The 576,716-nt window shown below is 46.4% G+C and overlaps 6 protein-coding genes and 2 pseudogenes across 7 annotated transcripts; 5 read left to right on the top strand and 3 right to left on the bottom strand.

Annotated features, from left to right (window-relative positions):
• Positions 1-112,554: 112,554 nt before the first annotated feature.
• On the top strand, positions 112,555-125,367 carry LOC129380208 (uncharacterized). The gene is made up of 7 exons (XM_072284702.1): positions 112,555-112,871; positions 114,011-114,169; positions 120,810-121,002; positions 121,634-121,727; positions 122,824-123,063; positions 123,751-123,911; positions 125,290-125,367. Exons 3-7 carry the CDS (start codon positions 120,883-120,885, stop codon positions 125,365-125,367), a joined length of 693 nt encoding a protein of 230 aa, XP_072140803.1. The 5' UTR covers positions 112,555-112,871; positions 114,011-114,169; positions 120,810-120,882.
• A 165-nt stretch (positions 125,368-125,532) lies between these two features.
• On the top strand, positions 125,533-444,099 carry LOC126544074 (ryanodine receptor-like). Of its 2 annotated transcripts, XM_050191281.3 has the most exons (8): positions 125,533-125,745; positions 129,922-130,012; positions 132,140-132,280; positions 134,703-134,865; positions 137,143-137,232; positions 143,865-143,939; positions 146,366-146,441; positions 146,578-146,695. In XM_050191281.3, exons 1-3 carry the CDS (start codon positions 125,546-125,548, stop codon positions 132,164-132,166), a joined length of 318 nt encoding a protein of 105 aa, XP_050047238.3. In that variant the 5' UTR covers positions 125,533-125,545; the 3' UTR covers positions 132,167-132,280; positions 134,703-134,865; positions 137,143-137,232; positions 143,865-143,939; positions 146,366-146,441; positions 146,578-146,695. The 2 variants fall into 2 exon arrangements, with proteins under 2 accessions (XP_050047238.3, XP_072140871.1); XM_072284770.1 differs by lacking the exons at positions 134,703-134,865; positions 137,143-137,232; positions 143,865-143,939; positions 146,366-146,441; positions 146,578-146,695 and adding an exon at positions 444,013-444,099.
• LOC129380684 (uncharacterized) lies at positions 147,322-156,904 on the top strand. Its single transcript, XM_072284701.1, has 6 exons — positions 147,322-149,531; positions 150,370-150,473; positions 150,806-150,934; positions 152,120-152,275; positions 155,247-155,333; positions 156,773-156,904. Exons 1-6 carry the CDS (start codon positions 149,345-149,347, stop codon positions 156,902-156,904), a joined length of 795 nt encoding a protein of 264 aa, XP_072140802.1. The 5' UTR covers positions 147,322-149,344.
• On the top strand, positions 159,744-195,079 carry LOC129380685 (ryanodine receptor-like; annotated as a pseudogene).
• On the bottom strand, positions 201,178-204,965 carry LOC129388028 (ryanodine receptor-like). Its single transcript, XM_055077998.2, has 4 exons — positions 204,692-204,965; positions 203,643-203,774; positions 202,013-202,061; positions 201,178-201,290 (listed from the first exon to the last, which is right to left on the bottom strand). Exons 1-4 carry the CDS (start codon positions 204,959-204,961, stop codon positions 201,178-201,180), a joined length of 564 nt encoding a protein of 187 aa, XP_054933973.2. The 5' UTR covers positions 204,962-204,965.
• On the bottom strand, positions 228,200-245,625 carry LOC129388027 (ryanodine receptor-like). The gene is made up of 10 exons (XM_055077997.2): positions 245,549-245,625; positions 238,835-238,909; positions 237,127-237,202; positions 236,867-236,990; positions 236,030-236,249; positions 234,062-234,164; positions 233,120-233,223; positions 232,666-232,794; positions 231,323-231,481; positions 228,200-228,286 (listed from the first exon to the last, which is right to left on the bottom strand). Exons 2-10 carry the CDS (start codon positions 238,892-238,894, stop codon positions 228,200-228,202), a joined length of 1,062 nt encoding a protein of 353 aa, XP_054933972.1. The 5' UTR covers positions 238,895-238,909; positions 245,549-245,625.
• On the bottom strand, positions 246,909-251,357 carry LOC126544076 (ryanodine receptor-like). Its single transcript, XM_055078467.1, has 3 exons — positions 251,222-251,357; positions 248,625-248,787; positions 246,909-246,985 (listed from the first exon to the last, which is right to left on the bottom strand). Exons 1-3 carry the CDS (start codon positions 251,261-251,263, stop codon positions 246,963-246,965), a joined length of 228 nt encoding a protein of 75 aa, XP_054934442.1. The 5' UTR covers positions 251,264-251,357; the 3' UTR covers positions 246,909-246,962.
• Positions 444,100-471,003: 26,904 nt separating the features above from the next.
• LOC126543486 (ryanodine receptor-like) lies at positions 471,004-530,659 on the top strand (annotated as a pseudogene).
• Positions 530,660-576,716: the final 46,057 nt, after the last annotated feature.

Raw genomic sequence — 576,716 nt, 5'->3', positions numbered from 1 at the left:
CCCCATGCCATCCGGAGAAACATCACCTCGCAATATGCACCCAGTGCACCACGCAGAGCGAAGGGAGGCCCGCCCCTGGCCATACACAAGCGATACGGGACTTTACCCTCTACAGCCTACACGGACGCTGCTTCTTACTCCAGACGCGCAGCCACAACAGCCACCGTAGTCGTCAACACAGAAGATCGGAGCAGCATTTCGCTCACACGAAACAATCCCCTCCAAGCCGAGGAAGCGGCCATAGCCCTCGCGCTCTCCCAAACAGAGGTTGAAGTCATAGTGACCGACTCCCAACAGGCGTGCCGCAACTTTGCTAGCGGCAGAATTCATACCACTACGCTCCGGATCATCAATCAATAGCCGCCAACGAGATCAGTCATGATAATCGGGGCGCCAGCTCATCAAGGCATTCCTGGCAACGAGGTCGCCAACCACGTGGCTCGAGATCTGACCCACCGAGCCGACGCCGAGGAATCTGAACCCGAGCGCATGCACCCTCTAGTCTCTTACCAAGACATCACACAACACTACAAGCTAACCCGCAGGACATATGCACCCCCACACAAGTCACTACCTAGAGAGCATGAGCGATTCCTCTGAGCTCTACAGGTCAATACATTCCCGCACCCAACCAGAAATCACCTCATAGACCCTACGAAATTCTCTCCGCAATGCCGCTTCTGCGCAGAGCCCGGTTCCCTCAGGCACATAGTAGGGGGTTACAGAACGGCACCATTAAATCCTCCGAACCCTTACCCCACTAACGAGCTTTGGGAGAGAGCCTTGGCCAGCTCCGACCTCGAGGATCAGCAACGGCTGATTGCGAGGGCCCAGGACGCGGCCCGAGCTCAAGGCATTCTGGAATGAGGACGCCTCTCGAAAGCTTCATTCACCGAATAAAAATGTTTATTCTCTCTCTCGATGGACAAGAAGTATTTAGCTCCGTGCAAGCAGTACAAGGCGTCATAGATGCGTGGTAGAAGGTAGACATTTTGTTGTATGATATTGTTTAAATGGCAATAATTCACCCGCAAACGCCAGGTACCATGTTTTTTTTTCGCAAGAACGACAGGCGAAGCCCAAGGGCTGGCTGGTGCTTCGATGACGCCTTTGCGGAGCATTCTGCCCACTTCTGATTGGGTGACGCAACGCTCAGCATGCCATACACGACAGGGACGCCGACGTATAGGATTCGGGTATCCCTTGTTGATGCGGTGGTGAACAAGAGATGTTTGTCCTAAAGGCTTGTCGCCGAAATTGAAGATGTCAAGGTACTATTTGAGGAGGAGACGTGAGACGTATGTCTGCGGCCTGTGCAGAGGTGCGTCAGCTCGCCCTTCCTTAATGAGTTTCCTGACCTTGTCAAATTCTACTCGTGCCAAGTATAATTTTTTTTGAATGAATGCAAGATTTTTGATTTCCCATTGTTCCTAGAGATTATTCCTCTTCCTCATACAAACAATAAAGGTCGACCACTTCTTTGCTCATACTTAATACCAGTTACTGTCTAGTAGCATAACATATCTGTAGTAGTATTTTCTAGTGAACGTTGCCATGTACAATTCCTCTCCTTAAATAGCTGATGCGGCATGGACGTGTGATTTGCATTAAAGTTTGCACCGTGTGCTATCTTGCATTTAACTTTTCTTACTGTTTTTGACTTTCAGTGCTTGCAAGGTAGAGTGGCTTCTTTCTTGAGTGCAAGCTTTCTCATTCCTATATTTACTTTCTAGTTTCGTTCAGGATTGCTATTCTGGCTCGACAGCCTCTGTTTTTGCACAAGCTACCTTGAAGTGATTGACTGTGAAATCTAGTTTCGCTGCTGTCTGAATCGGTACTCGGCACCGTGTTACGTTTGTTACGTCTGGGAGCCTTATCAGTTCCATTTGAAAACAGTCTCATGGGAAGCATCTGCTCCTGCAGTCCGCATAGCGACATAGACTCCGAATTTACAGGCACCGTGATTGGTGCTCCCCGTTTGTCTTCTCCTGCTGCAGCGCTGGTGAAAGTGTGCTTGTGGCCTTCTTCGACCACGATTTGGAGTGAACGGAGACTATCATGCATAATTACATGGTTGGAAGTATATGAAGTTGATATCTAGATGCGTGGAAAGGCCGACAAAAGTGGCTGCAAAATGGTGATGAGCAGAAAACTCACCATACCGATATTTAGAGAATGTGGGGCACCAAGTGTGAGGTAAAGATTAGTTGCGTGCGAAATAACTAGAATAAACGTGCAGGTTGGAAAGGAGGAAACGCTAAAATGCCAGGTACTCCATGCCTCTGTATTGGCTCCGGCAGCAGATGCTTGCGTCACACGATATCTTCGCAATGCAAGTTGCTGACCTTCAACGACGACTGCGGTGCAAACAGGTGGGACGCACTGTCCAATGTGCTTGCGCTGCTGGTTGTTGCTTGTTAGCACACCCCCATGTGCCACCAAGGCAAGGACTACGCCTGCAGTCGGACGAGTGAATGTGCGTAAGTGACCCGTGTGCGTGTATGCGCATTGTTGTGATGTGGATCGTAGCCAATGTAAAATGTATAGTGCCAATGTATAGATTGAGCGTTATGTTAGAGGTATCCTAAAGTGATTTGAATGCACAGTCTTTTTTTCAATGCGGTCTCACTTGGTGATGGTTACCGTTTACATTTCTCGAATGGGGCGGCCTCGTCGATTGCATTGGGCATCAGGCTCTCGAGGTAACACCTGCTCCTGCAGTCCGCACAGCGACACAGACTCGCTGTTTACGTCCGTGTTTACACGCACCGGTGCGCCCCGTTCGACCTTTCCTGCTGCAGCCGTGGGTAACGTGTGCTTGTGGCCTTCTTCGGCTGCGATGTTGTGCGACCGGAGACCAGCACACGTGATTACATGGTTCGAAGTGAATGAAGCTGATAGCCACATGAGTGTAAAAGTCGGCAAAAGTGGCTGAAAAATGGTGATGCCCATAGTGAGAATGTGGGACACCAAGTACGACTTACACATTAACGGCCCCCGAAACAACGAAAAGAAATGTGCAGGTTCGAACGGAGGTAATGCTAAAATGCCGGTTAGTCCATCTCGCTGTGTTGGCTGCGGCGGCAGAAGCCTGCGTCACCCGATTGCTTCGCAATGCAACTTACGGTGACTGTCGATGCAAACATATGACATTGCGCAGCTTGCTTGCGCTGTGATTATTTCATTTGATTTCATTTCATTTTTATTCCTTAATGACCCCGTAATGGGGTATTAGATAAAGGTGGGTTACACAGAAATAAGGAGAAACCATGTGTTAATCTATGGTGAAAGGTGATTGGTGACGCTTTCTATGAAGGTAGATGGACAAGGGATGGCAGCGGTGTCGTCCGGAAGGCCATTCCAGTCAGCAGCTGTACGAGGAAAAAATGACGTAGAAAAGGTAACGGTGCGTGCACGTGGGCGCGCGAGTTGAAGAGGGTGACCAGCGCGGTTAGATATGCGTGTTGGTGGAACAATGTAAGGCGGGATGCCCATCGAGCTATGAAAAAGTTTATAGAATAAAGAAAGACTGGCGATACGGCGGCGACATGAGAGAAGGGGTAAATTAGATTGTAATTTTAGTGATGACACACTCACATCATAAGAATACGAACTATGAATGAATCTAGTGGCACGGTTTTGAAGTGACTCAAGGGCGTCTTGAATATAAGCTTGTCGCGGGTTCGAAATTGGTGAAGCATATTCCAATTTTGTTCGCACGAGAGTTTTATAAGCTAGCAATTTTATGTTCTTAGATGCGTTATGTAGATGACGTCGCAAAAATCCAAGTGTTTTATTTGCACATGATATGATGTTAGTGACGTGCAAAGCGCAAGAAAGATCACGGCAGAAAGTGACTCCCACATACTTAAACGATTGAACAGCTTCGACAGGAACGCTGCTAATCGCATAAGAAAAAACAAGTGGAAAGCGGCGGCGGTTGAAAGATAAGGTTTTGCATTTGTGAGGGTTAAGTTCCATGAGCCAATCATCGCACCATTGATTTACATGGTTAAGATCACTTTGAATGGTTAATTGATTAGAGGCGTTGGCAACAGTGCGATAAATAACACAGTCATCGCAAACATTCGGATATTAGAAGATACATGAGTTGGTAGGTCGTTAATGTAAATAAGGAATAAAAGCGGGCCAAGGACGGACCCTTGCGGAACGCCTGATGTTACTGGAAGGGAAGCAGAGGTAGCATTGTTCACAAAAACAGCCTGAGAGCGGTTATTTAAAAATTCACGGATCCATTTTATGATGTCGGGGTGAAGATTCAACAGTGAAAGTTTGAGTAGAAGGCGTTTATGGGGTACTTTGTCGAACGCTTTCGCGAAGTCCAGAAAAATGGCGTCAGTCTGAAAATTGCAGTCTAAGTTTGCATGTAAGTCGTGCGCAAACTTGGCCAGTTGTGTTTCACACGAAAAACCTCTGCGAAATCCATGCTGCACAGGATTGAAGAAATTATTCGAATCGAGAAAGTCCATGATATGTGGGTAAATGACATGCTCTATGATTTTGCACGGGATACTGGTTAAAGAAATGGGTCGGTAGCTTAGCGGTGATTCTCTGATACCTGACTTGAAGACTGCAATGACCTCTCCGTATTTCCAATCAGCACAAAGCTGGCCCGTGCAAAGTGCATGCACAAATGTTTTGAGTGTTCCTTAGAAATTTTGAGTTAATGTTATCAATCCCGGCTGATGAAGGTAGTTTAAGTTTGTCGATTATGGCAGAAATTCCAGATGCGACAAAAAAAATTGGCGGCATAACAGTTCCGAAGACATTGGAGTGTACAGGGGGTGGCATGTCGGTTTCTTTACTAAATACGGATGAAAAGGCGGCGTTAAACATATTAGCACATTCAAAGTCAGTAGCCACTTCACCTGATTCTTTCGTAAGAGCGACAGTGGATGCGTGGTTTGGGTTTATAATCTGCCAGAATTTTCTTGGGTTGGTAGTCAGCATTTTCGGCAAGTCGGCGTGGAAAAAAGAGTGCTTAGCGTTGCGAATTGCCGTTAGTTATGTTTTTTCAGCTGTATAATATTTCAGCCAGGCGTTTTCATTACCCCGCAGCTTGGCGGAGCGGAAGAGGCGTTTTTGTTTGTTTTCTAGTCTTTTGAGTGTTTTAGTAAACCATGGTTTTTGAGAGCAGGCACGGAAACTAAATTTAGGGATGAATTTGTCGACTAATATATCTATTTTATCCTTAAATAGCGTCCAGTTTTCATGCACTGAGCGACAATGAAAATTTTCTTGGAATATTGGAAAAAAATGATTTATTCCATTATTTATAGCGGTGTAATTTCCCTTGTCGTAGAGTCGTATGGTCTTTTTGGTGGTTTGTCGTTTTAGTGGAGTAATTATAAAGTCTGCTTGAACTACTTTGTGGTCACTTATTTCTGGCAAGTATGAGATTGATTTTATGGTTTCAGGGATACTGGTTAGTATTAAGTCTAAAATGCTTTCACAATCTTGGGTTACACGGGTTGGTTTGGATATGATTTGAGTAAAGTTAAAATTAGGGCAAGCATTTATAAACTCGATTGCCTCGCTGTGGCATCCTCCGTCAACAGTTAGGTTGGGCCAATCAATGTTTGGAAAGTTAAAGTCACCCAACAAGATTATATGTGTATTAGGGTGCTCGGTTGAAAGTTCACTTAGTACGGAATTAGGTTTGCCAGGGAATTTAGGGTTTCTTTGCGGGGGTCTGTAACACACGCCCAGTAAAACCGATTGGGGTGTAGCTTGACATTTTATTCATAGTGTCTCGAGATCGGATGAAAGATTAATCAATGTGGATGGTGCTTCCTGGCTAACCGCTATGAGCACTCCTCCTCCCTTTCTGCCATCGCGGTCCTTGCGGAATACTTGAGAATTCGGCAAGTCAGCCAGGATCTATGCATGTGCCCTGGCCAGCATGCTATCTGTAACACGTGACTGTTATCATGCAGCCGCCAGTACACTATATATGTTCGGAAGCAATCCCGAATAAACGTTCTTCTTCTGGTTGCTCTCACGCTGCGTGTTCATTGTTGGACGCCGGAACATGGCGTCAAAAGCGGCATCGCCCTCACGTACGCAGTAACACGCTGGTGGAAGGGGCGTTGCTGTGCACAGGCACGATATATTTAGTGAAGCCACCGCAGCCGCTGGTGCTGTCCGGTAGCACCGCGAAGAACTGGAGCCTCTTCAAGCAGCCGTTCGAGCTGTTCCTACAGGCCACGGAGCCGCCGACAGAAGCACGGACGCCGGGAGCTAAGACCGCACTGCTGCTCACCGTGGCCGGAGAGGATGGCCTAGAGGTATTTAACAATTTTTAAAGCGACAGCGTTAAGGAGCTGGTGTCGCAGAAAAGCCGGTGTCGTTGGCGTCGTTGTCGGCGGCATTGGCAGTGAGCAATAAATCCCAGCAGGCACTTCATGAATAAAAAACAACTCGCAAGATGGGCTGGATGGGAATCGAACCACGGTCTCCGGAGTGTGAGACGGAGATGCTACCACTCAGCCACGAGTTCGATGCTTCTAAAGCGGTACAAAAGCGCCTCTAGTGAATGCGGTGTTGCCTTAGAAACTAGATGTTTCTAAGGCTCAGGCGTGCGTCACTTGCTCAGGCACACATTTTGTTGCCGCGCCGAACGCGGCATTGCTCGACCCTCACCGCGTCTGATGCGGGGCGCGTAGTCGCTGCGCCGTAGCCCATTGTCTTACACCCCTTGGCGGGTAGACGGGAACGCTGTCGCGTTCCACTCTTGAAGGCGAAGCATAAGCGTCCTCCAATTTTTGTTCTCGGAGAACTAAAACAAGGAAGATTATGGAACAGTTACTAAGAAGTTTGAGGAGTACTTCCAGCAGCAGCAGAACGAAGTGTACGAACGCTATGTCTTCCGCTCAAGAACGCAAGTTGAGGGCGAACCTTTCGAACATTTTTCACGGGACTTCCTCGACGTGAGCACAGGCAACAGAGCCGATTGGGTCGTGCATGCGAGAGTGGCTTCCCAACTAGTGTCTCTGAAAGCAGACACAGGCTCGCAAGCGAATTTGTTGCCTTACTCCGTTTCCTTTTTTTTTTTTTTTTTAAATGCGAGGATAAATGCCTCAGGGCATACAAGGGTATGTGATGGGGGTGAATAAGGATGATTAAATGAATGAAGAAAGATTTGCTGACTTAATGAAGTCCAAGAGGGACCGATAATGCGGTCCCTGCGTCCAAGCAGTGTAATGGCTCAGATTATGCGGCGAGAGTCTCGCTGCTGCGAGGTGCCGGAGCCTCGTCGGTTTGAGTGCAGGGCAAACCCACAGCAGGTGGTGGATGTCGGCTTCAACATTTCGCGACTTGCAGAGTGGACACTCAGGACGAGGATATAGCGGGCGAAAGTGCGGCCACTTCCAAGTCACGGCAGGAGTGAGGGCTACCCCGACCCGGATCCTCCGAAGCGCAACCTCCTCTGCACGGGTAAGACCGCGGGGGAGGTTTACCGCACACGGAGGTATGAGAGCACGTGTGCGGCGCCGGAGGTGCTCCTTTCTTGTTAAAAGGAGGGTGGCATCATCTAGGTGAAAGAGTTGAGGCAGTGACGATGGAGAGGTCGCTAGACGGGTCGCAGAATCCGCACGGCTTTGGAAGCTTAGAAGGTCGCGTGGGATCCACTCGACAGATATTGGCTGCGGGATGCGTGCCGCCAGAAGATGGATCTCTTGGCATATGTCAGGGCTGCGACTGACGCGTCGCAGAAGCCGCGTCGCCTGGAGGGCATCAGTGCCGTTTTTGAAAGGCTCAAAGCGAAGTCTGCTTTAAGAGAAAGCCCCTCCGTCCTCCGCTCATACACCGGCGACGTTATAAAGCACATTGGAGTCGCTACGCTACAAGTGACTGTGAACGACCGAAGTGGGCATTTCGACTTCTTCATTTTAAAGAAGAGCAGCCAAGCCATACTTGGGCTGTCTGCAAGCGAAGCGTTAGGACTAGTGTCTCGTTCTGTCAACGCTGTGCGCACGAACAGCACTGGCCAGCTGGCCAAGGAATTTCCCGAGCTGTTTCAGGGCATCGGCTGTATAGCACGCCAGTACCACATGGTTCTGCGGGAGGATGCAACAGCGGTAGTCCAGCCGGTGCGACGGGTGCCGTTGGCGTTGCTCGAGTCCATGCGAGAAGAGCTGGATCGCATGGAACGTGCTGGAATCGTGGCCAAAGTCAGGGAACCGACGGACAGGGTGAGCCCGTTTGTTGCCGCACATAAAAAGGATGGGAAACTGCGCATATGCATAGACCCGAGGCGAAATAACGAGTGCCTAAAGCGAGAGCATTATCAAATGCCGCTACGAGAAGACATCAAATGCCGCTACGAGAATGCTCGGGGTCGCGAACTATCTCGCAAAATACATACCGCATCTGGCGGAAAGGACGACGCTTCTACGAAGCCTCATTAAAAAAGACAACGTTTTTGAATGGTCCGAAAATCACTCCAAAGAATGGCAAGCTGTCTGCCACACATTGAGCAGTCCACCTTTGCTAGTCATTTTCGATCCTGCTAGGGAGACGAAGGTCGTTGCAGATGCTTTCAAAAATGGGATTGGTGCTGCCCTTCTTCAGAATTATGGTGGTAGTTGGCGGCCGGTCGCCTATGCATCACGTACAATGACTGAGGCTGAACAAAGATACGCGCAAATAGAGAAAGAAACGATGGCCATTACTTTCGGTTGTGAGAAATTTGTTCATATCGTTTACGGCCGCAAGTTTGTAATTGAGAGCGACCACAGACCACTGTTAGCAATTGCTTTGAAAGCCATTGGCCACATGCCACCAAGACTGCAGCGGTTCTTTCTGCGCTTGCTAAGCTACGATTAAGTTCTTCACTTTGTCCCAGGCAAACAACTGTTGCTGGCCGATATGCTATCAAGATCATCGTCGGCCCTTCCAAGCGACAAAGATGACTTCACTGATGACGACGTCCATGCAGTGAGCGTGACGTCGGAGCTGGTAAGCAAGAAAATGTTTGCTCGACTGGCAGAAGCGACGGCCGCTGACCCAGACTTGCAGACAGCGTTGCGGCAACTAAAGAATGGAGAAGAAATTGAAGGGTGTATGAAACCATTCGGTCCTAAATTATCAGAAGTCAAGGGCATTGTTATGAAGGGGACCAAAGTCGTCATCCCAAAGGCTATGAGAGTTGAAATACTCGGTCGCATTTATGAAGGTCACTTAGGCATAAATAAGTGCAAAGCGAGAGCGCGTCACTTGGTTTTTTGGCCGCGGCTGAATACGCCATCAAAAACATGGTCAAGACCTGTTCTGTTTGTCAAAAATACGCCTACAAACAACAAATCGAACCAGTGGTGCTTAGGCCAATCCCAGACCATGCCTGGTACAGGGTAGGTGTTGACATTTTTATGTACGGCGGAAACTCCTCCCTGTGCGTGTTTGACGCGTTTTCAAACTTTCCTGAAGTCGCAAAGCTAATCGACACAACGACGTGCACTGTCATTGCTACACTTAGCTCAATTTTTGCAAGGTATGAAATTCCGTTGGAAGTCTGCACCGACAATGGTCCTCAGTTTTCATCTCATCAAATTGCTTTGTTCGCATCCAGATACGAGTTCAAGCATGTGACGTCGATTCCGAGATTCCCACAGTCCAATGGCCTCGCCGAGAAAGGAGTCCACATTGTGAAAAGAATAATAAAGACTGGCGAGCTCAACGAGGACTTCCGGTTGGGTCGACTCGGCTATCGCTCGACTCCACTAGCCGAAGTCCGGTCCCCTGGAGAACTCGTCCAAGGCAGGAAGTTACGCACTCGGTTACCAGACTTCGTGTCGTGCTCCAGTCAACTTACGTCTCGGCGCCAACCATGCAGTCAAAGGCCATTCAAATGGAAAAATCTGCCAGCACTCAAGAAAGATGCAGTTGTACGCGTACGAGGGGATGCATGGGACTGCAAAGCTCGAGTCATGGGCCTGGTGGCATCAAGGTCTTATTGCGTCCTTACAGAGGACAACACGGTGCTTCGACGCAACCTACAACATCTTCTAGCCACACGTGAGCCATTCCGGCATGACTTAACGGAAGATGACTCTGAGATTGAAGACATTTCCCAGGAAAACGCAGGAGCACCACAGTCTAACACAGCCCACGCAAGCCCAGGAAAACGCTGGAGTATCGCAGCCTACATCCCACCCCACCCAATAGGTACCAAGGTGGTCCACCCGACAAAAGCGACAGCCCAGTCGTCTTCACTACGACGAGGATTTCCACCAAGTGTCCCGTATTGTGCTCGTAGACCATTAAATATTGCACTGAGGGACATGTATTGTATCAGACGCGCATGCGCTCTATGCATGTGTCCGGGTTGTTATAGCATGCTATCTGTAACACGTGGCTGTTATCATGCAGCCGCCGGTACACTATATATGTTCGGAAGCAATCCCGAATAAACGTTGTTCTTCTGGTTGCTTTCACGCTGCGTGTTCATTGTTGGACGCCGGAACAAGTACTATGACCAAGGGTTCATGAATAGACATGAATAGGGCGTTCAAGCGGAACTTCGTGCTATTGTGCGTGTAGCAGATATGGGCGGATTGGCGCATCTGGGTTCGCTCGCTCTTCAAGTACCTGATGTAGAGGGAGAGCTGAGTGGCGGCCATTTCCAGAGTTTGCGGCATGTGCATGGAGAGCTCCTCTTTGGGGACTTTATCCAGCCAGAAGAGAACGTGCGCCTGCGCCGACCCACGGTGCTCAAATTTGACGCGCTTAATGTAGTCGAACGCTAAATTAGGGTTGTAGGAGGATATCCCGTTATTACGCAGGATGGCGAGAATCACACGCACCAGTCGGTCGAAGGAGATGGCACACACTACGGGATGGTCATTCTCGAGATGAGCTCAATAAATGCCGTTAATTTTCTCTCCGGCAAATACGTAAAGCCAGAGGAGAATTTGCGCGTGTGCTGACCCACGGTGCTCAAATTTTATGCGCTTATTGTAGTCAAAGATTGTATAAGGCCTGGGCGAGGACATCCTGCTATTGCGGAAGATGTCGAGAACGACACGCGCGAGTCGGTTGAAGTAGATGGCACAGACTTCGGTATCGTCATTCACGAGCTGTGCTCGATGAATGACGTTTATTTTCTGCCCGGTCACTACAGTCTCGCCATGCTTTAGCCGGAGAGCTGACAAAACTGTAACAGTTAGGGCCAGTCCATCTCCGAGGCAGACAGAGAGAGAAATTCGGTAGGCTTACGCAACTCGCATATTAGAGCAAGGAGGTCCTTCTTTGGCTTCCTCAAATACTCCGTGGCGTTGGGTATGACATATATGAGGGCCATGCTGTGCTTGAACTCTTCCTGGACAAAGTCCTCGTCGAGGAACAGCTGCTTCGTTAGCGTTTCCACCGCGTTCACTTTGTGGTAGGCCACAGACGTGTGGCTGGCTGCTCGGTGCCTTAACACTTTCATGGCCATGTACAGTACGTGTTGTGAGGTGGCACCTCGGCTGTCAGACCACGTACTCCACTCATGACATGCGGGAATACGGTGCGTTTTGGCATTGGAATGTACACGGCACGGCTCACATAGGTAAAACTGCGGGAACGAGAACCCCTCCGTATGTTCGTCGCAAAGAATGGTCAGCGGCTTCTTATACTTACAGGGTGCCATCGCGAGAAACTTGTCCTCGTCCCATATAAGAATGTGCTGAGCCAGTGTCATGGTTGTGGCCACCCGGATGGAATCGCTCAGGTTCACGCTTTCGGGTAGCGAATCGATTTCGTTCTGTTTGTCCACTTCTATATTATCAACCAAACGGGCTAAGTCAAACCTGACGTCGTAGCGCTTGTATTGCCTGCTATTACATAGCACATTGATCGACCGCAGCAGATCACATTTTCTCACTGCCACCCCCAATAAGTCGTCTTAGCTAGCATACGGCGCTTCATGCGCACTTTGACGGCACAGTCTTGTTTGATCACATGAGGCTACAATGTTACCATTTCGTCTACGTTAACGCAAACGTTTACAGCACGTCCCTTATTACCGTGTTAGCATCTGCCGTACATCAGCTATCACGACTGCATGAACGGGATTCGTGAAGATGCGGGTCTCTCTCACCGCATCGAGTTGTGGGACATGCACTGACTTCGGGCGATATTTCAAACTGCGGGTTGCGGAAGATGAGGAATGTCCACCTTCCGCACAGAATGCATGCACGACGAAGAAAGCCAGAATTGACACAGGTCCGAGTTGGGGAATGGCGGCTTGAGGGTCTCATAGCATATATCCCGTAATGGCTTCAAGTCATTTTGGACCCCGAGCCGATCACACACTCAAGACACAATCCCTAACGTATTGGCTGTAAGCTGCCGTTAGAACGTCTTTGTTGCACGTGCACAATTTACGAGCCTTGCTTTGCGTCTGCCTGCGGTCTCCGCTACGCGATCGGCAGGGTCTCCTCGGAGCCGGCGCTAGATACTGCTTTAGCAAAACTCACTCTTGGGCCTCCTCGGCAGCGGGTATGAGCTTGTATTCTGGTGGCATGAACTGCAATGTGCTCCTGGTGACGGCGGTTATAATCTTGTGCTCTTGCAGCTTCGGCGGTGCGTACCTTTGATTTCTGTCGTCGGCCCAGTTAAGCCTCTACTCGGGCAGCTTGTTTAGTAGATGCGGCAGACGAAGCACGTCCCCCGGTTGCCTGGCTCATTGTGAAGGGAGAACTGGCTGATGATCGTCGGAAATTTGATCTGCGTGTCGAGCGCTTCGACTTTCATATATGACTTGTCGAAGGTTGCCGAATAATCGCGTGGCTTTCATAAAGCACTGCACCATTCGCGTCGCGCATACACAAGATTTCTAGTACTGCGGTGCCATCGCGTAGTCTCGTACCGCACTCAGCATCATTCCGCACCTTTCGCCGTAAGCTTTTCCTCCCTTTTGTGCCTTGCACTCTCTTCTTTCATTTGCCACTGTGCTCCCCGTTCACTTTCATATTTCGCTGTGCACGTTTGCTCGGTTACGAGGTGCGCCTAGGCACGCCGACGCTCGCCGCATAGATGGGCCGCTAAGAGCTGCGCTCTGAAAAAAGTGAGTAAAGTGAGCTATAATGCAGCTAGTTCAAGTGTGCCGCGAACCTTGCCCAGGGTACAATAAAGAAGTGCTCAAGTTGCGCAAGGCACTGGAGTCTGGAGAAAAGAGGAAAAAAAATGATAATCTTTTATGAAGGATAGGCGAGGACTTATACCAGTTCCTCATATGAAAAGGCAGTCCGGATTCATCAAATGACGTTGAGCGGCACTGCAACTGATTTTAAAGCTTGAAAGGTCGGGTATTGCACCTAAGTTCTGCCGAATCGCCAACATAACTAATGTCACCAGTATTTACATTGTGAGAAACTGCCAAGTTTAGCCTCATTCTTTTCGTCAGCGAGCAACCCCGTGCTCCTCCCAACTCTCTCAGCAACGGGCATCACTATCGAAAAAATTATTCTTTTTTTGTTCACCTCAGCCGAAGCAGTCGGTTCTTTTTTAACCTGCCATAATTTTTTCAATATTTCGCGCCGAAATCAGGGAGAAACGATCGAACTTACCATAGAGGCATCGAGGTCAGCAGACGCCGACAGCGCAACCAGCTTGTGCAAAGCTGGTTGCGGAAATGGAAACCTACACCACGACACAAGCCACATTCCGGTAAGCGAACAGTAAACATTGATGCCACGATGAAAAGGCTCAAATTGAAAAGAAGTGCAAATAGAGATCAAGTGACAACTGATTTCTGGGGCGGACATATCCTTGGAGAGTCATGCAGACGAAGGAGCTCTTAAAGTATTTTCTGCGAAGCTTAGCGCCTTCCAAATACAGCTAAACCAGGTGGATGAAGCCATTGATGCTTTAGTGCAAGACCAAGACGGAGAGCAAAATTATGTACAGACCACAGAATACAACGAACGTATCGTCGAGCACATGGCAATACTCCGCCAGCAAGCATAAAAAGGCCTGCAAGCAAAAGAAGTGGAAATGGCTCCGACTCGGGCGCAGACCGACGGCCCTCCCGCGAGGGCAAAGTGCAAAGTGAAACTGCCGATAGCTCGAGTTAGAACGATTTAGTGGCGCCACCACGGAGTGGCAGTCCTGGGAGCAGTTCGAGCAACCGCTGCACGGAAACGATGTCCTCCCAACACCGAGAAGTTTTTTGTACTTGTGATTGGTGATTTCAGGAAAAGCAGCAGCGGCCATTACCGGCATTCAAGTGACTGGGGCAAATGACACGACTGTCCTCGAACTTACAAAAGAGCGCTTCAGTCGACGTGATGTGCTGATTCAAGGACACCTAGCCCAGTTACTCGATTTTCCACCGATAGACAACGAAAAGGAGCCCTTCGGCCTTCGTCGACACTATGAGACGACGTACGCCGAAGGCCGAGAACCTGCAACGCAATGTCGCAGGTCTCACGGCGCTCGCACTGAAAACTGACAGGTACGGCGCCTTCCCTCCTGCGCACTCCTGCGAATGCTGCCAACCAATCTTGCTTTCCGATACCACAAAGGACTGTGTGCTGCAAGCAAAGATGACGAGATTAGCATTAAGAGTCTGCAAGCTTTTCTTAAAACAGGAACAGAGAGCGTCGAAAAGGCCCTGCAACCTGGTAATCCCGCAGCCTGAGAATCAAAACATCGAGACAAAGAAAAACCATTTGCCATTTACCTTTTGCTGCTTTCATTTGCCGTTGTAAGTCTAACTCTAGCTCTGGCCCTGATCAACTACGATGATGGGAGGCGATGTCGCAGACCTCAAACGAGAGAGGGCTGATCTGAAATGTGAATTTCGGAAAGACATAGGAGAGGTAAGGAACAGCTTGTAATTTATCAGCAAGGAATATGAAAGCCTTAAGAAACAGTGTGAAAACACAAGGAAAGAAAAGGCAGATCAGAAGGCCATGCAGGAGCCACTGAAACGTGAGCTTGCCGCTCTACAAAAGCAAGTCCATGAAACAACATTGCAAATAGTGGCTCAGGACCAGTACTCCAGCCAGAAATAGAAACATAGAAATCAAGGGATCCCGTTGTCAAAGAATGAAAATTTCGTGGAAGTAGTTAGCAAGATTGGCGATACGATTGCCCTATCGCTAAGCGAGCAGGACATTGAAGTGTGTCACCGTACTCCGAACTGAAAGGACTATGGAAGCGAAAATATTGTTGTAGCTTTCAGTCGCTGAGCGAAGCGTGATCTAGTCGTTGAGAAGCGCCAAAGACGAGGTTCACAACACAAGATCTAGGATATAGCGTGAGAAAACCTGTTTTCTGGAACAAACACTTCTGTCCAAAGCATAGTACAATGTCAGGAGAGGGTGCTTTTGAAAGCACTGTCTCGCGTTTGAAAGCACCCTGACACCATAGGCAGCTTTCTTCTTTACGAAGCTGACATGCAAATTAAGCTTTAGAAAGGAGTCCAATGGAACACCGAAAGATGAGCACTCATTAGATGGTAATATTGGGTGAGAAGCTGTGCACAGTGGTGTAAGGTTATGTCGAGGTTTACTGTGTGAACTAAAAACCACAAACTTTGTTTTCTGAGGGTTAATTAGCAATTTTTTTGCACCAACTACGGACATTATCTAGTTCATCATTTAAACGCTCAGTTAGCGCAAAGATGTCGTTACGTGAGGCGTAAATAGTGGGGTCATCAGCGTACAAAAGACATTCTGTAGAAGGTAGGCAGTATGGGAAATCATTAATGAAGATTAGAAATAAGAGGGGACCGAGTATGTGCCTCTGTGGAACCCCAGTGTTAATTATTTTTATGTCAGACAGCACTCCTGAAATGCAAACCTGTTGCTGTCTGTCGTATAAATAGCCTCGCAGTAGCTCCAAAGATGGACCTGTTATGCCATATGCGCTGAGTTAAGTAAAGAGAATGTTGTGATTAATGGAATCGAATGCTTTCGAGTAATCGATAAATTCAGATCCTACGAAACTACCCCCATCAATTTCCGCTTTCATCTTGTCAGTGAGGGAGATTAAAGCTTGGGTAGTAGAATATCCAGCCCGAAAACCAAACTCTCTTGGTGTTATTAATTGTAACTTGTCCAAGTAATTAGATAGGCGCTGTGCTAATAGTTTTTCTATTACTTAGGCGCTGTGCTAATAGTTTTTCTATTACTTTACTGAAACACGGCAAGATGGATATTACAGTGCTAGTAAGGTGACGTCTCCTTTTTTGTGCACAGGAATTATTTTTGACCTTTTCAAGTTACTAGAAATAACGCAGTTTTAAAGATTAAATTGACAACGTGACTGCAAGCTTCACATATGCAGTCAACAATTTCTTTGATATGATATGAGCATATGGAATCTAAACCAGGACTGCAATTTTTGAGATTCATAATTGTTGCGCGAACTTCGCTGGGTGTAGCTGGGAAGAGATAAAATGATTGTTGTGTCAAGCGTGGCATGTGAGTGTCATTACCCCCAGGTATATCAGGCACGGTACCAAAAAGGTTGCTGAATGCGCATGCAATCTCTTCAGGGTTTGTAAGTGTGCAGTCTTTTTCTTGAATTTTCGTTATTCTATTCCTAGTAGGAATCTTATTCAGAAACGCATTAAGTATCTGCCATTGTTTCTGTGAATCGTTCCCGGTTTGATTTATTACATTTTCATAGTAATTTTTCTTTGCTTGTTTAGGTAGATATTCCAGTAAGGTGCAAACCTTCTTGTACCGAAGCTTAAGAGATTGGTTAAATGGTCTATGTTTGCATTTACGACATAGATTTTCTTTCTTGCGCATGCTCTTCAACAATCCTCGTGTAAGCCAAGGGTTTGATGGGGAGGCAAAATGCTTACGGCACTTCCTTTTGTTGCTGCTGAGGATATACAAGCTTTAATTGTGCCAGATAACTCAGTATAAGAGGCTTCAGCGTCATTTAATGATGTTACGCGGGACCAATCTGAACTGTTATCTAGCTGCATGAAATGTTTTTTGTCAAACCTGGGTTTTGTGTACAGAGTTTCCATGGCGTGATTAAGACGTGGAAAACAGAGCACAATTGGAAAATGGTCGGTTATGTTGCTTCGTACGATAAAAGCCTTAGGGGGATAAAGCAGGTTTGTTAGTGCATGATCGATGAGAGTAGTCGAGTTAGAGACGTACCTTGTGGGTAGTTGTAACAACGACTCGATACCGTATCCATGGCAGATGCTAATGTATTTTCTGCTGTAAGTGCAGTCCTCATCCAGAAGATTGATGTTTATGCCTCCCACGATAACTATGTTCTTGTTTTCATTCGAAACAGTGTGCAAAATTTCATCTAGAGTGCAGCAAAACGTGTTCATACTAGAGCTCGGTGATCGGTAGATACAGCCAAATACAGTGCTTTTTTCACCGGTATTGAAACATAAATTATTGATTTCAATCCATACTGCTTCACAATCGGGCAAACTAAGATCTAAATCTAGCCTGCGTTTATACTCTATATCTTGTTAAATAAAGACTGCGGAATCGCCGTGGTTGGATGACACGCGATGACAATATTCTGCAGTGTATGATGGAAATGAAAACAAATTCTTATCGCTATCGCTTAACCATGTCTCTGTTACACAGAGACATGTACATGAAATATACATGAAATGTACATGAAATATTAATCGATGATAACAGCAGGTGAAATTCATCATAGTGTGTTTTCAGACTTCTTGCATTGAAATGTATAGCTGGGGTTTGACAACAACGATGCCAGTTCGTTTGATTCAACGTAAGCCATGTTGGAAGAAGCGAAGTGGTTAGTGAAAATCGCGAGATCTGCCTCGCTTCGAATTCGATAAACCCTGCTGTCAGTGTGCTTCCTTGCCTTGATTAGACAGTCGTCAGTCCATAGGAACTCCCAGTGATTTTCTTTGTTCAAAGATAGAACTTTCGAAAATATTTGTTTGTTTTCCTGGGTCAGACGTTCGTTGACGTAAATCGGCTTAGACTCTGTTCTATGAAAGCCTATGTCGCAAGTCTGTAGACGCGCCTTACGCGCCTTGTATAGGAATTCTGCTTTCTTTGCCCTCGAGGCGAACCTTGCGATTAAATTTTTCGTGCTTGAGACAAATGGCACTCCATGGGCAATTTCGATGTCGTCCCTCGATACCGGGTGTTCAATTTACTTCCAACAGCCTGAAGAATCGCCACACAGTCTTCGCCTTGAGCGCAGGTTACACCCGTTAGTTAAACCTTATTTTTGCGTGAGTATTGCTCTAGCTCACTTACTTTCTGTTCCAAGGCTGCGTTTCTAGTTGTAAGTGCCAAGTTCGTAATCTTCAGTTTCTCGTTCTCAGACTTCAGTTCCTCAACAGTTTAATTAAAGTAAGCCAGGCTCCCCTGCAATTCGTCCAAGTCTTTCTTGAAGTTACCAACAAACGTTTCTGGTTCAGTGGCCATCTTCGATTTAACGCTCGCCAGAACTTGTTGAGCCACCGTAGCCAGTTTTCCCTGCAGAACACTTTATAGCGCATCAAGACGCTTCGCGAGTTCAGAATTTGAGGGCATGATAGATACAAGTCGAGAAGTTTTTCTACAAAAACTTCTAGCAAAGGCATGGCTTACACTTGAATGTATGGACTTAAAAAAAGAAGAATCCAATGTACTCAAAGTTCACGCACACATGGAATCCTAGTGACCTGCGTAAGGAAATGTGTAAAGACCTGTGTAAACAAAACCCGACCTGTGTAAAGAAATTCAGCGAGGGTATGCGGCAGCGTAATTAGTGAGGCAGACCTCAAGCATCTTTGTGTCACAGAATTCGCTATGCCAGGGAAATGCCAGGTGCTTATACTCTGGAGAAGCAGTCAAATGTGGGTTTGATAAGGCTAATCATATTGATCGCATCCGAAATCTTGGCGCCGTGATCTGTGCTGTCACTGGTAGAATAGAAAGAACAGGGCCGGATAGTGATGCATTTTTCTTTTCCTTTTTGATTAATGCACCAGTGTGCGCTGTCTCGTCTCCCGAACACAGGCTCATACCCACTACGAGGGATTGGTCCTGAAACCGGTGGTTAAAGGCTAAAGGAGAGGGGGAGAGAGGAGAGGTACAAACCTAAAGGAAGAAGTAAATCGACGTAAGTCATAACGTCCACGGTGATTACGAAATGCCAGATGCTGAAATCACGCCCACGAGTGTCTGAACCTTTAGTTGTCTAGCTCTCACGTAATGAAAAGAAAGATGACCCCATATTATGGCTTATACCCACCCTGAGAGGTTATCCGAAGAATGAGCACCTGAACACCTTCTGATCAATTGGTCGCTGCGGTCGTCCTCCGACGGACAGTAGCAGCCCTTTCGCCTTCTGGTCGCACTTTACACACACACCCACACACACACAGATATATATACATACATATATATATATATATATATATATATATATATATATATATATATATATATAGATGAGAAGAAAGGGGTGAACCGAGGAGCCCGATTTTTATTAGTCTTATCATGAGAAGCCAACAAACACTGACACCAAGGACAACATAGGGGAAATTACTTGTTCCTAATAAATAAAATGAAGAAACGATAAGTTAGTTAGAAATGAAGTGGATGAAGAAACAACTTGCCGCAGGTGGGAACCGAACCAACAAGCTTCACATTTCGCCTGCGATGCTCTACCAGTTGAGCGACCCCGGCGCTGGGAGTGTTAGCCAGCGCCACCACTATAACTAATAAAAATGGGGCCCCTCGGTTAACCCCCCTTTCTTCTTGTTTATTACATAACGAGGGTCTGGAATCCGGCAACGTTGATGCCTTCAGGTAGCATATGTGGGTGTATGTACCAGTTGCCTTCACCCTAAAAGATCACGTTCTCGTGACGCCTGCGGCAGAAATTTTTCATCCACTTCATTTTCCATTAACTTATCGTTTTTTCATTTTATTTATGAAGCACAAGTAAGTTCCCCTATGTTGTCCTTGGTGCCAGTGTTTGTAGGTTTCTCATGATATGACTATATATATATATATATATATATATATATATATATATATATATATATATATACATATATATATATATATATATATATATATATATATATATATATATATATATATATATATATATATATATATATATACATATGCCACGCGCTTATTCTTTCAAAAGAGGAAATGCCCACGCTCATGATGGACGAGGCAGAAGAACACCGAACGTAATGATGCCTATATACAAATGAAAACGACGAAGTACGTTAACCGAGCTTACACTAACTTCCCCCGTCATGGAAGCGGCCAGCCTGGCCTCAAATTCGAGATTATGTAAATGGGGAGCGCAGGGATTCATCCGCTAGACGTAAACTATTTCGGTATTCCGGCGGCGACAGCCAGTACAGGAGTGTACTGGGCGGACAAGAAAGTTTAGTGCAGATGTTTGCTGCACAACGCTGTGTGGGCCAATGTTGCGTTGAAGGAACTTCTCATAGAGGCCTGGAGTGTGGACTGGAGTCTAGAGCATGACTTTGTCTTCAAGGTATAAACGAAGGTCACGGCGTTTGTTGTCCCAGCGACGTTTGCGCTCAGCCTTGGTAGCTTATGTGCTTTGCCGGGTGATTTGATGGCAATGTGCAACTCGGGCAGTGAAATCTTTTGTGAGGGACGCGTTAGGCGAAGAAGGTGCTAAAAAGAATTCTATGTCGAATATGGTGGCAGGGCATCGTCCATACACAACGGGCTGTGGCGGGTAGTCAGTTGAATAGCACTATTATATGCGAATATCACAAAAGGAAGAATGTTGTCCCAGTCGGTATGGTCAGGACGGATGCACATGGGAATCATGTCAGACAGAGTACAGTGGAAGCGCTCAGTAAGGCAATAGGTTTCTGGATGATATGTAGGAGTAGACCTGTGGGCGTTATCAGCGGCTCGAAGAACATCCTCGAGAACATGTGAAATAAACGCCTCGCCCCGGTTACTCAGAAGAACGCGAGGAGCCCCGTGGCGCAAGACGATGGAGCGCAAGAAAATGTCAGCAACCTAAGAAGCGCTACCGGATCGCTGAGGGGCAGTCTTGGCATATCTTGTTGCGTGGTCGACTGAAGTAACAATCCAACGTTGACGGGAGGGTGTCAAAAGCAAGGGACCATATAAATCAACGCCACAAATTCAATAGATGTGTCTGGGCAAGGGAAATATTGTAGTAAACCGATAGGAGGAGATATCGAGCGTTTGCGGTGCTGACTTGACGCTCAAGAGGCCACCATGGTGTATAGACCAGGCCAGAAGTAGTGGGTCTTGATGTGGTCGTAAGTCTTGTGGAAGCCGAAGTGGACAGCCGATAGGTTGTCCTGAAGTGTCTCTAATACTCGCAAGCGAAGGCAGCAAGGTAGAACTGGGACCCGCCTGAGACCAGTTGGGTGGTAAGCGAAGCTGTGTAGCCCGCCACCTTGAAGGCGCAATTGTCCAAGTTGGCGTCCTAAGCGGCTGTTGGGTGGTTCGGGGAACCCCTGACCCCCTGACGCGAGCCATGAGAGTTCGACAGTAGGAGTCGACCCGCTGAGGCTACACGAAATCAAAATCAAAGGCAGATGAAAGTGTAACTAGGTCCCGGGGCGCTACGAGGGCTGGTGTGAGGCCGGCGTAGCATGAGAAAGACGTGGTGGGGAAGACGACGGCGCGTTATCGGGAGAGAGCGAGAGTGGGCAGCGATACAATGCGTCTGCATCATGGTGACTACCTCCAAACTTGTATGTTACTGTAAAGTCATAATCCTGGAAAAGCAGTATTCAGGGTCCTAAGCTTGTCGACATGTTTTTCGTTGATGACAGCCAAAACAGAGCATGATGGTCGGTGACGATAGTCAAGTAGCGGCCGTAAAGGTATGGGCAAAATTTCTGAATCGACCAAACGATAGCCAGGCAGTCTTGCTCTGTAATGATGTAGTTCCGCTCAGCTGGAGAAAGCGTTCGGGTGACATATGCTATGACTTGCTCTTTAGAGGCTGCACTACGTTGCAGAAATACTGCGCCAATAAATTATGCGCTTGCGTTAGTAAGGAGTATGGTAAGGGCTCGATCATCAAAGTGGCGAAGCACTGGTCCGGAAGCAATATGTTGCTTAGGAGCTTAAAAAGCCGACTCGATGTCGTTCGTCCATGCGAAAGAGGCACCGGTAACGAGTAGCTTGTGTAGCGGAGCTGCTTCTGCAGCGAAGTTGCGTATACAGGGACGAAAATATGACGCCAAGGCGAGGAAATTACGTAGACATTTCTGTTACTGGGGGCGAGCAAACCGGAGAATGGCACTAATCTTTTGGGGGTCTGGCTGTATGCCACCCGTTGACACGACTTGGCCCAGTACGGTTATTGCTTGGCTTGCGAATTCGCCTATTGTTGTGTGGATCTGGAGATCAGCCTTTGCAAGGCACTTGAGAATTCCGTCTAATCGATGAAAATGTTGGCTGAAGTTAGACGAAACGGTGACAATATCGTCCAGATAGCAGAGGCAGGTCTTCCATTTTAGTCCACCAAGTACGTTATCTATTGTGCACTCAAATGTGGCGAGAGATGCAAAGTTCAAAAGGCGTCACGGTTAATTCTTAAAGTCCGTCTGACGTAGCGAATGTGGTCTTTTCTCTGTCACTCTCGTTTATCCGAATTTGCCAATATCCTGATCGAAGAGCAAGGCTGGAGAAACACTCCGCCCCTTGAAGTTTACCCCAAGCGTAGTCACTTCGATGTATTGGGTATACTTCCTTCCGTACGACCTTATTGTGCGCTCGATAATTGACGCAAAGCGAATGGAGCCAGCTTTTCTCTTTACCAGAACCACGGGCGAAGCCCATGGGCTAGATGAAGGTCGTATTATCTTCCGCGCAAGCATGTCAGCAACCTGTTGTTCAATGACCTTTGGTTATGGCGACGATACACGATAAGGACATCGTCGTATTATAGCTAAAACATCGGTTTCGATGCGGTGTGTAGCCGCGGAAATTTGGTTCAACACAGGGGAACAGCTATGGAAACAGGCTTTGTGTTTCGCCGAGACTACCAGTAAGGCTTCGGACTGCGCGGCTGTTAGGTCACAACCAAGAACGGCTTGGGAAGGGACAGAATAATCCAAGCCTGAGTTTGGGGCTGGCGATGAAGAAAGGCAAAGCGTGACTATGTAGATAGGTTGAGTGTGTGCGAGTGTTCCCACGGTCATCCCTTTGGGCAGCATCACAGCATCTGGGGCCGTGTTGCAAGCAGGCAGAAGGGCGCGGCCATGTGAAAACCGGACAAGACCGCGGCAATGAGAATTCCGCGAGACGTACAGCGAGAAGTCGCCACTAGAGCGTCTCCGTCGGCGATCTGACTGTATGTCACGACTACAACGCCTTCGTGGCCATGACGCAGGACGTAGTCTACACCGATGGCCAATTTCACGCGTGAAGGGGAGCAGTCCGTATCAGTTGCAAGCGCTTTATCCGTGATATGGTAACTTCCTCTCTTCATGAAATGACGGCTGAAGCTGAATGTACGAAGTCCGTAAACAGTATATGTTCACGGACACACGTGGGAAGGATAATAAACTCAATGTTGTGGCGAATGCCGTCGATGAGAACACGGGCAGTACACTGTCCCTCGGTGTGAATGAATGCATTATTAGCACCACGTCAAATAGCTCCAAATAAGGCGTTTTTAATTTCCGGAGCCCTGAACACAGATCACTACGTAGAACAGAAATGGTGGCACCGGTGTCGATGCGAGCTGAAGCGCGAACACCTTCAACAGTTACATACAACATGGCCGGGCGAAGAGGAGGGATTTTTGAAGACGGACTGGAAGCAGTTTGCCCTCCAAAAATGGCAAGACTTATTTCCGAGTGCTGGTCGGCAGAGTAGGAAGAGAGGTAAAGCAGTGATGCAGAGTGCCGGTAAGGTGAAGGAGAACGACGTCTGGCCGAAGGGGAACTACGAGGGAGATTGGGATTAGCGGGAGGTGACGGAGAACGCTGCTGGAGCAACGTGAACGATCCGGGTTAGCAGGCGTCTGGCCCGCGAGTGCGGTCTCCCTTGGGTTCAGCATAAATTGGTCTTAAACGGTACCACAGTAAATCAAACCGGATGAGCCGGGCGCCACTGAGGGTAGGATGGCGCAGCAGGTGCTCTGGTTCCCATCGAATCCAAATGGTTATAGGTAACGTCAGTAGGCACGGAGGTGACAGTAGGGGTGGGTAGCGAAGCAACATCCGCGTAGGTAGGAGTGGCGAGTGCTAATGAATGTAGTCATCGCTGTCAGCTCTTGCTTTACGCTTTCGCGCAAGTCGAACAGGGGGTTTGGGGCGCCGGCAGTAGGCGAACGCCTCACATCTTGTATTTGAAGCTCTTCGCGGATGGTGGCGCGGATCAGAGCACGTAGATCTGAAGAATGGGAAACCTGAGGATCGCTGCTGTCATATTGAAGAAAAAGAGACTGCAGCTCGTCTAGGCGCTTACACGGGGAAGTGATACCTTGGAGAGCAGCGGGACTTAGCACGATTAAGGCGTTGAACGTGACAGACACAATGCATTTTAATATGTGTCGAAGGCGTTCGGCTTCCGTTATGCTAGGGTTCGCACGGCGGCATAGAGCCAAGACATCCTCTATATATGAGGGGGAGGAGCCTTGTGGAAGTTTGAGGCACGTGCCCAGCTTCTACTTGGCGACTTCAGCACGTCCAGACGAGGAAGTGATGTCGGACTCGTGGTTGAAATACCACGTCTTTGCAACGCCAGTGAAGTATAATGCGACATGCCTCAATTTCTGGGTGTCGTTCCACTTATTACAAGAACTCACGAGGTTATAGTGGTCTACCGAATCGTCGGCGTCATCACCGCGGAGTCCCGCGAAGATAGGGGGATTGCTTTGACGGCTCTTCATAGTCCAAGAGGGCACCACAGGCGGACTCGTCTGTCTGATAGGGTTAGAGGCACCGGAAGAGCCGGAGGTTGAAAGTGTCCATCTTTGTAGGTGTAGGCGGGCGCAGGCGGCGACCGCAACTTAGCTTCAGGGAGGACGGGAACGTGAGAGGACGTGGGAATCTTGACGTACCTACCCCACTTTATAAGGCTGAGACCAACGAAGCTGTCAAGCACTGTTCATTCCAAAAAAAGGAAACGCTCCAGATCATGCGCGATGTAGAACAGGGAAGATGATAATAGCCATGTACAAATGGAAACGACAAAACAGTGGGGTGGGGGCACTTTTTACGTGCACCCGTGCTTACTGCGGGTGCCTCAGACAATTTATCTTATCATGGATAATTCCTAAGAGGAGTTCCAAATTTGGCATTTGAACTGCGGGGGGTACTCCAAAAAGAGGGCTCCGTTGCAGCAATATTTTAGATCGCTACTAACAAATCACAAGTAATAGCAGTACAGAAAACCCTCATCTCTGCCGCATCCCTCTGTTTATCGAGCCGCCTCCGTGCAGCCCGAAGGTCGGGGAGTTTGGAGTTTGAGGAGCCTTACACACTTGTCTCATGACCTGACGCTGGCGAGTTGCAAAGTCGAATATGTCATGGCGGAGGTTCTGCTCAACACGAGACAACGCAACCAGTGGAGAAACAGCGTGTTTATACTCAACAACTACAGCAATCCAAGGGACTCGCGACAGCAGCTCAAACTGATACTCCAAAAGCCCGTCGACCTGGCCGGCCCCCATCCCCTGGTCGTCGTTGGGGATTTCAACGCACCATACGGAGTGTTGGGGTAAGTCTACGACACGAGCAAGGACCGGTGTCTGTAGCAGAGCGCCAACGAAATGGACCTTACGCTCATCACGGAGAAGGTGTTCCCCACCCGAATTGGCTACTCGGTGAGTCGACACACCACCCCCGACCTGGCGTTCGTGAAGAACGTCGAGGGAGCCGAGTCTTGTAACACCCCAATAAATTTTGGTAGCCACCATTACGTGCCCGAGACCCGCTTTGAAGTCGCCCGAAGTAAATCCAACGAATTCACGGTCACAGACAGGGACCTTTTCCGCAAGCTCCGCGGCTATGACAATGCACCCGTCCCCAAAGACCTGGAAGATTGGTGCGAGCGAATCAAGAGTGACGCGGAGTCATTGACTAAGAAGATCGTCAGCGAGCTCGAGCTAGAGAAGATGGACAGCAGGCTAGCCCATCTGATCAAGGCCAAGCAGGCGCTGCTTCTAAGATGGAAGGGACAAGGGTTTAACCGAGTATTGAGGAAAAAGACCTCTGAGCTTAACAAGGCCATCAATGATCGCTGTCGGACGCTCGGCAAGCAGCAATGGGACGAGGTCTGTCACCGGCAATTCCTGGGACACGGTAAAACATCTCCTCTACCAGGGCAGCACCAGATCCAGTCAGAGACACACGCTCGTCAGAGCCCTGCACGAAGCTACCGCATCCTTTTCCGGGGACGAGCTGGTTGCCAAGCTCATGGAGAAATGCCTTCCCATAAAGCACGGAGATGAAGAAGACGTGTTTCCCGACAGATGCCGACAGAATCAGCAACAAGACGCTGCAGAACCTTGATGACCATTGGATCGGATACCTACGTCACCGAGAAGAGCAACGAGACGTGGAAAAACGGCAGCGTCCCAGAGCAATGGAAGACCGCCCACGTCGTCCTTATCCCTTAACCCGACCCATCACTCTCACCTCCTGCATCGGGAAAGTGGCGGAGCACGTCGTCCTCAAGAGACTAAACTGATATCTCCAAGAGAACAACATCAATACTCATAACATAAATGGCTTCCGTGCCGGCCACTCGTCGCAGGACTTCATAAAGACTAAGAAACGTCATATCACCGACGGCAGTACCTGGGACAATAGGGCCCTGCTCGGACTTGACCTCGAGAAAGCATTTCACAGCGTTCTCCACGAATACATTCTGGCTTCCATCGCAGAACTCGAACTGGGCCCCAGACTACATGACTACGTCCGTTCGTTCCTTATGGGGAGGAAAGCGAAGCTGCGGATCGGCAACTTTGTTTCCGACAAGGTGCTCCTGGGCCCACGGGGCACGCCGCAAGGCTCGGTCGTTTCGCCTGCTCTCTTCAACATCTGCAGGATCGGCCTCTAGAGAAATCTGGCCCAAGTTGAAGGTATCAAACACACAATCTACGCCGATGACATCATGATCTGGTGCACCAGCGGTAGCGAAGGGCAAGTGGAAAGCGCCATGCAAGAGGCGGTAGACGTTACGGAGCAGTACCTGCTACCCACCGGACTGACACGCTCCCCGACCAGATGTGAACTTCTGCTTTATAGAAAAGAAAAGGGCCGTAGACCCAATGGCTCGAAACCGGTCTCGGAAAGTGATTCACCTGTTCAGTCGGAGCGGTGACCCAATACCCAGTGTCGACACCATCAGAGTCCTGGGTATGCTCATCGAATCACTCGGCGGCAACGGCAGAGCGTTACGCAAGATAATTGCAGAAACAGACAAAGCTTCTCCTCTCGTCCGAAGGGTCACCAACAGACATGGTGGCTTCAAGGTGGACAACCTGCTTCGGCTCATCAACGCCTTTCTGCTGTGTCACTTCGCCTACACGATGACATGCACAACTGGCTCGGATCCGAGCGGGAAAAGCTTAATGCCCTCATTAGAAACATTACCAAGGGAGCCCTCTGGGTGCCCGTCAGAACGCATACCGAGGACCTCCTTCGGCTCGGCATGCACAACACCATGGAGGAGATAGCCGAGGCTCAGGAACGGGCCGAACTAACTGGGATGTCCACCACGCCAGCCGGCAGGCGTATCCTCGGGGAGAAAGGACTCGCGCCCACCAAGAACTTGGCTGAAAACACCCAAATAGCCAGAGAAATAGGGGAGAAAATCGCAGTCGACGCTTTGCCTCGCTACGTTCATCCCGTTCACAACGCAGGTCGTCGCAAGGCAAGAGCATTGAATATACTGAAGCAAATAAACAAGGATAAGATCGAAGCAAGCTTCGTGAACGCAGCTGCATACCGAGACGGCAAGGGTTTTGCCGATTCCGTCGTGGACACGTTGGGCAAAGTCATAAACTATGCGTCCGTCCGGACGACGAACCCCGAGGTGGCCGGGCAAGTGGCCGTTGCACGGCCTATGCAAGACGGTCGAAGAGAGAGGATGTATTTCGATTCGAAAGTGGCCGTCAGGGCATTCCAGAAAGGCCGGGCAGCCGGGCAGGCAATTCAAATTCTGCAAGGCGCCAAACACGGCGACACCTCCATACACTTCATCCTTTGTTTCTGAAGCTTAACGAGTCCATTCAGGAGGCTGCGCGTGGCTTTACCGACCGCGCTGCTCTCGTATCAGGCAACTCTCTCCCCGGACACAGAGACGTTCCTATAACGCACAATGAACTTACGAAATTCTTTTTCCTTAGAGAGAAGGGTAACCCAACTGCCTCAATCCAAGCTAAGCAGGCCGCAGGCGGTCACACTCCGACTCCTGTAAGCATACTGCTACCCGAATCCGGCGTCCCTTAACAACATATATCGAGAGATTTATCCGAATTGTTCTGCCGGGACGGCACACTAGATCTGTCAATCTCGCCGTAGGATTAGACAGCTGCGCGTTTTGTTGCGTTTTGCTGGTCCAAATAAAAATTTATTCACTCACTCACTCAAAAAGACGTTAGTAGTGCTTACAATACGCACACACGCAAACGCACGCAAACAGACACACACAAACACACACACACACACACACACACATATATATATATATATATATATATATATATATATATATATATATATATACTGCTTTAGCAAAACTCATTCTTGGGCCTCCTTGGCAGCGGCTATGAGGTTGTATTTTGGTGGCATGAACTGCAATGTGCTCCTGGCGACGGCGGCTATAATCTTGTGCTCTTGCAGCTTCGGCGGTGCGTACCTTTGATTTCTGTCGTCGGCCCAGTTAAGCCTCTACTCGGGCAGCTTGTTTAGTAGCTGCGGCAGACGAAGCACGTCCCCCGGTTGCCTGGCTCATTGTGAAGGGAGAACTGGCTGATGATCGTCGGAAATTTGATCTGCGTGTCGAGCGCGTCGACTTTCACATATGACTTGTCGAAGGTTGCCGAATAATCGCGTGGCTTTCATAAAGCACTACACCATTCGCGTCGCGCATACACAAGATTTCAAGGACTGCGGTGCCATCGCGTAGTCTCGTACCGCACTCAGCTTCATTCCCCACGTTTCGCCGTAAGCTTTTCCTCTCTTTTGTGCCTTGCACTCTCTTCTTTCATTTGCCACTGCGCTCCCCGTTCACTTTCATATTTCGCTGTGCACGTTTGCTCGGTTACGAGGTGCGCCTAGGCACGCCGACGCTCGCCGCATAGATGGGCCGCTAAGAGCTGCGCTCTGAAAGAAGAGAGTAAAGTGAGCTATAATGTAGCTAGTTCAAGTGTGCCGGGAACCTTGCCCGGCGTACAATAAAGAAGTGCTCAAGTTGCGCAAGGCAATGGATAGTCCTATGAGAGAAGAGGAAAAAAAATGTGAAGGATAGGCGAGGACTTATACCAGTTCCTCATCTGAAAAGGCAGTCCGGATTCATCAAATGACGTTGAACGGTACTGCAACTGATTTTAAAGCTTGAAAGATCGGGTATTCCACCCAAGTTCTGGCGAATCGCCAACGTAACTAATGTCGCCAGTATTTACATTGTGAGAAACTGCCATGTTTAGCCTCATTCTTTTCGTCAGCGAGCAACCCTGTGCTCCTCCCAAGTCGGTCAGCAATGGGCATCACTATCGAAATAATGATTATTTTTTGTTCACCTCAGCCGAAGCAGTCTGTTCTTTTTTAACCTGCCATAATTTTTTCAATATTTCGCGCCGAAGTCAGGGAGAAACGATCGAACTTACCATTGAGGCATCGAGGTCAGCAGACGCCGACAGCGAACCTGCTTGGGCAAAGCCAACAACGGGCAGAACGGTTGACGAGGCGCTCCTTCAACCACAGGGCCTAGGGACGCCACATCCAATGGAAACCTACACCACGACACAAGCCACATTGCGGTAAGCGAACAGTAAACATTGATGCCACGATGAAAAGGCTCAAATTGAAAAGAAGTGCAAATAGAGATCAAGTGACAACTGATTTCTGGGGCGGACATATCCTTGGAGAGTCATGCAGACGAAGGAGCTCTTAAAGTATTTTCTGCGAAGCTTAGCGCTTTCCAAATACAGCTAAACCAGGTGGATGAAGCCATTGATGCTTTAGTGCAAGACCAAGACGGAGAGCAAAATTATGTACAGACCACAGAATACAACGAACGTATCGTCGAGCACATGGCAATACTCCGCCAGCAAGCATAAAAAGGCCTGCTAGCAAAAGAAGTGGAAATGGCTCCGACTCGGGAGCAGACCGACGGCCCTCCCGCGAGGGCAAAGTGCAAAGTGAAACTGCCGATAGCTCGAGTTAGAACGATTTAGTGGCGCCACCACGGAGTGGCAGTCCTGGGAGCAGTTCGAGCAACCGCTGCACGGAAACGATGTCCTCCCAACACCGAGAAGTTTTTGTACTTGCGATTGGTGATTTCAGGAAAAGCAGCAGCGGCCATTACCGGCATTCAAGTGACTGGGGCAAATGACACGACTGTCCTCGAACTTACAATATAGCGCTTCGGTCGACGTGATGTGCTGATTCAAGGTCACCTAGCCCAGGTACTCGATTTTCCACCGATAGACAACGAAAAGGAGCCCTTCGGCCTTCGTCGACACTATGAGACGACGTAGGCCGAAGGCCGAAAACCTGCAACGCAATGTCGCAGGTCTCACGGCGCTCGCACTGAAAACTGACAGGTACGGCGCCTTCCCTCCTGCACACTCCTGCGAATGCTGCCAACCAATCTTGCTTTCCGATACCACAAAGGACTGTGTGCTGCAAGCAAAGATGACGAGATTAGCATTAAGAGTGTGCAAGCTTTTCTTAGAACAGAAACAGAGAACGACGAAAAGGCCCTGCAACCTGGTAATCCCGCAGCCTGAGAATCAAAACATCGAGACAAAAAAAAACCATTTGCCATTTACCTTTTGCTGCTTTCATTTGCCGTTGTAAGTCTAACTCTAGCTCTGGCCCTGATTAACTACGATGATGGGAGGCGATGTCGCGGACCTCAAACGAGAGATGGCTGATCTGAAATGTGAATTTCGGAAATACATAAGAGAGGTAAGCAACAGCTTGTAATTTATCAGCAAGGAATATGAAAGCCTTAAGAAACAGTATGAAAACACAAGGAAAGAAAAGGCAGATCAGAAGGCCACGCAGGAGCCACTGAAACGTGAGCTTGCCGCTCTACAAAAGCAAGTCAATGAAACAACATTGCAAATAATGGCTCAGGACCAGTACTCCAGCCAGAAATAGAAACATAGAAATCAAGGGATCCCGTTGTCAAAGAATGAAAATCTCGTGGAAGTAGTTAGCAAGATTGGCGATACGATTGCCCTATCGCTAAGCGAGCAGGACATTGAAGTGTGTCACCGTACTCCGAACTGAAAGGACAATGCAAGCGAAAATATTGTTGTAGCTTTCAGTCGCTGAGCGAAGCCTCATCTAGTCGTTGAGAAGGCGCGAAAGACGAGGTTCACATCGCAAGATCTAGGATATAGCGTGAGAGAACCTGTTTTCTGGAACAAACACTTCTGTCCAAGGCATAGTACAATGTCAGGAGAGTGTGCTTTTGAAAGTACTTTCTCGCCTTAGAAAGCACCCTGATACCATAGGCAGCTTTTTTCTTTATGAAGCTGACATGCAAATTAAGCTTTAGAAAGGAGTCCAATTGAACACCTAAAGATGAGCACTCATTAGATGGTAATATTGGGTGAGAAGCTGTGCACAGTGGTGTAAGGTTATGTCGAGGTTTACTGTGTGAACTAAAAACCACAAACTTTGTTTTCTGAGGGTTAATTAGCAATTTTTCAGCACCAACTACTGACATTATTTAGGTCATTATTTAAACGCTCAGTTAGCGTAAGGATGTCGTTACGTGAGGCGTAAATAGTGGGGTCGTCAGCGTACAAAAGACATTCTGTAGAAGGTAGGCAGTTTGGGAAATCATTAATGAAGATTAGAAATAAAAGGGGACCGAGTATGTGCCCCTGTGGAACCCCAGTGTTAATTATTTTTATGTCAGACAGCACTCCTGAAATGCAAACCTGTTGCTGTCTGTCGTATAAATAGCCTCGCAGTAGCTCCAAAGATGGATCTGTTATGCCATATGCGCTTAGTTAAGTAAAGAGAATGTTGTGATTAATGGAATCGAATGCTTTCGAGTAATCGATAAATTCAGATCCTACGAAACTACCCCCATCAATTTCCGCTTTGATCTTGTCAGTGAGGGTGATTAAAGCTTGGGTAGTAGAATATGCAGCACGAAAACCAAACTCTCTTGGTGTTAATAATTAACTTGTCCAAGTAATTAGATAGACGCTGTGTTAATAGTTTTTCAATTACTTTACTGAAACACGGCAAGATGGATATTGCAGTGCTAGTAAGGTTTCGTCTCCTTTTTTGTGCACAGGAATTATTTTTGACCTTTTCAAGTCACTAGGAAAAACGGCAGTTTTAAACATTAAATTGACAACGTGACTGCAAGCTTCACATATGCAGTCAACAATTTCTTTGATATGATATGAGCATATGAAATCTAAACCAGGACTGCAATTTTTAAGATTCATAATTGTTGCGCGAACTTCGCTGGGTGTAGCTGGGAAGAGATAAAATGATTGTTGTGTCAAGCGTGGCATGTGAGTGTCATTACCCCCAGGTATATCAGGCACGGTACCAAAAAGGTTCCTGAATGCGCATGCAATCTCTTCAGGGTTTGTAAGTGTGCAGTCTTTTCTTGAATTTTCGTTATTCTATTCCTAGTAGGAATCTTATTCAGAAACGCATTAAGTATCTGCCATTGTTTCTGGGAATCGTTCCCGGTTTGATTTATTACATTTTCATAGTAATTTTTCTTTGCTTGTTTAAGTAGATATGCCAGTAAGGTGCAAACCTTCTTGTACGGAAGCTTAAGAGATTGGTTAAATGGTCTATTTTTGCATTTACGACATAGATTTTCTTTCTTGCGCATGCTCTTCAACAATCCTCATGTAAGCCAAGGGTTTGATGGGGCGGCAAAATGCTTACGGCACTTCCTATTGTTGCTGCTGAGGATATACAAGCTTTAATTGTGCCAGATAACTCAGTATAAGGGGCTTCAGCGTCATTTAATGATGTTACGCGGGACCAATCTGAACTGTTATCTAGCTGCATGAAATGTTTTTTGTCAAACCTGGGTTTTGTGTACAGTTTCCATGGCGTGATTAAGACGTGGAAAACAGAGCACAATTGGAAAATGGTCGGTTATGTTGCTTCGTACGATAAAAGCCTTAGGGGGATAAAGCAGGTTTGTTAGTGCATGATCGATGAGAGTAGTCGAGTTAGAGACGTACCTTGTGGGTAGTTGTAACAACGACTCGATACCGTATCCATTGCAGATGCTAATGTATTTTCTGCTGTAAGTGCAGTCCTCATCCAGAAGATTGATGTTTATGTCTCCCACGATAACTATGTTCTTGTTTTCGTTCGAAACAGTGTGCAAAATTTCATCTAGAGTGCAGCAAAATGTGTTCATACTAGAGCTCGGTGATCGGTAGATACAGCCAAATACATTGCTTTTTTCACCGGTATTGAAACATGAATTATTGATTTCAATCCATACTGCTTCACAATCGGGCAAGCTAAGATCTAAATCTAGCCTGCGTTTATACTCTATATCTTGTTAAATAAAGACTGCGGAATCGCCGTGGTTGGATGACACGCGATGACAATATTCTGCAGTGTATGATGGAAATGAAAACAAATTCTTATCGCTATCGCTTAACCATGTCTCTGTTACACAAACCAATGTACATGAAATATTAATCGATGATAACAGCAGGTGAAATTCATCATAGTGTGTTTTCAGACTTCTTGCATTGAAATGTATAGCTGGGGTTTGACAACAACGATGCCAGTTCGTTTGATTCAACGTAAGCCATGTTGGAAGAAGCGAAGTGCTATTACTCATGGTTAGTGAAAATCGCGAGATCTGCCTCGCTTCGAATTCGATAAACCCTGCTGTCAGTGTTCTTCCTTGCCTTGATTAGACAGTCGTCAGTCCATAGGAACTGCCAGTGATTTTCTTTGTTCAAAGATAGAACTTTCGAAAATATTTGTTTCTTTTCCTGGGTCAGATGGTCGTTGACGTAAATCGGCCTAGACTCAGTTCTATGAAAGCCTATGTCGCGAGTCTGTAGACGCGCCTTACGCGCCTTGCTTACGAATTCTGCTTTCTTTGCCCTCGAGGTGAACCTTGCGATCACATTTTTCGTGCTTGAGACAAATGGCACTCCATGGGCAATTTCGATGTCGTCCCTCGATACCGGGTGTTCAATTTACTTCCAACAGCCTGAAGAATCGCCACACAGTCTTCGCCTTGAGCGCAGGTTACACCCTTTAGTTAAACCTTATTTTTGCGTGAGTATTGCTCTAGCTCACTTACTTTCTGTTCCAAGGCTGCGTTTCTAGTTGTAAGTGACAAGTTCGGAATCTTCAGTTCCTCGTTCTCAGACTTCAGTTCCTCAACAGTTTAATTAAAGTAAGCCAGGCTCCCCTGCAATTCGTCCAAGTCTTTCTTGAAGTTACCAACAAACGTTTCTGGTTCAGTGGCCATCTTCGATTTAACGCTCGCCAGAACTTGTTGAGCCACCGTAGCCAGCTTTCCCTGCAGAACACTTTATAGCGCATCAAGACGCTTCGCGAGTTCAGAATTTGAGGGCATGATAGATACAAGTCGAGAAGTTTTTCTAGAAAAACTTCTCGACATTTCCTCTTTTAATAAGCTAGAATTGGTAATAGGTGGTGACTGTAACATATATATTCTACAACCCACATCTCATTCCCGTGAGTTACAACTGTTACTTGCCTCGTTTGACTGCACGGACGTCATGTCAGAACCCAAGCGCATAAGTTGCGTTTCTGAAACCCTTTTGGACTTGCTTATAACCAACTGCACAGACAGCAACATTGCGTCGGGCGTGATTGCTGCATATGTGAGTGATCACTTCCCCATATTTATGTTTTGCAAACAAAAGGATTTACAAAGAAACGGATCAGATAATCCTGATACATTTATTATTCAAGATATTAACACAAGAACGGGGGATATGTTTGTTAAAATGCACAGATGTTCAATGCACAGATGCTGACGAGGCGTATGTAATTTTTATGGAAATTTTTAAGATAGCGTATGACAACTCGTTTAAACCTAGAACGATAGCTAAGCCTAAGAAATTCAGGAAGCCATGGCTTACACTTGAATGTATGGACTTAAAAAAAAAAAAGAATCCAATGTACTCAAAGTTCATGCACACATGGAATCCTAGTGACCTGGCCTCATTTAAAAAAATTTAGAAATTATGTAACAAAATGTTTGCGGAGTACAAAATATTGTATTACGAAAACTTGTTCTTGCAATGTGCCGGCGGAGGGGAAGCTTTATGGCGCGAACTTAACAAGCTCTTGAATCGTAGTAGTCAGTTCAATGAACTACAGCTTACATCCAATAATAGGCTTATGAAGGGCCGGGAGCTAGCTGACCAATTTATTACATACTTTGCTAATTTAGTGTCAGGCGTCCACAACGATGCAGCTATGAGCTTTTTAAATGAAGCTAATATTGACTCTGCATTTTTTTCTCCGATTACACCCGAGGAAAATTATTCCATATTCTCAAACCTAAAGAACAGTGAAGCTCGAGAATCAAATGCCTTTGTAAAGTCTATAAAACTAGCAGTGCGTATCGTTTTTCTTCAAGTTTTTTTAGAATGAACTCTTTTTGGTGAAGCAGAAGTTCGGTGGAACAATGTTTCCTAAAACTGTATTGACAGTCAGTCAGGACGTTATGTTTATCTGTAAATAAAACCAGACGTGAATGGATGGCATTTTCAAGTACTTTAGAAAAAAGAAATGGTAATATAGAAATGGGTCTGTAATGTCGTAAATAATTTTTGTCAACTTTTTTGTGTAGAACACAAACCTTTGCGCAGTGTAGCTGTGCTGGAAATACTCCGCTTGACAGACAAAGATTGAAAATATGGGTAAGTGTGACAGCAATAATCTCAGCAATGAATTTAATCGGGCGGACTGGAATGTCAAGGATATCACTGGAGCTAGTATTTCTTAATTTCATGATAATTGAGAACAACTGCCAGGACAACTGGCAGTCAAGTATTGGGTACAGTCTCAGATAGTCGTTAAAAACATTACCTAGATCAGTTCCTGAAATTGTTGTGCCATTCTCAACCATTTCACTAACTCCTTTTGACGCCTGCACGTTCTCAAATATTGAGTTGTTTTTTCCATGCCAAGGCCGCGTTTTTGGGTGATCCTAAAAAAATTATTATTGAAATAGCTATCTTTGGCATGCTTAAGGTGCTTGTTTTATTTCTTACTATACTTCTTAAACGATTTAAGCAGTTCGGGATCACGTTGCTTAAGAAATGCTAGGTACATTGTATACTTTGTTTTTATTTTATCAAGTAAATCTCGAGTAATCCATGGTTTTCTGATTTTCTTTATTTGGAAGAATTCAGAAAGGCAAAGATTGTTTCGTAAGTGGTTCTTAACAAGTAAAAAAAAGATATCAAAATGTATGTTTGCGTCAGATGAAGAAAGCAAGTTCTCCGAAGATACAGAGGACATTTTTTGGCGATAATTTTCTAAATTTTGGATGAGACATTTCTTGAAGGGATTGGAAGGTTAGTTTCTTTTTCATGATCTGGGATGACTAAACATACAGGTAAGTGATCACTAAGATCGCAAGGTATGACTCCGGATGCACAATGTTTGTTGGATGGGCTGAGGAGAAAGAATTCTCTTAGTGTCGAAGACGTACAGGTAATTCTAGTTGGAGAAGAAATAACACTATTTAGGCCATAGCTCACGCACAACCACATCATTTCTTTTGACTCGGGAGTAATAGAAATCAAGTCAATGTTGATGTCCCCGCCACAAATTGAGTTAAGCTGATTAGTTATGCAGTATTGGAAAAGTTTCTACGGAAGCACAGCATGTAGCGTTATCCCCATTAGGGGGTGGGTACACGACAGAAAGGACATGGTTGCAAATTGCTATTGTAAACATTTCGCATTCACATTTCGAAAATGAATAATCAGGCAAGAGGTCACATCTGAGATTTTCTCTCGCTAATAAGGCGACACCGCCACCACGGCGTCATGAGCGATTCAGGTAGAACACATCATATCCGGCTATTGAAAAACATTGTCATCACTAGTATACCAGGTTTCTGAGAGCATAATGACATCAAAAGAAAAGCCAATACTATAAAAAATAACTGTAAATACTGCGGTTTAATTCTGGCAGACTGAATATTCAAATGATGAGCATTTAAACCTCTGAGACCCCTCATACCAATATGCGACTTTAGTTTGTCAGGAGTAATATGCATGAGCAGGTCGCGACACTTGTAGAACCCCTTAACCAAGTGTCATCAAGTGATTTTTAGATTTGACAGCAATGGCTGTGTCCCCTTCTTTCTGTCTGACGAGAACTTTGCCGCCGCTCTGCCAAACGAAGCGATATCTCTAGTCACGCGCCCAATGCTTTGCCTCCGAGAGAAGTGCTCGGGTTTCTTTAGTCAGATAATCTTGGATGTACACATTTTCATCTTCACATGCATCCTTCAGTTTCTTTCGGTTTTTGAACTAGTCATCACGAACAGCCTGCCGATCGAAGCGAACAATGATTTCAGGCGTCATATCAGGTTTGCATGGCAGCCGGTGAATTGCTGCACGTCACTAGTCGTAAGCTGCGGAAGCTGAAGGGAAGCAGCGCAGGCGTTCAATTTGACGAGAAGATCTTCATGATCTGTTTTTTGTGTGCTGAGAATTTCTAGGTTTAGCTTTCTGTTGTGTCTCTCTAGTTCATTGATTTCGTTCATGATCGCCTCAATCGGTCCATTGCTTTGGTTAGCCTCAAACGGTTCAAAGCGCTTTTTCATATCAGTCAGGCTATTGTCATGTTAGCTAATCTCAGCCAGTGCTTTGTCAAAATTTTCAGGTATCACCTCAACATCTTCTTCCATTGAAACAACAGTGTCTGAGAGCTACTTTACCTTTTCTTGAAGCTCTGCAATCACAGCAATTTTAACCTCTCGACAGGTTGGACAACGCCACTATTTTCGAGCAGATTCCCCCTTTGATTTGTAAGTTATTTCTCAGATACCTGAACAAGTACCAAAATAATACGAGCAAAACACTCCTTACACACCATAGAGTCATCATCAGGTTCAACAGATTCGCCACACTCAAAGCATCTATCGTCCCGCGCGCTACCCATCTTTACAAGCTACAGGGCGGTGCTGCAGCAGCACAGGGTAGCGAATGTATGACAGGTTCAGGTGTTCAGTGACGAACCTGCAAGTACACGAGCAGTCAGAGCTGCTCCTTCTCTGTGCCGCCTCAGCTGCCCATGTGCCTGCGAGATGAGGCCACATGCCAGATGAGGCCACGACCAGGGCACACGAAGCCTTTGGCCTTACTAACCTTTGCCCGGACCCGCCGGCCGGCGTCCCGTCGCCGTTTGAAGCGGCAGCGCGACGGCCGGCCCCGAGGACGTTTTTTGTTGTCGTCGTTGTTGTAGGCTGTGATGCATGTGGCTCCTACCCACGATGGGGGATTGGCCAAGAAATGGGTGGATAATTCGAAATTATTATGGAGCATAAATTTCCTAATAGCCATTGAAATAGCATTGAATAGCGCAGAATTACCTGTTAAATAAAATCAGGAAGGACATATTGAATGAGTAATGATTAATTTAATAGTAAAAACGGAAAGAAAGGAATTTAGCAGGGCAGAAGTTTAGATTCCGTAAGGGATGTTCGGACAGCGAAGCATGCATCCCTGTGGCTGAATCCCAAAGTGGACGCTCCGAACGAGAGAACTGCAGGTTCTGCAAGTCCAGGCCACTTCTTCGAAAAGCTATTTCCAACCATCTTTTTCTAACCGCAGTAGAGCGGTGACAAGATAGAAGAAAGAGGTTATCGTCTCTTCCTCATTACAAAAAGAACAGAGGAAGGAGGGAACCAAACCCGACCTGTGTAAAGAGAAATTCAGCGAGGGTATGCGGCAGCGTAATTAGTGAAGCAGACCTCAAGCATCTTTGTGTCACATAATTCGCTATGCCAGGGAAATGCCAGGTGCTTATACTCTGGAGAAGCAGACAAATGTGGGTTTGATAAGGCTAATCTTATTGATCGCATCCGAAATCTTGGCGCCGTGATCTGTGCTGTCACTGGTAGAATAGAAAGAACAGGGCCGGATAGTGATGCATTTTTCTTTTCCTGTTTGATTAATCCACCAGTGTGCGCTGTCTCGTCTCCCGAACACAGGCTCATGCCCACTACGAGGGATTGGTCCTGAAACCGGTGGTTAAAGGCTAAAGGAGAGGGGTGAGAGGAGAGGTACAAACCTAAATGAAGAAGTAAATCGATGTAAGTCATAACGTCCACGGTGATTACGAAATGTCAGATGCTGAAATCACGCCCACGAGTGTCTGAACTTTAGTTGTCTAGCTCTCACGTAATGAAAAGGACGATGACCCCATATTATGGCTTATACCCACCCTGAGAGGTTACCCGAAGAATGAGCACCTGAACACCTTCTGATCAATTGGTTGCTGCGGTCGTCCTCCGACGGACAGTAGCAGCCCTTTCGCCTTCTGGTCGCACTTTACACACACACCCACACACACACAGATATATATACATATATATATATATATATATGTAGATGAGAAGAAAGGGGTTAACCGAGGAGCCCGATTTTTATTAGTCATATCATGAGAAGCCAACAAACACTGACACCAAGGACAACATAGGGGAAATTACTTGTTCCTAATAAATGAAATGAAGAAACGATAAGTTCATTGAAATTGAAGTGGATGATGAAACAACTTGCCGCAGGTGGGAACCGAACCAACAAGCTTCACATTTCGCGTTCGATGTTCTACCAGTTGAGCTACCCCGGCGCTGGGAGTGTTAGCCAGCGCCACCAATATGACTAATAAAAATGGGGCCCCTCGGTTAACCCCCCTTTCTTCTCGTTTATTACATAACGAGGGTCTGGAATCCGGCAACGTTGATGCCTTCAGGTAGCATATGTGGGTGTATGTACCAGTTGCCTTCACCCAAAAAGATCACGTTCTCGTGACGCCTGCGGCAGCTCAATTTTTCATCCACTTCATTTTCCATTACCTTTACGTGTTTTCATTTTATGTATGAAGCACGACTAAGTTCCCCTATGTTATTCTTGGTGCCAGTGTTTGTAGGTTTCTCATGATATGACTACAAATATATATATATATATATATATATATATATATATATATATATATATATATATATATATGTATATATATATATATATATATGTGGTATATATATATGTATACATATATATATACCACGCGCTTTTTATTTCAAAAGAGGAAATGCCCAAGCTCACGATGGACGATGCAGAAGACCACCGAACATAATGATGATTATATACAAATGAAAACGACGAAGTACGTTAACCGCGCTTACACTAACTTGCCCCGTCATGGAAGCGGCCAGCCTGGCCTCAAATTAGAGATTATGTAAATGGGGAGCGAAGGGATTCATCCCCTAGACGTAAACTATTTCGGTATTCCGGCGGTGACAGCCAGTACCGGAGTGTACTGGGCGGACAAGAAAGTTTAGTGCAGATGATTGCTGCACAACGCTGTGTGGGCCAATGTTGCGTTCAAGGAACTTCTCACAGAGGCCTGGAGTGCGGACTGGAGTCTAGAGCATGACTTTGTCTTCAAGGTATAAACGAAGGTCACGCCGTTTGTTGTCCCAGCGACGTTTGCGCTCAGCCTTGGTAGCTTATGTGCTTTGCCGGGTGATTTGATGGCAATGTGCAACTCGGGCAGTGAAATCTTTTGTGAGGGACGCGTTAGGCGAAAAAGGTGCTAAAAAGAATTCTATGTCGAATATGGTGGCAGGGCATCGTCCATACACAACGGGCTGTGGCTTGTAGTCCGTTGAATAGCACTATTATATGCGAATATCACAAAAGGAAGAATGTTGTCCCAGTCGGTATGGTCAGGACGGATGCACATAGAAATCATGTCAGACAGAGTACAGTGGAACCGCTCAGTAAGGCTACAGGTTTGTGGTTGATATGTAGAAGTAGACCTGTGGGCGTTATCAGCGGCTCGAAGAACATCCTCGAGAACATGTGAAGTAAACGCCTCGCCCCGGTTACTCAGAAGAACGCGAGGAGCCCCGTGGCGCAAGACGATGGAGCGCAAGAAAATGTCAGCGACCTAAGAAGCGCTACCGGATCGCTGAGGGGCAGTCTTGGCATATCTTGTTGCGTGGTCGACTGAAGTGACAATCCAACGTTGACGGGAAGGTGTCAAAAGCAAGGGACCGTATAAATCAACGCCACAAATTCAATAGATGTGCCTGGGCAAGGGAAATATTGTAGTAAACCGATAGGAGGAGATATCGAGCGTTTGCGGTGCTGACTTGACGCTCAAGAGGCCACCATGGTGGATAGACCAGGCCAGAAGTAGTGGGTCTTGATGTGGTCGTAAGTCTTGTGGAAGCCGAAGTGGACAGCCGATAGGTTGTTGTGAAGTGTCTCCAATACTCGCAGGCGAAGGCAGCAAGGTAGAACTGGGACCCGCCTGTGACCAGTTGGGTGGTAAGCGAAGCTGTGTAGCCCGCCACCTTGAAGGCGGAATTGTCCAAGTTGGCGTCGCAAGCGGCTGTTGGGTGGTTCGGGGAACCCCTGACCGCCTGACGCGAGCCATGAGAGTTCGACAGTAGGAGTCGACCCGCTGAGGCTACACGAAATTAAAATCAAAGGCTGATGAAAGTGTAAATAGGTCCAGGGGCGCTATCGAGGGCTGGTGTGAGGCCGGCGTAGCATGAGAAAGACGTGGTGGGGAAGACGACGGCGCGTTTTCGGGAGAGAGCGAGAGTGGGCAGCGATACAATGCATCTGCATCATGATGACTACCTCCAAACTTGTATGTTACTGTAAAGTCATAATCCTGGAAAAGCAGTATTCAGGGTCCTAAGCTTGTCGACATGTTTTTCGTTGATGACAGCCAAAACAGAGCATGATGGTCGGTGACGATAGTCAAGTAGCGGCCGTAAAGGTATGGGCAAAGTTTCTGAATCGACCAAACGATAGCCAGGCAGTCTTGCTCTGTAATGATGTAGTTCCGCTCAGCTGGAGAAAGCGTTCGGGTGACATATGCTATGACTTGCTCTTTAGAGGCTGCACTACGTTGCAGAAATACTGCGCCAATAACATATGCGCTTGCGTTAGTATGGAGTATGGTGGGGGCTCGATCATCAAAGTGGCGAAGCACTGGTGCGGAAGCAATATGTTGCTTAGCAGCTTAAAAAGCCGACTCGATGTCGTTCGTCCATGCGAAAGAGGCACCGGTAACGAGTAGCTTGTGTAGCGGAGCTGCTTCTGCAGCGAAGTTGCGTATAAAGGGACGAAAATATGACGCCAAGGCGAGGAAATTACGTAGGCATTCCTGTTACTGGGGGCGAGGAATGCGGAGAATGGCACTAATCTTTTCGGGGTCTGGCTGTGTGCCACCTTTTGAGACGACTTGGCCCGGTACGGTTATTGCTTGGCTTGCAAATTCGCCTATTGTTGTGTTGATCTGGAGATGAGCATTTGCAAGGCACTTGAGAATTCCGTCTAATTGATGAACATGTTGGCTGAAGTTAGACGAAAAGGTGACAATATCGTCCAGATAGCAGAGGGAGGTCTTCCATTTTAGTCCACCGAGTACGTTATCTATTGGGCACTCAAATGTGGCGGGAGAGCTGCAAAAGTCCAAAAGGCGTCACGGTAAATTCTGAAAGTCCGTCTGGCGTAGCGAATGTGGTCTTTTCTCTGGCACTCTCGTTCATCCGAATTTGCCAATATCCTGATCGAAGGGCAAGGCTGGAGAAACACTCCGCCCCTTGTAGTGTACCCAAAGCGTAGTCACTTCGATGTATTGGGTATACTTCCTTCCGTGCGACCTTATTGTGCGCTCGATAATTGACGCCAAAGCGAATGGAGCCAGCTTTTCTCTTTACCAGAACCACGGGCGAAGCCCATGGGCTAGATGAAGTTCGTATTATCTTCCGCGCAAGCATGTCAGCAACCTGTTGTTCAATGACCTTTGGTTATGGCGACGATACACGATAAGGGCATCGTCGTATTATAGCTAAACCATCGGTTTCGATGCGGTGTGTAGCCGCGGAAATTTGGTTCAACACAGGGGAACAGCTATGGAAACAGGCTTTGTGTTTCGCCGAGACTACCAGTAAGGCTTCGGACTGCGCGGCTGTTAGGTCACAACCAAGAACGGCTTGGGAAGGGACAGAATAATCCAAGCCTGACTTTCGGGCTGGCGATGAAGAAAGGCAAAGCGTGGCTATATAGATAGGTTGAGTGTCTGCGAGTGCTCCCACAGTCATCCCTTTGGGCAGCATCACAGCATATGCGGCCATGTTGCAAGCAGGCAGAAGGGCGCGGCCATGTGAAAACCGGACAAGACCGCGGCAATGAGAATTCCGCGAGACGTACAGCGAGAAGAAGTCGCGACTAGAGCGTCTCCGTCGCGATCTGACTGTATGTCACGACTACAACGCCTTAGTGGCCATGACGCAGAACCTAATCTACACCGATGGCCAATTTCACGCGTGAAGGGGAAGAGTCCGTATCAGGTGCAAGCGCTTTATCCGTGATATGGTAACTTCCTCTCTTCATGAAATGACGGCTGAAGCTGAATGTAGGAAGTCCGTAAACAGTATATGTTCACGGACACACGTGGGAAGGATAATAAACTCAATGTGGTGGCGAATGCCGTCGATGAGAACACGGGCAGTACACTGTCCCTCGGTGTGAATGAATGCATTATTAGCACCACGTCAAATAGCTCCAAATAAGGCGTTTTTAATTTCCGGAGCCCTGAACACAGATCACTACGTAGAACAGAAATGGTGGCACCGGTGTCGATGAGAGCTGAAGCGCGAACACCTTCAACAGTTACATACAACATGGCCGGGCGAAGAGGAGGGATTTTTGAAGACGGACTGGAAGCAGTTTGCCTCAAAAAATGGCAAGACTTATTTCCGAGTGCTCGTCGGCAGAGTGGGAAGTGAGGCAAAGCAGTGATGCAGAGTGCCGGTAAGGTGAAGGAGAACGACGTCTGGTCGAAGGGGAACTACGAGGGAGATTGGGATTAGCGGGAGGTGACGGAGAACGCTTCTGGAGCAACGTGAACGATCCGGGTTAGCAGGCGTCTGGCCCGCGAGTGCGGTCTCTCTTGAGTTTAGCATAAATTGGTCTTAAACGATACCACAGTAAATCAAACCGGATGAGCCGGACGCCACTGAGGTTAGGATGGCGCAGCAGGTGCTCTGGCTCCCATCGAATCCAAATGGTTATAGGTAACGTCAGTAGGCACGGAGGTGACGGTAGGGGTGGGTAGCGAAGCAACATCCGCGTAGGTAGGAGTGGCGAGTGCTAATGAATGTAGTCAACGCTGTCAACTCTTGCTTTACGCTTTCGCGCAAGTCGAACGGGGGGTTTGGGGCGCAGGCAGTAGGCGAACGCCTCACATCTTGTATTTGAAGCTCTTCGCGGATGGTGGCGCGGATCAGAGCACGTAGATCTGAAGAATGGGAAACCTGAGGATCGCTGCTGTCATATTGAAGAAAAAGAGACTGCAGCTCGTCTAGGCGCTTACACGGGGAAGTGATACCTTGGAGAGCAGCGGGACTTAGCACGATTAAGGCGTTGAACGTGACAGACACAATGCATTTTAATATGTGTCGAACGCGTTCGGCTTCCGTTATGCTAGGGTTCGCACGGCGGCATAGAGCCAAGACATCCTCTATATATGAGGTGGAGGAGTCTTGTGGAAGTTTGAGGCACGTGCCCAGCTTCTACTTGGCGACTTCAGCACGTCCAGACGAGGAAGTGAAGATTTGGCGCAGCTTGGATGTAAACGTGGACCAATCCACGATGTCGGACTCGTGGTTGAAATACCAAGTCTTTGCAATGCCAGTGAAGTATAATGCGACCTGCCTCAATTTCTGGGTGTCGTTCCACTTATTACAAGAACTCACGAGGTTATAGTGGTCTACCGAATCGTCGGCGTCATCACCGCGGAGTCCCGCGAAGATAGGGGGATCGCTTTGACGGCTCTTCATAGTCCAAGAGGGCACCACAGGCGGACTCGTCTGTCTGGTAGGGTTAGAGGCGCGGGAAGAGCCGGAGGTTGAATGTGTCCATCTTTGTAGGTGTAGCCGGGCGCAGGCTGCGACCGGAACTTAGCTTCAGGGAGGACGGGAACGTGAGAGGACGTGGGAATCTTGACGTACCTCCCCCACTTTATAAGGCTGAGACCAACGAAGCTGTCAAGCACTGTTCATTCCAAAAAAAGGAAACGCTCCACATCATGCCCGAAGATGTAGAAGAACAGGGAAGATGATAATAGCTATGTACAAATGGAAACTACCAAAGAGTGGGGCGGGGGCACTTTTTACGTGCACCCGTGCTTACAGCGGGTGCCTCAGACAATTTATCTTATGATGGATAATTCCTAAGATGAGTTCCAAATTTGGCATTTGAACTGCGGGGGGTACTCCAAAAAGAGGGCTCCGTTGCAGCAATATTTTAGATTGCTACTAACAAATCACAAGTAATAGCAGTACAGAAAACCCTCATCTCTGCCGCATCCCTCTGTTTATCGTGCCGTCTCCGTGCAGCCCGAAGGTCGGGGAGTTTGGAGTTTGAGGAGGCTTACACACTTGTCTCATGACCTGACGCTGGCGAGTTGCAAAGTCAAATATGTCATGGCGGAGGTTCTGCTCAACACAAGACAACGCAACCAGTGGAGAAACAGCGTGTTTATACTCAACTACAGCAATCCTAGGGACTCGCGACAGCAGCTCAAACCGATACTCAAAAAGTCCGTCGACCTGGCCGGCCCCCATCCCCTGGTCGTCGTTGGTAATTTCAACGCACCATACGGAGTGTGGGGGTAAGTCTACGACACGACCAAAGACCGGTGTCTGTGGCAGAGCGCCAACGAAATGGACCTCACGCTCATCACGGAGAAGGTGTTGCCCACCCTAATTGGCAACTCGGTGAGTCGGCACACCACCCCCGACCTGGCGTTCGTGAAGAACGTCAAGGGAGCCGAGTCTTGTAACACCCCAATAAATTTTGGTAGCCACCATTACGTGCCCGAGACCCGCTTTGAAGTCACCCGAAGTAAATCCAACGAATTCACGGTCACAGACTGGGACCTTTCCCGCAAGCTCCACGGCTATGACAGCGCACCCGTCCCCAAAGACCTGGAAGATTGGTGCGAGCGAATCAAGAGTGACGCGGAGTCATTGACTAAGATCGTCAGCGAGCTCGAGCTAGAGAAGATGGACAGCAGGCTAGCCCATCTGATCAAGGCCAAGCAGGCGCTGCTTCCAAGATGCAAGGGACAAAGGTTTAACCAAGGATTGAGGAAAAAGACCTCCGAGCTTAACAAGGCCATCAAAGATCGCTGTCGGACCCTCGGCAAGCAGCAATGGGACGAGGTCTGTCACCGGCAATTCCTGGGACATGCTAACACATCTCCTCAACCAGGGCAGCACCAGATCCAGTCAGAGACATACGCTCGTCAGAGCCCTGCACGAAGCTACCGCATCCTTTTCCGGGGCGAGCTGGTTGCCAAGCTCATGGAGAAATGCCTTCCCATAAAGCACGGAGATGAAGAAGACGTGGTTCCCGACAGATGCCGACAGAATCAGCAACAAGACGCAGCGGAACCTTGATGACCGTTGGATCGGATACCTACGTCACCGAGAAGAGCAACGAGACGTGGAAAAACGGCAGCGTCCCAGAGCAATGGAAGACCGCCCACGTCGTCCTTATTCCTTGACCCGACCCATCACTCTCACCTCCTGCATCGGGAAAGTAGCGGAGCACGTCGTCCTCAACAGACTAAACTGATATCTCCAAGAGAACAGCATCAATACTCATAACATAAATGGCTTCCGTGCCGGCCACTCGTCGCAGGACGTCATAAAGACTAAGAAACATCATATCACGGACGGCAGTACCAGGGACAATAGGGCCCTGCTCGGACTTGACTTCGAGAAAGCATTTCACAACGTTCTCCACGAATACATTCTGGCTTCCATCGCAGAACTTGAACTGGGCCCCAGACTACATAACTACGTCCGTTCGTTCCTTATGGGGAGGAAAGCGAAGCTACGGATCGGCAACTTTGTTTCCGACAAGGTGCTCCTGGGCCCACGGGGCACGCCGCAAGGCTCGGTCGTTTCGCCTGCTCTCTCCAACATCTGCATGATCGGCCTCGAGAGAAATCTGGCCCAAGTTGAAGGTATGAAACACACAATCTACGCCGATGACATCATGATCTGGTGCACCAGCGGTAGCGAAGGGCAAGTGGAAAGCGCCATGCAAGAGGCGGTAGACGTTACGGAGCAGTACCTGCTACCCACCGGACTGACTACCCACCGACCAAATGTGAACTTCTGCTTTATAGAAAAGAAAAGGGCTGTAGACCCAATGGCTGGAAACCGGTCTCGGAAAGTGATTCACCTGTTCACTCGACACCATAAGTGTCGACACTCATACCCAGTCACTCAGGATTGGATATACTGAAGAAAATAAACAAGGATAAGATCGAAGCAAGCTTCGTGAACGCAGCTGCATACCGAGACGGCAAGGGTTCTGCCGATTCCGTCGTGGGCACGTTGGGCAAAGTCATAAACTATGCGTCCGTCCGGACGACGAACCCCGAGGTGGCCGGGCAAGTGGCCGTTGCACGGCCTATGTAAGACGGTCGAAGAGAAAGGATGTATATCGATTCGAAAGTGGCCGTCAGGGCATTCCAGAAAGGCCGGGTAGCCGGGCAGGCAATTCAAATTCTGCAAGGCGCCAAACACGGTGACACCTCTATACACTTCATCCTTTGTTTCTCAAGCTCAACGAGTCTGTTCACGAGGCTGCGCGTGGCTTTACCGACCGCGCTGCTCTCGTATCAGGCGACTCTCTCCCCGGACACAGAGACGTTCCTATAACGCACAATGAACTTACGAAATTCTTTTTCCTTAGAGAGAAGGGTAACCCCACCGCATCAATCCAAGCTAAGCAGGCCGCAGGCGGTCACACTCCGACTCCTGTAAGCATCCTGCTACCCGAATCCGGCGTCCCTTAACAACATATATCGAGAGATTTATCCTAATTGTTCTGCCGGGACGGCACACTAGATCTGTCAGTCTCGCCGTAGGAGTAGACAGCTGCGCGTTTTGTTGCGTTTTGCTGGTCCAAATAAACATTTATTCACTCACTCACTCGAAAAGACGTTAGTAGTGCTTACAATACGCACACACACAAACGCACGCACACAAACACACACACAGACATATATATATATATATATATATATTGGGCAGACATGGGCAGAGCCCATGTATTTCAAAGCAACCGCTCGAGCCCTTCAGACACTACCAAACAGAAAAAAGGATGATGATGAGGATGGGTATAACATTAAGAACTAAACTTTGCAGGCACACTAAGTTCCCCTCTTCAGGAAAGCCATCGGCAGACCAGCAGCTCAGAGACGGTATCAACGCCGATGATACGGCTTCGGGCGAGAGACTGGAACGATTTTGACACTGCGGCAATGGTGACCAGTAGCCTAGCTAACACGAGCAACGCGTTAGTTTACTGCAGATGTTCTTTCAAGCATCATGTACCGGGCGAGATATATGTCAGGGAAATTTTTCACATAGCACCGGCACTCAGACGGGTGTCCACAAGTGGAATTCGTCAACATGGCGCAACGAAATGAGACGACACGTCGCATCACCACGGACTTTCCTCTTGTCATGAATGGTTGCTGTGATGGTGGGTGCAGTTTCATGACAGTGGACGATGCGGGCGGCTAACTCTTCGGTAAGGGATGTGCAACTACTGGGCTTCCTCATACAAGAATTTCACCATGAAGTAGTCCAGGAATTCTCATGCTTTACGTGAAACGACCTGCCATTTCACATAGCACCGGCACTCAAACGGGTGTCTACAGGAGGAATTCGTCAACATGGCGCAACGAAATGAGACGACACGTCGCATCACCACGGACCTTCCTCTTGTCAAGAATGGTGGCTGTGATGGTGGGTGCAGTTTTATGACAGTGGGCGATGCGGGCGGCGAACTCTTCGGTAAGGGATGTTGAACTACTGGCCTTCCTCATACAAGAATTTCAACATGAAGTCCAGGAATTCTCATGCTTTACGTGAAACGACCTGCCATTTCACATAGCACCGGCACTCAAACGGGTGTCTACAGGAGGAATTCGTCAACATGGCGCAATGAAATGAGACGACACGTCGCATCACCACGGACTTTCCTCTTGTCATGAATGGTGACTGTGATGGTGGGTGCAGTTTCACGACAGTGGGCGATGCGGGCGGCGAACTCTTCGGTAAGGGATGTGGACCTACTGGGCTTCCTCATACAAGAATTTCACCATGAAGTCCAGGAATTCTCATGCTTTACGTGAAACGACCTGCCATTTCACATAGCACCGGCACTCAGACGGGTGTCCACAAGAGGAATTCGTGAACATGGTGCAACGAAATGAGACGACACGTCGCATCACCACGGACTTTCCTCTTGTCATGAATGGCGGCTGTGATGGTGGGTGCAGTTTCATGACAGTGGGCGATGCGGGCGGCGAACTCTTGGGTAAGGTATGTGGACTACTGGGCTTCGTCATACGAGAATTTCACCAAGAAGTCCAGTAGGTTCATGTTTTACGTGAAATGGCCTGCCATTTCTTTATAACTGAAACATGCCACAGAGTGAAATTTTTCTACAAGTATATGTCTACGCAGTGTGAGATAGTAGCAATAGGTGCAACTATTCCTGGTTGTTCTCCGTTTTCCTTAGTTAACCCCTAGATTCCCAAAGGAGTGCATGATATTTGTTTCCTTCATACCGTTGTCAAATCTTGTAGGAAGGAAATCGTGGTAGCCGGAGACTTTAATTCGCATCACGTGTCTTGGTGCTTCAGAACGCACTCATGTGGAAAGCGATTGTCAGACTGGGCTTTTAATCAAAATTTTTGTTCATTGAACACGAATTCAGCTAGCTTTTACCAGGGTCTTTCTAAATCAGCATTTGACCTAATATTTGCCTGTTCAGGGATTTCCGTACGGTCCTGGTGACTCAGCCTGAAATAGCGACTACCTACCTGTTAAGTTTGATATTGTCTGCTCCGTTATTCCCCTGGTGTCTCTGACGAGGACCTTTGTCAACTACCAGAAAGTTCAGAGTGTCTTGAAAACGGTCTTCAACTACCAGAAAACGGTACCCAAGGACATATCAAAGCCATGAGGCTTTGCGCTGTATTTAAAGGTTCCTTTCAAATGTACAGGCTGACAATGAAGGTGGCTTCACCAGGCTTCTAGGGGACCTTCTTCACGAAAAAGACAAGAATACTGTGTGTAAGAGTTTCAAGGCGGTACCTCTAAATGCCTCAAAGGTGACGAGAAACAAACTTGCTCTTTTAGAAGATCTGATCCTGCAGAAGCTGACAGGATATGTCTCGGAGTAGTGACATAAACGTCCGAGCATTTTGTTCCCCGTAAAGGCTCATACAGATGCATGCCCATTCAGGGCCATTTTAATGGAAAAGGGAAGCTGGCAGGCACAAGTCAGCGAGTTCGTTAAAACCAATTTGACTGAACTCAAACTCGAAGACTTTCAAAATTAGCGCATCTGACGACCGGCTTAAGTACCGCCCTGTGTTTGTAGCCCTTTTATTCACAATGTCTGCTACTCTACCTGGCGTCCTGCCGGCCCAGTATGTTTCTGCTGTTCGTAGTAATATATCCTCTGCATGGTAAACGACGTGGTTATTCTGCCTCTGAGAGAGGCTATGTTCCCAAATGCGACGCCCACGTTCCGGAACCCTATATCACCTCGCCACTTTACTCGCCTTCACCTCTGCTGTTTGAAGGCATGTCCGTATCTTCTGACGGATGTCGTCGTCGTTCTCCGTCGCTCTTCCGCCGTTCGTCATCTCCACTACGCCCTGCCTCCAATTTTCTCACCAAGCATTCAGAAAAATAGAGGCTCCAGTTTTTGGTGGAGAAACTGCTTATTCGCGAGTTGTCACAATTCCTCCTGCTGGCCCGGCAAATTCACTTACACTTTGTTTATAAAGTGTTTCCGTGTACAGACTTATAAACACTGGTGCCGCCATCTCTCTTATTCATTGCAAACTATGCTTCCGTCTTCGAAAAATGCAAACTCCGTATGTTGGTCCGGTGTTAAGTGGCGCCGGTCACAGCCCGTTTTTGCCTACCGGACAATGCACCGCTCGTGTCCTCATTGATCACCTCACCCACCTCACCCGCTCGTGTCCTCATTGATCACCTCACCCCATTGATCGTGTCCTCAAATAAACCTTACTGTGCTTTCAACGCGCACTCAACCGATTATTTTAGGCTGGAATTTCCTGTATGCGTAATTTGCTTTCACTTCGTACGGACAACCGCTTAAACATATTTCGAACATCGAGTTCCCTGACGCTGCTGATTCCTCGTAGCCCTACGTAGTCACAGCGACCGATTTTTTCATTTCAACCGGCCATGCACGTATTTCCGCCGTTAGATTAAGAGAGAATATAGGCGGTGACGCAGTCACTCCCCCTTATGAACGCTGTATTTTTTGGGGAAACACCATCGCTTTTTGTCTATCGGACAGTTCACTCTGCTGCGCTAATCTTACCACCTACAACACGATGCCAGAGCCCATTATACTGCCGGAGGGGTCCACTGTGGGGCATCCTTAACGACACCGCGCCAGTAGGTGCCCTCACTGCTCCATCTGTTTCGTCCCCCGCACAGTGCCCGCCCACGGAAGGTTCACCCAGTGCTCTCAGGGCCACTTTAAGTTCAGATGTGAACTTCAACGCGCACTGACGTAATAAATGTTCTACCTTCCTACGCACGTAGCATAGAGTGCTCCGAGTCGGCGTAACCAGCTTACTTGGTAGAGAAACTTCTCTTCGGCTGCCGTTAACGTCGCTTCTCCTCTTCCATCAGAGATGGGACGCCATAGACGTTCCCACTTAGAGAAAATACTTTATATCTACAATATTTACACCGACAGCTATTTACAGTGAGTCTGGCGTATCAACTCGACATAACCGACACTGCATAACACCGTTCGTACGTCAAGAGCCTTCGATTGCACTGGGACCGGCTCCTTAACTCGGCAGAGCCAAAAGCGCACAGCAACTTTCCTGCGCCCAGAACCTCCGTAAGGAGTCAGGAGCCAGGTTTTAACCCTTCAGTTGCTGCTCTCTAACCCCTCACGGCAAATCACGACACCCCAGTGACCTGATTGGGTCAACTGGGCTGTCACTCACTGGGCACTCTCTCCTCACCCTCTTCCTGCGTTCCTCGCGTAGTGGGTAATATGCATGTGGCGCTGTGCGGACTGCCATCGCTGCGGCGCGAATCCCGAGCTCGGGCTGCTGATGCGAAGGCCAAGGACTCGTGCTCAAGAGCTGCTTGCGATCCCTCGAACGAGCTGCAATCTACTCCATTTCATTTGGTGGTGCTGCTAGGTAACCTCAGAAACTGGAACTCCGAAGCCGGACGCTAACGACTGCTGCGAACATGCCTGACGAAACCATGCAGAAAGATGCACCACAGCCTCCGGCGGTCATCTTTTCTGGAGTGTTGCGCCACCGTCAGCCTGCCATCTTTAGGGGCATCGATGATCATGACGTGGAGGATCAGTTGTCATCTGACGAGCGGGTGAGCCAGCATAGTGAGTGAGCCGACGTTACCAAGTTGCACAACATGCTGTTTTACTTAACCGGCGTCGCGAACCTCTAGTTCTGAAACTACGAACACAATTTCACAACATGGAGCGCATTCAAGTCAAGTTTCGCAGAAGTGTTCGGGTGCCCCGCTGTGCCAAGCTTCGCGCAGAACAGCGCTTACGGGGCCGTGCACAACATCACGGTGAAAATTTCACAAGTTACATCGAAGATGTCATTGACCTGTGTAAGCGCGTGAATCTGTCAATAGCACAACATATATGAAAGGCATTGATGAGGACGCGTTTCCGATGTTGTTAGCGAAGCATCCGCGTACCGTGGCCGAAATTGTCAAATTGTTCCAAAGTTATGACGAGCTACGGAAACAACACATCTTAGCTTGGGGCCCAGTGCCTACGGAAGATTCGTTAGCAGCATTGGTTATTAGCAACATCCACACAACATTGCTGACGCAAATAAAAGGATTGGAGGTGGCGCGACAGCTCTCGATTTTGCTGACCATGGAGGTGCCCTCTCAATATGTGGCTCAAGCGATCCAACAGATATTTCAAGAGCAAGTGACCGAAACTCTTCCACCTCCGTGTTAGCCGGCTCCCGTGGCCGCGCCTCTGCTGCCGTGGCCGCGCCTCTGAGGTATGCTGAAGCCGTTCTACGGGCGCCTCGGCTGCCGGTGTTCTCAGCCTTCACCGCATCTCCCGCCTGTGTTCTCTCCTCTGACTTCGCCTCGCCAGCCGGCGGCTCCCTTTTTCAGTGCACATCAGCAGGGTACAAATCCTTGGCGCACTGCTGGCCACCGCCCAATATGCTATGCCTGCGGTACGCCGGGACATGTAGCGCCCTCCTACTGCCGGCGCTTGCCGGATTTCGAGGGCACCTCGCGACCACCCAACTCCGGCTTTTGACTATTCCGTTTGCCTCAACGACCACCACCGGAAGTCTACGCTGCTGATGACATACCCACACCACAGTCATAGCTCTACGGTGTTCGTCGCTCGCCTTCCCCTCGTCGGCGCTCACTCTCACCCATGTGTCGTAGACCTAGTGCCAGTACCACTGAGGCAGAAAACTGATTTCCGCAGTTCCTGAGGCACGAACTGCGTCATCGTCGGAACATCAATGTCCTCGTTTTTTCCCCGCTAACGTTATTGAAGCGTCCGTTGATGGCATCAAAACTCTTGCGCTCATCGATGCAGGTGCTGCTGTATCCGTGATTAGTGAGAAACGTTGTCATGCATTACGGAAAGTGACCGTGAAGCCTTCGGTGCCATTGCTTAGAAAAGCCAGTGCCCAACAAGTACAGCCAGTCGCTATGATCACTGCCAGGGTGCTGAATCGAGACATCTTGTATTCGATTGATTTCTTTGTGTTGACTTGTTGCTCCCACGATGTCGTTCTCGGTTGGGATTTTCTGTCGCACCATCATGGCGTCATTGACTGTGCACGTGCTGAGGTTTAGTTCTCCGTTCTGTGCGATTTGCCATCTCACGACTGTCAAGTTCAGGATCTCAGCAGGATCTGTGTAGCTTCATATACTGACCTTCCTCCTCACCGTGCTGTATTTGTCCCTATTTCATGCGCATCGCTTGCCGAAGCGACGGTCATGTTAACACCCGCTGCCGTCTTCATTCACCGCGAGCCTATATTGTTGCCTCTCGCCCTCCTCACGGTTCACCGTGGTGCTTCAGAAATACTGATCTCTAACCCAAATTTGTGCACTTTGGCTTTGCACTGTGGCGAGACTATGGGTACCATCCAGGCTGTGGACGCTGACGTTATTATACATTTCCTAATTGCCGACGACGTGGATATTCCGAACGTAACAGCACTGACGCCCCATATGGCATCTAACCAAGTAACACCGGATGTTTTTGTCGCTCTATTGCCGACGACCTCAAGCCGACACAACGTGAGCGGCTAATTACTCTTTTAAATGATTTTCACGCCTCTTTTGACTGGAAGCAAGAATCACTAGACCGCACAAGTACAGTCTCTCACCACATTGATACGGGACATCACGCACCATTACGCCAGCGTCCGTACCGCGTGTCATCCACCGAACGTCGTGTCATCGCCGAGCAAGTTGAAGAGATGCTTGAACGCAGTGTTATCAAGCCATCCTGCAGCCCTTGGTCGTCTCCCGCAGTACTCATTGAGAAAATATATGGCTCGATTTGTTTCTGTGTGGACTATCGTCAACTCAAAAAGATTACATGAAAAGATGACTATCCTCTACCCCGCATAGATGACGGCCTGGATTGCCTTCATGATGCCGAATTCTTTTCTCCTTTGGACTTGCGATCGGGCTATTGGCAACTGCCAGTGGATGAATCCGACATACCGAAGACAGCTTTCAGTACGCTTGAAGGCCTGTATGAGTTTACAGTAATCTCATTCGGCCTCTGCAATGCGCCCGCAACATTCGAAAGGATGATGGACAATATTCTGTGAGGGCTCAAATGGATGACGTCCTTGTGTTAGACGATGTGGTAGTTCTTTCTCCTGATTTCGCCACTCACCTCTCCCTCTACGCGAAGTCCTCACCTGCCTTGCCACCACCGGCCATCAACTTAACTTGAAAAAGTGCCGCTTCAGAACCCGCCATCTGACCATACTTGGCCATATCGTTTCCAAAGACGGATTCTTTCCCGACCCTGGCAAACTTCGTACTGTCGCAGAATTTCCATGGTTGACTACAGTGAAAGAGCTCCGAAGTCTTGTCGGTCTTTGCTGTTATTTTGGACGCTTTGTGCACAATTTTTTCTGCATCATCGCTCCGCTGACGAAGCTCCTGGCTGGCCCTGGTGACCTTTGCGATTGGACTCCGGCATGCGACCAAGCTTTCACCACTTTGCGTCGTCTGCTTTCCTCACCGCCTGTTGTACGCCACTATGACCCGAGCGCACCGACACAAGTTCATACGGACGACAGCGGCGTTGGTCTTGGAACCATCCTTGCGCAACGCAAGCCTGGCTTTCCGGAATATGTTGTTGCATACGTGAGTCGTGCCCTCACGAAGGAAGAAACCAATTATTCTGCCACAGAAAAAGCATGTTTGGCTATAGTTTGGGCCTTAAACAAATTTCACCCTTACTTGTATGGCCGTCCGTTCGCTGTTGTGACAGAGCACCACGCGCACTCCTGGCTTGCGTCGCTGAAAGGCCCGTGGGGGCGTCTTGGACGTTGGGCTCTTCGGCTCCAATGATGTGACATTCGCGTCGTCTATCGATGCGGGCGTCGACACTATGATGCAGATGCGCTCTCCCAATCACCCATGCAATCCTACAAAAAGGCACCCTCATCCATGGAGTGCCCGGCTGCTACGCTTGCTGTTACTGACGTGCCGTCTGAGCAGAGAAAAGATCCGTGGATTGTGTCTCTCATTGACACTCTTAAGAGTTCTTCAAGAGCTACATGCCCTCGAGCCCTTTGTCGTTAAGCCACGCATTTCGTGCTACAGGACACCATCTTGTACCGCTGAAACAGCCAGACGGTCGCAAATGGCTGCTGGTCATCCCTCGCCATTTGCGTTCCGACATATGCGCATATTTTCACGCCCACCCGCAACAAGGTTGTGCTGGGGTCCTGAAAACCTCGAGCGGCTCCGCCAGCGGTACTACTGGCGCGGCATGTATTCGTATGTCCGCAAATAAATTCGGTCATGGGGAGCCTGTCAGCGACGCAAGACACCTCCTCCAACGAAAGGCCCTCTACAACCTTTATCGTGCCCTGCACGTCCTTTTGAGAAAGTAGGCATTGACCTTATGGACCTCTTCTATGCACTGCTAACAGAAATCGTTGGATAATTGTCGCAGTACACCACCTCACAAGATGTGCCAAAAGTGCTGCACTTGCTTCGACTGCTGCTCGCGACGTCGCTGCATTCATCTTACGGCACGGCGCACCGCGAGAACTGCTCAGCTACCGAGGTTGTGTCGTTATGTCCGAAGTTATCAATAAGCTACTCGCCGTGTGCCTCACCATTCACACACCACTACGGCGTATCACCCACAGACTAACGGTCAAACGGAACAATTCAACTGTACTCTTGGTGACCTGCTAACCACGTATGTTGCGTGAGACCATTCTAATTGGGACGATATCCTCCTTTTTTGACGTACGCATATAATACAGCTTTTCAGGCTACCACGAGGTTCTCATTATTTTTCCTTCTTCACTAAGGGGAACGATCCACTATCCTCCACACCGTACTACGATATGGTACGGATGCCTCCGAATTCCCTCTTTTTTCGAAGTTGCTCGCCAAGCGTAAGAGTGCCGCCAACTGGCTCGCTCACGCACGTCGGTTACCCAAGGAATCTACAAAGATCGCCACGATAACGATCAGCCCACACAGTCCTTCGCCGTGCACTCTCACGTCTTGCTTCGGCTGCCCTTCAAGCTCCAGGCCTTGCTCCGAAAGCTTGCTCCGAAATATCAGGAGCCGTACCGGATCATCGCGTGTACATCGCCTGGAAATTATGTAGTCGAACCACTTACGCCATCTGCGGACAAACACCGCCGTGGCCACGAGACGGTACACGTCAGCCGTCTCAAGCCGTACCACGACCCCCTCATCGTGTCATAACCTTACGCCACCAGGATGGCTCCTCTTCGGCGCAGCCGCAATTGTAGTGGGTAATATGCATGTGGCGCTGTGCGGGCTGCCACCGCTGCGGCGCGAGACCCAAGCTCGGGCTGCTGATGCGAATGCCTAGGACTCGTTATCAAAAGCTGCTTGCGATCCCTCGAACGAGCTGCAATAAGCACCATTTCATTCGGAACACTCAGTGAGATAGAGGGACAGAAAGGAACTGCCAAACAACAAATAAACAAACAACATACCAACCATCCTGCTCGGCGACATGTATAAGAAAGTCTACCAAAATTTTCAAGAACATTTACGGGGAACGAACATCTGCGTTGCCCCTTCCTCCCACCCTAATTAATACCATCGTGCGCTGCGTGCCGCAAAGTGCACCCCTGCCGAAGTGTACCAACCACTTCACCATGCCGTCTTGTGCGTGGTTCGTCTCGTCCGGTGGGCCCATAAACAGTAAGTGCAGAGATAAATTGAGCCTGTCTTTCAAGAAAGTGTGCATCGGGTCACCGATCCCCCTGGCTTGGAAGTTGCCCCTTTGTCCCCCAGGCATGCCCATTTGCGCCCTAATGACGCTTTGCCCGTGGTCCGTCTCCCAGGCAGGGCGCCTCCGTCCGCGTTTTCGGGCCAAAGAGCCCCCAACGTCACACCCTTTCCCACGTTGCCAGGCCGCACGTGTGTCAGGTTACGATACCCCAATGTGGTGACACGGGCTCTCTGCCTCCAAAAAGCGCCTCCTGACTCAGTAACGAAGCGCCCAGCTGGTTTTGTTTTCGACGAAGACCAAAAACGGCGATCTTTCACAGTTCTGGGGTGAAATTACTTCTCAGCACCCAGGCCTTTAGTCAACATCCTTTACAGACGTGCTGCTGACAATCATCGAGAAACACCAAGCTTAATTTGACGTTTTCTAGGATGCCTTGGGTCAAACAAAGTTGTCCCCTCCTCCCACAAAACCAAAAAAAGCCCGTGTCATATTGTCACGTGGTGGTGACGTTAAGAACACAGTGGCAATACTGCGAAAGGGAAAAATAGATTTTATTGGGCGAACCTGTGCCCACAAAACAGGCTACACTTATTGCACAACGAAAGCGGCGAACACAGTCGGCGATCGTCGAAAATCTGATCAGCGGGTCAAGCGCGTCGGCTTTTATGGAGCAGTCATCGAATGTTCCAGACTAAACGTTGGGACCCGCATTCCTTCTACAAAGATCTATACCATTCGTGTAAAGCGATGAAATCAGATAACACAAGGTTCGGCGACAACATACAGCGGATAGAAGCATCGATAACTTTCCAGAAACTTCGGATACATGCAGGCGCGTCCCGCGCTGTGCGATAAGATTTGTTAGGCTGCGATGACTGCTCTATAAAAGCCGACGCGCTTGAGTGTGCTCGAAGATCAAGTGAGCATCCCACCTCGCTCCAGCATTGTTATTTCGGTCGGCACAGACACACCCGCTGACGTAGAAGGCGTCATCGAAGGCGACCAACGTCTACTGCTAGACCGTGAAATTTGCGTCGCAAGAGGGATCGCTCGACTGCATGGAGGGAAAACTGAAGTGTTGCTGACAAACTTCAGCCAGGAGTTCAAGCACCTCTACCAGATGTCACGTGGTGGTGACGTTAAGAACACAGTGGCAATACTACGAAAGGGAAAACTAGATTTTATTGGGCGAACCTGTGCCCACAAAACAGGCTACACTTATTGCACAACGAAAGCGGCGAACACAGTCGGCGATCGTCGAAAATCTGATCAGCGGGTCAAGCGCGTCGGCTTTTATAGAGCAGTCATCGAATGTTCCAGGCTAAACGTTGGGACCCGCATTCCTTCTACAAAGATCTATACCATTCGTGTCAAGCGATGAAATCAGATAACACAAGGTTCGGCGACAACATACAGCGGATAGAAGCATCGATAACTTTCCAGAAACTTCGGATACATGCAGGCGCGTCCCGCGCTGTTCGATAAGATTTGTTAGGCGGCGAAACGTGGTGTCCCGATAAATATAAGTACACGTGTCAATATGCCGCCGCCCTTACCGTGTATCGCCTTTTGAACGCAAGGTTATCGAAGGTCAAGTCAACGACGTGCTCGCACGGAACGTGATACGGACGTCTAGATACACTTTTGCATCGATTAGCGAGCACTAAACAAAATTACTGGTAAAGATGTCTATCCTATGGTTCGTACCGACGATGCTTTGGTTGCCTTAAAAGCTGTCAAATGCTTTTCGAGCCTCGACTTGAGCTCTGACTATTGCAAGATTCCTATAAATGAGCCCGGCAAACAGAACACTGCCTTTGTAAAACCTGATTGACTTTTCGAATTCAAGACGATGCCATTTGGACTATGCAGTGCGCCAGACTTATTCGAACGAGTAATCGATGCTGTACTGCATGGCGTCAAGTACGAACCCTCGCTTTGTTACCTGGATCACATTGTGATGTTTTTCTCCAGCTTTCCCTAGCCGCTAGAACATATAGACGACGTTCCGAGCCGTCTGGCCAAGGCCCTCTCCAACTCAATAATAAGAAGTGTCAATTCGCGAGCCGTACCATCAAAGTAATAGGTCACGTCGTCAGCGAGCACGCCATTGAGCCATATCCTGACAATGTCACTGCTGTACTGCATTTCTCAAACGTAACCACACCTGAAGACCTTCGCAGCCTTCTCGTATTAGCGTCGTACTTCTGCCGCCTTGCCCATGACTTTGCTCCTATCGCAGCTCTTCGTCACAATCTTCTCACCCGGACCACACTCTTTGTCTGGACGGATGACTGTGAAGCCGCATTTTAGACCCGCCAGTGATTTTTCACATCAGGTGTTCCGCCACTTTGATCCCACAGCCTTTGCTATCCTACGCACTGACACAATCGCGCATGACACATGCGCTGTCTTGCTGAGGCGTAACCAGGCGGCTGAAGAGCAAGTCGGCCCCTACGCGAGCGTTTTTCTTTTTCCTGCTGAGGGATATTTTGATATCACTGAAGAAGAATGCCTTGCCATCGTGTGATCCGTAGAAAAGTTTCGCGTCTATCTATATGGCCACCATTTCACAATTGTGACAGAACATCATGCTCAGTGTTGGTTACCCTCCCTGAAAAATTCGTCTGGACGCCTCGGCCGTTGGGTGCTGCTTCTACAGGAGTACGAATACACTGTCACATATTGAACTGGCAGGCAGTCCGAAGGCGCTGACGCTTTGTCTCGCTGCCTGCTGTCACCAAGTGCATGTGTTCACCTTCGACCTGTTCGAGACCGCAAAGCCAACCGACCAAGAGGAGGACTATTAGCGCGATAAGGTTCGTTACCTCGGTAGACATTCCTTCCACAGAGAATTTCGGCTCCTTCTAACGTGCAGATACATACAGTCTCACCATTATCGACCGGCTCACTGGCCTTTTCCGTCCTCCCAACAGCCCCTTGAGACAACAATTTGCACGTTTTAAACTACGTGGTCGGTTCTTCCATCGGCACGCTCACCACCAAACTGGTAACTTCGAATACAAGTTGTAGAAGCGTTTCTCGACGACGTCATGGCTTGCCACTTAGGTTTTCACAGAACATACAATCACCTTAAGACTCGCTGTTCTTGGCCTGGACGGTATGCTAGTGTTGCCAAGGACGTCGATTCCTGTGCGTCATGCGAAAACCGAAAACGTCCCACTTCTCTTCCCCCGTCCTTTACAATCATTGTCGCCTCCGTTTGTTCATTTCTAAAAGGTGGGTATAGGCTTGTGCAGACCCCTTCCGCTTACACGCGTGGGTGACGGCTGGACGGCCTCCGCCGTGGAACGGCTCGCTACCTCGAGACAGCAGCGCTTCCTTCTAGTGCGGCCTCTGAATTGGCCGTGTTTCTCCTGCACGCCATTATTTTGAGCCACGGTGCACCTGGTGTTCTTCTGAGTGACCGTGGCAAGACTAATCCTTCCCATGTACTTGCTGAAGTCCTGCAGGCATCTAAGGCCATCTATAAAAGCTTATCATCCCCAAACAAATCATCTTGCCGAGCGTTTCCATCGAACTCTGACCGACATGATCTCGACGCATGTTAAACCTGAACACAAAACCTCGGACACTATACTTCCTTTCGGGACGTTTACTTATAATACTGCTATTCATCGAACAAGAAACTACAGCTCCTTCTTGCTCGTGTACGGTCGTGCACAGTCTTTTCTTCTGGTCACCATCTTTCTCTCTACGCCTCCTTTCCCATGCACATCCCTTACCTGAAGAGATCGGCACCCGCATCGCCAACTCTATTGAAACTGCACGCGCCATCCCTGCCAACATTCAGGATATGAGGAAAGTCCTTGCTAATGCGACGTGTCATATTTCGTTCCGCGCAGGTGGCGAATTCCTCCTGTGGACACCCGTTGGAGTCCCGGGTCTATGTGAAAAACTTCTTTCACAGGTATCTCAGCCCGTAAACGATGCGTCACAGAACATCTGCAGCAAACTAACGCGTTGTTCGTGTTAGGCAGGCTACTGGCTGCCGTTACCGCAACGTCAAAATTGCTCGCGCCTCTCGCCTGAAGCCGTATCATTGGCGTTGCTACCATCTCTTACTTGCTGCCTTGCCGATCACAGTATGTGCGCTCACCACAACGCGCGAGTTCGAGTTCCTCTAATAATGCGGCGTGATAGACGTTGTCGAAGACTCCTTTGAGGTCTAGTGCTAGGACTAGTGTCTCGTCGCCCTACGGTATATTAGTTAGAATTTCCTCTCTAAGTCGGAGGAGCGCGTCCTGGCAAGATAAACCTGTGCGAAATCCTATCATGGAGTCCAGGAACCAGCTCAGCTCTTCCGGGTATCACTGCAATCTGCTATGGATAACCCTTTCATAAAGCTTATCCAGGCAGGAGGTGAGCGACACCGGCCATAGTGTATCAATCGAGGGATTCTTTTTTGGTTTGGAGATCATGATTATATCCACTCTTGGGGCAAGTCTCCCTTGGCCCAGCACTCGCTACTGAAAATCTTTGTTATTTTCGCCAGGGCTACCGAATCCATGTTTCGAATCATTGCATTTGTGATCGAGTCTGGGGCTGGTGCCGATTTTTTAACTGCGGATTGTGCCATCTCATACACTTCCGCGTACGTTATTTCTTCGTCTAATTTAGGGTTCGCCCCCCACGTATTGTCTCTTCGCGTACGACAATCCCGTGGCAGGTGAGGGTCATATGTACTTTTTCTGAAGAGCATGGACTAGGTGTTCGTCTGTACCCTCGAAATTGTCTGCTATAATTTGGAGCTTCTTGGTATTCTAGTACGCGTGCTCATCGCGTCAAGCATGCTTCGTAGCATTCGCCACGTATTGGTCGTTCCCAGAGTTCCTGATAGGGTTCTACAGAACGTCACCCAATCGTTTTAGCGAGCTCGTTGGCGTGGCCTTGGGCTTGCTCTGCCAAGAGAGCGATGCGTTGTCTCAGGTGTTTGTTTAGACGTTGTCTTTTCCACCTCTTAGCCAGTTTCCGCCTCTCTTCCCATAGGCTGATCAGGTGAGAGTCTAGTTCAGAATAAGATGCAGGGACATGCTGGTGCAAAGAACATCAGTCACTCGGCATGGACTAAACTTCCCGGACAATTGTAACAGTGATAGATTGAGCGATAGAAAAGCATTCGAAAACATTTTAATCCTCTCTCGTTCTTTGGCTAAAGTAAAATCCAGGCATCTGTGCGGTATGTCTCAGACAATAGTAAACAGTGTGCAAAACATACCCACCATTTTACCTAGTTATCTGAGATATCAGACAGACCATCGCTCTAACAATGTGAATTTTGCAAGATCGTGGTCCTCACATCACCTTTATCATGAATACTATTCTAAAAAAGACTCTCTAGGCAATCAAGGTGAGTTTATGGACACTCGATTTCTTAGATGAGCAAGATCGCCCAAAAGCAAACTGCTTAATACTCCCAGCTCTAAAACGAAATAAAGTGCCTGAAAAGATCTCTTACGAGGACTGACTTTCTGAATGACAGCATTCTGGACCAAGCAGTTGCGGCAGATCCACCGTCAGTGGTGGGTGCTGAAGTCTACGCAGTTGGAACTTTCGTTCCATACTTTCTACACATACCTATTCCATATATTTAATCTAAGAACAATATCCAGGAGCTATGTAAGAACAATAAACTCTTTAATCCTCTGATCATGACTTTCATATATAGAACTACAGGTGTTACCGATTGAATAGTCCTTTCAAATGTGGTGTATAAGCCTTTCTCATTTCGTCTGAGTACTATCATAAGACAAGAACTTCACTTCATACTCTATCTTGCCAATGTGAAGTAATAATCTTAGAAATAACTATTTCACTTTGCTCCCCGCACTCTGAATGCTTTCCCGCTGGGACCTAAATGGTACGATCACTCGATGTCACAGTGGCCTATTGCAAAAAGAGCATATAGTTTCCGGGGTATTTCAACTCACATGCTGTGCCATGGGGCTTGTGAACTGACTCCTCTAGGAGAAGTTTAACAGATCAGATTAGTCTTAGCGGTTTTACGTGTATAATTGCTAAAGTAGCCACTTCTGTGCTTTGTCAGTCGTGACGAGCGATTTGACGTGTGATGGATCGTGCGATTGCGAACTTTCGGGGGCTGTGTACTGACAGTACTCTAATGGGCACTGACTGTCCATGGTGGAATAGTGATTGTGTACCAGACTATGGAGGCCAAAAAGCTTTATGGAAGAAGGTTATTTTCAATCAGCGCACTATTTATACGAGTTTTCGTAAGTATGATGTTTAACTAAAAGACAATGTCATTAGCGAGGAATAGTCGTGAAAACAAGCGCTAGCAAATTTTTTTTTTGAGAACTGAGTAATAAAAAGCTCTGTTTTGATTCCACCGCTCTAACGTGCCAATTCCAGAGTCCATAAACATTGACTAATTTGCGTGTGACAAAAATAATTGTTAGAGTTATTAAATAAGATTGCGATAGGTTTAGAAAAGCGCATTACAACTCAACTGCAGGCAATCTTTGTAGCAGCTCCATCCTTGGATGATTATACAGAGGTAACGATGGAAAGCGTTCCGTACGTAGTTCGGCTGCTGCCTGACACGGCTAAGACTCCACAGGGCATTTCCTCAGGTCTGTTGAAATGATTGTTTGACCCCTCCACCCATGGTCTCTGTACTATAGTTTACTCCCTCGTGAACTCCAGGCCTTTTCCTAGCTCAAAAGGTGTGAAAATAATCCCTCTGCTTAAATAAGAAGGAGCTGGAATGCATACACTTAATGTAATACCAACCACACTAGCTTTGAATGTTACGAAATAAATAGGGTATTTCACTTTCGTATGACAAATGTTTTAATGGAAAACATATAAGTGAGCCCACGTCACATTGGATTTAGACATAGATTCTCGATTTTCTTTTTTTCATTCAAGGCCCTCACAGGGTCCCCGACGGGGAGCATCGCTTCAGGGGGGTTGCAAGAATTTAAACAATGAAAACGAGCAAGAAAACTTGTAGACAAATTCGCCAATATGAAAATAGAAGCAAAGCAACAGTTAGCGATAAAAGTTGGAGGAAGGTTATGCAATTGAGGCTGCAGTAAGAAATTTGTAATTGTACACGTAATTTAAAACAACTTCAGATGACATATTCGCATATGCAATTCAAGATCAAAGTAGAAAATCTGCACTTAAGTGCTAGCCTAAAAGTCACGGGATGAAGCATATTAATTTTGTGAGAGGAAGATCATCCAATATTTAATAGCTTGTCGCAGCGCGGATGAATGACACGCGTTAGATTGCCAGACATGCGTTAAAGCTATGTTGACTAAGCACACGTCTTGGAGAACGGAATGGGAGGGTTAAGTTTAGTGAAAATGAATATTCAATGTAAGATATTTTGTGGAATAAACAAAGTAGCGAAATAGTTCAATGTTTCTCTAAAAGCTGCAGTGCCACTGCACTCTTCAAGTTTCTTACGCTAGTGTGTATGATGTCTCTGACGTTCAATCGAGTGACTCGGTTCTGAATAGGTTCAATGTAATTGAGTGGGTAAGTTTGGTAAGGCAATTAAATGGGCACCGCACATTTATTTCCGGGCGAATAAATGTTTCGTATGCTACTTGACCAGCATTTGGGGAACATCATAAACATTAAGCTTCAGATAGCCAAGTGTACGTGATGCTTTTGCTGTAATTGGGCTGACATGAGCTGACCGTGAAAAAGTTGGTGTAATATGGATGCCTAGATACTAATTGGTGGATATGCTGGAAAGAGAATGGTTGTAAATAAATGAAGAATTGATACGTACACGACTAAAGGTCATTATATTCGCATTTATCTGTATTTAACGCCATTTGTATTGAGGAACGCCAAAGGAGGATTCAATCAAGGTCTTGTTGAAGAGCGATGTGGTCGTGATGCGGTTGAATTTTCTCGCTCTACGATGCAGTCATCCGTATACAAGCGAATTGTTGATGAAATACCTGAGGGAGGGTCATTTAATAAAAGGGAGTATAAAAGTGGACCCAGCAAACCACCCTGATGTACACCTGACGTAACATTACACTTACCATAAAAGTAGTTCTTTATGACTGTGAACTGCTTACAGAATGAGAAGAACTTTCGAAGCTTGAGACAGTCAAGGAGTCGAGGTTGAGGCACGATGCTTCGCAAACAGATGCCCGAGCGCAACACTCTCAAAGGCGTTCGAAAATCTATGAATAGAGCCAGTCTGGAAATTATCACCCACGCTTGCGTGAAGTTCATTAGTAAATTCAGTAGTTGTGGTTCACAGAAAACACCTTTTCTAAATCCGTGCTGGCAAAGAAAAAAGAAACCCTTTCTTTCTATGTGCTGTGCAATATCAGATGCAACTATGTGGAGCTGTGCCGGCGTTCGCGTGTCGCCACTGGTTTATGTTGTGCGTAGCACCGCGTGCATACCCGCAGGCGAACGGCGTTGTCTATACGCGTGCGCTTCTTTCGTCTCGGCTCGTCCAGCATGTGCTCTGACGGTCTCGCGTGTCCATCCGGAGCGGCTGTGGTTCCATGTGGACAACGTGCTTCCAACTCTCCCGCTGGCAGCGCTGCATCTGTCGGCTTTTGACGCTGCCGGCCGCTCTACAGTGGAGTCCAGGAAGCACGCTTTTCTTCGTGCGTGAACTGAGACGACTGCAAGGTAAGGGCCGACACTTCGGCACACTTGCTTCGAACATTTTAAAATTTCGGCCTGGAAATGTTTCATGAGGGAGAAGCACATGAGCTTGTGGCACGGCGCGTGGCGTTTGACAGCCGAAAATGCGGGCTCATTCATTTTGCTACCACTTTTCCGACTCACATGGGGACAAAACACGAGCGAACAAAATAAATATTTGGTGCTGCACAAAGGTTTATTCAAGTTTCAGCCAGTTTTCGCAAGATTATTTAGCCGGTGCTATCACTAAATCTGAAGATGATACTAATGGGATCAACGTAACCACTACCAATTCGCTTTATGGCATATTGGTGACTGGCAGTATTCGCTTTAGATACCTTAAAACGCTATAGACTGTTTTCAGTGTAACGAAAGCATGGCCTATAGAAAAGTAGCACCACTCGTGTGTGTATTTGTTTTCGCGACTGCGCCAGCATTTGACTAGCTTTGCTAAAGCTTGTGCAGAAGCCTCGACCTTGCAGATGTTCTGACAACGAAATAATTATTGTCGTGGGTTTCATTGGGCGCTGGCTCTTTTTCGGCAGCATTGACCACTGTCAAAATTATTGATGAGTTGATATGTATAGCTGCTTATCCGCATCACTCCCACCACGCACCTGCGAGCGCTTTCGCGCACGCGGTAACTCTTTGCAGGCGCCATATCTCACGCCGTCGTCAGTTCGCATTTGCGAGCCGAAAATGGACCCTTAAATTTATCGCGTGCCCCCCCCCCCCCCCAGTCGAGCTTCGCGCGTGCCGGTATGGTCCACTGTGTCATCAGTAGGCGGGGTTAGGCGAGACACCGTGGCTTGAACGCTTCTCATCTCGTAAAATTCCTAAATTTAATCAGAGATGCTGCACTTGTAGTATGTGTGTGCATCACGCGACGCCGCCGAGAAGCACCGTAAGAGGCGCGGGCGATATTCAGCTTCCGTCGCTTGGAGTCGGCTTCGCATCGAGCGGGCTTTGGGCATGTAAAAGCGGGCTTCTGACCTACATATCGTCTCTCGCTTCTGGATGCCCGATACGACGTCCCTTTTCTTCCTTTTAAAGCGAAGCTCCCTTTGCCTCTTCCTTCGACTTTCCCACTGCTGCTGCTGTTGTGGGCTGCTGTCACACAGAAGGCATCGGGGGGTAATTCAGAACGTGTATGTAGATGACAGCGCGAGTAAGAGAGAAAAGGCGATGGGTGAAACTCGTTTTCACCCCACCACGAATGGGTGGATGGATGGATGGTAAGACCGTCGCCTTTGGAACGCGGCGGTGGCTTGCATCACCAAGCTCTCGCAATTACACTGCCTGAAGGCTGAATATTTTAAACACACAATGACGCTCGTCTGTGACAACGGGCCGGCTTTACGGAGTGTCAAATTATCAAAGTGGGCACAGGAGCACGGCATAATGATCAAGTATTCTTCTCCATAGCACCCGGCAGCAAACGGCCTAGCGGAACGTGTCATACGAGACATCAAACAGTATCTGAAGATGTACCTAGACTTTGCCGGTGGCTGGAAGTGCTGTCTCAAGGCCGCTGTGAAACATCACAACAAATTGTACAGCACTGGTTTAGGCTGCAGCCCTCATTTTGCAACTTCGGATACAGCGCCCATACCTCCTGCAGATTGTGAGCTAGGCCTCCTAGAGAACCTCGAACTCGCGGAAGTAAGGAAAACTGTCAAAGAACAGGAGGTCTACAAGCACCGCATGAAGCCAAAAAGAAAGGAGCTTTGCCTCCAAATTCTAAATTTTGCGGACCATTTCAAGTGATTATGACTGCATGCTAGCACAGAATACTGAAGAATGTCTGGTACACCGCAGCCTCGGGCCAAACGGAGTGCGCATCTATTGAAAACGTATTCAAGTATTACCCGAGGATGGGTAATTAAAAGAAGTCCGGAAGTGTGAAGCGGTCTGCGCTGGACGCATGAAAGAAGACGAAGAAATGGGCTAGGGGAGAAGTGAGAACGAAGAAGTTGGAATAAAATAGCGGACAACAGCCGTGCCACTGAGATTATGGCATTTCGGCTGCCGTTCTTGTTAGGAACGCTGCATATCCTACATAAAAATAGCCAAGCTATACAAAGAACATGTCGCAGCAAGCGGATATCATTCGAGCCTCCTGTCAAGTTGGGGAAAGTCTAACCATTATTTTAAAACAGTTCACTATATACCCTGCAGCTACTTCGCTGAACCCGAGCTTTTGTGAAATTCTTACGCTGTTGCAGGGTATTTTCTTGTAGTGTTATACGGTAGCAAGCAAAAGACAGGATTGGCGAAATAATTATTTCTCTTGTTCTTCCCACTAGTGTCCACTTACCCTTCGTCAGCAAACGTGCTGCGACATTTCTCCTCGAGCAGATGAATCCCCCGGGGCGAGTGAAAGGCCCTATTACTACGTGCAGGGCTTAAGGAGGATACACATGCGTCACTATGGTTTTTTTCAAAACGCCGACCACTCGTCCAGAGGCATGCCAGCATGTAGTTCCCAGGGTTGCGCAAAGATACCTTGCAATTGTATCATGATGCGATACAAGGTACTCGGGCAACGAGTATTTGAGATACAGATACAAGATACTACCGCAATTATTGTATCCGATACGATAATTTGCAGCAAACGTGCATGAAAAAATATGTTTGCTTGGAAATTCCTTAACTCCGACCAACCTCGTTTTATTTGAATGAAGTGTCTGTTGGTTTCTCAAAACTGTTTTCTTTCTTGCTCAAAGTATAACATTTTCGTTCCGAAACAATTTATCCTGGTTGTTTTCGCTGCTTAACATGACAGCTCTTTATACGCTGGGCATTCAGCGGTTTGTGCTTGTCGCTTTTGTAATTAATGGGAGTCGCTGCTCTGCTTCGAGACATGCTAGCGCGTAGCCATCAATTTACAAGAACGCCATTAAGTAGCATCTGCCCACTGGTGCAAATACCGCTATGGAGTTTTACCTTGTCCTTAAACCTATTACCGCTTAGGCACGTAAATCATACCAAAGACGGCTTTTGTAGCTTGCGAGCAACAATCACGTGCAGTAAATAGCAGCCCTATGCGTAGGGCTCCCGTAAGCAGCGCCATCAACGCTTAGGTTCACAACAGTCAAACTTACATTCAAGAGATCCTTCATATCGCTGATTTGTCAAAGGCACTAGATGCAAGCCAAACCCAGGCTAGCATTCATTACACCTTCATAACAAAGCACCGCGCAAGAGAAACTACGATAACAGCTACATAACGGCGTTACAATTGGCGCAATAGACGCCGCACGCATTGGCATACGCAGCGCAGCAGGATGTCGACGAGCAAGTGCCATGGCTCCGACGCAACTGAAAAAAAGTTGCAGTTTCGCCCGAAATGCGAAGCATTGATTGCAATAGCAAATTGATGGGCAGCTTTCCATACAAAGTAGGGATAGTACTTTTAGCGGCCGTTATTTGACAAGAAAGGTGTCATGCGCGCAAGAGCAAACATGAACACAACTCACTCGATGACCGCGGACACTCGCTGTCAGAACGCTACAGTGAGGAAGCGCGGGAGCCGCAGCGAGCGAACCGGCCATCGTACTGCCGCTTGGGTCAACGCGAACTAAGCCGCCAAAGGGCATCGACTTTTCCCGTCGCGCATGACTTTCAAGAAACAAGTGACCCGGGCTGGCGTGCGTGGCTGTGCGGCGTAGAACGGCCCCTCCCATCGCTGTACCCTCCCCCCGCAACCTTGCTCAGCAAAAGAATCCCGCGCTTCCTGCCCGCTTTCTTCCATTGCAACCGCGATAATTGTCGCCATCATTGGCTCCCCCTCACACTATTTCACTCGCACGTGCAATATACGGTGCGCAGCGACTATTTTATGGCCCTTTGATTTTGTACGGAACCTCACGGCAATGGCACAAATGCACCTGGAGTACCGATATAATTGCTATCACAACAAAACATTAAGAAATGAAGAAAACAAGAGCTCTGCTGTGCGCAGACGTTCACGCGCTTGTTTTTGTCGAGTAGGCGCGAGCGCAACCACGTGATTTTGCTCCATCAATAGGGGCGCGCAGACTTCATCGCAGGCTGCGGGGCTGTGGCGGAAAGATAAAAGGATGTCGCAGCTTTAGGTTTTATTCAGGAGGCGGACCCCCGTATTCTTAAACACGCATTCACTTGAAGCTTTCCTCGACACAGCCAAGTCGAGGCGACGGGGCTTCCTTCACTCAAGACGCCGCTGCGTTTCATGAACGCTACTTCACCTTTCCTCCGCCAAGGAACACCTTGAAAATGCGCCCTCGACTCAAGTGAAGTGTATCGACCGAGAAAAGCACCTGATATCGACACTATTCTTCAATGTGCTTATTAAAATCCCATTATTTAAGACAAATATGTGTTTCAGTTCATTCGTCTTCCTAATGAAACAACTACATGGCGCAATGCACAACTTTAGCTCGGCAACGCTGCCACTGTGAGCGCTCGACTGATAGAGCAATCGGGGGCTGCGTTTGAGGTCTGGCGACAATCGCATCCCAACAGCTGAGAGCATGGCGCATGGCTGAGAACCATGCCGAGAACCAAGATAATTTGCGCCGGCATTTGTCCGCTGCTCTTTCTTTCCAAGTGTTTCATTGGTCACTGACGTTGCGGTTGTTAAACGCGGTTATGATGGGTGATTTTGTCCTTGTGCGTATGGTGACCGAGCCTGAATAACTTCTGAGGCCACAGATAGAACGGCTGATGGGCAGCCTTGTTTACCTTCAAGACCGAGAGGAGCTGTGAGTTTGCTGAAAGCAACAACACGACAGAAAATATGGGTGAGTGAGCCATTTTTTCATGGAAGCACAGTATGTTAATGCAGATTTCTTTAGGTTGCCGCTGCGCTGTCGATAAGCCGTTTCCAATGTGCACAAGCATGATTGACTCCAGTTGCTCACGCTGCGGGCATTAATTAGTACCTGAAACATATTCGAGGCAGCATAAGCTTGTGCAAAACATATATATATATTTTTTTGCTAATGGGAACTTGTGGCAGATTCGGCACGAAAATTTGTTGTTGGTTTCGCTTTTTTAAACGAAAATGTAGAAGGTACGGATCGGCGCCTGCATCCACCGATCATTCCAGTATCGCGTATGAAATCTTTCGGTAGAGGAGAAGCCGTTATAGTATACATGTGGCAGAATGCGTATATGGTTGAGTGCGTAGCTCCGGCAGGTTGGAAAGAAAAGCTTCTTTTGAGTCCTGTACTTTGTTTTAGAAGCCGTGGTAGTCAGTCGGCTTGCTCAACTTGTAGCACATATGGTCAACGAACCAGCACTGGTGCCTGCATTTCCTGGGCTTCCTCACTTCAGATATACGCTACGCAATGTTTTATCTTCCAAAAATTCACTTGTCAATACTTCATCACCACCATTTGTTTTTTAGTCTTAACGTTTTCAGTGTGCTATGTGGTAGCAGCTGATGCGCGTTCTATAAACTGTGCGTTCAAGTTCACGCAATGTCAACATATCTTTAGTTGTGCTACATCTTTTCATTTCCGTTGCTTAGGTATACTGAATTTACTTAGCGTGCGAGCGCCCTGTCCACATAAATGTTTTGGCATTCTGGTGCAGGATATGGGCTTTGGAAGGACCAGCTGATGAAAAAACTCAACGCCTGTGCTGCACAGCAAGGCTTCTGGCAGACCTAAAAGCACCGATAGATATTGTGCCTGCTTGTTGGAATTGCACCAGCTCGCTTCCCTGAAAGTTAGGCGCTGAAGAAGTACTTGACTAAACTAACAGGTAATTAGTCGGTGCTTATATTTATAAACTTTGTAAAAATATTCATGTTGCGTGTCCCCACATTCACGAAATGGCGAAATAGACACCGTGTTACTTAGAACCAGAAAAATGAAAAAGCCATGTCATAATGAAACCAAATTAATTTTTTATTCCCCATCAGCTGTCATATAATTTTTATTTCAGATAGCATGAATATGATGGGCGAAGTCATTAGTTGCCCGTGGTGGGTTGCAGCCGTGACAGGAGCTTTTTGCTGCCCACAATTTGTGATGGAGCACTTTCGTAGCATTGGTAGCCAGCACTTCAGTATTTAGTCGCATGCTGAAGGTACTTTAGCATGAGCAAGAGTAGATTAAAAATATGCCATAGTTTTGATGGTTGGTCTAAGCTTTTCTGAAATAACGGTAGTAATGTGCTCTATACTGTATTTTTCAGCATTGTCATTGTGACGGTCTGCATCACCATTTGGCCTATATTGTTATCCCACAAGACACGCTGCTACTCTGGGTGTTGTACCTTGGTCAATTGCTGAAGTTCTGCAAGCCCCATTGAAGCCAACTGCCATCCGCATCCAATGGAAGAAACTCATTGTTCGGGCCGTCATAATTTATCTTAAGCTAAAGCTAGAAGCTAGAAGCATGGTAGAAGCAGCATACATTCTACAGGAATCGACCACTGCATGCCGTCGGGTGGCTACACACGACAGGCTACTGTCTTGAACAGAGATCCTGTTTTATTCTAGATTATCTTTGTCAGCAGTACTACTCCTTCTGTTTCTATCCTTGGAAACAAACAAGCGAATACTGCAGACACCATAGGTGAAATTACTTCTACTAACTAATTGAATTGAGGAAGTGACAAATTAATGGCAATGAAAGTGGATGAGAAAACAACTCGCCATAGGCGTGCGATGCTCTAACCAATTGAGCTACCGCGGCGCCATTTTCCCATCCACTTTATGTGTATATATATTTTACTACTAGAGCGAGCTACTACTTACTACTACTAGAACTAGCTCATTCCCCATCTGCGGGAAGCTGTTTTTTCATCCACTTTCATTGCTATTAATTTATAATTTCTTTAATTCAGTTAGTAAGTACAAGTAATTTTCCCTATGTTGTCTTTGGTGCCTTTGCTTGTTGGCTTCTCATGATATGATTATTAAAAATGGCGCCCCTCTGTTAACCCACTTTCCTAATTCTCCTTCATTACTGCTTCTGTTTGTAGGATAAGAGTTCACGTTGTATGGCATACTATCAAAGTACAAAAAGGCGAGAATACGGTTAATTTATTGTTTTAGAAAGAAATTGGCACTTGAATTTACAAGAAATTATTAAGAGGTACATACTGTTTTAATAAATATGACTGAAGAAATGATATCTGGATGAAAAATAGAATGACTTCAGCTACAACGTGTCTATGAAGGCAAATCCATGCAGTCAAACTTCTTTTAGTGGCGATGTCTGAATTGGGAGGATATCAGAAAAGTAATAGGTGTCTTAAGCAGAATGTTTCGACGCCTATTCTAGTGCAGCAGGACATTAACTGGAGCTCTCCTCCACTTGCACACCAATGCAAGCGCCGCACGTACAGCACAGTTGGAAAGGCAGTTTGTCTTCGTTCGTGTGTTGGAAATCGCGTTCCTGCATAAGAGAAGAGGTTGGTAATAAGCATACAATTACTTTAAAGAAGGTGCATGAAAACTAGCTTAGGTACTGTATTCGTTGTCTTTAGTTTACATTTCGTAATAATACATTCGTTTAGGAATTTTGTGTTCTAGAGCGCGATTTTTTTTACATTAGTTAGCTCATACTGTTTTTATTTATTTTTATTTGCAAGGAAACATCCTTCAGCTGTGTATACCGCTTGCGCAGCAAGACCAACATACAGCGATCTAACAATTATATAATGACCCCTACAGAGAGCTGGGATGTTCACAATAAAGATGTGCGAGATATATCTGCTACCACTTGCTAGCACTGTCTGTATTAGGAGCTGTCACTGCACTGCTACACCTTTATTTATCGGAATAAAAAATAATGTGATGTACACAAACTCTACTCTGTTGTATTGTTATTCTGTCTCTTTTATTCGAACAAAACATTACATTAACCTGTGTGTACGTGCAGGTATAATTCTGAGTGCCATTTCATGGTTGGTGACTTCCTTGTTGAGCTCGTATCTTCGTAGGGATGACAAACTAATTAAGCTGAATGGTGTGAAGCAAGGATTACGTAATCATTCCTTATCACTAAACTGCACCAACTGCACACGGTTAGCGCGACATTACAGTACATTTCTTATTTTGCTTAGCGCAACTAGCCGCATGGAATTAAAAAAAAATTGCAAAAATTAAAGGCAGCGCACCTGCTCGTTTACAGAGATGCTCGCTTTGCTGCGGTGTGCGTCGCCGTCCTTGGATTAGCGTAGGCACTGATGATCTGCCCTAGTAAAAACAGCGCCGACGGGGTGACTGACTGTGCTCGCGCAAGCAACACACGCACACAGGCAATACACGCACTAATAACAGGAATCTTCGTATCTGTTTTCTTTTTACAAGTTCGAAGTCCACCAGAGTTATGTTTCGCGCCGTGCTTGAACTGATGCGGCTTTCTACGATGAGCCGTGAGAAACACGGGAACGCACTGACGTCGATAGTAGTTTCGGAGCGCTGGCACGAACAATACCCGTGTGCAGGTCATCAACTGGCTCATGCACGGAGTAAGACGACAGTCACTGCACAAGCTCGCAGTCTTCTGGACAGGACGACCGATCTGCCTCGGCGCCGCAGTGGAACGATTTTGTTGCCAATGCGTTCCAGGCGACTGCACCAGTTCCTAAAACGTAGCCCTTGAGAATGCGCAGCACGGTTAACCCAAGAAAAGCTACGGAGACAACTGGCGTCCATCGGAAAAAGCTGACGAGGCGAGCGACAGATCGCAAGGCAGCCATGTTTACGTACTAACTTCACTCGAGGAGCGATTCAAGGTAACTGCGAGGCTACCTTGAGATTCTCGAGTAAAGCGCTCGAGCTTTCCTTCACTCAAGGCGTGTTTCGAGCGGACGGCGATTTGTGAAATGAAAAACCGCCCTCAAGGAGCATTTCGAGTGGAGGGTCAAGTCGAGGTGCGTTTGTGAATACGTGGGTTAGTGGCAGCAGTATCAGCTTGAGAAACGGAGTTCAGACTACGTCAGTTGTTTCACGTGGTGATGCGATAGCCAGTACCTTGTATTTAAGAAAATATATTCTTTCATGAATTGGAAATATGGATACTGATGCCCGTCTAGCCAGACGTATCATGACACAGACGCAAAATACTGAAAGAGTATCTAAGGTGCATGTGTGTTCGATAGTGCACTGGTAGTTCAGTGCACTCGCGTGCTCGATGACCGTAAAGGGTCCAGTATCGTGAACAATATCTTTTTACCGCAGACCACTTCTTCGAAAGGGGCGGCGTGGCAGAGGCACACCACATCACCGAGGACTTATACGACAGGGGGGTGGCGTCTGTCGTATGGAAAACCAGGGCTATCCAAGGGGCGCTCGTGAACATGGTCGCACATGTGCTCTCGTTGTTCTTGGGTCATGAAATTTGAATGTATACTCATGTCGGGTTGTTGCTTTGTAGGGGGTGCTTTTGTCTTGGTGTCCCAGTATATATATGTATTTTTCTCATAATAAAAATCAATTGTAAGTCAGGGCTTGTCTTCGTCGTCCGTTTTTGTTCCTCGTCTATGTATGCGCTGGAAGTGACGACTGATACCATGGAATACCATCTAGCCCGTACCCAAACCTTGCTGAAGCATGGAGCGCTGATCAGCGCCCAGTGGGTAATAAAGCATGGAACAAACGCGGCACACAAAACTGATGAATGAAAGCGCGACATACACACAGCACTTAAGTCGTGAGTCACGATTGTGTTTAACCGAAATAATGCACAGAAAAAGAAAGAAGGCACAAAAACCACACGACGCGAGATATAAGAAAAGCAAAGATAGAATGATTAGGCGGTCCTTAAAAGCAGCTAGCCCAAAAATGTAAAGAAATAAACTTGCTCCTCGAATATTGGCTTGATGTCATCGAAAAGGTGATACTTTGCAGCTTGCCCACTACATGAAAAGCAAACGTTCTGCTACAACACTGGCAGGCATTTTGCCTCTTATATGTCGCCTTCATGAAAAACTTAGAATCAAAGTGATTTGCTACTGGGTGTTGCTATACGGCTTGTTATATATTGGCAGTGTTCCAGGTAAAGGTGAAATAGACTGCAGTCTTCACTCCTCCAAAATTCTGCACCTTAACTGGTGCTACAAGAGCGCCATTACCCGGCTAATAGCCGAAGAAAACCTCTTTGGCTCATTATTTCCGCAAAGGCTCTACGTATTGTGTTAATACTCCAGCAATAACACTAAAAGAGCAGCGTCCACAGCCCCATCACTGGCTGCACGTTTGGGGATTCTTATGAAAATTTGGTGATGGGGAGGTTGGCGAGAAGCTAAATTAGGAAAGGCGTGACAGTGTTGAACCCTGCCCACTTCAAATTGTGTTCCTTACCATCATTATATGTACTACCCACTTTACTACATTTCAACATGTGCGTTTGTTATCAATATATTACTTGAGCTAGAGAGATGAAGCGCAGACAGTGAAGAAGCGACCCAGAATAGCATGCACAGTTCGCTAGCATATATTACAAAGATACAGACAGTATACCCAATTTGTTTTCAAGTTCACGCAAATCGCTTCGAGCAAATAAAAGGTAGTGTCCCTACTCCTCATAGTGGGTAAACAAACCAATAGGTAAAACGAAGGAGCAGCTAGTTCCCTTGACCTCAATAGTAGGCTATAATGAAGTCTGCCATAACGAGTGATGACTTTAACAAAGTGATTGCGGGACTGGGTTTGACTCCAATACCTTTGCATTAAGAGGCCGCTAACTCCTAACAATTGAACTTGTCTAGTTGTATGCCAGAGACTGAAGACTGGAACCTGACCTTATCCAAGTTTCGGTTCATGAAACGCACATGCCAGCATAAACGAATCCGGCAAAACATTTTGAGAAACGTCTTGTTACACGCAGCAGAGCAGAAATGAAAATTGTCAACGCTCGACAGATGGCGATACAGAATGTCGCACACTTTCGAGTGCTGTGTGGTGGTCCGAATTATGACAAGAAAGTGACATTCAAGTTGTTGTACATATGCAAAAGGTGCTTTCGATGGCACAGTCAAATTCCCAAAATTTTGCTGGGGGCATGCCAAGCTTTCAGCATTGTGAAATACTTGTGGGGCCCTTTATTGTCCCGCTGTCGTCTTTCAGTAACTGTGGGCAACTGCAAGTTTCACCTGCGTTTCGAAGAACGCATTAGATCGGAAAGCCAACTGCATTATATGCAGCGGAGTCATCAATAACATGGGAGTGAATGTTAGTCGCAAGTTCGGAAAGATCGTCTAGAGCGGGAAAGTCATCAGGCTGTGGCTGTGCACACTCCACTTTACCCATAAGAGACTTACGGGCGAGGGAGAATGGCGAGAGTTCCGGAAGGAGGTCAGATTCATCATCCTCGATATTTCCTTATTGTGACAGTTTGAACAGTTTTCTTATGCAGATGTGCTTCAGCCCACAAATAAATTGTGCTGCATTGGGGTTGGTGTTGCAACCTTGTTTTTGCCTAATGTGGCCGAATATGTTCTCCAGGGGGTTCTGCTAAAGTCGGCATTTTATAAGGTATTCAAAATTGTAGTTTTTGGAGAGGTCGCCACACAGTTTAGAAATGCCCTGAATTGTATTCTGCAAACCAACAATGGTTTGTGGTTGACGTCTGCCATCAAACTTCCATGAAGCCATTCAGGGAAGCTGGCCTTGAAGGAAGTCAATCAGTCCTGGATCCTGTATCACTTTTGCATGCCGCAGCTTTTGTGAAGCTTTTTTTTTACTCGAGCAGTTGAGGGAATCAAAAATACTGTCCATACGATCACAATATTGTGCTATAGCGATAGCTGAAGCAGGCAGCACGTTTGCATACATCAGTGCCGTTATACCAATAGAAACCGATGCGCTGAGGACCTGCCTTGCTGTGCTGACCTTCATATTAGCAAAACGCTTCTGATGAACGTGCCGTTCATACAACTTTGGAGTAAATCGCAACCACAACTCATGCGACGATTGGTAAAGGCTTACAGTGTGTGACCAGTCAACAATGTCATCCCCACTGTACAACTTGTGCGCTTGGGCACAAGTTTTAATTAAATCTGGAACATCAAAGATGAAATATAACCGCTCAACGTCCACTTCAAAAAAAAAAAAGGCTTCGCTACAGTCACTCTTAGTTGGTTAGCGAGACTGACATTTCAACTGCCCTGGTCACAAATTACTTCTTTCACTGTAATATTAATGCTCCTAAGCTCCACAATTAGCGACAACAGCAGGATATGCCTAACAGATGATGGTGTTGATGTGTGCCCTATGGTAAAAGCAACCGGTCAAACCCACTTCTTCGAAACACCAACAAGAACAACCATTGCTCGGTCAGTAATGGTTGAAGTGCGGTGAGCGACATCGTGTGTGAAACCATGATAACGTACCGTGCAACATCATAATACAATTTTTTTAAGTGCTGTTTCATCAAATACTAAAGCACACACTCGGTCACGTTCATTACAAGTTTGAGAATTTGTTGCAGTGGAAGAAATAATTCCAGGAATTGTGCCTGGGGTCATGTTTACATTAACCAGCCACCTTCGTAATGAACGCTGGGAGGGCAAAGAGAAATATGGAGCCAGAAATCGGTATGCTCGCGGGCCATGGAAGTTTAGGTGAAGAGCGAATTTCTTGCACCAAATGGAAAACCGCTTGCCCTTTCCTTTTGTCCTCAAGCGAACATGTACCGAAAGAAGTTAAAAACGTCCTCGGTGACGTATAGTCGGATAATGCCAAGAGCCTTTGAAGTCGATGACGGTGATTTGTGGGGCTGTCTCAGCAGCCTTTGATAGTATTCCGCTGTGGTGCTACTTTGGCTTGGAGACGTTTAATGGTTTGCTTGTACATTTTTGAGCACAACTTGACGTTGGTACGCAGGAAAGCTCTGGAATAAACAAAAGAAATGGATGTAAAAGCGCACAGCAAGTAATTCCGCACAAGCATTTCCCTCGATTTTTTAAACCCAAGATACCCACCCTTCTCTGGTGGAAAATTTTAATCCCACCAACTGAAAACAAACCGTTCACAATATTCTGTGGGAGGCCATCAGTGGCGTAGCCAGAAATTTCGTTCGGGGTGAGGGGGGGGGGGGGGGGCAGGGGGAGACGATCACAGTGCAGCTCGGCCTCCTCCTAAGAGGAAACATTACGTCGGATGCTCCCATCTAAATACATGTAGAAGGAGAATTCGGTTTTCTCGGTAACCACTTCACCAAATTGGATGAGGTTTGTTGCATTTAACAGAAAAAAACTTCAATTCTAGTGCTTGTTTGTTTCCAATTTTCGATTCAAGTCGTCAATATCTTATTGAAGGGTGGCAAAATCGAAAATTTTCAGAAAACAAAACAATGAAGTGTACAACTCTGTAGATCAGGAATGAAAATAGATATGACAATTCAGTGAATTGCACATAATAGTGCATCTACAGCGGGCAAAATTGATGTTACACATGAGTCTCAAAAAATTGAGTGTTATGGAAATACGGCTTTTGCAGAACCCTTGTACAAAACATAACCAATTCAGATACGCTACAAATAGACATATCGAATTTCTCTGCTTTGAATGGTGTAATGGATGTCGCTTACAGAACCGCGATATATGCTCTTTATGCAGAGCCATTATTTGTAAAGTTCCTGCTTCTATTTTTCTCGAAGTTTTGAATTTTGTCATAATATTTTAAACAATGTTCGGGCCCTAAATCGAAATTCCGCTTCGAACAGACACTAGAATTTAACATACCTTCTCAAATGCAACAAATTTCATTAAACGCGACTAAGGAGTTAACTAAGAAAAGCGTTTCTGCGTTTTACACGTGTCTGAATAGGCCGCGTCGGAGTTGGGCCCGAGCTAAAGCTTCCTCTTAAACAATTTGCCTAGGCATCAAATATATAAATAATAACTGCATTGCCAAAGATGCTGCAAACAAATTCTTGAACGCTACGCACTGTCAATACAAGTACATTATGTATTTTTTTTATAAAATGTTATACTCGAATGTGCCAAAAATTGTGCCCAACATAACTGATGTCAATGCTTCCATGTTTTTGTCTATTTAGTAAGTAAAGAAAATATCACACAAACTTTAGAACTACGTCAGTTCGAAACCAGCAAAGCAATGCATGGCGCTGATCTGAACAATGTAAAGGCCATAAAATGAACAAGTTGAGGACAAATATGTTATTGAAACTTTGTCGCGGATAGTGAACAGATTTACACTGATGGTTCCACTTTCGACGAGCCACCGCTAGCTAAGTAAGGGAAAGCGGACCAATCGCAGACGCCGGCACCGCCTTCTTCATCGGCTTATCGACTTTCAGTGCCGTGGCTCGGCTCTATCGAATCCCTCTCCACTTGAGCGTGCTCTTCGCCTCTCGTCAGCCAATTAGATAAGACAAGCCGCTTTGTGTAGGCAATGTTCTTTGTTTTTCAAGCACACAAAAGTCACCTCCTATGAACGAGGAGAGCGTTTGATTGGTCTATTCAGACAACCCTGCGGGTGACCGCCCGGTGCTTGCGTTGGCGGTTACGCAAATTTAACGTCAGGAGGTTGGAATAAAAACATATTGGAATAGTTTTACGTTATAGGGCCCCAGGACTTGCTCTTGTTCAATTGAAAGCAGAAATCGCGGAGTGCATCACTGCCCACAAGTGTGTCGCAGTGATGAAATCTGGGAGGCCATCTTTGCGATCAATCGATGTCCAATTTACGCCGAATAAAGCTCGGGTACCAATGACGGCTGTCCCGCCTAAAGAAGGTCTGGTAGGCTTAGTGGGACACAAGGCCGAATTTAATCACAAGAGGCAACGCTGCAAATAGCAGCCTCCGCTGAGAAATCCGCCATAGCCTGAAGCAAATGCAAACACTCTCAGAGCTTGAATGCAGGACACCACTGTTTTGCTTGATTTCACGAGAAACGATAGCACAATAGCTGCTTCCTAAATCACATTTCTCAGGCTAACGCTTAGAATGGGTCCAGCGATTTTCACGATGTGTCATTCTTGCCACACATCGAAACCTTTATTCCTAAGTGATCAATAAATGTGTTCTTATGATGAATGTCTTTTAATGAATAATCCAAATACATAAAAAATTAATGATGGTGGAGAATGAATGTGAGCGACAGAGTTTTAACATCAGTGGCCACACTTCGGAAAAAAAAAAAACAAGAACAGAGAAGAGGGCTCATCAAAGGCCGCAGCTTGTTCCTACGCCCACATAACTCCCGATACATCTTTCTCTTGCTCCATACACGCTACATAAAAGTGTTTTATTGCGATAGCAATGATATGGACGCTACGTCCCGCGGCGACAAAATCGTCGCCGCCAGCCGTATGCTGTATGTGTGAGTGAAAGCGTGCGAGGGTGAGTCGGCGATCGCGGCTCAATCTAGTGCACGCATCGGAAGTAAGTGGGGAGGAAGTGCCCCGTCTTCCGTGGCGCACAATACTTTGGGGGAGGGGGGTGGGGGCGCGTTCTATGCCGGGCGGCCCGGTCGAAGGAGGGCTACCAGCAGCGCCGCGCCGCGACACGCGGTTGTATCTTGAAAGCCACCAACAACGGTACAGAGTCCGCGCGGCGCTGCTTTTTGGTGGCTTAGTTCGCGTTTATGTGAGCGGTAATATGAAGGTCAATTCGCTAATTTCTGCTGCTGCGTTTCTACACTAGCGTTCTTGAAGAAAATTTCCGCGCTCATCGAGTGAGATGTGTTCATGCTTGCTTGTGTGAACGCAAGAGCACGCTTGTTAATTTAGTTAGTATGCCTAGGTTTGCCAGTTTATGCGGCCGATAAAAATTCTGTCACAGCACTGCCCTAGTGAGGCAGAGAAAGAAGTAGAGTGCGCGCATGTTCTCGGGGTACTCTCCGCGAGCTGAGCTGGCCTGTGACTTCCTTTTGGACGTCGTTTCACCCTTTAAGTAAGCATCTTTCGTAACACCGTTGCTGGACGTGCGAGGAAAATCTTGGACGATCCTGGACGTCCTAGCTCTACCAGTTGTCCGATGGAGTAGACGCTTGGCCGGTTTACGAAGACAAGCAGCAGACATGGCCGATTCCGGAGAAGCCAATGACGACCCCATTTGCGGCGAACCAGACAGCAATTACGCAGATCAGGCTGGCTACTGGACTGCGCTACGAGAAACACCCACCTTTTCAAGGAAGGCGAACGAAGACGTCGACGACTGGCTTAAACACTACAACAGAGTGAGATGCCACAACCACTGGAGCACTACGAAGCAGCTCGGCAACGTGCTTTTGTTTTTTTGCTCGCTGGAACCGCGCTCCTCCGGTTTGAAAACCACGATAACGTTCTGACAAGCTGGAATAATTTAGTATAAGACCTCAACAAGTGCTTCGGGGACCTGATCTCTAAGAAAAAAAAGGATGAGCAGACACTTTGCTGACGAGCTCAATTAACTGGCGACACTTGGACAACGTACATTAATGCTGTTTTCATTTTATGCGGAATCGTCAGCGCCACCATGACAGACGAAGACAAAGTAGGAGATCTGCTTAAAAGAATTGCTGAATATGTTTATAAGTTTCTCATAATGAAGGAAGATCTTAGTACTCCGTCGCATCCGAAGAAACACCACCGGGTGTTTGAATAGCTGAAAATTAGGATTGGACGAAAGCTCAGACGCTTGGACAATGTCACAACTATTGCAAGTGTGTCCATCCCAACCCACGACATCTCCCCGGTGATTCGGCAAGTGGTTAAAGAAGAACTTGAACGCCTTATTATTGTTGACGATGATCAGTTGTGCCATCAGTGTGCATTTAACGATCGCTCTCGTGCGCCACCGCTCGCCTGGGCACGTCAGAAATATTGAGAGCCTCGCAGGACCTATGCTGATCCTTTGCAGAGCAGCAGCGTGCCACCGCAACCGGCAAGTCCGGGACACTTGCAAGATGCACCACGACGATTTGTTCCGCGGGCTCTTCCTTCCTACAGCCAGCCTGAAAGTATGTTTCTACCCATGACACCCATGTCACCGGTGTCACCCGCGACAAGTCGCAACTCCCGCATTTGCTACAGCTTCATTTCATTTCATTTTATTACCTTAAAGACCCCATTCGGGGTATTACATAAGGGGTGGTTAACATGTGGACACAAGAAAAGGCAGGTGTTACATTGAAAGAGAAGTTTCAACAGTTTCTGGAAATTGAGAATGACATGTGATGGCAGCGACATTAAAGGGTAGGTCGTTCCAGTCCTTGGTAGCTCGAGGAAAAAATGATGATTGAAAAGTGACAGTTCGTGTTCGAGGACGAGAAACTTGGAGTTGATGGCTGGTGCGCTGTGACATGCGTGAAGATGGCGTGACGTAAGGCGGGTGGCTTATTGAGACGTAAAAAATGTGTGATAAAGAGAGAGCGTGGCGATGCGATGACGAATAGCAAGAGATGCCAATCTAGATTGTGCCTTTGTGGGATATGCTGATGTTATATGAATATGAAGAATGGATAAATCTAGTCGCACGGTTCTGAACTGACTCGAGTGCATTGATGATATATGTTTGATGCGGGTTCCAGATGGCGGTGGCATATTCCAGTTATGGTCTAATAAATGATTTGTATGCGAGTAGTTTAACGTGTTGTGGAGCATGAGGAAGATGACGCCTCATGAACCCAAGGGTCTTGTTCGCTGACGAAATTACGTTAGTCGCATGCGCATTTCAGGAGAGGTCGTGGGACAGGGTTACGGCTACGGTGTGCCTGGACACATTGCTAAATATCGCCACCACCGCAAGTAGCGTGTTCCCCTGTTTATTTCCTATGCACCCCGCGTGCCCGCTGACGAGCCCTGGCCGTGTCCCAGTTCTTTCCAACGGCTGCAGCACAAACGCGTGAACCGCAGTGGCTCCCCTGTTTCCGAGCGCAGCCTCACACCACCGCCGACACGACAACGGCACTTTCCATCACCTCGTCGTCGCTTGGCACTGCCGCCGCTGGGAAACTAGCTGTCACGACCGACGGGGGTGAGGCCGCAATATTGACACGTGTACTTCTTCATCTTTATCGGCCGACCACTTCTCACCATCTAACAAATGTTATCGCACAGCGCAGGATGCGCCTGCATGTAAAAGAAGTTTCTGGAATGTTATTGATGGTTCCATCCGCTGTGTTTCCTCGCAATTTGTGTAATCTGATTGCATGTATGCGCGACGCGAATAGTGAAGAACTTTGTGGAAGACACACGCGAATCGCCCGCCGGAAGACGACGACGATGACTACGCCTTCCTCGGAATAATAAGCGCAGAATACTTCACTAAAAAGGAACCAGCAGACCCGGAGCTAAAATGCCTCATCGAGTATTTCGAAGGGAACACCGACGCAGTACCTAGGGCATTTAAGCACGGATTGTCTTCGTTCACATTACGAAACAACCTGCTCTTACAGAACTTCTCATCAGTCCGCGCCAGCTCCCTTCTTGTTGTTCCGTCAGCGCTGCGTCCAGAATTACTGTACACCCTACATGACGATCCAACCGCGGGGCACCTCGGATTCTCCTGAACGCTGTCGAGGGTACAGGAAAGGTATTACTGGCCGCGTCTGACCGCCGGCGTCACCCGTTACGTCAAGACATGCCGAGTCTGTCAGCGACGCAATACACCACCGACAAAGCCAGCAGGATTACTACAGCCGATCAAACCTCCTTGCTGACCATTTCAGCAGATCGGATGGATTTGTTGGGACCGTTTCCGGCATCAACATACAGGAAATAAGCGGATCGCGGTGGTGAGGGACTATCTCACTGGCTTCGCTGAAACTAAAGCTCTACCGAAAGGCAGCGCAGCCGAAGTGGCGAAATTTTGCGTCGAGAACATTCTGCTGCGGCGTGGTGCCCCAGAAGTCCTCATCACCGACTGAGGAACAGCGTTTACAGCAGAGCCCACCCAAGCCATTCTGCAGTACAGCCATACAAGCCACAGAAGGACAACTGCCTACCACCCGCAGACGAATGGTCGCACGGAGCGCCTGAAGAAGACCCTCGCCGACATGCTAGCAATGTACGTCAACGTCGAGCACAAGACGTGGGGCGCAATCCTGCCGTACGTAACCTTTGCTTACAACGCGGCGGTGCAAGAAACAACACAGATCACGCCGTTTAAGCTGGTGTACGGCTGGAACCCGACGACGATGCTCGACGCCATGCTGCCGCACGTCACCGACGAAGAGAATCTGCACGTCGCTACCTATCTCCAGCGCGCCGAAGAAGCCCGACAGCTCGCCCGCCTACGGATCAAGAACCAGCAGCGTACCGACAGCCTACTGTAGTGGTACGACAGCACCGTACCACTACAACCTCCGACGACGCTTCGTCGAGTACCAGCCCGGTGACCGTGTTTGGGTTTGGACCCCTATACGCCGACGAGGACTGAGCGAAAAGCTATTGCGTCGCTATTTCGGACCGTACAAGATCATCCGACGTATTGGCGCACTAGACTTTAAAGTCGTGCCAGACAGCATTTCGCTATCACAGGGACGCCACTCATGACCTGAAATAGTACACGTTGTGCGACTCAAGCCGTATACCAGCGTTAATGAACTTTGGGACTTCGCGTAACTGACCTTTGAACTTTGTTTCTTTTCGTTGTTTTGCTACTTTTGTTTAATAAGTGTCCTTTTGTGCACCACTGGTGGTTGTACTCATTGTGGACAGTGAGAGTTTCTACGCGATCCATAACATTGCCGCTAGGACTTAAATTGGCAAGTTTTGACGAACAAGCCATTGTCAGCGTCGGAACGGTCAAAATGTCAACTGCCGGAAGAAATCGAACCCCGATTCCAGGCAATAAAATTCTGCTGACTTTAAGCACATGTTTAAGCACAAGTCGCTGTCTTCTAGTGAGCAGTGTCCGCTTCAAGGAGTGCTCACTGGCTACGCCACTGTGTTTGATATTGCTCAAGGCCAACGACCGTCCCATACACCACCGGTGTCTCCATACGGGGCAAGTGACGCCAATTCGTCAGAAGCCTTATCGCATTTCACCTTCAGAGAGAATAGTCAACACCGAGCAGGTCGAAGATATGTTACAGAAAGGAGCGATCCAGGAATCATGTAGGCCTTGCGCTGCTCCTGTGATCCTAGTCAATAATAAAGACAACTCATTGGAGATTCTATGTGGACTATTGCCGCCTAAACAACGTCACAAAAAAAGACGTGACCCCATACCACGAATAGGCGACGCCGTCGACTGCCTCCACTCCGCGTCGTATTTCTCTTCGGTTGATTTACGGTCAGGATATTGGCAAATTCCCATGCACCCCTCAGACAAGGAGAAGACAGCATTCATGACACATGATGGTCTGAGTTCAACGTTATGCCCTATGGCTTAGGCAACGCTCCAGCAACATTTCGTCCCCTTTTTCCCTTTCCCCACTGTAGGGTAGCCAACCGGGCTCAGTCCTGGTTAACCTCCCTACCTTTCCTTTATCATTTGCTCTCTCTCTCCCAGCAACATTCGAGCGATTTATGGATACTGTGCTCCACGCACTCCAATGGAAAATTTGCATGTGCTACTTTGACGGCGTCATTATCTACGGCCGGACATTTCACGAGCACAATCAGCGCCTGTAGGTCGTTCTTCATTGTATCCAGCAAGCCGGCCTTATTTTAAACTCGAAGAAGTGTCATTTCGGTGAGCGTCAAGACCTTGTATTAGGCTTTCTGGTCGACAAATACGGCACACGACCGGGCCCTGAAAAGATAGCAGCGGTTCGCGACTTCCAATAGCCACACACGGTGAAAGATCTGCGAAGCTTTTTGGGCCTTTTCTCATATTTCCGGCGCTTTTTACCAAGAATTTCGCACAGCTTGTCTCTCCCCTCACGTCTCCCCTTCACAAATACACACCATACTTGTGGAGTGCTGACTGCGAGTCGGCGTTCCAACAGCTGCAATTTTTGTTGACATCTGGACAGGTTCTGCGGCATTTTGATCCGGAGGCGTCAACTAAACTGCATACTGACGTCAGCGGTGTAAGTGTTGGCGCAGTGCTTATTCAGCTCTGAAGTGACCGTCAGCCCGTCATTGCCTACGCTTGTCGGACACTTCCAAAACCGGAGACAAACTACACCGTTACTGAACTCGAGTGACTAGAAGTCATCTTCGCCATTCAGAAGTTCCGTCCGTATCTACATGGCCGCACATTCACGATAGTAGATGTCCGTCATTCACTCTCTTGGCTCGTAGGGCTGCGTGACCAATCTGGACGGTTGGCCCGCTGGGTATTGCGCATTCAAGAGTACGGCTTTTTCGTTGACTAGAGAGCGGACGCGGTCACATGAATGCTGATTGCCTAACCATTCTCCCTTTACCGCACACTAAAAATGACGATGATGACTTCTATGACTACCTAGTTTCCATCTCTTCCGACTTTCCAGACCTGAGTACCTTTGAGAGCGAACAACGTTGCGGCCCTACCTTGAAATCCCTACGGGCAGCTGCACGTGAGCCAGCAGGAACAACACCGTTTACTTTTCGTAATGGTTTGCTGTAAAAAAATATTACTCGGCTGATGGTCCTGCATTGCTTCTAGTTGTGCCCGAAAACCTGCGCCCTGCTGTCCTTCGTTCCACGCATGAGGATATCACGTCCGGGCACCTTGGCTTTGCACGCACACTACACCGACTTCGCCACAGATTTTTCTGGGAAAAGCTCTGGAAAACGAAGAAACACTATCTCGCCAGCTGTAGTGTTTGCCAGCGCCACAACCACACTACGACGGCTCCAGCAGGCTATTTGCAACCAGTTAGGCCACCGAAGTTAAGTCAGCTGGCTACCGCTGGATTATTGTATGCGTAGATTATCTTACTCCCTACACGGAAACGGCGGCACATCCATCTGCCACTGCAGCAGATGTGTCTTCATTTTTGTTGCATCACGTCATACTCCGTCAAGGCGCTCCCCGGGTTGTCATCGGAGACCATGGACAACAATTCACCGCCTACGTCATTGAACAACTTTTACGGTTTTGTGGTTCTCCATTTCGTCATTCCATTCTTTACCACCCGCGAACCAATGGCCTCACGGAGCGGACGAATTGGATTCTTACCAACATGATATCAGTGTATGTCGTTGCTGACCACAAAAATTGGAACGACGTCTTACCTTTTGTAACGTACGCGGTTGTTTTTCCTAGTGTCTAGAGTCGCTCCATTTCGCTCGATTCAAACTAAATAATGTCCGAGAAGCCTTGGGCGATAGGAACGCACGCGATCTCGCCCGGCCGGCTGAAAAAGGGGCTTAGTGCTTGCCACAGAGGCCCGTGTCTCAGTAAGGCGCCTGGTGTAATCTCGTGCAGACGCGATTCTCTCCATAAGCGCGGATACTTATATTCCCTCATCTTTTAAAATTTTGAATAATTAGAAGCATTTCTCTCGGAAACCACACTTAGTTCAACGTAATTTTCCATGTCTCAACAATTTCTCTTGTCGTATTCGAGTGCTGATCGCCATGTTGTCTGTTGTGAACGTAACTGTTTCTCAAGTCTCTAAATTTACTAAGGCAATTTTTCGCGTCAGCACCATCACCACGCATGTTTATATCTCCTGCCATTTCTCTCCGGCGCCTGCGTTTTAGATTTAGAAGCACGACACCTCAATTATGTTGTTGTAATTTTCTTTTTCCTTTTTTTCCATCGCGGACAGCATCAGGCGGTTTCCACGTGCGTACCAGGTTTTGGACAGGAGCTATACCACTTCAATGTAACCTAGGTCCTGGCGGACTAACCGATTGAGCCATCTTTCCGGCCAACATCCAGAGGTCACGATTTCAAATTCCCAATGCTCTTCTTTTTTGTGTTCCTATTTTATCAATTTTCTTCTAGTTTATCATTAAAACAGGGACTTACATATCTTCGCCACGACCGTCCGCACGGAGACCCTCTTAATTTTTTTTTCTTGAAACATTTAGTGTAATTTTTTTCTGCTCTTTTATTTACGGCAACTAACGTGCAGGTCATAAACTACCCGGTTGCTCCAGGTAAGTGCCATGTCTGTGGTTTAACAGAGCTCAGATTGGTCGGCCTTGACTGATCGAAGAAGGCACCACTGCAGGTTCAGTCAGGCGTACAACTCCCGTCTCACAGGTGCTTAGGCTCGCTGCGTTCCTAGAAATCTGCGAGGTCAGTTACCTTTCCCCGCCCCCCATTCCCCCTTCTCATTAGCTCTAGTATCATCACAGTCCAAAACTGTAGAAAGGATGAACACACCACTGGGAGCAGTCAAGGTCGCCTGCTTTGTGCGAATCTCATTGCGATAGTGCGCACTGAACATGACTGAACATTCTGAACAGCCACACGGGAACGCGAATCTTCGGACGACAAGAGACAAGCAGACGCGGCGAGCGGATCATACGACACTCGGGGCCTCTCGGTAAGCGCCAAAAAGCTGTTCCTTTTTTATTTTTACGCACAAGTGTTAAGCGTTGTGCATATTTAGCAAAAATGTATCGTTTACCTAGGCGCGCTCAAGTCGGCCGGCATGCGTAAGATGCGGGAAACAAGAGGCTAGGGCAACCGAGAAGAGACTCTATATCGTGAAACCTGTACTGATCAGCATAAACCCGCAAAGGGCGGACAAATTAGCGGATCTCTTACGCAAGTATGCCCATCTGGGCCGTACATATCGGCGACAAGGTAGCATAGCCACCTGCAGCATTATCTTATTAAGCTGTTTTATGCTCGGTTGCGGTAGTCGGAAGTTCAAATACGCCCCCCCCCCACTTTTTTTTCTTTTTCTTTAACGGTGATGTATCTTCGTATGACATCCTCCAGTGCACTACATCTGCACACTTGGAGTGGCGTCTGACAGCGGCGAAAGATGCCGAGAGCAAGTGGGGCGATACTAATCCAGGTACAACCAAATTAGGAAGTACAACTAAGCTTGAAAAAAGACGCTCCCTCACCAGAACAGGAATTTCCCTCCCTGGTGCAGTTCTCGACCACAACCTGCCTAATGAAAGAATCTCCTGAATGAAACGGCCCTCCGTTCCCAGTGTCTGCGGAGCACCTCGCCAAGGTGGCGGTCAGACTTGCAACGCAGCAGAGGGTGCTAAGAATATCTAGGTCCGGACTGGCCGCCAATGGAAACTGACCCTTGCAACCCTTGCAACACAAACCCTCTCGAGTGAGGCAAGCTCATCAGGACTCATAGAAGAACTATCAGACATTGCTTGCGATATTATCCCCCTTAGTGAGATTAGAAGACCTGATGAGGCTTACACATTCCTGAATAACGGCCGTGTCCTCAGCAATAGAGGTCTGCCAGATAAGAAGCTATACGGCGTGGGATTCCTAATAGATTAAGACATAGCGGGAAACATTGACGAATTCTACATCATCAACGAGAGGGTAGCAGTAGACGTAATCAAACTCGTATAAAGGTATAGAATAAAGATAGTATAAACCTACGCTCCAACGTCCAGTCACGACGACGAGGAAGTAGATTAGTTTTATGAAGATGTCGAATTAGCGATGAGAAAAGTACAAACGCGGTATACAGTAGTAATGGTGGACTTCAATGCAAGAGCGGGGGAAAAGCAGGTGGGTGTACAGGCAATTGGCAACTATGGTATCGATTTTAGAAACGCTGGTAGTGAGATGCCAGTAGGATTCGCAGAAACAAATAAGCTGAGAATAATGAACGCTTTTTTCAGGAAATGTAGCAAGATTAAATGGACCTGGAGAAGACCTAATAGTGAAACAAGAAATTAAATTGATTTCATACTTTCTGCCGATCCCAGTATGTTCAAGTAATGGTATGGTAAAATTTAATGATCATAGGTTAGTGAGGGCCAGAATCCACATCAATTTAACCTGAAGAAGAGTAAAATTGGTCAAGAAATGCAGGTCAACGTAGAGGCAGTAAGGGTAAAGCAGACAAATTTAGGCCTGTACTTGCAAACAAATATGCAGCCTTAGAAAAGAGAGATGATGATGACATAGAGGTAATGAATGAAACCGTAACGAGATTGGCTTCAGAGGCAGCATTTGAACTGGGAGGCAAGGCACCAAGGCAACTAGTAGGCAAGCTCAGAAGTAACAAAGGACCTAATAAAGAAACGACAAAGAATGAAATTGTGCGACTCAAGAGCTAAGATACAATTCCCGGAATTGTGGAAACTGATCAGCAAGGCGAAAATAAGTGATATTCGAAGACTGAAAGACTGAAAAAGCCGTAAAAATGAACAGAGCCTTAAATCAGTGAGAGGAAACCTGACGTAGGACAAACCAAGATGTATGCACTAAAAGATAAGCAGGGTAATATCATCAGCAATCTCGTACATATAGTAAAAGCAGCGGAATAATGCTATACTGACCTTTACAGTGCCCATACGACTCAGGAGCGCTCTACTCAAAACAATAATGAACAGTATACAGAGACTCCTCCTATAACTAGAGATGAGGTCAGAAAGGCCTTGCAAGGCATGAAACGGAGAAAAGCGGCAAGAGATGATCGAATAACAGTCGATTGAATCAAAGATGGAGGAAACACAATGCTTGCGAAATTGGCGGCATTCCATACGAAGCGTCTATCGACTGCAAGGGTCCCAGAAAACTGGAAGAATGCAAACATTATACCAATCCGCAAAAAGGGCGCTGTAAAGAAAAAAAATATTATAGGCCCATTAGCTTATTTCAAGTACTATATAAAATATTTACCAAAATAATCTCCAACAGAATAAGGACAACATTGGAATTTAGCCAACCAAGGGAGCAGGCTGGCTTCAGGAAAGGTTACTCTACAATGGATCACATCCATGTCATTAACCTGGTTATCGAGAAATCCGCAGAGTACAATAAGCTGCTCTATATAGCTGTCATAGATTACGAAAGAGCGTTTGATTCAGTAGAGATACTTGCAGTCATAGAGGCACTGCGTCATCAAATTATACAGACCGCTTAAGGAAATACCCTGGAATGTATCTACAGAGATTACACAGCCACCTTAATTCTACACAAGCAGCAAGATACCTATAAAGAGGTCAGACAAGGAGACACAATTTGTCCAATGTATTCACTGCGTGCTTAGAAGTATTCCAGCCATTAAACTTGAAGGTTTAAGAGTAAATATCGACGGCGAATACCTCAACAAGTTTCGGTTTGCCAATGACATTATTCTATTCAGCAATAATGCAGACGAGTTCCAACAAATTATTGAGGACCTCAACAGGGAGAGTGTTAGAGTTGGACTGAAGATTATTATGCAGAATACAAAAATAATGATAAAAAAACCTTGCAAAAGAACACGAGTTCAAGATCGCAAGTGAGCCTTTAGAGACTGGAGGAGTACATTTACCTAGGTCAACATCACAGGGAACCCGGACCATGAGAAGGAATTCACAGGATAAAATGGCTTGGATCGCATACGGGAGACATCGTGAGCTCCTGAATGGCGGCTTAAAGTTATCATTGAAAAGGAAAGTATAATATCAGTGCATTTTACCAGTGCTGTCTTGCGGTGCATAGACTTGGAGGCTGACAAAGAAGCTTGAGAACAAGTTAAGGACCGCGCAAAGAGCGATGGAACTAGGAATGCTAAGCGTAACTTCAACAGACAGAAATAGAGCAATTTGGATCAGAAAGCAAACGGGCTTAGACGATAGTGTAAAAGACATTAGGAGAAAAAAATGGCGCTGGGCAGGAGATGTAATGCGCAGACTAGATAACCGTTGGACCATTAGGGTAACAGAATGGGTACCAAGAGAAGGGAAGCGCAGTAGATGATGGCAGAAGACTAGATGGAGTGACGAAATTAGGAAATTTGCGGGTGTTATTTGGTGCCGGTTGGCGCAGGACCGCAGTAATTGGAGATCGCAGCGCGCCTTCGTCCTGCAGTGGACATGAATAGGCTGATGATGATGATGATGACTATGGCTTGAATCACAGACCGGATGTTAGGGCATAAATATCAGGCTACGCCATCACCATCTACCCGACCACCAAAACCATGTTTGTTTTAGGGCTGGCCCCCAGGAGGTGCAGCTCCAGAAGCATCAGTACACTTCAACGACGTGACAGGAGAGGGAGTGCCAGCAAAGTATGTGGAAAAGCGCGCAACCTGGTAAGAGGTAGCTGGAAAGAGCGGAACCTACCCTGAGGTCGCCACACGAAAAAAGCAGGAGCGCCATGGTCAATGGCTCTTGTAAACACCTAACCACGGGGAAAAGACAAAGGGAAGCAGGGCCAGGAAGGATTGAGTGAAATGGTGATTATCGTCGGCGACTGAAACGTGGCCACGTGCTCAGAAGGAATTCTGTAAGGAGAGAAAGGCGAAACAAGAGAGGTGGTAGGCACACATCTAGGGTGGACACTGGGTTCTGTGATGGCGCGCGCAAAACAAAGCTCGCGGAAAATGCCCACGTGCGCAATCTTGTTATAGTAGCAGATGCGCAAAATGACGTCCAAAACAAGAAAGGACAGGACTAGCCCAGCGCTTGGTGAAGGGGGTAGACGACTTGCGCGAGCTATCCCCTCAGGTCGAGTTCGGGGTGTGCACGGTGCCGGAGGTGTCTGTACATGACAGTCACGTGCAAAGAGCAGTACAGGCTGCTCATGAGGCGATACGCGAAACGAGCCGAGAGGAAGGTTTTGAGGTTGTCTTTTTCGAGGAAGATTTCGAGAACTGATAAGGCGTGGTTGTTTTGATCGACACGGAATCCACTTCAATGACAGGCTGGGACGAGAAGTGAAGTGTCGACCGGCTGGTCACGCTGTTGCTTATTTAGGGGCCACCGGTCGCTCAGGAGGCCAGATTAGGTGGTAATTAAGAAGGTCCCATCGGGGAACCTGAAAATAGGAGCTTTCTGTTAATAACAGAAAACGCAGGAAAACAAGAAAGGCACCTCGCCATAAAATAGGTTGCATCAACATGCTGGGCGGCAGAAGAAACGAAAAGTGGGTAGGAATTGAGGCCCACTTAAATAGAGAATGAATGGGGATGTATGCGGTTAGAGAAACACACCTTATAGATTCGGAAGAGCCGGAAAGAAAGGGAGTGGATGTCAGAATGAACATCTATCAGCCAAACAAATGGAAAAGAGTAAATTCAAGATGTCAAGAGCATCTTTGGTTATCAGCTACTATGAGTGGAAAAAAACTTGGGTGGGCTTAACATATTTGTGAACAGGAAAATATTGCAGAGAGAAGAATGAAGAGTTAGTGGATTGTATAGGTACTGATATTAAGGGTTCCGGGAAGGATGCCGAAATTATCTTATTAGGTTACATGAATGCCCACATACAGTATATAGATGGATATACCGACAACAAATGGGAAGTCAATGCTAGATCTTTGTGAGCAACATAACCTCGTTATTGTGAATACAGTTCGCATATAGCGAGCGTCTAAATGTAATACCGACAGAAAAGCGGAAAGAAAAACAACATCTTCGTTGAAAAGGAAGAAAGAGAAACCGGCAAGCTGGCGGAACAGGCATATACGAGAAGCTATCGCCGAACGAATGAAAACATCCAGAGCGCACAAGCAGGCAAAGACGGCGCAGTTGTCGCCGTATTAAGTAACCAGTAAATGGGAAATATACCGGTTAAAAAAGTATGTGGTTCAAATACTGGTGCAAGCGAAGATAAAAGATGAAAGTGAACATTGGTTGTCAGAAATACGTGAGAAAGAAAGGTCGCACCTAGAATGCTTTGGAACTACATAAAATTAATATGCAGGGGTCAATAATCATACAACATCAAATCCTACACGGAGATGTGAACCGCAAGAGGAAGCGGCCTTAAATTACTTCTGAAAAAGCAGCCGAATCTATCCAAGGCAATGACAAGGTTGTATTCGAAGAAAAAAAGAGCATGAAGGGGAACCAGATGAAGGAGGTGCTGGTGCGCACAAATTTCAACTCGATGAAAGCCGAAGAGAAAATTCCTAAGCCGAAAGCGGCTGGGCAAGACGAGGTTCCCGTTAGGCTGAGAAATGAACTAGGACCAAAAAGTAAGGAAGCTCTGCTGAAATCACTGGAAAAAACACAAAGAGAGAGATACCAGGCAGTTTGTGAGAACGTAGAATTATTTGTTTTATATAGGTAACGGGAAGGAAGATAGAATTCACACACTTAGACCGTTAATATCTATAATAGAGAAGTTAACAAAGCAGGCATTCAAAGTAAACCTGGAAGCATGGGCAGAGAATAATGGCATTTCGCGAGAACTTCTGAATGGCTTCAGAATAGGTACGGGTTTGGACGATTACTTATCTGTTCTTACTATTCAACCATCAAGTGTAGAAAGCAGACCGTTATTTGTGGCCTTTTTAGACGTTATACTGCAGTTTGACAACGTAGACCGCAATATTTTATGGAATATTCTGCAAGCCGAAGGCATAGGCCACGATTGTCTTCATCTTTTGGGAGAAATTTACCTAGAAAATGACGTTTGCGTAGAATGGGAAGCGATTAGAAGTGAGAAAAAGGTTGAAATCAAGAAGAGACTGAGGCACGGTGCCCTTTATTCCCACTGCTTTTTATGAGGCACGTAATGAGGGTGGGAAATGCACTAGAAGAAGTAATACCGGCTTTATTCTCTCATAAAAACAGGCGGATACAGCAGTAGAGCAGAAGCTTCCACATTTATTTATTGCGGATGAAATCGTATTGCTAGAAAACAAGCAAAGTAATTTGCAACGTCTGGCTAATATCTGTGAATAGGAAGGCGAGAATTTAAGTTTGAAATTTAGTCTTAGAAAATCAGTTGTTATGGTACTCAATGAAGGCGGTGAAGAGAGTGTGGCAAAGGGGGACAGGAAATACCCAGGGTAAAACAATAAAAATATTGGAGTATAGGGATAAACGAAGGCAAGATATATATATTGACACCTGTACTTATATTTAACGGGCGACCACATTCGCCGGCTAACAAATGTTATCGCACAGCGCTGGACGCGTCTGCATGTATCCGAAGTTTCTGGAAAGTTATCGATGCTTCTATCCGCTGTTTGTTGTCGCCGAACCTTGTGTTATCTGATTTCATCGCGTGACTCGAATGGTGTAGAACTTTGTGGAAGGCATGCGGGTCCCAGCGATTAGTCTTGAACATTCGATGGCTGCTGTATAAAAACCGACGCACTTGACCCGCTGAGCAGAATTTCGACGATCGCCGACTGTGTTCGCCGCTATCGTTGTGCTTTAAGTGTAGCCTGTTTTGTGGGCACAGGTTCGCCCAATAAAAGCTAGTTTTGTCTTTCACAGTACTGCTACTGTGTTCTTTGGCGTCACTACCACGTGACAATATATATATATATATATATATATATATATATATATATATATATATATATATATATATATATATATATATATATATATATATATATATATATATATATAGAACCACAGGAGGAACTAGTAAAAGCAAAGGTGAAGCAAGCAATATACAGCCATAATGAAACGCCTACCACTGGGGGCATAGAATTGGCACGAGTGTTGTGGAAATGTGGGAAGGTCTAATGGTTGCTGGGCTTCCCTTTGGAATTGCGGTTGTTTGCTTGAAATCAGGGGCACAATCAGGAGACGGCGGCAACCAAAAATTAGTGGGACGCCTCGCACTGAGCTCTCAATGGGAGACTACACATACAGGGTGATATGCGCTGCACAATTTTTCAGGTGAGGGAAGCTCACAGTAAAATTAATTATGAAGAGCGACTGATGAATATGGAAGAAAGTTATTATGCTGGCAGAGTGTTCAGGTATTCTTACAAAATAAACATTGATTCACAGTGGAAAAAGAGATCTAGGAAGCTTACTAGGAAGTGTACGACTTGTAGGATGAGCAACACATTAACAAACAACGTCAAGGGGAAGTGGCTGAGGAGTTCTATAGAGATTTATACAGTACCAGTGGCACCCACGACAGTAATGGAAGAGAAAATAGTCTAGAGGAATTAGAAATCCCACAGGTAACGCCGCAAGAAGTAAAGAAAGCCTTGGGAGATATGCAATGGGGGAAGGCAGCTGGGGAGGATCAGGTAACAGCAGATTTGTTGAAGGATGGTGGGCAGATTGTTCTAGAGAAACGGGCCACCCTATATACGCAATACCTCATGACGTCGAGCGTACCGGAATCTTGGAAAAACGCTAACATTATCCTAATCCATAAGAGAGGGGACGTCAAAGACTTGAAAAATTATAGACTGAACAGCTTACTGTCCGTTGCCTACAAACTATTTACTAAGGTAATCGCAAATAGAATCAGGAACACCTTAGACTTCTGTCAAGCAAAGGACCAGGCAGGATTCCGTAAAGGCTACTCAACAATAGATCATATTCACAGTATCACTCAGGTGATAGAGAAATGTGCGGAATATAAACAACCCTTTTATATAGCTTTCATTGATTACGAGAAAACGTTTGATTCTGTCGAAACCTCAGCAGTCATGGAGGCATTACGGAACCAGGGTGTAGATGAGCCGTATGTAAACATACTGAAAGATATCTATAGCGGCTCCACAGCCACCGTAGTCCTCCATAAAGAAAGCAACAAAATCCCAATAAAGAAAGGCGTCAGGCAGGGAGATACGATCTCTCCAATGCTATTCACAGCGTGTTTACAGGAGGTATTCAGAGGCCTGGATTGGGAAGAATTGGGGATAAAAATTAATGGAGAATACCTTAGTAACTTGCGATTCGCTGATGATATGGCCTTGCTTAGTAACTCAGGGGAACAATTGCAATGCATGCTCAATGACCTGGAGAGGCAAAGCAGAAGAGTGGGTCTAAACATTGATCTGCAGAAAACTAAAGTAATGTTCAACAGTCTCGGAAGAGAACAGCAATTTACAATAGGTAGCGAGGCACTGGAAGTGGTAAGGGAATACATCTACTTAGGGCAGGTAGTGACGGCGGATCCGGATCATGAGACGGAAATAATCGGAAGAATAAGAATGGGCTGGGGTGCGTTTGGCAGGCATTCTCAGATCATGAACAGCAGGTTGCCATTATCCCTCAAGAGAAAAGTCTATAATAGCTGTGTCTTACCAGTACTCACCTACGGGGCAGAAACCTGGAGGCTTACGAAAAGGGTTCTACTCAAATTGAGGACAACGCAACGAGCTATGGAACGAAGAATGATAGGTGAAACGTTAAGGGATAAGAAAAGAGCAGATTGGGTGAGGGAACAAACGCGAGTTAATGACATCTTAGTTGAAATCAAGAAAAAGAAATGGGCATGGGCAGGACGTGTAATGAGGAGGGAAGATAACCGATGGTTATTAAGGGTTACGGACTCGATTCCAAGGGAAGGGAAGCGTAGCAGGGGGCGGCATCAAGTTAGGTGGGCGGATGAGATTAAGAAGTTTGCAGGGACGGCATGGCCACAATTAGTACATGACCGGGGTTGTTGGAGAAATATGGGAGAGGCCTTTGCCCTGCAGTGGGCGTAACCAGGCTGATGACGATGATGTCAAGGGGAAAGTCAGAGAGGGCAATATAATCTCACGGGTGGCGGCAATGGAAAAGAAACTTGCGTGAATAAACTTTATTGTTGGTCCGGCGAGGACGCGAACTCGTCGCGCACCCGGCTAGTCCCACGTCGGGACCGGCAGGTGTAGCCCACCGGCCCGGTCGCGGGCACGCCGGACGGCCAGGATTTGCTTTTCTAGAGCGGGGCTACGCAAAAGCGAGTCCCACTCCTCCTTGATGAACTTTGGGTATGTCGACCCGCACTCCCAGAGCATGTGAGGTAGAGTGGAGGTCTGGGAGTGCGGTTCGACATACCCAAAGTTACAATAAGTAAGAACTGAATACCAAAAAAAAAATAAATCAGGAAGAAAAAACTCATGATAACTCAAAAGAAAGTTATTACTATCGAAGCGATATTAAGATGCCTTAGAACACGCATCTATAAAGAGAGATAGAAGAAGGAAGAAGAAACATGTGCTTGCTGGGGTAAAGCTAGGGAAACGAAGGAACATGCTTCTTATAAAGCAAAAATGTCTACCCAGCGATCTATTTAGGCACCAATGGAGTCCTTGAAGCCCTTAGGTTCAGCTAATGTAGGGGGTGTGTAAACATGTCTTTAATGGAGATTAGTAAGAGGCGATAGGAAGATTAGTGGTGGAAAATTAAGGAAACAACAAAAAAAGGACACATACAAGTACAAAAGTTCACAATTCGAATTGAGTGAGACAATTTCGTATTGGGAATTCATCTTGCGTTCTTTTTTCTTTTTCTTTTTTAGCCTTGGTATGAAATTAGACAATATTATGAGAGCTTGGTTGCGCAATCCACAGCCCCGTTCCAAAGGGCACGCTTATATCATGCATCCATCCTTCCAGCACCAATAATATTATAGGTGAGATTATTTTTCCGTCTTTTGCTCTGAAGGCTGTCGCTCTTCGTGCAGATCGCACTGACGCCGACCAATGTCGTTCTTTAATCGTGTGCACGCTGTGCTACGGAATATTGTTGTGCTTTTTCTGTGTATTCCTAATTCAAATCACCTGGGACCACGTAACGCAGCTCGCAGTATCTTTCGTGTGGTGCGCCATGTCAATTATCGTAGTTATGGCCCGTTCGCGCGTTCTTTGTTCCGGGCTCATGAAAAGCCCCTGGTGGTCTCGCTGCCCTCACATTTGGTCACTGTGCACGTAAGGATTTGCTGAAAGTTATGCTATCACGTGTTGCAGTTTATCTGCAATTGTACTATTTTTGCGCGGTAAGCACCGTGCACTAACTGTCCTTGCCGCGCTACTTGTGTGATGTCGTGGCGGCTGTGTCACGACGGAGCGTTTGCCATGAACGCCTAGAAAGGTAACTCCGGCGCGTGCGCGCATTCTTGTAGTCTATTGTCCGGCTGTGCGGATTGCTGTACGGATAACAATATCACTAGTAAAGCGATAAAAATGATAAATGTGCTTTTTGAATCTTCGCTCTTATCGTAGGGCACAATTTGCGAACAGTTTGATGAAAATTGCCCTGAAGCGTGTTGATCTTGCCAAAGGCTCTAGCTATCCCTTATTTGCTTTTTGGTACCGCTTTTTTGGTTTATTTTGGTACCGGTTGAACCACACCCCGCAACTCCACCAGTTTTGTCACGAAAAGACAATTGAAAATGTCGGCGTCGGTGAGACAGACATTTGTCGAAGTCTGCGTTCAAAAAACTCAAGCCGGCGTCCTCAGCCTGTACTTCATTTTAACGGGACAGCGTTAAGGAGCTCGTGTCGCAGAAAAGCCGGTGTCGTCGGCGTTGGTGTCGGCGTTGTTTGCCGTGAGTGATAAATCGCGGCAGGCACTTCATGAATAAAAAACGACTTGCAGGATGGGCTTGGATGGGAATCAAACCAGGGTCTCCGGAGTGTGAGACGGAGACGCTACCACTCAGCCACGAGTTCGATGCTTCGAAGCGGTACAAAAGCGTCTCTAGTGAATGCGGTGTTGCCTTAGAAACGAGCTGTTTCTAAGGCTCAGGCGTGCGCCGCTTGCTCAGGCGCACGTTTTGTTGCCGCGCCGAACGCTGCGTTGCTCGACGCTCACCGCGTTCGATGCGGGGCGCCTCGTAAGTGATCGCTGCGCCGTAGCCCATTGTCTTACACCTGTTGGCGGGTCGACGGGAACGCTGTCGCGTTCCACTCTTGAAGGTGAAGCTTAAGCGTCCTCCAATTTTTTCTTCAGCGCCCGCCTCTTGCCCACCGTGCGTTCCAGCCACAACTTCTTTCTCAGCGCTGGCTCGGAAGGAAGGAAGGAAAAAGTAAAGAAGGAAAGGTAGGGAGGTTAACCAGTTTAGCGTAACCGGCTTGCTACCCTACACATGGGAGAGGGATGGGGGCGATGAAAGATGGGGAAGGGGAAGAGAGAGAGAGAGCACATAGCACAGCACACAAACATCATCCGGTAGAGTCCATCAATCTGGCATTGTACGTGATAACACTGTCAGAGCCGCTTGTCCAATCCCGTCTCTTTCAAAAACTGAAGTAGTCCCTTCGTCGCCTTCACCTGCGATGTCTTCTGTCGGCGGCATGTGAAAATCGTGTCGAGGGACAATGGTCTAGTGTCAAGGTGTGCGAGAACGGATGCCAGGGACTGTCGCTGGACATTATATTCAGGACAGCGCTGGCTCGGGACGCCTAGCGGCAACATATATATCAAAGAGTCAAAGAGTTTATTCAGGCAACGTGTGGTACAGTTGCCTAGGGCGCAGACCAAAAAGCAAGTGGTTGCCTGACAAGGAGTCTGTGCCCTTGCTCGCATTCGAGAGCATATATATATATATATATATATATATATATATATATATATATTGACAGGCTTACGTACGTAGTGGGGTTACGCCACAACGAGTAGTACGAGGGGTATCCAAGTGAGGTGAACGAGGAAGACGATGTGCGGCGAGCTAGCTGAATCTCGACAAACGCTCAGCTGACCAAAGCCATTGCGTCTAACTCTACCTAGCTTGACAATAAACGCCTTTCGTAGGCGTAACAGAGTGGTGCAGGTGCTGGTTATGACGCAACGCACCACGGAGTAACAACACCTAGAACTTCGCCGGAGCCGTCGTCCTGCTGGTCTCTCGCCCATTACCTTCCCTATGGCTGAGGACGGAGGTGGACAAACGCAGCTCTAGCTTTGCCGGCTCAAAGGTCAGCGCCAGTTGGAAATTTGCAGCATTAAACGTGACCACGCTCATTCGCGGCAAAAGTGAGCGAAGACGTTGGAGTGGCTGACGCACTACGCAACGGTGAGCCGCTACAACCGTTGGGATTCTGTCACTCAGCTTGAATATGTCGTGCTGTTTCTGAGCGAGGCAGTGCTGATGTGGAATGAAAACCATGAAGGCTCCCTAAGAACTTGGGAGCGCTTCGTTGGGAAAATTACGAAGTGTTTTCGCTACTCCTACGCCAAACAGAAACGCACCGAGAGAACACTAGCTCAAAGATCTCGATCTCTTGGAGAAGCATGCACTACCTATGGCCCCGCTGGCTTGCAAATGCCCTCTTCAAAGGCGGCCGGTGCGACGCTGCCAGGCCGTCCCGGTACATCACAGCCGTCCGGCTGTCACGGCACAATACCGCCGTCAGGCCGTCCCGGCGCAATACCGCCGTATTGGTTCGGGACCCACTTTACTTCCAACAGTGCCGGGCTATCCCCTCGCTTTCTGGAAGAGTCAAGCAGTGAATAGCTACCGGCGCCGCACGAAGTGGGGGCCTTCAACTTGTTTGCACGTGCGCTCCTCTAGAATGTGCCTTCCGTGTTTCTACGCTTCTCAATTAGCTGTGCTGCGATTCGATGTTGTCTTGGGGAACTCGAATGGGGCTCAGAAAAAGGTCCCGTATCTAACAGCTCGTCCTCGCCCCGGAAGTTCTGAATGGCCGGTGAACTCAATTCGCTGGCCATGAGGAACGCTGAAAGAACCTGCAGGGTACTGGGGTCGAGCCTCGTTTGACGAACTTCGGGATCCTGGGCCCTGGAGAACATACGTTAAACAAGCAAAACAACACAGCGCTGCACCGCGCGTAAGCGCAGGCTCTTCACCCCTGACTCGCCAGGCTATTACTGAGTCAAAATCAATCCTGATCTTTTATTTCCCCAATTTTGACAAAGCAATTCCAACCACCCTTCCAAACCGCTATCCATTTCTCCCCGAATGCCGAAAAGACCAGAGTACTATTGTTATAGCAAAACAAAGGGTCGTTGACGTTGCAAACCACAAATGAAAACAGCCGAACATAACTTAAGTGGCCCAACTACACGAACAGCATGTTTCCAATCTATCGCAGTGGCGTACTTATCGCACGTATTGGTGCCACTGAACAATCTGGTCAACCTCACAAGTACGTAATCACAAGCGCACTAGCCTTGTGGTCACTAAACAGAACGCGTACTTGCGTTGTAGGCAAACCTTTCATTTACGCTTACTCACGTTTCTTCCCTGAATGTCCTACAGGACACGTGACTTAAACGAACAATTAAACTTGTGGGACTTACACACTCCGCAGAACCCTTAAAATAATGCGTCTTTTAATAACTCGTTCCACGCATACTTATCAGAAAAGTCCGAATACGGCTGCCCTCAACACACGAGCAACCCAGTCATAAATCTGCTTCCTTCCGTCCACACAGGACACGCGCAAATGGAACTAAGAACTCTTCTCTGTGCAAATCATGCACTCACTGAAAACCCACGCGGTTAACCTTAGAAAATAAAAAACACATAAAAAAAGAAGGTTAACTAAAACACGCGCGCGTTATGATAGGCCCCTCACCGATAACCTTGACCCTCAGGTTACTCACACACAAAAAAAGATAGCCTATTTACTCATTAACTAACACTCGCGAGACTACACGTTTACACAAACCGCATCTTTCAAATCTCGGAGCTTCTCAAACGAAAACACAAACAAAGTCCAACCCTAACACATTGAAAGAAATCCTAGTCTCAATTCGCTAAAACTTTCCGATGCTCAAAATAAAAAACAAAACACTTCATTTCCACGGAAGCGCTCTTGGCGTCCCTTTCCAAACGCTTATGTCTGACTCATACTTTGAGCCGTATCCGAAGTGGTCGCGGTTTGAAAGATACTCTGGCTCCCGAGGAACAACAAAAGGGCTGACTCACTATCAGCTCCCCCAAGACGTTACGGTCTCCTGCCAATTTGCGTCCTGGCGCCCCGCTTTCCTCACAAACTCGATTGACCGCTTCGCTACTCCCCACCTCGTCTCGTCCTGCCACCTTGCGCTTCTTCGTACTGCAGGCTGAGCTTTGAAAAGAACTACGCAACGACGAGGAGTTTAACTGCCCCGTGCCCATTGTCCGCGTCCGTGCAGAACACGCTTCGCGGTCCCCCTTTGACCGGTGGCTCGAACGTTTTGGATGCGTCAACATCGTCCGTGACGACCGCACATTTTTCCTCGCGCCCTGCCCTTTTGGGTTTCTCGCCATCTTTGGTGGCGCTACATTAGTTACCGTCTTTCGGTTTTTACCCCGCTTCTTTTTACGGCGCTTTCTCTTTGCACTCGCTTTCATGTCGCCTTCTCGTGCCTCGTGCTGGCCGGTGCACATTTCGTCGGCCGGGATCGGTCTCTTACCCGCACAGTCTGAGTCATTTACATTAAACCTACTCTCACTTTGCCTCGACTGGCGGACAGCCCCACCGACTCTGGCACAATGCAGCAGGCTTTACTCGAGTTATGCAACTCGCACTCTTGTGAACTGCCCTCTACTGCATTGCCCAGCTCATGCTGTGTATCGGCACACAGCCCGTGGGTATCGATCGCTGTCTCACGCGCAGAGTCCGAATGATTAATAACTGAATCATCCATATCTTGGCTATCTGACTGGCGGAGAGCTGCACCAATCCCTGAATAATGCAGTTGTATTCTCTTGAGTTACGCAGCTTGCAATCCTGAGAATTGCCCTCAACTGCATCGCTCAGCTCGTATGTCGGGTCAGCAGTACCATTTTCTTCGCTAGCAACCTCGCTCAGATTACAAGCGACGCACACGCGCGGCAACTGTGCCAATTTGTTCGCAGCTGGCCTAGCTGTCTCTACAGTAATCTGTTGGCACAGCACCTCGTCGCTCTCCTTGCGGCCTTTAACGGCCTCTGTTGCCACTAAGGCATCGTTAGCAGCTAGCCTTTTCCCTTCACTTATGAATCTGCAGCCAATCCCACAGGCACTACTGTTCTCGTCGGCTTTTGGCGAAAATCCGCTTGTTGCTGCCTCATTCTTTCGCTCTGTACTACCTACAGAATTCTCAGACAGTTGTTGTCTCTGTGCCATTAACTGATCACAATACTGTTTCTCTTTGATCAGTGCTGCCTTCTCTCTCTCATACTTTTGCTCACGCTCACGCTTACGTTCCTGATACTCACGTTCGCGTTCATTCTCACGTTCGTGACGCTCACACTTAAGAGTAAGTTCTTGAAGCTCACGCTTCCGTTTATTCTCGCGTTCTTCACGCTTACGCTCACTCTCACGTTCACGACGCTCACGCTCCCGTGGTTCCTGTATCACCTCCCAAGAAAGCTCAATGCTTTTGTCATCGCCTTTATGATAGCTGGCGTTTTCATCTGTTCGTCCGCCTCAACTCCCAAGTCGTCGCACACCAACAACAAGTCTAACCTCGTCAACCTTCTAAGATCCATGGCAGCTGCCCCGACTCGTGGTTAGAGCTGTTTTCCTTAATTAATTTGTGCAAATACACAATGCATCAACGATGGTGTGTCCCTCCAGTTGTATGTTGATAGTGGGCGAGTCGGATGTGTGCTTCTTTCGCGGTGAGACCAGGAGTAGCGCCGAAGGCTCTCTCTTCTTGGCTCTTCCCGATTCCTTAGGATCTCTCTCGACGAAGGTTAATCCGTAGCGCTGCCACCAGCTGTTGCATTCGGAGGCGATCCCACCGCTGCCAACCAGATGTAGGGGTTGGGGGACGGACTTCGGGATGAAAAACAAAACTTGGGAGTATTTATTTTGCATTATATAGAGAGAGGTGAGAATCAAGTAACGGTCGTACAGTCATTACGGGCCGGCAGCCACTCGGACGCTGCGGCCCGCGGCAAGAAGTTTGAGAGAGTTCAATCAGGGTATGCTGTGGGAATCTCTCGAATGCTCTTGCTGCTCCCAGTCTGCGTCTTTTAAGCCCTTCGATGACTGGAAGACGCGTCATGTTCGGCCAATGGGAGAGTCCGCTCAGATGACGCCATTTTCGGCCAATGGTAGGCGCCCGAGCGGTGGTGTCCCATCCGGCGGCTCCATGCGGTCTTGCCTTGCTGACTTATGATGCTGACTTACGCACCGTCACAAAGGCGGACGGGCGGGGGGGCGACGCTTGGGCCCCAAGTGTCCGAGGGCCCCCTACTCCCGGCAGTATGGCCTCGCTGGCTTGCAAATGCCCTCTTCAAAGGCGGCCGGTGCGACGCTGCCAGGCCGTCCCGGTACATCACAGCCGTCCGGCTGTTACGGCGCATTACCGCCGTCAGGCCGGCACGGCACAATACCGCCGTCTTGGTTCGGGACCCAGCTTACTTCCAACAGTGCCGGGCTATCCCTTCGCTTTCTGGAAGAGTCAAGCAGTGAATAGCTACCGGCGGCGTACGAAGTGGGCGCCTTCAACTTGTTTGCACGTGCGCTCCTCTGGAATGTGCTTTCCGTGTTTCTGCGCTTCACAATTAGCTGTGCTGCGATTCGATGTGGTCTTGGGGAACTCGAAGGGGCTCAAAAAAAGGTCCCGTATCTCACAACAGGATAAGGAACGCTACCGGGACCCCATTCGAGAGCTGTTCAAGCCTCTCCTGGCATTCGGTTGGAAGCTGGAGCTAAGCTACTCATCACAGCGCTCAAACGCTCCCATTGCAGCTCTAAGCGTGATTTCCTTTGAAATGAATTTGGGTTAGCTGCTCAACAGTTTTATTTTTCGGTTATGTGGTACATAATGTCTGCAATAATAGCAGCTTGCGATAATATTATATGCAGTAATATACGGTAATAGATGCTAAGTCAGTCAATCAACTTAGAAAATAAGCTGCATTTTCTAGTTACGACTGCTCAAAGCTAAGGATGAAGAGATGTCAATGAAGAAAGAGAGCGGTTACTCTATAGATGAGATTCCGTAGAGTATGACAGCTTATAACAATTACGTTTTAGTTTGAGGCACTTATACTAAACTTGGTAGTTGCTAGTGTCATCAAGTCAGCAAGTTGCCCGGGGCGTTTTTGTATTTAACATAGGTTTGTCAGTTGAGGTCCCAAGCGTACCAAACTTATGTTAATGGATTTAATCTGATTGCCCTGTGGCAATTCGCGTAAAATAAATACGCCGAGCTTTCTACAGCAGTCAGCATCATTCATGATTTCGGCCGTTAAATATCTTTGTAGACGCCATTGTAGCCATTAGCATGGCTACATAACAGAATGACCACTTTAGACTGAACACCACAAAGCTCCAGGACAAGAGTTAAGTTCTTTCTAGGCCAACAGTTTTTTAGCACACCCCTATGCTGTATCAGAATCATAGTTAGGCTGGTCTCCCGATATGCCACCCAACATTTGTTCCAGATTTGCGATAATCATACGGGATCCTTTCATTTAAAAAGTAAATTTTGTTGATAATGTCGTAATGGTCAGCGTGGTGTATGCACTTATTCATTTTCACCGCTTTTTATATCTCTCTTTTGCTCACGCAGCAAGCCCAGTCACCAATGGACTACATGCAAACACCTGTGGATATGTCAACACGGACACTGTACAAAGATATGTTGGTAAGCAGAAGGCGCCCTTATTCACAGGCCCCTTTTATGTGTTTTCTTGTTTTTATTGCAATAGCCGTTATAGGGACAGTCCAGTCGAATTTCTGCTGTTGCCGTCGTCGTGATGATCCGCTTGAAGTCGTGAGTGGAATAAAATCCTGCTGTGCCCTGTGGCATGTCGGCTATACTTCATGTGGCCAGATTGATTCAGTACTAATGCATCAGTGTCAACAGTAATAATGAGATGGGTTCTGCTTAATTTTCTTTTCAGAAGAACAACCCTAATGGCTCATTTTTTACGTGATATGACTCAACGGCATGGTTATAACACCAGTTTTTATGCAAGTGTGGTGGGAATTCTAATTCTGTCACTTTTTGTCACTTTTGACAAGTTGAGGTCATTATGAACCCATTAAACGTTAAGGCTCTGGTGGCATGTGAACAAGATGGGCCCCTGAAATGCCAGTAAGCTTGGTGATGTGGGAGTCGACTTGAATATGAGCGCGACTGAGTGCCGGTAAAAGTGAGTGGAAGGCGCTATGAAGGCAAGTGAGTGTTAGGAAGTAAGCTCAATCTCAATAAATAGAACTCAAAGCAACCTGATAAATTGTTTGAATATAACAGAGTCAGAATTAGGAAAAGCTCATTGAACAAATAATTTACATTTGCATTGAGCTAGCACGAGTGACTAGTTCTGGAAGCGTGGCTACACGGCAGAGCGGCGTGTGCTGCCGTGAGGCCACGGGTAAAATTTTTACAGCTGTGAAGCCAAACCTCGACCCAATATTCACGTATAACTCTTACTTCAACTGTATTGTTCAATATAAAAAATTTTTATGCAGCTTATACGTGCAGAAATATGGTACTTGCAATGAGTGACTGGAGAAGCAGCCGGTACGGATTCGCACAGCCGGGTCGAAAGCATCGGTGTGTGAGTTTGCATGCTGCTGAAAGCACGGTCAGCTGGTCTGAGAACACAGTCACCAAGAAACGAAAAATTAGTTTTTGCATTGTATGTCTCTCGTCGGCCTCTGAACGCTACCTTGTTGCTCTTCTTATGGTTAAAAGATGCCAGAGGAATATCTGAGTCGATCAGGTTAATGCAGAAATTTCCTGAATCAGGCAATATCGTCAACCCTAGAAGTCACTGAAAAACGATGTGTTAGTTGTCAGTCTCTGCTGTTTCAAGTTTGCTGCTGCTTGCGCCTGCTGTATCTGGAGGTGCATCCAAATTCTTCATTATGGCATCAATAATGAAGTGCATATTTACCCAAGAAATGCATGATATTCCCGTCCCTTCTCTTCCCGCAGTGCTGTCTCTGTAGAATTGTGTTCGAATTTTAATGTTCCCATGTTGGCAACTATGTATAAATGATACACGATGCTACAGAAGCTTGCTACTTTTAAGCGAACTAGAGCTTATCCCTTTTGTGAAACATTTCTAACTGTGGAGATTTTTGAAGCATATATTTCTCACCTCGCTCTCTATTTGTCTTGTTGCCCTTTCCTGCACAACTCTTCAAATTGCTTCTTGCATTTCTTGCACCATAGTGCCTGTCATGGTCATTGAATGTGGAAACCATAATTGACCATTTTGTTTGCCTGTGAGAGCAGAACATTCGTGAGTTTACGACAGGAAACCTTAGTCCACAGAAAAAACGGTTTACCACAGAAAAAATGTCCCTTAATTGTGAATGACCATACAAATATTGTAGTGCTCTGTGCAAAACACGAGGAATGAATGAGCACGATTGTGATGGCAAAAGGAGGGTATTACAGCAATCAGGATTGGAAAGACGTGCATTTTTTTATTGCATATAATAAAGGGTCCTCTTGACGTGCAATATAATATAGTATTCAATAAATTAAGATAGGTGTCAATTGCCATACTTCGAAATCTTTTCAGACAATGTCTGAGCGGCTGGCCGAGAACACGCACGACATCTAGGCAAAGAAAATGAAGGAGGAGCTGGACGCTATCGGTGTGTATTGAAGCTACAGTTCTCTCGCATCACGTTTCTTGAAGTTTTTTTGTAGTTATTTAAAGGTTCTTATTGAGATATCTGTTCTGCAAAAAGTAGGCTGTGAACTGATGTTTTGTTATTGCCGTGTGCGCAGGTGGTGGCATACATGCACAGCTGGTGCCATATGACCTGCTCACTGACCGGGAGAAGCACGAAAACCGAGACCGTGCGCAAGAGTTCCTCAAGTTTCTTCAGTATGAGGGCTACCGTGTTTCAAGGCAAGTCACCTAGGATGTGCAAACACAGGGCACCATTGAATTTCCTACAGCCATTGGAAAGTTTTAGGCTGTCTCTAAATGGGTGGGGGGGAGTATTGGAGTTTATGGAATACCGGGCTATCACAGGGAATTGTACGGACAGCCTATTTGGTGGTGCCATCTTGTGGTGCGCAGAACAACCACACAAAAGACAGCTTTCTTACAGTGGCATATGATATTGTACTTAACTGCTAATATGGCGTCCTTCACTGTTTTCTTTTTAGAAAAACATTCGAGTAACACCGAAGTGCATCCAACATGTTGTAGCTGAACAAAGTGTCACAAGACACCGCTACCAGCATTGCTACTGCCATGCACACATCTGCTTACCAGGTCTTCCACAAAAATATATGTTTATTGACAAGCCAAAACTATCTATTAAAGCTTCTTCCATAGCTTTCAGGGACCTGCACTATATTCGCTGGTGGTTAAAGCAACCTTGCAACTGATGCCGACTTTTGACGTGTTTTATAACCTTTCTCTCCGTGTCGAGCTTGGTGAAATTTATTCGCACATTTATGGGAATTGCTACTTTGTCTTTTGCAGCAAGGCCCTGCGTCGCCGTGAACGGGGAGGTGCCCCGAGCGAGGAGCTGCAAGCCCCCAGGCAAGGCCAGGAACGCCGCTTTCCCAGCTCCCTACTGGAGAAGCTGCTGCAGTACCTGGACATGGCCGCGATAAACCTCAAGGTTCTGAGGCTCAGCATGCCCTACAGCCACGGGACAAGCTTCAAGACCTCCAGCCGGGACGTGAAGTTCTTCACCATGGTAGGCAGAAGAGAGGCTTACGCCGTTCTCTATTCTTTTTACTCGAAGCCCTTTACTCCGCATTGTCACTGTCTGTGTATCCAATCACACATAATAGAAATACACTTGACTTTTGTTATTTCAACCAGTTAACTTGATCCCAACCGAAGGGCCCGGCCGGTGCCCATGAACTTATTGGGCCGAAACTTTTGTTATTTCGATCCTAAATTTAGCCTCAGTGGATAATTCGAACTTCAAAACTCAGCATGCACATGATTGGGCCTTATGGTGTCCCAAAGAGTGATGCAGTTAGTGGCAGCATCTGTTTCAGCAGAGCTTAGGGGACAGTGACCGTATTGAATACATATTGTCTCTTGTTTAAAGTGCCTATTTTCTGCCTACGCTAGGAGAATTCAAGCAATAACCATAGCTAACAATGTATGGAAATGGGAGTTATCTGATTATAGTGTGAGCCTTTTTCTCCCTAACAAAATTGGGCAGGAAATTGTGTGATCAGTGCAATCGGTGCAACCAAAACCACCTTTACGTTGCTCCTATGCTTTTCTGCATAACAGGTAAGCATAGCGGCAAAGCTACTCTTAAGTAATCAAGTGGCAAGGCTGACTTGACGAAATCATGCAACACCCTTGCCAGGTTTTTTTTTTTTCTTTGCTAAAAATTACATGATTTCTACTTTGTTTACGAGCTTTATTGTAATTTTTGTTTGCTTTCTGCTTTTCGCACATATAAAGTGAGTACATGTTTGGTTAGGGTGCGTGTTAGAATCGGGCAAATGGTGCCAGATGAATCGGCAATGTGTTCTGCCACTTTTTCTGCATCTGGTTTAACTTGACCCATCAGATAAATAAATCAATTTTGTAGGTCCCATGAAGGTCGAGTTAACGATAGTCTACCGTATTGTTCATATATAGGAGCCAGTCCAAGGGTTTAACCACCTTACGTGATACCTCCATTGCAAGTACAATGAGAGAAACGCCTAGAATAAAACAGCGCAAATCAAAGAAAGGCTAGAATAAATGCATATGTAACCGTATCAAAGTACATCAATTTAATGAGGTGACACAAAAAAATGTTCGCAGGCAGACGGGAATAGTCATGGTCGAAAATGTATTAATTTTCTCTTAAACATTTCTAAGGAAGGTACGTATGTCGTCTGTGGTTGTTAGGGACCTCATATCATTGCACTAAATAAGCACATGACCCATTTGTAGCACTATACCTTCAGCGGTACTTCTGTGCATTCCATTTAAAGTGGGTGTGCCCATGGGTTTGTCCTTTTGAATTTGGATGCCCTGTTATGCGCACAACATAGCATAGAAAGGTCAGCTAATCTGGAAGTGTCACCTGACCTCTGCAAGAATTAGTGAACTGAATTGCCACAATGTGTTGCTGATTGCAGACTGTCTTTTGGGATGCACAGACGTTGAAGCTGCTTGCTCATGTTGTCTAAATGCTTTTTTATAGAAATGGAAAGCGAAGCTTCGTATCTCTACTACACTGTTTTGTTTGAAAGTTTCAACTTGACAGAAAGATGCACAATACAGCAGAGGAGAATCGGGGAGGGGGCTCAATTCTGCTTGCTTGACTCCTACTGAACTGCTGTCCAGAGGATATGCCACGGTAGTCATAATGGAAGTCAGCACTGTGGCCCATAAATTCCAACCCAGCAGTTGGTGTCGTGGTGTTATCAGTAAACAATCTGCATGTTACACTTCCATTTGGCAGGATTGGCAAGCTGCCCAGATTTTGACGATAGCCTAGTAACACAAGACGAGGGATAAAGAGCACATCACAGCTTGCATGCGGTCTCTCGCGCATGCGTGTTTGTGTGTTTATCAGTTTTTCCTGAGAAATTCTGCCATACTTTGTTTCTTATTCATCCAGGTGGTGTTGCCATTGATGGAGAAGGTGTTTCTGGCTCACCGGTCATTCATCCTGATGTCACCGACCGCCACTTCCACAGTTGGCAGAAGGAGATGGTCGCAAGGTGGGTTGACGTTGACGGCATGGTGGGTCTTGAATGTGGGCGGAGCTCCTTGGTGATCTTAATGCTGCTTTGGGCTGCTCTCTTGTTCGTGTTCGAAAGGCCGACGTGCGGTTTCACCTCATGCAATTGCCCTGGATTGAACTATGCCGCGATACCGGCGCGACCTGGGCAATTGCAGGAGGTCAAACCGAACGTCGGCTTTTCGAACGTGTACAAGATAGCGGCCCTGGATAATGGTTTTGCTCATGCTTTGTTAAGGAGATTAATCCGTAACAACTAGCTCAATTGGACGTACTTCTAAATGGAGAAGGGTAAATATTTTACTGTTGTTCATACAGCTTTGGCAGGGCTACAAGAAGTTAGAGCATATAATAAATGTGAGAGTAGTAACCACTTGTGTGCAAATACTACTTTGCATTATCGTGTGTTTGTCTCTTTTATCTACATGCGTGCTGTAATTTCTTAAACTTTTGTTTTGGCATTATCGATTAGTGGACGCGCTCTGTGGTAGATGCTCAAGTAAGAAAGTGTCGAGAGTATTGTGTCTCCGACAAAAGCCTTTCTTTTCACGTCGGAGACAGTGCGTAATATCAGAGTGTAAACTGATCAAATGAAGTGAAAACCATGGATTACAATGTCCGTGTTTATGTCCGTGTTTATCTACCTGCTGCTTCACTTCGAAAAGAAACTCACAAAAAAGACGCACTAGGGGTGCCGCTATGCTCGTTTATAAAACGTCTTTTCCTATATATCTTGTCTATTACTTTTTAATCTTTTGAGCAATACACTTTTACAGTTTAGGTAATGCTGTTATATATTCGCTATGGTTACTCTTTTCCCGATTCGTGCTACCAGGGTAAAATTAAGCTCTACACCAAGAGCAGAGGCAGAAATCCCAAATGCCATGCCTGCAAAATGTATGCAATGTCTGCACTGTAATGTCTGCATAATCTTTGTGACATTGGAATTTGCTGCGTCCTTGTCTTCTCCTTGGCCCCATTTAATGCGGCACCGGTAACACGAATCCAGAACGCCAGGTTTAAGCCTAGTGTGAGATGATCGGCTGTAGGACATGTTGATGTCGTGATCTAGTAAGAAGGCAGACTTTGTTTCTCTGCAATGCCCGCGTGCGCATGCAGGAGTAGAAAAAGAAGCGCGATGGCAAGCGGGACAAGGACAAGGAGCTGGCGGCCAGCCTGGGGGTAGCCTGCCTCAGGCGCCTCCTGCCCGTAGGGCTCAACCTGTTCGCCGGCTGGGAGCAGGAGCTCGTCCAGCACGCCAAGGAGAAGTTCCTCTCAGTAAGTGGCCATCGCGGTTGACCGGTTTTTTACTCTGAAAAGCCCCGGACCATGCAGAACGTTCTCGTTTATCCTTGTGACAGCCTGTTGCAATGAATTTGCCACAGTAGTTGCTGTGTGTTGTCAAATAGTAATAGTGATGCCGAAGAAACGAAGCCACTGTCAAATGGCGAGTGAAACGTCTTCACTCTTTATCGAGCCGTCTGGTGCCTAGTAAGTCGAGCAAAATTTGCTGCGCGACAGCAGTGAGCACAGTTGTCGGTCATCGAAAATGCAATCTCACAATTCAAGTTCGTCCGCTATTTGTATACTTCAATCACAGCACTCCTCTACAATGCTATCCACAGCGTGTTTACAGGAGGTATTCAGAGACCTGGATTGGGAAGAATTGGGGATAAAAGTTAATGGAGAATACCTTAGTAACCTGCGATTCGCTGATGATATTACCCTGCTTAGTAACTCAGGGGACCAATTGAAATGCATGCTCACTGACCTGGAGAGGCAAAGCAGAAGAGTTGGTCTAAAAATTGATCTGCAGAAAACTAAAGTAATGTTCAACAGTCTCGGAAGAGAACAGCAATTTACAATAGGTAGCGAGGCACTGGAAGCGGTAAGGAAATGCATCTACTTAGGGCAGGTAGTGACGGCGGATCCGGCTCATGAAACGGAAATAATCAGAAGAATAAGAATGGGCTGGGGTGCGCTTGGCAGGCATTCTCAGATCATGAACAGCAGGTTGCCATTATCCCTCAAGAGAAAAGTGTATAATAGCTGTGTCTTACCAGTACTCACCTACGGGGCAGAAACCTGGAGCCTTACGAAAATGGTTCTACTCAAATTGTGGACGACTCAACGAGCTATGGAAAGAAGAATGATAGATGTACAGTTAAGGGATAACAAAAGAGCAGATTGAGTGAGGGAACAAATGCTAGGTAATGACATCTTAGTTGAAATCAAGAAAAAGAAATGGGCATGGGCAGAACATGTAATGAGGAGGGAAGATAACCGATGGTCATTAAGGCTTAGGGACTGGGTTTCAAGGGAAGGGAAGTGTAGCAGGGGGTGGCAGAAAGTTAGGTGGGCGGATGAGATTAAGAAGTTTCCAGGGACGGCATGGCCACACTTAGTTCATGACCGGGGTTGTTGGAGAAGTATGGGAGATGCCTTTGCCCTGCAGTGGGCGTAACCAGGCTGATGATGATGATGACATTCAAGGATAATCGCTCGAGCTTGCTTACGTTCTAGAAAAAAGTATTCCTTCTGCGCGTGTAATCTGATTAGAAAGACCATTGCTAAAGAATCACCAACAGCATTTTATAATTTTTGGATGCAGTAGGGCCGACCTCAATTGTGTTGAGTGACTGATTGACATATGTGATGATCAGGTGAAAAAAGGTCGCTGTCAAAAAGTGCAGAAATATACGCATGATAAATAATAAGATTGATTCCTTGCGTGTCCTTGGAACCTCCTTCTAGAATGCCCGTCTCCTGTACAATGTCGACCCATATTTGACATGGAATCACTTTTGCAGAAATGCCAAGACCCTGTTATCTTTGATTACGTCAAGCTCCAGCTATGTCTTCCTGATAAGGTGAATTGCAAGGCTGGTGTCTTCTAAGAAATGTCAAGTCGTCGGACACTTAACATATTCAGGAAAGTACGCCATGTTCATGCTTTGTGAAACTCAAAGGCCTATCAATATATTACGGCTATGGCACATAGCAGCAAACAGCAGTTACCAGCAGTGACCATTTGAATAAACAGGCAGTCACGCAGGTTGAAGAACACCCAAGCACTTTGTATCATCATTGAGGGCACACAGTTCCTTGTTATTCAGAAAGCTCATGCTCAACAACTGGACATGTGAATGCCGCCATTCATTTGTGTTGATTATTTTTCATGCATATACAGCCTGACACATGCCTTTAAGGCTTCTTTCTAACGCAGAAACGAAATTCGTGACTGATGTCTGAGCTTTTGTTTGTTTTAAGCGCATTGTCGGTATGACAAACTGAGAATTTTTGTGCGGTTGGTTATGTTCGAATTTTCGCCATCTCTAGGCCGAAATCAAGCCAGCATCTGCTGCTGCAATACGGCGCATTTTGTAGCGAAGGACTTGCTTTCAAGAGGCAAAATATTTTATTGAAGGAACATAGCAGGCTTCTCTATGGTGGCGGGATGGATGTATTCAGGAACTTGCACCCTTATGCACACCAGTTTCAGAAATGGTTAAGTTTTACACGCAAAGTAAAGTTCTTCGAATGCTTGGTTGGGCTCATGGATCTGAGCATAGGCACTCCTGCTGCTTTATCTTATCATCTGCATTAATCATAGAGCCGAATTGGGCGTTTTAGCCCGCCTGGTTAGAGCACCTCGTGTAGAACTGAAGTATGGGCCATCTGGTAGATTCCAAAAGAGTTATCCAGGATTGTTGGTGTCACAACATAATACGACAAACAGTGTATGATCGAGCTGAAAGATTCTTTTTCAAGTTTTTTTTTCTGCATATTGTTTCGCCTGTATGCAGTGAACTACTTTAGTTGGAAGTCAGTGCCCGTGTCGTCTGTTCCTGTAATATGTTGTGATATTTTGCACTGTTAGCCGTGTTATGTTAGCTGGTAGATGCTTGTATAGGTAGTGCTTCAAAAGCATAGCTCTAGGAAGCAGTATTTATGAAATATATAAAAATGTCTATGAAATTGTTGATGTTAGACACTGGCAAGTCCACTGGAATGGAAAGGGAGCGATAAGAAGCACATTAAAAAGAAGGCATGGCACATGGTCATGTTTCTGTTATGAAATAGTGTACTGGATTTCGAAAACGAAGCAGCGGGAAATCGTACGCTGAGAAGACCAATAAGCATACAGTGCAGCGCAACATGAGAAATAATGATATCGAAACATATAAGAATTTAGAATAAAAGAAAAAAAATTATTGAATCGTCACGACGGCACTTCACGAAATTATTTTTGAACAGCTCTGACATCGCCCATGCAACAATAGTTTCTTGAGTACTGTCAAACGCTCATATTATGCGGCCCAAAGCTCACGGCACGGTGCGAAAACGCCGTCGCAGCGAAAACAAAATATTGTGCTTGGAAAAGCATGCAGACGCGCAATCGGTCGCTTGCGAACCCGTGCGATTGCTGCATTGAGGCTTCATTATGTTATGCTTCATTCGGTTATACAGACAGCCCACTATAAGAACACATTTCAGATTATTTGCTCACAGCCTTTGCCTACCTTTCACGCTAGAAGCCGGTTCGGGAGACTCCATCGCGGCGACCACGCGCGGTGGCGTTCACTGTACGTATTCGGCAAAGAGATAGCGTCTGCAAACGATTCTGTGCTTTCAGTTTCCCCAACATTATTATACCGACAGTCAAAAACATCCCTCGTTTTGTGAGTTGTTACAGAAATCTTCAGGAGGACTGCCGCGTGGTGCTTTTATTGGGTGCCGTAAGCCAAACCTATGAGGAGCGCGCCGCGTTATTCCTCATACTACGCAAGGGAGGCGCTTCCGACAGATCGCGACTCCGTAAGCCCTCACGCCCAATACTGTTCTCGATCGCGCGTGTCTCGCGCATTTTTTGTTTACATGGGATCTTGTGGCCGGAAAACGTATGATACGATCGCAGTTTCGCGAAGTACTGATAAGTGGTGCCGAAAAATCGTGTTTTCCGGGGACGTATGAACAGGTGAAAAATGAGCGTAACTCTGTTGTGTCATTTTTTGTGTTCTCGATTGCGAATGTTGGCGCAGGGAAAACGTACGTAATGAGAACTTATGGGCGAGGTTCTACTGTATATGTACACAAAACTATGTTGGACCCCAGAGCCTGGTCCATGGAACGAAGTGCATTTTTCTGTTCTAGCAGCGTGACATATGGCGCACACAATTTTTCCCCAGAAAGTTAAAAATACATAGACAAATTTTGCGAGTCAGACATATGGTTGTTAACATATCTAATAGAAGCTCCTTTATGCCAGTAAAATAAATTAGTTTTAACATTTTTCAGAAAAGAATTCCAAATTAAGATTCCAAAAATTTTCATAATCTCTTACCACAAGCACTTTTGCAGGCAGGCAAGTTGAAGTCGTTAATGTATGGTCACGTGTTTTGTGTAGGTAGTTTAAATACGCTTAATAAAAATGGTTCGTTCTTTACAAAGATGTTGTGGGGGACCTTGCATTTGTGTACACTGCCGAGTGGCAAATCCAAAGTGATATAAAGAGAGGTGCACTGTCATCTGTCAATGTAGAGGATGTTACAACTGACTGCATGTTTTCGTGCTTGCCTGAGCAGTTCAAATAGGTAGAAAGGAACAAATTCAAAATAGCGTGAGTGCAAAATAAATGTAGGAAAGAATTCATGTGTTCTTAACAAAACACAGCACCCATACGCGGCTTTATTGCAGATATTACTCATGGGAGTGCCCCAATTCATATTAGATTTAAATGTAACTTCTAGATACTTAGCAGATTACTTAATCCAATGGGGTATTTTCCAGACATAACTACTTTTTTTCTCAGAATAAAAGATGGCCTATTTTGTTCTCGTTTTATTAGTGGTGAGCTTATTACTGTTAAACCATTTTCTGTTAAACCGTTTTTGAACATTAACTAACCTTTCATTTAAAGGAGCCTCTAGTTCTTCAAGTCCGTTGCCTTCAAAATTGATGACCTGTGATCAGCATGCGTCAAGGCGTCAGCATATTTAAGTGTAGATCGGAAATAATTTATTATATTTAAGAAGTTGAAAACAACAGGTCTTAAACAGAGCTCTGCAGTACTCCTGTTAGTATACGCATCAAGAACAGATTAATTTTGTACGCATGGTACACATGCATGCATGTTTGTGTAAGTGCAATATACTCATTCTTCTTGGCCTTCTGTCAAGTGCAAGTGACTTATTAAACTAACTGAAGCTTTCAACGTAAATAGTGTGAGAAAATTCGCAAACTACGACGTACGTGCGAGCTGCAGCCACAACAGCTTTGGATTGTAGTTCAAACACGCCACAAAACCTGATTTTGCCACTTGGAAGCTCCAAGAAAAAGCCTCCTTTGGAGGACAAATATCCCCATGTATGCTGAAAAAGGTTCATATTGGATAATTTTGCGACATCTGCAGTAGGATATTCGAAACAGGTACATGTGCGATATGCTTTCGACATCCGTAATAGGATATCCAAAACTGGGCTTCCTGCGAATGTCCTATTTGTATTTGAAATGTTGTCTGGATGTTAGGACATGATTCGGATGTCCTACGGACAAAGTTTTATCACTGCGGGGCTTCTTTCTTGTCGAGGAATACTACAACTGCAATTCGACTGTTGTAGAGAGATGTATTTAATCCGTGGGTTAGAAGCAAAAATGTGCTTGAAGTTTTGGTTCTCAGCCATAGATCCACTTGCAAATGATGCATGCACATTTATGCAGCAAGCAGTGTGCTTCACTCACTTGGTACAAAGATAATGGGGAATAATTTCAAATATTGCAAAAATTTCAAAAACTTAAAAATTGCCAGTGGTGCCACTTTCTCAACTCAGATCTGAAGCACCAGCAAAGCTATGCATGTGATGGACAATACTTGTTGATGTGCTTTATGCAGCACATATTCGGGCATCACTTCAACAAATATAGCATTACATAATTGCCATATTACTCAAGGTATGCATACATAATTGTTGCAAGCTTTAAATGTGTAATTGGCAGTCTATTCTGCCTAGTAGCAATATTTAGCAAATTGATCATTTGCACCACAATGTACCTAGCAAATCGATTGCGACTGAACATTCAGTCACTGAACGTAATTGGATACAGCACAAGGTCAGATGTGCATTACCTGCTTGTACATGGAAAGCATGATTTTAGTGCGCTGAAAGGACATGGAAGGGAGAAGCACACATACACACAGAGCACCAACTACAAACTTATTTATTGAAATGGAATATGGGGCTTGGTGCAATTCCTGTGCACGCGCAACACGACATTAAGAGATTACCTGTGCCGTTCATCTGTGCCTGAGTAGCATACAATGTTACTGAGGTATCAATTACACACTTTTAATTGTAGCTTGCCTCCAAAAGTTAACTAACAGTTTTATTACCACCCCTACCTAGTATGGTAACATGCTGTTGTGCCCATGTTGCCCACCATATTATACATGGTCGGCACTGTTTGTTCACTAACAAGAGCTTTATGTGCTGCAGTGAGCATAACTCAGCTGATAACAGTGGCAATCATTGCAACCTTGTAACAGCCTGAGAAGATTAACAGCATTGCCAATAAAAAGAAAGAGGATTATGCATGCTTCAACACTGGTCACTGGACCTAAAAGGCCTTCCAAAGGGCTCCTTGTAAAAGAACTTCTATAAACTATGACCTCCACTCACTGTAAACCCATTTGCACTGTCCCCACCAGTCACTTGAATGGGATCATCAGTAGTTTGTTCTACAAGCTCTTTTACGTTACTTGAACCAAGTTTTCAAAAGAAGTAGAAGTAAATTCTAGGCATATGATAACAATGGCAGATTGTTCGTAGTCATTTTGAGTATAAACTTATTACAGAGGAAAAGCTTCGTTTTTTTTTGCAAATAATTATCGCTCTAAATCAGCAACTCTTTGTATGTGCAGGGCTCTGGTGAACAACCGAATCTTCTTCCAACATCCAGACCTCATTCGTGTGCTGCGTGTAAATGAAAATGTCATGCACGTCATGAACAACACTCTAGGAAAGCGGGCGCAGACGCAGCCCTCAGGCCAGGCTCCTGCAGCTGCGTCTTCGCCGGCCTCACCATCTGCACCCGAAGCAACACCAGCCGACAAGGTAAGAGGCAGTTCAAAGAGGTGGTGTGTTATGATGAAAATACCTGTTTTACAAAAATGCATCATAAAATGAATCTAGGGTCCTACACCATTGGCATCCTTCATAACCAACTGTGTGGCCTCAGGGCATCAAACCCCCACAATTAAAAAAAAACCCACCATGTTTGTTCCTGCTTAGAATAGATTAGGGACAGCAAATTCCGTTAAAGAGGAAGGGGTTAAAGTGGTGCCGATACAAGTGGCCCGCCACCTAAGACCATATTACAACCTAATTCTTGCTCTTTCATGCGTGCCCTTAAATATAACATCCAGTTATTCTGACGTTCTGCTTGATAAGCTAGCCTGCATCTTGAAGACACAACCTGTTACTGCACCTTATTATGGTGTGGAATGGGACAGTTCAGAGCTGTTTTATAATGGGCCACTTATTCGATGAAGCTTGGAATGTTGTTTTATTCAAACTTTGGCCTATTCATCTATATTCTACATATTAACTTCTTTCTTTTTGAATTCATGACAGCCTTCAGAAAATTCCGTGCATCGATCCTTTGCCTAAAGTTACCTTTGGTGGCACTGCCAGTGAGAGTTCAGAAACTTCTGTTCATTAACTTCGATGTATTTGCATTTTCCAGGACACATCTGACGAGATGGTGGTGTCTTGCTGCCGTTTTCTGTGTTACTTCTGCCGCACAAGTCGTCAGAACCTATCCTTGGTAGGCCAAGAAGGTTAGAGAGGTTAGAGTTACATGTGTGTCATATACTGGACGTTGCTAAATTCAAGAGCTCAAAGAGAAACTTCTTTTTACTTCTGACGAGGCTTCTTTTAGCCTCTTCATTGCGATTAGCATTTATGAAGCATGACACAGACATTCTGTTGGATTGGTGAGTCTATTACACTTGGTGCTGTTCGCGTGTGGTGGCTTTAACATAGATATTCAATTGGCCATTATCCACTCACACCTGTGTCCAACTAGCAGGCGCCCACTTAAACAGTAGCTGTCCAACAGTGTTTCTGTGCTCAAAGTGCCACATCAAAATAGAGTCACTTGGTATAGTATTCGAGTCCGTCATGAGCCTGCAATATTTTTAATGGTATAACCACCACCAAATGGAGCGTATGTTCATGCAAACCTACACTGTTTGTGACTTAATATTGAGTGGTATGGTAAGCAAGCAGTGTTTTGGTGTTGCCAAACAAACATGGTCACCCCTTCTTAACCACAGTGGGACTAAAAGATATCATTACTTGCTAGGTATGTTCTCTAGTGCTTTCGCCACACACTGTGCATATTGCTATCACACCTCTAATAATCAGCCTTTTGCAGTTCAGGGATGATAAACATAGGCATAACTTGTATATTTCATTCACAGCAAGCATTTAAAACAATGCTTGCACTACTGTAATGAAACTTACCCTACCAATGTTGGTGGCACTTTAATGGCTGTATCTGTAGTACTGCCTATTTCTTAGGGCTTTGTGTTGCAACATATTGTGTTACAACTCTGTTAAGGTGCCTTTTGAAGAAATAGTAGCATTAATTTAGTATTACTCAAGTAAATATTGTGCATTCCTGCAGTTTGGCTGTAGCGAGATTTTGCACTTGTATCATAGATAGGCTGCACGCAGATATAACCGAAGTTGCATGCTGAGATTTTAGCCATGTTGTGAATGCGAGCGGGTTTCTAGCAAGCTCTGTGGAAGGTGATGCCTATTTTTGGGTACTCCAGTTTGGTTGGTGACACCTTAAAAACAGGGTCATCTATAGCTGAGGTAATCTACAGCTCCATCTAGTTTTCATCATTTTCCCCTTCAACTCGGCAGGGTATGCAGCTGGAGGAGCCTTGCGAAGACGACATCGACATGGGTGCGGTCATCCGCAACTTTTACTGCTCCCTTGTGGACCTGATCGGTCGGTGCGCCCCGAGGCAGCCACGATCGCCCAGGGAAAGAATGAGAGCATCAGGGCACGTGCCATCCTGCGCTCCCTCGAGCCCCTGGATGACCTACTAGGGGTACTCCGTCTCCATTTCACGCTTCAGATACCCCGCAAGGGCGACACCAGTGAGTGCATGCATGCATCAAGAGCGGTACCCAATATTAAGCCTTACAAATGACTCAGAGAACCATAGCAATATTCATTTATTGCCTGAAAAGCTGTTCTATATTAGAATTGGACCTGAGGGTCAGGTCAAGTATGGGTTTACAAACCTTCTGGACTTGAACAATACGAGTCATTAGAGATAAGAGAGGGCCATCATTGTGTTGTTACCCACCACAAGAGACTGGTCAAGAATGAGGTGGTAAGACAGGAAACAAAGGTAGGAAAGAATCTAACCCATGCGTAGAGCAGTATTTTCCCTTTTCATGTTGTCATCAATAGTGTACTAATTTCTAATGGAAGAAAAATACTCTTCCCAGTGTTCCTGCCCGACGTTGCCGATGTTGAACAGAAGTCAGTTGCTGTGAGATTCCCAAGTTTGAAGACCAAACCTAGCCTTGCATTGGCCAACATAGGGTCATCAACGTATGGCTAACTGGTATAGCCAACCTAGCAATCACTAAGCCATGGAAATCATATGCTCTCTGTTAATTAAATGAAACTTACGGTGAGGTGCCCTCATGGTCTCATTTATTAAGAAAGCATTATTATGGAATCTTTTTAGCTCTTGCGAGTTTAGAACACCTGCTTACAAAAGTAATAAAAAAGTCCTCTTTTATTTCTGACAAAACGCGCTCAATTTTGTGCAGCACCAAAGGCTGATCTGCCTGCTGGACTGCAGCCCAACCACAAGCAGTCCATCGTGATGTTCCTGGAGCGAGTCTATGGACTGGAGACACAGGAGACTTTCTTCCGCCTTCTTGAGGATGGCTTTTTGCCTGACGTCAGAGCAGCCGCCATGCTTGACAGGGTGAGGACCAGCAAGTTCTCACTTTCGAAAGCGCAGCACGCTAATGTTTCTTCAAAAGGGAGCTGTAAGGGCCATAGATAGACATGTGGGCATTTATCCTAATACATGAGGGAACAAACGCGGGTTAATGACATCTTAGTTGAAATCAAGAAAAAGAAATGGGCATGGGCAGGATATGTAATGCGGAGGGAAGATACCCGATGGTCATTAAGGGTTACGGACTGGACCCGAGGGAAGTTAAGCGTAGCAGGGGGCGACAGAAAGTTAGGAGGGTAGATGAGATTAGGAAGTTTGGAGGGTCAACATGGCCACAATTAGTGCATGACCGGGGTAGATGGAGAAGTATGGGAGAGGCCTTCACCCTGCAGTGGTCGTAACCAGGCTGCTGCTGCTGCTGATGATGATGACCCTAATAACATAACGATGGGGCTTGTTGAAAAGGTGCAAATGGTTGCACCACAGACTGAACACTGGCACAGAAAATGCAAAGGTAAGCGCTTTGTACAGTGCTTGTGTCCTTCTGTTCAAGTAATATCGAATTTATTTATGGCTTGGACATGTAGACAGTCTAGCGGTATCTCAAATGCTCTAGGCAAGAGAGAAAATGACACCAGCTTAGCGCAAACATAAGAATCGCCTTTAATGCTATTTTTATACAGTAATGCGAACTAGCAGAAATACATGGCATACCATAGTTCCTCGATGGAGACACGCAGAGAAATCAGAGACGTTTCACTCACCACACAAGGATGGATTCTGAGTGAGTGGTTGCCTATATGAGCAACAACACCCAAATAATGCGTGAGTGCAGCCTCGCAAATAAACAAGTATGAGCGATTGTCTTTGGCCATGCTTGGGCCGCGCTGTGAAGCCAAATGGGAAACCTTCTGTCGGACAGTATCGCAGTGTGCTTCAATGAAAGCACAATGGGTCAGTGCGTGCTGATGTCTCGGTTAAAGAGGAAGAAGCGAGTTTCTCTCATGCCCGTGTTATCTACACTGCGGAGCGGCACTTGAATTGCCACACTTGCGCCATCTCTCATTGCGGCCGCCTAGCTGCAACACCCACTCGCATGATTGCACGCGTGTCATGCGAGAAAGCCGAACGTCAGGTGTAAGAGTTGTGCGGAGAAGACGGGTTTAGGGGACGCAAGAGAGTCAAGCATCCGCAATGACACCTATAGGTCCGTGAAAACTCTGCTATTGGTACCATATGATGTGACAATTTACTGTTGAAAAGTTACCTGTAGGAAACGGGAAACATCTGGCAGGGACAATCTCAGGATGACTGTTGACATAATTGCGATAAGCATTGAAGCAATGTAGCCACACTGTGCTGGCACTACCGAAATGCGTCATGTATGAGACTTGTCCTGCAGCCAGCTCCTCTCCTACGCGTCCCTCCGTCTTCCCTCTGGACACACGGCACCATCCAGCAGCAATACCACGAAGTCTGAGCATTTATTACGTGGGCTCGATTCTGCCCAGCCCCAGAGAAATCGCAGGACTTTCTTCTGTCATTGAAGAGCGCTACGCACCTAGCAGCAAGGCAGAGTAAGCTATCGTTACTCGCATGTCCTTTCTCAATTTCGCACAACTCTCTTCTGACTGCAGATGGGCAACACGGAGAGCGACATGGCGCTGGCCCTGAACCGCTACATTGGCAACTCGGTGCTGCCCATGCTCATCCAGTACCACCGCTATTTCACCAACGCAGGGAACTATGCCAGTTTGCTGGATGCAACATTCCACACTGTGTACCGACTCTCCAAGGTCAAGATTCTCACCGAGGGCCAGTGTGATAAGTTCTCCGACTTCCTCGTCGCGCTTACCAGGTCAGTTGGGGCAACGGAAAATTTAGACTCATTTGGCAGTTGTGCAGGATAGGAAACAACTGGTGTCAGTGGGCCTTTCTGGCTTTCATATTTTTGTGGTTTTGTGGTCACTGGTGTCAGGAAAATATTGATCACAATTACTCTGGTACACTTGGCTGGTTCCTACCGTGCTCCAACTTGTGTTGCAAGAATGCCGCGCTCTCCCGAAATTGGAGCCAGAGCAAGCGTGCCCAAGCCTAACATGCAGCCCCTCACCGGATCAATTGGAGGTTCGAAGCGGAAACACGTCAGTGCTCCTTCGGTTGTAAACAAACCTAATGAATCACCAATGGACACCGGCCACGGCAGATGCCATGACAACAATGGTAGCTGCATGAGCCACGAGACCAGAATTCTTCCAGATTTCGGCCATGCTCCTGGGTCAAAGAAGAGAGATCCTCTGAGCAGTCTGAGCTGACATGAATCACTCTGAAAGAAGGATTCTTCTGAAAGAAGTATCCAAATGTGTAATGGGCATTTGATTTCAGCCTGCTGCTCTGAAGCACTTGAACACTACCAGCCAAGTATACTACTATTCATCAGCCAACACTGAATCAGGGAGATTGTTTTAGCTGCATAAGCATCTGTAATTGAATGCAAGTGAAAGTGAGCAAGATAATCAATTTACAATTTCTGTTTTTTTTTCAAATGCTATGCGTGTTCTCTAAATATGCGGAGTTTTCTAAAATCGCCTGTGATAGGTAGCACAATTCTAGTTCATGAGCTGGATTATTTGGAGAGGAGATTATTATGTGCATGGGATATCAGAATGCACAATTGACTAATAAGCACAAAACCACTGAGTTGTCTGCCGTACTTGCAAGGCAGATATGCTTCACTGCGAGACTCATTCACTGATTGTTCTTTTAATGCATGTGTATGGAATAATCCCTTTGGTTGGTTAAAGGTTTATAGGAGAGTGCAAAGCATTTGTTTCCCTTCAGTCCCGTAAAGTAAGGCTTTCTGTTAGGCCAGACGTTTGGCTTGCTAATGAATGATACAGTTTAATGGATGATAGCCGAGTTACATAGCAGAAGCAAAATACAGTGACAAAGAACTTCAGTGGCTAGGGAAAGTCTGCTTCATTGCTCTTCGGTTACAGCAACGGAGATTGGTGATTGACTATTCGGTATACGGGACATGTTGAACCATCTGTAGTGGCGCGCATTAACTATGTAGGAGTGTGGCAGGCGGCCTCATAATATCAACTAGTGCAGCTTCATTATATCACTACAAATTTCTCACTTATTGTGACAATAGTTTTAAAACAGGAGGCGTTACAGACCTCTGCATCGCTCACCGTACAGTGTTAGCAGGAATACGTTGCGTGAGCTTCTTTTCACTTCTTGTGCGATTGTCAGCTTAAGAATGCATGTCACGCAACATCTGCAACCCTGTTGATGAAGAAATTGCGGCCACTGACCAAGTCAAGGTGAAAAAACACACAGAGACGTTTCGGGACCCGTACGGGTTCCTTGGTCACACTAAAAGCGGGCAAGAGCCGCGAGTCGTTTTTATGGCAGAATGTGACGTAGGGAACGGGTGCAGTTAGCGGGAAGATTGCCATCAGTCCTGTTGATAGTGTTGTCAGTAGTTTGAATAAATAAAGATTCTAACAAGAGTCGCGTCATCGAATTCTTTTCCTTAGCTAATATAGCAGCGTTTTCCCAATCGATGCGGTGACTGCGATTATCGGCGTGTTCGGCAAGGGCGTTCGAGACTTTTTTCTTGTTGGACACGTCCCTTTGGTGCTCTTTTAGTCTTCTCGTGAATTTGCCGGTTTCACCGATGTAGCTGCAGCTGCAGTCTGCGCATGGTACCTTGTATATGACACCGGGACAATTCTTGCTTTCAAGCCTATCCTTTACGTTAACAAGCTGATTTCTCAGCTTGTTGGATGGCATGTGGGCTATTCTGAGATCGTATGTTGAGAATACGCGGCTAAGAGCTTCGCTGACGCCAGGAACATATGGGACGCCAGCGCGTTTCATGAGCGACTTGCCTTGAGACGGCTTTGGATGGAGGACGCGGGCTTCCATTTTGCCAATAAACTACACCCGTTCCCTACGTCACATTCTGCCATAAAAACGACTCGCGGCTCTTGCCCGCTTTTAGTGTGACCAAGGAACCCGTACGGGTCCCGAAACGTCTCTGTGTGTTTTTTCACCTTGACTTGGTCAGCTAACTACACCTGTTCCCTACGTCACATTCTGCCATAAAAACGACTCGCGGCTCTTGCCCGCTTTTAGTGTGACCAAGGAACCCGTACGGGTCCCGAAACGTCTCTGTGTGTTTTTTCACCTTGACTTGGTCAGCTAACTACACCTGTTCCCTACGTCACACTCTGCCATAAAAACGACTCGCGGCTCTTGCCCGCTTTTAGTGTGACCAAGGAACCCGTACGGGTCCCGAAACGTCTCTGTTTTTTCACCTTGACTTGGTCAGTGGCCGCAATTTCTTCATCATCATGTTACCTGACCAGACGAACTTTCGTCGAACTCTTGACAAGTTTATTGGCAAAATGGAAGCCCGCGTCCTCCATCCAAAGCCGTCTCAAGGCAAGTCGCTCATGAAACGCGCTGGCGTCCCATATGTTCCTGGCGTCAGCGAAGGTCTTAGCCGCGTATTCTCAACATACGATCTCAGAATAGCCCACATGCCATCCAACAAGCTGAGAAATCAGCTTGTTAACGTAAAGGATAGGCTTGAAAGCAAGAATTATCCCGGTGTCATATACAAGGTACCGTGCGCAGACTGCAGCTGCAGCTACATCGGTGAAACCGGCAAATTCACGAGAAGACTAATAGAGCACCAAAGGGACGTGTCCAACAAGAAAAAAGTCTCGAACGCCCTTGCCGAACACGCCGATAATCGCAGTCACCGCATCGATTGGGAAAACGCTGCTATAATAGCTAAGGAAAAGAATTCGATGACGCGACTCTTGTTAGAATCTTTATTTATTCAAACTACTGACAACACTATCAACAGGACTGATGGCAATCTTCCCCCTAACTACACCCGTTCCCTACGTCACATTCTGCCATAAAAACGACTCGCGGCTCTTGCCCGCTTTTAGTGTGACCAAGGAACCCGTACGGGTCCCGAAACGTCTCTGTGTGTTTTTTCACCTTGACTTGGTCAGTGGCCGCAATTTCTTCATCATCATGTTACCTGACCAGACGAACTTTCGTCGAACTCTTGACTACATCTGCAACCCTGTACCTAATATGGATAACACGAGTTTTTTTCTGTAATGCCAACCCCTCAATGTCCTAGGGAGAAAATACATGCGAGATCGAGGTCTATGATGAGCGAGAGGTAAACTAAGAGGAAGCAGGGGGTCGTTGAAAGAGCAGTTCAACCACATACCCTACCGCACAGTACTCTACTGCACTGTGAACCCGTGAGGTGTCATCTCTGCAAGCAAATGTTGTTCCTTGGCATATAGTGCATGACTTTTCTGTCATTAATATAAAATGGAGTGCGATTGGTGTCTGCAATGGCGGACAAACGTTCAGATGGTCCTGCCCAGGCATGCATTGTTGTTGATAACTGGGGGTCGTTTCATGCTAAAATTTCCCACTTCTATTACGCAGATTCGGATGCATTCCAAGTTGTTAGTTTCTATTACCTATTCATTAACACTTTCTTGTGTTATTTCTTTTTTTTCCATCATAAGAGGATCTTTCTAGTGTTATTGCTTGTGTAAGAATGACAGTGGCTGAATAACACAATGAAAACAATTGCTAATTACGCGAAGCAACAATATACCTAATGGGCATCAGCAACTGGTGCCTGCATAGGCTCATGTTCCCAATGTCTTCAATTTGTAATCTCCATCTGAGCTATCACTACATCTATCGGCCTTAGAGTGATGCCTCATTCTATTACAAACCATGCCATAGGGCAAATGGGGCAATGTTAGTTGAGGGTCAATCAAACTATGAAGGCCTGTTGAGCTTCAAAAGGACATTGCCATCACACAACAGGAAGTGTTGTTAAAATTACGTGGAGATACAAGCCTTTGTCTTTAAGTGTACATAAAGAAGGTGGTGATGAAGGTATAGCAAGAAAAAAAAGTGCCAAGACTTATTTTAACTCACTATTAAAACGAATGACACATTTTGATGTGTACAGGGAAAAGCAGCCAAGCATGCTTCTGCGCCTTTTGCGGAAACTCACGGTGGATGTCTCAGTCATCACGGAGTACACTGCTGTCGCCCTCACGGTGAGTATAAATGGAAATCAATGTAATTTGTTCATAAGTTCCCAGCAGGTTGGTTCCACCAAACTGTCCTAACATTCCTTTGTCATGGACTGTGAGACATATGCATTGCGGAGGATTGTAATTTATGATGCTTTAAGAAACTGCGTGCTATGGTTATATATATTTTAATATAATAGGTTGTTTGTAGTTATCCAAGGCTAGAGAAACTGTTTATATCTTTCTACATATTCAGTTAAGTTTATTACAGAGGCTCAGCATATCTAGAGAAAATAGGCATGTCAATCACACACGCTCACAAAACAATAATGCTGGTCATGCATCCGGTTTGGCGTCGCGCTATCCTCCCGAACCACTCATACTCCAACGTCACCTGCCAGAGCACCGCTGCGGAAGTCACATGCAACGGTGCCATTAGTCGCCCTTTAGGGGAACCTCAAGCTGTGAATCCATTCACACCCACCTGCTAGCCACGGACAAGGTGACCGCCTGCGGCGGTTCCAAGAAAGCGCACTGCAAAGTGGGCAAAGACTTTGATTCGCCCTCGTATTTGAACTTCACTAAGCGACTTCGCAGCAGTACAGCGGATATATCAGGTGAAACATACCAAGAATTAAACAGGGCCACTGTGACGAAACATAGCACATGTTCCTTAATTATACAGATGCGCACGAACCATCTTCGGCCACAGTATGAGCACCTAAATGCGTAATAAGCATACTAGCAGCTATTCAGAGATGTTTCCAACGTTTCTGTGGCGACTTGAATGCCCGTTTTGCCCACCATGCGTCTCATATATGAGGCCGGTAATGGGGCGTAGTATGCGTCCCTTAATAATAGGCGCACACACGCGCCGTGCACCGAGAATTGTAGAAAAACAATCTGTGTTTTGGGAAATCTAGTGTTAAAGAAGGTGGTAAGAAGAAAAATCTCCAAAAGGCGAGATGATGTTTAAAACCACAAAAGAGTGGGTGTCCATCTAAAACTCTGCAAGTTTGGCAGTAAACATATTAGGCGTCTCGGTGGTCATACTATGACCAGAGGTGGCGTACCTACACGTGTAAGTTAATGAACTCGTGCTGTGTCCCATAATTCAGTGGCACCTTTCCCCGCTTCATATGCTTGCCACATAACAGTAGTGTACTGCGGCAAAGCTAAATTCAAAGGCAGATACAACCAAGTCAATCAACAGGGCGTTCCATCATTTTTTCTGTGCTTTGTTTAGTTCGACCAGTCAGATAATTACCTAGTTTCGTCGACCCAGTCAGAATTGAATGAATGGACATCGACTGTATGCAAACTAGTATGGCTAATAAAATCAACATGGACATGCTGCTTTTACCCGAGATTTAGGGTGGCATATTAGGTGCAGTTTAGTTTTTATTTTCATTAATTTCTGAAATGAACTTTTAACAGATATTTTAACCTGCAATATTGTTAACAGCATTTTCAGAGATTTAGTTTACAATTTTTTAAACGAATTTCTGGAATTGGCTTTTAATAGCTATCCCACGTTTATGCCGCATTTTTAAGAAAAGTGTGATGAAGGCAATGAAAACTGAAGATGGAATGTATAAGAGTGCGTATGTCTGGTTTACATACATTCCCTTACTTTTTACAGTCTTGTACTTCGAATTTTCACTGATCTGTTCTGAAGCATTCTGGCTTCATAGTAGCCACATAGCTCCTGTAACCGCATTGCTAACAGCTGCTTGAATGTTAAGTGGCTGCGCTTGTTGGCAGATAATGCTCGTAGCTGGCCTACAGTATACTCACTGGCTGTAAGTAGAAGCGATTCATTAAAACAATTACACGAAACATATAGCAATTTACTGTGTGTGCAAGAAGGTGGCATTATGTGTGGGCCGAAAGGCTGAGTAGTTTTGCACATGCAGATATTAGGTGAAGTTTTACGTTTTTGCTTGTATGCACACATTCTTAAAAGCAAGGCGCATGTTCTCAGAGTTGTAGATGCTATCTCATCTGTTTCACGCTGTACACAACAGAGAGATACGAGTGATGTTGTTGCGCTCTCCGCTACTTTTGCTATAAGTCCTTGTGATGACATAGCTTACCATGTAGCTCAATATGCTGCGCGTCTAATGTACATGTGTATTTTTTAATTTCCAGCTGCTGACTTTGCAGTACGAGCGATAGAAGAGCTACTACAGCTCCAGCGGTGGCCAGGTAGCTTACGGGCCAGCATCGGGAGAAGAGCGCCGACTCACCATGCTGCTCTTCACCAACATTTTTGATTCTCTGTCCAAGATGGTCAGCTGCTGCAACCCTTTTCCCTCTTTTTGACTAGTGTCTCGGAGAGGCCTTTGTTTTGTTGGTAATCATAGGCTGGGTCGTGGACATAGGCCATCTATTTTCTGCTATCTTGAGAGGAGTGAGTTTGTTTTCTTTAGGTCAATAGCAATGCTCTACATCGCTAACTTTCCAAAAGGGAGCCCTTGAGGGGCAAAAGGTACACACAGCTTGCTGTCTCTTGTATATGGCGTGGTTTTACGTGGTTATGTCTAGGTGTCATCTATTATGTGTAAGCACTTATCACTTTGATGCTCCTAGACATGCATGCTGAGTAGGGCTCACAAGTATAGAGGGTAAGCTTGAAAAGTCATTCAGCTACTGGCGGAAAGCTGAGCAAGACGCTTTCAATTTAAACTGCCATGAGTCTGAGTCTAAGACATGTAAATGTTATGCATCTGTACATTTCTAGTTTCGCCCATTGTTGACTCCATTAGATCTAGACATGGAGGTGGAGGATTTACACATTATAATTGTCTATTTGAGCTCTTACTGCCTGAATGTCTTACCTAATGAAAAACGTTGGAATTGCACTTTCAAGTACATTTATGAGGAGTAATAGGGGTAATTGCTGGTTATTTATATGAAGAGATAGATAAATAAAGGAAAAGGAAGAGGATTGGATTACTAACTGCAGCAACCGTCTAGTGCAGTCTTCTGACAGCTGAGCAGCGGTTCGCACTGGTGGGGAAGAATACCAAGGTGGGTGAAATGAGAATTAATTTTGTGCAATCGGCATCATCAGGTTGAGATTTGTCTACGCTTGTGCAAATATCAATTTTTTGTTCAAAGTGGAGTCTGAAGATACTAGTAATTAGTTTCAAGTAAATTTAGGCAAATAGTTAAAATAGTTGTGGGACTTCCGCAACACCTTGATGCAAAAGACAGATAGTCATAAATCTATAAAAAAGTGTTGGTTATTTGCTTGAAAAAAAAATGGAACAGGTTCGTCTCCTCAGTCTATTTTCTTCCAGTGTGCCATATTAGGATATTTTCATTCGGAAATGCAAGTTAAAAATTTATACCACTACAGCAGGACAGAACATTCGTTTACAGGCTCTTGTTCACTGTTGTTCTTCGATATACATAACATATTGTGGTGTCCAAGGCCGTGGGGCATTTCACGTTTGCATGTCACGCGTCTTCGCGATGCTGTGAAATGGAATCTCGACTGCATGTTGCCAGCTGTTTATGCTGCGCTGCGCGAATTCAGCTTTTAGCTTTCTACCTACACGCGAGCTTCGTGCATTTCAAAGAGCACAGATAAATTTGAGAGGCATTCCCGCTGCTTTTGCGGTCCTCAGAATAGCCTGTGCGCATGATCTGCAGTTCGATCACTAATGAGCAGCAAAATTCCCGTCACGGTTTACTGCCCGCCACCGCACCTGCCTTGGCTGTTGGGCTTAGCCAGCGCTGTTTCTCTGGGTCTTGGCCACCGTAGTTACGGTTTCATGCTGCGTCAATGCGAATCTATTCGCAGAAGCGGTCCAGCTCTCTGGAAGGCTCCATGGGAATGGGAATTTAGCCTCGAGTTGCGGTTTCACGGAAGCGTCGCTCGTGTTGTCGTGGAACTACATTAAGGGCAAAATTCAACGCCATCAGTGTCGCCACAGAGATGGGGAACTGAACCGCTGACCAAATATACATTGTGGACGATTCGTGCATCTGTAAATGGAGACTGTCGTTGCGAAGACTTAGGTGTTATATGTACTTATTTCTGTGGGTAATTTATGCAGATCTATGCTTTCTTTTTAATGTGTCGTAATTGTGGGTGTGATTTGCACGCGGGAAGATATGTATACTAGTTCGTTTAGAATGATTTGAAAACTTCAAATACTGAAATTCAAGCCGAAGCGAATATCAAATTGCATAATTTTCGAAAATATTGAATATTCACACAAGCCTACTACTTGTGGTCTGGATGCGGAAAACTGAAAAGGGCTCCTACAGCAAAAGAGTGCATCATGTTCGTATGTTTTGTGACTGTACATCCTTTGAGTGTACATTCTTTCAAGGCAAACTGTCTTGCATATATGCCATCCTTTAGAGAGAAGTTAGTATTGCAGAGGGCACAACTCCAATTATAGCACATCATAATTCAGCTTTCTCCTGTTTGCGTATCCTGTCCTGATTTGGAAATTTAAAACTGAGATGTCAAAAAATCACAGCTACCTAGAAGAGCTACCTGGGTGAAATGCATTTCCTTTCTACAAAGGTTTTGAGATGGAGCCTCTGGACCCATTTGAAATAGTGCTTGGGCGAACTTGAGGCAGATACGCGGTTGTTCTACCTCTGCAGCTTCAAAAAAAATCTCTTGTCGAACATGATCAGTATGAACGAGGAACGACTAGTGATGGTTGCCCCTCTGTCACCATTCCCGCAGGAGTATAACCCAGAGCTGTTCAGCAAGGCACTGCCATGTCTGACAGCCATAGCTTGTTCACTGCCGCCGGACTACTCTCTGACCGAGGACCACGAGGAGGGCTGGTCCAAGCAGAACACAGCATCCGGTCCCTATGTGCCTGAACCCGTGAACTCTGCGGACGGTGTGTATTCTATGTGTGGCTGATCAGGAGGGCACGTTAGTGTCAGATATGCACATCTCTCACAAGTGAATCGTCTGTCACAGGTCTACTTCTGTCACAGGTGCACTTCTGTCACAGGTGACTCCTCTGTCACAGTTGCGCTTTTGAAGACCACAGAAACCACAAACCAATAGTTTCCTTTTCCCATATTCTTTCAGATGATTCGTGCAGCACACGCATTACGGCTTCAAAAACAAATGCAGGCATCAAAGATTCATCACCACATTGCAAAATTTCATGTTTATCGCTCTTTCACAAGCTTTATCATAATGCATTGCTTCATAACATCTTCGTTCAATCAGCAGCGGTCTTTCAGCACCACCCAAACAAGATAACACATCCAATATGCTGGACATCCTTTTATACAATGTAATTTACACCATGCACGATTAATTACTGAAATGGCCTTCCATCAAACTTTGCCATCAAATCAGAGATATCTAAATTTCACAAACTACAGTATACATTCATTTCTTTTGGCAGGGCTTTTGTAAACCGTCATTTGTATTGCTTGCACTGTTTTGTTTTATATTTATTCTGTGTTAATGATTGTGATGCATTATTATTTTTTCTTCACTTTGCCGTTACTTTGGCATTAAAATTTCACTTGTCTTTTTTTCTTGTTTCTATGCAAGCTGAATTGCTCCATTCTGGCATTATATGACTGCCTTTCGTAATACCATCATGTTGATGGTCTTTAGTGGTAGTACTTTGAATGAAAGAAATTATAATAAAAAGCTGATACCTTATAGGCTTCTTCGCGTAGTCTCATGGAACCGAGCCAGTTGAGCTTGTGAGTTTCAGGGGTCTTCGCTTTCAGTTATTTTTGAAAGCATGTCTGTGCCAGGGGCACAAGTTTTTCAAGCCACTGACTTAAGCTTGATATAGACAGGACTGTACAGTAGCTCTCGTAAACCACACCGGAACTTGAAACACGTTTCAATAAATTCAAACGCATTGAGTGCAGATAGAGTAATGTTGCAACTCAAATTTGAATCATGCGGATATATATTGGAGTAAGAAGCAGAACGCTGAATTTAAAGGGAATATTGAATTCTTTCCAAGAGGCTGCATTTGTTAGGTTGTTGTTTACTTGAAACACAGGCATGGCCAGAGTGTGACTGGAGTTGTTTAAATAAGCACGACTTAGAAACGAAACTGTTGACATGACTGAAGTCATTCAACCAGCACAAGGAAGATAAATCACTGATTAATGTGCAAAAATTATTTATTAATCAGTGTGTTATCAAACCAATGCCTCTGCACAGCACCGCCTCCCGAAGCTCGGTCCTTGAGACCAATTTCTCCATTGAATAATTCCAGCTGGGTTTCAACAGCAGCTGAGTTTTAACACTTTTAACAGCAGAGCTGTTCAAGTTTTTAGTTCCGCCGTGGAGTGTTACCAGAAAACTCAGCTCAGCTATGCGCCGCCTCGTGTTGCCTAGCAACCACCTGTGAGAGCACCGAGCCACGTAACCTCCTAGCACCCCACGCACATAGGGCGAAGTCATGACTTCACAGGCGAGTAAAAGCTTGGAACAGCCAGCGTGGCAGCAAACCTCTCGCCTCCTCTACTCCATGTATACGTGCTCTTACCATCGGAAGACTGAAGTCCGTATGCCCGAAGAAGAAGCGACTTACCAGGAAGAGCACCATACTGCCAAGCGAGAAGTGATGGGTTGCCGCCGAGCTGATCCGGAACACAATGCCGAAGCTGCGGCTGAGAAGAGGCAACGCTGAGTCGAGGATCTCGAGTTTTAGTCCAGCGAACGCGAGAGTCGGCACCTGAATGCTCGACGCCGCCAAGAAAGCAGTCCCGGCCTGCGACTGCTCGAGAACTTCCAGCGTCAAGCCTGCCGCGACAACTTAGGAAAACCTAGCATAACCTCACAAAACTTAGAAACAACTTAGCCAAGCCTACCATAACCTCACAAAACCTAGAAATGATTTAGCCAAGCCCACCAACTTAGCAAAACCTAGCATACCCTCGCAAAGCCTACAAACAACTTAGGCAAGCCATGTAAAGATAGGTGATCCGCTGTTGACTCCAGCCTTGCACCACTAGTGCAAAATGCGCATGCCTTTTTTACTTTTTGGTTTCTTTACTCTGATGTACTGATACTTCAGTGAATTCATGGCTGATTGCATGCACACTTGAACATCCATATGTGTTTTTAGTGAAAAACGAAAGGCACAATTTGTAATTATTTGTTGTTGGCCTGATCATCTTGTTTCCAGCTTTAGCGAGGGTGGCAGTATGGAGAACGCTGGAATGATGAAGCTAAGACCCATCCAATGTTCAAGCCATGCAATCTGCTGACCGACTATGTAAGAAACACTTACTGTGCTTCGTGCTTTCTTTGTCCTTTAGAACATTTGTTGATGTTTGGTCTGGGAAATATACAGCTGACTTAGTTCTGTGTTAAACTATTCGTGCTGCCATAGGTAGTAAACTTACAATTTAGCTTGCAGATTAAAAACTTGGCATTACAATCAGATCGGCCAGTACAGTACAGTCTAAAATACCAAGAATACGACATAAGTCTTACTTTAAGTTTCTTTATTAATTTATCTATTTATTTATTTAAGACTGTCACTAACCTTTATGGCAGCTGAAGCAGGAGGGATTACAAAATTCAAAATCAAAGTACACATCAATACCTTAAAGCAAACCAAGGTACAGAAAGCAAAGGTGCAGCACCGTTGGAGCAGTACGATGTCCATATGTCAAACATAGAAAAATAGTAAAAATAGTACGAACTGCAATATGCTACAATTTTAAAGCTGCCACAAAATGAACAAATGTCTTTACTGAAATCGCTCACATACAGGAATGCTGGGACGACTTCAATTAATTCGAACTTGCCACGAAAAAAAAATCATTATTAAGAAATAAGTGGAAAAGCCTTAATTAAATATTTCTAATATTTACGAATATAATGTTATGTTGTTAATTTCTAATTTAATAAGTAACAGTTGTTGATTCAATGCTGCTGACGCATGCGTGTTTGGCTGAAATCATCTTTGTTTTTATGGCCTACACAGTGTAGGGGTCGAGGTGCACTTCGGGACGAAAAAACTTGGGAAGTTTTATTTTACATTATTTACAGTGAGAAGTCAATGAACAGTCGTACAGTCATTACGGGCCGGCAGCAACTCGGACGCTGCCGCCCGCTGCAAGAAGTTCGAGAGAGGTCAATAAGGGAATTCTCTGGGAATCTCTCGAATGCTCTTGCTGCTCCCGGTCTACGTCTTTTAAGCCCTTCGATGACTGGAAGACGCGTCATGTTCGGTGAATGGGAGAGTCCGCGCAGATGACGTCATTTTCGGCCAATGGTAGGCGCCCGAGCGGTGGTGTCCCACCCGGCGGCTCCCTGCGGTCTTGGCTTGCTGACTTACGATGACGACTTACGCACCATCACAAAGGCGCACGGGGGGGGGGGGGGGGGGGCGACGCTTGCGCCCCAAGTGTCCGAGGGCCCCCTACTCCCGGCGGTATGGCCTCGCTGGCTTGCAAATGCCCTCTTCAAAGGCGGCCGGTGCGACGTTGCCAGGCCGTCCCGGTACATCACAGCCGTCCGGCTGTCAACAGCGCATTACCGCCGTCAGGCCGCCACGGCACAATAGCGCCGTCAGGCCGTCCCGGCACAATACCGCCGTCTTGGTTCGGGACCCACTTTACTTCCAACAGTGCCGGCCCATCCCCTCGCTTTCTGGAAGAGTCAAGCAGTGAATAGCTACCGGCGGCGTACGAGATGGGGGCCTTCAACTTGTTTGCACGTGCGCTCCTCTGGAATGTGCTTTCCGTGTTTCTGCGCTTCTCAATTAGCTGTGCTGCGATTCGATGTGGTCTTGGGGAACTCGAATAGGGCTCAGAAAAAGGTCCCGTATCTAACAGATCGTCCTCGCCCAGGAAGTTCTGAATTGCCGGTGAACTCGATTCGCTGGCCGTGAGGAACCCTGAAAGAACCTGCAGGGTACTGGGGTCGAGCCTCGTTTGAAGAACTTCGGGATCCTGGGCCCTGGAGAACATACGTTAAACAAACAAAACAACACAGCGCTGCACCACGCGTAAACGCAGGCTCTTCACCCCTGACTCGCCAGGCTATTACTTAGTCAAAATCAACCCTGATCTTTTATTTCCCCAATTTTGACAAAGCAGTTCCAACCACCCTTCCAAACCGCTATCCATGTCTCCCCGAATGCCGAAAAGACCAGAGTACTATTGTTATAGCAAAACAAAGGGTCGTTGGCGTTGCAAACCACAAATGAAAACAGCCGAACATAACTTAAGTGGCCTAACTACACGGACAGCATGTTTCCAATCTATCGCAGTGGCGTACTTATCGCACGTATTGGTGCCAGTGAACAATCTGGTCAACTTCACAAGTATGTAATCACAAGCGCACTAGCCTTGTGGTCACTAAACAGAACGCGTACTTGCGTTGTAGGCAAACTTTTCATTTACGCTTACTCACGTTTCTTCCCTGAAAGTCCTACCGGACATGTAACTTAAACGAACAATTAAACTTGCGGGACTTACACACTCCGCAGAACCCTTAAAATAATGCGTCCTTTAATAACTCGTTTCACGCATACTTATCAAAGAAGTCAGAATACGGCTGCGCTCAACACACGAGCAACCCAGTCATAAATCTGCTTCCTTACGTCCACACAGGACACGCGCGAATGGAACTAAGAACGCTTCTCGGTGCAAATCATGCACTCACTGAAAACCCACGCGGTTAACCTTAGAAAAAAAAAACACATAAAAAAAAGCTTAACTAAAACACACGCGCGTTATGATAGGCCCCTCACCGATAACCTTGACCCTCAGGTTACTCACACACAAAAAAAGAAAGCCTATTTACTCATTAACTAACACTCGCGAGACTACATGTTTACACAAACCTCATCTTTCAAATCTCGGAGCTTCTCAAACGAAAACACAAACAAAGCTCAAACCTTACACATTGACAGAAATCCTAGTCTCAATTCGCGAAAACCTTCCGATGCTCAAAATAAAAAACAAAACACTTCACTTCTACAGAAGCGCTCTTGGCCTCCGTTTCCAAACGCTTATGCCTGACTCATACTTTGAGCCGTACCCGAGGTGGTCGCGGTTTGAAAGCTACTCTGGCTGCCGAGGAACAACAAAACGACTGACTCACTATCAGCTCCCTCAAAACATTACGGTCTTCTGCCAATTTGCATCCTGGCGCCTCGCTTTCCTCACAAACTCGATTGACCGCTTCGCTACTCCCCACCTGGACTCGTCCTGCCACCTTGCGCTTCTTCGTACTGCACGCTGAGCTTTGAAAAGAACTACGGAACGACGAGGAGTTTAACTGCCCCGTGCCCTTTGTCCGCGTCCGTGGAGAACATGATTCACGGTCCCCCTTTGAGCTGTGGCTCGAACGTTTTGGATGCGTCAACATCGTCCGTGACGACCGCACCTTTTTCCTCGCGCCCTGCCCTTTTGGGTTTCTCGCCATCTTTGGCGGCGCTACATTAGTTACCGTCTTTCGGTCTTTACCCCGCTTCTTTTTACGGCGCTTTCTCTTTGCACTCGCTTTCATGTCGCCTTCTCGTTCCTCGTGCTGGCCGGTACACATTTCGTCGGCCCAGATCGGTCTCTTACCCGCACAGTCTGAGTGATTTACATTTAAATCTACTCTCACTTTGCCTCGACTGGCGGACAGCCCCACCGACTCTGGCATAATGCAGCAGGCTATACTCGAGTTATGCAACTCGCACTCTTGCGAACTGCCCTCTACTGCATTGCCCAGCTCATGCTGTGTATCGGCACACAGCCCGTGGGCATCGATCGCTGTCTCACGCGCACAGTCCGTATGATTAATAACTGAATCATCCATATCTTGTCTATCTAGACTGGCGGAGAGCTGCACCGATCGCTGAATAATGTAGTTCTATTCTCTTAAGCTAAGCAGCTCGCAATCCTGAGAATTACCCTCAACTGCATCGCTCAGCTCGCACTTCACTTCTGCACGCAGATCTGGCTCTACATGGGTGCTCGCGTCTGTCGGGTCAGCAGTACCCTTTTCTTCGCTAGCAACCTCGCTAACATTACAAGCGACGCACACGCGCGGTAACTGTGCCAATTTGTTCGCAGCTGGCCTAGCTGTCTCTACAGTAATCTGTTGGCACAGCACCTCGTCGCTCTCCTTGCGGCCTTTAACGGCCTCTGTTGCCACTAAGCCATCGTTAGCAGCTAGCCTTTTCCCTTCACTTATGAATCTGCAGCCAATCTCACAGGCACTACTCTTCTCGTCGGCTTTTGGCGAAAAGCCGCTCAATGCTGCCTCATTCTTTTGCTCTGTACTACCTACAGAATTCTCAGACAGCTGTTGTCGCTGTGCCATTAACTGATCACAATACTGTATCTCTTTCATGAGTGCTGCCTTCTTTCTCTCATACTTTTGCTCACGCTCACGCTTACGTTCCTGATACGTTCGCGTTCATTCTCACGTTCGCGACTCTCACACCTAAGAGTAAGTTCTTGAAGCTCGCGCTTCCATTTATTCTCGCGCTCTTCACGCTCATGCTCACTCTTACGTTCACGACGCTCACGCTCACGTTCACGACGCTCACGCTCCCGTGGTTCCTGTATCACCTCCCAAGCAAGCTCAATACTTTTGTCATCATTGCCCCTATCTTGAATCGCTTTTATTATAGCTGGCGTTTTCATCTGTTCATCCGCCTCAACTCCCAAGTCGTCGCACACCATCAACAAGTCTAACCTCGTCAACCTTCTGAGATCCATGGCAGCTGCCCCGACTGTTGGTTAGAGCTGTTTTCATTATTTAATTTGTGCAAATACACAATGCATCAAATTCCCAATTCCCAGAACTATCAAAATGAACACACACCATTTGAGTCTGGCGAATCAAAAGAAAAAAAACCACGTGCTCCCTTACGGTTGCAGCACCCTGCCATCCGGTTCATTTGTCCGCTGTTCCCGGTTCCTCAGAACTCCCTGGGTCGAAGGCTCTCTCTTCTTCGCTACTCCCAGATTCTTCGGACCTCTTTCGACGAAGGCTCTCTCTTCTTCGCTCTTCCCGGTTCCTCAGGATCTCTCTCGACGAAGGTTGATCCGTAGCGCTGCCACCAGCTGTTGCATTCGGAGGCGATCCCACCGCTGCCAACCAGCTGTAGGGGTCGAGGGGGTCTTCGGGATGAAAAAAACTTGGGAATCTTTATTTGACATTATTTACAGTGAGATGTCAATGAACAGTCGTACAGTCATTACGGGCCGGCAGCAACTCGGACGCTGCGGCCCGCGGCAAGAAGTTCGAGAGAGGTCAATCAGGGTATGCTCTGGGAATCTCTCGAATGCTCTTGCTGTTCCCGGTCTGCGTCTTTTAAGCCCTTCGATGACTGGAAGACGCGTCATGTTCGGCCAATGGGAGAGTCCGCTCAGATGACGCCATTTTCGGCCAATGGTAGGCGCCCGAGCGGTGGTGTCCCACCCGGCGGCTCCCTGCGGTCTTGCCATGCTGACTTACGACTGACTTACGCACCGTCACAAAGGCGGACGGGGGGGGGGGGGGGCGACGCTTGGGCCCCAAGTGTCCGAGGGCGCCCTACTCCCGGCGGTATGGCCTCGCTGGCTTGTAAATGCCCTCTTCAAAGGCGGCCCGTGCGACGCTGCCAGGCCGTCCTGGTACATCATAGCCGTCCGGCTGTCAACGGCGCATTACCGCCGTCAGGCCGTCACGGCACAATACCGCTGTCAGGCCGTCCCGGCACAATACCGCCCTCTTGGTTCGCGACCCAGTTTACTTCCAACAGTGCCGGGCTATCCCTTCGCTTTCTGGAAGAGTCAAGCAGTGAATAGGTAACGGCGGCGTACGAAGTGGGGGCCTTCAACTTGTTTGCACGTGCGCTCCTCTGGAATGTGCTTTCCTTGTTTCTGCGCTTCTCAATTAGCTGTGCTGCGATTCGATGTGGCCTTGGGGAGCTCGAAGGGGGCTCAGAAAAACGTCCCGTATCTAAGAACAGGAAAAGGAACGCTACCGGGACCCCATTCGAGAGCTGCTCAAGGCTCTCCTGGCATTCGGTTGGAAGCTGCAGCTAAGCGACTCATCACAGCGCTCAAACGCTCCCATTGCAGCTCTAAGCGTGATTTCCTTTGAAATGAATTTGGGTTAGCAGCTCAACACTTTTCTTTTTTGGTTACGTGGTACATAATTTCTGCAATATTAGCAGCTTGCGATAATATTATATGCAGTAATATACGGTAATAGATGCTTAGTCAGTTAATCAATTTAGAAAAAAAGCTGCATTTTCTAGTTACGACTGCTCAAAGCTAAGGATGAAGAGACGTCAATGAAGAAAGAGAGCGGTTACTCTATAGATGAGATTCCGTACAGTATGAAAGCTAATAACAATTACGTTTTAGTTTGAGGCACTTATACTAAAATTGGTAGTTGCTAGTGGCATGAAGTCAGCAAGTTGCCCGGGGCGTTTTTGTATTTAACATAGGTTTGTCAGTTGAGGTGCGAAGCTTACCAAACTTATGTTAATGGATTTAGTCTGATTGCCCTGTGGCAATTCGCGTAAAATAAATACGCCGAGCTTTCTACAGCAGTCAGCATCATTCATGATTTCGGCCGTTAAATATCTTTGTAGACGCCATTGTAGCCATTAGCATGGCTGCATAACAGAATGACCACTTTAGACTGAACACCACAAAGCTCGAGGACAAGAGTTAAGTCGTTTCTAGGCCAACAGTTTTTTAGCACACCCCTCTGCTGTATGAGGATCATAGTTAGGCTGGTCTCCCGATATGCCACCCAACATTTGTTCCAGATTTGCGATAATCATACAGGATCGTTTCATTTAAAAAGTAAATTTTGTTGATAATGTCGTAATGGTCAGCGTGGTGTATGCACTTATTCATTTTCACCTCTTTTTATATCTCTCTTTTGCTCACGCAGCAAGCCCAGTCACCGATGGCCTACATGCAGACACCTGTGGATATGTCAACACAGACACTCAACAAAGATATGATGGTAAGCAGAAGGCGCCCTTATTCACAGTCCCCTCTTATGTGTTTTCTTGTTTTTATTGCAATAGCCGTTATAGGGACAGTCCAGTCGAATTTCTGCTGTTGCCGTCGTCGTGATGTTCCGCTTGAAGTCCCGACTGGAATAAGATCCTGCTGTGCCACCCGCCGTGGTTGCTCATTGGCTGTGGTGTTAGGCTGCTGAACACGAGGTCGCGGGATCGAATCCCGGCCACGGCGGCCGCATTCCGTTGGGGGCGAAATGCGAAAACACCCGTGTACTTAGATTTAGGTGCACGTTAAAGAACCCCAGGTGGTCGAAATTTCCGGAGTCCTCCACTACGGCGTGCCTCATAATCAGAAAGTGGTTTTGGCACGTAAAACCCCATAATTTAAATCCTGCTGTGCCCTGTGGCATTGCATGCTGTAGATGCGAGAGAAAGCGTGAGAGGATGAGCCGAGGGTGATGGTGGCTCAATATGTGCCGCCTTCCTGCTCGCCCATTGTTGTGCGTGAAAGATGGTGGGGGGAGTTGAAGGAGGCAGGTGGGCGCACTAGGCTGGCCACTTGACCTTCTGCATGTGGTATGGCTGAGCGGGGCCGCAGCCGTCCCATACAGAAGCAATCTGCGGCAAGTACTTCATGGGTTCTTGGACAAGCGGGAAAGATAAGTGCTGCTGCAGTGCGCGCCTCATACCTAACTCGTTTCGATGTCGGCTATACTTAATGTGCCCAGATTGATTCAGTACTAATGCATCACTGTCAACAGTAATAATGAGATGGGTTCTGCTTAATTTTCTTTTCAGAACTACCATAATGGCTCATTTTTTACGTGATAAGACTCAACGGCATGGTTATAACACCAGTTTTTATGCAAGTGTGGTGGGAGTTCTAATTCTGTCACTTTTTATCACTTTTGACAAGTTGAGGTCATTATGAACCCATAAAACGTTGAGGCTCTGGGGGCATGTGAACAAAATGGGTTCCTGAAATGCCAGTAAGCTTCGTGATGTGGGAGTCGACTTGAATATGAGCGCGACTGAGTGCCGGTAAAAGTGAGTGGAAGGGGCTATGAAGGCAAGTGAGTGTTAGGAAGTAAGCTCAATCTGAATAAATAGAACTCAAAGCAACCTGAAAAATTGTTTGAATATAACAGAGTCAGAATTAGAAAAAACTCATTGAACAAATAATTTACATTTGCATTGAGCTAGCACGAGTGACTAGTTCTGGAAGTGTGGCTTCACGGTAGAGCGGCGTGTGCTGCCGTGAGGCCACGGGTAAAAGTTTTACAGCTGTGAAGCCAAACCTCGACACAATATTCACGTATAACTCTTACTTCAACTGTATTGTTCAATATAAAAAAATTTTCATGCAGCTTATACGTGCAGAAATATGGTACTTGCAATGAGTGACAGTAGCAGCAGCTGGTGCGGATTCGCACAGCCGGGTCGAAAGCATCGCTGTGTGAGTTTGCATGCTGCTGAAAGCACGGTCAGTTGGTCTGAGAGCACAGTCGGCAAGAAACGAAAAATTAGTTTTTGCATTGTATGTCTCTCGTCGGCCTGTGAACGCTACCTTGTTGGACTTCTTATGGTGAAAAGATGCAAGAGGGATATCTGAGTTGATCAGGTTAATGCGGAAATTTCCTGAACCAGGCAATATCGTCAACCCTAGAAGTCACTGAAAAACGATGTGTCACTTGTCAGTCTCTGCTGTTTCAAGTTTGCTGCTGCTTGCGCCTGCTGTATCTAGAGCTGCATCCAAAGTCTTCATTATGGCATCAATAATGAAGTGCATATTTACCCAAGAAATGCATAATATTCCCATCCCTTCTCTTCCCGCAGTGCTGTCTCTGTAGAATTGTGTTCGAATTTTAATGTTCCCATGTTGGCAACTATGTATAAATGATACACGATGCTACGGAAGCTTGCTACTTTTAAGCGAATTAGAGCTTATCCCTTTTGTGAAACATTTCTCACTGTGGAGATTTCGGAAGCATATATTTCTCGCTCTCTATTTGTCTTGTTGCCTTTCCTGCACAACTCTTCAAATTGCTTGTTACATTTCTTGCACCATAGTGCCTGTCATGGTCATTGAATGTGGCAACCATTATTGGCCATTTTGTTTGAATGTGAGAGCAGAACATTCGTGAGTTTACGACAGAAAACCTTAGTCCACAGAAAAAACGGTTTACCACAGAAAAGATGTTCCTTAATTGCGAATGACCATACAAATGTTGTAGTGCTCTGTGCAAAACACGAGGAATGAATGAGCACGATTTTGATGGCAAAAGGAGGGTATTACAGCAATCAGGATTGGAAAGACGTGCATTTTTTTTATTGCAGATAATAAAGGGTCCTCTTGACGTGCAATATAATATAATATTCAATAACTAAAGATAGGTGTCAATTGCCATACTTCGAAATCTTTCAGACAATGTCTGAGCGGCTGGCCGAGAACACGCACGACATCTGGGCAAAGAAAATGAAGGAGGACCTGGACGCTATCGGTGTGTATTGAATCTACAGTTCTCTCGCATCACGTTTCTTCAAGTTTTTTTATAGATATTTAAAGGTTCTTATTGAGATATCTGTTCTGCAAAATGTAAGCTGTGAACTCTTGTTTTGTTATTGCCGTGTGCGCAGGTGGTGGCATACATGCACAGCTGGTGCCATATGACCTGCTCACTGACCGGGAGAAGCACGAAAACCGAGACCGTGCGCAAGAGTTTCTCAAGTTTCTTCAGTATGAGGGCTACCGTGTTTCGAGGCAAGTCACGGAAGATGTGCAAACACAGGGCACCATTGAACTTCCTACAGCCATGGAAAAGTTTTAGGCTGTCTCTAAATGGGTGGGGGAGGGGGGGGTATTGGAGTTTAGGGAATACCGGGCTATTACAGGGAATTGTACGAACAGCCTATTTGGTGGTGCCATCTTGTGGTGCGGAGAACAACCACACAAAAGACAGCTTTCTTACAGTGGCATATGATATTGTACTTAACTGCTGGCGTAAAGTGCGGGCGGCAATGTGTCTGCTAATATGGCGTCCTTCACTGTTTTCCTTTTAGAAAAACACTTGAGTAAAACAGAAGTGCATCCAACATGTTGTAGCTGAACAAAGTGTCACAAGACACCACTACCAGCATTGCTACTGCCATGCACACATCTGCTTACCAGGTCTTCTACAAAAATATATGTTTATTGACAAGCTAAAACTATCTATTCAAGCTTCTTCCATAGCTTTCAGGGACCTGCACTATATTCGCTGGTGGTTAAAGCAACCTTGCAACTGATGCCGAGTTTTGACGTGTTTTATAAGCTTTCTCTCCGTGTCGAGCTTGGTGAAATTTATTCGCACATTTATGGGAATTGCTACTTTGTCTTTTGCAGCAAGGCCCTGCGTCGTCGTGAACGGGGAGGTGCCCCGAGCGAGGAGCTGCAAGCCCCCAGGCAAGGCCAGGAACGCCGCTTTGCCAGCTCCCTGCTGGAGAAGCTGCTGCAGTACCTGGACATGGCCGCGATAGACCTCAAGGTTCTGAGGCTCAGCGTGCCCTTCAGCCACGGGACAAGCTTCAAGACCTCCAGCCGGGACGTGAAGTTCTTCAGCATGGTGGATAGAAGAAGGGAGGCTTACGCCGTTCTCTATTCTTCTTGCTCGAAGCCATTTACTCCGCGTTTTCACTGTCTGTGTATCCAATCACACATAATAGAAATACACTTGACTTTTGTTATTTCAACCAGTTAACTTGATCCCTACCGAAGGGCCCGGCCGGTGCCCATGAATTTATTGGGCCCAAACTTTTGTTATTTCGATCCTAAATTTAGCCTCAGTGGATAATTGGAACTTCAAAACTCAGCATGCACATGATTGGGCCCTATGGTGTCCCAAATAGTGATGCAGTTAGTGGCAGCATCTGTTACAGCACAGCTTAGGGGACAGTGACCGTATTGAATACATATTGTCTCTTGTTTAAAGTGCCTGTTTTCTGCCTACGCAAGGAGAATTCAAGCAATAACCATAGCTAACTATGTATGGAAATGGGAGTTATCTGATTATAATGTGAGCCTTTCTCTCCCTAACAAAATTGGGCAGGAAATTGTGTGATCAGTGCAATCGGTGCAACCAAAACCACCTTTGCGTTTCTCCAATGCTTTTCTGCATAACAGGTGTGCATAGCGGCAAAGCTACTCTTAAGTAGTCAAGTGGCAAGGCTGACTTTACGAAATCATGCAACACCCTTGCCAGGTTTCTTTTCTTTGCTAAAAATTACATGATTTCTACTTTGTTTAGGAGCATTAATGTAATTTCTATGTTTGTTTACTGCTTTTCGCACATATAAAGTGAGTACATGCTTGATTCGTGTGCGTGTTAGGATCGGACAAATGCTGCCAGATGAATCGGCAATGTTTTCTGGCACTTTTTCTGCATCTTGTTTAACTTGACCCATCAGATAATCAAATCAATTTTGTAGGTGCCATGAAGGTCGAGTTAACGATAGTCTACCGTATTGTGCATATATTGGAGCCGGTCCAAGGGTTTAACCACCTTACGTGATACCTCCTTTGCAAGTACAATGAGAGAAACGCCTAGAATAAAACAGCGCAAATCAAAGAAAGGCTAGAATAAATGCATATGTAACCGTATCAAAGTACATCAGTTTATTAAGGTGACACAAAAAAATCTTCGCAGGCAGACGGGAATAGTCATGGTCAAAAATGTTTTAATTTTCTCTTAAACATTTCTAAGGAAGTTACGTATGTCGTCTGTGGTTGTTAGGGACCTCACATCATTTCACTAAATAAGCACATGACCCATTGGTAGCACTATACCTGCTGGGGTACGTCTGTGCATTCCATTTAAAGTGGGTGTGCCCATGGGTTTGTCCTTTTGAATGTGGATGCCCTGTTATGCGCACAACATAGCATAGAAAGGTCAGCTAAACTGGAAGTGTCACCTGACCTCTGCAGGAATTAGTGGACTGAATTGCCACAATGTGTTGCTGATTGCAGACTGGCTTTTGGGATGCACAGACGTTGAAGCTGCTTGCTCATGTTGTCTCAATGCTTTTTTAGGAGAAATGGAAAGCGAAGATTTGTATCTCTACTACACTGTCTGGTTTGAAAGTTTCAACTTCACAGAAAGATGCACAATACAGCAAAGGTGAATCGGGGAGGGGGTTCAATTCTGCTTGATTGGCTCCTACTGAACTGCTGTCCAGAGGATACGCCAAGGTAGTCATAATGGAAGTCAGCACTGTGGCTCATAAATTCCAACCCAGCAGTTGGTGTCGTGGTGTTATCAGTAAACAATCTGCATGTTACACTTCCATTTGGCAGGATTGGCAAGCTGCCCAGATTTTGACGATAGCCTAGTAACACAAGACGAGGGATAAAGAGCACATCACAGCTTGCATGCGGTCTCTCGCGCATGCGTGTTTGTGTGTTTATCAGTTTTTCCTGAGAAATTCTGCCATACTTTGTTTCTTATTCATCCAGGTGGTGTTGCCATTGATGGAGAAGGTGTTTCTGGCTCACCGGTCATTCATCCTGATGTCACCGACCGCCACTTCCACAGTTGGCAGAAGGAGATGGTCGCAAGGTGGGTTGACGTTGACGGCATGGTGGGTCTTGAATGTGGGCGGAGCTCCTTGGTGATCTTAATGCTGCTTTGGGCTGCTCTCTTGTTCGTGTTCGAAAGGCCGACGTGCGGTTTCACCTCATGCAATTGCCCTGGATTGAACTATGCCGCGATACCGGCGCGACCTGGGCAATTGCAGGAGGTCAAACCGAACGTCGGCTTTTCGAACGTGTACAAGATAGCGGCCCTGGATAATGGTTTTGCTCATGCTTTGTTAAGGAGATTAATCCGTAACAACTAGGTCAATTTGACGTACTTCTAAATGGTGAAGGGTAAATATTTTACTGTTGTTCATACAGCTTTGGCAGGGCTACAAGAAGTTAGAGCATATAATATATGTGAGAGTATTAACCACTTGTGTGCAAATACTATTTTGCATTATCGTGTGTTTGTCTCTTTTATCTGCATGCCTGCTGTAATTTCTTAAACTTCTGTTTTGGCATTATCGATTAGTGGACGCGCTCTGTGGTAGATGCTCAAGTAAGAAAGTGTCGAGAGTCTTGTGTCTCCGACACAAGCCTTTCTTTTCACATCGGAGACAGCGCGTAATATCAGAGTGTAAACTGATCAAATGAAGTGAAAACCATGGATTACAATGTCCGTGTTTATTTGTTCATAAGCAGTCGAATTAATATTCAGTACAATTAATGCCAGATAATTTGAAAACTGGTCTTGTCAACTGTTGTCAATTGCTGTCAACTCTTGTCAATTTACTGTTGTAAAGCATTTTATCACTAGCAATATTGTTCAAAAGGCGACTGTATTTGTTGTACATTCTCAGACTGTCGTCTTTTTTCAGACCTATCTTTTGGCAGGAACCACTGGCTCAAGAACAATGTTAAAGAAGCTAAACAAGTATACACTTGCGTGGCGGATCTGTTCAACTCTTGGAACAAGTCTCAGGTGACTGTCACTAATACTTTTGTTAAAAAGCAGTCAAATTCATGCTTATTATATTGTTGTCTCTTCGTCGTGCATGCGTTGATGACTTGGAATTTGGTACTGAAGGGAACAGGATGTCAAAAGGTTTCAATTGCCTGCCTTTTTTACATGATATAGTTGTGATGGGAATGTACCATATGTATGCAAGAACGGAAGGTTTACGTACAGCAGCACTGAACCAACTAACTTGTAAAATTAGACATCATGTGGAATGGTTACATTCTGTAGATTGGCGCCTAAATGTTTAGCGATTACGCAATGCACATGCAGAAATTTTCTTTCTATACGTGCAGTACTTTCGGCAAGAGGATGCCAACTTCATCTCCCAGCACGACATCGACAACATGGCGCTCATCATGCCCTCCAAAGGGCGTGGACGAGCCAGCGTTAAGACTGTAGACGCTGGCCAGGGCCACAAGAAGGTGGGCGGCATTTCGTGCAAGACTTGTGCATGACTTTTAAGATGCCTTGTTCACTTTGTCTCCCTAGACTGTTACGAAGAGATCTGAGTTCTGAGAAGAGCTTAGAAATACTCGAAATACCAACCTTATTATAACTAACATATACATATATACATTAGGGCCATTTGGTTTGTTGCTTTCTGGAAAGAACAGTGCAGAGTGCAGGAAAAGATGACAGTGATAAACAGCACCACTTTTAGAAGTCCTGTCTGCTCCTTCTGTGCAAAGACAGAGAAAGTCAAAGTACAGAAGAGTGGCTATGGTGTTGGGATGCTGAGCACGAGGTCGCGGGATTGAGTCCCGGCCACGGCGGCCGCATTCCTATGGGGGCGAAATGCAAAAACACCCGTGTACTTAGATTTAGGTGAACGTTAAGCCCAGGTGGTCTGAATTTCCGGAGTCCCCCACTACGGTGTGCCTCATAATCAGAAAGTGGTTTTGGCACGTGAAGCCCCATAATTAATTTTTTTTAAGGTACAGAAGACTGGAAGCGAAAAACACCAGTGCTGCCGTATCTTTTTTCTGCCGCTCATTTTTTGCATTAAGAAAGACAGAAGGGCAGCCTAAAGAGGCATAAATTGCCACCACTAATGTTTCTGTATTTTCTGTTGATAGATTCTGCATGGGGGCATAGTCGCCAGGTGCCACAGCCAGTGTTTCCATCTACCTGCGGCTTCAGTTTGAAAAGAAACTCACAGAAAAGACGCACTAGGGGTGCCACTATGCTCGTTTATAAAACGTCTTTTCCTATATATCTTGTCTATTACTTTTTAATCTTTTAAGCAATACACTTTTACCAGTTTAGGTAATGCTGTTATATATTCGCTATGGTTACTCTGTTCCTGATTCGTGTTACCAGGGTAAAATTAAGCTCTACACCAAGAGCAGACGCAGAAATCCCAGATGCCATGCCTGCAAAATGTATGCAATGTCTGCACTGTAATGTCTGCATAATCTTTGTAACATTGGAATTTGCTGCGTGCTTGTCTTCTCCTTGGCCCCATTTAATGCGGCACCGGTAACATGAATCCAGAACGCCAGGTTTAAGCCTATTGTGAGATGATGGGCTGTAGGACATGTTGTTGATGCCGTGATCTAGTAAGAAGGCAGACTTTGTTTCTCTGCAATGCCCGCGTGCGCATGCAGGAGAAGAGAAAGAAGCGCAATGGCAAGAGGGACAAGGACAAGGAGCTGGCGGCCAGCCTGGTGGTGGCCTGCCTCAGGCGCCTCCTGCCCGTAGGGCTCAACCTGTTCGCCGGCTGGGAGCAGGAGCTGGTCCAGCACGCCAAGAAGTTCCTCAGCGTGAGTGGCCATCGCGGTTGACCGGTTTTGCTGCGGCTGACTGTGCTGTTGCTATCTAGAGTACGGCTTGCTCATCGTTCTTATTGGTCTACCCGGAGTTGGCGGCAGCCTCGCTTCTATGTCGTCTATGCGCGCCAGGTGCGCGGCGAGCATTTGTGTTATTTGCTCAGAGAGCTTAGCTACCGCGTTATTAAACACTTCGTTCATATGTGCCGTCTGTTTTGCAACACGTTCCTCGAGGCTCTTCTCGATGCTGTCTACTCGTTTCTGTAATTTCTCGTAACGGCCGCATCGCTGTTTCGTGTCGGGTCTTGCGGGATCTAGTGCGATCCTTTTCGCGGTAACTGGACGATTATCTCGTTCATCCACCGTCTCCACCGAGCTACCCTCGTCATCCGTGTCCAACCCGGCCGGCTCAGGCCGAGATGCAGTCGGTGATCGAGGCATCGAGGATGGCGGCCTCGTCGTGTGACGTTGCTGTGGTTGCTGCGGTTGTGGAGCCTGGCCTTTCAATTTGAAATTTTCCTCTCTAAGGAGCGCATTTTCACGTTTAAGCTCGGCAATAATCGATTCTAACGGTTCTAGGCGTTGTCGCAGTACTCGCTATATCGCTCGCTCGAGCTCGTTCCCACCGCCGCCTCCGCCGCCGGGAGAAGCGGCGACAGCCGCCCAGCTCACCTGTTGCCCAGTGCGCCTGTGACTTTGTTGCTGCTGCCACGGCTGCTGCTGCTGACTTTGTTGATTGATGTGGCCGACAGCTGCGATGCCCGGACCGGCACCACCGCGCACCTTCGACGTGCTTTTCCGTCGCTGTGGCCGGTTGCAAGAGCGGGATCGGGATCGGGATTTTCCCACGCCGCCCTTTCCACCGCGGCTAGCCGAGCGTCCTCTTCGGCTGTCGGTGACTAAATGATGGTCTATCTCTGGGTAATTCAGGCAGTAGCATCTGTTGCCATTACAGTCGCTGCTGCTGTTGTAACAGCTGCCGTACTCTGCAGCCACTTCTTCCACTTCTTGTCTTTTTCGTTCTAGTTGGCAGCGCTTGACTATGTACGGGGTCTTGTATCGCGCCTTGCACCTGCGGTCTCCCGTGAAGTGTGCCTTGACGCACAGTCGAAAAGCGGCTACGTCAAAAGCATACGTCAATTTGCTTCCTGTAAAAGGAGCATCCGACGAGCATAGGTCCGTATTATAGGTATCGCGGTACGTGGAATCCGTCGAACAAAACGATTATGTTGTCTGTGTTGCCCATGCGCTTGGCGTGCAGCACACTGGGGTTGCGCTGCGTCACTAGATTAGCGATGACGTCTGCCGTGCTCTCGGTCTTTGTAATGTTCCTGATCAGGCCCTTGGAAGGCTCGAGTTAACGCTGAGGTGCAGCGTTGTGATGGTTGCAGTAAGAACTTGGCCTGCTAAGGCAAAATAGCTCGTGCGTTTTCCTGAAGCTTCTGTGAAATTTTCTGCGATACTTGCTTTGGAAAATTGTATTTATTATGGCACTATTTTGCTAGCCAGCTCATGTGTATGTTTTCCTGTCAGCTTTGCAGGAGTAAAAGAGGGCCTTCTTCTACAGCATTGTGTCTGAAGGTGGCGACAAGGAGAAACTACAGGCATTCGTTAGGTTTTGTGAGGATGCCATATTTGAGGTGTGTTGCCTAGTTCCTTTCGATCTTTGTAATATGAAATATTTATTATATTAAAGTTCCATACTGACTTCTGTTTCTTTTGTTGAAACCACAACACGAAAAAGCCTGTGTGGTGATGCTTCGTTTGAATGCGAAACGAAAAATTCGTCTATGGTTACGATACTCCCTGACGTGAAATTTGAGGGCAGCTGTTTAGGTATCTTGAGTTTGCGTTATACTGAGGCAAAGAATTTGAATCTGAATGTCAGGGTTCTCTCTGCGGCAATGCTGAGCCCCTGCTCGTGCAGCTTGTTCAGCAGCAGCGGCAGGCGAAGCACTTCCTCTCGTTGCGTAGCTCACTGTTCAAAGAGAATGAACACGCGTGTGCGTGGTTCACATGGAGTGCATTCTCTAGAGCAAGCGGGGCAGGCAAAGTGGCACATTTCTCGTGCGGCACTGCACTTTCCTCCTGATTCTCTTGTCATATTCTCCTCCTCCGCTTCCCCCCCCCTATGCTTGACGTTCACTCTTTCATTCTTTGCTGTTCTCGTTCGCTACTCTCTTTCTCGTTCGTTAGGTTACGAGGGATGCCGAGGCACACTGACGCTCAACGCCGGAATAGCCGCCTAGGAGCTGCATTCTAAGAGCCCATATTTTTACACCAAGTTGTTTGTCTAAAAGTCATTGTTCAAATTTCATCTGTGTCACTTATCTAACTGTCAAAATATGGTCACTGGCTGGCTATAAACAATAAGTAGGTATAGTAGAACCAGGGCTTGCTGTTGTTGTTGGTTTAATAGAACAAGAGCCACGGTTGACGTGTTTTTTTGACGTAAACGTGCAAATGTTCAGGTAACATTTAAGGAATAGCACAGTGTTCTGTTTTTTTTTTTTTTTTTGCTCATGTTTGCTTCTTCACAGGTATCTAAAGTTAATGGAGGATATATATGCAATTGATACCATTAAACAATAACAAAACGTCTCGAGGGACAGCAAAAAGCATTGAATAACACTGGTCAAACAAGGAATGTCACCGTAGCCAATGTTTCGACAGATTAACTTGTCTTTGTCGTTGCCTTTAGTGCCCTGGCAAAGACAAGCCTCCTTGTTGAAATGCTGACTCGTTGCTTGTTTGACCACTGCTCATCAATTCAAGCCTCCGTCTTCCTTCTGTCTTAGAAGGAGCAGTTGGCACTTTTTCTGGAATGCCAACCTCTAAAGATACTTGTCTTCTCGATAAGTACCATTATGCATTAACTGCTAATTCGGCAAGACGTAGATTTGTGTGCAGGTAACGAGGCAAGGTTAAATCAATAGGAATTTACCGCATTGTTGGGACCGTCCAGATGCAGCATGCGAGCAGCATATCGAATGAAGACACTGATGAGCCTCCAGCCAAGGCAGAGCCCTACACATTCCTGGGAGCCGAGGAGGCAAGGCCACCGTGAGTGCCTTTCAGTACTAGCATCTCTATTTTTTGTCGCTCGTGGTCCATCCTTTCACCTCCTTTCCCAACATTTTTGGAAGGTTTTGATAGCATTTCCAGCCCACCAACAGGTGATTTGCATTGACACCATTGTAGTTGCCATGTTGGTGTGCGAGCACAGTGAGGAGCTGTTTAAACAGGGAATGCGAGTGACGGGATGCGTTCCTGGTAATTCTTAACGCATGGGAGTGCTGTCATGGTTCTGGCACAGACACCAGGGAAGTTGCAGCCACGTCTTTACCACAATGTATGCTGCTAGATTACCTGCAGCAGTGAACAGGGTACACTGACGTCATCATAGTTACCATGTTGGTGAACAGGCACAGTGAAAAGCTTAGTCAATGAATGCTGTGAAAGCTATGTACTGCTTGAAGAAAAATCAAGCTTCATCTAAGTTTCGAGCTAAGATCTTACATGAAATTTCATCGTAATCTTGTAATCTTTTTAATTTCTTAACGAGAAACAGTGCACACACGCATAGTGTAAGAAAGGGCAAGACGCCTTTGTCTCTCTCTCACATCATTTTTGCTTTCACTTTTTTTGCTTCAGTCACCAAACAATCAGCCCAAATGCTTATGATTCTTTTGTTTTAAATTTTTTTCTCGTTGAGTTAATAATTCACTGTACACAAAGCTTCTTGCCGCATTGCTAATTCTGTATGATCTCTGTATGTGACTTGAACCCTGTGATTGCGATAATGCCTCGTATGAGGGCATCACCTTCTCTCCTGATGACAGTTCGTGTTTGCCTGAAGGGAATGAATAAGTGTGGTGTAGTCCTTGCACCTCATCTTGCCACACCAAGGTGTACAATGAAATCGTAAAACAGCAACGAGGGGGTAGAGGTTGATCAGTACTGGCAGCTGTGCGGTGTCTATAGTGCTTAGCTGGTGGAAGTTGTGCAGATCTTCCCTAAGCGTTTTCGATCAAGAATAATAAGGGGATTCGAAAAGCTTGACTTCTTGTTAGTCATAATTACTGTATGAGTGTAACATATAATGTAGCCAGTGACAGCAATAAGAAAATTAGTTGTTATTACTAATCGAAATGTAGAAATAATAAAGGGAAATAGAAGTGGACTAAAAGATAATTTGCCATACGTGGGAGCCGAACCAACATTTTCCACATTACGCATGCCGTGCTTTACGAATAAGGCTACCGTGGTGGCCATTGTCTCGTCCACTTTCTTGGGCACAAAATTTGTGTGTGTTCAAGATTAGACAAGACAGCACAAGATATCGTTTCAATAGGCTTGAATAACCAGAGTACATTTATGCCAGCCCAGCCTGATTTGTCATTTCTCTTTAGAGTGTCTTTAAGAGGCACTCACTCGGTCCAACGAATGCTTGTGTGCAAAGCATTGCTGACTTATCGTGTCCAACTGCAGGGGCCCCTGGAGCCTCTCAAGCATGGCCTGGACCTTCTGCGCGACAGCATTGGTGCCTTGCTGTCCGTGCTGCGGCCGTCCAACATCCGGCATCAGTACCGGAAGCTGCGCTCCATGACATTTGGCGAATAAGGTGACAACAGTGACTGCCCATGTGGCTCACAGAAAAGTCTCGGAAACGACGAGCTGGGAGTTGCATCATGTCGGCTAGCCAGCAGATGTACGCATTGTTTGCTTAGGTGCTATATTTAAGGCTGCTAATCCAGAAATTGCACAATTGTCAACCCAGCAACTTTGCTAGGATGAGTTTAGTAGTGTGCTACTCATTTATTGTCAAATCAGTCAAAGTTAAATTTTGTAGCAGTTGGCCTCTAAGCGTGCTTGTGGCATTAAATTCTTCAGGTCATGTTGTGTTGTGCTACAGTAGGAATTATCCTCTGTACTTTACTGAGAGCCCTTGTTTATTTGGTGAACGGTTGCTGTATTATTTATCATGGAGGGTGTGCTTAGGTGACGTCCTTTCTGCTAAAGTTTGTGGAAATGACCTAAGCCTTTGCGTCATTTACCTTGATTTCCTCGACTAGTATTTAAAATAAGCATTTCATATTATTATACCGGGTATTCCTACAAAGACTTTAAGTAATACTTAAAAAGGCTGTTCTGCAATAAAAGGACAGTACCTTCAGAGACATACCATCAGAGATGCCTACCACGAGGTGACAGATAATATGCGGTAATTACTTGCTAACTAACAAAAATCCCATATCAAACTTTTAAACTTTTAGTTTCAGCATGCTCATCGCAATCGAAAAAAAAAATGAAGCGAAGTTTCTATGCAAGCCATATGAACTTTTGGATCTTGCAAAATGGGGTGACCCCCGGAACTGGGGCAACGTAAATTTTGAGTATTATGTGAAACCGAAACTGGGAAGCTGCAGTGAGCGCAAAGGCATGTCCCTTGAGGCGACTTTCTGCTTACGTCACCTCGCAGCGGGCAGCCAGCTTTCTGCTGCAGTAAAGAGCATGGAGATAAAGCACACTGGCTGGCCGCTCTCTGGTGGTAGTTTTCACGGTATCTGCAAGCAGGGTGGTTCAGCTAGTATGGGAATTTCGGTTAGTATGTATGGCTTTGCCTAATCTTTGTCCTTTTGGCTTCAAACGAATCGCGACTTTGTAAACTCAGCATTTTACCGCAAGTGTGGTTTAGTTAATATGATAAACACCTTTAAAATTGTCCAAATGCAGGAGTTGAACACGCAATGCCTAGTACAGAAGTCTTATATTCATGCCCTCACAACACGGACGCATGCATCGACAAGCGACGCAAGAAGTTTCTCGTGGGCAGGCAAGCATGTTGAGGCATATGGCACGTTTCGATTTGGCCTAACGAGGTACAGTTAGAATGCAAGCGAGAGCTTGCGAGGGCTTGCAGAACATGCAAGCAACGAGAGAATTGCATCTGCAACGCCAGGGAGAAGCTTCTGACGAGGACACGTTGGAACGCAAGTGAGCGTGTTGGCTGGCAAATCAGGCAAGAGAAAATTCAGCGATGATTACGATACTCTCCAATGCGAATTTTCAGCGCAGCTGTTTAAGCGTTTAGAATTCGCCATATATTGTGGCAAAGAATTTCATTCCCTACGATGGGGTCCTCACGGTGGCGGCACTGAGCCTCCGCTGAGGCAGTTCGTTTGGCAACAGAGGCGGACGAAGCATTTCCACCGGTTGGGTTGCTCATTGTTTAGCAAGAAAGCGTGAACACAGGAACACGACGTTCACGCAGAGCCCATTCTTCAGCAGTGGTGGCACAGCGGATCCCCAGCCCACGCCAGCGCTTTGTTTCCATATAAGGTACTGGTGAACTCACTCGCCACCTGCCTGGTCGCCGCCGTAGATCACATCTCGAGTGGCACTCCGCTATCTTCCACGCCATCTTGCGATGCTCTCTTCCTCGGCTTTCTTTCTTCTGTTCTCTTCGCTATCGCCGTCCTTCATCTCCCACCGCACTCTGCATTCGCTCTTTCATCCTTCGCTGTGCTTGTTCACTCAGTTAGGCCAAGGGATGCGAATGCTCAACACAGGAACGACCGTCAAAGGGTGGTGCTCTAAAAAGCACAACAAAATTTCTTTCATTTACTAAGCACAAGAGTGTTGGCAAAAACGAGTTTATTGGGAAGATCGTCATAGTGTGCGTGGTATTCCTTGGATTTGCTTATCCCCCAAGATACGGCAGCCTTGGTTGTAAGGATACAATTTAAGCTTTATCAGTTATGATTCCAAAGAATACTATGCAATCTATGACCATTTGCCAGTGGGGATATTCTGCCCCAAGTTTTTGGGGTACTAGGTGCCGACGAAAAAGGTGGTAATAAAAGCATACCCTGCCTAGGGTGTTTTACTCAATGAGGGACGCTCCAGTATGATTGCAACATAATAGTAGGGATTTATTTTCCATTTGTCTTGCAAAAAAACTGGGCCAGCCGCAGTGGAAGGAATCATTGCCACTGCTGATCACCGGGTGTCTGCAGATATATGCACCTATGCGTCACAACTGTTAAATGTAGAAGGTAGCTCAATGTCAAGCATCAGTATGACCTTGCTCACTGCGCAGATTTCGACAGGTGAGAGTAGTGAGGACGACGATGCAGGCTCTGCTGCGGCCGCTGCCGCCGGGGCGCTGAGCGACAACGAGGGTGATAGCGATGCCGGCGGCGGTCTGGCCGAAGTGCTGGCTAATGTAACCGAAGCTTTGTCCGACTCGGAATGCAGCGAAGAATAATTGGAGGAGTGGGTGATCATAGAAAAGAAGCTCTTCTATCTGGAGCCCATAATCCGGTTCATGGCCCTGTTTCAATCACTCGTCTCCTTCTGCATGTTCATCGCTTACTACCACCTCAAGGTGTGTGGACACTTCTGTAATCTTTCCAGCAAGTGCAGTCAACTTCCGTTCATTTGGCCCTGATGGGACCAATGAAATTGATTGAATTGAGTGAAGAGTGATGAAAGCATAACCACCTTGACATGCGGATTCCGCTAGCCATCTTTAAGCAAGAAAAAGAAGTTTCCCGTGCGATGGAATTTGACGGCCTGTATATCACCGTAGAACCTGCGGAGGACGACGTACGCGCGCGTTGGGACAAGCTTGTGATAAGCACCAAGTGAGCAGCATCTTACTGCCTCTCATGCCTTCTCCCCATTTTTCAAGTTTTATTCAGGTAGACGGGGGAAGTGCTTATAGAGCACAGGCATACTTTCCAACTCTCCCGAATTTTTTTGTAAAGTTTATAAATGTGTGCTTGTTCTAAGATTTTACGAATATTGTGTCAAGTCTTAAAAAATGAATTCTGTAAACATGTTGAAAGATGGGGCCAGTGGCAAGATTGTAAAGATAAATTCTTTCAAGAAAAAAAATATATATTGTGAATGGTACCTTTACTGCCTCTTTCTGGTCATGCAAGATGCCGTATATGCCAGAGCAGCACCTAGAGCGACTTTATTAACAGAATTTCCTGAAGCAGGCCAAGTCACCAACAGCAAAGATGCTCTGATTTAAAAACAATGTTTTGTTCGTCAGTCTATGCTATTCCAAGGCTGCCGATGCTTGCATGTTGTGTCTCAAAATAAATTATGCTTATTAAAGTGCAATGTTATTCCACAGAAATGTGTGTGCTCAGGGGAGGCTTTTAAATATGTATGCGATACCCTCGCACCCCCCCCCCCCCCCGCCCAGCCCATCTTGTCTTATCTGCAGGACTTTTGCGAAGTTTAATGTTCAGAGATTGGTAGGTATGCACAGGCATTCAGGCGTGGTCAGAAGAAAAAGATTGTGCAGAGACCATTGATGATGATTGCCAATGTAAGCAAATAGCACGAATGAATACACGAGCTAGCGAACAAAAATGTCCCAGAGCCAGCTATAGAGAGAGATAGGAGGGAGCAAGAGAGTGCAAGCGAACGTGTTCCTTTCTAAGTCTGTCCATCTACCACTGAACACCAGTGGTACGCTGTTGTTCAGGGCACCAGGGACAAAAATAGCCAAAGAGCCAAAAAAAAAGCTACTTAAAAATGCATTATTTCATGCCCCAGACAATAGATTGGCGTAGTAAAAACCTGATACTTGAAAATTATCCAAATGTTTCAATTATTAGATTAATCATTTGCCTCTATAGCATAAGTGGAAATGGGGCAGAAATTTTCGCAAGATGTAGCCCTGACAAAACATGAAAATTATACCTAAGGTCAGCACGACTGAGCCTTGACAATGTGGTACAGCTGCTACTAATTTCGAGAGACAGGAATGTAAATGTGACTGTTAATTGCTGGAGGCCGTTTATGACAGTCAAGTTCTACCGCATGCCTTCCCATCCATTGCTGTATTGTCTCCAGACACGCGTATACATAAAACGAGTTCACTCATCTGTTTTCTGTGTTATTGTCCCTCCTACAGCAGCATACGGTATGCATGTGTTTTATGCTGTTCAAAGTTATTTATAGCTTGTGCCATCTTTAAAGGCAGAAAATCATCATGAGCTCACACACCGTTTATTACTAATTTTTTCCTGTGAACTTCTGGGACAAGTTCGTCATGAAAAGCGAAGAATAATTGTCTTTCAAAAGGCACCCTATTTTGTAAGCGGTGAGCCACTCTCAACGCATGGAGTGACGTCAGTACCACATAAATTCATATATCTTGTATTTTTGGCTAAGTACAAGCGCAAAAAAAAATATATTTCACACCCAAAATAACTCTGACATTTGAAGATAAAGCCAATTTCTCTTCAAGAAGTTACTTTCCCGTAAGTGTTTATAAAATGTTTGCCTATATTAATAGACATTATTGCTTCTTACTCTCGATAATGCCGACAGATAGTACTACAACATTATAAGGCATTCTGTATGCTTTCTAACTGTGATGTTGAAAAAGTGGCAGTTAACTGCTTTGTGTGTTGCGGACGAACTACTTTTCCTCCGTGTCAATGCACTAGAGATGCCAAGGATGAATCACAGGCTTTGGTGAAAGCCACATAGCCTCGTGCAAGCCTCCAAGATATCACAAAGCCACTTTATAATGAGCATTGATCTCTTTCCCGACAGGTGCATCAGAAGTACTCTGAGACGTACGACCCCGAGGCCCTTAGCAATGTGCTTGGCAGGGACAAGAGTGGATCCATCTTTCAATAAAAGGACGAACGCAGCGGGCTGTTTTTTTTCTTTCTTCTTTATTAGAATATAAAACATACAGTCAAATATTTCTCAGCCCCCCAAAGCGATGATGCTTTTGAGCGGGACTGGGCAGTGCTCTGGCCCAAACCGCACAGTCTTGTGCTCTAAGAGCAGAGGAACAATAGGAAGTGAGAAAAATAAAATGTACAATAGCAAAATATAAATTTCTTGTATGCGCCACAAAGAGTAACCTGTAGTCCGCGAAAGCACCGATGCTTTTATGCGGACCACTGTGTATTTGCCTTCAACAAAGAACAACCCAAGGACACATTTTCGAACCCTCCTCCCTTCCATGCCCTCACCCTGTTCCTTCATCGCTCGTCTAATTTCTTGTATTTGTTCCTGCACGAGCCATAGTTTAAGCAAATACATATTGCTACGGGATTACAGCAGCAAAATAAATGTACAGCAAATCCCTCTATTTCATCATATACAGTTGTCAATGTGTTGGAAAAGTAGCAGTCATCAAACACTATTGGAAAGTAAAAAAAGAACAAAATACACATAAAAAGAACACAATACTCTAGTCTGTTTTATACAATTACTAGCGAAAGTTAATCAGAAAATTCCTGCCACATGTTTTGCTTCTGCTATTCCCAGTCACTTGTCAGAACCGTGTGACGCACAAAATCTTTTATTTTCCTGAATGACAATAGTTTGGGAACTTGTGTTTTATTGAAGTAGAACGGTACATTAAATGGTCGCGTTCTTTTACCGTAGTGCGTGAATGCTTTAGCCCAAATGAATGTTTCAGTCGCACAGATCACGGGTTTTGACGTTTATTGTTTTAAAGGATTCATCAAAATATTGCTTCGTAAGTATCACGGAGAGAAAAAGTTGTTTAACATCAAATATACTATGTTCTGCCATCAGATCACTGTGGTCGATGGAATTGCTGTTTGTTCCGTATGCAATATTGTTCGTTATTTTTTGTATTATTCTATTTTACACGTTTAGCCTATATGGCGAAGCAATTCCGTAGATCGTAATGCCATATCGTAATATGGTTTCCCCTAGAGCTTTATATGCGAGTTTTCTTAACCGAACATCACATACTGATCTGATTTTGTACATGACTGCACATACTGCTCGGAGTCTTTAACTACACATTGTATGTGATGGAGAAATGAGAAATATTCATCGAAAATAACACCAAGGTACTCTATTTTTGTGGTATACTGTATACTTTGGCAAGGACATCCAATGCAGTATTCACTATGCAAGTATAGTGGGCACTGGGCACGGCGGCATCACCGCGATGTGGGTCGCATCTAATCCCTTCCTGTATTTGGTACAGATCTTTGGCCTGCTGATCACTGCCAAAAACACGCGCGTGGAACCGGCGAACGTCGTAGCGGCGCATGAGCAGAATTTCCATCACCACGAAGCACCGGATAATCTACAAGCACCATCATGGGCAAGGCTACCGTCTCACCCAACGGAAACGTTACAGTGCTACCACGTGACCAGAGAGTGGATGACGATATGGACGGATTCCGCCATAAAAGGCTTTCCAGCGAACTTGCCTGGCACTGGGCACGGCGGCATCACCACGGTGTGGGTCGCATCTAATCCCTTCCTGTAATTGGTACAGGTAAGCAAAGGATACGGAAAGTGCTTTCGTTCTGACGATCCATTTTTGGTGGTGTTGCCGTGCCCACGGTTATTCGGCTCCGGAATATGTTGCGCATTGTTCGATACTGCTTCATGTGTTCGATGGTTACTACTGCTTTGTGGCGACATCGAAACTAACCCCGGCCCTGACCTCGCACAAATAGCAAAACAACTTAGTGAGATTGCAATGGACATTAGGGAAATAAAAGAAAAACGCCTTACTGATATTGACAAAAAATTAGATACCTTGGCCAGTCTTGAAATTAAGGTTACGTCGTGCCAGGAGCAAATTGCTTACCTTGAAGCAAGAATTGATGACCTGGAGAACCGAAGCAGAAGGTCTAATATCATTGTTTACGGACTACCTGAAGCTGAAGAAGAGAAAACCGAATCGCTAGAGGGTGCTGTGAACAATGAGATAATAAAAGGTATTCTTGAGCTAGAACCAGTGGCTATAGAACGTATTCATAGGTTGGGACGGCCATCGCCTGGCAAGGTTAGGCCTGTTATTCTCAAGCTCCTAGATTCAAGAGACCAAATTACAATTCTAAAGCAGGGAAGCAAACTGAAAGGCACGAATTACTCTATTGGCGAGGATTTTTCGGTAAGAGTGCGGGAAATCAGAAGAAAGCTATGGCAAAGCTGCAAAATGAATCGAGGGAACGGTGAGAAAGCCTCGCTGGTATACGATAAGTCATATATCAATAAAAAGGCATACGTTTGGGACGAAAACAAAATTGATAAAGTACCTGTTCAAAAAAACGGAAGCAAAAAACGACGCATGGCGGCAAGCGAAACCCGACGGCCAAATGCTCGAAGCCAAGCGCCATTGCCGCAGACATAACTGAGCAATGCGACCAGATCCCTCGTCTGGAAAGCACATCCAAAGTAAATATCGCTAGGTCCTCCAAAAAAGCCGGAGATGTAACCAAACGGAAAGAACTGAGGCTACTTAACATAAATGCGCGCAGTGTGACTAATAAAATAGATAAGTTAGAAACCATACTTATGCAGCATGATCCTCACATCGCGGTGATAACAGAGACGTGGCTGAGAAAGAAAACTAGTGACGATGAAATCTTTCCCTCATGTTACAACGTATATCGAAAAGATAGAACTACTAGAGGTGGGGGAGTAGCTATCCTTGTTAAACCCGTAGTAGAAGCTACGATTACAACTGATGTTGGCATTTCTGAATGCTTGTGCGTACAGTTATCCTGTTGGGGACATAGCTTCATCTAATATGCATGTTACAGGTCGCCGGACGCGTGCCCGGAGTATTTAACTGTGCTCAAAGAACATATGTCACAGTATCATAATAAAAAAATTTTCGTGGTCGGTGACCTTAATTTGCCAAGTGTGGACTGGGAGGGACTGTCCTGTTCCCAGGCCAGTAAAAACGCTAACATCATTTTTGATATCATGCTCGCTCACGACCTAACTCAAATAATCAAACAACCCACACGCGTAAAAGGACATGCAAGCTCGGTTCTAGATTTGGTATTTGTAAATAGGGCTTTTTCAGAACATACCATTCTAGTGGAACAAGGGCTGTCCGATCATGAACTTTTTCAGAACATACCATTCTAGTGGAACAAGGGCTGTCCGATCATGAACTTGTAAGCGTGTCAATTCCTCTTCTTAAATACAGTAGCTACCAAAAATCTCCCATTCGGTATTTTAAGGACTATTGAGCTGACGATGCTCGTGTGCTTGAACACATGGAAACCGTACTTGCTGACTTTGATGACGGCGCCCCAAACACGGGCGCTCTTTGGGACAAATTTGTTGAGACGTGTTATTATTGTATGAGCAACTTTATACCCAGCAAACGCAAACAAACACATAGGCGTACACCCTGGATGACTCGTGAAATCATTAAATTAAAGAGAAAAGTTAAACGGCTAAGAAAGCAGCATGCGCAGTGCAGTGTTATCGGCGATCACCAAAGAATCCTTGCACAAGCGATGCATCACGCCAAGGATTACTACTTTAAAACTGTAATGCCCAATTTTATAAAGAATGATCCTTCCAAGTTCTGGAATTATCTTAGTGAAGCCAAGAAAGCAGTTTCAAAGATATCAGTTGACGGTAGCATAGCCACAAATTATGAAGATATAGCAAATCATTTTAATGCCTATTTTCATAGCGTGTTTTCAGTATCCGGACCATGTACGCTTACCGCGATGTCCTTTCAACCATACGAAGTCAATTTTATTTGATATCCTGGTTTGGTTTCTATGCTTTTAAACTTAAATACGAGAAAATGTTGCGGTCCTGACGATCTTAAAAATGTGTTTCTTCGACGATATGCCGAATGCGTTGCCAAGTTACCAAGTTCCTTTTTTATTATTTTTAATAGTTCCTTGTCAACAGCAACCTTGCCGCGTGACTGGAGGACGGCCCGAGTAATTCCTATCTTCAAGAAAGGCGACAGATTATTACTATCTAACTACAGACCGATATCTTTAACTTCCTCATGTTGTAAACTTATAGAACATATTATAGCCACTCAAATTACAGAATTCCTTGACAAACACTCCATATTAACAAGTTTTCAGCACGGTTTTAAAAAGAAGTATTCGACAGTGACGCAACTCGTCACTGTTACGCATGAGTTTGCCAAAGGTCTTGATAATAATATTAAGATAGACACAATTTTTTTAGATTTCTGTAAGGCTTTGATAAAGTTCCTCATGACAAACTAATCTATAAACTAAACAACATTGGTCTTCCGCAAGTGTTGGTCGCTTGGGTGGCTGAATATTTGAGAAATCGGGTGCAGTTTGTCACAGTCGAGGATCAAAATTCGCGCCTTCTACCAGTCACGTCGGGTGTGCCCCAGGGCAGTGTGCTAGGGCCGTTGCTATTTTTGTGCTATATAAATGATATCGTAGATATAATTGATCCAACGGTTCAAATTCGATTGTTCACAGATGTCTGTATATTATTCCGTGAAGTTTGCAGCATACATGATCAAAAAGAACTAAACAAAAATCTAGATTACGTATACCAATGGTGCAACCAGTGGGGCATGGTCATAAATGCAAAAAAAAAACAGTTTCCATTTCTATAACTAAAAGAAAATCCCCTTTTCAGTACGCTTACTCCCTAGGTTCAGCTACAGTTAATCATGTCGATAACTACAAATATTTAGGTGTAACGTTCACTGCTAACCTCTCCTGGAATTCACACGTTGATAACATTTGTTCATCTGCTTTCAGAAAGTTGTGTTTCCTAAGACACAAGCTTCGTAATTCACCACCAAATGTAAAACTTCTATGCTATCACTCATACATCAGACCAAAGCTAGAATATGCAAGCATAGTATGGGTCCCCTACACAAAACATAGCATTGATAAACTCGAAAGAATTCAAAGAAAGGCTGTTCGATTTATCTTTTCTAAATTTCGTCGTGTGGACTCTCCGTCGGAACTAACGACAGCCAATAACATACCCCCCCCCCCCCCCCTTCAGTACAGAAGAAGGCAATTTCGCTTGGGCTTCCTGAATTCTCTCCTTAACCAGCAATTCGCTATTGATCCTTCCTTGTATTTATCCCCCCTATCCACGAGACATACACGACATCAACAACCAAGATTTTTAACGCCATATTTCGCAAAAACAAATGCTTATAAATTTTCCTTTTCCCCGCACACAGTGTCTCAATGGAATTCTCTACCAGAGCGCGATCGTCTTGCCATCGTGTAGCATTGTATACATTTAGTCATTGTGTTCCTTTTTGCTATTTATTTGTATCTGGATGCTAAACATAATGTATGTGCACCCGTATACTCAATGTGATTTGTTAAAAATGCCCGTCCTGCTTCGACCACGTTATGTGGTCTGCAGTAAGTATAAATAAATAAATAAATAAATAATAGATGTGCAGTTAGCTGCACTTTTTTGTGCGGGCTGTGAAAGCAGATTAACTGTGTTTTTGCTTTGTTCACAAATATGCAGTTCTCAAACCATGCCATTATTATGTATATATCGTCCTGTAACAAACTAACACATTCATTAACATTTTCATGGGGTAATAATAAAGCAGTATCATCCGCATATTGGCATAACCTTGAGTTTAGCGCTAGATGGGCTAAATCGTTCACATACAAATTAAAGAGTAGTGGCCCTAGTACGGATTCTTGTTGGACTCCATGCTTTATGTCCATGCTTTATGTCCATGCTCCATGCTTTATTCGAACGACCTGATAACGATTCTTGAAGTAGTCTTTAAAAACCTCTATGAAAGGCTCGCGGAATCCTAGGTGAGCTAACTTATCAAGGAGTATTTCTTGATCTAACATGTCGAAAGCTGTCTTCAGATCTTAAAAAGCCCAATTACTATCTTATTTTTATCTATTTCACTGTTGACTACGTCTGCAAAGTCCTCTAGTAGTGTGATTGTGATTGTGTGAATTAGACAACACATGAAACTTTTCGCAAAAGGAAACCATGTTCTTGTGCATAAGCTTATCTAGAACACAGGGCAATGTCCGCAATATTGCTATAGATCTGTAGTTTTCGCACTGTTGACTTTTGCCGTTTTTATAGGTTGACCTAATCAAAGCTATTTTCATTGCGTTGGGAATCTGACCCGTCCTAACAACTTCAGAGTAAATATATAGAAGCACACTCTTCAAAAAAGCAGGGTTCAAAATTTCTCACGAAATCTAACCCCATCATATCCTCGCATTCTAGTAATGGAAAATGACCTTATTACATCCCAAACATCGAAAACAGTTACCTCACTCAAATATGCAGAGTTGACGTTTGATTTGATTGGTATGTCACCTGTACCCCTAGGGGAATTTTCCTTAAGTTTCTGAATAGTATTAGCAAACAGGTTATTAAATTCGTTTGCTATTTCATCCATTTGTCTTCTGGGGAAATTATTTATTATGGTTTCGCCTATGTTGCGTTTCATTTCTCTGCCTGTTCTCCTTGTAATTCTTGACTGAGTCAAAGCTTTGAATTTTACCACATCTTGTCTTTCTGGTTGTCCTTCTCTAGACTACTGTATTATTGCGCATATAAGCTGTACCAGTAATCCTAAGTTTACCGGTAAAGTCAGGGCTCAGATTACATATGAATTTCTCCTTGAGGTGCAGCTTCATGGCAGTGCGTGTTGCACTTATAGTGTGGCTTCACGGCAGTATAGTTTGCACTGCCATGAAGCTACATTTAGAGGCAAACTTTTCCGCCTTTTAAAGCTTCATTATCTCCTAGGGAACCCAGCACTCTCCCCATTCCCATGTGGTGACGCTTTCTTTGACTCTTTTTTGTGGTCTCCCAATCTCATCGGGCCACCATTTTGCATTTCTGCTGGGTTAGGAATTAGCGAATAGCGCACATGGCGCCAGCGAACCTGAACTCGAATCACGATGAGCTCCACTTGACAGAAGTCCTTTACAACACTGCGGAAGGTTGTAGATATTGAGCAACACTAAAGAGGTGGAGAATGGAGCCACTGCCGAAAATACATGGACGAGTTGTGCATCCATGAATGGAGACGGCTTTTACAAAGATTTGAGCATTGTTGTACGCAGATAGTTCAGCAGGTTATACTTTCAATTTTTTTTTGTGTATGTAATTGTAGGTGTGGGCTAAATGCAGAGACAGGTTGTACAGTGAAAAATATAGCAAATTGAGTGAGCTCAACATTTCCAGATGCAAAAAAAAGCTTGGAACATTGCTACAGAGTGTAGATGGACACTGGTTAGGAAACAAATGTTGTTTAATTGCATGTCAATAAGTGTGTGATAGGGTGATGCAGATGGAGGAAGGAAAGAACCAGGTGGGAGCACTACGTAACAAAATTAAAGAAATGTCAGCACACGATGTGATCACGTCACAGTAAGGTTTAGCGTCTTCCAGCAGTGCACTCAGCAAATGCTCTTCCGAAAAAAGGACGTCAGGTGCAACAGCCCCACTTGCATGTTGTAACGAAAATGGTAAACCTATGCGTTGCAACACACTAAGGGTGTTGCAACACATAGCTGTTCCGAAGTTGTTCAAGCATATAGGGAGAAAATGTGCACATAGGGGTTGGGAAAGCTCTCAACAAGTGCGGGTAGAATTGAACCTACCAGGAACCAAGCCCACTTGACCAAGTCTGCCGAGCGTGGTCACATGTTTGGTGACTCCCTGACAGAAAATGTAAAGGGAATAGCTTCACAGCAAGTTGTCTTGAAAAGGCTGGCTGCATGATGTAATGCTCCTTCCTAGTTTTCCCCTTCATTTGTGGTGATGTGAACCCTAACGGCTACACTCATGGTGCTTCCTCACAAGCCTTAATGGCCACAGCAGCACGATTTGCTCACAATTGTGCCACATTGGTTATTGGTGCAGAATCCAATTTGAGCAATAGCACTCTTGTTATGTCAACAAATCAGAGTGAGTGTCTTCAGTCATGCTGTGCATCTTACGTGCGTTCATTGTTTTCTCACTCCCTTCCTCTTTTTCAACCATGCAATACTTTCTCTAGCAAAGGGTAGCTGAGTGAATGCCTGTATTGTTGACCTCCTACTCCCTCGTTATTTTTGTCAGTTACCGAAATTCCAAATTCGATCAATCTTAGATAGCTTGTGTAGTTCTTTGTCTGTTATTATTATAGAATTTACGTCCACAAAAGCTTACTACACCTCTGCAAATTTTCAGTACTTCATGCTGATCATGTTACTTGTGTGAGACATGTGACAGCATGTTGAAGGCCTGTCACATAGACTAGTTATTCTTTGCTTGCTGTTGATGTAGGTTGGCTTTGGCGTGATCATAGCGGTCTTTCCCCGATGTCCTTTGGCAAGTCTAACATTTCTCTAGCTGCAAACACTTTGCTTCAGCGTGGAGTTCCATCCTTCAGATGTTTGATTTTGTATGAGTAAATGATAATTATTCCTTCACTTGTTTTTTAAAAACTGCGTGCTTGTCGCATGCACAGTTTATAGCTGTGAGACCTGCACGAATACCCATATCAATTGGTGTTGCCAGATGTTGTGTACACGAATTGTGTCCGATAAAACTGTGCTAGGTGAACCAGGAAAGCGGCTCAGCAAATATGTGAAACTTCTTTCTGCTATGATTAAAAATGTATTCGATCACATATTTTAACATTTCAGGGTAATGTATATGTTTGGCGTTCAACTACACTTTACGTATAGAGTTTACGGAAATTATTTGTTTCAGCCTCTCGATTTCGCGCATGCAGGAGCCTGTGTGAAAATTTTGAGGAGTTACTACAATGCGGTCTAGCCTACATGGGAGCTTGTGAGATATTGTATAATTTAAAACACCTCAAATGCCCCAATGAATTGGGTTTCACATATGGCGTAGGCAGGTTGCAAAAATATTCATAGATGTGAAGGTAATCAACACAACATACACCCACAAAAACAAAAGTTGGCAATATTAAGTGCAGGTGCAAATAAGTACAATTAAGTGCGACATTCCAATCCGGACAGGCCGACATTGCAATATGAACCTCGCAACGTTTAACGCTAGAACGTTATCTAGTGAGGCGAATCTAGCAGTGCTATTGGAGGAATTAGAGGGTAGTAAATGGGATACAATAGGGCTCAGTACAGTTAGGAGGACAAAAGAACCATATACAGTGCTAAAATGCGGGCATGTCCTGTGCTACCGGGGCTTAGCGGAGAGATGAGAACTAGGAGTGGGATTCCTGATTAATGAGAATTAGCTGGTAACATACAGGAATTCTATAGCATTACCGAGAGGGTGGTAGCTCTTGTTGTGAAACTTATTAAGAGGGACAAAATGAATGCTGTACAGATCCACGCCCCTACATCCAGTCATGATGACCACGAAGTCGAAAGCTTCTATGAAGACGTGGAATCGGCGATGGGTAGAGTGACAACAAACTACACTATACTGATGGGCGACTTCAACGCCAATGTAGGCAAGAAGCAGGCTGGAGACAAGGCAGTGGGGGAATATGGCATTGGCTCTACGAAGAGCAGGGGAGAGTTATTAGTAGAATTTGCGGGACAAAATAATATGCGGATAATGAATACCTTCTTCCGCAAGCGGGATAGCCGACAGTGGACATGGAGGAGCCCGAATGGTGAGACTAGAAATGAAATCGACTTCATACTCTGCGCTAACCCTCGCATCATAGACGATGTGGACGTGCTCGGCAAGGTGCGCTGCAGTGACCATATGATGGTAAGAACTAGAATTAGCCTAAGCTAGAGGAGGGAACGGAAGAAACTGGTACATAAGAAGCCAATCATTGAGTTAGCGGTAAGAGGAAAAACAGAGGAATTCCAGATCAATCTACAGAACAGGTATTTGGCTTCAATTTAGGAAGACGACCTTAGTGTTGAAGCAATGAACGACAATCTTGTGGGCATCATTAAGGAGTGTGAAATAGAAGTCGGTGGTAACTCCGTTAGACAGGATAACAGTAAGCTATCGCAGGAGACGAAAGATCTGATCAAGAAACGTCAATGTATGAAAGCCTCTAACCCTACAGCTAGAATACAACTGGCAGAACTTTCGAAGTTAATCAAGTGTAAGACAGCTGACATAAGGAAGTGTAATTTGGATAGAATTGAACATGCTCTCAGGAACGGAGGAAAGCTAAAACCAGTAAAGAAGAAACTAGGAATTGGCAAGAATCAGATGTATGCGTTAAGAGACAAAGGTCGCAATACCGTTACTAATATGGATGAGATAGTTCAAGTGGCTGAGGAGTTCTATAGAGATTTATACAGTACCAGTGACAGCCATGATGATAATGGAAGAGAGAATAGTCTAAAAGAATTCGAAATCCCACAGGTAACGCCGGACGAAGTAAAGAAAGCCTTTGGAGCTATCTAAAGGAAAAGACAGCTGGGGAGGATAAGGTAACAGCAGATTTGTTGAAGGATGGTGGGCAAATTGTTCTAGAGAAACTGGCCACCATGTATACGCAATGCCTCATGATCTCGAGCGTACCAGAATCTTGGAAGAACGCTAACATAATCCTAATCCATAAGAAAGGGGACGCCAAAGACTTGAAAAATTATAGACCGATCAGCTTACTGTCAGTTTCCTACAAACTATTTACTAAAGTAATCGCAAATAGAATCAGGAACACCTTTGACTTCTGTCAAACAAAGGACCAGGCAGGATTCCGTAAAGGCTACTCAACAATAGACCATATTCACACTATCAATAAGGTAATAGACAAATGTGCGGAATATAGCCAACGCTTATATATAGTTTTCATTGATTAGGAGAAAGCGTTTGATTCTGTCGAAACCTCAGCAGTCATGGAGGCATTACGGAATCAGGGTGTAGACGAGCCGTATGTAAAGATACTAAGAAAGATAATGTAAAGATATGTAAGAAATGCGTCAGGCAGGGAGATACGATCTCTCCAATGCTATTCACAGCGTGTTTACAGGAGGTGTTCAGAGACCTGGATTGGGAAGAATTGGGAATAAAAATTTATGGAGAATACCTTTGTAACTTGCGATTCGATGATGATATTGCCTTGCTTAGTAACACAGGGGCCCTATTGCAATGCATGCTCACTGACCTGGAGAGGCAAAGCAGAAGAGTGGGTCTAAAAATTAATCTGCAGAAAACTAAGGTAATGTTTAACAGTCTCGGACGAGAACAACAATTTACAATAGGTACCGAGGCACTGGAAGTGGTAAGGGAATACATATACTTAGGGCCGGTAGTGACGGCGGATCCGGATCATGAGACGGAAATAGTCGGAAGAATAAGATTGGGCTGGGGTGCGTTTGGCAGGCATTCTCAGATCATGAACAGTAGGTTGCGATTATCCCTGCAGAGAAAAGTGTATAATAGCTGCGTTTTACCAGTACTCACCTACGGGGCAGAAATCTGGAAGCTTACGAAAAGGGTTCTACCTAATTTGAGGACGACGCAACGAGCTATGGAAAGAATAATGATGGGTGTAAGGTTAACGGATAAGAAAAGAGCAGACTGGGTGAGGGAACAAACGCGAGTGAATGACATCTTAGTTGAAATGAAGAAAAAGAAATGGGCATGGGCAGGATATGTAATGAGGAGGTAAGATAACCGATGGCCATTAAGGGGCACGGACTGGATTCCAAGGAAAGGGAAGCATTGCAGGGGGCGGCAGAAAGTTAGGTGGGCGGATGAGATTAAGAAGTTTGCAGGGACGACATGGCCACAATTAGTACATGACCGGGGTTGTTGGAGAAATATGGGAGAGGCTTATGCCCTGCAGTGGGCGCAACAAGGCTGATGATGATGATGATGATGATGATGATGATAATGAACCGTCGTAAAGCTTATAGACAACTACTCAACAAATCTAAGTAATAATAATAAAAAATAGGTTAGTACAATAGACTTGCGTTAATTCGACTCTTGTTAATTAGATATTTTTGGTTGTATTTGGGAGGAAGCAGAAGACCACACAGGGCAGACGTGCTTCGTATCGGCTCCGCTACTTTCCTATGTTCTTGGCGGATTACCGAGCTTCTCGTGGAAATTCTTCTTGCCAGCCATAGGCGGGAGCTTCAGGACTCCCTCAACATCATGTTCTGCCAGGTGGGCCCATATTCTGGCCGATAGCCAGCGCCTGTTGTCCGCCACGCAGGCGGGGTAAGCTAAGCCTAGCATCTCCACGCACGCAACCATTGCCCGGCGGCCACGGCAGCGGGGTGTGCCAAGCCTAACTTCTCGCCGGAGCTCAATGGGGCTCCCAGTCACCGACGGCAACGGGCGAGGCCTTCCCCGGCGTTAAATGGAAGTTGTCCACGTAGAAGGAACAGAGATCAGGCCGGAATATTTCTGTGAGGGAGCGGGGTGGTGCGATCTCAAGAGGAAGAAACAGGCCGACGGTGTGACCGAGTCGGTGCATAACCAGGAAGTGCACATGCAGCGACAGACGGTAGGCACGTCGAATGCGGGAATCACCAAAGCGCAGTACAAAAGGAATTACACCCGACAAGTGCATCAGATTGCCATGGCAAGCCGAATGCCAGAGTCACCGCCAGACGATTACAATATCGTCGTGCGTGCCCGAGGCGGTTTCAACGTGCGCGATTATGGGACGGATCGCATTTACTGCTGCCTACGTAACGCGGCGGCTGTAGGCAGAGAAGCGGCCGGGGAAGATAGCATCTGCCTCAACGTGAAACAGAACGTTGTGGTGCTCAGCACGCCGTCTGAAGACAGAGCTAAACGTTATGGAGCTATTAGCAGGCTTTGCATCGTGGAACGAGAGTTCGCGGCGAACGCCTATCAAGCCGCCCCGGAGAACACTTCCAAGGGCCTGATCAGGAACATTACAAAGACCGCGAGCCCGGCAGACGTCATCGCTAATCTAGTGACGCAGCTAAACCCCAGTGTGCTGCGCGCCAAGCGCATGGGCAACACAGACAACATAATCGTTTGTTCGACGGATTCCACGTACCGAGATACGTATAATACGGAGCTATGCTCGTCAGATGCTCCCTCTACAGGAAGCAAATTGACGTATGCTACGAGTGCGGGAGGATGGGAAACCGCGCCGACATGTGCTCCAACCCCAACGACAAGATTTGCCGTGAATGCGGACGCAACAATCCGTTGCCTGACCATCGATGCAAGCCGCGTTTTCGACTGTGCGGCAAGGGACACTTCACGGCAGACCGCAGGTGCAAGGCGCGATACAAGACCCCGTACATAGTCAAGCGCCGCCAACTAGAACGAAAAAGACAAGAAGAGGAAGAAGCGTCCGCAGAGTACGGCAGCTGTTACAACAGCAGCAGCGACTGTAATGGCAAGAGATGCTACTACCTGAATTACCAAGAGATAGACCGTCATTTAGTCACCGACAGCCGAAGAGGACGCTCGGCTAGCTGCGGCGGGAAGGGCGGCGTGGGAAAATCCCGATCCCGATCCCGCTCTCGCAACCGGCCACAGCGGCCGAGAACACGTCGAAGGTGTGTGGTGGTGCCGTTCCGGGCATCGCAGCTGTCGGCCACATGAATCAACAAAGTCAGCAGCAGCAGCCGTGGCAGCAGCAACAAAGTCACAGGAGCACTGGGCAACAGGTGAGCTGGGCGGCTGTCGCCGCTTCTCCCGGCGGCGGAGGCGCTCCGGTGGGCCGCCCTGGCGGACCCGCCGTCGGAGGCGGCGGTGGGACAGAGCTCGAGCGAGCGATATAGCGAATACTGCGACAACGCCTAGAACCGTTAGAATCGATCATTGCCGAGCTTAAACGCGAAAATGCGCTCCTTAGAGAGGAAATTTTCAAATTGAAAGGCGAGGCTCCACAACCGCAGCAACCACAGCAACGTCACACGACGATGCCGCCGTCCTCGATGCCTCAATCACCGACTGCATCTCGGCCTGAGCCGGCCGGGTTGGACACGGATGACGAGGGTAGCTCGGTGGAGACGGCGGATGAACGAGATAATCGTCCATTTACCGCGAAAAGGATCGCACTAGATCCCGCAAGACCCGACACGAAACAGCGATGTGGCCGTTACGAGAAATTAGAGAAACGAGTAGACAGCATCGAGAAGAGCCTCGAGGAACGTTTTGCAAAACAGACGGCACATAGGAACGAAATGTTTAATAACGCGGTAGCTAAGCTCTCTGAGCAAATAACACAAATGCTCCCCGCGCACCTGGCGCGCATAGACGACATAGAAGCGAGGCTGCCGCCAACTGCGGGTAGACCAATAAGAACGATGAGCAAGCCGTGCTCTAGATAGCAACAGCACAGTCAGCCGCAGCAAAACACGCTCACATACGTAGAGACGCAACCGCAGCAGCAACCAAGTCGCCTCGACGGCGACGGGTTAAATTTAGCACAGGCATCATCATGGCTACACACGCAACGAACAGCACTAAGACTGGGAAACAACAGCAATACACCATCTGGCAGTGGAACTGCCGCTGCTACAGGACGAAGCGCGCTAATTTCCAGCAATTCATACGTAGCCGCGAGACGAAACCGGACGTTATCTTTTTTACAGGAGACAAACCATCCGGTCACACTAGCTTGCTACAAAGCCATAGATGCGACCGCGACGGACAACAGACAAAGAGAGAAACGGTCTACACCCCGCATGGCAGATGGCGCGGGGCCGGGGGCGGTGGTAGCGCGCCGGCCGTCGCCCCCGCCCCGCCCGTTACCGGTCGCCGCCGTGCTCGTTCGGCGTAACGTCACTGAAGCGCAGCGCGCACTTCCTTCCGTAACGATACCTCACGTATTCGTAGAATTAATTCCTAAGGAAGTAGGTAAAGGCAAGGCGCAGAAGACCAGGACTTAGGAAGAAGAACACAAACGACAAGACGGGCGCCGCTCACAACTAAGTTTATTTTCGCAACAAGCCTGCCTTATGTAGGTCATTCACGCCGAGTCACGCACAAACCTTTAGAAGGAAAAATAACACAGCAATCTATCGACCATTCAGGAATGTTATCTGCGCAGCTATCGACAGAGCAAACAAGAACCACACGTGGATCAGCACAGGAGCCAACTGATTTAGTACAGCCTTTTTCACCGCCAACGGGGACAAAAAACCAGACATAAAAAGTACCGTCTACACTTCACTGCCAACCAATCTAAGCACAACATATGACACTTCAAACGCCTAAGACCCAGTCAGTGATAAAACCCGCACGACGATGGGAATAATGACCAACGAATAACATGGAAATAACATGAAAAATGCGTCTAAGAACAGTGTCTGCGTCAAAACTAAAATCTCTAATAGTCACTCACCTAAAATTTGATAGAACATGTAACCGCGCGAAAAATGAACCCCGCGACAAACAATGAAATGGACAGAAGTGATGATGAACGATAAAGGGCTAAGAACAGCGTCTGCGTCAAAAAACTACAAAAGCCTAAGAGCCACTAGAAAATCGTCAGCAAAATAAAACTAGTTAAATAAAAGGATGACAGACGGTAAAACAAATGAAATCACTCTAACAAGAGGCCTAAATGAAACTTTCTAAAAAAGTCGTCTCCTTGTCACTAAGCATAATGGACGGCCAGCTGACGCATGCGTTCCCCTCTTTTTTGATGAAAAAGGCTTCCACGATTTCCCGCTCATACCTGTCTTTTCCATAGTTCAAAAATTTGGTTTTGTCAAACTGAGGCCAGCAATTAGAGCAGTCTCTGCAATGCTCTGCAAGGAAACTCCCTTCCTTGTTGCGCAGATTACGACAATGTTCCATTGCCCGCTCATTGAAACATCGACCTGTTTGTCCGATATAGCTGCGCCCACAGCTTAGGGGTATTCGGTAGACTACACGTGTCCTGCATTCAGTGAACTTGTTCTGATGCTGGATTGAACAAGCCGGGCGTTTCTCTCCGTTCATGGCACAAAGCTTAGACAGCTTGAAAGGCGCCGAGAAAACAACCTGAACGTTATGCCTACTTGCCACTTTCTTAATGTTGTGCGATACCTTATGAATGTACGGAATTACCGCAACAGCACTGCGTGAAACTGGCTCCCTGATAAGAGGCGGGTGCTTTAGTTTTTGGAGCATCGTTTCGCAGACAGCTGAAATCAGACATGGCGGGAAGCCTGCCTGTTGTAGTCGTTGCACTTGAGTGCTAAAGCTACTTGACACTCAATGGATGCAAGACTTAGTTAAAGCCGCTTGCAGAGAATTTGTAGCAATTACACGCTTTACAATCTTGGAATGGGCGCTCTCAAACGGAAGCAGGCCTTTTAAAGAACGCGGATTGTACATCCAACAAAGGCCTTCCTTTGGAAACACTAGCCTGATATCCAAGAACTGGAGTTGACCGCAGCTCGGAACTTCCTTGGTAAACCTGAGAACCTGACTGTGGTTCGAGAAGATAGTCATGGTTCTCTCAACGGTAGAAACTAATTCGTGCTCAGGGACGCCCGTCTTGTCGTTTGTGTTCTTCTTCCTCGCCCGTCTTGTCCTTTGTGTTCTTCTTCCTCGCCCGTCTTGTCGTTTGTGTTCTTCCTAAGTCCTGGTCTTCTGCGCCTTGCCTTTACCTACTTCAAGCATGAACCAACTAGCCCAAGCAAGAGTTTTACTTAATTCCTAAGGGTGGCCGCGGACTCTTCGTCCTTAACGTGTACAGTAAACCCACGCTCCAGCACCGCTTCGGGGGCCTGCTCCGGGGCGCGAGCGCGGATTCCGGCGGCGAGCCTCTACTTGTTGCGGGTGTGAGAAGGTTTATTGGTGGCACCTAATGCGAAGGCACAGCGACCGGGAACGGCGAGGCAGCCCGAAGCACTGTCCAAACGGACGCCAGCAATCAACAGCGCGAGCGGAGACAAGCCGCGTGTTGGCGATGCGGCTGTGCCGCGAGGCGCGTCTTCTTCTTCACAATCTCCCCCCGGACAAAAAGAGCCATCCTGGCGCCTTAAGAATCGGGAGGTAGAGGGTCGTGGTAGGGCTTGAGACGCGAGACGTGGACAATATCACTTCCACGCCGGCGCAAGTCTTCAGGTGGTGACAGGGGCTCAATGAGAAAATTCACCGGGGACGTTTGTTCCAAGACTCGGTAAGGCCCTTCGAATTTTGGGACGAGTTTCGAGGAAAGCCCCGGCGTTTGGAAAGGGACCGACAACCACACAAGAACGCCTGGAGCGTAGGTGGTGTTTGGACGCGTGTCGATGCGGTTTTCTTTCTGGCGCTGCTGTTGCTCTGCCGTAAAGGAGCGCGCTAGCTGGCGGCATTCTGCGGCTTGTCGGGCGACGTCGGACACAGGTAGACACTCGGAGGTGTCAGGACGGTATGGAAGGAGCGTGTCGATGGTATGCGTGGGCTCGCGGCCATACAGGAGGAAGAAAGGTGAAAATCCCGTAGTGGCCTGGATTGCGGTGTTGTACGCGAACGTGATGAATGGAAGGATGCGGTCCCAGTTACCATGATCAGATGCCACGTACATAGAGAGCATATCACCAAGTGTGCGGTTAAATCGCTCTGTGAGCCCGTTAGTCTGTGGATGGTATGCCGTGCTTGTCCGATGAATAATGTGGCATTCCGAAAGCAAACTTTCGACGACTTCGGAGAGGAAGGCGCGACCTCGATCGCTGAGGAGTTCTCGAGGTGCGCCGTGTCGAAGCACGAAGCGATGTAGGATGAAAGAGGCTACATCCCGCGCTGTAGCACTTGGTAAAGCAGCAGTTTCGGCGTAGCGTGTCAAATGGTCAACAGCAACTACGATCCACCGATTGCCGTCTGGCGTCATAGGAAGCGGGCCGTATAGGTCGATGCCGACGCGATCGAAGGGTGCGGCAGGGCACGGGAGCGGCTGCAAGGCACCAGGCGGGCGTAAAGACGGCGATTTGCGGCGTTGACAGTCAAGACAGCACCGAACAAACTTGTGTACAAAATTGTACATGCCGCGCCAGTAGTAGCGGTGGCGAATTCGTTCGTACGTCTTGAAGACTCCGGCGTGGCCACACTGCGGATCGTTGTGGAAGGCGGCACATATTTGAGACCTTAAGCTGCGGGGTACCACCAGGAGCCACCGACGACCTTCAGGGGTGTAATTGCGTCGGTGCAGCAGCTGGTCGCGAATGGCAAAATGAACTGCTTGGCGTCGGAGGGTTCGGGATACAGGGATGGTCGATGATCCAGAAAGATAGTCGAAAAGAGAAGCGATCCACGGGTCACGACGTTGTGCGGTGACAAAGGAGTCCATGTCGAGAGATGACACGGAATGTGCGGAGGTTGTTCCGCAGGCCGAGTCTGGAGGTAAAGGTGAACGAGACAAGGCGTCTGCGTCGGAGTGTGTGTGTCCGCTGCGGTATACGACACGAATATCGTACTCCTGGATGCGTAGTGCCCAACGGGCTAGGCGGCCAGTGGGATCTTTCAAGTTGGCGAGCCAACAAAGCGCATGGTGATCTGTGACCAAGTCGAATGGGCGCCCGTACAGATATGGTCGAAACTTGCCAAGTGCCCATACTAAAGCCAAGCACTCTTTTTCGGTCACGCTGTAATTGGCCTCAGGCTTCGTCAGCGTGCGACTCGCATAGGCGACTACGTATTCGGGGTAGCCCGGCTTTCGTTGGGCGAGGACGGCGCCGAGACCAACCCCGCTGGCATCTGTATGTACTTCAGTGGCAGCTGACTGGTCGAAATGGCGAAGAATAGGTGGGGAGATGAGAAGACGACGCAGCGTCGCAAAGGCGGAATCACATGCAGGGGACCAGCAGGAGAGGGCGGCGTCGCCGCGTAGAAGCTGAGTCAATGGCGCCATGATCGATGCGAAATTTCGAACAAAGCGCCGGAAATATGAGCATAGGCCCACGAAGCTTCGAAGTTCTTTGATGGTCTGAGGCTTCGGAAATTCAGCGACTGCTCGAAGTTTGGCAGGATCGGGTAGAACGCCATCCTTGGACACAACGTGGCCTAAAATGGTAAGCTCTCGCGCGGCGAAGCGGCACTTCTTGAGGTTGAGTTGAAGACCAGCGTTCGTTAGACAGGTCAAAACTTGTCTGAGGCGGAGCAGGTGAGTAGGAAAATCAGGCGAGAAAACCACGACATCGTCGAGGTAACACAAACATATAGACCACTTGAGGCCACGCAGCGTGTTGTCCATGAGTCGTTCAAAGGTGGCAGGGGCGTTACAAAGCCCGAAAGGCATCACCTTAAATTCATATAAGCCGTCAGGTGTAATGAATGCGGTTTTCTGGCGATCGGCAGCAGCCATCGGGACCTGCCAGTACCCTGAACGCAAGTCAAGGGACGAGAAGAATTCTGCTCCCTGAAGACTGTCGAGGGCGTCGTCGATGCGCGGCAAAGGATAGACGTCTTTGCGCGTTACCTTATTTAACCGACGGTAGTCGACGCAAAAGCGAATAGACCCGTCCTTCTTGCGAACGAGAACGACAGGAGATGCCCAGGGACTGTGCGAAGGTTGAATAACATCACGGCGCAGCATATCTTCGACTTGGGTGGTAATGACACGACGCTCTTCGGCAGAAACGCGGTACGGTCGTTGACGTAACGGCTGATGTGAACCGGTGTCAATGTAGTGCTGCACTTCCGACGTGCGGCCCAGGCGAGGTTGTGAAACGTCGAATGAATTTCTAAATTTGTGCAGGAGATCAAGAAGGTCGGCGCGTTCGGCAGGTGTGAGGGTATCGGCGATGGCATTCGAGAACGCATCCCTGGACGTTTCCTCAAGCGCGGACATCGAAGACGGTTGGCCGGAGTCGACATCAAAAGAGTCTCCGGGGACGTCAACCAAAGACGAAGAGTCGAGGAGTTCCACGAAGCCAAGGCATTCGCCAACGAGCAACGTAATAGGCGCACAGAGGGGATTGTAAAAGTATATATTGCTGCAGCCGCCAGCCATGTCAAGCGTCGCGAAGGGTAGTGGGAGAGATTTACGGCTCATGAAGACGTCGGACGGTGTGAAGAGGACCGTTGCATCAGTAATGGCATCGCAAGAGACAGGTACGAGGGCGAAGGAGCCAGGTGGAATATCTGTGTCCTCGCGCACGGTAAGTTTAGAAGGGCGGTCGCAATCTTCGTCCAAGGGTGCGTCACAAGGGGAAAATTCAACTTCGGCGCGTGCGCAGTCGATCACGGCTTTATGGCTGGATAAGAAGTCCCATCCGAGGATGACGTCATGTGAGCAGGTGGGAAGGACAATACACTCGACGATGTAAACAATGCCGTGAATAAGCACACGTACAGTACAGGCTGCGTGCGGAGTGACGTGCTGCGCGCTTGCCGTACGAAGCGACAGTCCAGAAAGCGGCGTGGTCACCTTGCGCAGCGAACGGCACAGTTTGGCGGCTATCACAGAAACGGCTGCGCCGGTATCCACAAGAGCGAATGCAGGAACACCTTCTACACAAATTTCGACCACGTTAGCAGGAGAGGCGCGAGGACTTAGACAGTTCGAATGGGGCGCAGTTCTTGCCTCTTGAACTGCGACGTTCAGTTTTCCTGGTCAGGTGGTGCGGGTCGCCGACGCATTGGGGAGAGCGAGCGTCGGCGAGGGGATGGCGAGCGACGTGAAGGAAATTCTTGGATGTCAGCACGAGCGTACGGTTGGGGGGAAGGAGCGGCGTATTGGCGATGCGGCTGGCTGCCGTACTGGAAGGGCCGCGAGGCGTCGCCGAACGCTTGAGGGCGACGGCGGCAATATCGGGCGACGTGTCCGGGAGTGCAGCAAGAATAACAGATAGGTCGATTGTCAGGTGTCCTCCAAGGATTGGCTCGCGGTGTGGTCCAAGATGCAGCATGGGTTGCCGGTGGCAGCGGTTGGGACTGGGTCGCGAAAGACGCCTGTGGAGGCCTGCGTACTACCTGCGCGTACGTGAGAGGCGCGGCCACAGGCAGGACTGGCGGCGCATAGGTGAGAGGCGTGGCGACAGGCTGCACTGCCAGCGCAGAGTTGAGATTCGCGGCTGCAGGCGGCTGATGGTGTGCGGAAGGGACAACTTGGGCGACCTCTTCTGAAATGAGGGTGCGGAGCGTGTTTGGAATACGGGAGGTGGGCTCCTGAGTGAAGGGGACTAAAGAAAGTTGGCGGGCAACTTCCTCACGCACGAAGTCCTTGACCCGCAGAAGGAATGAGGATGGGTCGTACATGTTGTCAAGGCTCGCCAACAAGTCGTCGCTTCCCAGAGGACGCCGAGTCGAAGCCCGTTGCTTCCTTAACTCATCGTAACTTTGGCATAGGCTGACAACTTCAGACACAGTGCGCGGATTCCTGGCTAGGAGCATCTGGAATGCGCCGTCATCGATGCCTTTCAGTATATGGCGAATTCGCTCAGCTTCGGGCATTGCGGCGTTGACTCGTTTACAAAGGTCCACGACGTCTTCTATGTAGCTTGTGAACGTTTCTGCCGTCTGCTGTGCTCGGGCGCGCAAGCGTTGTTCGGCGCGCAGCTTGCGAACAGCGGGTCGGCCGAACACTTCCGTAAAGGTTGTCTTGAAGAGTGACCATGTGGGTACGTCACTTTCGTGGTTGTGAAACCACAGTTGGGCAACACCAGCCAGATAAAAGATGACGTGCGTTAACTTGGCTGGATCATCCCACTTGTTGTGTGCGCTCACCCGTTCATATGACGCAAACCAGTCTTCTACGTCTTCGTCGTCTGCACCGCTGAAGATCTTGGGGTCCCGTTGTCGTGGAACGCCGGTGCAGGTGACGGACTGTGGCGTCGGTGCCGTTTGGGATGAGCTGTCGGTCATGGCGGGCGGTAGCGTTCTTGATCTTAGCTCCAGGGTTTCAAGCGATGGGGTTTGAGTCCCAGCACCTCCACCAATTGTGAGAAGGTTTATTGGTGGCACCTAATGCGAAGGCACAGCGACCGGGAACGGCGAGGCAGCCCGAAGCACTGTCCAAACGGACGCCAGCAATCAACAGCGCGAGCGGAGACAAGCCGCGTGTTGGCGATGCGGCTGTGCCGCGAGGCGCGTCTTCTTCTTCACACGGGCGACTTTAATGCGACCCACGGAGCCTGGGGCTACGCCCGAGAAACACCCAAATGCAAACACCTTTGGGAAGACTCGCAAGATCAAACGCTTGAACTGATTGCGAATGCCGCCGATCCTACACGCAGAGGGAACAGCGTCAGTGTCGACACGCTACCAGACGTCGCTTTGTTTCGAATGTAACCACAGCGCACTGGCAAAACACGCAAGAAGATTTAGGAAGCGACCACATGCTGATCGAGATGACGATAAGCACGGGCCCGAGCAGTTGTGGTACTAACCCTGTCAGCAAAGGCCGTAAACTCAAACTTGTGTAGTGGGCACGTTCCGCAAGAAACGAGAAGAAGCGGGGCGAGGCGATGAGCCAATTACGGACATAGACGAGTGGACCGAGACGCTCAGAAGGGATGTAGACGCGGCAACGAGCGAAGTTCCGCCCGAGGCGAACCTTGAAATAATTGACAGCAGGCTGCTACACATGTGGAAAGCAAAGCGAGCACTTGTAAAGAAATGGAAATGTCAAAGACATAATAAGGGTTTGTGCAAACACATAGCACAATTACACAGAGATATTGAAGAACACGCACTCCAGGTATCCAGGGCACAGAGGGAAGACACGTGCAACGACCTCGAGAGGCAGAAGGCCGGGGCGAGCGCTTGGCGCCTCTTTCGACACCTATTGGATCCGGAGGAGACTAGGGCCGCTCAAGGCCACAAGACTCCTAGACTAGTAAGAGATAACAAAGGTGATAATTTCTTCGACGCAATACGTGATCGTTACTTTAAGAAGGCCGAAAGCATCCAACATGCCGAATACGATGGCGTCGCAAACGAGAAATTGGACGTGGAATTTAGCGAAGCAGAAATTCGCCTAGTCCTGTTCGAACTAAACACCCGATCGGCGCCCGGCCCGGACCTGGTTATCAACAAGACTCTCCGTAACCTAGACGACGAGTCGATCTCCCGCCTCGCGACCTACGTCAACGAGTGCTGGCGAGGGGGCTCCCTTCCCGAAGCGTGGAAACGGGCCCGTGTTATCATGATTCCAAAACCCGGCAAGCAAGTTACGCTCGATAATCTAAGACTGATTTCGCTTACGTCTTGCGTCGGTAAAGTCATGGAACATACAGTTCTCACCCACGTGACCGACTTTCTCGAAGATCGTGACGCATTCCCGCACACCATGCTAGGATTCCGCCACAACCTATCCTAACAGGAGGTATTGCTTCAGCTTAAACACCAGGTCGTAGACGACACTACCTGCTCCACTAAGGCAATCCTCGGCCTAGATATTAAAAAGGGACACAAAAAAGAGATAACGTTAAACACGAAGCAATCTTAAAATCAATTAGACCATTAGGACTTGGCCAAAGAACGTATAATTACGTTCGAGATTTCCTCGCGTGCAGGCGTGCATGCATTGTCGTTGGCGACGAGGACTCGCCGGAATTTGAGACGAGTCCATCAGGCAGGCCGCAAGGATCCGTCATATCACCATTACTCTTTATTTAGTTCTACTCGGTCTACCCGAGAAATTAACAGAAGTAAAAGGATTGCATCATATTCTATAGGCGGATGACCTCACCCTCTGGGTTCCCGGGGGAGGATGTGACGGTCTCGTCGAGCGAACGCTACAGGCAGGTGTAGATGCGGTCCAGAATTACTTGCGTTGAACGGGCCTCGATGCTCAGCTACCAAGTCCGAACTGTTAATCTACAAACCCACAAGGCGAGGTCGTAAAACCCTGCGTGACGAAGAACGCGAATACTCCAAAATACGTATTATATTGGCAGATGGTACTCCCGTAACGCACGTAGACAAAATTAGAATCCTGGGGTTACACCTGCAGACAAATGGCCATAACGGAGAGACGGTGCGAAGACTTCGTCGTTCGGTAGATGACACGATCCGACTCTTGCGTCGCATCACGAATAGACGCAATGGTATGCGTGAAGACTGCGCGATCTGTCTCGTGCAGGCGTACGTGATAAGCCACATAACGTATGTTGCCCCCTACCTTAAGTGGATAGGGTGCGAAAAAAACAAGGTCGAATGCGTGATACGAAAGGCTTTTAAGAGGGCGGTCGGCGTTCCACTCAACGTGAGCACCGACAAGTTTCTGGAGCTCGGGCTTCAAAACTCACTTTCACGAGTTAATCGAGGCGCACGACATTGCGCAGTACGAACGATTATCTAATTCAAAGACAGGTCGATGCCTCCTCGAGGCACGCGACATCGCGTACCACACTCAGCAAGGAGAAAAGATGACGGTTCAGGCTTCGGTCCGCGACCGCCTGATTATCCCGTCGCTTCCCAAAAACTTGCACCCGACGCACCACGCCGCGAGACGCAACAAACGAGCAAGAGACCTTCAGAATAAGTTTGGCAACAGCAGCGAGGCGGTGTACGTAGACGCTGTGCGATATGAAGGATAGAGAAGCGCAACGCGATCGCGGTTGTAGACCGCACGGGTAACTGCCTCGCGAGCGCTACAGTGACCACGGGACACACGGAGGCGGCCGAAGAAGCCGCAATAGCCCTAGCACTGGCCACTGTGCCTAGCGCTGCGATCGTGATCAGCGACTCGCAGGCGGCAATCCGCGGCTTCGCGCGTGGTCGCGTCTCGCGGGAAGCGGTCCGCGTACTCCAAATTTGTGATGACGGCGACTCGTCATCGCCTTCGCAACCCCAAAATTCTACAGTCTTCCTCCTCTGGACCCCGGCACACACCGATGTCCCTCTCGCGGGAAACGAGGCGGCCCACGACACGGCTCGAGGTCTCACACGCCGGGTCACCACAGATCATGTGGCCGCCGCCCCCGCCCGCGAGAGCGGGGCATTCAATCTTCCTGATCGGGGCACTACAACAGAAATGCGGCAACAAGAATGACAATGGACGTGGGGCGATCGCCTGACCACGTTCATAGACCTATCCCAACACTACAGACTCCAAAGACGCACATTCCCGCCACCACACGACAAGTTAAACAGGAATGAGGCTGTGACTTTGCGCGTCCTACATCACTTCTACCCAGGTTTATATTCAACAGATGCCTGTAAAGCTTGCGGACAGCGAGCAACGCTGCGACACATGCTCTGGGAATGTGCCGGCAACCACGGTAATGGGACCACATCCGTTCACGACGCGTCCGTAATTGCGGCCGTTACCACGGTACGAGAAGCCTCGAGCTCGCTTCTCCCCGACGCCGCACCAGCTGCGGGGGCCACCGGGGACCTTCTGCATCGGCGTCGCCGCCGCTGGGAGGCGGCTCTCAAAAGTTCAGAGTTGGCAGACCAGCTCTGGGCCGTCCGGCAAGCCAAAGATGCCGGCCGAGTCCAAGGACTTCGAGCCACCACCTGAGGCCACCACAACGAAACTGCCGGCCATTCATTAATAAAGTTTCTTCTCTCCCTCTCTCTCTCTCTGGTTATATTAGATATCAACCCAAGCTCGCAGCCAGTGCCCGCGCATTTCTATGTGCCGAAATATTCATTATTTTGATCCTAAACATGGCTTTTGCCAGATAATTTTAACTTCACTAGTCGGAACACATGTGGCTCACCCCTATGGTGATCCCAATAGCGACCCCTTTGGTGGCAACATCTGTCTCTGCGGAGCTCAGGTTCAGTGAATGCATTGAACATCATCTACTTTTAGAAACGCCTATTTCTGGTCCACCCTAGGACCGTTTCCAAGAACATAGCTCACAATGTCTGATTAGGGTATTTAGTCGATTCTAATATGTGCCTTATTTTTCCATTAAAATTGTTGAGATTATTTCCTGCACGGTGCAATTGCACATGATACCAAAACCTCATTAAAGCTTTGTATACTTTATTGCATAACATGTTCGTATTGCGGCAAAGGTGACTTCAAACAAGTTTGCGGCGAAGTTGACTTTAGAAAACTAGTCCCCTGCTGATTTTTTTTGCTAAAGAATCGACTGCACGGTAGATTTCAAGTTTGTTTAGGAGCCCTATGTCATTTATACATTGGCTTTCTACATTAGACGAATAAGTAAGTGGACGTGCATTTGATACAGGGGTGTCTTGAAGTCCGAAAAATACTGCGAAAAAAATCAGCAGTGTGGTTTGGTGTTTTTTCTGCAGTTGTTTGATTCGACCCGCCGGATAATTCGATCCATTGTGTTGGTCCCGTCAGGACCAAATCAATGGAAGTGTACTGTATACAAAGGCAGCTAGAAATTAGTGCAACGCTGAATTGCAAAAATAAACAGAATAAGCAATTTACTCATTTTAGGAATGTCAGCAATGTCATTGATTATATCATTGATGTGTAGTCATTGATAATTTAATTGATGCGATCTTTATTTCTTCTTATTTCAAGCATCACAAACGTGGACTGGAAATACCAGATTTGGAAGTCTGGAGTCACGATCACTGATAATGTGAGTAAGGCAAAGGTGCCTCATTCCCTTTCACCTGTGTTGGACGCAAAAGAATGTTCCAAGTCACTGTTGTACACTGTGCTTAAAGCACCTTAATCAAGCGAATAGCTTTTTCTGGCTTTTTTGCCCATTTTCATGGTCGGGGTCAGACATATCTGATGCGAATGGCATGTGCTCTCGTGCATTCGAGTTTCTCGGTTTCGGAGCTTGTTGATCGCCGAATGCCATCTAGCCCTTTGAGATGCGTGTGCTTTGGGGTGTTTGAAGGTTTAGAGACAGTTGTCCATGGTGGTGCTGTATTGTGTTTCTCTGCAGCTTCGACACATTTGTTGATCTCGTCAGTAAGCCTGTGCCCTGCAGGGCGCATTTGTCGCTGAAGATCACTGCTTGTCTCTTGGGGAGTTGCACCTCTTCGTCTTGCCAGCTCTGGGGAGCCTCGTTTGGACCGACACCCACAGCGTGCGGGATTTGAATAATTCTAAAGCCAAAAGGTTGCAGGAGGAGGAGGAACGCTATTTTTGTATTCTGCTAATTGCATAATCAGTAACGGTAAATAACCAGCTTTGCAAACATTAGCTTTAGGAAACGAACTTCCAATAAGTTGAAGAGTGTTCTAGGAAACATCTCATTCAGCGACTCCTAACTTCCAACTTGTTATGTAATCGTTTTATTGCATCTCTTCTGTGTCAGTTGTTGAGAGTTGCCTCCGCGAAATGTTATTCATCAGTAATTGGAATGGCCGACAGTCCTGCATGTGGTGCCTGGGGCTGCGAGGAGAACATTGACCATCTATGCTGCCACTGTCCACAATTTGAAGCACCAAGACAATCTGTGTCCAATGCACTCAGGAAGCTATATGATCGTCTTCTGAGTGAACAGACAATACCAGAACTGTCCCCACCAATGAGTGGCTCAGAAGAAAGTGAAGGCACTTTTGTGCTTTCCGAGAATATCTGACTTGTGCGAGCACCTTTCACCCTGTAGTGCTGTCCGTGCACGTCACTCTACCCCCCTCTCTTTCTGTCTTCTTTCTATTCCCCTTCTCCTTTTCCCCAGCGTATGGTAGCCAACCAAATTTCTGAGTGTTTAAGATCCCTGCCTTCCTTTTATCTCTCTCTCTTATTGCAATTAGCATCATTTGAGAACTTCATACACGTCCTGGCTTCTTTGTTTGTATGTAACCTTTTTGACGCCAGCTTGGGTGACTGAGCATACACAAAGGTACATCTTGTGCTCTTTAGTGCCAAAAAATCCTTTAAAATTTATCCTGTGTTTGGTGGAATCAAACCTGCGTCACCTATAATCAGGCAATCTTGGTGGTGGTTATATCCACACGAGTTCCGCACGTGGATTTTGCAGTGGCACGGTTAGATGGCGTAGCATGTCCAGATGGAAGCGCGAGAGAGGACCCCGACTGAAGTATACGCTTCATACATGACGCATTTCGGTGGTGGAAATACGGCCTTTGTGGAGTAAACGAGCGGAGTAAAATGCGCAGGTGCACAGCCATTATCATGCCATTATTGTCAAGCTCTTGTCAGTCATTCCGTTGTTGTCATGCTGCCATCTTCATCACGCTGGTGTGAGTTTGTCATTGCCATCTTGGTGAGGCTGCCATTGTCGTCACATCATCATCTTCATTGTCATCATTGCATGGTTGTCCCACCATCATGTCATCTACGAAAGATGTTGGCGATAGCAATCTGTGCTGCCATCATCCAACACCGTTATTGATGGGCCTGTGAGATAGGCAGCAATAGTGATGTCTGTGGCCTCAGCATTTTGTGTGCTGATTTCCATCTTGCAGCTGGCCTTCTTCCCTTCCTATCTTGTTAAGTCCCTTTTCCCCCGTGCAGGACAGAATAGTGAACTTTTCTTTTGGTTACCCCCTCCACCTTTCTTTTGTTACTCTTTCTCTCGCACTCTGGGTGTTTTCTTTAGGAGAAGACCTAACTGTACATTGAAAAACTGAGTGCTCTTGACAAAGCACATGATATCCATATGTGGCAGAATTTGTTACAGGCAACCCTTTCAACGCCTGAAAATGCTGCTGGGATTCTGCACATTTCTTTCGCATATTGCATCCCCACTTATGGCATGTGGCTGCTTTCCCTTTGTGCGCAGTCATTCCCGCACAACCTGTGGTACTTCACGTTCTCGGTGATGGGAGACCTGAACTACTTCTTCTTTGCGGGCCACCTGCTCGACGTGGCTGTCGGCTTCAAGACACTGCGCACCATCCTGCAGTCAGTCACACACAATGGCAAACAGGTGTGCAGTGTGATCACCATATCTTTGCCTACATGCCTGCACCGAAAATGCTCAAGAAATATAAGTAAAAGGTTTCTACATATTACTAAGCAACAAACTCATGAGGGATTGGAATACCGAAGAACCAGCTATCTGAACAACAACAGTTATAAATACCTACGGAGAAAGCAAGGTAAATCTTAAAATGAAGAGAAAAATGAAAAAAATAGAGAGCATAAAAAGAGAAAATAAAATAACGAAGTCAGAAAGATGGGATTTACAAGACTATCAATTCACAAAATGTATGTTCTTCAGCATTTTATGCAATAAAATTATTATAGAAACAAAACCGGCATCCACGGCATAAAAGTTTATTTGCGAGGCACAAGTGTATTTAGGGAACATTGCCGTGTGACTTCGCAGCAATGTGCTCCAGCTTGCCATGAAGCCATGCCTGATTTTGTGGCTTCACTGCAAATAGATACATGTTACATTAAACTGCATTGTTGTTTAAATGAAAAGCAGCGGTTTAAATGACACCTAAAAAACACCGTTTTCGAAAACATAAGGTACATCGCTCCTAGGCTGGCTTAGATTTGAGGATATCATTAATGGTGGTCAGAATTCTAAAATGTTAGGCTAATAATGTCAACATCAAAGAACGGAAGGGTAGCACTGTAGCCATTACTATCCACTACCGGAGATTCAATGAAACGATACACCATTTTGACTGCAGTATTATCTCGGTAGGCTTACACATGAAAAATGTTATTTTTTTCTCACCTTACGAAATTGATGTGGCAGCTCACAAATTAGGCTAATGTAGATCCGAGTAAATATGGTATACACAAAACTACAGTACTATAATGTGACTGCATAGAGACTAATCATTGGGGATTGTGATGAACTTGCAGGATGAGTGGTGCATATTATGCTGCAGCTGGTGCTGACAGTGATGCTGCTGACCATCATAGTGTACATCTACATGGTGATAGCGTTCAGCTTTTTCCCCAAGTTCTACGTCCAAGAAGAGGACGACCAGGTTGGCCACAAGTGTCACAGTATGCTCACGGTGGGTGCCAACTCTTTCGTGGCTTTTGTGTTCATGCAGTCGGGTTCCGTCACATCACGTCCGCCATAATTTTGTGCTTATTAGGCCATATTGAGAAGTAACCAGAATGATATACATGATGATTTGTTGTTCTTTGAAGGCAATGGTACTAAATACTAACATAGATCCTTACGCACCAGTGTGACAAGTGCGGAAACCATATGAGCGAGTGATTGGTCATTTATTGCCCCACATTTAGTACAATAGGTGGATGAGCCTCATTCATATATTTCGTATGTCCCCCTCCCCCCGCATACAAGTGTACAAGAAAATGTGTTTCTCTATTATTATTATTTAACGTAAGCTGAGGCAGATGAGTGCATAGACGTGGATGTAAGGATGCTGTTTGGCTGTTGCACCACACAAATCCCTTTGTGCAGTCAATAAAAAGCAACATTTTTGCCCTATACAGAGGAGGATGTTATTTACTACTAATGAACAGAAATGATGCAAACAGAAAGATAAATTATGCACAAAATTAACCTATTTCCCCAAGAAGTCATGGATAGCACTGGAAATGAAGGACCTTTTGCAAGCAAGTCAATATGGCCTAATTATTTTCTAAAATACTGGATGTTTCAAGCGCACCTGTGAGTGCGTTTCCATGAAACGCATCGCCTCCCTATTTTCGTAAATCGGAAGATGGTGTTTGTCAGCATTTTCTCGCAATTTGAAAGCTGAGAGTCATTATAAAATGGTGTCACTTGAATGTGCTGAGACTTCTGCAAACAGATAAATCCAGAAACATAGCAACGGAAAAGGCAGTGAAAGAAAACAAATTTTCCTGCATGCGGTGTGCTCTTTGTAGTCAATCATCAAAGTTGCCAACAGGCGCATTAACTGAGTGGCTATGGCTTTGCGCTGTGGAGCACAAAGTCAGGTGCTCGATTCGTTGCCAAAGTAGTTGTGTTTTGATGGAGGCAAAATGCAAAAGTACCCATGCATATAAATTTAGGATCACGTTAAAGAACCTCAGGTGGTCTAAATAATTTCATAGTTTTCTACACATCTCTCATAACCCCAGTGCCGCTATACGACGTTAACCTCCACATATCTATCGATGATTACAAGGTGCCAAACAATTAACATGTGCATGTAATAATATTCGGAGCAAGAAATGACGAATTCATCTCGTAGCTGTGCTGCTTAGCACATTCATTTGGACTTTGCCATTTAAGAAACATTCCAAGTGTTTATGTGGGAGAAAAACATTTCAATTAATTTTCGAAATTCCCTTGAATAACTATTAGAGGAAAAAAAGTCCGTCCTGCAAAAAAAAATCGCTTGCCACTCTGCCTAACTGTTAACTGTTAGTCGCAAATGACCTGCAGTACTTGTAGAAAGAAAGGCTGTTACTGTGGGAATTGTCCTCCGAGATGAATTTGCCGGACGTGATGGTCGTGAGCTATCCTCTCTGCACTTCTGCATGCAACTGAATTTCCTCTCCGACAAATATGAGATAAATTACCCTGCAGTATGGCAGTGCGATGCACCATCTGGACAATTCATGCAAGTGGTTTGTTGGGCCTGACTTCATGTTCTATCCTTTTTCAGTGCTTCGTGTTCCACCTCTACAAAGGTGTGAGAGCAGGTGGCGGAATCGGTATGTGTAGCAGCACCTTTGTGTTACGTAATGTGCCGAAGTCGCAGATTGAAAACTAACCACTTTTGAGGGCACCTGGCACCAGATTAGATCTAAAAAGCTGACTGAGAAAAATCAGTTTTTGTCTCTTGCAGTGCCAAGCTTCCCTTATCAGTTTTGATCCCTTCGTTCTTTTACCTCTACACTCATCTAAACACTATGCATGCTTGCTCATCATTTGATACCAAACCAAGCCACGTTTGTGGCCTTAGTGTACGAATTAAGATTGCTCGCCAACCTAAGCCTGTAGTGCTTGTCCATCAGCCAGGCAGCAGATGAAGCATAGTTCCAACACTCAAATAAAATAATTCATAAATAACAATATTTTTTTAGGACAACCATACACGGCCCTTGATGTGAGGTATGGGGCCTTATTTGGTCAAATCTCTTTATCTTCCCTTCTCTTCATGTTAACCAGTCAGAAGTCAAATTGTAATTAAAGCCTGTGAGTTAAGATGGCCTAAGACAATAAGATGGTCCAATTAAAGCACTCTGCGGTGGCGACACTTCCAAATAAATAATTTATTGATCAGTCAAATTTAGTGCACTGTCATCCCATTGTTCTCTGATAGGCATTCACATTGATATGGCTTCCTTTTATGTCATTTGAGGCCTGTGAGGTATTGATGGTGAAAGGCAATCTGCTCTGAAGGTTTGCATGCTGATGATTTACCTCCTTTCAGGTGATGAAATCGAGCCTCCGGACGGTGACAAATACGTAGTGTACCGCATCATCTTCGACATCACTTTCTTCTTCTTTGTCATTGTCATCCTGCTGGCCATCATTCAGGGTGAGCTCATCCCAAATCTCTATCCTGACTCAGTCACTGATGCCTGGATTTGCATGACCGACCCTCTTCCATTATTTCTCATTTAATGCAACCTCAGCCCCTGACAAACTAATTCAACACTCACTGTGAGTTTAAATTTAGAGAATGGTAATATTATCATCATTGGCAGTTTGTGTACGTGATAGCAGTGCTAGGTGAATAGTCCTAAAGAGGAATCATTGAAGCATTTCTTCTGCCAAAACCTTTTATATTTCTTAGCAGATGATTCTTTCCATCTTTGTAGTAGGGAACGTTAGAAGCTTAAGAGCACATTATCTACCGAAGCACCTGAAAGAGCTACGATTATACATATACATATGCATTGTTCAACCTCTCCAAAGATGTATGTATACGCATCTAAAACACTTCTTTTTATTTAAACACTGATTGATTCAAGCCATTATTTCACGTTCTATCAGAGTTGGAAATAAATGGAGTACAATAAGGAAAATAAATACGTGCGTACTACCTGAAAATCTTCAGTGCATTTTGGACACTGAATGTCTGTTACACTGCGAGAGACTGCGTGTACTTGTTCAGTCTATCTGAGTGTGCTCAAAGTTTGCTCTTGCTTAATGCACGCTTGGTCCACTTGCTTGAAGCATTCTCTAATCTACTACAATCACTTTTGCAGGTCTCATTATTGACGCCTTTGGAGAGCTGAGAGACCAGCTGCAGAGTGTGGTTGATATGGAGGTCAATCATTCATCTCCCTTGCAGCACTTACGTCGTTATGAAGCATTTATTTTATTATAAAAATATTTGTGTTACTTTCATGTCAAGTACATATGCTGCAAAATTTAAGAGTGTATTTAAGTGGACTACAGTGGTTAAGACATAAAAATTGCAGTGTATGTGGGCTGGAACATGCATGCATATATTATATAAAATGTAGTCAGCATTCAAAAAATAAAATAAAGACATATTTGTGGAAGCTGGTTTGCAGTGTAATTCCACCGAAGCAAGAAAGCTGTAATCTAGAAGGCAATGAACCCGTGGTGAGATGATGTAGCATATTTGTGCATATAATTTTACTAAACATCGGATAGCTTAATGAATTATTTTTCGCTTCAAGCAAAATGTAGTCCGGTGATGTGTAGTGGTCTGGCTGGGAAAACAGGACAAGCTAACTGTTCAATCTTGGGCATCATGCGCTTTCATATGAGCTGCATGGACGTGAGTGACAGGTACAATAACGTATGGAGCGGGTCGTTATTGTGAGGAAGAGCAATCCTTGCCTACTGTCAATAACAGATGACAAAGCACGCCACCTATCTGTTTTTATCATGTAAAGAAAGCACAAGTGTGGATAACTCGTGCCCATAGATAATGCTGATGTCGATCCGTGGTTCCACGCAGAACTTCGGCCCAACTTGAGTACCTGTTGACGCCGTTCTTCCACCGTTGCATCCCTAGTAATAGAAGGCGTCCCTCTGGCACTTCCCTTGTCTTCTTCTTCACTAATTTTCGACGAACAACGTTCCATATAGCCTCAGTCACAATATTTGCCTGTCTGCACCAGTCCCGAAAAGCCTTCACGTTAGTGCTTATTATCGCGGTCTGTGAGTGCAGAGCATGGGTGCAGAGCTGGTTCCTGAAACTTGGGGAATGCCCTGATGAGGTGTTGTTGGTGACCGGATGGTTGCCCCCGTCTGCAGGACACGGGAGAAGAATGATCAAGATCTTGCGAGCAGAGAGCCGGAGACAGGTTAGACATTTCAAAGAATGTCTAAAGGTGGCCTGTTCGTCTGCTTCCAACGGTCTTTTCAATGTGAAGGCTTTTTGGGACTGGTGCAGGCAAGCAAACATTGTGACTGAGGCTATATGGAACGATGTTCGTCTAAAATTGCCGAAGAAGAAGAAAAAGAAAGTGCCAGAGGGACGCCTTTTATTACTAGGGGCTGCAACGGTGAAAGAACGGCATCAACAGGTACTCAAGTTGGAGCCGAAATTCTGCGGGGAACCAAGGATCAACATAGTCGACAGGTTAGCACTTACAAGGGACGTTGCCAGGAGTGTACCCGAGAGAGAAAGGGCGATGTGTGGTGGAATTTGTGGAGGTGATGGCCAAAGCTTCGGTTAGCGATAGATTCAGGCCTATTGTTGATAGGACTGATAAATATTTGGTTGACAACGATCTTCGTGTGGTTCAGGCAGACAAGAAAGGCTTTATGGTTGTTGTACCGAATGATGCTTATTTAGAAAAAGCTTTCCTAGCTGTGAATAAGTGCTTTAGCAAATGTGATGTAAATGTAGAAAGCGTAAAAAAGAACGCGGTGGAGCTATTGAAAACATGTGACCTGAAAAGCTTGCGTCAAATGTAAAAAACTCACAAGGAATGAAATTGGAGGTATTTTTTTACGGCAAAAGCGCACAAGCAAGGAATTCCGTCTAGGCTAATTGTGTCCGAGCGAGGGTGTTGGCAGGTTCTGGTAGCGGGGTTCCTGCAGAAAAAGTTGAATTGCTTAGAAGTACAGGATCCGTACTTGTTGAAAAACTCTGAAGGCCTAGTGAGTTTTCTAGCAACGGATAGTACAAGCCGAGGCTGGGGATTCAGCACAGATGTTCAAGATCTCCACTATTCTTTACCGCATGGGCCCCTAATGTGCAGTGTAAAAGACTGCATAACAAACGAGAATGACGAGGCGTCATTCCGCAACACGTGCGGGATGGCTATTGAATCCTTTCTTGAAATTCTTCATTTTTACTTACCGAATACACATGTAGGATTGTGTGGTGAAACATATCTACAGGCAAGGGGTGTGTGCATCGAGTCAAAGGTAGCTCCCATCCTTAGTAGCATTTTTTGGGGGGAAGCATAGACAGAGAATTGGCAAAAGATTTGGAAGGTGTAGTATACAATATATACAGATATGTCGATGAGTACTTGATTTTAGACTGCCACGTTGACCAGGGTGCATTCAGGAATAGGGTAGTAGAAGCCTTTAATTCTCTGGGCAAGGGCTTAACGTTTACTTCAGAAGTACCGGTAGATAATAAGCTACAGTTTCTTGATGTCAAGTTAGAATTTCACCCGGAACATGTGTGTTGGTCATTCTCGCCCCGAGCCGGAAAACCGCTAATGAACTATGCCTCAAACCATTCCAGGCTTGTGAAGAATGGGATAGTCATTTCATGTTTCCGGTCCGCGTGGATGAAGTCATGTTACCGCACTATAAACTTTGCATTTCTTGAGCAAGTTGATAGGTTGAGAAAGTTGGGTACCCACTCGCTGTGATGCTGGCGTCATGCTATAGACTAATGAAAAAACTTAAACAGGAAAAAGAACAATGCACAAAGAACCAAAGGCAGAAGAATTTGGCGTCCAAGGTTACAGTGATTGCGCATGTTCACGGCCTTTGACATAGATTTAAAAGGCTGGCTGGGTGTTACGAAGTAAAAATGGTGTTTTCGGCAAAAAACAAGATAAGTAGTGCGTGTACTAAGGTTAAAAATAAGTTAGAAAGAAAGGATGACGCAAATAATGAATGTAGCGTTAGACATCCGCTTAAGAACCAATTTGTTGATTGCGGGAAAAACGTTGTTTATCAGATTTCTACGACGTGTGGTCAGGTATACTTAGGGCAGACTTCGAGGTGCATCAAGACGAGACTAAGGGAACACTTATCCACTCTGAAAGGTCGGCCTGGTACGCATTTGGCTATGCATTGTCAAGAACAGGATTCCCAACGTGTCTTAGTAGCAGCGTAAATTTGTATAAGCATAAGAATCAAACCGCGAGAGAAATTGTGGAAGCGCACTGGATTGAAAAACAAACGAAAACATGCCTCAGCCATCCTTCTGTTTCATTGCTGGAGAATGAAAATTCGCTGTTGTCATCACATCTATAGCGTATTTTTATCGTAAGTGCTTGTTACATGCGCCTTGATGTTTTTATGTTGACCGGGTGGCTTTCGACCACGGTATCTTATCTCAAGTTATATGCCCTATAGGCGTTCTCTGTTTGACTAGATCCCGCAGATCTGTGGGTATTTAAGGAGGACGTTCTTTGAAAATAAAACCAGTTGTTAGAAGCGCTTGTCCTTGTGTTACCCTTTTTTGGGCCTGTCTGTTTGCGCACAAAACGTTTTTAAATAATGAATACAGGCTATGTTAATATTTGCTAGGGTGCCTTAAGGGGCCTCTCACCAGGTCTGGCCATATTTAGCTGACAAGTGCAGAGCATACATTGCGCGATTACGACAGTGTCTACAAAGTATTGCGTCGCTATGCACCGCGTAAAGATCTGAAATTTGAAATGGAACGCCGCTTTCTCTTCTCCTCGTGGCCGCCGCACTCCAAACCAGAGGATGACCTACACGTGCTAGTGCGTTTGCAGTGTGACGTCGCTCGTGGTGACACGTGACTTCGAGAATTACTCAAGGCAACATCTGTTATATGTGTAATACGTTGCATGAATAGACAAATTAAAATTACAAGAAGTAATAAAACACACAAACCGAATGTCTGCATGCTTTTGTTTTACTTCGCACCGCAGCAAGGGAGCTGTACTTCCGTTTCATCTGCTTGTTGCCACATCGTGTAGTCGCATGCGCAGACACCGAAACTATGTCATTTTCTACAGTGTTCCAGCGTACAATCATGCTCTCTGATCCGTTTGTGTCTGCCTAAATATTCATGTAGCACTGACTTGTACCACTAGCCAGTTGTCCTCAGGCACATCGTGCAAGATCGTGCGCTGCACGAAACGAGACAATCACAACAGCTCACGCGTGACGCCGCCAGCGGAAGTACGCTGTGCCGCAAAGAAAGAGGAGAAAAAAATGAAGGCGGGGCTCGCGACGTATGCGTCACACGATCCACGAGGTCTGGTACGGGAGAAAGCAGGGAAGGGATTTCGCTTGTGGAGAATAGAAGGGACGAGTGGAGAGAGTGTCTCTCTAGGCAGGGCAGTTCACCTCATGAAATCATGGGCTGGTGGCACTGAAATATTTCTATCTTGGCTATTCATGAGCCGATTTGAAACTTTTTTGCGGTAAAACGCTCTCAAGAGGACACATACCTAACAATTTCCAGTGTATAACGAAAATTTCCTATGGAACTTGGTGACGGTCCCCTTAAACACACAATGAATCATTACTACAGTTTCTTTTTCATTTACTGTATAAACTGCAGCAATCTCGCGCAACTTGTCCTAGGTTAGCATGGTGCTTTAGCATAAAATGAGGGCTGTTGTAATGTCTCTCGTGTTCAATGTGAGCCCCTTTGTTTTTGTTCTATGTGGGTAGCGTGATTGTGATGTTAAAATTATATATGCATTGTTAGGCAATAACCAGGTTGTGCCAGCTGAGATAGAACTAAACTACAGTTTATTATTCTCCATTTGGGGTTCATACCATTCACTTGCAACTCAGTACATGAGCACTTTTGCTTCTACCTCCATCGAAACTCATCCTTCAAAGCTTATAATTGGGCACCGTACCTTGTGCTTTAGCAGCAACTCATGGCAACTTAGTCACCGCGGGATGCAACGGTGGAAGAACGGCGTCAACAGGTACTCAAGTTGGGCCGAAGTTCTGCGTGGAACCAAGGATCGACATCAGCGTTATCTATGGGCACGAGTTATCCCCACTTGTGCTTTGTTTACATGATAAAAACAGATAGATGGCGTGCTTTGTCATCTGTTATTGACAGTAGGCAAGGATTACTCTTCCTCACATAACGACCCGCTCCATACGTTATTGTACCTGTCACTCACGTCCATGCAGCTCATATGAAAGCGCATGATGCCCAAGGTTGAACAGTAAGCTTGTCCTGTTCTCCCAGCCAGACCACTACACATCACCGGACTACATTTTGCTTGAAGCGAAAAATAATTCAATAAGCTATTCGATGTTTAGTAAAATTATATGCACAAATATGCTACATCATCTCACCACGGGTTCATTGCCTTCTAGATTACAGCTTTCTTGCTTCGGTGGAATTACACTGCAAACCAGCTTCCACAAATATGTCTTTATTTTATTTTTTGAATGCTGACTACATTTTATATAATATATGCCTGCATGTTCCAGCACACATACACTGCAATTTTTATGTCTTAACCACTGCAGTCCACTTAAATACACTCTTAAATTTTGCAGCATATGTACATGACATGAAAGTAACACAAATATTTTATAATAAAATAAATGCTTCATAACGACGTAAGTGCTGCAAGGGAGATGAATGATTGACCTCCATATCAACCACACTCTGCAGCTGGTCTCTCAGCTCTCCAAATGCGTCAATAATGAGACCTGCAAAAGTGATTGCAGTAGATTAGAGAATGCTTCAAGCAAGTGGACCAAGCGTGCATTAAGCAAGAGCAAGCTTTGAGCACACTCAGATAGACTGAACAAGTACACGCAGTCTCTCGCAGTGTAACAGACATTCAGTGTCCAAAATGCACTGAAGATTTTCAGGTAGTACGCACGTATTTATTTTCCTTATTGTACTCCATTTATTTCCAACTCTGATAGAACATGAAATAATGGCTTGAATCAATCAGTGTTTAAATAAAAAGAAGTGTTTTAGATGCGTATACATACATCTTTGGAGTGGTTGAACAATGCATATGTATATGTATAATCGTAGCTCTTTCAGGTGCTTCAGGTAGATAATGTGCTCTTAAGCTTCCAACGTTCCCTACTACAAAGATGGAAAGAATCATCTGCTAAGAAATATAAAAGGTTTTGGCAGAAGAAATGCTTCAATGATTCCTCTTTTGGACTATTCACCTAGCACTGCTATCACGTTAACAAACTGCCAATGATGATAATATTACCATTCTCTATATTTAAACTCACAGTGAGTGTTGATTTAGTTTGTCAGAGGCTGAGGTTGCATTAAATGAGAAATAATGGAAGAGGGTCGGTCATGCAAATCCAGGCATCAGTGACTGAGTCAGGATAGAGATTTGGGATGAGCTAATCCTGAATGATCGCCAGCAGGATGACAATGACAAAGAAGAAGAAAGTGATGTCGAAGATGATGCGGTACACCGCGTATTTGTCACCGTCCGGAGGCTCGATTTCATCACCTGAAAGGAGGTAAATCATCAGCATGCAAACCTTCAGAGCAGATTGCCTTTCACCATCAATACCTCACAGGCCTCAAATGACATAAAAGGAAGCCATATCAATGTGAATGCCTATCAGAGAGCAATGGGATGACAGTGCACTAAATTTGACTGATCAATAAATTATTTATTTGGAAGTGTCGCCACCGCACAGTGCTTTAATGGGACCATCTTATCGTCTTAGGCCATCTTAACTCACAGCCTTTAATTACAATTTGACTTCTGACTGGTTAACATGAAGAGAAGGGAAGATAAAGAGATTTGACCAAACAAGGCCCCATACCTCACATCAAGGGCCGTGTATGGTTGTCTTAAAAAAATATTGTTATTTATGAATTATTTTATTTGAGTGTTGGAACTATGCTTCATCTGCTGCCTGGCTGATGGACAAGCACTACAGGCTTAGGTTGGCGAGCAATCTTAATTCGTACACTAAGGCCACAAACTTGGCTTGGCTTGGTATCAAATGATGAGCAAGCATGCATAGTGTTTATATGATTGTAGAGGTAAAAGAACGAAGGGATCAAAAGTGATAAGGGAAGCTTGGCACTGCAAGAGACAAAAACTGATTTTTCTCAGTCAGCTTTGTAGATCTAATCTGGTGCCAGGTGCCCTCAAAAGTGGTTAGTTTTCAACCTGCGACTTCGGCACATTACGTAACACAAAGGTGCTGCTACACATACCGATTCCGCCACCTGCTCTCACACCTTTGTAGAGGTGGAACACGAAGCACTGAAAAAGGATAGAACATGAAGTCAGGCCCAACAAACCACTTGCATGAATTGTCCAGATGGTGCATCGCACTGCCATACTGCAGGGTAATTTATCTCATATTTGTCGGAGAGGAAATTCAGTTGCATGCAGAAGTGCAGAGAGGATAGCTCACGACCATCACGTCCGGCAAATTCATCTCGGAGGACAATTCCCACAGTAACAGCCTTTCTTTCTACAAGTACTGCAGGTGATTTGCGACTAACAGTTAGCAGTTAGGTTTTTTTTTTTGCAGAACGGACTTTTTTTCCTTTAATAGTTATTCAAGGGAATTTCCAAAATTAATTGAAATGTTTTTCTCCCACATAAAGACTTAGAACGTTTCTTAAATGGCAAAGTCCAAATGAATGTGCTAAGCAGCACAGCTACGAGATGAATTCGTCATTTCTTGCTCCGAATATTATTACATGCACATGTTAATTGTTTGGCACCTTGTAATCATCGATAGATATGTGGAGGTTAACGTCGTATAGCGGCACTGGGGCTATGAGAGATGTGTAGAAAACTATGAAATTATTTAAACCGCCTGAGGTTCTTTAACGTGATCCTAAATTTATATGCATGGGTACTTTTGCATTTTGCCTCCATCAAAACACAACTACTTTGGCAACGAATCGAGCACCTGACTTTGTGCTCCACAGCGCAAAGCCATAGCCACTCAGTTAATGCGCCAGTTGGCAACTTTGATGATTGACTACAAAGAGCACACCGCATGCAGGAAAATTTGTTTTCTGTCGCTGCCTTTTCCGTTGCTATGTTTCTGGATTTATCTGTTTGCAGAAGTCTCAGCACATTCAAGTGACACCATTTTATAATGACTCTCAGCTTTCAAATTGCGAGAAAATGCTGACAAACACCATCTTGCGATTTACGAAAATAGGGAGGCGATGCGTTTCATGGAAACGCACTCACAGGTGCGCTTGAAACATCCAGTATTTTAGAAAATAATTAGCCCATATTTACTTCCATGCAAAAGGTCCTTCATTTCCAGTGCTATCCATGACTTCTTGGAGAAATAGGTTAATTTTGTTCATAATTTATCTTTCTGTTTGCATCATTTCTGTTCATTAGTAGTAAATAACATCCTCCTCTGTATAGGGCAAAGATGTTGCCCTTTATTGACTGCACAAAGGGATTTGTGTGGTGCAGCAGCCAAACAGCATCCTTACATCCACGTCTATGCACTCATCTGCCTCAGCTTACGTTAAATAATAATAATAGAGAAACACATGTTCTTGTACACTTGTATGCGGGGGCAGGGGGGACATAAGAAATATATGAATGAGGCTCATCCACCTATTGTACTAAATGTGGGGCAATAAATGACCAATCACTCGCTCATATGGTTTCCGCACTTGTCACGCTGGTGCGTAAGGATCTACGTTAGTATTTAGTACCATTGCCTTCAAAGAACGACAAATCATCATGCATATCATTCTGGTTACTTCTCAATATGGCCTAATAAGCACAAAATTATGGCGGACGTGATGTGACGGAACCCGACTGCATGAACACAAAAGCCACGAAAGAGTTGGCACCCACCGTGAGCATACTGTGACACTTGTGGCCAACCTGGTCGTCCTCTTCGTGGACGTAGAACTTGGGGAAAAAGCTGAACGCTATCACCGTGTAGATGTACACTATGATGGTCAGCAGCATCACTGTCAGCACCAGCTGCAGCATAATATGCACCACTCATCCTACAAGCTCGTCACAATGCCCAATGATTAGTCTCTATGCAGTCACATTATAGTACTGTAGTTCTGTGTATACCATATTTACTCGGATCTACATTAGCCTAATTTGTGAGCTGCCACATCAATTTCGTAAGGTGAGAAAAAGATAACATTTTTCAAGTGTAAGCCTACCGAGATAATACTGCAGTCAAAATGGTGTATCGTTTCATTGAATCTCCGGTAGTGGATAGTAATGGCTACAGTGCTACCCTTCCGTTCTTTGATGTTGACATTATTAGCCTAACATTTTAGAGTTCTGACCACCATTAATGATATCCTCAAATCTAAGCTAGCCTAGGAGCGATGTACCTTATGTTTTCGAAAACGGTGTTTTTTAGGTGTCATTTAAACAGCTGCTTTTCATTTAAACAACAATGCAGTTTAATGTAACATGTATCTAATTGCAGTGAAGCCACAAAATCAGGTATGGCTTCATGGCAAGCTGGAGCACATTGCTGCGAAGTCACACGGCAATGTTCCCTAAATACACTTGTGCCTCGCAAATAAACTTTTATGCCGTGGATGCCGGTTTTGTTTCTATAATAATTTTATTGCATAAAATGCTGAAGAACATATATTTTGTGAATTGATAGTCTTGTCAATCCCATCTTTCTGACTTCGTTATTTTATTTTCTCTTTTTATGCTCTCTTTTTTTCATTTTTCTCTTTATTTTAAGATTTACCTTGCTTTCTCCGTAGGTATTTATAACTATTGTTGTTCAGATAGCTGGTTCTTCGGTATTCCAATCCCTCATGAGTTTGTTGCTTAGTAATATGTAGAAACCTTTTACTTATATTTCTTGAGCATTTTCGGTGCAGGCATGTAGGCAAAGATATGGTGATCACACTGCACACCTGTTTGCCATTGTGTGTGACTGACTGCAGGATGGTGCGCAGTGTCTTCAAGCCGACAGCCACGTCGATCAGGTGGCCCGCAAAGAAGAAGTAGTTCAGGTCGCCCATCACCGAGAATGTGAAGTAACACAGGTTGTGCGGGAATGACTGCGCACAAAGGGAAAGCAGCCACATGCCATAAGTGGGGATGCAATATGCGAAAGAAATGTGCAGAATCCCAGCAGCATTTTCAGGCGTTGAAAGGGTTGCCTGTAACAAATTCTGCCACATATGGATATCATGTGCTTTGTCAAGAGCACTCAGTTTTTCAATGTACAGTTAGGTCTTCTCCTAAAGAAAACACCCAGAGTGCGAGAGAAAGAGTAACAATAGAAAGGTGGAGGGGGTAACCAAAAGAAAAGTTCACTATTCTGTCCTGCACGGGGGAAAAGGGGCTTAACAAGATAGGAAGGGAAGAAGGCCAGCTGCAAGATGGAAATCAGCACACAAAATGCTCAGGCCAGAGACATCACTATTGCTGCCTATCTCACAGGCCCATCAATAACGGTGTTGGATGATGGCAGCACAGATTGCTATCGCCAACATCTTTAGTAGATGACATGATGGTGGGACAACCATGCAATGATGACAATGAAGATGATGATGTGACGACAATGGCAGCCTCACCAAGATGGCAATGACAAACTCACACCAGCGTGATGAAGATGGCAGCATGACAACAACGGAATGACTGACAAGAGCTTGACAATAATGGCATGATAATGGCTGTGCACCTGCGCATTTTACTCCGCTCGTTTACTCCACAAAGGCCGTATTTCCACCACCGAAATGCGTCATGTATGAAGCGTATACTTCAGTCGGGGTCCTCTCTCGCGCTTCCATCTGGACATGCTAAGCCATCTAACCGTGCCACTGCAAAATCCACGTGCGGAACTCGTGTGGATATAACCACCACCAAGATTGCCTGATTATAGGTGACGCAGGTTCGATTCCACCAAACACAGGATAAATTTTAAAGAATTTTTTGGCACTAAAGAGCACAAGATGTACCTTTGTGTATGCTCAGTCACCCAAGCTGGCGTCAAAAAGGTTACATACAAACAAAGAAGCCAGGACGTGTATGAAGTTCTCAAATGATGCTAATTGCAATAAGAGAGAGAGATAAAAGGAAGGCAGGGATCTTAAGCACTCAGAAATTTGGTTGGCTACCATACGCTGGGGAAAAGGAGAAGGGGAATAGAAAGAAGACAGAAAGAGAGGGGGGTAGAGTGACGTGCACGGACAGCACTACAGGGTGAAAGGTGCTCGCACAAGTCAGATATTCTCGGAAAGCACAAAAGTGCCTTCACTTTCTTCTGAGCCACTCATTGGTGGGGACAGTTCTGGTATTGTCTGTTCACTCAGAAGAGGATCATATAGCTTCCTGAGTGCATTGGACACAGATTGTCTTCGTGCTTCAAATTGTGAACAGTGGCAGCATAGATGGTCAATGTTCTCCTCGCAGCCCCAGGCACCACATGCAGGACTGTCGGCCATTCCAATTACTGATGAATAACATTTCGCGGAGGCAACTCTCAACAACTGACACAGAAGAGACGCAATAAAACGATTACATAACAAGTTCGAAGTTAGGAGTCGCTGAATGAGATGTTTCCTAGAACACTCTTCAACTTATTGGAAGTTCGTTTCCTAAAGCTAATGTTTGCAAAGCTGGTTATTTACCGTTACTGATTATGCAATTAGCAGAATACAAAAATAGCGTTTCTTGCTTCATTTCAATCCTCCTCCTCCTGCAACCTTTTGGCTTTACAATTATTCAAATCCCGCACGCTGTGGGTGTCGGTCCAAACGAGGCTCCCCGAGCTGGCAAGACGAAGCGGTGCAACTCAACAAGAAACATGCAGTGATTTTCAGCGACAAATGCGCCCTGCAGGGCACAGGCTTACTGACGAGATCAACAAATGTGTCGAAGCTGCAGAGAAACACAATACAGCACCACCATGGACAACTGTCTCTAAACCTTCAAACACCCCAAAGCACACGCATCTCAAAGGGCTAGATGGCATTCGGCGATCAACAAGCTCCGAAACCAAGAAACTCGAATGCACGAGAACACATGCCATTCGCATCAGAAATGTCTGACCCCGACCATGAAAATGGGCAAAAAAGCCAGAAAAAGCTATTCGCTTGATTAAGGTACTTTAAGCACAGTGTACAACAGTGACTTGGAACATTCTTTTGCGTCCAACACAGGTGAAAGGGAATGAGGCACCTTTGCCTTACTCACATTATCAGTGATCGTGACTCCACACTTCCAAATCTGGTATTTCCAGTCCACGTTTGTGATGCTTGAAATAAGAAGAAATAAAGATCGCATCAATTATATTATCAATGACTACACATCAATGATATAATCAATGACATTGCTGACATTCCTAAAATGAGTAAATTGCTTATTCTGTTTATTTTTGCAATTCAGCGGTGCACTAATTCCTAGCTGCCTTCGTATACAGTACACTTCCATTGATTTGGTCCTGACGGGACCAACACAATGGATCGAATTATCCGGCGGGTCGAATCAAACAACTGCAGAAAAAACACCAAACCACACTGCTGATTTTTTTCGCAGTATTTTTCGGACTTCAAGACACCCCTGTATCAAATGCACGTCCACTTACTATTCGTCTAATGTAGAAAGCCAATGTATAAATGACATAGGGCTCCTAAACAAACTTGAAATCTACCGTGCAGTCGATTCTTTAGCAAGAAAAATGAGCAGGGGACAAGTTTTCTAAAGTCAACTTTGCCGCAAACTTTTTTGAAGTCAGCTTTGCCGCAATACCAACATGTTATGCAATAAAGCATACAAAGCATTAATGAGGTTTTGGTATCATGTGCAATTGCACCGTGCAGGAAATTATCTCAACAATTTTAATGGAAAAATAAGGCGCATATTAGAATCGACTAAATACCCTAATCAGACATTGTGAGCTATGTTCTTGGAAACGGTCCTAGGGTGGACCAGAAATAGGCGTTTCTAAAAGTAGATGATGTTCAATGCATTCACTGAACCTGAGCTCCGCAGAGACAGATGTTGCCACCAAAGGGGTCGCTATTGGGATCACCATAGTGGTGAGCCACATGTGTTCCGACTAGTGAAGTTAGAATTATCTGGCAAAAGCCATGTTTAGGATCAAAATAATGAATATTTCGGCACATAGAAATGCGTGGGCACTGGCTGCGAGCTTGGGTTGATATCAAATATAACCAGAGAGAGAGAGAGGGAGAGAAGAAACTTTATTAATGAATGGCCGGCAGTTTCGTTGTGGTGGCCTCAGGTGGTGGCTCGAAGTCCTTGGACTCGGGCGGCATCTTTGGCTTGCCGGACGGCCCAGAGCTGGTCTGCCGACTCTCAACTTTTGAGAGCCGCCTCCCAGCGGCGGCGACGCCGATGGAGAAGGTCCCCGGTGGCCCCCGCAGCTGGGGCGGCGTCGGGGAGAAGCGAGCTCGAGGCTTCTCGTACTGTGGTAACGGCCGCAATTACGGACGCGTCGTGAACGGATGTGGTCCCATTACCGTGGTTGCCGGCACATTCCCAGAGCATGTGTCGCAGCGTTGCTCGCTGTCCGCAAGCTTTACAGGCATCTGTTGAATATAAACCTGGGTAGAAGTGATGTAGGACGCGCAAAGTCACAGCCTCATTCCTGTTTAACTTGTCGTTTGGTGGCGGGAATGTGCGTCTTTGGAGTATGTAGTGTTGGGATAGGTCTATGAACGTGGTCAGGCGATCGCCCCACGTCCATTGTCATTCTTGTTGCCGCATTTCTGTTGTAGTGTCCCGATCAGGAAGATTGAATGCCCCGCTCTCGCGGGCGGGGGCGGCGGCCACATGATCTGTGGCGACCCGGCGTGTGAGACCTCGAGCCGTGTCGTGGGCCGCCTCGTTTCCCGCGAGAGGGACATCGGTGTGTGCCGGGGTCCAGAGGAGGAAGGCTGTAGAATTTTGGGGTTGCGAAGGCGATGACGAGTCGCCGTCATCACAAATTTGGAGTACGCGGACCGCTTCCCGCGAGACGCGACCACGCGCGAAGCCGCGGATTGCCGCCTGCGAGTCGCTGATCACGATCGCAGCGCTAGGCACAGTGGCCAGTGCTAGGGCTATTGCGGCTTCTTCGGCCGCCTCCGTGTGTCCCGTGGTCACTGTAGCGCTCCCGAGGCAGTTACCCGTGCGGTCTACAACCGCGATCGCGTTGCGCTTCTCTATCCTTCATATCGCACAGCGTCTACGTACACCGCCTCGCTGCTGTTGCCAAACTTATTCTGAAGGTCTCTTGCTCGTTTGTTGCGTCTCGCGGCGTGGTGCGTCGGGTGCAAGTTTTTGGGAAGCGACGGGATAATCAGGCGGTCGCGGACCGAAGCCTGAACCGTCATCTTTTCTCCTTGCTGAGTGTGGTACGCGATGTCGAGTGCCTCGAGCAGGCATCGACCTGTCTTTGAATTAGATAATCGTTCGTACTGCGCAATGTCGTGCGCCTCGATTAACTCGTGAAAGTGAGTTTTGAAGCCCGAGCTCCAGAAACTTGTCGGTGCTCACGTTGAGTGGAACGCCGACCGCCCTCTTAAAATCCTTTCGTATCACGCATTCGACCTTGTTTTTTTCGCACCCTATCCACTTAAGGTAGGGGGCAACATACGTTATGTGGCTTATCGCGTACGCCTGCACGAGACGGGTCGCGCAGTCTTCACGCATACCATTGCGTCTATTCGTGATGCGACGCAAGAGTCGGATCGTGTCATCTACCGAACGACGAAGTCTTCGCACCGTCTCTCCGTTATGGCCATTTGTCTGCAGGTGTAACCCCAGGATTCTAATTTTGTCTACGTGCGTTACGGGAGTACCATCTGCCAATATAATACGTATTTTGGAGTATTCGCGTTCTTCGTCACGCAGGGTTTTACGACCTCGCCTTGTGGGTTTGTAGATTAACAGTTCGGACTTGGTAGCTGAGCATCGAGGCCCGTTCAACGCAAGTAATTCTGGACCGCATCTACACCTGCCTGTAGCGTTCGCTCGACGAGACCGTCACATCCTCCCCCGGGAACCCAGAGGGTGAGGTCATCCGCCTATAGAATATGATGCAATCCTTTTACTTCTGTTAATTTCTCGGGTAGACCGAGTAGAACTAAATTAAAGAGTAATGGTGATATGACGGATCCTTGCGGCCTGCCTGATGGACCCGTCTCAAATTCCGGCGAGTCCTCGTCGCCAACGACAATGCATGGACGCCTGCACGCGAGGAAATCTCGAACATAATTATACGTTCTTTGGCCAAGTCCTAATGGTCTAATTGATTTTAAGATTGCTTCGTGTTTAACGTTATCTCTTTTTTGTGTCCCTTTTTAATATCTAGGCCGAGGATTGCCTTAGTGGAGCAGGTAGTGTCGTCTACGACCTGGTGTTTAAGCTGAAGCAATACCTCCTGTTAGGATAGGTTGTGGCGGAATCCTAGCATGGTGTGCGGGAATGCGTCACGATCTTCGAGAAAGTCGGTCACGTAGGTGAGAACTGTATGTTCCATGACTTTACCGACGCAAGACGTAAGCGAAATCAGTCTTAGATTATCGAGCGTAACTTGCTTGCCGGGTTTTGGAATCATGATAACGCGGGCCCGTTTCCACGCTTCGGGAAGGGAGCCCCCTCGCCAGCACTCGTTGACGTAGGTCGCGAGGCGGGAGATCGACTCGTCGTCTAGGTTACGGAGAGTCTTGTTGATAACCAGGTCCGGGCCGGGCGCCGATCGGGTGTTTAGTTCGAACAGGACTAGGCGAATTTCTGCTTCGCTAAATTCCGCGTCCAATTTCTCGTTTGCGACGCCGTCGTATTCGGCATGTTGGATGCTTTCGGCCTTCTTAAAGTAACGATCACGTATTGCGTCGAAGAAATTATCACCTTTGTTATCTCTTACTAGTCTAGGAGTCTTGTGGCCTTGAGCGGCCCTAGTCTCCTCCGGATCCAATAGGTGTCGAAAGAGACGCCAAGCGCTCGCCCCGGCCATCTGCCTCTCGAGGTCGTTGCACGTGTCCTCCCTCTGTGCCCTGGATACCTGGAGTGCGTGTTCTTCAATATCTCTGTGTAATTGTGCTATGTGTTCGCACAAACCCTTATTATGTCTTTGACATTTCCATTTCTTTACAAGTGCTCGCTTTGCTTTCCACATGTGTAGCAGCCTGCTGTCAATTATTTCAAGGTTCGCCTCGGGCGGAACTTCGCTCGTTGCCGCGTCTACATTCCTTCTGAGCGTCTCGGTCCACTCGTCTATGTCCGTAATTGGCTCGTCGCCTCGTCCCGCTTCTTCTCGTTTCTTGCGGAACGTGCCCACTACACAAGTTTGAGTTTACGGCCTTTGCTGACAGGGTTAGTCCCACAACCACTCGGGCCCGTGCTTATCGTCATCTCGATCAGCATGTGGTCGCTTCCTAAATCTTCTTGCGTGTTTTGCCAGTGCGCTGTGGTTACATTCGAAACGAACGCGACGTCTGGTAGCGTGTCGACACTGACGCTGTTCCCTCTGCATGTAGGATCGGCGGCATTCGCGATCAGTTCAAGCGTTTGGTCTTGCGAGTCTTCCCAAAGGTGTTTGCATTTGGGTGTTTCTCGGGCGTAGCCCCAGGCTCCGTGGGTCGCAATAAAGTCGCCCGCAACAAGTAGAGGCTCGCCGCCGGAAGCCGCGATCGCGCCCCGGAGCAGGCCCCCGAAGCGGTGCTGCAGCGTGGGTTTACTGTACACGTTAAGGACGAAGAGTCCGCGGCCACCCTTAGGAATTAATTCTACGAATACGTGAGGTATCGTTACGGAAGGAAGTGCGCGCTGCGCTTCAGTGACGTTACGCCGAACGAGCACGGCGGCGACCGGTAACGGGCGGGGCGGGGGCGACGGCCGGCGCGCCACCACCGCCCCCGGCCCCGCGCCATCTGCCATGCAGGGTGTAGACCGTTTCTCCCTTTGTCTGTTGTCCGTCGCGGTCGCATCTATGGCTTTGTAGCAAGCTAGTGTGACCGGATGGTTTGTCTCCTGTAAAAAAGATCACGTCCGGTTTCGTCTCGCGGCTACGTATGAATTGCTGGAAATTAGCGCGCTTCGTCCTGTAGCCGCGGCAGTTCCACTGCCAGATGGTGTATTGCTGTTTTTTCCCAGTCTTAGTGCTGTTCGTTGCGTGTGTAGCCATGATGATGCCTGTGCTTAATTTAACCCGTCGCCGTCGAGGCGACTTGGTTGCTGCTGCGGTTGCGTCTCTACGTATGTGAGCGTGTTTTGCTGCGGCTGACTGTGCTGTTGCTATCTAGAGCACGGCTTGCTCATCGTTCTTATTGGTCTACCCGCAGTTGGCGGCAGCCTCGCTTCTATGTCGTCTATGCGCGCCAGGTGCGCGGCGAGCATTTGTGTTATTTGCTCAGAGAGCTTAGCTACCGCGTTATCAAACATGTCGTTCATATGTGGCGTCTGTTTTGCAAAACGTTCCTCGAGGCTCTTCTCGATGCTGTCTACTCGTTTCTCTAATTTCTCGTAACGGCCACATCGCTGTTTCGTGTCGGGTCTTGCGGGATCTAGTGCGATCCTTTTCGCGGTAAATGGACGATTATCTCGTTCATCCGCCGACTCCACCGAGCTACCCTCGTCATCCGTGTCCAACCCGGCCGGCTCAGGCCGAGATGCAGTCGGTGATTGAGGCATCGAGGACGGCGGCATCGTCGTGTGACGTTGCCGTGGTTGCTGCGGTTGTGGAGCCTCGCGTTTCAATTTGAAATTTTCCTCTCTAAGGAGCGCATTTTCGCGTTTAAGCTCGGCAATGATCGATTCTAACGGTTCTAGGCGTTGTCGCAGTACTCGCTATATCGCTCGCTCGAGCTCGGTCCCACCGCCGCCTCCGACGGCGGGTCCGCCAGGGCGGCCCACCGGAGCGCCTCCGCCGCCGGGAGAAGCGGCGACAGCCGCCCAGCTCACCTGTTGCCCAGTGCTCCTGTGACTTTGTTGCTGCTGCCACGGCTGCTGCTGCTGACTTTGTTGATTGATGTGGCCGACAGCTGCGATGCCCGGAACGGCACCACCACACACCTTCGACCTGCTTCTCGGCCGCTGTGGCCGGTTGCGAGAGCGGGATCGGGATCGGGATTTTCCCACGCCGCCCTTACCGCCGCAGCTAGCCGAGCGTCCTCTTCGGCTGTCGGTGACTAAATGACGGTCTATCTCTTGGTAATTCAGGTAGTAGCATCTCTTGCCATTGCAGTCGCTGCTGCTGTTGTAACAGCTGCCGTACTCTGCGGCCGCTTCTTCCTCTTCTTGTCTTTTTCGTTCTAGTTGGTGGCGCTTGACTATGTACGGGGTCTTGTATCGCGCCTTGCACCTGCGGTCTGCCGTGAAGTGTCCCTTGCCGCACAGTCGAAAACGCGGCTTGCATCGATGGTCAGGCAACGGATTGTTGCGTCCGCATTCACGGCAAATCTTGTCGTTGGGGTTGGAGCACATGTCGGCGCGGTTTCCCATCCTCCCCCACTCGTAGCATACGTCAATTTGCTTCCTGTAGAGGGAGCATCTGACGAGCATAGCTCCGTATTATACGTATCTCGGTACGTGGAATCCGTCGAACAAAACGATTATGTTGTCTGTTTTGCCCATGTGCTTGGCGCGCAGCACACTGGGGTTTAGCTGCGTCACTAGATTAGCGATGACGTCTGCCGGGCTCGCGGTCTTTGTAATGTTCCTGATCAGGCCCTTGGAAGTGTTCTCCGGGGCGGCTTGATAGGCGTTCGCCGCGAACTCTCGTTCCACGATGCAAAGCCTGCTAATAGCTCCATAACGTTTAGCTCTGTCGTCAGACGGCGTGCTGAGCACCACAACGTTCTGTTTCACGTTGAGGCAGATGCTATCTTCCCCGGCCGCTTCTCTGCCTACAGCCGCCGCGTTACGTAGGCAGCAGTAAATGCGATCCGTCCCATAATCGCGCACGTTGAAACCGCCTCGGGCACGCACGACGATATTGTAATCGTCTGGCGGTGACTCTGGCCTTCGGCTTGCCATGGCAATCTGATGCACTTGTCGGGTGTAATTCCTTTTGTACTGCGCTTTGGTGATTCCCGCATTCGACGTGCCTACCGTCTGTCGCTGCATGTGCACTTCCTGGTTATGCACCGACTCGGTCACACCGTCGGCCTGTTTCTTCCTCTTGAGATCGCACCACCCCGCTCCCTCGCCGAAATATTCCGGCCTGATCTCTGTTCCTTCTACGTGGACAACTTCCATTTAACGCCGGGGAAGGCCTCGCCCGTTGCCGTCGGCGACTGGGAGCCCCATTGAGCTCTGGCGACAAGTTAGGCTTGGCACACCCCGCTGCCGTGGCGGCCGGGCAATGGTTGCGTGCGTGGAGATGCTAGGCTTAGCTTACCCCGCCTGCGTGGCGGACAACAGGCGCTGGCTATCGGCCAGAATATGGGCCCACCTGGCAGAACATGATGTTGAGGGAGTCCTGAAGCTCCCGCCTATACTGGCAAGAAGAATTTCCACGAGAAGCTCGGTAATCCGCCAAGAACATAGGAAAGTAGCGGAGGCGATTCGAAGCACGTCCGCCCTGTGTGGCCTTCTGCTTCCTCCCAAATACAACCAAAAATATCTAATTAACAAGAGTCGAATTAACGCAAGTATATTGTACTAGCCTATTTTTTATTATTATTACTTAGAGTTGTTGAGTAGTTGTCTATAAGCTTTACGACTGTTCATCATCATCATCATCATCATCATCAGCCTTGTTGCGCCCACTGCAGGGCATAAGCCTCTCCAATATTTCTCCAACAACCCCGGTCATGTAATAATTGTGGCCATGTCGTCCCTGCAAACTTCTTAATCTCATCCGCCCACCTAACTTTCTGCCGCCCCCTGCAATGCTTCCCTTTCCTTGGAATCCAGTCCGTACCCCTTAATGACCATCGGTTATCTTACCTCCTCATTACATGTCCTGCCCATGCCCATTTCTTTTTCTTCATTTCAACTAAGATGTCATTAACTCGCGTTTGTTCCCTCACCCAGTCTGCTCTTTTCTTATCCGTTAACCTTACACCCATCATTATTCTTTCCATAGCTCGTTGCGTCGTCCTCAATTTAAGTAGAACTCTTTTCTTAAGCCTCCAGGTTTCTGCCCCGTAGGTGAGTACTGGTAAAACGCAACTATTATACACTTTTCTCTGCAGGGATAATCGCAACCTACTGTTCATGATCTGAGAATGCCTGCCAAACGCACCCCAGCCCAATCTTATTCTTCCGACTATTTCCGTCTCATGATCCGGATCCGCCGTCACTACCTGCCCTAAGTATATGTATTCCCTTACCACTTCCAGTGCCTCGGTACCTATTGTAAATTGCTGTTCTCGTCCGAGACTGTTAAAGATTACCTTAGTTTTCTGCAGATTAATTTTTAGACCCACTCTTCTGCTTTGCCTCTCCAGGTCAGTGAGCATGCATTGCAATAGGGCCCCTGAGTTACTAAGCAAGGCAATATCATCATCGAATCGTAAGTTACAAAGGTATTCTCCATAAATTTTTATTCCCAATTCTTCCCAATCCAGGTCTCTGAACACCTCCTGTAAACACGCTGTGAATAGCATTGGAGAGATCGTATCTCCCTGCCTGACGCCTTTCTTTATGGAGGACTACCGTGGCTGTGAAGCCGCTATAAATATCTTTCAGTATCTTTACATACGGCTCGTCTACACCCTGATTCCGTAATGCCTCCATGACTGCTGAGGTTTCGACAGAATCAAACGCTTTCTCCTAATCAATGAAAACTATATATAAGCGTTGGCTATATTCCGCACATTTCTCTATTACCTGATTGATAGTGTGAATATGGTCTATTGTTGAGTAGCCTTTACGGAATCCTGCCTGGTCCTTTGTTTGACAGAAGTCAAAGGTGTTCCTGATTCTATTTCCGATTACTTTAGTAAATATTTTGTAGGAAACTGACAGTAAGCTGATCGGTCTATAATTTTTCAAGTCTTTGGCGTCCCCTTTCTTATGGATTAGGATTATGTTAGCGTTCTTCCAAGATTCTGGTACGCTCGAGATCATGAGGCATTGCGTATACATGGTGGCCAGTTTCTCTAGAACAATTTGCCCAACATCCTTCAACAAATCTGCTGTTACCTTATCCTCCCCAGCTGTCTTTTCCTTTACATAGCTCCAAAGGCTTTCTTTACTTCTTCCGGCGTTACCTGTGGGATTTCGAATTCTTTTACACTATTCTCTCTTCCATTATCATCATGGCTGTCACTGGTACTGTATAAATCTCTATAGAACTCCTCAGCCACTTGAACTATCTCATCCATATTAGTAACGGTATTGAGAGCTTTGTCTCTTAACGCATACATCTGATTCTTGCCAATTCCTAGTTTCTTCTTTACTGGTTTTAGCTTTCCTCCGTTCCTGAGAGCATGTTCAATTCTAACCATATTACACTTCCTTATGTCAGCTGTCTTACACTTGATTAACTTCGAAAGTTCTGCCAGTTGTATTCTAGCTGTAGGGTTAGAGGCTTTCATACATTGACGTTTCTTGATCAGATCTTTCGTCTCCTGCGATAGCTTACTGTTATCCTGTCTAACGGAGTTACTACCGACTTCTATTTCACACTCCTTAATGATGCCCACAAGATTGTCGTTCATTGCTTCAACACTAAGGTCGTCTTCCTAAATTGAAGCCAAATACCTGTTCTGTAGATTGATCTGGAATTCCTCTGTTTTTCCTCTTACCGCTAACTCAATGATTGGCTTCTTATGTACCAGTTTCTTCCGTTCCCTCCTCTAGCTTAGGCTAATTCTAGTTCTTACCATCATATGGTCACTGCAGCGCACCTTGCCGAGCACGTCCACATCGTCTATGATGCGAGGGTTAGCGCAGAGTATGAAGTCGATTTCATTTCTAGTCTCACCATTCGGGCTCCTCCATGTCCACTGTCGGCTATCCCGCTTGCGGAAGAAGGTATTCATTATCCGCATATTATTTTGTCCCGCAAATTCTACTAATAACTCTCCCCTGCTCTTCGTAGAGCCAATGCCATATTCCCCCACTGCCTTGTCTCCAGCCTGCTTCTTGCCTACATTGGCGTTGAAGTCGCCCATCAGTATAGTGTAGTTTGTTGTCACTCTACCCATCGCCGATTCCACGTCTTCATAGAAGCTTTCGACTTCGTGGTCATCATGACTGGATGTAGGGGCGTGGATCTGTACAGCATTCATTTTGTCCCTCTTAATAAGTTTCACAACAAGAGCTACCACCCTCTCGGTAATGCTATAGAATTCCTGTATGTTACCAGCTAATTCTCATTAATCAGGAATCCCACTCCTAGTTCTCATCTCTCCGCTAAGCCCCGGTAGCACAGGACATGCCCGCATTTTAGCACTGTATATGGTTCTTTTGTCCTCCTAACTGTACTGAGCCCTATTATATCCCATTTACTACCCTCTAATTCCTCCAATAGCACTGCTAGATTCGCCTCACTAGATAACGTTCTAGCGTTAAACGTTGCGAGGTTCATATTGCAATGTCGGCCTGTCCGGATTGGAATGTCGCACTTAATTGTACTTATTTGCACCTGCACTTAATATTGCCAACTTTTGTTTTTGTGGGTGTATGTTGTGTTGATTACCTTCACATCTATGAATATTTTTGCAACCTGCCTACGCCATATGTGAAACCCAATTCATTGGGGCATTTGAGGTGTTTTAAATTATACAATATCTCACAAGCTCCCATGTAGGCTAGACCGCATTGTAGTAACTCCTCAAAATTTTCACACAGGCTCCTGCATGCGCGAAATCGAGAGGCTGAAACAAATAATTTCCGTAAACTCTATACGTAAAGTGTAGTTGAACGCCAAACATATACATTACCCTGAAATGTTAAAATATGTGATCGAATACATTTTTAATCATAGAAGAAAGAAGTTTCACATATTTGCTGAGCCGCTTTCCTGGTTCACCTAGCACAGTTTTATCGGACACAATTCGTTTACACAACATCTGGCAACACCAATTGATATGGGTATTCGTGCAGGTCTCACAGCTATAAACTGTGCATGCGACAAGCACGCAGTTTTTAAAAAACAAGTGAAGGAATAATTATCATTTACTCATACAAAATCAAACATCTGAAGGATGGAACTCCACGCTGAAGCAAAGTGTTTGCAGCTAGAGAAATGTTAGACTTGCCAAAGGACATCGGGGAAAGACCGCTATGATCACGCCAAAGCCAACCTACATCAACAGCAAGCAAAGAATAACTAGTCTATGTGACAGGCCTTCAATATGCTGTCACATGTCTCACACAAGTAACATGATCAGCATGAAGTACTGAAAATTTGCAGAGGTGTAGTAAGCTTTTGTGGACGTAAATTGAATAATAATAACAGACAAAGAACTACACATGCTATCTAAGATTGATCGAATTTGGAATTTCGGTAACTGACAAAAATAACGAGGGAGTAGGAGGTCAACAATACAGGCATTCACTCAGCTACCCTTTGCTAGAGAAAGTATTGCATGGTAGAAAAAGAGGAAGGGAGTGAGAAAACAATGAACGCACGTAAGATGCACAGCATGACTGAAGACAGTCACTCTGATTTGTTGACATAACAAGAGTGCTATTGCTCAAATTGGATTCTGCACCAATAACCAATGTGGCACAATTGTGAGCAAATCGTGCTGCTGTGGCCATTAAGGCTTGTGAGGAAGCACCATGAGTGTAGCCGTTAGGGTTCACATCACCACAAATGAAGGGGAAAACTAGAAAGGAGCATTACATCATGCAGCCAGCCTTTTCAAGACAACTTGCTGTGAAGCTATTCCCTTTACATTTTCTGTCAGGGAGTCACCAAACATGTGACCACGCTCGGCAGACTTGGTCAAGTGGGCTTGGTTCCTGGTAGGTTCAATTCTACCCGCACTTGTTGAGAGCTTCCCAACCCCTATGTGCACATTTTCTCCCTATATGCTTGAACAACTTCGGAACAACTATGTGTTGCAACACCCTTAGTGTGTTGCAACGCATAGGTTTACCATTTTCGTTACAACATGCAAGTGGGGCTGTTGCACCTGACGTCCTTTTTTCGGAAGAGCATTTGCTGAGTGCACTGCTGGAAGACGCTAAACCTTACTGTGACGTGATCACATCGTGTGCTGACATTTCTTTAATTTTGTTATGTAGTGCTCCCACCTGGTTCTTTCCTTCCTCCATCTGCATCACCCTATCACACACTTATTGACATGCAATTAAACAACATTTGTTTCCTAACCAGTGTCCATCTACACTCTGTAGCAATGTTCCAAGCTTTTGTTTTGCATCTGGAAATGTTGAGCTCACTCAATGTGCTATATTTTTCACTGTAAAACCTGTCTCTGCATTTAGCCCACACCTACAATTACATACACAAAAAAAAATTGAAAGTATAACCTGCTGAACTATCTGCGTACAACAATGCCAAAATCTTTGTAAAAGCCGTCTCCATTCATGGATGCACAACTCGTCCATGTATCTTCGGCAGCGGCTCCATTCTCCACCTCTTTAGTGTTGCTCAATATCTGCAACCTTCCGCAGTGTTGTAAAGGACTTCTGTCAAGTGGAGCTCATCGTGATTCGAGTTCAGCTTCGCTGGCGCCATGTGCGCTATTCGCTAATTCCTAACCCAGCAGAAATGCAAAATGGTGGCCCGATGAGATTGGGAGACCACAAAAAAATTACCGACAATTACGTTACTTCCTAATGCGAAATTTGAGCGCAGCAAATAAGCTGTTTCACCTTTTCGATAGATTGAGGCAAAGAAATCGAGCAACACATGTATGCGCTATCACAGAATTTTTTCTGTGGCGAACGGCAGCGGCAATTTCGGATCGGGCGGTGCACATATACAGATCCGCCGCCACCAATCTCGCTCTCTGATTGCCACCGCACAGGGCGAACGGCAGCGGCAATTTCGGCTCGGGCGGTGCACATATACAGATCCGCCGCCACCGATCTGGCTCTCTGATTGCCACCGCACAGGGGTTGCATTGGAGGAGGAGCGAAGAAAGGAATTAAGTTCGAGCCGGCGCTTTGACAACCGGAGACTCGCAGGAAGAGGGGGGAGGGGGGCGGCGTGTACACCCAGCGGCAAACGATGGGGGCAGAAGCGCGCGCAGCAAGCGGACAACACGATAAAGGGAGGAGGGAAGAGATAGCAGCGACTGACTGATGCCGCTGACGCTGATAGTGAGTCAACCCCAGCTGCGGAGTTGGTTTCAGGGACAACGCCGCCGATGCCGACACAAACAATATGATACCCTCGCATCCGCAGCGCTAAGAACCAGGTCTAGCCGTGGGAAGGTGGTCACGTATTCGTCGACGTGCCGGGGCCTACGTGAAATAACCGGCGCGTCGGCAACTGAAGAGCACCCTATCCGCCACACAAGAACAGGGGGGGGGGACCCTTTCCTCCTCTTTCTGCATGGCGGCGACGGTGTTCTATGCAGTCACGTTATCATGACTCTAGCGGCGTCAGCGGCATCCAGCGGTATCAGTCGGTCGCTGCTAGCGCTGGGGGGATGAAAGGGGGGCGGAGCTGGTTACAAGGCCGACGACAACGCCGACGACGACGCGAAACCCAGGAACGGACGCCAAAGAGCTGCGCTCTAAAAGAGTCAAAGAAAGCGTCACCACATGGGAATGGGGAGAGTGCTGGGTTCCCTAGGAGATAATGAAGCTTTAAAAGGCGGAAAAGTTTGCCTCTAAATGTAGCTTCATGGCAGTGCAAATGATACTGCCGTGAAGCCACACTATAAGTGCAATACGCACTGCCATGAAGCTGCACCTCAAGGAGAAATTCATATGTAATCTGAGCCCCGACTTTACCGGTAAACTTAGGATTACTGGTACAGCTTATATGCGCAATAATACAGTAGTCTAGAGAAGGACAACCAGAAAGACAAGATGTGGTAAAATTCAAAGCTTTGACTCAGTCAAGAATTACAAGGAGAACAGGCAGAGAAATGAAACGCCACATAGGCGAAACCATAATAAATAATTTCCCCAGAAGACAAATGGATGAAATAGCAAACGAATTTAATAACCTGTTTGCTAATACTGTTCAGAAACTTAAGGAAAATTCCCCTGGGGGTACAGGTGACATACCAATCAAATCAAACGTCAACTCTGCATATTTGAGTGAGGTAACTGTTCTCGATGTTTGGGATGTAATAAGGTCATTTTCCATTACTAGAATGCGAGGATATGATGGGGTTAGATTTCGTGAGAAATTTTGAACTTTGCTTTTTTGAAGAGTATGCTTCTATATATTTACTCTGAAGTTGTTAGGACGGGTCAGATTCCCAACGCAGTGAAAATAGCTTTGATTAGGCCAACTTATAAAAACGGCAAAAGTCAACAGTGCGAAAACTACAGATCTATAGCAATATTGCCGACATTGCCCTGTGTTCTAGATAAGCTTATGCACAAGAACATGGTTTCCTTTTGCGAAAAGTTTCATGTGTTGTCTAATTCACAGTATGGGTTTCGTTGCAAGAAAAGCACAATCACACTACTAGAGGACTTTGCAGACGTAGTCAACAGTGAAATAGATAAAAATAAGATAGTAATTGGGCTTTTTAAGATCTGAAGACAGCTTTCGACATGTTAGATCAAGAAATACTCCTTGATAAGTTAGCTCACCTAGGATTCCGCGAGCCTTTCATAGAGGTTTTTAAAGACTACTTCAAGAATCGTTATCAGGTCGTTCGAATAAAGCATGGAGCATGGACATAAAGCATGGACATAAAGCATGGAGTCCAACAAGAATCCGTACTAGGCCCACTACTCTTTAATTTGTATGTGAACGATTTAGCCCATCTAGCGCTAAACTCAACGTTATGCCAATATGCGGATGATACTGCTTTATTATTACCCCATGAAAATGTTAATGAATGTGTTAGTTTGTTACAGGACGATATATACATAATAATGGCATGGTTTGAGAACTGCATATTTGTGAACAAAGCAAAAACACAGTTAATCTGCTTTCACAGCCCGCACAAAAAAGTGCAGCTAACTGCACATCTATTATTTATTTATTTATTTATTTATTTATTTATACATACTGCAGACCACATAACGTGGTCGAAGCAGGTCGGGCATTTTTAACAAACCACATTGAGTATATGGGTGCACATACATTATGTTTTACATACATCCAGATACAAATAAGTAGCGAAAAGGAACACAATGGCTAAATGTATACAATGCTACACGATGGCAAGACGATCGCGCTCTGGTAGAGAATTCCATTGAGACACTGTGTGCGGGAAAAAGGAAAATTTATAAGCATTTGTTTTTGCGAAATATGGCGTTAAAAATCTTGGTTGTTGATGTCGTGTATGTCTTGTGGATAGGGGGGATAAATACAAGGAAGGATCAATAGCGAATTGCTGGTTAAGGAGAGAATTCAGGAAGCAGAAGCGAAATTGCCTTCTTCTGTACTGAAGGGGGGGTATGTTATTGGCTGTCGTTAGTTCCGACGGAGAGTCCACACGACGAAATTTAGAAAAGATAAATCGAACAGCCTTTCTTTGAATTCTTTCGAGTTTATCTATGTTATGTTTTGAGTACGGGTCCCATACTATGCTTGCATATTCTAGCTTTGGTCTGATGTATGAGTGATAGCATAGAAGTTTTACATTTGGTGGTGAATTACGAAGCTTGTGTCTTAGGAAACACAACTTTCTGAAAGCAGATGAACAAATGTTATCAACGTGTGAATTCCAGGAGAGGTTAGCAGTGAACGTTACACCTAAATATTTGTAGTTATCGACATGATTAACTGTAGCTGAACCTAGGGAGTAAGCGTACTGAAAAGGGGATTTTCTTTTAGTTATAGAAATGGAAACTGTTTTTTGTGCATTTATGACCATGCCCCACTGGTTGCACCATTGGTATACGTAATCAAGATTTTTGTTTAGTTCTTTTTGATCATGTATGCTGCAAGCTTCACGGAATAATATACAGTCATCTGTGAACAATCGAATTTGAACCGTTGGATCAATTATATCTACGATATCATTTACATAGCACAAAAATAGCAACGGCCCTAGCACACTGCCCTGGGGCACACCCGACGTGACTGGTAGAAGGCGCGAATTTTGATCCTCGACTGTGACAAACTGCACCCGATTTCTCAAATATTCAGCCACCCAAGCGACCAACACTTTCGGAAGACCAATGTTGTTTAGTTTATAGATTAGTTTGTCATGAGGAACTTTATCAAAGCCTTAAAGAAATCTAAAAAAATTGTGTCTATCTGAATATTATTATCAAGACCTTTGGCAAACTCATGCGTAACAGTGACGAGTTGCGTCACTGTCGAATACTTTTTTCTAAAACCGTGCTGAAAACTTGTTAATATGGAGTGTTTGTCAAGGAATTCTGTAATTTGAGTGGCTATAATATGTTCTATAAGTTTACAACATGAGGAAGTTAAAGATATCGGTCTGTAGTTAGATAGCAATAATCTGTCGCCTTTTTTGAAGATAGGGATTACTCGGGCCGTCCTCCAGTCACGCGGCAAGGTTGCTGTTGACAAGGAACTATTAAAAATAATAAAAAAGGAACTTGGTAACTTGGCAACGCATTCGGCATATCGTCGAAGAAACACATTTGGAAGATCGTCAGGATCGCAACATTTTTTCGTGTTTAAGTTTAAAAGCATAGAAACCAAACCAGGATATCAAATAAAATTGACTTCGTATGGTTGAAAGGACATCGCGGTAAGCGTACATGGTCCGGATACTGAAAACACGCTATCAAAATAGGCATTAAAACTGCTTTCTTGGCTTCACTAAGATAATTCCCGAACTTGGAAGGATCATTCTTTATAAAATTGGGCATTACAGTTTTAAAGTAGTAATCCTTTGCGTGATGCATCGCTTGTGCAAGGATTCTTTGGTGATCGCCGATAACACTGCACTGCGCATGCTGCTTTCTTAGCCGTTTAACTTTTCTCTTCAATTTAATGATTTCACGAGTCATCCAGGGTGTACGCCTATGTGTTTGTTTGCGTTTTCTGGGTATAAAGTTGCTCATACAATAATAACACGTCTCAACAAATTTGTCCCAAAGAGCGCCCGTGTTTGGGGCGCCGTCATCAAAGTCAGCAAGTACGGTTTCCATGTGTTCAAGCACACGAGCATCGTCAGCTCGAGAATAGTCCTTAAAATACCGAATGGGAGATTTTTGGTAGCTACTGTATTTAAGAATAGGAATTGACACGCTTACAAGTTCATGATCGGACAGCCCTTGTTCCACTAGAATGGTATGTTCTGAAAAAGTTCATGATCGGACAGCCCTTGTTCCACTAGAATGGTATGTTCTGAAAAAGCCCTATTTACAAATACCAAATCTAGAACCGAGCTTGCATGTCCTTGTACGCGTGTGGGTTGTTTGATTATTTGAGTTAGGTCGTGAGCGAGCATGATATCAAAATGATGTTAGCGTTTTTACTGGCCTGGGAACAGGACAGTCCCTGCCAGTCCACCCTTGGCAAATTAAGGTCACCGACCACGAAAATTTTTTTATTATGATACTGTGACATATGTTCTTTGAGCACAGTTAAATACTCCGGGCACGCGTCCGGCGACCTGTAAGATGCATATAAGATGAAGCTATGTCCCCAACAGGATAACTGTACGCACAAGCATTCAGAAATGCCAACATCAGTTGTAATCGTAGCTTCTACTACGGGTTTAACAAGGATAGCTACTCCCCCACCTCTAGTAGTTCTATCTTTTCGATATACGTTGTAACATGAGGGAAAGATTTCATCGTCACTAATTTCCTTTCTCATCCACGTCTCTGTTATCACCGCGATGTGAGGATCATGCTGCATAAGTATGGTTTCTAACTTATCTATTTTATTAGTCACACTGCGCGCATTTATGTTAAGTAGCCTCAGTTCTTTCCGTTTGGTTACATCCCCGGCTTTTTTGGAGTACCTAGCGATTTTTACTTTGGATGTGCTTTCCAGACGAGGGATCTGGTCGCATTGCTCAGTTATGTCTGCGGCAATGGCGCTTGGCTTCGAGTATTTGGCCGTCGGGTTTCGCTTGCCGCCGTGCGTCGTTTTTTGCTTCCGTTTTTTTGAACAGGTACTTTATCATTTTTGTTTTCGTCCCAAACGTATGCCTTTTTATTGATATATAACTTATCGTATACCAGCGAGGCCTTCTCACCGTTCTCTCGATTCATTTTGCAGCTTTGCCATAGCTTTCTTCTGATTTCCCGCACTCTTACCGAAAAATCCTCGCCAATAGAGTAATTCGTGCCTTTCAGTTTGCTTCCCTGCTTTAGAATTGTAATTTTGTCTCTTGAATCTAGGAGCTTGAGAATAACAGGCCTAACCTTGCCAGGCGATGGCCGTCCCAACCTATGAATACGTTCTATAGCCACTGGTTCTAGCTCAAGAATACCTTTTATTGTCTCATTGTTCACAGCACCCTCTAGCGATTCGGTTTTCTCTTCTTCAGCTTCAGGTAGTCCGTAAACAATGATATTAGACCTTCTGCTTCGGTTCTCCAGGTCATCAATTCTTGCTTCAAGGTAAGCAATTTGCTGCTGGCACGACGTAACCTCAATTTCAAGACTGGCCAAGGTATCTAATTTTTCTATATCTAATATCAGTAAGGCGTTTTTCTTTAATTTCCCTAATGTCCATTGCAATCTCACTAAGTTGTTTTGCTATTTGTGCGAGGTCAGGGCCGGAGTTAGTTTCGATGTCGCCACAAAGCAGTAGTAACCATCGAACACATGAAGCAGTATCGAACAATGCGCAACATATTCCGGAGCCGAACAACCGTGGGCACGGCAACACCACCAAAAATGGATCGTCAGAACGAAAGCACTTTCCGCATCGTTTGCTTACCTGTACCAATCACAGGAAGGGATTAGATGCGACCCACACCGTGGTGATGCCGCCGTGCCCAGTGCCAGGCAAGTTCGCTGGAAAGCCTTTTATGGCGGAATCCGTCCATATCGTCATCCACTCTCTGGTCACGTGGTAGCACTGTAACGTTTCCGTTGGGTGAGAGGGTAGCCTTGCCCATGATGGTGCTTGTAGATTACCCGGTGCTTCGTGGTGATAGAAATTCCGCTCATGCGCCGCTACGACGTTCGCCGGTTCCACGCGCGTGTTGTTGGCAGTGATCAGCAGGCCAAAGATCTGTACCAAATACAGGAAGGGATTAGATGCGACCCACATCGTGGTGATGCCGCCGTGCCCAGTGCCAGGCAAGTCCGCTGGAAAGCCTTTTATAGCGGAATCCATCCATGTCGTCATCCACTTTCTGGTCACGTGGTAGCGCTGTAACGTTTCCATTGGGTGAGAGGGTAGCCTTGCTGATGATGGTGCTTGTAGATTATCCGGAGCTTCGTGGTGATGGAAATTCCGCTCATGCGCCGCTACGACGTTCGCCGGTTCCACGCGCGTGTTGTTGGCAGTGATCAGCAGGCCAAAGATCTGTACCAAGTACAGGAAGGGATTAGATGCGACCCACATCGTGGTGATGCCGCCGTGCCCAGTGCCAGGCAAGTCCGCTGGAAAGCCTTTTATAGCGGAATCCATCCATGTCGTCATCCACTTTATGGTCACGTGGTAGCGCTGTAACGTTTCCATTGGGTGAGAGGGTAGCCTTGCCGATGATGGTGCTTGTAGGTTATCCGGTGCTTCGTGGTGATGGAAATTCCGCTCATGCGCCGCTACGACGTTCGCCGGTTCCACGCGCGTGTTGTTGGCAGTGATCAGCAGGCCAAAGATCTGTACCAAGTACAGGAAGGGATTAGATGCGACCCACATCGTGGTGATGCTGCCGTGCCCAGTGCCAGGCAATTCCGCTGGAAAGCCTTTTATAGCGGAATCCATCCATGTCGTCATCCACTCTCTGGTCACGTGGTAGCGCTGTAACGTTTCCGTTGGGTGAGAAGGTAGCCTTGCCCATGATGGTGCGTGTAGATTATCCGGTGGTTCGTGGTGATGGAAATTCCGCTCATGCGCCGCTACGACGTTCGCCGGTTCCACGCGCGTGTTGTTGGCAGTGATCAGCAGGCCAAAGATCTGTACCAAATACAGGAAGGGATTAGATGCGACCCACATCGCTGTGATGCCGCCGTGCCCAGTGCCCACTATACTTGCATAGTGAATACTGCATTGGATGTCCTTGCCAAAGTATACAGTATACCACAAAAATAGAGTACCTTGGTGTTATTTTCGATGAATATTTCTCATTTCTCCATCACATACAATGTGTAGTTAAAGACTCCGAGCAGTATGTGCAGTCATGTACAAAATCAGATCAGTATGTGATGTTCGGTTAAGAAAACTCGCATATAAAGCTCTAGGGGAAACCATATTACGATATGGCATTACGATCTACGGAATTGCTTCGCCATATAGGCTAAACGTGTAAAATAGAATAATACAAAAAATAACGAATAATATTGCATACGGAACAAACAGCAATTCCATCGACCACAGTGATCTAATGGCAGAACATAGTATATTTGATGTTAAACAACTTTTTCTCTCCGTGATACTTACGAAGCAATATTTTGATGAATCCTTTAAAACAAAAAACGTCAAAACCCGTGATCTGTGCGACTGAAACATTCATTTGGGCTAAAGCATTCACGCACTACGGTAAAAGAACGCGACCATTTAATTTACCGTTCTACTTCAATAAAACACAAGTTCCCAAAGTATTGTCATTCAAGAAAATAAAAGATTTTGTGCGTCACACGGTTCTGACAAGTGACTGGGAATAGCAGAAGCAAAACATGTGGCAGGAATTTTCTGATTAACTTTCGCTAGTAATTGTATAAAACAGACTAGAGTATTGTGTTCTTTCTATGTGTATTTTGTTCTTTTTTTACTTTCCAATAGTGTTTGATGACTGCTACTTTTCCAACACATTGACAACTGTATATGATGAAATAGAGGGATTTGCTGTACATTTATTTTGCTGCTGTAATCCCGTAGCAATATGTATTTGCTTAAACTATGGCTCGTGCAGGAACAAGTACAAGAAATTAGACGAGCGATGAAGGAACAGGGTGAGGGCATGGAAGGGAGGAGGGTTCGAAAATGTGTCCTTGGGTTGTTCTTTGTTGAAGGCAAATACACAGTGGTCCGCATAAAAGCATCGGTGCTTTCGCGGACTACAGGTTACTCTTTGTGGCGCATACAAGAAATTTATATTTTGCTATTGTACATTTTATTTTTCTCACTTCCTCTTGTTCCTCTGCTCTTAGAGCACAAGACTGTGCGGTTTGGGCCAGAGCACTGCCCAGTCCCGCTCAAAAGCATCATCGCTTTGCGGGGCTGAGCATTATTTGACTGTATGTTTTATATTCTAATAAAGAAGAAAGAAAAAAAACAGCCCGCTGCGTTCGTCCTTTTATTGAAATATGGATCCACTCTTGTCCCTGCCAAGCACATTGCTAAGGGCCTCGGGGTCGTACGTCTCAGAGTACTTCTGATGCACCTGTTGGGAAAGAGATCAATGCTCATTATAAAGTGGCTTTGTGATATCTTGGAGGCTTGCACGAGGCTATGTGGATTTCACCAAAGCCTGTGATTCATCCTTGGCATCTCTAGTGCATTGACACGGAGGAAAAGTAGTTCGTCCGCAACACACAAAGCAGTTAACTGCCACTTTTTCAACATCCCAGTTACAAGCATACAGAATGCCTTAAAATGTTGTAGTACTATCTGTCGGCATTATCGAGAGTAAGAAGGAATAATGTCTATTAATATAGGCAAACATTTTATAAACACTTACGGGAAAGTAACTTCTTGAAGAGAAATTGGCTTTATCTTGAAATGTCAGAGTTATTTTGGGTGTGAAATATATTTTTTTTTTGCGCTTGTACTTAGCCAAAAATACAAGATATATGAATTTATGTGGTACTGACGTCACTCCATGCGTTGAGAGTGGCTCACCGCTTACAAAATAGGGTGCCTTTTGAAAGACAATCATTCTTACCTTTTCATGACGAACTTGTCCCAGAAGTTCACAGGAAAAAATTTGTAATAAACGGTGTGTGAGCTCATGATGATTTTCTGCCTTTACAGATGGCACAAGCTATAAATAACTTTGAACAGCATAAAACACATGCATACCGTATGCTGCTGTAGGAGGGACAATAACACAGAAAACAGATGAGTGAACTCGTTTTATGTATACGCGTGTCTGGAGACAATACAGCAATGGATGGGAAGGCATGCGGTAGAACTTGACTATCATAAACGGCCTCCAGCAATTAACAGTCACAATTACATTCCTGTCTCTCGAAATTAGTAGCAGCTGTACCACATTGTCAAGGCTCAGTCGTGCTGACCTTAGGTATAATTTTCATGTTTTGTCAGGGCTACATTTTGCGAAAATTTCTGCCCCATTTCCACTTATGCTATAGAGGCAAATGATTAATCTAATAATTGAAACATTTGGATAATTTTGAAGTATCAGGTTTTTACTACGCCAATCTATTGTCTGGGGCATGAAATAATGCATTTTTAAGTAGCTTTTTTTGGCTCTTTGGCTATTTTTGTCCCTGGTGCCCTGAACAACAGCGTACCACTGGTGTTCAGTGGTAGATGGACAGACTTAGAAAGGAAAACGTTCGCTTGCACTCTCTTGCTCCCTCCTATCTCTCTCTATAGCTGGCTCTGTCACATTTTCGTTCGCTAGCTCGTGTATTCATTCGTGCTATTTGCTTACATTGGCAATCATCATCAAAGGTCGCTGCACAATCTTTTTCTTCTGACCACGCCTGAATGCCTGTGCATACCTACCAATCTCTGAACATTAAACTTCGCAAAAGTCCTGCAGATAAGACAAGATGGGCTGGGCGGGGGGGGGGGGGGGGGGGGTATCGCATACATATTTAAAAGCCTCCCCTGAGCACACACATTTCTGTGGAATAACATTGCACTTTAATAAGCATAATTTATTTTTAGACACAACATGCAAGCATCGGCAGCCTTGGAATAGCATAGACTGACGAACAAAACATTGTTCAAGTTCTTACTGCAACCATCACAATGCTGCACTTCAGCGTTAACTCGAGCCTTGCAAGGGCCTGATCAGGAACATTACAAAGACCGAGAGCCCGGCAGACGTTATCGCTAATCTAGTGACGCAGCGCAACCCCAGTGTGCTGCACGCCAAGCGCATGGGCAACACAGACAACATAATCGTTTTGTTCGACGGATTCCACGTACCGCGATACCTATAATACGGACCTATGCTCGTCGGATGCTCCCTCTACAGGAAGCAAATTGACGTATGCTACGAGTGCGGGAGGATGGGACACCGCGCCGACATGTGCTCCAACCCCAACGACAAGATTTTCCGTGGATGCGGACGCAACAATCCGCCGCCTGACCATCGATGCAAGCCGCTTTTCGACTGTGCGTCAAGGCACACTTCACGGGAGACCGCAGGTGCAAGGCGCGATACAAGACCCCGTACATAGTCAAGCGCTGCCAAATAGAACGAAAAAGACAAGAGGAAGAAGTGGCTGCAGAGTACGGCAGCTGTTACATCAGCAGCAGCGACTGTAATGGCAACAGATGCTACTGCCTGAATTACCCAGAGATAGACCATCATTTAGTCACCGACAGCCGAAGAGGACGCTCGGCTAGCCGCGGTGGAAAGGGCGGCGTGGGAAAATCCCGATCCCGATCCCGCTCTCGCAACCGGCCACAGCGACGGAAAAGCACGTCGAAGGTGCGCGGTGGTGCCGGTCCGGGCATCGCAGCTGTCGGCCACATCAATCAACAAAGTCAGCAGCAGCAGCCGTGGCAGCAGCAACAAAGTCACAGGCGCACTGGGCAACAGGTGAGCTGGGCGGCGGTCGCCGCTTCTCCCGGCGGCGGAGGCGGCGGTGGGAACGAGCTCGAGCGAGCGATATAGCGAGTACTGCGACAACGCCTTGAACCGTTAGAATCGATTATTGCCGAGCTTAAACGTGAAAATGCGCTCCTTAGAGAGGAAAATTTCAAATTGAAAGGCCAGGCTCCACAACCGTAGCAACCACAGCAACGTCACACGACGATGCCGCCGTCCTCGATGCCTCGATCACCGACTGCATCTCGGCCTGAGCCGGCCGGGTTGGACACGGATGACGAGGGTAGCTCGGTGGAGACGGTAAATGAACGAGATAATCGTCCAGTTACCGCGAAAAGGATCGCACTAGATCCCGCAAGACCCGACATGAAACAGCGATGCGGCCGTTACGAGAAATTACAGAAACGAGTAGACAGCATCGAGAAGAGCCTCGAGGAACGTGTTGCAAAACAGACGGCACATATGAACGAAATGTTTAATAACGCGGTAGCTAAGCTCTCTGAGCAAATAACACAAATGCTTGCCGCGCACCTGGCGCGCATAGACGACATAGAAGCGAGGCTGCCGCCAACTCCGGGTAGACCAATAAGAACCATGAGCAAGCCGTACTCTAGATACCAACAGCACAGTCAGCCGCAGCAAAACCGGTCAACCGCGATGGCCACTCACGCTGAGGAACTTCTCCTTGGCGTGCTGGACCAGCTCCTGCTCCCAGCCGGCGAACGGGTTGAGCCCTACGGGCAGGAGGCGCCTGAGGCAGGCCACCACCAGGCTGGCTGCCAGCTCCTTGTCCTTGTCCCGCTTGCCATTGCGCTTCTTTCTCTTCTCCTGCATGCGCACGCGGGCATTGCAGAGAAACAAAGTCTGCCTTCTTACTAGATCACGGCATCAACAACATGTCCTACAGCCCATCATCTCACAATAGGCTTAAACCTGGCGTTCTGGATTCATGTTACCGGTGCCGCATTAAATGGGGCCAAGGAGAAGACAAGCCCGCAGCAAATTCCAATGTCACAAAGATTATGCAGACATTACAGTGCAGACATTGCATACATTTTGCAGGCATGGCATCTGGGATTTCTGCGTCTGCTCTTGGTGTAGAGCTTAATTTTACCCTGGTAACACGAATCAGGAACAGAGTAACCATAGCGAATATATAAGAGCATTACCTAATCTGGTAAAAGTGTATTGCTTAAAAGATTAAAAAGTAATAGACAAGATATATAGGAAAAGACGTTTTATAAACGAGCATAGTGGCACCCCTAGTGCGTCTTTTCTGTGAGTTTCTTTTCAAACTGAAGCCGCAGGTAGATGGAAACAATGGCTGTGGGACCTGGCGATTATGCCCCCATGCAGAATCTACCAACAGAAAATACAGAAACATTAGTGGTGGCCATTTCTGCCTCTTTAGGCTGCCCTTCTGTCTTTCTTAATGCAAAAAATGAGCGGCAGAAAGAGATACGGCAGCACTGGTGTTTTTCGCTTCCAGTCTTGTGTACCCTAAAGAAAATTAATTATGGGGCTTGACGTGCCAAAACCACTTTCTGATTATGAGGCACACCGTAGTGGGGGACTCCGGAAATTTAGACCACCTGGGCTTAACGTTCACCTAAATCTAAGTACACGGGTGTTTTCGCATTTCGCCCCCATAGAAATGCGGCCGCCGTGGCCGGGATTCAATCCCGCGACCTCGTGCTCAGCATCCCAACACCATAGCCACTCTTCTGTACTTTGACTTTCTCTGTCTTTGCACAGAAGGAGCAGACAGGACTTCTAAAAGTGGTGCTGTTTATCACTGTCATCTTTTCCTGCACTCTGCACTGTTCTTTCCAGAAAGCAACAAACCAAATGGCCCTAATGTATATATGTATATGTTAGTTATAATAAGGTTGGTATTTCGAGTATTTCTAAGCTCTTCTCAGAACTCAGATCTCTTCGTAACAGTCTAGGGAGACAAAGTGAACAAGGCATCTTAAAAGTCATGCACAAGTCTTGCACGAAATGCCGCCCACCTTCTTGTGGCCCTGGCCAGCGTCTACAGTCTTAACGCTGGCTCGTCCACGCCCTTTGGAGGGCATGATGAGCGCCATGTTGTCGATGTCGTGCTGGGAGATGAAGGTGGCTTCCTCTTGCCGAAAGTACTGCACGTATAGAAAGAAAATTTCTGCATGTGCATTGCATAATCGCTAAACATTTAGGCGCCAATCTACAGAATGTAACCACTCCACATGATGTCTAATTTTACAAGTTAGTTGGTTCAGTGCTGCTGTACTTCCGTTCTTGCATACATATGGTACATTCCCATCACCACTATATCATGTAAAAAAGGCAGGTAATTGAAACCTTTTGACATCCTGTTCCCTTCAGTACCAAATTCCAAGTCATCAACGCATCCACGACGAAGAGACAACAATATAATAAGGATGAATTTGACTGCTTTTTAACAAAAGTATTAGTGACAGTCACCTGAGACTTGTTCCAAGTGTTGAACAGATCCGCCACGCAAGTGTATACTTGTTTAGCTTCTTTAACATTGTTCTTGAGCCAGTGGTTCCTGCCAAAAAATAGGTCTGAAAAAAGACGACAGTCTGAGAATGTACAAAAAATACAGTGGCCTTTTGAACAATATTGCTAGTGATAAAATGCTTTACAACAGTAAATTGACAAGAGTTGACAGCAATTGACAACAGTTGACAAGACCAGTTTTCAAATTATCTGGCATTAATTATACTGAATAATTATTCAACTGCTTATGAACAAATAAACACGGACATTGTAATCAATGGTTTTCACTTCATTTGATCAGTTTACACTCTGACATTACGCGCTGTCTCCAACGTGAAAAGAAAGGCTTGTGTCGGAGACACAAGACTCTCGACACTTTCTTACTTGAGCATCTACCACAGAGCGCGTCCACTAATCGATAATGCCAAAACAGAAGTTTAAGAAATTACAGCAAGCATGTAGATAAAAGAGACAAACACACGATAATGCAAAGTTGTATTTGCCCACAAGTGGTTAATACTCTCACATTTATTATATGCTCTCACTTCTTGTAGCCCTGCCAAAGCTGTATGAACAACAGTAAAATATTTACCCTTCTCCATTTAGAAGTACGTCAAATTGAGCTAGTTGTTACGGATCAATCTCCTTAACAAAGCATGAGCAAAACCATTATCCAGGGCCGCTATCTTGTACACGTTCGAAAAGCCGACGTTCGGTTTGACCTCTTGCAATTGCCCAGGTCGCGCCGGTGTCGCGGCATAGGTCAATCCAGGGCAATTGCATGAGGTGAAACCGAACGTCGGCCTTTCGAACACGAACAAGAGAGCAGCCCAAAGCAGCATTATGATCACCAAGGAGCTCCGCCCACATTCAAGACCCACCATGCCGTCAACGTCAACCCACCTTGCGACCATCTCCTTCTGCCAACTGTGGAAGTGGCGGTCGGTGACATCAGGATGAATGACCAGTGAGCCAGAAACACCTTCTCCATCAATGGCAACACCACCTGGATGAATAAGAAACAAAGTATGACAGAATTTCTCAGTAAAATCTGATAAACACACAAACACGCATGCGCGAGAGACCGCATGCATGCTGTGATGTGCTCTTTATCCCTCGTCTTGTGTTACTAGGCTATCGTCAAAATCTGGGCAGCTTGCCACTCCTGCCAAATGGAAGTGTAACATGCAGATTGTTTACTGATAACACCACGACACCAACTGCTGGGTTGGAATTTATGAGCCACAGTGCTGACTTCCATTATGACTACCTTGGCGTATCCTCTGGACAGCAGTTCAGTAAGAGCCAAGCAAGCAGAATTGAACCCCCTCCCCGATTCTCCTTTGCTGTATTGTGCATCTTTCTGTGAAGTTGAAACTTTCAAACCAGACAGTGTAGTAGAGATACGAAGGTTCGCTTTCCATTTCTCCTAAAAAAGCATTGATAGAACATGAGCAAGCAGCTTCAACGTCTGTGCATCCAAAAAGACATTCTGCAATCAGCAACACATTGTGGCAATTCAGTCCACAAATTCGTGCAGAGGTCAGGTGACACTTCCAGTTTAGCTGACCTTTCTATGCTATGTTGTGCGCATAACAGGGCATCCACATTCAAAAGGACACACCCATGGGCACACCCACTTTAAATGGAATGCACAGAAGTACCCCAGCAGGTATAGTGCTACCAATGGGTCATGTGCTTATTTAGTGCAATGATGTGGGGTCCCTAACAACCACAGACGACATACGTAACTTCCTTAGAAATGTTTAAGAGAAAATTAAAACATTTTTGTCCATGACTATTCCCGTCTGCCTGTGAACATTTTTTTGCGTCACCTCATTAAATTGATGTACTTTGATACGGTTACATATGCATTTGCGCTGTTTTATTCTAGGCGTTTCTCTCATTGTACTTGCAAAGGAGGTATCACGTAAGGTGGTTAAACCCTTGGACCGGCTCCTATATATGCACAATACGGTAGACTATCGTTAACTCGACCTTCATGGTACCTACAAAATTGATTTGATTATCTGATGGGTCAAGTTAAACAAGATGCAGAAAAAGTGCCAGAAAACATTGCCGATTCATCTGGCAGCATTTGCCCGATACTAAGACGCACCCGAATCAAGCATGTACTCACTTTATATGTGCGAAAAGCAGTAAACAAACATTGAAATTACATTAAAGCTCCTAAACAAAGTAGAAATCATTTAATTTTTAGCAAAGAAAAGAAACCTGGCAAGGGTGTTGCATGATTTCGTAAAGTCAGCCTTGCCACTTGACTACTTAAGAGTAGCTTTGCCGCTATGCAAACCTGTTATGCAGAAAAGCATAGGAGCAACGCAAAGGTGGTTTTGGTTGCACCGATTGCACTGATCACACAATTTCCTGCCCAATATTGTTAGGGAGAAAAAGGCTCACATTATAATCAGATAACTCCCATTTCCATACATAGTTAGCTATGGTTCTCGCTTGAATTCTCCTAGCGTAGGCAGAAAATAGGCACTTTAAACAATAGACAATATGTATTCAATACGGTCACTGTCCCCTAAGCTCTGCTGAAACAGATGCTGCCACTAACTGCATCACTATTTGGGACACCATAGGGCCCAATCATGTGCATGCTGAGTTTTGAAGTTCGAATTATCCACTGAGGCTAAATTTAGGATCGAAATAACAAAAGTTTGGGCCCAATAAATTCATGGGCACCGGCCGGGCCCTTCGGTTGGGATCAAGTTAACTGGTTGAAATAACAAAAGTCAAGTGTATTTCTGTTATGGGTGATTGGATACACAGACAGTGAAAACGCGGAGTAAATGGCTTCGAGTAAGAAGAATAGAGAACGGCGTAAGGCTCCCTTCTTCTACCCACCATGCTGAAGAACTTCACGTCCCGGCTGGAGGTCTTGAAGCTTGTCCCGTGGCTGAAGGGCACGCTGAGCCTCAGAACCTTGAGGTTTATCGCGGCCATGTCCAGGTACTGCAGCAGCTTCTCCAGCAGGGAGCTGGCAAAGCGGCGTTCCTGGCCTTGCCTGGGGGCTTGCAGCTCCTCGCTCGGGGCACCTCCCCGTTCACGGCGACGCAGGGCCTTGCTGCAAAAGACAAAGAAGCAATTCCCATAAATGTGCGACTAAATTTCACCAAGCTCGACACGGAGAGAAAGCTTATAAAACACGTCAAAACTCGGCATCAGTTGCAAGGTTGCTTTAACCACCAGCGAATATAGTGCAGGTCCCTGAAAGCTATGGAAGAAGCTTGAATAGATAGTTTTAGCTTGTCAATAAACATATATTTTTGTGGAAGACCTGGTAAGCAGATGTGTGCATGGCAGTAGCAATGCTGGTAGCGGTGTCTTGTGACACTTTGTTCAGCTACGACATGTTGGATGCACTTCTGTTTTACTCAAGTGTTTTTCTAAAAGGAAAACAGTGAAGGACGCCATATTAGCAGACACATTGCCGCCCGCACTTTACGCCAGCAGTTAAGTACAATATCATATGCCACTGTAAGAAAGCTGTCTTTTGTGTGGTTGTTCTCCGCACCACAAGATGGCACCACCAAATAGGCTGTTCGTACAATTCCCTGTAATAGCCCGGTATTCCCTAAACTGTAATACCCCCCACCCACCCATTTAAAGACAGCCTAAAACTTTTCCATGGCTGTAGGAAGTTCAATGGTGCCCTGTGTTTGCACATCTTCCGTGACTTGCCTTGAAACACGGTAGCCCTCATACTGAAGAAACTTGAGGAACTCTTGCGCACGGTCTCGGTTTTCGTGCTTCTCCCGGTCAGTGAGCAGGTCATATGGCACCAGCTGTGCATGTATGCCACCACCTGCGCACACGGCAATAACAAAACATGAGTTCACAGCTTACATTTTTCAGAACAGATATCTCAATAAGAACCTTTAAATATCTATAAAAAAACTTCAAGAAACGTGATGCGAGAGAACTGTAGATTCAATACACACCGATAGCGTCCAGGTCCTCCTTCATTTTCTTTGCCCAGATGTCGTGCGTGTTCTCGGCCAGCCGCTCAGACATTGTCTGAAAAGATTTCGAAGTATGGCAATTGAAACCTATCTTAAGTTATTGAATATTATATTATATTGCACGTCAAGAGGACCCTTTAATATCTGCAATAAAAAAAATGCACGTCTTTCCAATCCTGATTGCTGTAATACCCTCCTTTTGCCATCACAATCGTGCTCATTCATTCCTCGTGTTTTGCACAGAGCACTACAACGTTTGTATGGTCATTCACAATTAAGGGACATCTTTTCTGTGGTAAACCGTTTTTTCTGTGGACTAAGGTTTTCTGTCGTAAACTCACGAATGTTCTGCTCTCACATGCAAACAAAATGGCCAATAATGGTTGCCACATTCAATGATCATGACAGGCACTATGGTGCAAGAAATGTAACAAGCAATTTGAAGAGTTGTGCAGGAAAGGTCAACAAGACAAATAGAGAGCGAGAAATGTATGCTTCAGAAATCTCCACAGTTAGAAATGTTTTACAAAAGGGATAAGCTCTAATTCGCTTAAAAGTAGCAAGCTTTTGTAGCATCGTGTATCATTTATACATAGTTGCCAACATGGGAACATTAAAATTCGAACACAATTCTACAGAGACAGCACTGCGGGAAGAGAAGGGATGGGAATATCATGCATTTCTTGGGTAAATATGCACTTCATTATTGTTGCCATAATGAAGACTTTGGATGCAGCTCTAGATACAGCAGGCGCAAGGAGCAGCAAAGCTGAAACAGCAGAGACTGACAAGTGACACATCGTTTTTCAGTGACTTCTAGGGTTGACGATATTGCCTGGTTCAGGAAATTTCCGCATTAACCTGATCGACTCAGATATCCCTCTGGCATCTTTTCACCATAAGAAGACCAACACGGTAGCGTTCACAGGCCGACGAGAGACATACAATGCAAAAACTAATTTTTCGTTTCTTGCCGACTGTGCTCTCAGACCAACTGACCGTGCTTCCAGCAGCATGCAAACTCACACAGCGATGCTTTCGACCCGGCTGTGCGAATCCGCACCAGCTGCTGCTCCTGTCACTCATTGCAAGTACCATATTTCTGCACGTATAAGCTGCATAAAAATTTTTCATATTGAACAATACAGTTGAAGTAAGAGTTATACGTGAATATTGTGTCGAGGTTTGGCTTCACAGCTGTAAAAATTTTTCCCGTGGCCTCACGGCAGCACACTTCCAGAACTAGTCACACTGTGAAGCCACACTTCCAAAACTAGTCACTCGTGCTAGCTCAGTGCAAATGTAAATTATTTGTTCAATGAGTTTTTTCTAATTCTGACTCTGTTATATTCAAACAATTTTTCAGGTTGCTTTGAGTTCTATTTATTGAGATTGAGCTTACTTCCTAACACTCACTTGCCTTCATAGCCCCTTCCACTCACTTTTACCGGCACTCAGTCGCGCTCATATTCAAGTCGACTCCCACATCACCAAGCTTACTGGCATTTCAGGGGCCCATCTTGTTCACATGTCACCAGAGCCTTAACGTTTTATGGGTTCATAATGACCTCAACTTGTCAAAAGTGATAAAAAGTGACAGAAAAGTGACAGTGACTATAACGGCTATTGCAATAAAAACAAGAAAACACATAGAAGGGGCCTGTGAATAAGGGCGCCTTCTGCTTACCAACATATCTTTGTACAGTGTCTGTGTTGACATATCCACAGGTGTTTGCATGTAGTCCATTGGTGACTGGGCTTGCTGCGTGAGCAAAAGAGAGAAATAAAAAGAGGTGAAAATGAATAAGTGCACGCACCACGCTTACCATTACGACATTATCAACAAAATTTACTTTTTAAATGAAAGGGTCCTGTATGATTATCGCAAATCTGGAACAAATGTTGGGTGGCATATCGGGAGACCAACCTAACTATGATCCTCATACAGCAGAGGGGTGTGCTAAAAAACTGTTGGCCTAGAAAGGACTTAAGTCTTGTCCTCGAGCTTTGTGGTGTTCAGTCTAAAGTGGTCATTCTGTTATGCAGCCATGCTAATGGCTACAATGTCGTCTACAAAGATATTTATCGGCCGAAATCATGAATGATGCTGACTGCTGTAGAAAGCTCGGCGTATTTATTTTACGCGAATTGCCACAGGGCAATCAGACTAAATCCATTAACATAACTTTGGTAAGCTTGGCACCTCAACTGACAAACCTATGTTAAATACAAAAACGCCCCGGGCAACTTGCTGACTTCATGCCGCTAGCAACTACCAATTTTAGTATGAGTGCCTCAAACTAAAACGTAATTGTTATTAGCTTTCATACTGTACGGAATCTCATCTATAGAGTAACCGCTCTCTTTCTTCATTGACATCTCTTCATCCTTAGCTTTGAGCAGTCGTAACTAGAAAATGCAGCTTGTTTTCTAAATTGATTAACTGACTAAGCATCTATTACCGTATATTACTGCATATAATATTATCGCAAGCTGCTAATATTGCAGAAATTATGTACCACGTAACCAAAAAAGAAAAGTGTTGAGCAGCTAACCCAAATTAGTTTCAAAGGAAATCACGCTTAGAGCTGCAATGGGAGCGTTGCTGCAAAGTCGCTTAGCTGCAGCTTCCAACCGAATGCCAGGAGAGCCTTGAGCAGCTCTCGAATGGGGTCCCGGTAGCGTTCCTTTTCCTGTTCTTAGATACGGGACGTTTTTCTGAGCCCCCTTCGAGTTCCCCAAGGCCACATCGAATCGCAGCACAGCTAATTGAGAAGCGCAGAAACACGGAAAGCACATTCCAGAGGAGCGCACGTGCAAACAAGTTGAAGGCCCCCACTTCGTACGCCGCCGTTACCTATTCACTGCTTCACTCTTCCAGAAAGCGAAGGGATAGCCCGGCACTGTTGGAAGTAAGCTGGGTCCCGAACCAAGACGGCGGTATTGCGCCGGGACGGCCTGACGGCGGTATTGTGCCGGGACGGCCTGACGGCGGTATTGTGCCGTGACGGCCTGACGGCGGTAATGCGCCGTTGACAGCCGGACGGCTGTGATGTACCAGGACGGCCTGGCAGCGTCGCACCGGCCGCCTTCGAAGAGGGCATTTACAAACCAGCGAGGCCATACCGCCGGGAGTAGGGCGCCCTCGGACACTTGGGGCCCAAGCGTCGCCCCCCCCCCCCTTCCGCCTTTGTGACGGTGCGTCAGTCAGTCGTAAGTCAGCACGGCAAGACCGCAGGGAGCCGCCGGGTGGGACACCACAGCTCGGGCGCCTACCATTGGCCGAAAATGGCGTCATCTGAGCGGACTCTCCCATTGGCCGAACATGACGCGTCTTCCAGTCATCGAAGGGCTTAAAAGACGCAGACCGGGAGCAGCAAGAGCATTCGAGAGATTCCCAGAGCATTCCCTGATTGACCTCTCTCGAACTTCTTGCCGCGGGCCGCAGCGTCCGAATTGCTGCCGGCCCGTAATGACTGTACGACTGTTCATTGACGTCTCACTGTAAATAATGTCAAATAAAGCTTCCTAAGTTTTTTCATCCCGAAGACCCCTCGACCCCTACAGCTGGTTGGCAGCGGTGGGATCGCCTCCGAATGCAACAGCTGGTGGCAGCGCTACGGATCAACCTTCGTCGAGAGAGATACTAAGGAACCGGGAAGAGCGAAGAAGAGAGAGCCTTCGTCGAAAGAGGTCCGAAGAAACTGGGAGTAGCGAAGAAGAGAGAGCCTTCGACCCAGGGAGTTCTGAGGAACCGGGAACAGCGGACAAATGAACCGGATGGCAGGGTGCTGCAACCGTAAGGGAGCACGTGGTTTTTTTCCTTTTGATTCGCCAGACTCAAATGTTGTGTGTTCATTTTGATAGTTCTGGGAATTGGGAATTTGATGCTTTGTGTATTTGCACAAATTAAATAATGAAAACAGCTCTAACCAACAGTCGGGGCAGCTGCCATGAATCTCAGAAGGTTGACGAGGTTAGACTTGTTGTTGGTGTGCGATGACTTGGGAGTTGAGGCGGACGAACAGATGAAAACGCCAGCTATCATAAAAGCGATTCAAGATAGTGGCAATGATGACAAAAGTATTGAGCTTGCTTGGGAGGTGATACAGGAACCACGGGAGCGTGAGCGTCGTGAACGTGAGCGTGAGCGTCGTGAACGTAAGAGTGAGCATAAGCGTGAAGAACGCGAGAATAAATGGAAGCGCGAGCTTCAAGAACTTACTCTTAGGTGTGAGAGTCACGAACGTGAGAATGAACGCGAACGTATCAGGAACGTAAGCGTGAGCGTGAGCAAAAGTATGAGAGAGAGAAGGCAGCACTGATGAAAGAGATACAGTACTGTGATCAGTTAATGGCACAGCGACAACAGCTGTCTGAGAATTCTGTAGGTAGTACAGAGCAAAAGAATGAGGCAGCATCGAGCGGCTTTTCGCCAAAAGCCGACGAGAAGAGTAGTGCCTGTGAGATTGGCTGCAGATTCATAAGTGAAGGGAAAAGGCTAGCTGCTAACGATGCCTTAGTGGCAACAGAGGCTGTTAAAGGCCGCAAGGAGAGCGACGAGGTGCTGTGCCAACAGATTACTGTAGAGACAGCTAGGCCAGCTGCAAACAAATTGGCACAGTTACCGCGCGTGTGCGTCGCTTGTAATGTTAGCGAGGTTGCTAGCGAAGAAAAGGGTACTGCTGACCCGACAGACGCGAGCACCCATGTAGAGCCAGATCTGCGTGCAGAAGTGAAGTGCGAGCTGAGCGATGCAGTTGAGGGTAATTCTCAGGATTGCGAGCTGCGTAGCTCAAGAGAATAGAACTGCATTATTCAGGGATCGGTGCAGCTCTCCGCCAGTCTAGATAGCCAAGATAGGGATGATTCAGTTATTAATCATTCGGACTGTGCGCGTGAGACAGCGATCGATGCCCACGGGCTGCGTGCCGATACAGAGCATGAGCTGGGCAATGCAGTAGAGGGCAGTTCGCAAGAGTGCGAGTTGCATAACTCGAGTATAGCCTGCTGCATTATGCCAGAGTCGGTGGGGCTGTCCGCCAGTCGAGGCAAAGTGAGAGTAGACTTAAATGTAAATCACTCAGACTGTGCGGGTAAGAGACCGATCTGGGCCGACGAAATGTGTACCGGCCAGCACGAGGAATGAGAAGGCGACATGAAAGCGAGTGCAAAGAGAAAGCGCCGTAAAAAGAAGCGGGATAAAGACCGAAAGACGGTAACTAATGTAGCGCCGCCAAAGATGGCGAGAAACCCAAAGGGCAGGGCGCGAGGAAAAAGGTGCGGTCGTCACGGACGATGTTGACGCATCCAAAACGTTCGAGCCACAGCTCAAAGGGGGACCGCGAAGCATGTTCTCCACGGACGCGGACAAAGGGCACGGGGCAGTTAAACTCCTCGTCGTTCCGGTGTTCTTTTCAAAGCTCAGCGTGCAGTACGAAGAAGCGCAAGGTGGCAGGACGAGTCCAGGTGGGGAGTAGCGAAGCGGTCAATCGAGTTTGTGAGGAACGCGAGGCGCCAGGATGCAAATTGGCAGAAGACCGTAATGTCTTGAGGGAGCTGATAGTGAGTCAGCCGTTTTGTTGTTCCTCGGCAGCCAGAGTAGCTTTCAAACCGCGACCACCTCGGGTACGGCTCAAAGTATGAGTCAGACATAAGCGTTTGGAAACGGAGGCCAAGAGCGCTTCTGTAGAAGTGAAGTGTTTTGTTTTTTATTTTGAGCATCGGAAGGTTTTCGCGAATTGAGACTAGGATTTCTTTCAATGTGTAAGGTTTGAGCTTTGTTTGTGTTTTCGTTTGAGAAGCTCCGAGATTTGAAAGATGAGGTTTGTGTAAACATGTAGTCTCGCCAGTGTTAGTCAATGAGTAAATAGGCTTTCTTTTTTTGTGTGTGAGTAACCTGAGGGTCAAGGTTATCGGTGAGGGGCCTATCATAACGCGCGTGTGTTTTAGTTAAGCTTCTTTTTTATGTGTTTTTTTCTAAGGTTAAGCGCGTGGGTTTTCAGTGAGTGCATGATTTGCACCGAGAAGCGTTCTTAGTTCCATTCGCGCGTGTCCTGTGTGGACGTAAGGAAGCAGATTTATGACTGGGTTGCTCGTGTGTTGAGGGCAGCCGTATTCTGACTTCTTTGATAAGTATGCGTGAAACGAGTTATTAAAGGACGCATTATTTTAAGGGTTCTGCGGAGTGTGTAAGTCCCGCAAGTTTAATTGTTCGTTTAAGTCACATGTCCGGTAGGACTTTCAGGGAAGAAACGTGTGTAAGCGTAAATGAAAAGTTTGCCTACAACGCAAGTACGCGTTCTGTTTAGTGACCACAAGGCTAGTGCGCTTGTGATTACGTACTTGTGAGGTTGACCAGATTGTTCAGTGGCACCAATACGTGCGATAAGTACGCCACTGCGATAGATTGGAAACATGCTGTTCGTGTAGTTAGGCCACTTAAGTTATGTTCGGCTGTTTTCATTTGTGGTTTGCAACGTCAACGCCCCTTTGTTTTGCTATAACAATAGTACTCTGGTCTTTTCGGCATTCGGGGAGAAATGGATAGCGGTTTGGAAGGGTGGTTGGAACTGCTTTGATAAAATTGGGGAAATAAAAGATCAGGTTTGATTTTGAAGTAATAGCCTGGCGAGTCAGGGGTGAAGAGCCTGCGTTTACGCGTGGTGCAGTGCTGTGTTGTTTTGTTTGTTTAACGTATGTTCTCCAGGGCCCAGGATCCCGAAGTTCGTCAAACGAGGCTCGACCCCAGTACCCTGCAGGTTCTTTCAGCGTTCCTCATGGCCAGCGAATCGAGTTCACAGGCAATTCAGAACTTTCTGGGCGAGGACAATCTGTTAGATACGGGACCTTTTTCTGAGCCCTATTCGAGTTCCCCAAGACCACATCGAATCGAAGCACAGCTAATTGAGAAGCGCAGAAACAAGGAAAGCACATTCCAGAGGAGCGCACGTGCAAACAAGTTGAAGGCCCCCACTTCGTACGCCGCCGTTACCTATTCACTGCTTGACTCTTCCAGAAAGCGAAGGGATAGCCCGGCACTGTTGGAAGTAAACTGGGTCCCGAACCAAGACGGCGGTATTGTGCCGGGACGGCCTGACAGCGGTATTGTGCCGTGACGGCCTGACGGGGGTAATGCGCCGTTGACAGCCGGACGGCTGTGATGTACCGGAACGGCCTGGCAACGTCGCACCGGCCACCTTTGAAGAGGGCATTTGCAAGCCAGCGAGGCCATACCGCCGGGAGTAGGGGGCCCTCGGACACTTGGGGCGCAAGCGTCGCACCCCCCCCCCCCCCCGTCCGCCTTTGTGACGGTGCGTAAGTCGTCATCGTAAGTCAGCAAGCCAAGACCGCAGGGAGCCGCCGGGTGGGACACCACCGCTCGGGCGCGTACCGTTGGCCGAAAATGACGGCATCTGAGCGGACTCTCCCATTGACCGAACATGACGCGTCTTCCAGTCATCGAAGGGCTTAAAAGACGTAGACCGGGAGCAGCAAGAGCATTCGAGAGATTCCCAGAGCATTCCCTTATTGACCTCTCTCGAACTTCTTGCCGCGGGCCGCAGCGTCCGAGTTGCTGCCGGCCCGGAATTACTGTACGACTGTTCATTGACTTCTCACAGTAAATAATGTAAAATAAAACTTCACAAGTTTTTTCATCCCGAAGTGCACCTCGACCCCTACACTGTGTAGGCCATAAAAACAAAGATGATTTCAGCCAAACACACATGCGTCAGCAGCATTGAATCAACAACTATTACTTATTAAATTAGAAATTAACAACATGACATTATATTCGTAAATATTAGAAATATTTAATTAAGGCTTTTCCACTTATTTCTTAATAGTGATTTTTTTTTCGTGGCAGGTTCGAATTATTTGAAGTCGTCCCTGCATTCCTGTATGTGAGCGATTTCAGTAAAGACATTTGTTCATTTTGTGGCAGCTTTAAAATTGTAGCATATTGCAGTTCGTACTATTTTTACTATTTTTCTATGTTTGACATATGGACATCGTACTGCTCCAACGGTGCTGCACCTTTGCTTTCTGTACCTTGGTTTGCTTTAAGGTGTTGATGTGTACTTTGATTGTGAATTTTGTAATCCCTCCTGCTTCAGCTGCCATAAAGGTTAGTGACAGTCTTAAATAAATAAATAGATAAATTAATAAAGAAACTTAAAGTAAGACTTATGTCGTATTCTTGGTATTTTAGACTGTACTGTACTGGCCGATCTGATTGTAATGCCAAGTTTTTAATCTGCAAGCTAAATTGTAAGTTTACTACCTATGGCAGCACGAATAGTTTAACACAGAACTAAGTCAGCTGTATATTTCCCAGACCAAACATCAACAAATGTTCTAAAGGACAAAGAAAGCACGAAGCACAGTAAGTGTTTCTTACATAGTCGGTCAGCAGATTGCATGGCTTGAACTTTGGATGGGTCTTAGCTTCATCATTCCAGCGTTCTCCATACTGCCACCCTCGCTAAAGCTGGAAACAAGATGATCAGGTCAACAACAAATAATTACAAATTGTGCCTTTCGTTTTTCACTAAAAACACATATGGATGTTCAAGTGTGCATGCAATCAGCCATGAATTCACTGAAGTATCAGTACATCAGAGTAAAGAAACCAAAAAGTAAAAAAGGCATGCGCATTTTGCACTAGTTGTGCAAGGCTGGAGTCAACAGCGAATCACCTATCTTTACATGGCTTGCCTAAGTTGTTTGTAGGCTTTGCGAGGGTATGCTAGGTTTTGCTAAGTTGGTGGGCTTGGCTAAATCATTTCTAGGTTTTGTGAGGTTATGGTAGGCTTGGCTAAGTTGTTTCTAAGTTTTGTGAGGTTATGCTAGGTTTTGCTAAGTTGTCGCGGCAGGCTTCACGCTGGAAGTTCTCGAGCAGTCGCAGGCCGGGACTGCTTTCTTGGCGGCGTCGAGCATTCAGGTGCCGACTCTCGCGTTCGCTGGACTAAAACTCGAGATCCTCGACTCAGCGTTGCCTCTTCTCAGCAGCAGCTTCGGCATTGTGTTCCGGATCAGCTCGGCGGCAACCCATCACTTCTCGCTTGGCAGTATGGTGCTCTTCCTGGTAAGTCGCTTCTTCTTCGGGCATACGGACTTCAGTCTTCCGATGGTAAGAGCACATATACATGGAGTAGAGGAGGCGAGAGGTTTGCTGCCACGCTGGCTGTTCCAAGCTTTTACTCGCCTGTGAACTCATGACTTCGCCCTATGTGCGTGGGGTGCTAGGAGGTTACGTGGCTCGGTGCTCTCACAGGTGGTTGCTAGGCAACACGAGGCGGCGCATAGCTGAGCTGAGTTTTCTGGTAACACTCCGCGGCGGAACTAAAAACTTGAACAGCTCTGCTGTTAAAAGTGTTCTACGATACCACTGTGCAACGCACCTTCCAGTTAGGAACTGAAAGATAAGCTCAAGGACAGGAAGGCACTGCCTTCAGCGTGTGATAGGTAACTAATTACTGAGGCCTCATTGAAGTTTAGGATTAAAAAAAGATAAGGTTAGGAATAAACATAATGCAGGAATGGTGCAAAACGGGTGTCGACATAAAGCAGAATGGAAGCATCTGTAAAAGCCTTGCTGCCCACCTGGCGTAGTAAATACAAAATTTGAGAAGGGCAGTAAAAATTATATAACATAAGAAAGGATTATATGGAAATTTGGTCCTGTGATTGATAAGATACCTAGAAATTGAAACTGATATTTAATATAGTCACGAACCAAAAGAATGCATAAATCACCTTTCGCATTGCCCAGGCATCATGGAAGTGCTCTGTGAAGCGCTGCACGATGCTGTTCAGGTCCTGGTTGAGCTGAACTCTGAAGAAAAAGCAGGAACAGGAACCCAGAAAAAATCAGATGAACAATTTGGGATGCAAACACTGTCATTTTTACTATTCTGTGACCCAGGGTCTATAATACTACGAGTGTGTCTTTAATTATGAACTTATACTACCTGATATAAGTATAAATTATCTCTAACTTTTAAATATATTCACTTCTGGCTGAATGCATAAAGGATGAAAGCGGTACTTAAAGCCTACAAGACGAAACAACTCGGTAAGGGTGATTAATGTGTCTTGTAATTCAACTCAGCTGGAATTATTCAATGGAGAAATTGGTCTCAAGGACCGAGCTTCGGGAGGCGGTGCTGTGCAGAGGCATTGGTTTGATAACACACTGATTAATAAATAATTTTTGCACATTAATCAGTGATTTATCTTCCTTGTGCTGGTTGAATGACTTCAGTCATGTCAACAGTTTCGTTTCTAAGTCGAGCTTATTTAAACAACTCCAGTCACACTCTGGCCATGCCTGTGTTTCAAGTAAACAACAGCCTAACAAATGCCGCCTCTTGGAAAGAATTCATTATTCCCTTTCAATTCAGCGTTCTGCTTCTTACTCCAATATATATCCGCATGATTCAAATTTGAGTTGCAACATTACTATATCTGCACTCAATGCGTTTGAATTTATTGTAACGTGTTTCAAGTTCCAGTGTGGTTTACGAGAGCTACTGTACAGTCCTGTCTATATCAAGCTTAAGTCAGTGGCTTGAAAAACTTGTGCCCCTGTCACAGGCATGCTTTTAAAAATAACTGAAAACGAAGACCCCTGAAACTCACAAGCTCAACTGGCTCGGTTCCATGAGACTACGCAAAGAAGCCTATAAGGTTATCAGCTTTTTATTATAATTTCTTTCATTCAAAGTACTACCACTAAAGACCATCAACATGATGGTATTAGAAAAGGCAGTCATATAATGCCAGAATGGAGCAATTCAGCTTGCATAGAAACAAGAAAAAAAGACAAGTGAAATTTTAATGCCAAAGTAACGGCAAAGTGAAGAAAAAATAATAATGCATCACAATCATTAACACAGAATAAATATAAAACAAAACAGTGCAAGCAATACAAATGACGGTTTACAAAAGCCCTGCCAAAAGAAATGAATGTATACTGTAGTTTGTGAAATTTAGATATCTCTGATTTGATGGCAAAGTTTGATGGAAGGCCATTTCAGTAATTATTCGTGCATGGTGTAAATTACATTGTATAAAAGGATGTCCAGCATATTGGATGTGTTATCTTGTTTGGGTGGTGCTGAAAGACCGCTGCTGATTGAACGAAGATGTTATGAAGCAATGCATTATGATAAAGCTTGTGAAAGAGCGATAAACATGAAATTTTGCAATGTGGTGATGAATCTTTGATGCCTGCATTTGTTTTTGAAGCCGTAATGCGTGTGCTGCACGAATCATCTGAAAGAATATGGGAAAAGGAAACTATTGGTTTGTGGTTTCTGTGGTCTTCAAAAGCGCAACTGTGACAGAGGAGTCACCTGTGACAGAAGTGCACCTGTGACAGAAGTAGACCTGTGACAGACGATTCACTTGTGAGAGATGTGCATATCTGACACTAACGTGCCCTCCTGATCAGCCACACATAGAATACACACCGCCCGCAGAGTTCACTGGTTCAGGCACATAGGGACCGGATGCTGTGTTCTGCTTGGACCAGTCCTCCTCGTGGTCCTCGGTCAGAGAGTAGTCCGGCGGCAGTGAACAAGCTATGGCTGTCAGACATGGCAGTGCCTTGCGGAACAGCTCTGGGTCATACTCCTGCGGGAATGGTGATAGAGGGGCAACCATAACGAGTCGTTCCTCGTTCATACTGATCATGTTCGACAAGAGATTTTTTTTGAAGCTGCAGAGGTAGAACAACCGCGTATCTGCCTCAAGTTCGCCCAAGCACTATTTCAAATGGGTCCAGAGGCTCCATCTCAAAACCTTTGTAGAAAGGAAATGCATTTCACCCAGGTAGCTCTTCTAGGTAGCTGTGATTTTTTGACATCTCAGTTTTTAATTTCCAAATCAGGACAGGATACGCAAACAGGAGAAAGCTGAATTATGATGTGCTATAATTGGAGTTGTGCCCTCTGCAATACTAACTTCTCTCTAAAGGATGGCATATATGCAAGACAGTTTGCCTTGAAAGAATGTACACTCAAAGGATGTACAGTCACAAAACATACGAACATGATGCACTCTTTTGCTGTAGGAGCCCTTTTCAGTTTTCCGCATCCAGACCACAAGTACTAGGCTTGTGTGAATATTCAATATTTTCGAAAATTATACAATTTGATATTCGCTTTGGCTTGAATTTCAGTATTTGAAGTTTTCAAATCATTCGAAACGAACTAGTATACATATCTTCCCGCGTGCAAGTCACACCCACAATTACGACACATTAAAAAGAAAGCATAGATCTGCATAAATTACCCACAGAAATAAGTACATATAACACCTAAGTCTTCGCAACGACAGTCTCCATTTACAGATGCACGAATCGTCCACAATGTATATTTGGTCAGCGGTTCAGTTCCCCATCTCTGTGGCGACACTGATGGCGTTGAATTTTGTCCTTAATGTAGTTCCACGACAACACGAGCGACGCTTCCGTGAAACCGCAACTCGAGGCTAAATTCCCATTCCCATGGAGCCTTCCAGAGAGCTGGACCGCTTCTGCGAATAGATTCGCATTGACGCAGCATGAAACCGTAACTACGGTGGCCAACACCCAGAGAAACAGTGCGGGCTAAGCCCAACAGCCAAGGCAGGTGCGGTGGCGGGCAGTAAACCGTGACGGGAATTTTTCTGCTCATTAGTGATCGAACTGCAGATCATGCGCACAGGCTATTCTGAGGACCGCAAAAGCAGCGGGAATGCCTCTCAAATTTATCTGTGCACTTTGAAATGCACGAAGCTCGCGTGTAGGTAGAAAGCTAATAGCTGAATTCGCGCAGCGCAGCATAAACAGCTGGCAACATGCAGTCGAGATTCCATTTCACAGCATCGCGAAGACGCGTGACATGCAAACGTGAAATGCCCCACGGCCTTGGACACCACAATATGTTATGTATATCGAAGAACAACAGTGAACAAGAGCCTGTAAACGAATGTTCTGTCCTGCTGTAGTGGTATAAATTTTTAACTTGCATTTCCGAATGAAAATATCCTAATATGGCACACTGGAAGAAAATAGACAGAGGAGACGAACCTGTTCCATTTTTTTTTTCAAGCAAATAACCAACACTTTTTTATAGATTTATGACTATCTGTCTTTTGTATCAAGGTGTTGCGGAAGTCCCACAACTATTTTAACTATTTGCCTAAATTTACTTGAAACTAATTACTAGTATCTTCAGACTCCACTTTGAACAAAAAATTGATATTTGCACAAGCGTAGACAAATCTCAACCTGATGATGCCGATTGCACAAAATTAATTCTCATTTCACACACCTTGGTATTCTTCCCCACCAGTGCGAACCGCTGCTCAGCTGTCAGAAGACTGCACTAGACGGTTGCTGCAGTTAGTAATCCAATCCTCTTCCTTTTCCTTTATTTATCTATCTCTTCATATAAATAACCAGCAATTACCCCTATTACTCCCCATAAATGTACTTGAAAGTGCAATTCCAATGTTTTTCATTAGGTAAGACATTCAGGCAGTAAGAGCTCAAATAGACAATTATAATGTGTAAATCCTCCACCTCCATGTCTAGATCTAATGGAGTCAACAATGGGCGAAACTAGAAATGTACAGATGCATAACATTTACATGTCTTAGACTCAGACCCATGGCAGTTTAAATTGAAAGCGTCTTGCTCAGCTTTCCGCCAGTAGCTGAATGATTTGTCAAGCTTACCCTCTATACTTGTGAGCCCTACTCAGCATGCATGTCCAGGAGCATCAAAGTGATAAGTGCTTACACATAATAGATGACACCTAGACATAACCACGTAAAACCACGCCATATACAAGAGACAGCAAGCTGTGTGTACCTTTTGCCCCTCAAGGGCTCCCTTTTGGAAAGTTAGCAATGTAGAGCATTGCTATTGACCTAAAGAAAACGAACTCACTCCTCTCAAGATAGCCGAAAATAGATGGCCTATGTCTATCTTTTTTCAACGACCCAGCCTATTATTACCAACAAAACAAAGGCCTCTCCGAGACACTAGTCAAAAAGAGGGAAAAGGGTTGCAGCAGCTGACCATCTTGGACAGAGAATCAAAAATATTGGTGAAGAGCAGCATGGTGAGTCGGCCCTCTTCTCCCGATGCTGGCCCGTAAGCTCCCTGGCCACCGCTGTAGCTGTAGTAGCTCTTCTATCGCTCGTACTGGAAACTCAGCAGCTGGAAATTCAAAAATACACATGTTCATTAGACGCGCAGCATATTGAGCTACATGGTAAGCTATGTCATCACAAGGACTTATAGCAAAAGTAGCGGAGAGCGCAACAACATCACTCGTATCTCTCTGTTGTGTACAGCGTGAAACAGATGAGATAGCATCTACAACTCTGAGAACATGCGCCTTGCTTTTAAGAATGTGTGCATACAAGCAAAAACGTAAATCTTCACCTAATATCTGCATGTGCAAAACTACTCAGCCTTTCAGCCCACACATAATGCCACCTTCTTGCAGACACAGTAAATTGCTATATGTTTCGTGTAATTGTTTTAATGAATCGCTTCTACTTAGAGCCAGTGAATATACTATAGGCCAGCTACGAGCATTATCTGCCAACAAGCGCAGCCACTTAACATTCAAGCAGCTGCTAGCAATACGGTTACAGGAGCTATGTGGCTACTATGAAGCCAGAATGCTTCAGAACAGATCAGTGAAAATTCGAAGTACAAAACTGTAAAAAGTAAGGAAATGTATGTAAACCAGACATACGCACTCTTATACATTCCATCTTCAGTTTTCATTGCCTTCATCACACTTTTCTTAAAAATGCGGCATAAACGTGGGATAGCTATTAAAAGCCAATTCCAGAAATTCGTTTAAAAAATTGTAAACTAAATCTCTGAGAATGCTGTTAACAATATTGCAGGTTAAAATATCTGTTAAAAGTTCATTTCAGAAATTAATGAAAATAAAAACTAAACTGCACCTAATATGCCACCCTAAATCTCGGGTAAAAGCAGCATGTCCATGTTGATTTTATTAGCCATACTAGTTTGCATACAGTCGATGTCCATTCATTCAATTCTGACTGGGTCGACGAAACTAGGTAATTATCTGACTGGTCGAACTAAACAAAGCACAGAAAAAATGATGGAACGCGCTGTTGATTGACTTGGTTGTATCTGCCTTTGAATTTAGCTTTGCCGCAGTACACTACTGTTATGTGGCAAGCATATGAAGCGGGGAAAGGTGCCACTGAATTATGGGACACAGCACGAGTTCATTAACTTACACGTGTAGGTACGCCACCTCTGGTCATAGTATGACCACCGAGACGCCTAATATGTTTACTGCCAAACTTGCAGAGTTTTAGATGGACACCCACTCTTTTGTGGTTTTAAACATCATCTCGCCTTTTGGAGATTTTTCTTCTTACCACCTTCTTTAACACTAGATTTCCCAAAACACAGATTGTTTTTCTACAATTCTCGGTGCACGGCGCGTGTGTGCGCCTATTATTAAGGGACGCATACTACGCCCCATTACCGGCCTCATATATGAGACGCATGGTGGGCAAAACGGGCATTCAAGTCGCCACAGAAACGTTGGAAACATCTCTGAATAGCTGCTAGTATGCTTATTACGCATTTAGGTGCTCATACTGTGGCCGAAGATGGTTCGTGCGCATCTGTATAATTAAGGAACATGTGCTATGCTTCGTCACAGTGGCCCTGTTTAATTCTTGGTATGTTTCACCTGATATATCCGCTGTACTGCTGCGAAGTCGCTTAGTGAAGTTCAAATACGAGGGCGAATCAAAGTCTTTGCCCACTTTGCAGTGCGCTTTCTTGGAACCGCCGCAGGCGGTCACCTTGTCCGTGGCTAGCAGGTGGGTGTGAATGGATTCACAGCTTGAGGTTCCCCTAAAGGGCGACTAATGGCACCGTTGCATGTGACTTCCGCAGCGGTGCTCTGGCAGGTGACGTTGGAGTATGCGTGGTTCGGGAGGATAGCGCGACGCCAAACCGGATGCATGACCAGCATTATTGTTTTGTGAGCGTGTGTGATTGACATGCCTATTTTCTCTAGATATGCTGAGCCTCTGTAATAAACTTAACTGAATATGTAGAAAGATATAAACAGTTTCTCTAGCCTAGGATAACTACAAACAACCTATTATATTAAAATATATGTAACCATAGCACGCAGTTTCTTAAAGCATCATAAATTACAATCCTCCGCAATGCATATGTCTCACAGTCCATGACAAAGGAATGTTAGGACAGTTTGGTGGAACCAACCTGCTGGGAACTTATGAACAAATTACATTGATTTCCATTTATACTCACCGTGAGGGCGACAGCAGTGTACTCCGTGATGACTGAGACATCCACCGTGAGTTTCCGCAAAAGGCGCAGAAGCATGCTTGGCTGCTTTTCCCTGTACACATCAAAATGTGTCATTCGTTTTAATAGTGAGTTAAAATAAGTCTTGGCACTTTTTTTTCTTGCTATACCTTCATCACCACCTTCTTTATGTACACTTAAAGACAAAGGCTTGTATCTCCACGTAATTTTAACAACACTTCCTGTTGTGTGATGGCAATGTCCTTTTGAAGCTCAACAGGCCTTCATAGTTTGATTGACCCTCAACTAACATTGCCCCATTTGCCCTTTGGCATGGTTTGTAATAGAATGAGGCATCACTCTAAGGCCGATAGATGTAGTGATAGCTCAGATGGTGATTACAAATTGAAGACATTGGGAACATGAGCCTATGCAGGCACCAGTTGCTGATGCCCATTAGGTATATTGTTGCTTCGCGTAATTAGCAATTGTTTTCATTGTGTTATTCAGCCACTGTCATTCTTACACAAGCAATAACACTAGAAAGATCCTCTTATGATGGAAAAAAAAGAAATAACACAAGAAAGTGTTAATGAATAGGTAATAGAAACTAACAACTTGGAATGCATCCGAATCTGCGTAATAGAAGTGGGAAATTTTAGCATGAAACGACCCCCAGTTATCTACAACAATGCATGCCTGGGAAGGACCATCTGAACGTTTGTCCGCCATTGCAGACACCAATCGCACTCCATTTTATATTAATGACAGAAAAGTCATGCACTATATGCCAAGGAACAACATTTGCTTGCAGTGATGACACCTCACGGGTTCACAGTGCAGTAGAGTACTGTGCGGTAGGGTATGTGGTTGAACTGCTTTTTCAACCACCCCCTGCTTCCTCTTAGTTTACCTCTCGCTCATCATAGACCTCGATCTCGCATGTATTTTCTCCCTAGGACATTGAGGGGTTGGCATTACAGAAAAAAACTCGTGTTATCCATTTTAGGAACAGGGTTCCAGATGTTGCGTGACATGCATTCTTAAGCTGACGATCGTACAAGAAGTGAAAAGAAGCTCACGCAACGTATTCCGGCTAACACTGTACGGTGAGCGATGCAGCGGTCTGTAACGCCTCCTGTTTTAAAACTATTGTCACAATAAGTGAGAAATTTGTAGTGATATAATGAAGCTGCACCAGTTGATATTATGAGGCCGCCTGCCACACTCCTACATAGTTAATGCGCGCCACTACAGATGGTTCAACATGTCCCGTATGCCGAATAGTCAATCACCAATCTCCGTTGCTGTAACCGAAGAGCAATGAAGCAGACTTTCCCTAGCCACTGAAGTTCTTTGTCACTGTATTTTGCTTCTGCTATGTAACTCGGCTATCATCCATTAAACTGTATCATTCATTAGCAAGCCAAACGTCTGGCCTAACAGAAAGCCTTACTTTACGGGACTGAAGAGAAACAAATGCTTTGCACTCTCCTATAAGCCTTTAACCAACCAAAGGGATTATTCTATACACATGCTTTAAAAGAACAATCAGTGAATGAGTGTCGCAGTGAAGCATATCTGCCTTGCAAATACGGCATACAACTCAGTCAATTGTGCATTCTGATATTCCATGCACATAATAATCTCCTCTCCAAGCTCATGAACTAGAATTGTGCTACCTATCACAGGCGATTTTAGAAAACTCCGCAAATTTAGAGAACACACATAGCATTTGCAAAAAAAACAGAAATTGCAAATTGATTATCTTGCTCACTTTCACTTGCATGCAATTACAGATGCTTATGCAGCTAAAACAATCTCCCTGATTCAGTGTTGGCTGATGAATAGTAGTATACTTGGCTGGTAGTGTTCAAGTGCTTCAGAGCAGCAGGCTGAAATCAAATGCCCATTACACATTTGGATACTTCTTTCAGAAGTATCCTTCTTTCAGAGTGATTCATGTCAGCTCAGACTGCTCAGAGGATCTCTCTTCTTTGACCCAGGAGCATGGCCGAAATCTGGAAGAATTCTGGTCTCGTGGCTCATGCAGCTACCATTGTTGTCATGGCATCTGCCGTGGCCGGTGTCCATTGGTGATTCATTAGGTTTGTTTACAACCGAAGGAGCACTGACGTGTTTCCGCTTCGAACCTCCAATTGATCCGGTGAGGGGCTGCATGTTAGGCTTGGGCACGCTTGCTCTGGCTCCAATTTCGAGAGAGCGCCGCATTCTTGCAACGGAAGTTGGAGCACGGTAGGAACCAGCCAAGTGTACCAGAGTAATTGTGATCAATATTTTCGTGACACCAGTGACCACAAAACCACAAAAATATGAAAGCCAGAAAGGCCCACTGACACCAGTTGTTTCCTATCCTGCACAACTGCCAAATGAGTCTAAATTTTCCGTTGCCCCAACTGACCTGGTAAGCACGACGAGGAAGTCTGGCCCTCGGTGAGAATCTTGACCTTGGAGAGTCGGTACACAGTGTGGAATGTTTCATCCAGCAAACTGGCATAGTTCCCTGCGTTGGTGAAATAGCAGTGGTACTGGATGAGCATGGGCAGCACCGAGTTGCCAATGTAGCGGTTCAGTGCCAGCGCCATGTCGCTCTCCGTGTTGCCCATCTGCAGTCAGAAGAGAGTTGTGCGAAATTGAGAAAGGACATGCGAGTAACGATAGCTTACTCTGCCTTGCTGCTAGGTGCGTAGCGCTCTTCAATGACAGAAGAAAGTCCTGCGATTTCTCTGGGGCTGGGCAGAATCGAGCCCACGTAATAAATGCTCAGACTTCGTGGTATTGCTGCTGGATGGTGCCGTGTGTCCAGAGGGAAGACGGAGGGACGCGTAGGAGAGGAGCTGGCTGCAGGACATGTCTCATACATGACGCATTTCGGTAGTGCCAGCACAGTGCGGCTACATTGCTTCAATGCTTATCGCATTAATGTCAACAGTCATCCTGAGATTATCCCTGCCAGATTTTTCCCGTTTCCTACAGGTAACTTTTCAACAGTAAATTGTCACATCATATGGTACCAATAGCAGAGTTTTCACGGACCTATAGGAGTCATTGCGGATGCTTGACTCTCTTGCGTCCCCTAAACCCGTCTTCTCCGCACAACTCTTACACCTGACGTTCGGCTTTATCGCATGACACGCGTATATCATGCGAGTGGGTGTTGCAGCTAGGCGGCTGCAATGAGAGATGGCGCAAGTGTGGCAATTCAAGTGCCGCTCCGCAGTGTAGATAACACGGGCATGAGAGAAACTCGCTTCTTCCTCTTTAACCGAGACATCAGCACGCACTGACCCATTGTGCTTTCATTGAAGCACACTGCGATACTGTCCGACAGAAGGCTTCCCATTTGGCTTCACAGCGCGGCCCAAGGATGGCCAAACACAATCGCTCATACATGTTTATTTGCGAGGCTGCACTCATGCATTATTTGGGTGTTGTTGCTCATATAGGCAGCCACTCACTCAGAATCCATCCTTGTGTGGTGAGTGAAACGTCTCTGATTTCTCTGCGTGTCTCCATCGAGGAACTATGGTATGCCATGTATTTCTGCTAGTTGGCATTACTGTATACAAATAGCATTAAACGCGATTCTTATGTTCGCGCTAAGCTGGTGTCATTTTCTCTCTTGCCTAGAGCATTTGAGATACCGCTAGGCTGTCTACATGTCCGAGCCATAAAATAAATTGGATATTACTTGAACAGAAGGACACAAGCACTGTACAAAGCGCTTACCTTTGCATTTTCTGTGCCAGTGTTCAGTCTGTGGTGCAACCATTTGCACCTTTTCAACAAGCCCCATCGTTATGTTATTAGGATCATCATCATCAGCAGCAGCAGCCTGGTTACGACCACTGCAGGGTGAAGGCCTCTCCCATACTTCTCCATCTACGCCGGTCATGCACTAATTGTGGCCATGTTGACCCTCCAAACTTCCTAATCTCATCTACCCTCCTAACTTTCTGTCGCCCCCTGCTACGCTTAACTTCCATCGGGTCCAGTCCGTAACCCTTAATGACCATCGGGTATCTTCCCTCCGCATTACATATCCTGCCCATGCCCATTTCTTTTTCTTGATTTCAACTAAGATGTCATTAACGCGCGTTTGTTCCCTCATGTATTAGGATAAATGCCCACATGTCTATCTATGGCCCTTACAGCTCCCTTTTGAAGAAACATTAGCGTGCTGCGCTTTCGAAAGTGAGAACTTGCTGGTCCTCACCCTGTCAAGCATGGCGGCTTCTCTGACGTCAGGCAAAAAGCCATCCTCAAGAAGGCGGAAGAAAGTCTCCTGTGTCTCACATCACGATGGACTGCTTGTGGTTGGGCTGCAGTCCAGCTGGCAGATCAGCCTTTGGTGCTGCACAAAATTGAGCGCGTTTTGTCAGAAATAAAAGAGGACTTTTTTATTAGTATTCTAAGCAGGTGTTTTAAACTCGCAAGAGCTAAAAAGATTCCATAATAATGCTTTCTTAATAAATGCGACCATGAGGGCACCTCACCGTAAGTTTAATTTAATTAACAGAGAGCATATGATTTCCATGGCTTAGTGATTGCTAGGTTGGATATTCCAGTTAGCCATACGTTGATGACCCTATGTTGGCCAATGTAAGGCTAGTTTTGGTCTTCAAACTTGGGAATCTAACAGCAACTGACTTCTGGTCTGCATCGGCAACGTCGGGCAGGAACACTGGGAAGAGTATTTTTCTTCCATTAGAAATTAGTACACTATTGATGACAACATGAAAATGGAAAAAACTGCTCTACGCATGGGTTAGATTCTTTCCTACCTTTGTTTCCTGTCTTACCACCTCATTCTTGACCAGTCTCTTGTGGTGGGTAACAAGACAATGATGGCCCTCTCTTATCTCTAATGACTCGTATTGTTCAAGTCCAGAAGGTTTGTAAACCCATACTTGACCTGACCCTCAGGTCCAATTCTAATATAGAACAGCTTTTCAGGCAATAAATGAATATTGCTATGGTTCTCTGAGTCATTTGTAAGGCCTAATATTGGGTACCGCTCTTGATGCATGCATGCACTCACTGGTGTCGCCCTTGCGTGGTATCTGAAGCGTGAAATGGAGACGGAGTACCCCTAGTAAGTCATCCAGGGGCTCCAGGGAGCGCAGGATGGCACGTGCCCTGATGCTCTCATTCTTGCCCTGGGCGATCGTGGCTGCCTCGGGGCGCACCGACCGATCAGTTCCACAAGGGAGCAGTAAAAGTTGCGGATGACCGCACCAATGTCGATGTCGTCTTCGCCAGGCTCCTCCAGCTGCATACGCTGCCGAGTTGAAGGGGAAAATGATGAAAACTAGATGGAGCTGTAGATTACCTCAGCTATAGATGACCCTGTTTTTAAGGTGTCACCAACCAAACTGGAGTACCCAAAAATAGGCATCACCTTCCACAGAGCTTGCTAGAAACCCGCTCGCATTCACAACATGGCTAAAATCTCAGCACGCAACTTCGGTTATATCTGCGTGCAGCCTATCTATGATGCAAGTGCAAAATCTCGCTACAGCCAAACTGCAGGAATGCACAATATTTACTTGAGTAATACTAAATTAATGCTACTATTTCTTCCAAAGGCACCTTAACAGAGTTGTAACACAATATGTTGCAACACAAAGCCCTAAGAAATAGGCAGTACTACAGATACAGCCATACAGCCATTAAAGGGCCACCAACATTGGTAGGGTAAGTTTCATTACAGTAGTGCAAGCATTCTTTTAAATGCTTGCTGTGAATGAAATATACAAGCTATGCCTATGTTTATCATCCCTGAACTGCAAAAGGCTGATTATTAGAGGTGTCATAGCAATAAGCACAGTGTGGGGTGAAAGCACTAGAGAACACACCTAGCAAGTAATGATATCTTTTAGTCCCACTGTGGTTAAGAAGGGATGACCATGTTTGTTTGGCAACACCAAAACACTGCTTGCTTACCATACCACTGAATATTAAGTCACAAACAGTGTAGGTTTGCCTGAACATACGCTCCATTTGGTGGTGGTTATACCATTAAAAATATTGCAGGCTCATGACCGACTCGAATACTATACCAAGTGACTCTATTTTGATGTGGCACTTTGAGCACAGAAACACTGTTGGACAGCTACTGTTTAAGTGGGCGCCTGCTAGTTGGACACAGGTGTGAGTGGATAATGGCCAATTGAATATCTATGTTAAAGCCACCACATGCGAACTGCACCAAGTGTAATAGACTCACCAATGCAACAGAATGTCTGTGTCATGCTTCATAACTGCTAATCGCAATGAAGAGACTAAAAGAAGCCTCGTCAGAAGTAAAAAGAAGTTTCTCTTTGAGCTCTTGAATTTAGCAACGTCCAGTATATGACACACATGTAACTCTAACCTCTCTAACCTTCTTGGCCTACCAAGGATAGGTTCTGACGACTTGTGCGGCAGAAGTAACACAGGAAACGGCAGCAAGACACCACCATCTCGTCAGATGTGTCCTGGAAAATGCAAATACATCGAAGTTAATGAACAAAAGTTTCTGAACTCTCACTGGCAGTGCCACCAAAGGTACCTTTAGGCAAAGGATCGATGCACGGAATTTTCTGAAGGCTGTCATGAATTCAAAAAGAAAGAAGTTAGTATGTAGAATACAGATGAATAGGCCAAAGTTTGAATAAAACAACATTCCAAGCTTCGTCGAATAAGTGGCCCATTATAAAACAGCTCTGAACTGTCCCATTCCACACCATAATAAGGTGCAGTAACAGGTTGTGTCTCCAAGATGCAGGCTAGCTTATCAAGCAGAACGTCAGAATAACTGGATGTTATATTTAAGGGCACGCATGAAAGAGCAAGAATTAGGTTGTAATATGGTCTTAGGTGGCGGGCCACTTGTATCGGCACCACTTTAACCCCTTCATCTTCAACGGAATTTGCTGTCCCTAATCTATTCTAAGCAGGAACAAACATGGTGGGTTTTTTTTAATTATGGGGGTTTGATGCCCTGAGGCCACACAGTTGGTTATGAAGGATGCCAATGGTGTAGGACCCTAGATTCATTTTATGATGCATTTTTGTAAAACATGTATTTTCATCATAACACACCACCTCTTTGAACTGCCTCTTACCTTGTCGGCTGGTGTTGCTTCGGGTGCAAATGGTGAGGCCGGCGAAGACGCAGCTGCAGGAGCCTGGCCTGAGGGCTGCGTCTGCGCCCGCTTTCCTAGAGTGTTGATCATGACGTGCATGACATTTTCATTTACACGCAGCACACGAATGAGGTCTGGATGTTGGAAGAAGATTCGGTTGTTCACCAGAGCCCTGCACATACAAAGAGTTGCTGATTTAGAGCCATAATTATTTGCAAAAAAAACGAAGCTTTTCCTCTGTAATAAGTTTATACTCAACATGACTACGAACAATCTGCCATTGTTATCATATGCCTAGAATGTACTACTACTTCTTTTGAAAACTTGGTTGAAGTAACGTAAAAGAGCTTGTAGAACAAACTACTGATGATAGCATTCAAGTGACTGGTGGGGACAGTGCAAATGGGTTTACAGTGAGTTGAGGTCATAGTTTATAGAAGTTCTTTTACAAGGAGCCCTTTGGAAGGCCTTTTAGGTCCAGTGACCTGTGTTGAAGCATGCATAATCCTCTTTCTTTTTATTGGCAATGCTGTTAGTCTTCTCAGGCTGTAACAAGGTTGCAATGATTGCCACTGTTATCAGCTCAGTTATGCTCACTGCAGCACATAAAGCTCTTGTTAGTGAACAAACAGTGCCGACCATGTACAATATGGTGGGCAACATGGGCACAACAGCATGTTACCATACTAGGTAGGGGTGGTAATAAAACTGTTAACTTTTGGAGGCAAGCTACAATTAAAAGTGTGTAATTGATACCTCAGTAACATTGTATGCTACTCAGGCACAGATGAACGGCACAGGTAATCTCTTAATGTCGTGTTGCGCGTGCACAGGAATTGCACCAAGCCCCATCTTCCATTTCAATAAATAAGTTTGTAGTTGGTGCTCTGTGTGTATGTGTGCTTCTCCCTTCCATGTCCTTTTAGCGCACTAAAATCATGCTTTCCATGTACAAGCAGGTAATGCACATCTGACCTTGTGCTGTATCCAATTACGTTCAGTGACTGAATGTTCAGTCGCAATCGATTTGCTAGGTACATTGTGGTGCAAATGATCAATTTGCTAAATATTGCTACTAGGCAGAATAGACTGCCAATTACACATTAAAAGCTTGCAACAATTATGTATGCATACCTTGAGTAATATGGCAATTATGTAATGCTATATTTGTTGAAGTGATGCCCGAATATGTGCTGCATAAAGCACATCAACAAGTATTGTCCATCACATGCATAGCTTTGCTGGTGCTTCAGATCTGAGTTGAGAAAGTGGCACCACTGGCAATTTTTAAGTTTTTGAAATTTTTGCAATATTTGAAATTATTCCCCATTATCTTTGTACCAAGTGAGTGAAGCACACTGCTTGCTGCATAAATGTGCATGCATCATTTGCAAGTGGATCTATGGCTGAGAACCAAAACTTCAAGCACATTTTTGCTTCTAACCCACGGATTAAATACATCTCTCTACAACAGTCGAATTGCAGTTGTAGTATTCCTCGACAACAAAGAAGCCCCGCAGTGATAAAACTTTGTCCGTAAGACATCCGAATCATGTCCTAACATCCAGGCAACATTTGAAATACAAATAGGACATTCCCAGGAAGCCCAGTTTTGGATATCCTATTACGGATGTCGAAAGGATATCGCACATGTACCTGTTTCGAATATCCTACTGCAGATGTCGCAAAATTATCCAATATGAACCTTTTTCAGCATACATGGGGATATTTGTCCTCCAAAGGAGGCTTTTTCTTGGAGCTTCCACGTGACAAAATTATGTTTTGTGGCGTGTTTGAACTACAATCCAAAGCTGTTGTGGCTGCAGCTCGCATGTACGTCGTAGTTTGCGAATTTTCTCACACTATTTACTTTGAAAGCTTCAGTTAGTTTAATAAGTCACTTGCACTTGACAGAAGGCCAAGAAGAATGAGTATATTGCACCTACACAAACATGCATGCATGTGTAACATGTGTACAAAATTAATCTGTTCTTGATGCGTATACTGACAGGAGAACTGCAGAGCTCTGTTTAAGACCTGTTCTTTTCAACTTCTTAAATATAATAAATTATTTCCGATCTACACTTAAATATGCTGACGCCTTGACACATGCTGATCACAGGTCATCAATATTGAAGGCAACGGACTTGAAGAACTAGAGGCTCCTTTAAATGAAAGGTTAGGTAATGTTCAAAAACGGTTTAACGGAAAATGGTTTAACAGTAATAAGCTCACCACTAATAAAACGAGAAGAAAATAGGCCATCTTTTATTCTGAGAAAAAAAGTAGTTATGTCTGTAAAATAACCCATTGGATTAGGTAATCTGCTAAGTATCTAGAAGTTACATTTAAATCTAATATGAATTGGGGCACTCCCATCAGTAATATCTGCAACAAAGCCGCGTATGGGTGCTGTGTTTTGTTAAGAACACATGAATTCTTTCCTACATTTATTTTGCACTCACGCTATTTTCAATTTGTTCCTTTCTACCTATTTGAACTGCTCAGGCAAGCACGAAAACATGCAGTCAGTTGTAACATCCTCTACATTGACAGATGACAGTGCACCTCTCTTTATATCACTTTGGATTTGCCACTCGGCAGTGTACACAAATGCAAGGTCCCCCACAACATCTTTGTAAAGAACGAACCATTTTTATTAAGCGTATTCAAACTACCTACACAAAACACGTGAGCCTACATTAACGACTTCAACTTGCCTGCCTGCAAAAGTGCTTGTGGTAAGAGATTATGAAAATTTTTGGAATCTTAATTTGGAATTCTTTTCTGAAAAATGTTAAAACTAATTTATTTTACTGGCATAAAGGAGCTTCTATTAGATATGTTAACAGCCATATGTCTGACTCGCAAAATTTGTCTGTATGTTTTTTTTAACTTTCTGGGGAAAAATTGTGTGCGCCATATGTCACGCTGCTAGAACAGAAAAATGCACTTCGTTCCATGGACCAGGCTCTGGGGTCCACCATAGTTTTGTGTACATATACAGTAGAACCTCGCCCATAAGTTCTCATTACGTAGATTTTCCCTGCGCCAACATTCGCAATCGAGAACACAAAAAATGACACAACAGAGTTGGCTCATTTTTCACCTGTTCGTACGTCCCCGGAAAACACGATTTTTCGGCACCACTTATCAGTACTTCGCGAAACTGCGATCGTATCATACGTTTTCCGGCCGCAAGATCCCATGTAAACAAAAAATGCGCGAGACACGCGCGATCGAGAACAGTATTGGGCGTGAGGACTTACGGAGTCGCGATCTGTCGGAAGCGCCTCCCTTGCGTAGTATGAGGAATAACGCGGCGCGCTCCTCATAGGTTTGGCCTACGGCACCCAATAAAAGCACCACGCGGCAGTCCTCCTGAAGATTTCTGTAACAACTCACAAAACGAGGGATGTTTTTGACTGTCGGTATAATAATGTTGGGGAAACTGAAAGCACAGAATCGTTTGCAGACGCTATCTCTTTGCCGAATACGTACAGTGAACGCCACCGCGCGTGGTCGCCGCGATGGAGTCTCCCGAACCGGCTTCTTGCGTGAAAGGTAGGCAAAGGCTGTGAGCAAATAATCTGAAATGTGTTCTTATAGTGGGCTGTCTGTATAACCGAATGAAGCATAACATAATGAAGCCTCAATGCAGCAATCGCACGGGTTCGCAAGCGACCGATTGCGTGTCTGCATGCTTTTCCAAGCACAATATTTTGTTTTCGCTGCGAGGGCGTTTTCGCACCGTGCCGTGAGCTTTGGGCCGCATAATATGAGCGTTTGACAGTACACAAGAAACCATTGTTGCGTGGACGATGTCAGAGCTGTTCAAAAATAATTTCGTGAAGTGCCGTCGTGACGATTCAATCATTTTTTTCTTTTATTCTAAATTCTTATATGTTTCGATATCATTATTTCTCATGTTGCGCTGCACTGTATTCTTACTGGTCTTCTCAGCGTACGATTTCCCGCTGCTTCGTTTTCGAAATCCAGTACACTATTTCATAACAGAAACATGACCATGTGCCATGCCTTCTTTTTAATGTGCTTCTTATCGCTCCCTTTCCATTCCAGTGGACTTGCCAGTGTCTAACATCAACAATTTCATAGACATTTTTATATATTTCATAAATACTGCTTCCTAGAGCTATGCTTTTGAAGCACTACCTATACAAGCATCTACCAGCTAACATAACACGGCTAACAGTGCAAAATATCACAACATATTACAGGAACAGACGACACGGGCACTGACTTCCAACTAAAGTAGTTCACTGCATACAGGCGAAACAATATGCAGAAAAAAAAACTTGAAAAAGAATCTTTCAGCTCGATCATACACTGTTTGTCGTATTATGTTGTGACACCAACAATCCTGGATAACTCTTTTGGAATCTACCAGATGGCCCATACTTCAGTTCTACACGAGGTGCTGTAACCAGGCGGGCTAAAACGCCCAATTCGGCTCTATGATTAATGCAGATGATAAGATAAAGCAGCAGGAGTGCCTATGCTCAGATCCATGAGCCCAACCAAGCATTCGAAGAACTTTACTTTGCGTGTAAAACTTAACCATGTCTGAAACTGGTGTGCATAAGGGTGCAAGTTCCTGAATACATCCATCCCGCCACCATAGAGAAGCCTGCTATGTTCCTTCAATAAAATATTTTGCCTCTTGAAAGCAAGTCCTTCGCTACAAAATGCGCCGTATTGCAGCAGCAGATGCTGGCTTGATTTCGGCCTAGAGATGGCGAAAATTCGAACATAACCAACCGCACAAAAATTCTCAGTTTGTCATACCGACAATGCGCTTAAAACAAACAAAAGCTCAGACATCAGTCACGAATTTCGTTTCTGCGTTAGAAAGAAGCCTTAAAGGCATGTGTCAGGCTGTATATGCATGAAAAATAATCAACACAAATGAATGGCGGCATTCACATGTCCAGTTGTTGAGCATGAGCTTTCTGAATAACAAGGAACTGTGTGCCCTCAATGATGATACAAAGTGCTTGGGTGTTCTTCAACCTGCGTGACTGCCTGTTTATTCAAATGGTCACTGCTGGTAACTGCTGTTTGCTGCTATGTGCCATAGCCGTAATATATTGATAGGCCTTTGAGTTTCACAAAGCATGAACATGGCGTACTTTCCTGAATATGTTAAGTGTCCGACGACTTGACATTTCTTAGAAGACACCAGCCTTGCAATTCACCTTATCAGGAAGACATAGCTGGAGCTTGACGTAATCAAAGATGTCAGGGTCTTGGCATTTCTGCAAAAGTGATTCCATGTCAAATATGGGTCGACATTGTACAGGAGACGGGCATTCTAGAAGGAGGATCCAAGGACACGCAAGGAGTCAATCTTATTATTTATCATGCGTATATTCCTGCACTTTTTGACAGCGACCTTTTTTCACCTGATCATCACATATGTCAATCAGTCACTCAACACAATTGAGGTCGGCCCTACTGCATCCAAAAATTATAAAATGCTGTTGGTGATTCTTTAGCAATGGTCTGTCTAATCAGATTACACGCGCAGAAGGAATACTTTTTTCTAGAACGTAAGCAAGCTCGAGCGATTATCCTTGAATGTCATCATCATCATCAGCCTGGTTACGCCCACTGCAGGGCAAAGGCCTCTCCCATACTTCTCCAACAACCCCGGTCATGAACTAATTGTGGCCATGCCGTCCCTGCAAACTTCTTAATCTCATCCGCCCACCTAACTTTCTGCCACCCCCTGCTACACTTCCCTTCCCTTGGAAACCAGTCCCTAACCCTTAATGACCATCGGTTATCTTCCCTCCTCATTACATGTTCTGCCCACGCCCATTTCTTTTTCTTTATTTCAACTAAGATGTCATTAACTAGCATTTGTTCCCTCACTCAATCTCTTCTTTTGTTATCCCTTAACTGTACATCTATCATTCTTCTTTCCATGGCTCGTTGAGTCGTCCTCAATTTGAGTAGAACCGTTTTCGTAAGCCTCCAGGTTCCTGCCCCGTAGGTGAGTACTGGTAAGACACAGCTATTATGCACTTTTCTCTTGAGGGATAATGGCAACCTGCTGTTCATGATCTGAGAATGCCTGCCAAGCGCACCCCAGCCCATTCTTATTCTTCTGATTATTTCCGTTTCATGATCCGGATCCGCCGTCACTACCTGCCCTAAGTAGATGCATTTCCTTACCGCTTCCAGTGCCTCGCTACCTATTGTAAATTGCTGTTCTCTTCCGAGACTGTTGAACATTACTTTAGTTTTCTGCAGATCAATTTTTAGACCCACTCTTCTGCTTTGCCTCTCCAGGTCAGTGAGCATGCATTTCAATTGGTCCCCTGAGTTACTAAGCAGGGTAATATCATCAGCGAATCGCAAGTTACTAATGTATTCTCCATTAACTTTTATCCCCAATTCTTCCCAATCCAGGTCTCTGAATACCTCCTGTAAACACGCTGTGAATATCATTGGAGAGGAGTGCTGTGATTGAAGTATACAAATAGCGGACGAACTTGAATTGTGAGATTGCATTTTCGATGACCGACAACTGTGCTCACTGCTGTCGTGCTGCAAATTTTGCTCGACTTACTAGGCACCAGACGGCTAAATAAAGAGTGAAAACGTTTCACTCGCCATTTGACAGTGGCTTCGTTTCTTCGGCATCACTATTACTATGTGACAACACACAGCAACTACTGTGGCAAATTCATTGCAACAGGCGTTCACAAGGATAAACGAGGACGTTCTGCATGGTCCGGGGCTTTTCAGAGTAAAAAGCCGGTCAACCGCGATGGCCACTCACTGAGAGGAACTTCTCCTTGGCGTGCTGGACGAGCTCCTGCTCCCAGCCGGCGAACAGGTTGAGCCCTACGGGCAGGAGGCGCCTGAGGCAGGCTACCACCAGGCTGGCCGCCAGCTCCTTGTCCTTGTCCCGTTTGCCATCGCGCTTCTTTTTCAACTCCTGCATGCTCACGCGGGCATTGCAGAGAAACAAAGTCTGCCTTCTTACTAGATCACGACATCAAAATCTCCTACAGCCCATCATCTCACACTAGGCTTAAACCTGGCGTTCTGGATTCGTGTTACCGGTGCCGCATTAAATGGGGCCAAGGAGAAGACAAGGACGCAGCAAATTCCAATGTCACAAAGATTATGCAGACATTACAGCGCAGACATTGCATACATTTTCCAGGCATGGCATTTGGGATTTCTGCCTCTGCTCTTGGTGTAGAGCTTAATTTTACCCTGCTAGCACGAATCGGCAACAGAGTAACCATAGCGAATATATAACAGCATTACCTAAACTGTAAAAGTGTATTGCTCAAAAGATTAAAAAGTAATAGACAAGATATATAGGAAAAGACGTTTTATAAACGAGCATAGTGGCACCCCTAGTGCGTCTTTTTTGTGAGTTTCTTTTCGAAGTGAAGCAGCAGGTAGATAAACACGGACATAAACACGGACATTGTAATCCATGGTTTTCACTTCATTTGATCAGTTTACACTCTTATATTACCCACTGTCTCCGACGTGAAAAGAAAGGCTTGTGTCGGAGACACAAGACTCTCGACACTTTCTTTTTCTTACTTGAGCATCTACCACAGAGCGCGTCCACTAATCGATAATGCCAAAACAAAAGTTTAAGAAATTACAGCAGGCATGTAGATAAAAGAGACAAACACACGATAATGCAAAGTAGTATTTGCACACAAGTGGTTAATATTCCCACATTTATTATATGCTCTAACTTCTTGTAGCCCTGCCAAAGCTGTATGAACAACAGTAAAATATTTACCCTTCTCCATTTAGAAGTACGTCAAATTGAGCTAGTTGTTACGGATTATTCTCCTTAACAAAGCATGAGCAAAACCATTATCCAGGGCCGCTATCTTGTACACGTTCGAAAAGCCGACGTTCGGTTTGACCTCCTGCAATTGCCCAGGTCGCGCCGTTGTCGCGGCATAGCTCAATCCAGGGCAATTGCATGAGGTGAAACCGAACGTCAGCCTTTCGAACACGAACAAGAGAGCAGCCCTAAGCAGCATTATGATCACCAAGGAGCTCCGCCCACATTCAAGACCCACCATGCCGTCAATGTCAACCCACCTTGCGACCATCTCCTTCTGCCAACTGTGGAAGTGGCGGTCGGTGACATCAGAATGAATGACCAGTGAGCCAGAAACACCTTCTCCATCAATGGCAACACCACCTGGATGAATAAGAAACAAAGTATGACAGAATTTCTCAGTAAAAACTGATAAACACACAAACACGCATGCGCGAGAGACCGCATGCAAGCTGTGATGTGCTCTTTATCTCTCGTCTTGTGTTACTAGGCTATCGTCAAAATCTGGGCAGCTTGCCAGTACTGCCAAATGGAAGTGTAACATGCAGATTGTTTACTGATAACACCACGACACCAACTGCTGGGTTGGAATTGATGGGCCACAGTGCTGACTTCCATTATGACTACCGTGGCATATCCTCTGGACAGCAGTTCAGTAGGAGCCAAGCAAGCAGAATTGAGCCCCCTCCCCGATTCTCCTTTGCTGTATTGTGCATCTTTCTGTGAAGTTGAAACTTTCAAACAAAACAGTGTAGTAGAGATACGAAGGTTCGCTTTCCATTTCTCCAAAAAAGCATTTAGACAACATGAGCAGGCAGTTTCAACGTCTGTGCATCCCAAAAGACAGTCTGCAATCAGCAACACATTGTGGCAATTCAGTCCACTAATTCTTGCAGAGGTCAGGTGACACTTCCAGTTTAGCTGACCTTTCTATGCTATGTTGTGCGCCTAAGAGATCACCCACATTCAAAAGGACACACCCATGGGCACACACACTTTCAATGGTATGCACAGAAGTACCCCAGTAGGTATAGTGCTACAAATGGGTCATGTGCTTATTTAGTGCAATGATGTGAGGTCCCTAACAACCACAGACGACATACGTACCTTCCTTAGAAACGTTTAAGAGAAAATAAAACATTTTTGACCATGACTATTCCCGTCTGCCTGTGAACATTTTTTTGTGTCACCTCATTAAATTGATGTACTTTGATACGGTTACATATGCATTTATTCTAGCCTTTCTTTGATTTGCGCTGTTTTATTCGAGGCGTTTCTCTCATTGTACTTGCAATGGAGGTATCACGTAAGGTGGTTAAACCCTTGGACTGGCTCCTATATATGAACAATACGGTAGACTATCGTTAACTCGACCTTCATGGGACCTACAAAATTGATTTATTTATCTGATGGGTCAAGTTAAACAAGATGCAGAAAAAGTGCCAGAACACATTGCCGATTCATCTGGCACTATTTGCCCGATTCTAACACGCACCCTAACCAAACATGTACTCACTTTATATGTGCGAAACGCAGAAAACAAACATAAGAATTACAATAAAGCTCCTAAACAAAGTAGAAATCATGTAATTTTTAGCAAAGAAAAAAAAAACCTGGCAAGGGTGTTGCATGATTTCATCAAGTCAGCCTTGCCACTTGACTACTTAAGAGTAGCTTTGCCGCTATGCACACCTGTTATGCAGAAAAGCATAGGAGCAACGCAAAGGTGGTTTTGGTTGCACCGATTGCACTGATCACACAATTTGCTGCCCAATTTTGTTAGGGAGAAAAAGGCTCACATTATAATCAGATAACTCCCATTTCCATACATAGTTAGCTATGGTTATTGCTTGAATTCTCCTAGCGTAGGCAGAAAATAGGCACTTTAAACTAGAGACAATATGTATTCAATACGGTCACTGTCCCCTAAGCTCTGCTGAAACAGATGCTGCCACTAACTGCATCACTATTTGGGACACCATAGGGCCCAATCATGTGCATGCTGAGTTTTGAAGTTCCAATTATCCACTGAGGCTAAATTTAGGACCGAAATAACAAAAGTTTGGGCCCAATAAATTCATGGGCACCGGCCGGGCCCTTCGGCTGGGATCAAGTTAACTGGTTGAAATAACAAAAGTCAAGTGTATTTCTATTATGTGTGATTGGATACACAGACAGTGAAAACGCGGAGTAAATGGCTTCGAGTAAAAAGAATAGAGAACGGCGTAAGCCTCCCTTCTTCTACCCACCATGCTGAAGAACTTCACGTCCCGGCTGGAGGTCTTGAAGCTTGTCCCGTGGCTGAAGAGCACGCTGAGCCTCAGAACCTTGAGGTTTATCGCGGCCATGTCCAGGTACTGCAGCAGCTTCTCCAGCAGGGAGCTGGGAAAGCGGCGTTCCTGGCCTTGCCTGGGGGCTTGCAGCTCCTCGCTCGGGGCACCTCCCCGTTCACGACGACGCAGGGCCTTGCTGCAAAAGACAAAGTAGCAATTCCCATAAATGTACGACTAAATTTCACCAAGCTCGACACGGAGAGAAAGCTTATAAAACACGTGAAAACTCGGCATCAGTTGCAAGGTTGCTTTAACCACCAGCGAATATAGTGCAGGTCCCTGAAAGCTATGGAAGAAGCTTTAATAGATAGTATTAGCTTGTCAATAAACATATATTTTTGTGGACGACCTGGTAAGCAGATGTGTGCATGGCAGTAGCAATGCTGGTAGCGGTGTCTTGTGACACTTTGTTCAGCTACAACATGTTGGATGCACTTCGGTGTTACTCGAGTGTTTTTCTAAAAGGAAAACAGTGAAGGACGCCATATTAGCAGTTAAGTACAATATCGTATGCCACTGTAAGAAAGCTGTCTTTTGTGTGGTTGTTCTGCGCACCACAAGATGGCACCACCAAATAGGCTGTCCGTACAATTCCCTGTGATAGCCCGGTATTTCATAAACTCCAATACTCCCCCCCACCCATTTAGAGACAGCCTAAAACTTTCCAATGGCTGTAGGAAATTCAATGGTGCCCTGTGTTTGCACATCCTAGGTGACTTGCCTTGAAAATCGGTAGCCCTCATACTGAAGAAACTTGAGGAACTCTTGCGCACGGTCTCGGTTTTCGTGCTTCTCCCGGTCAGTGAGCAGGTGATATGGCACCAGCTGGGCATGTATGCCACCACCTGCGCACACGGCAATAACAAAACATGAGTTCACAGCCTACTTTTTGCAGAACAGATATCTCAATAAGAACCTTTAAATATCTACAAAAAAACTTCAAGAAACGTGATGCGAGAGAACTGTAGCTTCAATACACACCGATAGCGTCCAGCTCCTCCTTCATTTTCTTTGCCTAGATGTCGTGAGTGTTCTCGGCCAGCCGCTCAGACATTGTCTGAAAAGATTTCGAAGTATGGCAATTGACACCTATCTTAATTTATTGAATACTATATTATATTGCACGTCAAGAGGACCCTTTATTATATGCAATAAAAAAATGCACGTCTTTCCAATCCTGATTGCTGTAATACCCTCCTTTTGCCATCACAATCGTGCTCATTCATTCCTCGTGTTTTGCACAGGGCACTACAACATTTGTATGGTCATTCACAATTAAGGGACATTTTTTCTGTGGTAAACCGTTTTTTCTGTGGACTAAGGTTTTCTGTCGTAAACTCACGAATGTTCTGCTCTCACAGGCAAACAAAATGGTCAATAATGGTTTCCACATTCAATGACCATGATAGGCACTATGGTGCAAGAAATGCAACAAGCAATTTGAAGAGTTGTGCAGGAAAGGGCAACAAGACAAATAGAGAGCGAGGTGAGAAATATATGCTTCAAAAATCTCCACAGTTAGAAATGTTTCACAAAAGGGATAAGCTCTAGTTCGCTTAAAAGTAGCAAGCTTCTGTAGCATCGTGTATCAATTATACATAGTTGCCAACATGGGAACATTAAAATTCGAACACAATTCTACAGAGACAGCACTGCGGGAAGAGAAGGGACGGGAATATCATGCATTTCTTGGGTAAATATGCACTTCATTATTGATGCCATAATGAAGAATTTGGATGCACCTCCATATACAGCAGGCGCAAGCAGCAGCAAACTTGAAACAGCAGGGACTGACAAGTAACACATCGTTTTTCAGTGACTTCTAGGGTTGACGATATTGCCTGATTCAGGAAATTTCTGCATTAACCTGATCGACTCAGATATCCCTCTGGCATCTTTTCACCATAAGAAGAGCAACAAGGTAGCGTTCAGAGGCCGACGAGAGACATACAATGCAAAAACTAATTTTTCGTTTCTTGGTGACTGTGTTCTCAGACCAGCTGACTGTGCTTTCAGCAGCATGCAAACTCACACACCGATGCTTTCGACCCGGCTGTGCGAATCCGTACCGGCTGCTGCTCCAGTCACTCATTGCAAGTACCATATTTCTGCACGTATAAGCTGCATAAAAATTTTTTATATTGAACAATAAAGTTGAAGTAAGAGTTATACGTGAATATTGGGTCGAGGTTTGGCTTCACAGCTGTAAAAATTTTACCCGTGGCCTCACGGCAGCACACGCCGCTCTGCCGTGAAGCCACGCTTCCAGAACTAGTCACTCGTGCTAGCTCAGTGCAAATGTAAATTATTTGTTCAATGAGCTTTTTCTAATTCTGACTCTGTTATATTCAAACAATTTTTCAGGTTGCTTTGAGTTCTATTTATTGAGATTGAGCTTACTTCCTAACACTCACTTGCCTTCATAGCGCCTTCCACTCACTTTTACCGGCACTCAGTCGCGCTCATATTCAAGTCCACTCCCACATCACCAAGCTTACTGGCATTTCAGGGGCCCATCTTGTTCACATGCCACCAGAGCCTTAACGTTTAATGGGTTCATAATGACCTCAACTTGTCAAAAGTGACAAAAAGTGACAGAATTAGAATTCCCACCACACTTGCATAAAAACTGGTGTTATAACCATGCCGTTGAGTCATATCACGTAAAAAATGAGCCATTAGGGTTGTTCTTCTGAAAAGAAAATTAAGCAGAACCCATCTCATTATTACTGTTGACAGTGATGCATTAGTACTGAATCAATCTGGCCACATGAAGTATAGCCGACATCGAAACGAGTTAGGTATGAGGCGCGCACTGCAGCAGCACTTCTCTTTTCCGCTTGTCCAAGAACCCGCGAAGTACTTGCCGCAGATTGCTTCTGTATGGGACGGCCGCGTCCCGGCTCAGCCATAACACATGCAGAAGGTCAAGTGGCCAGCCTAGTGCGCCCACCTGCCTCCTTCAACTCCCCCCACCATCTTTCACGCACAACAATGGGCGAGCAGGAAGGCGGCACATATTGAGCCACCATCACCCTCGGCTCATCCTCTCACGCTTTCTCTCGCATCTACAGCATGCAATGCCACAGGGCACAGCAGGATCTTATTCCACTCGGGACTTCAAGCGGATCATCACGACGACGGCAACAGCAGAAATTCGACTGGACTGTCCCTATAACGGCTATTGCAATAAAAACAAGAAAACACATAAAAGGGGCCTGTGAATAAGGGCGCCTTCTGCTTACCAACATATCTTTGTACAGTGTCTGTGTTGACATATCCACAGGTGTTTGCATGTAGTCCATTGGTGACTGGGCTTGCTGCGTGAGCAAAAGAGAGATATAAAAAGCGCTGAAAATGAATAAGTGCATACACCACGCTGACCATTACGACATTATAAACAAAATTTACTTTTTAAATGAAAGGATCCCGTATGATTATCGCAAATCTGGAACAAATGTTGGGTGGCATATCGCGACACCAGCCTAACTATGATTCTGATACAGCATAGGGGTGTGCTAAAAAACTGTTGGCCTAGAAAGGACTTAACTCTTGTCCTGGAGCTTTGTGGTGTTCAGTCTAAAGTGGTCATTCTGTTATGTAGCCATGCTAATGGCTACAATGGCGTCTACAAAGATATTTAACGGCCGAAATCATGAATGATGCTGACTGCTGTAGAAAGCTCGGCGTATTTATTTTACGCGACTTGCCACAGGGCAATCAGATTAAATCCATTAACATAAGTTTGGTAAGCTTGGGACCTCAACTGACAAACCTATGTTAAATACAAAAACGCCCCGGGCAACTTGCTGACTTGGTGACACTAGCAACTACCAAGTTTAGTATAAGTGCCTCAAACTAAAACGTAATTGTTATAAGCTTTCATACTCTACGGAATATCATCTATAGAGTAACCGCTCTCTTTCTTCATTGACATCTCTTCATCCTTAGCTTTGAGCAGTCTTAACTAGAAAATGCAGCTTGTTTTCTAAGTTGATTGACTGACTTAGCATCTATTACCGTATATTACTGCATATAATATTATCGCAAGCTGCTATTATTGCAGACATTATGTACCACGTAACCAAAAAATAAAACTGTTGAGCAGCTAACCCAAATTAATTTCAAAGGAAATCACGCTTAGAGCTGCAATGGGAGCGTTTGAGCGCTGTGATGAGTCGCTTAGCTCCAGCTTTCAACCGAATGCCAGGAGAGCCTTGAACAGCTCTCGAATGGGGTCCCGGTAGCGTTCCTTTTCCTGTTGTTACATACGGGAGCTTTTTTTGAGCCCCCTTCGAGTTCCCCAAGGCCACACCGAATCGCAGCACAGCTAATTGTGAAGCGCAGAAACACGGAAAGCACATTCCAGAGGAGCGCACGTGCAAACAAGTTGAAGGCCCCCACTTCGTACGCCGCCGGTAGCTATTCACTGCTTGACTCTTCCAGAAAGCGAGGGGATAGCCCGGCACTGTTGGAAGTAAACTGGGTCCCGAACCAAGACGGCGGTATTGCGCCGGGACGGCCTGACGGCGGTAATGCGCCGTGACAGCCGGACGGCTGTGATGTACCGGGACGGCCTGGCAGCGTCGCACCGGCCGCCTTTGAAGAGGGCATTTGCAAGCCAGCGAGGCCATACTGCCGGGAGTAGGGGGCCCTCGGACACTTGGGGCCCAAGCGTCGCCCCCCCGCCCGTCCGCCTTTGTGACGGTGCGTAAGTCAGCATCGTAAGTCAGCAAGGCAAGACCGCAGGGAGCCGCCGGATGGGACACCACCGCTCGGGCGCCTACCATTGGCCGAAAATGGCGTCATCTGAGCGGACTCTCCCATTGGCCGAACATGACGCGTCTTCCAGTCATCGAAGGGCTTAAAAGACGCAGACTGGGAGCAGCAAGAGCATTCGAGAGATTCCCACAGTATACCCTGATTGACCTCTCTCAAACTTCTTGCCGCGGGCCGCAGCGTCCGAGTGGCTGCCGGCCCGTAATGACTGTACGACCGTTACTTGATTCTCACCTCTCTCTATATAATGTAAAATAAATACTCCCAAGTTTTGTTTTTCATCCCGAAGTCCGTCTCCCAACCCCTACATCTGGTTGGCAGCGGTGGGATCGCCTCCGAATGCAACAGCTGGTGGCAGCGCTACGGATTAACCTTCGTCGAGAGAGATCCTAAGGAACCGGGAAGAGCCAAGAAGAGAGAGCCTTCGGAGCTACTCCTGGTCTCACCGCGAAAGAAGCACACATCCGACTCGCCCACTATCAACATACAACTGGAGGGACACACCATCGTTGCGTCTCAGAGCGTAAAGATATTGGGAATGGTTTTCCAGTCGGATCGCACCAATACAATATTAATTCAAAAGCTTAAAAATACAACAGCCCAAGTTACGCACATGATCCGGCGAATAACAACCAAAACAAGAGGCATGGGGGAGGCGGACACGCTTCGGCTTGTCCAAGCCTTCGTCGTGTCTCGAATAACTTACGCTATTCAATACGCACTACTCAACGAGACGGAACTGAAGAAAATCAACACAATGATCAGAAAGGCATATAAGCAGGCGATGGGCCTGCCAACCAGCACGTCCACAGAACGCCTACTACGACTAGGTGTGCACAACACGGCCGAGGAGCTGATCGAGGCACATTTGTCCAGTCAGCGAACAAGGCTGGCGGTTACGGAAGCAGGGAGGTCCATTCTCTTACGCCTGGGGCTCTCTGCCCCTCTGAGCCATCCGCCGCCTCAGACTGTGAGCTTACCCCATGCCATCCGGAGAAACATCACCGTACGTCCTCTACCTCGCAATATGCACCCAGTGCACCACGCAGAGCGAAGGGAGGCCCGCGCCCTGGCCATACACAAGCGATACGGGAGTTTACCCTCTACAGCCTACACGGACGCGGCTTCTTACTCCAGACGCGCAGCCACAACAGCCACCGTAGTCGTCAACACAGAAGATCGGAGCAGCATTTCGCTCACACGAAACAATCCCCTCCAAGCCGAGGAAGCGGCGATAGCCCTCGCGCTCTCCCAAACAGAGGTTGAAGTCATAGTGACCGACTCCCAACAGGCGTGCCGCAACTTTGCTAGTGGCAGAATTCATAGCACTACGCTCCGGATCATCAATCAAAAGCCGCCAACGAGATCAGTCATGATCATCTGGGCGCCAGCTCATCAAGGCATTCCTGGCAACGAGGTCGCCAACCACGTGGCTCGAGATCGCCGAGGGGTCTGAACCCGAGCGCATGCACCCTCTAGTCTCTTACCAAGACATCACACAACACTACAAGCTAACCCGCAGAACATATGCACCCCCACACAAGTCACTACCTAGAGAGCAGGAGCGATTCCTCCGAGCTCTACAGGTTAATACATTCCCCCACCCAACCAGAAATCACCTCATAGACCCTACAAAATTCTCTCCGCAATGCCGCTTCTGCGCAGAGCCCGGGTCCCTCTGGCACATAGTAGGGGGTAGCAGAGCGGCACCATTAAATCCTCCGAACCCTTACCCCACTAACGAGCTTTGGGAGAGAGCCTTGGCCAGCTCCGACCTCGAGGATCAGCAACGGCTGATTGCGAGGGCCCAGGACGCGGCCCGACCTCAAGGCATTCTGGAATGAGGACGCCTCTCCGAAGCTTCATTCACCGAATAAAAATGTTTATTCTCTCTCTCTCTCTCTCGAAAGAGGTCCGAAGAAACTGGGAGTAGCGAAGAAGAGCTAGCCTTCGACCGAGGGAGTCCTGAGGAAACGGGAACAGCGGACAAATGAACCGGATGGCAGGGTGCTGCAACCGTAAGTGAGCGCGTGGTTTTTTTCCTTTTGATTCGCCAGACTCAAATGTTGTGTGTTCATTTTGATAGTTCTGGGAATTGGGAATTTGATGCATTGTGTATTTGCACAAATTAATTAAGGAAAACAGCTCTAACCACGAGTCGGGGCAGCTGCCATGGATCTTAGAAGGTTGACGAGGTTAGACTTGTTGTTGGTGTGCGACGACTTGGGAGTTGAGGCGGACGAACAGATGAAAACGCCAGCTGTCATAAAGGCGATGACCAAAGCATTGAGCTTTCTTGGGAGGTGATACAGGAACCACGGGAGCGTGAGCGTCGTGAACGTGAGCGTGAGCGTCGTGAAGGTAAGAGTGAGCGTAAGCGTGAATAACGCGAGAATAAACGGAAGCGTGAGCTTCAAGAACTTACTCTTAAGTGTGAGCGTCACGAACGTGAGAATGAACGCGAACGTGAGTATCGGGAACGTAAGCGTGAGCGTGAGCAAAAGTATGAGAGAGAGAAGGCAGCACTGATCAAAGAGAAACAGTATTGTGATCAGTTAATGGCACAGAGACAACAACTGTCTGAGAATTCTGTAGGTAGTACAGAGCGAAAGAAGGAGGCAGCAACAAGCGGATTTTCGCCAAAAGCCAACGAGAACAGTAGTGCCTGTGGGATTGGCTGCAGATGCATAAGTGAAGGGAAAAGGCTAGCTGCTAACGATGCCTTAGTCGCAACAGAGGCCGTTAAAGGCCGCAAGGAGAGCGACGAGGTACTGTCCCAACAGATTACTGTAGAGACAGCTAGGCCAGCTGCGAACAAATTGGCACAGTTGCCGCGCGTGTGCGTCGCTTGTAATGTGAGCGAGTTTGCTATCGAAGAAAATGGTACTGCTGACCCGACATACGCGAGCACCCATGTAGAGCCAGATCTACGTGCAGAAGTGAAGTGCGAGCTGAGCGATGCAGTTGAGGGCAATTCTCAGGATTGCAAGCTGCGTAACTCAAGAGAATACAACTGCATTATTCAGGGATCGGTGCAGCTCTACGCCAGTCAGATAGCCAAGATATGGATGATTCAGTTATTAATCATTCGGACTCTGCGCGTGAGACAGCGATCGATGCCCACGGGCTGTGTGCCGATACACAGCCTGAGCTGGGCAATGCAGTAGAGGGCAGTTCGCAAGAGTGCGAGTTGCATAACTCGAGTATAGCCTGCTGCATTATGCCAGAGTCGGTGGGGCTGTCCGCCAGTCGAGGCAAAGTGAGAGTAGATTTAAATGTAAATCACTCAGACTGTGCGGGTAAGAGACCGATCTGGGCCGACGAAATGTGTACCGGCCAGCACGAGCAACGAGAAGGCGACATGAAAGCGAGTGCAAAGAGAAAGCGCCGTAAAAAGAAGCGGGATAAAGACCGAAAGACGGTAACTAATGTAGCGCCGCCAAAGATGGCGAGAAACCCAAAAGGGCAGGGTGCGAGGAAAAAGGTGCGGTCGTCACGGACGATGTTGACGCATCCAAAACGTTCGAGCCACAGCTCAAAGGGGGACCGCGAAGCATGTTCTCCACGGACGCGGACAAAGGGCATGGGGCAGTTAAACTCCTCGTCGTTCCGTAGTTCTTTTCGAAGCTCAGCGTGCAGTACGAAGCAGCGCAAGGTGGCAGGACGAGTCCAGGTGGGGAGTAGCGAAGCGGTCAATCGAGTTTGTGAGGAAAGCGGGGCGCCAGGACGCAAATGGGCAGGAGACCGTAACGTCTTGGGGGAGCTGATAGTGAGTCAGCCGTTTTGTTGTTCCTCGGCAGCCAGAGTAGCTTTCAAACCGCGACAACCTCGGATACGGCTCAAAATATGAGTCAGACATAAGCGTTTGGAAAGGGAGGCCAAGAGCGCTTCCGTAGAAGTGAAGTGTTTTGTGTTTTTATTTTGAGCATCGGAAAGTTTTAGCGAATGGAGACTAGGATTTCTTTCAATCTGTAAGGTTTGAGCTTTGTTTGTGTTTTCGTTTGAGAAGCTCCGAGATTTGAAAGATGCGGTTTGTGTAAACATGTAGTCTCGCGAGAGTTAGTTAATGAGTAAATAGGCTCTCTTTTTTTTGTGTGTGAGTAACCTGAGGGTCAAGGTTATCGGTGAGGGGCCTATCATAAAGCGCGCGTGTTTTAGTTAACCTTCTTTTTTATGTGTTTTTTTATTTTCTAAGGTTAACCGCGTGGGTTTTCAGTGAGTGCATGATTTGCACAGAGAAGCGTTCTTAGTTCCATTAGCGCGTGTCCTGTGTGGACGGAAGGAAGCAGATTTATGACTGGGTTGCTCGTGTGTTGAGGGCAGCCGTATTCTGACTTCTCTGATAAGTATGCGTGGAACGAGTTATTAAAAGACGCATTATTTTAAGGGTTCTGCGGAGTGTGTAAGTCCCACAAGTTTAATTGTTCGTTTAAGTCACGTGTCCTGCAGGACATTCAGTGAAGAAACGTGAGTAAGCGTAAATGAAAGGTTTGCCTACAACGCAAGTACGCGTTCTGTTTAGTGACCACAAGGCTAGTGCGCTTGTGATTACGTACTTGTGAGGTTGACCAGATTGTTCAGTGGCACCAATACGTGCGATAAGTACGCCACTGCGATAGATTGGAAACATGCTGTTCGTGTAGTTGGGCCACTTAAGTTATGTTCGGCTGTTTTCATTTGTGGTTTGCAACGTCAACGACCCTTTGTTTTGCTACAACAATAGTACTCTGGTCTTTTCGGCATTCGGGGAGAAATGGATAGCGGTTTGGAAGGGTGGTTGGAACTGCTTTGTCAAAATTGGGGAAATAAAAGATCAGGATTGATTTTGACTCAGTAATAGCCTGGCGAGTCAGGGGTGAAGAGCCTGCGCTTACGCGTGGTGCAGCGCTGTGTCGTTTTGTTTGTTTAACGTATGTTCTCCAGTGCCCAGGATCCCGAAGTTCGTCAAACGAGGCTCGACCCCAGTACCCTGCAGGTTCTTTCAGCGTTCCTCATGGCGAGCGAATTGAGTTCACCGGCCATTCAGAACTTCCGGGGCGAGGACGAGCTGTTAGATACGGGACCTTTTTCTGAGCCCCATTCGAGTTCCCCAAGACCACATCGAATCGCAGCACAGCTAATTGAGAAGCGCAGAAACACGGAAGGCACATTCTAGAGGAGCGCACGTGCAAACAAGTTGAAGGCCCCCACTTCGTACGGTGCCGGTAGCTATTCACTGCTTGACTCTTCCAGAAAGCGAGGGGATAGCCCGGCACTGTTGGAAGTAAAGTGGGTCCCGAACCAATACGGCGGTATTGCGCCGGGACGGCCTGACGGCGGTATTGTGCCGTGACAGCCGGACGGCTGTGATGTACCGGGACGGCCTGGCAGCGTCGCACCGGCCGCCTTTGAAGAGGGCATTTGCAAGCCAGCGGGGCCATAGGTAGTGCATGCTTCTCCAAGAGATCGAGATCTTTGAGCTAGTGTTCTCTCGGTGCGTTTCTGTTTGGCGTAGGAGTAGCGAAAACACTTCGTAATTTTCCCAACGAAGCGCTCCCAAGTTCTTAGGGAGCCTTCATGGTTTTCATTCCACATCAGCACTGCCTCGCTCAGAAACAGCACGACATATTCAAGCTGAGTGACAGAATCCCAACGGTTGTAGCGGCTCACCGTTGCGTAGTGCGTCAGCCACTCCAACGTCTTCGCTCACTTTTGCCGCGAATGAGCGTGGTCACGTTTAATGCTGCAAATTTCCAACTGGCGCTGACCTTTGAGCCGGCAAAGCTAGAGCTGCGTTTGTCCACCTCCGTCCTCAGCCATAGGGAAGGTAATGGGCGAGAGACCAGCAGGACGACGGCTCCGGCGAAGTTCTAGGTGTTGTTACTCCGTGGTGCGTTGCGTCATAACCAGCACCTGCACCGCTCTGTTACGCCTACGAAAGGCGTTTATTGTCAAGCCAGGTAGAGTTAGACGCAATGGCTTTGGTCAGCTGAGCGTTTGTCGAGATTCAGCTAGCTCGCCGCACATCGTCTTCCTCGTTCACCTCACTTGGATACCCCTCGTACTACTCGTTGTGGCGTAACCCCACTACGTACGTAAGCCTGTCAATATATATATATATATATATATATATATATATATATATATGCTCTGGAATGCGAGCAAGGGCACAGACTCCTTGTCAGGCAACCACTTGCTTTTTGGTCTGCGCCCTAGGCAACTGTACCACACGTTGCCTGAATAAACTCTTTGACTCTTTGATATATGTATTGCCGCTAGGCGTCCCGAGCCAGCGCTGAGAAAGAAGTTGTGGCTGGAACGCACGGTGGGCAAGAGGCGGGCGCTGAAGAAAAAATTGGAGGACGCTTAAGCTTCACCTTCAAGAGTGGAACGCGATAGCGTTCCCGTCGACCCGCCAACAGGTGTAAGACAATGGGCTACGGCGCAGCGATCACTTACGAGGCGCCCCGCATCGAACGCAGTGAGCGTCGAGCAACGCAGCGTTCGGCGCGGCAACAAAACGTGCGCCTGAGCCAGCGGCGCACGCCTGAGCCTTAGAAACAGCTCGTTTCTAAGGCAACACCGCATTCACTAGAGACGCTTTTGTACCGCTTCGAAGCATCGAACTCGTAGAACATGCATTCCTAGACTGCTGGGACGCCATCTTTCACTGGGATGTTTTGCAGAGAACATTGAAAAAACACTTACCCCTAGACCCATATGGAATACGCTTCTTACCGTTTGATAACACCGAGGATGTCCCGTATGACCTTATTATGGTCCTGAGCCTCCACGCAATGTGGAAAACTAGACCAATTCCAAAACGGAGACATTGCTGCTCGACCGACTCGGGAAAATTTCATTGAGAGTGTCGTGTGTGTGAGAGATGGTTTCAAAACGCAGCCTGATCCACCGCAATGGATCTCTGTATTTGATGAATTAGCGATGTTGAAAAGATTTTAGTACCATGTTGACCAAAGTGTGGCTCACACGTTTTATTCTTTGTAAACCATGATTTAGAACGTCGAAGTCGGCAATAAAGAAAAAAAAACAACTCGTGGCTGAGTGGTAGCGTCTCCGTCTCACACTCCGGAGACCCTGGTTTGATTCCCATCCAAGCCCATCCTGCAAGTCGTTTTTTTATTCATGAAGTGCCTGCCGGGATTTATCACTCACGGCAAACAGCGCCGACACCAACGCCGACGACACCGGCTTTTCTGCGACACGAGCTCCTTAACGCTGTCCCGTTAAAATGAAGTACAGGCTGAGGACGCCGGCTTGAGTTTTTTGAACGCAGACTTCGACAAATGTCTGTCTCACCGACGCCGACATTTTCAATTGTCTTTTCGTGACAAAACTGGTGGAGGTGCGGGGTGTGGTTCAACCGGTACCAAAATAAACCAAAAAAGCGGTACCAAAAAGCAAATAAGGGATAGCTAGAGCCTTTGGCAAGATCAACACGCTTCAGGGCAATTTTCATCAAACTGTTCGCAAATTGTGCCCTACGATAAGAGCGAAGATTCAAAAACACATTTATCATTTTTATCGCTTTACTAGTGATATTGTTATCCGTACTGCAATCCGCACAGCCGGACAATAGACTACAAGAATGCGCGCACGCGCCGGAGTTACCTTTCTAGGCGTTCATGGCAAACGCTCCGTCGTGACACAGCCGCCACGACATCACACAAGTACCGCGGCAAGGACAGTTAGTGCACGGTGCTTACCGCGCAAAAATAGTACAATTGCAGATAAACTGCAACACGTGATAGCATAACTTTCAGCAAATCCTTACGTGCACAGTGACCAAATGTGAGGGCAGCGAGACCACCAGGGGCTTTTCATGAGCCCGGAACAAAGAACGCGCGAACGGGCCATAACTACGATAATTGACATGGCGCACCACACGAAAGATACTGCGAGCTGCGTTACATGGTCCCAGGAGATTTGAATTAGGAATACACAGAAAAAGCACAACAATATTCCGTAGCACAGCGTGCACACGATTAAAGAACGACATTGGTCGGCGTCAGTGCGACCTGCACGGAGAGCGACAGCCTTCTGAGCAAAAGACGGAAAAATAATCTCACCTATAATATTACTGGTGCTGGAAGGATGGATGCATGATATAAGCGTGTCCTTTGGAACGGGGCTGTGGATTGCGCAACCAAGCTCTTATAATATTGTCTAATTTCTTACCAAGGTTAAAAAAGAAAAAGAAAAAAGAACGCCAGATGAATTCCCAATACGAAAATGTCTCACTCAATTCGAATTGTGAACTTTTGTACTTGTATGTGTCCTTTTTTTGTTGTTTCCTTAATTTTCCACCACTAATCTTCCTATCGCCTCTTACTAATCTCCATTAAAGACATGTTTACTTACCCTCTACATTAGCTGAACCTAAGGGCTTCAAGGACTCCATTCTTGCCTGAATAGATCGCTGGGTAGACATTTTTGCTTTATAAGAAGCATGTTCCTTCGTTTCCCTAGCTTTACCCCAGCAAGCACATGTTTCTTCTTCCTTCTTCCATCTCGCTTTATAGATGCGTGTTCTAAGGCATCTTAATATCGCTTCGATAGTAATAACTTTCTTTTGAGTTATCGTGAGTTGTTTCTTCTTGATTTCTTTTTTTTTTGGTATTCAGTTCTTACTCATTGTAACTTTGGGTATGTCGACCCGCACTCCCAGACCTCCACTCTACCTCACATGCTCTGGGAGTGCGGGTCGACATACCCAAAGTTCATCAAGGAGGAGTGGGACTCGCTTTTGCGTAGCCCCGCTCTAGAAAATCAAATCCTGGCCGTCCGGCGTGCCCGCGACCGGGCCGGTGGGCTAGACCTGCCGGTCCCGACGTGGGACTAGCCGGGTGCGCGACGAGTTCACGTCCTCGCCGGACCTACAATAAAGTTTATTCACGCAAGTTTCTTTTCCATTGCCGCCACCCGTGAGATTATATTGCCCTCTCTGACTTTCCCCTTGACATCATCGTCATCAGCCTGGTTACGCCCACTGCAGGGCAAAGGCCTCTCCCATATTTGTCCAACAACCCCGGTCATGTACTAATTGTGGCCATGCCGTCCCTGCAAACTTCTTAATCTCATCCGCCCACCTAACTTTCTGCCGCCCCCTGCTACGCTTCCCTTCCCTTGGAATCGAGTCCGTAACCCTTAATAACCATCGGTTATCTTCCCTCCTCATTACACGTCCTGCCCATGCCCATTTCTTTTTCTTGATTTCAACTAAGATGTCATTAACTCGCGTTTGTTCCCTCACCCAATCTGCTCTTTTCTTATCCCTTAACGTTACACCTATCATTCTTCGTTCCATAGCTCGTTGCGTTGTCCTCAATTTGAGTAGAACCCTTTTCGTAAGCCTCCAGGTTTCTGCCCCGTAGGTGAGTACTGGTCAGACACAGCTATTATAGACTATTCTCTTGAGGGATAATGGCAACCTGCTGTTCATGATCTGAGAATGGCTGCCAAACGCACCCCAGCCCATTCTTATTCTTCTGATTATTTCCGTCTCATGATCCGGATCCGCCGTCACTACCTGCCCTAAGTAGATGTATTCCCTTACCACTTCCAGTGCCTCGCTACCTATTGTAAATTGCTGTTCTCTTCCGAGACTCTTACACATTACTTTAGTTTTCTGCAGATTAATTTTTAGACCCACTCTTCTGCTTTGCCTCTCCAGGTCATTGAGCATGCATTGCAATTGGTCCCCTGAGTTACTAAGCAAGGCAATATCATCAGCGAATCGCAAGTTAATAAGGTATTCTCCATTAACTTTTATCCCCAATTCTTCCCAATCCAGTTCTCTGAATACCTCCTATAAACACGCTGTGAATAGCATTGGAGAGATCGTATCTCCCTGCCTCACGCCTTTCTTTATTGGGATTTTGTTGCTTTCTTTATGGAGGACTACGGTGGCTGTGGAGCCGCTATAGATATCTTTCAGTATGTTTACATACGGCTCATCTACACCCTGGTTCCGTAATGCCTCCATGACTGCTGAGGTTTCGACAGAATCAAACGTTTTCTCGTAATCAATGAAAGCTATATATAAGGGTTGTTTATATTCCGCACATTTCTCTATCACCTGAGTGATACTGTGAATATGATCTATTGTTGAGTACCCTTTACGGAATCCTGCCTGGTCCTTTGCTTGACAGAAGTCTAAGGTGTTCCTGATTCTATTTGCGATTACCTTAGTAAATAGTTTGTAGGCAACGGACAGTAAGCTGTTCAGTCTATAATTTTTCAAGTCTTTGACGTCCCCTCTCTTATGGATTCGGATTATGTTAGCGTTTTTCCAAGATTCCGGTACGCTCGACGTCATGAGGTATTGCGTATATAGGGTGGCCCGTTTCTCTAGAACAATCTGCCCACCATCCTTCAACAAATCTGCTGTTACCTGATCCTCCCCAGCTGCCTTCCCCCATTGCATATCTCCCAAGGCTTTCTTTACTTCTTGCGGCGTTACCTGTGGGATTTCTAATTCCTCTAGACTATTTTCTCTTCCATTACTGTCGTGGGTGCCACTGGTACTGTATAAATCTCTATAGAACTCCTCAGCCACTTCCCCTTGACGTTGTTTGTTAATGTGTTGCTCATCCTACAAGTCGTACACTTCCTAGTAAGCTTCCTAGATCTCTTTTTCCACTGTGAATCAATGTTTATTTTGTAAGAATACCTGAACACTCTGCCAGCATATTTACTTTCTTCCATATTCATCAGTCGCTCTTCATAATCAATTTTACTGTGAGCTTCCCTCACCTGAAAAATTGTGCAGCGCATATCACCCTGTATGTGTAGTCTCCCAGTGAGAGCTCAGTGCGAGGCGTCCCACTCATTTTTGGTTGCCGCCGTCTCCTGATTGTGCCCCTGATTTCAAGCAAACAACCGCAATTCCAAAGGGGAGCCCAGCAACCATTAGACCTTCCCACATTCCCACAACACTCGTGCCAATTCTATGCCCCCAGTGGTAGGCGTTTCATTATGGCTGTATATTGCTTCACCTTTGCTTTTACTAGTTCCTCCTGTGGTTCTATATATATATATATATATATATATATTGTCACGTGGTAGTGACGCCAAAGAACACAGTAGCAGTACTGTGAAAGACAAAACTAGCTTTTATTGGGCGAACCTGTGCCTACAAAACAGGCTACACTTAAAGCACAACGATAGCGGCGCACACAGTCGGCGATCGTCGAAAATCTGCTCAGCGGGTCAAGTGCGTCGGTTTTTATACAGCAGCCATCGAATGTTCCAGACTAATCGCTGGGACCCGCATGCCTTCCACAAAGTTCTACAACATTCGTGTCACGCGATGAAATCAGATAACACAAGGTTCGGCGACAACAAACAGCGGATAGAAGCATCGATAACTTTCCAGAAACTTCGGATACATGCAGACGCGTCCAGCGCTGTGCGATAACATTTGTTAGCCGGCGAATGTGGTCGCCCGTTAAATATAAGTACACGTGTCAATATATATATCTTGCCTTCGTTTATCCCTATACCCCAATATTTTTATTGTTTTACCCTGTTTATTTCCTGTCCCCCTTTGCCACACTCTCTTCACCGCCTTCATTGAGTACCATAACAACTGATTTTCTAAGACTAAATTTCAAACTTAAATTCTCGCCTTCCTATTCACAGATATTAGCCAGACGTTGCAAATTACTTTGCTTGTTATCTAGCAATACGATTTCATCCGCAATAAATAAATGTGGAAGCTTCTGCTCTACTGCTGTATCCGCCTGTTTTTATGAGAGAATAAACCCGGTATTACTTCTTCTAGTGCATTTCCCACCCTCATTACGTACCTCATAAAAAGCAGTGGGAATAAAGGGCACCGTGCCTCAGTCTCTTCTTGATTTCAACCTTTTTCTCACTTCTAATCGCTTCCCATTCTACGCAAACGTCATTTTCTAGGTAAATTTCTCCCAAAAGATGAAGACAATCGTGGCCTATGCCTTCGCCTTGCAGAATATTCCATAAAATATTGCGGTCTACGTTGTCAAACTGCAGTGTAACGTCTAAAAAGGCCACAAATAACGGTCTGCTTTCTACACTTGATGGTTGAATAGTAAGAACAGATAAGTAATCGTCCAAACCCGTACCTATTCTGAAGCCATTCTGAAGTTCTCGCGAAATGCCATTATTCTCTGCCCATGCTTCCCGGTTTACTTTGAATGCCTGCTTTGTTAACTTCTCTATAATAGATATTAACGGTCTAAGTGTGTGAATTCTATCTTCCTTCCCCTTCCTTTATAAAACAAATAATTCTACGTTCTCACAAACTGCCTGGTATCTCTCTCTTTGTGTTTTTTCCAGTGATTTCAGCAGAGCTTCCTTACTTTTTGGTCCTAGTTCATTTCTCAGCCTAACGGGAGCCTCGTCTTGCTCAGCCGCTGTCGGCTTAGGAATTTTCTCTTCGGCTTTCATCGAGTTGAAATTTGTGCGCACCAGCACCTCCTTCATCTGGTTCCCCTTCATGCTCTTTTTTTCTTCGAATACAACCTTGTCATTGCCTTGGATAGATTCGGCTGCTTTTTCAGAAGTAATTTTAGGCCGCTTCCTCTTGCGGTTCGCATCTCCGTGTAGGATTTGATGTTGTATGATTATTGACCCCTGCATATTAATTTTATGTAGTTCCAAAGCATTCTAGGTGTGACCTTTCTTTCTCACGTATTTCTGACAACCAAAGTTCACTTTCATCTTTTATCTTCGCTTGCACCAGTATTTGAACCACATACTTTTTTAACCGGTATATTTCCCATTTACTGGTTACTTCATACGGCGACAACTGCGCCGTCTTTGCCTGCTTGTGCGCTCTGGATGTTTTCATTCGTTCGGCGATAGCTTCTCGTATATGCCTGTTCCGCCAGCTTGCCGGTTTCTCTTTCTTCCTTTTCAACGAAGATGTTGTTTTTCTTTCCGCTTTTCTGTCGGTATTACATTTAGACGCTCGCTATATGCCAACTGTATTCACAATAACGAGGTTATGTTGCTCACAAAGATCTAGCATTGACTTCCCATTTGTTGTCGGTATATACATCTATATACTGTATGTGGGCATTCATGTAACCTAATAAGATAATTTCGGCATCATTCCCGGAACCCTTAATATCAGTACCTATACAATCCACTAACTCTTCATTCTTCTCTCTGCGATATTTTCCTGTTCACAAATATGTTAAGCCCACCCAAGTTTTTTTCCACTCATAGTAGCTGATAACCAAAGATGCTCTTGGCATCTTGAATTTACTCTTTTCCATTTGTTTGGCTGATAGATGTTCATTCTGACATCCACTCCCTTTCTTTCCGGCTCTTCCGAATCTATAAGGTGTGTTTCTCTAACCGCATACACCCCCATTCATTCTCTATTTAAGTGGTCCTCAATTTCTACCCACTTTTCGTTTCTTCTGCCGCCCAGCATGTTGATGCAACCTATTTTATGGCGAGGTGCCTTTCTTGTTTTCCTGCGTTTTCTGTTATTAACAGAAAGGTCCTATTTTCAGGTTCCCCGATGGGACCTTCTTAATTACCACCTAATCTGGCCTCCTGAGCGACCGGTGGCCCCTAAATAAGCAACAGCGTGACCAGCCGGTCGACACTTCACTTCTCGTCCCAGCCTGTAATTGAAGTGGATTCCGTGTCGATCAAAACAACCACGCCTTATCACTTCTCGAAATCTTCCTCGAAAAAGACAACCTCAAAACCTTCCTCTCGGCTCGTTTCGCGTATCGCCTCATGAGCAGACTGTACTGCTCTTTGCACTTGACTGTCATGTACAGACACTTCCGGCACCGCGCACACCCCGAACTCCACCTGAGGGGATAGGTCGCGCAAGTCGTCTACCCCCTTCACTAAGCGCTGGGCTAGTCCTGTCCTTTCTTGTTTTGGACGTCATATTGCGCATCTGCTACGATAACAAGATTGCGCACGTGGGCATTTTCCGCGAGCTTTGCTTTTGCGCGCGCCATCACAGAACCCAGTGTCCACCCTAGACGTGTGCCTACAACCTCTCTTGTTTCGCCTTTCTCTCCTTACAGAATTCCTTCTGAGCACGTGGCCACGTTTCAGTCGCCGACGATAATCACCATTTCATTCAATCCTTCCTGGCCCTGCTTCCCTTTGTCTTTTCCCCGTGGTTAGGTGTTTACAAGAGCCATTGACCATGGCGCTCCTGCTTTTTTCGTGTGGCGACCTCAGGGTAGGTTCCGCTCTTTCCAGCTACCTCTTACCAGGTTGCGCGCTTTTCCACATACTTTGCTGGCACTCCCTCTCCTGTCACGTCGTTGAAGTGTACTGATGCTTCTGGAGCAGCACCTCCACGGGGCCAGCCCTAAAACAAACATGGTTTTCGTGGTTGGGTAGATGGTGATGGCGTAGCCTGATATTTATGCCCTAACATCCGGTCTGTGATTCAAGCCATAGTCATCATCATCATCATCAGCCTATTCATGTCCACTGCAGGACGAAGGCGCGCTGCGATCTCCAATTACTGCGGTCCTGCGCCAACCGGCACCAAATAACACCCGCAAATTTCCTAATTTCGTCACTCCATCTAGTCTTGTGCCATCATCTACTGCGCTTCCCTTCTCTTGGTACCCATTCTGTTACCCTAATGGTCCAACGGTTATCTAGTCTGCGCATTACATCTCCTGCCCAGCGCCATTTTTTTCTCCTAATGTCTTTTACACTATCGTATAAGCCCGTTTGCTTTCTGATCCAAATTGCTCTATTTCTTTCTGTTGAAGTTACGCTTAGCATTCATAGTTCCATCGCTCTTTGCGCATTCCTTAACTTGTTCTCAAGCTTCTTTGTCAGCCTCCAAGTCTATGCTCCGCAAGACAGCACTGGTAAAATGCACTGGTATTATACTTTCCTTTTCAATGATAAGTTTAAGCCGCCATTCAGGAGCTCACGATGTCTCCCGTATGCGATCCAAGCCATTTTATCCTGTGAATTCCTTCCCATGGTCCGGGTTCCCTGTGATGTTGACCTAGGTAAATGTACTCCTCCAGTCTCTAAAGGCTCACTTGCGATCTTGAACTCTTGTTCTTTTGCAAGGTTTTTTATCATTATTTTTGTATTCTGCATAATAATCTTCAGTCCAACTCTAACACTCTCCCTGTTGAGGTCCTCAATAATTTGTTGAAACTCGTCTGCATTATTGCTGAATAGAATAATGTCATTGGCAAACCGAAACTTGTTGAGGTATTCGTCGTCGATATTTACTCTTAAACCTTCAAGTTTAATGGCTGGAATACTTCTAAGCACGCAGTGAATACATTGGACAAATTGTGTCTCCTTGTCTGGCCTCTTTATAGGTATCTTGCTGCTTGTGTAGAATTAAGGTGGCTGTGTAATCTCTGTAGATACATACCAGGGTATTTCCTTAAGCGGTCTGTATAATTTGATGACGCAGTGCCTCTATGACTGCTAGTATCTCTACTGAATCAAACGCTCTTTCGTAATCTATGACAGCCATATAGAGCAGCTTATTGTACTCTGCGGATTTCTCGATAACCAGGTTAATGACATGGATGTGATCCATTGTAGAGTAACCTTTCCTGAATCCAGCTTGCTCCCTTGGTTGGCAAAATTCCAATGTTGTCCTTATTCTGTTGGAGATTATTTTGGTAAATATTTTATATAGTACTTGAAATAAGCAAATGGGCCTATAATATTTTTTTTTCTTTACAGCGCCCTTTTTGCGGATTGGTATAATGTTTGCATTCTTCCAGTTTTCTGGGACCCTTGCAGTCGATAGACGCTTCGTATGGAGTGCCGCCAATTTTGCAAGCATTGTGTTTCCTCCATCTTTGATTCAATCGACTGTTATTCGATCATCTCTTGCCGCTTTTCTCCGTTTCATGCCTTGCAAGGCCTTCCTGACCTAATCTCTAGTTATAGCAGGAGTCTCTGTATACTGTTCATTATTGTTTTGAGTAGAGCGCTCCTGAGTCGTATGGGCACTGTAAAGGTCAGTATAGCATTATTCCGCTGCTTTTACCATATGTACGAGATTGCTGATGATATTACCCTGCTTATCTTTTAGTGCATACATCTTGGTTTGTCCTACGTCAGGCTTCCTTCTCATTGATTTAAGGCTCTGTTCATTTTTACGGCTTTTTCAGTCTTTCTCACGTTATAGTTTCGAATATCACTTATTTTCGCCTTGCTGATCAGTTTCCACAGTTCCGGGAATTGTATCTTATCTTTTCAGTCGCACAATTTCATTCTTTGTCATTTCTTTATTAGGTTCTTTGTTACTTCTGAGCTTGCCTACTAGTTGCCTTGGTGCCTTGCCTCCCAGTTCAATTGCTGCCTCTGAAGCCAATCTCGTTACGGTTTCATTCATTACCTCTATGTCATCATCACCATCTCTCTTTTCTAAGGCTGCATATTTGTTTGCAAGTACAGGCCTAAATTTGTCTGCTTTACCCTTACTGCCTCTACGTTGACCTGCATTTCTTGACCAATTTTACTCTTCTTCAGGTTAAATTGATGTGGATTCTGGCCCTCACTAACCTATGATCATTAAATTTTACCATACCATTACTTGAACATACTGCACTATGCTGGGATCGGCAGAAAGTATGAAATCAATTTAATTTCTTGTTTCACTACTAGGTCTTCTCCAGGTCCATTTCCTCTTGCTACATTTCCTGAAAAAGGCGTTCATTATTCTCAGCTTATTTGTTTCTGCGAATCCTACTGGCATCTCACTACCAGCGTTTCTAAAATCGATACCATAGTTGCCAATTGCCTGTACACCCACCTGCTTTCCCCCGCTCTTGCATTGAAGTCCACCATTACTACTGTATACCGCGTCTGTACTTTTCTCATCGCTAATTCGACATCTTCATAAAACTGATCTACTTCCTCGTCGTCGTGACTGGACGTTGGAGCGTAGGTTTATACTATCTTTATTCTATACCTTTATACGAGTTTGATTACGTCTACTGCTACCCTCTCGTTGATGATGTAGAATTCGTCAATGTTGCCCGCTATGTCTTAATCTATTAGCAATCCCACCCCGTATAGCTTCTTATCCGGCAGACCTCTATTGCTGAGGACACGGCCGTTATCCAGGAATGTGTAAGCCTCATCAGGTCTTCTAATCTCACTAAGGGCGATAATATCGCAAGCAATGTCTGATAGTTCTTCTATGAGTCCTGATGAGCTTGCCTCACTCGAGAGGGTTTGTGTTGCAAGGGTTGCAAGGGTCAGTTTCCATTGGCGGCCAGTCCGGACCTAGATATTCTTAGCACCCTCTGCAGCGTTGCAAATCTTACCGCCGCCTTGGCGAGGTGCTCCGCAGACACTGGGGACGGAGGGCCGTTTCATTCAGGAGATTCTTTCATTAGCAGGTTGGTGAGGGAGCGTCTTTTTTCAAGCTTAGTTGTACTTCCTAATTTGGTTGTACCTGGATTAGTATCGCCCCACTTGCTCTCGGCATCTTTCACCGCTGTCAGACGCCACTCCAAGTGTGCAGATGTAGTGCACTGGAGGATGTCATACGAAGATACATCACCGTTAAAGAAAAAGAAAAAAAAGTGGGGGGGGGGCGTATTTGAACTTCCGACTACCGCAACCGAGCATAAAACAGCTTAATAAGATAATGCTGCAGGTGGCTATGCTACCTTGTCGCCGATATGTACGGCCCAGATGGGCATACTTGCGTAAGAGATCCGCTAATTTGTCCGCCCTTTGCGGGTTTATGCTGATCAGTACAGGTTTCACGATATAGAGTCTCTTCTCGGTTGCCCTAGCCTCTTGTTTCCCGCATCTTACGCATGCCGGCCGACTTGAGCGCGCCTAGGTAAACGATACATTTTTGCTAAATATGCACAACGCTTAACACTTGTGCGTAAAAATAAAAAAGGAACAGCTTTTTGGCGCTTACCGAGAGGCCCCGAGTGTCGTATGATCCGCTCACCGCGTCTGCTTGTCTCTTGTCGTCCGAAGATTCGCGTTCCCGGGTGGCTGTTCAGAATGTTCAGTCATATTCAGTGCGCACTATCGCACTGAGATTCGCACAAAGCAGGCGACCTTGACTGCTCCCAGTGGTGTGTTCATCCTTTCTACAGTTTTGGACTGTGATGATACTAGAGCTAATGAGAAGGGGGAATGGGGGGCGGGGAGAGGTAACTGACCTCGCAGATTTCTAGGAACGCAGCGAGCCTAAGCACCTGTGAGACGGGAGTTGTACGCCTGACTGAACCTGCAGTGGTGCCTTCTTCGATCAGTCAAGGCCGACCAATCTGAGCTCTGTTAAACCACAGACATGGCACTTACCTGGAGCAACCAGGTAGTTTATGACCTGCACGTTAGTTGCCGTAAATAAAAGAGCAGAAAAAAATTACACTAAATGTTTCAAGAAAAAAAAATTAAGAGGGTCTCCGTGCGGACGGTCGTGGCGAAGATATGTAAGTCCCTGTTTTAATGATAAACTAGAAGAAAATTGATAAAAAAGGAACACAAAAAAGAAGAGCATTGGGAATTTGAAATCGTGACCTCTGGATGTTTGCCGGAAAGATGGCTCAATCGGTTAGTCCGCCAGGACCTAGGTTACATTGAAGTGGTATAGCTCCTGTCCAAAACCTGGTACGCACGTGGAAACCGCCTGATGCTGTCCGCGATGGAAAAAAAGGAAAAAGAAAATTACAACAACATAATTGAGGTGCCGTGCTTCTAAAACGCAGGCGCCGGAGAGAAATGGCAGGAGATATAAACATGCGTGGTGATGGTGCTGACGCGAAAAATTGCCTTAGTAAATTTAGAGACTTGAGAAACAGTTACGTTGACAACAGATAACATGGCGATCAGCAATCGAATACGACAAGAGAAATTGTTGAGACATAGAAAATTACGTTGAACTAAGTGTGGTTTCCGAGAGAAATGCTTCTAATTATTCAAAATTTTAAAAGATGAGGGAATATAAGTATCCGCGCTTACGAAGAGAATCGCGTCTGCACGAGATTACACCAGGCGCCTTACTGAGACACGGGCCTCTGTGGCAAGCACTAAGCCCCTTTTTCAGCCGGCCGGGCGAGATCGCGTGCGTTCCTATCGCCCAAGGCTTCTCGGACATTATTTAGTTTGAATCGAGCGAAATGGAGCAGCTCTAGACACTAGGAAAAACAACCGCGTACGTTACAAAAGGTAAGACGTCGTTTCAATTTTTGTGGTCAGCAACGACATACATTGATATCATGTTGGTAAGAATCCAATTCGTCCGCTCCGTGAGGCCATTGGTTCGCGGGTGGTAAAGAATAGAATGACGAAATGGAGAACCACAAAGCCGTAAAAGTTGTTCAATTACGTAGGCGGTGAATTGTTGTCCATGGTCTCCGATGACAACCCGGGGAGCGCCTTGACGGAGTATGACGTGATGCAACAAAAATGAAGACACATCTGCTGCAGTGGCAGATGGATGTGCCGCCGTTTCCGTGTAGGGAGTAAGATAATCTACGCATACTATAATCCAGCGGTAGCCAGCTGACTTAACTTTGGTGGCCTAACTGGTTGCAAATAGCCTGCTGGAGCCGTCGTCGTGTGGTTGTGGCGCTGGCAAACACTACAGCTGGCGACATAGTGTTTCTTCGTTTTCCAGAGCTTTTCCCAGAAAAATCTGTGGCGAAGTCGGTGTAGTGTGCGTGCAAAGCCAAGGTGCCCGGACGTGATATCCTCATGCGTGGAACGAAGGACAGCAGGGCGCAGGTTTTCGGGCACAACTAGAAGCAATGCAGGACCATCAGCCGAGTAATATTTTTTTACAGCAAACCATTACGAAAAGTAAACGGTGTTGTTCCTGCTGGCTCACGTGCAGCTGCCCGTAGGGATTTCAAGGTAGGGCCGCAACGTTGTTCGCTCTCAAAGGTACTCAGGTCTGGAAAGTCGGAAGAGATGGAAACTAGGTAGTCATAGAAGTCATCATCGTCAGCTTTAGTGTGCGGTAAAGGGAGAATGGTTAGGCAATCAGCATTCATGTGACCGCGTCCGCTCTCTAGTCAACGAAAAAGCCGTACTCTTGAATGCGCAATAACCAGCGGGCCAACCGTCCAGATTGGTCACGCAGCCCTACGAGCCAAGAGAGTGAATGACGGACATCTACTATCGTGAATGTGCGGCCATGTAGATACGGACGGAACTTCTGAATGGCGAAGATGACTTCTAGTCACTCGAGTTCAGTAACGGTGTAGTTTGTCTCCGGTTTTGGAAGTGTCCGACAAGCGTAGGCAATGACGGGCTGACGGTCACTTCAGAGCTGAATAAGCACTGCGCCAACACTTACACCGCTGACGTCAGTATGCAGCTTAGTTGACGCCTCCGGATCAAAATGCCGCAGAACCTGTCCAGATGTCAACAAAAATTGCAGCTGTTGGAACGCCGACTCGCAGTCAGCACTCCACAAGTATGGTGTGTATTTGTGAAGGGGAGACGTGAGGGGAGAGACAAGCTGTGTGAAATTCTTGGTAAAAAGCGCCGGAAATATGAGAAAAGGCCCAAAAAGCTTCGCAGATCTTTCACCGTGTGTGGCTATTGGAAGTCGCGAACCGCTGCTATCTTTTCAGGGTCCGGTCGTGTGCCGTATTTGTCGACCAGAAAGCCTAATACGAGGTCTTGACGCTCACCGAAATGACACTTCTTCGAGTTTAAAATAAGGCCGGCTTGCTGGATTCAATGAAGAACGACCAACAGGCGCTGATTGTGCTCGTGAAATGTCCGGCCGTAGATAATGACGCCGTCAAAGTAGCACATGCAAATTTTCCATTGGAGTGCGTGGAGCACAATATCCATAAATCGCTCGAATGTTGCTGGGAGAGAGAGAGCAAATGATAAAGGAAAGGTAGGGAGGTTAACCAGGACTGAGCCCGGTTGTCTACCCTACACTGGGGAAAGGGAAAAGGGGACGAAATGTTGCTGGAGCGTTGCCTAAGCCGTAGGGCATAACGTTGAACTCAGACCATCATGTGTCATGAATGCTGTCTTCTCCTTGTCTGAGGGGTGCATGGGAATTTGCCAATATCCTGACCGTAAATCAACCGAAGAGAAATACGACGCGGAGTGGAGGCAGTCGACGGCGTCGCCTATTCGTGGTATGGGGTCACGTCTTTTTTTGTGACGTTGTTTAGGCGGCAATAGTCCACATAGAATCTCCAATGAGTTGTCTTTATTCTTGACTAGGATCACAGGAGCAGCGCAAGGCCTACATGATTCCTGGATCGCTCCTTTCTGTAACATATCTTCGACCTGCTCGGTGATGACTATCCTCTCTGAAGGTGAAATGCGATAAGGCTTCTGACGAATTGGCGTCGCTTGCCCCGTATGGAGACACCGGTGGTGTATGGGACGGTCGTTGGCCTTGAGCAATATCAAACACAGTGGCGTAGCCAGTGAGCACTCCTTGAAGCGGACACTGCTCACTAGAAGACAGCGACTTGTGCTTAAACATGTGCTTAAAGTCAGCAGAATTTTATTGCCTGGAATTGGGGTTCGATTTCTTCCGGCAGTTGACATTTTGACCGTTCCGACGCTGACAATGGCTTGTTCGTCAAAACTTGCCAATTTAAGTCCTAGCGGCAATGTTATGGATTGCGTAGAAACGCTCACTGTCCACAAACGAGTACAACCACCAGTGGTGACAAGGAGGGAGCAAGGGACTATCACATTTTTCTTGAGCGCGTTGTTACAATCGGGCTCGGCTAAACTACAGCAAGAACCCGTACGAGGGCAAGAAATATTGACAGGCAAAAACATTGCCGTCTGAGGGGGCAAACACACATTTTGAGACACGGAGAGAATGTCGGCCGTACCACTGGTGTTATCTGTCCTTGAAGTTCTCCCGTCGCCGCGAAGAGAAATCGCCTTACTTCCACGATCCAAAGTTGCCCCCCCCCCCCCCCACTCACGCAAGAAATCCATTCTTAAAATAATGCCATGTGTTGTACGTGCAGGCACAGTAATTTCATTTCTAAATGTCTGGTCCCCTATCATAACTGAAACTGAACAGACCCCAAGTGGGCGTAACATTTCTCCGCCAACTCCGCGAAAGGCAGCGTTACGCTCACAAGAAAACATAACCTTTTCTCCAAGATGACTTTTAAAGGACAGGCTCATAACAGAAACTGCCACCCCGGTGTGAATTAAAGCGAAAACACTCACATTTTCAACTAAAAGATGCACTTTGTTTTTAAACAATTTTGCACAAGGGTGTCTTGATGAACATGAATATATTGTCACGTGGTAGTGACGGTGAAGAAGGCAGCCAAACTGTGATTATAGAAACTGGCCTTTTATTGGGCGAACTTGTGCCCTCAAAAGCTGGCTATACTCAACAACGGTAGCGGCAAACACATTCGGCGATCGTCGAAAATCTGATCAGCGCGTCAAGCGCGTCCGCTTTTATAGATCAGTCGTCGAATGTTCCAGAGTAACCGCTGGGACCCGCGTGTCTTCTGCAAAGTTTCACACTATTCGCGTCGCGCATACATGCAATCAGATTACACAAGTTGCGGGGAAAGAATGCGGATGGAACCATCGATAACATTCCAGAAACTTCCTTTACATGCAGGCGCGTCCTGCGCTGTGCGATAACATTTGTTATGCGGTGAGAAGTGGTCACCCGATCAAGATAAAGAAGTACACGGGTCATTACCCCCCTTTTAAAAAGCATCGTCTCGATGCTACAAATGTAAGATAGCGAAACACAAAAGGACACTTATTAAACAAAAGTAACAAAACAACGAAAAGAAACGAAGTTCAAAGGTCAGTTACGCGAAGTCCCAAAGTTCATTAACGCTGGTATACGGCTTGAGTCGCACAACGTGTACTATTTCAGGTCGTGAGTGGCGTCCCTGTGATAGCGAAATGCTGTCTGGCACGACTTTAAAGTCTAGTGCGCCAATACGTCGGATGATCTTGTACGGTCTGAAATAGCGACGCAAAAGCTTTTCGCTCAGTCCTCGTCGGCGTATAAGGACAAACCCAAACACGGTCACCGGGCTGGTACTCGACGAAGCGTCGTCGGAGGTTGTAGTGGTACGGTGCTGTCGTACCACTACAGTAGGCTGTCGGTACGCTGCTGGTTCTTGATCCATAGGCGGGTGAGCTGTCGGGCTTCTTCGGCGCGCTGGAGATAGGTAGCGACGTCAAGATTCTCTTCGTCGGTGACGTGCGGCAGCATGGCGTCGAGCGTCGTCGTCGGGTTCCTGCCGTACACCAGCTTAAACGGCGTGATCTGTGTTGTTTCTTGCACCGCCGCGTTGTAAGCAAAGGTTACGTACGGCAGGATTGCGCCCCACGTCTTGTGCTCGACGTTGACGTACATTGCTAGCATGTCGGCGAGGGTCTTCTTCAGGCGCTCCGTGAGACCATTCGTCTGCGGGTGGTAGGCAGTTGTCCTCCTGTGGCTTGTATGGCTGTACTGCAGAATGGCTTGGGTGGGCTCTGCTGTAAACGCTGTTCCTCTGTCGGTGATGAGGACTTCTGGGGCACCATGCCGCAGCAGAATGGTCTCGACGAAAAATTTCGCCACTTCGGCTGCGCTGCCTTTCGGTAGAGCTTTAGTTTCAGCGAAGCCAGTGAGATAGTCCCTCACCACCACGATCCGCTAATTTCCTGTATGTTGATGCCGGAAACGGTCCCAACAAATCCATCCGATCTGCTGAAATGGTCAGCAAGGAGGTTTGATCGGCTGTAGTAATCCTGCTGGCTTTGTCAATGGTGTATTGCGTCGCTGACAGACTCGGCATGTCTTGACGTAACGGGTGACGCCGGCGGTCAGACGCGGCCAGTAATACCTTTCCTGTACCCTCGACATCGTTCAGGAGAATCCGAGGTGCCCCGCGGTTGGATCGTCATGTAGGGTGTACAGTAATTATGGACGCAGCGCTGACGGAACAACAAGAAGGGAGCTGGCCCGGACTGGTGAGAAGTTCTGTACGAGCAGGTTGTTTCGTAATGTGAACGAAGACAATCCGTGCTTAAATGCCCTAGGTACTGCGTCGGTGTTCCCTTCGAAATACTCGATGAGGCCTTTTAGCTCCGGGTCTGCTCGTTCCTTTTTAGTGAAGTATTCTGCGCTTATTATTCCGAGGAAGGCGTGGTCATCGTCGTCGTCTTCCGGCGGGCGATTCGCGTATGTCTTCCACAAAGTTCTTCACTATTCGCGTCGCGCATACATGCAATCAGATTACACAAATTGCGAGGACAGACAGCGGATGGAACCATCAATAACATTCCAGAAACTTCTTTTACATGCAGGCGCATCCTGCGCTGTGCGATAACATTTGTTAGGTGGTGAGAAGTGGTCGCCCGATAAAGATGAAGAAGTACACGTGTCAATATTGCGGCCTCATCCCCGTCGGTCGTGACAGCTAGTTTCCCAGCGGCGGCAGTGCCAAGCGACGACGAAGTGATGGAAAGTGCCGTTGTCGTGTCGGCGGTGGTGTGAGGCTGCGCTCGGAAACGGGGGAGCCACTGCGGTTCACGCGTTTGTGCTGCAGCCGTTGGAAAGAACTGGGACACGGCCAGGGCTCGTCAGCGGGCACGCGGGGTGCATAGGAAATAAACAGGGGAACACGCTACTTGCGGTGGTGGCGATATTTAGCAATGTGTCCAGGCACACCATAGCCGTAACCCTGTCCCACGACCTCTCCTGGAATGCGCATGCGACTAACGTAATTTCGTCAGCGAACAAGACCCTTGGGTTCATGAGGCGTCATCTTCGTCATGCTCCACAACACGTTAAACTACTCGCATACAAATCATTTATTAGACCATAACTGGAATATGCCCCCGCCATCTGGAACCCGCACCAACATATATCATCAATGCACTCGAGTCAGTTCAGAACCGTGCGACTAGATTTATCCATTCTTCATATTCATATAACATCAGCATATCCCACAAAGGCACAATCTAGATTGGCATCTCTTGCTATTCGTCATCGCATCGCCACGCTCTCTCTTTATCACGCATTTTTTACGTCTCACTAAGCCACCCGCCTTACGTCACGCCATCTTCACGCATGTCACAGCGCACCAGCCATCAACTCCAAGTTTCTCGTCCTCGAACACGAACTGTCACTTTTCAATCATCATTTTTTCCTCGAGCTACCAAGGACTGGAACGACCTACCCTTTAATGTCGCTGCCATCACATGTCATTCACAATTTCCAGAAACTGTTGAAACTTCTCTTTCAATGTAACACCTGCCTTTTCTTGTGTCCACATGTTAACCACCCCTTATGTAATACCCCGAATGGGGTCTTTAAGGTAATAAAATGAAATGAAATGAAGCTGTAGCAAATGCGGGAGTTGCGACTTGTCGCGGGTGACACCGGTGACATGGGTGTCATGGGTAGAAACATACTTTCAGGCTGGCTGTAGGAAGGAAGAGCCCGCGGAACAAATCGTCGTGGTGCATCTTGCAAGTGTCCCGGACTTGCCGGTTGCGGTGGCACGCTGCTGCTCTGCAAAGGATCAGCATAGGTCCTGCGAGGCTCTCAGTATTTCTGACGTGCCCAGGCGAGCGGTGGCGCACGAGAGCGATCGTTAAATGCACACTGATGGCACAACTGATCATCGTCAACAATAATAAGGCGTTCAAGCTCTTCTTTAACCACTTGCCGAATCACCGGGGAGATGTCGTGGGTTGGGATGGACACACTTGCAATAGTTGTGACATTGTCCAAGCGTCTGAGCTTTCGTCCAATCCTAATTTTCAGCTATTCAAACACCCGGTGGTGTTTCTTCAGATGCGACGGAGTACTAAGATCTTCCTTCATTATGAGAAACTTATAAACATATTCAGCAATTCTTTTAAGCAGATCTCCTACTTTGTCTTCGTCTGTCATGGTGGCGCTGACGATTCCGCATAAAATGAAAACAGCATTAATGTACGTTGTACAAGTGTCGCCAGTTAATTGAGCTCGTCAGCAAAGTGTCTGCTCATCGTTCTTTTTCTTAGAGATCAGGTCCCCGAAGCACTTGGTGAGTTCTTATACTAAATTATTCCAGCTTGTCAGAACGTTATCGTGGTTTTCAAACCGGAGGAGCGCGGTTCCAGCGAGCAAAAAAACAAAAGCACGTTATCGAGCTGCTTCGTAGTGCTCCAGTGGTTGTGGCATCTCACTCTGTTGTAGTGTTTAAGCCAGTCGTCGACGTCTTCGTTCGCCTTCCTTGAAAAGGTGGGTGTTTCTCGTAGGGCAGTCCAGTAGCCAGCCTGATCTGCGTAATTGCTGTATGGTTCGCCGCAAATGGGGTCGTCATTGGCTTCTCCGGAATCGGCCATGTCTGCTGCTTGTCTTCGTAAACCGGCCAAGCGTCTACTCCATCGGACAACTGGTAGAGCTAGGACGTCCAGGATCGTCCAAGATTTTCCTCGCACGTCCAGCAACGGTGTTACGAAAGATGCTTACTCAAAGGGTGAAACGACGTCCAAAAGGAAGTCACAGGCCAGCTCAGCTCGCGGAGAGTACCCCGAGAACACGCGCGCACTCTACTTCTTTCTCTGCCTCACTAGGGCAGTGCTGTGACAGAATTTTTATCGGCCGCATAAACTGGCAAACCTAGGCATACTAACTAAATTAACAAGCGTGCTCTTGCGTTCACACAAGCAAGCATGAACACATCTCACTCGATGAGCGCGGAAATTTTCTTCAAGAACGCTAGTGTAGAAACGCAGCAGCAGAAATTAGCGAATTGACCTTCATATTACCGCTCACATAAACGCGAACTAAGCCACCAAAAAGCAGCGCCGCGCGGACTCTGTACCGTTGTTGGTGGCTTTCAAGATACAACCGCGTGTCGCGGCGCGGTGCTGCTGGTAGCGCTCCTTCGACCGGGCCGCCCGGCATAGAACGCGCCCCCACCCCCCTCCTCCAAAGTATTGTGCGCCACGGAAGACGGGGCACTTCCTCCCCACTTACTTCCGATGCGTGCACTAGATTGAGCCGTGATCGCCGACTCACCCTCGCACGCTTTCACTCACACATACAGCATACGGCTGGCGGCGACAATTTTGTCGCCGCGGGACGTAGCGTCCATATCATTGCTATCGCAATAAAACACTTTTATGTAGCGTGTATGGAGCAAGAGAAAGATGTATCGGGAGTTATGTGGGCGTAGGAACAAGTTTCGGCCTTTGATGAGCCCTCTTCTCTGTTCTTGTTTTTTTTTTTTTTTCCGAAGTGTGGCCACTGATGTTAAAACTCTGTCGCTCACATTCATTTTCCACCATCAATAATTTTTTATGTATCTGGATTATTCATTAAAAGACATTCATCATAAGAACACATTTATTGATCACTTAGGAATAAAGGTTTCGATGTGTGGCAAGAATGACACATTGTGAAAATCGCTGGACCCATTCTAAACGTTAGCCTGAGAAATGTGATTTAGGAAGCAGCTATTGTGCTATCGTTTCTCGTGAAATCAAGCAAAACAGTGGTGTCCTGCATTCGAGCTCTGAGAGTGTTTGCGTTTGCTTCTGGCTATGGCGGATTTCTCAGCGGAGGCTGCTATTTGCAGCGTTGCCTTTTGTGATTAAATTCGGCCTTGTGTCCCACGAAGCCTACCTGACCATCTTTAGGCGGGACACCCGTCATTGGTACCAGAGCTTTATTCGGCATAAATTGGACATCGATTGGTCGCAAAGATGGCCTCCCAGATTTCATCACTGCGACACACTTGTGGGCAGTGATGCACTCCGCGATGTCTGCTTTGAATTGAACAAGAGCAAGTCCTGGGGCCCTATAACGTAAAACAATTCCAATATGTTTTTATTCCAACCTCCTGACGTTAAATTTGCGTAACCGCCAACGCAAGCACCGGGCGGTCACCCGCAGGGTTGTCTGAATAGACCAATCAAACGCTCTCCTCGTTCATAAGAGGTCACTTTTTTGTGCTTGAAAAACAAATAACATCGCCTACACAAAGCGGCTTGTCTTATCTAATTGGCTGACGAGAGGCGAAGAGCACGCTCAAAAGGAGAGGGATTCGATTGAGCCGAGCCACGGCACTGAAAGTCGATAAGCCGATGAAGAAGGCGGTGCCGGCGTCTGCGATTGGTCCGCTTTCCCTTACTTAGCTAGCGGTGGCTGGTCGAAAGTGGAACCATCAGTGTAAATCTGTTCACTGTCCGCGACAAAGTTTCAATAACATATTTGTCCTCAACTTGTTCATTTTATGGCCTTTACATTGTTCAGATCAGCGCCATGCATTGGTTTGCTGGTTTCGAACTGATGTAGTTCTAAAGTTTGTGTGATATTTTCTTTACTTACTAAATAGACAAAAACATGGAAGCATTGACATCAGTTATGTTGGGCACAATTTTTGGCACATACGAGTATAATATTTTATGAAAAAATACATAATGTACTTGTATTGACAGTGCGTAGCGTTCAAGAATTTGTTTGCATCATCTTTGGCAATGCAGTTATTATTTATGTATTTGATGCCTAGGCAAATTGTTTAAGAGGAAGCTTTAGCTCGGGCCCAACTCCGACGCGGCCTATTCAGACACATGTAAAACGCAGAAACGCTTTTCTTAGTTAACTCCTTAGTCGCGTTTAATGAAATTTGTTGCATTTGAGAAGGTATGTTAAATTCTAGTGTCTGTTCGAAGCGGAATTTCGATTTAGGGCCCGAACATTGTTTAAAATATTATGACAAAATTCAAAGCTTCGAGAAAAATAGAAGCAGGAACTTTACAAATAATGGCTCTGCATAAAGAGCATATATCGCGGTTGTGTAAACGACATCCATTACACCATTCAAAGCAGACAAATTCGATGTGTCTATTTGTATCGTATCTGAATTGGTTATGTTTTGTACAAGGGTTCTGCAAAAGCCGTATTTCCATAATACTCAATTTCTTGAGATTCATGTGTAACATCAATTTTGCCCGCTGTAGATGCACTATTATGTGCAATTCACTGTTGTCATATCCATTTTCATTCCTGATTTACAGAGTTGTAAACTTCATTGTTTTGTTTTCTGAAAATTTTCGATTTTGCCACCCTTCAATAAAATATTGACGACTTAAATCGAAAATTGGAAACAAACAAGCACTAGAATTGAAGTTTTTTCTTTTAAATGCAACAAACCTCATCAAATTTGGTGAAGTGGTTACCGAGAAAACCGAATTCTCCTTCTACATGTATTTAGATGGGAGCATCCGACGTAATGTTTCCTCTTAGGAGGAGGCCGAGCTGCACTGTGATCGTCTCCCCCTGCCCCCCCCTCACCCCGAACGAAATTTCTGGCTACGCCACTGATGGCCTCCCACAGAATATTGTGAACGGTTTGTTTTCAGTTGGTGGGATTAAAATTTTCCACCAGAGAAGGGTGGGTATCTTGGGTTTAAAAAATCGAGGGAAATGCTTGTGCGGAATTACTTGCTGTGCGCTTTTACATCCATTTCTTTTGTTTATTCCAGAGCTTTCCTGCGTGCCAACGTCAAGTTGTGCATCAAAAATGTACAAGGAAAGCATTAAACGTCTCCAAGCCAAAGTAGCAGCACAGCGGAATACAATCAAAGACTGCTGAGACAGCCCCACAAATCACCGTCATCGACTTCAAAGGCTCTTGGCATTATCCGACTATACGTCACCGAGGACGTTTTTAAACTTCTTTCGGTACATGTTCGCTTGAGGACAAAAGGAAAGGGCAAGCGGTTTCCCATTTGGTGCAAGAAATTCGCTCTTCACCTAAACTTCCATGGCCCGCGAGGATACCGATTTCTGGCTCCATATTTCTCTTTGCCCTCCCAGCGTTCTTTACGAAGGTGGCTGGTTAATGTAAACATGACCCCAGGCACAATTCCTGGAATTATTTCTTCCACTGCAACAAATTCTCAAACTTGTAATGAACGTGACCGAGTGTGTGCTTTAGTATTTGATGAAACAGCACTTAAAAAAATTGTATTATGATGTTGCACGGTACGTTATCATGGTTTCACACACGATGTCGCTCACCGCACTTCAACCATTACTGACCGAGCAATGGTTGTTCTTGTTGGTGTTTCGAAGAAGTGGGTTTGACCGGTTGCTTTTACCATAGGGCACACATCAACACCATCATCTGTTAGGCATAACCTGCTGTTGTCGCTCATTGCGGAGCTTAGGAGCATTAATATTACAGTGAAAGAAGTTTTTTGTGACCAGGGCAGTTGAATTGTCAGTCTCGCTGACCAACTAAGAGTGACTGTAGCGAAGCCTTTTTTTTTTTTTTGAAGTGGACGTTGAGCGGTTATATTTCATCTTTGATGTTCCAGATTTAATTAAAACTTGTGCCCAAGCGCACAATTTGTACATTGTGGATGACATTGTTGACTGGTCACACACTGTAAGCCTTTACCAATCGTCGCATGAGTTGTGGTTGCGATTTACTCCAAAGTTGAATGAACGGCACGTTCATCAGAAGCGTTTTGCTAATATGAAGGTCAGCACAGCAACGCAGGTCCTCAGCGCATCGGTTTCTATTGGTATCACGGCACTGATGTATGCAAACGTGCTGCCTGCTTCAGCTATCGCTATAGCACAATATTGTGATCGTATGGACAGTATTTTTGATTCCCTCAACTGCTCGAGTAAAAAAAAAGCTTCACAAAAGCTGCGGCATGCAAAAGTGATACAGGATCCAGGACTGATTGACTTCCTTCAAGGCCAGCTTCCCTGAATGGCATCATGGAAGTTTGATGGCAGACGTCAACCACAAACCATTGTTGGTTTGCAGAATACAATTCAGGGCATTTCTAAACTGTGTGGCGACCTCTCCAAAAACTACAATTTTGAATACCTTCTAAAATGCCGACTTTAGCAGAACCCCCTGGAGAACATATTCGGCCACATTAGGCAAAAACAAGGTTGCAACACCAACCCCAATGCAGCACAATTTATTTGTGGGCTGAAGCACATCTGCATAATAAAAATGTTCAAACTGTCACAATAAGGAAATATCGAGGATGATGAATCTGACCTCCTTCTGGAACTCTCGCCATTCTCCCTCGCCCGTAAGTCTCTTATGGGTAAAGTGGAGTGTGCACAGCCACAGCCTGATGACTTTCCCGCTCTAGACGATCTTTCCGAACTTGCGACTAACATTCACTCCCATGTTATTGATGACTCCGCTGCATATAATGTAGTTGGCTTTCCGATCTAATGCGTTCTTCGAAACGCAGGTGAAACTTGCAGTTGCCCACAGTTACTGAAAGACGACAACGGGACAATAAAGGGCCCCACCAGTATTTCACAATGCTGAAAGCTTAGCATGCCCCCAGCAAAATTTTGGGAATTTGACTGTGCCATCGAAAGCAGCTTTTGCATATGTACAACAACTTGAATGTCACTTTCTTGTCATAATTCGGACCACCACACAGCACTCGAAAGTGTGCGACATTCTGTATCGCCATCTGTCGAGCGTTGACAATTTTCATTTCTGCTCTGCTGCGTGTAACAAGACGTTTCTCAAAATGTTTTGCCGGGTTCGTTTATGCTGGCATGTGCGTTTCATGAACCGAAACTTGGATAAGGTCAGGTTCCAGTCTTCAGTCTCTGGCATACAACTAGACAAGTTCAATTGTTAGGAGTTAGCGGCCTCTTAATGCAAAGGTATTGGAGTCAAACCCAGTCCCGCAATCACTTTGTTAAAGTCATCACTCGTTATGGCAGACTTCATTATAGCCTACTATTGAGGTCAAGGGAACTAGCTGCTCCTTCGTTTTACCTATTGGTTTGTTTACCCACTATGAGGAGTAGGGACACTACCTTTTATTTGCTCGATGCGATTTGCGTGAACTTGAAAACAAATTGGGTATACTGTCTGTATCTTTGTAATATATGCTGGCGAACTGTGCATGCTATTCTGGGTCTGTTCTTTACTGTCTGCGCTTCATCTCTCTAGCTCAAGTAATATATTGATAACAAACGCACATGTTGAAATGTAGTAAAGTGGGTAGTACATATAATGATGGTAAGGAACACAATTTGAAGTGGGCAGGGTTCAACACTGTCACGCCTTTCCTAATTTAGCTTCTCGCCAACCTCCCCATCACCAAATTTTCATAAGAATCTCCAAACGTGCAGCCAGTGATGGGGCTGTGGACGCTGCTCTTTTAGTGTTATTGCTGGAGTATTAACACACTACGTAGAGCCTTTGCGGAAATAATGAGCCAAAGAGGTTTTCTTCGGCTACTAGCCGGGTAATGGCGCTCTTGTAGCACCAGTTAAGGTGCAGAATTTTGGAGGAGTGAAGACTGCAGTCTATTTCACCTTTACCTGGAACACTGCCAATATATAACAAGCCGTATAGCAACACCCAGTAGCAAATCACTTTGATTCTAAGTTTTTCATGAAGGCGACATATAAGAGGCAAAATGCCTGCCAGTGTTGTAGCAGAACGTTTGGTTTTCATGTAGTGGGCAAGCTGCAAAGTATCACCTTTTCGATGACATCAAGCCAATATTCGAGGAGCAAGTTTATTTCTTTACATTTTTGGGCTAGCTGCTTTTAAGGACCGCCTAATCATTCCATCTTTGCTTTTCTTATATCTCGCGTCGTGTGGTTTTTGTACCTTCTTTCTTTTTCTGTGCATTATTTCGGTTAAACAAAATCGTGACTCACGACTTAAGTGCTGTGTGTATGTCGCGCTTTCATTCATCAGTTTTGTGCGCCGCGTTTGTTCCATGCTTTATTACCCACTGGGCGCTGATCAGCGCTCCATGCTTCAGCAAGGTTTGGGTACGGGCTAGTTGGTATTCCATGGTATCAGTCGTCACTTCCAGCGCATACATAGACGAGGAACAAAAACGGACGACGAAGACAAGCCCTGACTTCCAATTGATTTTTATTATGAGAAAAATACATATATATACTGGGACACCAAGACAAAAGCACCCCCTACAAAGCAACAACCCGACATGAGTATGCATTCAAATTTCATGACCCAAGAACAACGAGAGCACATGTGCGACCTCAGAAAAACTAGTTTTTTGGCAGGTAGTGCAATTGATGGCTTGCTAACTGAGTCACCAACGGCAATCGCTGCTGCTTCGGTCATAAGTCTGATGCATTCATTAGAATGTCTCGCTAAAATAGTGGTTTCTTCGAAAAGCGGGATACAACCAAACTGTGCGCAATGAACACCAAGAAATCCTCCGTGCCCTTTGCGCGAAGGGTTGTATATATATGTACGTTTCGCATAATAAAAATAAGCTGGAAGTCAGTGCCTGTCCTCGTCGTCCATTTTTGTCCCTCGTCTATGTATGCGCTGTAAGTGATGATTGACTCCATACTTCACCAGCTTGCTGGCTTCTGCCAGCATTTGTGCATTTTCCGTGTATTTCTTGCAATATTTGTTACACTTTCTTTGTAAGCCAAGATCCAGGTATATTTCTACACCTTGCATTTCTGTACGATGCTCTTCTCATGTTGTGTTTTTCTCTGCTCAGCCTCTATATAGCCTTGGAATAAAAACATTGCACGAACTCTGTCTCTGTGACACATATCACAGTCAGGCATTCCAACAAGACCATGTTTGTTGGCTATGCGGAAATCTGGCATATCGGCTTGTCGGCCTGTTGGCGTGTTGGCCTGACGGCACATCGGCCTGCTGGCCTATCGACCTGTTGGCGTATGGGCTTGTTGGCTTATCGGCCTGTTATCGGCAAACTGTAGCAACTGCCGGAGGAGGTCAACCTAGGTCAAACCGATGCGCATCCTCCTACCTTCCTTCTCCACCACGCTTCGGCTCGTTTCTTCATCTCCCCCTCGCTTCCCGTTTCCTACACTTCCTTCCAAGAGGCGTCACTCTGCCGCACCCCTCAGCGTTTTCCTTCGTACTGTCTCTGGCGCGCGATTCTTTTCACCTCTAGGCGCCTTCCTCCCAGGGTTGCCAGCTTTGGCTACATTGCGCCAAATTGGCTACTTTTTGAGACTGTTGGCGGGAAACAAATGCTTTGGCTATTTGGCTACATTTTTGGTTGCTTTTGATATAGCTTGGCTTTGTAAAATTGGATAGAAACTTGTATAGCTCATATTATGCAGCAAAATAAGCAAATATTTAGGCCTACGCACGGCCACGGCACATGAAATCTTTTCAAGATAGCCCATCATCATCGTCAGTCTGACTCGGGCGCTTTTATTTCGTGCAAATAATATCGAACTTGTTAGGTCAAAGGCTGTGACGTCAAGAAGCCCGTTAAGTCCAAATCGAGGAAGACCATTGTTACGCCGCAGGTTTGGAAGCACCGTAGCACATGAAACGCTTTGCGGGGAAGCACGCTCGCTTTGGCCAGTTATTCTGCAAGCAATGGTTGGACGATTCTAAACTAAAACGTGAGAACGGTTCGTTCATTACTGTAAAGTCGAGAAAGCGTGCTTTTCCATTGTTCACGCAAAACGCTACGCAATGCGAATGCCGATATTGCCAAGTGTTTACTCTGCCTTTGTTCTACTGATTGCAGATTGGATTACGCAACCTGATGGAAATGAGCACTCGGTTAAGTGCAAGTACTGCCCATGTGAAGTATGAGCTCACAACACAGAATTCGTAAAGCACTCAGAAACGAAAACAAAATATGGTAAAGATTTTACACCGGAGGGTCAACAGTCCTTGCGCGACGCAGTCGCGGTGCACCTGTCGGCCGAAGAAGCACAGAAGCCATGTGCCGTCAAGCTCGCTTTGTTCACGGCTTACCAAATGCCAATCGGATGCGCAGATGAGCTCACTGATATTTTAAAAGGGGAACTGCGGCACGACGTCACGCTGCACAGAATAATGTGCACTTTCTTGTTAACAAAAGTGGTGATTGGCTCCACCGCACCACCAGCAGCGTCGGGGCGCGCCAAACACGTTGGGGAGCGCCAAACACACCAATGGGCGCGCGTCACTCGTCTAAGCTGCTCGGGCCTTCGAAAACGCCTCCCGACGTCTCAGACTGCAGGATTGACTGCATTAAAGAGCTCTTGCAACGACTGGAGAAGCGTAGGAGGAAGTTCCTCCTACGCTTTCTTCGCGGCTTCATACGTACATTCGCCAATTTGACAAGCTGGCCAGTTACGCCTGCCCGTAAAAACTCACTCTCATATTTTAAGCTTTCTAAAAGCGCAGCAAAATCAGTATGCTAGTCGGCATCAATACAAATGCTTTAGTGGATTTCTGTCTACGGCAGGGGCTGCGAATAGACAAGCTTATTTTAGCTCAGTGACAGGGTTGCGCCCTAATTCTGCTGAATTAAGTGTATTGTATGATATTGCGTCTTTGGTCATCTAAGCCCGTGCCACATACTGTACATGCAGGCACTCTACTAAGTTTCGATGGCCCTTTTCATCCGAGGTGTACGTCCGTGCTCTCCAGCTTATGAGTGCTTCTGTTTCTCGTAGGAAAGCTTCACCAAATTGTCAGTTATTAGTCAGCATCTGTCCTCTTCACCTGGCTTCCCTTTTCGCGGCAATTTCGTTTGGTTTTGCTCTATAATCCATGTTCTCTACTTCTCTTTGGAACTCCAATGACCCGAAATACAAAAAGCCAAAAGGTATATTTTGACGCACACTTCACTGCCGACCGCGTTGCTGTCACTTCGGGAAAATCGGCCCCATTTGTGTTGCCTGTTCCCCTTCCTATCAATCCATATTCGCAAATTTTATTTCAATAACACCTCGCCGGCCATTGAGTTCCAAGCTTCGAGAAGCTAATAATTCTTCTTCAAGTGGAATCCACCAAAAGTCACTATTGTTGCGCCGATCGCCGCCACTGTATGACAGTTGTTAGTCGTCGCTACACGAAGGCATCCAACACCTGAAAGGCTAAACAAGCACCGTGATGCCCGAGGTTGACACCACTGTTTAGAAAGGTGTTCTGTCGGCGCGAGAAAACGACCTCACCATGTCGATGTGCCTAGAACTCATGACAACGAGGCAATTGACTATGGCGAAAACGAAGATAGCCCCGCCATGCAATAATGACGCGTTTTATCGCTGCAAGGAAATCAAGCGATAAGTGTGTATGCGACGTAGATATCCATGAAGCAGAAATTTCGCAGCGCTGACAGCGAGCGACCATAGCTGCTGAGGGATGGTGGCAACCACTGATAAATTTACTGTACGAATTCTTGGTGCAACATTGCCACAATGTTGCGAATGCTGTCGAATGATACGTGATATTTGGCAACGTTCAACAATAGTGAGGCAACGTTTAGGAGTGACGTTAAGATAACGTTTTCTTCCTATCTTGTAACAACGCTGTCAAATGCTGAAACATGCTGGCCTCTATTTTGCCACATGGCTACAACACAGCCGCCCCCAAGAAATATTTATGGCCAAATCACACTTATCTTAGTGGCGTCCAATAATAAAAACCCTTTGCTTGGAGCTAATCTAACAATCACTGCCTACACATCAGTGCTGTAACGGTGCCCTTTCTGAGTAGATACGTACACGCGTACACCATCTTCAAAATAAATATCCAGTGCGACGTGCGGACTGCCCTTCTTGCATAAATTATCCTATTTAGTGCTGTCTATAAAGTTTAGCATTGATTCGGGCGTGTTGAGATGTTGCATAGAAAACTGAAACCGGAACTGAAGGTGTAAGCCTACTTCGGCGCTTTAAAAAGAGTATTTGGCAGAGAATTATCGGTACGTTATGTAATGATGCCGATTTATCTTTTGTTTCGGAAATTGCAAACTATGAATCACTCACCATCGCTATGGTGTTAATGTTAATGTCAGAGTTTTGTTGACTGGCAGCAGTTCACGGCTAGTAACATCGGCAGTTGCCTCAATGCATTGATAAAGCGCGCACTTTCCTCCACCTTCGCGTCGAAAAACTCGAAATGTGGCATGCTGGTTCGGAAGAAAATGGTGGGCCTTTTCTCAAAATGGTATGATTTAGTTTTCCGGTTTCTTGTCACTCTTAGAATATTATGCGCCATTGGTATATTACTGCGCGACAGAGAAAACACTGACAAATGAAAGCCGCAGACAATCGCTGGTCCTGTCGTTCTCTTTTCGGTATTCCGTCTGCCATGACGTCGTATTTCAATGGAACTATGCCAGAAAGCTCAGCCTTTCACCTTGGTGAATATTCTGTGGTTTGCACCTTTCACCAGGACGCACGTCGAAGTAAAAGAGTGGAGGTATGTATGCTGTGAGAGTCCCCATTGAAACAGGGGGTGGGTTGCCCCACCAAACTCGTATTACTATAATGTGTAATGACCTGCTTATATTAAAAAAAATAAAAGATACTCACGAAAAATTCACATAACCAAGTTTCCCGAGCCCCTATTGTGAAGTTTGTTTTTCTACACCGCCCACCGCCGTTGTTTGTCGTTTGCCTAATAGCACTGCTGCGTGGAGCGCCTTTCGCGGTATCTTAGTTGGTGATCCGAACGAAGTTCACGTCGGCCACTGGCCCGAAATGCAATTGGTTAAGTGGAAACTTCAGCTCGAGCCCAACTCTAACGTGGCCTATTCAATATATGTAATACGCGGAAAAGCTTTTGTGACATAACCCCTGGACCGAGTTTATTAAAATGTATTCCGTTTGAAAGAGAAAATTAAATTGTAGTGACTGTTGGAAGTAGAATTTCGATTTAATGCCTGCATTCTGTTAAAAAGCTTTTCATAAGTTTGGAAATTCCAAAATGTAGGAGCACGAAATTTACAATTCGCCAGCTCTGCCTCGAAACAGATATTGTGGTTCAGTAAACGGCCTCCATTAGATCATCAAAGCGGAGAAATTCGATATGTAGATTTATATCTTTCGTGAAAGCTGTATTTCCATATTACTGAATTTCTTTGGATTCATGTGTAGCATATTCATTTTGTCTGCTTTAGATGTACTATTATATGCAACTCACAGAATTGTGATATCATTTTTCGTTGCTAAGTTACCGAGTTGTAAACTTGATAACTTCGTTTTCTGAAAATTTCTGATTTTTGCCAACTTCTAATAAAAATTGAAGACATAAATCGGGAATTCGAAACCAACAGCCACTAGATTACAAGTCTTTTTCTTATATGTCACAGACCTCTTCCAATTTAGTGAAGTGGTTGCCTAGAAAAACGAATTCCGCTGTTACATGTATATATATAGGATCACCAGAGCTAAAGCATCCTCTTAAGTGTTTGCTTAGTGAAGTATGCGGCAGGCAAATACGTCGAAAGATAACTGAAGCAGTCCGTTCTGAGCGCGCTAGTTGTTTTGAGTCGAGTGAGCAGTGTTGCAGCAACGGTAAGTCAGCAAACGAGACAGTATAGCGAGGGAGAAAACTTCCGATTGTGCAAGTTAGTTACCCAACTGCTCAGCACCCTTCGTCATACGGCGTGGTCAGTTTATCTTCCTCATCGATCACTGACGAGGATGACGCATGTCGCCTTTCTTCATCGTGCCCAGAAGGAGGCGTTTTCATGTGTCCTAACGCCGAATTTGTCCTTTCGAACTGCTCTGGATATGACGGGACAACAGCATAGAGTAACTCCGCACAGTTCAGATTCTTCTTTTGAGAGCAACTTGTGCATGTGGGCAGTATCTATTATAGTGCGAGCTTCCCACCTGCCTTCTCTTCTCAAGGTGCTGATGCCATTCCACCCCGAGCCACCTGCTGATGCGCGAATATTATTGAAGTCCTTCAAGAAAACTGAGCCTGCGTCGATATATTGAAGACTTTACTTTTACTATATCTTGCCTCTCAAGAAGCCTTCAACATCAACTGAAACGTCTACGTTTTCCTCCTAAAGTACTGAACCCATCGCTGGGCTAACCAAAACATTTTGTTGCCTTTGCCTTCGGCAAGGAAGGCGGCCTTGCATGTGCTTGCACAGTACTATCAGGAAAATTGAACAAATTTCCCGAAGGTGAACAATAAATATTTCCAGTATATAGCATGTTGTTCGATCCGCGCTATGTTTACATATGGCTGAGAACTTCCTGCCTTGCGATCTGGAAGCCCATTCTTACTGCAACTAAGGCATTTTGTTGCTGCTGCTTTTCTTCAATACTATTTGGTGGACGTTAACATAGTCGCATGCAGTTAGCGACCCACCATTGTTGCTTAGTGGCTATGGTGTCGCACTGCTGAGCACGGCATGACGAGATATAATTGCGGCCCTGCCAGCCTTATTTCGATGGGAGCGATATCGAAGAACACCCCTGTGCTTTGATTTAGGTTCATGTTAAAAACCACAGGTAGCACAACTATTACGGATCCCCCCTACCCTCATTATCAGGTGGTGGTTTTGTGACATAAAATCCGCAAATCTAAATTTAAAAATTAAATGCACTTAAGAGAGCATTATGGGGTGCATTATTTGCAAACAAGACGTCGAGAATGAGTTTATTTGAACAATGATGTACATTGGGCTCGTACAAAGAGCACTGTTTACAGCTTTTTTAAATATTGCTGCAGTCGTAACATCGACGGGTAACAAGTACATCTGCTAATAAAACATCGGCTGTTAAGGTAAGGCGGGCTTTGTGACCATTTCAGAAAAGCTGAAGCTTTATGATAGCCTTAGATGAGTTGGTCAACATGTGACACCTATTTTACACCTATTTTAGTGCGCCATGTAGGTTTTAGCACCGGAAAGCGGAAGTGATATTTTATTTTACCTTTTACCACTAGCTGCTCGACTCTCTCACTCTGTCATCAATAGACTAGTGACATGATGAAAATTAATGTGGCTGATGGCGGAAGGACCAGACCGAACGAAAAACGAGGCGTGGAAGATCCTCACCCGCATACACTCAAGTTATTAACGTACCACGCAAAAAGTTGCACGTTAATGCGCCTGAAAGTTAATTGGTGTACATGGCATGTTATTTGAAGGGTGCCTGGGTATGGTAGGAGCCTTCAAATTGCATTGCGAGAATGTCGTATCCGGGTTGTTCTTGAATGTTGCGGGAATTCTGCCAAAGCGGACGTTAGCCACGTTTAGGCAACGTTAGTAGGTAGGGTTACCTCATTATTAGGTTAGCAATGAATGCTACTATGAAAGTAGTTAATTGTCTTTTCTAAGTTATGGCAGCGGCTCCACTTGTTAAATACCACTGCTAAACTGAGATTGGCACCTTCACGACTGCGGAGTATCACTGTGTCCGCCTTAACTGCAAGAACTCCTGAGAGGCCGAGGTCACGTTCGCAACTGCTAGAAATTCCCTAAATCAGGTCTACAATTCTGAGCACACCCTTGCTTATGATGTGAAGTGTTGTGAACACACAAATGCTTGGCGAAGTCCAGTCCAGATATTCTGCGCTCCAGGTTAACTCATATCGTAATTGACCGCACAGGAAGGGCGTTGATCTACGCTTCGCTTCACGAAGCAGGACAATTTTTTTAATTGCGAAGCTCGCTTTGTAAATGACCCGTATTGGAGTTCTTTCGTAGCTTGCTTTTACAATCGGGTGAATCACATTTTTCTATATTCTGAACCTTCCTTTATCTTGGAGGCTTCCGTAGGTCTGATTTACCATGTTTTACCACTTTATTTTGTGCTTACTTTAGAACCGCTGCTGGAACTTGCTAACCAACCACCAGAGGTAGGCTGGCGCATACCCTCTCAGCAATTGGTGTTATGCAGAACAGTCGTGTTCTATGTGTACTATACCATCAAAGGTCATCCCGAGTACAACGCACGATACGTCAGTGCTATGTGAACAAGCCAACACAGGCACAAAAACGCGCGACGCTTAACTAGACAGGAGATTTCTAGTCTGAGCGAAAAAATCAGGGTGACGACACTTCTAGCGTGTCACCAACACCAACACCGGCACATATTTTAAGCGCGGCGCTGATAGTCGAAGTAAAGAACTCCCAGCCTCACCTGCTGTACAAGGCACAATACATCAGCGTAGATGAACTAGCCACAGGAGCAGGCAGATCACGTGGGGTTGGAAACAAGCTGATTTTTGCTATTAAAACAAACTGGTTCCTTTCCGACGCGGCCCAGGCTGCCAATCGTGTCAACGTGCCCTTGTACAAGATAACTGTTAATGCTTACATCTAGCAGACATGTGCGTAAGTATGTGGCATAAATCATAGAGCATCGGGCCGTTGCGTAAGAGGACTCGGCAACGTAACAGCATTATTTATTTATTTGATACATACTGCCGGCCTGAGTGTCAGGCCTTGGGCAGGAGTGGGTATATATGAAACAATACAGAATAAAGGAATACATTGGTACAAGAATTGCTTATCAGCACCATGCTAACATTGCGCGTAACAGCACTTGAGACTGCGCATAACAAAGTGAGCATTCGATATCACAGCTCACATATATAAAGCAAGAAAGAATACAAGTGAAACAATGCAAAAAAAAATTCCGCATAAACAGCATCCCAACGTCGCGCATGACAGCACTCGGCACTGCGCATAACAAAGTATACGATGTTACAGCTCAGAACGAACGCACATAAAAAACGCATGAACAAAAGATGCTTGATAAACAATGCAATTACTTATCGCAATTGGTCAAGCGCGCACATGAAAGACGAGATAGTGGGGCTTTCGACCACCTCAGCGGGCAGGTCGTTCCAATTACGGATTGTACGCGGAAAGAACGAGTATTTGAAAGCATTCGTTTTGGCAAAATATTCACAGACTTTCCTGGAGTGAAACGATCGAGTTTGCCGTCGCTGTAATGGTTGAAAGTATAAATTCTTATCTATTCCTAATTTATCATGATACAGTAAATAGAAGAGTTTTAGTCTATCACGATACCGCCTTGCCTCCAAGCTCTCCAAATTGGCTGTCTGTAAGAGGGCTGTAGGGGATGTTGTCCAACAATAAGAGTTATAAATAAATCTGACCGATTTCCTCTGTACTTTCTCGAGTTTGTGAATGTTAGTTTTTGTATGGGGATCCCACACTACTGCGGCGTATTCGAGGATCGGTCTTACATAAGTTTTGTAGGCCAAGAGTTTAATTTCTGTCGTTGATGTACCTAGAGATCTGCGTAAATATCCTAAGCGTTTCATAGCTTTTCTGGTTATGTAAGTAACGTGATTATTCCAACGAAGATCATGATTAATTAATAGTCCTAGGTACTTGTAACTCGATACTTCAGATAGACTGGTGCCATTGAGGACGTAAGTAAACCTAAAAGATTGAACCTTACGTGTTACCTGCATTGCCACTGTTTTCTTGATGTTAATACTCATTTGCCACGTCAAACACCATGTCTGTACGCAATTTAACGCATTGTTTAACAATTCCTGATCTGCCGGAGTGCGGATTTCTTTATAAATAATGCAGTCATCTGCGAAAAGCCGTGCCACTACAGGAAGATCCCTAATCAAATCATTTATAAAAATCAAGAACAATAAAGGTCCTAGTACAGAGCCCTGAGGGATTCCAGATTGCACAGGGGCGGGTTTAGAAGTTGTGTGGCCAACGGTGACTGCCTGGGACCTGTGGGATAAGTAGGCTGCAAACCATGCAAGTAACGAATCATTCTTGAGTATCGGTCTTAATTTTGAGAGCAGTTTAGAATGAGACACGCGGTCAGAAGCTTTCTCGAAGTCTAAAAATATAATATCAATTTGACTGGACTTGTCGATGGCCAACGTAAGGTCATGAATAGTTTCGAGTAGCTGAGTAGTGGTAGACACACCCCGGCCAAAGCCATGCTGACGGTTGTCAATTATGTTGTTTTGTTCAAGGAATGTCGATAGGTGTTTGGACATGATATGCTCAAGTGTTTTAGCACAAATACAGAGCAAGGAAATGGGCCTATACGATGACACAAGTGACTTGTCGTCTGCCTTTGGAATGGGAGTAATGATGGCTTGTTTCCAATCGTGGGGTAGTTCAGCGCTGTCGAGCGATGTTCTAAATGTGAGGCATAGGTATTTCGAGCACCATTCAGCGTATCGGTAGAGAAAAACAGTAGGAATACCATCAATACCAGGTCACTTTTTGATATCCAAGTTAAGCAAGAGCGAAAAGACGCCCTCTTCGCTTATATGAACATCGTCAATAGGTGGTTTGTCGTCGAAACCAGGGAAGCATGGGACGATGTTGTCGTCACTGGTAAAAACCGAGCAAAAATATTCATTGAACGCATCAGCGATTCGCGCCTGATCAGTGACAGTTATCCCTTGCAAAAGAAGGCTGATGGGTGTTTTTTCCTGGGAGATAGGTAACGCCAGAACTTCTGCGGCGAGGAAGCAAGAAACCTTTTTAAGCGAATGGTTTGGTAGTGGTCTTTCGCCTTTTTAATGGCGTCTTTCAAGGTTACGCGCAGCCGAGACATCATATCAACGGTAGACGATGAAGGGCGTAGCTGATGCTTTTTTCGAGCCTTTTTAACACTGCGCCTTAGACGAACAACCTCACGCGTCATCCAGGTGTTAGGACGTTTCATGTAGCGTTTTGTCGGAACAAAGTTGTTTATGCATGAAGTAACGAGATTTTTGAAGCGGTTCCACAAAGTGTTTACAGAGGCGTTGTTTTGATACTCAGAAACGAAATTGGAAAAGGAATTGGCCAGGGCATCTAAAATATCTGTATCGCTGGCGCGTGCAAACACAGGAACAAGTCTTTCTTCACGCTTTTCCTTGAAGACAGGATTAAGTTTCATTGTCAGGCACACTGTTTTATGGTCAGATATTCCATCAAAAATGCTGATAATTGGATCGCGAGAGAGAGTTTTTGAATTGGCGAGGAACAAATCTAAAGTTGATGAACATCCGCTCTGAACTCGCGTAGGCAGCTTGACCAATTGTGACAGATCGTGAAGCAGAACGATGTCGACAAGGTGTTCGGCCGTTGGTGAAAGTGCCTCAGGAAATTCATCGGACCTGTTAACATCTGGGACATTAAAGTCGCCGGCCAACAAAATGTAATTCGAACGATTCCTGTGCCCACACAAAAACGCGTTTAGGCCTTCAAAGAAATTGCTTCCAGCGGTTGGAGGGCGATAAAAGGCTCCGATAATTAAACACGAATTGTGCAAGTTGGCCTTCAAGATAACGCATTCAATTCCTGCAATATGAGGCAAGCGAGACACAGTTAATGACTCATCGAAAATTATTGCAACACCACCGCCTCTGGAATCTCGGTCTTTTCTGTAAATGCCGTAGCCAGTAGGTGTAATCTCGAAATCGGCGATGTCTTGATGTAACCATTTCTCGGTGATAACTGTAAAGTGTGGTTTGTGTGCAATAATGAGACTTTCAAGGTCAGCCCTTTTGTTAACTATGCTTCTAGCATTTATATTAAGGCAACAGAATGTTGTGGGATTCGCGGGTCATGGCGTCTGGTCGTGAGTGGGTGCTTCCCTGAAGGCGCGTACTCTTTCCATTTTGGAACAGTTCCATTGAAACATATCATTGCCAATTTTAATTCTGTTGTAGACGAGTTTTACTTTGCCACCCTCTTTCCTAATTTCAGCCGTGCTATCCCAAAGTTTCTTCCTAATTGACCTAGTGGTAGCAGAAAAGTCTTCCGATATGGATATCCTCTTTCCCTTTAGCTTGGAGCAGTTTCTCAACACGTTTACTTTTTCTCGGTAGTCAATGAGTTTCAATATTATTGGTCGTGGTTTGTTCAACCTTTTCCTGCCAAACCTATGTATTCGCTCAACCGAGGATACCTGAACACCGAGCGTGTTCATAAATAAGTCAGTAACCACGGTATCTGTCAGGGATGCCGTTGTTTCTTCGGTTCACTCAGGGATGCCAAAGAGAATAAGATTATTTCGGCGGCTTCTGTCTTCTACATCCACTAGTTTTCTCTCCAAGTCTTGTATAGCTTTCTCTAGGCAACATACTTTCGCCCCCACTTCCCTCGCTATTGCCACAGACGCCTCGACCTCCTTTAGTTTAGCTTCGATGTTGTCGAATCGTTGATGAATGCTCTTTTGACCATCAATAAGCTGTTTTAGCAACTGTTCCGTATTGGGGCCTGGGTTGGGTTCGATGTCACCACACAACATGAGCAGTGAAATGAAATTTTTTTGCACGTACAAACAAAAGCATAAAACACTATGGGGGCACGTCAGCTGGACTAAGCAACGATTACTCGTTTTAGTCGTAGAACAAGTGTTACTGACCTGTGAAAAAAGCAGCAGCGGGTTTAGCATGATCCCCAATCATCATGATAGCAATCATCAACACCGTTTCGGGCGGCACGGAACACGACAAATAATTTCCCGTCACAGCGAAGTCTCTTTAAGAATGGAAGCGTACAATGAAGCAGATGATTTTAATATAGCGTGAAAAATAGCAGTTATCCTTGCTCCTCAGCAGGTATGAGACTAAGCGATGGATAATTTTACTATTTATTTTATGCTAGCGGAACAGAGGGTAGTTATCAGGGCTCAATAATGACTGGGACCAGTCAGTATTACACTATCATCACCACATGCGGATCCTTCCCGCCAAAGTTACTGGAGTGCGGCAAACCTTATGCAACGGTCATCATTGCAGTCCATATGAAGCATGCACTGTGACAGTTCCAATTCCGGCTAGAATGTCCATAACCACCCCAACCGCCCTTCGACAAGACTACTTTACTGTTGCTATCCTAGAAATGGAATCTGCAAATAGGCCCAATATCGTTATGGACATCAAGTTCAGGACTAATTTGCTCAACCACAACCTTCCCTGCCGCAGAAAGTTTCGAACACCAAGCAGCTCTGAGCTTTCTCGAAGAACAACTATGCCACTTAGAGCACTTGGCCATCGAGCTAACTGTTTTTCTAGATACAGTGCCGGACACGGTAGACAGAGTGAAACGATACTTGCAGCTGCTGTTCCAACGTGATGTCTCCATCACACGAGGTGTTATTCTCCTACACATGGGAATCTTTCGTATATCCTAATAACGAACCTATGCGCCTTAATAAAGTTACGTGAAGCCAGGTGACGCCCTTTTTCTCGTGGTTTGGTGTGCTCGAGGTTGTTGGCATCACACAGCTTGTTCGTAGAGTGTTCGTTTGATGTCCATGTGAGTATGGTTGGGAATCACGATGGGGAGAGCGAAGGATATGTGAGGTCACGTGATACTCTTTGTCATGTGATCTGGCGCTCCCTATGTGTATGCCATTGCATAGCTTTCCAGTTTCCGGCTTGTTTGATATGCATGCTGGCATGGTTGGTAATTACAGATGGGCTAGCTAAAGTTGCGTGATGTCACGTGACTTTTATGCGTGGTCTGAAGTACGTGAAGTGCGTTCCATCGGACACCTTCTTCGAAAAGCGGTCATTTGATACCCCTGTGAGTATGGTTGGGAATCACGCATGAACTAGCGAAATATACGTGGCCTCACGTGACAGCGTATCCCACATGGTTTGACGTTAAGTGCGTGTGTATAATCGCATGGCTTTTGCAATTACCGTTCGTTTGACACCCATCTTTTTGTGTTGCTGAATCACATGTGTTCATTCGATAGTTATCCAAGGTCATATGAGATCTTTTACTATGTGGTCTGGCATACACTCGGTAGGTGCTATAAGAGAGCTTTTTAGAAGGCCATCCATGTCAGTATGGTTGGGGATTAGGAATATGCTGTCGAATATTAGGTGTGATCCCGTAACGCCCTCTTCCACTTTACCTTAGATGCGCTACGTAGCTATATTCGCAGAGATTTTCGAAGCTCGTTCACTTTATACCCATGTCAACGGGGCTTGTAGAAAACAAAATGATCATGTATAACGAGACGCTCTTTCCAGACAGTTTTTATCAGCTTTAGAAATGAATGGTTTGTTGCTGGATGCCCCTTTCTTTCAATGCATCGCATCAAAGCCATCAAATAACTTCGTTTTGCCTGACCTGTTCATGGCAATAATAAAATGTCCATAATCGTGCATTATATATACGATGTATCATGTGAAAAAGGCATGTGTGTTGCCACATAACAACTCTCTTCAATAAGTATGTTCAGTTATGTTTGGCCGGTCCAAAATTAGAACATTTCGTCATTGTTTTCAACTTCCTAAACACCTGCGAAATGCATCTTGACTCTTTATTGCATTCACTGGCATTAGGATTATCAGATTTCTCGCAAAGCTACAGAAAATCGATGGCCTCAATCATACCATCTACGCTGACGATATCACCCTCTGGGTGAGCGATGGCAACGATGGAGAGGTTGAAAACACATTGCAACGTGCAATAGAAGCAGATGAACAATGCCTAGCAGGAACCGGACTGGCGTGTTCGGCAGAGAAATCTGAGCTCGTCATTTGTGTACCATCGCGACATGGCCGAAAACCACGCAACTACGAGGAACGAAATAATCAGGAAATTCACCTAACTACGGCAGATTGTCCACCCATACCCAAGGTTGACAAGATCAGAGTATTGGGCCTCATCATTGAAAGTAATGGCTACAATGGGGAGACTAAACGCAAATTAGACGATGTAACATCTTAAATCTGTCGACTACGTAAACGAAAGCAAACAATCATAGCGGAATTAAATGAAGGCAATCTGCTTAAACTAGTCCAAGCGTTCGTAATAAGCAGACTCGTGTACGTGATATCGTACCTACGTTGGCACTCGTCAGAAAAATACAAATTAGACTGCTTAATCAGAAAAGCCAACAAGCAAGCAATCGGACTCTCCATCAGAACCAGCAACGATAGACTACTGCAACTAGGCCTCCACAATACACTGCATGAGCTGCTGGAGGCGCAACGAATAGCATAGTACGAATGCCTGTCCAAAACTAAGACAGGTAGGCAAATATGAGATCGCCTAGATATAAAGTATTATACCCAACATGGCTTCAAAGTAGATATACCCAGACACATCAGAGACACGATAACCATCCCTCCAATACCAAAGAATATGTGCGCCCTACCCACCATCAGGGTAGACGGGAAAGCAGAGCACGCAATACACAAAAAAAAATTTGGTAAAAGCAAGGACACCACATTTGTAGACGCAGCAAGATACAGACACAAGCGCGCCTACACAGCAGTGGTGATAAATTACGAGGGAAAGTGCACGACGAGCGCTACAGTCGACACGCTACACAAAGACACTGCAGAGGAAATAGCTGTCGCGCTAGCCATAGCACAATAACAAGCGGTTGTATTAAATTGTCAGTGATCCCCAGACGGCCATACGAAACTTCGCCAACTGTCGGATCTCCTAAAATTAGCTAAACACCACGACAAAAGTGTCGATCTATTCTTACACCCGCTCGCACACTACCAGACGGTAGCAATGGGGTGGCGCACCACATGGGGCTCGAGAGCTTACGGACCAAGGAGTACATTCGTGCGCTGCACCGAAACTTACACAAAAATCAGTCTGTCGAATGGCTGCACTTACAGACCAGATCCTGCCCGAGTCCAGCTGTTATGCATCTAATATACCAAGATTTATACACCACTGACAAGCACAGACATTGCGACTCTAGAGCCATGACAGAGCATATCCTATGAGAATGGACGGTTATAATACAGGATAGCGGTGATACAGCCTCAAACAGCGACAGCCTCCACGCTCGCTGGGAGTCCGCGTTGCACAGCTCGGGCCTGCAGGATCAGCTCTGGGCGGTCCAGAGAGCCGAGGAAGCCGCCAAGGGCCAACAACCCTTGGCCGAAACTTAGGCGGGGTCCAGGCCCACCCCACCACATTGCAGGGCCCTGAATAAAGTTATTTGAATGAATTAAGATTAAATTACGTGGCGCGTAGATTAAATAATTCGCCGCGGAGAATAAATTTGTGGCACGTGAATTCAATTCACTGACGCTTGCACGAAACTCCCTAGCGCGTGGAAAAAGTTGAGCGGGAAAACCTGTAGAAGCACAGCATTTCATCATTTCATTTCTTTCATCATCAGCCTGGTTACGCCCACTGTAAGGCGAAGGCCTCTCCCATACTTCTCCAACTACCTCGGTCATGTACTAATTGTGTCCATGTTGTCCGTGCAAACGTCTTAATGCCATCCGCTCACCTAAGTTTCTGCCGACCCCTGCTACGCTTCCCTTCCCTTGGAATCCAGTCCGTAACCCTTAATGACCATCGGTTATCTTCCCTCCTCAATACATGTCCGGCCCATGCCCATTTCTTTTTCTTGATTTCAACTAAGATGTCGTCTACCCGCGTTTCTTCCTCACCCAATCTGCTCTTTTCTTATCCCTTAACGTTACACCCATCATTCTTCTTTCCATAGCTTGTTGCGTCGTCCTCAGTTTCAGCAAAACCCTTTTCGTAAGCCTCCATGTTTCTGCCCCATACGTGAGTTCAGGAAAGCACAGCATAAGTAACATAAAATCGTTTCTCAATACCCCTTGTTTAGCATAGCGACACCAAATCGCCCTAGTCTGCCCAGTTCACAGGATATACTACGATTTTCTACATTCATATGGAGCACTCCTTCTACCACTGGTCCGAACTGCTTGCCGTCTTTTCGATTCAATTAGCGTTCAGTGTCTTCGTGGTTCTTCTAACATCTTTAACAACTCGCTTTTGTTCATTACCATAGTGAAATGAATGAATGAATGAATGAATGAATGAATGTGTGAATTTTACTGGCGCAAAGGCCAGGTATGGCCAAAAAGCGCCAAGACAGTGTTAGTGATTTCGCGGTGGAATGATGAGTTCTGTGAAGATGTGACGGCTGTAAAGGGGCCTAAAAATAGCCACTGTAGAGTGCGTAAAATCTACGTGCTAAAGGATTACGGCGATGTCGATTGACGAGCACTGTGAGCCTTACACTACATTGCGGGATAATTATATGATATAAAGAACATGTAAGATGCAAAAATTGTCTAAGAGCACTACTGCCTCGCCAGAGCCCTTGAAACACAAGTGCCTGGAGGCATTTGCTATACAGTACAACTATCCCAGCGGCATCCTCTAAAGAGAGGAAGCGCTACGAATGTATGGAACTAATAACATGTAAGGCCAAATCTCTGAGGAGACCTAGGACTGTGTCTGTAATAAAAACCGGTTCTGGACCGAGAAACATTGCAGGATGAAGAGAAATGTGCTGACGGTATGCTAAGGAAAAATGTATCTTTCTCTAAGATTCGGCTTCCCGACACTCCAGGAGCACGTGGAGTACGGTCAGCCTCTCCCCGCACCTACCACAGGTTGGAGGCTCACTTCAAGTAAGTAGAAATTTATGTGTGCCAAATGTGTGTCCTATTCTGAGACGACAGAATAGGACATTTGTTCGGCGTGATTTTGTAGTAGAGGGCCAGAGTCCTAATTGTCGCTTTATCAGGTAGAGCTTATTATCTGTTTCCGCATCCCACATGCGTTGCCAGAGGTTCCGCAGCCTCCTTCGCAAGAAAGGCCTCAGATCTGTGATAGGCGCTTCAGCGGTAGGGTTAACGGCTTGCGATGCGATAGACGTGGCCATCTCGTCCGCCAGAATGGTAGCCTCGATGCTCCTATGGCCAGGCACCCAGCATATAATCATATGCTGGTTAGATATGTACGCTTTGCACAAGACGGAATCGAATTCATTAAGTATTGGATTTTTGTCTCTCTTAGAGTGAAATCAAGGCCATCAGGACGCTTAGGGAGTCTGTATATATCACTGATTTTTGAACTTTTGATTTTCTTATATGATTTACAGAAGGCAGTAATGCGTAGGCCTCGGCCGTGAAGATACTTGTTTCCGGATGTAGTACACCAGATTCTGAGAAGGATGGGCCGAAGGCCGCATAGGACAACCCGGCATTTGAGTTCGAAGCATCTGTGTAAAACTCTGCGCAGGAGTGCTTGTGCTGGAGTTCTAGAAAATGCATTCGGATTTCGATCTCTGGTGCATGTTTTGTTACTTCTAAAAAGGGTATGTCACATTCTGTCACCTGCCACTCCCAAGGTGGTAACAGCGTGGTTGGATGCATTAGGCGAAGCTCCAGGAGCGGGACATGTATTTCATCACTAAGCTCCCTCACACGAAGCGAGAAAGGCTGACTTACAGAGGGACAGTTATGGAAAAGTTTACTACATGTCATACCGTGAACAGTGTTAAAACCTAGATGTTGATGATTCGAATGTACTTTCAGGAAATATGTAAGGCTGATGTATCTGTAGATGGAGTGACCATTCATTTGATTCTGCGTACAAGCTTTCAATAGGGCTTGCCCTGAAAGCGCCAGTGGCTATGCAGATACCTAGATGGTGAACAGGATCTAGAATCTTTAGTGCGCTCGGAGCGGCAGAGTTCTATACAACAACACCATAGTCCAATCGTGATCGAATTAGCCTCTTATAAATATTCATCAGACACTTCCTGCCGCTACCCCATGTTGTGTGGGATAGAATTTTAAGTACGTTCATTGTAATTAGACATTTTTCTTTAAGATATTTAATGTGCTGAATAAAAGTAAGCTTGGAGTCAACTATAATACCTAGAAATTTGTGTTCTTTGTTGACAGGTATTTGATGTCCACACAGTTGAACACAAGGATCTGGAACCAGGCCTCTCTTTCTAGTATAAAGACCACAATAAATTTTGTGGGGTTTAATTTTATATTGACACGTGTACTTGTCTTTATCGGGCGACACGTTTTGCCGCCTAACAAATGTTATCGCACAGCGCAGGACGCGCATGCATGTATCCGAAGTTTCTGGAAAGTTATCGATGCTTCTATCCGCTGTCTGTTCTCGCCGAACCTTGTGTTATCTGATTTCATCGCTTGACACGAATGCTGTAGATCTTTGTAGAAGGCATGCGGGTCCCAACGTTTAGTCTGGAACATTCGATGACTTTTCTATAAAAGCCGACGCGCTTGACCCGCTGATCAGATTTGCGACGATCGCCGACCGTGTTTGCCGCTATCGTCGTGCTATAAGTGTAGCCTCTTTTGTGGGCACAGGTTCGCCCAATAAAAGTTAGCTTTGTGTTCCACAGTATTGCTACTGTGTTTTTGACGTCACGACCACGTGACATCTGGTGGAGGTGCTTTACCTTCATGTACCGGACGCCCCCGACAAGCCGGAACTCAAGCCCGGACCGCAAAGACAACACCAGTGCCGTCCCGGAACATCGAGCAAGCCGCCGTCTTCAACAGCTGCCCCCGGAGCACGGACTGTTACCTGAGACCAAGAAGATTGTGCCCAAGGCAACTCCAATGGCAGCCCCAGCGTCCCCCATCGTGCTGCAGCAGCCCAGGGAACCACCGACGTTCCGCGGTTCCACATTTGAGGACCCGGAAAGCTGACTGGAAACGTATGAGAGGGTTGCTAAATTTAACAGCTGGGCAAACGAGGACAAGCTGCGACATGTTTATTTCGCATTGGAGGACGCCGCCAGGACGTGGTTCGAGAATCGAGAAGCCACCTTGACGACGTGGGACCTGTTCCGAAGCAGCTTTCTGCAAACATTTACAAGCGTCGTGCGAAAAGAGCGAGCCCAAGCTCTACTGCTGACCAGAGCGCAGCTGCCGAATGAGACGATCGCGATCTTCCCCGAGGAAATGAACCGTCTGTTCCGCCACGCCGACCCGGAAATGTCCGAGGAGAAGAAAGTCCGCCTGCTGATGCGTGGTGTAAAGGAGGAACTTTTCGGCGCAATGATACGAAGGCCACCAACGACCGTAGAAGAGTTCCTTCGCGAGGCCACGAGCATTGAGAAGACACTCGAAATGCGGAGCCGGCAATTCTACCGACGCACGAGCTCGACAAGCTACGCCGGAGTTCAGTCACTGGCAACCGACGACCTGCGCGAGACCATCAGGGCAGTCGTACGAGAGGAGCTTCAAAAGATCTTCCCTTCATCGCAACCCCAAGTGGCCACTGCCGCCGAAATTGTCAAAGAAGTTCAGCGATCGCTCGGAGTTCCCGAGTTACAACCACAATCATCGCAGCCCCAGCCAGAAGCGGTGACCTACGCCGCCATCGCCCGCCGTCAAGGTCCCCCTCCACGACCGCGGCAGCGCCCTGCAACGCCGCAATTCCTTCGACCACCGCCGCCGCCGCCAGCGCGCCCACCCGTCGCCCAGCGCAGCTACCCGAGAAAGACAGACATTTGGCGAGCCCCCGGCCGCCGCCCGCTCTGCTATCACTGCAGAGAAGCCGGCCATGTGTATCGCCGATGCCCATACCGCGACTTGGGACTAAGAGGGTTCGCCGTCAACGCGCCGCGTCCACAGCTTGGAGAGCGCCCACGTGACATCGCCGACTACCTCGCCGCTACTCAATGGAGCCCTCGACAACCGTCCCGTTCGCCGTCACCAGGCCGCTACCTGTCGCCGCAGCGCCGACCATACACCGGCCCAGCCCGGGGCCGCTCTGCGAGCCCATATCCGGAAAACTAAAAGCAGCAACCGATGGAGGTGCGGTTGGTGTTCGTCGAACTGACGAAGATCCTCCGCCGCCGACGAAGACGACGAAGAAACCATCTCGACGACCTAATGACGACACGCCGCCGTCTCGAAGTAGTCGGGAAGCCAAGACTACACCGACGAAAGACGACTTGACGACGCGACGTTCCAGCTTCAGTTCAACACGACGCAGCCGTGATCCGACGCCAAGACCCAACTGCAACGCCAGACAAAGAACCACCGATCTCGACGTGCATCTCGACGGCTACGCAGTCACTGCCTTAGTCGACACAGGGGCCGATTACTCCGTAATGAGTGGACACATCGCCGCCCAGTTGAAGAAGGTTAAGACTGCATGGGAAGGTCCCCAAATTCGGACCGCTGGAGGACACCTCATTACGCCAACTGGAATCTGCACGGCAAGAATTACCGTTCATGACCGGACTTACCCTGCCACCTTCGTTATCCTCCAACAGTCTTCGCGAGACGTCATTCTCGGCATGGACTTCCTGAACCAACACGGCGCAATCATTGACCTGAAGTCGAAGTCCATAACGCTGTCGGAAGATCGAGCGATATCGTCGGAGAGCTCTAGTAGTCACCGTGCCTTAAGTGTGCTCGTAAGTCAAGTCAGCATCCCGCCTCGCTCCAGCATTGTCATTTCCGTAGGCACCAAAACGCCTACCGACGTAGAAGGCATCATCGAGGGTGACCAACGTCTACTGCTAGACCGTGAAATTTGCGTCGCAAGAGGGATCGCTCGACTGCATGGAGGAAAAACTGAAGTGTTGTTGACAAACTTTAGCCAGGAGTTCAAGCACATCAACAAGGGCACGACGATCGCGTACATCGAGGAAATTCTGGAAACCAGTAATGCGTTTGTCCTCTCGGATTCCGCCGCATCTACCCCGACGACCATGGTTCCCAAACCAGACTACGACATTAATCCAGGTCTCTCCGTGATTAAGCAACAGCAGCTCAAAAGTCTGCTCCAACGATACAAAGGCTGCTTGTCGACGTCATCGAGGATTCGACAAACACCAGTCGCCAAGCATCGCATAATAACCGAGGAGAGCGCTCGACCACTCAGCCAGAGCCCTTACCGAGTTTCGCCGCGAGAACGTGAAGCTATAAGACAACAAGTCGAAGAAATGCTGCGCGACGACATCATCCAGCCGTCGAAAAGCCCGTGGGCATCCGCTGTTGTCTTGGCGAAGAAAAAGGACGGCACCTTACGTTTCTGCGTCGATTATCGTCGACTGAACAAAATCACAAAGAAGGATGTATACCCCCTACCACGGATAGACGACGCATTAGATCGGCTCTGCAACGCAAAATACTTCTCGTCGATGGATCTCAAGTCTGGCTACTGGCAAATAGAAGTCGACGAGAGAGATCGCGAAAAGACCGCCTTCATCACGCCAGACGGCCTCTACGAGTTCAAGGTCATGCCATTCGGGCTGTGCTCGGCGCCTGCAACATTCCAGTGCGTCATGGACACGGTGTTAGCAGGATTGAAGTGGCAAACCTGTCTTGTTTACCTGGATGACGTCGTCGTCTTCGCCGAAAATTTCGACGATCACCTTAGGCGGCTTGCGACAGTACTAGAGGCCATCAAGTCATCAGGGCTCACTCTGAAGCCAGAAAAGTGCCGCTTCGCTTACGATGAGCTTCTGTTCGTAGGCCACGTCATCAGCAAGTCTGGAGTTCGCCCCGACCCACAGAAGACAGCTGCCATTGCAAAGTTCCAGCAGCCCATCGACAAGAAGGCAGTGCGTAGATTTCTTGGCATGTGTGCCTACTACAGGCGATTTGTCAAGGACTTTTCACGTATCGCTGAGCCGCTGACACAGCTAACTAAACGTGACGTCGAGTTCAAGTGGGAAACGCCGCAGGCCGACGCATTTCAAGAACTCAAACGACGCATGCAGTCGCCGCTCGTACTTGCGCACTTCGACGAGCACGCCGATACCGAAATCCACACTGATGCCAGTAGCCTAGCCTCGGTGCCGTGCTAGTCCAGAGAAAAGATGGTCATGAACACGTGATAGCTTACGCTAGCCGGTCGTTGTCAAAAGCGGAAGGCAATTATTCTACAACCGAAAAGGAATTCCTCGCCATCGTTTGGGCTACAGCGAAATTTCGCCCGTACCTATATGGCAGGCCATTCAAAGTCGTCAGCGACCATCACGCTTTGTGTTGGCTAGCGAATTTAAAGGATCCTTCAGGACGGCTGGCGCGGTGGAGCCTAAGACTGCAAGAATATGATATCACTGTCCCCTATAAGTCCGGACGAAAACACTCTGATGCCGATTGCCTATCACGCGCCCCCATTGACTCGCCGCCGCAAGATGACGAACATGACGACGCCTTCCTCGGCATTTTAAGCGCAGAAGACTTCGCTGAACAGCAGCAAGCAGACCCGGAGTTGAAAAACCTCATCGAGTATTTGGAAGGGCACTGCGATGTCGCTGCGAACTACCTTCTTGTTGTCCCGTCAAGACTGCGTCCAGAAGTATTGCACGCCCTACACGACGATCCAACCGCTGGGAACCTTGGATTCTCCCCGACGCTGTCGAGGATACAGGAAAGGTATTATTGGCTGCGCCTGACCGCCGACGTCGCCCGTTATGTCAGAACATGCCGAGACTGTCAGCGACGCAAGACACCACCGACAAGACCAGCCGGATTACTACAGCCAATCGAGCCTCCTTGCCGACCATTCCAGCAGATCGAGATGGACCTGTTGGGACCCTTTCCGACGTCAACAACCGGAAATAAGTGGATCGTCGTGGCGACGGACTACCTCACCCGCTTCGCTGAAACTAAAGCACTGCCGAAAGGTAGCGCCGCCGAAGTAGCGAAATTCTTTGTCGAAAATATCCTGCTGCGACATGGCGCCCCAGAAGTCCTCATCACCGACAGAGGAACGGCCTTTACAGCGGAGCTCACCCAGGCCATTCTGCAATACAGTCAGACAAGGCACAGGAGGACAACTGCCTACCACCCACAGACGAATGGTCTGACGGAGCGGCTGAATAAGACCCTCGCCGACATGCTAGCAATGTACGTCGACGTCGAACACAAGACCTGGGATGCCGTCCTGCCGTACGTAACATTCGCTTACAACACGGCGGTGCAAGAAACAACACAGATCACGCCGTTCAAGTTGGTTTACGGCAGGAACCCGACGACGACGCTCGACGCCATGCTGCCGCACGTAACCGACGAAGAGAATCTTGACGTCGCTACCTATCTCCAGCACGCCGAAGAAGCCCGACAGCTCGCCCGCCTGCGAATCAAGAACCAGCAGAGGACCGACAGCAGACACTACAACCTCCGACGACGCTTCGTCGAGTACCAGCCCGGCGACAGTGTTTGGGTATGGACCCCGATACGCCGACGAGGACTAAGTGAGAAACTACTGCGACGCTATTTCGGACCCTACAAGGTCATCCGACGTATTGGCGCACTGGACTATGAGGTCGTGCCAGACGGCATTTGGCATTCACAGCGACGTCGCGCACGACCTGAAGTGGTCCACGTGGTGCGTCTTAAGCCGTTTTACGGACGCTAACGAACTTTCGTTATTTTGTTTTTTTTTCTTTGCTACGAGTGCTTATTTATTACTTTCGTTTGTTTGCAGCATCGGGTCGATGCTTTTTAAGAGGGGGGTATTGACACGTGTACTTGTCTTTATCGGGCGACACGTTTTGCCGCCTAACAAATGTTATCGCACAGCGCGGGACGCGCATGCATGTATCCGAAGTTTCTGGAAAGTTATCGATGGTTCTATCCGCTGTCTGTTGTCGCCGAACCTTGTGTTATCTGATTTCATCGCTTGACACGAATGGTGTAGGTCTTTGTAGAAGGCATGCGGGTCCCAACGTTTAGTCTGGAACATTCGATGACTGCTCTATAAAAGCCGACGCGCTTGACCCGCTGATCAGATTTGCGACGATCGCCGACCGTGTTCGCCGCTATCGTTGTGCTATAAGTGTAGCCTCTTTTGTGGGCACAGGTTCGCCCAATAAAAGTTAGCTTTGTGTTCCACAGTATTGCTACTGTGTTCTTTGACGTCACGACCACGTGACAATATCCTTTTGTGCCTGCCCACTTGGAAACCTTATTCAAGGCCTGCTGCACCTGTCTCTCGCATACTGCGAGAGACAGGTGCAGGTATTTATCTTCACGATTAAGAGCGTACAACTAAGCACGCCTCCTTGGGGTACACCCGTTTCGTGTGTGAAAGGTCGCGACAATATGTTGCCGATTTTCACGCGGAATATACGATTCAACAGGTACCTTTCAATTATTCCCGACAAGTATTTCAATATCCCGTAAGCCCATGTTGTGTCATACGCCTTTTCCATTTCAAGGAATATTGATAAGAAAAACTGTTTATCTAAAGAAGCATCCCGAATAGATCCTTCAATGCGTACAAGATGATCTGTTGTCGACCTGCCTTCTCTGAAGCCACACTGATAGGGATCAAGTATATTGTTGAATTCAAGGAAATGTATGCGTCTGCGATTAATCGTTTTTTTTTCAAAAAGCTTGCACAGGCAACTTGTAAGAGCTATCGGACGATAGCTTGCCACCAGGGATGGGTCTTTCCCCAGCTGCAAAACAGGGACCACAATTGCACCTTTCCATGTGTGTGGAAGGTATCCGGCAGCCCAAATAGTGTTCACGAGTGCGTGTAGTGGAACTTGTGTGTCAGTGTGCAAGTTTTTGAGCATGTCATACATGACCCGGTCAGGTCCCGGTGCAGTGCTGTTGCATGACATCAAGGCAGCTCTCAACTCGGCAATACTGAATGGCCGGTTATACGCTTCGTCGTGTCTGCATTTACGTACAACTGGCTTAAACTCTTTTATTTCTTTATATTTAAGGAAACATTCGGAATAGTGTACTGAGCTCGACACACGCTCAAAGTGTTCCCCAAGAGAGTCTGCCTGGTATTGCAAGGTATCCTCTTGGTCATTCACCAGAGGCAACGGGTGGATTTGTTGCCCGTGTAGCTTTCTAAGCCATTCCGCACTTTTGTCTCCTGCGTGTGTGAATTAATTCCGGAGAGGAACCTCACGCAGCTTTCTCGCTTTGCCTGACGCCGTGTCCACCTCCCCAGTGATTTAATTTGTTTAGAGGTAATTACATTTCCGGCATTAGGCGATCTGCGCAATATGCCCCATGCCTTGTTCTGTCTCTTTCGCGCCTCTCTACAGTCTTGGTTCCACAAGGGAACACATCTTCTTAGTGGACGACCATTCGCCTGCGGGATAAACTTTTCGGCTGAATCAATAATAAAAGCGGTAAAAAATGCAACGGCATCGTCTGTAGTAAAATTATTTATAAAATCTGCTGGTAATAAGATGATTCTTCAAAATCCACCGATGCTAATTTCTGTCGAGGAATATGCGGAGGGTTCCCATGCAAAGTTATAAGGTGTAAAATTACAGCGAAGTGGTCACTTCCATAAAATTTATTGATCATGGATCATTCTAGGTGAGGCAGAAGAGAAGAAGAACCGATTGCTAAATCCATTGCTTAATATGTGTTGTGTTGGACACTGTAATACGTCGGCTCCTTCTTGTTATACAGGCAAGCACTAGAGGTCAAAAGAAAATTTTAATTAATCGACCTCTCGCGTCGCATCGCGAATTTCCCCACAACATGTTTTGGGCATTAAAATCCCCTACGAGTATGTAGGGGTCGGGAAGCTGATTAATTAGATTATGAAAATCGGTTTCTTTTTCAGGTGTTAGTTAGGCGGTATGTATAAAGAGCACACAATCACCAGTTTGTAAAAAAGGATCGCCCGAACCGACACGGCCTCAAGGGGCGTCTGGAGGGCAATCTGTTGACAAGCTACAGATTTATCCGCAAATACTGCAACACCGCCAGAGGCGTTAGCCTCGTTGCGGTCTTTGCGATAGATTATGTACTGACGTAAAAAGTTTCTCTTTGTGCATTTCAGATGTGTCTCTTCAACACACAGCAACCTTGGATTATGTTTGTGTAAGAGTTCTTTAATGTCGTCGAGGTTACGTAAAAGTCCTCGTACAATCCACCGTAGTATTGGTGTATCCATTATGCTATATGTGTTGGGTGCTGTGTGTTTAAGAGACTGAGGTTAGCTCACGGGCCTTTTTCTGGCGCCGTGACGGGAGTTTTGTATCTTTTGGAGCGAGCGAGAGTGCCTAGCCGCTGCTGAGGCGCTGGTGGCGCCGTCTTGCTGGTGGTCGTGTCCATCGTCTCTGGCGAGGCGCTGACCACGCGCTCTTCCGTGCGCTTTGTTTGGCATGAAAGCCTCGGCACGTTGGGCGAGGCCTTTGAGGTAACCTGCCCGGAGGTAGATGGCCCCTTCTGATGGGTTGGCGTAGCAGCGCTAGCTGGTGCCGCCGGGGTGGCGGATGGCGTCACTGCCGCCTCACTGAATGTGAGTCGGACAGCCGCCGGAGACCGTTCTGGCGCTGCCCCCTGACGCGCCACTTTGGCAAATGTGTTCTTGTGCAGGTAGGGTACCCGCCTGCGTGCCTCCTTGAAACTTATATTTTCCTTTACTTTAATCGTCACAATTTCTCTTTCTTTTTTCCAGGATGGGCACGACCGTGAGTATGCGACGTGCTCCCCTTCACAGTTTACACAATGGAGGCTGTTCTCGCAAGCTTCAGAAGTATGTTCATGGGAACTGCACTTCGCACAGGTTTGACGGCCTCGGCAGCTCTGCGAACTGTGGCCGAAACGTTGGCATTTGAAAGATCTGAGCGGATTGGGCACATATAGCCGAACAGGTAGCTTGATGTACCCTGCCTCAATTGACTCGGGCAGGACACTTGATCCGAAGGTTACTATCGTATGCTTCGCTTAGGTTTCTTTGCCATCTCGCCTCATGTTAATTTTTTTGGCGTTGATTACATTCTGTTCACTGAAGCCCTCCAAGAGTTCAGCCTCAGTGAGCTCCAGCAAGTCATCCTCCGACACAACGCCGCGGGTGGTGTTCATAGTACGGTGCCGGGTTACTGTTAGCTGGGTCTCCCCAAATGACACTAGTTTCGGCAGTTTCTCGTATTGCTTCTTATCGCGGAGCTCCAGGAGGAGATCACCGGTTGCCTTCCTGGTTGCCTTATAACCGGCTCCAAAAACATCAAAGTATTCGATACAAGGAAAGGTGAAATGGTGCGCACTGGTTTGCCGGGTTTTTCCGAGTGAACTACATGGAAACGTTGAAAGTTGTGGACTAGGCTTCCGAAAAATTGAAAAACTACATCGGTGCGCCCTCTCTTCTGAGGGCGATCAGGGAGTTGAGGAAAGGATCTATCCATAATGATATGTGATATTTCGGCAGTAATGCCAGCCGCACAGCATGGAGTCCTACAAAGGGACGCTGGAGGACCTGTGAAACACGGCCTGCAAACGCCAGCTGTAGATTACCACTATAACCAAATATGAAATAACCTAGGTTGGCTGTTCACATAAGGTTAACCCTTGCAGCCTGGAAAAATTGGAAGTGAAGGGGAAGCCAGAAGAAGACAGGAAAGGTGGAAAGTAAGGGAAAGACGAAGGTAGTAGGAAGAGAGAGGCAGGAAAAGGCAACTACCGATTTCCTCCGGGTGGGTGAGTCCGGGGATGCCGTATACGTGTAGCAAAGGCCAAAGAGGTGTGTTGCTTCCACCGGGGGGCCTCAAAGGTCCGAACACCCAGCATCTGCTCAACCTCCTGGATCACCCTTTGCCCGGACACAGCCAAACTGCGCACGGATAGACGCGGGAGGCTCCAACCCCCATGTGCTCGGGTACGTGGTGTCGCAACACTCCAAACGCCTGCTGACGCAGACGCTGCTGAGGGGACCATAGTGCAATGGATAAACTTCTCGAATTAGTCGTTCTTTATCAACGCTATGCTGTAAGACACGTCATTTTTATTAGCATAATTTAGGTAATAACCAGCACTCACTCTTCTTGCTTTTTGCTTGTTTGAAGGTTTGTTTTTCAATTTTCAAGGTTTGCCGTTGATTGTGCCTGATATAGAATTCGTGGCTGCAAGACTGCACGCACCAACCGTCGCGCTACGTCAGTACGAGCTCCAGATGCTTTTGCATCTGGAGGTGAAGGCGTCGGTGAATTCTTTTAATGTACTATTTGGTATAAGGCATCGGCGAATTCTTTGAATGTACGCCGAGAATGATTCAATATCTGCGGAGCCGACGCGACACGCATTCGCTCTTTGCGTCTTCTTTCCTTCGGGAAGAAGAGTGGTATAAAAGTTTTACAGACCATTTACCGGTGCGGAATTTGAAGCTGTTCTAAACGTGTTTTCATGTCGCGATATATTGGCTGGCGCCGACAACCTATCTCGTGCGGCACGCTCCAAACGAAGCGAAGTGTGGCGCAACTACCTCCCTTATCGGAGATCGCAAGTGACAGCCTGTGTGGGACGAGTGGGCGTAATTCACAGCAGCGGCCGCAGAGAGTCCTCCGCTCATGCAGCACTTTCGTGAAAAGACGACGCTCGCTACTCTGGCGGCCATCTCGTATCCATCGTCGCTGCATAGAATTTAATGCACAGCGTTACTCTTTTCTTCTCATGCTTTCGTGAAACCCTCCCCCACCGCTTTCTGCCTCGTGGCTCTGCTACACTCTCTTCCTTCTCTCTCCTCCATCTTCTGCGCTGCTCCACGTTCGTTGTAATTTTTCGCTGTGCTCGTTCGCTCTCCTACGATCTACGACGCCGACGCTCGACGCAGGAACGGGTACCTAAGAGATGCGCTCTAGTGTATTTGCAGGGTATTGAGAAAGCATTACCTGACATACAAGATGAAAGCCACTCCGAGCGACATCAGCCAGCGTCATTGTCTTCTGTACTGTCCTAAACTTCGTCTGTGGCTTTGCTTGGTCACAATATTTTTTACAGTAATTTGATGCGTAAATGCTAAATATGCGTGAATTCAACCACTTCTAAGTTACAAGAAGGATGTCTCAGTCACTATAGCACCGGGCGCGTAGAAGTTTGCTTCGACTTATTTCCAGGAGCCCTATAACGTAAAACTATTCCAATATGTTTTTATTCCAATCTCCTGACGTCAAATTTACGTCACCGCCGACGCAAGCATCGGGCGGTGATCTGGACGGTTGTTAAACTGACCAATCAAACGCTTTTCTTGTTGTTTTGTTTGCTTTCAAAACGAATACCATTAGCTACACTGAACGGCTTGTCTTACCTCATCATCATCATCAGCCTGGTTACGGCCACTGCAGGGCAAAGGCCTCTCCCATTCATCTCCAACTACCCCGGTCATGTACTAATTGTGGCCATGTTGACCCTCCAAACTTGCTAATCTCATCTGCCCACCTAATTTTCTGTCGCCCCCTGCTACGCTTCACTTCCCTCGGAATTACCTAATTGGCTGATAAGAGGTTAGGAGCATGCTCAAGTGGAGAGAGATTAGAAGGGGCCGAGCCAGTGCACTGAAAATTCATAACCGGACGAAGAGGGTGGTGCCGGCGTCTCTGATTGGTCCGTTTTCCCTTTCTTAGCCTGCGGTGGCTGGTCGAAAATCGCCGCGGCATGAAATGGAAGATAAAGAATGTCGCTAAAAAGGATCCTAAGCAAAGAGTAGTTGGCAGAACGATGCCGTAAACGTCCCTAAATTGCTCAAAAACGTTACTCGGCGACGCAAAAAGCTTTATTTTACGAAAATAAACCCATCCTCTCCGGCAGGTACGAGTAGCCAGTGTCTGACCGATCGGTGGCAGCCATTTTTTATTTCTTTCAGAACGGAGCGGCCTGTGCCTATTCGAGAGAAAATTCAATTTTTGCGGCATATTAATTCATGTTCAACGCGTGCAGTCACATGGAGGTGGTTAGTTTACACGTTCTGTGACGTCGCGTGAAAGGCAGGTGAAGTGGGTGCAGCTCAAAAACTTTTGACCAATAGCCGAGGGCTAATCGTAAGAGGGCGTCCAATCTGAAATAACTATTTTTCTTTTGTTCAGTCCAATTATGCATAATTAGAGTGTACACGTCATATTAGATGGGGAGCTATCGCGGTTTGCGTGACGTCATGTGATTGACAGGCAAAATGGAGGTGGCGCAAAAAAAAAAACGTTTTGACCAATCACAGAGGGCTGATTGCAGAAACAGAATAGAAAGTTTGGAATAGCTATAAATTTTAGCGCCCCAGATGGAGACAGCAGGAGCAGTCGCCAGCTGCTTTAATTCATGTTTCACCAATTCTTCTCTTTGCGGCGTTGAAATACCCCGCGGAACAGAGTCCAAACAAGTTTGTTGCGCGCATAGGCACAGAGGTCCCTCCACGCTACGCCACTGCAGTCTACCCCATTACGGCTAATACACTCGTTTTTGAAGATATGATTCGTTACTGACTCTGGCTATGTGTGCTCGGCATGACAAGCCATGATTTCTTGCCATAGCCCTGTTCATACGACGTCTGAAAGCCAACTAGCTGATTATGTTTGTTCTATGGAAGTGGTTACACGATACAAAGTTTCCAGATACGCTAACCACGTCCTACGTCACCTAAGAGGACCTTTTCTTAGGTCGCTCACTTTCTATGCACTTACGCGCATGCGCTGCCGCATTAGGCGATTGCGGTCCTACTAAGCGCCATGTTCGGCATGCCAATGTATACTAGGCACATGTTTCTTGCAAACAAGGCGTCACCAGCGTCATTTATCCGATCTCACCGGCCCCTGCTTGGCAAGTGGTGAACACGAAACTGTAGCAGCTGAGCGCAGGATTAGTACTTACTGATGGTGCCTTCATGGGATGGCGCTGCTACTCTAATGGCATGTGTCGGCCGGGCCAGATGCAGCAGCCGCAGGCTACGTCACCTAACGGTGTCCTGTCATTACTCTCCTTTTTCATTGCCAAAATGTCTTGTGGAACCATGTCCGAACCAATATGTTGCGTTTTCCAGTATTTTTGAATGCATGATGGGCTGCTGTGGTTTCTTGACAGGGTCCAAAACCAACCGCCGGACAAACTTTCTTCAAAGAATTATGTGGTGAGATGTAAATGTGCAGCGGTTTTCAAAGAACCTCGTTTACGCCAATATTGGTCATTGTAGATGCAGGACTAACTAGGTACCGCTGTTTGAAGCAACTCTTTGATGCTGATTTGGAGCATTGGGTAGGAGCCGTTCAGGCTGTGCTGCTCTTCAATGAACCTAGTTGATGCCAACTTCAGTCGCCGGGTACGTTCCAGTAGGTTTTTGTCACATTTCAATGAAGGCTTTGATGCTAACTTGAGTTGCTAGGTATAGGTCACTGGTAATGTGCCATTCTACAACGACAAAATCAATCATCACGTTTCATCGATGCTGAGCGCAATGGAAGCTATGTTACAAATGTTCCTCAAGGACAGCAACCCATCAATTCAGCAGACTGTACCACGTGCGCTGGCTATGGGGCATTTTTCAAAGAACACCTTCTGCACCAACACTTTAGGGAGCTTCGCCATGAAAGCACTGGCTATGTGCCGCTTTTTGATTTACGGATCGCATACTTGAGTAATAAAGTATGTGCCACTGAAAGCGCGGCAAGCCGCGCGAAAATTATAAGTGTTCGCAGGCACCGATGCAGCATGCTTCTCTTCTCTGAGGTAACGTGACACGTTTTCAGTACTACGAATAGAGGCGCAGCGTCTCCAATGAGAAACGCGAAAGCAACCTGAATGCCACACGACGCATTTCGCAGCATCAACACGGGCCGGAGCGCCGTGCATTTGAAAGGCCGCACGCAGGCTTTGTGATGGCGCCGCTAGATTTCACCAATGTTCTTAAAGAAGCACGAAAGAGGAATCTCGATGCAGTACACGCCTCATAGGTAAGTTCTTTGCACCGTGCCAATGCGTTATGCCGCTTTTTTTATTTATTGTTCAACACCTCATGATCGACAGCCATCGTGAGATGGGTTCCGCCGCTTTAATTGTTTTTCAGGCTATACAGTTACTCCACACGCACCCCAATTCTGGCTTCTGGTGTTACGCGGCTTTGCGTGTTCTGCATCGACGGTGAACGCCAACGCAGCATCTTGTTGACACTCGCCATTAGCACTGCCTCTACACAAGCATCGGCCGTCAACGACGGTTCTCATCGCGCCAAGCTTTCACCAAATGAAAGAATACTGGAGATTGAGCCAGTTGCCAAGACGTTAAAATTGGCGAAGAATAGCAAAACAAAAGCGAAAGACAATGGAGAGGGAACCGGCACGCACTAAACACGAGCGGTTGGCGAAGCAGGGCAAAAAAAGAAAAAAAGAAACAGAAAGGATAGGCAATCAAGTGTCGGCGCTAAAAATAAGATGGTCGATGTACATGGTGCTTCAAATCACTCTTGTGATTACGTTGAAATGAGTCTATCCATAAACGACTCTATTACTGTATGTTGTTGACTGATGTATTGTTTGTCTGTTTGTGAAGTTATTTATTTACTCATTTTGTATATGATTCTTATCACATTTCACGCATCGACACTTCACTGACTTGTTATATTTTGAGAAAGGAACCAGCCGGGCCGATCCTGTAGACAGAGCAGTGCATCGTGCCGCGCGGCTAGTTTTTGTCTCTCTTTGCGGTAATTCCATCCATCCTGCATTTTAACTACTCCGTGAATAGTTTTACCTCTTGCGTCACGCCCAAGGTGTCTGCCAGCTACCATTGCCTCGCGCGCGCCTTGCTTAGCCCAAGCAAACTTGCTCCATTTAACAAAAGTCGGCATACGGCGACTTTGCCTGAAAAATCTATATGTACTGCGCGTAATACTTTGCAGGAGTATGTTACAAGATCGGTAATTTTCAGCAATATTGGTGCGCATTAAACCATTCCGTCTGATTTACGTACTGTGCCACTAATTTTAGCTTCTTGTCTTGTTTTGGCTTACAGTTTCATATCGTTTTTGACTTGAAACAGCATCCTAGAGGTGCGAAAGGGCTTTTTGCAAGAGCACAGGTGTTAAAATGTGCTATCCAGTTTGTCAGGCCTTGAAAACCATTACGGTAAATGAGTAGAAGCGTCGTGCGCGTCTTTGCCAAACTATTTGCATTCACGCCCTTGGATAACAGCGGGCATATTACGACTAGGGAGTCAAAACAATTGCAAGTGTCAACCGCAAAATTAGAACTACTGTTATAATAGATTAAGCACGTAAGTATGTTTTCTGTTTTCTGTGAGTTTAGTCTCACCAGCGGGTCTCAATGCTGCAGAAGATGGCGCAGCTGTGTGACGTTTCTTCTTCTCTTTATACTGCGTATCTTGGCTGATGCGTGCAATCGCCTTCAAAGCACGCTGCTCGCCCCGTCTCGCGGTGGCCATTTCGTCTTGCTTGCTCAATATAGCATCTCTTACACGTTGTCGGGCCGTCGCCATCACGCTGTCCTCATTAATTTGTCGACATGTCGTATTGGCCATACGCCTGTCCTCGTTGCACATTCATAATTTTTTTATGCCATCGTCACTACAACGTGGTCATCGAGATGCCGACGCAGTCGTCACGTTCTCAAGCTTTATGCGCAAGCTTGTGGAAAATATTTTGTGCCGTCAACAAAGACAGCTATGAACGCCAGAAGTATGCATCTGAAATATACTGATGGCATATGTTGATGATCAGCCGCTGCTATTTCTTTGCTTTCACCATAATTAGCAACAATGGTTTAGCGGGCCACACGTGACAGGACGAGAATGGGGGGGGGGGGGGGGAGCAGACGGGTAATTCAACGCGTATTCTTCCATCAGGTGTCCTGGAACACCAGAATTTCAAGGGGGCATGTGCCTGGCGGGCCCACCCTACTTGGGCTACGCCTGGGCAGCTCCTTCGCTGCACCACGCTATTTACTCCTCGGAACCATCGCGGGAGTTTTCAGCTGAGGAGCAGCGCCCCCTTGCGGACATGGCGCCCGTTGTTTAGTCGTACAAAAGAATGGGCCGGCGGCGCTGTGGTGGGGCACGTACGAATGCCTGAAACAACGCAGCTTCGTCAAAAGAGCGAAGCAGTGTAAAGTACTCGAAGAGTAAGACTCGTACCTGTAATGACAGTATGAACTGAAGTAAACGTAAGCTAATTAAGAAGGAGCGGCTGTGTTTGGGGTCCTCTACTAAAGCTGCCATCGGGGAATATCATTTAGATTTATCAATTAACGCCAACGTCTTTCTAAGTGACTTTACCACCACTTCTCCGCAGCTGGTATGCTTCAAAGCTGTTCCCTATAGAGCTGTGCACTGGCTCGGGCCGACCCGAAAGCCCGGACCCAGCGCGGACCGCGGGCCAAGCTCGGGCCATTTGGAGATTGTCTTACTCGGGCTTGGGCTGGGCCCGGGCCAGGCTTTCTATGTTTCGGACAGACCGGTGGGGCTCCCCGATCTCGCCTGCGTACCTTATGCGAAATTGTGCTTCTCGTCTCGTATGTAGGTACAGCAGGAAGTGCAATGTATTTTTCATCAAAAATGGAGTCTACAGGGACGGGAGAAAAGTACAAACGCAAACAAAAGGCAAGCGAAAGCTAGCGTAGCGGAGGCTCGGAATGCGTTTTCGGTTCTACCAAGTACCAACGCTTTGGGAAAGCCGCCGCTTGCAGGGGCCTCCCAGTAAAAAGGCTGAGAAGGGAAGCGTTTGTGAAGCGAAGATAAGTCTGCGTACGGCACACGTAGGGTCGCCTTTGCCACACATAGAAATTAGCCAAGCGGTGGCATATAGGGGGCCTTTCCAATGGGCCGAGGTATTGCTTGAAGATTGGTCGTTGACCGAAGTCGACAGGAAGCGCACGTCGTCACTGGCCATGCTAGAAAGGTCACTGTTTTCTTTCAGCAGCCCCTTAGATACGGGTGAACTTTCAGAACGGGTTTTTTCAGTCAGGCTTCGTATAGCGGAGTAGGCCAGCCCCGGCTCACGAAGTGTCGTGAAAGAGCGAGCGCTGAGCTTGATAGTTTGTTAGTTTGCATATCTTGAGTTCTTTATCTGTGTTTGTGTAACTGTATCGTGTTCGAGTCGTATATAAAGTTCAGTCTCTGTTTCAGCGTGTGTCGTCCGCTCATCGTCTCAGAGTCTGTGTGCCACCATCTTCCGCCAACTCAGTGCACCTCCAAGAAGAGAGGGGAAGAAGAAGAACCAGTGTGCGCAAGAAAACTTTACTGTTTCTTTCGCCGTGAGCTTCAAGCAGTCAGGCTTGTATCATGGAGAATTGTAGTGCCGAAAACCTAAGATATAGCATTTCCACCGGACGCTTTAACCTTATTGCCGAACCTGATGCGAAAAACGCTGTATGGGATAAGTTTGTCATCGTACTTGACTGTGCAACTGATTCGCATGTGGGATATGTGCAGTGCAAGGTGTGCAGGACTTTCTTCGCTTGCAAGTCTTCTAAAACGGGAACATCGCATCTGCAGAGGCACCGATGTAAGAACAGCGCTGCGAACGCAAGTACCATTACTTCCTTTCTGAAGCCATCAACGTCAAGCTCACAGATTCCAGCATCTGCAAAGAAAAGTTAACGGCAGCTTTAGCACAATTATGTCTTGAAGATATGCGCCCATTTGACATAGTCAGTGGCAGTGGCTTTGCAAGAGTGGCTCAAGAGTTAATCTGCATTTGAGACCGCCATGGCAATGTTCAGGTTGAGGACGTCCTTCCTCATCGCACCACTGTCTCGAGAGAAGTAGCCGATCTAGCAGAACAAATTCGGAGCAACTTAATAGCGGATCTTGCTACAGCCATCAACGAGGGCCGCTGTGCGATCACTATGGACATGTGGACAAATGATTTCCGCAAAGTGGCGTACACGACAGCTACGGCGCATTACATTAACAGTGAGTGGCGCCTGCACTCCCACGTTCTTTTTACATGCAATTTTCCTCATGAACACAAGACTGGGGAAAACATTCGAAAAGAGTTGCAACGGTGTTTCGCTAAACTGGGGACCGACAGGGACGCTCTACAGAAGGCTACGTTTCTTAATGACCAGGACGCAAATATCATATGTGCTCTCCAGCCCTACAGCAGAATGAACTGCTGCGCGCATCTCCTGAATACTGTTCTTCGGAATACATTCTCTGAAGATTTTATCGCAACTGAAGCCCCGCCTGTAAGCGAGACACTGGAAAACGTCAAATTACTCGTCAAATTTGTGAAACAAAGTGGCCTAGCTAGCCAAATCACTCATACCGTCTGGCAGGAGGTTCCGACAAGGTGGAACTCAAACCTTTCTAAGCTAAAATCTCATCATCATCAGCCTGGTTACGCCCACTGTAGGGCAAAGGCTCTCCCATACTTCTGTATGCTAATATCTGTATTTGACCAAATTGCAGAATTTGAAGTACTTCTTGAGGAGAGGAACTCTTCTATGATGGACAATGTGGATAAAATAATTTTGAATGATCTAATTGCACTTTTGGAGCCGTTTTCCGAAGCAACGACCGCTTTGGAGGCGGACAAAAGGCCAACGTTGCCTCAAGCGCTGTTGCACTTTGCGAAACTTGAAATAATTCTTCGTGTGCGAGTCGACCCATCAAAGGCCACAGAAATGGCGAAGCTCCAGCAGCGTGCCCTCTACTTTCTACGGACGAAGGTCATGCTGACCATGGAGCACTAGATGGCCACAATGTTGCGCCCGCAACTTCGTTGCCTTCGGATGGTTTCCTCCGAAGAGCGTGAGCAGATATACGATCGCGTAAGAGACCTTCTCGCGTCGATACCACGGGAGTACTCGTGCACTCTGCAAAAACAACCTCCCGCTAAAAAGCCACGCATAGACTTCTTCAGCGAATGGAGCAACGCAGCCAGCAACCAGACTGCTGAACAAGACGAGCTGATCGATTACTTGGCCGCAGAAGCGACGCCGTGCTCGGAATCTGAACTAGTGCAGTTTTGGAAAAGCAAGGAAGCCACGTACCCGAAACTTGTTCTTCTTGCTAAGAGGCTATTAGCCATTCCGGCCACCAGTTCAAGCAGTGAACGAAGCTTCAGCGATGCTGGATGCATTATGCAGGAGCGCCGCACTTGCCTTAACCCTTCATCAATAGACAATTTGTTGTTTTTGCACAATAACTTAGAACAACGATTTTTCGCGCGCGCTGCATCTGTATATATTCACAATTTTGTCATATGGAATGCAAGAGTTCAACATTTTAAAGTCCTTTAAATAAAGTGATTTTCCTTATATTGTTTCTTTTTGTGTCGGCGTCGCCTTACTGCAGGTCGGGCCGGGCCCGGGCCGGGCCTCAGCCCAGCGTGAGGCCAAGCCGGGCCGGGCCGGGTGAACTCAGGCTTCTCTAGCGTCGGGCCGGACCGGGCCGCTGTCGGGCCCGGGCCGGGAGCGGGCTCAGAACTGCGGGCCGTGCACAGCTCTAATTACCCAAGCCTATCTCAACGTTAATGCCACAGGCACACCAATAAAATCACCTCATTTGATGTTTGAGTCCTGTTGTTGTGCCGCATATATATTACTGTAGAATGCGGCGATATTATACAAAAGGCATCCATTGTAGGTGTTTTGTTTCATCACATTTGTCTGTGGGCTGCTTTTCTAAAAATTCTGAGGAACAATTTTGTGAACAATGCAGGACCTGGTGAAGTAGCTTTAGCGATAGACTGGTGTGACAGTATAACCGCCACATATCACATGTACGTACATCACATCGCATATATCACATATCACATGTTCCGCATGTCATATCACACGGCGTGGCATATCGCACACAGATTGTGGCAGGCTGACGAAGAAGCCGTTTTCCGCTGAGGCTTGCGAATACGATGCTTTTTACATCGCGCGCTGTCTAGCACCTTCCCGTAAGTATATGTCTAAATATATACCCAACCTCACGGCGACAATGACACCAATGGGACGTCTACGGCAAAAACGCTCACTTGCAGTGACCGTTTAATTATTGCGCCAGTAATATAGCGCAGCAACGCTGCCCCGGCGTGTGCTCGCGACCGACAACTTGAATATTGATTATGAAGCTTGAATGAATCATGTTTCTTGGCGCAAGGCCCATGTATGGCCAAAAAGAGCCATGCTGGCGTTAATGAATTCGCAGAGGACAGATAGGTTATTTGAAGTAAATGTGGCGTGGCTGTAAAGGGGCCTAAAAGGGTTCACAGAAATTGCATAAAATCTACGTGTAATAATATTATGGCAATGACTAATGACGTCTACGATGAACATTAAAATTCATTGTGAAACAATATGCATTGCGAAAGAATATACCAAATATGTGAGATACTAAAATTGGTTAGCGCACTACTGCCTCACCAGAGCCCTTGAAATCCAAGCGCCTAGAGGCATGTGCTATACAATGAAAACTATCATAGCGGCATCCTTTGGAAAGAGGATGCGCTATGGATTTATTGGGCTTGTTACATGTAGCAGAACATCGTTCAAGAAAGCGAGGACTGCTTTCGTCTTAAAAAAGTGGTTCTTCAGCAAGTCATAGCAGCATGTAGATGAACGCATTATCGGTATCTAAAGGAAAACGTTTCCTCCCGCCTCCTTCGGCTTCCCGACACTCCAGGACGTGGAGGACGGTCAGCCTGTCACCACATCTACCACAAGTTGGAGGCTCCTTACCAGTTAAGATAAATCTATGAGTGCGAAATGTGTGTCCTATTCTTAGTCTAATAAATAGGACATCTGTCCTTCGTGTTGTCGTAGTTGGGTGCCAGAAACCTAACTTAGGCTTAATTACGTGAAGCTGATTACTCGTTTCAGCATACCACAAGCGTTGCGAGTGGCTTCGTCGTTTGTTTCTTAGGAAAGGCTTGATGTCTGTGGCAGGGACAGCAGCAAAACGAATACCCTCGAATGCTATTGATTTGGCGATCTCGTCGGCAAGCACATTACCCTCGATTCCTCTATGACCAGGAACGCAGCATATAACTACATTTCTTTGATAAATAGATGTTGCATAAGAGTGAGTAGAGCTCCTTGAACACAGGATTTCTATGCTTTTGTAAAGAAATGAGTGCTTCTACATGATTCAACGTGTCTGTGAATATGATTGCTGTATCAACTGTTAAGTTCTTTATATGTTTTACCGCAGACAGTACTGCATAGGCTTCTGCGGTGAAAATACTTGTTAGTGGGAACAACACGTCAGATTGAGAAAAAGAGTGACCAACAGCTGCCTAAGATACGCCAGCATGGGATTTTTACGCGCCTGTGTAGAATTCGGAGCAGCAGTACTTCGATTGAGGTTCACGGAAATGCATAGTGATTTCGAGTTCTGTAACGTGCTTTGTGACCTCTACAAAAGATACATCACAGTCTATCACCTGCCACTCACAGGGCGGTAATAAATTAGCTCGAGGCATTAGGCGATGTTAAAGCATTGGGAGAATCATTTCTTCGCTACGTTCTCTTAGACACAATGACAAAGGAAGCCTCATAGAGGGTGTGTTATGAAAATTGTTTCACACGTAAAGTCGTTAACTGTTATGAAACACGGATGTTGCTTATTAGAGCACACTTTGAGAAAATAGGTGAAGCTGATGTATGTTCTCTGAAAAAGAAGCGACCACTCATCTGACTCTATGCATAAACTCTTGACAGGGCTTGTTCCAAATGCACCAGTCGCTAGGTTGATCAAATGCATAACGGGGTCTAACATATTTAGCGCGCTCGGGGTGCCAGAGTGGTATACCACGGCACCATAGTCTATTCGTGATCGAACTAGGCTTCTGTAAAGATTCAATAAACACTTCCTGTCGCTACCCCGTGTTGTGTGGGATAGAATTTTAAGAAAGGTAATTGTTTTTAGACATTTCGCTTTAGGATATTTTATATGTGGAATGAAAGTAAGCCTGAAGTCAAGTATAACACCTAGGAATTTGTGTTCTATGTTGACAGGTATGTGTTACCCATATAATTCGACAGTGGGATCTGCAGCAAGCCCTTTCTTGCTGGTGAAAAGAATGCAAGAACTTTTGTGGGGGTTCACTTTGAACTCGTTTTGGTCTGCCTACTTAGAAATTTTGTTCAACCACTGTTGTATCTGTCTCTCACGCGCCATTAGGTTGCAGAATTTGAAAGCTACTTTTATGTCGTCTACGTAGACGGAACAAAAATAGATGGTTGTAATGCTTTACGGAGCGTGTTCATCTTAACGACAAAGAGCGTGCAACTTAGTACGCCTCCCTGGGGTACTCTAGTTTTCTGTATGAATGCACTCGACAGTGCATTACCTATTTTCACCGGAAATGTACGGTTGTGTAGGTAGCTTTCTATAATGTTAAACATAGTGCCGTGGATGCCCCGCGTCAATGGGTCGCGCAGGATTTCACAGCGCCAAGTTGTATTGTCGCCCTTTACATGTCGACAAACAGGGATAAAAAAGATTGTTTACGCACGAATGCGTCGCGAATGTTTGCATCGATGCGCACTACATGATCGTTTGTTGATCGTCCTATCTTAAACCACACTCATATGGATCAAGAAATTTAATTCTAGGGAGTGTAAAAGTTAACGGTTTATCCTTTTTCAAAAAGTTTGCATGTACAATTTGTGAGGGCGATTGGGTGGTAACTTGTTACTAATGTGGGGTGTTTGCCCTGTTACAGAATCAGAACGACAAAGGCTTCTTTCCATGCGGTAGGGAGGTAACCTGACGCCCATATAGCATTAAAAAGTGCCAGCAGAGTAATTTGAGTGTCACTGGGGAAGTGTCTATTCACGTCGTACATGATCCTGTCCGGTCCAGGTGCAGTGCTCTGACATGCTGTCAGCGAGGCTCTCAACTCGGCAATGCTAAAAGGCTCGTTAAAGGGTTCTTCTGTCTGCATTTACGGTCGACAGCCTTGCGTTCTACTACTTTCTTGTGTTTAAGGAATGCGCTGCAATAATGATTAGAACTTGAAACGCCATGAATGTGTTCGCCATGAGCGTCAGCTTGGTCTTCCAAGCGGTTCGCTTACGGTACCGCTTCGGTCAAGTTACAAATTCACGTAACGACAACTGTGACTCAAACCATTAGAGCATATTCAGTTTTAGTGTTGATCGTATGTCGACGAGTCTACGTTCTATGAACATTATTAAATAAATAGATGTCTGCAGTTGTTCATTTACTTGCTTTTTGTTGTCATACTGTATCCTCCACTCCTGTAATGGCCCTTCATGGGCTGACAGTTATAATATACGAAAATAAATAAATAAACATAGCACACATTCGCTTACACAGATACCTTTATCATTTGACTGTGTCTTTGGCCCTTTAGCCTGCCTTAAGCAACAGAGGCGTGCGATGAACTTTTTATATACATACTTAGGAAGTATTAGTAAACTCAACAAACTTTATTTCTACTCTGCCACCCTCATGTACCTTTAACGCGGTGAATTCATTCACCTCCTTCTAGGACGGTGCCTACACTGAAAGACTCTTCCATTGCACGCCGTTACCTATGAGTCAGAAAACACGGTGCCCTTTTTTTTAACTTATTCCTTTCCTCGGGCCTCTCTGCGGTCATTCTCTGTGCAATTCCCTTCCCAATGCGGAGTAGCACATCAGCGATGTCTATGAACTGCTAAAATATCTGCTTTTCATTAAAGGATCCTCTCTCTCTCTCTCTCTTTCTCTCTCTCTCTCAAGCTCACTTTTTTAACGAACGAACTGTAGCTTTTTGCCATCGCACATGCAGGAATAAAACAAGTGATCGTTTACGCGAATTCCGTCAGAGTTTCTATTTCCTTTTCACTCGTAAATTGTATTTCGTTGGAACCTTGAACCACAGCTGCCAGGTATCGTTCTCTCAATCTATAAAACAATTTACTGTAAACAATCCTCGCCCATTTTTGAGGTATTTATTCGACCAATGACCTCTTACAGTAAGTAGATCCTCTTCAAACCATACCACAACACGATCGGAGGTATATGCAGCTGCTGGTGTATGGCTCCCATGTAGTTTCGTGCGCAAGACATTCTAGGGCATTTTCGACAAGTAATTTATTCGTCGATGTTCGCTGACACTACTCTGCTTTCGATATTTACGTTCAGAGAAACGAAAAAAAACAAAAAAAAAACAAGCCGACCGTGCTAAGGTTACACTTGGTAAAACGTAAAATCAACTTGCTATCTGCGGCCCCGCGTTCGTATGGGGGCACTAGTTACGGCGTTGCAATGCGGTTGCAGTGCTTTCTCATTTACGGCACTGAGGCAGAGTGTAGAAGTGTAGGTGTAGGAGTGTACGTGGAAGAATATGGGTGCGGGTCCACCTTGCGCCGCGGCAAGCACCGACAGTGATTCAAAAAACGCTGAAATTGCGGCAGTGCTACCATCATCTTATATTTACTCTTCGACTGTTTCGGCGGTGCTCATTGGATGAGGCGAACTCATGGGCCTAGTCACTGTCGTCTGCTCAACGCAGCGTCGTTATTGCGTCGATTGCGTTGTTTCCGTCACTGTTTCGCCCCCTTCTTCACAATACACCGGTGGAAAATAATATCACTGCTTTCGCCACCAAGTAGCACAACTAGGTATACATCAGGATGAAGCATCTAGCCAAGTTGCATGGAGTTGAGACAGCGTCTCCGACACGACGCGCGTCCGGCCGGAGCACAGGGTCATTCACTGAAGTCAAGGCGACGTTGACGTCAAAAGCATTTCAATACAGAACACCCCAGGGGAAATCCTGCGCTGGACCCACTCCTCTGTCTAATACACACTAGATGAGGGCCGCTGTTCACGAGCGCCCCTTGGATAGCCCTGGTTTTCCATACGACAGAAGCCACCCCCCTGTCGTATAAGTCCTCGGTGATGTGGTGTGGCTCTGCCACGCCGCCCCTTTCGAAGAAGTGGTCTGCGGTAAAAAGATATTGTTCAGGATACAGGACCCTTTACGGTGATCGAGCACGCGAGTGCACTGAACTACCAGTGCACTATCGAACACACATGCACCTTAGATACTCTTTCAGTATTTTGCGTCTGTGTCATGATACGTCTGGCTAGACGGGCATCAGTATCCGTATTTCCAATTCATGAAAGAATATATTTTCTTAAATACAAGGTACTCGCTATCGCATCACCACGTGAAAAAACTGACGTAGTCTGAACTCCGTTTCTCAAGCTGATACTGCTGCCACTAACCCCAGTATTCACAAGCGAACCTCGACTTGACCCTCCACTCGAAATGCTCCTTGAGGGCGGTTTTTCATTTCACAAATCGCCGTCCGCTCGAAACACGCCTTGAGTGAAGGAAAGCTCGAGCGCTTTACTCGAGAATCTCAAGGTAGCCTCGCAGTTACCTTGAATCGCTCCTCGAGTGAAGTTAGTACGTAAACATGGCTGCCTTGCGATCTGTCGCTCGCCTCGTCAGCTTTTACCGATGGACGCCAGTTGTCTCCGTAGCTTTTCTTGGGTTAACCGTGCTGCGCATTCTCAAGGGCTACGTTTTAGGAACTGGTGCAGTCGCCTGGAACGCATTGGCAACAAAATCATTCCACTGCGGCGCCGAGGCAGATCGGTCGTCCTGTCCAGAAGACTGCGAGCTTGTGCAGTGACTGTCGTCTTACTCTGTGCATGAGCCAGTTGATGACCTGCACACGGGTATTCTTCGTGCCAGCGCTCCGAAACTACTATCGACGTCAGTGCGTTCCCGTGTTTCTCACGGCTCATCGTAGAAAGCCGCATCAGTTCAAGCACGGCGCGAAACATAACTGCGGTGGACTTCGAACTTGTAAAAAGAAAACAGCTACGAAGATTCCTGTTATTAGTGCGTGTATTGCCTGTGTGCGTGTGTTGCTTGCGCGAGCACAGTCAGTCACCCCGTCGGCGCTGTTTTTACTAGGGCAGATCATCAGTGCCTACGCTAATCCAAGGACGGCGACGCACACCGCAGCAAAGCGAGCATCTCTGTAAACGAGCAGGTGCGCTGCCTTTAATTTTTGCAATTTTTTTTTAATTCCATGCGGCTAGTTGCGCTAAGCAAAATAAGAAATGTACTGTAATGTCGCGCTAACCGTGTGCAGTTGGTGCAGTTTAGTGATAAGGAATGATTACGTAATCCTTGCTTCACACCATTCAGCTTAATTAGTTTGTCATCCCTACGAAGATACGAGCTCAACAAGGAAGTCACCAACCATGAAATGGCATTCAGAATTATACCTGCACGTACACACAGGTTAATGTAATGTTTTGTTCGAATAAAAGAGACAGAATAACAATACAACAGAGTAGAGTTTGTGTACATCACATTATTTTTTATTCCGATAAATAAAGGTGTAGCAGTGCAGTGACAGCTCCAAATACAGACGGTGCTAGCAAGTGGTAGCAGATATATCTCGCACATCTTTATTGTGAACATCCCAGCTCTCTGTAGGGTTCATTATATAAGTGTTAGATCACTGTATGTTGGTCTTGCTGCGCAAGCGGTATACACAGCTGAAGGATGTTTCCTTGCAAATAAAAATAAATAAAAACAGTATGAGCAACCTAATGTTAAAAAAATCGCGCTCTAGGACACAAAATTGCTAAACGAATGTATTATTACGAAATGTAAACTAAAGACAACGAATACAGTACCTAAGCTAGTTTTCATGGACCTCCTTTAAAGTAATTGTATGCTTATTACCAACCTCTTCTCTTATGCAGGAACGCGATTTACAACACACGCACGAAGACAAACTGCCTTTCCAACTGTGCTGTACGTGCGGCGCTTGCATTGGTGTGCAAGTGGAGGAGAGCTCCAGTTAATGTCCTGCTGGACTAGAATAGGCGTCGAAACATTCTGCTTAAGACACCTATTACTTTTCTGATATCCTCCCAATTCAAACATCGCCACTAAAAGAAGTTTGACTGCATGGATTTGCCTTCATAGACACGTTGTAGCTGAAGTCATTCTATTTTTCATCCAGATATCATTTCTTCAGTCATATTTATTAAAACAGTATGTACCTCTTAATTAATTTCTTGTAAATTCAAGTGCCAATTTCTTTCTAAAACAATAAATTAACCGTATTCTCGCCTTTTTGTACTTTGATAGTATGCCATACAACGTGAACTCTTATCGTACAAACAGAAGCACTAATGAAGGAGAATTAAGAAAGTGGGTTAACAGAGGGGCGCGATTTTTAATAATCATATCATGAGAAGCCAACAAGCAAAGGCACCAAAGACAACATAGGGAAAATTACTTGTACTTACTAACTGAATTAAAGAAATTATAAATTAATAGCAATGAAAGTGGATGAAAAAACAGCTTCCCGCAGATGGGGAATGAGCTAGTTCTAGTAGTAGTAGTAGTAGCTCGCTCTAGTAGTAAAATATATATACACATAAAGTGGATGGGAAAATGGCGCCGCGGTAGCTCAATTGGTTAGAGCATCGCACGCCTATGGCAAGTTGTTTTCTCATCCACTTTCATTGCCATTAATTTGTCACTTCCTCAATTCAATTAGTTAGTACAAGTAATTTCACCTATGGTGTCTGCAGTATTCGCTTGTTTGTTTCCAAGGATATAAACAGAAGGAGTAGTACTGCTGACAAAGATAATCTAGAATAAAACAGGATCTCTGTTCAAGACAGTAGCCTGTCGGGTGTAGCCACCCGACGGCATGCAGTGGTCGATTCCTGTAGAATGTATGCTGCTTCTACCATGCTTCTAGCTTCTAGCTTTAGCTTAAGATAAATTATGACGGCCCGAACAATGAGTTTCTTCCATTGGATGCGGATGGCAGTTGGCTTCAATGGGGCTTGCAGAACTTCAGCAATTGACCAAGGTACAACACCCAGGGTAGCAGCGTGTCTTGTGGGATAACAATATAGGCCAAATGGTGATGCAGACCGTCACAATGACAATGCTGACAAATACAGTATAGAGCACATTACTACCGTTATTTCAGAAAAGCTTAGACCAACCATCAAAACTATGGCATATTTTTAATCTACTCTTGCTCATGCTAAAGTACCTTCAGCATGCGACTAAATACTGAAGTGCTGGCTACCAATGCTACGAAAGTGCTCCATCACAAATTGTGGCCAGCAAAAAGCTCCTGTCACGGCTGCAACCCACCACGGGCAACTGATGACTTCGCCCATCATATTCATGCTATTTGAAACAAAAATTATATGACAGCTGAAGTGGAATAAAAAATTAATTTGATTTCATTATGACATGGCTGTTTCATTTTTGTGGTTCTAAGTAACACGGTGTCCATTTCGCCATTTCGTGAATGTGGGGACACGCAACATGAATAGTTTTACAAAGTTTATAAAAATAAGCACAGACTAATTACCTGTTAGTTTAGTCAAGTACTTCTTCAGCGCCTAGCTTTCAGGGAAGCGAGCTGGTGCAATTCCAACAAGCAGGCACAATATCTATCGGTGCTTTTAGGTCTGCCAGAAGCCTTGCTGTGCAGCACAGGCGTTGAGTTTTTTCATCAGCTGGTCCTTCCAAAGCCCATATCCTGCACCAGAATGCCAAAACATTTATGTGGACAGGGCGCTCGCGCGCTAAGTAAATTCAGTATACCTAAGCAACGGAAATGAAAAGATGTAGCACAACTAAAGATATGTTGACATTGCGTGAACTTGAACGCACAGTTTATAGAACGCGCATCAGCTGCTACCACATAGCACACTGAAAACGTTAAGACTAAAAAACAAATGGTGGTGATGAAGTATTGACAAGTGAATTTTTGGAAGATAAAACATTGCGTAGCGTATATCTGAAGTGAGGAAGCACAGGAAATGCAGGCACCAGTGCTGGTTCGTTGACCATATGTGCTACAAGTTGAGCAACCCGACTGACTACCACGGCTTCTAAAAGAAAGTACAGGACTCAAAAGAAGCTTTTCTTTCCAACCTGCCGGAGCTACGCACTCAACCATATACGCATTCTGCCACATGTATACTATAATGGCTTCTCCTCTACCGAAAGATTTCATACGCGATACTGGAATGATCGGTGGATGCAGGCGCCCATCCGTACCTTCTACATTTTCGTTTAAAAAAGCGAAACCAACAACAAATTTTCGTGCCGAATCTGCCACAAGTTCCCATTAGCAAAAAAATATATATGTTTTGCACAAGCTTATGCTGCCTCGAATATGTTTCAGGTACTAATTAATGCCCGCAGCGTGAGCAACTGGAGTCAATCATGCTTGTGCACATTGGAAACGGCTTATCGACAGCGCAGCGGCAACCTAAAGAAATCTGCATTAACATACTGTGCTTCCATGAAAAAATGGCTCACTCACCCATATTTTCTGTCGTGTTGTTGCTTTCAGCAAACTCACAGCTCCTCTCGGTCTTGAAGGTAAACAAGGCTGCCCATCAGCCGTTCTATCTGTGGCCTCAGAAGTTATTCAGGCTCGGTCACCATACGCACAAGGACAAAATCACCCATCATAACCGCGTTTAACAACCGCAACGTCAGTGACCAATGAAACACTTGGAAAGAAAGAGCAGCGGACAAATGCCGGCGCAAATTATCTTGGTTCTCGGCATGGTTCTCAGCCATGCGCCATGCTCTCAGCTGTTGGGATGCGATTGTCGCCAGACCTCAAACGCAGCTCCCGATTGCTCTATCAGTCGAGCGCTCACAGTGGCAGCGTTGCCGAGCTAAAGTTGTGCATTGCGCCATGTAGTTGTTTCATTAGGAAGACGAATGAACTGAAACACATATTTGTCTTGAATAATGGGATTTTAATAAGCACATTGAAGAATAGTGTCGATATCAGGTGCTTTTCTCGGTCGATACACTTCACTTGAGTCGAGGGCGCATTTTCAAGGTGTTCCTTGGCGGAGGAAAGGTGAAGTAGCGTTCATGAAACGCAGCGGCGTCTTGAGTGAAGGAAGCCCCGTCGCCTCGACTTGGCTGTGTCGAGGAAAGCTTCAAGTGAATGCGTGTTTAAGAATACGGGGGTCCGCCTCCTGAATAAAACTTAAAGCTGCGACATCCTTTTATCTTTCCGCCACAGCCCCGCAGCCTGCGATGAAGTCTGCGCGCCCCTATTGATGGAGCAAAATCACGTGGTGGCGCTCGCGCCTACTCGACAAAAACAAGCGCGTGAACGTCTGCGCACAGCAGAGCTCTTGTTTTCTTCATTTCTTAATGTTTTGTTGTGATAGCAATTATATCGGTACTCCAGGCGCATTTGTGCCATCGCCGTGAGCTTCTGTACAAAATCAAAGGGCCATAAAATAGTCGCTGCGCACCGTATATTGTACGTGCGAGTGAAATAGTGTGAGGGGGAGCCAACGATGGCGACAATTATCGCGGTTGCAATGGAAGAAAGCGGGCAGGAAGCGCGGGATTCTTTTGCTGAGCAAGGTTGCGGGGGGAGGGTACAGCGATGGGAGGGGCCGTTCTACGCCGCACAGCCACGCACGCCAGCCCGGGTCACTTGTTTCTTGAAAGTCATGCGCGACGGGAAAAGTCGATGCCCTTTGGCGGCTTAGTTCGCGTTGACCCAAGCGGCAGTACGATGGCCGGTTCGCTCGCTGCGGCTCCCGCGCTTCCTCACTGTAGCGTTCTGACAGCGAGTGTCCGCGGTCATCGAGTGAGTTGTGTTCATGTTTGCTCTTGCGCGCAGGACACCTTTCTTGTCAAATAACGGCCGCTAAAAGTACTATCCCTACTTTGTATGGAAAGCTGCCCATCAATTTGCTATTGCAATCAATGCTTCGCATTTCGGGCGAAACTGCAACTTTTTTTCAGTTGCGTCGGAGCCATGGCACTTGCTCGTCGACATTCTGCTGCGCTGCGTATGCCAATGCGTGCGGCGTCTATTGCGCCAGTTGTAACGCCGTTATGCAGCTGTTATCGTAGTTTCTCTTGCGCGGTGCTTTGTTATGAAGGTGTAATGAATGCTAGCCTGGGTTTGGCTTGCATCTAGTGCCTTTGACAAATCAGCGATATGAAGGATCTCTTGAATGTAAGTTTGACTGTTGTGAACCTAAGCGTTGATGGCGCTGCTTACGGGAGCCCTACGCATAGGGCGGCTATTTACTGCACGTGATTGTTGCTCGCAAGCTACAAAAGCCGTCTTTGGTATGATTTACGTGCCTAAGCGGTAATAGGTTTAAGGACAAGGTAAAACTCCATAGCGGTATTTGCCCCAGTGGGCAGATGCTACTTAATGGCGTTCTTGTAAATTGATGGATACGCGCTAGCATGTCTCGAAGCAGAGCAGCGACTCCCATTAATTACAAAAGCGACAAGCACAAACCGCTGAATGCCCAGCGTATAAAGAGCTGTCATGTTAAGCAGCGAAAACAACCAGGATAAATTGTTTCGGAACGAAAATGTTATACTTTGAGCAAGAAAGAAAACAGTTTTGAGAAACCAACAGACACTTCATTCAAATAAAACGAGGTTGGTCGGAGTTAAGGAATTTCCAAGCAAACATATTTTTTCATGCACGTTTGCTGCAAATTATCGTATCGGATACAATAATTGCGGTAGTATCTTGTATCTGTATCTCAAATACTCGTTGCCCGAGTACTTTGTATCGCATCATGATACAATTGCAAGGTATCTTTGCGCAACCCTGGGAACTACATGCTGGCATGCCTCTGGACGAGTGGTCGGCGTTTTGAAAAAAACCATAGTGACGCATGTGTATCCTCCTTAAGCCCTGCACGCAGTAATAGGGCCTTTCACTCGCCCCGGGGGATTCATCTGCTCGAGGAGAAATGTCGCAGCACGTTTGCTGACGAAGGGTAAGTGGACACTAATGGGAAGAACAAGAGAAATAATTATTTCGCCAATCCTGTCTTTTGCTTGCTACCGTATAACACTACAAGAAAATACCCTGCAACAGCGTAAGAATTTCACAAAAGCTCGGGTTCAGCGAAGTAGCTGCAGGGTATATAGTGAACTGTTTTAAAATAATGGTTAGACTTTCCCCAACTTGACAGGAGGCTCGAATGATATCCGCTTGCTGCGACATGTTCTTTGTATAGCTTGGCTATTTTTATGTAGGATATGCAGCGTTCCTAACAAGAACGGCAGCCGAAATGACATAATCTCAGTGGCACGGCTGTTGATGATGATGATGATGTCCTTGAGTTTGGCGCTTACCCACTCGCGGGGATTGGCCAAGAGTCGGGCAGACTTTGCTTGTGTGTTCAGAAAAGGAGGTAAAAATCTAAAATTTTGTTACATGAATTTAGGCGAGGGAAAATCGAAACGGTTCAGTAGATTGTCATGCTACGTAGAGGAAAAAAAAATAAGTATATTTAATATATCAATGAGGCAATAGAGGAGGAATGAATAGAATAATATGGTCATCAATGAAATCGGTTTGATTCAATAATAAATTTTTCTAAGGCGAAGCACACATTCCTGTGTGAGTGCCCAAGCGCAGACGCTCCGAAAGACAGCAGTACCGGAGTGTTCGATGGCAGACCAAGCTGTCGCACTGTAATTTCTAATGTCATTTTTCTCATGGAGGAGAAACGCCGGCATTCCAGTAGGTAGTGCTCAATCGTCTCTAATGCATTGCAAAAATGGCACAATGGGGATATTGCCAGACCAGATCGGTGCATGTAAAAATTTAGAGATGGGACTCGACAACGTAGTCTCGTTAATGTACCTTCCGTTTGTCTTGTTTTGCAAAACTTCCTGCTCCAAGGGAATTGTAAGTGGCGTAGTTCCAATGATGATTTGAGGTTCGATTGAGATGTTAAAAGGATGTATCTTCTGAACCTGGCGGACGTGATAAAGCCCATCGTTGGAAGAAGGGGAAGCACTGGGCCGCTGATAGAAGCCTTGGCCAAGCTGTCTGCCACCTCATTCATAAATATGCCTTTGTGGCCAGGTACCCATATTAATCGTAAACTTCTCAAATGACTTGGAGCCAGTGAGTACAAAGTTTTCAATATCTGTGTCTCGCCGGGAGCAGTAAGTGAGGTGCACAGCGACAAAGAATCTGTGATTATTACCGCCGTTGACCTGGAAGATTGTAGCTTTCGTAAAGCTAGGACAACAGCTAGGAATTCCGCTAGGTATATTGGAGTGAAGTCGGGAAGCCGAATAGAAAAAGACCAGTCCAATGATGATGAGAAGATTCCAACTCCTGCCTTTTCTTCACTCTGCGAAGCATCCGTTGCTATAATTACGTTAGTGTGGAGTTGATTCAAGTGATCCTGGAGTAAGCCGTTAAGAATATGCGAGGGAAGCTGCTTTGCATTATTTGGGTATAGGTCATCATAAGTAATAACTAGTGAATTTGAGATGCTGTTTTCCGTGAATATATCATTTATATTTACGTCTAACGGATTCAATAACGACTGCGATACAATGACTTGTGGCGTGTGAAACCGTGGCCATCTGGCTCCAAAAAATTGGACTCGTTGTTTGATGAAGATGGACTGAGATCTTCTTAGTGGGGATTCATAGAGCCTTATAAACGCTTGAACGGTAAGTATTTTAAATCTCATTTCAAGGGAAGGTAATCGTGCTTCCTTGTAGAGTACAACGTTGGCTACAAACTTTGGAAGCCCCAGACATAAGCGAAGCGCTTCCCGTTCTAGCAAAACTAGTGGGCGTAGCTTGTAAGCCGCGGCGCCGGAGAATAACACACAACCGAACTCTAGTATAGGTCGAATATACATGCGGTAAATCATTATGAGTGTGTCTCCGCGCATGCCCCATCGATAATTACTTATCCTTCGTAATATCCCCATTGCACGAGAAGCTTTTGAAGTTATATGTTCAATATGCTGATGCCAATCAAGATTACCATTATAAATAATTCCAAGGTACTTGACCTTTTCCACTTGTGGGATAGTGGAGTGACGGTATGAAAGGGATATAGTAGCTGGGTCTTGTAGGGGAAAGACAAGAACGGCACTCTTATTTACATTAAGGGACAAGCGAATACTGTCCAGCCATGCTTCTAGCTCGCATAAGTATTTCTGCAAGCATTCGTACAGTGACTGAATATCACTTGCTGATGCAAAAAACGCTATATCATCAGCGTAAACGTACGTGCTTACATTTTGATGATGAGGAATGGAGCTGAGTAGGATGTTAAACAGCAGCGGGGACAAAATTGCCCCTTGAGGAACCCCGCGTGTTTGTCTGAATTTTCCCGATGAAATTCCGCTTTGTGCACAGTAAAACTCCCTGCCCTGCAAGAACTCTGCAGTCCACGTCACGAAGTAGTCTGGCAATCCAATATCCTGCATCCTCTTTATTAATAAAGGGTATTCCACACTATCGTATGCTTTAGAAATGTCTAACGTGACTAGGGCAGCATATTGTTTTTGGTAACGAGCCAACTGAATTCGGCTTTCTAGGTCGATATGTGTGCACCAAATGGACATCCCTGGTCGAAAGCCAATTTGGCAGGGGCTCAATAATTCTCTTGTGGTCACAAACTGAACCATACGTGCGTTTAATAATCTTTCTATTAATTTTACGAAATTTGATGTTAGAGAAATGGGCCGAATATTGTCTAGGACATACCTTTTGGTTTGGTCTTTCAGCAGAGGAATCACCTTCGCAATTCTCCACGCAGGAGGGAACCATGCATATTGTACTGAGTAATTTATGGTATCTAACAAGCCGTTAGGGGCGACTTCAAAGACAAGTTTAATCATCTTGGTAGTGACTCCATCGTGACCTGGGGCTGCAGCTGGTAAACAGGAAACGGCTTGGGACAATTCTGACATGGAAAACTCTTCGAAATCTTCTGAAGTGCCCTGCGCGTAAGGAGAGAAGGGAAGAGAGGTAGCGAAGCGGGTCTCTAACCCTTGCGCGATTACATTTAGAGAGTCAGCTTTTTCACTTGTAGTTAAAACTACCGACTCCCAGTTGAAGGGGCGTGGAATCATTTTTTGGGATCTTAAAAACCGAAATAATGCACGCTTACTATTTGCTTTCGAAAGGAATTCGAAATGTCGGACATTGTAATCGTCTTTTGCCCTACGTACCGTTCTTTTAAATGTTCCAGCAATAAATTTATAGTTTTTCCAGTTTTTCGGAGATTGGTTATGCATGAGTTGTTTCCATGCAGCCTTGCGTCGCTTGTAGTCCCGCGAGCAATCGTCATTCCACCAATTTGTAGAAGCAGTGTTTTTACATGCCTTTAACTGGAACTCTGATCTTTTGCGCGAAGTATCAATGATGGAGCAAATATCCTCGGCTTTCAATGGAGAATTTTCCATTGATTTGAAAGTAGTCCGCAAGCAATTTTTAAATGTACGGTAATCCACAAAAGAGTGGATTCGAGCCTGCACGGTGGACTGCGGAACTACCACTTCAAACACAACAGGCAAATGATCGCTTGTCGTCCCCACATTCACCGTTTCCCATGCGGATGTGGGAATACCTGGACCTGAAAATGTAAGATCCAGCACAGATATGAACTGTCCGCGAAGAAACGTAACTGATCCCGAATTTTGACACGAAAACTTATTTGTGATTGCCCAGTCCCATAGACGCTTTCCGCACGAGTCTGTCCTGGATCCCCATGATGCATGATGAGAGTTGAAGTCACCTGCCAAAATTATATCTTTACCGCATTTCGCCATAACCGAGTCTAGTGGGTGTGTATCCTGCACACCCGAGGGAAAGTAGATATTGACTAATGAAAAAGGCCTACTGCCAGGGAGAGTAATTTCTACTGCTAGAATTTCACATTCTGGAGACATCAGCTGGAATGATATATTTGCCCTGTGGCAAAACTTGCTTGAGACCATAATTAACAGTCCCCCACCTCTCGATGGGCGATCTAGACGAAAGGACCTAAAATTGCGCAGAGAAAATTGTTTTTCAGGGGATAACCAGGTTTCTTGCAGTAAAATTACATCTGGAGAAATTTGAGACGATAGCACGTTTAAATCTGTAGAAGCAGCGAATACTGATCTGCAGTTCCACTGCAATACCGTCATCTACCTTCCAGTGATGAGAGCACCGCAGAGGCCACAGCCTCCTCAAATATATTACCTTTCGGGTTGACTTCAGGGAGGATTTTCTTGGATTTACTAACTGAGTGGGAAGTGGTAGCCTCAAGGGGAGAACACCTCCTTTTATGTGCCCTCACGTCAATTTCCATGTTTGAGGTATCTGGATGATCAGGGTTGTCTGGGCTATTAGTTGCCTTGGTTGAGGTACCTGCGGCAGACCTGACTTGCTCTATATGGGTTGCGGACGCAATTGCTCCATTTTCCTGAGAGTGGGTTAAACAAGCATTCATGTTTTCTAACTTTTTCTAACATTCAATTTTTCTAACTTTGAGGTAACCAGTCCATTGAAGCATTCTGTGACGCTTTCTACTATGCGCTCCATAATTTTAGCCATAGACTTTTCAATAGCTTGTGCGATTACCTCTGACAGGCTTCCATCAACGACAGCTTGGGTTCGTGCTGTCACACTCGCATAACCATGGGCTCTTTCTTTTACCGCCGCAATTGCCTCTTGACGTGAGCAGCGTTGTTGTCCACTATTTTATTCCAACTTCTTCGTTCTCACTTCTCCCCTAGCCCATTTCTTCGTCTTCTTTCATGCGTCCAGCGCAGACCGCTTCACACTTCCGGACTTCTTTTAATTACCCCTCCTCGGGTAATACTTGAATACGTTTTCAATAGATGCGCACTCCGTTTGGCCCGAGGCTGCGGTGTACCAGACATTCTTCAGTATTCTGTGCTAGCATGCAGTCATAATCACTTGAAATGGTCCGCAAAATTTAGAATTTGGAGGCAAAGCTCCTTTCTTTTTGGCTTCATGTGGTGCTTGTAGACCTCCTGTTCTTTGACAGTTTTCCTTACTTCCGCGAGTTCGAGGTTCTCTAGGAGGCCTAGCTCACAATCTGCAGGAGGTATGGGCGCTGTATCCGAAGTTGCAAAATGAGGGCTGCAGCCTAAACCAGTGCTGTACAATTTGTTGTGATGTTTCACAGCGGCCTTGAGACAGCACTTCCAGCCACCGGCAAAGTCTAGGTACATCTTCAGATACTGTTTGATGTCTCGTATGACACGTTCCGCTAGGCCGTTTGCTGCCGGGTGCTATGGAGAAGAATACTTGATCATTATTCCGTGCTCCTGGGCCCACTTTGATAATTCGACACTCCGTAAAGCCGGCCCGTTGTCACAGGCGAGCGTCATTGTGTGTTTAAAATATTCAGCCTTCAGGCAGTATAATTGCGAGAGCTTGGTGGTGCAAGCCACCGCCGCGTTCCAAAGGCGACGGTCTTACCATCCATCCATCCACCCATTCGTGGTGGGGTGAAAACGAGTTTCACCCATCGCCTTTTCTGTCTTACTCGCGCTGTCATCTACATACACGTTCTGAATTACCCCCCGATGCCTTCTGCGTGACAGCAGCCCACAACAGCAGCAGCAGTGGGAAAGTCGAAGGGAGAGGCAAAGGGAGCTTCGCTTTAAAAGGAAGAAAAGGGACGTCGTATCGGGCATCCAAAAGCGAGAGACGATATGTAGGTCAGAAGCCCGCTTTTACATGCCCAAAGCCCGTTCGATGCGAAGCCGACTCCAAGCGACGGAAGCTGAATATCGCCCGCGCCTCTTACGGTGCTTCTCGGCGGCATCGCGTGATGCACACACATACTACAAGTGCAGCATCTCTGATTCAATTTAGGAATTTTACGAGATGAGAAGCGTTCAAGCCACGGTGTCTCGCCTAACCCCGCCTACTGATGACACAGTGGACCATACCGGCACGCGCGAAGCTCGACTGGGGGGGGGGGGGGGGGGGGGGGGGGGGGCACGCGATAAATTTAAGGGTCCCTTTTCGGCTCGCAAATGCGAACTGACGATGGCGTGAGATATGGTGCCTGCAAAGAGTTATCGCGTGCGCGAAAGCGCTCGCAGGTGCGTGGTGGGAGTGATCCGGATAAGCAGCTATACATATCCACTCATCAATAATTTTGACAGTGGTCAATGCTGCCGAAAAAGAGCCAGCGCCCAATGAAACCCACGACAATAATTATTTCGTTGTCAGAACATCTGCAAGGTCGAGGCTTCTGCACAAGCTTTAGCAAAGCTAGTCAAATGCTGGCGTAGTCACGAAAACAAATACACACACGAGTGGTGGTACTTTTCTATAGGCCATGCTTTCGTTACATTGAAAACAGTCTATAGCGTTTTAAGGTATCTAAAGCGAATACTGCCAGTCACCAATATGCCATAAAGCGAATTGGTAGTGGTTACGTTGATCCCATTAGTATCATCTTCAGATTTAGTGATAGCACCGGCTAAATAATCTCGCGAAAACTGGCTGAAACTTGAATAAACCTTTGTGCAGCACCAAATATTTATTTTGTTACTTAAGGCGAAACGTTAGAAACTGATAATTGAATACGTTGTGGTTCAGACGACGAGCCGCAATAAATGCACCTTTCAGAGAACACGAACTCCAGCTGACGCACCCTAACAGCGCAGATTGGTCACTAAAGGGATTTCCGGCGTGAAAATAACTGGCCGGGCAGCCACAACTTACCCATCCACTACATATCTTATGAGGAGTTCTACACAGCTGTCACCCAGAGCATGAAACAGCCACAAATACAGACTCGTGCAGCTGCCTCTGCAAAATACATAGTAATGTGGTGATGCTGGTTTTCACGACGCGCAGCTGGCAATACAGAGGACGATATATATATATGTTGCTACCGAGCCAATCTGCAGCTGGCGTTTCTCGAAAGAACGTCGAGAGCGCGGGTTCATGTCGTGTGAATATAAGCAGCCCGACAGCAGACTTGCATTCACAAAGCGTAACGTGGTCAGGCGCTGTCACGATCTCGCCGCGCGCGCAAGGTGAAAGATGCTCGCTCGTGTTTTGTCCCCATGTGAGTCGGAAAAGCGGTAGCAAAATGAATGAGCCCGCATTTTCGGCTGTCAAACGCCACGCGCCGTGCCACAAGCTCATGTGCTTCTCCCTCATGAAACATTTCCAGGCCGAAATTTTAAAATGTTCGAAGCAAGTGTGCCGAAGTGTCGGCCCTTACCTTGCAGTCGTCTCAGTTCACGCACGAAGAAAAGTGTGCTTCCTGGACTCCACTGTAGAGCGGCCGGCAGCGTCGAAAGCCGACAGATGCAGCGCTGCCAGCGGGAGAGTTGGAAGCACGTGGTCCACATAGAAGCACAGCCGCTCCGGATGGACACGCGAGACTGTCAGAGCACATGCTGGACGAGCCGAGACGAAAGAAGCGCACGCGTATAGACAACGCCGTTCGCCTGCTGGTATGCACGCGGTGCTACGCACAACATAAACCAGTGGCGACACGCGAACGCCGGCACAGCTCCACATAGTTGCATCTGATATTGCACAGCACATAGAAAGAAAGGGTTTCTTTTTTATTTGCCAGCACGGATTTAGAAAAGGTGTTTTCTGTGAACCACAACTACTGAATTTACTAATGAACTTCACGCAAGCGTGGGTGATAATTTCCAGACTGGCTCTATTCATAGATTTTCGAACGCCTTTGAGAGTGTTGCGCTCGGGCATGTGTTTGCGAAGCATCGTGCCTCAACCTCGACTCCCTGACTGTCTCAAGCTTCGAAAGTTCTTCTCATTCTGTAAGCAGTTCACAGTCATAAAGAACTACTTTTATGGTAAGTGTAATGTTACGTCAGGTGTACATCAGGGTGGTTTGCTGGGTCCACTTTTATACTCCCTTTTATTAAATGACCCTCCCTCAGGTATTTCATCAACAATTCGCTTGTATACGGATGACTGCATCGTAGAGCGAGAAAATTCAACCGCATCACGACCACATCGCTCTTCAACAAGACCTTGATTGAATCCCCCTTTGGCGTTCCTCAATGCAAATGGCGTTAAATACAGATACATGCGAATATAATGACCTTTAGTCGTGTACGTATCAATTCTTCATTTATTTACAACCATTCTCTTTCCAGCATATCCACCAATTAGTATCTAGGCATCCATATTACACCAACTTTTTCACGGTCAGCTCATGTCAGCCAAATTACAGCAAAAGCATCACGTACACTTGGCTATCTGAAGCTTAATGTTTATGATGTTCCCCAAATGCTGGTCAAGTAGCATACGAAACATTTATTCGCCCGGAAATAAATGTGCGGTGCCCATTTAATTGCCTTACCAAACTTACCCACTCAATTACATTGAACCTATTCAGAACCGAGTCACTCGATTGAACGTCAGAGACATCATACACACTAGCGTAAGAAACTTGAAGAGTGCAGTGGCACTGCAGCTTTTAGAGACACATTGAACTATTTCGCTACTTTGTTTATTCCACAAAATATCTTACATTGAATATTCATTTTCACTAAACTTAACCCTCCCATTCCGTTCTCCAAGACGTGTGCTTAGTCAACATAGCTTTAACGCATGTCTGGCAATCTAACGCGTGTCATTCATCCGCGCTGCGACAAATTAAATATTGGATGATCTTCCTCTCACAAAATTAATATGCTTCATCCCGTGACTTTTAGGCTAGCACTTAAGCGCAGATTTTCTACGTTGATCTTGAATTGCATATGCGAATATGTCATCTGAAGTTGTTTTAAATTACGTGTACAATTACAAATTTCTTACTGCAGCCTCAATTGCATAACCTTCCTCCAACTTTTATCGCTAACTGTTGCTTTGCTTCTATTTTCATATTGGCGAATTTGTCTACAAGTTTTCTTGCTCGTTTTCATTGTTTAAATTCTTGCAACCCCCCTGAAGCGATGCTCCCCGTCGGGGACCCTGTGAGGGCCTTGAATGAAAAAAAGAAAATCGAGAATCTATGTCTAAATCCAATGTGACGTGGGCTCACTTATATGTTTTCCATGAAAACATTTGTCATACGAAAGTGAAATACCCTATTTATTTCGTAACATTCAAAGCTAGTGTGGTTGGTATTACATTAAGTGTATGCATACCAGCTCCTTTTTATTTAAGCAGAGGGATTATTTTCACACCTTTTGAGCCAGGAAAAGGCCTGGAGTTCACGAGGGAGTAAACTATAGTACAGAGACCATGGGTGGAGGGGTCAAACAATCATTTCAACAGACCTGAGGAAATGCCCTGTGGAGTCTTAGCCGTGTCAGGCAGCAGCCGAACTACGTACGGAACGCTTTCCATCGTTACCTCTGTATAATCATCCAAGGATGGAGCTGCTACAAAGATTGCCTGCAGTTGAGTTGTAATGCGCTTTTCTAAACCTATCGTAATGTTATTTAATAACTCTAACAATTATTTTTGTCACACGCAAATTAGTCAATGTTTATGGACTCTGGAATTGGCACGTTAGAGCGGTGGAATCAAAACAGAGCTTTTTATTACTCAGTTCTCAAAAAAAAAATTTGCTAGCGCTTGTTTTCACGACTATTCCTCGCTAATGACATTGTCTTTTAGTTAAACATCATACTTACAAAAACTCGTATAAATAGTGCGCTGATTGAAAATAACCTTCTTCCATAAAGCTTTTTGGCCTCCATAGTCTGGTACACAATCACTATTCCACCATGGACAGTCAGTGCCCATTAGCGTACTGTCAGTACACAGCCCCCGAAAGTTCGCAATCGCACGATCCATCACACGTCAAATCGCTCGTCACGACTGACAGAGCACAGAAGTGGCTACTTTAGCAATTATACACGTAAAACCGCTAAGACTAATCTGATCTGTTAAACTTCTCCTAGAGGAGTCAGTTCACAAGCCCCATGGCACAGCATGTGAGTTGAAATACCCCGGAAACTATATGCTCTTTTTGCAATAGGCCACTGTGACATCGAGTGATCGTACCATTTAGGTCCCAGCGGGAAAGCATTCAGAGTGCGGGGTGCAAAGTGAAATAGTTATTTCTAAGATTATTACTTCACATTGGCAAGATAGAGTATGAAGTGAAGTTCTTGTCTTATGATAGTACTCAGACGAAATGAGAAAGGCTTATACACCACATTTGAAAGGACTATTCAATCGGTAACACCTGCAGTTCTATATATGAAAGTCATGATCAGAGGATTAAAGAGTTTATTGTTCTTACATAGCTCCTGGATATTGTTCTTAGATTAAATATATGGAATAGGTATGTGTAGAAAGTATGGAACGAAAGTTCCAACTGCGTAGACTTCAGCACCCACCACTGACGGTGGATCTGCCGCAACTGCTTGGTCCAGAATGCTGTCATTCAGAAAGTCAGTCCTCGTAAGAGATCTTTTCAGGCACTTTATTTCGTTTTAGAGCTGGGAGTATTAAGCAGTTTGCTTTTGGGCGATCTTGCTCATCTACGAAATCGAGTGTCCATAAACTCACCTTGATTGCCTAGAGAGTCTTTTTTAGAATAGTATTCATGATAAAGGTGATGTGAGGACCACGATCTTGCAAAATTCACATTGTTAGAGCGAAGGTCTGTCTGATATCTCAGATAACTAGGTAAAATGGTGGGTATGTTTTGCACACTGTTTACTATTGTCTGAGACATACCACACAGATGCCTGGATTTTAGCCAAAGAACGAGAGAGGATTAAAATGTTTTCGAATGCTTTTCTATCGCTCAATCTATCACTGTTACAATTGTCCGGGAAGTTTAGTCCATGCCGAGTGACTGATGTTCTTTGCACCAGCATGTCTCTGCATCTTATTCTGAACTAGACTCTCACCTGATCAGCCTACGACGACATCCGTCAGAAGATACGGACATGCCTTCAAACAGCAGAGGTGAAGGCGAGTAAAGTGGCGAGGTGATATAGGGTTCCGGAACGTGGGCGTCGCATTTGGGAACATAGCCTCTCTCAGAGGCAGAATAACCACGTCGTTTACCATGCAGAGGATATATTACTACGAACAGCAGAAACATACTGGGCCGGCAGGACGCCAGGTAGAGTAGCAGACATTGTGAATAAAAGGGCTACAAACACAGGACGAAGGGCGACGACAACACAGGGCGGTACTTAAGCCGGTCGTCAGATGCGCTAATTTTGAAAGAGTCTTCGAGTTTGAGTTCAGTCAAATGGGTTTTAAGGAACTCGCTGACGTGTGCCTGCCAGCTTCCCCTTTCCATTAAAATGGCCCTGAATGGGCATGCATCTGTATGAGCCTTTACGGGGAACAAAATGCTCGGACGTTTATGTCACTACTCCGAGACATATCCTGTCAGCTTCTGCAGGATCAGATCTTCTAAAAGAGCAAGTTTGTTTCTCGTCACCTTTGAGGCATTTAGAGGTACCGCCTTGAAACTCTTACACACAGTATTCTTGTCTTTTTCGTGAAGAAGGTCCCCTAGAAGCCTGGTGAAGCCACCTTCATTGTCAGCCTGTACATTTGAAAGGAACCTTTAAGTACAGCGCAAAGCCTCATGGCTTTGATGTCCTTGGGTACCGTTTTCTGGTAGTTGAAGGCCGTTTTCAAGACACTCTGAACTTTCTGGTAGTTGACAAAGGTCCTCGTCAGAGACACCAGGGGAATAACGGAGCAGACAATATCAAACTTAATAGGTAGGTAGTCGCTATTTCAGGCTGAGTCACCAGGACCATACGGAAATCCCTGAACAGGCAAATATTAGGTCAAATGCTGATTTAGAAAGACCCTGGTAAAAGCTAGCTGAATTCGTGTTCAATGAACAAAAATTTTGACTAATAGCCCAGTCTGACAATCGCTTTCCACATGAGTGCGTTCTGAAGCCCCAAGACACGTGATGCGAATTAAAGTCTCCGGCTACCACGATTTCCTTCCTACAAGATTTGACAACGGTATGAAGGAAACAAATATCATGCACTCCTTTGGGAATCTAGGTGTTAACTAAGGAAAACGGAGAACAACCAGGAATAGTTGCACCTATTGCTACTATCTCACACTGCGTAGACATATACTGGTAGAAAAATTTCACTCTGTGGCATGTTTCAGTCATAAAGAAATGGCAGGCCATTTCACGTAAAACATGAACCTACTGGACTTCTTGGTCAAATTCTCGTATGACGAAGTCCAGTAGTTCCACATACCTTACCGAAGAGTTCGCAGCCCGCATCGCCCACTGTCATGAAACTGCACCCACCATCACAGCCACCATTCATGACAAGAGGAAAGTCCGTGGTGATGCGACGTGTCGTCTCATTTCATTGCGCCATGTTGACGAATTCCTCCTGTAGACACCCGTTTGAGTGCCGGTGCTATGTGAAATGGCAGGTCGTTTCACGTAAGGCATGAGAATTCCTGGACTTCATGGTGAAATTCTTGTATGAGGAAGCCCAGTAGGTCCACATCCCTTACCGAAGAGTTCGCCGCCCGCATCGCCCACTGTCATGAAACTGCACCCACCATAACAGCCACCATTCATGACAAGAGGAGTCCGTGGTGATGCGACGTGTCGTCTCATTTCGTTGCGCCATGTTGACGAATTCCTTTTGTGGACACCCGGCTGAGTGCCGGTGCTATGTGAAATGGCAGGTCGTTTCACGTAAAGCATGAAAATTCCTCGACTTCATGTTGAAATTCTTGTATGAGGAAGGCCAGTAGTTCAACATCCCTTACCGAAGAGTTCGCCGCCCGCATCGCCCACTGTCATAAACCTGCACCCACCATCACAGCCACCATTCATGACAAGAGGAAGGTCCGTGGTGATGCGACGTGTCGTCTCATTTCGTTGCGCCATGTTGACGAATTCCTCCTGTAGACACCCGTTTGAGTGCCGGTGCTATGTGAAATGGCAGGTCGTTTCACGTAAAGCATGAGAATTCCTGGACTTCATGGTGAAATTCTTGTATGAGGAAGCCCAGTAGTTCCACATCCCTTACCGATGAGTTCGCCGCCCGCATCGCCCACTGTCATGAAACTGCACCCACCATCACAGCCACCATTCATGACAAGAGGAAAGTCCGTGGTGATGCGACGTGTCGTCTCATTTCGTTGCGCCATGTTGACGAATTCCTCTTGTGGACACCCGTCTGAGTGCCGGTGCTATGTGAAAAATTTCCCTCACATATATCTCGCCCGGTACATGATGCTTGAAAGAACATCTGCAGTAAACTAACGCGTTGCTCGTGTTAGCTAGGCTACTGGTCACCATTGCCGCAGTGTCAAAATCGTTCCAGTCTCTCGCCCGAAGCCGTATCATAGGCGTTGATACCGTCTCTGAGCTGCTGGTCTGCCGATGGCTTTCCTGAAGAGGGGAACTTAGTGTGCCTGCAAAGTTTAGTTCTTAATGTTTATACCCATCCTCACAGTGATCATCATCCTTTTGTCTGTTTGGTAGTGTCTGAAGGGCTCGAGCGGTTGGTTTGAAATACATAGGCTCTGCCCATGTCTGCCCAATATATATATATATATATATATATATATATATATATATATATATATATATATATATATTTATATATGTGTGTGTGTTTGTGTTTGTGTGCGTGCGTTTGTGTGTGTGCGTATTGTAAGCACTACTAACGTCTTTTCGAGTGAGTGAGTGAATAAATGTTTATTTGGACCAGCAAAACGCAAAAAAAACGCGCAGCTGTCTAATCCTACGGCGAGACTGACAGATCTGGTGTGCCGTCCCGGCAGAACAATTAGGATAAATCTCTCGATATATGTTGTTAAGGGACGCCGGATTCGGGTAGCAGTATGCTTACAGGAGTCGGAGTGTGACCGCCTGCGGCCTCCTTAGCTTGGATTGATGCGGTGGGGTTACCCTTCTCTCTAAGGAAAAAGAATTTCGTAAGTTCATTTCGTAAGGAACGTCTCTGTGTCCGGGGAGAGAGTCGCCTGATACGAGAGCAGCGCGGTCGGGAAAGCCACGCGTAGCCTCGTGAGCAGACTCGTTGAGCTTGAGAAAGAAAGGATGAAGTGTATAGAGGTGTCGCCGTGTTTGGCGCCTTGCAGAACTTGAATTGCCTGCCCGGCTACCCGGCCTTTCTGGAATGCCCTGACGGCCACTTTCGAATCGATATACATCCTTTCTCTTCGACCGTCTTGCATAGGCCGTGCAACGGGCACTTGCCCGGGCACCTCGGGGTTCGTCGCCCGGACGGACGCAAAGTTTATGACTTTGCCCAACGTGTCCACGACGGAATCGGCAGAACCCTTGCCGTCTCGGTATGCAGCTGCGTTCACTAAGCTTGCTTCGATCTTATCCTTGTTTATTTTCTTCAGTATATTCAATGCTCTTGCCTTGCGACGACCTGCGTTGTGAACGGTATGAACGTAGCGGGGCAAAGCTTCGACTGCGATTTTCTCCCCTATTTCTCTGGGTATTTTGGTGTTTTCAACCAAGTTCTTGGTGCGTGCGAGCCCTTTCTCCCCGAGGATACGCCTGCCGGCTGGCGTGGTGGACAGCCCAGTTAGTTGGGCCCGTTCCTCAGCCTCGGCTATCTCCTCCATGATGTTGTGCATGCCGAGCCGAAGGAGGTCCTCGGTATGCGTTTTGAGGGGCACCCAGAGGGCTCCCTTGGTAAAGTTCCTAATGAGGGCATTAAGCTTTTCCCTCACGGATCCGAGCCAGTTGTGCATGCCATCGTGTAGGCGAAGTGACACAGCACAAAGGCGTTGATGAGCCGAAGCAGGTTGTCCACCTTGCGGCCACCATGTCTGTTGGTGACCCTTCGGACGAGACGAGAAGCTTTGTCTGTTTCTGCAATTATTTTGCGTAACGCTCTGCCGTTGCCGCCGAGTGATTCGATGAATATACCCAGGACTCTGATGGTGTCGACACTGGGTATGTGTCGAGTGACTGGGTATGAGTGTCGACACTCAAGGTGTCGAGTGAACAGGTGAATCACTTTCCGAGACCGGTTTCCAGCCATTGGGTCTACGGCCCTTTTCTTTTCTATAAAGCAGAAGTTCACATTTGGTCGGTGGGTAGTCAGTCCGGTGGGTAGCAGGTACTGCTCCGTAACGTCTACCGCCTCTTGCATGGCGCTTTCCACTTGCCCTTCGCTACAGCTGGTGCACCAGATCATGATGTCATCGGCGTAGATTGTGTGTTTCATACCTTCAACTTGGGCCAGATTTCTCTAGAGGCCCATCATGCAGATGTTGGAGAGAGCAGGCGAAACGACCGAGCCTTGCGGCGTGCCCCGTGGGCCCAGGAGCACCTTGTCGGAAACAAAGTTGCCGATCCGTAGCTTCGCTTTCCTCCCCATAAGGAACGAACGGACGTAGTTAAGTAGTCTGGGGCCCAGTTCAAGTTCTGCGATGGAAGCCAGAATGTATTCGTGGAGAACGTTGTGAAATGCTTTCTCGAGGTCAAGTCCGAGCAGGGCCCTATTGTCCCTGGTACTGCCGTCCGTGATATGATGTTTCTTAGTCTTTATGACGTCCTGCGACGAGTGGCCGGCACGGAAGCCATTTATGTTATGAGTATTGATGCTGTTCTCTTGAAGATATCAGTTTAGTCTGTTGAGGACGACGTGCTCCGCTACTTTCCCGATGCAGGAGGTGAGAGTGATGGGTCGGGTCAAGGAATAAGGACGACGTGGGCGGTCTTCCATTGCTCTGGGACGCTGCCGTTTTTCCACGTCTCGTTGCTCTTCTCGGTGACGTAGGTATCCGATCCAACGGTCATCAAGGTTCCGCAGCGTCTTGTTGCTGATTCTGTCTGCATCTGTCGGGAAACACGTCTTCTTCATCTCCGTGCTTTATGGGACGGCATTTCTCCATGAGCTTGGCAACCAGCTCGTCCCCGGAAAAGGATGCGGTAGCTTCGTGCAGGGCTCTGACGAGCGTATGTCTCTGACTGGATCTGGTGCTGCCCTGGTTGAGGAGATGTGTTAGCATGTCCCAGGAATCGCCGGTGACAGACCTCGTCCCATTGCTACTTGCCGAGGGTCCGACAGCGATCTTTGATGGCCTTGTTAAGCTCGGAGGTCTTTTTCCTCAATCCTTGGTTAAACCTTTGTCCCTTGCATCTTGGAAGCAGCGCCTGCTTGGCCTTGATCAGATGGGCTAGCCTGCTGTCCATCTTCTCTAGCTCGAGCTCGCTGACGATGTTAGTCAATGACTCCGCGTCACTCTTGATTCGCTCGCACCAATCTTCCAGGTCTTTGGGGACGGGTGCGCTGTCATAGCCGTGGAGCTTGCGGGAAAGGTCCCAGTCTGTGACCGTGAATTCGTTGGATTTACTTCGGGCGACTTCAAAGCGGGTCTCGGGCACGTAATGGTGGCTACCAAAATTTATTGGGGTGTTACAAGACTCGGCTCCCTCGACGTTCTTCACGAACGCCAGGTCGGGGGTGGTGTGCCGACTCACCGAGTTGCCAATTCGGGTGGGGAACACCTTCTCCGTGATGAGCGTGAGGTCCATTTCGTTAACGCTCTGCCACAGACACCGGTCTTTGGTCGTGTCGTAGACTTACCCCCACACTCCGTATGGTGCGTTGAAATCCCCAACGACGACCAGGGGATGGGGGCCGGCCAGGTCGACGGACTTTTTGAGTATCGGTTTGAGCTGCTGTCGCGAGTCCCTAGGATCGCTGTAGTTGTTGAGTATAAACACGCTGTTTCTCCACTGGTTGCGTTGTCTTGTGTTGAGCAGAACCTCCGCCATGACATATTCGACTTTGCCACTCGCCAGTATCAGGTCATGAGACAAGTGTGTAAGCCTCCTCAAACTCCGAACTCCCCGACCTTCGGGCTGCACGGAGACGGCACGATAAACAGAGGGATGCGGCAGAGATGAGGGTTTTCTGTACTGCTATTACTTGTGATTTGTTAGTAGCAATCTAAAATATTGCTGCAACGGAGCCCTCTTTTTGGAGTACCCCCCGCAGTTCAAATGCCAAATTGGGAACTCTTCTTAGGAATTATCCATGATAAGATAAATTGTCTGAGGCACCCGCTGTAAGCACGGGTGCACGTAAAAAGTGCCCCCACCCCACTCTTTGGTCGTTTCCATTTGTACATAGCTATTATCATCTTCCCTGTTCTTCTACATCTTCGGGCATGATCTGGAGCGTTTCCTTTTTTTGGAATGAACAGTGCTTGACAGCTTCGTTGGTCTCAGCCTTATAAAGTGGGGGAGGTACGTCAAGATTCCCACGTCCTCTCACGTTCCCGTCCTCCCTGAAGCTAAGTTCCGGTCGCCGCCTGCGCCCGGCTACACCTACAAAGATGGACACTTTCAACCTCCGGCTCTTCCGGCGCCTCTAACCCTACCAGACAGATGAGTCCGCCTGTGGTGCCCTCTTGGACTATGAAGAGCCGTCAAAGCGATCCCCCTATCTTCGCGGGACTCCGCGGTGATGACGCCGACGATTCCGTAGACCACTATAACCTCGTGAGTTCTTGTAATAAGTGGAACGACACCCAGAAATTGAGGCACGTCGCATTATACTTCACTGGCATCACAAAGACTTGGTATTTCAACCACGAGTCCGACATCACGGATTGGTCCACGTTTACATCCAAGCTGCGCCAAATCTTCACTTCCTCGTCTGGACGTGCTGAAGTCGCCAAGTAGAAGCTGGGCACGTGCCTCAAACTTCCACAAGACTCCTCCACCTCATATATAGAGGATGTCTTGGCTCTATGCCGCCGTGCGAACCCTAGCATAACGGAAGCCGAACGCGTTCGACACATATTAAAATGCATTGTGTCTGTCACGTTCAACGCCTTAATCGTGCTAAGTCCCGCTGCTCTCTAAGGTATCACTTCCCCGTGTAAGCGCCTAGACGAGCTGCAGTCCCGTTTTCTTCAATATGACAGTAGCGATCCTCAGGTTTCCCATTCTTCAGATCTACGTGCTCTGATCCGCGCCACCATCCGCGAAGAGCTTCAGATACAAGATGTGAGTCGTTCGCCTACTGCCTGCGCCCCAAACACCCCGTTCGACTTGCGCGAAAGCGTAAAGCAAGAGTTGACAGCGATGACTACATTCATTAGCACTCGCCACTCCTACCTACGCGGATGTTGCTTCGCTACCCACCCCTACCGTCTCCTCCGTGCCTACTGACGTTACCTATAACCATTTGGATTCGATGGGAGCCAGAGCACCTGCTGCGCCATCCTACCCTCAGTGGCGTCCGGCTCATCCGGTTTGATTTACTGTGGTACCGTTTAAGACCAATTTATGCTGAACCCAAGAGAGACCGCACTCGCGGGCCAGACGCCTGCTAACCCGGATCGTTCACGTTGCTCCAGCAGCGTTCTCCGTCACCTCCCGCTAATCCCAATCTCCCTCGTAGTTCCCCTTCGGCCAGACGTCGTTCTCCTTCACCTTACCGGCACTCTGCATCACTGCTTTGCCTCACTTCCCACTCTGCCGACCAGCACTCGGCAATAGGTCTCGCCATTTTTGGAGGGCAAACTGCTTCCAGTCCGTCTTCAAAAATCCCTCCTCTTCGCCCGGCCATGTTGTATGTAACTGTTGAAGGTGTTCCCGCTTCAGCTCTCATCGACACCGGTGCCACCATTTCTGTTCTACGTAGTGATCTGTGTTCAGGGCTCCGGAAATTAAAAACGCCTTATTTGGAGCTATTTGACGTGGTGCTAATAATGCATTCATTCACCCCGAGGGACAGTGTACTGCCCGTGTTCTCATCGACGGCATTCGCCACCACATTGAGTATATTATCCTTCCCACGTGTGTCCGTGAACATATACTGTTTACGGACTTCCTACATTCAGCTTCAGCCGTCATTTCATGAAGAGAGGAAGTTACCATATCACGGATAAAGCGCTTGCACCTGATACGGACTCTTCCCCTTCACGCGTGAAATTGGCCTTCGGTGTAGATTACGTCCTGCGTCATGGCCACGAAGGCGTTGTAGTCGTGACATACAGTCAGATCGCCGACGGAGACGCTCTAGTCGCGACTTCTTCTCGCTGTACGTCTCGCGGAATTCTCATTGCCGCGGTCTTGTCCGGTTTTCACATGGCCGCGCCCTTCTGCCTGCTTGCAACATCGCCCCAGATGCTGTGATGCTGCCCAAAGGGATGACTGTGGGAGCACTCGCAGACACTCAACCTATCTATATAGCCACGCTTTGCCTTACTTCATCGCCAGCCCGAAAGTCAGGCTTGGATTATTCTGTCCCTTCCCAAGCCGTTCTTGGTTGTGACCTAACAGCCGCGCAGTCCGAAGCCTTACTGGTAGTCTCGGCGAAACACAAAGCCTGTTTCCATAGCTGTTCCCCTGTGTTGAACCAAATTTCCGCGGCTACACACCGCATCGAAACCGATGGTTTAGCTATAATACGACGATGCCCTTATCGTGTATCGTCGCCATAACCAAAGGTCATTGAACAACAGGTTGCTGACATGCTTGCGCGGAAGATAATACGAAGTTCATCTAGCCAATGGGCTTCGCCCGTGGTTCTGGTAAAGAGAAAAGCTGGCTCCATTCGCTTTGGCGTCAATTATCGAGCGCACAATAAGGTCGCACGGAAGGAAGTATACCCAATACATCGAAGTGACTACGCTTTGGGTACACTACAAGGGGCGGAGTGTTTCTCCAGCCTTGCTCTTCGATCAGGATATTGGCAAATTCGGATGAACGAGAGTGACAGAGAAAAGACCACATTCGCTACGTCAGACGGACTTTAAGAGTTTACCGTGACGCCTTTTGGACTTTGCAGCTCTCCCGCCACATTTGAGTGCACAATAGATAACGTACTTGGTGGACTAAAATGGAAGACCTGCCTCTGCTATATGGACGATATTGTCACCTTTTCGTCTAACTTCAGCCAACATGTTCATCAATTAGACGGAATTCTCAAGTGCCTTGCAAATGCTGATCTCCAGATCAACACAACAATAGGCGAATTTGCAAGCCAAGCAATAACCGTACTGGGCCAAGTCGTCTCAACGGGTGGCATACAGCCAGACCCCCAAAAGATTAGTGCCATTCTCCGGTTTGCTCGCCCCCAGTAACAGAAATGTCTACGTAATTTCCTCGCCTTGGCGTCATATTTTCGTCCCTGTATACGCAACTTCGCTGCAGAAGCAGCTCCGCTACACAAGCCATTCGTTACCGGTGCCTCTTTCGCATGGACGAACGACATCGAGTCGGCTTTTTAAGCTCCTAAGCAACATATTGCTTCCGGACCAGTGCTTCGGCACTTTGATGATCGAGCCCCCACCATACTCCATACTAACGCAAGCGCATAAGTTATTGGCGCAGTATTTCTGCAACGTAGTGCATCCTCTAAAGAGCAAGTCATAGCATATGTCACCCGAACGCTTTCTCCAGCTGAGCGGAACTACATCATTGCAGAGCAAGACTGCCTGGCTATCTTTTGGTCGATTCAGAAACTTTGCCCATACCTTTACGGCCGCTACTTGACTATCGTCACCGACCATCATGCTCTGTTTTGGCTGTCATCAACGAAAAACATGTCGACAAGCTTAGGACCCTGAATACTGCTTTTCCAGGATTATGACTTTACATTAACATACAAGTTTGGAGGTAGTCATCAATATGCAGACGCATTGTATCGCTGCCCACTCTCGCTCTCTCCCGATAACGCGCCGTCGTCTTCCCCACCACGTCTTTCTCATGCTACGCCGGCCTCACACCAGCCCTCGATAGCGCCCCTGGACCTAGTTACACTTTCATCAGCCTTTGATTTTGATTTCGTGTAGCCTCAGCGGGTGTACTCCTACTGTCGAGCTCTCATGGCTCGCGTCAGGGGGTCAGGGGTTCCCCGAACCACCCAACAGCCACTTGCGATGCCAACTTGGACAATTCCGCCTTCAAGGTGGCGGGCTACACAGCTTCGCTTACCACCCAACTGGCCACAGGCGGGTCCCAGTTCTACCTTGCTGCCTTCGCCTGCGAGTATTAGAGACACTTCACGACAACCTATCGGCTGTCCCCTTCGGCTTCCACAAGACTTACGACCACATCAAGACCCACTACTTCTGGCCTGGTCTATCCACCATGGTGGCCTCTTGAGCGTCAAGTCAGCACCGCAAACGCTCGATATCTCCTCCTATCGGTTTACTATAATATTTCCCTTGCCCAGACACATCTATTGAATTTGTGGCGTTGATTTATATGGTCCCTTGCTTTTGACACCCTCCCGTCAACGTTGGATTGTCACTTCAGTCGACCACGCAACAAGGTATGCCAAGACTGCCCCTCAGCGATCCGGTAGCGCTTCTTAGGTCGCTGACATTTTCTTGCGCTCCATCGTCTTGCGCCACGGGGCTCCTCGCGTTCTTCTGCGTAACCGGGGCGAGGCGTTTATTTCACATGTTCTCGAGGATGTTCTTCGAGCCGCTGATAACGCCCACAGGTCTACTTCTACATATCAAACACAAACCTATAGCCTTACTGAGCGGTTCCACTGTACTCTGTCTGACATGATTTCCATGTGCATCCGTCCTGACCATACCGACTGGGACAACATTCTTCCTTTTGTGATATTCGCATATAATAGTGCTATTCAACGGACTACCCGCCACAGCCCGTTGTGTATGGACGATGCCCTCCCACCATATTCGCCATAGAATTCTTTTTAGCACCTTTTTCGCCTAACGCGTCCCTCACAAAAGATTTCACTGCCCGAGTTGCACATTGCCATCAAATCACCCGGCAAAGCACATAAGCTACCAAGGCTGAGCGCAAACGTCGCTGGGACAACAAACGCCGTGACCTTCGTTTATACCTTGAAGACAAAGTCATGCTCTAGACTCCAGTCTGCACTCCAGGCCTCTGTGAGAAGTTCCTTCAACGCAACATTGGCCCACACAGCGTTGTGCAGCAAACATCTGCACTAAACTTTCTTGTCCGCCCAGTACACTTCGGTACTGGCTGTCACCGCCGGAATACCGAAATAGTTTACGTCTAGCGGATGAATCCCTTCGCTCCCCATTTACATAATCTCTAATTTGAGGCCAGGCTGGCCGCTTCCATGACGGGGGAAGTTAGTGTAAGCGCGGTTAACGTACTTCTTCGTTTTCATTTGTATATAGGCATCATTATGTTCGGTGGTCTTCTGCATCGTCCATCATGAGCTTGGGCATTTCCTCTTTTGAAATAAAAAGCTCGTGGTATATATATATATATATATATATATATATATATATGTATTTATAGTCATATCATGAGAAACCTACAAACACTGGCACCAAGGACAACATAGGGGAACTTACTTGTGCTTCATACATAAAATGAAAAAACGAAAAGGTAATGGAAAATGAAGTGGATGAAAAATTGAGCTGCCGCAGGCGTCACGAGAACGTGATCGTTTTGGGTGAAGGCAACTGGTACATACACCCACATATGCTACCTGAAGGCATCAACGTTGCCGGATTCCAGACCCTCGTTATGTAATAAACGAGAAGAAAGGGGGGTTAACCGAGGGGCCTCATTTTTATCAGTCATATTGGTGGCGCTGGCTAGCACTCCCAGCGCCGGGGTAGCTCAACTGGTAGAGCATCGAACGCGAAATGTGAAGCTTGTTGGTTCGGTTCCCACCTGCGGCAAGTTGTTTCATCATCTACTTCAATTTCAATTAACTTAGCGTTTCTTCATTTCATTTATTAGGAACAAGTAATTTCCCCTATGTTGTCCTTGGTGTCAGTGTTTGTTGGCTTCTCATGATATGACTAATAAAAATCGGGCTGCTCGGTTAACCCCTTTCTTCTCATCTATATATATATATATATATATGTATATATATAGTAGGCAAAGAGGGATTCTTCAGGCTACCTTTCAAACGTAAAGAACTTGAGTGGTGCTACAAGGTAAACAGAACAAGTATATAATTTCGACAGTTTCGATCGGTGGACCGATCGAAACTGTCGAAATTAAATACTTGTTCTGTTTACCTTGTAGCAACACTCAAGTTCTATATATATATATATATATATATATATATATATGTATATATATATATATATATATATATATATATATATATATATATATATATATATATATATACACACACACACAGATATATATACATATATATCTGTGTATGTGTGGGTGTGTGTGTAAAGTGCGACCAGAAGGCGAAAGGGCTGCTACTGTCCGTCGGAGGACGACCGCAGCGACCAATTGATCAGAAGGTGTTCAGGTGCTCATTCTTCGGATAACCTCTCAGGGTGGGTATAAGCCATAATATGGGGTCATCGTCCTTTTCATTACGTGAGAGCTAGACAACTAAAGTTCAGACACTCGTGGGCGTGATTTCAGCATCTGGCATTTCGTAATCACCGTGGACGTTATGACTTACGTCGATTTACTTCTTCCTTTAGGTTTGTACCTCTCCTCTCTCCACCTTTCCTTTAGCCTTTAACCACCGGTTTCAGGACCAATCCCTCGTAGTGGGTATGAGCCTGTGTTCGGGAGACGAGACAGCGCACACTGGTGGATTAATCAAAAAGGAAAAGAAAAATGCATCACTATCCGGCCCTGTTCTTTCTATTCTACCAGTGACAGCACAGATCACGGCGCCAAGATTTCGGATGCGATCAATAAGATTAGCCTTATCAAACCCACATTTGTCTGCTTCTCCAGAGTATAAGCACCCGGCATTTCCCTGGCATAGCGAATTATGTGACACAAAGATGCTTGAGGTCTGCTTCACTAATTACGCTGCCGCATACCCTCGCTGAATTTCTCTTTACACAGGTCGGGTTTGGTTCCCTCCTTCCTCTGTTCTTTTTGTAATGAGGAAGAGACGATAACCTCTTCCTTCTATCTTGTCACCGCTCTACTGCGGTTAGAAAAAGATGGTTGGAAATAGCTTTTCGAAGAAGTGGCCTGGACTTGCAGAACCTGCAGTTCTCTCGTTCGGAGCGTCCACTTTGGGATTCAGCCACAGGGATGCATGCTTCGCTGTCCGAACATCCCTTACGGAATCTAAACTTATGCCCTGCTAAATTCCTTTCTTTTCGTTTTTACTATTAAATTAATCATTACTCATTCAATATGTCCTTCCTGATTTTATTTAACAGGTAATTCTGCGCTATTCAATGCTATTTCAATAGCTATTAGGAAATTTATGCTCCATAATAGTTTCGAATAATCCACCCATTTCTTGGCCAATCCCCCATCGTGGGTAGGAGCCACATGCATCACAGCCTACAACAACGACGACAACAAAAAACGTCCGCGGGGCCGGCCGTCGGGCTGCCGCTTCAAACGGCGACGGGACGCCGGCCGGCGGGTCCGGGCAAAGGTTAGTAAGGCCAAAGGCTTCGTGTGCCCTGGTCGTGGCCTCATCTGGCCTGTGGCCTCATCGCGCAGGCACATGGGCAGCTGAGGCGGCACCGAGAAGGAGCAGCTCTGGCTGCTCGTGTACTTGCAGGTTCGTCACTGAACACCTGAACCTGTCATACATTCGCTACCCTGTGCTGCTGCAGCACCGCCCTGTAGCTTGTAAAGATGGGTAGCGCGCGGGACGATAGATGCTTTGAGTGTGGCGAATCTGTTGAACCTGATGATGAATGACTCTATGGTGTGTAATGAGTGTTTTGCTCGTATTATTTTGGTACTTGTTCAGGTATCTGAGAAATAACTTACAAATCAAAGGGGGAATCTGCTCGAAAACAGTGGCGTTGTCCAACCTGTCGAGAGGTTAAAATTGCTGTGATTGCAGAGCTTCAAGAAAAGGTAAAGTAGCTCTCCGACACTGTTGTTTCAATGGAAGAAGGTGTTGAGGTGATACCTGAAAATTTTGACAAAGCACTGGCTGAGATTAGCTAACATGACAATAGCCTGACTGATATGAAAAAGCGCTTTGAACCTTTTTAGGCTAACCAAAGCAATGGACCGATTGAGGCGATCATGAACGAAATCAATGAACTAGAGAGACATAACAGAAAGCTAAACCTAGAAATTCTCGGCACACAAAAAACAGATCATGAAGATCTTCTTGTCAAATTGAACGCCTGCGCTGCTTCCCTTCAGCTTCCGCAGCTTACGACTAGTGACGTGCAGCAATTCACCGGCTGCCATGCAAACCTGATATGACGCCTGAAATCATTGTTCGTTTCGATCGGCAGGCTGTTCGTGATGACTAGTTCAAAAACCGAAAGAAACTGAAGGATGCATGTGAAGATGAAAATGTGTACATCCAAGATTATCTGACTAAAGAAACCCGAGCACTTCTCTCGGAGGCGAAGCAATGGGCGCGTGACTAGAGATATCGCTTCGTTTGGCAGAGCGGCGGCAAAGTTCTCGTCAGACAGAAAGAAGGTGACACAGCCATTGCTATCAAATCTAAAAATCACTTGACACTTGCTTAAGGGGTTCTACAAGTGTCGCGACCTGCTCATGCATATTACTCCTGACAAACTAAAGTCGCATATTGGTATGAGGGGTCTCAGAGGTTTAAATGCTCATCATTTGAATATTCAGTCTGCCAGAATTAAACCGCCGTATTTACAGTTATCTTTTATAGTATTGGCTTTTCTTTTGATGTCATTATGCTCTCAGAAACCTGGTATACTAGTGATGACAATGTTTTTCAATACCCGGATATGATGTGTTCTACCTGAATCGCTCTTGACGCCGTGGTGGTGGTGTCGCCTTATTAGCGAGAGAAAATCTCAGATGTGACCTCTTGCCTGATTATTCATTTTCGAAATGTGAATGCGAAATGTTGACAATAGCAATTTGCAACCATGTCCTTTCTGTCGTGTACCCACCCCCTAATGGGGATAACGCTACATGCTGTGCTTCCGTAGAAACTTTTCCAATACTGCATAACTAATCAGCTTAACTTAATTTGTGGCGGGGACATCAACATTGACTTGATTTCTATTACTCCCGAGTCAAAAGAAATGATGTGGTTATGCGAGAGCTATGGCCTAAATAGTGTTATTTCTTCTCCAACTAGAATTACCAGTACGTCTTCGACACTAAGAGAATTCTTTCTCCTCAGCCCATCCAACAAACATTGTGCATCCGGAGTCATAGCTTGCGATCTTAGTGATCACTTACCTGTATGTTTAGTCATCCCAGATCATGAAAAAGAAACTAACCTTCCAATCCCTTCAAGAAATGTCTCATCCAAAATTTAGAAAATTATCGCCAAAAAATGTCCTCTGTATCTTCGGAGAACTTGCTTTCTTCATCTGACGCAAACATATATTTTGATATCTTTTGTTTACTTGTTAAGAACCACTTACGAAACAATCTTTGCATTTCTGAATTCTTCCAAATAAAGAAAATCAGAAAACCATGTATTACTCGAGATTTACTTGGTAAAATAAAAACAAAGTATACAATGTACCTAGCATTTCTTAAGCAACGTGATCCCGAACTGCTTAAATCGTTTAAGAAGTATAGTAAGTAATAAAACAAGCACCTTAAGCATGCCAAAGATAGCTATTTCAATAATAATTTTTTTAGGATCATCCAAAAACGCGGCCTTGGCATGGAAAAAACTAAACTCAATATTTGAGAACGTGCAGGCGTCAAAAGGAGTTAGTGAAATGGTTGAGAATGGCACAACAATTTCAGGAACTGATCTAGGTAATGTTTTTAACGACTATCTGAGACTGTACCCAATACTTGACTGCCAGTCGTCTGGCACTTGTTCTCTATTATCATGAAATTAAGAAATACTAGCTCCAGTGATATCCTTGACATTCAAGTCCGCCCGATTAAATTCATTGCTGAGATTATTGCTGTCACACTTAGCCATATCTTCAATCTTTGTCTGTCAAGCGGAGTATTTCCAGCACAGCTACACTGCGCAAAGGTTTGTGTTCTACACAAAAAAGCTGACAAAAATTATTTACGACATTACAGACCCATTTCTATATTACCATTTCTTTTTTCTAAAGTACTTGAAAATGCCATCCATTCACGTCTGGTTTTATTTACAGATAAACATAACGTCCTGATTGACTGTTAATACAGTTTTAGGAAACATTGTTCCACCGAACTTCTGCTTCACCAAAAAGAGTTCATTCTAAAAAAAACTTGAACAAAAACGATACGTACTGCTAGTTTTATAGACTTTACAAAGGCATTTGACTCTCGAGCTTCACTGTTCTTTAGGTTTGAGAATATGGAATAAGTTTCCTCGGGTGTAGTCGGAGAAAAAAATGCAGAGTCAATATTAGCTTCATTTAAAAAGCTCATAACTGCATTGTTGTGGACGCCTGACACTAAATTAGCAAAGTATGTAATAAATTGGTCGGCTAGCTCCCGGCCCTTCATAAGCCTATTATTGGATGTAAGCTGTAGTTCATTGAACTGACTACTACGATTCAAGAGCTTGTTAAGTTCGCGCCATAAAGCTTCCCCTCGGCTGGCACATTGTAAGAACAAGTTTTCGTAATACAATATTTTGTACTCCGCAAACATTTTGTTACACAATTTCTAATTTTTTTTAAATGAGGCCAGGTCACTAGGATTCCATGTGTGCATGAACTTTGAGTACATTGGATTCTTTTTTTTTTTAAGTCCATACATTCAAGTGTAAGCCATGGCATCCTGAATTTCTTAGGCTTACCTATCGTTCTAGGTTTAAACGAGTTGTCATACGCTATCTTAAAAATTTCCATAAAAATACATACGCCTCGTCAGCATCTGTGCATTGAAATACTGGTGTCCAATCTATGTTTTCTATTTTTTAACAAACATATCCCCCGTTCTTGTGTTAATATCTTGAATAATAAATGTATCAGGATTATCTGTTCCGTTTCTTTGTAAATCCTTTTGTTTGCAAAACATAAATATGGGGAAGTGATCACTCACATATGCAGCAATGACGCCCGACGCAATGTTGCTGTCTGTGCAGTTGGTTATAAGCAAGTCCAAAAGGGTTTCACAAACGCAACTAATGCGCTTGGATTCTGACATGACGTCCGTGCAGTCAAACGAGGCAAGTAACAGTTGTAACTCACGGGAATGAGATGTGGGTTGTAGAATATATATGTTACAGTCACCACCTGTTACCAAGTCTAGCTTATTAAAAGAGGAAATGTCGAGAAGTTTTTCTAGAAAAACTTCTCGACTTGTATCTATCATGCCCTCAAATTCTGAACTCGCAAAGCGTCTTGATGCGCTATAAAGTGTTCTGCAGGGAAAACTGGCTACGGTGGCTCAACAAGTTCTGGCGAGCGTTAAATCGAAGATGGCCACTGAACCAGAAACGTTTGTTGGTAGCTTCAAGAAAGACTTGGAGGAATTGCAGGGGAGCCTGGCTTACTTTAATTAAACTGTTGAGGAACTGAAGTCTGAGAACGAGAAACTGAAGATTACGAACTTGGCACTTACAACTAGAAACGCAGCCTTGGAACAGAAAGTAAGTGAGCTAGAGCAATACTCACGCAAAAATAAGGTTTAACTAAAGGGTGTAACCTGCGCTCAAGGCGAAGACTGTGTGGCGATTCTTCAGGCTGTTGGAAGTAAATTGAACGCCCGGTATCGAGGGACGACATCGAAATTGCCCATGGAGTGCCATTTGTCTCAAGCACGAAAAATTTAATTGCAAGGTTCACCTCGAGGGCAAAGAAAGCAGAATTCGTAAGCAAGGCGCGTAAGGCGCGTCTACAGACTCGCGACATAGGCTTTCATAGAACTGAGTCTAAGCCGATTTACGTCAACGACCATCTGACCCAGGAAACCAAAGAAATATTTTCGAAAGTTCTATCTTTGAACAAAGAAAATCACTGGCAGTTCCTATGGACTGACGACTGTCTAATCAAGGCAAGGAAGAACACTGACAGCCGGGTTTATCGAATTCGAAGCGAGGCAGATCTCGCGATTTTCACTAACCATGCGTAATAGCACTTCGCTTCTGCCAACATGGCTTACGTTGAATCAAACGAACTGGCATCGTTGTTGTCAAACCCCAGCTATACATTTCAATGCAACAAGTCTGAAAACACACTATGATGAATTTCACCTGCTGTTATCATCGATTAATATTTCATGTACATTGGTTTGTGTAACAGAGACATGGTTAAGCGATAGCGATAAGAATTTGTTTTCATTTCCATCATACACTGCAGAATATTGTCATCGCGTGTCATCCAACCACGGCGGTTCTGCAGTATTTATTTCACAAGATATAGAGTATAAACGCAGGCTAGATTTAGATCTTAGTTTGCCCGATTGTGAAGCAGTATGGATTGAAATCAATAATTCATGTTTCAATACCGGTGAAAAAAGCAATGTATTTGGCTGTATCTACCGATCACCGAGCTCTAGAATGAACACGTTTTGCTGCACTCTAGATGAAATTTTGCACACTGTTTCGAATGAAAACAAGAACATAGTTATCGTGGGAGACATAAACATCAATCTTCTGGATGAGGACTGCACTTACAGCAGAAAATACATTAGCATCTGCCATGGATACGGTATCGAGTCGTTGTTACAACTACCCACAAGGTACGTCTGTAACTCGACTACTCTCATCGATCATGCACTAACAAACCTGCTTTATCCCCCTAAGGCTTTTATCGTACGAAGCAACATAACCGACCATTTTCCAATTGTGCTCTGTTTTCCACGTCTTAATCACGCCATGGAAACTCTGTACACAAAACCCAGGTTTGACAAAAAACATTTCATGCAGCTAGATAACAGTTCAGATTGGTCCCCGTAACATCATTAAATGACGCTGAAGCCTCTTATACTGAGTTATCTGGCACAATTAAAGCTTGTATATCCTCAGCAGCAACAAAAGGAAGTGCCGTAAGCATTTTGCCTCCCCATCAAACCCTTGGCTTACACGAGGATTGTTGAAGAGCATGCGCAAGAAAGAAAATCTATGTCGTAAATGCAAAAATAGACCATTTAACCAATCTCTTAAGCTTCGGTACAAGAAGGTTTGCACCTTACTGGAATATCTACCTAAACAAGCAAAGAAAAATTACTATGAAAATGTAATAAATAAAACCGGGAACGATTCCCAGAAACAATGGCAGATACTTAATGCATTTCTGAATAAGATTCCTACTAGGAATAGAATAACGAAAATTCAAGAAAAAGACTGCACACTTACAAACCCTGAAGAGATTGCATGCGCATTCAGCAACCTTTTTGGTACCGTGCCTGATATACCTGGATGTAATGACACTCGCATGCCACGCTTGACACAACAATCATTTTATCTCTTCCCAGCTACACCCAGCGAAGTTCGCGCAACAATTATGAATCTTAAAAATTGCAGTCCTGGTTTAGATTACATATGCTCATATCATATCAAAGAAATTGTTGACTGCATGTGTGAAGCTTGCAGTCACGTTGTCAATTTAATCTTTAAAACTGCCGTTATTTCTAGTGACTTGAAAAGGTCAAAAATAATTCCTGTGCACAAAAAAGGAGACGTCACCTTACTAGCACTGTAATATCCATCTTGCCGTGTTTCAGTAAAGTAATAGAAAAACTATTAGCACAGCGCCTAAGTAATAGAAAAACTATTAGCACAGCGCCTATCTAATTACTTGGACAAGTTACAATTATTAACACCAAGAGAGTTTGGTTTTCGGGCTGGATATTCTACTACCCAAGCTTTAATCACCCTCACTGACAAGATCAAAGCGGAAATTGATGGGGGTAGTTTCGTAGGATCTGAATTTATCGATTACTCGAAAGCATTCGATTCCATTAATCACAACATTCTCTTTACTTAACTCAGCGCATATGGCATAACAGGTCCATCTTTGGAGCTACTGCGACGCTATTTATACGACAGACAGCAACAGGTTTGCATTTCAGGAGTGCTGTCTGACATAAAAATAATTAACACTGGGGTTCCACAGAGGCACATACTCGGTCCCCTCTTATTTCTAATCTTCATTAATGATTTCCCAAACTGCCTACCTTCTACAGAATGTCTTTTGTACGCTGATGACCCCACTATTTACGCCTCACGTAACGACATCTTTGCGCTAACTGAGCGTTTAAATGATGAACTAGATAATGTCCGTAGTTGGTGCAAAAAAATTGCTAATTAACCCTCAGAAAACAAAGTTTGTGGTTTTTAGTTCACACAGTAAACCTCGACATAACCTTACACCACTGTGCACAGCTTCTCACCCAATATTACCATCTAATGAGTGCTCATCTTTCGGTGTTCCATTGGACTCCTTTCTAAAGCTTAATTTGCATGTCAGCTTCGTAAAGAAGAAAGCTGCCTATGGTGTCAGGGTGCTTTCAAACGCGAGACAGTACTTTCAAAAGCACCCTCTCCTGACATTGTACTATGCTTTGGACAGAAGTGTTTGTTCCAGAAAACAGGTTCTCTCACGCTATATCCTAGATCTTGTGTTGTGAACCTCGTCTTTCGCGCTTCTCAACGACTAGATCACGCTTCGCTCAGCGACTGAAAGCTACAACAATATTTTCGCTTCCATTGTCCTTTCAGTTCGGAGTACGGTGACACACTTCAATGTCCTGCTCGCTTAGCGATAGGGCAATCGTATCGCCAATCTTGCTAACTACTTCCACGAGATTTTTATTCTTTGACAACGGGATCCCTTCATTTCTATGTTTCTATTTCTGGCTGGAGTACTGGTCCTGAGCCACTATTTGCAATGTTGTTTCATGGACTTGCTTTTGTAGAGCGGCAAGCTCACGTTTCAGTGGCTCCTGCATGGCCTTCTGATCTGCCGTTTCTTTCCTTGTGTTTTCACACTGTTTCTTAAGGCTTTCATATTCCTTGCTGATAAATTACAAGCTGTTCCTTACCTCTCCTATGTCTTTCCGAAATCCACATTTCAGATCAGCCATCTCTCGTTTGAGGTCTGTGACATCGCCTCCCATCATCGTAGTTGATCAGGGCCAGAGCTAGAGTTAGACTTACAACGGCAAATGAAAGCAGCAAAAGGTAAATGGCAAATGGTTTTTCTTTGTCTCGATGTTTTGATTCTCAGGCTGCGGGATTACCAGGTTGCAGGGCCTTTTCGACGCTCTCTGTTTCTGTTTTAAGAAAAGCTTGCACACTCTTAATGCTAATCTCGTCATCTTTGCTTGCAGCACACAGTCCTTTGTGGTATCGGAAAGCAAGATTGGTTGGCAGCATTCGCAGGAGTGCGCAGGAGGGAAGGCGCCGTACCTGTCAGTTTTCAGTGCGAGCGCCGTGAGACCTGCGACATTGCGTTGCAGGTTTTCGGCCTTCGGCCTACGTCGTCTCATAGTGTCGACGAAGGCCGAAGGGCACCTTTTCGTTGTCTATCGGTGGAAAATCGAGTAACTGGGCTAGGTGCCCTTGAATCAGCACATCACGTCGACTGAAGCGCTCTTTTGTAAGTTCGAGGACAGTCGTGTCATTTGCCCCAGTCACTTGAATGCCGGTATTGGCCGCTGCTGCTTTTCCCGAAATCACCAATCGCAAGTACAGAAACTTCTCGGTGTTGGGAGGACATCGTTTCCGTGCAGCGGTTGCTCGAACTGCTCCCAGGACTGCCACTCCGTGGTGGCGCCACTAAATCGTTCTAACTCGAGCTATCGGCAGTTTCACTTTGCACTTTGCCCTCGCGGGAGGGCCGTCGGTCGGCGCCCGAGTCGGAGCCATTTCCACTTCTTTTGCTTGCAGGCCTTTTTATGCTTGCTGGCGGAGTATTGCCATGTGCTCGACGATACGTTCGTTGTATTCTGTGGTCTGTACATAATTTTGCTCTCCGTCTTCGTCTTGCACTAAAGCATCAATGGCTTCATCCACCTCGTTTAGCTGTATTTGGAAGGCGCTAAGCTTCGCAGAAAATACTTTAAGAGCTCCTTCGTCTGCATGACTCTCCAAGGATATGTGCACCCCAGAAATCAGTTGTCACTTGATCTCTATTTGCACTTCTTTTCAATTTGAGCCTTTTCATCGTGGCATCAATGTTTACTGTTCGTTTACCGGAATGTGGCTTGTTTCGTGGTGTAGGTTTCCATTTCCGCAACCAGCTTTGCCCAAGCTGGTTGCGCTGTCGGCGTCTGCTGACCTCGATGCCTCTATGGTAAGTTCGATCGTTTCTCCCTGATTTCGGCGCAAAATATTGAAAAAATTATGGCAGGTTAAAAAAGAACCGACTGCTTCGGCTGAGGTGAACAAAAAAAGAATCATTTTTTCGATAGTGATGCCCGTTGCTGAGAGAGTTGGGAGGAGCACGGGGTTGCTCGCTGACGAAAAGAATGAGGCTAAACTTGGCAGTTTCTCACAATGTAAATACTGGTGACATTAGTTATGTTGGCGATTCGGCAGAACTTAGGTGCAATACCCGACCTTTCAAGCTTTAAAATCAGTTGCAGTGCCGCTCAACGTCATTTGATGAATCCGGACTGCCTTTTCAGAGGAGGAACTTGTATAAGTCCTCGCCTATCCTTCATAAAAGATTATCATTTTTTTTCCTCTTTTCTCCAGACTCCAGTGCCTTGCGCAACTTGAGCACTTCTTTATTGTACCCTGGGCAAGGTTCGCGGCACACTTGAACTAGCTGCATTATAGCTCACTTTACTCACTTTTTTCAGAGCGCAGCTCTTAGCGGCCCATCTATGCGGCGAGCGTCGGCGTGCCTAGGCGCACCTCGTAACCGAGCAAACGTGCACAGCGAAATATGAAAGTGAACGGGGAGCGCAGCGGCAAATGAAAGAAGAGAGTGCAAGGCACAAAAGGGAGGAAAAGCTTACGGCGAAAGGTGCGGAATGAAGCTGAGTGCGGTACGAGACTACGCGATGGCACCGCAGTACTTGAAATCTTGTGTATGCGCGACGCGAATGGTGTAGTGCTTTATGAAAGCCACGCGATTATTCGGCAACCTTCGACAAGTCATATATGAAAGTCGACGCGCTCGACACGCAGATCAAGTTTCCGACGATCATCAGCCAGTTCTCCCTTCACAATGAGCCAGGCAACCGGGGGACGTGCTTCGTCTGCCGCAGCTACTAAACATGCTGCCCGAGTAGAGGCTTTACTGGGCCGACGACAGAAATCAAAGGTACGCACCGCCGAAGCTGCAAGAGCACAAGATTATAACCGCCGTCACCAGGAGCACATTGCAGTTCATGCCACCAGAATACAAGCTCATAGCCGCTGCCGAGGAGGCCCAAGAGTGAGTTTTGCTAAAGCAGTATCTAGCGCCGGCTCCGAGGAGACCCTGTCGATCGCGTAGCGGAGACCGCAGGCAGACGCACAGCAAGGCTCGTAAATTGTGCACGTGCAACAAAGACGTTCTAACGGCAGCTTACAGCCAATACGTTAGGGATTGTGTCTTCAGTGTGGGATCGGCTCGGGGTCCAAAATGACTTGAAGCCATTACGGGATATATGCTATGAGATCCTCAAGCCGCCATTTCCCAACTCGGACCTGTGTCAATTCTGGCTTTCTTCGTCGTGCATGCATTCTGTGCGGAAGGTGGACATTCCTCATCTTCCGCAACCTGCAGTTTGAAATATCGCCCGAAGTCAGTCCATGTCCCACAACTCGATGCGGTGAGAGAGACCCGCATCTTCACGAATCCCGTTCATGCAGTCGTGATGGCTGATGTACGGCAGATGCTAACACGGTAATAAGGGACGTGCTGTAAACGTTTGCGTTAACGTAGACGAAATGGTAACATTGTAGCCTCATGTGATCAAACAAGACTGTGCCGTCAAAGTGCGCCTGAAGCGCCGTATGCTAGCTAAGACGACTTATTGGGGGTGGCAGTGAGAAAATGTGATCTGCTGCGGTCGATCAATGTGCTATGTAATAGCAGGCAATACAAGCACTACGACGTCAAGTTTGACTTAGCCCGTTTGGTTGATAATATAGAAGTGGACAAACAGAACGAAATCGATTCGCTACCCGAAAGCGTGAACCTGAGCGATTCCATCCGGGTGGCCACAGCCATGACACTGGCTCAGCACATTCTTATATGGGACGAGGACAAGTTTCTCGCGATGGCACCCTGTAAGTATAAGAAGCCGCTGACCATTGCTTACGGCGAACATGCGGAGGGGTTCTCGTTCCCGCAGTTTTACCTATGTGAGCCGTGCCGTGTACATTCCAATGCCAAAACGCACCGTATTCCCGCATGTCATGAGTGGAGTACGTGGTCTGACAGCCGAGGTGCCACCTCACAACACGTACTGTACATGGCCATGAAAGTGTTAAGGCACCGAGCAGCCAGCCACACGTCTGTGGCCTACCGCAAAGTCAACGCGGTGGAAACGCTAACGAAGCAGCTGTTCCTCGACGAGGACTTTGTCCAGGAAGAGTTCAAGCACAGCATGGCCCTCATATATGTCATACCCAACGCCATGGAGTATTGGAGGAAGCGAAAGAAGGACCTCCTTGCTCTGATATGCGAGTTGCGTGAGCCTACCGAATTTCTCTCTCTGTCTGCCTCGCAGATGCACTGGCCCTAACTGTTACAGTTTTGTCAGCTTCTCCGGCTAAAGCATGGCGAGACTGTAGTGACCGGGCAGGAAATTAACGTCATTCATCGAGCACAGCTCGTGAATGACGATACCGAAGTCTGTGCCATCTACTTCAACCGACTCGCGCGTGTCGTTCTCGACATCTTCCGCAATAGCAGGATGTCCTCGCCCAGGCCTTATACAATGTTTGACTACAATAAGCGCATAAAATTTGAGCACCTTGGGTCAGCACACGCGCAAATTCTCCTCTGGCTTTACGTATTGGCCGGAGAGAAAATTAACGGCATTTATTGAGCTCATCTCGAGAATGACCATCCCGTAGTGTGTGCCATCTCCTTCGACCGACTGGTGCGTGTGATTCTCGCCACCCTGCGTAATAACGGGATATCCTCCTACAACCCTAATTTAGCGTTCGACTACATTAAGCGCGTCAAATTTGAGCACCGTGGGTCGGCGCAGGCGCACGTTCTCTTCTGGCTGGATAAAGTCCCCAAAGAGGAGCTCTCCATGCACATGCTGCAAAACTCTGGAAATGGCCGCCACTCAGCTCTCCCTCGACATCAGGTACTTGAAGAGCGAGCGAACCCAGATGCGCCAATCCACCCATACCTGCTACACGCACAATAGCACGAAGTTCCGCTTGAACGCCCTATTCATGTCTATTCATGAACCCTTGGTCATAGTACTTGTTCCGGCGTCCAACAATGAACACGCAGCGTGAAAGCAACCAGAAGAACAACGTTTATTCGGGATTGCTTCCGAACATATATAGTGTACCGGCGGCTGCATGATAACAGCCACGTGTTACAGATAGCATGCTATAACAACCCGGACACATGCATAGAGCGCATGCGCGTCTGATACAATACATGTCCCTCAGTGCAATATTTAATGGTCTACGAGCACAATACGGGACACTTGGTGGAAATCCTCGTCGTAGTGAAGACGACTGGGCTGTCGCTTTTGTCGGGTGGACCACCTTGGTACCTATTTGGTGGGCTGGGATGTAGGCTGCGATACTCCAGCGTTTTCCTGGGCTTGCGTGGGCTGTGTTAGACTGTGGTGCTCCTGCGTTTTCCTGGGAAATGTCTTCAATCTCAGAGTCATCTTCCGTTAAGTCATGCCGGAATGGCTCACGTGTGGCTAGAAGATGTTGTAGGTTGCGTCGAAGCACCTTGTTGTCCTCTGTAAGGACGCAATAAGACCTTGATGCCACCAGGCCCATGACTCGAGCTTTGCAGTCCCATGCATCCCCTCGTACGCGTACAACTGCATCTTTCTTGAGTGCTGGCAGATTTTTCCATTTGAATGGCCTTTGACTGCGTGGTTGGCGCCGAGACGTAAGTTGACTGGAGCACGACACGAAGTCTGGTAACCGAGTGCGTAATTTCCTGCCTTGGACGAGTTCTCCAGGGGACCGGACTTCGGCTAGTGGAGTCGAGCGATAGCCGAGTCGACCCAACCGGAAGTCCTCGTTGAGCTCGCCAGTCTTTATTATTCTTTTCACAATGTGGACTCCTTTCTCGGCGAGGCCATTGGACTGTGGGAATCTCGGACTCGACGTCACATGCTTGAACTCGTATCTGGATGCGAACAAAGCAATTTGATGAGATGAAAACTGAGGACCATTGTCGGTGCAGACTTCCAACGGAATTTCATAGCTTGCAAAAATTGAGCTAAGTGTAGCAATGACAGTGCACGTCGTTGTGTCGATTAGCTTTGCGACTTCAGGAAAGTTTGAAAACGCGTCAAACACGCACAGGTAGGAGTTTCCGCCGTACATAAAAATGTCAACACCTACCCTGTACCAGGCATGGTCTGGGATTGGCCTAAGCACCACTGGTTCGATTTGTTGTTTGTAGGCGTATTTTTGACAAACAGAACAGGTCTTGACCATGTTTTTGATGGCGTATTCAGCCGCGGCCAAAAAACCAAGTGACGCGCTCTCGCTTTGCACTTATTTATGCCTAAGTGACCTTCATAAATGCGACCGAGTATTTCAACTCTCATAGCCTTTGGGATGACGACTTTGGTCCCCTTCATAACAATGCCCTTGACTTCTGATAATTTAGGACCGAATGGTTTCATACACCCTTCAATTTCTTCTCCATTCTTTAGTTGCCGCAACGCTGTCTGCAAGTCTGGGTCCGCGGCCATCGCTTCTGCCAGTCGAGCAAACATTTTCTTGCTTACCAGCTCCGACGTCACGCTCACTGCATGGACGTCGTCATCAGTGAAGTCATCTTTGTCGCTTGGAAGGGCCGACGATGATCTTGATAGCATATCGGCCAGGAACAGTTGTTTGCATGGGACAAAGTGAAGAACTTAATCGTAGCTTAGCAAGCGCAGAAAGAACCGCTGCAGTCTTGGTGGCATGTGGCCAATGGCTTTCAAAGCAATTGCTAACAGTGGTCTGTGGTCGCTCTCAATTACAAACTTGCGGCCGTAAACGAAATGAACAAATTTCTCACAACCGAAAGTAATGGCCATCGTTTCTTTCTCTATTTGCGCGTATCTTTGTTCAGCCTCAGTCATTGTACGTGATGCATAGGCGACCGGCCGCCAACTACCACCATAATTCTGAAGAAGGGTAGCACCAATCCCATTTTTGAAAGCATCTGCAACGATCTTCGTCTCCCTAGCAGGATCGAAAATGACTAGCAAAGGTGGACTGCTCAATGTGTCGCAGACAGCTTGCCATTCTTTGGAGTGATTTTCGGACCATTCAAAAACGTTGTCTTTTTTAATGAGGCTTCGTAGAAGCGTCGTCCTTTCCGCCAGATGCGGTATGTATTTTGCGAAATAGTTCACGACCCCGAGCATTCTGTGAATGCAGGATTTGTCCTTTGGCTGAGGCATTTCACATAATGGTGCGGTCATTGCGGGGTTAGGTCTTATTCCGTCTTTGTTTATGACATCACCCAAGAAGTCAATTTCGGTCAGACCGAATTTGCATTTCCCCGCGTTGAGCGTTAGGCCGGCTTTTTAGCTAGTTGCAAGACTGTGCGGATGCGACTATCGTGCTCTTCCCTTGTGCTCCCCCATATCAGTAGGTCATCGACATAGATTCGTACCCCTGGAGCCTGGTCGAATATTTCATTCATAGTTCTCTGAAAAACTTCAGGCGCCGAAGCAATGCCGAAGGGAAGCCTCAAGAAACGGTAGCGTCCAAAAGGTGTTCCAATCGTGCATACCTTTGACGTAGCCTCTTCTAAGGGGATTTGATGGAAGCCCTAGCACGCGTCGATGCGAGAGAAGAAAGCGGCACCGGCAAGCTCAGCCTCAATGTCTTCTCGTAGCGGCATTTGATAATGCTCTCGCTTTAGGCACTCGTTATTTCGCCTCGGGTCCATGCATATGTGCAGTTTCCCATCCTTTTTGCGTGCGGCAACAAACGGGCTCACCCTGTCCGTCGGTTCCCTGACTTTGGCCACGATTCCAGCACGTTTCATGCGATCCAGCTCTTCTCGCATTGACTCGAGCAACGCCAACGGCACCCGTCGCACCGGCTGAACTACCGCTGTTGCATCCTCCCGCAGAACCATGTGGTACTGGTGTGCTATACAGCCGATGCCCTGAAACAGCTCGGGAAATTCCTTGGCCAGCTGGCCAGTGCTGTTCGTGCGCACAGCGTTGACAGAACGAGACACTAGTCCTAACGCTTCGCTTGCAGACAGCCCAAGTATGGCTTGGCTGCTCTTCTTTAAAATGAAGAAGTCGAAATGCCCACTTCGGTCGTTCACAGTCACTTGTAGCGTAGCGACTCCAATGTGCTTTATAACGTCGCCGGTGTATGAGCGGAGGACGGAGGGGCTTTCTCTTAAAGCAGACTTCGCTTTGAGCCTTTCAAAAACGGAGTAAGGCAACAAATTCGCTTGCGAGCCTGTGTCTGCTTTCAGAGACACTAGTTGGGAAGCCACTCTCGCATGCACGACCCAATCGGCTCTGTTGCCTGTGCTCACGTCGAGGAAGTCCCGTGAAAAATGTTCGAAAGGTTCGCCCTCAACTTGCGTTCTTGAGCGGAAGACATAGCGTTCGTACACTTCGTTCTGCTGCTGCTGGAAGTACTCCTCAAACTTCTTAGTAACTGTTTCATAATCTTCCTTGTTTTCGTTCTCCGAGAACAAAAATTGGAGGACGCTTATGCTTCGCCTTCAAGAGTGGAACGCGACAGCGTTCCCGTCTACCCGCCAAGGGGTGTAAGACAACGGGCTACGGCGCAGCGACTACGCGCCCCGCATCAGACGCGGTGAGGGTCGAGCAATGCCGCGTTCGGCGCGGCAACAAAATGTGTGCCTGAGCAAGTGACGCACGCCTGAGCCTTAGAAACATCTAGTTTCTAAGGCAACACCGCATTCACTAGAGGCGCTTTTGTACCGCTTTAGAAGCATCGAACTCGTGGCTGAGTCGAGTGCGTCCGTGGGAGTCAGTAGGTGACGGACGTGTTAATCATGAGCTCCGTAGGAGCGGCTTCAGCGGCCCAGACGGGCCGCGGTAACAGGTTTTCTGCCTCGGACGACGAGTATCAAGTTGTTTTGCCTAGTCTGCCAACAGGGCGTTTTGTTTTGAATACCGTTTTTCTACACTGTGATATCAGGGCCCGCCCATACCGGGTGGAAGATTTTCGCGATGCGCTCGCTCAGTTATCGCTCCTGCCGGAAGTGGCTGCTCTCGGGGCCTACCGTATGAGCCATGTATGGGCCGTGACCTTCAAGGACAGCGACGCAGTGAAAAAGATTGTCAGCGTTGGAGATCTGCAGGTCAAAAAGGGCCGGTGTCTCGTCATCGACCCCACCAACCAGGACGTACGCCTGAAAGTGCATTGGCTGCTGCCCAGCGTTCCTGACGAGGACGTACGTCTTGCCTTCGCGCCGTATGGAAAGGTCACCGACGTCGTTCGCGAGCGCTGGCGGGTTCACGGCGTGGCTGATAAGAACTCAACAACAAGACTGGTTACGCTGAAGTTGAAGCCGGGCGTAAAGCTCGACGATCTTCCGCATCAGGTGAGCGTCGCCGGGGAACTGGCTCTCGTGGTTGTGCCGGGCAGGGCTCCTCTCTGCCTACGCTGCCACGGCACGGGCCACATTCGTCGCGAGTGCCGTATTCCAAGGTGTGGTGCCTGCCGTCGTTTCGGTCATGAAGACAGTCAGTGCGAGTGCACGTACGCTAGCGTGACCGGACCTGTGGGCAACGAGGACAGCTCTGCCCTACTCATGGACGAGGCGGACATGGAAGACACGTCATCCGCGCCGGGTGAAGCAGTTGATGTCGTGGCAAAGCCGGCGGTACGTCTTGAACAGGAGGAGAAACAAGTCGCTCAGGCTATGGCCACAGGACACCAAAAAGCGACTGCAGAGGGCACCGTGGCCATGCCGAATGCTGAAGAGGAGATCCCACCGGAGACGGAGGTGACCTCCTGGCTCGTCGAACCTGAAGGCATGGACACCCTCACCGGCCCAACTAGCCAAACGACCGGGAAACGGCCCCACAACCAGACCGTTAGCCGGACGGCGAAACAGGATGACAGCGGCGGAGAGGAGCCACCGCCCAAAGCGCCAGGTATAAGGAGGTTGACCTTGAAACTGCGGTCCAACATTACGGTCGATCCACGGCAGGCGGGTAAACCGCCTCCGTAATTTCGTGCTGTCAAGTTCCAGTGGGGTAGGGGGGATTGGTGAGTGCAATGGCCGTCATCCTGAGCGATAGTTTTTTTAGAACCTTGCCAGGAAGGGGGGCCCAAGTTACACTTGAGTGCCCGTTCCGGAAGGTCGAGTTGCGTCTCCTTCAGAGGCATTAGACGTGATTATCGGCGCATCTTTATGACCACTCATACTTGTGTAACTGTGATGGGCACCATCATACCGTGTAGCCATGGCGGTTAATATTCAAGGAACGCTACGTGTGGCCACGTTAAACGTAAGAGGGCTCAGTGCAAGAAGGCGGCAATGTCAGCTAAGTCGTCTCCTCTTGGATAATGACTTACATATAGTGGGAATCCAAGAAACAAAAATTGAGAGCCAAGAGGTAACAGACATAATGGTGTCCAATTTTCGTGCTCACTTTGATGTATGCGTTTGTCACGCTGTTGGTGGATCAGGCGGCTGCGCTATATTCTTACGAAATAATTTTGCCATTTCTGTGCAATCAGTTTTTTCGTGTGAAACTGGGCGTCTCTTGGTGGCTGATTTTTGCTTTTGTGATGTGGATTATCGTGCTATTTGTATCTATGCGCCGAATGTTGAAACGGATCGTCGATCTTTCTTTGAGCGTCTTGAAGCGTTCGTAAACTGTTCCAAGGTCGTAATATTGCTGGGAGATTTTAACTGTGTTTGCTATACTGAAGACCGAGCAAAATGTTCACGCGTTCGTGATAAGAGTGCCGAATTTCTAAACGCAGTGGTGCATGATTGTGACCTGGAAGATGTGGGTAGTGTTTGTGCTAGCGGTACTCGCCCGCGATTTACCCACTTCCAGCGTGATAGCCACGCTCGATTAGATAGATTATACGTGTCAGCCGAATTAGTGCCCTTATGTTGTGAATATGATGTGCAAGCTGTAGCATACAGCGATCACTGTTTGGTAACTGCCACGTTCGGGAAAAGACAAAGCAAACACACCTTTAACTGGGATCTTTGGAAAATGAATGCGCAGTTGTTACATGACGATGTTTTTGTCGATGCTGTAGTGAAGGAACTAGAAAACCTGACTTCAGCCAAGCCAGTAAGCTTTGCCATTCAATGGGAAGAATTGAAACAGAGAGTCAAAATGTTAGCCATTCAAAGAAGCAGCGTCATTAGACACAAGCAGAAACAAGCAGAAACAAATCTTCGCCAGCAACTGCAATTTTTTATCAGCATGGAAAGTCTCGAGCCTGGTGTGTATGTTGACGAATTAAGGAAAGTGAAAACTGAACTAGAAAGGATAGATACAGAAAAATATAAAGCAGCACTTGTGAGATCAAGGTCTGAGAAGCTGTGGGCGGGAGAAAGTCCAACGAAACGAGCCTTATCAGAGGAGAAAAGGTACGGATGTCGGAAGGAAATCCGCCAGCTAGCTAAAGGCAATCACGTTACGAGCGACAAAAATGACATCAAACAAGGGATCGCCGATCACTTTAAAGCAATATTAGGTCACCCGCGGGACCTTAAAGATAGCTACGAAAAAGAATTTCTCTCATTGATACCAAAGCTCGATGAAGAAGTTAGGACACGTCTGGAACTACCAATCAGCCTGAGTGAGATAGAGTGCGCAATAGATGAGTTGTCCATCGGTAAAGCGCCTGGGCCCGATGGCTTGGGTGCCACTTTCTATAAAACCTTCAAGTCTGCATTGGCCCGCGTTCTTCACGAAGTTATACGTGAAGCGTTTGAGCGAAAAAGATTGCCCTTGTCTTTCACAACCTCATATATCGTGCTAATTCCGAAGAGTGATGATGAGGAAAAAGTTTTGTTGCCAGGGTCATATCGCCCGATAAATCTAGCCAACGTCGACTATAAAATATTCACGAAGGCTTTGGCCAAACGATTGCAAAGTGTAATTAAAACATTGGTAGGGCCGCACCAGACTTGTGGCATTAAAGGCCGCAGTATCACAACAAATGTACACGTGGCTCGAAGTGTGCTTGAGTGTTGCGACGCGATTGGCGACCATGTCGCGATGATGCAGATCGATTTGGCAAAGGCTTTCGACCTTGTCTCGCACAAGGCTTTGGTCTGCATACTGGAACAAGCGAATGTTGGCAACGTCATAACGGAAGGCGTCATGATGGCGTACAGAGAATGCTCAACGCGCATTATTGTTAATGGGGAGCTCACCGATAGCTTTCGCGTGCGCTCGTCTGTGCGGCAAGGATGCCCGCTGTCGCCCCTTCTATTTGCTGCTTATCTCGAACCACTCTGTTTGGCGATCAGAAATAACGAGCGCATAGCAGGCTATCGGCTGCAGGCAGCACACGTAAAAATCTTGGCATATGCCGACGATATCGCGATTTTCTGCACAAACAAAGCGAGCATTAAGGAGGCCACGACTGTCGTTGAAAAGTTCTGCGATTCAACTGGAGCCCAGATAAACTGGGATAAAAGTTACGGCTTCTGGCATGGTAGTTGGAAAGACATGCCGGAGACCCTTTATCGATTGAAGTGGTCGTCGTTACCAACGCAGTATTTGGGTGTGCCTCTCGGAAGTTACCGTGAACCTGAATCGTACTGGCTCGACCAAGCTTCGAAAGCAAAGGAAAAGGCTGACGGGTGGAGAGGAAAGCAATTGTCAATGTTTTCTAGAGCCACTGTCTGCAACCTCTTTTTAGTATCTAAGATATGGTACGTTATGAATGTGTTGTGTGCTGCGAGGGTAAGCGTACAAAAAATTCACCGAGTTTTCGCTACAATTATTTGGGCGTCTACCTGGGAGAGGATGAGTCGAACGAACTTGTTCCTCCCTGTCAAGAAAGGTGGGCTTGGTCTAACTCATTTGTTTCTGCGACAAGTCGTGTCACGTTTTGTGTTTTTACGGGATCAAAACGATCCGTTTCTCCGAACGGTGATACAGGTACGGCTGTGTAGACAATTTCCAGGATTCATTGTTTCGACCGCTCACAACATGCCAGGAGCTGTGACTGGTTACCTGCGTGAAGTGGTATGGTCATATAGGATGTTGAATGTACGTTTTTCACAGCAATACTTGTCAACCGTTACAAAGAAAAAACTATACAGAGATCTCGTGGACACGATGTTCCCTGCACCTTTGTACCGTCTTCCACACCGTGGAGGCCCAGGACAAGATGTCCTAAAGAGAGTGAAAAAAATGCCAATACGGCCGTCAGCTAAAACTTTCTTCTTCAACTTACACACAAACACACTTCCCGTTAAGACCTGGCTTCATGAAAAGGGTATATTCATCCCCTGGACAACTGACTGCTTATTATGCAAAAAACCGGAAACAATAGAACATGCATTCCTAGACTGCTGGGACGCCATTTTTCACTGGGATGTTCTGCAGAGAACATTGAAAAAACACTTACCCCTAGACCCATATGGAATACGCTTCTTACCGTTTGATAACACCGAGGATGTCCCGTATGACCTTATTATGGTCCTGAGCCTCCACGCAATGTGGAAAACTAGACTGCAATTCCAAAACGGAGACATTGCTGCTCGACCGACTCGGGAAAATTTCATTGAGAGTGTCGTGTGTGTGAGAGATGGTTTCAAAACGCAGCCTGATCCACCGCAATGGATCTCTGTATTTGATGAATTAGCGATGTTGAAAAGATTTTAGTACCATGTTGACCAAAGTGTGGCTCACACGTTTTATTCTTTGTAAACCATGATTTAGAACGTCGAAGTCGGCAATAAAGAAAAAAAAAACTCGTGGCTGAGTGGTAGCGTCTCCGTCTCACACTCCGGAGACCGTGGTTCGATTCCCATCCAGCCCATCTTGCGAGTTGTTTTTTATTCATGAAGTGCCTGCTGGGATTTATTGCTCACTGCCAATGCCGCCGACAACGACGCCAACGACACCGGCTTTTCTGCGACACCAGCTCCTTAACGCTGTCGCGTTAGAAATTGTTAAATACCTCTAGGCCATCCTCTCCGGCCACGGTGAGCAGCAGTGCGGTCTTAGCTCCCGGCGTCCGCGCTTCTGTCGGCGGCTCCGTGGCCTGTAGGAACAGCTCGAACGGCTGCTTGAAGAGGCTCCAGTTCTTCGCGGTGCTACCGGACAGCACCTGCGGTGGCTTCACTAAATCTATCGTGCCTGTGCACAGCAACGCCCCTTCCACCAGCGTGTTACTGCATACGTGAGGGCGATGCCGCTTTTGACGCCATGTTCCGGCGTCCAACAATGAACACGCAGCGTGAGAGCAACCAGAAGAAGAACGTTTATTCGGGATTGCTTCCGAACATATATAGTGTACTGGCGGCTGCATGATAACAGTCACGTGTTACAGATAGCATGCTGGCCAGGGCACATGCATAGATCCTGGCTGACTTGCCGAATTCTCAAGTATTCCGCAAGGACCGCGATGGCAGAAAGGGAGGAGGAGTGCTCATAGCGGTTAGCCAGGAAGCACCATCCACATTGATTAATCTTTTATGCGATCTCGATACACTATGAATAAAATGTCAAGCTACACCCCAATCCGTTTTACTAGGCGTGTGTTACAGACCCCCGCAAAGAAACCCTAAATTCCCTGGCAAACCTAATTCCGTACTAAGTGAACTTTCAACCGAGCACCCTAATACACATATAATCTTGTTGGGTGACTTTAACTTTCCAAACATTGATTGGCCTAACCTAACTGTTGACGGAGGATGCCACAGCGAGGCAATCGAGTTTATAAATGCTTGCCCTAATTTTAACCTTACTCAAATCATATCCAAACCAACCCGTGTAACCCAAGATTGTGAAAGCATTTTAGACTTAATACTAACCAGTATCCCTGAAACCATAAAATCAATCTCATACTTGCCAGAAATAAGTGACCACAAAGTAGTTCAAGCAGACTTTATAATTACTCCACTAAAACGACAAACCACCAAAAAGACCATACGACTCTACGACAAGGGAAATTACACCGCTATAAATAACGAAATAAATCATTTTCTTCCAATATTTCAAGAAAATTTTCATTGTCGCTCAGTGCATGAAAACTGGACGCTATTTAAGGATAAAATAGATATATTAGTCGACAAATTCATCCCTAAATTTAGTTTCCGTGCCTGCTCTCAAAAACCATGGTTTACTAAAACACTCAAAAGACTAGAAAACAAACAAAAACGCCTCTTCCGCTCCGCCAAGCTGCGGGATAATGAAAACGCCTGGCTGAAATATTATACAGCTGAAAAAACATATCTAACGGCAATTCGCAACGCTAAGCATTCTTTTTTCCACGCCGACTTGCTGAAAATGCTGACTACCAACCCAAGAAAATTCTGGCAGATTATAAACCCAAACCACGCATCCACTGTCGCTCTTACGAAAGAATCAGGTGAAGTGGCTACTGACTTTGAATGTGCTAATATGTTTAACGCCGCCTTTTCATCCGTATTTAGTAAAGAAACCGACATGCCACCCCCTGTACACTCCAATGTCTTCGGAACTGTTATGCCGCCAATTTTCTTTGTCGCATCTGGAATTTCTGCCATAATCGACAAACTTAAACTATCTTCATCAGCCGGGATTGATAACATTAACTCAAAATTTCTAAGGAACACTCAAAACATTTGTGCATCAATTTTGTGTTTACTGTACTCACAGTCACTTTGCACGGGCCAGCTTTGTGCTGATTGGAAATACGGAGAGGTCATTCCAGTCTTCAAGTCAGGTATCAGAGAATCACCGCTAAACTACCGACCCATTTCTTTAACCAGTATCCCGTGCAAAATCATAGAGCATGTCATTTACCCACATATCATGGACTTTCTCGATTCGAATAATTTCTTCAATCCTGTGCAGCATGGATTTCGCAGAGGTTTTTCGTGCGAAACACAACTGGCCAAGTTTGCGCACGACTTACATGCAAACTTAGACTGCAATTTTCAGACTGACGCCATTTTTCTGGACTTCGCGAAAACGTTCGACAAAGTACCCCATAAACGCCTTCTACTCAAAGTTTTACTGTTGAATCTTCACCCCGACATCATAAAATGGATCCGTGAATTTTTAAATAACCGCTCTCAGGCTGTTTTTGTGAACAATGCTACCTCTGCTTCCCTTCCAGTAACATCAGGCGTTCCGCAAGGGTCCGTCCTTGGCCCGCTTTTATTCCTTATTCACATTAACGACCTACCAACTCATGTATCTTCTAATATCCGAATGTTTGCCGATGACTGTGTTATTTATCGCACTGTTGCCAACGCCTCTGATCAATTAACCATTCAAAGTGATCTTAACCATGTAAATCAATGGTGCGATGATTGGCTCATGGAACTTAACCCTCAAAAATGCAAAACCTTATCTTTCAACCGCCGCCGCTTTCCACTTGTTTTTTCTTATGCCATTAGCAGCGTTCCTGTCGAAGCTGTTCAATCGTTTAAGTATCTGGGAGTCACTTTCTGCCATGATCTTTCTTGCGCTTTGCACGTCACTAACATCATATCATCTGCAAATAAAACACTTGGATTTTTGCGACGTCATCTACATAACGCATCTAAGAACATAAAATTGCTAGCTTATAAAACTCTCGTGCGAACAAAATTGGAATATGCTTCACCAATTTGGAACCCGCGACAAGCTTATATTCAAGACGCCCTTGAGTCACTTCAAAACCGTGCCACTAGATTCATTCATCGTTCGTATTCTTATGATGTGAGTGTGTCATCACTAAAATTAGAATCTAATTTACCCCTTCTCTCATGTCGCCGCCGTATCGCCAGTCTTTCTTTATTCTATAAACTTTTTCATGGCTCGATGGGCATCCGGCCTTACATTGTTCCACCAACACGCATATCTAACCGCACTGGTCACCCTCTTCAACTCGCGCGCCCACGTGCACGCACCGTTACCTTTTCTACGTTATTTTTTCCTCGTACAGCTGCTGACTGGAATGGCCTTCCGGGCGACACCGCTGCCATCCCTTGTCCATCTACCTTCATAGAAAGCGTCACCAATCACCTTTCACCATAGATTAACACATGGTTATCCTTATTTCTGTGTAACCCACCTTTATCTAATACCCCATTACGGGGTCATTAAGGAATAAAAATGAAATGAAATCAAATGAAATAATCACAGCGCAAGCAAGCTGCGCAATGTCATATGTTTGCATCGACAGTCACCGTAAGTTGCATTGCGAAGCAATCGGGTGACGCAGGCTTCTGCCGCCGCAGCCAACACAGCGAGATGGACTAACCGGCATTTTAGCATTACCTCCGTTCGAACCTGCACATTTCTTTTCGTTGTTTCGGGGGCCGTTAATGTGTAAGTCGTACTTGGTGTCCCACATTCTCACTATGGGCATCACCATTTTTCAGCCACTTTTGCCGACTTTTACACTCATGTGGCTATCAGCTTCATTCACTTCGAACCATGTAATCACGTGTGCTGGTCTCCGGTCGCACAACATCGCAGCCGAAGAAGGCCACAAGCACACGTTACCCACGGCTGCAGCAGGAAAGGTCGAACGGGGCGCACCGGTGCGTGTAAACAGGGACGTAAACAGCGAGTCTGTGTCGCTGTGCGGACTGCAGGAGCAGGTGTTACCTCGAGAGCCTGATGCCCAATGCAATCGACGAGGCCGCCCCATTCGAGAAATGTAAACGGTAACCATCACCAAGTGAGACCGCATTGAAAAAAAGACTGTGCCTTCAAATCACTTTAGGATACCTCTAACATAACGCTCAATCTATACATTGGCACTATACATTTTACATTGGCTACGATCCACATCACAACAATGCGCATACACGCACACGGGTCACTTACGCACATTCACTCGTCCGACTGCAGGCGTAGTCCTTGCCTTGGTGGCACATGGGGGTGTGCTAACAAGCAACAACCAACAGCGCAAGCACATTGGACAGTGCGTCCCACCTGTTTGCACCGCAGTCGTCGTTGAAGGTCAGCAACTTGCATTGCGAAGATATCGTGTGACGCAAGCATCTGCTGCCGCAGCCAATACAGAGGCATGGAGTACCTGGCATTTTAGCGTTTCCTCCTTTCCAACCTGCACGTTTATTCTAGTTATTTCGCACTCAACTAATCTTTACCTCACACTTGGTGCCCCACATTCTCTAAATATCGGTATGGTGAGTTTTCTGCTCATCACCATTTTGCAGCCACTTTTGTCGGCCTTTCCACGCATCTAGATATCAACTTCATATACTTCCAACCATGTAATTATGCATGATAGTCTCCGTTCACTCCAAATCGTGGTCGAAGAAGGCCACAAGCACACTTTCACCAGCGCTGCAGCAGGAGAAGACAAACGGGGAGCACCAATCACGGTGCCTGTAAATTCGGAGTCTATGTCGCTATGCGGACTGCAGGAGCAGATGCTTCCCATGAGACTGTTTTCAAATGGAACTGATAAGGCTCCCAGACGTGACAAACGTAACACGGTGCCGAGTACCAATTCAGACAGCAGCGAAACTAGATTTCACAGTCAATCACTTCAAGGTAGCTTGTGCAAAAACAGAGCCTGTCGAGCCAGAATAGCAATCCTGAACGAAACTAGAAAGTAAATATAGGAATGAGAAAGCTTGCACTCAAGAAAGAAGCCACTCTACCTTGCAAGCACTGAAACTCAAAAACAGTAAGAAAAGTTAAATGCAAGATAGCACACGGTGCAAACTTTAATGCAAGGCACACGTCGATGCCGCATCAGCTATTTAAGGAGAGGAATTGTACATGGCAACGTGCACTAGAAAATACTACTACAGATATGTTATGCTACTAGACAGTAACTGGTATTAAGTATGAGCAAAGAAGTGGTCGACCTTTATTGTTTGTATAAGGAAGAGGAATGATCTCTAGGAACAATGTGAAATCAAAAATCTTGCATTCATTAAAAAAAATTATACTTGGCACGAGTGGAATTTGACAAGGTCAGGAAACTCATTAAGGAAGGGCAAGCTGACGCACCTCTGCACAGGCCGCAGACATACGTCTCACGTCTCCTCCTCAAATAGTACCTTGACATCTTCAATTTCGGCGACAAGCCTTTAGGACAAACATCTCTTGTTCACCACCGCATCAACAAGGGATACCCGAATCCTATACGTCGGCGTCCCTGTCGTGTATGGCATGCTGAGCGTTGCGTCACCCAATCAGAAGTGGGCAGAATGCTCCGCAAAGGCGTCATCGAAGCACCAGCCAGCCCTTGGGCTTCGCCTGTCGTTCTTGCGAAAAAAAATGGTACCTGGCGTTTGCGGGTGAATTATTGCCATTTAAACAATATCATACAACAAAATGTCTACCTTCTACCACGCATCTATGACGCCTTGTACTGCTTGCACGGAGCTAAATACTTCTTGTCCATCGAGAGAGAGAGAATAAACATTTTTATTCGGTGAATGAAGCTTTGGAGAGGCGTCCTCATTCCAGAATGCCTTGAGCTCGGGCCGCGTCCTGGGCCCTCGCAATCAGCCGTTGCTGATCCTCGAGGTCAGAGCTGGCCAAGGCTCTCTCCCAAAGCTCGTTAGTGGGGTAAGGGTTCCGAGGATTTAATGGTGCTGTTCTGTAACCCCCTACTATGTGCCTGAGAGAACCGGGCTCTGCGCAGAAGCGGCATTGCGGAGAGAATTTCGTAGGGTCTATGAGGTGATTTCTGGTTGGGTGCGGGAATGTATTGACCTGTAGAGCTCAGAGGAATCGCTCATGCTCTCTAGGTAGTGACTTGTGTGGGGGTGCATATGTCCTGCGGGTTAGCTTGTAGTGTTGTGTGATGTCTTGGTAAGCGACTAGAGGGTGCATGCGCTCGGGTTCAGATTCCTCGGCGTCGGCTCGGTGGGTCAGATCTCGAGCCACGTGGTTGGCGACCTCGTTGCCAGGAATGCCTTGATGAGCTGGCGCCCAGATTATCATGACTGATCTCGTTGGCGGCTATTGATTGATGATCCGGAGCGTAGTGGTATGAATTCTGCCGCTAGCAAAGTTGCGGCACGCCTGTTGGGAGTCGGTCACTATGACTTCAACCTCTGTTTGGGAGAGCGCGAGGGCTATGGCCGCTTCATCGGCTTGGAGGGGATTGTTTCGTGTGAGCGAATTGCTGCTCCGATCTTCTGTGTTGACGACTACGGTGGCTGTTGTGGCTGCGCGTCTGGAGTAAGAAGCAGCGTCCGTGTAGGCTGTAGAGGGTAAAGTCCCGTATCGCTCGTGTATGGCCAGGGGCGGGCCTCCCTTCGCTCTGCGTGGTGCACTGGGTGCATATTGCGAGGTAGAGGACGTACGGTGATGTTTCTCCGGATGGCATGGGGTAAGCTCACAGTCTGAGGTGGCGGATGGCTCAGAGGGGCAGAAAGCCTCAGGCGTAAGAGAATCGACCTCCCTGCTTCCGTAACCGCCAGCCTTGTTCGCTGACTGGATAAATGTGCCTCGTTCAGCTCCTCGGCCGTGTTGTGCACACCCAGTCGTAGTAGGCGTTCTGTGGACGTACTGGTTGGCAGGCTCATCGCCTGCTTATATGCCTTTCTGATCATTGTGTTGATTTTCCTCAGTTCCGTCTCGTTGAGTAGTGCGTATGGAATAGCGTAAGTTATTCGAGACACGACGAAGGCTTGGACAAGCCAAAGCGTGTCTGCCTCCCCCATGCTTCTTGTCTTTGTTGTTATTCGCCGGATCATGTGCGTAACTTGGGCTGTTGTATTCTTAAGCTTTTGAATTAATATTGTATTGGTGCGATCCGACTGGAAAACCATTCCCATTATCTTTACGCTCTGAGACGGAACGATGGTGTGTTCTTCCAATTGTCTGTTGATAGTGGGCGAGTCGGATGTGTGCTTCTTTCGCGGTGAGACCAAGAGTAGCTCCGACTTTTGGGGGGCGTAGCAGAGCCCGCATAACTTAGCATAGTCGCTGACCACGTCTGCAGCTTCCTGCAAGCGGTTCTACATTTCCCCGATGGACCCTGTGGATGACCAGATGGTAATGTCGTCGGCATATAGGCCATGCCGGATCCTTTGCATGTTATCGAGGAGCGGCGGTAGGCCTATTAGGGCGATATTCAAAAGGAGAGGGGATAACACTGCGCCCTGTGGTGTGCCGCGCCCGCCCAGTAGGAAGGGGTTTGTGGCTTTGTCCCCGACCTTTAGGATGGCTTTTCTATCTGAGAGGAAATCTCTGATATAGGAGTACCTCCTGGCCCCACAGCCCAGCGTGTTTAGCCTCTGTAAGATTGCTGTGTGCTTGACGTTATTGAACGCCCCTTTAAGATCTAAGGGGAGGATAGCCGTGGGGGAGTTGCGTGTCGCTGGTACAATCACCTCCTCTTTCAGCTGAAGTAGGATGTCTTGAGTTGAGAGGTGTGGACGGAATCCTACCATCGTTGTTGGAAGTTTCCCCGCATCCTCCAGCCGGTTGAGAACGATGTGCCCTAGGAGCTTTCCTACACACGAAGTGAGGGAGATCGGTCGTAGGTTCTCAATGGCTGGTGGCTTGCCTGGCTTCGGTATCAGACGAACCTCGGGTATTTTCTAGTCCTCGGGAAGGTTTCCTTTCCTCCATACTTCGTTAAGATGAGCGGTAAGCTCTACTAGCCAAGGGCTGTCAAGATTTACAAGTGCCTTATTGGAAATTTGGTCCTTTCCCGGGGCTGTGTGGCGTCTCAAGCCCATTATCACCGCTGTTACCTCATGTAGATGAACGTCCTCATCTAGGAGCTCGTTAGGGGTGCCGGTGTAGGGTGGCAGAGGCTCAGATGTCTGTGTGGGGAAGTACTGGTCTTTGAGAGTCAAAATGAGGTCCGCCTCGTTTCCAGGAAATTGGTGAATTACTCGGGCCATATTGTGGTGGGATTCCGTTTTGCTGCTGGCCGGGTTGCGTAAATACCTCAATAACTTCCACGTCTTGGAAGTATTCAGTCTTCCTCTCAAGCTGTCGCAGAGGGATAGCCAAGTCTCTCGACATAGCGTGGTAGCGTATTCCGCAGCCTCTTGTGTGAGTAGTGCTATTCGCCTCTTGAGCTTGCGATTTAATCTTTGCCGTTTCCAACGCTTCAGCAGGCTACGCCGGGCTTCCCACATGTGGAGCAAGCGAGCGTCGATGCTTGGAGTGGTGGTGGATGTTTCAAGCATTATGGTGTGCGCCTTCACATCCTGGTGAAGCTGAGTGATCCAGTCCTTAATTGACTGAAGCTGTTGGCTCTGTTCGTTCGCAGCTCTTTCTTCTCTTATCTCCCGCAGCTTGGTCCAATCCGTGAGGCGAGCCGTGCCTATCCTGGCTTTGTATTCGAGCCCATGGAGAGTGGTGGCTAGCAGCGCGTGGTCGCTGCCTAGGTACTCCTCCAGATTGGTCCAGCAAGCTTGGGGGATACTTCTGGTGAGGGTTAAGTCGGGGTTCGTGTCTCTTTGAACACTTGTGCCGAGCCTCGTGCTATTCCTTGGATCGTTGACGAGCGTGAGATCCATGTCCTCAATAAATTTGTGAAGCATGTCTCCCCTGGGGTTGGTGTACGTAAAACCCCAGAGGGGGTGGGCTGCATTAAAGTCGCCCACAATTAGAAGCGGATGGTTGCCTGCTGCGTGCGTGGCTTGCTCCAAAACCAGTTTGAGGACCGATGGCACGCTTTTCGGCCGACAGTATACGTTTAGAACAAACATGGGACCCTTTTTCTTTGTTGCCTGTGGGATAATTTCGAGCAGAATGGCAAGCGGTTCGGATTGCTGGAGATGGTGTTGAACGGCCACTAGCTTTTTACTGACCAGGGTGTGAAGGCTTCTCCCTGTATCGGTGCCATAAGTGACGTATCCGGGTAGGCGGACGTGTGTGTTCGTTTCTTGCAGTGCGATGATTTCAGGTGGTCTTGTTGATGTAGCGATGTATTGTATCAGTGATCCATACTTGTTCTTGTAGCCCCGGAAATTCCACTCCCACACCGTGGTTTCGCCTGGGAAGCCCCGGCGCTTACTGCATATATGTTGAGGCGGAGCCATCTTGGTTATCAAGGGGTGGTGATGCGTGCAGAAGATGGGGTTCTGGGGAGCCCAGAGAATCTGGCAATTCTGGTAGGGTCTGATTAGCTGTTTTCTTGGGGCGCCGGCTTTGACGAGCTTCCAGTGCTAGTATGCGTTCCTCTAGTCTCATGATGCGTTCCGCCAACTGAGTGTTAGAGTGTTGTTGTTGTGTTGCGAATTGTTGTTGTTGTGCCGTTGACTGTTGTATAGCTGTGAGTTGTTGCTGCATGGTAGCTTGTAGGGATGTCTGAAGGCTCTGAAAAGCTTCTGCTAGTACCTCTTCTACCTTCTGGACAGTGGCATATTGGACGGGCATAACTCCCTGCGGTGCAGTGGGCTGCACGGTTGCTCGTTGCGGTGTCGGATTTGACGTGACTGCGTGAGCTGGCTGCTCTTTCCGTTTCCGCTTCTCCGGAGGTGGGGTTGAAGTGTTTTGTGTAGGTGTAGTGCTATTTCTTCCAAGCAATTCATCTTGAACTGCTACGAATTCTGCGTGTAAGCTAGTGATTTCTGATTTGAGTTTTGCGTTTTCTTCAGTGAGACGCCTAATCTGGGCATGTGCCTGTGCCAGCTCTGTGTCAACAGGGGGGGGGGGGGGGGGTGGAAGAGCTTTGGGAGAAACAACCTGTGCCCAGCTCACCTGCTGCGTGACCTGCGCTGCTCCCTTGCTTCCCCTCCTGCCGCTTGCGGAACGACCACGGCTCGAGGTCTTGCCATGGGATGGCGTCCGTCGTCGCAATGAGGTCCTTCGCCTAACCGGAACGCGGCCTGGAACTGCTCCTCCCCTGGACAGCTCCGCGTCATTTCGGGGACCGCGACTTGAGGGATGCTGAGTGCTCGCCACGTGGCCTCGGAGACGAAGAGCCTGCTCTCGTGGTCTGCTGCGGTTTCCGGTGGTTGACGGGCAGGCAGGAACCTGTTGGGGCAGGTTTTCGCTGCTGTCGGGTGATTCCCGCCGCGCAGAGAGCACCGAGGGTGGCACTCGTGCTGCTCCTTTGCTAGCGAAGTGCCGCACTCTCTGCACTTGGGTGTGGCGGTGGGCCGCGGGCAGACGTCCTCTCTGTGGCCTGTCTCGTTGCAGGTTCGGCAATGTGGCACGGTTCTCTTGCAGAGGTAGCACCGCAGAAGAAGGCCGGGAAATTCGATGTAATATGGTACTGTTTTTCTCAAGAATGTGATCACCATGGTGGTTGTGTTTCCTAGTCTTCTACATGTTAGCGCCTCGTATCCGGGAGATTCAATGTTTTTGAGTAACATTTCGGGCATTTTGTCGTGATCGATGTTGTATATACCCCTTTGCAAGAGTTATCGGGGGAAATTCCGTATGATGCATTATCATATGTTGTTGCATCAATTGTTATTTTTTGCATCTTGCTTAGTGCTGAGGCCGTAGCTTCTAAGGCAGTGCTCAGAACAAGGATGATTTGGTCTTCGTCGATGCGTATTTCGAATCCGGTGGAGCCGATTTGTAGCTTTGCCTCATTTGTGATGGCTTCTACTAACTTCCCTGGGCTCACCTTGTTGAGCTGCAGGCCGTTCCGTGGACGAACCGCCAACTTGTAATCATCGGCAGGAAGGGGGGTTGTCGGGGCTTGCGCATCGCCGGTCGGCTGTGGCGGAGAACGGGCTTCGATGGCGTTCGGGAAAGTTGGGGCGCGGTCGAGCGTGTCTGCAGCCGACGGCGACGGGCATGACTGGTAACATTGATCCAAGGCTCACTGTCTTCTTCGTTCTCCTCAGCAGCCCGAAGAAGTCCTTTGTATTCGCGAATTTCCATGTCCTCGTTCTTTGGGGCCCCGGTAGACGATTGGTGGGCTTTGTCGGCGTCGGCATTGAGCAGCGCGTTCGCCATCTGCAGCGGTGCGGCTGCCGAAGCCTTTGCTAGGCCTCGCCACTAGCGAAGTGGGTTTAGCGGGGCGGCCCCGCTGCGAAACTTCATGTGGCCGTAAAATGCAAAATATAGCACTTACACCCTCAAGTTTGGTGTTGACGTGCTCTGGCTGACTTCAAGCACACGATGATTACGTAGAATCTGGATGCGGAGGTGATTTCGCTGGAAATGTAGCTTCTGTGCGGAGCAGACGTTGACGAAATGGACCATGAGAAGACGGCCTTCATCACGCTGGATGGCTTATATCATTTCAAAGTCAGGCCCTTTCGCCTATGCAATTCTCCGGCGACATTTGAACGTATGATGGACTCTCTTCTGCGGGGCTACAAATAGACCACCTGTCTTTGTTACCTTGACGCCGGTATTGTTTTTTCTCCCAAGTTCGGTAGCCACCTTACCCGACTCACTGCAGTTCTTGTGGTCTTCCGAAAAACCGGCCTTCAACTGAACTCCACGAAGCGTCAGTTCGGATGCCGTCAGATTACCGTGTTGGGACACCTCATTGACGCATCCAGTGCCCAACCAGATCCGGAAACAGTTACTTACAGACCGCGGCCGCTCGTTCTTGTCTCGAGCGGTTGACGACCTCCTCCGGTGTTGTGCCACTGAGCACCAGCTGTCCACCTGCTTCCACCCACAAACGAACGGTCTTACGAAACGTCTGAACCGAACAATCACAGAAATGCTGTCTATGTACGTCTCCAACGATCACCGCGACTTGGACGCCACGCGGGCCTACGTGACATTCACGCATAACTTGTCCCGGCATGACACCGCAGGATATTCACCCTTTTATCTTTTATATGGTCGCAACCCCACATTGCCGTTTGATACCATCCTACCTTCTGTGCTAAGCGTTGACAGTGAGTGCGTTCGTGAAGTCATAGATCACGCTCACATGGCGCTTCAAGTCGCCCAATCTCGTTTATTAGCTTCGCAGCGTATGCAACAAGAGCGTTACGACTGGTGTCATCGCGATTTTCACTTCACGCCAGATGCTTGGGTCCTCCTTCGGTCACCCAACCGTCGGGTCGGCTTCTCCCAGAATCTTCTCTCTCGCAACACAGGAGCTTATGAAGTCCTACGTCAAATTTACGACGTCAATTACGAGATCCCGCCCCGGTTAAGGTTACATTTATCCTCAAGGCCGCCGCGTATTCATATCGTGTACGTTTCCGGGTGAAGCCATACTTCGTTCGAAGTTCTTCGCTTACCATACGTCGAGACGGCTGCTTTAGCACCCGAAGAAGACAAGATCGCGAGACGCTGGCTGCCTCGTGTTGTTGATAGTCAGCCATCTTAATCCCATTGACTCTGCTTTTCAATACATTGTAAATACAGTCTGTCTATATTCGCAACGTCCCCGTAACAACATTTATTTTTGAACCAGGTGTTGTTTTGCTTATAGTAGCAGCCAGAGTCCACACAATGACGTTGTTGTAGCAGGCAGCAGCTACTCTTTAGTGCATGGAGTGTGTAGCTTTATACTGGTGCCTTCCTCATCACTGCATGTCTGGAACAGAAATTTTGACTGCATCAGAAATTTAATAAGCACAATTTTGCATTATGAAATGCTAGAAGGTGAGACATATACATTGTAATGGTTTGTGACTACAGAACACATGTAAATGTACAATGTTTGTTCTAGGGTGTTTAATCAGCGCGGTAAATGAATATTGCTACTCTCCATAAAATTTATGTCTGCCTAAATACAATGCTTGTCAATAGCTTAAGTATTATTAAGATCACAAATGAGAACATTTGTGCGCTCGTTAATACACTAGAAGAGATCACACTGCTGGTTTCCCAAGCAAATCCATGAAAGACTTCAAGCTATTAGAAATGGTGCATTCTTTTTCTTCATGAACATGATGCACTACTGCACTACTGCACAAATAAATATCCTCAGGTAAACCAAACTTAATAGCAAGAACATTTGGAACAAACATGTACGAAATATGGGTGAATAATCAAGCGTGCAACTGTTTAATACAATATATCCAATACTTTAGCTTCAGTTTATCAAAGAGTTATTGGGTTCTGTGGGCGACAAATTTGCCGGTGGGCTCGAAAACACACACACACACACACACACACACATACATACATATACATACATATATATATATATATATATATATATATATATATATATATATATATATATATATATATATATATATATATATATATATTGATGAGGCTACTCAGTCACCCATGGCTACTGCTCCAACGATATGAAAAATGTGACGCGCGTTCTAATATTGCTTTCTCTTTCATGAATGCCTGTTTAAGGATGGCGTCCCCACTGAAAGGGAGGCTTCTGACTGCCGATATGTAATGAAGCATCTAGTTCATTAACTTGTCTCCGTCTTTAAGTTAAACAGATGAATATATTACATAGTCATTGAAACAGCGATGTTAAACTACTCACCGGTTTTGCCGTCCCCATTCAAAGCAGGATGCGCCGCCCATTTTGATGCAGACGTGTACGACATGGCTCACGACTGACACCTAGCACCCCAAGTTAAATAATGCGAGATATCAAAGTGTAATAAACTGGTTTTCGCACAAAACAAGCAACCGATGTACGAACCAAATAAACTGTACCTACCTTGCAAGCGAACATACCGGTAAAAATTTTAAATCGAGGCCAGAGGTCACGTGGGAGGTCAATGATGCTGAACGCTATTTTGCGTTTATAATGACAAGAAACAACAAAGTTGGTAATAAAGACTACGATCTAAAAGTAGGATTGATATTATCGTACTCTTTGTCATGTAATTAAAACGCTTCGTTTATTGTTCAGCACACTTTCTAGGTTTAAATTGTGCTAACTATGGCACCTCTAGCGGGTAATAATGTACTCACGGGGGAACCTTCTTAGTGTACTATGCCTGTTTTTTAGCAGCGCGGTGCGGTGGATATTTTCTTCCTCTTTCGCCATTTGTGGAACTTGAGAGTATTCAGGGCCTGGATTGATTTCACGGAGTCCGCCAAAGGCGTCTACTACGGCGTCCGTGATTCGCGTGGCGAACGCGGTAGTACGTATGGTTGTCTCCACTCTGTTAGGAGGGGTGGGCGAGGAGGAAATCGAGGCACCGTAGCAGGCGCCGGAGAAGAACGCCCCTCTTGCCTCGCACCTCCCTATCTCGTACGGAACAGCAGAGGACACGCTTCCGGCCCGGATTCTTCGCTCGTCCACTGGAGATATAAACACATTCACCGGCTCACCAGCGCACGTTTTTCTCATACACGGAGCATACGGCGCGCGGCGATGGTTTTGTCGCCCTTGGAATTAATACATAACATCACGGCGACGCAGACGGCAGGAATGCGCCAGGAGTGTGCACATATTTTCTATCGCAGTAAAATCTTGGTTGCATGCAAATCGAACTCCAAAACGAAATTAAGAAAGATAGTCCAAGCACATATTTTGCAAGGCTTGAAAACACAACGGTTCGTGGGCCAGGACAACGCTTTCTTTTTTTTAACCTTTCATATAGCTTCAACACCATGACTTTGTACAAAGGCAACAACATTATCCAATCCCCATTGACCTATCAAAACCACGTCTTCAGCGTTGATCTTTCATCATTGCAAAATATTGACATGACCTATCTTGAGGAGTCTCAAGAAGCGGTATTGAAGGATGTTCTTCAGAAGTATAACATTTTTTTTGAAATGCCAAATGAGCTATGGGTGCATCGCGAGCGGGCAACGCCACGTTATACTCACCAATAACGTTCCCGTCACCGACCGCGATACCAGGGCTCTCAGGCTGTACCTCTCATCTTAGAGAAAAAGATAGGCGAATGCCGCAGCCTCGTGTACGTCGAATCGTGGAAATTTAACTATTTTATACTGCCAGACTACCAGCCTATTCCACACATTGACGACGTGCTGCATAACTTGGGCGCCTTCCAACACGTTTCGACTTTTCATTTACGTCAGGTTATTGGCAAGTGGGGATACTTGAAGAGGACATTGTGAAAACGGATTTTATTGCATCTGACGACCATTGTGAAAGGTTAGTTATACCTTTTGGTCCAAAAAAAAAAACGCCCCCGCCACATATAAAAGGGTTGCAACATCGATAATCAAAAAGCTTCCTTCGGATAACGTTGTCAACCACTTCAATGACATTGTAGTGTTTTCCAAGATATTTCCCGAGCATGTAAGCAACTTGCACGCTTTATTGGAATCACTGAAAAATTCAGAATATTCACTTGAATCTCAAGAAGTGTCATTTTGCTCAGAATTATGATAACTATCTTGGGAGCGGAGTTCTCAAGGCACAGTCACACCCAAAAAGAACACAGTCGAAGCACTGTTGCGGTTACCAAAACCGATATGTGAGAAAGACACGCAACGATTTCTAGGAATTATCAGTGTCTACCTGCAGCACATTCCCTATTTTAGCAATGTCGCTTATCCTCATGCTAGAATGCTCCGCAAGGACATTGTACGGGAATGGGGCTTTCAAGGTGAAAAGGCTTTTAATGAAACGATGAAACGGCTAACTGAAGAATCGGAAAATTCGTCGCCGACAAACCATGCGATATTTATGGCGATGCTTTCTTGATGGCGAAAACCTGAACGGCCGGATCAAGCGAACGCATGCCACAGCGGCTCCGTTGAACCGACACTGCCGGTTTAGTAAATCATCACCTAGTTTCAGAAATCTCACCGTACGGCTACCGGAAGGTGGGTGGAGGCCAATCCGCAAGTTGAGTGACCCTATCGCCGAGCAAACCGGACTTATCCGCCAGCGAAGACTGACACGCCGTACAGGCCACGCCAAGCCAGGCATGAGACCTATAGTACGGCGAAATGCCGGAGCCCAGAATGATAGAAATCCAAGTTGAAGAAACCACCTTTCGGGAAGGGGACTACAACCCAGCAGACTGGGTCACTATCGTCGGAACGTGTCAAGGTAAGTCCCAGTCAAAATTGCCAGAGGAGGATTTGAACGGGGTACACGGAAACAGAATGCATACCAGGAACGCACGGAAACGTTCCCCGCGTCGACGTGGCGTCTGAAATACCGCCCGGACCTGGCGCAGATGCGAGCAATGTAGCAAGTTACGCGCAGAAGTCACCAATCGCTCCTTTGCATGCAGCATGCAATTAGGGTAGTTTTCTGCTCGCAGGGAGGCCTCTTCTTACCGAAGATACAGCCGCAGCTGTTGCTCCGCTGCCTCTGCGAAGAAGTGAAGATACCGATAGAAGCAGAAGTGAAACTACGCGTTCACCAAGTGAACAACGCGTGCACGCAGGCCAGCACTAACCAGGAAGTAGCCCTTAACCTGTTTAAGATCAGAAGCATTACCAGAAAACGCAAAAGCGTACAGGGTGGCAGGGTACATAGTCCTTGCAGCGGACACAGTACTAGGCGTGAAATCCAATGCTTTTTAGAATGAAACGAAAGAAGAGCTTCTGCAAGGTCTGCAAGCGAAGAATCCAGAAGGAAGCATCCTACTAGCAAGACGCATGAGCAAGTCTAAGTCCATCATTATAACCTTTACCCAGGAACCCATCCCCCGTGATAATATTTACTATGGGGGAGAGCACCTGTGCACGCCATATAGGGCACAACCAGAGGCCTGCATGAATTGTCGCGCCCAAGGACACAGACGTGAGGTGTGCCCACAATAGAAAATATCCAGATGTCCAAGATGCATCGAAGATCACGGCGAAGACAGAAGACGTGAGTGCGTGCCTCGATACATCCTGTGCGGTGGAAAGCACCTTACAGGAACAGGATCGTGCGAAGCAGCACAGCGACAACAAACAATGAATCCTTAGTTAACAAGGGCACAACTGGAAGATGGCAGCTACCCCCAGAAGATTTCGCAAAGTGTTATCCGCCAGCCCTGACAAAGGCACCCGTGGAGCTCACATTGACAGAACGAATCACCCGCAAATCATTGCCGCGGGACTAGGAGTTGGCCCACCTTCGAGAGGAGGTAAGAAGCTACGACAGGCCATCATTCAACCCGACCCCTCACCCAAACCTCACACCCACTTCCTCGTAACTGTTTACCCCTAGACAATCAGAGTTCCTGTCCCGCAAAAACATCAACCTTCATCCCACCTACAAGAAAGAAAAGAAAAAAAAGTTCCTGCATGGTCAGACAGAACAGTTTAGTATGAATAATCAGGCAAAAAGTGCTGAGATGGAGGCTCAGTTTGAAGCCAATCTTGAGGTAAAATTTACAGCAGAACTGGCAGACTTCAAACACCAGATGCGTGGTATATTTCAGCAATTCCGGGAACATTGCCGCGAAACACTCGAAGCAAGACACGCAACACTCGAAACTGGCATCTACTGCCTCATTGACAAACGCCTCAAAATTTGAGAGAAGAAACTAAATACCTTCTGTACCCAGCTCAGCCCACAAATAAGCCAAATGGTGGGGGAGGCAACCAACGAAATGCAGGCGACGCCTCTACCACAAATCGCCGCCCCTCTATTTTCAAATCTTCTGGCCAGAAAAATTACAGGTGATTCACCTAAATCGAAGACTACACCACCGTTTTAAAACTCTGGCACTGGAACTGTCGTAGCATAGGTCATTAACGAGTACCGCTAATCCAACTCACACTAAATGAGGAAAACCCACCAGACCTAATTTTGCTACAGCACCATAAAATTAGTATATCGCTCCCGGGATATACTGCTTATATTTCACCAAATGACAGTGGCCCATTTGTGTCCACCTTTGTGAAGCAAATCATAAGGCACACACAAGTTGCATTCCCACAGAAAGTCCAAAATGTAGTCCTTGAAGTTATACCAGTCGACATTCAACAGGATGTCTTACTCATCCCCAATACCTATAATCCACCGAGTAAGCCAGCAACGCGCTGCGCTAACCTAACAGCGCCAATAACCGCAGCAGCAAATAAAACACCAAACACATTGGCCGCAGATTTTACATGCGCGCACATTAACTGGGAATACCACAAAACCTCCGACAGAAAGAAGGTTCTTATAACAGAAACTGAACAGTCTCAGTTCGCGATGTACAATGATTTCGCCTGCCCCACCAGACAAAACACAACAGGAATAATGGACACATGTTTGCACCTCACGATGGCCAGACGCATCATCCCCCCTGCCGCGCCCCAATCTGGAATGGAATAGAACAAACATACTTTAGGCAGTGACCACTATAATATTGAAGTTCAAGTCTGACGTCCCCAAGCGTCTCGAACGACAATAAAGCATAAGCTAATAAAGTAGGATACATTTATAAAGCAACGGGAAACAAACCAACAAATCGCGCCAGTGGATGCGCGAACCTGGACAGCGCATGTCCTCGAGCATCAAGGGGCGTGTACCAAGCAATATAGCACAGAACAACAAGTTCCAGTTATGGACTCAAAATTGCCCCGTACGATAGAAGCACATAAAGGTCTCATGAAGCCATATGCAATAAGCAGCTCCAAAACAAGATATGTGAGCTTGCAAAGCAAATTCAGTATTATAGCTATTGGTAGCAATTGGTAGGAGATGTGCGAAGGTCTCAGAGGCAATCTCTGTACCGCTCGAGCATGGCGCCTTTTATAACATCTGATTAGTCCTATGAAGAGTAAAGAACATGCTAAAAATATCGTCGCTCAACAAACACACGACTATAAATACGACAGGCGCCGTCCATAGTAGCACATAAATGCTTTACTAAGGACACTCAAGAGCCTACACACCACGCTGGGCCCGTAAAATCCCTTACCGGAGTACGCCGATCCACCAAATACTGAGCTGGACAGGGACATTACTATATAAGAAATCCGAGAAGCACTTCACAGACTCCGAAACACCAGACTTGCCGAAGATCGCATAACAAGTGCAGCTTTTAGGAACCTCGATAACAATTCTCTAAGAGAACTTAGCAGTATTTTCAACAAGCATTGGCAGAGCGGCAAGCTTCCCGCGGTGTCGAGGCGACCGACGGTTAGTATAAAACCAAAGCCTCACAAACCAGTTACACAACAAAATATGCGCGCCATCTGCCTCACCTTTAGCCTGGGCAAACTATTCGCGCAAGTCATCCTTGCCGGAATGTACGGCCGCATGGAAGACACCGGTCATTGCCCACACTCAAAGATCGAATTCCGATCTGGCCTATCCACGCAGGACGCCATCCTGCAGCTGACGTGAGCTATACTGGACCCCTTCATACCTACGCACACCAAAGCGGCACTAGGATTGACCTCAAGAAGGCCTTCAATCCTTAATGCTTTGCCATATAGGATTCCTTAGGAATTCTAATTGCTACGTTGGCATTTCAATCCTAAACGCTTTCAATCCTAAATTTGCATTCCTGCTAATCATGACTCCCAAAAGCCCTTCCCAGGGCAATTCGTCAAACGCTACGTATTGACCGCTCCCCCATTACATGCGCCCAGATCAACGCCGCAAGCGACGAGAAGCGAGAGCAGCAGCCCTTCATAAACTTTACGGCGATGAACAGGATGAAATACAGGTAGATGCAGCATGGGATGAGCATCGAGCCACAGCAGATGCTTACACGCCAAACACACCTGCCTCAATAAAGGAGCTACACCAGGGAACAGAACCAGAGACAGCGGAAGAGGTCGCTATAGCGCTAGCCCTCGGCAGCTCCAGGGTTACCTACATCCTGAGTGGTTCTAAAGCTGCACTGCGAAATTATGCTAGGGCACAGTTCCCCCTGCCACCTTCCACATACTCACCCTGAACGCTGCTTTCCCACACCGCTGACTTGCTGTTGGCGCACGCGGGAAACCCCGGCAATGAAGCCGCCGATTCTTTAGCTCAACGGTTGAGAAACCGTGCATAGGAGGACCACATGGGGGGTTTCTCGAGGGAGCGTGCATGTACTTTCGCTGACTTTATCGTAAATGCTCGCGCAGAGGTAAATATAACCCCCCCACACTCTTTCCTCACTACTAGGAGGCAACACTTATGGCGCCGTCTGCAAACACGCACCCTACCTGCCCCATTCCTCCTCTCCAACTAGCGACCCATCCCACCTTCTTGCCCTCTATGCAATGCGCCGCAAGCAAATCTCACCCATATACTCCTGGCCTGCCCGGCTTCTCCTCCCCCTGGCCGCCTGGTACCACTCCAAGCCTGGGAGGACTGGGAGATCTTACTACGTTCCACGGACGCGGAAAGGCAGAAGATTGCCTCCAGCCGAGCTGGCAGCGTCATGGATATGCTAAACATGAACGTATTAGTGCAGTGGGGTCGTGCGGGTCCCCAGGGGCCCTGGGAGGTCCCGAATTCCCAGTCAAAATTAATTTTTTTTTTCCTTCTCCTCAAGTTGGTGCCATTGTGCTCTACGAGACAGCGTGGAATCCTAACAAAGGACAACTATGTGCAATGATGTGACGACCTTCCAAAATAATCCGCAAAGGTCCGAAGTGAATTACGAGATTGACCGATCCGTGATAGCGTGACGCAGATCTACCGACACTCTGCCCGTCAGCAAGTTGCACCGGCATTACTGTGCCTGCCATTCCTGTCCGTTTCTCTGGGCGGGGGGGGGGGGGGGGGGGTATACTGTTACAGTTCACGGTCATTCAGCAGCGTAATCGTGAATGAGGACGTGGAAGTGCGCGTGAATAAAAAATAAATCCACTGTTCGAGTTGCTATCGTTGTCTTTGCGTCACAAAAAGGATGTCAGTAAGAAGATGCCGGCAGTCCTTTGTGCAGGCAAGTGCATCACCAATAATGAATTTCAGGATGGCACGTACAAACAAGTCGTGTACTCCTACGCCAAGGCTCATACGCAAAACTGGCATGCGTTTCTGTGTCGCACAACAAACGCTATGAACGCTACCTCACCAGTCCTGATAACTACTTCACATTTTCACGTGGAGAAACCCAGTACGGAAAGAACGCTAACCGATTAATTTCATCTGTTACAGTCCCACGAACTGGAAACCGTTACCGAGAAGTTCTATGGCTATATATTAGCAGCCGTGCTACTTGTCGTTCTCCACTTTTAAGTTTCGCTCTTTGCAACACATGCGAAGGATGTACATCACGATCACATTTTACCGCGTGCCTCTGTACTTGGCCTTGCAAAAATATGAATCGATCCGAAAGATACCCTCCAAATAATACACTACAGATAACGCTGCCGCGTTCCCAGAGATCACAGCTGAGCGGAGGAAGTGGCTACCTAATTTAGTGCGGTTATATCTACAATATCCATCGAAGTCATTGGTAGGTCAGACGAAGTCAGTGTACAGTGTGCCACAAAGTAGGGCAACGGTTTTCTGGTAGTAACTGTCTACTTCTTGCCTACTGCGGTACCAAAGGCGTGTATTTCCTGCGTCGCGCATTAACCGCACAATAATCCACACCTATGTTAGTAGTGGGCGGCTTCCATTTATATGTCAGGACAAGCAAGAACTTCCTGCAACTTATGTGCGAGGGCATCCCGTTCCTCCCTCTTCTACTATCCCCATGCTGTTACGACCTCGAAAAGCACTGGCATGGGCCTCACCTTTCAGAGGCAGGCATTAGTGCGGCATGTCGAAGTTATATCAACACATTTCTCTGGCCACAAGGCTTCCTTCGTGAACATCAAGGATCGGAGAGGGGTGTTGCTTATAGAAGGAGTATGTATGGAGAATTAAGTTATCTGTAACCGTACAACTATCCACTTCTTGTTCATATTGTATGCATCAATATGTCGCAAAACGAAAACGCCTCTAGAGGAGCGCTTGAATTTCGAATCAGGGAGTATTATAATAGTCGTTAATTTACAGCTGCCAGACCTCCTCAGGACTTGTTGATTTCGTCTGCGAACTTGTCCCACATCAAGCTTGAGGAAAAAGGTAACAATATTAAGACGGGTGGTGGCATTAGAGCCAGTAAACTTACTTGCGCGTTGCTATACCTGAACCATCCGTCCACGTCTTCCACGGCTTCTCCGAGGAAGGTCCGTGGTTTCAGCTAGGGCTTCATTGGCACCTTAGAAGCAGGTGGGGGCCAGTCATCGTAAGAAGCCATCTGTGCTGGCAGACGGGCAGTTCGAAGACTTTGGCGCAGCTGTGCAGATTGCGTTTCTGTGGTTGGTTAGTCGTCGTTCATTGGGGCCACCATTGTTGTACCCCATGCCTTCTCCGAAGCTGTTACGACGGGGTACGTTTATTTACAGATGAATTGATGCAAAGCGGAGGAGGGTTGCCGTGCTGGCACCGTGTCCTATTCTTCTGTCTTTGCTATCACTATAGCGTAACAAATGTAAGGCAGCACGTGAAGGCGAAACCCTGCGCCACATACGGTAATGCGCCATCTCGCATTGTCGCATTGCTGTTTTCGCATTCTGGCTTGAACAGATCGTTTTCGACGCTTAGCTGTGGCGCGCGCTCGTGTACCGGGGTCAGACTGCCTCCAACGACATTTCTCTTCGACTTCAGGTTGCATCTTCTGAGCATGGGATTGATACGTACGCTTTTCTGTGTGTTGTATGGGTTATTTCCATGAAAGTATGCAGTGTTCGCTTTAGTGCCTGGCGCTTCTAGCATCAGCCTTACGGGGTTATGAGTCGTTTTACGTTTTGCTTGCATACAGGGGTATTAGCCATTGAGAACCTTATGTGTTTTTTGCACCATTTGACTAGGCGCCGCGTTTCTGTACGTTGTGTGCGTGGTTCGAATGAATATATGCACTGTTCCCTTCGATTTGCTTAGTGCTTGTAGCCTCTGCATTACGAGAGGGATGAGTCATTGTAATTTTGCTTGCTTAAATGCATGTGAACTATTGCTGGTGATGACATTTTTGGAACCATTAGACCCCGCGACGCGTTTTTTTTTTTCCAGTGCCATCGGATGTATAAGCTGCTTAATGCTTTACCCTAACATAAAAGAATTGACGGAAGCGTGGCCTATCTCGCCAACTTCACACCCTTTGAGTCACAGGAACAGCACATGTTGTAGCTATTGAGAGCGAGAAAGAGAGGTGATTAGCAGAAAGGAAGATACCCCGCCGAGATATTGCGTATCTGACCTACGACTTGTCACAGGTGGTCAGGGGCCAGATCGTCGCAGACTTAACGGAAACCCTCCCGTTGTACAAGTGCACAGCACTGCCTACGGAGAGCACCCACTTCCTGAAACAATCTACAAATTTATGTTTTCCAAGATCGTTCCAGAAGAACTTCAGTTCGGTCTAGTTGGTGTTTACTGCAGATTATATTGACCACAAATAAAGACGGGGATAGAGAAAGAGAACACAAAAGAACATGGACGGTATCTTTGAACCAATTTATTCACCGAGGCATATCCCATAACAGTAAGAAAGGCCAAGTCTACGTTATTGACGGTTAGATTAGGTTGTTTCAATCGGAAATAGATTTCTTTATCCTTGGTTGCCCCACTAACCTGATCAGTGTTCTTCTTTCCTGCGATCTGTGCATGTTCTATTTGCCTGTATATGCCCACGTGTTGCAGTGAATAAACCAGTTGAATGTTACCGCCCGTGTTGTCTTTGTTTTCTCTTCCACTGCCCGCGTCTTTATTTGCGGTCAATATGATATCCAAGATAGTTACAGAAAAAATACGAGGTTGAATTGAGAGGGAGTTTCAAATAAAATTTCATTTTGGTGACAAAAGGTCAAATGCTTCTTAGGAGCAGCTCAATGAGAAATTGTGACCTATATATTTATTTGATGCACCGTTTCCAACAAAGATATGCAGCGTACCTTTGAGTAATATGTTAAGTTGCCACGAATTTCATCCTCGGGCCGTCAGGCCAGCAGCCATTGGCCCGATGAGGATGGTAACGATGACGACAACCCCGAGTAGGGCACTAATATTAAAGACAAAACAACGCTGCGATGAGGTGACAGCTCTACTACTCTGGGTCTGTGATTGGACAGTGGGACCATATTTTCTAATTATCTGTTTGTAATTATCTATCTTCTAATTATATATTTTCTAATGATGTAATTATTATATGTGGCCGCTCTGCAGATGCAGCAGAGCGGCCACACCAATTGGCGGCGAGCCGCTGCGTCAGTCACGTGACAGCATTAAAATATCGCCTCCTCTTTGTGGGTGTGACATGTTGTATGCTTCTTCCTTCGTCTGCTGACAGGTCGGCGTCGTCTTTGCATTCTTCGTCTTTCGTCCTTAAGGCGACTCATATCTTGTCGAGGTGGTATGATCCCAATCCCAATGATCCCAATCATGTTAGTGTGCTCTCTTCTGTTGCGGCCGCATTCCGCATGCGGTTGCCGCATTACAAAGCATAGGAGAGTAAGGTACAGGTTGTCGTCTCCGCGTCCTTGTATTCAGAGTCCGTATTGTCATACCAAATCTGGTATGGCGCGTTGTCTTTAAAAACCTTTCCATCAGAACGCCTCGGTTTAGATTCATGACTGCAAAACCAATTAAAAACCATGACCATCAAAACAAGCGCGAACAAGAGTAAACCAAGTAAACTAAACGAAAAATACGGAGAGTCGACAGCGGAGGGTAGCAGTAAACGAGCGGTCCGGCGGAGACCACACACGCATCGACAAGTCGGGCGAATTTGCATGACACCAGTTTCCGCGTGGACGTCCCTGAAGGGGCCGTTCTCGTGATTGTCCGCCGTTCACCGCTCCCGTCTTCCATCGGCCGGTCCGCGTTCACTTTTCATTAATCGCTGTTTTTCTTGTTCACTTCATTACGCCGACGTCGAGAATGATGCTCGCCGCAAGAACGGGCGCCTAAGAGATGCGCTGTATGATCTCCAGGAACGCGCAGCATAGAAAGAACAAGTTTAATTGTGGCTTCTGAAATAAAGGTTACTTAGCAAACGGTGTCGGACTTGGGAAGAGTGGCCGCCCTGGCGTGGATTTCATCTAACAGAGCAGTGACCCAGGGCACATGGTCGTCAGGCGTGGCGAACGTCATCACAAACGCAAGTGGTGCTAGTTACTTGCATCCATGCCCAAGAACCATGCATAACAAGTTGATACTCCAATGCGGCCGCTCCTTCTGCAGGGCATTGGTCATGAGGTGGTTATGTGCAAAATATGGATATTTACAGCAGGAGCGCCGGATCTGGCTATAGCCTACATGCCGTTCGCTCGCTAGCACGCCCATCCCATTTGTACTGAACTGTCATATGAGGAAAGTCGGATGGGCACGCATCGTACGAGGGGTGGTGCGCGAAGTCGAAGCGTATGTAGCATTAGTGTTGACTCATCGGCAAGGCATGACATCTGTCCTGGATTCAGCAGTCTGTCGCATAGCTAAAGATGATACCGCAGCAGCCACATAATTTGTTTTCGCTTTCGGGACGCTGAAAACAGTTGGTCAATTTTGCCTGCAACAACGGTCGGAATTGCTGGACACCAAGGAAAAGCAAACGAAGTTCCGCGCGTCATTTTGTTGTTCTTTTCTGTGCACTCGCTGAAGATTTTCATCGCTGCTTGCATGCTGAGCTGTATATTTTCGTTTCACAGCAGTGACCGGCTAAACGGAATATGAATCGCTATATGCACTATAGCAACAATTTGTACTTGCACAGTAGCCGACTTCAATTGACGATGACGCCGACCACGATACTGGCGCCAATGCATGGTGTGAAATGCTTATGACTAGCACACAGATTCTCCAATTGAACAAGGGCACTCCTAAAATGCAATCGGTTTTTTTAGTTAACGAGATTTTGTGTCAAGTTAGCGCGCTTGTAGATGTGAAGTTCATCCCGCTTAGTGTTCCTGTATATGCTCCCGCAGGGAGCAGAGTTGCGCATAGTACCGCCGCCGTGATCCTTCCCTGCAGCGAAGCCACTCCTCGCGCGCGCAGGAGCCTATGCCGCGCGGTGTTCCGCCTTTTTCTCTGGTGGTCGAGCTACAAGCGCCAATTGTTCGCAGGCGCTTAGCAAAGGGCACTTGTTAATACAGGCTACGCTCGAACGAGTCATTCGTGCAGCCGGAGGGGGTGGCCTTCCAACCAACCGAAACTTTGTATGCACCTATGTAAACACGCATATACAAACACACGCACGAACGTACAAATATGGGATGGGACCGCCTTCGGTTCCCCAAAATAAAATACTCCCATGGCTCGAACAGCTCCAAAGTTCGCTCGCAAACGCGCAGTACGTTGCCACAAACAGCGGTGCAATGATTTTCAGCATGCATATCATGGTCAGAAAGCAAGAAATGTTTTAAAGAGTGTTTAAAACTTCACACACGTAAGGTGGACACTTAGCGCATTTTGGCTGCCGAAACCAGCCGATTAATGACCGTCGCCAAGAGACCTATCGTACCTGCAGTTATGTCAGTGACCGTTAACAGAGCGCCATTTATCACTAACCATCGTTCACAACAGCTGCACGTTTTCGATACATGCGGTGCAGACACATATTTAAGCGCATTTCAAATGTTGACATATGCACATTTTAAGCAAAGCTTACTTTTATTTACTATTACTATTTAGTAGTACTTACTATTTAGTAGTGCTTACTATTTAGTAGCAGCAAATCTGCAAATAGAAAAAGATTGAAGATGCAAGAGCTTCTAGCTGCTCCTCTGAACGCACGATCGACGGTCCACTGATTGCACTGGCGATGGTACTGACGGAAACGACGAGTTCGCATGAGTCGGCGATGCGCCCGTAAAGTTGGCTTCGCAGCAGCGCGGATCATTTGACGTCATTTTTTGCGCTCGGCCAATAGCGGTGCGAGCGGCGCCGGAAAAGGTATGCGCAACTCTGCTCCCTGCGGGAGCATATACAGGAACACTAATCCCGCTGGTCTCCGAGCGCCATTCCCAAGTCTAAAATGACGTCAAATTTTACGCTAGACTGCGGAAAAGCGTTATGCACACGGCGCCGACTTGTTGTTATCTTCAACGCCAGCAACATCACAATTCGATGCTTCTTTAAAAGGAAGGTTTAGCTCGGGTGCTCCTTTCTAAATACATGTAAAATGACAATTCGTTTATCTTGGCAACCACTGAGCCAAATTGGACAATATTCCTTACACCTAAAAGAAAAACTGAGTCTGATAAGTCTGATAACTGTTGTTTCCTAATTCTCGATTTAGGTGATCACTTAATAAAAAAATTGGCAAAAATTGCATATTTTCTGAAAACGAAACTATCAAGTTTGTAACTCCGTAACTCAGCAATGAAAAGTGCTATCACAATTCTGTGAGGTGCGTGTAATAGTACATCTAAAGCGGACGAAAAAATTCATGTAATAATTTTTAGTAATATGTAAATACAGCTTTTGCAGAACCCTTATAAAAAACGTAACGAGTTCCCATTAAGTGTAAAGTGACATATTGAATCGGGCCGCTTTAAATGACATAATAATACCATTTACAAGACTGCGATAACTTTTCCTGATGCAGTGCCATTAATTTGTAAACATCGTGCTTCTAATTTTTTCAAACTTCCTAATTTTTGATAATTCCCTGAACACAATTCTGGCGAAATCAAAATTCCGCTGCAAGCAGTCACTAGAACCTAACTTTCTCTCCCAGGTGCAACAGATTTCATTAAAATCAGGTAAGTGGTTATCTCAGAAAATTGCTTCTGCGTTTTACCTGTATTGGAATAGGTCGTGTCGAAGTTGGGCGGGAGCTAAAACTTCCCCTTAAGGCTTGTTACATGTTATGTCATGTCACAACTAGCATGACATGCACGCATGATATTTGATCACCTAATTGGCATGACATGCGTGTCATGGCATCATGAATAGCATGCTTGTCATAATGAATATTACGCGTGCCTGATATGAATGGCATGGCACGCAGGACACCAATGACATGTACGCATGTCATTAAATACATAACATGTATGACATGCACCACCACGAGAAAATACCTTGTGGCCAAAGCTAGCAATGCATGACGCCATATGAATAACGGGACATAACACTACACAACTGCATGCCATGTCCGATCATAATGTGCCTGTGATATCGTAGTTTATGTGATATTACACTTGTTATGACTCATTGATGCAATAATATACATGGTATAACTTGCATACATACCATAACATATCCATGTCATTAATGCATGTCATTCTTGTCATCGTATGTTACGCATACCATTACTACCATGGCATGCATGCCTACACAGACGTCAAGCATGAATCACCACGATGGCGTTAAGACGGCGTAGGAGACAAGATGATGAAATTCATGCTAATAATAACATGAATATCATATCATGCTTTGCAGTTTAGAGATGGCATGCATATCACGATACAATCCAGATGAACGTGGCTTATTTAAATCCCTAACACTACAGCACCATGACGGTTATTAGATGGATGACAGATGGATGAATCGACGGATGAAGGAATGGATGGATGGATGGATGGTGGATAGATAGATAGATAGATAGATAGATAGATAGATAGATAGATAGATAGATAGATAGATAGATAGATAGATAGATAGATAGATAGATAGATAGATAGATAGATAGATAGATAGATGCTGAACGTGTATAAAGTTTCCCAAAAATGTTTCTCTTTTCTATAGTCTATTGCGCAATGCCATTTAGATGCCTGGTCGGTTTTTGCAGGCGCGATGAATGACTTAACCGCATAGCGCTGGAACAAACTGTCGGAAGTAAGCGCTACTCTGCTCACTTCGGGAGAATATACAGGGGCACTGTCTTCCGTCAAATGCGAGCATCGCATGCATTGGAAATAACGTTATAATGGATTATAATTATCTATGATATTGTTACGTAGGAAGACACCGACCAAAAGCACTATACAAGTATATTTACAAGGCAATACGCCGCACTTGGCCAAGAGGAAACAGCCCGCGCTAACCTCTAATCGTCGTCGTCGTCTTCCCCCTGCTCGCCTCTTTGCCCTCGCAAGTACTGCTCCGTAGCACTACCCCCGGCGGCAAAAGCGCCGTCCCGGAGCGACTAAATGCCCGACTCGGAAGTAGTGTAGTATGCCTTGAGCCTACTGACGTGCACAACATCACTAGATGCCAGAGTAGAGGACGACGCTGAACGCGCAGGAGCAATTTCGTGCGTCACAGGCGTCACCTGGCTCTGCACGCGGTAGGGCCCTGTATATCGCGAAACGAGCTTCTCTGAAAGTCCGACGTGACGAGAGGACGACCTCAGGAGCACGACCGCACCAGGCGAAAACTGTACGTCACAGGTGGCGGGCGTTGTACTGACACTGTGGAGTGGTTTGCGAGGCCGTCAGTGGAGTAGGGACAAGCTGGCGTGCATGGTCCGCGATGGCGATGGCGTCGCGCGCATACTCGCTTGTTGAGATCCCAGCAGGACTAAGTGCCGTGTCTAAGGGCAAGCTCGGTTCGCGACCGTACAATGGATAAAATGGTGAAATTCCAGCGGTGTCGGGCCGGGAAGAATTGCACGCAAATGTGACGTAAGGACGGGTAATGTCCCAGTCGTTGTGGCCCTTGGAAACGTACTTGGACAGCATATTGGTAAGAGTACGGTTTAACCACCCTGCGAGGCCATTGGTTTCAGGATGGTATGAGATAGTCAGCTTGGGTTGAATGGAGCAGGAACGACAATGTCGGCGATAACTTTCGAGAGGAAGTTACGACCACGGTCAGTAAGCTGCTGTCGCGGGCCGCCATGAAGTAAGATAATGTCACGCAAGAGAAAGTCAGCGACATCAGTGGCGCAACTTGAAGGGAGAGCCCGCCTGATAGCGTATCGGGTGGCGTAATCAGGTGCGAGGGCTACCCATTTTTTCCCAGAGGGTGACGTGGGAAAGGGACAGAGTAGTTCTAATCCAACACGAAAGACCGGTTCCACAGGGACGATGATCGGCTGGAGATGGCCGGCAGGTAGCACCTGAGGAGTTTTGCGATGCAGGCAGGGAACACAGGCAGCAACATATCGTCGGACGGAGCGAGCGAGACCAGGCCAATAGAAGCGGCGGCGGACGCAGTCGTACGTGCGGGTAACCCCAAGATGTCCTGCAGTGGGTGCGTCATGCATCTCAAAGAGCACATTCTGTCGTAGACGTTTTGGCACGACAAGAAGAAGATCAGACCCGTCAATAAGGAAGTTCATTCGGTACAGAATGCCGCCCTGGAGGACACATCGGCGAACGGATGCGTCGGTAGGTGTAGGACGCAGACGCTCGATGAGTACTCGCAGCGATAGGTCTCGGTAACGCTCATCAGTGATGTTAGCGAAGGCAGACACAGAGAAAATGCCGTTGGCGGTGCTCTGTCGGCGTCGTCAGGCTCGTCTACCAGGTAGTGTGACAGTCAGCGTCCTTGCGTTGTCGACCAGATTCATAGGTGACAGAGCAGCACGAATATTCATGGAGGCGTAAGGCCCAGCGACGAAGTCTTCATGTAGGATCTTTCAGTGAGCATAAACCGCAAAGCCCGTGATGGTCTCTGACAACGGAAAAGGGTCGGACATATAAGTATGGGCGGAACTTCGCAACCACCCAAACTAGGCGCAGACACTCACACTCAGTCATGGAATAGTTGCGCTCCGCGGGCGAGAGGAGCCTTGGCGCAAGCGATAACATGTTCGTGGCCGCGCTGTCGTTGTGCCAGTACTGCGCCAATTCCGTGACCACTGGCATCAGTAAGGACTTCGGTAGGCGCAGAAAAATCGAAATGGGCCAGAACAGGAGGCGTTGTGAGAAGGTCGATTAGAAGCGAGAATGCAGCGGCTTCGTTATCGCCCCACTGGAAAGGAGCGTCTTTTTTCAAAAGCTCGGTTAGAGGTCGTGCTATGGCCGCGAAATTTTTACAAAACGGCGGAAGTACGAGCAAAGGCCGATGAAGCTTCGCACATCCTTGACGCACTTTGGAACAGGGAAGTGCATACCAGCACGGATCTTGCCCGGGTCCTGTTGCACTCCGTTCGCTTATATGAGATGTCCAACGACGGTAATCTGGCGACGGCCGAATTGGCACTTCGATGCGTTCAGTTGCAGACCGGCTCGACGAAAAACATCCAGAGCTGCTGAGAGGTGCTCGAGGTGAGTAGCGCACGTTCGGGAGAATACGATAACGTCGTGCAAGTAGCACAAGCACGCGCACCATTTGAAACCCTGAAAAATGGAGTCCCTCATGCGTTCAAATGTGGCAGGAGCGTTATATAGACCGAACGGCATCACTATAAATTGATAAAGACCGTCGGGTGTTACAAAGGCAGTGTTCTCGCGGTCGAGATGGTACATGGCAATCTGCCAGGAGCCTGAGCGAAGGACAATCTAAGAGAAATAGCGAGCACCGGGGAGGCAGTCGAGGGCGTCACCAATCCGAGGTAGGGGAAATACGTCCTTTTTGGTAACCCTGTTAAGGTGCCGATAATCTACGCAAAAGCGTCATGATCCATCCTTCCCTTTTACCAGTACAACATGTGACACCCATGGACTACATGACGGTTCAATAATGTTCTTCGCAAGTGTTTTGCGAACTTAGGCGCGAATAACTTGACGCTCAGCCGGTGATACTGGATATGAGCGGCTATGAACAGGATGGGGCATCGCCGGTAATCATGCGGTGTTTAACAGCTGCAGTTTGGGCCAAGGGACGATGGTTAAAGTAAAAAATATCGGGGTAGGAAAACAGAACGCGGTAGAGCTCACGAGCGTGCTCGGAGGGGATGTCGGGCGCAATCATCTTCTGTAAGTCGGCAATGGTACAAGTTGCGGACTGCGATGGTAGGGGAGGATCGGCTGAATTGTCGTCTACTGCAATAGATGCTACCGAATGAGCGAAGCTGGGTCAGAGGCATCCCGCGTAGCACCACTTGTGTCGTCAAGCCAAAATTGACCACTGGCAGGCAGACGCAATTCGCCGTCATAGATAAAACTGTATGATAAACTGTGATCCCGTGTGTAAGGACGACGTCTTGCTTAGGAGCTGCGATGTAGTGACCGTCGGCGACTGGTCGGGATGACACGAAGTCAACGTAAGTCAGTGCCGAAAGTGGCACGCGAACGAAGCCGACGGAACTGAGGCGACTGGGGTGTGGTTCAGCGTGATTCAGAACAGGCAGGTCAAGGCGGAGAGTGCTGGCCGAACAATCGGTGAGAGGTTCAGAGGAGTGCGCAGCGTCAGTAGAGGATTTGGCGGCGTAGGGACCAATGCGGCGTCACCTCGAGGCGCTGCATCGTCTAGCTTTCCGGCTGGGAGCGGCGTCCGAAGGGAGTCTGCGAATAGGAGCGACGGCGTTGGCGGGAGCGAGATTGTGGTCGTTGGGGCGAATGCGAACGCGAATAGGGGCAGTTCGGCGCAGGATAATCTATGGCGGCATTATCGGAGGGGGCAGCATAGGGACGAGAAGGGCCGCCTGGGGGGCGAGAGTAGGCAGTATAAGTAGACCGGTTCGGGGAACTCCAGCGACAGCGACAGTGCCGAGAAATGTGCCCGATTCGATGGCGGTGGAAACAAATGGGCTTGTTGTAAGCAGTGCACCATTCAGACGGGTTGCATAAACGTGGTGGCTAAGAAGATGCGGGATGGGGCGGAATGGAAGAAGCCGGGTGGGTATCTGGACGATGGGCCGAACAGATGGTATGAAGACCCATATTTGCGACCTACTCGCGTACAAGTGCCTTGATCAGGGAAACCGTGACTGCAGGTGCATTGGAGGGGCTGGAGTCGAAGGCAGCCGATAGGCGGCCTTGATCTAACGCCGGACGATTCTGGTATTATCGCCAGTGCTGTTGGAACGAGGAGCGTCGGCACAGGAAGATATCGCTTGGGTGCTGGGCAGACGGGCAAACTGTTGGTCGATACGTCGACTTTTAGCGAGTTCCAGGCGGCGGCACTCTTATATAACTGCATCCACCGTCGCCACGTTGTTTAAAACGAGAAAGTTGAAGGCGTCATCGGCAATGCCTTTGAGGATGTGGGAGACCTTGTCAGGCTCAGTCATGTGTGCGTCAACTTGGCGGCACAGAGCCAAGACGTCCTGAATGTACGGGACCTAGGGCTCTGTTGACGTCTGCACACGGCAGGAAAGCGCCTTCTGCGCGGCAAGTTGGTGACCGTAGGTGTCACCGAACAAGTCTCAGAGCATTTGCTTAAGCGAATACCAACTGGTGAGTTCATCTTCGTGCGTCCGAAACCAAACTCGAGGTGTGCCACCGAGGTAAAAAGACTACGTTGTTGAGCATGATAGTAGGTTCTCATCGGTTATTGCGGCTGACGTGTTCGTACAGGCTGAACCAGTCCTCGACGTCTTTCCCACCTTTGCCCGAGAATACGCCAGGATCACGGGGAGCGGGGAGAGTGATGTAGGTCGTCGGAGTGGCAGCAGGTGTCGGAGGCGGCGGAGTCGAGTTGTCGTCGCCGGGAGTCATGGAGGAAGGCTCAACGTATCGTCCACTGCGAAGCTCCGTGACGAGGTACAGAGAAGGTCCACCTCCACCAGATATGTTACTTAGGAAGACGCCAACGAAAAGCTATATACAAGTATACTTGCAAGGCAATACGCCGCACTTGGCCAAGAGGCAACCGCCCGCGCTAGCCTCTAATTGTCGTCGTCGTCTTCACCCTGCTCGCCTCTTTGTCATCGCAAATACTGTTCCGTAGCAATATCATTATTTATTCGTCACATTTCATAGTTTGCACTCTCATTTTCTTTTTATCAGACGAAGATGTACTTATACAGCCGAAATATGAAAAGGAAAAATATCGGTTGTCCTTTAGAAAGGGCCCATTTTTTTCCATGTAATTAGCTTCATAATTGCTTCCAATTACAGATCTCGGGCCATGGACGACAAGGACCACAAGGAGTATGAATGGAACCGTCCGCCGTACCTGCCAACTAATGTTGACGAAGCCCGTGAATCCACAGGATGCAAAACACCAAAGGACTATAAAGTGACAGTACATTGGCCCATTGAGCCACACCGTAAGATGGCATCCCTATACTGGGACTATGAGAATCTGAGTGCTCCGAAAGGAATTTCCGCGTACGACATTGTCAAGGTTCTCAGAGACAAAATGTTCGTAGGCTACTCTGAATTCGAATTTGTAGTAGCAGTGGACGTCTCCAGAACGGGAAAGAGTACCATCGATCAGCTGACACACGCTAACTTCCTACTGTTGCACGTAGACGGGACGCGGAAGAATGCAGCCGATGTAAGGCTGAGATCTCTAATGAGGAGGTTCTCGGAGCTGTTACGCGGCACGAACGCAAAAGTCATTTTAATAACCAGTGACGTAGATTTTCAACAGGACTGTCACCACATGACCTACTTTGATAAAACAAAGCTTGTGCTTGTTCATGGTGAAACTGCCAGGGCTTGTCTTAAAGACATGGCGAGTGAATGTATTTTGTACAAGGACCTAATCGAATTGGTAAAAAAAGAGCGGCCCAACACTTTTGTGCCAACGACTTCACCAAGTTGCGAAAGTTCTCGCAAAAGACAAAGGAAAAAGTAATTCATTTGGACCCCCCCCCTCCCACATCCGGAAAAAATGGGACTATTGACTTTTTACTAACTTGACAATACCACGACATGCGACCAATGAAAGTAATTTAGACTCCGACCTGGTTCTACAGATAATTAAAACATGAAAAAGGTAAGTAAACAACTCCTAAGGTTTCTTTCTTGCTTCTAGAATGGTACACTCTAAGGAAAATCCCGGGGAAAACGGCGTACCTGCGCAGTTAGTCCTAAACAGGCAGCTTTCGCCCTTCCACGTACCAACTGCATGAATGTGCATGCCGTGTTCAAATATTGGAGAATAAGTGTTTAGGCCTTGGTCGGAAAGAGAGCAACGGAAGGACGAACGGCTACTGTTACTCCCGATACATTCCGCTCTTTTCGTCCATGTCATGGAGTGATGCGGCAAAAGCGGCATTGTCTAAGAGTCGTGAATAATCCGAAGTTCGTGCAATGCCTATTCAAGTGCATGCAAAGCAGCACTTTCGCTCTTCGCGAGCAAAGTGTGTAAAATTTAAAAGCTGGAATGTGAAGAGCAATGCCCTTCGTGCGCACGCCATAAATGAGCGATACACATTAAACGCACAAATCATTGATATGCTGCTAGATTTTCTTGGTCAATAGTACCGTTCCTTCCGTTCCAAAGAGATTACAAACTTAATTGAAACTACATGTAGCTCAAACGTGACATGCTAAGCGACAGAGAAATTGGCCTTGTCTGTTGTCTTGGTTGCCCCATTTGAGCTCGCTACACGTATACATCGCATAGTGCCTCTGTTTAAGTCACCCTCAGAATATTTTGGAATATTTATTTTTACAATCGCTCATGGTTGCAAGAGCACTCACTGTTAGACTCTGCCCTCATAGCATACACAAAATGCCTAGTTGTTTGTACATTGCCACGCCTGCGTTCCGAAGTCTAACCTTGTATCGGTATCCTGCACTGTCAACGGACCCGCCGTGGTGAAGTGGTTGGAATAACTGACTTGTGAGTGTGAGCGAGTGAGTTCGAATCCTACTTCCGGATACTGTTCTTTCTTCAGCTCAGTGATATTTTTGTCAGAGTATAGATGGCCAATTTCAATAATGCAGCCTTTGCGGGAGCATCGGAAATAATTACCGTTACAGCCTTGAAGAGCATCAGTAAAGGGCAACTGTTTAGTCCTCGAAGGAGTAACCGCACGGTGATTAAGAGTTCATCCGCTCACACGTACCCCCTAAAGGGAGGAATGGTTGTGGCAGATCAGTTCCTCCCCTAATGGAGTAACCTGAATACCCGATTTCCTCCTTTCTTCTTACAGTGTATTGAAATGATTAGCCTTCTTTTTTATATTTCGTGTTCTTACGTGCCAATTTTTACCGATTTCATATTTTAGAACTAGCACTTCTGATAATGGCGATTACTTGAAGCTTGGCTAAGAAGGTTGAGGCTTCTCTCTGTTGTCACCCTTGCAGAAATCGCCGTTTCGCCTTGTCGCGCACTCACGAAATAGCTGAGGTTGTCTTCGGCTCAGTATACCTGCAATGTGTCGAAACAGTTTGTCCACACAGACGTAGCGTGTTTTGGGTGTTCCTTGTCGATGCTTGTGTCGTGCAGGTGATGATCGTCAAAGTGATCGTGATAGTGTTATCGCCGAAGTCTCGCGGAAAGCACTGCCTCTTATAAAAAGACCAAATTTAATAAAATTCATAGCAGCAGGATAGCAACATGAACAAAACTGCAAATTTCTGTTATTTAAATGGAGTACTCAAATAGGCGAAAATTTTTACCACAATAAATCGAAGCATGTCGTCAACAAATTAAAAGAAATCAGTAGTTAACTTCCTAATTAAAAACTTTACGGCACATATTACAGTTTCTGAATTGTAGCTGGCCAGCTTGCCAGACATATGCACTTGAAATGAATTTCCAGGAAGACACCACTTTCGAGGCATAATTTCTCAAAGTGTGGGACAAAATGCATGGCAGTTCCAGTTACTTCAGTGCTTCAATGCATAGAGGAACATTTTGTTAAAAATGTAAGTGGAACAGCAGTGCACTATTAGGGTCAGTTTGGTGGTGCATATCTCCAAACCGGTGTCATTCTGGAAATTAATTCCAAATGAATACGTCTTGCAAATGCACTAGCTACAATTTGTAAATTACAATGTATGCCATCAAGTAAATAATTAAAATGGCAATTAGTGCATTTTCATTAACTGGTGTGATATGTGTTTTGATGTCCCCTGCATGTAATGTCCACCTGTCTTATTAATCCAGCTTAAGGGCTTGAATTATTTGATCTGCGACAGGCAATTTTGAAAATTCCACACAACTTAAAAATGATCGCCCCCGTACAAGTGCCATTTTAATTCATAGAACTTCACCTCTTCCCGTGTGGTAACCAAGTGGACACGAAATAGAGCAAAAATAGTAAAGTTTTGGAGCCAGTATTTGTGTATTTGCTTGCGACATACCGCTTATTATACATTCAGCTTTCAACTTCAAAGAAGATTCGTATTGCACCTGCTATAGTTGCAGAGATATCAAGGCAGGCAGCTTGCAGGGAGCCAGAAAATTTATTGAAATTGGGAAAACGTAAGTGACTGACAATATCAATTTTGACAGCAAATAAGAGCTACACTTCATTCTAAATAAACAAGCCCTAACCTAGCTAGCTTGAACAATTTTCTTGCACTAAAACGGCCTAATACATAAAGTATATATTGAAAGCTATGTTGCAACGCTGGCGTACAGGAACTGTGGTTCCAGCATGAAATTCAAAAGCCTCACAATCGCTTTCTCAACTCGCCCTTTTCATTCCAAATGAACGAAAATAGTGTTGTCACAGAATACTTTGACCTTTTAATGCCATTTAGTGCTGTTTTTGTGTGTCATTGAATAATCTGATTGTTTATTTTTTAGCATATTTAATTTTTACACGTGCTATATGACGGTTGAGGGTGTATATATAACGACGAGAACTGTTACCTGAATACGGACCTCTTTGCGAGAACACCACCTGGATCAAGCCAAACTCAACAACCCCAATTGCTGCCCCAGTGTCCCCCATTCTGCTGCTAAAACCTCGAGACCCACCAACCTTCCATGGATCATCGTCTGAATACTCAGAAACCTAGCTGGAGACGTATGAACGAATTGCAACTTTCAACAACTGGGACTTCGACGACAACCTGCGGCCTGTGTACTTCGCCTTAGAAGACGCCGCCAGATCCTGGGTTTAGAACCGGCAGTCAGCCCTGACAACGTGCTGCCTGTTCCATAGCGGCTTCCTGCGGACCTTTACGAGTGTCATGAGCAAGGAAGCAGCCGGAGCTATTCTAGAAGCTCAAGTACAACTACCCAACGAAAACATAGCGATCTTAACCGAGGAGCTGACGCGCCTGTTCCGCCACGCCGACCCTCAGACGTCCGAGGGGAAAAAGCTTCGCCTACTCATGCGCGGCGTCAAGCAAGAACTTTTCGCCGGAGTGATACAAAATCCACCGAAGGCCGTCGAAGAGTTTCCTCAGGCAACAGGTATAGAGAAAACTCTGGAAGTGCGGAACCGGCGATTTGCGGCGCGCCACCAGGATAGGCAGTCGACTCGTGGTGTCACGCTGTGGTAGCCGCAACATCTACGCCATGTAGCCGGCTGCAGGTTGACGCCAGCTATCGGCCAATAACCGCCATCTAAGGGAAAGACAAACAAAAGCGTTCGGTAAAAAAAAAATGAAACGTCTAGAAGAGAGTGAGTACAAGGCGCCTTCTATTAAATAAGAGAGCGTTTGAGAGATAGGAGACATCAGGTTCCGCTTGCGAGCTCCACGCACCGCGTACGACAGCGAAACTTGGCTGAGATGTTGAGACCAGCATATGCTCTCCGCATACTATGTTACTTCACCGAGCCCAATAGGCGGTTCAGGGTCCCTATAACTAACGTAATGTATAGGGTGTCTCAATTAATACGCACCAAGATTTAAAACCAAAAACGTTGCTGGGAACAACGAAGTTTATGTTGTTTGCCGTCGTTTGGAGCGAGACTGTGTTTTCGCATTCGTAGTAATTACATAATTAGTCGTTAATTAGTGAACTCAGATATTACAAATAGATAAAATGTCTCAATGAGAAAATTCGGGAGCAACATGCGAAACTTTCGATACAGCTTTCTCTTGCTCAACACTGCTACAAAATCGTGTTTTTCCGAGAGTGAAAGAAGACAGCAAATACGCGAAAACATGCCGCTCGACTGTCCCCCCCGCTCCCCTCCGCTCGAGGCACTTTCAATCACCCTCCAATCTTATCCTTTATGCACCGCAGTCTTCCTTCCATCATTAACACCTGCTACTGTACACTTATACCGCGCTCTGCTCTTTAAGCTAAATTTACTTCTATGGTTTGACGTGCCAAAGCTGTGCACTTCCTGTTAGAGCGTACGAGCATTTGGCAGGACATAAAAAGCGGTGGTTTAAGGAATGCCTCCGGCAGCCGTTCAAGAATCCTCTCGCTATGCTACTACGAGAACTTGGCAAATATTTCCCTGCACCCTCCAGTGTCTTATTTCTTAGCACCGCTGCTAGCCACAGCGCGGCTAAGACACACACTGCATAGTGAGACGTCTTTCTTCCCGTAATCTGGTATGTTTACCAAATACAGGGACCCCGTAACATTCATTGCAAAACATTAATTCTAATTCAGTCAAATAATGCAATGTAAGAAACAACGTGAGGTGCTTGAACAGAAAAAGTGAGTAGTTCATCTTTTATTTTATGTATATTGACACGTGTACTTGTCTTTATGGGGCGACACGTTTTACCGCCTAACAAATGTTATCGCACAGCGCGGGACGCGCCTGCATGTATCCGAAGTTTCTGGAAAGTTATCGATGCTTCTATCCGCTGTCTGTTGTCGACGAACCTTGTGTTACCTGATTTCATCGCTTGACGCTAATGGTGTAGAACTTTGTAGAAGGCATGCGGGTCCCAACGATTAGTCTGGAACAGTCGCTGACTGCTGTATAAAAGCTGACGCGCTTGACCCGCTGATCAGATTTTCGACGATCGCCGAGCGTGTTCGCCGCCATCGTTGCGCTATATGTGTAGCCTGTTTTGTGGGCACAGGTTCGCCCAATAAAGGTTAGTTTTCTCGTTCACAGTATTGCAACTGTGTTATTCAACGTCACCACCACGTGCCATCTGGTGGAGGTGCTTTACATTCATGTACCGGACGTCCGAGACAAGTCGTAATTCAAGGCCAGACTGCAAAGACAACAACAGCGCCGTCCCGGAACATCGAGCAAGCCGCCGGCCACCGCAGCTGCCCCCGGGACACGGAATTCTACCAGAGACGACCAAGAAGATCGTCAGAGAAGTTCGTCCAGAGACGAGTAAGAAGACAGCCCCAATGGCAGCCGGAGCAGCCCCAATAGTTCTGCAGCCGGCCAGGGAGCCACCGACGTTCCGCGGTTCCACATTTGAGGACCCGGAAAGCTGGCTGGAGACCTAGGAGAGGGTCGCTAAATTTAACAGTTGGGACAGCGACGACAAGCTGCGGCATGTCTATTTCGCATTGGAAGACGCCGCCAGGACCTTGTTCGAGAATCGAGAAGCCACCTTAACGACGTGGGACCTGTTTCGAAGCGGCTTCTTGCAAACGTTTACAAGCGTCGTGCGAAAAGATTGAGCCCAAGCTCTATTAGAAGCCAGAGTGCAGCTGCCAAACAAGACGATCGCGATCTTCACGGAGGAGATGGCCCGTCTTCCTGATGTTCGCTTCCTGATGCGGGGCGTCAAGCAAGAACTTTTCGCCGGACTTATTCGTAACCCGCCGAAGACCGTAGCTGAGTTTTCTGCAGATGTATCGACGATCGAGAAAACTCTGGAGATGCGCACCCGGCAATATAACCGCCAGGGGCTCACGCCGTAGTACGCCATCAAAGGACTAGATTCCGACGACCTTCAAGAGACCATCAGGGCCATTGTGCGCGAAGAACTGCGCAAGGTCCTGCCTTCGTCACAGCCTCAAGTGGCCTCGATCGCCGACATCATGAAAGATGAGGTTCAGCGATCGCTTAGAGTTCCTGAGGTGCAACCATGAACCGTTCATGATCAGTATGAAAGAGGAACGACTCGTTATGGTTGCCCCTCTGTCACCATTCCCGCAGGAGTATGACCCAGAGCTGTTCAGCAAGGCACTGCCGTGTCTGACAGCCATAGCTTGTTCACTGCCGCCGGACTACCCTCCGACCGAGGGCCACGAGGAGGACTGGTCCCAGCAGAACACAGCATCCGGTCCCTATGTGCCTGAACCAGTGAACACTGCGGGCGGTGTGTATTCTATGTGTGGCTGATCAGGAGGGCATGTTAGTGTCAGATAAGCACATCTCTCACAAGTGAATCGTCTGTCACAGGTCTACTTCTGTCACAGGTGCACTTCTGTCACAGGTTACTCCTCTGTCACAGTTGCGCTTTTATAGACCACAGAAACCACAAACCAATAGTTTCCTTTCCCCATATTCTTTCAGATGATTCATGCAGCACACGCATTACAGCTTCAAAAACAAATGCAGACATCAAAGATTTATCACCACATTGCCAAATTTCATGTTTATCGCTCTTTCATAAGCTTTATCATAATGCATTGCTTCATAACACCTTCGTTCAATCAGCAGCGGTCTTTCAGCACCACACAAACAAGATAACACATCCAATATGCTGGACATCCTTTTATACAATGTAATTTACACCATGCACGATTAATTACTGAAATGGCCTTCCATCAAACTTTGCCATCAAATCAGAGATATCTAAATTTCACAACCTACAGTATACATTCATTTCTTTTGGCAGGGCTTTTGTAAACCGTCATTTCTATTGCTTGCACTGTTTTGTTTTATATTTATTCTGTGTTAATGATTGTGATGCATTATTATTTTTTCTTCACTTTGCCGTTACTTAGGCATTACAATTTCACTTGTCGTTTTTTCTTGTTTCTATGCAAGCTGAATTGCTCCATTCTGGCGTTATATGACTCTGCCTTTTGTAATACCATCATGTTGATGGTCTTAAGTGGTAGTACTTTGAATGAAAGAAATTATAATAAAAAGCTGATAACCTTATAGGCTTCTTTGCGTAGTCTCATGGAACCGAGCGAGTTGAGCTTGTGAGTTTCAGTGGTCTTCGTTTTCATTTATTTTTAAAAGCATGCCTGTGACAAGCCACTGACTTAAGCTTGATATAGACAGGACTGTACACTAGCTCTCGTAAACCACACTGGAACTTGAAACTCGTTACAATAAATTCAAACGCATTGAGTGCAAATATAGTAATGTTGCAACTCAAATTTGAATCATGCGGATATATATTGGAGTAAGAAGCAGAACGCTGAATCGAAAGGGAATGTTGAATTCTTGCCAAGAGGCTGCATTTGTTAGATTGTTGTTTACTTGAAACACAGGCATGGCCAGAGAAACGAAACTGTTGACGTGACTGAAGTCATTCAACGAGCACAAGGAAGATATATCACTGAATAATGTGCAAGAATTATTTATTAATTAGTGTGTTTTCAAACCAATGCCTCTGCACAGCACCACCTACCGAAGCTCGGTCCTTGAGACCAATTTCTCCATTGGATAATTCCAGCTGAGTTGAATTACCAGACTCCTTAATCACCCTTACAGAGTTGTTTCGTCTTGTAGGCTTTAGGTACGGTTTTCATCCTTTATGCGTTTTGCCAGAAGTGAATATATTTAAAAGTTAGAGATAATTTATTCTTGTATCAGGTAGCATAAGTTCATAATTAAAGACACACTCGTAGTATTATAGACCCTGGGTCACAGAATAGTAAAAATGACAGTGTTTGCATCCCAAATTCTTCATCTGATCTTTTCTGGGTTCTTGTTCCTGCTTTTTTCCAGAGTTCAGCTCAACCAGGACCTCAACAACATCGTGCAGCGCTTCTCAGAGCACTTCCATGATGCCTGGGCAATGCGAAAGGTAATTTATGCATTCTTTTGGTTCGTGACTATATTAAATATCAGTTTCAATTTCTGGTATCTTATCAATCACAGAACAAAATTTCCATATAATCGTTTCTTATGTTATATAATTTATACTGCCCTTCTCAAATCCTTTGTATTTACTACGCCAGGTGGGCAGCAAGGCTTTTACGGATGCTTCCTTTCTGCTTTAAGTCAACACCCATTTTGCACCATTCCTCCATTCTGTTTATTTCTAATCTGATCTTTTTTTAATCCTAAACTTCAATGAGGCCTCAGTAATTAGTTACCTATCACATGCTGAAGGCAGTGCCTTCCTGTCCTTGTGCTTATCTTTCAGTTCCTAACTGGAAGGTGCGTTGCACGGTGGTATCGTAGACCACTTTTATCAGCAGAGCTGTTCAAGTTTTTAGTTCCGCCGTGGAGTGTTACCAGAAAACTCAGCTCAGCTATGCGCCGCCTCGCGTTGCCTAGCAACCACCTGCGAGAGCACCGAGCCACGTAACCTCCTCGCACCCCACGCACATAGGGCGAAGTCATGACTTCACAGGCGAGTAAAAGCTTGGAACAGCCAGCGTCGCAGCAAACCTCTCGCCTCCTCTACTCCATGTATACGTGTATACATGGTCAGTCTTCAGTCTTCCCATGTATACCATGGGAAGACTGAAGTCCGTATGCCGGAAGAAGAAGCGACTTACCAGGAAGAGCACCATACTGCCAAGCGAGAAGTGATGGGTTGCCGCCGAGCTGATCCGGAACACCAGGCCGAAGCTGCAGCTAAGAGGCAACGCTGAGTCGAGGATCTCGAGTTTTAGTCCAGCGAACGCGAGAGTCGGCACCTGAATGCTCGACGCCGCCAAGAAAGCAGTCCGGGCCTGCGACTGCTCGAGAACTTCCAGCGTCAAGCCTGCCGCAACAACTTAGCAAAACCTAGCATGACCTCACAAAACCTAGAAATGATTTAGCCAAGCCCACCAACTTAGAAAATCCTAGCATACCCTCGCAAAGCCTGAAAACAACTTAGACAAGCCATGTAAAGTTAGGTGTTCCGCTGTTGACTCCAGCCTTGCACCGCTAGTGCAAAATGCGCATGCCTTTTTTACTTTTTGGTTTCTTTACTCTGGTGTACTGATACTTCAGTGAATTCATGGCTGGTTGCATGCACACTTGCACATCCATATGTGTTTTTAGTGAAAAACGAAAGGCAGAATTTGTCATTATTTCTTGTTGACATGATCATCATGTTTCCAGCTTGAGCGAGGGTGGCAGTATGGAGAGCGCTGGAATGATGAAGCTAAGACTCATCCAATGTTGAAGCCATGCAATCTGCTGACCGACTATGTAAGAACCACTCACTGTGCTTCGTGCCTTCTTTGTCCTTTGGAACATTTGCTGATGTGTGGTCTGGGAAATATACAGCTGACTTAGTTCTGTGTTAAACTATTCGTGCTGCCATAGGTAGTAAACTTACAATTTAGCTTGCAGATTAAAAACTTGGCATTACAATCAGATCGGCCAGTACAGTACAGTCTAAAATACCAAGAATACGACATAAGTCTTACTTTAGATTTCTTTATTAATTTATCTATTTATTTATTTATTTAGGACTGTCACAAGCCTTTATGGCAGCTGAAGCAGGAGGGATTACAAAATTCAAAATCAAAGTACACATCAATACCTTCAAGCAAACCAAGGTTCAGAAAGCAAAGGTGCAGCGCCGTTGGAGCATCACGGTGTCCATATGTCAAACATAGAAAAATAGTAAAATAGTGCGAAGTGCAATATGCTACAATTTTAAAGCAGCTACAAAATGAACAAATGTCTTTACTGAAATTGCTCACATACAAGAATGCAGGGACGACTTCAAATAATTCGAACCTGCCACGAGAACAAAAAAAAATCACTTTAAGAAATAATTGAACAATCCTTAATTAAATATTTGTAATATTTAGGAATATAATGTCATTTTGTTAATTTCTAATTTAATAAGTAATAGTTGTTGATTCAGTGCTGCTGACGCATGTGTGTTTGGCTGAAATCATCTTTGTTTTTATGGCCTACGCAGTGTAGGGGTCGAGGGGGACTTCGGGATGAAAAAACTTGGGAAGTTTTATTTTAAATTATTTACAGTGAGACGTCAATGAACAGTCGTTCAGTCATTACGGGCCGGCAGCAACTCGGACTCTGCGGCCCGCGGCAAGAAGTTCGAGAGAGGTCAATCAGGGAATGCTCTGGGAATCTCTCGAATGCTCTTGTGTTCCCGCTCTGCGTCTTTTAAGCCCTTCGATGACTGGAAGACGCGTCATGTTCGGCCAATGGGAGAGTCCGCTCAGATGACGCCATTTTCGGCCAATGGTAGGCGCCCGAGCGGTGGTGTCCCTCGCGGCGGCTCCCTGCGGTCTTGCCTTGCTGACTTACGATGCTGACTTACGCACCGTCACAAAGGCGGACGGGGGGGGGGGGGGGGGGCGACACTTGGGCCCCAAGTGTCCGAGGGCCCCCTACTCCCGGCGGTATGGCCCCGCTGGCTTGCAAATGCCCTTGCAAATGGTTGCAAATGCCATGCAAATTTGCGTCCTGGCGCCCCGCTTTCCTCACAAACTCGATTGACGGCGTCGCTACTCCCCACCTTCTTCGTACTGCACGCTGTGCTTTGCAAAGAACTACGGAACGACGAGGAGTTTACCTGCCCCGTGCCCTTTGTCCGCGTCCGTGCAGAACATGCTTCGCGGTCCCCCTTTGACCGGTGGCTCGAACGTTTTGGATGCGTCAACATCGTCCGTGACGACCACACCTTTTTCCTCGCGCCCTGCCCTTTTGGGTTTCTCGCCATCTTTGGCGGCGCTACATTAGTTACCGTCTTTCGGTCTTTACCCCGCTTCTTTTTACGGCGCTTTCTCTTTGCACTCGCTTTCATGTCGCCTTCTCGTGCCTCGTGCTGGCCGGTACACATTTCATCGGCCCGGATCGGTCTCTTACCCGCACAGTCTGAGTGATTTACATTTAAATCTACTCTCACTCTGCCTCCACTGGCGGACAGCCCCACCGACTCTAGCAAAATGCAGCAGGCTTTACTCGAGTTATGCCACTCGCACTCTTGCGAACTGCCCTCTACTGCATTGCCCAGCTCATGCTGTGTATCGGCACACAGCCCGTCGGTATCGATCGCTGTCTCACGCGCACAGTCCGAATGATTAATAACTGAATCATCCCTATCTTGGCTATCTAGACGGGTGGAGAACTGCACCGATCCCTGAACAATGCAGTTGTATTCTCTTGAGCTACACAGCTCGCAATCCTGAGAATTACCATCAAATGCATCGCTCAGCTCGCACTTCACTTCTGCACGCAGATCTGGCTCTACATGGGTGCTCGCGTCTGTCGGGTCAGCAGTACCCTTTTCTTCGCTAGCAGCCTCGCTAACATTACAAGGGACGCACACGCGCGGTAACTGTGCCAATTTGTTCGCAGCTGGCCCAGCTGCCTGTACAGTCATTTGTTGGCACCGCACCTCGTCGCTCTCCTTGCGGCCTTTAACGGCCTCTGTTGCCACTAAGGCATCGTTAGCAGCTAGCTTTTTCCCTTCACTTATGAATCTGCAGCCAATCTCACAGGCACTACTCTTCTCGTCGCCTTTTGGCGAAAATCCGCTCGATGCTGCATTATTCTTTCGCTCTGTACTACCTACAGAATTCTCAGACAGCTGTTGTCTCTGTGCCATTAACTGATCACAATACTGTATCTTTTTGATCAGTGCTGCCTTCTCTCTCTCATACTTTTGCTCATGCTCACGCTTAGGTTCCTGATACTCACGTTCGCGTTCATTCTCACGTTCGTGACGCTCACACTTAAGAGTAAGTTCTTGAAGCTCACGCTTCCGTTTATTCTCGCGTTCTTCAGGCTTACGCTCACTCTTACGTTCACGACGCTCACGCTCACGCTCACGACGCTCACGCTCCCGTGGTTCCTGCATCACCTCCCAAGCAAGCTCAATGCTTTTGTAATCATTGCCACTATCTTGAATCGCCTTTATGATAGCTTGCGTTTTCATCTGTTCGTCCGCCTCAACTCCAAAGTCGTCGTACACCAACAACAAGTCTAACCTCATCAGCCTTCAAAGGTCCATGGCAGCTGCCCCGACTGGTGGTTAGAGCTGTTTTGCTTAATTATTTGTGCAAATACACAATGCATCGAATTCCCAATTCCCAGAACTATCAAAATGAACACACAACATTTGAGTCTGGCGAATCAAAAGGAAAAAAACCACGCGCTCACTTACGGTTGCAGCACCCTGCCATCCGGTTCATTTGTCTGCTGTTCCCGGTTCCTCAGAACTTCCTGGGTCGAAGGCTCTCTCTTCTTCGCTACTCCCAGTTTCTTCGGACCTCTTTCGACGAAGGCTCTCTCTTCTTCGCTCTTCCCGCTTCCTTAGGATCTCTCTCGACGAAGGTTGATCCGTAGCGCTGCCACCAGCTGTTGCATTCGGAGGCGATCCCACCGCTGCCAACCAGTTGTAGGGGTCGAGGGGGACTTCGGGATGAAAAAACTTGGGAAGTTTTATTTTACATTAGTTACAGTGAGACGTCAATGAACAGTCGTACAGCCATTACGGGCCGGCAGCAACTCGGACACTGCGGCCCGCGGCAAGAAGTTCGAGAGAGGTCAATCAGGGAATGCTCTGGGAATCTCTCGAATGCTCTTGCTGCTCCCGGTCTGCGTCTTTTAAGCCCTTCGATGTCTGGAAGACGCGTCATGTTCGGCCAATGGGAGAGTCCGCTCAGATGACGTCATTTTCGGCCAATGGTAGGCGCTCTAGCGGTAATGTCCCACCCGGCGGCTCCCTGCGGTCTTGGCTTGCTGACTTACGATGCTGACTTACGCACCGTCCCAAAGGCGGACGGGGGGGGGGGCGACGCTTGGGCCCCAAGTGTCCGAGGGCCCCCTACTCCCTACTCCCGGCGGTATGGCCTCGCTGGCTTGCAAATGCCCTCTTCAAAGGCGGCCAGTGCGACGCGGCCAGGCGGTCCCGGTACATCACAGCCGTCCGGCTGTCACGGCGCATTACCGCCGTCAGGCCGTCCCGGCACAATACCGCCGTCAGGCCGTCCCGGCACAATACCGTCGTCTTGGTTCGGGACCCACTTTACTTCCAACAGTGCCGGGCTATCCCCTCGCTTTCTGGAAGAGTCAAGCAGTGAATAGCTACCGGCGGCGTACGAAGTGGGGGCCTTCAACTTGTTTGCACGTGCGCTCCTCTGGAATGTGCTTTCCGTGTTTCTGCGCTTCTCAATTAGCTGTGCTGCGATTGGATGTGGTCTTGGGGAACTCGAAGGGGTCTCAGAAAAAGGTCCCGTATCTAACAACAGGAAAAGGAACGCTACCGGGACCCCATTCGAGAGCTGCTCAAGGCTCTCCTGGCATTTGGTTGGAAGCTGGAGCTAAGCGACTCATCACAGCGCTCAAACGCTCCCATTGCAGCTCTAAGCGTGATTTCCTTTGAAACTAATTTGGGTTAGTTGCTCAACAGTTTTCTTTTTTGGTTACGTGGTACATAATTTCTGCAATAATAGCCGCTTGCGATAATATTATATGCAGTAATATACGGTAATAGATGCTAAGTCAGTTAATCGACTTAGAAAACAAGCTGCATTTTCTAGTTACGATTGCTCAAAGCTAAGGATGAAGAGATGTCAATGAAGAAAGAGAGCCGTTACTCTATAGATGAGATTCCGTAGTATGAAAGCTAATGACAATTACGTTTTAGTTTGAGGCACTTATACTAAACTTGGCAGTTGCCAGTGTCATGAAGTCAGCAAGTTGCCCGGGGCATTTTTGTATTTAACATAGGTTTGTCAGTTGAGGTGCCAAGCTTACCAAACTTATGTTTATGGATTTAGTCTGATTGCCCTGTGGCAATTCGCGTAAAATAAATACGCCGAGCTTTCTACAGCAGTCAGCATCATTCACGATTTCGCCCGTTAAATATCTTTGTAGACGCCATTGTAGCCATTAGCATGGCTGCATAACAGAATGACCACTTTATACTGAACACCACAAAGCTCCAGGATACGAGTTAAGTCCTTTCTAGGCCAACAGTTCTTTAGCACACCCCTATGCTGTATGAGGATCATAGTTAGGCTGGTCTCCCGATATGTGACCCAAAATTTTTTCCAGATTTGCGATAATCATACAGGATCCTTTCATTCAAAAAGTAAATTTTGTTGATACTGTCGTAATGGTCAGCGTGGTGTATGCACTTATTCATTTTCACCTCTTTTTATATCTCCCTTTTGCTCACGCAGCAAGCCCAGTCACCAATGGACTACATGCAAACACCTGTGAATATGTCAACACTGACACTCAACCAAGATATGTTGGTAAGCAGAAGGCGCCCTTATTCACAGTCCCCTCTTATGTGTTTTCGTGTTTTTATTGCGATAGCCGTTATAGGGACAGTCCAGTCGAATTTCTGCTGTTGCCGTCGTCGTGATGTTTCGCTTGAAGTCCCGAGTGGAATAAGATCCTGCTATGCCCTGTGGCATTGCATGCTGTAGATGCGAGCGAAAGCGTGAGAGGATGAGCCTAGGGTGATGGTGGCTCAATATGTGCCGCCTTCCCGCTCGCCCATTGTTGTGCGTGAAAGATGGTGGAGGGAGTTGAAGGAGGCATGGGGGCGCACTAGGCTGGCCACTTGACCTTCTGCATGTGGTATGGCTGAGCGGGCCCGCCGACGTCCCATACAGAAGCAATCTGCGGCAAGTACTTCGTGGGTTCTTGGACAAGCGGGAAAGAGAAGTGCTGCTGCAGTGCGCGCCTCATAACTAACTCGTTTCGATGTCGGCTATGCTTCATGTGGCCAGATTGATTCAGTACTAATGCATCATTGTCAACAGTAATAATGAGATGGGTACTGCTTAATTTTCTTTTCAGAAGAACTACCATAATGGCTCATTTTTTACGTGATATGACTCAACGCCATGGTTATAACACCAGTTTTTATGCAAGTGTGGTGGGAGTTTTAATTCTGTCACTTTTTATCACTTTTGACAAGTTGAGGTCATTATGAACCCATAAAACGTTGAGGCTCTGGGGGCATGTGAACAAAATGGGTCCCTGAAATGCCAGTAAGCTTCGTGATGTGGGAGCGTACTTGAATATGAGCGCGACTGAGTGCCGGTAAAAGTGACTGGAAGGGGCTATGAAGGCAAGTGAGTGTTAGGAAGTAAGCTCAATCTCAATAAATAGAACTCAAAGCAACCTGAAAAATTGTTTGAATACAACAGTCAGAATTAGAAAAAGCTCATTGAACAAATAATTTACATTTGCACTGAGCTAGCACGAGTGACTAGTTTTGGAAGTGTGGCTTCACGGCAGGGCGGCATGTGCTGCCGTGAGGCCACGGGTAAAACTTTTACAGCTGTGAAGCCAAACCTCGACACAATATTCACGTATAACTCTTACTTCAACTGTATTGTTCAATATAAAAAAGTTTTTATGCAGCTTATACGTGCGGAAATATGGTACTTGCAATGAGTGACAGGAGCAGCAGCCGGTGCAGATTCGCACAGCCGGGTTGAAAGCATCGCTGTGTGAGTTTACATGCTGCTGAAAGCAAGGTCAGTTGGTCTGAGAGCACAGTCGGCAAGAAACGAAAAATTAGTTTTTGCAATGTATGTCCCTCGTCGGCCTCTGAACGCTACCTTGTTGGTCTTCTTATGGTGAAAAGATGCCAGAGGTATATCTGAGTCGATCAGGTTAATGCAGAAATTTCCTGAACCAGGCAATATCGTCAACCCTAGAAGTCACTGAAAAACGATGTGTTACTTGTCAGTCTCTGCTGTTTCAAGTTTGCTGCTGCTTGCGCCTGCTCTATCTAGAGGTGCATCCAAAGTCTTCATTATGGCATCAATAATGAAGTGCATATTTAACCAAGAAATGCAAGATATTCCCGTCCCTTCTCTTCCGGCAGTGCTGTCTCTGTAGAATTGTTTTCGAATTTTAATGTTCCCATGTTGGCAACTATGTATAAATGCAACACGATGCTACAGAAGCATGCTACTTTTAAGCGAATTAGAGCTTATCCCTTTCGTGATACATTTCTCACTGTGGAGATTTCTGAAGCATATATTTCTCACCTCGCTCTCTATTTCTCTTGTTGCCCTTTCCTGCACAACTCTTCAAATTGCTTGTTGCATTTCTTGCACCATAGTGCCTGTCATGGTCATTGAATGTGGAAACCATTATTGACCATTTTGTTTGCATGTGAGAGCAGAACATTCGTGAGTTTACGACAGAAAACCTTAGTCCACAGAAAAAACGGTTTACCACAGAAAAGATGTCCCTTAATTGCGAATGACCATACAAATGTTGTAGTGCTCTGTGCAAAACACGAGGAATGAATGAGCACGATTTTGATGGCAAAAGGAGGGTATTACAGCAATCAGGATTGGAAAGACGTGCATTTTTTTATTGTAGATATTAAATGGTCGTCTTGACGTGCAATATAATATAGTATTCAATAACTTAAGTTAGGTGTCAATTGTCATACTTCAAAATCTTTTCAGACAATGTCTGAGCGGCTGGCCGAGAATACGCACGACATCTCGGCAAAGAAAATGAAGGAGGAGCTGGACGCTATCGGTGTGTATTGAATCTACAGTTCTCTAGCATCACGTTTCTTGAAGTTTTTTATAGATATATAAAGGTTCTTATTGAGATATCTGTTCTGCAATATGTAGGCTGCGAACTCATGTTTTGTTATTGCCGTGTGCGCAGGTGGTGGCACACATGCACAGCTGGTGCCATATGACCTGCTCACTGACCGTGAGAAGCACGAAAACCGAGGCCATGCGCAAGAGTTCCTCAAGTTTCTTCAGTATGAGGGCTACCGTGTTTCAAGGCAAGTCACGGAGAATGTGCAAACACCGGGCACCATTGAACTTCCTACAGCCATGGGAAAGTTTTAGGCTGTCTGTAAATGGGGGGGGGGGTTATTGTAGTTTATGGAATACCGGGCTATCACAGGGAATTGTACGAACAGCCTATTTGGTGGTGCCATCTTGTGGTGCGGAGAACAACCACACAAAAGACAGCTTTCTTACAGTGGCATATGATATTGTACTTAACTGCTAATATGGCGTCCTTCACTATATTCCTTTTAGAAAAACACTCGAGTAACACAGAAGTGCTTCCAACATGTTGTAGCTGAACAAAGTGTCACAAGACACCGCTACCAGCATTGCTACTGCCATGCACACATCTGCATACCAGGTCTTCCACAAAAATATATGTTTATTGACAAGCTAAAACTAACTATTATAGCTTCTTCCATAGCTTTCAGGGACCTGCACTATATTCGCTGGTGGTTAAAGCAACCTTGCAACTGATGCCGAGTTTTGACGTGTTTTATAAGCTTTCTGTCCGTGTCGAGCTTGGTGAAATTTATTCGCACATTTATGGGAATCGCTACTTTGTCTTTTGCAGCAAGGCCCTGCGTCGTCGTGAACGGGGAGGTGCCCCGAGCGAGGAGCCGCAAGCCCCCAGGCAAGGCCAGGAACGCCGCTTTGCCAGCTCCCTGCTGGAGAAGCTGCTGCAGTACCTGGACATGGCCGCGATAAACCTCAAGGTTCTGAGGCTCAGCGTGCCCTTCAGCCAAGGGACAAGCTTCAAGACCTCCAGCCGGGACGTCAAGTTCTTCAGCATGGTAGGCAGAAGAGAGGCTTACGCCGTTCTCTATTCTTTTTACTCGAAGCCCTTTACTCCGCATTTTCACTGTCTATGTATCCAATCACACATAATAGAAATACACTAGACTTTTGGTATTTATACCAGTTAACTTGATCCGAACCGAAGGGCCCGACCGGTGCCCATGAATTTATTGGGCCCAAACGTTTGTTATTTTGATCCTAAATTTAGCCTCAGTGGATAATTCGAACTTCAAAACTCAGCATGCACTTGATTGGGTCCCATGGTGTCCCAAATAGTGATGCAGTTACTGGCAGCATCTGTTTCAGCAGAGCTTAGGGGACAGTGACCGTATTGAATACATATTGTCTCTTGTTTAAAGTGCCTATTTTCTGCCTACGCTAGGAGAATTCAAGCAATAACCATAGCTAACAATGTATGGAAATGGGTGTTGTCTGATTATAATGTGAGCCTTTTTCTCCCTAACCAAATTGGCCAGGAAATTGTGCGATCAGTGCAATCGGTGCAACCAAAACCACCTTTCCGTTGCTCCTATGCTTTTTCGCATGACAGCTATGTACAGCGGCAAAGCTACTCTTAAGTAATCAAGTGGCAAGGCTGACTTTACGAAATCATGCAACACCCACGCCAGGTTTTTTTTTTCTTTGCTAAAAATTACATGATTTCTACTTTGTTTAGGAGCTTTAATGTAATTTCTATGTTTGTTTTCTGCTTTTCGCACATATAAAGTGAGTACTTGTTTGATTTGGGTGCGTGTTAGGTTCGGGCACATGCTGCCACATGAATCGGCAATCTGTTCTGGCACTTTTTCTACATCTTGTTTAACTTGACCCATCAGATAATCAAATCAATTTTGTAGGTACCATGAAGGTCGAGTTAACGATAGTCTACCGTATTGTGCATATATAGGAGCCGGTCCAAGGGTTTAACCACCTTACGTGATACCTCCTTTGCAAGTACAATGAGAGAAACGCCTAGAATAAAACAGCGCAAATCAAAGAAAGGCTAGACTAAATGCATATGTAACCGTATCAAAGTACATCAATTTAATAAGGTGACACAAAAAATGTTCACAGGCAGACGGGAATAGTCATGGTCAAAAATGCTTTAATTTTTTCTTAAACATTTCTGAGGAAGTTACGTATGTCGTCTGTGGTTGTTAGGGACCTCACATCATTGCACTAAATAAGCGCATGACCCATTGGTAGCACTATACCTGCAGCGGTACTTCTGTGCATTCCATTTAAAGTGGGTGTGCCCATGGGTTTGTCCTTTTGAATTTGGATGCCCTGTTATGCGCACAACATAGCATAGAAAGGTCAGCTAAACTGGAAGTGTAACCTGACCTCTGCAGGAATCAGTGGACTGAATTGCCACAATGTGTTGCTGATTGAGACTGTCTTTTGGGATGCACAGACGTTGAAGCTGCCTGCTCATGTTGTCTAAATGCTTTTTTAGGAGAAATGGAAAGCGAAGCTTCGTATCTCTACTACACTGTTTTGTTTGAAAGTTTCAACTTCACAGAAAGATGCACAATACGGCAAAGGAGAATCGAGGAGGGGGCTCACTTCTGCTTGCTTGGCTCCTACTCAACTGCTGTCCAGAGGATATGCCACGGTAGTCATAATTGAAGTCAGCACTGTGGCTCATAAATTCCAACCCAGCAGTTGGTGTCGTGGTGTTATCAGTAAACAATCTGCATGTTACACTTTTATTTGGCAGGACTGGCAAGCTGCCCAGATTTTGACGATAGCCTAGTAACACAAGACGAGGGATAAAGAGCACATCACAGCTTGCATGCGGTCTCTCGCGCATGCGTGTTTGTGTGTTTACCAGTTTTTCCTGAGAAATTCTGTCATACTTTGTTTCTTATTCATCCAGGTGGTGTTGCCATTGATGGAGAAGGTCTTTCTGGCTCACTGGTCATTCATCCTGATGTCACCGACCGCCACTTCCACAGTTGGCAGAAGGAGATGGTCGCAAGGTGGGTTAACGTTGACGGCATGGTGGGTCTTGAATGTGGGCGGAGCTCCTTGGTGATCATAATGCTGCTCTGAGCTGCTCTCTTGTTCGTGTTCGAAAAGCCGACGTTCGGTTTCACCTCATGCATTTGCCCTAGATTGACCTAGGCCGCGGCACCGGCGCGACCTGGGCAATTGCAGGAGGTCAGACCGAACGTCGGCTTTTCGAACGTGTACAAGATAGCGGCCCTGGATAATGGTTTTGCTCATGCTTTGTTAAGGAGATTAATCCGTAACAACTAGCTCAATTTGACGTACTTCTAAATGGAGAAGGGTAAATATTTTACTGTTGTTCATACAGCTTTGGCAGGGCTACAAGAAGTTAGAGCATATAATAAATGTGAGAGCAATAACCACTTGTGTGCAAATACTACTTTGCATTATCGTGTGTTTGTCTGCTGTACATGCCTACATGCCTGCTGTAATTTCTTAAACTTCTGTTTTGGCATTATCGATTAGTGGACGCGCTCTGTGGTAGATGCTCAAGTAAGAAAGTGTCGAGAGTCTTGTGTCTCCGACACAAGCCTTTCTTTTCACGTCAGAGACAGCGCGTAATATCAGAGTGTAAACTGATCAAATGAAGTGAAAACCATGGATTACAATGTCCGTGTTTATTTGTTCATAAGCAATGGAATTAATATTCAGTATAATTAATGCCAGAAAATTTGAAAACTGCTCTTGTCAACTGTTGTCAATTAGTGTCAGATCTTGTCAATTTACTGTTGTAAAGCATTTTATCACTAGCAATATTGTTCAAAAGGCGACTGTATTTTTTTGTACATTCTCAGACTGTCGTCTTTTTTCAGACCTATTTTTTGGCAGGAACCACTGGCTCAAGAACAATGTGAAAGAAGCTAAACAAGTATACACTTGCGTGGCGGATCTGTTCAACACTTGGAACAAGTCTCAGGTGACTGTCACTAATATTTTTGTTAAAACACAGTCAAATTCATGCTTAATTATTTGTTGTCTCTTCGTCGTGCATGCGCTGATGACTTGAAATTTGGTACTGAAGGGAACAGTATGTAAAAGGTTTCAATTACCTGCCTTTTTACTTGATATAGTGGTGATGGGAATGTACCATATGTATGCAAGAACGGAAGGTTTACGTACAGCAGTGAACCAACTCACTTATAAAATTAGACATTATGTGGAATGGTTACATTTTGTTGATATGAGCCTAAATGTTTAGCGATTATGCAATGCACATGCAGAAATTTTCTTTCTGTACGTGCAGTACTTTCGGCAAGAGGAAGCCAACTTCATCTCCCAGCACGACATCGACAACATGGCGCTCATCATGCCCTCCAAAGGGTGTGGACGAGCCAGCGTTCAGGCTGTAGACGCTGGCCAGGGCCAGAAGGAGGTGGGCGGCATTTTGTGCAAGACTTGTGCACGACTTTTAAGATGCCTTGTTCACTTTGTCTCCCTAGACTGTTACGAAGAGATCTGAGTTCTGAGAAGAGCTTGGAAAAACTAGAAATACCAAACTTGAATATTACTAACATATACATATATACATTAGGGCCATTTGGTTTGTTGCTTTCTGGAAAGAACAGTGCAGAGTGTAGGAAAAGATGACAGTGATAAACAGCACCACCTTTAGAAGTCCTGTCTGCTCCTTCTGTGCAAAGACAGAGAAAGTCAAGGTACAGAAGAGTGGCTATGGTGTTGGGCTGCTGAGCACGATGTCGCGGGATCGAATCCCGGCCACGGCGGCCGCATTTCGATGGGGGCGAAATGCGAAAACACCCGTATACTTAGATTTAGGCGCACGTTAAAGCCAGGTGGTCTAAATTTCCGGAGTCACCCACTACGGTGTGCCTCATAATCAGAAAGTGGTTTTGGCACGAGAAGCCCCATAATTAATTTTTTTTAAGGTACAGAAGACTGTAAGTGAAAAACACCAGTGCTGCCGTATCTTTTTTCTGCCGCTCATTTTTTCCATTAAGAAAGACAGAAGGGCAGCCTAAAGAGGCAGAAATGGCCACCACTAATGTTTCTGTATTTTCTGTTGATAGATTCTGCATGGGGGCATAGTCGCCAGGTCCCACAGCCATTGTTTCCATCTACCTGCGGCTTCAGTTTGAAAAGAAACTCACAGAAAAGACGCACTAGGGGTGCCACTATGCTCGTTTATAAAACGTCTTTTCCTATATATCTTGTCTATTACTTTTTAATCTTTTAAGCAATACACTTTTACCAGATTAGGTAATGCTGTTATATATTCGCTATGGTTACTCTGTTCCTGATTCGTGTTACCAGGGTAAAATTAAGCTCTACACCAAGAGCAGACGCAGAAATCCCAGATGCCATGCCTGCAAAATGTATGCAATGTCTGCACTGTAATGTCTGCATAATCTTTGTTACATTGGAACTTACTGCGTCCTTGTCTTCTCCTTGGCCCCATTTAATGCGGCACCGGTAACACGAATCCAGAACGCCAGGTTTAAGCCTATTGTGAGATGATGGGCTGTAGGACATGTTGTTGATGCCGTGATCTAGTAAGAAGGCAGACTTTGTTTCTCTGCAATGCCCGAGTGCGCATGCAGGAGAAGAAAAAGAAGCGCGAATGCAAGCGGGACAAGGACAAGGAGCTGGCGGCCAGCCTGGTGGTATCCTGCCTCAGGCGCCTCCTGCCCGTAGGGCTCAACCTGTTCGCCGGCTCGGAGCGGGAGCTCGTCCAGCACGCCAAGGAGAAGTTCCTCTCAGTGAGTGGCCATCGCGGTTGACCGGCTTTTTACTCTGAAATGCCCCGGACCATGCAGAACGTCCTCGTTTATCCTTGTGACAGCCTGTTGCAATGAATTTGCCAGAGCAGTTGCTTTCTGTTGTCACATAGTAATAGTGATGCCGAAGAAACGAAGCCGCTGTCAAATGGAGAGTGAAACGTCTTCACTCTTTATCGAGCCGTCTGGTGCCTAGTAAGTCGAGCAAAATTTGCAGCACGACAGCAATGAGCACAGTTGTCGGTCATCGAAAATGCAATCTCACAATTCAAGTGCGTCCGCTATTTGTATACTTCAATCACAGCACTCCTCTCCAATACTATTCACAGCGTGTTTACAGGAGGTATTCAGAGACCTGGATTGGGAAGAATTGGGGATAAAAGTTAATGGAGAATACCTTAGTAACTTGCGATTCGCTGATGATATTGCCTTGCTTAGTAACTCAGGGGACCCATTGCAATGCAAGCTCACTGACCTGGAGAGGCAAAGCAGAAGAGTGGGTCTAAAATTAATCTGCAGAAAACTAAAGTAATGTTCAACAGTCTCGGAAGAGAACAGCAATTTACAATAGGTAGCGAGGCACTGGAAGTGGTAAGGGAATACATCTACTTAGGGCAGGTAGTGACGGCGGATCCGGATCACGAGACGGAAATAATCAGAAGAATAAGAATGGGCTGGGGTGCGTTTGGCAGGAATTCTCAGATCATGAACAGCAGGTTGCCATTATCCCTCAAGAGAAAAGTGTATAATAGCTGTGTCTTACCAGTACTCGCCTACGGGGCAGAAACCTGGAGGCTTACGAAAAGGGTTCTACTCAAATCGAGGACGACGCAACGAGCTATGGAAAGAAGAATGATAGATGTACAGTTAAGGGATAAGAAAAGAGCAGATGGAGTAAGGGAACAAATGCTAGTTAATGACATCTTAGTTGAAATAAAGAAAAAGAAATGGGCGTGGGCAGAACATGTAATGAGGAGGGAAGATAACCGATGGTCATTAAGGGTTAGGGACTGGTTTCCAAGGGAAGGGAAGCGTAGCAGGGGGCGGCAGAAAGTTAGGTGGGCGGATGAGATTAAGAAGTTTGCAGGGACGGCATGGCCACAATTAGTTCATGACCGGCGTTGTTGGAGAAGTATGGGAGAGGCCTTTGCCCTGCAGTGGGCGTAACCAGGCTGATGATGATGATGACATTCAAGGATAATCGCTCGTGCTTGCTTACGTTCTAGAAAAAAGTATTCCTTCTGCGCGTGTAATCTGATTAGACAGACCATTGCTAAAGAATCCCCAACAGCATTTTATAAGTTTTCGATGACGTTGGGCCGACCTCAGTTGTGTTGAGTGACTGATTGACATATGTGATCAGGTGAAAAAAGGTCGCTGTCAAAAAGTGCAGGAATATACGCATGATAAATAATAAGATTGACTCCTTGCGTGTCCTTGGAACCTCCTTCTTGAATGCCCGTCTCCTGTACAATGTTGACCTATATTTGACATGGAATCATTTTTGCAGAAATGCCAAGACTCTGACATCTTTGATTACGTCAAGCTCCAGCTATGTCTTCCTGATAAGGTGAGTTGCAAGGCTGGTGTCTTCTAAGAAATGTCAAGTCATCGGACACTTAACATATTCAGGAAAGTACGCCATGTTGATGCTTTGTGAAACCCAAAGGCCTATCAATATGTTACGGCTGTGGCACATAGCAGCAAATAGCAGTTACCAGCAGTGACCATTTGAATAAACTGGCAGTCCCACAGAGAGACAGAAAATAATGCAGAGAAAGGCAGGGAGGTTAACCAGAGGTAGTTCCGGTTGGCTAGCCTGCGCAGGGGGAAGGGTTAACAGGGATAAAAAGAGAAACAGAGTAGAAGGGGGAGATAGAAAGAAAGGGAGACAAGCACGAACTAAGCATGTACACTACAGAGCGGTAGGGGGCGGCATTCTTAGAGTCTGTTGTGAAGCCCCGTAAACCACAAGAACCTTACTAGTGCGAGTAAGGCCTTCAACGCGGATGTTCTTTCGGAGCATTGGCCTAAAGCTTTTTAGTTCTGAAAGTGGACGATTGTCCAACTGGTCCAGCACTCTGCACATCACTTGTCTCTCAGCACTGTATCGCGGGCAGACACAGATAATGTGTGCGAGCGTCTCGTCGATGTTACATGTGTCGCGCCTGGGGCTGTTGGCCATTCCTATGAGGAAAGCATAGTCGTTTGTAAAGGTAACGCCTAGCCACAGACGGTAGAGCATGGTCTGTTCACGTCGTGGTAATCCAGGCGGGAGGTGCATACGTATGTCCGGAGACAACGAACGCAACCGACACATTGTGAAAACATTTGTCCCACAGGGGCGAAGTACACTCACGGGACATCAATCGCAGCTCAGCCGCAGCGTCTGTTCGCGAAAGCGGAATGAAGACTCGTTGACCACTTTCATGTGCAGATCGGGCGGCTTCGTCGGCGTGGTCATTCACGCTGATGTTAGAATGTCTTGGAAGCTATTCAAAGATTATGTTGTGTTCCTTGTCATAGGTTTGATGATATATGTGCCGAATTTCTGAGGCCAGTTGTTCATTGGGTCCGTGGCGCATTCGGCTTCGTATGCACTGAAGGGCTGCCTTGGAGTCACTAAAGGCTCTCCATTGTTGCGGTGGCTTCTGCTTAATGAAATGAAGTGCAGCACGGAGCGCCGCGAGTTCTGCACCCATCGATGTGGTCACACATGAAGTTCTTAATTTGATTTCCTCAGATTGTGGCGGGAATATGACTGCAGCAGCTGAGCTGTTGAGTTTTACTGAGCCATCTGATTATACATGTTGCCGGAATCTGTGCACGTTGTGAACGTGCTCCAAAGTTGCTTGTTTCAAAGCTTGCAATGGCGCTCCAGCTTTCTTTCTGATTCCTGGAATTGTCAGTTGAACTTGCGGCCGGTGCAGACACCACAATGGATCTGACAATCGTGTAGCGGGCGTAAATTCTGATGGCAAGTAGGACTGATGTCTTACAATAGGTTTAGCAAAAGTTGAAACTGGCCTTTTTGCTGGCAAGCAAGCAAGATGGTGTGAGGGAATGCGAGTCAGGTGTCGGATGTGCGCGCTCAGGACATCCGTATCAATGTATACTGTCAAAGGAGCGTCTCTGGCTATGGCCACTGTCGCAATCGATGACGTAGTTTTGGGAAGACCGAGACAAGTCCTGAGTGCTTGGGCTTGCACGCTCTGAAGTTTGCGAATATTCGTGGTGCAAGTATTTCCTATTACAGGTAAGCTGTACCGCAGGAAGCGCAAAAACGGTGCTTTAGATAGTTGCAACATTGACGGTACTGTTGCGCCCCAGGACTTGCCGCCAGAAACGCAAGAAGGTCCACAATGGCGGCCAAACGCTTTGTCATGTACGAGATGTGAGGGCTCCAAGACAAGTCTCTATCAATGATGACGCCAAGAAATCGGTGCGTTCGCCTGTATTGTATAATTTGGTCAGTCAGACAGGTTGAAGAACACCCAAGCACCCTGTATCATCATTGATGGTACACAGTTCCTTGTCATTCAGAAAGCTCATGCTCAACAACTGGACATGTGAATGCCGCCATTCATTTGTGTTGATTATTTTTCATGCATATACAGCCTGACACATGCCTTTAAGGCTTCTTTCTAACGCAGAAACGAAATCCATGACTGATGTCTGAGCTTTTGTTTGTTTTAAGCGCATTGTCGGTATGACAAACTGAGAATTTTTGTGTGGTTGGTTATGTTCGAATTTTCGGCATCTCTAGGCCGAAATCAAGCCAGCATCTGCTGCTGCAATGTGGCGCATTTTGTGAGGAAGGACTTGCTTTCAAGAGGCAAAATATTTTATTGAAGGAACATAGTAGGCTTCTCTATGGTGGTGGGATGGATGTATTCAGGCACTTGCACCCTTATACACACCAGTTTCAGACATGGTTAAGTTTCACATGCAAAGTAAAGTTCTTCGAATGCTTCGTTGGGCTCATGGATCTGAGCACAGGCACTCCTGCTGCTTTATCTTATCGTCTGCATTAATCATAGAGCCGAATTGGGCGTTTTAGCCCGCCTGGTTAGAGCACCTCGTGTAGAACTGAAGTATGGGCCAGCTGGTAGATTCCAAAAGAGTTATCCAGGATTGTTGGTATCAGAACATAATACGACAAACAGTGTATGATCGAGTTGAAAGATTCTGTTACAAGTTTTTTTTTCTGCATATTGTTTCGCCTGTATGCAGTGAACTACTTTAGTTGGAAGTCAGTGCCCGTGTCGTCTGTTCCTGTAATATGTTGTGACATTTTGCACTGTTAGCCGTGTTATGTTAGCTGATAGATGATTGTACAGGTAGTGCTTCAAAAGCATAGCTCTAGGAAGCAGTATTTATTTCAGAAGGAAGGAGATAAAAAACACACATATATCTGGAGGAGACCTGCTGTTTGACCTGCAACTGTCCGTCTTTCGTTTCGTTGGCGTCATGGCTTTCAGGTATTGTGTAGGCCACTAGGGGTACCCTATTCTGTCGAGGCACTTTTTTGTGTGAGAATTGAACTTCACTGACCTAGTTAGTTGCTGTGTGCTATTACTCACAGCAGCAGGAACATGTAAGCAGGATTTACAAAACAGTTATTATGAATTAGGTTGCATTCACCTACCTAATAAGGGACACCAGAAATAATTTAGAGAAGGTCCTTAACCAATGTTCACTGAAACTGCGAAAAACAAAACAAACGATCCCAAACTGTGCGGCTTACTAAAGCGTTCGTCTTAAGAGAGCACACCTCAATAAGGCAGTCCTCTACTGCACATCCGAAAGATCGGTCTATTGCCTATCAGGTTTTCTGTATCGTGTCTCTTGAGCGCACGTCGCAGTTGGTCAGCGGTTTTTCCGAAGGTCTAGCAAGCTCTTGATCTTTCTCTCTACTGCTGCCCCTCCTCCTCCCCAACGTGCAAAGATTAACCCGACGGACGCAATAAGCTGGCAGCACTACCTGTACAGGAAACTGGGCAGCCAACGGTCAACACCTGTGGAGCCCAATAACGCTGTGGTGCCTGTTGTATCCCAGGACAGGCTCGTTGAGCGCATCATGGACATGGCCAAGGTCCTCTATGGACTACATGTGGTAGGTGCCGTGTGACCTTGGCCCATTTTCTTTTTTCCAAGTGCTTCTTCATTTCCGCAGTCTGAATGTTGGATTGAAATTGTACGATTTTGTTAGACTGAAAAGAAAGGGCTTTTCCACACCTTGCTGTGAATCAAGTTCATTAACGTGTGATATCGTACAACTACCTAATTCTCGTTTTCACTGAAAGAAGAAATGCAAGAGAAATACGATCTGTAGCAATTTTAGTCTCGAACAGCGCCAAACATTTTTGTTGTTGATGCTATTGGTTTATATAATTCTTCACGAGTCTGCACAAGCAAATAGGGCGTCCGAAACCATAGCATTCTTCATGTTTGTTTGTTTTTTTCATGTGTGGACAAATTGGGTCTTGGCAATTCACTAAGCCAAACAAATTAATATGAATACAGTCGAACCTCTCTATAATTAAGTTGAAACCCAAGACAAGAATACATTCATTGTATCCGATATTCGTTATAAGCCCATTTTCGTTACGTGATGATATCGAGAAAACATTTTTTGATTTACATTGTTATCTCCAGTGATTTGTTATACAGTTAAACCTTGATATAACAAAGTTGTACTTGCAGCGAAAATTTTCATTATATGTGAGTTTCATTAACTCGAAGTTTTAAAGTTTCAGCAGTAAAACAACTTCACAAATTCTCAGAGCACTCCTGGTAGATATTATCTGCTCAGTAAGCACTTATAAACAAATCGCAAGAAAGTCGGTACATAAAAGTACGGTTACGAGCGCCAGTGTGTGCGATGCAGATCGCGCCAAGAACAATGCATCGCCGCAGCGCACACTGTCCAGCATGTGCCAGTGTTGTGTCATGATGCGCCATAACATATTGGACGCCATGGCTGACCGTGCTTAGTGCCCGCTGCCGAAGACCACAAATAAAAAAAATGAGAGAGAGAGAGAGAGAGAGAGAAATAAACTTTATTGCGAGACCAGGCATCTTGAGCACAAAGGTGAATGGCCTCCTCAGTCCAGGTAGCCATGGCTTGCTGCCGCCGCCCGAGCCCTGTTCACCAACCGCACCTGGCTGTCAGGGTCTTGCGCCACGAGCAGAGCCTCCCATTGGTCTTCCAATTCTTCTTCTGAATCCGCCTCTTTCTGCATGTTATCGCCTGGGGGTGAGGATGATGGCGGCGCTTCTCGATTATTCCTGCACCCAAGCACCATATGGCGCAAGGTGTTGGGCGTGTCCGGCGGGCAGAACTTGCAGTCTCGCCCGTAGATGCCTGGATACATGGCGTGCAGCAGTGTTCCGTGTGGGTAGGTTCCGGCCTGTAGTCTTCTCCACGTCACTGCTTGGTCCCTACTCTTCGTCTTAAGCGCGGGCGCGTAGCGACGCCTCTGCTTCCTGTAGTGTGCCAAGATATCTGAGTACTTATTGGATATCCGTTCATCATCCTCGTCGCAGTCGTTGGTCCGTGTGCTCTGCGTGTCGAAAATGGCTCGGCGTGCATGATCTCGAGCCGCGGCGTGTGCCGCCTCGTTCCCCGCGAGAGACTCGTGTCCCGGCGTCCAGAGGATTTGGGCTACTTCTATCTTGGTGTTGTTCAAGACCTGAAGTGCTGCCTTTCCAGTCCTTCCGATCATATGCCTTCTGCATGCTTCTTGCGAGTCCGTCACCACGGTAACCATGGCCGTTTTGCACGTTGCGATGGCCAGGGCTATGCCCAGCTCTTCCGCTTTGCTCGCGTCCTTGACACCTATGGATGCGGCTGACACCTATGGATGCGGCAAATCGGTCGTTGGTACTGTACGCAGCTGCATCCGTATATCTCACGTTTTCTTCTTGGCTGTTACGCTTGAGCGCCTGTATTCTCGCCTGTCTCCTTGTAGTACTCGGGATGCATGTTTCTGGGAATGGTACTTATATGTTGCTTGACTCTGATCTCGTGTGGGATACACTGAGGTAGGTGCCTTTCATCCTCGACTTGGTAGCCCAGATCTTGCAGCAGGGCTCTTTCCGTCTTTGTCAACTTTAGTCTCTCCAGTTGGTTGATGTTGTGCGCTTCCACGAGCTCTTCCCACGTGTTGTGGACTCCCATTTTGAGTAATTTCGCTGTGGACGTGAAAGGAGACAGGCCCAAGGGAATCTTGTAGGATTTTCTGATGAGGGCGTTTACTTTGTCTCGTTGACTGCTCTTCATTTCAACCTATGGGGTCCCGTACGTGACGATGCTCGTGAGCAGCGCTTGTATAATTTTAGTGCAGTTTCATTCCTTGAGTCCATGACTTTTCCTCGTCACTCTTTTGATAAGGTGAGTTATTTGTTGCACTGCTCTCTGATTTTTTTCCGACCCTGCTCCCCCGGCCCCGTCCTCTCGAATCAGGAGTCCGAGGATGCGGAGCGTCGTAACCTGCGGAATCATGATGCCTCCCACCTTTACTACCGGGTCTGGTATTTGCGGCGGTTGTCGGCCTCTTGTGCGCTTTCTTAGCACCAAGAGCTCCGATGTTTCAGGTGGGCACGTCAGTCCAAATGCTTCCAGGTACTTTTCCGTAGTGTCAACCGCTTCTTGCAGAGCGTCTTGCTGTTTACCTGTCGACCCTCCCGTAGCCCAGATGGGTAGGTCGTCGGCATATATTGCGTGACCAATCCCTTCTATTTGCTTCAGTTGCTTGGGTAGCGAGCTCACCACCAGATTGAATAGCATCGCCGAAATGACATAGCCTTGTGGCGTTCCCTTTCGCGTTATGTCGAATTTCTCAGAACGTAAGTTGCCTATCCCCACTGTGGCTGTCCGTTCTATAAGAAAAGCTTTGATATAATTATATATTTTTCGCCGCAGTTATATACGTTGAGGTGTTGCAGTATGGCTTCGTGTGACACGTTGTCGAAAGCCCCTTTCACGTCAAGTGCGAGGATGGCTCTTTTGCTGTGCGCGTCCAGCTCGTCGATGACTTTTTCCTTGATTTGCAGCAAGACGTCTTGCCCGGACAGGTGAGTTCTAAATCCGAACATAGTGTTTGGGACGTGTCCGTTGTCTTCGAGATAGTCGATCATGTGGTTGTGCACCATGTGCTCGTAGACTTTTCCAGCACACGAGGTTAGGGATATAGGTCAAAGGTTCTGCACGCTGATGGGCTTGTTGGGTTTAGGTATCATGGTTACCTCGGAATGTTTCCATTCCGGTGGTACTTTACCGTGTTCCCAGCACTCGTTGATGTATTTTAAGAGGGCGTCTACAGAGGGTCCGTTAAGGTTCCGGAGTGTCTTGTTGTTTATTCTGTCGTACCCCGGTGCCGTATTGCGGGTGAGCTTGCTAAAGGCCCTCTCGATTTCTGCTTCTGTGAAGGGCCGATCCAGTTCTATATTTGGGTTGCCTCGATACTCCTCGAAGTGCGATTCTGCAGTTATGTTCCGCTTCGTACCGAGGAACTTCTCCACTTCTTTGATAATGTCTTCCTCTTTCCCGGGTGGTTGTGTATGGGTCTCTGCACTTTCTGTTTTGCGGCGTTCTTGTTCTCCTTCTTTGATAAGGGAGTCTTGAGCACCGCCCAAGTGCGCTGGCTGCTTAAGGTACCTTGAAGCTTGTTACATGTTCCGCGCCACTTCTTTCTTTCAAGTTGTTCAGAGTACTCCTGCGTTTCCTTGATCAGCTTAGAGATTCTAATTTTGAGTTTCTGGTTGCACTTGTTACGCTGCCAGCGTGTGGCCAGACCCCTCCGCGCCTCCCACAGGGTGGAGTAAGGGGGGGTCGACCACAGGGGTGACTTGCGACAGCTGGATTTTTATGTCGTCTATCGTCGCAATAATGGGGCTCTCATCTTTGCGCAAGGCCTGCCAGTCGGTGATCTTGGCTTTTCCGATCTTCATGGTTGCTTTGTGGTGCGGAATGATCGTTTGCACTGTATAATGGTCTCTACCAAGATTCTCGTCCACGCAGCTCCACTCATATTGTTTGAGTCCATGTACGAATGTGAGGTCGGGGCTCGTGTTTCCAGATACACTGTTGCCGATGCGCGTGGGTGTCTGGGGGTCGTTGAGTAGCGTGAGGAGGCGTTGTTGGGCTACGTTGTGCGCGTCTTCGCCTTTTTTTGAGGCTGCACAACCCCAGGCCACCATGGGGAGCAATAAAATCTCCAATGACTATCAGCCCGTTACCCTTGCTCAGCTTCTTCGCCTCTCTCATTAGCTTGTCTAGATCCTTTAGGTGGTCCTTTGGTGGGCTGTACACATTTAACACAAAGAGGCTTTGCTGCTGTTTTTCCCCCGCAGGGGCTTCTGCGTCAGCAGGCGTTTGGTGCGTTGCGACACCACGTACCCGAGCACACGAGGGTTGGACCCTCCCGCGCCTAACCGTGCGTGGCTTAGCCGTGTCCGGGGAAAGGGGGATCCTGGGGGTTGAGCCGATGCTGGGTGTTCGGAACTTTAAGGCCCCCGGCGGAGGCAACACGCCCCTTTGGCCTCGGCTTCACGTAAACGGCACCCCCGGACTGACCCACCCGGGGGAAATCGGTAGTTGCCTTTTCCTGTCCTTCTCTGCAATCTTCCCTTTTCTCTCTAACTTTTGATCTTTCCTGTCTTCTCTTCTTTTCCATTTTACTTCCGCTCTTCCCGGCAGCAAGGGTTAACCATGTGTGGTGCAATCAACCTTGGTTGTACATGTTTGGTTATAGCGGAAACGTACAGTTGGCGTCCGCAGGACTTGTTTCTTTATAAGACCTGTCGGGTCCCCTTGTTGGGCTCCATGGTGGGTGGCTGCCGTTACTGGCGAAAACTGAACATTCCCTTATGACTTATTCCTTTCCAAAACTCCCTGATCGCCCTCAGAAGCGAGGGCGCACCGAAGAAGTATTTAAATTTTTTGGCCGACACAGTGAAAACTTTCCCCGCTATCAAGTCGTTCATTCTGAAAAACCTGGAAAGACAACGAGAATGATCTGGCCTTTCCTGGTTTCCAAATGTCTAACTGAAACTATTGGCCCAGGCTATAATGCATCTAGGCTAGCAAGTGGAGACCTCCTCTTAGAAATGCGTGTCAATAACCAGTGCCCAAAACTAAGTAACCTAGTCTATTGGGGACACTCCGGTTTCAGTGACCCCACACCGCACCATGGACACCATCCGCGGTGTGATCTCTGAAGACGACTTTATGAACGTGACCGAGGCTGAACTTTTGGAAGAGTGAAAGGATCAAAATATCATCAACGTAAAACGAATTAGAATCAGGCGCGACGGGAAAGAAATCGATACCAAACACCTAATTCTCGCATTTGGCTCCAGTGTTCTACCAGAAACAATAGAAGCAGGTTATATTAAGATCCGAGTAAGGCAGTACATACCTAACCCTCTCCGTTGCTTCAAGTGCCAAAGATTCGGCCATAGCTCGCAAAACTGACGAAGCCAATTGACCTGTGCTAAGTTCAGTGCACTCGAGCACCCCACTGAATCCTGCGATAAACCTCTACACTGTGTAAACTGCGATGGGGACCACGCGGCATACTCGCGGTCTTGTCCATCCTAGAAAAAAGAGAAAGAAATCGTAGCAATTAAAGTAAAGGAGAACCTCTCATTCAATGAAGCGCGTAGGCGGGTGTCCTACCTGCAAAACAGCTTTGCCGATGTGGCGCGTCAGGGGGCAGCGCAACAATGGCTCCCGGCAGCTGTCCGACCCACAAGCAGTGAGTGGGCAGTTACGCCACCTGCCCCCGCGGCGGTTGCAGCTAGCGCTGCTCCATCACCCCAGCAGAAGGGGCCATCCACCTCCGGGGAGGTGCCCCCAAAGGCCTCGTCCAACGTGCCGAGGCCTTCTGACCAAACAAAGCACTCGGAACAGTGCGTGTCCAGCGCCTCGCAAGAGGCGATGGACAAAACGACCAGCCAGACGGCGCCACCAGCGCCTAAGGAGCGGCGAGCATCACTCGACCGCTCCAGAAAAGTCAAAACTCCCGTCACGGGACCTGCAAAGCGGTCGTGAACTAATCTCAGTCTCTTAAACACACAGCACACTACACATATAGCATAATGGATACACAAATACTACAACGGAATGTTAGAGGACTTCTCCATAACCTCGACGACATTAGAGAACTCCTACATAAACACAATCCCAAGTTGCTGTGTGTTCAAGAGGCACACCTAAAATTAACCCAGACCAACTTTCTTAGGCAATACGCAATTTTTCGCAAAGATCATGATGCACTCTCCTCCTCGGGGGGTGTAGCCATAATAGTCGATCAGGGTGTTCATCATCATCATCATCAGCCTGGTTACGCCCACTGCAGGGCAAAGGCTTCTCCCATACTTCTCCAACAACCCCGGTCATGTACTAATTGTGGCCATGTCGTCCCTGCAAACTTCTTAATCTCATCCGCCCACCTAACTTTCTGCCGCCCTCTGCTACGCTTCCCTTCCCTTGGAATCCAGTCCGTAACCCTTAATGACCATCGGTTATCTTCCCTCCTCATTACATGTCCTGCCCATGCCCATTTCTTTTTCTTGATTTCAACTAAGATGTAATTACCTCGCGTTTGTTCCCTCACCCAATCTGCTCTTTTCTTATCCCTTAACGTTGCACCCATCATTCTTCTTTCCATAGCTCGTTGCGTCGTCCTCATTTTGAGTAGAACCCTTTTCGTGAGCCTCCAGCTTTCTGCCCCGTAGGTGAGTACTGGTAAGAGTACTGGTACTGGTAGGGTGTTGCATGTCAGCAATTAAGTCTCAGAACTCCCCTCGAGGCAGTTGCAGTACGAGCTGTGCTATTTGGTAAGCTAATAAAGGTTAGTTCGATGTACGTCTCCCCTTCTTGTCACCTTACTAAAACAGACTTTGAAAGCTTCATCGATGAACTCCCTCCGCCATATACAGTCGTTGGTGATATAAATGCACATAGCCCTCTGTGGGGCGACACGCGTTCCGATGCACGTAGGCGCCTGATAGAAAACTCTATTTTCTTCAGCTGCATGTTTATTGAATAAAAAAAACGACGTACTACAATGTTACACATCAAACGTACTCGTCCATTGACTTGAGCTTAGCTTCCAGCTCATTATTTCCGTACCTGGAGTGGTCTGTTCTCAAGAACCCCTATGGGAGTGACCACTTCCCAATTACGTTAAATCTAACAAAACCAGATACATGCTCACCCAATTTCCCTCGATAGAACGTCGAATCAGCAAACTGGGAACTGTTTCGAGAACTCGCATATTTAGGCGAGGACGACGTTTCTGATTTTAATATAGACGATGCTGTGGCATACCTAACTGGTTTTATTATTGATGCTGCAACAAAGTGCAGTAAACAATTTAACGGACGGCCAAAGAAACGTTGCATCCCTTGGTGGAATGACGAATGCCGAGAAGCACGAAAAAATCAAAACAAAGCTTGGGGATTGCTTCGCAATTCTGCAACAGCTGAAAATCTTATTATTTTAAACATGTCAAATCACAAGGCAGGAGAACACGTCGACGTGCAAAGAGAGAGAGTTGGGAGCAGTACATATCTGGGATAAATTCTTACAAAGACGAGGAAAAGGTGTGGAATAGGGTAAATAAACTAAAAGGCCGGGAGTCGAACCCCCTGCCCGTATTAAGTACCGAAGGAGATTGCCTGGAAGACCAGGCAGACTGCCTGGGTGAACAGTTTGCCTATATATCCAGTGCATCTCATTACACGCAATCATTCCTCAAGTTCAAAGAACGTGCAGAGCGACAGCCCCTTGATCGGAAATGTGGCCATTATGAAGATTACAACCGCCCGTTTAGTCTAGCTGAGCTCAAAAATTTTCTTGCTTGTTGTAACAGCTCAGCACCAGGTGGTTACCGTATCATATGTGAAATGGTCAAGTATCTGCACCCTGAAACACAGAAAGCACTCCTCTCACTTTTTATTGCCATGTAGGCCGCTGGATATATTCCATCTTCTTGGAAAGAAGCTATAATAATACCCATACTCAAAGAAGGTAAGGACCCGTCCGTACCTTGTAGTTACAGACCTATCGCTTTGACAAGCTGTCTCTGCAAGCTCTTTGAAAAGGTGATAAACCGGCGCCTAATCTATATCCTAGAGAGCAATAGACTACTAGATCTTCACCAGTGTGGTTTCAGAGAAGGCTGATCGACCGTAGATCACATTGTCCGCATTGAGGCAAATATAAGAGATGCCGTCATACATAAACAGTTTTTTCTCTCCGTATTTCTTGATTTGGATAAAGCATACGACACCACATGGCGCTTCGGCATTATTCGAGACCTTCCCGCTATGGGTATCCGCGGGAGTATGCTAAATATCATTGAAAGTTATCTTTCTAACCGAACATTTCGTGTTAGGGTGGGCCATGCCTTGTCAAGGTCTTTCCCCCAGGAAACTGGGGTTCCACAAGGTGGTGTGCTAAGCTGCACACTCTTTATTGTGAAAATAAATTCTTTGGGCGTGGCTTTCCCACGAACAATGTCATACTATGTATATGTAGACGATGTGCAGCTTGGTTTTAAATCGTGGAACTTTACTTTCTGCGAACATGTCCAGCATGCCCTAAATAAAGTGGCAAAATGGGCTGAAGAAAACGGTTTTAGGTTGAGCCCACAGAAAACTACATGCGTTCTTTTCACGAATAAGAGAGGAACAGTATCATGTCCTGCTATTGAGCTGTCTGGTAGCAGATTACCGATACGCGCCGAGCAAAAGTTTCTCGGCATTATATTGGACTCGAAACTGACATTCATCCCGCATATTAAATACTTGAAGGCTAAGTGCCTCAAGACAATGAACTCATTGAAGTACAACATGGGGCAGTGACAGGAAATGTCTTTTGAACTTGTATAGGTGTCTTGTTGGCTCTTGTCTTGACTACGGCGCTATTGTATATCAGTCCGCTACACCAAGTGCTTTAAAGATGGTGGATCCTGTCCATCATTTAGGAATCCGCCTCGCGACCGGAGCCTTCAGGACAAGCCCCGTACAAAGCCTTTATGCAGAAGCAAATGTATGGTCACTCCATCTTCAGAGATCATATAGCAGTTTTGCATATTTCCTCAAAGTAAATTCAAACCCTGAACACCCCTCTTATGCATGCGTTAACGATATGACCGATGCCATGCTCTTCAATAACCGACCTGCAGCTAGAAGACCGTTCTCTTTGCGTGCTAGGAACCTTAGTGAGGAAATGGGTGTTCCAGTGCTTGAATATTGTCTTATGTCTCCAGCGAAACTGTTGCCGCCATGGCAGTGGCAGCTGATAGAGTGTGACACATCCTTTGTAGAGATCACTAAACATGCGCCAGAGCCACATATTAAAATGCATTTCTTAGAACTACAGTACAAGTACTCGTGCACAGAGTTTTACACTGACGCTTCTAAGTCGCATGCCGGGGTGTCCTATGCAGTCATTGGTCCATCTTTCTCTGAATCCGGTGTACTGCACCCTGAAAGAAGTATATTTACGGCTGAGGCCCAGGCACTATTGTCGGCTGTGAAACATATAACAAAATCAAATCTTCAAAAAACAATTATATTCACAGACTCCTTAAGCGTCGTAAAAGCATTGAAGTCACTCTGTAAACACAAAAACCCGGTACTGGCTAAGCTCTACTCCATTCTATGTAGAACGTATATATCTAACCAGCATGTCATTATATGCTGGGTACCTGGCCATAGAGGCATTGCGGGGAATGTACTAGCTGATGAAATGGCTACATCACTCACCTCGCAAGCAATTATTCCTACGGCTGCTGTCCCGGTCACAGATCTGAAGCCTCTCTTACGGAAGAATCTGCGAAGCCACTGGCAACGCTTATGGGACATGGAAACTAAGAATAAGCTTCACTAGATTAAGCCAAAGTTAGGTTTCTGGCCCCCGAAAACGAAAACACGACGTACTGATGTCCTATTCTGTCGATTCAGGATAGGACACAGCTATGGCACCCACAATTTTTTACTGACTAGAAATGAGCCTTCAACGTGTGGTAGATGTGGTGAGAGGCTGACCGTTCTCCACGTACTCCTGGAGTGTCGGGAATGCGAAGCTGAAAGAAAGAGACATTTTCCTCTTGTATATCGCCCGCACACCCCTCTCCATCCAGCAATGTTTCTTGGTGAAGAAGCGTTCTTTGACACCACAGCAGTCATAGCTTTCTTGAACGATGTAGACTTGCAAGTTTTTAGCCCCATAAATTCATAGCACATCCTCTTTTTAGAAGATGCCGCTGTGATGGTTGTCTTGCAAAGCGCGTGCCTCCAGGCCCTTGCATTCCAAGGGCTCTGTTAAGGCAGTAGTGCTTATTGCAAAATGTTTATCCATGAGATACGTCACTATCTGATAATTATCTTACAATGCGTATTTCGTGTTCATTGTACAGCGCATTGATCATTGGCATACTTTTATGTTCTATAGGTTTCATGCACTTTAGAGCAACTGTTTTTAGGCCTCTATACAGCCACCGTAACATCTGCCTTTCGTTAATCATAGCTCCATTGCGAACACATTAGCACCGCCCTGGCGCTCTTTGGCCACAATTGGCCCTTGCGCCACAAAACACCACATTCATCATCATCAGCTGCTGTTTTTTCTCGAGTACGATTTCGACGAGGGTGTGTTCGGTGCGGTGTTGGATGTCGTGTCGTTGAGCGTTGATGGCATTCTCGGTCAGGATTGCTGTCCTCGTTTTACCGTCAGTGACGTGAGTGAGGTAACCACTGACCTTGAATTCTTCAGCTTCGGTTTCTTGTAAGGCTATATTAACTGGGTCAAACTGCTTGCAGAATTGTACAAGGTTGCTTCTCTTATTCGGATAGAATGATAGTTCCATTGAACGATATCAGATATTCGTCTTGGACAAAAAAAAATGAAAAGCCAGTTTCACCGCAGAAAGGCGGAGCATTGATGGCGATAGCAGAGAGACAACTATACAAAGCAAGGTTTGTAGTTTTTTCGGCGTCACGCGAGCTCAGGCAAACATTAACAGATATCTCACTTGATGGCCACAAACTCGCTTTCGCAACGCGAGCGAATGCTTCGCACCTTGTCTCTGAAACTAGGGATTATGTGACTGTCAAGACAAAATGTGTGGGAACCTAGCGCGCACCAAGGCACCAAGCTTGTCGGCTCGACCTTTACACTTGCTAGGGGAAGATTACCCCCAAGATACGCCACGTGGCATATATGGTCGTGCACGAGGAAGCGCCGCACACGCTAGGAGGAGAAGACAGAGAGGTGTATGTTTGCCCCCGACTCACCCCAACTGCCCTTAGCACTTGATCATGTTACCGCGTGTTCCCTGCCTCCGCAACTCCTTTGCGCGAAAGGAATAGCCAGCTCTCGTGTTTCTCCGAGCACTGCAAGCTACCGCGTGCGCTGCCTCCGCAACTCGCATGTTGTGTACCAACACAGCAAATGCCGCAGCGGTGTTTGCTGCCTACAGCGTCCCGGCGCTTTAACAGCATTTTAGCCTCCCAAACTCTTCACGCAAAAGGACGCTTAAAATAACTTTTGCATCGCCAGCATTATTATGGTTTTCTTTTTCATTTTGTGGCAGATTTCCTGGCCGTACAAGCTCCAAGTATAAGCTTGAAATGGCCGAAAACTTTGTTAAGTCAAACCTCTGTCGCAAAATTACTTTGATAAATCGAAACAATACTCGATTTTCAATAAAGCTATTATTGGAAAATGAATATAGTTCATCACATTGGGAATTTAATTAAATCGAGGTTCGTTATATTAAGGTCTGACGCATCTATCTTTCATATATTGACGTTCGACAGAACGGTATAACTTGCAGTGCGCTGACACGTCTGTGCACGAGAATGAGTGTGGCTCTTTCAACCTGTACCGACCTTTCTCTTTGACCACTGACGAGCAGCCTGATGCCACATCCATTCTCTTGTGAACGCTAAGGACTGTTCTTTGCTCTTGGTTTAGTTCTCTGCAGTAGCTGTCCAGCAATTAAGGAGGGCCGGTCGATTGCTAGCGCTTGCATTCATATTCACAGCACAAAATTCAAGAAGACAGGAACACCAGTGAATGTCCCTTGCATTTCATTTCTCCGTCAGTGGGTGTGTCTTCTTAGATATTACGCTGCGAATATGAACACTCTCTCTGCAGTACTTTGCGGCTATACACAACTTAAGATTGCCTCATCAGGCATTAGGCATGAATGGTGCTATTTTATGAACCTGGTTATACTCGTAGACAACTTCCTGTAGCAATGAAGCCAAAGCTATGGGAGCGAAGTATGCACAAGTCAGAGCACTCCTGAAACCTGTCTCACATTCTCATTAGAATTAGCTTAAGCTGTGGAAGAGAAAGAAACGCCTTATTTGCACCAGCAAATACGACACAGTACACAAGTGAGTGTTAAGTATGACCTATTTTTCGGTTATTCTCATTCGTGTTTAGGCAAACATCAAATCTTCACACGTGGAAGCTACGCTGATTTGCAGTATCTATTCCTAGAAACCAAAGTGCTCTTAAGCTATGATCTATTCCTAGAAACCAAAAGTGTTCTTACGCTATGACTGCACTACTAGGGGCAGTAACTTATATGCAGAAGCTCCACTCCCTTAGCTTTCCCTTCATTGCCACGGCATGTTGTCTGCGATTACTGTGTGGTAGACTTGACTGACTGTAGTATTGTCATTTTACCAGTGTTCAGCCTTTAGGTATATTGCTCAATGGAGAAAGTTATAATGCGATCCAAGAGTAGATGATGGACTTGTGTTAGAGCTCACATTGTTCCTTTATAAAGATGCTGTTCAACATGAGTCTATTCATAATATACCTGAACACCTGATATACGTACAATACCTGATATGTACGTACAGTGAAACCTCGTTAAACCGTAGTTGACCGGAATTCAGAAAAGGTACGTACTAAACGAAATAGCATAATCGCTTAATAGAAATAGCATGAGATCGCCCACTTACCTGTCAAAAAGGAACTCAGAGAGTCGTTGAAAGGGGGAAAAACATACAGTATTTATTCACTTCGCGCGACAAAAGTGTTATTTTTGTTTGATGCCGCCACGGCCTAGCACCGATGACAGCGCCCTCAAGCTTACTGAAGCTGCGAGGCAGCTTTTCAGCCAGCCCCCTCTTCTCGGCAAACACTCGCATGGCAGATTCCTTGTCGGTGTAACGTACTCTCTGTGCATGCGCGCGGTAGCGCTGCAGACGTCGCGGGGCGCCGTTTTCATTGCGGGATGCTGTTGTTGTTGCGACAATTGCATTTGTAAGGCTGGCGTAACGCGCAGCTTCTGCCACTGTCGGGCCTGAATCGCCCGTGCTGTTGCTTTCAGTGTCGTCCTCAACACTGTCGCTAGTCGACACTTTGGCAACAACACAGGCAACGATGACGAAAAGTCGAACCTCGTAGCCGACATCTCTTCGCGGTCGCAGCAGTGCTGCCGGGCAACATCTTTGCATTCCAAATGCCGCCCACCGTAGTCAGCAGTGGATCCCTGTCGCGTGCCAGTGCCAAATTCTTAGTGATGCACTCGATAGCACGAGCATGGCACAAACTATGTCTAATTTTTCTTCTGTGTTGAGCACCCAGCGTCTTTTTTATCCAAGCTTCGGCATACGCGAGTCCTTGGTTGCACGACACCACAGCGCTTTCTGGCATGGCCAGCGCGGCGTTGAAATTATGTTGATATTGATGTGGCTTCACCCGCAAACGAATAGGGCACTTGGAGGCTGTTCCGATCTCTGAGGCTTGTTGTTCTGCCGGGCCTCCCGATGGAGACAATGAAAAGTGGAAACAGTACGTGTTAACCGATACGTACGCCGTAAGCTGGTACAGTTTTTCCGGATAGAAAATACATTATATTCAAAGGCCACTGAGTCGGGGATATTTTGCTACATTTAAAAGGAAACTACCATTTAAGCTGGTACGGTTTGACGAGCTTTTACTCTAACACTGACGTTTCCAGCACCTTTAGGCGCTTGAACATAATTTCCTAGGCATGTCATTGGCGGAGTGGATTTTTATATCAAGTCTTCATCATCGCACCTTAAGCAGATTGAAGCTACAGATACTGAAAAGCGAATACTAGCACCCGACCACAGTGGCCCGTTAAAGCCCTGAAAGTTCAATGGAATAGTCCGAGGAGAAGCGCAGTTCCCTTGGCACCGCTATACAAGGGCAATTTGTGCCCCTGAGAGTAAATTTAGAGATATTTTACTTCTTTATATTCACGTGACTTCACTGATTAGTATGATAAAGTCTTGCAGACATACCCTTTGTTTTAAAATTTTCCTATTTATATTTTCGCAATGAAAGATAGCTCGGTTTGCTCATATGATGCTGTCATGTCTCTCTAGACAATCTTGTTTTATTGTGTTGTTACTCGATTATTTGTTCTTGTAGAGCATATCAGCTAGCTTCGGCTGTATAATTGCCATTGATCAGTTGCTACATCAATTTCACTACTGCACTATGGTAATTGTTCGTTGGCGAGAGGAGCAGCCTCATCTCCCATGGGTGAAATTAGGCAACTCTGTGTTGCATATTGAAAGCTGCTTCGAACTGACGTCTCATCAATGAGCACTAGACTGCTAAATAATTTTTATATTTCGACAGCAGAAACAAGCTGTAGCTTCAATCTTATATATATATATATATATATATATATATATATATATATATATATATATATTGAAATGGGGTTTATTGCAGCTCGTCGGGGTATCGCAGGTAGCTCTAGTTCACGAGTCCTAGCGCTTCGCATCAACAGCCCGAGTTCGTGTCTCGCGCCGCAGCGGTGGCAGTCCGCACAGTGCCACATGCATATTGCCCACTACAACTACAGTGCCACAGGCATATTACCCACTACAACTTCCCCCGCGGCGAAGAGGAGCCATCCTGGCGACCTAAGGCGACGATACGATAAGGGGGTCGTGGTACGGCTTCAGGCGGCTGACGTGAACGGTCTCGCGGCCACGGCGGCGTTTGTCCGAAGATGGCGTCACCGGTTCGACCACATAATTCACAGGCGAAGTACACGCGACGATCCGGTACGGACCTTGATATTTCGGAGCAAGCTTTGGGCTAAGGCCTGGAGCTTGGAAGGGCAGCCGAAGCCAGACGTGAGAGGCCACGGCGAAGGACTGTGTGGGCTGATCGTTGTCGTGGCGATCTTTGTGGATTCCTTGGGTATCCGACGTGAACGAGCGAGCCAGTTGGCGGCACTCTTCAGCATGGCGAGCAACTTCGGAAAGAGGGGTGAATTCAGAGGCATCCGGGTGATATGGTAGTACGGTGTCGAGGGTAGTGGATGGTTCACGCCCATAAAGAAGGAAAAATGGTGAGAAGCCTGTGGTAGCCTGAACGGCGGTATTGTATGCGTACGTCACAAAAGGGAGGACATCGTCCCAATTGGAATGATCAGACGCAACATACATGGTGAGCATGTCCCCAAGAGTGCGGTTGAATCGTTCCGTTAGACCGTTAGCTTGTGGGTGATACGCCGTAGTGGTGCGGTGAATAGTGCGGCACGCGGCGAGTAGCTCATTAATAACTTCGGACAAGAAGACACGGCCTCGGTCACTGAGCAGTTCTCGCGGTGCGCCGTGCCGTAAGACGAAATGCCGTAAGATGAATGCGGCCACGTCGCGAGCAGCAGCCGAAGCAAGTGCAGCAGTTTCAGCATATCTGGTCAGGTGGTCTACGGCGACAATTATCCAACGATTTCCGTTAGCACTGCATGGAAGAGGCCCATAAAGGTCGATGCCAACCCGATCAAAAGGGCGTGCAGGACAGGGTAAAGGTTGCAGAGGGCCTGTCGCATGCGAAGATGTCTTCCGTCGCTGACAAGCTGCACATGATCGAATGTATTTGCGGACATAAGAATACATGCCGCGCCAGTAGTACCGCTGGCGGAGCCGCTCGTAGGTTTTCAGGACGCCAGCATGAGCTTGTTGTGGGTCTGCATGGAAATACGTGCATACGTCGGAACGCAAATGGCGAGGGATGACTAGCAGCCATTTGCGACCGTTTGGCTGATAGTTTCGGCGGTACAAGATGGCGTCCCGTAGCACGAAGTGGGTGGCTTGGCGACGAAGGGCTCGAGGGCATGTAGACGTTGAAGAACTAAGAATGTCAATGAGAGAGACAATCCACGGATCTTTTCTCTGTTCAGACGGCATGTCAGTAACAGCAAGCGTAGCAACCGGGCACTGTACGGATGAAGGTGGCGTTTCGTCGGATCGCATGGGCGAACGGGAGAGCGCATCTGCATCAGAATGTTGGCGCCCGGATCGATAAATGACCTAATGTCAAATTCTTGGAGCCGAAGAGCCCAACGTCCGAGACGCCCCGACGGGTCTTTCAGTGACGCAAGCCAGCACAGCGCGTGGTGGTCTGTCACAACGTCGAACGGACGGCCATACAAGTAAGGGCGAAATTTGTTTAAGGCCCAAACTATAGCCAAACATTCTTTTTCCGTGACAGAATAATTGGTTTCTGCCTTCGTGAGGGCACGACTCGCATATGCAACCACATATTCTGGAAAGCCAGGCTTCCGTTGTGCAAGGACGGCTCCAAGACCAACGCCGCTGGCGTCGGTATGAACTTCAGTCGGTGCACTCGGGTCGTAGTGGCGTAGAACAGGCGGTGAGGTAAGCCGACGACGCAGAGTGGTGAAGGCTTGGTCACATGCCGGAGTCCAGTCGCGAAGGTCACCAGGGCCAGCCAGGAGCTTCGTCAGGGGAGCGATGATGCAGGCAAAATTGCGCACAAAGCGTCGAAAATAAGAGCACAGACCGACAAAACTTCGGAGCTCTTTCACTGTAGTTGGCCGCGGAAATTCTGCGACAGCACGAAGTTTGCCAGGGTCGGGACGGACGCCGTCTTTGGACACGACATGGCCAAGTATGGTAAGCTGGCGGGCTCCGAAGCGGCACTTTTTCAAGTTAAGTTGAAGGCCTGCGGTGGTAAGGCAAGTAAGGACTTCGCGTAGACGAGAGAGGTGAGTGGTGAAATCAGGGGAGAAAACTACCACGTCGTCTAAATAACACAAGCAGGTCTTCCATTTGAGGCCTCGTAGAATATTGTCCATCATCCTTTCGAAAGTCGCGGGTGCATTGCAGAGACCGAATGGCATTACTGTAAACTCATACAGGCCATCAGGCGTAATGAAAGCTGTCTTCGAGCGGTCGGATTCATCCACTGGCACTTGCCAATAGCCCGATCGCAAGTCCAAAGAAGAAAAGAATTCGGCACCATGAAGACAATCCAGGGCGTCATCTATGCGTGGTAGAGGATAGACATCTTTTCGTGTAATCTTGTTGAGGCGACGATAGTCCACACAGAAACGAATCGAGCCATCTTTTTTCTTAATGAGTACTACAGGAGACGACCAAGGGCTGCAGGATGGCTTGATAACACCACGTTCAAGCATGTCTTCAACTTGCTCGGCGATGACACGACGCTCGGTGGATGACACGCGGTACGGACGCTGGCGTAATGGTGCGTGATGTCCCGTGTCAATGTGGTGAGAGACGGTACTTGTACGGCCTAATGATGCTTGGTTGCAGTCAAAAGAGGCATGAAAAGAATTTAAAAGAGTAATAAGCCGCTCACGTTGCGTCGGCTCGAGGTCATCGGCAATAGAGCGACAAAAAACATCCGGTGGGACTCGGTTAGATGACACATGGGGCGTCAGTGCTGTTACGTTGGCAGTATCGACGTCGTCGGCCATGGGGAAATGCACAATAGCGTCAGCGTCCACAGACTCGATGGTACCAATAGTCTCGCCACAGTGCAAAGCCAAAGTGTACGAATTTGGGTTAGAAATCAGTATTTCTGCAGCCCCATGGTGAACCGTGAGGAGGGCGAAAGGCAACAATATAGGCTGGCGGCGAATGAAGACGGCAGCGGGTGAAAACATGACCGTCGCTTCGGCAAGCGATGCGCATGAAAGAGGGACAAATACCGCGCTGTGAGGGGGAAGGTCGGTATCTGAAGCTACACAGATCCTGGTAACATCATGAACTTGAAAGTCGTGATATGGCAAATCGCACAGAACGGAGAACTGAACCTCAGCACGTGCACAGTCAATGACGGCGTGATGGCGCGACAGAAAATCCCAGCCGAGAATCACATCGTGGGAGCAACAAGTTAGCACAAAGAAATCAATCGAATACAAAATGTCTCGAATCAGCACCCTGGCAGTGCACATAGCGACTGGCTGAACTTGTTGTGCACTGGCTGTTCTAAGCAATAGTACCGAAGGCATCATGGTCACTTTCCGTAATTGACGGCAAAGTTTCTCACTAATCACGGATACAGCAGCACCTGTATCGACGAGCGCAAGACATTTGATGCCATCAACAGACACTTCAATAACGTTAGCGGGGGAAAAACGAGGACTTGGATGTTCCGACGATGACGCAGTTCGTGCCTCAGGAACTGCGGAAATCAGTTTTCCGCCTCAGTAGTAATGGCACTGGGCCTACGACGCATGGGTGAGAGTGAGCGCCGACGAGGTGAAGGCGAGCGACGAGTATTGTAGAAGTGTGACTGCGGTGCTGGTATATCATCAGCAGCGTAGACTTCCGGTGGTGGTCGCTGAGGCACACGGAATGGTCGGAAGCCGGAGCTGGGTGGTCGCGCGGTGCCCACGAAGGCCGGCAAGCGCCGGCGGCAGAAGCGCGCTACATGTCCCGGTGTACCACAGGCAAAGCATATTGGGCGGTTGTCAGGAGTGCGCCAAGGATTTGTGCCTTGCTGCTGTGCGCTGAAAAAGGGAGCCACCTGCTGGCGAGGCGAAGGCGGATGAGAGAACACCGGCTGGAGAGGCGCTGAAGGCGGAGGAGAGAATCCCGGCAGACGAGGCGCCCGCGCAGCGGCTTCAGCATACGTCAGAGGCGCGGCCACGGGAGCCGGCTGACACGGGGGTGGAAGAGCTTCGGTCACTTGCTCTTGAATTATCTGTCGGATCGCTGGAGCCAAATATTGAGAAGGCTTCTCCGTGGTCGGCAAAATCGAGAGCTGTCGCGCGACCTCCTCGCGCACAAATTCTTTTATTTGCGTCAGCAAAGTTGTGTGGTTGTCGCCAATAACCAATGCTGCTAATGAGTCTTCCGTAGGCGGTGGGCGCCGAGCTAAGATGCGTTGCTTCCGTAGCTCGTCAAAACTTTGGCACAAATTGATAACTTCGGCCACGGTACGCGGATCCTTCGCTAACAACATTTGAAATGCGTCCTCATCAATGCCTTTCATAATGTGTTTTATCTTGTCCTGTTCCGCCATTGACGGATTCACGCGCTTACACAGGTCAATGACATCTTCGATGTAACTTGTGAACGTTTCACCGTGATGTTGCGCGCGCCCCCGTAAGCGTTGTTCTGCGCGAAGCTTGCGGACAGCGGGGCGCCCGAACACTTCTGTGAAACTTGTCTTGAATCTGCTCCACGCTGTGAAATCGTGTTCGTGGTTTCGGAACCAGAGGTTCGCGACGCCGGTTAAGTAAAACAGCACGTTGTGCAACTTGGTGACGTCGTCCCACTTGTTATGCTGGCTCACCCTTTCGTAAGATGACAACCAATCCTCCACGTCATGATCATCGGTGCCGCTAAAGATGGCAGGATCACGCTGGCGCAATGCACCGGAAACGATGACCGTCGGAGGCTGTGGTGCATCTTCCTGGGTGGTTTCGTCAGGCATGGTCGCAGCAGTCGGTAGCGTCCGGCTTCGGAGTTCCAGTTTTCCAGGTTACCCCGCAGCTCCACCAAATGAAATGGGGTTTATTGCAGCTCGTCGGGGTATCGCAGGTAGCTCTAGTTCACGAGTCCTAGCGCTTCGCATCAACAGCCCGAGTTCGTGTCTCGCGCCGCAGCGGTGGCAGTCCGCACAGTGCCACATGCATATTGCCCACTACAACTACAGTGCCACAGGCATATTACCCACTACAATATATATATATATATATATATATATATATATGTGTGTGTGTGTGTGTGTGTGTGTGCGTGTGTTTGTGTGTGTGTGTGTGAATGAATGGCATTTGCTAAGTTTAATTGAAAAAATTGAAAACAATGCCGGCATACAAATAGCCAGATGCTTATAGCAGTAGTTTCTATCTGCAAGATGGAGATAAGTAACTATGCTGCTTAAATCTGTCACGATGCAAATGGCTGGCTTTATTCTTGAAAGGTTGTACTATCAAGGCTGTTGTCTGTAGGCAGTAGATAAAGCCGTATCTCAGTTTAATGAATGTAGCTGTAACCAATTGTCAGCTATAACAAAGTACATCTCAAATATTTATTGCCAATGCATGTAAAGAATATATACTTATAGCAAACACTGTATATACCAAAGATATTTTTGTGTTGGCTGCGACTTTGTTATAACGAGCGTTAACTGTATATTAATAGATTTGAAGTTGCAAATATTTTTATTTGGATAGAAGACCTTCATTGTTTTGTAAATTTGGCAATACCCACTTTCAATGCAGCAAGGTAATTTCATGTAAAGGAACCTATAGCTAGATTACTAGTATAAAGTTACAACTTGGTTGATGTTTGCCACAGTCCCTATTAACGTATAGTTGTATTGTGCGTGAGAAAGACACAAAAAAATTTGTTTTTTTCTCTTCTCCCAGCGGATGCTGCAACACCTCAAGGATAAAAAGGACGTTGGGTTCTTTACTTCCATCGCTGGCCTGATGAACTTGTGCAGGTGAGGCAACCGTGCCGGACTGCTCTGCTTCTTAAGTGAAGCAAGATGTCTCGAAGTGTTTATGACTGGCCACACCACTGAAAAAAATGGTGCTCAGCTATTTCAGTCTCTAGGTGTATAGTAAACGGTGAAATTAATTTTCGAAGCTTTTCACGTTTTCGCTTGTTGCACCTTGGCTTTTTATATCGTGTCGAAACAGTAAAGACATTGCACATGTGTAGATAATTACCAGTGTATTTGCGTTTCGTCTTCCGTAATTTATTTTAGCTGTGCCGCTGAATGTAATGCAGTATTTATTTTTGTAATGCCAAGCTTGACCAGAAAGCCTATCAAAGAGGGGAACTACCAGGCATAAGGAAAACATTGCAAGCAAAGTTCTTTATACATATAGGAGGCAAACTGCCTAGTTGCCCGATCCACGAGAGGCCAACCATTTTTGTGAAGTGGCACTTCTTGTTTGCAATAAGAAAGAGCTTAACAGAGAGGATGGATTGAAAATGTAAACAAATGTTGAACACCTGTTTTACAAGTTTAATTTGTCCACATCAGCTTTGCCCTTCCGAATCCTCTCCTATGGTTGCAATATGGAGCGTCAAGTGTAGCGACAATCATGATGTGGCTTTGTTAGTTTCTTCGAGCTCTCAAAAAGTTAGTCCCAGTGTTATACGTGTTTATAGTCACTTTCTTTTTGTCAAGTGAAGTGTATTGCCTCAGGATCATGCGAATGTCTTAGCCTCTCACCCTTTCTTTTGCCCCGACACATTGTAGCGTGCTGGACCTGGACGCCTTTGAGCGCACTCAAAAGTCGGAGGGCCTGGGTGTTGGGGCAGAGGGGACGGCAGGCGAGAACATGCACGAAGCTGACTTCACGTGTGCCTTGTTCCGCTTCCTGCAGCTCCTCTGTGAGTGCCACAACTTAGGTGAGGACAAGCTGCTGCGTTCTTTAGGTTTTGATTGACTGAGCGGGCGCTTTTGTTTCCGAATGTGTGTAGTCCCTGTAACTGATTTCGTGACTCGCTCTCAAGGTGTGGCGTAACATGCTGGCCCCCAAACATGGTTATATTCTTTGCCTTAGTGAAGAATCTTGATAATAATAACAATAATAAGAAGAAGAAGAAGAAGAAGAAGAAGAAATAATAAGGGGAGGGTGTATATAGGCCATGTAACGAAGTGAAGACTTCATTCAACTCACTATATACCTGAATTATGTGTTATGTGACGTATATAATGTATCATATAACACATAACGTCTTAATGTTATGCAGTACTGGGGAAGGCACGGGTGTGCTCTTTCTCACAAGTATGAGAGCTACATTGCGTGCTACCGCCATGCTTACTACAGACTATATGAGAAAGTCCTGTGGTGCATCATAAGTTCCAATGTGCTGGAGAATGAGAGAGCTCTCAGGAGTGGCGCAAGGCCTGCACCATTAGCTGAACAACATATATGGTGGAGGCTTGGAGGGACCTGCATGCATTGTTCTCCAAAAACTATGCCTTTTAGTTGAGCACTTATACAAGTGTCACTATTGCTAGGGCTGGATTTCTTGGCACATAAAAAACATAGACATAGGGAGCTGAGGGACATAGGTTGCAGCTTTGTAGCCTGGCAATTATGCAGTAAAGCAAATGGATTCTGATGAAGCACCAAGCACTTCTGTATTTATTTTAGAACACCAGAACTAGGCTTGATGAGGTCACATGGAAGCTATACAACAAGATGTGCCTCATATGCATATGCACCTTGTGAACTATTCAAGAGCTCTTGGTTGGAGCACTTACTGTGCTAAATGATCTGTACCTAATGCAATGATTGCTGCTGCAGTGTCGAATGTCTCATAGGCAGTGCGCAACAAGTAGCTTTTGAATTCTTATATTAGCTAACGCTTCTGTCTCAGGATTTTTATGTGTGACTTCCAAAACATGAATACACTAGTCGTATGCACTGCTGCAGATGTACATATGTCAGTTCACCCACAGTTTATGGTTATACTTCAACATACAACATCGAATATTTGGCTGCCGAACACAATTGAACTGCTGAATGTTCAGAATGTGATATCTTAAATAACTTTGTTGCCTGCATATTCGTAGCATTAATTTCTTTTTGCATGCAAACAGGATGCAGTTTTTGTATCACATGTTGGGTGTTCGTAGGGTACAAAACTTGAATGAAAATATGGAATTACATTGGTTGGTATTTAGGTATGTATGAGCAACATGTCAGGTGTCAAATCATGCCATTATTAAACAGATTCATACAAACTGAAAATGATCGATGCCCCAGATGACACTGCACGAGCATTCCTTTAAGCAGAGGGCGTGTTATTTATGCCAAGGAGAGTGAATGATTGATTCCAGAGTGCTTCTGCGCTGAAAAGTGCTAAAGATATGCAACTTCAAATATTGTGATGAATGAAGCACGACTAGTGCATGTTGCTGTGTCAGCCGGTTTTCTGCGTTGCAACGCATAAAACCAGCGTAAAGAAAAAGGAAGGAAAGAATGACCCAATCAACGGCGCCATGGTGACTCGGCAGTTTTGGTAATCTGCCACTGAAAGTAAGTTTTTATGTCTGATTCATAGGTGGCAGCTGAAGTGCAGAACTCCTGATTTATTGATCAGTTTATGTCAAGATAACCCTGACAACCAAAATTGATTCAGATCCAGAGCCCTCCACTACAATGTCATTCATGGTGCATGCGCAAACAAACAAAGAAACAAATAAACGAACAAGCAAATAAATAAATAAGGTTCTCACTACTTATCCCCCATCTCTTTGTCTCATTCCTGTGTTTTCTACACCGATGATGTACATTGTGACTGCACCATGATGTTAATGAGCTCTTTTTGCAGCATAGGGCCAAATAGCTTTCACTTGTTATCATGCACCACAGTTACAAAGTTCAGGACTATGTTGCGTGTCAAACTTTAAAATTAATTTTCCGGATGCCTTCTTTCATTGCAGAATTCCAGAACTACTTGAGAACGCAAGCTGGCAACACAACAACGGTGAACGTCGTTATCAGCACTGTGGATTACCTGCTCAGGCTGCAGGTATGCCGTTAGTTTACAAAGTATACATGAAATGTTTTCGACGTCATGTTACAGCATTGCTTAGGAAGTAAGGTTAGTTTTAAATATCACCAGCAAAACATGTTTGTTAGTCGTAGTGCCATTTTATTGGTGCAAGAAAGAAGTCGATTTAAATATGGACTATAAGTTCCACCGACCACTTATGCAGCTTCTTCATGAAGTGTGAATACAGTTATTCAGTGTGAACGAAAGTTATTTGATTGTAATATACCGTACAGCATGGTAGTGTTTGATCTAGTGTTTTTGAAACATCACTTCATGCATGCATACGTGTATACATTTGTGGGAGACTTCTGGAAGGAGGGGGGTGAGGATGTTGCCGGCTTAGTGCTGATGTATCCCTTCTGAAAGCACGGCGTGAACGGCAGACGAAAAAAAGTAATTCGTCGTTCTCTGCTTTGCTAGGAATCGATAATGGATTTCTACTGGCATTATTCAAGCAAAGAAGTCATCGATCAGCCGGTGAGTGCACATCACACTGCGTCGACTGATGCTTATAGTGGTCACCATTTGATTCGCTTACGTACTTTTCTCGCAGGGCAAGGACAATTTTTGCCGGGCCATCACGGTGGCCAATCAAGTGTTCAGCACCCTCATTGAGTTCACACAGGTGAGCCGCAAGCTGTTTCCACTGGAGCACAGTCATACAGTGGTGAACACGTAACAACTATTTTCGAAGTCTTGGTGCACTGGCCTGCACAGGAAGGGAGGTGGAGTCTAAAGTGCACAGCTTTGCCTGCCGCTGTCAGCGCCAACACTGTCTGCTGTCTGTCATGCCTTAAAGCCCCTTGCCCTTTTTTAGTGCAGGCAGCTTGCTTGCTATACTCAAGTTAATTAGGTGCAGTACAGCCTCCTCAACATCTGCTACGATGCAAAGGTACCCATTTACCAGCGACAAGGTGCACATGAAAGCTATTGCGTTGTTCTTATTTGGCAGAGATTGAATACTATTTTTTTTTTCAAGGAGACTGGTATTCAAGCATGATAGGAAAATAAATGCTGAATAACTGCAATGTAATCCTAATCGTGCTGTAGCATCCTGCAGGCGATATTTGTATGAGACTGTGTCAGTCAGCCGTACATAGTTTCGTTGTGAAGTCACGGCCATCTAAGTATGTGGTTTAAGATGTGTGTTGCGTTAGGACAAGTGGTGCACGCTATGCCTCCATATTTTCTAGTTTCTAAGCCTCAAGGCGCTTATTATTACCCTTGAAGTAAGTTTGTACAGAAAAAGCGATGAAAACGTTGTTGGCTTTACCGGCAGTGCTTTGAGCACTGTTTGTCAGGGATTTGTTTCCACAATGCTGGCCAAGTGGAAGGATTAGGCTGCTGCAATAGAATTGAGGTACTCCAACTCTGTTGTCCACTATAATGAACTGCCTCACAACTGTGGGTGTCTCTGGCATGCTGTTTCATATTTCGCCGTTGTTTAGTACAAAGGGGGAAAATATATGTTGTAGCAATGGGAGATAGGAGCTCAGAATGTTTCGCATTTAGATAAGCAGTCCTTTGATTTGTTATATTTTCTACACCATGCCATCAGGTTTGAAAATTTGCAGGCATAACATGGAATCAGATGTTGCAAGGCTGGGGTAATTGCACATCACTGGTAGATGCGTTCATTCTCCAGTAGACATAAAAGACGGCGCTGGCGATGATTATAATTTGCTCAGCCACTTCTGCCATGCAGGGTTCATGTTCATTGAACGAGCAGGCATTGGCACACAGTCGTCTCTTGGATGCGGTGGGCGGCTTTCTTTTTCTTTTTGCCCACATGCAAGACAAGCTGTCCGAAGTAACACATGCGTACATATACCTGGAAGATGGTGCTGCTTGTTAAATCTTCGTTCAGCTGTCCTAGCTGTACATGCTAGCAAAAACTACTTTATTTTATAGACATTATTTAAGGAATCAGTGGACAGCTCATAGCTTGTGTTCAAAATGGTGTAGCCAATAGCGTGGCATGAAATGAACTGTTTTTTCTGATTTGTTTACCTGTTAATTGACCATGCATGCGAAATTGGGCTGGTTGACTTGAAATTAACACTCCAAAAACAGCGCACAAGTCACAACAACTGTGCCAGTATTGTCCTCCTTTTTATCATAGTGCTACCTTCTGAACTGTTTGCAGAATGTTATCCTTCCTGTGCTTCACTTTATCCATAATGTTGACTAGGCAGTTTTTTCTTATTTTTTTCCCCGCCGAGCTCAGATAACTAGCATGGTTATTGGCATGCTGTTTTATTACTTACTATGCACCTCAAAGGAGAGCACAATTCACATCTAGATATTACTATGTCTTGTTGCAGCTCAGTTTGAGGTTCTTCGACATGTTCAAGCTCAAGGAGCTCACATCATCAAGTTCATTCCAGGTATGATGTGCACCCAACAGGATTTGTGATTAGGAGCCTGGTGGTGTTATGGAGTGACCTGTGCTTCTGTGATTACTTCTTGCAGGAGATTGACTATAAGAACACCGGCTGGATCACACCCAAGGACTTCCAGAAGGCCATGGAGCAGCAGAATATGTACAACCCGTATGTTTCTTATACGACAATATCCTACCTTCTTAGATTAGTATCCAGCTCGCCAACCTTTCTGAGTTTTCTGGCATGAATCTTTCATGCCTTCAAATATTACGAATGGTTTCTTTTTTGAGCTTGGAAATACATGCCCCCTGATTATGTTAGGTGTTGTTTTAAAAACATTTGAAGCCCACTTGCTCATGGCAGTATGCTGTTTTGGTCTGTTAAAGTGTCTGAAGGATTAAGGCAATATGACAATAGAAAGGTCAATGTGTTTAATTTTATCTTCCCAGTGTTCTTGTTTTCGGATGGGACAGACGGTATGAAAAATGGGCGCTGCCTTTGTTATTTCTTCAGTATGTTGTGTTGGCAATGCATATTGAGGTAATTGGTTAAATTTATTATTTCAATAATTCTACAGGCATAACTAAACTTGGGACGGGAGAGAGAAAAGTTTTACAGTAAGAAGGGCCGAGAGGTTGGCCTGAGGTATGCTCCCCTAGCCAGCTATACTCTGCGTTAGGAGAAATGAAAGCGGGAAAGAAAGATGTACGAGATGGGTGATGGTGACAAAACTTGAAGGAGGCAAAACACACACTGGGCAAGCCTACTTATAGGCTAAAGTCCTGGCCCTACCTTTTCTTTTTTTTAAATGTCAACTAAAGCCCGGATGGGGATAGCCCGAAAACAAGATTTCACAGCCCTGCCAAGGGCATAATACAGTAAAGCCCCATTAAAACAAAGTTGGAGGAGAAGCAAAATCACTTTCTTATATGCATTCATCATCATCATCATCAGCCTGATTACGCCCACTGCAGGGCAAAGGCCTCTCCCATACTTCTCCAACTACCCCGGTCATGTACTAATTGTGGCCATGTTGACCCTCCAAACTTCCTAATCTCATCTGCCCACCTAACTTTCTGTCGCCCCCTGCTACGCTTCCCTTCCCTCGGAATCCAGTCCGTAACCCTTAATGACCATCGGTTATCTTCCCTCCTCATTACATGTCCTGCCCATGCCCATTTCTTTTTCTTGATTTCAACTAAGATGTCATTAACGCGCGTTTGTTCCCTCACCCAATCTGCTCTTTTCTTATCCCTTAACGTTACACCTATCATTTTTCTTTCCATAGCTCGTTGCGTCGTCCTCAATTTAAGTAGAACCCTTTTCGTAAGCCTCCAGGTTTCTGCCCCGTACGTGAGTACTGGTAAGACACAGCTGTTATACACTTTTCTCTTGAGGGATAATGGCAACCTGCTGTTCATGATCTGCGAATGCCTGCCAAACGCACCCCAGCCCATTCTTATTCTTCTGATTATTTCACTCTCATGATCTGGATCAGCAGTCACTACCTGTCCTAAGTAGATGTATTCTCTTACCACTTCCAGTGCCTCGCTACCTATCGTAAACTGCTGTTCCCTTCCGAGACTGTTAAACATTACTTTAGTTTTCTGCAGATTCATTTTTAGTCCCACCCTTCTGCTCTGCCTCTCCAGATCAGTGAGCATGCATTGCAGTTGGTCCCCTGAGTTACTAAGCAAGGCAATATCATCAGCGAAGCGCAAGTTACTAAGGTATTCTCCATTTACTCTTATCCCCAATTCTTCCCAATCCAGGTCTCTGAATACCTCCTGTAAACACGCTGTGAATAGCATTGGAGAGATCGTATCTCCCTGCCTGACGCCTTTCTTTATTGGGATTTTGTTGCTTTCTTTATGGAGGATTACAGTGGCTGTGGAGCCGCTATAGATATCTTTCAGTATTTTTACATACGGCTCGTCTACACCCTGATTCCGCAATGCCTCCATGACTGCTGAGGTTTCGACTGAATCAAACGCTTTCTCGTAATCAATGAAAGCTATATATAATGGTTGGTTATATTCCGCACATTTCTCTATCACCTGATTGATAGTGTGAATATGATCTATTGTTGAGTAGCCTTTACGGAATCCTGCCTGGTCCTTTGGTTGACGGAAGTCTAAGGTGTTCCGGATTCTATTTGCAATTACCTTAGTAAATACTTTGTAGGCAACGGACAGTAAGCTGATCGGTCTATAATTTTTCAAGTCTTTGGCGTCGCCTTTCTTATGGATTAGGATTATGTTAGCGTTCTTCCAAGATTCCGGTACGCTCGAGGTCTTGAGGCATTGCGTATAGAGGCTTGCCAGTTTTTCTAGAACAATATGCCCACCATCCTTCAGCAAATCTGCTGTTACCTGATCCTCCCCAGCTGCCTTCCCCCTTTGCATAGCTCCCAAGGCTTTCTTTACTTCTTCCGGCGTTACTTCTGGGATATCGAATTCCTCTAGATTATTCTCTCTTCCACTATCATCGTGGGTGCCACTCGTACTGTATAAATCTCTATAGAACTCCTCAGCCACTTGAACTATCTCATCCATATTAGTAATGATATTGCCGGCTTTGTCTCTTAGCGCATACATCTGATTCTTGCCAATTCCTAGTTTCTTCTTCACTGCTTTTAGGCTTCCTCCGTTCCTGAGAGCTTGTTCAATTCTATCCATGTTATGCTTCCTTATGTCACTTTGGTGTATATCCATTTCTACCTCAAGCCGCCATGTGTATACTTTGACGGGCTTCCCATCTGTTCCGGACGATGACTATGTGCTCACTCATTCTCTCCATGTTCTCCTGCTACCCACAGTTGTCATGCCTCGTATCATTGTGACTATTACCAACAACAGCGTATTCCTTGCTATTTTAAACTTTAGTTCATGTAGGTAAATTCTCCCGGTAGGTATGTCGCTCGGCAATGCTTCATTGATCGACGATACTCCCATCTCCGTAAGGATGTTCCGTCCTCGTCTGCAGCCACCTGCTTCCCGACCAGATGCGCAGCCTCTGATCCCGGCATGTCTTCAAAGGTGATCGCTCATGACCGGCTTCCCGAACAGGCTGCAGATCTCTGTCGTGTCTTCTTGTCTGATCGCAATATATTTAACTTTGAGGATTTGCCGCTGGGACAGACTTCCGTTGTGACCCATAAAATTAATACCGGTGATGCTCGTTCCAGCTGTCGATGTCCCAACCGCACGTCTTACACAGAACGCCAAGATATCTAAGCTGAAGTACACAAGATGCTAACCAAAAGTGTAACTGAGCCCTCTTCGGCTCCTTGGGCATCACCGATTGCCTTGGTGAAGAAGAAGGGTGACAGCTGGCAATTTTCTGGCGACGATCACTGAACAAGATCACAAAAAGGGACGTGTACCCGCTTCCGCAGATAGATGACGCTCTCGACTTCCTTCACGGATCCAAATCCTTCTCTTCAATCGACCTCCGATCCGGTTATTGGCAGAATATGGTTGATGATTTGGAACGTGAGAAGACCGCTTTCGTTACACGAGACGACCTTTATAATTTCAAGATTATTCCTATCGGATATTTTAATGTCTCAGGAACTTTCGAAAGAGTGATGCACTCTATCTTTCAGTGCTATAACTGGACCACGTGCCTATGTTATCTGGACGATGTCATCGTATATTCCCCTGTTCGATAGGCGCCTCAGTTGCTTGGCCGCTATTCTTGAAGTTTTTAGGAAGACCGGTATTCAACTTAACTCCTCTAAAAGCCATTTTGTACGCCGAGAAGTAAAAGTTCTTGGCCACCTTCTCAGTGCTACCGGTATACATCCTGATCCTGAGAAGATTGACGCCGTCAAGAAATTTGGTGTACCCTGCTCAGCAAAAGATCTGCGCAGCTTGTGGGTTTATGCTCGAATTTTTATCGGTTTGTTAAACGTTCTACCTATATTGCACGGCAATCGAATCACCTTCTCAGCAAGGACATAGCAAGCGGATGAGGGTGTCGAGCGCGCCGGCTTGTTCGAAGAAGGCCAACGACACCTCCGATACTACGCCACCTTGATGGATATGCACCAACTCAAGTTCGCACAGGCGCCAGCGGCCATGGCATAGTGCTGTCCTTGCCCAATAGCAAAATGGAGGCGAGCGCGTTATACCCTACGCCAATCACCTCTTGTCCCCTTCAGAGCGCAATTTTCTATCACCGAGCACGAGTGCCTCGCCCTAGTATAGGCAGCGGCAAAATTTCACCCTTACTTGTTTCGCCGCGTCTTTGCTGTTGTCACGGACACCCATGCTCACTGCTGACGATCGTCACTGAAAGACCCGACTGGTCGCCGTGGTCGCTTGGCACCCAGACTTCAGGAGTGTTCATTCGTTGTAATGTACGTGTCCGGCCACTTCCATCCGTACGCTGACTGCTTGTCTCGTCATCCCGTCAAGTCTCCTGACAATGACGAACAGGATGCCGACGCTTCCATTCTGGCCATTTCTGACTTTCGCGACATCGTTACTGAGCAGCGAAAGGACGACTCGTTCCGGTCCGTCACTGAGCCAATCAAATCGGAGAACAATCAAATCGCTCAATCAGAATGTTTGAGCTCCATGACGACATTGTTTATCGACAAAGTATCAGCTCTGATGGACCAGATTTACTGCTGGTTCTCCGTCGTGACCTCCGTTCTACTGTTGTTGCTGAGATCCACGATGCACCCAGTGCCGGACACCTTGGCCCTTCCGGTACTTACGACAGAGTTTGACGTCGCTTCTTCTGGCAAGGTGTTTACCACTCTGTACGACGTTACATTGTGGCTTGCGACCCTGCCAGCGTCGAAAGGGGCCATGTGCGCAACTTGCTGGCCACGTTCATCCAATCAATGTCCCCTCAAAGTCTTTCTATCGTGTCGATATGAACTGTTTTGGTCCCTTTCCCATGCCAATTAAAGCGAACAAATAAATAGCCGTTGCAAGAGACCATGCGACCCACCATACTATTACACGTGCCGTACCCACGAGCTTTGCTACTGATGTAGCAGACTTTTCACTTGAGTATGTGATTTTTAAGCATGGCGGCAAGGCAGCTGCAGACAGATCGTGGCCGCTGCTTCCTGTCCCAAGTTGTCGAAGACTTCGTTTTCTGCTGCACCGAATATAGGCTCACAAATACATATCACCCACAAGCACACCGAGTAACTGAACGTCTAAATTGCACCCTTACAGAGATGTTGTCTATGTACGTTTCAGCAGGCCATCATTTTTGGGACAGCACTTTGACCCACATGACATTTGCATACAATTATTCACACCAGGATACCACCGGTTTCTCGCCTTTCTGCCATTTGTTTGGTCCCCATCCCGCTCTGCATTATCACACCCAGCTACCTTCGGTACCGCGACACACCACACAATACGTTCATCACACCGTTGGTTGGACTCGTATGGTTCGCCAGATTGCCTATGATGGACTTACAGCGGCTCTGGCATCGCAAAAGACTCGCTACGAAAGTCGCCACCGGAACTTTGACTTGTCTACCAGAAATCTTGTTCTTTTTTGGGCTCCAATTCGCGACGTCGGCCTCTCCGAAAAATTGCTGTCACGCTATACCGGGCCATGCCCGAAAAAACGACGATTAAGTGAGATAAACTATGATATCGCCCGTGTTGAAGACACACCATCTTCATCCCAGCTGCGAACTGACGTCTTCTATGTGTCCCGCTTCAAGCCATGACGTTCATCTAGTTGCTATCATTCTAACAAGCGCCGGCTGGGTGGTCCACCCGCTGGCGGTTACGTTACGGTGCATTTGGACAGGACCGTGTGCGCAAGAGCGAGACGAAGACGAAGTGCTAGACTGACTACTGGAGCTGTGAAAATTGTACCAGCCTTTGCGTTTACCACTAACGTTTTCCTATGTAAATAATTAAGCTAACCTTGGCATCCTGTTCGTAAAGATAAATATATATATGTATATAAATATAAATATATATATATATATATATATATATATATATATTTATATTTATATACATATATATGTGTGTGTGTGTGTGTTTGTGTGTGTGTGTGTGGGTGTGTGCACAATGCTGTCCACTGTTAAAGAAAACACCGAAATTTCAGCTGTCACTTTGCTGGCGCCTTAGCTTCAAGTGGTGGCACAACTGTCAGCCCGCTTCAGGCATGCCAAAACGAGGCAGCGTAACCAAACTCTGATTATATGATGCAAATCTAGGAGATCGTATCGTTGGCATAGAGGAAAATTTAGACACGCCTGCGCACGCGTGATCCCTTTAATAATGGACCATCCATTCTGTGCCTATATATGAACAAAACATCAATAAACTTCCGGTTTATCTTATAAATAATCCACCTTATAATTTCAGGGTCTGCTCTCCTTACCGCGAACATCATTATTTTTTACCGCCATTTCCTCCCGGAAGACTGAAGTTGCACCCGTCTAGTGGTACGCTAACGCATGCAGTCTTCACTCATGTCAGACAAAAACGGATGAAGTTAGAAGTACTAGTGACTATTGTAACAGTTTATGATAGCCTGTCGAGGTAGTCTGCTAAAATCATTTTTGTGATTTTTTTCTAGTCGGCTCTAAAAACTCCGTCGGACAAGGACAAAGATGAAGATCCCAAAAAGAAGAAGGACAAGCTTGATGAAAAGACTGAAAACAGCACTGACAGGGTACGTTCCCTTTGTATGCTCTCTGATACCACATTCTGTAACAGGCCTTCCCAGAATGAATGTGGTTGCAAATGCGATTAGCATTGACACAAGGTAGCCAGACACCGTATTGGAGCTGGGGAAACGCATCATCTATGAGACATATTTTCAGACGCCCGTCTTTTCTTCCTCTTCGAGCTACTACTGCTGCTTGTGGTGCTGAAAAGTTGTAAATATATATTTGTTTAGGTTGCTCGGATTCTTGAAACTTACTTTTACGATGTGGCAGAATGTGACAGCCTGTAATGCTGATTGCAATACCGTGGGCAGTCATCCCCGTCTTTGAGGTCCCACGTCTGTTTTCGGAGGCAAGCAGCGGTGCTCCAAGATTTTAGCTTGCTTGGAAAAATTATTCTCGGCTTTAGTTATCCTGAAGATTAGAGATTGCTATACTAACATGTGAATGATCAAACTACCTGCTAAAGATAGTAACCAGTTACTTGCATTACATTCTCTTTAACCAAGCGCGTAAAATATTAAGCGGTGATTGAGATACATTAGGCAAAGAAAAATTGCGCGCAAGAAGTAGATATACTGGAAGAAAAAAATTGAAAATTCATATGGAATGTTCCTGAACATGCTTTTTCACTAGTTCAAATGATTTGTATATCAATTGGCGTGAATTGTGAAAAAAAAAATTGAAACCTTTTTCCAGTAGACAGTAAACGTAAATTTTAATTATTGTCTAAGCTTTACCATCACATGCCTTGCACGCGTATTACATCGTAGGCAAGTTTTCCGCTGCACTGTGACGGCCAAAATTAGTTTGGGATAGGCATGTTGCATGGAATATATTCACCTTCTTTAAGGTCATGGTGATCAATACAAAAGCCAGCAGGACGGCTCACACCTGTAGAAGTTATCTAAAGTCATTGTTGTGGTTGCTGAAACCCAGTAAGGCTTTACAGGCCGTCATTTCCACAACAGTAAACGAATAGTGTGCGAAAAAATTGTTTGGAACCTCAACAAGCAAAGCTTGCTGCTGAGTGACTCAGTCAATTTTGGGTTTGCCCCGAACCCATAAACATCAGAGGTTCTTGCTCGGTGACCTCACATATGAAAGAAGCATACGCTAGGTCTGGACTCTTGCAAAAATTGGAGATGGAGCTGATGCGGGGTCCGCGAAGGCTCGATTGTATTTAAAGCAGGCAGTCTCATTATCTAAAACAAAGTTTCTGCGGTAAAAATCGGCTGTAAGGCGTCAACCCTGAAATGTAGTCTATAGACCCACCCTGTCTATTTTATATTTTCCACTTGGGAAAGGCGCCATCAATTTCTCGGTCTGAAAACATTACGTTAAAGCATAATTTTTTAATTACCACTTAAAAATTATTTTTAATGAAAACTGATATTTTGAGGCGCATCTTTTCTTAAATCTATAAAGCACGGAAGCAATCTCGCGAAGGAGGTAATTGGAAGGTAAAGAAAGAAAGAAAGAGTAAGAGAGTTGAAGTGATGCCGACAGTTGGGCGGGTTCGTTTACGTGCATGTGATGAGCGAAAAGAGGAAATGAGGAGTAGTATCACTTACAAATCACATTTCTAGAGATAATGACTTGTCATATATATATATATATATATATATATATATATATATATATACGCGATGTAAGCTGCGCACTACAAGTCCCGACCGCCAGAGAGAAGATGAGGGAGGACGCAGTTTTGCGCCGCGATTTTGGGTGTCGCCGCGATTTTGGGTGTCGTCCATCAATAAAGAACGCTGTTCGGTTTCTTTGTGCCCGTCTTAGTTGTCTTCGTAACATTTTATTGGTGGCGGTGCGGGGTACATGCTACCACTGCCGGAAACGAAGCGTACTCCTGACACGTCTGCTGTGAATAGTCCGGGAGAGATTACCCCGGTACACGTACGTATCAGCCGCCTTATACAAGGGCTTTAACCTGAGCGCGGACTTTTGGCCAAGCCTATGCGAACGATGAACCTGAACCCACCGCCTTCTGCTGCGCATGTTGCTGGACTGAAATGGCAGACGTGTTTAGTCTGCTTGGACGACGTTGTTGTGTTTTCCAGAACATCTGATGAACACCTTAAACGGCTCAAGCACGTACTCATCGCATCAGCAAAGCAAATCTGACCATAAAGTCTCAGAAATGTCATTCCGGCTTTCAGGAGCCCAAGTTTCTCGGACACGCAGTCAGCATCCGCTGTGTTCGACGAGACCCTCAGAAGCTAGCTGCCGAACTGACAAGAAGGCAGATCAAGGCTTCTGCGGTATCTGCGCTTACTGCCGTCGTTCCGTCAAATTATTTTCAACGATAGCTGAACCACTAATGAGATTAGCGCGCCAAGATGTACCCTTCGAGTGGACGGACGCGCAACAAGCACCTTTTACAGAAATGCATAAGCGATATCGGAAACAGCCCCCGTACTCGGGCATTTCGACGACAAGGCTGACACAGAAATCCATACAGATGGTAGTAACCTGAGGTTCGCTGCCCGTACTCATCCAGTGACAAGACGGTGCTGAACGAGTAGAAGCATACGCGAGCCGCACTCAGCAAAAAGCGGAGGTCAACTATTCCACGACTGAAAATGAGTGTCTTGCCTTCTTTTGGGCAATCGGCAAGTTCGGGCCCTACCTATACGGCCGACCTATTCAAATAGTAAGTGACCACTACTCACTGTGCTGGCTTGCGAGTCTTAGGGACCCTTCAGGCGGCGTCGCTCGTTGGAGCCTCCATCTTCAGGAGTACGACGTCACAGTGCTTTATCGATCCGGACAGAAGCACCGCGACGCCGACTGCCTCACACGTGTACCTATACCACCGAAGCCAAGTGACTTACTGCAAGGCTTCCCGTTTCTTGGTGTAGTAGACACTGTCCAGATGGCTGTCCTCCAACGTGCTGACAGCACATTGCTTTCCCTCATGGTATACCTCCCGCGAGCCGACGTTGTCTTCCCATGACCGATCTTACGAGGGCTGACTTCTTACTACCTCCGCAACAATGTACTCTTCAAAGAGAATTTCGAAGCCATCCAATAAATGCTTCTTCTAGTCGTGCCAGTTTCACTACGTGAAAAAGAGTGGCAAACGTGTCATGACGACCCGTGTGCCGGACGCTGAGGCTTCGCCAGGACATTAACGCGCATACGCCAGAATTATTAGTGGCCGCAGCTGTCCTCGTTCCTTCAGCGCTGCGTGAGACGCGGCCGTGGTTGTCTGCGGCGGAAGGCTCTACGTTTGAAACCTGCTGGTCTTCTGCAACCCCTGGACCCTCCTCCAGCACCGTTTTAGCAGGTTGCAATGAATCTTCTGGGTTCATTCCCTACGCCGTCCACAGACAACAAATGGATAGTCGTCGCGACTGACTACCTAACGCGGAACGCAGAAATAAAAGCTGAACCTCGCGGAACCTCTACGAAAGTCGGCATGTTCTTTGCACATGATTTTGTATAACGTCACGGGGCACCATCCGTCTTAATAACCGGTTGAGGGACAGCATTTACTGCTTACCTAATACAGAAGGCCGTCAAAAAGACTTACACGAATCATCGGAAACCTACGGCCTCTCACCAAAAAACTAATGGACTTACGAAGCACCTTAATAGAACTAACGCCGATATTATCTCGATGCATGTTGACGTAGCGCACAAGTTATGGGACCAAATTTTATTGCACGTGACATTCACAAACAGTGCGGCTGTTCAGAAAGCCACCCGATTCACACCATTTGAACTGGTTTATGGGCGCTACGTAACAACAGCTTTAGGCGCCATGCTTGCGGTAGACAACCAAACAAGAAGCAACAATGCTCATAACATCGTCGAGAAGGCCGAAGGAACTTGACAGCTTGCTCGCAACCGCATCCGCCTCCAGCAGAGTACTGACGCCCTCAAATACAACAGTGGCCGCAGGAACATCCTGTACGAACGCGGTGACTACATTTAGAGACGGACACGCATTCGTTCTCAGGGGCTGTAGGAAAAATTACTGCGTAGATAGTTTGGCCCGTACAAGATCGTCAGGCGAATCAGCGACGTGAACTACGAGGTCGTCCCTCAGAGTACTGCCATGAGCTCGAGGAGACGACGGACACGAACCGAGCTTCTCCACGTAGTAGGGATAAAACCGTACTACATTCGCGAAGAAGTGTACTACGTCTGTACTACGCCCTCGAAGAACATTCTGGCGCACCCTCTGTCCCCCATTACTCCCTCCGATCAGCGACTGGGACAGTCGCTTTTCATGTGGGGAGTAATCACGCGAAGTAAGCAACCACTACTAGTCCCGAACGCCAGCTGCCCACTACAGGCACCGATCGCCATAGAGAAGACGAGGAAGCGCGCAGTTATGCGCCGGGTTTTTCGGTGTCCACCATCATTAAACAGGGCTGTTCTGTTTCGCCGAGCCTGTCTTAGTTATCTTCGTGACACCATTTACACAATATAGCAGGTCAGCTTTGTGGAATCCCGCAAGATAGAGAAAGTCTATGGAAACGGAATATTCTCAACAACCCAAATCGTGCGAGAAGCTGCAAAAGAAACCCGCACGCTTTTCTCAGGAAGAAAGCTCCGCAACTGAGGAGACATTATTCTTGTCCCGAGATTCGAGCCCGGAACCGACGTCTCTCCCCTACGAACCTACGTCACTCTACCAACTGAGCTAAAAACGATGCCAGCAGATCGCGGCGTGGATTAATCGATAACTCAAGCATATGGATACGAAAATCGCCGTTCAGTTCTGCGGAATCCCGCAAAGCCGGGTGAGTGTCACATACAGGAATACTGACATCCACTCAAACGTAGCAAGAAGCTGCAAATTAAATTCATACCGGTATCTCAAAGAAAAAGCTTCGATGCTAAAGAAAGAAATACGTCCCAATTCAAACGCGGGACAGACGCGCTGCCCGGGTGTTTGCCCTGCTTCCTTGGGAAACCATGCCATTGCAGATCACAGTGCGAATTACTCGACAACCCGACGTATACGTATTATCAGTATGGAATATTAGTTCTCTCAAAGTGCAGAAAGAGTCATCGAGTCAAAATTGCCATTCATCCAATTGTCGCACCAAGTGACAAACGAAACCTGTACGGGTTCCTTAGCAGAAAAAGCATTGTAGTTCAGGAAAAATTGCGCCTCGTCCTAGTTTAGAATCCGGGACCAACGCGTTTCCGTTGTGGTCGCTCTAGCCTCTCAAATAAAAAGGGGGCTAGCAGACCCAACGCCTAGTATTCTACAACTCCACTTAGAGTTTCTCTGCATAGTAAATCAGATTTGTGGAATGCTACAAGGTTGAAGAAGCGTCGCAAATTCAAAATTTTCATTAAACCAAATGTAGCACGAAGCGGCCAACGAAACCTGTAGCGGTTTCTTAGCAAAATAGCTTTGTAGCTCAGGAAAAATTCGTCCTGGTCCTGGATTCAAACTAAGGATCAACGTGTGCCGGGGCGTTCGCTCCACCATATGAGTAACCTACGAGGATTGGAGATCGCAGTCCAAAGATGTAGTGTTCTGCAACTTCACGCATAGATTTTCACTATATAGTAAATCAGTTCGGCGTTATCCTCAAAGTTGGGTGAAGTGTCACGAAATTAAATTTTTATTCACTCAAACGAAACCCGCATGGGTTTTTGCAAAAGATGCATCATAATAAAGACAAAATTCCTCCTGGATTTAGACCCGGGACCAACGCTTCTACGGGGCCCTTCCTCCACCCTCTCAGCTAACCAGGAGGTTTGGAAATTGCAGCGTGAATGCGAAGTATTCTACAGCTTGGCACATAGGGATTCTGAAAATAGCAAATCAGCTCTGTGGCATCCCGCAAGGTGGGGGAAGTGTGACGGCAGCAAAATTTTCATTCAACCCATATGTTCCACAAGGCGACAAATGAAACTCGTACGGGCCTCTTATAAGTAGATTTCGCCGATGAGGTAAATTACGTACTGGTGCGGGATTCGAACTATCGACCAACACTTTTCCATAGCGGTAACTCTGCCATCTGAGCAATCCAGAAGTCTAGGAGATCGTCGCGCGAAGACAATTGCTTCACAACTGGGCAATCTCAATATGGTAAATCGGTTCAACGGATTTTTTTCAAAGTAGAGAAGTGTCACGGAAGGAAATATTTTCTTCCATGCAAACGTAGCACGAGGCGATCAGCGATACCTCTCATGATTTCTCAGATATAAAGCTTTGTAGCTGTAGAAAAAGTCTTTCCACACCGAGATTCTAGCTCGAGGCCAACGTGTTACTTGGGCGCCCGCTCTAGCACTCGAGCAACCTAGAAGGCTAACAGCGATATTATCGCAACGATTATCACAGCGATACCTTATCGACAACTCCAAGCTTACGGATACAAAATATGGGAGATCAGTGTAATAAGGCCAGGTGGAGGAGGAGTCAAAAAAGCAAATTTGTCATCTGCTTCAATGCGCATGAAAATTGTACAGTGCACACCACCGATGCGAAACTGACATACAATTTTAAAGCGTAGCGACAGAAAGCGCTTCTGTCGCGGCGTCAGAACTCACTGCGGCAGAAAATGTGTAGTCCCGACAGAGAGTTCCTGTTGCGGCGTCAGCATCACTATGCGATAGAAAGTTGTTGTTGAGACTTCATAAACTGTTGTTGTCTCGAGAGAACGTTTCTGTTGCGATTTCAGAACTCTTGGTCCTCGCGACTGAACTTTTCTGTTGCGATGACAGAATTTATGTTGCAACGTCAGAATCGCTGTTACGATAGAAAGCTGTTGTCATGACTTCAGAACTGTTGTTGTCGCGACATAACGTTTCTGTTACGACTTCAGAACTCTTCATCGTCGCGATTGAATTTTGCTGTTGCGATGACAGAATTTCTGTCATAATGTCAGAATCGCTGTCACGATAGATAACTGTTGTCATGACTTCAGAACTATTGTTTCTGTTGCGACTTCAGAATTCTTGAACTTCGCGACAGAATATTTCTTTTGCGACATCAGAATTTCTGTCGTAACGTCAGAAATATCTGTCGCAACTTCAGACACGCCAGGAATTTCTGCCGTGCAACGTAAATTTCTGTGGTTCCAACATGAATTCCTGTTGTCTTTTTCAACTGGGTGATGCTGAACTTTAGCAACGTTGGTGCCTCAACACTGAATCTCATGTAGTCTGAGACTCCACTGTAGGAGGTGACCTCATGGGTCCTTTTGGCTTGCTGGCAACATAGCGCGTGTGGGTGGCTAGACACTTTTAACGGTCTGCCTTATAGTAAGGCTGGAACTTTGCTGCAGTACAAATAATTTCAAAATGCTTTTCTGCCACCATAGAATGAACGACTCCAGCTTTCAAGAGCGACTGAACAGCCTAGGCTGTCACCCTTTCAAATCTGGCTTTATTGGGAATGCCTCCGCAGCGAGTTCAATACAACTTACGTCGAACTGCATTTCCGTATTGGCCTCCTTATCTAAGTTTGTAGCCGTGGCAAGTTCTGGCATCATTCCAGGTTTTGAAATATCCATACCTCTGGTGATTTCCACTTGAACTCGACGGCTGGTTCACTCAGATGTGTAAGCGCCGTGGTTATGCTAGAGAAGTCATTTACCACACGCCTATAGTAAGCGCAAAGGACAGGACATCTGTGTACTGGCTTTTTCTCGGCGGGTTGCGTAAGCTTTGCGATGGCAGCTGTCTTCAATAGGCCAGAATATACTGCAGACTTCCAAATGACGTGGCTCAGTAAGAGGGAGTTTTCAGACACCAACGGCACTTTTCTACATTCATGGTGAGCCCTGATGACTTGATTGCATCAAGTACTCTTCGAAGTCACCGTTGAGCGTTGTGGAAAGTCACAGCAAGGACGATGACATCATTCAAATACGCGAGAGGTCGGCCAATTCAAGATGCGCAGCGCTGTGTGTATCACACACTTGTACGTTGGGGATATTGAACAAAGGCTCCCTGACATGACCTTGAAAATAGACCAGGCCGTTTGGCGTGACAATGGAGGGGCACTTTTTGCTTCAAGAATTCCTCCTAGGGCGGGGTGTCGTTGCTACGATGTAGACATAATTATTGTGGGGCCTTTGTCAGCGCCGTGGGTGCTCGGCATTTTGACGAAAACCAACTGAACATCAATTGGTACTGTTTTCACATTTCAAGACGAGCGCTAACTTACCGTCCAGGGTTTGGCCAGTGTATGCTCGGCGCTGCGGTGAGATGCACTGACCTGACGATGGCGAAAGGAAAACCGTAAAACTCTCAACTTTCTTGGTGACAGGTATCTGGTAAAGCATGTAGGACGTTCGACCTGGTGTAGACGGGTGTTTTGCGCCGAAGCCTCGCAGTCCCATTTCGCTGGTATGAATGGCCCCTGGTGGTAGACGTGACTCGTTCCTTCGCAATGATACCATAGTGACTAATGGCCACGTTAATCAAAGACATGTCTTACTTGGGAAGTCGCTCAAGGCTACGCACGGAAGCAATGGCGGTGGCAGTATGAAACAATGTGACAGGGTCCGTATCATTCAGGCAAAAAGATCTCAGTTTGCTCTAAACGTCGAGAGCAGGTTTTCATTTCCTCTGCAATATCGGCGTGCCGAGAGAGACGCATCATTTTTCCGTGCATATCGCGACGTTCTCATCATTTAGTTGTACTGGGGCGTTAGGATGAGTTAGGGCCCGGTCTCCTTGTACGACTTATGTGAACGCCTTGAACAACATGCTGCGAAATCGCATGTAGGTCTTGAACGCAGACTCTCAATCTTCGATCCATTTGTTGGTTGCATTCGCATGAAATAAAGTTGGAGCGCATCTCGGCCTCAGAGCTTTAGCTATTGAATGTTCAGACGCTCTAGAATGTCTGAAGCCAGGTTTGGGTCATCCCATGAACTACAATTTAATGTAGTTGGTTCCATCGGCTGTAGACGCCCGACCGTTGATGCTGACAATGAAACTACCATCATCATTGTTGGCTTGAGCATTAGTTTCCTTGTCATTTTATGCAAGCACCCGTAGTGCGGCAGCTGTCCTTATAGCATGAAGCTAGATAATTAATTGACGGCGATCCACAGCTTTGTAGTGCACAGGGTGTCCAGTACGAAAGCAAGGCGCACTTCCACTAGATGTGTTTTTGTATTGACGGTAAAAAAAATTTTTACATGCGTTACATGGATTTTTTCCAGCTAATTGGGCGAACTACTTGATCGAATAGTAAACATCACTGAAAGCAAAACAATAATAGAGACCCCAGTCTTCTGCTGTTCAAATTTGAATTATGGGTCAAGCGCCGTCTATTTATACGGGATCGCATAAAGCCTACTGTTGTAAATAGGTCGCAAGCCCCAAAGGTAGCCTTGGCCTGGCGGCCTGGGGCACAGCTGGAAGCATCCGAAGGTCTTGGCAAAGGATGAGTCGACTGCTAACAGGACAACTTGTTTATTTTAGCATCGCAAAAGAGCGGCCGGTCCGGTCGACCGAAGTGGAGAGAGGGGAGAGCACGTTACTCGGCGGAAGAATTCGAAGCCTCTCCCTTGGCGTCGGGGGGCAGCTGCTTTTATAGTCTCGGAGTCGAGGGCAACAAGGAACGCCTCGATAGAGGCGCACGTGACGGCGGAGCAGGGATACGTTGAGACAAGGATTGACGCATCCGCCGGGCCGGCGCCGGTCAGACCTCCTCGCTTCACAGTTGGGGAGCTCCTCTCCCCGGCTGCCGTGCTTTGACAAGCGTGGGCACCAACATGCACACACACTCACACACACACACGCAGACACGTGGCATTGAGACATGCCTGGACGCGCTTGAATGGAAGCTTTGCGGCAGCGCTACACTGGCCAAAATGTCTGCCGCTATGAACGAAGCCCCGGCGTCCGTTACATCCGCGCCGGCTATACCGCACGTCGGAGGCGAAACGTAACACTACAAAGGTGTGCTGTAGTCAGTCAGCGATGCTTTCCGGCCGGCATTGTGAGGCGTAGACAGGGACAGGCTCTAATAGGCGTTTACTTGTCCTAGTGCGTGTTGTATCTTTTCCTATGACGTAGTAGTTCTGCGGAAACCCGCAAGGTGGAGAGAAGTAATGAATAAAGGGAAAATCAGACATCCACCCGTTCGTAGCAATTGCTACAAAGGAAACCCATACGGGTTCCTCGAAAGAAAAGCCTCATAGTTGAAGAAAAATTCGTCCTGGTCCGGGACTCGAACCCGGGACCACCGCGGCTGCCCCGGAAAGGCGGTGGTCCCGCGTTCGAGTCCCGGACCAGGACGAATTTTTCTTCAACTATGAGGCTTTTCTTTCGAGGAACCCGTATGGGTTTCCTTTGTAGCAATTGCTACGAACAGGTGGATGTCTGATTTTCCCTTTATTCATCTTTTCCTATGTTTCTCCAGTGTTCATTCACTGAAACTTGACATGACAACGTACAGGTACTGCTGCTGTATTAGCACTGCGCCCAGGGAGCAGTTCCGTATGTAGGGTTAACATACAGCGGGAAATTCAATACATAGCTCAATACACGGTAATTCACGGGTGAACTAAGCCCCTTCGGAGCCGTTTCAGCCATCGGTCCGAATTTCATGCTAATTGTAACAGTTATATGCAGGATCATTGATTCATAAGTCAATTAGTGTATTCGAGTGGTCTGTGGAGTTCACACAGGGCTAGTTATCCGTGTTACATACTCATTATGTACATCACCGTCGAAATGTGCAATGTCACTCGCCTAAATCCGAGGAGGCGATGGCAGTCCCGTTGTTTTACTCAATGATAATAGACTGGGTAAAAGTGGTTGCGAGTACAAAAGTGACTCGATAATTTGGCCGTGCAGTAGCAAGGCCGATTCGACCGTACTAGATGACCGAGACGGATCGCAACGCCAGTGCACAATATGTATCTGCCCAGTTTTTTGAGCTGATTGATTTGACAGAATAGAATTGCATAGCACCCGAAGAAAAAAGCCAACGCGCTCGTGCAGTTGATCCCCTCTCGTTGCATTCCCTTTTTATTATAGCCATGCTCGTGGTGCTCGTGTGGGAGCTTTCAAAGATGTTCCGCGTATCCCCTTTCAGGAAGTCATGCTTGCGCTCTCAGGGCCACGTCTTATGGCGAACATGTTTTCGGTTCGTCAGAACTCCACAGAAGGCTTTGATACATGTGGCAGAACGCGTGCGGCCCACAACGTTTTTTTAATGGTGTCCTCCGCTCAGTCCCATGCCCATCCTTCCCAATGGCGACTGGAATCTAAGTGCTACTGGTACCTTCGACTATCTCCACTGTGTTGCTACAAGGTACCTGGTAAATCGCTGGGCATGTTTGCCTTGCTGTGGACGCGGCGCGATCATTCATCTGGATAGCGCATTCTGATTGGAGAAGCCAATCTCACAACAGAATCAGCGGCAACATATCCGGACGCAGTTTGCACCCATCTACAACTTTGTAACAGTGGTCAACGGGGGGACAACGGTCATAGAAAAAACAATAAAATATGTGCGTCAATATTTCCACATTATGTTCATGTTATTAAATGTAACCACTTGCGTGAGGCATACAAACGGTTGCCTAGCAAGCTTGGGTTACACAATGTACGGATTATTACAATCATGAGATGCATCTATTTCTTTGTTTTCATTTTCAGTGGATCATGCTGATATTGCTTGCTGCGGCCTTCCTAGGTGCGTTTGCTGTCGAGGTGAGTTACCACAAGCACTCTGAGAGAAGCCTACGTAAGCTGCTTCATATCATAGGAGGCACTTCCCTATAAGGTTTCGAACATCACTGTAGAATTACGTTATTATAAAATAACGAAACATACAATAATTCAGCTAGAAACCACAGTCGCACTAGCTGATACCATGAGCAACATAAAATTTTAGCAATGAAAACATGTGATAACTTCCATAAGCAAATGAAGTGAGTCATTCTTACTATGTCCACCGTAACGATGTAATAGGCATAGATAAGCTTCTTTCTTTTGCAGAATTCCCAAGCCATCATAAGGAGCAATTCAAGCACATTAAAAAAGAAGTAGGGGGGCCAAAGCTGTAACTTCCAAATAGATTCTTATTCTCTGACGCAATCCAGCTATATTCGTGCGCGCCTTTCCGCATCTCTGTGTGTGTGTGTGCGTGCGTGTGTTAGTTAAAAGAAGGCCCGATATAAACACAACATCACTGACAATTACGACACGCTCTAAGGCGAAAATTTGCGCAAATCTATAGGTGTTCTAATTGCGCGGTATATTGGCTCGCGCGGACAATCTTTCTCGTGCGGCACGTTGCAAAAGGGACGAAGTGTGGCGCTGCCGCCTCGCTAATCTGGAGACTGCGAGAGGCAGCGCGTTTGAGACGCGTCTGCGTGATTCGCTGCAGCCGCCGTCCACAGAACTCCCAGACGACGCCCGCTACGCTGGCGCCATCTTGCAGCCATCTTCGCCGCTCTAGGCTTTCCTTTTCGCGCTTAGCCATACCCTCCTCCATTTTCCACATAACGGTTCCGCCACACCCTCCTCTCCGCTTTTCTCGTCGCGTCTTTTATATCCTCATTCGCTTTCATACTTCGCTCGGTCACGCCGAGACAGAACGCCGACGCAGGAACGGGAGTCTAAAAGCTGCGCTTTAAAACATGACCCTTTCACGCACTGTCGGCAGTATCGTAGCTTTCAGCAAATTTAGATAAATTGGGTGTCCCAAATGTGAACGGTTGTTTATAGGAAACGCCGTAGGGCGGGACTGCTTGATCATTTTGAGCATCCGGCGATAGGTAATGTCTATGTCGCAATGAAGAGTACGGAGGATTCTATCGCATTGCGCCCCCATAGAAAGGTAACTGTCATTGGTAGGCTCTTGTGAAAATTGTACGATGAACAATTCATTTTTAGAGAGAGTTTCATAGGAGAGAATTGAATCCGTTGCTTCGTGCTCTGCAGCACAAGGCTATCGCAAGTAAGGCACTGCGGCGAGTACATCAGCAGATTCATCATCATCAGCAGCAGTAGCCAATTTTTTTTTTTTTTTCACTGAAGCACATATGCCTCTTCCAGCAATCTCCAATTACATCTGCTTTGCGCTAGCTGACTCCAACTGGCGCCTGCGCATTTCTTAATTTATTCACCCCTCCTAATTCGTTGTCCTTTCACAACTTCACTTCGTTTCCTTTGGTACCTATTTTGTAACTCTAATGGGCCGTCATATATCCGCCCAGAGCATTAAATGGCCTGCCCATCTCCATTCTGTTTTCTCTTGGTGTCAATGGAAATATCGGCGATCCCGTCTTGCTCGTTTGTCCAACAATAAAGAAGAGTAAATCTGCGCGAAGAAAAAGAAACGAAGCCGAGCGAAAGCAGCCCATTACTGACCACGATGGCTCGCGGTATGTTGCGTGTACCTTTCGCTTTTAGTCGTTTTTTTTTCTTCGCGCAGTTTTAACCTTTCTTCAAGTATGAAACAACAAGCCATCAAGAACGTCCTACTAAAATCCTTGATCCCACACCCTTCTTTTCCTCTCTTAACATTACGCAATAACATGTTTAGTTTCATCGCTCTTTGCACGATCATTACCTCGTTCTCTATTTGTTTTATACCCTCCGAATTGGTGCCCCTTATGTTTGCACCGTAGATTCCAATGGTTGTACACTTTTACATCGTAAGCTGTTCTGGGCTCATTTCAATGGCCGTTTCGGTTGGCGATGGGGTCCGCCGCCGCAGCTATCCCGGAGACTGAGAAAAAAGTACCCAGTTCGCGCCGGGATCGAACACCGGCCCGCTGTGTGAGAAGCAACTACTCAACTGCTGAGCCATGACAGTGCTTGCTAGCGTGCAGCGAAAATATTCCCTATAAACGCGTCCTAGCATCCGAAGAGATACGTGATGCGGGCCGCGTTGCGTCGAAACATACAAATATTGCGCCGCAGTTACATATTACTACGCCAGACAGAAGGCCGAATATGAGATGCACAGGTAGTGGTATAGGGAAGTTAAAGATACGAGGTAAATATCGATGTTTAAGTAGATGTATTCTGGAATGCTAGAAAAATATATATTGTGTGCCTGAATAAACTAGCTGGCTAGGTGTCTATGTCACAGCCTCGTTTGAAAGACGATGGCAATAAATCAACATCATCACCATCATTAGCACCGTTTCCTACCACTTCTCATATCGAGCATTCTAGGGGACCATGTCACCACCGAGTTCCCAATGGGACAGCCAATAAATCATCATCATTAGCCTCCTACCGTGTCACTTGCCTTGCGATGTGAGATGCGCACCGAGTAGCATCTATGCGTGCGCCGTGTGCATTGCAGATGCATATTATAAAAGCAGCTGGTACGTCATGTAGTAGTTGCATAGGTGGCGGTACAACGGAGATAGAAAAGTATTGAGGAGGGAAAAGCAAATCATGGAGAGGCGCAAATGTTGAGGCAATACAAAACATGTATGGCATACCTGATGAATTCGAGCAGGCTAGATGACTTTGTCACCGCTTCGTTTGAAAGGCGATGTCAATAAATTGTCATCCTCATGATTGGCGTGGTATCGTACCATTTCACACGCCATATGACATCGCGCCACATTGCGTCGATGTGTACAAACATAAAATTGCAGTTCTTCGTTATATTCCACTAGGTGTCCTGACATGTAGCAGTTGCGTAGAGCATTTGCATGCTGCATGTCCAGGATCTGGTTAACTGAAGCAGGATAGGTGACCATGTATCACCAGCCTGCTTGGAATGGGATGCCAATAAAACATGTCCTCTACCAACAGCCAGCCGGCGCATGAATTTTATGGCTTGTCATTTCTTTGTCGCTAAGCTAGGCAAGAAATGTGACTCCCAAAGTTTTACTTTCTTCACAGGCAATGCTTTTTCGTTGGCACGGGAATAAAAAGAAATTAATCATTGTCTGCGCATTCATTTCACATTCTTTTTTTGTGTGGACACTCATGTCAGCTAACGCAAGATGCGAACCCTAGTTCATGATGTGTTTCCTGTTGCCACTTTTGGTCAAGTGCCCGCTCTTGTTCAATGTGCTTCTCATGGCTGTGTTTGAAAAGTACACTGTGCGTAATGGATCAAGGCAAACATTCTTCTCCTCCCTTCAAGAGGTCTGGCTCGTCCACTGCATTGGTTTCTGAACGAGTAATGAGGGCCGATCCAGTAGAGTTTCTGGTAGTTATGTGGGCAGTGTAAGAGTATACGAGGCCGAACACCGAACATTTGTAGAAGCAGCGCTAATCACGGAGGCAGTGTAATAGTAATCTCGACGGCAATATAGGCAGCTGTTATTGCAAGCAGGGACGATGACTGAGACAGAGCAACAGAAAACTGCCCTGAATGCAGAGACAGCTGTTATAGCAAACAGGGCTGATCATTGCGATAGATCATCGAGCTGTTATGGTAAAGAGGGCCGGTAACGATACAGCATAACAAAAATCTAGCCCGGTCACGAAGACAGTGTAACGGTAAACTGAGCCTATCGCGGAAGCAGTGTAATAGTAAACGTTGCCCATCCCGAAAGCAGTGTAAGAGCAAACTGAGCCAATCATTACGATACGATAGCCAACTCATCCGATCATGGAGGCAGTACAAAAGTAAAGCCTACCGATATTGCGGACAGTGTAGCTATAAACTCGGATGATAACGGAGACCATGTATAAGCAAACAGGGCCAAAAATGAAGACAGCCTGAAGTAAACAGGGTGGACCACGGAAACAGTGTAGTTGTAAAGTGGGCTGATCCCAAACACAGTTTCTCAGTAAAAAAGCCCGATCACGGAAACAGTGTAATAGTAAGCTGACCAGGTCACAGCAACTGTATTAGTAAAGTGCACTGACGACGGAGAGAGTGCGCAAGTAAACGAAGCCGACTACTACACGGTGTAATATAAAGCTTAGCAGATCGTGCGGTCAGTGCATTCGTTTATTGCGCCGATCACGGAGACCACTCTTATACTAAAAATGCCGATCACGAAGGCAGTGTAATGTGAAGCTGGGAAGATCATCCAGATAGTGTAATAGTAAACTGAGCTAATCACGTAGACCGCTCTTATACTAATATTCCGATCTCAGACGCAGTGTAATATTGGGCTTTGCAGATCACACAAACAGGATAATATTAAGTTGGGTCTACCAGGGAAAAAGCAATAAAAAATCACCTCCCAAGCACTCCGTACCTCCGGACGGTGAAGCTGAAACGTGCGACCCCGGTGTTTATCAGCGGGTTAATCCCGACGGCTGTTTAAACGACGACTTGGTAGGATGCGGGATCCTCGATACGCAGTTACTGCTTGCGCTCTTCTGCACGGACCTACTCTTATGTCCGGGCTGCAGCATCAGAACGGCATAAACGAGCTCTTTGCTGGTTCTGCTCGTAACATTGCTGATCGAAGGCTGCCTGCTCCTCACGAATACGTATGACGACTGGCCTACCCATTTCAGAGCCGGGGCGAATCTGCTCCGCGCGCTCGGCTGCGACGGACAGCAACGACGTCTCTACTGCCCAGCTAATCCAAAAACACCTAGATAACACAATGCTTTTCACTCCGATCCACGACGTCATGTTGGATCTAGTGTGGATCTAGAATGCCAGTTCTGCCAATAATTCACACGTGTGCATTTACCTTCTATTGCGTTTCATGCTCAATTAGATCATATGACATAGCAATAGCACAAAATCCCATTGCTTGCTCAAAAAGCTTCTCATGAGCACTACCACGCAGCATGTGTCTGCCACGCCTTTCAAAGGAAGTACCCTTTTCTCATAACACGTCACTGAGTTTGCCAAGCCCTGTAACGCAATACCCACGCTGCGCACTTTCACACATACAAGGCGAAACGTTGGCAAAACATTTACAGAAACTCCGGGATGCGCATCGAGTGCACATTCTGGTAGCAAACAAGACTTAGATTATAGTTCTCGCTTTTAGTCAGAAGAGTTAGCCTTGGATACATTCATAGACTATTAATGTTTAAGGTCCCAACATACAGCTATGCGTCACTGCCGCTGGAAAGTGCAAACAAATGCGTAACTACTCATGCACCAAGGCAGATAAAATTTCTCATAATATGCCAGGCGAAGTCGACGGCTAGAAAAAGAAAATAAACATTAGTTTACTTACTCTACCAATTTCGCTGCTCAAGTGTGCTAGAGATTCCATTCTGTGGTATCTCCGCAGCCCTTTGTTGGACAGCCTGCTTGCTTAACAATAGGGCACAACGGCAGCAGCTATAAAACATTTATTGGCCGGACGGTGAGCGCGAACACCTGCCGCATCAGTGAATCATACCGTGTCGCTGGACGACATCACTGTTACTGCATAGACAAGTTACACGAGAGGCTTTCGAAATTCCACATAGTGGCGTCTCATTTAAGCAGAGAGTTTGCGTTGCAGGAACACATTTCCGTTCCCAATACACTCGTCTTCGCGAATAGCGTTTTTGATATCAAAATATATTTAACGCGATTAACACTACTGGGTACTGCTGGGCTGAGTACCTAACTTTTCCGGCTAACTTGGGCCGTGGGGTAATGTGGGTGCCATGGTCTGATGGGCAAAGCGCTGGGCTGCTGTCCTCAGGGAAGCCGTTTCGGGACCAATTGCCAGACCCACTTTGTTCACTCAGTGCGTGACATTCGGTGTGTGCTGCTTTTTTTAAAGGGCGTCTTTATACTACCTTGGGCCAATGGGTGTATGTCGCTGAGTAACTGCCGTTCTGAATTATCAAAAATATCCTTTAAAATTATCCGGTATAGAGCGCAATGGAGCCTTCGTCACATACATCCAGAAGACCTTCTCCAATTATATATTTACACAAGCGCCACCGGCGAGCTTCGTGGTGGTGGCGCTATATGCGACAGTATGTCCGCGGGGGCAGAGCGAAAGAGTAGCCGGGCTACATACACGTGTCCGCATGATGCGCTTCGGTGGTCGCATTCATTACGGTGTGTCCCTGCATAGCATCCCTGGTGATTGCGTTCGATGCTGTTTATGCGTCAATCACTGATCGCAATCACGTCAATCGCTAGTGTATCGCGTAAGTTCTAAAATGCACAGCGCTATTGTCGACGCGCGCGTCTTTTTCTTTCTATTTTTTTTAATACGCAGTGCTCGGTGGAAACACAAACAATAGACAAAATCAGCGTTAACGTTCCAGGAATGTGCCGGAAATACATAATGCATTCTAAAAAGCTGTCCAACATATGACGCATAGAGTTTCTCTCTTTGTGTGCATATTTAATGATTCTGTCACATTCCCTTCCTAAAGAACAGCGGCAAAACATTCGTACTAGGCTATTATAGGGTTTTCAGTCGCAGAATAAGTAATTCACTGCAAGCACTGCTATTCAACGACACAGGTTAAACACATTGTCCGCATGTGTCGTACAACATGACCTCAATTAAGAGTTATTTATGCTTGCTGGTACGTCGGTCATCCCAGTTCACCGAGAAATCATGCGTATAACGTATTCAAGCGATGATGCGAAGCTTTACAGTGTACAACAAGTCACCGCAGCGGTGCGCGACTGCTTTCAAGAATATTGATATTGTGAGCCTGAACGACGGGTTTTCTTTGCATGTATCAAGAGGTAAACTATTCTTGATAGCCTGCGCGAAACGATTGATTTCTTTCCATAAAAATAAATGTAGTTATTACAAGCTTACAGATACCATTGCGATGGAATTTACGATGGTCTTCTTCTGTTGCCACTGATAGAGTTTTAGCAAACGATACACACGATACAGTTTCGGCCATATTTTACTTTGCACAAACAAATTTTTCCGTAGAAGAAAATACTAGCCGTCATTCCTCATAGTTATCCCCCCCCCTCTTTTTACCCACCTCCTACCTCACAACTGCGGCTTCGTTTCTTCGGGGCCGTGAAGTATGTTGCAGCGGACATTAGAGACAGAATAAGGCGGGAAAACAATAGGGGTAATAGACTACAGTCCGATGATTAACGTCTTGCCTAATTCTCTTAAGCGCCTGATCGCAATAAATAGACCTGACCTGTCTGTACATGCTACATCAGCGTTTAGATTACGCTTATTGCTTTCCGTCGACTTTTTAGGGCGGCCAGTCTCTACATCAGTGCGAAACAAGTTCAAACACGCACCTAACACTGCGTATTTGTGCTCGCACATTCATGCACGCACACAAACATACACGTAGTTACTGACACGCACACTCATGGACACACACACGAACATACGTACTCACAACCACAGGCTGACGCACGTCCGCACACACAAGCATAAACACACACATGCACAGAAACACAAGAACACACACAGGCAAGTACACTTAAAAACACGAACGCCCATATACCTGCACGCACGCATCTTCACACTAACACAGAATTGCACAGACACACCCACAGAACGACGTACACGGACGCAAGAACGAGTATACACATATGCACATACAAAGAAACACTGACTGCATGTGCTTGTTTGACCCCGCCTATACATACGCATACACATAGATGCTCGCAGTTACAATAGAAGACGCACGAAAGCACGCGGACGCCTCCGCGCAAACCCTCAAAACACGCACACGCCTCAAAGCTGGCAGAAGAACTTGGAGGACGCTTAAGCTTCGCCTTTATGAGGAAGCTTTAGCTCGGGTGCTCCTATCTAAATACTCATCGAAGGAGAATTTGTTGTTCTCGGCAATCGCTGCTTCAAACCTGACGAGGTTTCTTGAATATAAGAGAAAAACAGAAATTCTAGTGACGGATGGTTACGAGTTGTTTTAGGTCGTGAAATGTTTAACGAAATTTGGCAAAAATCGAAAATTTTCACAAAACGATACTATCAACTTTAGAACTCTGTAACTCAGCTAAGAAAAATGGCACCACAGTTCTGTGAATAGCATGTAATATACATTCAAAGCGGGCAAAATTGATATGTTACATAAGAATCTGAAAAAAAATAATAATATGGAAATACCGCTTTTCCAGGACCCTTGTACAAAGATTAACAGATTCACATGACATCGTCACAGTCGGTAATGTGGGTAGAGGAAGCTGATGGTGGCCTTGGAGACGCCGAAGAAGAGTTCGCTGCTCTACGTTTGTTAGCTCAGCCATGAAAAGCCATCTGTGAATAGGTGCACGCTTCTTCCTTCCCGTAACATCACTGGTGGTGGTGCTGGGTAATCACTTGAGCAAGACGGAGCTCCGCAGCGGACGTAACCTGGTCGCCATTTTATCGGAAGGAGAGTGTTCAACCACGGCCCTGTCCTCGCCACCTACGGTTATCTCGGCCCAGCATCGCAACCCTGGCATGTTTTCTACGATTGACAACGTTGACGTCGATGACTCGTTCCAGAATTACGAATGGGTTAGCGCACACAACAGGTGGGATAACACGCTTATGCGGGCTAATATATTATTCCACCTCAAGAAAGCCGCACGGGTCTGGTTCTAACCACACGAAGAAGAAATATCGAGTTGGGAGCAATGTAAACAGAAGCTTAGCAATTTGTTTGGCAAGCCCAGCGGCCGCCAGCGTGCTCCGAAGAAGGAACTTGGGACTCGTGCACAGACGTCCACTGAATCTTACGTTGGGTATAACCAGGATGTCCTCGCTCTTTGCCGCAAAGTGGATAACAATATGGTAGAGGCAGACAAGGTCAGCCACGTTTTAAAAAGCATCGCGGATGACCCGTTTAACCTGCTTGTTTACAACAACATAGCAACGGCCAATGAGATCATTAACGAATGTCGCCACATTGAAGAAGCGAAGAGTCGCCGCATACTTCAACAGTTTACGCGTCTACCCAATACCGCAGCTTCATCGACGTGCGAAGACATTTGCCCACCGCGTGAGCCTACCTCCTGTGAGAATGTCGTACGTATCGTTCGGCGAGAAATCGAGGCAGCGTCTCCTGCCACGCCAGTGACGCAATGCCTTGACGATTCCCGGCCGCTTGTATCTCTCATCCAGTCGGTCAATCGCCAAGAACTTGCCAATGTAGGTCTTCCGTCCATCTGCTCCGCCAGCCGTCCTGACTTTGCTTCGTCTGCTGCCTCTGCCCCTGTTCACCGGAGGAAATACGGTCCATATCCGGCCTATCCCAACCCGGCCGAATGGCGCACCCATGATGATAGACCCATCTGCTTTTACTGTGGACGTGTGGGTCACATCTCTCGCCACTGTCGAAGTTCCTGGCCAGCCCGCTCTCGACTAAGCTTTCCCGCCTACCACCGTTTCCCACTGAATCCTCGCCTGCCATCACTCTCCACCGAGGCTGAAGATGCGCCTGACAACGCTCGAGCCACCGCGACTATCCGCTCGCCATCACCACACAGTCGCCGCTCTCGTGCGCCCCAGATGCGTCACTCTCCCTCCCCAGCTTACCGTCGCCGCTCTCCAACGGGAAACTAACTGGGGCAGCTCCTGGAGGTGATGCTACTCTACAACCCCGGCCTGAAATTCCTCTGCTGACCCTGCCTACGGATCGGAACCTTGTGGACGTGGACGTGGATGGTTTGCCCGTTACAACACTCATCCACACTGGAGCCCAAATTTCCATCATGTTTGTGGAGCTTCAAACGCCCGTGAAGAAATACTTACTCCGGCTCCGACTCGACTGCTCCAGGTCACCGACGGCGGAACTCCGGCTGTGCTTGAAACGTGTACTGCTCGTGTCAGTCTCGTCGGTCGCCACACGCCCGTTTTGTTTAGTGTGCTCGAACGTTGTCCTCACTATGTTATCCTCGGACTGGACGTTTTTGCCGCCCATCGTGCTCGGAGTGACTGTTCAGCTTGTGTTCTAAAACTTCACCTACCCCTGCCTGTTCCTCTTGACGTTTCCTGCTCAAGCTCCAACTCAGCTATGTTCCGCGGATTTTATTCGCCTGCCATCTCTAGCAGCAACTTACATCCCTGTATTAGCCTGCCTACCTGTACCTGACGAAGACTATGTCCTTACTCCCGCGCCTTCAGTCCTGCTTTCTGACATTGTCTCCTTCCCACACCTCATCGTCTCTGTTTTGGACAATCAGACATGCCTACCCATCCTAAATTTCGGACAGTGCCCACAAGTACTTCCTCGAGGCATGTCTCTAGCCACGTTTTCACCGTCGCACGAGTGCCACATTTCCGTTCTATCTCTTGTGCCGTCTTCGACCAATGCCCATTCTGCTTCTTCTGCATCTGCTCCGACCGACGGCATTACAAAAATTATTCCACAAGACCGCTCAACCCAACAAGCCGCAGAGCTCCGTGACCTCTTCGAGTCGTACTCCGAAATTTTTGACTTGAATGATCGCCCTTTGTGTTAAACTACGGTGGGGAAGCAACATATAAATACCGGCGATGCAGCAGCTGTTCGCCGACGCCCATCCTCTGAGCGACCAGTTATCTAGGATGAGGTTAACAAGAACCTCACCAAAGGGATTATTTAACACTCTTCTAGCCCGTGGGCTTTCCCTGTTGCTCTTGTCAAAAAGAAGGATAACAGCTGGTGATTCTGCGTTGACTATCGTCATATAAACACGATCATCAAGAAAGATGTATATCCACTTCCCCACTTTGACGATGCTCTGGATTGTCTCCACGGTGCCACCTATTTTTCATCTACCAACCTTCGCTCTGGATATTGGCTAATTGCCGTTGATGAAATTGATTGTGAAGAGACCGCATTCGTCACACCAGACGGCTTATATCAGTTCCGGGTAATGCCTTTTGGCTTCTGCAATGCCTCGGCGACCTTTGAACGGATGATGGACATGCTCTTGCGTGGTTTGAAATGGTCCATCTCTTTGTGCTACTTGGAAGACGTCATCGGATTCTCTTCCGCTTTTGCGACTCGTCTTGAGAGACTTTCATCTGTTCTTTCTGTTCTTCGCACCGCTGGCTTGCAGCTCAACTCGCCCAAGTGCCACTTCGGTCACCGCAAAATAACCATGTTCGTGCATCTCGTCGATCGTCAGGCGTTCGCCCCGACCCCGCTAAAGCTCATGCTGTACAGAATTTTTCCGTACCAACTTATGCCAAAGATGTTCGCAGCTTTATTGGCCTTTGCTCTTACTTCCGCAGGATTGTGAAAAATTTGCCCCTGTTGCCCGTCCCCTGGCTGACATCCTGAAGAAAGACGTTCTTTTCTGTCGGGGCTCTGAACAAGCGTCTACTTTCTCGCAGCTCATGACGCCGCTCACCACACCTCCTCTTCTCGCCAATTTTGACGCCTCTGCTCCGACAGAAATCCGTACTGATGCCAGTGGCTACCCCATCGGCACAGTTTTAGCTCAACGCCAATCTGGGCACAACCGCGTTATCGCCTACGCCAGCTGCCTCCTCCGCCCACCGAGCGCAATTACTCGATTACTGAGCGCGAGTGTCACCCTCCTTTGGGCGGTGGGCAAGTTCCAACCCTACATTCACAGTTACCACCATTCTACCATTCACAGGTACCACCGATCACCATGCCCTTTGTTCCCACCGCTGGCCACCTTGGCGTCACGCGGACCTATGACCCAATACGGCGACGGTTTTTCTGGCCCCGTCTCAATCGCTCTGTCCGGCGCTATGTTGCCGCGTGTGAGTCGTGTCAACGCCGGAAAAGACCAGCTGTGCCTCCTGCCGGTCTGCTACAGCATTTGGATATACCAACCGATCCTTTTTTTCGCGTTGGCTTTGATCTTCTCCGACCATTCCCTATATCAAATGACGGAAATAGGTGGATTGCCGTCGCTACGGACTATACAACTCACTATGTCATTACTAGAGGCCTACCGACCAGCTGTGCTACAGACGTCGCTGATTTCTTGCTCCATGACGTTATTTTACAGCACAGTGCACCTCCTCAACTTCTCACCGATCGCTGAAGATACTAGCTTGCCAAAGTCATAGATGGCCTACTTCAATCATGTGCTCCTAAACACAAACTTACTACCGCTTACCATCCTCAAACTAACGGTCTTACCGAACGCCTGAACCGCACAATATCTGACTTGCTAGCAACGTATGTTTCCTCCGATCATCGCGACTGAGACATTGCTCTAGAATTTGTCACGTTGGCCTACAATTCCTCGCGTCACGACACAACTGGCTATTCTCCCTTTTATATCCTTTTAGGCCGTGAGCCGACTTTGCCTTTCGAGGCTCTCGCTCCGACCACACTCGGGATGTCTTAGCCACAGCGACGCAAGCAGGCTAGGTTGCCCGCATTCGTCTTTCTGCTTCACAGACACGCCATAAGTGTCATTACGATCAGCGCCATGACGACGTAGACTACAAACCAGGTGCTCTTTTGCTAGTTTGGTATAAGACTCGGCGTGTTGGTCTTTCTGAGAAATTGCTATCGCGATACTATGGCCCTTGCCGCGTCCTTCAGCAGGTGACCCCTGTCATCATCCACGTCAGCCGTCTCAAACCTTACCTTTCTTAGACCGATGAGCCGCACCAATAAGGTGCTTTTTCCGACGGGGGTCATGTCACAGTCGGTAATATGGGAAGATGAGGACGCTGATGTGGCCTTGGAGACGACGAAGAAGAGTTCCCTGCTCTACGCTTGTTGGCTCAGCCATTAAAAGCCATCTGTGAATAGACGCACGCTTCTTCCTTCCCGTAACATTATAAATTGAGACATCGAATTTGTCCGCTTGAATGATCGACTGGATCCCGTTTACAGAACCCCGATATATATTCTTGGTGGAGAGCTACTAATTTGTAAAATATTTGCTTCTATTTTTCTTACTTCCGAAATTTTGAATGTTTGAAATTTTGGAACAAGAAGCAGACATTAATCGAAATTACACTTCCAACAGTCACTAAAATTTAACTTTCCCTCTTAAATGCAACAAATTTCTTTAGAATCGGTCAAGAGGTTATCTCACATAAGCGTTTTTGCATTTTGCATGTATTTGAGTTGAGTCCGAGCTTCGGAGTTGCTTCAGAGCTAAAGGGTCCTCTTTAGAGGAAGCTACAGCTCGGGTACTATTCCAACGTGGCCTATGTTGTGGAGGCCACATAGGAAATTATTTGTTCAATAACTTTCTTGCACCACATACAAGGTCTGGGTATGAGTGGTTCGAAAATCTGCGTGCTTCGCGTAGGTCTGTCAGTGGGACTCCTAGCATTGGGCGCTGACGGACAGACTAAAAATGACGCTGTGCAGGGTGATATGGGCTGAACAAGTTTTGAAGCGCGGGAAGCTAGAAGAAAAATTGATTATGAAGAGCAACTGCGCAATATGGCAGAAAGTAAAAGGGCAGGGAGAGTGTTGAGGTTTTTGTACACAAAAAAAAAACATCGATTCACAGGGGAGGAAAAGAACTAGGAAGCTAGTTCTTTTCATCATGCGGAAAGTCAAAGGGGCTAAATATTGTGATCGGTGGTGGCAATGGAATAAACAACCGGCCATGAGTAACTGTTTAACAGGACAAAAACAAAATGACGAAAGCAACAATTTATGATAATTATAAGGGAAGCTGATTACTTTTGGAAGCGAGATCAGGATGCCTTAGAACGCACACCTATAAAGCGAGATATAAGAAGGATAAAGAATCATATGCTTGCTGCGCTAAAGCTAGGGAAACGATGGCGCATGTATTGTTAGAATGGAATGATATCTGCCCAGCGGTCCAGTCAGCCACCACTGGACTCCTTGAGTCCCTTGGGTTCAGGGAAATCAGAGGGAAAGCAAACATGTCCGCAATAGAGATTAGTAGGAGGCGATTGGAAAATTGGTGTAAATAAAGTAGGGAAGCTACAGAAAACGGACAAATACAAAAACAAAGTTCACAATAGGGGGTTAGAAAATTTGGTTATGGGAATTTATCCTGGGTTTTTTTTTTCTTTTTTAGCCTAGGTAGGACATTAGGCAGTATAATAGCAAGGGTTTCGTGTCGCAACCCACCATCCCCTTCGAAAGGTGACGCTCATAACACCCATCCAAGCATCAGTCTACATACTGCACAGTAATGACAAAGTAAGCGCTTTTTGCCGATATAATGGAATGGAATTGCGCTACGTACGTTTGCGCATGCTGCCTCTGAAGCCATGACGTGTTCAAGGTGTCCATCGTAGACACTCGTAGAAATCAACTCCGCTTAATTGAGGGCTTCGTATAAATTGTGTGCGTCTCCGTGTGCTCGTGTTTCGACTCTTGGTGCACTCACACAGAGCTTCGCTGCCTACATATTTCAACTCGTTGGATCTGCTCCCTCATTTTTCCTTTTTTTCTCATTAGCGTATCATAACATGAGAAAAGTATTTCTGTGTATAAAGACTGCAATGTACAAGAAGCACTTGAAATTCACGGAGCCGTCACAGTAGTTGTCGAAAAACTTTATAAACGTGGTTTCCCTTAGAAAAGTATCATTTATTTCTTGATACTAAAAAAAATTTGGAAAGGTTTTGCAATAAAGCCTTTAGCCTGAGAGTGCGTTAAGCAGGGAAATATACGAAAATACAAAAAATTCACCTCCAAGGTCTGTGAGTGATGGCCCTGGCTAAAACTCCCAGGGTTTTACTAGGAACATATATACCCAATAAAGTGGATGGCGAAACGGTGCCGCGGCAGCTAAATGGTAGAACATCGCACGCAAAATGCGATGGCGGTGGGATCATTCCCCACCTGCGGCAAGTTGATCTCTGATTCACTTTCATTTCCATTATATTTATCGTTTATTTATTTTATTTATTAGGCACAAGTAATTTCTCCTATGTTGTCCTTGGTGTCAGGGTTTGTTGGCTTCATCATCATCACCATCACATGCCTGGTTATTCCCACCGCCGGGCAAAGGCCTCTGCCATACTTTTGCAACTACACTGGTCATGTACTAAATGGGGCCGCGTTGTCCCTGCAAACTTCTTATTCTCATCCGTCCGCCTAACTTTATGGCGCCCCCTGCTAGGCTTCCCTTCTCTTGGAATGCAATCCGTAACCCTTAAAGACCACCGATTATCTTCCCTCCTCATTACACGTCCTGCCCATGCCTAATTCTTTTCCATGATTTCAACTAAGATGTCATTAACTCGCGTTTGTCCCCTTACCCAATCTCCTCTTTTCTTATCCCTTAACGTTACACCCATCATTCTACTTTCCATAGCTCGCTGCGTCGTCCTCAATTTAAAAAGAACCCTTTTCGTAATTCTCCAGGTTTCTTCCCCGTACGTGAGTACTGGTAAGACACAGCTGTTACACATTTTTCTCTTGAGGGATAATGGCAACCTGGTGTTCATGATCTGAGAATGCCTGCCAAACGTAATCCAGCCCCTTCTTATTCTTCCGATTATTTCAGTCTCGTGATCAGGATCCGTGGTCACCCTACCTGCCCTAAGCAGATGTATTCCCTTACCCCTTCCAGTGCCTCGCTCGCAATCGTAAACGGTTTTTATTTTCCGAGATTGTTGAAGATTACTTTAGTTTTCTGCAGATTAATTTTTAGACCCACCCTTCTGATCTGGCTCTCCAGGTCAGTGATCATGCATTGCAATTGGTCCCCTGAGTTACTAAGCAAGGCAATATCATCAGCGAATCGCAAATTACTAAGGTATTCTCCATTAACTCTTATCCCCAATTCTTCCCAATCCAGGTCTCTGAATACCTCCTGTAAACACGCTGTGAATAGCATAGGAGAGGTCGTATCTCTCTGCCAGACGCCTTTCTTCATTGGAATTTTGTTGCTTTCTTTATGGAGGACTAAGGTGGCAGCAGAGCCGCTATAGATATCTATCAGTATTTATAGAGACTGCTCGTCTACACCCTGATTCCGTAATGCCTCCATGACTGCTGAGGTTTCGACAGAATCAGACGCTTCCTCGTAATCAATGAAAGCAGTATATAAGCGTTCGTTCTATTCCGCACATTTCTCTATCACCTGATTGATAGTGTAAATATGGTCTATTGTTGAGTAGCCTTTACGGAATCCTGCCTGGTCCTTTGGATACTATGTGCGATTACCTGAGTAAATACTTTGTAGGTAACGGACAGTAAGCTGATCGGTCTATAAATTTTCAAGTCTTTGGCGTCCCCTTTCTTATGGATTAGGATTAGGTTAGCATTCTTCCAAGATTCCGGTGCGCTCGAGGTTATGAGGCACTGCGTATACAGGGTGGCCACTTCTTCTTGAACCATCTGCCCACCATCCTTCAGCAAATTTGCTGTTACCTCATCCTCCCCAGCTGCCTCCCCCTTTGCATAGCTCCCAAGCCTTCCTTTGTTCTTCCGGCTTTGCTTGTGAGATTTCAAATTCCACTAGACTGTTCTCTCTCCGTTATCTTCGTGGGTGTCGCTGGTACTGCATAAATCTCTATAGAACTCCTCAGACACTTCAACTATCTAATCAATATTAGTAATAGTATTGTCGGCTTTGTCGCGTAACGCATAAATCTGATTCTTGCCTATTCCTAGTTTCTTCACTGCTTTTAGGCTTCCTCCATTGCTGAGAGCATGTTCAATTCTATCCATATTATCATTCTTTATGTCATCTGTCTTACGTTTCTTGATTAACTTGGCAAGTTCTCCCAGTTCTATTCTAGCTGTAGGGTTATAGGCTTTCATACATTGGCGTTTCTTGATCAGATCTTTCGTCTCCGTCGATAGCTTACTGGCATCCTGTCTAACGAAGTTACCACCGAAGTCTATTGCACACTCCTTAATGATGCCCACAAGACTGTCGTTCATTCCTTCAACACTAAGGTCCTCTTCCTGAGTTAAAGCCAAATACCTGTTCCGTAGCTTGATCTGGAATTCCTCTATTTTCACTCTTACCGCTAACAAATTGATCGGTTTCTTATGTGCCAGTTTCTTCCGTTCCCTCCTCAAGTCTAGGCTAATCCGAGTTCTTAGCATCCTATGGTCATTGTAGCACACCTTGCCGAGCACGTCATCATCTTGTATGATGCCGGTCTCCTGCAGGTCCACTTTCTTCTAACCCTCTTGTGGAAGAAGGTATTCATTATCCGCATAATATTCTGTTCTGCAAACTCTACTAATAACTCTCCCCTGCTATTCTTAGAGCCTATGTCATATTCCGCCCCTGACTTGTCTCCAGCCTGCTTCTGGCCTACCCTGGCATTGAAATCGCCCAAGAGTATGGTGTATATTGTTTTGACTTTGCCAGTCGGCGATTCCACGTCTTCATAGAAGCTTTAGATTTCCTGGTCATCATGGTCATCCTGGTCATCAGAGCCCTCCCCATCTCAGTAAGGTGCCTGGTGGTGGTCCCATTCAGATGATGACCTCTCGGTGAGCGCATATTTCCCCCTCTTCTTTTAAGAGGTTCAATACTTATAAGCATTTGTCTCGCAAACCATCTTTATTTCAAGGGAATTTTCCACGTCTCAATAATTCCTCTCGTCGTATTCGAGTGCTGATTGCCGTGTTATAGTTTGTAAAAGAAGCTTTCCCTCAAGTCTAATTATTTTAAGGCAGCTTGTTGGGTGCGTATCATGGCCACGCACGCTTATATCGCCTTCCGTTTCTCTACCACGGTTGCGCTTTAAAACCACAGCGCTGAAATTTTGCTTCAGAGACTTTCCCTTCCTTCCTTCTTTTCCGCCCTTAAACTGGCTCTCTTAACGACTACACGCAGAGACAAAGCAACAGCGCGCGCATTAGATCCCATAGATGAGATGAATATTTACAACTATTATTAGGGTTAATTATATTCGAGTGCTGATTGCTGTGCTATCGTGCGTTAACGAAGCTTTCCCTCAAGTCTAAATGTTTTAACGCAGTTTGTCGTGTGCGTATCACGGCCACGCACGCTTATATCGCCTTCTGTTTCGCTACCACGGGTGCGCTTTAAAACCACGGCGCTGCAATGTTGCTTTCCTTTGCTTCCTTCTTCTCCGCCCTTAAACTGGCTCTCTTTCTACTACACGCAGAGACAAAGCAACAGCGCGCGCATGCGATCCCATAGATGAGATGAATATATATATGTATATATATATATATATATATATATATATATATATATATATATATATATATATATATAGAAAATTATCAGTCATAGCTCTCGTAGTATAGCCCTCTGGGCCGTTTCCTTTTTTTTTTCTTTCGAAAGTAGTCCGATTAGGGTGATTACAATTACACGAAGGTATTTCGCCCTCGTCAGCAGCAGTCCTTGAGATAGTTATCCTGGCGGCTAGCTTTCCACGCTATGCGTGCCGCCCTCGCACCTGGTTAAGCTGTTCCTAGATGCTAGAGTTATACTATGTCCGCGCAACCTTGAGCGATCGGAAAGCACATTTTCCCCTTTTGGCCGGCGGAGAAGGGAGGCTTTGTGTCCGGCCCGCAGAGCCCTCCCCATCTCAGTAAGGTGCCTGGTGGTGGTCCCATGCAGACGATGACCTCTCGGTGAGCGCATGATTCCCCCTCATCTTTTAAGAGGTTCAATACTTACAAGCATTTGTCTCGCAAACCATATTTATTTCTAGGGAATTTTCCACGTCTCAATAATTTCTCTCGTCGTATTGGAGTGCTGATTGCCGTGTTATTGTTTGTAGACGAAGCTTTCCCTCAAGTCTAAATATTTTAAGGCAGCTTGTCGGGTGCGCATCATGGCCACGCACGCTTATATCGCCTTCCGTTCCTCTACCACGGTTGCGCTTTAAAACCACAGCGCCGAAATTTTGCTTCAGAGACTTTCCCTTCCTTCCTTCTTTTCCGCCCTTAAACTGGCTGTCTTAACGACTACACGCAGAGACGAAGCAACAGCGCGCGGATTAGATCCCATAGATGACATGAATATTTACAATTATTATTTGGGTTAATTATACTCGAGTGCTGATTGCTGTGCTATCGTGTGTTAACGAAGCTTTCCCTCAAGTGTAAATGTTTTAAGGCAGTTTGTCGTGTGCGTATCATGGCCACGCACGCTTATATCGCCTTCCGTTTCGCTACCACGGGTGTGCTTTAAAACCACGGCGCTGCAATTTTGCTTTCCTTTCCTTCCTTCTTCTCGGCCCTTAAACTGGCTCTCTTTCTACTACACGCAGAGAGAAAGCAACAGCGCAGTGTAATATTATGCTCAGCAGAAGGCGGAGACAGTGCCTTTGTAAATTGCGCCAATTACAATGTTCTAATAGACATCTTTATGAGCCATCCCGCTCTGTGAAGGTGGTTTACCAGCGAAGCTGTTTAATACATGACACGCAGGTGTCAGATAATTTCGAACAAAGCTACGTACTCATTTATTGTCTTGATCGGTGGTCATTATTTCAAGCGCAACTGCAATCACATTCTCTCACAATGTCCCATCGATGCACGTACGCCGATGGGTGGTTGGGTGGGCTGGATCGGTGGGGCTTCGCAAGGGATGTCTGCAACACGGAACGCGTAAACCGCTCCCTATTCGGTCACAACACATCCACATTGAAATCACCGACAACGACAACAGGGGTACTCTCATCGCAGCTAATTCACGCATAGTGAGCAGCCATGAACATTACAGGACTATGAGTCATTTGTTTGTTTTTTGCTTGCTTACAGGGGTGTGAGTCATCCCTCGCGGCGGTCATTGATGAGCCTGTTTTCAATCAGTCATTATTAGACATTGATGATGACATTTTTGGTCATGCTGTTCTCTATGTAGTATGTGGGATTAGAAAGAATTGAAGCCCTGTTCGCTTCACATTGTTGAGTGTTTGTAGCCTCTGCCTTACGGGACTATGCGCCATTGCATAGTTTCTTACCTCCGGAAGTAGGATTGCTTACGCGTGTATGAGCCATTGATGATGGTAGTTTTGTTCAGGGAGAAAAAAATTGCATGGAAGTCCAGCCATATACAGCTTCGCTATAAAGGCCAGTCACGAAGACAATATAATAGCAAGCTGGGCAGATCATGCAGACTGTATTAGTAAAATGGACCGATGACGGGGACAGCTCTCGTACTACACAGCTGATCACGGAATCAGTGTTGTATCAATCTGGGCACATCACGCAGACAATGTTTCTGTAAAGTGGGCCCAGCATTGAGACAGTAATAAAGACTGGAGTGATTTCAGTGATGACGTCGTCACAATTGGATCGATTCCGCAACGAGTTACCTTGGTGGTTGCGTGTTTAAGGTGCCGGGGAATCTCTTCGTGTTTTCGCATAGGAAAGCGTTCAATACTCTGCAAAATGCCGTGCAGAACGCGAACACTTACGTGCTCATTACTAAGAAGCCAAATGACAGATAACATCTGCTGTTTTAGAACCTGAACAGGTGCCCTCGTGTACTTACTTGCACATGAATCAAAATGGCATGCATAGTGTGGCTGTAGGGATAACATTTTTTTTTACTTGTTGTAAACAAAATTAGGGCTCCGCCTAACGTTCCAGCAGGTGTGTTGACACGGCCGTAACATTTGTTCTTACGTTTCCCACAGGTGCTCATCTGTTACAGATTGGACCAATTCGTCAAGAACTTACCCGAGTAACCGCAGGAAGGTTTTCTCGGGGCGCACCTCACACACAGGGCGGGACGATCTCCGACTCGCCAGCAAAAGCGAGGATTTGGTTCTAAATTTGAAATTCAGGCGTGCACATCGTCCTTGTGATTCTTTTTACGTGTGCGTCCTCGTTCTTGTTGGGGGGGGGGGGGGGGGGAGTGTAAGAGTGTATGACGGGAGTTTCTTTTGCAGCATTTTCTTTTAATAAACACAATGATCGTATACAGGGCTGACGAAACTGCGATGCTTTATTTTCAGCAGAATTCGCATTTTTTATATTACCCACTCTGCTGAAAACTTCTGATCTACACTTCCCCGCAAGTGTCCCTTCACGACCTCAACGTAAATATTCCTAAACAGCCCTGCAAAACCTGCAGCTAATGCGCCACTAGACGTGCGCCCTTTGATTCCTTACACATAAATATATAGGTTTGCACTGTGCAGTGCTTACATTCCAGGTATTTACGCCCCCGCAGTACAGACCTGTACCTAGCGGGCTCCGAAATCGTTGGCTGATTCAGCTCCTGTGTGCAGCATTTTCCTGCTCTCTATCACATATGCGCTTTATTGTAAATACTTTGCTCTTTAACAGTGGTCCGCAGACAATCGAAACTTTCAATGAAGAATCAAATGAGCTCATATTCAATTGGCCCTAAGTATCGCACAGTCACAATTCTGAAATATCGATATTTTAATTGCGATAGCAATTATAAAGACACTCCAGGCGCATTTTCTCCATCGTCCTGGCCCTGATGTTCCGTATTATGCCTAACTGCCATAACGCCGTGGCCGCGTACGGTGCGCTGTCTGACTTCAAGTCGCGCACGCAAGGGAGCAAGGCGGGAAGGAAACACGCAGTCTTCCATTCCGTATGATGCGGCCACACGAGCATTATATTGAAAGCGATCTGAAGCAAGTAGCGAGCGGAGTGGTTGCGTGGGCCCCATCTCGAAAGCGATCTTTATTGAGTGCAGAGTCTAGGCCTGCAAAGGCTCTTAGCTTCGTGTACGCTGCGTTGTCACCGCATAGCTCGCAGGTCAATGAAGCGAGGGCAGCACGCAGGTCAATTCGCTCGCTGCTGCTGCCGCTCTTCCGCACATCCTGGCTTTGACAGCCAGGGCTTGCACTCATCGAGTAAGATTTGTTTGTGTGTGCCAGCATTACGCAAAATATTGCCCTTGTATTACGCCACAATCTGCTGTTATTTTTGACTGAACACTTTTCTGTAAATAAAGAACAGTCATTTCATAGCACGGGCAGCTATAATGTAAGGACCGTAATACAAAATGAGAGTGCTTTCGTCTTTAGAAAACGGATAGCTCTGTATTCTGAATCTGTACGATGCTGTTCAACTGTTACAATACAGGTGCTTCCCGTATTCGGAAAACGGAAGACCGTATTCTGAATCTGTGCTATGCGGTCGAACCGTTAAAACATAGGTGTTGCTTGTAATACGTTTTCCAGATCATATTCATTGTTTGGAGAAGTTACTTATGGGAAAGAATGTGCCGGAGACGCGCAAGTGTCCGCCGAATTTTATCGCGGCGCTATCTGCCGAGTTCAGCCGCGCTAACCTCTGCATTCGGAAAGTACATGCGTGATCCACGCTTTCCGGTGGTCTTGAACGCATATGATAGCGTGACGGAACCCTGCTGATAGCGCAGAGATACAATCCGGTCGACACTTTCACGTGCTGTGAACCTTTAACCTCGATAGTATATATCCTATAATGCAAATGTCATGAAGACAGTTCATACCAGTAGCAAGAGGTCGCTAGTGAGAAAATTGTCTGACCTACACCTTGACCTAGCTGAAAAGTTACAATAGTTTTCATTTTGGGATATGCATGAATTGCACAGATGTAAAAATAGGTGCGAAAATTTAGTCAAGTTGTTTAGATCAAGAAGCAATTTTATGTTGTTCAACCACTCGCCTTGCACTCTTTGCTGGTGAAAGTTGGTATTGACTGCACGTGCCTTACGAGTATAAAATTGCTCCTAATTAAAGAAACAAATAGTACTGGTACATTTTCATCGAAAAGAAAGCGGCGAGAAAGATAATCACAAAACACAACAAGGCGGTAAGTTATGCGTTAGAAAAACATGAGCCTGTATCAACATTGTTTGAACAGGGGATCTTGATGCAGCCAACATTTCAAACAGGGCCCTTGTCTTCAGAGCAGCAACTGATTTCCTTGGCAGCGTTTTTATCTGTGCATAGCTCAGTTACCACTTCGCTCATTCGCGGAGAAGAAGGTGGTGCATATAGTAGGTGAAAACAAGTGGAAGGGGTAAAATAAAGGCAGGAAGGTGTGATTAGCAGTTATTCTGGTGGAGTGACTAGTGGCCCTGCATTCTGTTCTTACAATAGTAGGAGTAACCAAATCAGACAAGGATTTACATATGTAAGCAAGTATTAATCCCGTTGACCTAGTCCTCTCAGAAATCTAATTAAGAATTAACATAGTTTGGACATGTGGAAGACAAGGAATGAAGAATTGAGGAATACAAACTTTGCATCAAGATGTTTTTCGTTGAAAGGGCCCTGAACGACTTTTATCAAAGTAAAGAGATGCATTTGTAGTTAAAATAGGCTTTTTCAGAAGTACTCCGCCGCAAGAAGTATTCCAATGCGTTCAGCAGAAGCGGAGCTATTCGCCGTCAACCACCCTATTCGCTGTGCTGCCGTTCCTTCTTCAATGCCTTGCTCTACGAAGGATATATACGGCTGAAGGGGATGCGCCCACAACGCGCCTTGTATATCTCATCGTGGTGCGCAGTTCGAATTAACTTTAGGAAGCAAAGGTAGACGGCACCCTTCGCGATTTCCGCGCCTACTACGCGCCAGACTTAAGCCAAACACTGTTGTCCTCAGCGAGCTGCATTGTGCTTAGCCAGCGGACTCGTGGCGGCACACCGTGGGATCGCGGTATCTACGCTACGTAAAAGATCGCAGCGATATGCAACTGTAGCGCGTATGCGCAGCGTTTGATTTCCGCACGACAGGGCTTGAGTGCGTATTCGCGCTCATATGCTACAGTTGGAGTGATCCTAGTTCACTCTACTACAAGCTGACCATGCTAGGTGGTGCAGACGGCCATTGTCCTTCACCAGCTTCACTGACGGATAGTAGCCGCATCTAACTTGGGTATTTTTGAAGCGCTATCAATCAGAATCAGCAACGAGTGACCGCGCACTGGGAAGCGTGCCTGTCGTCTAACCTTGAGTTTCGCGTGGTTCGAGGCGAGTTGAGAGTTGAAAACTAGTCGAAATTAGCGAGGCCCGCCGGCTATGACCCCGACAAGCAGCGCGGCCATAGTTTAATGCCCACACGGGCGGATTTGGCAGAGCGTATTTAGGAAGGCGATAGTCGACTTCTTCCGAAATCACGTATTTATTATCTAAATTCTAAAGCACATTTTCGCTTGCCGCAGCCAGCTTATAGAATTAGGCGATAAATATACCCAGTAACAGAAGTATAAAGTGTGCTCATATAAATGCTCTTCTTGATCGACGTGAGCTATTGGCCAATAGCAGCCGCGCATGGGACTCCGCTTTCTTATGAAATAAAGCGTCCACAAGAGAGTGCGAGGATTAGGCATTTCTATTTACTAATATTTACTGCATTACATTACTACTAATTAGGATTAGGCCCCTTTAATATAAGAGGAAATGGCAAATGAAGGCAGATTATGAATACACATTTTGTTGAATACCGATGAATAAAAATACATATTGACCAAGTAATTATAGATGAGCACATGAAAATTAAGCTGGGTATGAATATGAAATGGCTAAGGACAGCCTGTGAAAAATAGTGGGATGGGCACTAAGATAACCAGGTACAGGATTGCGAGTAGTCGAACGCTGTTCATGTTTATGCGGCTGCTGACAACTTCGACTTTGTTTTCTTGTTGAGCCTGTCTTACATCAACAAGGAAATGAGTCATTTTCCAAACATGTCTGAGGTCAAATGCTCTTCAAAACTTCGATTTTATTTTAATGGAAGAGAAGGCTATGGGCAGTTATACTGGGTGAGTGTTCATTCATCAGCAGCATTCACAGGTGAAAGCTTAAATTTAATGCTCTCGATGGAACATAGTTACTGGGAAATCATTAACTGCTTTATATAGACACAGATGCCTTCACAGCATATAGTTTGGCAGGGGTGCCAGCAAGCTACAATATACTTCTTGAAACAATCAAAAGTAAAGTTTGGTAACAATGAGTGAAAGAAACGAACAACATTCTACAATACTGATTCAAGTCGTCCAAAAACCTGATAAATTAATACACCCCCAGCCCATGCAGAAAAAAATTACGGAACCACATTCTCGCTTATGGTGTCAATCATGCTATTGTAACGCTAGGCATTAGGTGAGTAGAATAAGATCAGAGGGTTCGGTTCTTTTTGTTAGAAGATCAAGTGTTCTTTGCAATAATGTTGGATTGCAATTCTAATAGGAGCAGTTCCTGAGATGGTTACCAATGCATAAGAAAACTCGTGACATTCTGTGCAGCAGAACGTTGCCAACGAAGTGGCATGCACACAAATGCACTTTTTCTTTTAAAATGACATACTTCTGTAAAATCTTGTGCAGAAGCGAGAACTTTAGAATTCGAAAAAAAAACGCCATAGTTGAAGGTAACAGCGGTTATATTCATGCGAACATACTGAAAATTATTTCGTTATTCAGTTTATTTACTATAGAATAAAGATTCAGATTTTTTTCTCTACAGGTGGTCTAAACAGGCACCCTGCTTTTACAGTCGTATAAAAAAATGATCTGTGCCTAAGCAGAGAAGAATTATCCGGAAGTTTATGAAGAAGTATACCCCACATTGATGGCTCACTTCAAATTCCAACCTGGTGGAGGATACAAACTGATTGCTAGTGCTAAGGCCTCTAGCAGCTACACATAACATGGTAGTTGTAATCAGGTTTCCACTAGCTGTGATTACTATAATCTGTCTTCAATGCACGAAAATATAGGTAGAATACATTTAGGAGAGTTAAACTCTCTAATGAATTTATCTCATATGACGGCATTGGAATTCAATATCCTGCAAGTAAGTGAAGTGCTATGTGCCGTTCCATACAGTGAAACACCTTTGACAAACCTTCATCTGCACTAGGTCATGACGAGAGGTGAAGAGCTTATTCTCTGTGAACTAGAGAACCTGTAAAGTGTAAAGCTTCGGAAAGCGCAGTTTAGTATCAGTTGCGAAAGTTTTCATTTTATACTGCAGACAGGTAAATCCTGTCTGCAGGATTTACCCTTTCTTTGGTTGAAAGGTGCCGACACCTACGGCCATAACATGTGTGGTATGACCTTCATTCCCAAATAAAGCAAGCAGCACCAACCTAAGTGTATGTGCCTTCTGTCTTAACTTCGCTGCCAAAGGACGTTAGCGTGGGATGGTTTGGTCGGCAGAGAAACTGATATCTAGATCAATATAGAATCGCAAACACTCTGATCTCGGTGCTTCCTCTACTGTTTAACCATCATCACGTTTTCTAGTAAGAAGATGCGGAATAAATGCAACATGCATAATCCACGGTACCACCACTTTGGAGATATTTAGTAGACCGAGTTATCAAAGATTACAGATTTAGATGACACGACCGATTTTATTCCACTGCGAGAATGGCACCATCCCAATCATTCTGGTGTTTGGTACTATATTGTTATGGGTCATCAATTATTGGGTACTATATCGTCTTCGGCTTTGCGACAAAGCGTGAGTACGCCCTGCATGGACGTCACATAGGACTCGGTGGATGTCGGAACTGCTTAACGCGTGCTTCACCTCCACAGCGGGTCGTCCCGATAATGCACATCTATTTTCGGGATGGGCCCACGTATGGGGAGTGCTTAACACCTTAATCACCTCCCCCACTGGTGGGCCAGGTATCACACATCTATTTTCGGGTTCGGCCCACGTATGGGGAGTGCTTAACGCCTGCGTCCCCAATGCCGCTTGTCGGCTCGACATTGCAGTATTTTCTGGATCGGACCACATATGCAGAATGCTTAAAGCCTGCATCACCTCCGCCGTGGGTTGGCCTGATATTGCACATCTTAAGGTTCCTTCTTGAGGATGAAGGGAAAGCTGCATCAACTGAAAACAAACTATTTTATGCAGGAGAACTTGACAAAGAGAAACAAGGAGTTGCTTAAGGACGCAAGGAAGTGGGCGAAGAACAACTTCAAGTATGTGTGGCAGAGAAACAGGAGAATTTCTTTCCGAAAGTGAGAGGGAACAAACGCGGTTCGCTTTGCTTGCATAGCAGATTTGAATAAGATAGTATAGTTTGATTCTCTCATCCTTGTTTGTCAGTTTTTCACAAGTTACCACGCAAAGTGCAATTTGGTGATTGCACATGGCGGTAAATGCTTCCCTGTTGTGTAATGCCACGTTATCTTTGGGATGTCTGTGGGTCTCAGATATTGCAACCTTTCAGTGTGTTTTATTTAAATGCTCGGTCTGCAGTATCTAAGAAAGCCGATCTGGAGTTGCTTTTTACGCAGCTAGGTTTTTCTATTGATGTAGCCATGGTGACTGAAACCTGATATGGTGAGCATAGCAGTATAGTCAAGCTTCTGTTATATGACACATTTGTTCTAAACAGCACGAATAGTCGTGGTGGTGGCGTACTATTGGTGGCAAAAAAGCGCTTTAAGTGTGATGTCTTGTCTGAGTTTTGTGTAATCAACCATGATTGTGAAATTCTCTCCCCTTCTATCGAAAACAAGGTTGTGGCTGTCATTTATCGCCCGCCAAACTGAAATTTGAAATCCTTTTTCACTTTTCTTGACCTTGCCTTGTCCTTCATAAGTGAAAACAAATACGACGTGATTTGAGGTGGTGACTTCAATATTAATCTCCTTGGAGATAACCCCACAAAAAAGAATTCGAAAATCTATGCAGTTATTTTGCCCTCTAAAACGTGATATGCAATCCTACACGTGTTACAGTGCAGAGTGAATGACTTATTGATCTACTGATAACCAATATGCACATGCCTATTCTGAAAGTAGGCGTTATACATGCTATTATCAGTGACCACCGCGGTGTTTTTATGTGCGTTCCGAAAAGCAGATATCCTAATACAGTAAAGATACCAAAGTTATTTCAAGGTATCTCAAATAAGAACCTAAACAATTTCCGAGAGAATGCAGCTAATCATGACTGGAGCGATGTTCTTAAGGAAACAAGTGCCAAAAGGGCTTATGCTTTGTTTTTAATGGCTTTTTATTGCATATGCATCGAGTTCTTCCGTTATAAACATGCATAGGAACGAAGGAACATTAGGAAGCCATCGATCGCGCCTAAATTACCGACGAAAATTCATAAAAAGGATAGGCTATATAAGAAGTTTGAAAAAACTCGAGACCCTGAGATGCTTAAAGCTTTTAAAGTGTTTAGAAATAAACTGACGGAAGAAATACAAAGTACACGTCATCAATATTTTTGTAACCAATTTTTCTGCTCGTTGAATAAATCGGATGAATTACGGAGGAAGCTGAGGGGACTTCTAAACAGACCAACAGGCCCACGCCCAGTCACAAAAATGCAGACTTAATATTAGGAACTCACAGGCACTGATTTAGCTAACCCATTCAACAGTTACTTTACAGAGATAACTAGAAATTTCGTTGATTCTAATACTTTTCATATCAGAAACCAGAAGTTAGTGTTCCTAACGCCAATATCAGAATCAGAGGTCATGTCGGTTTTCATGGGGCTAAATAATAACAGATATGGTGACCCAGACGCCGTTGTAATGAAACCAGTGTAGTTTGTGACAGCAGACACAGAAGAGTGCTTAGCTCAAATATATAACCTTTGCGTATCTTAAGGAATTTTCCGGGGCAAATGCGACTCGCCAAAGTGAGTGCACTGCACCAAAAAGGAAGTAATATTGATTGTACAAATTTTACACCTGTGTCCATACTACCCGTTTTCTCAAAAAGATTTGAAAAATGGTTCCCACCAAAATAAATTTTAGCGAACAATGCATTGTCATTCACCGTGGACAGTATGGCTTCCGGAAATATCGATCAACAGAAACGGCACTGCTAGAAGACAAGGAATTTATTCCGCAACCGCTCGAAAATAAGGAAGTAGCCCCTGGAATATACGTGGATTTTACAAAAGCTTTCGAATATTTCAATCACTCCATCCTGCCTAAAAATGGTTAGATATATGGATTCCACGGAATGGCTCTACCACTTCTGACGTCGTACACTAGTGAGCGCAAGCAGTAAGTCTCTTTAAATAGCGACTCTTCTAATATACTGCCCATATCTGCTGGCGTACCTTAAGGGGGGTATTCTGGGCCTATTCCTGTTTAACTTGTACTTGATTGACATTGTTAACGGCGATCCCATGTTGAAATATGTCGTTTACGCTGATGATGTGACACTGTTATTCTCTGCAGCAAGTACAGGTGAGCTAAATATGAGAGCGAACAGAAAGCTTGTGGAACTAGATACATGAGCTCAACTTAACTAATTGAAAATAAGGGTTAGTAAAACGAAGGCTGTCATATACCGTATGAAAAACAAGAAGATTAACATTACCTTACACATTATCTTACACTACGATAAATATAGTAAGCGCATTTAAAATTTCTATTTAAGTCTAAAGTCTATTTAAGTGAAAATATGACCTGGGGCATTCACATCGACTACGTTGTCCCAGAACTGTCTCACATCGTTGGACTGATGTACGCCAACAGATATATTCTACCGCCCAAAGTTAAGCTTCTACTGTACAATGCGCAATTCTACTCATATATGAAATATTGTCAATTAGTTTGGGGGAACACAACAAAAGGTAATTTCCAAAGAATCATGGTAGTGCAGAAAAAATGTTAAGAAATTTTGAAAACGCTCCCATGAGTCACCCTTCCCACCCTTTGTTCTTGAAGTACTGTATAATGAAAATAGACGAGCTATATCTGTATTGCTTGCGTTCACGTTATAAGCTTAAGGTAAAAAAATAATAGCTATTGCCTACTACGGTTGGCATCGCTTTGTGAAAGGAACATGCCTTATGAGAGTCGAAGCACACAGCCGCGGCTAATCAAAGTGTGCAGAACCGGATACGGGCTACAAATGGTAAACAAAATGCTACCGCATTTGCTAAATTTCTACCCTAACAACGGATTAACTCCCGAAACAGCGTCGAAGCTGGAACTCAAATTGTTTTCTGTGGCAAAAATCCTTTCTCATGAGACAATATCATGTGGTTTTTTATCTTTGCACATGTACGTCATACGCACTGGAAAGTAACGATGTGCTGTTCATACTACACAACGCGTACCTTTTCTCGTCATTCCCATCATTATGTAGCACTTTTTACTTGCACTTTTTTCATGTTTGTAAGTTTCCTTTCACATTGGTTTGGACGCAGTTCAAAAGCTTTTTATTTTTGTAGTCAGTTATTCTCACTGTTGTAGGCTAGTTATTGGTTCATTACTATTTGTTTGTGGTGTTTATGTTGCTATGGCAAAAATGTTACGTTTTTTGTATTTTGTAGTCTGGGAAGCTGGGAACTAGTCAAGCTTACATGTAAGCTTTTTTCCCGCACTCCATCAATTCATGATTGAAATAAAGGATATTACTATTATTATAACTATAGACGATGTTGTTATCGCCAAGGTGACGTAACCTGTGTGTGCGTTAACGCTACGGCGGACTATATATAAGCCATAAGAAGCACATTGACACCGGTTTGGAGCCATGGGTATGCGCCACTTGGTCTGAGGTACACTCTTAAAAAAAACGTAGTTTCAACTGACTCTTTCCGAGGTGTATCTATCTGCTCGTCGCACATATGATTGACGTTTGGGTGGTAACACGGACTCTCTTGGAAATACAGTACCGGCGACTCCCTTACAGCACCGATGACTCTCTCCCATAAGTCCTACTAAGGTGTATGTATTACTCCCAAAGCTGGAGTTGATGCGACTACCTCAGTGGTCCATGCAAGTACCCCTTGGTAGTCAGCGGAACCCCTTTGGAATGGCAACAATGACACTTCCTAGGGCAGTCATCTGAAGACTGACAATTGTGGTGTACATGACTACCATCGCAAGAGTTGGTGAAACTACCCCTTCGTAGTTAGCGGAACCTCTTTGGAATGCCAACAATGACCCTTCCTAGGGTAGTCATCTGAAGACAGACAATAGTGGTGTACATGCCTACCATTGCAAGAGTTGGCGAAACTACCCCTTGGTAGTTAGCGCAACCCCTTTGGAATGTCAACAATGACCTTCCTAGGGTAATAATCTGAAGACTGACAATGGTGGTGTACATCACTACCATCGGAAGAGTTGGTGAAACTAACTCCTGCTACTTATCTAGACCATTTGCACCGACTGCTTTGACCTCTGCCTGGGTAGTCAATAGACTATCTCTACGCTAAGATGGAAGCTCACAACATAATATATTTTAGTTTGCATGTGCAACAAATGCCTAGTTATTCAGCCACCATTGTATGTTATGATAAACTGCAATACTATAAACAACTAAAGATACATCGCACATAGCACTAGAGTGAGTGAAACACCAAGAGCAAATATTTCACTGCTATCACTGTTAACCTCAAATGCATCAATGCACTATACCTGGCAAAAACAGAAGACAGCAGTATGATTTGCTAAATTGGAATAAATGGCCAACCTTGAGAAACACCATGTTTCAGTTTACAAGGCATACTAAACAGCTGCAATATGTCCAAGCTTATCAGGTAATGTAGCATTGCAAGCATTTGAACAAGGATTTAATACTTTGCCATGACAAAGGCTCATTTATTTCAATATGACATTCAGGCATACGTGGACAGACGAATTAAATTTCAATATTGATATTAAACGACAAATTTACGATCTCACCAAATCAAATTAATCATACAGCATCGATGCTACTGGAAGAAAAGAAATATGCCTAAAGACTAGATAAATGCAAAACCGGGCATTTTAAAGAGCGCCAGTTGAAAATCCCCGTGGCGCCTGCATAGTAAGTACATCCCATTATGTTTCAAAAGAATAACTATGTGGCCATCCTTTCATCCGATTTGTCAAAAAAGACTGTTGTCTCTCCTTCTAAATGTTTACGTTAGCACTGCCTTCATGTTTGCGTCAGATGCTGCCTGCTCCAGTTAAGATATGAAAGAACAGCACAAATGTTACAACTTGGTCAAAATTTTATTCAATAAGACTATCCACACATCATAGTAACCTTTAGCAAGAGCACATATAGTGATCACAAGCAACACCTAATTCTTATAAGCAGAGCATCCAGCTTACAGCAGGAAAAGAAGAGCCTGAGAATAGCTATGATGCATCCGTTGATGGTCTCTTAGAATGAACCACAAATGGCCTTGCCATCAGGGCATATCACAAGCCCACACATGTGGATACACAATAGGCAGAACATATTCAAATAAGTACAAGGATATAAGCATTAGTTTACATTCATGGTTAAAGTAGAAACTAGGTTCTTGGCAAAAAGCTGCCTGCCCAGCTTGACTGTGTCCAGAAAACACCTACAAGCAGTAGCACACGAGTGGTGGAAAAAATATTCAATAGACACACATAGAATAGTCACGTTCAATAAAGAGAATCATGCAACACTTATGCAAACAGACTAATAATCTTTGCACAAAATTTGAACAATGAAATAGAAACGCTTAAATGATCATACATATGTTCAGCAATAATAAAAGCATTAATCAAGCAAACATGCGGCATCTACTAGCAAAGGCAAAAAATATTTCCGCAGTTGAGCTTTGGTATATCCTGTTGTATGTTTCTACGTGTTTAGAACATGGGGCAGGTTATCAGACAACATTCATAATTTATAATTAGCACGAAAACATGGTATATTCCATGTAATAATAGGTCTTGTGCGCATGTTAGCATGACGCATGTCCAAAGATGCCAGAGTATAATGAAAATCGGCAGTGGATGCCGTGAAAAATTAATTTTTTGTAACAACTTAAAGTTATACAAATGATTTACGCGGAGAATGTTATGTGCTTCAACAGCATACTTAGAGGTAGTTATTATATCAACTTTGGCCAGTATTCGAACAATTTTCTTTTGTAATACGAGAGCTTTATTTATGTTAGTTTCTGTCATTGTGGCCCATAGTAAACTGCAGTAGTTAAGGTGAGAATATACATGGCTTCCCTTTGCTGTATGTAATTTGAGACAACAGCTGTCTTCCAATAATGGGGCCCACTGCTGTGAACTTATAGCATAATGCCCTCTAACATCACATTTTCACATGAAATCTACAGAATTTTTCTATTATACATGAAGGAAGTGCAAGCTGTCATTCTTTAGAGGAATGGCACTGAGCTAATTCCTTCTGAGCAATCTGTGTGTGAATGACAGCATCATTAACAGGCCACCCCTGCTGCTTTGTAAGGAGTCACTCCAGCTCAGTGACATCAAAAGCGGGTTGTGCACATCACAGAGATGAGACAAAGTTCCAAATAAGGGCCAGATTTATGTAGTATTGTTTATTGACCAAATAATGTTCACTGTGTTCTGTCAAGTTAACAACGCCACACAAAACAGCGAATTATAATGGCCTCCGGCAACTCAGTGCTGTGGCATACCACGTCTAGCAACTGCCTCATAACACATGATCCTGATGTAATACAGTACTGGCACTTTCCTTTTGCAGCAAGCAGTTAAACTATTGCAGTACTGCAATGCCTTCGCAAAGCAGAGTTATTTCCCCGTAGTGGGATCAAGACCACATAATAAAAAGGACACCACAGGTACAGCATAGACGAAGTGTATTCTGCAGTACTGTATAACTGCTGAAGCTTTTTCTTGGTACTGCTGAGTGATTTTCATGCGGCCTAGTTCCTGTTTCATGGTCTCACAAATATTGTGGAATGATCAACACATTGGACAAGAGTCACTAAAGTTATACATTCACATTCATTGGAACCACTCATTTTATTTGTTTAACCCTTTAATGACCGCGCATATAAATACAAAACAAATAATTTTATACCTAAATGGTCAAAAGACATCTAGAATAAGCATAATTAACGAAAAAAAGAATGTTTTATAGAAACTCTTTTAGTAATATGGGGGAAGAAGTGGGCTTCTCCCCAAGTGACATATGGCTGCGTTTGGAATTTGTACCGATAGCTCTTTGCATATATGTACTATAGGTGTAGATTTCTTCGCATTGTGTTTCGGAGGTCACTACAGCAGGAGATCTCATACCGGTCTGTCTCTTACCATACGTTCAAAAGAAAGTGAGTCCCATGTGTAACTATTTTTCCCAACCTGTTTTCCTGCTCTAAACCGACAAATGACACTTGCTGCCAGTCATTCAGTGTTGCATCAAGACATTTAACAAGAAACTTCTTGCTCAATGCCAAAAATCAGCAAGAAAAATAAATATTTTTGTATGCTGTATGCATAACTCATCAATAAATGGTTAAAACAAGAGAAATGTCAGAGTAGCATAGCCACCCGCCCTTCACTACATCTTAACATGTATATAAATACGCATTACAGTACGAATGCTGTATTACCAGTCTTTAAATGCATCTACTACTACACCTCGAACTAATGTTTGACTCTAAGTTCAAGGTGGCGATGCGATACGATATTTTGCTCCTTTGATCACCTACTAAGTTTCTGATGACAGCACTGCAGATATAGTTGCTATAGCCGGATTGCATATTTGCATTTGTTCAAGAAAAAGTGTAAATGAAACGAATACGTACATCAAGAGAATCAATAAAATGTTTCAACTAAGCCACATAACAAAGAAAGGAGAGTCAGTTTATCTAATGTAATAAGCATGCAAACTTGCAGTTGATCACCTGTCTACGAAATCCAGATTTTGAGCACGTGTCACAACTTTCACTTTCCTTTCCTGCTTTTACTCCTCTTTTTTCAGCATCGACTTCAGGGCATCCTGGTGGCATTCACGTTCGCATGTTTTTGTACTTGTTTCTTAGGCCCATATACCATAAGAACTAGAATGAAATGAAAGCAATTGACTTTACATGCCTAATTAACAGTTCGATGACTTACAGTTTACAGGTTTTGAAAGAAACTGCAAACACAGTACACAGTTAAGCATGGAGTTAACCTAACCTTAGCTTGTTTTTTGCACTGTTTCCTTCATGTTCCAAAATGTACCAACTGAGTTAATTTAGCACACCTTTCAACACAATAGCTGAGAATTTCAGTATTGGTGTTCGTCAAAACTTTAATTCATGAAAACAGCTACAGGTACAAAAATATATTATTCAACCAAATATATATATTTAGCTGAGCATGCAATTAATTTTACAAGAGGGGGCCGTATTTCATACAAGAGATAGAGGTGTTGTTGACATCTTCGTATTTAGTTAAGCTGCAGAGCTTTAAAACATATATTACATATTATTATATATTATGTATTCGCCCCTCCTCCTAGGGCCTACTGTAGGCCTGCAGTATGTTCTAAATAAATAAATAAAAATAAATAAAACCACCACATCTCTACTCAATCCCAAGCACACAGACCTCAACAGCTGCAAGCAAGGATGGTGATAAACAATGCAAGTACTAAGAAAGGCTTTGGCATTATGCTTAACGTAGAAAACAATTATGGGGTTTTATGCGCCAAAACCACGATCTGATTAAGAGGCATGACGTAGTGGGGCACTCCGGAAATTCGGATCACCTGGGGTTCTTTAACGTACACCTAAATCTAAGTACATGGATGTTTTTGCATTATGCCCCCATCAAAATGCGGCCGCCTTGGCCAGGACATGCTTAACATCTAAAAGTCCAAAAGACATCAAAATAAAAGAAAGTTATGAGAAAACGCTCTTAAATGGCCAGGGTCCGATGTGTCCCTCAGTGCTGGGTACTGGTTTCCGGTGTTCCTTGCAGCAACATTGCACAATTTGTTTGGGTACCTGATGTTTAGAAAAGCATGCAACAACCTTCCACGTAAAACAATACACAAAAAACAATACGCAACAGAACTGTAGCGCAACCATTTCCATGAAATAATATCGAACAGTGGAACTGTGATTCATCAAATGGGACAACTTAAGTAAACTGCACCATGAAAGCATTAGGTGCGTGATGAGCCCGAGGTGAGAAAATTGATCGGATGGATTTTACACAGGACAGGGGTAACATTTAATTCTTTTGTCCTGCAATAGCCAACATTAACTGATAATCATGACCAGAGTTCAAAAACCCTTAAAACACTTTTAGGCAAGTTGTTATAAAAGGTTTTAATTATTACTTAAATTAGCGTATTACTAAAACATGCACACAAGGGAAAATTAGCCATGAATACAAACTTGAAATAGATGGGCTATAAAAATTTAGCAGGGCAGCTTATTAAGCTAGTTGTTGGTCGAAATATGGTGAGTGCACAGCGCAAAGGTTAAACGAAGACGTAGACACAAGCACTGACTACTAATGCAGGTTTTATTGCCGAATTCACAAAATAGTGATATAGCAAGCTGAAAAATCCCTACTAAAAAGGTGAACAAAGCAGACCATCAAAAGGCGCACGAAAAAATGTAGAGTTGCGTAAAAAATGCTGGCCGTAGGTTTGACTTCCCATAAACTTGAGCTCTCGATTTGATAAGGATGGCTTGCTGATGCATGCGCTCTGTTCCCATGCCAATTGTGCTACTTCAAGTATGATATGGGTATGACCATCCGTGTGCTTGTGAATAACTGACATTCTTTCAAACTAAGGAGTGCAGCCACACATGCTAGTTTGATGTGGCAAAAAAGCTTTCTCTGCCATTGCGCACATTATATGCATGTTCACACAATCTCTCATGAAGGCATCTGGCAGTCTGCCCCATGTGACAAGCGCCGCATGAAAGAGAAATTTCGTATACGACCTTTTATGCGGAGCCAACATGCCAAATCTTTCGCTTGACCTTGCAGATGCCTTTCTGACGGCCCTATCAGAAGAAGAGCTAAAGCTGTTCTGGAAATCACGTGAACGGCCTGCATTTGTGAGGCCATCTTGCATTTTTTGTGCATCTCGATTTGCTGCGTAGTTCATTTCTTGCCCACTCGTCTGTTTTTCTTATTTCTATCTTCAGAAGTTTTTCATATAGCTCTTTCACTTGCTTGTGTAAATTGCGCACATTGAATAATAACATCTCAGTTGACAGTCGGCACTTCTGTCTATGTACTCGTTTACCTTTGTGGTGTACACTACCTGCTATAATTGTAACCAGCAGCTAAAGAAGCTTTATTCAACGTATCATTCTAGCGCCGTCACCCACTCAACAGCCCAGAACTCATGGCAAGGAAACCACGGCGGATATTGCTCCATTGAAGCCTTACATTATTTATGACTGAGTGTTAACCTTTCTTTAGCTTTCCGGACTGTTTTTTTTAGAAGAAAGAGAAATGGAAGTAGAAAAAATGCTGCTAGTGGTAACCGAACCCACAAATTTTACATGACGTATGCAGGGCTGTACCAATTCGCCTAGCCATGACTGTCTTTCCCTCCTGACAGCCAAACCCCCGTATTTCACATGATACACGCAGCACTGCACCAATTCAGCTAACCACAACTGTCTTTCCATCCAATTCACTTGGTATTTGTATACCCGCAAGAAATGTAGCGCTGGGAGTGTTAGGGTTGGCGCTGTTAGCCAGAATAAAAAAATGGGCTCAGGGCTGCAATGTCGACATTGCCATTGAATATTTACATATTGAGGTCATGACTGAACTATAATCCAGGACTAGTCAACGATGTATCAGTGATAAAAACATTTTGAACGAACAATGCCATATGCCCTGCTATACGCTTAAAAGACACTAGACAATTTGGACATTGCTCACTGCCCCAATGCAAAGTTTCAGCAAAACAATTTTTCCCCTCGGTTATCGAGCGTTTTGAAGGAGAACTACGCATCAACTCAGTTATAATCATGCACCAGAAAACAAAAAGCTTGTTTTGATTAAAGACACCTCCCACTTGCCTTAGTGACGTAACCGCATGAGAATGGAAGGCAATACACTTTCTAATTAACATTGCTCTTAACAACAATATTGCAATACAAGGTTGGGAAAAATGCGTGACCAAACATAATTGAGACATTTACTGTGGAATGAATTCTCATTAAGTACAGTCTATCCCAACTTTATTTATATCAGGCATAGGTCGGCATACTGACGCATGAGTAGACTCACTCAGACTGAGCTCGAAAGTGAATCTCAGCGAGTCCGACTGAGTCGAATTTCGGTGAGTCTTAGTCAGAATAAACCCGGCTGAGTAGAATTTTGGTGAGTGTGAGTGAATTCTCATTATTTTGCTGACCATTTGCATCCAGGCAATTGTTGTGACTTACATTGTCTGAGATGACAAATTGTAGGCAATCTATTCAATTTTCTTTCGAAGATTGTCAGGCACATCTCCTGCTGTGATATTTCAGAGGTGTGCATCAATGTCAATGGGCATCGGAGGCAGTATGTACGTTGACAATTACTTGTACTGTCCTTTGACTGCATTCTCCACATGTTCAACTGCACTACCAGACAGCCTTAAAAAGATAAGTATTCATTGAAATCAACAAAAAAATTCAGAGCTAGAAAAATGAAAGATATCGTGACTTGAGCTTCGAGTACACTCAATGCTGGTGACCACGAGAGCTCTCCGGCGGTATCGCTTGATCTTCGGACAGCGTTATCGACTTCAACTTCAGGTCGATGATTGCGCCGTGTTGTTTCAAGAAGTGCATGCCGAGAATGACGTCTTGTGAACTCTGTTGGAGGATCATCAAGGCGGCAGGGTAGGTCCGGTGTTGAAGTGTAATTCTTCCGGTGCAGGTTCCGGTCGGTGGTATTAGGTGTCCTCCAGCGGTCCGAATTTGAGGGCATTTCCATGCAGTCTTAACCTTCTTCAACTGGCGGCGATGGCTCCACTTATGATGGAGTAGCCTGCTCCTGTGTCCACTAAGGCGGTAACTGCGTTGCCATGGAGAGGCACCTCGAGATTGGTGGTTCTGTGTCGTGCGTTGCAGTTAGGTCTTGGCGTCGGACCATGGCTGCATCACGTTGAACTGAAGCTGGAACATCGCGTCGTGAAGTCACCTTTCATCGGTGTATTCTTGACTTTATGGCTTTGTCGTAATGACAGCATCTCTTTGATATAACGTCGAGATCGTCTTTTCGGCGTCTTTGTCGGCGGCGCAGGATCTTCGTCAGTTACACGAACAGCAACCGCACCTCAATCGATTGCTGCTTCTTGTTTTGCGAATATGGACTCACGGACCGGCCTCGGGCGGGGCCAGTGTATGGTCGTTGTTAAGGCGACAGGTAGGGCTCTGGTGATGGGGAACGGCGCGGTAGTCGAGGGCTCCACTGAGTAGCGGCGGGGTAGTCATCGATATCGTTAGTTCGTTCGCCAACTGAGGTCGCCGCGCGTTAATGGCGAACCCTCGCAGTCTCATCTCTCGCTATGGGCATCGTCGGTAAAAGTGACGGGCTTCTCCGCAGTGGTAGCAGAGGGGAAGGTGGTGAGGAGCGCGCCAGACGTCTGTCTTCCTCTGGTAGCTTCGCTGCACGACAGGTAGGGGAGCTGGCGGCGGCGGCAGCACAAGGCGAACTGCGTCGTTACGGTGCTCTGGCGCGGACGCGGAGGGTTATTTTGACGGTGGGCGACGTTGGCGTAGGTCATCGCATCAGGCTGGGACTGCGGTGGTTCTAGCTTTCCTTCGTGAAGTTCCAGGGACCGCTGGATTTCTTCTCTCACGACGTCAGCGATCGAGGCAACTGAGGCTGCGATCTTAGGAACATTCTCTGACGTTCCTCTCGCACCTCATCCTCTGAAATTCCGTCTGATGGTCTCGCGTAAGTCGTCGGTGCCCAATGAATGAACGTCGGCGTAATTCGATGGGATTGCGCGGCAGTGGAATAGCCGGTGCTGCATTTCTAGAGTTTTCGCGATACTTGTGGCCTCTTGAAGGAACTCATCGACAGTCTTCGGTGGATTTCGTATCATTCCGGCGAACGTTCGTGCTCAACGCCGCGCATGTGTAGGCGAAGCTTTTTCTCCTTGGACATTTCGGGCTTGGCTCGGTAAAGATGTTTTCGCTGCGTAGTCGTACTCGGGCTTCTAGCGTAGCTTCGGCCCTTTCCTTGCTCACGACACTCGTAAAGGTCCGCAGGAAGCCGCTACGGAAAAGGTCCCACGTTGTCACGGTCGACTCTGGCGGCGTCTTCTAAGGCGAAGTAAACATGCCATATGTTGTCGGAGTCCCAGTTGTATAAAGTGCATACATCTCCAACTAGGTTTCTGGGTCTTCAGACGATGACCCATGGAAGGCTGGTAGGTGTCGAGGCGGTTGCAGAAGGACGTTATGGCCGCAAGTGGGGTTGCTGACTTCGGCTTGATCCCTCTGAGTTTCTCGGGAAGAGGTCCGTATTCAGGTAGCGGTACTTGCTGCCTACGCCTAGCTCGCTGCTCCTTGGAGATGTTGATGCCGTAGAGCTTAGAGCTTGGATCGTGGTATTGCGGTACGGCTCGGTAAATGAATGCACTAGAACCTCCAACAACAGATGTCACACGGTAGTGACTGTGACGAACACAGTAGCAAAGCTGTAAATGGTGAAACAAAATCTTTATTCGGCAAATTTTGCCCTCAATAGCATCATCACCATCATCATCAGCAGCAGCAGCAGCCTGGTTACACCCACTGCAGGGCAAAGGCCACTCCTATACTTCTCCAACTACCCGGGTCAAGTACTAATTGTGGCCATGTTGTCCCTTCAAACTTCTTAATCGCATCCGCCCACCTAACTTTCTGCAGCCCCCTGCTACGCTTCACTTCCCTTGGAATCCAGTCCGTAACCCTTAAAGACCATCGGTTATCTTCCCTCTTCATTACATGTCCTGCCCAAGCCCATTTCTTTTTCTTGATTTCAACTAAGCTGTCTATAACTCGCGTTTGTTCCCTCACCCAATTTGCTCTCTTCTTATCCCTTAACGTTACACCCATAATTCTTCTTTCCATAGCTACTTTCCTCATCCTCAATTTAAGTGGAACCCTTTTCGTAAGCCTCCAGGTTTCTGCCCCGTAGGTGAGTACTGGTAAGACGCAGCTGTTGTACACTTTTCTACCGAGGGATAATGGCAACTTACTGTTCATGATCTGAGAATGCCTGCCAAACGCACTAAATTCCATTCTTATTCTTCTGATTATTTCTGTTTCATGATCAGGATCGGCGGTCACTACCTGCCCTAAGTAGTTGTTTTCCCTTACCACTTGCAGTGCCTCGATACCTATCGTAAACTGCTGTTCCTTCCGAGATAAACATTACTTTAGTTTTCTGCACATTATTATTTACACTAAGCCGTCTGCTTTGACTCACCATGACAGTGAGCATGCATTGCAATTGGTCCCCTGAGTTACTAAGCAAGGCAATATCATTAGCGAATCGCAACTTACTAAGGTATGCTCCAGTAACACTTATCCCCAATGCTTCCCAAACCAGGTCTCTGAATACCTCCTGTAAACACGCTGTGAATAGCATTGGAGAGATTGTATCTCCCTGCCTGACGCCTTTCTTTATTGGGATTGTGTTGCTTTCTTTATGGAGGACTACGGTGGCTGTGAAGCCATAATATATATCGTTCAGTATTTTTACATATGGCTCGTCTACACCCTGATTCCGAATGCCTCCATGACGGCGGAGGATACGGCTGAATAAAACGCATTCTCGTAATCAATGAAAGATATAAATAAGGGTTGGTTGCATTCCGCACATTTCTCCATGACCTAATTGGTAGTGTAAATACGGTATATTGTTGAGTAACCTTTACGGAATTCTGCCTGGCCCTTTGGTTGACAGAAGTCTTAGGTGTTCCTGATTCTATTGGCGATTACCTTACTAAATACTTTGTAGGCGACGAAAAGTAAGCTGATCGGTCTGTAATTTTTCAAGTCTTTGGCGTCCTCTTTTTTATGGATTAGGATTATGTTGGTGTTCTTCCAGGACCCCGGTACGCTCGATGTCATGAGGCATTGCGTATACAGAGCGGCCAGTTTCTCTAGAACAGTCTGCCCACCATCCCTGAACAAATCTGCTGTTACCTGATCCTCCCCAGCCGCCTTCCCCCTTTGCATAGCTCACAAGGCTTTCTTTACCTCTTCCGGCGTTACTTGTTGGATTTCACATTCCTCGAGACTATTCTCTCTTCTATTATCGTCGTGGGTGCCACTGGTACTGTATAAATCTCTATAGAACTCCTCAGCCATTTGAACTATCTCATCCATATTAGTAATGATATTGCCGGGTTTGTCTCTTAACGCATACATCTGATTCTTGCCTATTCCTAGTTTCTTCTTCACTGCTTTTAGGTTTCCTTCATTCCTGAGAGCTTGTTCAATTATATCCATATTATAATTCCTTATGTCAGCTTTCTTAGGCTTGTGCATTCATTGTTCAGGCTTGTTCGATAAGGTTTGTCACAGCAAGCTGATCAGCAAGCTTTATGACTTTGGGGTCAACGAACAAATTATTATTGGATTCAGGCGTACTTGACAAATAGGCTGCAATTTATTGAAAAAAATGGCCAACACTCCCAAATTTTATCCGTTTCTTCTGGTGTACCGCAAGAGTCTGTGTTGGGACTGATATTATTCTTGATTTGCATTGATGATATTGCCGAGCATATCGATACTAGTGTTGAGATTCGTTTACTTGCGGTCGGTTATATATTGTATTGTATTATATTGTATTGATTGTATATTGATGGTATACTGCCCAGTGAAATGAATAGATGATAAAAAATTACTGAATAAATCCGTGGAAGGAATCCACAATTGGTGCTCCAAATGGAATATGGAAATTAATTTTGAAAAAAACCGCGTGTATGACTGTCTCGAACAAGAAAATACCACCATGTTTTAATTACCTTGTAGGCATCAAAGAAATAGCCCGAACGACAAAACTAAAGTATCTTGGCGTCACCATCTCAAATAACCTCAATTGGAAGAATCATGTAAACATATGTGCATCTGCTCAGAGAAAACTTAGATTTTTGAAAAGAAAATTGGCGCACGCAACGCCTGCAGTTAAACTTAAGGTATATACAGCTGTTGTACGCCATCCTTTGGAATATGCTAGTGTTATATGGGATGGCAGCTTTCCCTCAAGTCTGAATATTTTAAGGCAGTTTGTCGTGTGCGTATCATGGCCACGCACGCTTATATCGCCTTCCGTTTCTCTACCACGGTTGCGCTCTAAACCACGGCGCTGCAAGTTTGCTTCAGAGACTTTCCTTTCCTTCCCACTTCTCCGCCCTTAAACTGGCTCTCTATACTACTACACGCAGAGACAAAGCAACAGCGCGCGCATTAGATCCCATAGATGAGATGAATATTTACAGTTATTATGAGGGTTATAATTATATTCGAGTGCTGATTGCCGTGCTATCGTTTGCTAACGAAGCTTTCCCTCAAGTCTAAATATTTTAAGGCAGTTTGTCGTGTGCGTATCATGGCCACGCACGCTTATATCGCCTTCCATTTCTCTACCACGAGTGCGCTTTAAAACCACGGCGCTGTAATTTTGCTTCAGAGACTTTCCTTTTCTACCTTCTTCTCCGCCCTTAAACTGGCTCTCTTAACTACTACACACAGAACAAAGCAACAGCGGGCGCATTAGATCCTATAGATGAGATGAATATTTACAATTAGTATTAGGGTTATAATTATATTCGAGTGCTGATTGCTGTGCTATCGTTTGTTACCGGAGCTTTCCCTCAAGTGTAAATATTTTAAGGCAGTTTGTCGTGTGCGTATCATGGCTACGCACGCTTATATCGCATTCCGTTTGTCTACCACGGGTGCGCTTTAAAACCACGGCGCTGCAGTTTTTTTGCTTTTCTTTCCTTTCTTCTTCTCCGCCCTTAAACTGGCTCTCTTAACTACTACACGCAGAGACACAGCAACAGCGCGCGCATGCGATCCCATAGATGAGATGAATATATATATATATATATATATATATATATATATATATATATATATATATATATATATATATATATATAGAAAGCTATCAGTCATAGCTCTCGTAGTATAGCCCTCTGGGCCGTTTCCTTTTTTTTTTCTTTCGAAAGTAGTCCTATTAGGGTTATTATAATTACACGAAGGTATTTCGCCCACGTCAGCAGCAGTCCTTGGTATAGTTATTCCGGCGGCTAGCTTCCCACGCTATGCGTGCCGCCATCGCACCTCGTTAAGCTTTTCCTAGACGCTAGAGTTATGCTTTGTCCGCGCAACCTTGAGCGATCGGAAAGCGCGTTTTCCCCTCTTGGCCGGTGGAGAGGGGAGGCTTCGTTCCGGCCGCGAAGCTCTCCACATCTCTGTAAGGTGCCTTGTGGTGGTCTCGTGCTGACGATGCCCTCTCGGTGAGCGCATATTTCCGCCCTCATCTTTTAAGAGGTTCAATACATACAAGCATTTGTCTCGCAAACCAGATTTTTTCAAGGGAATTTTCCACGTCTCAGTAATTTCTCTCGTCGTATTCGAGTGCTGATTGCCGTGTTATAGTTTGTTAACGAAGCTTTCCCTCAAGTCTAAATATTTTAAGGCAGTTTTCCTAGCCTCTAAAGCCGCTCGAGTTCGCTCTTTTCCTCGAGCGGCCATTTTTCCTAGAAAGTATGCCTTCCAATCACTATCGACTATCGACTATCGCAGACAACATGAGTCTCTTTCCACGTAAGTGTGAGGCTCGGAGCAGGAGCTGTGGCGCTTGAAAGTAGCCTTGGGCCTGACGAACCACCCGACTCGGCTATCTTTCCGGGCAACATCGAAGGGTCACGAGTTGAATTCACCTGTTATGTTCCTTTTTTTCCGCCCCTTTTTCTTTCTTTTTTTTTCTTTCTTTTAATGTCTTTTCCTTTATTTTATCACTGTACGGGAACGCTCCTAAAAAAAAAAAAAGAAAGATATATACCTTCAAATATGTATGGCCTCACATGTGCAGGTCATAAATACCAGGTTCTCTAGCCGAGTGCCATCCATGCGGTATTACCGAGCTCAGATTGGTCCACCTTGACTGATCAAATAGGGCACCACTGTAGGTTCAATGAGGCGTACAACTCCTGCGGGACCCGCCTGGTTGTTCAGTGGTTATGGTGTTGGACTGCTGAGCGCGAGGTCGCGGGATCGGACCCCGACCACGGCGGCCGCATTTCGATGGGGGCGAAATGCGAAAACATCCGTGTACTTGGAATTGGGTGCACGTTGAAGAGCCCCAGGTGGTCGAAATTTTCGGAGTCCTCCACTACGGCGTGCATAATCAGAAAGTGGTTTTGTCACGTAAAGCCCCATAAATTAATTTTTAATTTAACTCCTACGGGGACGGTAGAGTATCCGTCTCCAGTGCAAGAGGACCGTGATCCAAATTCCGCTGCCGCGCAATTCTCCACCGGAAAATACAACAAAAAAACCGTGTGTTGAGAAAATTGCACAAACAGGCCTGGAGTGCGGCCTGATCCCGGTGACCAGAACCGGTAACGCACTCTCTCACCAGAGCAGGATTGGCCACCCTGGTGCCGTACTTGGCCACAACCGCCTATATGAATACAACAATCGAACCCCGGCCCTCAGTCCCCAGCAGCCGCGAAGCAACTGACCACGGCGGCGGTCAGATCTGTGACGCTGCAGAGGGTGCTAAGAATACCTGGCTCCGGACAGGCCGCCATTGGAATCTGAACCTGGCCACGTTTAACGTTAGAACGCTATCTAGTGAGGCGAGTCTAGCAGTGTTATTGGAGGAATTAGAGGGTAGTAAATGGGATATAATAGGGCTCAGTGAGGTTAGGAGGACAAAAGAAGAATATACAGTGCTAAAAAGCGGGCATGTACTGTGTTACCGGGGCTTAGTGGAGAGACGAGAACTAGGAGTCGGATTCCTGATTAATAAGGAAATAGCTGGTAACATGCAGGAATTCTATAGCAATAACGAGAGGGTGGCATGTCTTGTTGTGAAACTTAATAAGAGGTACAAAATGAAGGTTGTACAGGTCTACGCTCCTACATCTAGTCATGATGACCAGGAAGCCGAAAGCTTTTATGAAGACGTAGAATCGGCGATGGGTAAAGTCAAAACAAAATACACTATACTGATGGGCGACTTCAATGCCAGGGTAGGCAAGAAGCAGGCTGGAGACAAGTCAGCGGGGGAATATGGCATAGGCTCTAGGAATAGCAGAGGATAATTATTAGTAGAGTTTGCAGAACAGAATAATATGCGGATAATGAATACCTTTTTCCGCAAGCGGGTTAGCCGAAAGTGGACGTGGAGGAGCCCGAATGGTGAGACTAGAAATGAAATCGACTTCATACTCTGCGCGAACCCTGGCATCATTCAAGATGTAGACGTGCTCGGCAAGGTACGCTGCAGTGACCACAGGATGGTAAGAACTCGAATTAGCCTAGACTTGAGGAGGGAACGAAAGAAACTGGTACACAAGAAGCCAATCAATGAGTTAGCGATGAGAGGGAAACTAGAGGAATTTCGGATCAAACTACAGAACAGGTATTCGGCTTTAACTCAGGAAGAGGACCTTAGTGTTGAAGCAATGAACGACAATCTCATGGGCATCATTAAGGAGTGCGCAATAGAAGTCGGTGGTAACGCCGTTAGACAGGAAACCAGTAAGCTATCGCAGGAGACGAAAGATCTGATCAAGAAACGCCAATGTATGAAAGCCTCTAATCCTACAGCTAGAATAGAAGTGGCAGAACTTTCTAAGTTAATCAACAAGCGTAAGACAGCGGAAATCAGGAACTATAATATGGATAGAATTGAACAGGCTCTCAGGAACGGAGGAAGCCTAAAAATAGTGAAGAAGAAACTAGGAATAGGCAAGAATCAGATGTGTGCGTTAAGAGACAAAGCCGGCAATATCGTAACTAATATGGAGGAGATAGTTCAAGTGGCTGAGGAGTTCTATAGAGATTTATACAGTACCAGTGGCACCCACGACGATAGTGGAAGAGAGAATAGCCTAGAGGAATTCGAAATCCCACAGGTAACGCCAGAAGAAGTAAAGAAAGCCTTGGGAGCTATGCAAAGGGGGAAGGCAGCTGGGTAGGATCAGGTAACAGCAGATTTGTTGAAGGATGGTGGTCAGATTGTTCTAGAGAAACTGGCCACCCTGTATACGCAACGCCTCATAACCTCGAGCGTACCGGAATCTTGGAAGAACGCTAACATAATCCTAATCCATAAGAAAGGGGACGCCAAAGACTTTAAAAATTATAGACCGATCAGCTTACTGTCCGTTGCCTACAAAGTATTTACTAAGGTAATCGCAAATAGAATCAGGAACACCTTAGACTTCTGTCAACCAAAGGACCAGGCAGGATTCCGTAAAGGCTACTCAACAATAGACCATATTCACACTATCAATCAAGTGATAGAGAAATGTGCAGAATATAACCAAGCCTTATATATAGCTTTCATTGATTACGAGAAAGCGTTTGATTCAGTCGAAACCTCAGCGGTCATGGAGGCATTACGGAATCAGGGTGTAGATGAGCCATATCTAAAAATACTGGAAGATATCTATAGCGGCTCCACAGCCACCGTAGTCCTCCACAAAGAAAGCAACAAAATCCCTATAAAGAAAGGCGTCAGACAGGGAGATACGATATCTCCAATGCTATTCACAGCATGTTTACAGGAGGTATTCAGAGGCCTGGAGTGGGAAGAATTGGGGATAAAGGTTGATGGAGAATACCTTAGCAACTTGCGATTCGCTGATGATATTGCCTTGCTTAGTAACTCAGGAGACCAATTGCAATGCATGCTCACTGACCTGGAGAGGCAAAGCAGAATGGTGGGTCTGAAAATTAATCTGCAGAAAACTAAAGTATTGTTTAACAGTCTCGGAAGAGAACAGCAGTTTACGATAGGTAGCGAAGCACTGGAAGTGGTAAGGGAATACATCTACTTAGGGCAGGTAGTGACCACGGATCCGGATCATGAGAGTGAAATAACCAGAAGAATAAGAATGGGTTGGGGTGCGTTTGGCAGGCATTCTCAAATCATGAACAGCAGGTTGCCACTATCCCTCAAATGGAAAGTGTACAACAGCTGTGTGTTACCAGTACTCACATATGGGGCAGAAACCTGGAGGCTTACGAAAAGGGTTCTGCTGAAATTGAGGACGACGCAACGAGCTATGGAAAGAAGAATGATGGGTGTAACGTTAAGGGATAAGAAGAGAGCAGATTGGGTGAGGCAACAAACGCGGGTAAACGACATCTTAGTTGAAATCAAGAAAAAGAAATGGGCATGGGCCGGACATGTAATGAGGAGGGAAGATAACCGATGGTCACTAAGAGTTACGGACTGGATTCCAAGGGAAGGGAAGCGTAGCAGGGGGCGGCAGAAAGTTAGGTGGGCAGATGACATTAAGACGTTTGCAGGGACCACATGGCCACAATTAGTGCATGACCGGGGTAGTTGGAGAAGTTTGGGAGAGGCCTTTGCCCTGCAGTGGGCGTAACTAGGCTGATGATGATGATGATGATGATATGGGATCCTCACCAGCAATATCAGATTAGGCAACTTGAACGCATTCAGAGACTTGCAGTACTGTTTATATTTTCAGCCTATCGCAAAACACAGTCCGTAACCGCTTTGTTTGCTAGGGCAAATTTATCGACACTGGCAACACGGAGAAAAAACCTTGACCTTCGGCGAGCATTCCGCTGGATTTTCCTGGTTGCAGACGTCCGTCGTGCAGCCACCGGAGCAGACTTTTTGCATAAATACGGACTCCCTGTGGACATCCAACGACGCCGTCTAATCGACTCCGTGACCCAGTTATCCGTTCCCGGCGTCCCATCATCACGCACACCACCGATAGCGCCTATTTCGGCCATGTTGGACGAACCATTCGCCGCGCTCCTACGCGAGTTTTCCACTTTGACGGACCTGCTGGACTGGACGCAACCGGTGAAACATAACGTGTGCCATCACATCGTCACCTCCGGCCCACCGGTCGATTTGGGACTCCGGTGTTTGCCCCCGAAGAAACTCAAGATCGTTCGTGTGGAGTTTGAACACCTGCTGTTACTTGGCATCATCCGCCCTTCCTCCAGTAACTGGGCATTACCACTTCACCTGGTGCCTAAGAAGGTGGGAAACTGGCGCCCATGCGGCTATTACCGGGCACTAAACAATATTACAGTTCCTGATCGACACCCTCTACCAAATATTCAGGACTTCATGGTAGCCTTGCACGGTGCGACTGTCGTTTCTAAGATCGATCCCGTTAGCGCTTATCATCAACTACCGGTCGCTGAAGAAGACATTCCCAAGACCGCCATCTCCACACCCTTCGGTCTTTTCGAATTTCTGCGCATGCCTTTCGGTTTACGGAACGTGGGCCAATCTTTCAGCGTTTCATCGATTCCGTCACCCGAGGCTTGCCTTTCGTTTTTGCATACATTGACGACCTTCTCGTTGCAACCTCTCTGGCAGAAGAACATCTTCACCACTTGCAGTTGTTGTTTTCATGACTTGCCACTAAAGGAATTGTTATCAACACCGCGAAGAGTGAATTCGGTCAGCCCGAACTCGAGTTCCTCGGTCATATGGTCGACGCTAACGGCATTCGACCATTGCCGTCCAAGATTCGCGTCATCGAAACCCGACCGACCACACTCACCAAGCTTCGGCAATTTCTCGGATTTGTCAATTTATACCGTCGATTCATTCTCTATTGCGCACGGCTTATGGCTCCGCTAGACGCTCTGTTGGTAAACAAACGCAAACAAGTGCTTCAGTGGACTGAAGAGGCCACCAACGCTTTCACAAGGGTTAACTCTGCCCTCGCCGATGCCACGCAGCTTAGACACCCAAAGCCAGACGCGCCCACTGCCATCATGACCGACGCTTCAAACACCGCCGTTGGTGCCGTTCAGCAGCAATTCATCGACAATGCGTCGAATCCACTCGCTTTTTTCTCCAACAAACTGAAGCCGGCGCAGCTACACTACAGCGTGTTCGGCCGTGAATTACTCGTTGTTTACCTGGTTATCAAGCATTTTCGCCATTTTCTAGAAGGCCGTACATTCACTGTCTTGACTGACCACACGCTCCTTGTGCCCGCAACGAATCGTTCGGCGTCCTGTTACTCGCCCCGCGAGATTCGACACCTTTCTTACATCTCCGAGTTTCGCCACATCAAGCGCACGGACAGCGTCCCAACCGACGTTGTGTCGAGCGGACGTTGGAACAGTTCTTATTCGCCGTGTTTGCCTTCGTCGCGGCTGCCGTGGCCGCCGCGCTCTTTGCTGGATCCCGTCGTGGTTGGGCGCTTAAGGCGGTGGTCCACCCAGCTCCGTCGAAATCTTCCACATTTATGTCCATGCATTCAAAGGTCACTATCTCAGGCACCTTCGCTTCTATTCAGGGGCGATAGGGGCCTTACGAGGCCCGCCGCTGCCGCCGAAGTGCCGTTCTCGAAGTCAAGCCAACCACAGCTTCGACCTCGTAGCTAAGCCTAGGCGTAGCTAAGCCGCCGTTACGCGCACTCAATGTTCAACTCAGCGAAGAGTTCATTCGCCCCAACGAAAATTGTATCGTCGGAAAGCTCGCACAAACCTTGTTTAGGAAAGTCCAATATACCGGCGGGGATAACAAGAAAAATGTCCAAAATGTGCGTACATGGCATACCGTCGAAAAAGGAATGCCGACTTCTTTCTCTTCCACCTCTTCCCTCTTAAGCAGGGTACTACGATCAGCAATCACGAAGGTATAGTATAAGCGGAAGTATTCTATACTGACCTGTACAATACCCAGAGCCGTCAGGCAATCTCTATTAGTAACAGTAATGGACAGGATACAGAAACTCCTATAGCTAGCGATGAGGTCACAAGGGGTTTACAAGGACATGAAACGAGGAAAAGCGGCAAGACGGAATAAGAGACGATTTATTTAAAGATGGATGACACATAATGCTAGGAAAACTGGCAGCTCTTTATACGAAGTGTCTATCGACTGCAAGGTTTCTAGAAAACTGGAAGAATGCCAACATTATACTAATCCAAAAAAGGGAGACGTTAAAGAATTGAAAAATTATAGGCCCATTACCTTACTCCCAGTATTATAAAAAATATTGAATAAAATTATATCCAATAGAATAAGCGCAACTTTGAACTTTAGTCAACAAAAAGAACAGGCTGGCTTCAGGGAGGGATAATCTACAATGGATCAGATGCATCAATGTCACTAATAAGTTAATCGACAAATCCACAGATTACAATTAGCCTCTCTATATAGCTTTCATAGATTACGAAATAGTACTTGGTTAAGTAGAGATACCAGCTGTTATAGAGGCATTACGTTTTCAATGAGAACAGGCCGCTTACGTAAATACATTGGAAAATATCTACAGAGGTTCCACAGCTAGTTTAGTTCTACACAAGAGAAGCGGGAAGATACCTATAAAGAAAGGAGTCAAAGATGGAGGCACAATCTCTCCAATGCAATTCACTGCGTACTTGGATGAAATATTCAAGCTGTTAAACTGGGAAGGTTTGGGAGTAAGGATCGGCGGTCAATACCTCAGCAACCTTTGGTTTTCCGATAACGTTCTTCTATTCACCAACATTGCAGACGAGCTACAACAAATGATTGAGGAGCTTAACAGAGAGAGTGTAAGAGCGGGGTTCAAAATTAAAATGCAGAAGACAAAGATAATGATGATTAACCGGTCAAGGGAACAAGAGTTCAGGATTGCCAATCAGCCTTTAGAGTCTGTGAACGAGCACGTTTACATAGGTCAACTAAACACAGGGAAAGCTGACCATGAGCAGGAAATTCATAGAATAAAGATGGGTTGGATCGCATAAGGCAGGCACTTCCAGCTCCTGCCTGAAGCTTACCAGTATAGTTGAAAACGAAGGTGTACACACTCAGTGCATTTCACCGGTGCTGACGTATGGGGCAGAGACTTGGAGATTGCAAAGAAGCTTCAGACCAAGTTAAGGAGCTCGCAAGGAGCGATGGAACGAAGATTGCTAGGTATAACGTTACGAGACAGAAAGATAGCGGTTTGGACCAGCGAGCAACCGGGTATAGCCGATATTCTAATGGACATTAAGAGAAAAAAATGGAGCTCGGCAGGTCATGTAATGCGCAGGTTTGATAACCATTGGACCATTAGGGTTACAGAATGGGTACCAAGAGAAGGAAAATGCAGCCCACGCGTCCTCCATGCGCTGCCTCTCGCGACCTCCCTATTTGTCAGGCAGTCGCGTCATACTTGCTCCGTTTGCAACATTCCGCGCGAGCCGGATTGGCCGCGAAAGCTAATAAATTGCGAAATGGAAACAGGCACAAAGCTACGCTCAAATTTCGCATTAGGGAGTACTCTTAGCGTCGGTGCATTTTGCGTTCTAAGATCTTTGTTAGATCTGGTATACATTTCAGGACTTGCGTAGGGTTAGGCCCCCAAAATGCACATCGTACTCTTTTGAAGTACATCATTATGGCGTAAGAAAGAAGAAAGCGCTCGTCATGAAACTTTCACAATGTAGTTAGCATGAAAAAGTTAGGCAGAGCAGAGCAGTGCGAACAAACGACGAGAAGCACATGATGCGGAAACCGGGATCCTCTGTCGCGCTTCTGTCTGAACACGCTGTACCATTTTGTGAAGCCACCCTAGTCTGCACGTGGCCTCAGAAGATTTTGGCGTTATGTCTGTGTGTGTGCTTTATTCTGTCCCTGCCAAACTATTCCACGTTAACTTCGGTAAATTGGTGGCCGTTGGCGCGATGGGTAAAGCATCGGACAGCTGGGTTTAGGGAACCGCGTTTGAAACCTGCTGGTGGACCAGTTTGGATCACTGGGTATCTGCCACTCTTTAATGATCTGCTTCGACGTTCGGCCCCTCGGACAAAAAGCGAGGAACCTTACTTCCTTGCCTTAGTGGACCGTAAGTGCTTCTGATGACCAGGAGTTAACGTTCTTCGCTTATTGTTGAATTTTTCCATGTGCACCTCGTCCCCCCTCCCTCCGAGCTGCTTTTTCGGAATGATTTAAGCCTTTTACACGTGCCGATGTTGCTGTGAACCCAACTAGTTTGTCTTTTTGATGCAGTAACGTTTCCTCGTGTGTCACGTGATCTTATTTAAATTTTTAATATTTTTCCCATATATCAGATGTCAGCGCATGCGCAAGGATGTTTCTGGTGCTCTCTTTCTCAAAAGAAACTCAGTTGCAAGTAAACGCCTTTTTTTCTTGATCTGTTTTTCGACGCAACAATTCTTCACTCCCCTACGCTAGGCAGAAGTGTTTATCTAATTTGCGACCGCTTCCGTAGTGTCGTCCTAGACGCTACGGTAATGTAATGCAACTTTGCATGCGCACGCACTGGGTCTGTTGTCCGCTTGACAAGATTCCATGGTTGTTTTTCAGAAATAGCAGAAGGGGACACTGCCATACCTTCAGTTTGCCCGCAACCGCTGCCGTGTCTTTAGTAGGAGGGCTCCCGTATCTTCTCACTTCACCTTTTCGCTGTGCTACTCTTCCTCCCCTGTATAGGAACTGTCAGCTAAGAGTGGCAAGGCTGCTATTCGCTCGTTTCGCGACTGTGCCTCTTCTACCCTTCTCTCGCGATTATACCTACATACTTATTATAATTCTATATACATCTGCTCATGACTTGCGCGTTAGTATAAGGATAACCGCTGCAGTTGCAGCAATGCTTTGCTGGGGTTCGTGCCTAATTAAAGCTATCAAGGGCCTAATCTGACAATTTCGATGTAGCTCCAGAGGCCATTGTATACATGGGACTCAGTGGAAGGATCCAAAGGAGTGTCTCGCGTCACTTTTCTTCTCTGCCAGGATACTTCCATGTTTATGCACGCTCTGAACTTCCGTCTCGACGCGTCGTTGGAGACAGCAACAACAGCGGAAAAATCGAAGTAAAGGACAAAGAAAGCTTTTCTTTAAATCGTTCTTTATTTGTTTTACAGTTGCCGGTCGTCGTAGCGCCATCGCGTCCTTTGCGGGATCTGATCACTGCAAGAACCATGTGACCGAATTGGCCAGTAGAGTTTCTGAATGCAGGGGTAACCTTATCTTGTTGCCAAGACGGGAATGGTCTATCCAGTTTAGGACAGACCTACAAGACTGTGTTTCTCTTTCAGTCTGTTCAATATATACGTCCTCCACAGGTATACTGTGGAGATAAGGTCTTCCGTATCATTTTTGCAAACATTCAATAAACACAAACTTGTGCTTTGCATCTATGCAATCACACAAAGCTTCGCTATATACAGATGTCACCAAGTTGGATATGCTGCACCTTTTAGCGTCAATAGACCTATCGAAGCGGTGCAAGGCACGAGGACTGGATTGCGTGCTTTCTGACCCTAAAAAACGCAAGGAAGGGAAACTTCTCGAGGGGCATTTAGGTGCCATGAATAGAGCTTGTCATTCATGTTTCTTGGCGACATGTGGAAATGGTTACCATCCCCAAACCTGGAAAGCCTCCAGAAAATATCATTCATGCCGTTATGCCATCGTTTTGACATAGTTGTCGTCATTGTTACGGAAAGTTCAGCAATCTGGTTCGATCATAACGCAAGTCCTGCTCTGCGATTTTCTCGCCGCCAAATGCTACAGGCTCCCATGAAGCATGCATCTTTTGCTAAAACACGGAGACATGCAGTACTGCCAGAGCGCAGGGATTATTTTTGCACCGGTGATTTCTCTTGGGCGTGTCGCCTCCATGCCTTTCTACACCAGAGACCGTAATTCAACGTTTACCGCGAATACTGAAATAGCACACATCACTCACTTTATTACCATAGTTTCTTTCTTTAGTCACCGGCGTGAAGGCAGCACAGAGTAAAAATTTTATCACCTTTGAGGGTGTTACTTTGTCACATGACTGATACGGTACCCTGAGGATTGTAAAAGAAAAAACTATCGTACCCGATTTTTGATCGCAGAGGGTACAGTAGAAAATATGTGTATAAGGTCCGAGCAACTGGGGGGGGGGGGGGGGTACGATTGAAATGCCTGACACAACAGTTTGTCGGTGAAGACAAATACAACTCGACCAGATAACCATTTTTGAAAAGTTACAGAACTTGACGGCGATAGCTATGAATGTTGATTTTAGGCAATTTTCCAATCATTTGCGGCCACTACCATCATGTGCAGTTGCCAGAACTCGCCAAGAAGGAAAACTTTTTGTATTCAACGTATTTATCTTGCTGCTTATGGCTGGACATGTTAATCATGGGGCAAAACAGCTCCTTTAGGGATGAAAATGTATTAACTGCTTACGTTGGGTACTAAACAGCACGGATTTCTGAAGAATAATTTTTGTGAACAGATCGATTATGATGCGAACAGTGCCAAACAGTGCCAAAATGCATGCTCATTTTGACTACTATTATAGATGGACATTTACCTACGAATGCAACACGTGCGAATTTCTGTAAATAAATTCATACGTACCACGGTATGAAGCGTATTTATTAAAATTACGCATGGAGCATTAGTAACAAACAAATGGTTTGTTTTCATGTTCAAGGAATCTTACCTCTGGAGAAGGCGAACCATCGCCTTATAGCCCTCGAACTCGAGCTCCCTGACAAATGTAGCCTGCTTCAATGTGGAAGTTCTGGTGTTATATGTCAATAAACAGTCATGGGACAAAAGTTACACTTTACTCCAGTTTTATGTCGAACTACAGCAAAGTTGCCTTTTCCAAATGCCTAAAAGCTGTTTTATAAGTCGCAGTCGAGCCCGAAAAGCGAAGCATCTATTGAAATAGTAAATTATTAGATAGGCATGCGAAGTAAGGATAGTAGTTTTATTGGCACTCTAAATTCGTAAACATTTACTTACAAACTGAGTGAACAAGCATGGTATCACGAGAGCACAGGCAAACAGAAACACATGTCACTCGATGAACGCGGACTCCCGCAGTAAAAGCGCTTGCGCGAGGAGGAGCGGCAGCTGCAGCGAGCGAATTCAACTTCGTGTGGCCTCTCTTTTCAACACCCACCAATAGTGACAACGCAGCGCACTCAGAAGCTTTGAGCCCTCCGTGCTTATAGTTTCTGTACACGTCACAGATCGCTTTAGAAATAGTGCTCGCATGACCGTGCTCAGCCGCATCATACGCAGCCGCCGACAATTCCCTAGACATGTGGATAGATAACTGAACTAATAACTTGGCACAATAAAAGCCACAGACACAAGAAAGGTGGAAAAAGAGAAGTGCTTGTCTTTGTCCACCTTTCTTGTGCCTGTGGTTTTTATTGCGCTATGTTACTAGTTCAGTTACGGAAAACCAACTAGCTCAACAATCCACTCTTCTGGAACGTTCATAGATGTCTAGGAAATTATAGGTCAGACGTGTAATGGCACACCATCTGCGGGTTTGGCAGGGGTGGTTTGGAATATCAGCATTTATATCACGAAGGCACTTGACATGGGAAATATAGATGGGAACTTTTGATTACAGCGAGGCATATTTCTGTTACGTTATTCTTGTTTTTCGGCGTTGCCGAAACAAACGAATATACTGAAAATAAAGTAACGCAGACTCGTGAGCACTGTTTATAGTCACTACGTTTATTTTAAATATGGCTGTATAAGTTACTCTCGTCACCGCATAATGAGACTCACCCACCCTCTCAAAAAAGAAAGCAAAAGAGAAAGAATGAGGTCGGTGCGCGCCCCTGAATTGTTTGTTGAAATGACAACACTTGGCTTTTGGTAACGGGTACGAGATGATGCAGCGCTATTTGTGAGGCAGCCCCTGAACAAAGGCTTCCTGCCGTTACTTGGGTAAATTGTCGACGAATATTCCCAGCCTGTATACGATGAATATCTGCAAGAAACAGGAGAAATAAAAAGAAAATGTTACGGCCAAGCCACACCTACTTTTTAACTATAAAATGAAGCCCTAATAATCTTTGAATAATTGTTAAAAACGTGTTATCTGAAAACCCATATCACGCGTCAAATATTAATAATGTCGAAGTACGTGCGAGCCACTGTTCAGTTGCTTCTACAGAAGATGTCTGTCAGATGGCTTCTTGGTAAAGAGCACGTAACAGTTCGCTTTCTGCAACGCATTTTGCAGCATAGTGAACGCGTTCCGTCCAGGAAAGACGCAGTGATTCCTCGCCACGTCCCACACACAACCACGGAGGACACATACGAAGGAATCGACCCAATTTTGATGACACCGCCATCAGGATCTGGCAACCTTTACAGCGAAGCTCTATATGGCTAGCCGATTCGTGCGTCCGTACGTCCATCTGTCGATGGCTTGTACGGCGAAAACTCCTCCGGCGCAGCCCCATGTGCATGCGCGGGGAAAGAGAGAGAGAGAGAGAGGCGCACGATTAGCACAAAGTCTGCTCCGATCCATGACCTCACGGTGCCTGGCCCGAAATTTTCATTGAGAAGGCTGGCGCGATGAAATCGTTGGCGTCAAAATCAGTGTTGCCTTCTCCAGATTCGCCGGAGCATCCACACTAGATTCTATGACAGTCGAGTCGGGTAACATGACGTCATGGATCGGAGTGAAAAGCATCGTGTTATTTAGGTGTTGTTGAATTAGCTGCGCAGCACTGACGTCGTTGCTCTCCATCGCAGCCGAGCGCGCTCACCAGCTTCGCCCCGGCTCTGAAATGGGTAGGCCACGCTTCATGGATATTCCTGAGGAACAGGCAGCTTTCGATCAGCAACGCTACGAGCAGTACCGGGAAAGAGCTCGTCTACGCCGTGCCGATGCTGCAGCCTGGCCATAAGAATAGGCCCGTGCAGACGAGCGCAAGCAGCAACTCCGTACCCAGGATCCAGCACCCTACCAAGTCGTCGTTTAACGAGCCGTCGGGATTGACCCGGTGATAAACAGCGGGGTAGCATGTTTCAGATTCGTTACTTACCACCTGTATGGAGTGCCTGGGAGGCGATTTTTTATTGCTTCTTCCCTGGTAGACCAAAATTAATATAAGACTGTATCTGAGATCGAATATATTAGTATAAGAGTGGTTTTCGTGATTAGCGGCGCTTGCTATCACAATATCTGCGTGATCTTCCCTGCTTGACATTATACTGTCTTCGTGATCGGCATTTTTACTATAAGAGCTGTCTCTGTGATCGGCGCAATTAACAAGTGCATTGATTTCGTGATCTGCCAAGCTTCATATTACACCGCCTAGTAGTCGGCCTTGTTTACTTGCGCACTCTCCTTCGTCAGAACAGTTCACTTTAACAGTTGATGTGACCTGGTCAGCTTACCATTACACTGTTTCCGTGATCGGCCCAGTTTATTGGGATACTGTATTGGTGATCAGCCCAGTTTCCTACAACAATGTCTCCGTGGTGCGCCCTGTTTACTTCAGGATGTCTCTATTCTAGGCCCTGCTGTTATTACATGGTCTCCGTTATCGGCCGAGTTTATTGCTACACTGTCCGCAAGCTTGGTAAGCTTTATTATTGTACTGCCACCGTGATCGGCTGAGTTTGCAATTACATTGTTTGAATGATTGGCCCAGTTTGCTTTTACACTGTTTTCGGTATCGGCAAAGTTTACTATTACACTGCTTCCGTCAGAGGCTCAGTTTAACTTTACACTGTCTTCATGATCGGGCTAGTTTTTTATTGCGCAGTATCGCTACCGGCCCTCTTTACTATAAAATCTCAATGATCTATCTCAGTGATCGACCCTGTGTAGAAGAACAGCGCACTCCATTGTAATCGAGATTACTATTAAAGTGCCTCCATGATTAGTCCTGCTTACTAGCACAACTGTTCCGTGTTCAGCCCGGTTTACTCTTACGCTGCCCACATAACTACCAGACTGTCTCCTGGATCGGCCCTGCTTACTGGTTGAGAAACCAAGCTGTAGAGGAGCCAGACCTCTCGAATTGAGGCAAAGAAAGTTTGCCTTGATCCATTACGCACAGTTTACTTTTCAAATACAGCCACAAGTAGCACATTGAACAACAGAGGGCACTTCACCAAAAGTGGTAACAAGAAACACGTCATGTAGTAGTGTTCGCTTCTTCCCTTAGCTGACATGAGCGCCCGCAAAATAGGGACTGTGAAAGAGTTACCAGACAACGGTTTATTTTTGCTATTCCCGCGTCAACGAAAAAGCATTGCCGATCAAGACAGTTAAACTCTGGGAGTCATATTTCGTGCCTAGTTTAGCGACAAGGAAATGACAAGCCACAAATGCCATGCACCGGCTGGCTGTTGGTAGAGGACATGTTTTATTGGCATCCCCTTCCAAGCAGGCTGGTGACACCGGGTAACCTAGCCTGCTTGAGTTAACCAGATCTAGAACATGCAGCATGCAAATGCTCTATGCAACTGCTACAAGTCACGACACCTAGGGCCCTATAACGTAAAGCAATTCCAATATGTTTTTATTTAAATCTCCTGACGTCAAATTTGTGTAAACGCGACGCAAGCATCGGGCAGTCATTCGCAGGGTTTTCTGAACAGACCAATCAAACACTCTCCTCGTTCATAGGAGGTCAGTTTTGTTTGCTTGAAAAATGAATAACGTTGCCTACACTGAGCGGCTTGTCTTGTTTAATTGGCTGACGAGAACCGAGGAGCAAGCTCAAGTGGAGAGGGATTCAATGGGGCCGAGCGACTGCGCTGAAAATCGACAACCGGATAAAGAGGGTGGTGGCAGCGTCTGCGATTGGTCCGCTTTCCCTTACTTAGCTTGAGGTGGCTGGTTGAAAATCGCGGAGGCATGCAACGGAAAGTAAATAATGTCTCTAAAACGGATTCTCAGCGAAGAAGAGTTGGCAGAGCGACGTCGTAAACATGCCGAAAGTGCTCGAAAACGTTGCACGGCCACGCAAAAATGATTTATAGTACAAGAATAACTCATGCAGAACGGGGCAACTTGCGGCTATTCAGAAGAAAAATCAGTTTTGTTCGGCATTTCAATGCATTATTAGTGCGTACACGTCACTTTCACGCAGTACGTTTTCGCGGTTTTGTGACGTCACGTGAGAGGTAGGTGAAGTGTGTGCAGCCCTAAAATTTTTACAAATAGCCGAGGGCCAATAGCGAGAGGCGTCGAATAATAACAATTTTTCTTTTGTTCGGACAAATTATGCATAATAAGCGTGTACACGACATACCAGATGGGCAGCGATCGTGGTTTTCGTGGCGTCGCGTGATAGACAGCTGAAGTGGGGGTGCTCCAAAAACATTTTCACCAATCAGAGAGAGCCGATTGCAGAAATGTAATAGGAAAGTTTGGAATAGTTTCACGTTATAACACCCCTAGTGGAATTTACCAGGGAGCTGCAGGCTATGGTATATACGTATCGACGGTATGTGGCGCGATGTCAAATGGTACGATGATATCATGCCAATGATGAGGATAATAATTTCTTGTCATTCCCTTTGAAACGGGACGGTGACAAACAGTCATCTAGCCTGCTCGAATTATTCAGGTATGTCATACATGTTTTTCATTGCATCAACAATTGTACATCTCCATAGTCTTCTTTATCTTCCTCAATACTTTTCTCAATGCCTTGTGCCGCCACCTATGCAAATGCTACATGGCATGCCAGCTGATGTTATAATATGCATCTGCAATGCACACGGCGCACCTATAGATGATACTCGGTGCCATCTCACATGGCGAGGCAAGTGGCACGGTATGATGCTAATGATGATGATTTATTGGCTATCTCTTTGGAAACTCGGTGTGGACATGGTCACCTAGAGTGTTTGATATGAGAAGTGGTAGGATACGATGCTAATGATGGTGATGATGTTGATTTATTGGCATCACCTTTCAAACGAGGCGGTGACATAGTCACCTAGCCAGCTGGCTTCTTCAGGTAAACATTACATATTTTTCTAGCATTCCTGAATGCATCTACATAAACATCTCTTCCTCAAATCTTTAAGTGCCTTATACCGCTGCCTCTGAAACTGGTACTTGGCCTTCTGTCTGGCGTATTAATATCTAACGACAGCGCAAAATGTTTACGCATCGACGCTACGCGGCGCGCATGTCACGTGACGTATCTCCTCGGGTGTTAGGACGCAATTATAGGGAATTTTTACGCTGCACGCTAGCAAGCGCTCGCGTGGCTCAGTAGTTGAATAGTTGTTTCCTACACAGCGGGCCAGTGTTCGATCCCGGCGTGAACTGGGTATTTTTTTTGTCAGTCCCCGGGATAGTTGCTACGGTCACCGGTTGGCGGCGGACACCCTCGTCAACCGAATCGGCCATTTCAATGAGCCCAGAACAGCTTACGCTGTAAAAGTGTACAACCATTGCATTATACGGTGCAAACATAAAGGGCACCAATACGGAGGTAATAAAATAAGTAGAGAACAAGGTAATGATCGTGCAAAGAGCGATGAAACGAGAAATGTTATGCGTAACGTTAAAAGACAGGAAAAGGACGGCGTGGATCAAAGCCTTTATTAGGGCGTTCTTGGTGGCTTGCTGGTTCATACTTGAAGAAAGGTTAAAAGTGCGCGAAGAAAAAGAAAATGGCGACATGCGAAAGGTGTACAGAAAATACCACAAGTGCTCGTGTTGTGTAATGGGTTCCTTTCGCTTAGCTTCGTTTCATTTTCTTCGCAAAGCTTTAGCCTTCGTCCAAGTTGGACAAAAGAGCAAGGAGGGATCGCCGATATTACCATTGACATCAAGAGAAAAATGAATGGAGATGGGCAGGCCATCTAATGCGCAGGGCCAATATATGACGGCCCATTAGAGCTACAAAATAGGTACCAAGAGAAACCAAGGGCAGTTCTGAAGGGACGCGCCATTACGAGGGGTGAAGAAATTAAGAAATGTGCAGGCGCAAGTTGGAATCAGGTAGCGCAAAACAGGTGTAATTGGTGATTCCTGGAAGAGGCCTTTGTGCTGGGGCAGTGAACAAAAGAATAGGCTGCTGCAGGAGATGATGGGGGAGGAAGAAGAAGTTGACTAGTGCGGACGCTTTGACATCGGCTCCAGCTTTCATCAATATTTTCGTGTGGGTCTCCCTGCGAAACCGGGCGAATTATTCCTTAATCGACGTGGCACGTCAAGAGGACTCTGCCGATACCGGATTTTCGTCGGTGGGAGGGCATTTTGCCGTTCTGCGAGTGTTTGAAACACGGCAAGGGTAGGCTTAGGGCTACTCCCGCGCATGTGGGACTCTGAGTTCAGGATAGACGTTGTGGAAGGAGAAGAGATTACTCAAGAAGAGGCATTCGACGCGGGTTGGAAGGTGGAGTACGGCCGCCGGCCCGGCAGGCGCACGGAAGAACATTCTTCGGGTCAAGACGGTGGAAATACAAGTGGCAGACGGAGGGACGGCGGCCGCACCGCCGCACCACGCGACGCGATACGACGCGTCACCGCTGCTTCCAGGCTGCCTCGACTGCCGAGGGACACTTTTCGCATTATTGTCAGACCACGCGACTGCCTGAATGTCAACAAGGAAAGTAAAAAACGCTTTGAGCAAGCCTTGGCCATGGCGGCATCCTTGGCTCCGGCCGCAATCGATGAGGACACGATGTGCCCCAGTGGAGTTCAGAACATTTTTCTCGTGTGTACTCCTCACGAGAAAAACGCGGACGCGTACGCCCGAGTGCAGCAAATCAGGCTCGGTGAAGGCACGTTTGGGGTGGCGGCGTACCTGGCCCCACCCGAGAATACGTGTAGAGGAGTCATAAGAGGAGTCGACGTGGAAGTCAGCGAGGCTCAACTCAGAGCGAGAATTGTAAATAATCGGAATCCGGGCGCTTTGGAGGCCAGGCGGATCAAGAACACTACAGCGGTGGTGGTACTTTTCGAGGGAATGAGGGTGCCCAACTACGTGGCATGCGGCGCGAGCATGTTTCGCTGCACGCTGTACCGACGCCACACGGAAGTCTGCTACGGTTGTAGAGGACTGGGACACCGGACAGACGTGCGTCCGAACCCGGGAAGCAAGTGGTGTCGCACCTGCGGCAAACGATCGCCGGCGGAAGATCACCAGTGCGATCCGCAATGCACGTTGTGCGGTGGCCCGCACCCCACTGCGGCCAAAGAGTGTAGGGACAGATTTCAAGTTCCATATATTGTCAGAAGAAGACGGCGGCAGCGGCGTCGACGCGCCGAGCAGCTGAAGCTTGGAACCGACGTCATCATGGCGGGCGGCAGGAGCCGCTCGCGTACGCCAGCTGTGCAGGAGCGCAGCACCGAAAGAAGCCGGTTTCACACGCCAGCTGCGCAGAAGCGCGGTGCAATCAGGCAGCGCTCCAGATGAAGAGGGCGCTCGGTGTCCAGCGTGCGGATCCACGAAGAGCCTACCTGGGCGGATCGTGTCAAATGGAAGAAGAAGGAGCTACAGAGACCCACGGAGGTAACGCGGTCGGCTTCGCCAGGGCATGGTAGTAAGTCGCACGTGGACGCATTACTTAAGGCAGTTAAGGAGCTTAGAGAGGAGGTACGCCGACTCAAAGCCGCCAAGGTAAATCCAAAGTCCATTGAAATAGAGGCGAGCGGCCAGACGCCACAGGTAGTCGAACATATACCCCGCGTAGGGCTCACTAAAGCAAAGCGTTAGGCCCCCCTTCCTAACGACGGGAGCGACTCGGAAACGTCTGAGGGAGAGGTCCAGCAAAGAAAGATGTTGGAGGAACTACTTAGAATAAGTAGAGAAAATCAGGAAAGCGTAAAGCTTTTGATCCAAAGAGTGACCGTACTAGAAAAAAAAGGCGGCGATTAAGGCCAAAGCCAAGGTCCGAGCGCAAAGCAAGGCAGTGAATCACTCCGAGGTTGCTCCGGCTGTGGAGCAAGGTATGTTGTAGCATCATGGCGGGCGATCACAAAGAGCTGGTAATACGGCAGTGAAACAGCGCTATTTTTTCAAAGGCGTAAAGCTCCACTACGGCAACTTTCAGCGAATGAGGTGGAAAAACCGCAGATTTTGTTATTACAGGAGACACTATGTGACGACCCTACCCTCTCTGGCTTCGACACTGTGTCGGTCAGGAACGAGGGGGGCAGAGGACTAGCTACGATGATCAAAAAAAATCTAGCCTTTATTGAACATCCAATCCAATCTGGACGGGGTAAAATGGAGGCCCATTTCGTGGAGGTTATACCGCATGGGCGTCTCAAGCAGAGCGTCTTTGTGCTTAATGTCTATAGCCCGCCGTCGGACCAGAGACAGACGTTTAACTCCCTGCTTAGGAAGGCGACATCGATAGCCAAACAATCTCCTCTGATAGTTGCTGGGGACTTTAACGCCGCTCATAATGCATGGGGCTACGTCAGACGGACTGTAAAAGAAGAGAACCTGGCGAGGATCCTGAATGATCTTGCGTTTTCGGTAATTACTGATGCAGGGTTCCCCCACTAGGCTGGGCACGTCAGTTGCGTGAGATACAACGCCTGATTTGGCCAGTGTAAGGAACGTAGGTAACGTAACGTGGGCCAATAAGCAGGAGAACCGGGGCAGTGACCACTTCATAGTAGCGGTAACATTAACGGTGGAAGCCCGACCGGCCAGGGTATTTCGAGTCACGGACTGAGAGGAGTTCAGGAAACTTAGGAAGGGGCGAACGAGCACATTTTCCTCGTTTGACGAGGCTATCGAATCGCTAACGGAGGACGTCGAGAGGGCTACTAAGGTAGAACAAACAGAAGCGGAGGTCCTAGGAATGGATCCGCACCTAGCGCATCTGATGGAGGCGAAATCGTCAATTCTGATGAGGTGGAAAACACAAAGGTTAAATCGTAGGCTGAGGAAAAAAGGTTGCGGTGCTCAATAGAGACATTGAGAGATATTGTGCGGAGCTCAATAGGCTACAATGGAACGAGGTCTGCGCGGCAGTAGACGGGTCCATGCGCTCAGGAGGGAAGTGGAACCTCCTCAAGCACCTCCTGTGTGACGCGGAGACAAAGCATAATCAAAGGCAAACACTTAGTAAAGTCATACATGGGCACAAACATGAGGGAGGTACTGAAGAGTCACTTTTGAATGCGATCGCGGATAGATACCTTCCTATAGGGCCGACGCAGGAAGATGATTATCCGCAGATCGAGTGCGCGAGGGTAGAGGAACTGGACGCGCCTATCACAGAATCAGAGATCAGGGCGGTGATCTACAATTTAAACAGAAGATCGGCTCCGGGTCCGGATAAAGTTTCTAACAGGATATTACGAAACCTGGACGATAAAGCAGTGGAACTACTTACTAAGGAGGTCAACAGGGTATGGGAGACAGGACAGGTGACTGACGGATAGAGGTCGGCTATAGTGACACTCATCCCTGAACCAGGAAAACCCCTTCATTTGGACAACATGAGGCCAATATCACTAACCTCGTGCATAGGAAAGGTAGCGGAGCACGCAATCTTGAACAGGGTTTCCGGGTACATAGAGCGCAGAAACCTCTTCCCGCATAATATGGTTGGTTTTCGGCCCGGCCTATCGACGCAGGAGGTTATGCTAATGCTAAGGAAGCAGATCTTTGATAGCGGCACCCGAGACGTGAGAGGGATTCTCGCCCTGGATCTCACTAAGGCGTTCGACACAGTGTTTCATAGATACATTCTGCAAGCCACGGCCGGGATAGGCCTGGGAGTCAAATTAAAGGCCTTTGTCAGGTCGTTTCTCATGAATAGAACTGCTACTATTCAGGTGGGGCACGTTCGGTCGAGCGTGTACGGATTGGGAGCTCGGGGTACCCCTCAGGGATCAGTCATCTCGCCACTGCTCTTTAATATACTCATGAAGGGTCTATCACATAGGCTGGGCGGCCTCCAGGGCATAAGCCACGCACTTTACGCAGATGGCATCACGATCTGGTGCCCAAGGGGCTCCCTAGCTGAAATGGAGCAAGCTCTACAAGCGGCCTTGGACGAGACGGAGGCTTACCTCGCGGACAGGGGTCTCAAGCTGTCTACGAGTAAATCGGAGCTGTTGCTTTACAGACCCGCAAGGCAAGGGGTTCAGGGTCTGACACCCCTCAACCAGCTATCCGTGGCATTATACGCGAATAATGGGCAGAAAATTCCTAGAGTCGACTCAATTAAGATCCTAGGCATGCTTAAAGACGCGAGAGGCTGTAATGCCAGCCCAATTACCCGCGTTACAGTCAAAACGGAGAATATGTTGCGACTAATTGCTAGGGCGCCCAACCGAAAGACGGGGTTAGGTGAAGACAACCTCCTTCGGATGTACAACGCGTTCCTCATGAGCCATATTAACTATCTGGCGTCAGCTCTAGTGTGGACAAAAACGGAAAAGACCAAATTAAAGACACTCATGCGCAAGAGCATCAAGAAAGTGCTAGGCTTGTATATTGCCACGAGCTCCGACAGGCTAGATCAAATCGGTATGCACAATAGCATAGACGAGATCATAGAGGCACAGGTCACTGCCCAGGTGGTCAAGCTATCGTCGACCCAAGCTGGCAGGCGAATTCTCGACGAGGTTGGCATGGCTCCTAGGATATTGGAGAACCGGCGTATAACACTGACACGAAAAACGAGGGCGACCTACCTAATGAGGCCCTTCCCGCGGAACGTACATCCGCAGCATAACGAGGGTAGACGTTAAGCCCGTGCACGAGCCATATTGAAGAAAGTTAGAGATGACAAGAGACTCCGCGGTCTTTGTCGATGCGGCGCAGTACGGGAGCAGGAGAGTGTTCGCGTTATCGGTTGTAGACGGGCGGGGCTGCTTCAGTCCTCGGCTTCGGTCAGAGCGGCCACCGCGAGTATAGCAGAGCAAATTGCGGTTGCGCTGGCCTTGTGTGAGTCAGAGTGTTCCTACATTTACACTGACTCGAGAGACGCAATCAGAGCTTTCGAGTCGGGTAACCTCGCACTAGAAGCGGCCTCTATTTTAGAAAAAAAGGGCTTGCCCCGGTTTTCATTATATCACGTAGTTCCCCGCACATATGGGGACGAACGTTCTCGAGGGATTCCCAAACCTCAACGAGCTTGCCCACGACCGTGCGCGAGAACTCACGCGCTGCAACGGTCTGGAGGCCCCGGAGGGGCAGGAAGGGACTCAGCAGAACGATTCACTCCTCACATTTAATGAAATTACGAAACATTACCAACTTGGTCGGAGAATT

This window comes from Dermacentor andersoni, chromosome 10, assembly GCF_023375885.2.
Source record: "Dermacentor andersoni chromosome 10, qqDerAnde1_hic_scaffold, whole genome shotgun sequence".
NCBI lineage: Eukaryota > Metazoa > Arthropoda > Arachnida > Ixodida > Ixodidae > Dermacentor > Dermacentor andersoni.
The sequence above is the reverse complement of the archived record's forward strand: the minus strand, read 5'-3'. Positions and strand labels throughout refer to the sequence as shown.

Excerpts from the sequence above, each read along its gene's own strand:
- LOC129380208 (XM_072284702.1), top strand. The coding sequence starts at position 120,883 with ATGCACGTCATGAACAACACTCTAGGAAAGCGGGCGCAGACGCAGCCC. Across the intron at positions 123,064-123,750 it reads ACCCCGCAAGGGCGACACCA|CACCAAAGGCTGATCTGCCT; the intron begins GTGAGTGCATGC and ends AATTTTGTGCAG. Across the intron at positions 123,912-125,289 it reads CAGCCGCCATGCTTGACAGG|CCAGCTCCTCTCCTACGCGT; the intron begins GTGAGGACCAGC and ends CTTGTCCTGCAG.
- LOC126544074 (XM_072284770.1), top strand. The coding sequence starts at position 125,546 with ATGGCGCTGGCCCTGAACCGCTACATTGGCAACTCGGTGCTGCCCATG. Across the intron at positions 125,746-129,921 it reads TTCCTCGTCGCGCTTACCAG|GGAAAAGCAGCCAAGCATGC; the intron begins GTCAGTTGGGGC and ends TGATGTGTACAG. Across the intron at positions 130,013-132,139 it reads ACACTGCTGTCGCCCTCACG|CTGCTGACTTTGCAGTACGA; the intron begins GTGAGTATAAAT and ends TTTAATTTCCAG.
- LOC129380684 (XM_072284701.1), top strand. The coding sequence starts at position 149,345 with ATGCGGTCTCTCGCGCATGCGTGTTTGTGTGTTTATCAGTTTTTCCTG. Across the intron at positions 150,474-150,805 it reads ACTCTTGGAACAAGTCTCAG|TACTTTCGGCAAGAGGATGC; the intron begins GTGACTGTCACT and ends CTATACGTGCAG. Across the intron at positions 150,935-152,119 it reads CTGGCCAGGGCCACAAGAAG|GAGAAGAGAAAGAAGCGCAA; the intron begins GTGGGCGGCATT and ends GTGCGCATGCAG.
- LOC129388028 (XM_055077998.2), bottom strand. The coding sequence starts at position 204,961 with ATGTGGCAGAATTTGTTACAGGCAACCCTTTCAACGCCTGAAAATGCT. Across the intron at positions 203,775-204,691 it reads TCACACACAATGGCAAACAG|CTGGTGCTGACAGTGATGCT; the intron begins GTGTGCAGTGTG and ends ATTATGCTGCAG. Across the intron at positions 201,291-202,012 it reads GAGAGCAGGTGGCGGAATCG|GTGATGAAATCGAGCCTCCG; the intron begins GTATGTGTAGCA and ends ACCTCCTTTCAG.
- LOC129388027 (XM_055077997.2), bottom strand. The coding sequence starts at position 238,894 with ATGGACTACATGCAAACACCTGTGGATATGTCAACACAGACACTGTAC. Across the intron at positions 233,224-234,061 it reads CAGAAGGAGATGGTCGCAAG|ACCTATTTTTTGGCAGGAAC; the intron begins GTGGGTTGACGT and ends GTCTTTTTTCAG. Across the intron at positions 232,795-233,119 it reads ACACTTGGAACAAGTCTCAG|TACTTTCGGCAAGAGGAAGC; the intron begins GTGACTGTCACT and ends CTATACGTGCAG.
- LOC126544076 (XM_055078467.1), bottom strand. The coding sequence starts at position 251,263 with ATGCTGCTCTTCACCAATATTTTTGATTCTCTGTCCAAGATG. Across the intron at positions 248,788-251,221 it reads TTGATTCTCTGTCCAAGATG|GAGTATGACCCAGAGCTGTT; the intron begins GTCAGCTGCTGC and ends CCATTCCCGCAG. Across the intron at positions 246,986-248,624 it reads ACCAGTGAACTCTGCGGGCG|AGTTCAGCTCAACCAGGACC; the intron begins GTGTGTATTCTA and ends CTTTTTCTTCAG.